The sequence below is a fragment of the Linepithema humile genome, chromosome 1 (genome assembly GCF_040581485.1).
Source record: "Linepithema humile isolate Giens D197 chromosome 1, Lhum_UNIL_v1.0, whole genome shotgun sequence".
In the NCBI taxonomy this organism is placed as follows: Eukaryota; Metazoa; Arthropoda; class Insecta; order Hymenoptera; family Formicidae; genus Linepithema; species Linepithema humile.
The window spans coordinates 18,271,155-18,753,122 of record NC_090128.1 but is presented as its reverse complement, the minus strand read 5'-3'; the positions used below and the strand labels follow the sequence as shown (position 1 = coordinate 18,753,122).

The 481,968-nt window shown below is 36.2% G+C and overlaps 50 protein-coding genes and 10 long non-coding RNA genes across 136 annotated transcripts; 32 read left to right on the top strand and 28 right to left on the bottom strand.

Annotated features, from left to right (window-relative positions):
- Positions 1-8,211: 8,211 nt before the first annotated feature.
- LOC105669447 (kelch-like protein 29) lies at positions 8,212-16,572 on the top strand. Of its 8 annotated transcripts, XM_067357743.1 has the most exons (13): positions 8,213-9,057; positions 9,274-9,505; positions 9,898-10,063; positions 10,431-11,307; positions 11,536-11,774; positions 11,949-12,438; positions 12,635-13,999; positions 14,116-14,505; positions 14,606-14,831; positions 14,921-15,029; positions 15,109-15,230; positions 15,315-15,563; positions 15,639-16,572. In XM_067357743.1, the coding sequence occupies exons 7-13, from the start codon at positions 13,802-13,804 to the stop codon at positions 16,013-16,015; spliced, it is 1,671 nt and encodes a 556-aa protein (XP_067213844.1). In that variant the 5' UTR covers positions 8,213-9,057; positions 9,274-9,505; positions 9,898-10,063; positions 10,431-11,307; positions 11,536-11,774; positions 11,949-12,438; positions 12,635-13,801; the 3' UTR covers positions 16,016-16,572. The 8 variants fall into 8 exon arrangements, with proteins under 8 accessions (XP_067213861.1, XP_067213844.1, XP_067213849.1 ...); XM_067357760.1 differs by having other exon boundaries at positions 8,212-9,057; positions 9,898-11,307; positions 14,921-15,014; XM_067357748.1 differs by lacking the exon at positions 9,898-10,063 and having other exon boundaries at positions 11,185-11,307.
- Positions 16,573-16,952: 380 nt separating this feature from the next.
- Positions 16,953-19,756, top strand: LOC105669469 (cytochrome b5-like). Its single transcript, XM_012362454.2, has 4 exons — positions 16,953-17,218; positions 17,975-18,103; positions 18,311-18,393; positions 18,755-19,756. The coding sequence occupies exons 1-4, from the start codon at positions 17,096-17,098 to the stop codon at positions 18,792-18,794; spliced, it is 375 nt and encodes a 124-aa protein (XP_012217877.1). The 5' UTR covers positions 16,953-17,095; the 3' UTR covers positions 18,795-19,756.
- trp (transient receptor potential) lies at positions 19,442-30,286 on the bottom strand. 3 transcript variants are annotated; one of them, XM_012362449.2, is made up of 18 exons: positions 29,849-30,272; positions 28,268-28,466; positions 26,136-26,280; positions 25,709-25,804; positions 25,432-25,571; positions 24,929-25,130; positions 24,306-24,476; positions 23,547-23,781; positions 23,321-23,473; positions 22,818-22,963; positions 22,602-22,708; positions 22,381-22,514; positions 22,066-22,189; positions 21,807-22,002; positions 21,500-21,664; positions 21,210-21,432; positions 20,655-21,077; positions 19,442-20,348 (listed from the first exon to the last, which is right to left on the bottom strand). In XM_012362449.2, exons 2-18 carry the CDS (start codon positions 28,420-28,422, stop codon positions 19,747-19,749), a joined length of 3,417 nt encoding a protein of 1,138 aa, XP_012217872.1. In that variant the 5' UTR covers positions 28,423-28,466; positions 29,849-30,272; the 3' UTR covers positions 19,442-19,746. The 3 variants fall into 3 exon arrangements, with proteins under 3 accessions (XP_012217872.1, XP_012217873.1, XP_012217876.1); XM_012362450.2 differs by having other exon boundaries at positions 21,210-21,429; XM_012362453.2 differs by lacking the exons at positions 19,442-20,348; positions 20,655-21,077; positions 21,210-21,432 and having other exon boundaries at positions 21,740-22,002; positions 29,849-30,286.
- Positions 30,287-30,934: 648 nt separating this feature from the next.
- On the bottom strand, positions 30,935-36,950 carry LOC105669449 (FMRFamide-related peptides-like). Its single transcript, XM_012362415.2, has 3 exons — positions 36,777-36,950; positions 33,325-33,707; positions 30,935-32,356 (listed from the first exon to the last, which is right to left on the bottom strand). The coding sequence occupies exons 1-3, from the start codon at positions 36,777-36,779 to the stop codon at positions 32,155-32,157; spliced, it is 588 nt and encodes a 195-aa protein (XP_012217838.1). The 5' UTR covers positions 36,780-36,950; the 3' UTR covers positions 30,935-32,154.
- A 3,167-nt stretch (positions 36,951-40,117) lies between these two features.
- LOC105669460 (nicotinic Acetylcholine Receptor beta3) lies at positions 40,118-44,738 on the top strand. Of its 2 annotated transcripts, none has more exons than XM_012362439.2 (9): positions 40,118-40,284; positions 41,566-41,705; positions 41,789-41,833; positions 41,990-42,099; positions 42,157-42,394; positions 42,867-43,035; positions 43,356-43,505; positions 43,958-44,127; positions 44,408-44,738. In XM_012362439.2, the coding sequence occupies exons 1-9, from the start codon at positions 40,200-40,202 to the stop codon at positions 44,639-44,641; spliced, it is 1,341 nt and encodes a 446-aa protein (XP_012217862.1). In that variant the 5' UTR covers positions 40,118-40,199; the 3' UTR covers positions 44,642-44,738. The 2 variants fall into 2 exon arrangements, with proteins under 2 accessions (XP_012217862.1, XP_012217863.1); XM_012362440.2 differs by having other exon boundaries at positions 40,120-40,284; positions 42,178-42,394.
- Positions 44,728-49,200, bottom strand: LOC105669461 (galectin-8-like). The gene is made up of 7 exons (XM_012362441.2): positions 48,707-49,200; positions 46,699-46,784; positions 45,988-46,198; positions 45,680-45,877; positions 45,506-45,594; positions 45,226-45,420; positions 44,728-45,133 (listed from the first exon to the last, which is right to left on the bottom strand). The coding sequence occupies exons 1-7, from the start codon at positions 48,794-48,796 to the stop codon at positions 44,986-44,988; spliced, it is 1,017 nt and encodes a 338-aa protein (XP_012217864.1). The 5' UTR covers positions 48,797-49,200; the 3' UTR covers positions 44,728-44,985.
- Positions 49,201-49,351: 151 nt separating this feature from the next.
- On the bottom strand, positions 49,352-57,742 carry Glyp (glycogen phosphorylase). Its single transcript, XM_012362438.2, has 11 exons — positions 57,377-57,742; positions 54,448-54,549; positions 53,623-53,937; positions 53,090-53,201; positions 52,694-53,013; positions 52,259-52,569; positions 52,052-52,166; positions 51,799-51,981; positions 51,278-51,625; positions 50,735-51,064; positions 49,352-50,419 (listed from the first exon to the last, which is right to left on the bottom strand). Exons 1-11 carry the CDS (start codon positions 57,617-57,619, stop codon positions 50,264-50,266), a joined length of 2,535 nt encoding a protein of 844 aa, XP_012217861.1. The 5' UTR covers positions 57,620-57,742; the 3' UTR covers positions 49,352-50,263.
- A 1,090-nt stretch (positions 57,743-58,832) lies between these two features.
- Positions 58,833-82,336, bottom strand: Rtnl1 (Reticulon-like1). 5 transcript variants are annotated; one of them, XM_067357697.1, is made up of 7 exons: positions 81,232-82,336; positions 67,900-67,935; positions 61,707-61,914; positions 61,205-61,413; positions 61,032-61,137; positions 60,705-60,828; positions 58,833-60,471 (listed from the first exon to the last, which is right to left on the bottom strand). In XM_067357697.1, exons 1-6 carry the CDS (start codon positions 82,334-82,336, stop codon positions 60,741-60,743), a joined length of 1,752 nt encoding a protein of 583 aa, XP_067213798.1. In that variant the 3' UTR covers positions 58,833-60,471; positions 60,705-60,740. The 5 variants fall into 5 exon arrangements, with proteins under 5 accessions (XP_067213798.1, XP_012217854.1, XP_067213811.1 ...); XM_012362431.2 differs by lacking the exon at positions 60,705-60,828; XM_067357710.1 differs by lacking the exon at positions 67,900-67,935.
- Positions 77,335-94,278, top strand: lace (serine palmitoyltransferase long chain base subunit). Of its 3 annotated transcripts, XM_012362428.2 has the most exons (12): positions 82,718-82,858; positions 83,836-84,084; positions 84,184-84,404; positions 87,694-87,879; positions 88,342-88,496; positions 88,575-88,720; positions 89,232-89,450; positions 89,530-89,693; positions 89,770-89,931; positions 90,020-90,282; positions 90,436-90,565; positions 90,628-94,278. In XM_012362428.2, exons 3-12 carry the CDS (start codon positions 84,213-84,215, stop codon positions 90,733-90,735), a joined length of 1,725 nt encoding a protein of 574 aa, XP_012217851.1. In that variant the 5' UTR covers positions 82,718-82,858; positions 83,836-84,084; positions 84,184-84,212; the 3' UTR covers positions 90,736-94,278. The 3 variants fall into 3 exon arrangements, with proteins under 3 accessions (XP_067213822.1, XP_012217851.1, XP_012217853.1); XM_067357721.1 differs by lacking the exon at positions 82,718-82,858 and adding an exon at positions 77,335-77,485 and having other exon boundaries at positions 83,836-84,404; XM_012362430.2 differs by having other exon boundaries at positions 83,836-84,404; positions 88,386-88,496.
- Positions 94,279-96,186: 1,908 nt separating this feature from the next.
- LOC105669446 (gem-associated protein 6-like) lies at positions 96,187-97,829 on the bottom strand. The gene is made up of 3 exons (XM_012362411.2): positions 97,687-97,829; positions 97,412-97,586; positions 96,187-97,228 (listed from the first exon to the last, which is right to left on the bottom strand). Exons 1-3 carry the CDS (start codon positions 97,739-97,741, stop codon positions 96,880-96,882), a joined length of 579 nt encoding a protein of 192 aa, XP_012217834.1. The 5' UTR covers positions 97,742-97,829; the 3' UTR covers positions 96,187-96,879.
- Positions 97,830-97,913: 84 nt separating this feature from the next.
- On the top strand, positions 97,914-98,785 carry Trs23 (trafficking protein particle complex subunit 4-like protein Trs23). The gene is made up of 2 exons (XM_012362410.2): positions 97,914-98,088; positions 98,246-98,785. The coding sequence occupies exons 1-2, from the start codon at positions 97,914-97,916 to the stop codon at positions 98,722-98,724; spliced, it is 654 nt and encodes a 217-aa protein (XP_012217833.1). The 3' UTR covers positions 98,725-98,785.
- Positions 98,786-99,223: 438 nt separating this feature from the next.
- ry (xanthine dehydrogenase rosy) lies at positions 99,224-108,005 on the bottom strand. Of its 3 annotated transcripts, none has more exons than XM_012362417.2 (25): positions 107,901-108,005; positions 105,838-106,021; positions 105,694-105,751; positions 105,515-105,611; positions 105,169-105,404; positions 104,807-105,057; positions 104,566-104,707; positions 104,333-104,500; positions 104,133-104,209; positions 103,847-104,053; positions 103,596-103,780; positions 103,412-103,525; positions 103,193-103,334; positions 102,808-103,104; positions 102,577-102,699; positions 102,157-102,512; positions 101,803-101,977; positions 101,524-101,715; positions 101,223-101,368; positions 100,968-101,145; positions 100,645-100,773; positions 100,344-100,586; positions 99,892-100,146; positions 99,578-99,745; positions 99,224-99,436 (listed from the first exon to the last, which is right to left on the bottom strand). In XM_012362417.2, the coding sequence occupies exons 2-25, from the start codon at positions 105,976-105,978 to the stop codon at positions 99,392-99,394; spliced, it is 4,125 nt and encodes a 1,374-aa protein (XP_012217840.1). In that variant the 5' UTR covers positions 105,979-106,021; positions 107,901-108,005; the 3' UTR covers positions 99,224-99,391. The 3 variants fall into 3 exon arrangements, with proteins under 3 accessions (XP_012217840.1, XP_012217841.1, XP_067213749.1); XM_012362418.2 differs by lacking the exon at positions 107,901-108,005 and adding an exon at positions 106,205-106,345; XM_067357648.1 differs by lacking the exons at positions 99,578-99,745; positions 107,901-108,005 and adding an exon at positions 106,205-106,345.
- GAA1 (glycosylphosphatidylinositol anchor attachment 1) lies at positions 106,106-111,422 on the bottom strand. The gene is made up of 10 exons (XM_012362424.2): positions 110,993-111,422; positions 110,689-110,906; positions 110,460-110,616; positions 110,168-110,376; positions 109,882-110,099; positions 109,401-109,585; positions 109,138-109,319; positions 108,869-109,065; positions 108,642-108,809; positions 106,106-108,548 (listed from the first exon to the last, which is right to left on the bottom strand). The coding sequence occupies exons 1-10, from the start codon at positions 111,132-111,134 to the stop codon at positions 108,269-108,271; spliced, it is 1,956 nt and encodes a 651-aa protein (XP_012217847.1). The 5' UTR covers positions 111,135-111,422; the 3' UTR covers positions 106,106-108,268.
- On the top strand, positions 108,548-109,149 carry LOC137000640 (uncharacterized). The gene is made up of 2 exons (XR_010890904.1): positions 108,548-108,684; positions 108,877-109,149. It is a non-coding gene; the product is annotated as an uncharacterized lncRNA (long non-coding RNA).
- Positions 111,423-111,848: 426 nt separating the features above from the next.
- Positions 111,849-120,620, top strand: LOC105669450 (uncharacterized). The gene is made up of 24 exons (XM_012362416.2): positions 111,849-111,999; positions 112,407-112,569; positions 113,013-113,122; positions 113,207-113,375; positions 113,605-113,720; positions 113,816-113,947; positions 114,029-114,263; positions 114,350-114,507; positions 114,595-114,725; positions 114,806-114,960; positions 115,048-115,169; positions 115,249-115,426; positions 115,680-116,126; positions 116,383-116,613; positions 116,695-116,925; positions 117,001-117,160; positions 117,227-117,367; positions 117,449-117,594; positions 117,662-117,859; positions 117,988-118,194; positions 118,297-118,668; positions 118,785-118,944; positions 119,229-119,536; positions 119,606-120,620. The coding sequence occupies exons 1-24, from the start codon at positions 111,940-111,942 to the stop codon at positions 119,680-119,682; spliced, it is 4,407 nt and encodes a 1,468-aa protein (XP_012217839.1). The 5' UTR covers positions 111,849-111,939; the 3' UTR covers positions 119,683-120,620.
- A 268-nt stretch (positions 120,621-120,888) lies between these two features.
- Positions 120,889-135,539, top strand: LOC105669455 (zinc finger protein 664-like). The gene is made up of 6 exons (XM_012362425.2): positions 120,889-121,548; positions 122,141-122,282; positions 122,713-122,868; positions 123,715-123,975; positions 124,602-124,771; positions 127,039-135,539. Exons 1-6 carry the CDS (start codon positions 121,324-121,326, stop codon positions 127,249-127,251), a joined length of 1,167 nt encoding a protein of 388 aa, XP_012217848.1. The 5' UTR covers positions 120,889-121,323; the 3' UTR covers positions 127,252-135,539.
- Dpp10 (Dipeptidyl peptidase 10) lies at positions 125,737-139,174 on the bottom strand. Of its 2 annotated transcripts, none has more exons than XM_012362421.2 (16): positions 138,889-139,174; positions 137,147-137,305; positions 136,768-136,920; positions 136,557-136,684; positions 136,218-136,429; positions 135,886-136,049; positions 135,669-135,772; positions 134,847-134,967; positions 134,378-134,619; positions 133,956-134,260; positions 130,884-131,053; positions 130,632-130,774; positions 130,284-130,478; positions 129,351-129,511; positions 129,030-129,241; positions 125,737-128,639 (listed from the first exon to the last, which is right to left on the bottom strand). In XM_012362421.2, the coding sequence occupies exons 1-16, from the start codon at positions 138,919-138,921 to the stop codon at positions 128,496-128,498; spliced, it is 2,646 nt and encodes an 881-aa protein (XP_012217844.1). In that variant the 5' UTR covers positions 138,922-139,174; the 3' UTR covers positions 125,737-128,495. The 2 variants fall into 2 exon arrangements, with proteins under 2 accessions (XP_012217844.1, XP_012217843.1); XM_012362420.2 differs by having other exon boundaries at positions 137,147-137,308; positions 138,889-139,173.
- A 755-nt stretch (positions 139,175-139,929) lies between these two features.
- Positions 139,930-145,064, top strand: Ocrl (Oculocerebrorenal syndrome of Lowe). Of its 2 annotated transcripts, none has more exons than XM_067357664.1 (18): positions 139,930-140,296; positions 140,459-140,639; positions 140,772-140,906; positions 140,999-141,099; positions 141,186-141,328; positions 141,416-141,589; positions 141,666-141,828; positions 141,932-142,110; positions 142,235-142,456; positions 142,538-142,673; positions 142,759-142,938; positions 143,011-143,107; positions 143,207-143,344; positions 143,426-143,523; positions 143,606-143,783; positions 143,864-143,991; positions 144,085-144,196; positions 144,279-145,064. In XM_067357664.1, the coding sequence occupies exons 1-18, from the start codon at positions 140,231-140,233 to the stop codon at positions 144,440-144,442; spliced, it is 2,595 nt and encodes an 864-aa protein (XP_067213765.1). In that variant the 5' UTR covers positions 139,930-140,230; the 3' UTR covers positions 144,443-145,064. The 2 variants fall into 2 exon arrangements, with proteins under 2 accessions (XP_067213765.1, XP_012217845.1); XM_012362422.2 differs by having other exon boundaries at positions 139,931-140,296; positions 140,987-141,099.
- Pen (Pendulin) lies at positions 143,997-148,894 on the bottom strand. 4 transcript variants are annotated; one of them, XM_067357773.1, is made up of 9 exons: positions 148,702-148,894; positions 148,019-148,095; positions 147,558-147,868; positions 147,221-147,476; positions 146,960-147,098; positions 146,501-146,859; positions 146,081-146,413; positions 145,736-145,874; positions 143,997-144,100 (listed from the first exon to the last, which is right to left on the bottom strand). In XM_067357773.1, the coding sequence occupies exons 2-8, from the start codon at positions 148,079-148,081 to the stop codon at positions 145,773-145,775; spliced, it is 1,563 nt and encodes a 520-aa protein (XP_067213874.1). In that variant the 5' UTR covers positions 148,082-148,095; positions 148,702-148,894; the 3' UTR covers positions 143,997-144,100; positions 145,736-145,772. The 4 variants fall into 4 exon arrangements, with proteins under 4 accessions (XP_067213874.1, XP_012217871.1, XP_067213878.1 ...); XM_012362448.2 differs by lacking the exon at positions 143,997-144,100 and adding an exon at positions 148,437-148,609 and having other exon boundaries at positions 145,057-145,874; XM_067357777.1 differs by lacking the exon at positions 143,997-144,100 and adding an exon at positions 148,437-148,557 and having other exon boundaries at positions 145,057-145,874.
- Positions 148,895-149,082: 188 nt separating this feature from the next.
- On the top strand, positions 149,083-150,750 carry LOC136998872 (uncharacterized). Its single transcript, XR_010889397.1, has 4 exons — positions 149,083-149,242; positions 149,691-150,047; positions 150,135-150,249; positions 150,330-150,750. It is a non-coding gene; the product is annotated as an uncharacterized lncRNA (long non-coding RNA).
- On the bottom strand, positions 150,737-152,599 carry LOC136998812 (uncharacterized). Of its 4 annotated transcripts, none has more exons than XM_067352034.1 (3): positions 152,367-152,599; positions 151,758-152,282; positions 150,737-151,678 (listed from the first exon to the last, which is right to left on the bottom strand). In XM_067352034.1, the coding sequence occupies exons 2-3, from the start codon at positions 152,232-152,234 to the stop codon at positions 150,872-150,874; spliced, it is 1,284 nt and encodes a 427-aa protein (XP_067208135.1). In that variant the 5' UTR covers positions 152,235-152,282; positions 152,367-152,599; the 3' UTR covers positions 150,737-150,871. The 4 variants fall into 4 exon arrangements, with proteins under 4 accessions (XP_067208135.1, XP_067208141.1, XP_067208147.1 ...); XM_067352040.1 differs by having other exon boundaries at positions 152,432-152,599; XM_067352046.1 differs by lacking the exon at positions 152,367-152,599 and having other exon boundaries at positions 151,758-152,004; positions 152,072-152,213.
- A 1,181-nt stretch (positions 152,600-153,780) lies between these two features.
- LOC105669464 (vesicle transport protein SFT2B) lies at positions 153,781-155,597 on the bottom strand. Of its 2 annotated transcripts, XM_012362445.2 has the most exons (5): positions 155,225-155,597; positions 155,084-155,101; positions 154,754-154,923; positions 154,466-154,583; positions 153,781-154,391 (listed from the first exon to the last, which is right to left on the bottom strand). In XM_012362445.2, exons 1-5 carry the CDS (start codon positions 155,291-155,293, stop codon positions 154,263-154,265), a joined length of 504 nt encoding a protein of 167 aa, XP_012217868.1. In that variant the 5' UTR covers positions 155,294-155,597; the 3' UTR covers positions 153,781-154,262. The 2 variants fall into 2 exon arrangements, with proteins under 2 accessions (XP_012217868.1, XP_012217869.1); XM_012362446.2 differs by lacking the exon at positions 155,084-155,101 and having other exon boundaries at positions 155,225-155,595.
- A 2,745-nt stretch (positions 155,598-158,342) lies between these two features.
- Positions 158,343-170,860, top strand: LOC105669463 (cryptochrome-1-like). Of its 2 annotated transcripts, none has more exons than XM_012362442.2 (11): positions 158,343-158,968; positions 164,386-164,619; positions 165,572-165,823; positions 166,076-166,260; positions 166,856-167,085; positions 167,463-167,630; positions 167,752-167,892; positions 168,281-168,432; positions 169,142-169,344; positions 169,424-169,450; positions 170,377-170,860. In XM_012362442.2, exons 2-11 carry the CDS (start codon positions 164,402-164,404, stop codon positions 170,484-170,486), a joined length of 1,686 nt encoding a protein of 561 aa, XP_012217865.1. In that variant the 5' UTR covers positions 158,343-158,968; positions 164,386-164,401; the 3' UTR covers positions 170,487-170,860. The 2 variants fall into 2 exon arrangements, with proteins under 2 accessions (XP_012217865.1, XP_012217866.1); XM_012362443.2 differs by lacking the exon at positions 158,343-158,968 and adding an exon at positions 161,295-161,450.
- Positions 170,861-181,659: 10,799 nt separating this feature from the next.
- Pgi (glucose-6-phosphate isomerase) lies at positions 181,660-206,181 on the bottom strand. The gene is made up of 16 exons (XM_067347136.1): positions 205,966-206,181; positions 205,576-205,669; positions 205,300-205,491; positions 205,155-205,235; positions 204,858-205,073; positions 204,539-204,778; positions 204,153-204,333; positions 203,973-204,091; positions 203,672-203,894; positions 203,326-203,392; positions 203,116-203,237; positions 201,914-202,016; positions 199,611-200,496; positions 183,536-183,761; positions 182,564-182,761; positions 181,660-182,130 (listed from the first exon to the last, which is right to left on the bottom strand). Exons 1-16 carry the CDS (start codon positions 206,094-206,096, stop codon positions 181,931-181,933), a joined length of 3,279 nt encoding a protein of 1,092 aa, XP_067203237.1. The 5' UTR covers positions 206,097-206,181; the 3' UTR covers positions 181,660-181,930.
- A 489-nt stretch (positions 206,182-206,670) lies between these two features.
- Atg13 (Autophagy-related 13) lies at positions 206,671-210,131 on the bottom strand. 4 transcript variants are annotated; one of them, XM_012362455.2, is made up of 5 exons: positions 209,449-210,130; positions 208,427-208,775; positions 208,073-208,256; positions 207,644-207,971; positions 206,671-207,300 (listed from the first exon to the last, which is right to left on the bottom strand). In XM_012362455.2, exons 1-5 carry the CDS (start codon positions 209,602-209,604, stop codon positions 207,088-207,090), a joined length of 1,230 nt encoding a protein of 409 aa, XP_012217878.1. In that variant the 5' UTR covers positions 209,605-210,130; the 3' UTR covers positions 206,671-207,087. The 4 variants fall into 4 exon arrangements, with proteins under 4 accessions (XP_012217878.1, XP_012217880.1, XP_012217879.1 ...); XM_012362457.2 differs by having other exon boundaries at positions 207,653-207,971; XM_012362456.2 differs by having other exon boundaries at positions 209,455-210,129.
- Positions 210,132-210,869: 738 nt separating this feature from the next.
- LOC105669078 (putative nuclease HARBI1) lies at positions 210,870-214,049 on the top strand. 2 transcript variants are annotated; one of them, XM_067352124.1, is made up of 6 exons: positions 210,872-211,746; positions 212,216-212,409; positions 212,837-212,969; positions 213,127-213,268; positions 213,390-213,449; positions 213,550-213,691. In XM_067352124.1, the coding sequence occupies exons 1-6, from the start codon at positions 211,582-211,584 to the stop codon at positions 213,561-213,563; spliced, it is 708 nt and encodes a 235-aa protein (XP_067208225.1). In that variant the 5' UTR covers positions 210,872-211,581; the 3' UTR covers positions 213,564-213,691. The 2 variants fall into 2 exon arrangements, with proteins under 2 accessions (XP_067208219.1, XP_067208225.1); XM_067352118.1 differs by having other exon boundaries at positions 210,870-211,746; positions 213,390-214,049.
- Positions 212,417-216,095, bottom strand: LOC136998890 (uncharacterized). Its single transcript, XR_010889409.1, has 3 exons — positions 215,012-216,095; positions 214,089-214,204; positions 212,417-212,798 (listed from the first exon to the last, which is right to left on the bottom strand). It is a non-coding gene; the product is annotated as an uncharacterized lncRNA (long non-coding RNA).
- A 2,995-nt stretch (positions 216,096-219,090) lies between these two features.
- Positions 219,091-222,554, top strand: Dolk (Dolichol kinase). Its single transcript, XM_012370331.2, has 7 exons — positions 219,091-219,504; positions 219,757-220,010; positions 220,169-220,389; positions 220,469-220,657; positions 220,782-220,991; positions 221,075-221,402; positions 221,479-222,554. Exons 1-7 carry the CDS (start codon positions 219,428-219,430, stop codon positions 221,610-221,612), a joined length of 1,413 nt encoding a protein of 470 aa, XP_012225754.1. The 5' UTR covers positions 219,091-219,427; the 3' UTR covers positions 221,613-222,554.
- A 193-nt stretch (positions 222,555-222,747) lies between these two features.
- Syt4 (Synaptotagmin 4) lies at positions 222,748-234,045 on the bottom strand. Of its 2 annotated transcripts, XR_001101069.2 has the most exons (7): positions 233,285-234,045; positions 232,183-232,497; positions 231,108-231,481; positions 230,838-230,996; positions 230,342-230,659; positions 227,061-227,293; positions 222,748-225,774 (listed from the first exon to the last, which is right to left on the bottom strand). XR_001101069.2 is itself a non-coding variant. In XM_012370350.2 (6 exons), the coding sequence occupies exons 1-6, from the start codon at positions 233,334-233,336 to the stop codon at positions 227,174-227,176; spliced, it is 1,338 nt and encodes a 445-aa protein (XP_012225773.1). In that variant the 5' UTR covers positions 233,337-234,045; the 3' UTR covers positions 222,748-227,173. The 2 variants fall into 2 exon arrangements, 1 of the variants encoding a protein (XP_012225773.1); XM_012370350.2 differs by having other exon boundaries at positions 222,748-227,293.
- A 2,824-nt stretch (positions 234,046-236,869) lies between these two features.
- On the top strand, positions 236,870-242,024 carry LOC105674188 (arrestin domain-containing protein 17). 2 transcript variants are annotated; one of them, XM_012370352.2, is made up of 7 exons: positions 236,870-237,192; positions 238,181-238,351; positions 238,465-238,676; positions 238,864-239,049; positions 239,177-239,418; positions 239,547-239,722; positions 240,169-242,024. In XM_012370352.2, exons 1-7 carry the CDS (start codon positions 237,078-237,080, stop codon positions 240,300-240,302), a joined length of 1,236 nt encoding a protein of 411 aa, XP_012225775.1. In that variant the 5' UTR covers positions 236,870-237,077; the 3' UTR covers positions 240,303-242,024. The 2 variants fall into 2 exon arrangements, with proteins under 2 accessions (XP_012225775.1, XP_012225774.1); XM_012370351.2 differs by having other exon boundaries at positions 236,871-237,192; positions 239,547-239,740.
- A 2,028-nt stretch (positions 242,025-244,052) lies between these two features.
- Positions 244,053-247,079, bottom strand: LOC105674190 (uncharacterized). Its single transcript, XR_001101071.2, has 2 exons — positions 246,791-247,079; positions 244,053-244,481 (listed from the first exon to the last, which is right to left on the bottom strand). It is a non-coding gene; the product is annotated as an uncharacterized lncRNA (long non-coding RNA).
- A 701-nt stretch (positions 247,080-247,780) lies between these two features.
- LOC136998869 (potassium voltage-gated channel subfamily KQT member 1-like) lies at positions 247,781-263,580 on the top strand. Its single transcript, XM_067352222.1, has 5 exons — positions 247,781-247,919; positions 254,044-254,406; positions 258,090-258,269; positions 259,690-259,855; positions 262,980-263,580. The coding sequence occupies exons 2-5, from the start codon at positions 254,313-254,315 to the stop codon at positions 263,023-263,025; spliced, it is 486 nt and encodes a 161-aa protein (XP_067208323.1). The 5' UTR covers positions 247,781-247,919; positions 254,044-254,312; the 3' UTR covers positions 263,026-263,580.
- Positions 263,581-277,014: 13,434 nt separating this feature from the next.
- KCNQ (KCNQ potassium channel) lies at positions 277,015-334,241 on the top strand. Of its 7 annotated transcripts, none has more exons than XM_012370340.2 (14): positions 277,017-286,602; positions 291,416-291,983; positions 300,518-300,608; positions 302,869-302,995; positions 304,333-304,508; positions 304,684-304,824; positions 305,563-305,673; positions 306,010-306,216; positions 308,993-309,013; positions 311,160-311,392; positions 313,458-313,550; positions 321,975-322,131; positions 323,420-323,542; positions 324,226-334,241. In XM_012370340.2, exons 1-14 carry the CDS (start codon positions 286,281-286,283, stop codon positions 324,325-324,327), a joined length of 2,472 nt encoding a protein of 823 aa, XP_012225763.1. In that variant the 5' UTR covers positions 277,017-286,280; the 3' UTR covers positions 324,328-334,241. The 7 variants fall into 7 exon arrangements, with proteins under 7 accessions (XP_067207992.1, XP_012225763.1, XP_012225761.1 ...); XM_012370338.2 differs by having other exon boundaries at positions 313,440-313,550; XM_012370339.2 differs by having other exon boundaries at positions 277,617-286,602; positions 311,175-311,392; positions 313,440-313,550.
- LOC136998777 (uncharacterized) lies at positions 318,288-320,175 on the bottom strand. Its single transcript, XM_067351971.1, has 2 exons — positions 319,605-320,175; positions 318,288-319,243 (listed from the first exon to the last, which is right to left on the bottom strand). Exons 1-2 carry the CDS (start codon positions 320,173-320,175, stop codon positions 318,288-318,290), a joined length of 1,527 nt encoding a protein of 508 aa, XP_067208072.1.
- Positions 334,242-342,138: 7,897 nt separating the features above from the next.
- LOC136998897 (uncharacterized) lies at positions 342,139-343,648 on the top strand. The gene is made up of 2 exons (XR_010889417.1): positions 342,139-342,291; positions 343,480-343,648. It is a non-coding gene; the product is annotated as an uncharacterized lncRNA (long non-coding RNA).
- A 295-nt stretch (positions 343,649-343,943) lies between these two features.
- On the bottom strand, positions 343,944-368,109 carry LOC105674202 (uncharacterized). Of its 3 annotated transcripts, none has more exons than XM_012370377.2 (4): positions 367,232-368,109; positions 348,528-348,732; positions 348,170-348,307; positions 343,944-347,138 (listed from the first exon to the last, which is right to left on the bottom strand). In XM_012370377.2, exons 2-4 carry the CDS (start codon positions 348,722-348,724, stop codon positions 345,152-345,154), a joined length of 2,322 nt encoding a protein of 773 aa, XP_012225800.1. In that variant the 5' UTR covers positions 348,725-348,732; positions 367,232-368,109; the 3' UTR covers positions 343,944-345,151. The 3 variants fall into 3 exon arrangements, with proteins under 3 accessions (XP_012225800.1, XP_012225799.1, XP_067208025.1); XM_012370376.2 differs by lacking the exon at positions 367,232-368,109 and adding an exon at positions 352,080-352,840; XM_067351924.1 differs by lacking the exons at positions 348,170-348,307; positions 367,232-368,109 and adding an exon at positions 352,080-352,846.
- A 7,709-nt stretch (positions 368,110-375,818) lies between these two features.
- Positions 375,819-379,319, bottom strand: sip1 (septin interacting protein 1). Its single transcript, XM_012370381.2, has 8 exons — positions 379,178-379,319; positions 378,798-379,011; positions 378,533-378,710; positions 377,493-378,448; positions 377,170-377,366; positions 376,669-377,097; positions 376,419-376,570; positions 375,819-376,330 (listed from the first exon to the last, which is right to left on the bottom strand). The coding sequence occupies exons 1-8, from the start codon at positions 379,284-379,286 to the stop codon at positions 376,082-376,084; spliced, it is 2,484 nt and encodes an 827-aa protein (XP_012225804.1). The 5' UTR covers positions 379,287-379,319; the 3' UTR covers positions 375,819-376,081.
- Positions 379,320-379,606: 287 nt separating this feature from the next.
- LOC105674203 (uncharacterized) lies at positions 379,607-381,149 on the top strand. Of its 2 annotated transcripts, XM_067352134.1 has the most exons (6): positions 379,607-379,737; positions 379,831-379,963; positions 380,059-380,184; positions 380,371-380,560; positions 380,645-380,838; positions 380,938-381,149. In XM_067352134.1, the coding sequence occupies exons 1-6, from the start codon at positions 379,723-379,725 to the stop codon at positions 381,147-381,149; spliced, it is 870 nt and encodes a 289-aa protein (XP_067208235.1). In that variant the 5' UTR covers positions 379,607-379,722. The 2 variants fall into 2 exon arrangements, with proteins under 2 accessions (XP_067208235.1, XP_012225803.2); XM_012370380.2 differs by having other exon boundaries at positions 379,723-379,963.
- Positions 381,150-381,223: 74 nt separating this feature from the next.
- Positions 381,224-389,396, bottom strand: LOC105674210 (uncharacterized). 3 transcript variants are annotated; one of them, XR_010889363.1, is made up of 4 exons: positions 388,921-389,396; positions 388,530-388,832; positions 382,055-382,630; positions 381,224-381,968 (listed from the first exon to the last, which is right to left on the bottom strand). It is a non-coding gene; the product is annotated as an uncharacterized lncRNA (long non-coding RNA). The 3 variants fall into 3 exon arrangements; XR_010889365.1 differs by having other exon boundaries at positions 381,927-381,968; positions 382,055-382,151; positions 388,921-389,388; XR_001101075.2 differs by lacking the exons at positions 381,224-381,968; positions 382,055-382,630 and adding an exon at positions 387,730-388,241 and having other exon boundaries at positions 388,921-389,063.
- On the top strand, positions 383,816-387,404 carry PSMG1 (Proteasome assembly chaperone 1). 7 transcript variants are annotated; one of them, XM_067352192.1, is made up of 8 exons: positions 383,816-383,948; positions 384,032-384,163; positions 384,396-384,619; positions 386,270-386,379; positions 386,514-386,593; positions 386,678-386,844; positions 386,930-387,131; positions 387,221-387,404. In XM_067352192.1, exons 4-8 carry the CDS (start codon positions 386,285-386,287, stop codon positions 387,400-387,402), a joined length of 726 nt encoding a protein of 241 aa, XP_067208293.1. In that variant the 5' UTR covers positions 383,816-383,948; positions 384,032-384,163; positions 384,396-384,619; positions 386,270-386,284; the 3' UTR covers positions 387,403-387,404. The 7 variants fall into 7 exon arrangements, with proteins under 7 accessions (XP_067208293.1, XP_067208290.1, XP_067208275.1 ...); XM_067352189.1 differs by having other exon boundaries at positions 384,032-384,201; positions 384,407-384,619; XM_067352174.1 differs by having other exon boundaries at positions 384,032-384,201.
- Positions 389,397-391,206: 1,810 nt separating the features above from the next.
- LOC136998803 (uncharacterized) lies at positions 391,207-393,897 on the top strand. Of its 2 annotated transcripts, none has more exons than XM_067352021.1 (3): positions 391,207-391,903; positions 391,997-392,971; positions 393,045-393,897. In XM_067352021.1, the coding sequence occupies exons 1-2, from the start codon at positions 391,557-391,559 to the stop codon at positions 392,967-392,969; spliced, it is 1,320 nt and encodes a 439-aa protein (XP_067208122.1). In that variant the 5' UTR covers positions 391,207-391,556; the 3' UTR covers positions 392,970-392,971; positions 393,045-393,897. The 2 variants fall into 2 exon arrangements, with proteins under 2 accessions (XP_067208122.1, XP_067208117.1); XM_067352016.1 differs by having other exon boundaries at positions 391,215-391,903; positions 393,062-393,897.
- Positions 393,758-395,286, bottom strand: LOC136998874 (uncharacterized). The gene is made up of 3 exons (XR_010889398.1): positions 395,090-395,286; positions 394,796-394,952; positions 393,758-394,711 (listed from the first exon to the last, which is right to left on the bottom strand). It is a non-coding gene; the product is annotated as an uncharacterized lncRNA (long non-coding RNA).
- Positions 395,287-397,104: 1,818 nt separating this feature from the next.
- Positions 397,105-400,514, top strand: LOC105674177 (uncharacterized). Of its 2 annotated transcripts, none has more exons than XR_010889405.1 (5): positions 397,105-397,241; positions 398,813-398,892; positions 398,977-399,143; positions 399,244-399,602; positions 399,692-400,514. It is a non-coding gene; the product is annotated as an uncharacterized lncRNA (long non-coding RNA). The 2 variants fall into 2 exon arrangements; XR_010889404.1 differs by having other exon boundaries at positions 397,108-398,678.
- A 1,679-nt stretch (positions 400,515-402,193) lies between these two features.
- On the bottom strand, positions 402,194-404,467 carry CycK (cyclin K). 2 transcript variants are annotated; one of them, XM_012370332.2, is made up of 8 exons: positions 404,260-404,467; positions 403,818-404,090; positions 403,608-403,739; positions 403,443-403,548; positions 403,283-403,340; positions 403,033-403,205; positions 402,798-402,944; positions 402,194-402,720 (listed from the first exon to the last, which is right to left on the bottom strand). In XM_012370332.2, the coding sequence occupies exons 2-8, from the start codon at positions 404,034-404,036 to the stop codon at positions 402,293-402,295; spliced, it is 1,263 nt and encodes a 420-aa protein (XP_012225755.1). In that variant the 5' UTR covers positions 404,037-404,090; positions 404,260-404,467; the 3' UTR covers positions 402,194-402,292. The 2 variants fall into 2 exon arrangements, with proteins under 2 accessions (XP_012225755.1, XP_012225756.1); XM_012370333.2 differs by having other exon boundaries at positions 402,194-402,702; positions 404,260-404,464.
- An 801-nt stretch (positions 404,468-405,268) lies between these two features.
- S6kII (Ribosomal protein S6 kinase II) lies at positions 405,269-410,152 on the top strand. Its single transcript, XM_012370384.2, has 13 exons — positions 405,269-405,545; positions 405,663-405,866; positions 405,958-406,039; positions 406,118-406,278; positions 406,446-406,552; positions 406,631-406,814; positions 406,910-407,075; positions 407,168-407,320; positions 407,434-407,705; positions 407,776-408,024; positions 408,143-408,381; positions 408,462-408,723; positions 408,870-410,152. Exons 1-13 carry the CDS (start codon positions 405,492-405,494, stop codon positions 408,996-408,998), a joined length of 2,262 nt encoding a protein of 753 aa, XP_012225807.1. The 5' UTR covers positions 405,269-405,491; the 3' UTR covers positions 408,999-410,152.
- A 982-nt stretch (positions 410,153-411,134) lies between these two features.
- Positions 411,135-415,159, top strand: LOC105674201 (guanylate kinase). 5 transcript variants are annotated; one of them, XM_012370370.2, is made up of 5 exons: positions 412,587-412,852; positions 413,007-413,289; positions 413,358-413,581; positions 413,687-413,797; positions 413,965-415,159. In XM_012370370.2, the coding sequence occupies exons 1-5, from the start codon at positions 412,849-412,851 to the stop codon at positions 413,976-413,978; spliced, it is 636 nt and encodes a 211-aa protein (XP_012225793.1). In that variant the 5' UTR covers positions 412,587-412,848; the 3' UTR covers positions 413,979-415,159. The 5 variants fall into 5 exon arrangements, with proteins under 5 accessions (XP_067208262.1, XP_067208252.1, XP_067208244.1 ...); XM_067352161.1 differs by lacking the exon at positions 412,587-412,852 and adding an exon at positions 411,135-411,509 and having other exon boundaries at positions 413,687-415,159; XM_067352151.1 differs by lacking the exon at positions 412,587-412,852 and adding an exon at positions 411,138-411,395 and having other exon boundaries at positions 413,687-415,159.
- LOC105674199 (uncharacterized) lies at positions 414,325-416,622 on the bottom strand. Its single transcript, XM_012370369.2, has 3 exons — positions 416,491-416,622; positions 416,374-416,431; positions 414,325-416,275 (listed from the first exon to the last, which is right to left on the bottom strand). The coding sequence occupies exons 1-3, from the start codon at positions 416,543-416,545 to the stop codon at positions 415,255-415,257; spliced, it is 1,134 nt and encodes a 377-aa protein (XP_012225792.1). The 5' UTR covers positions 416,546-416,622; the 3' UTR covers positions 414,325-415,254.
- Positions 416,623-417,033: 411 nt separating this feature from the next.
- LOC105674197 (uncharacterized) lies at positions 417,034-418,950 on the bottom strand. Its single transcript, XM_012370367.2, has one exon. It carries the CDS (start codon positions 418,948-418,950, stop codon positions 417,034-417,036), a length of 1,917 nt encoding a protein of 638 aa, XP_012225790.1.
- Positions 418,951-419,800: 850 nt separating this feature from the next.
- On the top strand, positions 419,801-424,055 carry LOC105674196 (uncharacterized). Of its 2 annotated transcripts, none has more exons than XM_067351938.1 (7): positions 419,801-419,940; positions 420,791-420,892; positions 421,130-421,856; positions 421,995-422,309; positions 422,381-422,648; positions 422,758-423,227; positions 423,351-424,055. In XM_067351938.1, the coding sequence occupies exons 3-7, from the start codon at positions 421,238-421,240 to the stop codon at positions 423,683-423,685; spliced, it is 2,007 nt and encodes a 668-aa protein (XP_067208039.1). In that variant the 5' UTR covers positions 419,801-419,940; positions 420,791-420,892; positions 421,130-421,237; the 3' UTR covers positions 423,686-424,055. The 2 variants fall into 2 exon arrangements, with proteins under 2 accessions (XP_067208039.1, XP_012225788.1); XM_012370365.2 differs by having other exon boundaries at positions 420,791-421,012.
- Positions 424,056-424,207: 152 nt separating this feature from the next.
- On the top strand, positions 424,208-426,884 carry LOC105674198 (G-protein coupled receptor dmsr-1). The gene is made up of 4 exons (XM_012370368.2): positions 424,208-425,556; positions 425,657-425,768; positions 425,861-426,045; positions 426,134-426,884. Exons 1-4 carry the CDS (start codon positions 425,009-425,011, stop codon positions 426,594-426,596), a joined length of 1,308 nt encoding a protein of 435 aa, XP_012225791.1. The 5' UTR covers positions 424,208-425,008; the 3' UTR covers positions 426,597-426,884.
- A 125-nt stretch (positions 426,885-427,009) lies between these two features.
- On the bottom strand, positions 427,010-431,863 carry BBS4 (Bardet-Biedl syndrome 4). 2 transcript variants are annotated; one of them, XM_012370388.2, is made up of 10 exons: positions 431,175-431,860; positions 430,856-430,995; positions 430,462-430,574; positions 430,292-430,386; positions 429,886-430,048; positions 429,504-429,657; positions 429,023-429,145; positions 427,867-428,038; positions 427,389-427,582; positions 427,010-427,295 (listed from the first exon to the last, which is right to left on the bottom strand). In XM_012370388.2, the coding sequence occupies exons 1-10, from the start codon at positions 431,254-431,256 to the stop codon at positions 427,173-427,175; spliced, it is 1,359 nt and encodes a 452-aa protein (XP_012225811.1). In that variant the 5' UTR covers positions 431,257-431,860; the 3' UTR covers positions 427,010-427,172. The 2 variants fall into 2 exon arrangements, with proteins under 2 accessions (XP_012225811.1, XP_012225812.1); XM_012370389.2 differs by lacking the exon at positions 429,023-429,145 and having other exon boundaries at positions 431,175-431,863.
- A 293-nt stretch (positions 431,864-432,156) lies between these two features.
- Positions 432,157-437,564, top strand: LOC105674193 (solute carrier family 35 member F5). 4 transcript variants are annotated; one of them, XM_067351989.1, is made up of 10 exons: positions 432,157-432,769; positions 432,886-433,139; positions 433,269-433,406; positions 433,481-433,537; positions 433,753-434,016; positions 434,100-434,282; positions 434,459-434,775; positions 434,859-435,101; positions 435,269-435,370; positions 435,442-437,564. In XM_067351989.1, the coding sequence occupies exons 2-9, from the start codon at positions 432,963-432,965 to the stop codon at positions 435,336-435,338; spliced, it is 1,449 nt and encodes a 482-aa protein (XP_067208090.1). In that variant the 5' UTR covers positions 432,157-432,769; positions 432,886-432,962; the 3' UTR covers positions 435,339-435,370; positions 435,442-437,564. The 4 variants fall into 4 exon arrangements, with proteins under 4 accessions (XP_067208090.1, XP_067208081.1, XP_012225784.1 ...); XM_067351980.1 differs by having other exon boundaries at positions 432,158-432,769; positions 432,890-433,139; positions 435,269-437,564; XM_012370361.2 differs by having other exon boundaries at positions 432,158-432,769; positions 435,269-437,564.
- On the bottom strand, positions 433,185-440,885 carry LOC105674195 (uncharacterized). 3 transcript variants are annotated; one of them, XR_010889399.1, is made up of 5 exons: positions 440,744-440,885; positions 434,807-438,166; positions 434,457-434,722; positions 433,751-434,376; positions 433,185-433,392 (listed from the first exon to the last, which is right to left on the bottom strand). It is a non-coding gene; the product is annotated as an uncharacterized lncRNA (long non-coding RNA). The 3 variants fall into 3 exon arrangements; XR_010889400.1 differs by having other exon boundaries at positions 434,124-434,376; XR_001101073.2 differs by lacking the exon at positions 433,185-433,392 and having other exon boundaries at positions 433,637-433,936; positions 434,124-434,376.
- LOC105674191 (myb-like protein X) lies at positions 437,719-441,234 on the top strand. 3 transcript variants are annotated; one of them, XM_067351904.1, is made up of 10 exons: positions 437,719-437,860; positions 437,925-437,979; positions 438,063-438,206; positions 438,287-438,376; positions 438,548-438,816; positions 438,902-438,963; positions 439,047-439,365; positions 439,435-440,553; positions 440,643-440,833; positions 440,974-441,234. In XM_067351904.1, exons 1-10 carry the CDS (start codon positions 437,815-437,817, stop codon positions 441,004-441,006), a joined length of 2,328 nt encoding a protein of 775 aa, XP_067208005.1. In that variant the 5' UTR covers positions 437,719-437,814; the 3' UTR covers positions 441,007-441,234. The 3 variants fall into 3 exon arrangements, with proteins under 3 accessions (XP_067208005.1, XP_067208013.1, XP_067207999.1); XM_067351912.1 differs by having other exon boundaries at positions 439,047-440,066; positions 440,145-440,553; XM_067351898.1 differs by having other exon boundaries at positions 439,047-440,553.
- Positions 441,235-441,377: 143 nt separating this feature from the next.
- Positions 441,378-444,474, top strand: ras (Inosine-5'-monophosphate dehydrogenase ras). The gene is made up of 2 exons (XM_012370360.2): positions 441,378-442,168; positions 442,373-444,474. The coding sequence occupies exons 1-2, from the start codon at positions 441,842-441,844 to the stop codon at positions 443,615-443,617; spliced, it is 1,572 nt and encodes a 523-aa protein (XP_012225783.1). The 5' UTR covers positions 441,378-441,841; the 3' UTR covers positions 443,618-444,474.
- Positions 444,475-446,927: 2,453 nt separating this feature from the next.
- On the top strand, positions 446,928-449,469 carry Atac2 (Ada2a-containing complex component 2). Of its 2 annotated transcripts, none has more exons than XM_012370330.2 (6): positions 446,928-447,450; positions 447,573-447,721; positions 447,798-448,016; positions 448,092-448,364; positions 448,482-449,006; positions 449,088-449,469. In XM_012370330.2, the coding sequence occupies exons 1-6, from the start codon at positions 447,038-447,040 to the stop codon at positions 449,441-449,443; spliced, it is 1,935 nt and encodes a 644-aa protein (XP_012225753.1). In that variant the 5' UTR covers positions 446,928-447,037; the 3' UTR covers positions 449,444-449,469. The 2 variants fall into 2 exon arrangements, with proteins under 2 accessions (XP_012225753.1, XP_012225752.1); XM_012370329.2 differs by having other exon boundaries at positions 446,929-447,450; positions 448,092-448,400.
- A 217-nt stretch (positions 449,470-449,686) lies between these two features.
- On the top strand, positions 449,687-452,796 carry LOC105674207 (dnaJ protein homolog 1). 3 transcript variants are annotated; one of them, XM_012370385.2, is made up of 2 exons: positions 449,687-449,872; positions 450,839-452,796. In XM_012370385.2, exon 2 carries the CDS (start codon positions 450,857-450,859, stop codon positions 451,910-451,912), a length of 1,056 nt encoding a protein of 351 aa, XP_012225808.1. In that variant the 5' UTR covers positions 449,687-449,872; positions 450,839-450,856; the 3' UTR covers positions 451,913-452,796. The 3 variants fall into 3 exon arrangements, with proteins under 3 accessions (XP_012225808.1, XP_012225809.1, XP_067208211.1); XM_012370386.2 differs by lacking the exon at positions 449,687-449,872 and adding an exon at positions 450,047-450,336; XM_067352110.1 differs by lacking the exon at positions 449,687-449,872 and adding an exon at positions 450,371-450,515.
- Positions 452,797-453,792: 996 nt separating this feature from the next.
- LOC105674185 (uncharacterized) lies at positions 453,793-461,214 on the bottom strand. Of its 4 annotated transcripts, none has more exons than XR_010889415.1 (3): positions 456,984-461,214; positions 456,138-456,868; positions 453,793-455,683 (listed from the first exon to the last, which is right to left on the bottom strand). It is a non-coding gene; the product is annotated as an uncharacterized lncRNA (long non-coding RNA). The 4 variants fall into 4 exon arrangements; XR_010889414.1 differs by having other exon boundaries at positions 456,988-461,214; XR_010889413.1 differs by having other exon boundaries at positions 456,138-457,182; positions 457,276-461,214.
- A 10,697-nt stretch (positions 461,215-471,911) lies between these two features.
- On the top strand, positions 471,912-473,727 carry LOC136997534 (uncharacterized). Its single transcript, XM_067348448.1, has one exon. The coding sequence runs from the start codon at positions 471,931-471,933 to the stop codon at positions 472,477-472,479; it is 549 nt and encodes a 182-aa protein (XP_067204549.1). The 5' UTR covers positions 471,912-471,930; the 3' UTR covers positions 472,480-473,727.
- A 958-nt stretch (positions 473,728-474,685) lies between these two features.
- LOC136997533 (uncharacterized) lies at positions 474,686-481,357 on the top strand. 4 transcript variants are annotated; one of them, XM_067348446.1, is made up of 9 exons: positions 474,693-474,902; positions 477,600-477,632; positions 477,725-477,851; positions 477,975-478,303; positions 478,743-479,040; positions 479,866-479,922; positions 480,396-480,534; positions 480,732-480,894; positions 481,073-481,357. In XM_067348446.1, exons 3-9 carry the CDS (start codon positions 477,745-477,747, stop codon positions 481,306-481,308), a joined length of 1,329 nt encoding a protein of 442 aa, XP_067204547.1. In that variant the 5' UTR covers positions 474,693-474,902; positions 477,600-477,632; positions 477,725-477,744; the 3' UTR covers positions 481,309-481,357. The 4 variants fall into 4 exon arrangements, with proteins under 4 accessions (XP_067204548.1, XP_067204547.1, XP_067204545.1 ...); XM_067348444.1 differs by having other exon boundaries at positions 477,547-477,632; XM_067348447.1 differs by having other exon boundaries at positions 474,686-477,632; positions 481,185-481,357.
- Positions 481,358-481,968: the final 611 nt, after the last annotated feature.

The following is a 481,968-nucleotide window of genomic DNA, read 5'->3' as shown; positions in this document are numbered from 1 at the left end:
ATTTAAGAGACATAGATCAACACTGTATGACACGGTCAAACGCCATGATATATCATGGGAAGACATAAGCAGACTTTAACGGTCTAGTTCAGAACTAAACGCATTCCATCAAGTATCTAAGCACGGCGTTTGACCGTGTCACACAGTGTCGATCTGTGTCTCCTAAATGAAAAGCTCCCAGTATCAACTTAAAATCATGGTATATAACACAGCAGTACATATTTTACCATATTGCACTTATATTATGTAAAATTTTAAAAAACAAAACACGGAGCTGTAGCCAGTTTTCCAATCATACGGCGGTATCGACTTTATATTACTTCCATAAAACGCGCTGACAATTTTTCAATCAAACCGGTTTATATCAACCGGTTTATATCAACCGGTTTATAATCAAACTGCAGTTTATATTAACACAAAACTGTTTGACATTGTTTATGACACAAGGTCTTATTCACTCTACGTTCAAACACTTTCTGCTTTTTTCCTCGTTAACAAGTGCTGCTAACAATTCAAAATCAATACGCGAGAATGAACGACGAAAATAATCCAACATTCAACGTAATTAAGCAGATCGAACAATATTACATACCGATTTTCTTGTTTCTCTGTCTGCTGGGCAATAGTCTATCCGTGTATATGTTCTTTTACACAAAGTTACGTTACTATTCATCCAGCATCTACTTGTGTTCACTTGCGATGAGCGACATTGCTGTGTTGATGACTATATTCATGATATGGTTCGAATGGAGGAATATTATAAATTATGAAAATTGGTTGCGCATTCTTTTGTTTGGTTTACGATGGTCATTTTGTTTCCTAAGTATATGGATTGTAGTGGCCTTTACTGTTCAACGGTATATAGCGATCAAGTGGTCGCTACTTTGTTGCTCCTTGTGCACAGTCAACCGTGCGAAAATCGTGATGATTGGACTGATGGGATTAGCAGTTTTATATTCTCATGGTATTATTATATTATAAAAAGTACAGAGAAGTAATATTTTGATGCAAATATTGAGAAAATAAATTTAATGGACTGCTAGAGGATTTTAATCGTCATCCATGCTATTATAATAATGATCCTACCCGTAACAATGATAGTAATGTTCAATATTATGATAGTTTATATAATTTACAAGCAGAATCGTATCCGAAGAAACTTGATTTTAACTTCCGTTGCTTTCAGTGAGAATACTAGATGTTCTAACAATGAAACGTCACACATTAAGGTCACAAAAATGCTTGTTATTATTTCAAGCATATTCATATGTTTAAATGTACCTATACATGTCTGCTCCGTTCTTCTTCCCTATGACGCACGTATTAACATATATTATTGACATAAATTATTAACATGACATATATTATAGTATTAACAAATATTATTGAAGAAAAGCCAACTATTAGATACAGTTTCTTTAAAAACACATTTTACGTAATATTAATGCTATTAATTAACTTTATCCAACAAGCAATATTTCTTTTTATATTTTCTAATGTTTAATTCAATGGATATAAGAACGGTATTATTGTTTATGATTTTTTAATAATAATTTATAATAATAATAATTATATTTGCAGTTGGATAAAGATAAACATTTTTCTATAATTTTGGTTCATTGGATCAGCTATATTTTATATCTTACAAATTACGGGATAAACTTTGTTCTGTATTATGCAACTGGAGAGAATTTTCGCAAAGAAGTAATCCGCATTTTTACGAAATGTTCGGATACTAAAAGGAACGAAGATATGGAGATGAAAAATTTTGAGAAACAGTGCGATTAATATTAAATCATTCAATTGTTATAAGGTAATATAATGATGAAACATATCGGTACATATATATACATACATATACACAATACATGAATCACTAATTTATAATTTATAATTTTATTCTGTTCTACTTTTATATTATTTTCTTAGTGTATCACAATAGAAAGTAATTTTTAACAAAAATAAGTGTATAAGATTCATTGTTTTTTAAAAAAACTATAAAATATTATAATTATGATTATTATGATTATGATTATTTAAAATAAATTACGATATTTTTAACATAAAAGTGGCCATAACTCGGAAACAACTTATTTCTGGACCTATATTTATATACCTTTTTTCCTTTTTTTTGGGTCCCGAATCACTTCAAGAAGTAGTGCTGGCGAGTTTCCAGACACTCTGTATATATATATATATATATATATATATATATATATATATAAAAAAAGTATAAATTGAAAAACAAAGACATATATATATATGTCTTTGTTTTTCAATTTATACTTTTTTTGCATTTTTATGTTATTCTTTCGGAATATGAAAACAGGAAATATTTTTTATTGTTTCTGTCGTTATTCAAAAATCATACATTACACGATCAAAAAAGAAATTAATTAAAATTGTTTCAAATTAAAAAAAATATATGCATTTAACAATGTTTAGATAAAAGAATTTAATTAAAATTGTCATATTAAAAAATGTAATTAACTTGTTCTACCACGCACGATACCGTATATATGATGCACCAGTTCTTAAAACAGCTTAATCGGTCTTCAGTTACAGTGAACAACAGTGTACATTTCTTATTACAATGTACTTCAAAAAATGAGTTTATATTACTTAATTATTAACTAATAATTAATTTCCAATAAATCTCATTTCTCATTAACAACTGTTGCAAATGATTTAAAAAATCATTAATTATTAATGTGTAAAAATGAGTTACGCAGATGTATCTAAAGACAATGAGAATTATGAAAGAAGTGATTCAGTATACCTTATCGCTGTAACTGTTTTTTAGACAGCACAGCATTACACACTAATTTTGTTGTGTCTTTCTCTGTTGGGAAACAGTCTATCTGTATATATGTTTTTCTGCACGAAGCTACGTTATTCCTCGTCTAGCATCTATCTAGGTGCACTTTCGATAAGCGACATCGGTTTTTTGGTGACGTTAAACAACTTTTTACTGAACAAAATATATCGGACATATGGTGTGACACGTTGGTTCATTATCCTTATAATCTGTTGTCGTAGTTTGCAAATTTTATTTGCTTTCCTAAGTGTGTGGATTGTAATGGCCTTTACTGTTCTACGATATATAGCGATCAAGTGGCCGCTACTTCGTCGCTCCGTGTGCACAGTCAAACGAGCGAAAATCGTGATAATCGGACTGACGGGGGTAGCAGTTTTATACTCTATCCCATGGTTTATTATGACAGTAATCACCCACAGAATTGTAGTACTTGAAATGGACGAGTACTATTGGCAGTGGATTTTAAATACTATTAATGCTATTGTAACGGTTGTCTTACCCACAACAATAATAGTAATTCTTAATGTTCTAATAGTGCACAACATCCGCAACTCGTATCCGAAGAAACTTGATTTTAAGTTCCGCTGCATCGAATAAGAAAACACAAAATTCTGACAATGAAACATCACACGTTAAAGTTACAAAAATGCTTGTTATTATTTCAAGCATATTCGTATGTTTAAATACACCTAAACAAATTTACTACCAATTTGTTGCTTTCAATACAGAGGTAATTAACTGAAAAAAAATTAACCATGAAATACAGAGGGTTTATTTTCCTTAAAATCTCATTTTACATATCATGGAATGCTATTAATTAAGTTTTTTCTACAATTCTAATTCTTTTTTATTATTCTTATTCTTTAATTTAATTCATATAAAAACTGTATTATTGTTTATAATTTTTTGATAATAAGTTATAATAATAATAATAATTTTTACAGATGTATCATCATACAGTTATATACATATTTAGGCAGATCTGCCAATTATTATGGATAACAAATTACGGAATAAACTTTCTTCTTTATTGCGCAGTTGGGAAGAACTTTCGTAGAGAATTCATGCGCATATTTACGAAACGTTCAGATAATAAAAGAAACAAAAATATGAAGATGGAAAATTATGAGGAATAGAGTCATTGATATCATCATGCAAACTATTATAATTATTATAATAAGAAAATATAATGATAACACGATGGTAGAATTATCGTATAATATTTAATTTTTTTAAAACACTGTTTACAAATAGCGCTCACATTAAATAACGTAATTAATATAAATGTGTCACATACATGTGTGTTGTAAATTAATATAAATGTGATATATATATATATATATATATATATGTATATATATATACCTTATTCGTTAGGCACCATACGTTGCAAGATTGAAACAAAAATTAATTAAAATATTTTCTAATTAAAAATATATGTGTAATTAATGTTTAAGTATAAGATCCAATTAAAATTGTCTTATCTGAAAAAATTTAATTAACTTTTGTTACTACGCATAACTTTTGTTACCACGCATCATATTGTATGAGTCACTCATCGATTCTCATAAGAGCCTCATGTTACGCATGAGTGATAGCAGAAATTTTTAATTTGAACTTGAATTTTACTTTCTTATAATATAATTAATTAATATTTTCTCTGAACCTAGCAGATAAAATTGAAAACATTATAATGTGTGTTGGAGCTAGATATGCAATTATATTACGTTATTTTAAGTAATTGTAACAGTTATTAAAACTTATTCTACAATAAGCCGTATATCGCTGTAGGACGTCGCATTTGGTATGATGGATATTATAGTGACCCACTGTTATACATAAAATATCATGTTATAATTTATAAAGTAAAGATTAATAATAGTTGTCACAAAAATAAATAAACTACATAAAGGAAGTCGCAAAAAACCTTTGTCAACAGAAATTCGTGTTGCTATTATATGATATCGTCAAAAATTTCATCTATTGTAGTTGAATCTTGTAAATATTAAAAAGTTAATAAATTCGTCTTTTGTCATAACCGGAAAGAAGATAAAAATAAAACCGAGATAAAAGTTTTTTCCGACTCTGACGCACGACTTTAGATAATTGGTTGCGACAGCCAGCTCAGTATGTTTGCGCCCGATAGCCACATATGACTTCTTAGAATAGACCTAAGACAGCTGAACTGGTCCGTAGTTATAGTGTATAATACAGCAGCACATTTATTTTACTACATTGCACTTATATTATGTAAAATTAAAAAAAAAGAAAAAAACACGGAGCTGTAGCCAATTTTCCAATCGTACGGCGGTATCGACTTTATATTACTACGGTAAAACACGCTAACAATTTTTCAATCAAACCAGTTTATATCAACTGGTGTGTAATCGAACTGCAGTTTATTTTTATTAACACGGAGTTGTTTGACATTGTGTATGACACAAGGTTTTATCCACTCTACGTTCAGACACTTTCCGTTTTTTATCTCGTTAATAAGCTACAAATTCAAAATTGTTGTATAATAACGTTGAGCAGTGTGCCTTCTTTATATAGATTAAACGCAGGCAGGGAACTGGAGAACACAAATGATGAGAACAGAAATACAATTATAATTATTTAATATGAAGCGAAAAGATAACGTGGATATAGCGTTCGTTTCCTCTTTCTTTTATACACTCACCCGAAAAAATAGCGGTACACTGAAAATGTGGGAAAAATTCATCAAATTTCAACTGACGATAACTTCGTAAATAATAAAAATAGAAAGTTCTATAAAATATAAAAATAAAGCTTAGAATCTCTACTCTAAGAATCGATTTATTTCAATATTGCAAGAAATTTATTGAAAATGGCGGATGACAAAGCGAGAGCATGCAAAATTAAAAAATAATGGTTTGAGTTTGCGACGGTGCACGGTATAAACAAAAAATTGTAGCTTATTGGGATCAAAAGCGTGTGAAAGTACAGAGTCTCCTCTTTAAAATGCTTTTTTATGCATCTCGATACGATGATTTTTCGCTGAGAGATTCGCATTTGAAGTAAGAACCTGCCTTTTTCTTCAAATGCGAATCTCTCGGCGAAAAATCATCGTATCGAGATGCATAAAAAAGCATTTTAAAGATGAGATTCTGTACTTTCATACGCTTTTGATCCCAATAAGCTACAATTTTTTGTTTATACCGTGCACAGTCGCAAACTCAAACCATTATTTTTCAATTTTGCATGCTCTCGCTTTGTTATCCGCCATTTTCAATAAATTTATCTTGCAACATTGAAATTAATCGATTCTTAAAGTAGAGATTTTAAGCTTTATTTTTATATTTTATAGAACTTTCTATCTTTATTATTTACGAAGTTATCGTCAGTTGAAATTTGATGAATTTTTCCCACATTTTCAGTGTACCGCTTTTTTTTCGGGTGAGTGTATACAGGGTGTCCGATAATTACTGAATCACCTCTCGGATGCAGGTAGAGCGGATTAAACCGAGTAGAAAAGTCCTCTATTGTTTTGCGATTTTCGCAATAATTAATGAGAAATTAATTAAAGAAGATCGGCCAATTTGCGCGAGTCTAAGCGCGCGGCGAGAAGAGACAGCCCGTTGTTACGTGGTCGCTAGGACGCAAGGATCTAGCGTTACACACCGCTCGTATGTGCCGTTGTCATTCATAGAGCGCTTCTCCCAATGATTTATCGCGCGCCTAGTAACCAAATAACAGTGGGCTGTATCACCACGGGTCTCTTCTCGCCGCGCTCTTAATCCTCTTCAGTCACACTTTCGAAAAATGACGTAATAGTCATTCTGGGTGAAATCCACCCCCGCACCTTTGCACTGCAATAAATTATTGTAAAATGCAAAAAAAAAAAAATACTGAAATAAGTTTTGACCCTTTTTTACAAGAGCATGTCTATTATATATAAGAAATTTAATTTTACATATGCAAAAAATATCGTTCAGCCATATCTCTTATTTCTTCGGAAGAGATAGGGTCTCACCCTTTAAAAAAGAGATTTTTCAAGGGTGTCGCAACTTTAAAACCACAACGTTCTCGTTATGATTTCATCTGGGATCCATCTCCAGTAATTGATCATTTGGCCACTTTATATCCACATGGAGATCTTTCGCTGGAACAGATATCGAGGAAGTTGGTAACACTCCTTGCTCTCACAACGGCTCAAAAAATGCAAACGCTTGCAGCTATTCAATTATCGAACGTTATCATATCGGATTCCATAATCATAAAAATCCCGGCTAAGCTTAAAACTTCCGGCGTTGGGAAAGTTCAGCCTTTACTCACATTCAAACCCTTCCTGGACAAACCAGAATTCTGTATTGTTTCCTTAATAAAACTTTATCTTCAAGTCACTTGCGATCTCCGTCAGAGGAGCTGCGACTCTTTTTTTATCTCTTTTCGTGTGCCACACAATTCAGTCTCTTCCCAGACACTAGGTCGTTGGGTCAAGACAGAACTAGACGCAGCGGGAGTGGACATAAGTATTTTTTCAGCACATTCTACTCGCCATGCTTCAACATCTCTCGCGGCAAGTAGGGGCATTAGCTTAGATGAAATCAGACGGACGGCTGGTTGGAGCAGGTCCTCGGATGTTTTTGCTCGATTTTATAATCGACCAATAATTACGGACTCATCTTTTCAGGCTAAGATCCTGAATATTTCATAAGGTTATATACTATTTCTCGTAAAAAAAAAAAAAAATATAGTTTGTGTTTCGGACTTACACACATATGTTCATTTATAATAAAATAGACAAGAAGTTTAAAAGGCAAATAAAGTTGTACTTTATTTACTTTTAACTCCATTACAAATCTGAGCTTTAAACATCTACGATTATCCATCCGGACGAGACAACATAATTGTAATCGAACTTCACGTAAGTTCGTTCAATTAATCAATTATATATTTACAATTTGATGTTGCACCAAAAAAAGAGGAGAAAAAAAAATTGCTGCAGAAATCAAAATTCTGACGTAATAGTCACACTGGGTGTTATCCACCGCACAATTTTGGACGCTCCGCTTCGGATAGCTGCCAGAAAAGCACTAAAGAGCCAACTCAAATAATACCTACCTGAATCTGTAGTTAAAGGTTCAAACTACCGGTATATGGTGGAACAAGTCCCATTTTCTCGAATTTAATGGGCCGTATTCCAGATCAAAAAAAGGCTGGGGTGAAATCCACCCCGTGTGACTAATTAGGGTTAAACTCGCGCGAATTAGCCGATATTTTTTAATTAATTCCTCATTAATTATTGCGAAAATCGCAAAATGATAGAGGACTTTTCTATTCGGTTTAAACCGCTTTATCTACACCCGAGAGGTGATTCAGCAATTATCGGACACCCTGTATATGTGAATGTTTTCGGTGTTCAGCGCCACACAGCGCCACGTAGCTTCGTGAATCGCCAGTCATAATGCTCCAACAAAAATCAATACGCAAGGATGACTGACGAAATTAATCTAACATTAAATGTGATTAACCACATTGAACAGTACTACATACCGAGTTTCTTGTGTTTTTTTCTACTGAGCAGCAGTCTATCCGTGTTTGTGTTCTTTTGCACAAAGCTACGTTACAATTCATCCAGCATCTACTTGGGTGCACTTACTATGAACGACATTGCTGCGTTGATAATGATATTCATGATGTGGTTTGAATGGATGGATATTATAAATTACGAAGATTGGATGCACATTTTTTTGTTTGGTTTACAATGGATATTTTGTTTCCTGAGTATATGGATTATAGTGGCCTTTACTGTTCAGCGGTATATAGTGATCAAGTGGCCGCTAGTTCGTCGTTCCTTCGACACAGTCAATCGAGCGAAAACCGTGGTGATCGGACTGATGGGATTAGCAATTTTATGCTCTATCCCATGGCTTATGTTCAGAAGTAAAGTGGGCAAAGAATTTGATACTAATGAAGATATTACAAATTTAAAGTACTGGTTGAAGAGTTTAAACATCGCTGATGCTATTATATTATTGATCTTACCAGTAACAATGATAGTGATGTTCAATTCTCTGATAGTTTATACCATTCACAAACAGAATCGTACTCGAAGAAACTTGATTTTAAGTTCCGCTGCTTCCAGTGAGAATACTAGATGTTCTAACATTGAAACGTCACACAATAAGGTCACAAAAATGCTTGTTATTATTTCAAGCACATACATATGTTTAAGTGTACCTATACATGTCAGGTCCTTTCTTTTTCCCTATGACGTACGTATTAACATATATTATTGAAGAATAACCGACTATCGGATACAGTTTCTTTAAAAACACATTTTACGTAATATTAATGCTATTAATTAACTTTATCCAACAATCAATATTTTTTTTCATATTTTCTAATGTTTAATTCAATGGATATGAGAACGGTATTATTGTTTATGATTCTTTAATAATAATTTATAATGATAATAATTATATTTGCAGTTGAATGAAGATAAACATTTTTCTATAATTTTGGATCATTGGATCAGCTATAATTTATATCTTACATATCACGGGATAAACTTTGTTCTGTATTATGCAACTGGAGAGAATTTTCGCAAAGAAGTAAACCGCATTTTTACGAAATGTTTAGATTCTAAAAGAAGCGAAGATATGGAGATGGAAAATTTCGAGGATTAGTGCAATTGTTATACAATCATGTAATTATTATAAGGTAATATAATGATAAAACATTTTCGTGTACCTATATATATATATATATATATATATATATATATATATATATACATATACACATTACATAAATCACTAATTTATAATTTATAGTTTATAATTTCATTCTTTTCCACTTTTATATTATTTTGTTTGTGTATTACAATAGAAAATAGTTTTTAACAAAAACAAATTATAAAATTTGTTGTTTTTTTTTCCTTGAAAAATCATATATATTACGCCATCAAAACAAAATTGATTAAAATTGTTTTTAATTAAAAACGTATGCGTAATTAACGATACTTATAATTAGATAAAAGATATAAGTAAGAATGACATTGTAAAAAATCTAATTGACTTGTTGGGTAAAAACGCATCACCAGTTCTTTCCAGCAGACAAGCTTGAAAACAGTACAATGTATAAGTGATGTGTTTGATCTGAAATTATGTTATATTTTCAAATTATAATGACAGTTGTTCGAAAAGTTTAATTAATCTGTCGTTATAACATGTAATACTGCAATACATCTTTTTACTACATTGCAATTTCAAAAAATAGGTATGTATTACTTTATTATTACTTAACTATTATTTTTCTACAACAAATCTATTTAATTGCTATAAAATTAACATGTCAAATATGTGTGACGTATTATCTACAGCAAAATATTTTAATTGTAGACCAATGTCACAAATACATGTAACACATCATGATCAGTTTGCCTATTTAGTATATTTTATGTGCGCATAAATAAAAATATGCAGCATATTGTATAAAATAATGAATAACAACACATAGAGCTGTAATTGATTTTCCAATGATATCAAATTTATATTGCTACCGTAAAACCTTGCGCTGACAATTTCAATCGAATTGATAAACTGCAGCTTATATTAACAAAAAACCGTTATTAATGTTTTCCCAGGTTATTGTGTATGATACAAGTATTCATCCATTCTACGCTCATACACTTTTTGCTTTCTTGTCGTTAAGAACTTCTGCAAGCGATTTGCAATCAATACGCAAAGATGACCGACGAAATTAATCTAACATTAAATGTGATTGACCACATTGAACAGTACTACATACCGATTTTCTTGTGTCTTTGTCTACTGGGCAACAGTCTATCCGTGTATGTGCTCTTTTTCACAAAGCTACGTTACAACTCATCTAGCATCTACTTGGGTACATTTGCGATGAGCGACATTGCTGTGTTGATGACTATATTCATGATATGGTTCGAATGGAGGAATATTATAAATTATGAAAATTGGTTGCGCATTCTTTTGTTTGGTTTACGATGGTTATTTTGTTTCCTGAGTATATGGATTGTAGTGGCCTTTACTGTTCAACGATATATAGCGATCAAGTGGCCGCTACTTCGTCGCTCCTTGTGCACAGTCAACCGAGCGAAAACCGTGATGATCGGATTGGTGGGATTAGCAGTTTTATATTCTATCCCATGGTTTATATTAAAGAGCAAAGATTTTAATGCTGATAAAAATATAACAAATTTGAAGAACTGGTGGAGGATTTTTATTAGCGTTAATGCTATTATAACGTTGATCTTACCAGTAACAATAATAGTGATGTTTAATACTCTAATAATTTACATCATTCGCAAGCAAAATCGTATCCAAAAAAATTTGATTTTATGTTCCGCTGTTTCTGATGACAAGACTCGAAGTACTGGCAATGAAACGTCACACATTAAGGTCACAAAAATGCTTGTGATCATTTCAAGCGTATTCATATGTTTGAATGTACCTATAAAAGTCTGTACACTTTGTATCAACTATGGCGTACGTATTAACATTTACTATTAAAGAAAAATCAATTATCAAATACAGAATTTCTTTACTTTAAAAACGCTTTCTACATACTATGAAAAAATATTAATTAATTTTTTTTTATATTCAAATTTTTTTCTATTATTTCTAAATTTCTTTTAATCCCAATCAATATAAAAACTGTATTATTGTTTATAATTTTTTAATAATAATTCATAACTCTAATAATCATATTTGCAGATATCAAATATGTATATTTCCATAATTTTTCCCATCAGCACTTTTTTATATGTAATAAATTATGGAATAAACTTTGTTCTCTACTGCGCAACTGGGACGAATTTTCGCAGAGAATTAATTCTCATGTTTACGAAATGTTCAGATAGTAGAAAGAACGAAGATACAGAAATGAAAAATTTTGAGAAGCAATGCGATTGATATTTTATCATCCAATTGTTATAAAATGATGAAACATGACGGTATACATACACATATTATATGAATCACTCATTTTTACATTGTTTAATATGATTCTTGCAATCACTCATTTTTACATTGTTTAATATGATTCTTGCAATTAAATTAATGCAGAAAAAAATAAAAAATGTTCTAGACTTTTTATTAATGTAATAACACTTTTTATTTTGTTACAGATTTAAAATGTATGCTTAAATACACTTGGACAAAAGAAATAAAACGCATTTGTTAACAATGCGAAGATACAACAATAGGAAGATTTTTTGCAGTTTCGCAATCGTTATATATTCGGCTCTGCTCAACGTTTGGAGAGGCGCTCTATTATATTAAACTGATAAAATTCGACATTTTATATTGCACGACCTAATACAATGATGCAATAAACAGTAAAGTAAACGTTAAGTTACGTAACCAACTCCTGATTTATATTGAAGTAAAGACGTAAAAATACGTAAGCGGCCATGAAAGTGTTAAAAAATCCTAAAACTCTTGATCACAAAATCATAATGTAGTACATAAATATAATTAAGTATAAATAACTAAATAAGCACGTTAAGAGTATTAAAAGATATTAAAAGTATCAATAAAGAGGATATACGATACATCGACACAGTGCATGGGAAGAATTATAAGAATCACAAGTTTATCAGTTCTGTAACTGAGAAAGTAAGTACACACTATAAAAAAAATGTTGATCCATCAATTGGAAGAATTAAATTGCCATATTTTGAATCAAAAATCAAATTAATTTGTCAATATTACATTAATGATATACATATACTGTTCCTAAAAATATTTTTTGAAGAAAATTAGAAAAAGTTATATATGTGTATTTATAACTGTCATATTGTTTATATACCAGTTTATAGGCGCTGTTGTTTGTGGCGGTGCTCCTGCCGGCCCAATCGGGGCGCTACAGCAGCCATACGACGGACCTTATCAAGTCGTACAACAAACGAAAAAGTCTACAGGCTATTGGTCAACGACAAGCCAATCAACGTCCACATAGACCAATTGAAGTCAGCATACGTCAGGGACGACCACAAGCAGCCAATAGAACCAGCCGCAGCCAAGCAGTCAAGACCCTCCACAGCCGACAAGAAGAGGAGCGGCAAAACATCAAAACCAACTACTCGTTTTCAGGCTTAAAAACTGCCAAGGGGGTCCTGTGGCGGCTCACCGCCACACAGCTGTACTGAAGCGGCATAATACGCCGCGGCGCCGCTACGCGCCGCAGGCCTTCTACCAGTTATAAGCTTGCGGACCCACCGCCAGGTGGCGCAGGCGGTGAAGAGCTTTCTCGCGATCAAGCTTCGATCGACGAGATATAAAAGAGCTGCTCCGCAGATCTTTACTCACTCACTCGCTTCAAGGCGAGCTCTCACTAAGGGCCCTTGAACGGAGTCACAGCTCTGCTTCGAAGAGCGCAACCAGCAAGTCTTCTCGACTTTTCACAGTGCCTGGGAAGGCACGGAAGCGAAAGACTCAGTCTCAGCTCTGACCGCACACCTCACGTAGGATGTACAGCTACGGTCAGCTGACGCACCAGCATCGCCGTCGCCACCACAGACTCTACAGCGGAAAATAATTCCCTTAGAGTTCTGTGCCCGGTTGACTCGGCCCCCACGTGACACTCACGTTCCAGGGGACATTCGAATGCGAAGGCCTCTCCCGCCTCGGCTCGCAGACTCACTTGCGCCATCGAGAGCCGGACGGTCGCAGCGCATGGCACAACGGAGACATACATATATATATATATATATATCAGTCAGTGTATATTGATGTAAAAATAAATATTTATAACGCTTATAATCGACAGTTGATAATTCAGCGCTCTTTAATTATTTTAATGTCACACTTTACCACAAGAGAAAAAAACATTTAGACGCGATAGAGCGTCCATGGCTATTGACAATAAGTACTTAGACGCCGTGATAATTGTAAACAGATCTATTGGTGGCGAGCCGGTTATTGCAAAGCATATAAATGATTATATTGATAATACGTGATAAACAATTTTATTATTAGCATGGAAAATCAAAACGATAAAAGTATGGAACGTCGCGAAATTGTGAAATTAGTTCTCAAAACAAAATTTTTTGAGGTTGACAAGCAAAAATTGATCAATAACAGTCGTTATTTTGCTGCGCTTCTTTCAGCAAATTACATGGAGTTTCATCAATCAGAACATATTATTAATTATGAAATTCCTGTTCTTTCGTTCGAGGTTAGTTAATTTGCTTATTGCATTCCAGAATCAATCTTTCATGTAGAGTTTGTTCTTCGATACTATCTTGTTGCATATGATATAAGTGAAAGATGTTTTTTATTTTGATTTTACAGGATTTTATTAATTGGATCCATGAGAAATCGCTGATGTCTACTATCAATGCTGAAAACTCGTTCGAAGTTGAACGTTTTCTAATCTTGTTGGAATTAGGTGTTCTATTTGCAGTTGATGATTTAATAGAGAATGTAACAAACAGGCTTGAAACACACTACTTATTGCCAAGGCATGCAATAGATATTTGGTTGTTAGCACAAGATTTGAGCCTTAATCTATTGCGAGATGTATCTTTATCCGTTTGTTTAGATTGTTTTACAGAATTACCATACAATTCACTCTATAAGCTGTCCAAGCAAAATTTTTTAAAATTAGTTGGAAACATTAATGTAAGATCTACAGAGCCTTATTTGGTTCATGTTATACATGAGTGGATGAAGCTTCATCAAGTAAATATTATCTTTATATGTGACAATTTAAAATAAAATGTAATCTCCTTTGAAGCTCACATTTGTTCTCAAGTACTAACATAAATTTTAATTTTTATAGGATATAATTCCATTGGATATTTTGAAGAATAAACAACCAAAAATTTTACACAGTATTATATCCTGTGAAAGTATAGATGTTATTAATAATAAACTTTATCTTCACTGTTGGGATGGTAAACATTTTTTTGAACTTACTACATTTGAGCATCCCGAAGAACTTTTGGATTTTACCAATGACAGTGGAAATAGTAATACATTGTCAGGCATGCAGATCATTGCTAGAGGTGAAAACAATTTACTTTTTTTAAATCTAGAATAAGAAATATGAAATAATTTGAATCAAAGTTATTTAACATTTCATGTGATCTTTTAGGATTTAATTTATATCTTAGTGGCGGAGAGTTTGGTATTGGTTCAGGAAAGTTTAACACAAAAGTATGGCGTTACTCTTTGTTATCTAAAAAATGGTTTGTTCAGACAGTGTATGTATCCTAACAAGTCCATATTACAAAAGTAATCATTGTATAGTGTTATCTGTGATAATTTCTGCCAATATTTTAGTATGCCTTGTTCAAGAAGGCATATGGTCGCTGCATTTTTGAAAAATAAATTGATGCTTGTGGGTGGTGTAGGACAATATCGAAAAAAACTGGACAGCGTTGACATCTATAATGTACATACAGGTGAGAATCTTGATTATCCAATAAACAAGGTCAGATAGTGTGATTTGATCAACGAATTTATTTTTTACTCTTGTGTTTTGATAGGCAAGTGGAGTACAGGTGCAAAAATACCTACGGTCTTCAATAGTGCCCTACAGCATCTTATTTTTAATGGAAAACTAATCATATATGATATTTCAACTTTTCTTTGTGTATATTGTCCTAATCAAGATACGTGGACATATATAGAAACGATACATGATTCGACAATAAGATTACGATTGAATATGATACTTTCTGAACCTTTCGAATTTATACCACTGTTAGTGCTTAAGATTGCTCCATGTTATATTGGTAAATATTACAATATATGCACATCTCCAAAGTAATTGGACGAACATAGAATTCATATATTGTATATTTTTTTAGATGCCACCAAGGAAGACGAATTATTTTTAAGAAGTATTACAGAGGTATGCGATACAGCATGCTGTCACAAGATATGCAATAAAAGCAAGAGAGTTGCATTCGCCGATTTTCCATGGGAACCTACACGTTTCAAAAAAATTATTTCGGATTTGTTCTATGTAGGATTAGCACATCAGATATGCGAAAGACAGGAAAAAAGTATAATAATAGGTTGGGATGAGAATGACAAATCTGATAAGTTTTACTTGCAGACCGTGCCCATACGAAATCAATATAAGTTCACTTCCTTTCGATTTTCCCACTCATACAAAAGTTTTTTTAAGATAATGGATCCAGCAGAGTTGCATACTCAATCAATGAACTTAGATTTAATGTAATTTAATTCTAAACGCATTCAGTACAAACGTCCATGTAACGAACATAAAAGTGAGTGTAAAAAATTTGCATAAAAGTTCAGAGAAATGTAAACATTGTAGAGATACTACAGAGAAAAGTAATTGTATCTATACATCTTTCAAAAAAGATAACAAATTAGCTTTATTTATATTCAAAAAGATTTTCGTTGTTGTTTTCACCGATTATTACATTCAAATCGTTACAAATATTACAAAATATGTACAACTTTATGATAGCATAAGTTTTGTAGAAACACATGTTATCTAATGTATATAAATTTTTTATAAAATATTTTTTGTTTTACTTCTAGTTTTTATACAAGCGTTTTTAAGTTTATTACAATTTTATGATACATTAATGTATTATATATAAGTTTTATTATATAAATTAAAGTTTTTTTTTATCAAAGCTAATTAATTGTCACATTATCAAAAGATATCCGAAATATTGTATTGTATTGTATTCCCTTTCTCCCGATATTCGGTGATAGAATTTTTAATAGTTGACACAGAAATTAAAAATCAGATTTTTATAAATATATCATGTATAATTTCATTATTAACAATATAATAGTCCTTTTTAATATTATCTTGATTTTTTCTACGATAAAAATTTTTTTGCGATTATCTCTAATTGATATTGCGTTACGTGACTATACTGAATGACACGTAATGATAATAATCTTTCTTTGTTTATTCTTGTCTTTTATTCACATTTCTGATATCAAGCTAGTCTAGCATTTTAGACTGTAAATTACAGTTAATTACAAGAAACTTTTTTTTTACCAGAAAGTATTTTTTGTTTAAGAAATAAAATATGTATGCTTATTTTTTATAATGTCTAGCAAATTGAATAAAAAGATTTCCATGATCCTTTATCACATTGTGACAGTGATAAATTCATAATTACGTATAGATACAATTAACGCCTTTAAATCACGAAACGTCGCTTATCGTCAGTATACTCAGGGAATACCATTGATCTCGGCAAGGTCGGCATGTGTTACTTATATCGCAGACACGAATGAATTTCCTCTCTGTTTCGCGAGACTCTGTCGAAAGATGTCGAATTCGGTTGTTCGCTATTCGCTCGCGGATGTCGCAAAATGCAACGGCAAGAATGGAGCGAGAACCTGGATCGTCATTTACGACAACGTTTACGATGTAACGGATTACATGCAACAAGTACGTTTTCAATAAATGTAATACATAGTATAAATAAAAGATAAAATTATCATCTATTAACAATTCATAAATTCGCAAATTACAATATATAGAATGTAGTCAAAATTACAATTGAACTTTGTTGAAATAAATGTAAAATAGTTTATGTGCAATATTTTGTTTTTGAGAATATTATTTTAAAAATTGGAAAATTAATAATAATTGAAAAATAATCTGTTTTACACACACACTTTACACATCTTAATAATCACTATCAAAGCATGATTAAAATAAGTAAAAAGCTTTTTTCAAAAATTTAAAAAATATATATTGAAAGATTCAATTACACTTTATTTCGTGTTTTGAATAATAAAAGATAATTGAAAATGATCAAAAATAAATTTCTAAAAATGAAATGTAAAATATTAAACTCTTATTTTTATTGTTTGCAATAAAATCTTGTATATTTTATTATTTATTATTGTTTAGTATTATTTATTTCAAGATATTATTAGAACAAGGTAGATGGCTTATAGCATAAGAAGTTAATCAAATTTATTCAAATTTATCAACGAGAAAAGACATTATTACGATTTCGATGGCATGCTATACGTTTATTAATATTTATTTGACATGTCTGTTAACTTTATTACCATTGCATTATTGCTTTCTTTGTACTCTAAACTATGTTTATTACTACATAATTAGCCTATTAAAAGCCAAATTAATTTAACGCGAATAACATTTAGCAATAGACTTATAACAAATACATTACAGCATCCCGGCGGTCCAGAGTTAATTGAGGAATATGCGGGAAAAGATGCGACAACTGGATTTGATGATTTCGGCCACTCTTCAGATGCAAAAAAGATGCTCAAAGAATATTTAGTTGGTGAACTTGAAGATGTAAGTATAAATTTAAAATTAACTAAGCGTAAAACCAGTTGTTATTTTACATCATTTATGACGGATGAACGTTTAGTATCACATCTCTTCGGGGATTATTGAATTTCATGATATAAATTTTATAAATAAACTCCTAATATTGTTCATTTCCTAAATAGTTCATTCGGCAAGATGTTATCAGATATAATGTGATAATATATATTACAGGAAGATAAAAGAGCAAACAGAAAGAAAAAGCGTGCTATTTCTAACGGAATAAAATTAGAGGGAACAGACAGATGTAAACGAAGGTACACTTTTGAATCTCTAATAGCATTAATTTTTCAATCAATTATAACAAAAAAATTTTTATATTACTTCACTTCATTAATAAGTAACGTAAAACGCGAAAATACATAATTATACATTGAGAGATATATTCTCTAAAAGTGTGATAATATTATTGCAAAAATTTCTTAGTATATATTTTTTATTCTTCGTATATATTTATTTTATATATATATTTTATATAGTATATATTTTTATCTTAGTATATATTTTTTATATTCAAAAATAATTAATTTAATAATAATATTGTTCAGTGCAATGTTTAATATAAATTGAAAATTTATTATGCATTGAATAAAGCTTGCCATTCGCTTCATGTTTCAGAACCTTCTTAAAAATACTCTGCGGCAAATGCGCACATTGAAGCATCGACTGCGTTTAGGAATTTTAGATATATAATTTTATTTATGCATTTAGATAATATAATTTTATTAACGCCATTGTATATTACAATTGCTATATCTACATAAGACTACATCATTATATGTGACGACGTGCGTAATGCCGATAAGAATCATCGGAATTAACAGCGATCAACTTATCGCTAATATACGCAACACGGAATATTCTTAACAGTGATCGAAGAAAATCAGCATTTTATATCTGCGGACACAAATGACTCATGCATCTCGTCTGGTTATCGCGTTCATAAACTTATAGCATTGTAAGAAGAGTGAGCATCTCATTGTCGAATAGAATTTCCAACTACTACTTGTAATACGGTTTTAATCCAACTTTAATTCAATTTCGTAGTTGCATCTTAACGAAATTCTGCGAATCAATTTTCTTTATTTGTTTTAAATTACGTTAATCTAGATGAATTTAATAAAGTTAAATTAGGACAAATTCTTTTAAATATGTAGATAATGTATATACGTATTATTTAAAAATTCTTAATGCCTTTACAAAATTATCAGTATTGATATATAATCGAATTACGGAGAGTGGCAGTGTTCATTCTTATTAATTGATTTAAATAAAGTGATACGCGCGGAACGTGCTCTGATAACGTATTCCGATATTTTAAGATATCGCCTGTCATGTAAAACACTTTGACATTGCGCTCGCGTTGCACTTGAGGAAAGTCCGTTTCGTAATCCGTGAATACGTGCCTACGACAAGGTCTTGCGAACTGTGAAACATTTGTCTTCATCGAATACGCAATAAAGAGACCTTTCGCAAACAGAAGCTTTATGTAATATGACTAGCGCTCAACACATACGAACACATTGTTGTTCGCGATTATTTAAATATTTATAATCAATGTAAAAAGTCTGTAAATCGTGTTTCAAAAACTATTTAATAAATATTGAGATTTATATCCAACCTCCTATGACTTGACCCGTCGCTCTAGACTTTCCTCGTAGTTTCGTTTCCGGCATCGGCGCGGCTTCTGATTTCTCTTTCTTCGCCGAATCAGCATGTTTTTCTTCGCGGTTTTCCTTATTCGACGGCGGAGTCTTTCCCGCAACGTCATCGCTGTTATTTCCCTCCGTACTTCCCGATGATTGCTGACGCTGATCGTCGACCTTTACCGTCTCTTCTTTCTGCTGCTCTTTTAATTTCGACTCGGTTGCCTCTTCCTTCTTCTCGGTTTCTTGCTCTTCCACATTTCCCTCTTCGCGTTTATCCTCTTTTTCAACTTTCTTCTCCTGACTAGACGTTGACTGCTTGTTGTCCTCCTCTCCTGCAGGATCTTCCGGTATAGGCGAAGGAGATCTGACCTCGATGGTTTTAATGTCGAGCGCCTTTTCTGCCAGTTTTTCCACACTGCCGCTACTCGTAGCTTTTAATACGCTTTTCATTTCTGTAACGGGACGCGGAACTATGTCTGTAGAGGCTTCTGCAATCATAACTTTGTTATTTCTTCGAGGAGCCTTCACGTCCTCTTCAGTCTCCTTCGAAGAGTCGTTCGCATCTACATGTGAATAAGTAAATATTTTCGCAATCGCAATATTTTATCTCAGTGTTTCAATATTGCATAATAAAATAAAAAGAAACTATTTTGTACTTTAAATCCAATAAAATTTAAAAAAGAAGGTGTCATTAAATCTCATTAAATTTTCTACAAAAAATTTATGCAAATTTGACGAAAAATTTATCAGCCACAGAAAAAATTATATGGGATTTCAAAAAATCCCATATAATTTACTTCGATATTATTTTTGCAAATTTATATTGAAAGACCGCAACGCTATTACACATCTAATAATTTTTAACTCACCTTCAGGCTGCTCGCCCAGCTTGTTCTTTCTCATCATAAACTTGGCGTAGGCTATTCTGGTTGTCGGCGTGAAATCCGAGAGATTTGGATTGTACTCGAGCAGTCGCTTCGGATCCATCGATTCCAGATCGGAATCCGGTTGATGTCGCAAGTGACGGCGCAGACTGCGTCGGGTTTGACGTTGTATCGCCTCGTTCGAACTTCCGATTGGATCCGTGGCGATGGTACTTTGTCTTACAACGGCATTCCAATCCTTCTTACTGGTGCTGCTTCCTTTCCGTCCGATAGCCTTCGCTATTTGACTGAACACGTCCTTCGGCTCCTTCTCGCTCTGAATCACAGCTTGCACAATGCCTTCCACTATGCCAATCTGGAAGTCCTTCTGCAGACGACGTTCCATCACTCTGCCCTTCTTGCCGGGTACTGAAATATACAAAATTGCGCAAGTGTGTTACTTCCGGAACGCATCACTTTCGGATTGAAATATTTTTTATAATTATATGGAAAAAAATTAATAAAATTTTATTTGAGGCAAATCGCGAAGCATATGTGTACTGTTTGTGTCTTCTTTGTCAAGCGACGGTGTGTGCATCCCGTTTTTCTTAAGAATATCGATAAGCTCGTATCGGAAACTCGATATATCCTGGCGAATCTCCCTGACGTCGTCCTCCGTGATAGCAAATTGGTCCCGTTTCGTCTGCTCGGCCGTCACATAACGGCGTATAAGCAGACGCACTACAGTGTCATGCCTGGTCATAGCTTTTTCACGAGATTTCTTCTGAAACAAAATCGTCAAATGTAATTTTGCAATATCTTTTACATAAGTATATATAAAAACTGCTCACGATGAAAGATCTCGTGGAGCGACCGGCGCTTCCACATTTCAGTAGCTTTTGGAAAGTTTTACTCGTCGGAATCATGTTAAATGGCGGTGGCACGGTATCACCGTCCTCGAAATAACTCATCCATAAGTGGCTCCTAGCGAATTTCCACTCCGTGTCAGACCTTTCCTAAAAAAAAAGATATACGATGTATATTGATATTAACATGAGATATAAACGTAAATCTCAAGAGAAAAAAATTACTTAATCTTCATATGTCACACTACTATTTGTAATTTATTGTGCAACGAGTTCAGATATTGACATCTACCGAAATAATTTGATAGGAATTCGACATCATAGCGATCAGCATGTTCAGCAGTACAATGACATTGATCACGGAGTAAGAGCCGAACATGAGAAGCGCCCAAAATCGCGTGAAGCTCTTAATGCCCGTTAAATCGAACGACATCAGATCGATCATGCCGAAGCTCGCCCAGAAGAGTGATTGCGACGTCTCGAACAAGCTGGAAACACAAGTGTTAGAATCTTTCGTTCAAAAATTCAAAGATCAAACTCGAGCTTTGTACTTGGCGAATCGTCTCCATATCGAACAAGCCTTCTCCTGATTGTCGAAATCCGGCAGGTCGTCAGACTCGTGATAACACTTCCTTTTCTCCAAATCCGCGTAATACCACATCAGCTGATTCATCCCTGAAACGAGCGGTGAGTTCAACAGACATTGTCCTACTTTCACATTTCCGTTCCGTACCAACCATTGAACCGTATTGGCATACCGGAAAAACAAAGAAAATTATTAGCAGTGCCTGAGAAACAAAAGTGGGATGATTTTTCGATTGGTACACGCGCGGAATGAATAAATAATGAAAGACGCCGTTACTCACCGCAGCCGAAGGCAAATAGCACGAGGGTGTAGATGAAAAAGAACTTGATGATGTCTATTATCATCCTCCCGAGGGAAATCTGGAGTGGCCCGAGATGAGGATTCACGCTGAATATGTGGACGAGTTTTAAAAAGCTGCAACACGCCCACACGCGTGAGACGCGCGTCAAACATTAATTGATGAAAAATACTTCTGCGAACCTGAGCACGCTCGAGAATCACCTGAATATCATCCCGGCGGCGAACGCCCCTTCCGAAAGTAGCATTGGATCGAACGCCTGCCATTGATCCCTCGGATACCAAGGATTTGAGCCGCTCCAATATTCCCTCTGTTATAAAATAATAGAATTGATTATACATGGAAGACGCGGAGAAAATTGAAAATCTTATTATTTTTCGCGCTTTGCATATTTTTGATAAAAACGTAACGAAATCCACCTGCACTATCCACCAGGCCGTAATACGCAAGCTTATCCAGATCACATAGAAGGTATTTTGTATGAAATCCACGATATTCCACAGATCCGATATGTATTCGAGTAATCCGTCCGCCCATAGAGATTTAATTTCGCCGGTAATTAAACCTGCAAAATAGTGTTTTGTCAAAATTGGGAAGAAATGACTCGCAGTAGCTTTTCTCGGCGATTTAACTGTAGATAAATCAACAAAGACCTTCTTTTTATCAGGATGAAATCAATTATTTGTGTGAATTCTGTATAAGATAATAATTTTTAGAAGACTTGTTAATTGTTTTTTTTTTATAAAATTAATAACAAATGCCATTGTGCAAGATATCAGCTTTGGCAAATTTATCAGCAATAATCAATATCTATTTTTTTATCAGATTATTCTTTCTATTATTGTATCTAATATTTTTTCAATTACATTATTCTATTATGTTAATACAATTAATTATCTTTAACGTTATATGACTGCGTTACTTATCACGTAGATGACAACGCCAGTCTCGACGAAACCCGGAATGCAGCCGCGCTCGTGCTTCTTCCAGCCGGCGAGTATCTCTCGCATCCATTCGTTGCCAAACAGTTCGATCAATAAGTACTCTATTCTTTGCGACGCCATGCCGAGAAGCACTGTAGATCAAATATTTGTCATTTCGGGTTATTTCAAGAAGTGAAAGAAAAACATGTATAGCATCAATCTCACTTAGGAAGAAAGCGTAGGACGCGGAATGACATATAAATTTCACAAATGGCTTCTTCATAAACAATCCCATTTGTGAAGTGGGTGCCATCATGTAAATAGTGCTGTAAACCGGAAACATCGCCCCGAGTTTAGCAACTTCCAGAAGCTGTGCCACCATGTTCTTCCGTCTGAATCCCGGAAGACCGTCGTACCAAATAGCAGCTAGTAACTGCTGCACGTTGGGATGAGCAACAAACTTTGAGGCACACACACACGCAGAAAAGCATATAAATCATACGGATAATTGTGTCAGAAAATATACGTTTGGTATACATATGCTTGGTAAGCAAAATATTAGCAATGTTGGCACATCGACACAGCAGATTTGATCAAATTTTACTGCCAACACTGCTAACATTTGGCTATCTGGCGATTTAATTGTAGATAAATCACAACAAAGACCTTCTCTTTATCAGAACAAAATCAATGATTTGTGTGAATTCCGTATAAGATAATAATTTTTGGAATACAAGACTTGTTAATTATTTCCTCATAAAATTGATGACAAATGCCGTTGTGCAATTATAAGATATCTGCTTTGGCAAATGGTATGTGGATAAATTATATGAAAATTTTTAATGCAATTTTTTTGTTTTTTACTATTGCAAACTGTTTCTACTAAATTTTCAATTTGTTTATTTTAAAAAAAATTTTTTTAAATATGTATAAATATATAGAACGTATGTTATTACATGTAAGAATACTCCGGAGTCTACATACTTGCTTTTGTTTATATTTAATAGCCAGTTTGAGCCGCTCCAAGGTCTGTCTCTCCCCAGGATCCCAATTCTCTCCGGTAGGATTGTAGTTCAACATTACTTCCAATTCGTAAGACGTGCGCGCGTGGTCCAGCAGAGAAGTTGCAAATTGCTGCGTCTGCTCCCGCATCTCCTAACGATCAATATAGAATCATTTATGCGACAGAGAAATGCGCAATAAACATGATCTTTTTTTCTCAAAAAAATTGCAACAGATGCTGCACTAGCTGAATTGGATTATTCGATTTTTATATCACGAGAATAGCGTAGGCAAGCGTGTTTAAATTGATACATAAAAGTACGTAATGAAAAATTTCGTACTAACATTTTCACCGTTTAATTTTGATAATTTTAATAATACGATTTTCAATCATAAATTTCAACAATAAACAAATTTGTTACAACTAAAATAATCATATTTAATTATTTTTGCGCCGAATTTATCGCGAAACTTACGCGCGCACATAAGAAGCGATCCGCGTGTGTTTCGTGCACGAGGGTTCAAGAGCCTAATATAAATTTTAGCTATGTACTGATCGTTCGAAGGGGCTCTCGAAGGAGAAGGAGGGTCATTAAGTTAAGTACGTTGTATAGGGCGCGGAATTCTTGCTCCATCCTGCTGAGGCGACGCAGTTCCCACGAAAGCTCGAAGGCCGTCAAAAGTGGGTCTCTCGATGAAAGCGCGATTAGAGATGACGAGGTGAGCGCCCGGTACGCATTTATTCGAGACTGCGAGTGTCGGAGGGAGTCCTGCTCGCTGGAAGTGACGCATTCATCGCAGCCGCATCTGCAGTAAAATTACAAAGCTGCTTTCTTCCTCGTTTACGTACAGAATCGTTCGACAGTACAAAAATAATTAATTAATTAATTAATTGTAATGTAACAAAAAATCCGAAATAACAAAACACTTTTTATTTGATTTAAAGAGAGAGAAATTAAAAAAACAATTAATTAAAAATCATTTTTGGTTTAAAAAATGTATTGATTTTCTTTCTTGATAATAATTTGCGATTAATTAAAAAAAAAAACTTTGAGATTAAATTAACTTTTTACTATTATGAATTATTTTATATTCATCTTTATGTCACCTAGCATCGTGAGGTGTCGGAAGAGTCGCGCCGCGATCCAAAAGCAGCTTCAGTATTTCGTAGTTATTGTAATGAGCCGCCAAAATGAGAGGAGTTATGTCAGGAGTAAAGTTCGACGACGAATCCACCGCCTCCCAGCTCTGAAATGATTGTGACAGTATCTCCTCCTATTTTCCACCTTTCTACTCCCGTAAAAAGTATATTTCTGACAAAGACATATGTATCGCTGCGAGAAGTAATCAACGAAATATGACAAGAATCGCATTATCGGACTCACGTAACGCTGCCCCGGCTTGTGTATTTTTTCCTCCCATTCCAGCAACACCTCCACCGCTTCCACGTACTCCTCCTTAATGGCGTGTAGGAGTGCATCCTGAAAGATCCGCGAATTAAGGTCCGTTTATACATATCCGTACCGTATACATTTAATCATATGGAATCGAATCTAGCATCCGTGCACGGACGTGTACGGTACGGACACGGTACGGATACGGTACGGATATGTATAAACGGACCTTTATTGTTTTATGCGGGATAATGCAAAACGTCAAACCTATGCACGGAATGCTTTCATCAGCGGTATCCCGGTAGACATCGATTACGGTATATCAGCGTAACGCGCATTATTCGCAATAATTAAGGGCAGCGGCCGTGGAGTGAATTTCATGAGAAACACCGTGTTGTTTCGACTCCACGATACTTACCTTCACATCGATTCCCAATTCGAGCAGTAGTCTAATGAGCTCGATGTTCTCGTTTTCAATAGCAGCTATTAGTGCCGATCGATTTAGCGGGTCGACACAATTGATATTTAATAGGTCCGGATGATCACGATTGTCCTCAATTAACCTGTTCAGTAAATTATGTATCAATTAATATTCTTTCCGAGATAATTTTGTACTAATTATACTTTGTAAAGGCAACTTCTTTCATCAATTTAAAGATAATAAATAAAAAAATCAAATTTAAAATATTATTATTGTTTATTATATTTTTCCTATTTTAATATTATACATCTTTGGAACTGATTCAAATTAAAATTTGTCTACGTTTTCTCCCGAGGCTAAGCTTATTATCTATCTTCAATTGTTAATTTGGTTAAAAGTTTTGCGAATACATTATCGTGTGTGATAAAGAAATTAATAAGAAAAACTGTAGGCTTATAAATGCTAAACGCTGTTGTATGTTTTCAACTAATATTTTAAAGTGGCAAATATCAAAGATCAGATTTTTGATTCTTTATCGGGTTCTTTTCAGTGAATGAGATACAAAAATGCAAATTATATGCAGAGTGATATAAATAAACGCAAGAAGTACGGCATCATAACACATGTGGTCCCGACGCAAAAACGATCGTGAATATATCATACGCGTCACGTTGCATTCGCTTGTGCTTCTCACTTGAATTTTAATATGTTTTTGATGCATTTTGCGTTTGCTGCCTTATTTTTAATACACACTTTTATTTCATTTTTCATCTTTGCACGTCGTGTGGTTTACAATATTCTATTCTTTTTACAAATTTCAGATCACCTGACTTTGTCCTATATTTTGAATTCTTTGAACTGATTATTTTCTATCATTTATACAGTTGTTAGTGGATTAAAATTGTCTAAAAATCAGTCTAAAAATTGTAATGCATTGCTAATAAACGAGAGCATGTTGGCCGTGTCACAGCGTAATGTGTCCTCCTGAAAAATTCTTTTTAATTAATTAACTTTTATTAATTTTACATACTGCTTTTTATGCGATATCACATGTAATGCATTATAACAGTGCTCGGAATTAGTCTGAACATTTCAGCCGATTTCCGTGGTATACGCCTCCTTTCCTCTCCTTACCGCGCGCGCCGCAGCCGCTAGGGTCAGCGCCGTCGAGCGTTAGGACACTATCTGATTATGAGTGGGTTCTTCTCCCTATTTATTAAAATTTAAAAAAATGTATTAAAATTTATTAAAAATAAATTTTTTATTTTTAAATTTATTAAGTGGAAATATTTCAATAGATTTCCACGTCACCCATAAGATACTAATGCTGACGCGTTTTTTTAAAAGTAGTTTCCCCCGTAGACCTATTCCACTAAAGATAAAAATAAATTCTTAATTTAAAAAAAAAAATATATAAAAGAGATTTTCTTAATTAGATTTTCTTGACCTTTTATGAAAATGAACAATTGATGCAATAATGTAGATAGAAACCACTTTTTGAAAAACGTGTCAGTATTAGTACCTCATGGGTGACGTAGAAATCTATTGAAATATTTCCACTTAATAAATTTAAAAATAAAAATTTATTTTTAATAAATTTTAATAAATTTTTTAAAATTTTAATAAATAGGGAGAAGAACCTACTCACAGAACCTAATCAGATAGTGCCGCTCCTAACGCTCGGCGGCGCTGGCCCTAGCGGCTGCGGCGCGCGCGGTAAAGAGAGGAAAGGAGGCGTATACCACGGAAATCGGCTGAAATGTTCAGACTAATTCCGAGCACTGCATTATAATATCACATTTTCTGCTTATGTCTCTCTGTAATTTACGTTTCTGTACTTTATTCGCGATTTATCATTGAAAAAGATCCGATAAAAGATCGAAATGTCTGATATTTTAATATTTTAATATTATAATAACTTTGAAATATTAATCTAACAAAATCTTTATTTTTCATTATGGATTTTTAGTTTTCAAATGTTTATTTTTATTTAAAGTTTTTAAGAAATAAATGTTTTGCACGCTCGGTCGCGCGGACGCAGGTGGAGTTTATTCCAAATCCTAATTTATTTTACGTTTCGCCAGGATATTTTTGCAGGGATATTAACGCGGTGCAATGCTCAGGATTACCTTTTGACAGTGGCACAATCACCTCGCTCCGCGCTGAGCAGGAAATGCTTCTCGACCGGGCCAAGAATATACTCTACGGGCGTGTGTAACGACTGCACTGAGGGTGATCTCGCCTCGTTCGATAGTAGATCTTGCTGCGATTCTGACGGATTCATTTTTCTTCAAAATATTTTCACAAAGTATTCACACGCTGAAACAACTGTCAAAGACATCAAAGTTCCTCTAAAATGTCCTTTTAAACAACTTAAATTTTCATAATTTTTGAACTAGATTTATGCAGAGTATTCTTAAATTATTTTATTTCCACTACAGATTCTCTAAGCTACTCAAAATTGATTTATAGTTTTTAGTAATAAATAATTTCAAAAGCTTTGACAAACTTTAATAAAAAAATAACAAATCTATATTTTAGATAATTATGCGACATTCTGCATTTCTGGTTCCAAAATTATGCAAATTGATTGAGATTACACATCAATGTATAAAAAAACATGATAACTATTTCTAATATAATAATATGAAAAATTGATTCAATAAAATTCATACATTAATATAAAGAAATTGTCTGAAAGTTTTGTGCTCTCTTTACCAGCGCTCATTCCGTTATGTATAAAGTTCTTCGAGAATGGGTCACGCATTCTGGGTTAAGGGCTAGCTCTTTGTCAAGACCGATACTTCGAAGAAATCTGTTCTACAATATGTAATCTTTTGTTCATGCAAATGTATAAAAATAGGAACGAATAGATACAAATACGATGATATAGCAGGTAGGGCTTCCTCGCATATATATTGCAAGGGATTAAATCAACTAGGGCAGTATTTTTCCTATTTTGCAGTTAATAAAAATTATAATTCGCAATTGTTCTGATAAAAATATAATATTAATTGTAGCTTTAAACTAGCCATGATGCAAGCAGCGCGCATTATGTTAAAATATAACTACATAAAATGCAAAGTTAATGGGTACAAATTTTTACATCAATCTTTTAATATATCTCAATTTTTAATAATTCAAATTTATGTCAATTTTAACAAATCAACATATTGTTATTTTCTCTTAATTATATTTTTTAATTAAAATATCAAAATAATCACAAATACTGTTGCTTGATAAAAATGTAGAAAAATTGTTAATTTTGCTTCTAAAAAATTTTTCCTAAATAAAATAGTTACATTTTTTTTTTCCATTACATCACATATTATTTATAATATAAGATATCTCAAAATCACTAGATATTGTTATTATTTAATAATTAATTGTTTTAATTATAGCATTAATTAACATAGCAATCAACATGAAATCGACTATATGCGTGTACAAGCCTTATTTATTTCTTTTTTAAAATTTATTTCATCGATAACTTTTTGTTTGTTAATTACTTAAAGATTACAGGAAAAAGAATTCGCGATAAAAGGGACATCTAATAATTCTGGGACACTCTATATAAAAATAAAACAAATATCAATATTCCTGTAGCATTTAAGTATAGAGAAATAAAGAAATAAAAATTTGTATAATAAATAAATTAACATCCCCCATCGACTTGGATCACTAATCGTACAGGAAACGTATATACTTACGTTTTCGTTTTTTTTACTTCGCTACCATGCTCACGCGAGAAATGCTGGGCGTAGACTGTATTACGGTCACATCTACGCGCGTTTGGCGAAACCTTACGACGCCGTCAGCCAGGGGTTGATCTTCAGGACGCGGATTACGCACGAGCGAGGGCGCGTATGGAAAGAAAAGAGCAGCCGGACTCACCGACGACGACCGTGCCACATTGTCCAACATTGTATAGCACTGGCGTGTTATCATTGGCGTGGATCGAGAGAGAGAGAGAAAGAGGAGAGAAGGAGAAAGAGTATCTATTTCTCTTTTTCTAACCCCCCGATTAATGGATCGCGAGTTTCATGATGAGGAACAGCGCGGCTAAATCCGAGGCTCGTATGCTGCCAACGCGCTCCGCTACATTTTTCTTCATTTCTCGCCGCCTCGCGAATTTTCTTCCGCCTGTCCCGCATGATTATTTATCTTTCCAGTGACGTATGTCATTTTTTAGTGCTACACATCCGTGACAATTCGAGGAACGTTACAGAAAAACACGAAACTAAAATACAACACGTCCAAAGACTGATGTGACACATGAGAAGGCATGTTCGACGCGACAGATGAAAAAATATTAGATATCTAATGCGTCTTGAAAGAGACACGCTGCGAGCTTGAAGCTGTGAATGATTACGCGATCGCAATTACAAACTGAAAAACATTACATTCTGAAAAGCATAATTACAGATGAATAAAAAATTTATATATGAATTTGTCCGGAGAACAATTGGAAAGTTATTCTCACCTTTAAAGTGCACAAACTTCGAAAGATATAAAAATGATAAATAAAGAAGCAGATAAATTTTATAAGTAGAAGAAAATTGAATACTGCTTCTCTTACAAGTTAAAGAGAAGTTAAGAAAGTTCCCCAAAAGTCAAATAATTGATAAGCTGATTATATTCTCCCAGCAATTTGCTAATGGCGGCATAACAGGGTGGAAAACAGGCTTAACATCGCGGGGGAGAAAATTGATCATTCTTCCAATAAGATAAATAAAGAGAGAACAATTATCAGCGGGAGAATTGGTGGACGGATTGTACACAGAAACAAGCTCACATCCAGCCACTTTGTTTCTTTTTAATTATATGTAGTTACGTATTAAATTTACATATATCATAAGAATGACGTTAGGCTACCGGGGGGGGGGGGGACAACATAGGTGCAGTTTTGACATATTCCTATGATACTTATTATTTATGCGACGTGCGAGAACCTCGAGCGAATTCAGTTGGTGTTGCCATTAGCGTTGCCATCGCCGAAACCGAATTCGCTATTAGTGCCAGGCGTCGAAGATGCGACAGAGAGAATGCGCACGATTACAACACGAATCTGCGGCTACATTAACGATCTCGAAACGACGGATATCGTCGCAAGTTTATATGTACATTGAATAACGTTAGTGAGACAGATGGATGTACAGCGCTGTACCCGATATAATATTCGCGGCTCGGCATTTGCTATCAGCTTGCTGACGTGCCCTGTTTAGCGCCATTTTTCTTTTCTCTCAAGATGAAATAAAATAAATGATACAACGTTTATCTGCGAACATTATATATGTGCATATAGTTCAATAAGGATTGATACATTTACCACAAAAGCAAGTAGAATGATGACGAATAAATAGCCTCGACGTTGCGCGGAATATTGTCATAAAAATAATAAATTAGAATAATATATCGTAAATGCATTTCTGTTTTGTGTTGTTGGCAATTTCAAAGATACCTTTTCGCAATTTGCAGCTTAAAGAATACTGATCGCTTTATAGTGTCGAACATGCAATTCGTGACACAAGACATAAACTATGTACAATCTGTAAATTGCTAATATTAACAGTGTATTAAAATTATCAAATTTTATGCGGATTTAATTTCTCTTTCTCTCAGGCAAGCAACAAGTGAAAATTAAATACAAATAAAAATTATAGAGGCAGACGTTGCGTTTAATTTCGATTGACGATGAAACAATAGGCAAAACTTTCTGTGAATAGATCCCATTATCTTTTTTTTTTTTTATAATTTTATAACAGATTCTTGTGGGAATTTGTTACAACAGAATTTGTTTTATGAGTGAATGTTTAAAATCCGCTTAAGTACAAGCGCGCTGATAGTAACGCGATCCGATTATCATCTCAAAGCCAAATGCAGCTCGGTCGCGGCTTAATCGGTTCGATAAACCGGGAATGCTGTGATTCTCGTTGACGTCCGTCATCGAATCCTCGGTGAATCTGTACGGAACGATCCCGGATTTCGGACGAGTTCGGGTAACAGCAGCACCGGTTCACTCGCGACGATCGAGCTGGTCCTCGAAGGTGTCCAAGCTGATATCGCCGGTGATCTTGCCGAGACTGTTGCAGAGACGATACAGTCTCGACACATCCGGATGTAAGGCTGCGTCGCTGGCCACGCTGCTTGACATGAGTGCCGAGCACATCGCGGATAAATTCAGATCAGTCGGCACCACTTGTATATTGCGACCAAACCTGTTTTAAACGGAAATTATTCATTTTTTTTTTTTTTATCTCAATCAGTAATATTTTTTTTCTATTCAATTTTATTTTTATCCATGTTTCTATAACTGTTTTCTAAATCTGTCGATCTACAGCGTCATCAAAAGTTACATAAATATTTAAAAAAAGATATTTCTATTTTCGAATTCTATTTCTTTTTGCCAAAGACAGAACTTTATGTTAAAAAAATTGTTCTGCATTTATTCTAATTTTTGAGATTAATTACTCGCTTTTTGTGCAAAATTTTGTATTGTCCTGCATATTCTTATCTTTAATATTATTCAAGTCGCAGGAGAGCATCTCTTTAGCGCGGCGCAATTCAGATAAAAGCGAGCATTAAATATAACCGAGAAAAATGATCATGTTACACGTGTGTGTTGAACTTTGCAGTGTCACAACGCGTAGGAAGGAAGTAACAATGAGTGGATACGAATCCCTAGAGTGAATCCGTTATGCCATTACGTCAGCGTCCATTTCTCTGCTTTAGAGTCTTTTTTAAGACGCGGCACAAGTATTGTACATTCTGATTTCGCGTACCTGCGAGCAAGGATCGTACTTTTCGCACGCGTCATTTTAAATAGCACATTTGCGTTCGATATATTTGATGATCGTGCACCTGCGCTCTTCTTATTTATCATGCACCGCAAAAACGTTACAATGTGAATATATTTAATTTCACATTTGATATTTTATGACCATATTTGCGCTACACCTGCGTTTCCTTTGTTTATGCGCATCGCGCAAGTAGTGCGAGCTCATAGCATTTGCAATTTCATAAAAAGCATCCCATGCTTAGCCCGGGTGTCATTTTCGAAACATTACCTAAGTACATGAAAATAGATACAACATATTTTTACAATCGACTTTCAGCAGCGAGGAAAATTTTTTCAGGATACATTTTGGTACTGTGAGTGTTAAAAAGAGTGCGACAAGACAATTACCTAATGAAATTAAGATCGTTTCTCTCGCGTTTGAGTTGCTCGCCGTTAGCCTTGAGGTTGGACCGACCGAATCTGATGACGATGTCCGGCGACTTCCATCGCGGATGCCTGCTGACCTTCGGATCAGTTTCGGCTGCCGAGTTATCAACGGTATTGAAGGCCCGTCCAAATCTAATGAAGGAGGAACTCGTACTGCGTCTCTCTTTGGACTCGGCGTCCTCTTTACGTTCGTCGATACCGTGTCTTTTAACCATGTATTCGAATTCGTTCAGCGGTTCTTTAAAGATCCTTAGACTGCCGTCATCTTTTGGCGTCAAAATCGAAGAAGACACGAGCGCCCAGTTGCAGAGGAATGCCACTGCGTTGAAAGTCCAGAGTGTAATCTACACGACGAACAAAGATTGCATTGACAAAGCTCTGTATGTACTGTGCGTATAATCTTTATTTCAATTTGGAGAATTTTCATGAAATATAATTCTCTGCAATTTGTTTATTTTTATAAAGCTCGGAGCTTTAAAAATATCTTCCATTTTATTGCTAACAAGCAGAAAACTATATATTTTTTATTAAAGAAATTAGAAACTCAAGAATGAGACATTTCGTACATCTCTTTTTACTCGAATTAATTTATATCCCATTTTTTCTTAACAAAAATATAAAAAAATCAATAATAAAATACGTAACTATAAACAAATATGATACATTAAGTTAATCGACTTTTATCAAAGAAAACCCGCATGATTGTAAATTTATAAAAAAATAATAATTTTAATATTGTAATTAAGTAATTCTGTAACAAATTATCAAAAAAATAATTAAAGTAAATTTAATTAAGTAAAATATATTACAATATGCAATTGCTTACTAAATCAATCGTGACATTATACGCATGTGAATTTATAATCTTAAGCAGAACTGAGATTATAAGTTCGTAAAGTTCGTGAAGAAGCAAGAGACTTCATTCAATAATACGTGATTAATTTGTTGAGATCACATAGCTAGGATTACAAAGTGCAACAGGAGCAACGTGTCATCCAGCGCGTACGTCACGATAAATTATATTGGCGTCTTATTATCTGTATTAATAACCTGTTTAACAATATCACGGTGCACCGAGCAAGATTAATACGGTGCCTTATATTACTTTAATTAACTCTGTACGTGACTGTCCTGTATAATCACGTCACCCGCAAGCTTGATGCGTGTAAAAAATTGTGAAAAAGCTGCTGCCTTAACAGAAATAAGTATTAATATGAGGTAGGCGGTATTTCATTTCTTAATTAACCAATCTTTATCTTCACTTTACTCGCATCCCGTCTATGTATACAAGCTTTCGTATATGCAGATGATATCGTGTTACACTAGATGTCCGCCACTAGATGCCCGTGTTAACGATTAATTCTGGAGTTGACATTCTGGACTTGATATTTTTCATCGACAATATTGAAACGCAATAGTAATTTCTATACAATTAATAATTAAAAATAAAGCGCTTTATGTAAGCTTGATAAATCCAAACAAATGATGAAATTATATTTTTCAATAAATCCGATTATGAAAAATAATGACAAGGATATACGCAAGATTAATTAAAATAATATAAGCCAGCTGTTGTAATGCGAGCATTAATCACGGCTACCGTTCTTAAGAAAAGACGAAATTGCTTTGATGCTTTGAATTAGAATTTATTATAGATTGCTGTCTTCATTATCCCTTGAAATGCAAATAAATTTTTTTTTTAATTAATAATTTTCGTGAAAAAATATTTTGTCCGGGCAAAGTTTAAAATTTTAAAGTTTTTTTCTAAACATTATAATAATTTAACATAACATTAAAAAACTGTAAGTAAAAATTAACAAATTACTAGAATGATTTATAGTAACCTGTAAAAAATTGCAATAAACAATAATTTCCATTCACTTTTTTAAAAAGAATTAAATTGGCATTCCGAATTGACACGATATAATAGTTAAATATTTTAAATTTTGTATTTTCTGAAATTTTAAAGTAAAATATTAACATGAAAAATATAAACAAAAATGCAATTTTGTTTCTTAACCATTATTATATTATTTTTTATTTTTTGAAATACACGCATTGTATATTTTGATAAAAAAATTGAATTAAGTAACATTATGAAAAATTTGGTCTACATAATCCCTTGTCACCTGCCTACATTTCAGTCAATGTCATCCCTTGAAAATGAAATAGATGTGTTTTTTCGTCTTGTCATCTTAATTGCACTAAATAAAATATCGTAAAATAAACGAGCTTTGTTAGCGTTATTTTTTAGCAAATAAGTTAACGTTGCAAATTTTAAATTAATATTATGCTTAAAAAAAGTAACAGAAACCGCTAAAATAAATTAATAAGAAAATAAAATTTAATAAAATCACGTACACTTTGTGGAAATTAAAAAGAAATGCATGAAGTTAATGTGCCTTCCTGTGGCTTACATAATTTCAATATCAAGAAAATATAAATCTCTAGTAGTGTGGTGAAAATGAAAATCCAAATTAATAGGAAACTATATCTTAATACTGTGGAGAAAGGAAATCGCGTAGAAAAGCAACAGCGGATTTGCAGTGAAGACCGACGGCAAGCTCGCTAACTTAGAAAATATGCAAACTACTAATGTGCGAAATACATTAGCTATTTCTGATAAAATTTTTGAAAACACCCAGTTTGTATTAAATTAATGTAAAAAAATTGTTTTATCAAATAAGATGGAAAATAAAATTGTATAGCTTCAAAGCAATTAATTAACAAAAACAATTACCATCACTATAACTCTCTTTCCTTCTAACATAAGAAAGGATTTCTCAGTTGATCTTGAAAATATGTTTAAATTCTTGATTTTATTTAAAGCAGAATTTAATAAGAAAAACCACACACTTTAATTTTAATCATCTCAAATAATTCTAGAAGAAAATCTACTTTATATGAAAATTGACCATTGCTTTAATAATATAGCTTAAAAATCTTTAACACACACATACATGCACACACCCTCCTTTTATCCTTTTTTTCTTAGTATCCTATATACAAAATTAAAAATGCTATTTATTAATATCTAAAAATCATCGATAAATTATAGGTAAAAAATATATATATTAAATAATATATATCAAAACCTTAATAATATATATTAAATAATATATATTAATAATATATATTAAAATCTTAATAAATAATTGCAACTTGAGTCTGTGATATATAAAAGGTAAAAAATTCTTTCCTCAATCAATAACACCAAAATAAAATAAGAAAAAATTCACGATCAGTCGATATCAAACGTCCTCGGGTCTATCACCATCTAGATTGAAATTGAAGCGACAATCCGGAGAGTCATTACGGATCCACAGTCAATTCACCGAACGATCACTGAACGATTCCGTGACATCGCAAGCAATTGTCAGACACTCACTCACGACAACGATAAAAGCACTCACCATGCTGTCGGCTTTTTCGGCTTCTTGCGCAGACGATCGGAAGACGTACGCGGATGTGAGTGTCGAAAGAGCGATCGTATACGGTGGTGTATGGCGACGGCGTGGTTTGCAGCGTGTTGGTGGTGGTTGGTAGCAGAATGGGTGTCCGGGGTTGGAGTTGACACCCTTTATATAGGGGCACCCTCGGCGCGCATCCCCCGCGCTGGTTTTCTCACCGCGTGAGAGAAGATGGTCTCACCTGAATTATGATTGGCCGGAGCTTACAACACGATACCTCTACATTATTTTGATTCAATTACACCACCACCGGCTACCGACCTACGTAATCTCCTTTATTATTTATGACTGTCGGCAAATAATAATCATAGGGGCGGGATGCCTTCGGATCCTTCGTTATTGTCGTCGTCGTCGGCGTCATCGGCGTCATTGGCGACAATGTCGTCGCCGATCTTTCCTGTCTTTACTCTCTCCTCGCTCTCCCTTTTACTCTCTCTTTTATCTTCCTTTCTCTCCTTATGTCATATTTTTGCAGAAATAATGACGCCAAGATAGACAACTCTCTGTTTCGCGCATGCATGCCGCTTTGACCTATTTCATGAATACAGAACGAAATGCAACAGGTAGAATGTGTTCGTCCGACAGTTACTCGGCTACTTTTACGTGAGCATCTTTTTTTTCTGCGAATATGTCACAGACGAAAAATGATGTCTCTCGCCAAAATTATTGCCAGTCAAAATAAAATTGCGTAATAGGTGGACTTTGCGAAATTAACTACGCGTTTGATTTATACTGACTCTAATGTTTGATTAACGACTTATATGTCAGAAAAGTTGGAACAGTTCCAAAAGCACGTAAAATGCATTACGTGCGAGCCTGCACATTCACTTGCTCTAACCGTAGGGATACCAAGTTGAAGCAAAAAGTACACTGAAGCTTTTAACTTTTAATATACATACTACGCACATGTAAGATAGCCATATTTCATAAGTTTGCAACGTAAACTCATTTTTCCTTATATTAAATATCTCACAAATGTCTTGCAAATATCTTGCAATATTATACTCTTATAAAGTGTTATACAATAAATTATTAATAAATTTAATAATTATATTATTGATTCTTACTTTTTTGTCAACTTTTTCTTAGCAAAAAAATATTAAAATGCTAATAATTTTCAAATTAAAAAAGGTTAAAAGGAAAAGCTTCTCACGCAGTTCTTTCCTCTTTTTTTTTGCTTTTTAATATCCAAACATCAGGCAACCAAATTGTATAATAAAACTATAATTTTTAACTAACTTTAAATGAAGTTTACTTTGTAAATTTTTAATTTCAAGTTTGTTTAGAAAGATATATGAGGCTAATAATTAGAAAGTTCAGATAAATAATTTTCTTCCGTTTTTTACTACGGAAATTTACTTCAAATTAAAAAAAATTAAGTTAACAAATATTACGAAACACTGACCTTTTCTGAATTTGACATAAAAAATAAAGAATTTGTTACAAATTGGATTAGAAAATCGACGCGCATATATGAAGGACGAATAAATAAAATATAAGCTACAATCTTTCTTAAAAAGCAGAACTTACGTGCAGAGAGGATCAGAGTCCGTTATGCTTCATTGCATAAGCTCGCATTCAACTTTAATATTAGCATAAAAATCGTATCTTTATTGCCGACATCAAGCGAACTATTGAATAGACGTAATTCACACTCGTTACTGCATAACGGTAACAAGATGCACGTAACATATTACGTTACATTAATAAAAATTTTTTTGCTACCACTTACTTTATTAAATATGCGTTTTTTAATTAATAAATACTTTGAAAATTTTTCTCACTCTATTTTACTGCTCAAAAAGATCGTTTTTTCTAGAAAAAGAAATATATTTTAAATCGTATTATATATTTTTATATAAAATAAATTCTATAGAAGATATACATTTCTCTGCAAGGAAACTCTTTACTTTTAATGATTAATTAATCTAAAACTTGATACTTTCTCTGAAAAAATATCGATTTTAAATGTAACTAAACAATTCATAGGCATATTTGGTAGTTTGAGGACATTCTATATATGTTTATTTGCAATTAATGATTGAAGTAATTGCTGAAAGTGTTAAGCTGCGTGATTAATTGTTTACTACAATTTTAAATTTTACATTACATTAAACTCGATGCAGTTATAAAGAGAAGCGCGTAGAGTCTTAATTCATATTCCTGAAAATTTTAGAAACACAATTTTAATCGGTTTCTATTTAGAATGCTCGATTCCATTTATGCAATTTACTCGGGCATAGATTTCTTAGAATAAAGACTGGTGTATTTAATTTTTGTTGCGGCGAAAATCTGGTTCTAAACCCTCAAACGAATTTGTCCGTATTGAGCTCGCACTTTTAATTTAGCCATACAATTAATCTATGTGTCACATAATTAAAATACGCGTGGGAAGAAATTATCGCGAGCGTTTACCCGCTGCAACAGATAATAGAATAGCGGCGACTGTAATATCGCTTTGCTACGCACGGCATACTGGTGTGCTTTGAACAATTTTAAATTTTCCACCAAAGTTAAATTGGTGTTTTCACGTTACAAAAGCGTTGTAATTAACAGTAGCGTTTTAATTGCCCTTATATTTTACCGGATATCAGAGAATCATTCTTCCGTAGTAATTTCTATTTATTCGCGAGATAGTTTTCTGCGAAAACTAACGAAGCGGTAATTAAATTTCGTAGTAAAACGTAGTAAACACGATGACTAATTGCTCTCTTGTTTCTCAGTTTTGTTTACATTGCCGCTGCACTCGTATCTTCGAAATTGTCAATTGTAACAATATTTGTCGAAGCTTGCTTTGACGGAGAAAAAAATGTTACAATGATTTAATAATTAGAAAGCAACGTTTCGCAATCATGGCAGATGATGAATTTCTTTCAAGCAGCTCACAGTGGATTTACCTCCACTAAAATTTAAAGCTTATTTAGAAAAATGCTAACAGTAAAGATTCGAAAATGCTACAAATATACTTTAACATTTTTGGGAAAAAATTATCTCCAGATTGATCGAAGATGCCGCGATAGAAAGGACTACTCGGTGATGCTTGTGCGCATTTTGTGAAAGACAAAATACTTTGCGACATTCAATTGATGAAAAATAAGGGCTGTAATTATGATATCGTTGCGATTACGCGCACAATTGAAAGGGTTCGGCTTAAATAATGTAGAAGTATCTCCGGTGGAGTAAAGAGGTCAAAGTCATTGCGTTTCATTGAACAGCGGTAGGCGACGAAATGTCTATTCAACAGGTTGTTAACTACTTAAATCTATGGTAGCCCCTTCTTGCCACTCTTGTCTGTGGCGGTACCGACGTACCGCGCTTCTCACGTAGTCAGTGTCAACTCGACGACGGTTCGCACTTCAACTCGCGATGCGGCTTTCTTGTACCATCTATTCGGCGATCACGCTTATTTTATTCAGCAACATAGTGTTGTATGCGAGCGGCACGCCGGAAAGTAAGTGATAACCGAGTATCGCGCCAAGCATCCCGAATTCCTACCTGAGATCCTTGCGGCACCACGTCGGACATTTTCGCCAAAGAACGCGACCAAAAATAAAAGAATACAAAATTAAAATATTTTTTATTTCTACGTTATTCATTTAATTGGCAAACTATTCATCTGTAATGCATCGTTATTTGAAAATTAGCCGTTGTGATGATTCGTTACACCTTATGATTGCATCGTATATTGTTCATTCGCATCTGTGGCACAAAATTCTTAATATTTAAAAATAATTTTAAAGTAAAGATATTAATATATATCCAAATAAATAAATAAAAAGAATGTCATTGTCACAAAAGTATTTTTATCGTTGCAAATGTAGATATTCTATTAGCAATTTTTATCGATATTTCAAATTACTAAAAAATAGCAGATTTATGCAATTTTTTGTATTTCGAACAATTGATATCTATAATATTCTGTTAACTTCGATATAATTATTTTGTGCAATGTTTTTTAATAAATAAGATACCAACAAATATCATTAACGCAGACAAATACTGCCACCGGCGTACGATGTATTTTATTTATTTTTTTTTTTTTTTATGTTTTTCTCTTGTTTTTCATCATATCGTGTTGAAATGTCTAATATTGAAATCTGAATTTATTGAAATTATGCCTATAAAACACACTTATGGCAATCGAGGTATTCCCTGACGGACGCTCATGCTTCCTTATTTATCACAGTGACTACAGATTGTCGTCATTTATCCACTTGTACTGTCATTCAAAGCGAATCAAATGAATGAATGAGTCCCAGTATTTTAGAATACATGTACCATTCGCAGTCAATAATGTTGCATATTTGCAAGATAGCGATAGCATCGCTATTACTGTAGATTTATCTGTTTTGTTCTGCAATCTTTGCAATTTTTACGTTTAAATTTAAATACTGTATTTATATAGAAAATACTTTACATAAATTATGATCATAATGGCAGACTTTTTCATAAACTTGGAATTTATTTCGTTCTTACATCTGTAAAAATGTCTAGTAATTTTTTTATTACATTAACAATTAAAAAAAATGTATATATACACATGTATAAATTTTTTTAATTATATATACATACAATTAATGAATTATTGTAATTATTAACAGCGCGACAGCCTCTATTACTTACGAGATGATCTCGCGCGAACGGTAAACGTGGGCAAAGCGCGAGTCGTTGTATCTCACGTAATTAACAAGATTACAGCTTCCGACATTGTCCCTCGCGATATAATTTACAGGGTCCCCTATGTGGAATCAAACCTGGACCGATCGACTAAAGGCAGATCTGTTCGTGAAATACGATAAATTCGCCCGGCCGACGCAGCATTTCAACAGCACGGTGGTCGATTTCGACATTACTATTCTTTATATCGATGTGGCAAGTATGCGAGCAATATTAGAACGCGTGCGGGTGTGACTTTACTCTCTCACAATTTTACAATTAGCTATTTCAACTTGCAGGATGATTTCAGATCTACCGTCACCGTTAACGGGTGGACTTATCATGTGAGTATCGCGTAATAATACATTTGGTTATTGCAATGCAATACTTTCTTAACTAATTAATTAATAATTAAAACTAACAAATTAATTAATTGATAACTAAAACAGACATGACACATAGGCATGCGATATCTCACAAAATTTCCTATCAATAATTAGCAATGGACAGATGACAAGCTCAAATGGGATCCCGCAAAGTATGGCAATATTCAGCATATTCACGTAGGAAACCACGAGGTATGGCAACCGGATGTTCTGCTATATCACAGGTATACAATCCTGTATCTTGATTCTCTGACAAATCCAAATATCTAAAATCACATCAGAAATCGGTTTTTTTCAACCAGCGGGACTGCGGGCACAGTTGAGCATTATGGCGATACGTCGTGCATCATCTCTCACGACGGTCAAGTGCTGTGGGTCCCGCCTTCGCAGTTTATCGGACTTTGCGATCTGGATATGCGCTTGTGGCCCTTCGATACGCAAATCTGCACTCTAACGTTTGGCTCCTGGACGTATCATGGCGAGCAAATCGATTTACGATTGGGTAAAACCCAAGAAATGGTATGAGAAATGTTTATTATATTCTATCGTATTATTTTCCTGTGTGTGTATAAAGTGTACAAAAGTTATATATTTTCTGAGATAAAATTGGATTCTCACAATCTTGGTAGTACAAATAGAAAAATGGCTATTTTACATGGAAAAGTTAAAAATGTATGAAGAAATTTCTTCATATAAAGCTTTGTTCTCTAGAAAATTAATTTTAGAAATTAAGAATTTAATAATAATTTTAATTATTAATTATTTTATAACATAAATCACCTCAACAGCAGTCATTAAATAATTTTCCATCTTTTAAAAAATGTAAAATAAAAAATTTCCATACCACGCATTCTTTCATGTAAAATCTCACTGATCTTCATTAATAATAAATCGCTCCATAATTTATTTAATATAATTTTCTCATAATAATAATCGACTTGTCCGACATGTTATCTCATAAAGAAATTAAAAAACAAATAATTTATAACAGGAAATGAGGTTTGTGAAAAACGCGGAGTGGACATTATTGGATTTGGCGAAAAAGCGCGAAGCAGTCACTTACAGTTGTTGTCCGGATCCATACATCAATTTAAAATTCACTATGACATTAAAGAGGAACTCGGCCCTTTATTGTAGCATATTGCTGATGCCTGCTACTGGTGCGTATCATTATCATTTAGATAATGTTAGCTCTGAAACAACCGCTTATATACACGCGTACATGTGCAAATACATACACACACAGTGTAAAAAAAAATTACATAATATTTTATTGGGATATTTTTAAAACAACTGTGTAACTACGCTCATTTTAAAACCGCAATGATTTAAAAAACAAAATCTAGGTCAAGTCTACTGACCTGACACGCGATCGATTCGCGAGTTAACCAGCTGCGTATATGAGATTAGTCTGAGAAACTGAAACTTATCACAATCTAAGTTGAATCCAGTCTACAATATTTACGTTATAAATTTCCAGCCATAGTTTTCCTGGTTCTGGTCACGTTTTGGCTACCACCTCAAAGTGAAACGAAGATCAGCGTTGCGGCCTGTACTGTATTGATCATCGCCGTGTTTTTAGCCTACTTCGGTGTTAAAGTGCCATTAACCACGAACCCTCCGCTTATAGGTAGACTAACGCAAAAGCCTGATACTTTTAAGATCTTCAATTATTTTCAATTATATCTTAAAGAAAATAAATGACACATGCTACAGTAAGAAATTTGCCCGATTTAGAAGGATAAAAAATATGCCACCTGATTGTGCTCTGAATTATTATCATTCTTTATTTTTAAATTATTTATTATTTTGTTTAAATTAATTAATTAAAAAATCACAAATTAAACAGTTATGAAAAGAAATATATATTTTATATGTACGATTTATGTATCAAATCTATTTACACGGTGTAAACTTTTTTTAAAAAACTTACGTAATAATAAAAATATTAATGCTTAAAAATAATTAGATTTATATTTAAAAGTAATCGGATAAAATATTTATCGTCCTTTTAAATCGCGAGCAAATTTTGCTGTGAAGATAATGACATAAATTATTGATAACTAACATTTGCTTTTACAGTTTACTTTTATAGTGGTTGCCTCTGTTTAGTAACAATTTCATTGATACTATCAATAATAGTGATCAATATAACAAAAAGGACTTACTGCAAACCACTTCCACGAAACATTAGACTGTGTCTGCTAAGTTGGCCTGGAAGACTGTTAGGACTTTCGGATCTTATAAGCGTGGTAAATCGATCGATTAATATTTTAATCGCATTATAAGAAAAATACTCATTAAAAGAAATATGAGTTGAATATTTCCTATCTATTTCGCTTCCAGTTGCGTATTTTTGTGCAGAGTACATTATTCATAAATATTCATAAATTAAATTTAATTAAATTATTCGTAAATTATTCATAAATGTTTTATGAATATTTTTTAATATTATCTGTTCTCAAAACGTGGAAGAATATTTTTACATATTAATAATTTTTATACGACAACAATTACATAATTTCTTTTCAGATCGAATCGCGACGGCCTGTGCCGGGCCAAGAGTTGCGTGGCAAACTTACGGAGGAATCCACCACCAACTCGACGTCTAATATCTCGGATGACGGCGATCGGCAGAATATAATTTCGCCGACGAAGAACACCACGCAATTGGAATGGATTCTAGCTGGCACGGCCATCAATCGTATCGCTTTCGTGCTGTTCTGCTTAATCTTAGCAACAATGGCGATAGTATACATAAGTTAACTCGTTAAATGAAAATTTTTTCTTAAGTCGCTCTTATATTCCGATAATCTATAATATATACACGATATATACAAATAAATCATGAATTGTTGTCCAATGCTGATTTATTCTCGTAAATAAATAACTCTCATATAATATATACAAATGCAAACATAATATAAACATTATATCGACAAAATATTTGAAAATACCTCAGTATTTTTTGCATTGAGAATATATTGGCGTGATGTATTCACAATCACCGAAAGACTCATTGTCAAAATCTCTCACGAACTTCTCTACAATCATCGTCCTTCATCTTTAATTATGCACCGTGCACGCTATTTGCAGTGCAGTTAATCCTATCATGCGTAGCTCATACTAAGCTGGTAGAGCACGATGTCGCCAAAAATTCGTATAGTGTCCGCAATTGACGACGGCAGTCTGTGCTTAAATTCACCGACCATCTTGTTGTCCAACCATATTGTGTATCCCTCGAATTCGCAGCGAATGCTGTTAAAGCAAACACGAATCTATTATTATACGAAAACTCACAACTTTCTCTACGTAAAATCACGCGTAATTTTATTTATCGGGAGTCTTACGTGAGCAAGAAATCTCGACCGGGCATCCAGGATAAGTGACCCTGGTGTCGCTCCTCATGACTCCACGCGCCATTGTTCCAGCAGTTCATGACAACGTACGGCGCATTACTGCCATATAAGAAACGCGGGTTTAAATGCAGCGGTATAACAGGATGAGGATAAATGGTCTTGCCCTTCTGTAGATTCACGTAAAACCTGCAAAGGACCGTGATACATCGCGTTGCACGGGCGAGCTCGTGAAAAATATGCGACCGCCTAAATTACAATCTCAAACGCTCACGAGTGTGGAAGTAGCTTCAGCCTTCCGGCAATGAATAAACGGGCGCCGACGCGAAACTCGCTACCGATATCCACGGTGATGGGAACGTCCTGCAAGAAGAAGATTGAGTTTTTCGGGCGTTTTACCTTGCGCGTCGAGCTTTCGATTTCTCGCAGATAAGACAGCGAGTCTCACTAGAAAATCGACAAGCGGTTCGTCGGTCGTCAGGACCAGCACTCGGGACGGTCTGCAAACATTCGGATCTGGATATACGAATAGATTCAGCTGGCGAATCCGGGTGTCCTCGAGATTCCCGTTGATTTCGGCGGTCATTACATCTTCGAGGGGCATTCTGTAGGAAAAGGTACAGAAGTGCTCTCCGTTCACCGCAATCTGCAACGCAAAAGTAGCAAATTAGTTTGATAATTTTCAGTTATCTCTCTGACGTAATTCTTCCGACAAAAGAGACGGGGATTGAAAAGACATCTGATATTCTGTATTACCTGAAACGCGTCGTTTGTGCAAAAGATCATGAGATGCACGTAAGCGTTCCGGCGGAAAATGCACCCGCTCGGACCAGCCGGCGAACAAGTTTCTTCATCCTCCCAGGATCCGCGCACTCTTGTGTTCCGAACAATGTAACCCCTGTCCAGTCGTGGGTTGAAATGCAAAGCTATGTTTCCAGCCGTCTTGCATGTTAAATTCACCGAAAACCTATCGCGTAATTAAATCGAGATGCAATAATTTTCGTCTCTATTTTTGAAAATTACGCATTTATTTGAGGCATTGATAGTTGACTATAAATAGAATAACTCATGATATATTGTCAATATTATTGTCCTTTCTTACACATATATTATTGTCCTTTCTTACACATAAAAACCTTGACATTTTTCATTCACGACAGAATTCTAAATAAAATTCTATTTATGCTTTTATGTGCCGCGCGTAATAAAGAAAAAATTGTGTGAAAAATCAGAAGACGCGCTTTTACAAAATCTATCAGTTTTGTACATGTGCGTATTTTGATATTTTAAATGTTTTCTATCGCGTAAAATTATAAATTAAGATATAGCTATTTATCTCAAATTTTATCGCAAATAAATCTAAAAAATGGGCTTTGTACATTTTTCATTAATAAAGATTTTTCAAGTGCTTTCGCAAAACTGTAAAAATGAGATAAAAATCAAGAAAAATGAAGATAAAACAAGTACCTCGACGCGTTTTCAGGAATGTACCCGGTGAGAATGATAGCAGACGTCGGTTTCAGTGGTCGCAGCGGAATCGATTTACAGACATTCTGAAAAAATATACACAACACATATCAGTGCGTCTGACAGGATTCACTAATTTTCGGATATTCCGTACGTAAATGCTCGTTAACGTTTGTATACGAAACATCGGTATCAAATCCCGGTGTGATAATATTCGGAAATTTTATTATTTCTAAGCGCTCGATTATATCGCTCGACTAATAGTGACTTGTCGCCCATTGTATATTTATTATACCGACAAGTGCTCTTTTCGATGCATGCATAACAATGCTAATTGCCTCGATCGAGCTTTTCACTCCGTCGACTATATAGACACTCGACGCGAGAATTTATGCCACACGATTCACTGACCTCGGCCACTTGAGAAGAATTTATAATCAAGTTATTGGAAAAAATCTATGATTCATGTGATTCAGATTACTATAAATCATCATTGATTGTTAAGAACTTCATAATAATCTCGGTTCATTAGCCTCTGTACATCGTATAACTTTATTTTTCTATTGTATTTATACTCAGATTTGAAATATTCAGATATCTTCAAATCCGAAAAATTAAAATTCGAGAACAAAGTTTGAATTATTCAAACTATATAAGTTTGAATTATTCAAATTATATCAGTAGAAAATTTCCAGCGCTAACTGTAATTATTCTATCGTGTATTATGAAATCGTGGGAGTCACCAAGGCGAGATAAATACCAGCTATCTCGAGAGGAAAATGATTCATGTAAAAGATAAGACGTATCTCATGCAAGAGTAACAGCAACATCAGCGATAAAGCGAGGTATTTAAACAAGCTGAACTAATATTTCTCGAATTTTTTTCTTTAGAATTAATCGAGGCATCATATTTCGTCATATATTTCAAGAGTTTTCTTATACTAAATATCTAAAAATACTATACATGAAAAATTAAATAGTAAAAATATTCTCACAATTTTTAACTTTAACAAAGTTTTGAAATTGTAAGAGTTTGGTCAATTATATGTTAATTAATAACAGACGGATAATGTAACCATTATCTGTCTACATGGTTAATCACATATGGTAATCCTTATCCCATATCACAGCACGCGAAGGACAAATATTTGCTAACGTAACACGTCATGTTGTCGTAGCGAGTGTGTCCTCAAATGTTACATGTGTTGGGTTAATTAAAAATACTAATTCCGTTTGTTGAAGAGTTTTGCTGAATCTGAAAATTATTTCGTTATAGTAACAAATTAATTTTCACTTCGTCTCTATGTAACAAATTTGCTACATTCATTAAAATTAATTATTTCGCTTTAGTAGCGAACTAAATTTCACTTTATATTTACATTTTCTGTGAGTAAATTTATTCGGCAAGATTTATAACAATAAAATAGATATTAAATAATTAATTATAATAGCACAGTTCAAAAATTCGATTCACTGTGCATGCAATAGCAATAACAGTCTTCTTACAAAAAAATTATTTTTCTCTATTTTTCTGTATTTTGCGCTATTATTGTCATAATTTTATTCTACAACTCATAAATTGTAATAGTTGACGCTGATACTTCATTGCTGATGCTATTAAAAAAAGAGAAGTTATCTTAGAAAAATCATAAATTTTCATCATATAATTTTTCACTTTTTCATTGCGTTTTAAGGCGCACATTTTCGAAATCATAGTTTTCCATTTTTTATTTGTAATAAAAAATTTCTTATTTATTTATATAAATAAATTTTCAAAAAATAAATTATCTATTGTTGGTGAAACCAGGCATAATATATAAATCTATGCACTGATGTGGCTGGAAAGAGAGTATGTGGATGCTACTCGGCTACAGCACATCGGTAAATAGTAACGCCTTCTGCGGAGATTTGGTTTCAACAGCACGTGGCAAAAAGAAGGCAATCACGCAGGCTCGGCGGCCTCAGCGAGGACGGAGACAGCGAGCTCTGGGGTACCGCTGGTACTCACCACAGGCACGGTCTCCTCGTCGAAATAAGAGAAGTCCTTGAACGCCTCCTCCCTCGCTAGGGCGAAGATGTCATTGGATGAAGATGACATGCTGCCCGTGCACGAGCTCACTCAACGAGCGACCGAGCTACGATTGTCTCGGTTATCGGACGTGCCGCATCGAACGCTCGTGCGAGTGACGGCGCTCCGCAGTCGCGCCTTCACGCTCAGCCGTCTGTCTGTGCCGTCTATTCTCGTCCGCTTCCACCTCCGCCTCATCAACAAGTATGCGAAGCAGGTGCAATTGCGATTGCGCGAACTTGCGCGGAAATGTACAAGGTGACTCACACTCGCATACGGAATTTTATCTATCTTGTATCGGCTTACGTTGTTTTTAATCCGAGTGTATCAGTCTGGATTGTTAGCTTGATGAAGACGTCATGCGATACGGAGTTATCGGTGTCACTTGGCGGTGTTACATGTTATGAAACGAGAAGCTGCACTTGTCTTTACGCTACATTTCTTTGCTTTCTTACGTTCCTACAATGGTTAATACAAAATTGGTGTTGAATTATTGGTATCAAGCAAATTCCAACATTGCAAAGAAACTGTTTTTGTTTCTCTGAAATGTTCACTTTCCACATCTCTTTTCCTTCTTCTTCGAAATTATTAACCATATATTTTATTTCCAACAAATTACAATTTTCTTTGTAATATATAATCATATTACTTACATATCATGTAAATATTTGTAGCACTTAGCATAATGCCACCATATAATTAGTGTCGATAATTTATTAATAAGAACGAGCATATCTTTCTGGTTGATAAGATAATGTATGACCCATACAATCTCTTTCTTTCATAAAACATTTTGTCAAGAGTGAGAATCTGTTACATCTAAAAAAGAAAGTATTCGTATTAACTACTTTAAGATGAATAACGCACGGCCGGAAATATATCGAACACGATTAAGACTAGACTAGTTTTCGATGTTCAAAATAGATACTCGAAATACAATCGTACGAAAGACATAATGCAGGAAAATTTATAGTATCACGTATAATTGGCATCACGTGAAACCTTTAAATTCTTTCGCCATTAAGAGCCATTAAAAGCTTTCATAAATTCGTACATATATCAAGAATTATTGCTAGTGGCTCATCAAAAACGATAAAAAAATTTATAAATTACAATTCAGAAATTTTATAATTAAGATATTAAGTTTACAAGTTAAGATATTAAATTTAGATACGAAGTTTTCTTATACGACGCGCTTTTCAACTAAATTCGCCGTTGCAGAGAGATGCGAAAGAATGCTAGAAATACCTCGAAATGTGCGAAATATTTAGGCAAGCGCAATCATTCATCGTTAAAGAGGTTTCATGCTTGGAAAAAAATATTGCGAGATAACCACGTGTCTTCACGCGTGATAATCTCTATTGGTTTGTGCGATTGTGGCCGTCATGGACGGTACCAAAATTATTGCCTAAAGCTTGTTTCGTCATTTATGGCCGAACAATATTAATCGCGGAAAGAAATGGACGAGTATCGGAACACCTTATATAAAAAATGTATTTAAATATCACGAGGCTCATGCGGATCCGGCAGCTTCTGCCAGGACGGTTCAACCTTCCAGATCTCTCGCGCATATTCCGCAATTGTGCGATCTGACGAGAATTTTCCCGACGACGCTATGTTGTGAATAGCCATTTCCACCCACTTGTTTTCGTCCTGAAAATCAACAAATGTATTACACGACGTGGAAATTTTACAGAGAAAGAGTTGGATATAAAGATTTCAATAGTTTTGCAAAAAAATTTCTACCTTAGCTTTTTAAGTTTGGAAAAAAAACTTAATAAATTTATAATTCGTAATAATCCCTATTTTAGCTATTTTTAAAATACACTTTATCAATTATAAATATATTACTTTTTAAAATAATCCGTAAAAAAACAATAAAATTGTTAAACTGAAATGTTTTCAGTCTTTTTATTGTAATTTAAAAATTACGCAATAAAAAATTACATCTTAAAAGTTGATAAGTACCTGATAAACTTCGCTGACACGATCTTGCATTTTTATATAACTCTCGTAATCAGCCAGAGAGAGGAACCTGTCCCACTTGAGCAACACATCAGCGATATCTCGAAATTCATCGGGATTATTCGGACTGAAGAATCCTCCTTGGATTTGATCAATACACTGCTTCGCTTCCGGCAGCTTGTTGTAGTAATCATAAGCGTTGTAGCCTTTTCTCTGCAAAGCCTCTACTTCGTCTACCGTCATACCAAAAATAAAGATATTCTCGTTGCCCATTTCCTCCGCCATTTCGACATTGGCTCCATCCAAAGTGCCGATCGTCAATGCACCGTTCAACTATAAATGCAATATAAGACTTTACTATCCCAATAATTCAAATTTTTGCAGTGAAAATAATTATGATCACAATTGAATACGTTAAATAAGATTTTTTTTAAATCATTCATAATTTTATATTTACTAAATAAATTTACCGTGGAGATCAGCTCTCAGAATAGTTATAAACAAACGCGCAGTCTTTACTTCATTCTACTGCCAAAAACTACTGACCATAAACTTCATGTTGCCAGTGCCAGACGCTTCGGTGCCAGCAGTCGAAATCTGCTCGCTCAGATCCGCGGCGGGTATAATCTTTTCTGCCAAGGTCACCCGGTAATTTTCAAGGAAGATCAGCTTGAGTTTATCGCCGACTATCGGATCGTTGTTGACGACGTTAGCGACGCTGCAGATAAGCTTGATGATTTTCTTCGCCAGATGATAACCTGGCGCGGCTTTGCCACCTATCATCACGGTTCTCGGAACGAAAGTAGCAGACGGATTCTTCTTTATTCGATTGTACAGAGTGATGACGTGCAAGCAGTTCAACAATTGTCGTTTGTATTCGTGTATGCGCTTCACCTGTTAATAAAACACACAATTTTGCCATCAAATATTTTTTATTCTTAATCTCAAAAGTAATGAGCGTTTTCATATTTTCACTGAAAAATGCAAATTGATTAAAGAATCTGTAATGAATATTTGTAGTCCACGTTTCTGGAATACCTGATATTGTTCGTAGCCTATGTTCTCACCTGGATGTCAAAGATAGATGCCGGATTGACCTGAACGCCATACTCTTTCTCCAATAATTGGGCCAATCGCAGTTTATTTTCCTGCTTGACTTTAACGATGTTACGTTGGAACACCGGATCCTTCGCCCATTGCTTCACTTGCGTCAACTGGTCCAAATGGACTGACCATTCGCTACCGATTTTCTACAAATAATAAAATAAAACAATTAAAATATATATTTTATTTCTTGTCACTTCACATTTGAATACTTACTTCTTCGATGATATCTGACAAATTTGGATTGCACAGTAACAGCCATCTTCTCGGCGTAATGCCGTTTGTTTTGTTTTGAAATTTCTCTGGTGTCAATTCGTAAAAGTTCCTGAAGCTAATAAAATAAAAAAGACGAGTTAGACGTGTCACCAATTTTTTTTTTTAGCTTTGCAAGCTTTTGAAAATACTACTCAATACGGAACGTACACACTATCTTTAAGAATTTCTGAATGAATACGAGCAACTCCGTTTATAGCATGACTGCCGACGATCGACAGATGAGCCATGTTGACTCTCTTTTCGCCTTCTTCTTCTACCAAGGACATTTCACGAAGGCGATCCATGTTTTCGGGCCACTTGGCTGCGACTTGTTCAAGATGCAGGTGGTTTATATGATAAATGATCTGCAAATGTCTCGGAAGAATGCTCTCCAACATGCTAGTAGGCCATCGCTCCAATGCTTCGGGAAGAACCGTGTGATTTGTGTAGGCACACGTGCGCGTTGTAATATCCCAAGCCTAAAAGTGTAAACAGTGCGACATGTTTCGAATGTTATACGTGTGTACTTTAAATTTCTGTTTGCGTTTTTTTTTTTAATAATAAAATTCTCTTAGAGTAAAATTTTTCTCAGTTTATAAATACCTTCTCCCAAGTGAGTCCTTCAACGTCAATAAGAATTCTCATCAGCTCGGGAATAGCTAAGGAGGGATGCGTGTCATTGAGTTGAATCGCCACTTTATCGGGGAAGGCGTCGAAGTCGGTTCTATGATGCTCCCGCGAGCCGAATTTGCTGGACTTGTATCTTCGAATGATGTCCTGAAGAGTAGCAGCTACCATGAAATATTCCTGCTTCAATCTGAGCTCCTTGCCCTCGAAGAAGTTGTCGTTGGGGTAAAGCACTCTGGAGATATTCTCTGCCAGATTACGATCAATCACAGCTTGTATGTAGTCACCGTCGTTGACTGAAAAGATACGAGACAATAATATATGTGAAAAAATTATTACTGTATCGCGCGAGCTTGTAGACTCGATACTTACAGAACTTCAAATTAAATTCTATCGGTGATTTTGCGGACCACAGCCTTAATGTATTAACAACATTATTTTTGTAACCAGGAATTGGACTATCGTAAGGCATAGCAAAAACGACCTAAAAATAATATTATATAAAACAGATTATCATTATAATTATTTATAGTGTCTCAAAATTATCAGAGATTTTTTTCTACCGCAATTTTTCTAAATTTCTTAAATTTGGAAATAATTTTTTTAGCAAAAATATCAAGAAATCTATTATTTATCGCAACATGTGTAATATTTTTGTAAATAAACTTTGAATTAAAATTTTAATATAATTTTTTCTTTATAAAATTTTTTATCTATAAGAGTATTTTATTTTCAAATTATTTTAATTATTCAAAAATGTAAGTGTACAAAAAGGAAAAAAAAACTGAAAATGTTATAGTATTTTTGTTAAAGACGAAAAATATTTATAAGATCTTCGTAAACATGACATTCAAAGTGCAATATTTTTGAGAAAGCAATTTAAAATAGAATACTGAAATAAATACCTGCGTATTCACCCATTTTTTGCCTTCAGGAGTGTCAATCACGTGACCGTAAAAGTTCACAGGTAACATAAATTCTGGTCGAGCTTTTTCCCAGGGATTGCCGTATCTAAGCCAGTCATCTGGCTCTTCTACTTGCTCACCATGTTTTATTTTTTGTGCAAATATACCATATTCATAGCGTATTCCGTAACCATAAGCGGCCAAACCCAACGTAGCCATGCTATCTAAAAAGCAGGCAGCTAGACGACCTAATCCTCCGTTACCGAGTCCAGCGTCTTCTTCAAGCTCTTCCAGTTCTTCTATATCCAGACCCATCTGTGGAGAAAGTGATGATTATGATCATGTAATAATCTTTCATTTGATAAATCATCAAGAAAATTTCTATCAGTCGATTAAAGCAAATTACAAAAAAAAATATATTTTTATTTTATTTAATATTCAAAAAAGATGGATAACAGAAGATACATTGTATTTTTTTTTAATTTAATGACTCTTTTAGACGATCCAATAATTCGAAGAAAAATTTCAATTATCTCAAATATTTTTCAGTATAAAAGACCAATAACATATTATCAGTCGATTAAAGTAAATTACAAAAAAATATATATTTGTTATTTTATTTAAAGATGGATAAATAGAAGATACATTGTGTATCTTTAAAAAAAATTGATAACCCTTTTAGATGATCCAATAATTCGAAGAAAAATGTCAATTATCTCAAATATTTTTCAATATGAAAGACCAATAACACATTTTGTTTTTCTGATTCTAATAATAACAAAATTCACATATTTATGTACATAGCTTACCTGATACATAGCTTACCTGATACATAGCTTCGTCACACGCTCCTTGTATTCCTAGATTAATCATTGTATTTTGCAGCGATCTGCCCATATAATATTCCAAGGAGAGATAATATACTCTCTGAAAAAAAAATTTTACATTACGAATCTTTTATTTGACTTCGACAATATTACATTGTACAAATATCAATCGTAGCATCGTTAAAGTCAAGCAAGAGATCGGTGCAAAAAGAAATGCAGTAGAAAAATTACTTAGATCCTTTAAATTTTTTTTAAATACAAACAAGATGCTGAATTAATTAATGTCACTACATTATCGTTAATGTTACGACATCAATTAGCATAAATCGTTATACTGCATGACAATGCAAATAAAAATAAACTGTCGGATCTTCGCTTAGAGTGAAACAGAATTCGTTCAGGGTCGATCAGCTGACACCTATTATAACTCGTAGACATAGCGAATATGTTTTTGCATGAGGACCGATTGATTTAATGACAGAAGCAATTTCAATCATGGGGATTTTCATGCAGAGTGACTCGTCATTAATACTATCGCAGCAAAGTTTTCTTCCGTAAAATTTTATCATAAAACAAAACAAATCATCTCAGAAAATTCACATTTTTGGAAATGTATTTAAATAACAAATTCAACGAAAAATATTAACAAAATTTCCCATATTTGTAAAAATATCCACATTCAAAAAAAAATTGAGCACGAACTCTTTTGATCGGAAAATTGTAATATTATTTTTATTTTTGTTATTATTTTTAAAATACTATAAATTTCGAAATGTATGTATAGTTATCACAACAAATTGAACATAACTTTAAAAAAAATGATTATAATGATTTAGAAGAATTGCTATAATGGATCTTAAAATTACCGTGACCGAAAATTTTTCCTGCAAATATAGCAATGACTCATCGTTAAATAATTAATTCTTGAAATATGAACTTGCTTTATAGAAATGTGTTTGCGTGAAGGATGATTTATTCACTCCACAAACAGAAGTTAATGTTTTTTTCCTCGAATAAGGTAATTATAGAACACAATTATATTTTATTTCTTATTTTAATTATATTTAATTAATTCAAAAATAATTAAAAAACGTTCTTTCCACGAAGTGATATGAAATGTTTGTTTTCCAAAAACAATACGTAACGATACGATAATATTTACGCAATAGTTGAAATCCACGCATAAAGTCAAAATGATGTAACGACATCGCGCTCTGTATAGTAAGAAATGTATCCCGAAATAGAATGTAATATTTTCCTATTCGCCGTGAACTGCGTCTGCAACGCGACAAGAGAGGTAACACTTAATTAGATTTTTCGAATAATTATAAGCGCAGGAATTTAGAAAATTTATTCCATAACTAGTTAAGAATTGATTCTGCAATTTAAAGTTGAATTTCTTTTAATAAACATGTACAGTAAATCAGGTTTTTATCGCAACTTTTTTTCTGGACTTTAATATTACATATCTTCGTAATTAAGCTCCAGAATACCGTTGGAGTATGATTTTGTTATTTATATGTCCCTCTGAAGCTTATTTATAATTCGCAAAAAATTTTCTCGTTAATCGCTTATAAGTGTCTCGGCATGTTTGATAAAAAAAAAACTCTACTTCGAATTTATCAGAAAATAGCAATCTATCATTGAAATGTAAATTAAAATTGCAAATTTGTGATGTCCTTTATAATAGCAATATAATTATTAGTGAAAAAAAATTCTTATCATAAATTCACCATGTTATGTGCTGCGTTCGCACATTGCATTCATTGCATTCTTTTTGAAATATGTATCTTGAATAGATACAGTTAAATAGATATCAATTGATCTCGCATAAATTCTTTCTCGTACAATTATTTTATATTATTTTTATGTAATAATATTTACGATAATACATAACGCGTTACTTTAATATGTGCAATATCTGGTCAGAAGTCATTATTAACTTCGTTGTGTAAGAGATATCACGCACGTTTATCTGCATTATTATCTGAATTTTGACAAAAATTCTCGATATTCATGTAAATGAATACGAAAATCATACGTAACGTTACTGATAATCGTGTTAGCCAATATAATTTTTAGCCGTCCTTGTTATGGTTTATTGTTATAAAGAACTATAATCAATTCAACAACTTTCTGCTCGCAGCTCGCATATTGCGAAACGCGTTTCAGAGATGAGCAAATCATATCAACTACACAGGCTTTTTGAAAAATATTTTTTTTGGACCTGTAAAGTAAAAAAATAAAAGATGCGTAAGAGATATCCTACACGCCTTTATCTGAATCTTTATGAAAATTCTCGAGATAAAGATGCTGTGTACGAAGATCACGCTATTATTGATGGATCATATAATCGCATTAGCCAACGTAATTTTTAACAATCTATGTTATGGTTCATTGTCACAAAGAACTATAATCGATTCAACGACTTCCTGTTCGCAACTCGCACATTGCGAAACGTTTCTGAGATGAGCAAAATATAGCGAATCAATTATGTGAGCTTTTTTAGCATATTTTTCTCGAATCTATTTGTGCAAAATTAAAGAATTAGAGAATTGATCTGCTAAAGAATAAAGAAATGAATTTTAATTAAATTTTGCTGCAAAAAGATTGGGTTAGATATGTTTTTTTGTGTGTTATTTACGCGTAATCGATATGCTTGATTGATAAAAATTGCGAAATGCGCGCATCTTTCAAGCATTTCTCGTTTTTTATTGGGAAAGGATTGGAAACAATCAAACATTTCTGTATGAAGCTTGCAGTCATAAATATAGAAAAAAAATATGCTAATCGTCGAACTATTAAGAGTAAACAGAGAATGATAAATAGATATATAAAATTCATCGTGTGGCAGCGAAATCCGATCTCACCGGTTCCGAAGAGTTTATGCTCTCTGATTTAACGAAATATAAAAAAACGAAGAATACCTTGGGATCTTTCTCGTAATAGTGCTGCTGAGTGCGAATCCATCGCGACACGAGATTGTCCTTGACGCTATGGGCTAGGGCGAAGAAGTAATCGCGGCTCGTGGCGACGTTGCGATCTTTCACCAGGGTGTAGTGGAGATGCCTGTTGAAGGTCTTCTTGAAATTCGCGACATTCTCGACGTCGACGATGCCGCGCACGGAGATCTGCTTCCTTTTCTCGTGATCGCTGTTCGTTAGTGACATGATGACTTACTCGATAAGCTAAATCGGCCGGATTATTCGCGGTACAACAAGTCGCAACGAATTGACACACACTCGACCAACACGTCGCGGACCGCCAGAGGCGAATGATACGAGTTGCCAGTTCGGCACGCAGTGATCACCTTGCCCCAAGGTGACACATGCGCACGAGCGAGCGGCAGCATGTGTTTACGGCGGCAAAAATATGAATTGCGCTCATTTGAACAGGCAGTTCTCGACTTGTTTCATTTGTTAGAATAAGCAAATGGATTAGTGTTTTGAATATTATTGCTCCAGCCGTCCGATCTTTCCAACTGAAGCGTTAGAGCTAGCCAAATGTCTGTTCTTTGCACCCGCAGTATATTTTTTTATACTTGACATAGATATGTAATTAAGCGTTAAAGAGAGAGAACAGAATTTACGACACATTAATAACATCGCACATTATTGCTAAATGTTTCAAACTGTCAAAAAATGTTTCAGAGAGATCTCATTGCAGCATTTGTAACGGCCTGAGCTGTAGAAAGTCCAATTACCTATTATAGGTCACATAGATGTGCTTCAAGTTAGATATTTCCGGATATATCTAAATATAATGCGTTATATCTAGATACTCTTGTCTTCGTAACTTTACGCTGTGTCTGACAATTTGACACCTGTAAAAGATTAACCTAAAATCGGATAACAGATTATATACATTATATCAACACAATATTGTATTAAATAATAAAAATTTAAATGTTTCAAATTTTCGACTATGCAATGTTCTATAGTTAAAAAAATTAGAAGCAATGCTCGTCATTTTTAATTCGTCAACAAAACCTGAAAAAAAGAAAAGTAATTTTTAATATAATTCTTTTCAGATCAAATTGCAATAAAAATCTATCATTTCTTTAACAAAAATTATCGATGAAAATTATTCTATCACTTTTGAACAAAAGTTGCATTATTGAAGAATGTAGGCTTTCTGCAGCATAATTTTTGTCTAAAAAAAAAAGCAATTTTTCATTCGAAACTGACTCAAAAAAAATTTATTTTATATAAATTTACAGCTTTATCATATTAAATTTGTGTAAAACAAAATAGTATTTAGTACACAAGATCTATAAACAAATAATTATCAAAAATCATAAACTTAAGGAATATTTCAGATAGGATTTTGTGTATAAAGGATGAGACAGAGAGAAAGAGAGAGAGAAAAGAGAATAGGAAAGGATTATCTTATTTAATATCATTTATTTATAAATTAATCGTGCGGATGCAGATGCAATAATGAAAACGACAAGAAGCAATACGCGTATTACAATTCACATTCTTAACATTTTGCCATATCGGTCCCGATAAAAACACGTGTTCTCGATAACTATAGATAGATATTATGATATAATATAAAGTTGCATCCTCATCGTTCACCGTTCAGTGTGCTCTCCGTACCTGTGGTTACGTAGGATCACTTTATTTGATGACGATCCTTTCCTTTCACATAAGTACGCATGTGCATCCATACATATAAATATATAAATGTGCACACAAGTGCTATACAATCTATATATATATATACACATGCGTATGTATATAACGGTGTAATTACAATTAATGATGCAGTAGCAATAATATTATGCAAACGTCAACGTCATTGAGAGACAGATACAATATATATGTTTCTGCATAATTTAACGCGTTATTTTAACCCACATTCGATTCTCCCAAACGCAACAACAAACTTAAAACATCGAGAAGGTGGAGAGATCGCTGCAAATTGGACAATTACTTTAAGATCTATCACTCCGAGGGACATACCGTTCATATGTTTAACCTCTCGCGCTCGTTTCTCTGTTTCTTTTTTCCTGCTCGTTCGTTAAATGTTTAAAGTATCACGATCCTCCATCACCTCCGTTTCTCACTATATAATTTTGTCGCGTCACAGTTCAAAATGATTATTTTCAGTGACATCTGGTTCACGCGAACAATGATCCAAGCTAATTGAATACGATGCTCCGAAGACGGGACTACGATAATAAATCACGTGCAGCCTTATTGCTCATTCTCTCGCATACATCCAGAGACACGCATTCATTCTCTTTCACACTTTCTCACTTTCATTCTTTCTCTCTTTGCGAAGAAGAACAAAGGACATCATCAGGTAGGTAAAAACACGAAGTTTACGATAAAACACATTTGTCGAAGAATACGACGAAAAATGGGGGAGGGAGAGGAGAAGGGCTGATCCAATCCTCGAAAGCAGCCCCGCGCACATTGCACTGTTGCAGCTGGCTAAAAGTATGCCATCACTTTTTTACCGCGATAATAAACGATTAATTAATCGCTAAGTGTTGCTCATCTTTCTTTCTTTCTCTTTCTCTCGCTCGTTCTCTCTTTTTTTTTTCCTTTCTCTCGTTCTCTCTCTCCCGCTCATTCTCTCCTACTCTCGCGGTGTTTACTTCCTCGATAAGGATTGCTCTCGTGATCAGAATGTTGATGCACGCACGCACAACTGTTCGGCTTCGCCGATCGCTGTACTTTGGAAAAGCATTGTGTTATATTCTTCCAGGATACAACGGCAAAACTCGCAAAGATATTAGCGCACGTGTTAACTATCCCGTCACCAGCGCGACTACTGGGCCCAACTCCATTTATATTGTATGATGCGAAACCTCTCCCAGTCGTATATTGTCCTGCTCGCACGCGCTCTCAAACTCTTCTCACACTTTTCACGTTTCTCTTGTTCGTTTCTAACTTAATCATTTCTATTTCTGCTGTCGCGACTGTCCGCTGGATTATCGTCACGCACGACTCTTCCTTATTCCTCCTTTATCGGTTCAGCCTTCTTGCCAAGAGGGATGGCCGCTTTCACCCTAAAACGAATGAACAATATTGTGATGAAGTTATAAAAGATATTTTGAAAAGTAACGCGTTGATCTCTTTCGGTTCGACTTTGTTGGATAATAAATATTTTGTGTGTGGCAGCTATTTCTGTCTGCGTTTGTAGGTACACATTTTATACTATCACGAAACAAAAATTAAATTCCTTCAGTTTGAAAAAAAATTCGAGTTTGATTTGTTATAGATATACAAAAAGTCCTCTTACACTGAATTCCATTGCGTAACATAAGAATCAATCAATTTAGTTTTCCATTGTCATGCGTAACGTATAAGAATCAATTTTGTTTCTCGACTTGTAATCTGAAGTCAGTGTGAAAGCATTGGTTTCTCTGCCACAAAAACAAAAAATTCTTCTATATCAGTAATGTAGAATTTGTACAAAATTTTGAAAAATATATTCAGATAGTCAAAGATTCATGTAGCAATACAAAATTATTTCTCGCTTAATGAACGAGAAGCGAAAAGAGGAGCTTGTTACTTTACTTTCTGGACGCTTCTCGTAAAATTTCTCAAAAATATTTGCTCAACTCACTTCGCGGTAATTTCGTTGATCTTTGCCCGGCCCAAGGCCAAATTCTGATCGATCTGCTCTTGGTTCGTTTCGTAAACCTTAGGCAGCGTGAAGAGAGCGACCACGCCTAAAACAAATTAAACCAATTTGTTAAATTGAATCCACACCTACACTCGCAAGGAAAAAATACTTACCGATTATGATGAGAGTCATGCCGTTAAACCAAGAACCGACGTAGGTGAGACACCACAGTAAGCTGGCAAACTTGAGAGAATCGACAAAATCTTCGACGAGAAACAGCCTGCGCAATTCGCTAACCGCAGCGTTAGCATGTGCGACCGCGACATCTGCGACTTCGTGCACTTTTTCAGTTGGTAGTGTCAGGTCCAGATCGAGGATATCTCTGCGATTAAATAACAGTTTAATTAAAGAAGAGTGTACTTAAGATTATTATGAGATAAAACTAGCTTCTCGGCTGTTTCGACATTTAAAATTTTACGCATAAACTTTAATTATATATTGTCAAACATTATTTTTTTATATCCAATAGAATCTTTCGAAATATACATCATATGATAATTATTGTGTAAAGTTAAATTTATAATTGTTAATTTTTCGAACTTACCATCAATGAAATTATCTCTCAACATGATTGTATACAGAATGTTCTTAAAATGTTTCGTTTCTTATGCTTACTTAAATGGATGACCATCTGAAGTCTTCTGGACTGCCTGAAGAACGGTTTTGTAGATACGGAAAAGTACGGTTCCGGTGAGAACCAAAAGCGACAGATAAGCAAGTACGCTAATCAGACTGAAATAGGCCAATGACAGGAGCACGCCTAATATTGTGCCGAATACGATCCCTGATTTTTTGGGATCCCGCCAATATATCAGAGCCGCCACTGCAAATAGAAATAAATAATATCATTAGAAAGATAGAGAGAATGTAAATTAATACAAATCCGTATCTATTGTCTCACAGTAGACGTCTAATTGTCTGGTGACAGTAGGTGCCAATGTCTTTAATAGAGTCTTTAACTTGACATTGCTGGCAAACTCAATGTATTACATAATATACAAGCAATTGACTTTCTTGCTGAATTCACAATCCGAGTTATTAATAGATTATTTACCTGTTGCGATTGAATTATTTTTATCCTCGATTTAGTGATATCAATCCAACATTGCGTAAGACATTTGTATTGCTATCTTTCTTTGCTAATTTTGAATAAACTTTGATTCTATCGAAGCTAAGCTTAATATAAAATCTAAAAAAATTAATTTCAAAGTCTAATAAATATTTTTCCATAAAGACAACATTTGCTCAGTAATATTCTTCAAAACAAACATTACAAGCAGATTCGGCAAACTTTGAAAAATTGTTTGACGTTTAATTTCCAGATTATTTGACAAATAATTCAGATTGTTCACTTTGCGTGTATCTGCGACTCTGTATGTTTACAAGTATATAGAACAATATTTGCAACAGATAATGTTCAATGCTACTTGTAATTAAGCCACACTTCACTCAGGTAACGCGGAACAATTGGAGCTTAACAAATTACTGACTGCGAGTACAGCTATGCACTGCATTTATTTTATCGTTTGCTTCTGTGCACGGTTGACCCACGTAGCAACAAGGAACACGTTTATTACTTTATAGTTGCCGCAACTTTCGATTCATGATTAATTTTCGCAAGGCGTGCGCATACTTATGGACACTTCCTTGTGTCAATGACCTTCGCGCCAATCACGACGCACTCGTTTTTACATCGCTATTATATAATTTACACGTTTCTCGCAAAGTATGACCTTCCCCATACATAATTCCAATTGCATCGACGTGTGTCCCCAAAGAAAATATGTCGCTTGAAAATAATCGATAAGCAAATATGCCTTAAAAAATGTGCGATACGTATAATGCGATGTTTGCATCACGTGCTATCTGAAGCGTCCAAGCACTTTGGCGCCCAAATAAGAGATAATATTTGATAAAACGTATTCATACAATTTAAATAGTAAAAAAAATTATTAAAATTTAATAATTAATATTAATATTAATAATTTTATTAATTTAAATTAAAATATTTTTTTTAAACATAGTAATATAAATTTTAAAATATTTACTCTATAAATAAATAACTTTTACTACCCGGCAAATATTCTTTTAACGATTCATTATTTTTAATTTTTCTTTAGTATACAATTTCCTACACATTTACGATTTTTTATATAATTTTTACATATTATCTCTTTAATATTAGAATATATTATTTCACCAATTGCGAGATCAAACATTACAGTCACAAATGCCGTAGTACTATATAAACCATGTGCTGCAAACAAACGTGTTATAACCGAAAAGTATATCAATTAAAAATTAACCGGTTTTATGAATTTTCAACTTAAACGAGTTACTATCAAAAACCGGTTAGGTAATTTCCAAGCATATATGTAGTTAAAAAACCGAATTTAAAAATAACTTTTATTTATATATTATTCAACTGTATCACACAAATTTTACTACACACAATACTAATTATCACAATAATAAATACCACAAAACATCAAATATCACATTTAGAGAGGTAGCAATAAACTCATCAAAAATTTACTTACTCGACATAGCTTTCTTAAAACAACGCTCTGTTTCGATATTCTTTAATTAATAATTCTGAATTCTTAAAGCGCAAGCAACGTTTGAAACTTTCAATTTCTCGCGAGTGGAATGCTGAAGATGTAGCGGCACAAAGCAAGGTTCCCATCGAGCGATCGTGGTGGCATCGCAGAGGAACAAGACCACGCGTTGAATTCCTAACCATATGCTCCCGAATCAACGATCGCCAGCGTACTAAACCAGTTTTTTTTCTTCGAGAGACGCGTAGAGATACGAGACTCACCAGGACCGCGCTCCGGAAGTACCATAACCTGCCTTTTCGGAGTATTTCTTCGTACCATCCTTACAACGCGTCACTTTTCCCGTTAGAGACTACCTGCGGGACGGCAAACACACACGCGACTGTTCCAACAACGATCCAGGACCCGGCTACGCGAGTGGAGAAGCTCATTGACAGAGGGCGAAAGAGAGGGGGCCGAAGAGCGGAGAGAAAGAAAAAAGAGACAGAGAGAGAGAGAGGAGGAAAGATGGAAAGAGAGAAAGATATAAAACGCGGAACAGTGACGTGACTACAGTTTTTGAACTCCTACACTTCTCCAAAATAAAAGTGTAGAATTCAACGCTATGCCTATACATATATTTGCATACAATCAAATGAAATATTTTATTTAAATTGAACAACAGTTATGAGCACTTTATTATTAATTACGACCAATTGCTGACAATCGAAGATGAAAATATATGTAGGATAAATACGAGCGTCACGCATCGTTCAATATTTTATGACAATTTCACGAAAACAATTAAATGTGTAGAATAGCGTGCTATTGATATTTTTTATTTCATTTATTTATTAACATCTACTGTCAATGCTTCATTCAACAATGCATTAAGCAAATATTAATCTTTTTTATATGTTTATTTTACATATTTTTATATATGATTCTGTGCAAATCTTAAAATCACAATCATGTGTTTTGTAACACTTATATTTTATTAATATTTACGTTTTATATATATTTTTATATTTTCTACATATTTAAACAAAAAGTGTAAAAATTTTTGCTTTTACTTTTAACGTCCTAAAAGTTGCAATAATCATTAAACTTTGCCAACTACGGGAGAAAAAATAAATTATTAAAAAGCTAAATCACATTCAAAGAATTGCAAAGGAGAAAAATAAATCAGAATTAATGTATCACGCGACGATTGCAATATTCGAGTGCGGTGCATTGAACGCGCGGAAGTGACAGAATGATACACTGCCGCATTGCGGACCTTCGAAGCGGACCCGAGCGGACCCGAGCGGCTCTCCTGCAAGGTCTTCTTTGCAATTTCCTGGGGCCTGAGGCAATCGCCTTGTTTACTCATACTAGAAAATAGAAATGCCGACACCGATTGCCGACACCGATTACCGGAAGATTAAATGAGCAGAGTTATGCATATGCCACGACCGCGATAAGAAGTGAAAACGGTCGTACTCGTGACCGTCGTACTCGTTCGTGGTACAAAATTATGCATTACAGACGACGCGACGTATATGGCGCCGCTTTATCGATTTGTACGTACAAGTTCCTCCCTCGGATTTATCCATACTGTGCGTCTGCTGTGCGTCATCCAGCGGAAAGAAAAAGACGGGGCTAAGCTTCTATTTTAGCGGCTGCGTTCATGCCATTAACTCGTTTTACAAGTGGAATCGAATACACACGCAGATTATAGAAAAAGTGCTAATCATTCCAAAGCATCATCTTCGATAATAGCGGCATATAAATCGATAATAATTATACTCATTAAAATTTTATAAGTTTGAATTGAATGATATTTAAAACTGCTATTTTACTGCAAATAGATTATGACGATAGAAACGAGACATCATGTATATTTTTCCTTTATATTGCGGGAAATAAATTGATTCTTTTGCATATCATCGTTCGCGTTCGATAGCACAGATTGATGAAATATGTCGTTTTCTTTTAGTTACTTTATATACGTCTGTGAATAAGTGTATAATTAAATCTACACGCGTATCTGTTATTATATATAACAATTAAACTTACACAAATACAATAAAATGTATATAATTGATTTATTCATTTCATTCTTGATTTTTTTTCTATATATTAATTTTTTATATAATATTTGTAACAAATTATTTGATTTATGTCTTCGAACTCAATTTATTTTTCACTTCATTAAAAATTTAAAAATAGAAAATATACTGGAATAATCTTATATTTTAAGAAAATTACCTTTCTCCAAATTATTAATAATCCTATCTAATAATAAATGTAATTAGGACATAGTCGACTACCGAATGATATCTTGGTGACATAATACATATTCGCTGGAGTCTATCCAATTCACATATACTATCGCCTGTACTTGAGACTCAAATGATGAATAATGCAAAAAAAATTACAAGAAAGATACATAGTTGCACACGACATAGTCTTTGGACTGACTTTAGTTTAGACTTTAGTACGTGTGCATAATAAAGTAAAACTGTTATCGCTCGATATTACCGCGCTGCAAATATACTCGGAATAGATCGAATAACAGTACATTTGCATTTTAAAAAAAGGATATGTTGCAGCATGATATAAATGCTCGAAAAAAAATTTTTTTATAAATCGCACTTCCGCGAGTTGTATTTTTTAATTCTTTAATGCAAGAAAAAAAATAATTTGTCCGCATAGTTTCTTGGCGCGATTACATACGTAAAAGAAAATTGAAAAAGAAACTCGTCGGATTGATTGTGTTCTCTTTCGCATATATTATGATGCTCAAGTCGCGATGCTAAAGAAATATCAACGAAATATCGACGATATTCGAGCTATCTATTATTGGATTCTTCTCAGGGTCGTAAACGTTAGTCTGGTCTATTAATCGCTCAACTTGCTTGTAATACTAGATAATTGTCTTCTTACGCCAATTACCGATGACCGGGTTTGTGTCAAAGTGTCTCGTCGAAACGTTGATGGAATGAGATGAAAAATATGCAACGAAATACAGATTTCGAACGTTATAAAACACATTCGGCCGACACAAAATTTAGAATTCGGACACTAACACATAAAAGAGAGTGGATATAAAAAACAAGTGATGAATAAAATAAATCTGCTGTCAGATACCGTCTAACACATAATACGCATACATTTAGACACAAAGTGCCTTAACTATTTTAATCCCGTCTCCCTTTCTGTTGATCAATTATTTCTTCCAATTTAACATGTTTCGATGTTTTACGTTTCGGTGATATTGAATTTTATTTATTGCTCACATTCCACTTTCTCTCGTATTTATTGCTACGGAGTTTATAGCCCCTTATCTTGCATCCGCGCGCAATCGCGAATCTCAGCGAATGCCAGTGCGACACACACATGTGCCAAATTATCACCTCGCTCTCGCAAATCACCGTTACTCACGTTCCTCCTTCGTGATAGCCATTTTCCCTATGAGCATCCGGCCGCGCTCGATCGGCGATTTGTTCACACGGAAAGACGAGTCTTTAATCCCCCGTCCGAATTCGACCGGTCGACTGGAAGCGAAACACTCCAGGACACCGACAGGAAGGACCGAGAGTGATGAGCGAACGTCTCGGCTTCGACGACTTCGTGCCGAGGAAACTGCTGTCGGCTCGGAAACCCCGACGAGGGTCTTCGGAAAACTGGCACTGGACCAACGAGAGGCTGGCTGGACGTTATATTTAGTAGCGTCCGAGAAAACGGCGGACGACGGACGGGCAGAAGTGCCTCCGATGCGAAATCGCGATCGTGCCGACTAATTATTGCACCTCAAACCGCGCGTCCCTTCACACAACGCCCACTCGACCCTTTATCCGCGAGTCAAGTCGCGCGATAAGGGTCCTTGTCTGCCAGGAGTGCCGCTTCCCACCGCAATTGTACACGGAATTTCCTCTGCCATGCTAATTTGCGTAATTTATCTATCTCCTTAATTAGTATATTGTAAAATCTGCTCCAGTTTCTTCTAATAATAAATTTGTTTTCACGAGAAATCAAGTTATTTTAATTCGTTAAACAGAATTGTGCTCATTTGTACGTGGAAAAACTCTGAAGGCTGGACGATATTATTTAAACCACTTTGAATCGAGGACTGTAACGCGAGTTTGACGTTAATTTCAATACTGAATAAATATAAACTTATAATGTATAATAGCGGCTATTTTTGTTCGAATCGATCGACGTCACATTGCTGTGCTACAAATACAGATAAACATGAAAGAAGTAGGTTTTGTCGTATGTTTTCTTACCTTTCGGATTCAGTCTTTCAGGGTTAAACCATGCGTCTGTAAACACAATAGAATCATAGTACATTAGTATTAAATTCCATTGCCACAGCATGTAGAATTGTTACGCATTGTGATTCAGATGCAAAATCTATTCAGTAACAGAATTGTAATTTTAAAAATAAACTTTTGCAAACAAATTTTTGCTGATTTTTTTACGTAAATATCAATTTTTTTAAGGCTGCATTTATTAATAAAATCTATAGCAAGTGTTCATATTAATAATATAATGTTATTCTTTCACCTTTACATCCTTTACCTTTAAAATTATTATTTAAAAGGTTTCACACCTGAACACTTCGCCCGCGCGCGATTATTATAATACCAAGAACGTTAACAGATAGTTGAAGTTACGGCAATTTTAATAAAGCATTAATAAAAGATCAGTATAACGGAAAAATTAATTGTACGTATTAATTGTACGTATTTACAGAAACGAGCGTTACAAATCAGTTCTATTAACGTTCTTGGAATAACTGTAAGAAAAAAAAGATTAATGATAGATGTAGAACGCAATATCGAGCGTAAAGAAAATTCTTCTTTCTCCGCAAGCGCATCCAACATTATTATTCATAAAAACAGCTTATTAAGTTCACTGCAAAGGAAAGATTTATTTTATTTTACAAAAGACACGTATATACAAATCGGACAAATGCATCCGACAAATAATTAAACATCGAAAAAATGTATGAGATATCATGACTTATCCCACATCACATGTTCCTCTTTAAACTTATTTTTCAGGTTGTACTTTTATTAATAATTAAATCACAAATCGATAAGAACGAGGGATCGCTAGCTCACGCTTCGCCGGAAACATAGTTTGCAACGCTTTAAAGACTCGAGGCTGTAGTGATTCGAAAAGGACAAATGTTGTCTATTCGTCAAATGTCGCGCTTATTAAGCATTTTGATGAAAACAAGTTCTAAATAATCGTTAAATTGTATACAAAAACATCGTTTTATACTTCGCCAACTAATTAATTTACGGTTTTAACGTCAATATTTGTCGCAATTCGAATTTATCATGTAATTTCACGAAAAATTGAAGAAGACACTGTTGCGTAGATATTCTTGTATTGAACACGAGCTATTTATCCAACGGATCATCGTAACTCTGCGCATAAAAAGCATTCTCCTTCACTCTATGTCATAAAGGAACGAACAAAAGGCAAACACAAAGCAAGTACACGAGACAAGAGGGAGCCAAAGAAGTCAATACCCTTTTATTTAGCACGTAGCCATCACGTTCTCTGTGTCAAGTGTACACAAATACATGGGCGTCTTATCGCTCTCGTGTGCAGTTTTTTCCTTGAATTGTTTAGAATAATAATGACTCAACTCAGAAATGCGCAATAAATCTTGAAATGCCTTAAATTTCTATCGCTATTTGTGCGACCTATAAAATTTGTAAAATTGGAGCGAGCTTTATAATACGAGAAAAGCGCGAGAGACATGTTACGAGAGCATCATTTGCACAGCCACGAATGTTCATTAATGTCCTATTATAAATTTTATAATAGACAATATCGAACAAACGTAAGAAAGAGAATTTATCACCCCAGTAAGTAATTTTGCAGCATTATTAACCTTAATCAACAAGTTAGAAGGGTACCCTAGTATTGCAGCGAGCATTAATGCACTAAGTGGACAGATAAAGGTTCGCCCGTGACAGCGCGAAAGCGCGCGAAATATACGGCGCCTCTGATAAAAGAGGAAATGTCGACGCAGTTTCCTTCAATGCCATACGCTTTCGTTCACGTATGCGTACTGCGCGAGAAATAATCTCGGACTATGTCTGTAAATTACAGACACACGCGCGCGAAATTGCAGAGCCAGCTTGTAAGGCAATCGATCGTGTATGCACTGCGCAATATGACTCCTGGAAATGCGATGCGTTACATTTTTTATCTTTGATTTTCGAATCGCGCAAATTGTTTATTCATGATCGACGAAAAGACAGTTCTTAAGACACACACGCGCAAAGACTCAATTATCATTCGTAACAATAGGCTAAGCGATAAAGAGTTTATGAGTCGCCTGTCGCTATTTATATCCCAAGTATCACGACGCAACGAAATACACTGTTTCAATAAAACACTTATTTATTACAAAATATTGATTATATTCCTTTTTTTTTTTTTTTTACTTCTTAAAATGATTGTTCGGAATGAATTGCATACGGAATTTCATACAAAAGTTACTTCATTAAAATAGATAAGTTATGTACAAAGTATCAGTAGTATCAGCATGTGATAAATAAGATAATGTGCTTCTTATGCTAAAAATAAATAAATTTTTCCTAATAAGGAATGCCAATGTTATCGATCAGCATTTCCCTTATATGCAACAGATAAGATAAATATTACAAAAATAATACTGGTTTGGCAGAAATTAATAACAAAATTATCATTATCTCACTGACAAGCACCATACATTATTTCGGATTATTGATAATTTAGTTGTGCAATGAATGGTACTCTTAGCAACCGATTGCCACCGCCATGCTCCGGAGCTGATGTGTTTCTTGGGATAAAGTTCGAGAGTCGATTGTATGGTCACGGCTGGATCGCGTGGCGTTATGCAATCCAAGGTCGTAATAATAATTGTTACAGGTTGCAAATTCTGTAGTGCAATTTATTGCGAAAGCAAAATTTCACCTGTTCGTCAAACCGACGCGAGTGAATCATAAATAAGTGAATCATAAATTATACCGGTTCTCTATTTATATCAACATACTATAAAGTGTTGAAAAATTGAGATTTATTAATGAATAAATTGCGATCTTCAATGTTTCGCGAATATCCTTTGCGACCGGACGCAAAATAAGGTTTCGAGAAGCTCTTATGTGGAGCACTGCGATGTGTTCATGTTAATCAATAACAGCACAGATATGCAAATGAGATGTTGAGATATATTGGTGCAATTGTTACTTGCAGGTAGCCGACTGATCGATAACCCAGTTTCGATCGACAATTCTTCAATACCGGGCAGGAGCACCTGCGCAGGGCGAAGCCCGGGTCACCGACATGGAAGCGCCAACGAGGATTAATTGAGATCGTCCGGAATTGAATTTTGCTCGCAATAGACGAAACGTCGCGTTGTGGAAATCCGCTGCGCCACGCGAATTAACAATCTAAGGACGCTTACTCCGAAACGGTGCCCCACAATCGATCGAATCGAATGGTTCGCTCAGATCGGAGCAACGAGATAGCAACGAGAAAGAAGTGTAATCCAATTTTCGAATTATCCTACGCCATCGTCCAATCTCAGCCGCGATCAAAGCGAGAATTTCCGAGGGCGAGTTCCGAGTATCGAGCGCGTGCGGAGATAGAAGCGATCGGGGTGGAGAAAACTGAAAAAAAAGCCCCGTTTTTCCTAAGAGAGCGAGGGGGGGCCGAATCGAGCGAAGGAAGTGCCGACGATAAACTTACGAGGATCTAAGATATTCCAGAAGCACGGGCTGCCGTTAGCCAAGTCGCTGGATCGCTTGCAGACCTGGTTACTCTCGTCGACGTCCTTACCGGGGAACGTCGCTGCATCCAAGTCCGCCATCCTTACGCGCACTATCCCGGATTACCTCACGCGACGCGCACTTTCCTCACTACTCGTCGTCGACCGTGTGCCGCGTCGAATACGTGTATGCTCCGTGTGTGGACCTCGCTTGGTATCACGTCAGATCGGAGTGTCCTCTCTTGTGCGTGTCGACGCGCCTGGCGAACGCTCGCGATAGCAATGGCGTATTTTGTCACACACGCGCGCGCGCGACGCCGAGTGACGCACTTCGTCGTCGACGACGACGACAACGACGATGGCGATGACGACGAGGGTGTAAGCCCCTTTCAGCGGGGATGGAGAGCGATTCGCGCGGAAAAGGGCGTTCGGCGCGATTGGCGCGTTTAACGAGACGCTCCGGTGTCGCCGATAGAAAGAGAAATAACCGCGGAGGACTCAAAGCTCGTGCACAGCGAGATGAGGACTGAGGCTTGTTATCGACCCACCGGAGGTCTCTCGGAGCCCCCTCTTCGCTGTGCCCTCCTCCTCCCGCCCCCTCAGGCTCATCGCCATATTGCTCGGAACCTCGTACCTACCTAGCGACTAGCGAAAGATTACGTGAGGTAGCATTTGCGGTAGCTATGAGATTGACCGTTCCGAAGAACGCGTCGCAAAGTGATGCTTAAGAAAGATTTTGCAGATAAAACGCTATAATTGTTTAATTACTGCCCGAAAACTGATCGAGCACGATGTAAATATCGCCAAAAGAAGCAAAGAAAATCAATCTTTTCGTCTTTTAATTGATAAATAAGTTGTATCCATTTGAATCTGACACTACGAAATGTTATAAAACATCTTGACTGTTAATCATTTTCAAGCACATTCATCATGAAACAATCCAAAATGTTTCAAAATTTGTCCTCTGTGATATGTAGAGCTTTATAAATACACAAAAGTCAGAACAGACGCCAAATTATCAGAAGCAAAAATTTCAAGCAAAAATTATTACAATTATCTGTGAAAAATATTTTTCGTCACTTTAATAAAAGGAAATAAGAAATATTAAATAGATTATTTTGACATGTAGAATTTTGAAATCAAGAAATATAATTTTACTAAATATGACAATGTATAAAAATTGTTTTTTAAATATTAATTTGCTGTTTTATATATAACATTTTATGCACAAATTTATACTCGGAATCAGCATAAATTTCAAAGAAAAAAACTTTCAAAATTTAAATGTTTGAATCGGTGCCATTTAATTATAAGATATTATATCTCTCAACTGTTGCTATAGCGTTTGCTCTTTGCTGCAAACTGTTCGATACCAATAATACGAAGATATAGATATTGAAAAATTGTTGGTTCGATACACCCATTAATTCCAAACCTCTACTATGTTGAACTTGACAGTTGCTCTGACCTAGAAATGTCGCTCTGTTCGTTCTAGTTTCATAGTTGTATTTTCTATTGCTCAGGTTTATGTGCAATTATATAGATACATATTTGAAGATAAATTCTTTTTCTAGATAAATTTTGAAAAAAAATTAGGTCTTATCCTAGATACCATTGTATGCCGTGAACGTAACGCGTCGAGGCGAAACGAAGCAGCGAGCCTCGTCTGATTATTCGTTATAGGTGCATAATCGGCGAAGCGCGGGCGCGCCTCATGCACTCGCTGCACTCGCTGCAAGAGTGCCGCATAGCAGTTGCTCACGCAACAGCTACCGTTCAACAGTAATATATTTGAAGAAATCGTAAGCCTTGCTATACATTCTACAAACAACTTATTATTCAAGAACAACTTTTAAAACAAAGAAAAAAAATTGTTAAAAGTTTCCAAAAATTAAAATAAAATAAAATGTCTTCAAGTATCACAGTCTTTCTTATTTATTAATCTCAGATCAGATTGAATCGTAAAAGCGTATCAAATCGTTCATCAATTCGTGATTATTCGTATTTTGATGCCGATTAAGCATGACTCCGTCACACACATCTTACGCAATTAAATATCTGACTTGTGAACAGATCGTGTCTGTAAAAACATGAATCATTCTTCCATTTTTTTCTCGTAACACAAGTATGATCGGGCAAGAATCATATTGTTGCGTAGTTGTTGAGTATTTTTTATAGTGCGTTTAATTTTAAATCACATATTACACTGCTATGTATATTTGCACATTCTTCTAAGACTTGTCATGGAATGATAATAGACTCTTATATTTATCTATAGATCCATACGAACATCACTCAAATTATAAATGTTCAGATTTACTTTTAAAATAACTGCTTGCATGCACATATATTTTCCTATCGAAAATCGGACTTGAATCTCTTTGGTTCACTGTTTTATCTGATAGTAAGCCGTTTGATTTAAAAATGTATCAACTTGCGAACAACAATACGGAACGTGTTTCATTTGTAGATTGAACAGTACTGGTATATTCTTTGCATCGATGGCAAATTGAAGAATCGAGTGCAATATCGATTAGAAATTTCGAAAGTGGAAGAAGCAGAACGCTATGAATAAATGAACGACAGGGATGATTGCAAATATGTAGGTAGGGGCGACGCGCAATTCCGTAGACAACGAGGCGCCCACGCGAAACCACAATAAAAACTCCCCTTTACAGTTTTAACCCTGCCCTATCGCGCATTAAAGGTTCTCAATCGCAGAATTTTATCGTTGTGTCCGACATTTGAAGTGTAACTTTTTATCGATAGTCTATATTATTCTCGGTACACGGCAACATTATTCAAAAGGCTCGTAAAAGGACTATGATTATAATGTAAAAAATTTAATAATTATATCTTTACTTTTTATATAAGTCTATTCTTATTTTATTAAAATGTTATTCATTTTTAATTCCATAAACTTTTTAATTACAGATTTTTTTTAATGCCAATAATTAATTTTTGTAGCCTTCGACGTACGAGAAAATTCAGTTGTTGTACGGTTATTTGTTTTTCAACTGGAGAATTATATATTATTGATGTTTCTAAACACGCACAAAAGAGACATTTGATAATAATGCACTTTTGCCTAACAAACGTGCCAGAATTTCGGAAATTCTGGCAACAGCGCTGCGTTGTTCAAAATACCGCCAAACCAGTGATCTGCGCGAATAACAATCTTTGGCTGTTTCAGCAAGTCACAACGCCCACCTCTGTCTCAATGATTAAAAATAAAATGGCTCCATTTAGTTTAGCATTTTTGTTTAGCTTGAACTTCTCAGCTCCTCCTTTTTTAGATCGAAAAAATATATATAGTGCAATTTTAATATTTTAAAAATAATGCATATTATATGATGCATATTCGTCAGTCGAAAGTACGTGATGTATGGAATAGAGATGGATAAAACAAAACATAAAATAATTCGCTTTTTTAATCACATTCACAACTTGTATGTAATAAGGAATAATTAATATGTTTTTTGTTATCAATTAGCATGTGACTATACAAAGTGAATTTCAAGGCCTTTATGAGAACAGAATTGTCACATCTATATTTCAATCTGCCATTTATTCTAATGAAAATTCCGCGATCAAATCAAAGGAAAAATTTGGTGTAATGTTACAACTTTGAAAATATTATATTTTCAAAAGTTAGAAAAAAAATAAGGAAACAAAAATCATTCTTCTAACTGATATATCGTAATTTATCCTTATTTCAAGATTACGTCATCGCTGAAATTATTGCATGAAATTAGTAAAAGAATGACTCAACTATTCAAATTTTTCTAATCTAAAAAGATATACATAGTGCAGTTCTAATATTTCAAAAATAATGCATGTTACTTGTGATATACATATACATACGTATATGTTACATATTTGTTAGTCGAAAATGTAAAGAACGAAAAGACGACTAACTCCATCCATTGACAACCACGTCAACTAACCATTTGTAAATTTCTATCGTGCATCGGTAAAACAGAAGGATGAAAATAATGATTTTTCGACGCGTTTTTTTGGCACAGAAACAAAATCGAGATACCCCCCGAATGATTTTCTGTAGTTATTACAATCATTCAAATTTCTTCGTCACATATGTGTTTAATTTACAAGCTGAAAAAAATGCATACAATTTCAAGTTCAGACGTCGAACTATTCGTCGTCCTTTGTCGTCGCATTTAATGAGTTTTCTGAAACTCATTAAAAATTAAAAAAAATTGTTTGTAATGTCAGTGTAATGGCGCAGCGCGGAGCTGACGTGTTACAGGTGGATAACGAACGAGTATATACGCAATGCTGCAGAGTGCAGGGAAACAGCTGCAGCCCTCCCGATCAATACGTACTTTCTATACGTACTCGCCACTCGTTTCGCATGCTCCGATATTTTAAACTTCGAATAATAGATTCGTAATGCAATTCCATCGAAATAACTGCTCGATGAAGAATACCAGAAGAATTCTGCCTTCAACAACGTCAATGCATATGCATGACTAACCGCGCACAAATGTACAAATGTAATCTCGTATTCACGCTCTAAAGTCTAGTCTAAACATTATTCATCTCTTCTGCTTCAAAACTTACAAGAATTTCTACTTTAAAAATTAATTATTACAGAAGCACAAGTACTAATCGGTTATCTGGTTATTAATAGTTAATGATTCAAATATTATCGTGTTATATCGTAGAAAATAGTGATTAGAGAGAAAGAATTTCATATCTGGCTTAAAAAATCAATAAACTCGATAAATGAACTCAATTCTTTCAACTTCGAAAATTGTAGGACATTATAAAACTGAAAAATAGATCGTGATACACGTTGTAAGTATACAAGTTTCATCAAGACTATCTATAACCACGATACATACTCAATCAATTGCGTATTTTATTTTGCACACATATGTTTCTTTATCATTGTCAACACGTAGACAGTTTTCATCTTTGATAACCTTAATTAAATACTTACGATAAATTAGATACATGTTAACTATTATTTTAATTATTACACGTTAATTAGATACTTTTGTTATCTTTTGATTCATTATGTCAATTAATCTATTCTGTCGTGTTCTTTAGTTATCTTTTAATTATTCTTTCAAATGTGACATTTTGATATGATAAATAAAATATAAAGTTATTACAGTTATATAATACTGTCTTAAGTTTGACTGTTTCTCAAATCAATCAAATCAAATCAATATTCACAAATTAATCAATATAATAGATTATATAGTTTCTCATTAATCAATATAAAATAACTATACATTTCATATTTTAACTAGATATTTTACAAATTATTTTTATTGTATATCTCAATTCTTGCTGGACGTATACGGAGTGAACTAAAGTCCAGTAATACAAGTGAGAAGGAGGTGATTCTATGTCTCAAAATAAATCGAAAGAGCATTGATTTCAAACTTTAAAAAAACAATAATGTAATTAATTTTTAAAGTCAATTTTCTCTTAAACAAAATTCAAAATAAAAACAATTTATTTCGTTACTTTAACTTATTTCGGAATGCAAAATCATTAGTTGCTCAATTACATTACAAATTCAAAAAATTCTACTCATTAGCAAAAATCTTGTGTAACTATTGTGAAGTTGGGTAAAGTTTAAATAATGTATGTTACAATAATGTATGATAAATGAGTATTGTGGAAACCAAAACAAATGTCAAAAATGTCAATATCGATAAATACATCAAGACCGAGTGTGGCAAACACAAGATTACCAAACGCATCAAATTTACATTGTACACTTATACACTTGTAGCATGATAATGACGATATTTTTCAAAGATAAAGGACAAATGTGTCGCGTGGTATCTTGGATACGAGATTATATATATACGATTTACGTATGTGGTTCACAGGTGTACAAGTATAGTCGAGTGATCGAACTATAACCAGTTTTTACTCGACTACGGACGGTAGTGTTTTGAAGCATTTTACCATTGTTTCGTGATATCTTTTTGTTTCCCGATATTTTGGACGAAAGTGAGGTGTATCAATCGCATTGAAGATTATTATGACACATATTGCTTGCAATTGAATCGACGATCAAATTAACCAGATGCAGCGCTTGATGAAAAATTAAAAAGGTATACAAAAGGTCCGAATTTGACGAATTCAGCATTGTGTTCCATTACGACAATGCTATATATCTTTAAATTCCTGATCAAATTTTCAAAAATCCAGTTCCTAAAACAATTTTCTTACAAAAATATTTAATACTCAGTCAATTAGTCAATAATATTGATATGAGAAATATATTAGCACATATTTATAAAATTACTCAGCAAGTTTTTTCAAAAGTTATCTTCGAAATCTTGGTCTCCTAAAATTCAAGATCTATATTTTAACACATTACGGACAGATGATAAAATATATCGCGTTTCGTATTCTATTTTACGTAAAAATTCATAATTAATATGTATTTTGAAATATATGTAATTTTTTAATATTTATTAAAATAAAATATTTAACATGACAATTATTTTTAACTACTAACAAACCACAAGTAACTTAAAAATATTTGACAAACCAAAAAATAACTGTCTACTGGGAATGATTAGCAAGAAATTGTCTGCTCCGCAATGTATTAAATGCGTAAAGTAAGCGAGCAGTGTAACAATAGAATATTTTATAAGATTGTAAAAGGAACTCTATGGTTTTGAGAGAGAAAATAAAAGTGCAATTAAAATACAGAAAAATTTTACACCAAATAGTTTTAACACTTTGACTGCCAAGCTAATTTTGCGCACGCGAACGTTGTTTAAAAAAACAGCAGAAAAAAGTTATCAGAACCAAGCGTGGATGTCTCGGAACACAAAAAATATTACAAAATTACGTTCAATTTCTACCTATTTCTAACAAAAAAAAGGTAAGATTAACTGAAATTAATAAAATTTATATACGGTAGTTATAAACGGACGAATTGGGGCGGATTCATCATAATAATATAATTTGTTAACAAACGTTTTATTGTCTCTATTCAATATTCTATTATAAACATTTAATAAAGCTATTCCTAATAAATCGAGTCATTAAAACCGTCATCCATTTAAGGATAATGAGAACTCTTGCAAAAGTATGCATCAGTCAAGCTTACATGACGTGGCAGTTAAAGTGATAAAAAAGTCAAGAATACATGTTATAAGACCCGATATAAAAATAAATTATACATATTTAATTTTTTATTTCAAACATTTGATTAAACTTTATCAGTTCTATTTTCGTTTCAAAAACAGCATTGCGACGCAAAAAAGAGATTTCTCCGTTTATAGACCCAGTACATCCAAAGAATTATATAAAAGTTCCTATTAAAATGTTATAAAATATTTTGATATTATTTTGAAACACTGTATGTTTTTGCAATATCATAAGTTTCGAGGTTTCTAACGCTCAATAGGGAAGGTAGGGAGAATACATGACCGGTACGACGTGTGAATCATGTATAAAAATACTCATTCACCGAGCCAGTACGCAGGAGCCAATACATACAGTTTGTGTAAATGTGTGCATAGCTGTGCTACACATAACAGTCGATGACGAATATCACGTATTGTGAAATTACATCAGTAGAAAAACCATATGTATTTGCTTTGCTGATAAAATTTAAGCAAACTTGAAAGAAGTCATGCATAAAGCTCAAATATCGCTTTTAATTAATTTGTCTTAATTAACATAAAAACACCAATTACATTTACACCTTTTTAAATATCATTAAATATCATTAAATATCACAAAAATAAAATATCAAAAAAAAGTTAAGAAATGCTTGTTGTAATTTTTATTCATAATATTATATATATATATTTATATAAATGTTAAGTTTTAAATCAAAATCCGAGAAATAAAGTCTACTTGAAATTATCTAAAAAATACAATCATTAATCATTTTCTCTCTTAAATATTTTAGTTTGTTGTGAACAGCTTGTTTTCATTATTAGTTAGATAAAAATTATAGACTTATCAATATTTTACATTTTATCAATGTTTGAAAGAAAATCAATTTTAAATAAACTAAAGCATTCGTAAAAAGCACCCTACATATGTGTATTCCGTAAAACTCTTCCAAGTATCATAGATCAGAATAAAACGATATAAATTCACAGAGATTTAAATTTACGTCCAAGAATGAAATATGTTTCTTGTATTTAAACAGTTTTTAGAATAAATTTATTTTAGAAATATTTTTGCAGAAAATTGTTTAGTTTCGATTAAAATTAAATTTATATTTGAAAATTCTCATGTTTAAAAAAACAAACTAAAGACCGTGAAAACTGTTATCGATTAATTTCTTATTTGTTCCTCCTTTTTTTCATATACAACACTTCGTCATTCATTAAATTAGATTGCGAGTGTTTTGTTTATATTAGATAATGTATCGCTAAATATAAAGTACGCGACCCTCTGTGTAATGTGACATTTCTCAGTTATCACTAGACACGCAACAGACACATGGGGGAACCGAAAAGTGTCATGCGGATCAATATAATACGTACAGCGAAAGATGATCTCAACCTATGATGTCAACTCTAACGCGAAATGATACGGCTTTTAAATAAGATATGCAATAATATTGCAATCTCTTGTCACATACGTTCTCATTGTATTATAAATGAGAGATAATTAACATTTTAAGAACTTAAAAAATTAGTACATTATTATTACAATGATTATCACATCATAAAAGGATGTAAAGAATATAAATGATGTCAAACATCATTAAGAAACGTAAATAAGTTTCGGTTTACTACCAGAATTACTCACGATTGTTATCATTGATGATATCAGTGCAGATCTTTAATTACTTCTCGCAACAGCTGAAGCTCAAAGTTAGCGCCGTTGCCATAAATTTTCTGCGCGTCGGCGCCGTACGCGGAATGCATCATTCTTTAGTCGTTAAGTAGAGCGTAGGATTATATAAAGAAGAAAAAAATACGCAGGTTACACGATTATAGCTATTTTTATTCAGGATCGCGCATACAACGTACGAAAGATAGCTGAGCAAGTATCACGTCGATGGCATACCGTAACCAAGCGGAAGCGCTTCCAAGCATGGTCGAGTTCGTGCGTCGTTACTAAATTAATTAGCGTATTCTCGTCACTTAAAAAATCAAAATTTTTGGCCCACAAGCGTCAGGCTCGGATTAATCAATCGTACGAAATTTTATTCAGATATTTGTGTAATAATGTCGTTATCTTTTTCGATTTTGTCAAATTTGTGTTGTTCAAATTATCTGAAGCACAATTTCATATTTTCTCTTAATTTTAAATTTTTAGTAATATTCGGAGATTATATTATAATTAATGTTTTTTTAGAAGCTAATGATTAAAAGAGATTCAATATGTGAAAATTGATTCAAATTAAATAGAAATTCGCAGGTTAATTACAGCATTTCTTCACATTTTACTATTGAGAGCATGAAACGTTCCATATCTATCAATTCAAATTTGTTCTATCTTTATATAACTTCATTAAAATATATAAATGATGTAAACAATTTCATATTCTGATCATTGTTTCAATAAAGTTAAATGTTGTACATTCGAAAAAATTAGTTTTTACCGAAAAACAAAAGCTCTCATTCTACATTTTTCATTAAAAATGGATAAATGAAATATGTCGGAAAATTTCATTGAATAACTGCTTTTTTTTCGTAACCTTTGTCGATGAAAATATATGAAACGTTTAAATTCAAGCTCGCGAAAAGTAAAAAAAATGCGTATGAGACAAGCTGATGTTCACGGTCAGTGACAGATTATCTCAACATCACTCACGCAACTTGGCGATAATTCATGCTTCGAAATTAGAGAATGTGAAGAATATTTTTGCACTCACCTAATCCCATGTCTTTAAATATCTCCTTCGGCGCAATCTCAATTTCCTGCTTCTTCTTGCCAACCGGACGAGGGCAGATGTAATCGGGTTCTTTGGGTTTCGGTGCTTCGCGCCGTTTGACACTCCCGGAATCGACGCTCCGCTGAGGCGGTGACGGTTTATCCTTGACAGTTTCCGCGACTAGGAAATCGTGCGACATCTCGTACTTGTCCTGGCGCGCACTCTCCAGGAGCTCCGCCTCCTTGGGCAAGGGGGGTAGTGGTTTCATCGGTGGCTCGAGTTCCTTCGCCTGCTCCCGCTTCACGTCCGTTTTCTCCACGACGTTCCACGAATCATCGTCCATAATGTTTTTAGTCTTGTCTTCCTTCGGCGGCACGATGTCATCCCCGAGGAAGTCCAGCACCGGCGATTTCTCCGCTGTCGGCAGCACCGACGATTTCACGCTCGGCAAAAAGTCGTCGATATTGGTACTGCTCGGCGGTGCGGTTTCGTGCCACTTTCCTTGATCGAAACCGAATGTCGGGTCTTCGCGTTCCTCAATCGATTGAACCTTGCTGTCGGCCTTGTTCTCGTCATCGGTGCTTTTCGCCGGCGACGAAAATAGAAAGTCATTGTCATCGTTGACGGTGGAAGCGATCGAGGTCGGCAACAGCGGCGGCTGAAGATTAATCTCGTCGTCATCATCGTCGCGAAACTGGCGCGCGGGGGAGGCCCGCTCGGTTTCGACGAACGCCATGCTGGCGAGCTTGGGATCGACCGGGTCCAGCGGCCGCTGGAACGGATCCGACGACTGCGCCATAGACTCGCACTTGTCGAACTCCGCGGAAGGCGGCAGCGTCGCGGGCACGGATTTCGTTTCGACGTCGCCGACGTCGGCGATGAGCGCGCTCGGCAGCAGCTCGGAGTCCGACGCCCGGAAGGAGTCGCCGATATGCAGCAGGTCGTCGACACGTGGCGCGTCTATCAGTCGCGGCTGTTGTTGATGTTGTTGTTCCGCGCGATCGTCCGGGGAGCTGTCGTGGCAGAGATGTTCGAAATCGTCGACCGAGTCGTGGTCCCTCTTGAACGGTATGTCGCCAGGCGCGTCCTGGATCCGCGAGTCCATCCTCAGCACCGAGATGATGGCGATCCCCTGCTCTTCGCGGCTAACGATGACTCACCGATCGGACAAGCTCGCTGATAGCGGTTATAGCTTCGATCCTGCACGACGTTGGTTGCGCGAAATGTTGCGCGATGTCTCCCTACTCTCATAAAAGCCAGGTTCTAGGAGCGGTACTACTCCCACCTGCTGCCACTGTCGCTGCTGCCGGCGGCTCCTCAGTGGGGTACATCCGACGTCCTTGCCGTCCTGACTCACCACCTCGTTTTTGGACACTCGTTATTAACCTCGCCGCGTCGCGTCTCACGCTCTCGCTATGGCCTGCTTTCGTCGACTCGGGAGATACGCGCGATCACCCGTAAATGTCAACCGCTTCTCATGTGTTGTCGGCCGTGTCGATCAGCTGACGGACGAGTAGAACACGACTCGCGACCACTGACTAGAACTTGCGATGGCAGACTAGTAGCGGAGAGAAAATCTTACCACGGTTATGGACAACGGTTATAAAGCGCCAACCGGTACAGCCAAGTTAGTATTCGCGATCGACGGGTGGATTCGGCTGCGAGACACGCTCCCCCATTGCGAAGGGGTTGCCCTCTCCTATCGCGTTCAGCAACACAGAGACCAATCACGTGATCGCTGTCGCCCCCACTCGTTTATTATATCGAAACGAGTAACAGCCGTTGCGTCCGATTGTTACCGGTTGTCCCGCTAAACAGCCGGCCGGCCGGCTGATCGGTACTATTATTTTTTATATCGATCATTTTCGATCACTTTCACTCTGTGCTCCGAAATTTTGAAATTCGATATTTTATTTGTTAGAAGCTCTTTCGATAACTCGCAGAAAAATAATCTGTCGCTTATTTTTTATCTATATCTTTATTTTGGTATATCTTTGAATTGATTAAAAATTTACATTATTATTTTATGGATCTAATTGTTTGGAATTGTATTTTTCATGTTTTCTTCTATAGAAAAAATCAACTTTAGTTTACTTTAGAAAACCGCTTTTAAAAGGAATTTTGTATTATTTCAAATACAGAAAATGTAATGTAATGTACATCTTTCGATTCTTATTATTCGAAATATTTATATCCTGAGGTTATCAGTTTCGATAGGATTTGCTATATGTATACTTTGTAATTCTTCCCCGGCCTTTTTCTTTAACATGTAAAAATACTAGTGTCCTACTTTTGTCGCATTATTTATTAACAAATATTCCTTTGGGCAATTTAAAGTCAATATTTTCTTAACAAAAAAAAAATAGATATTTCTAGCATTATGTATCCTCGTTATTTCTAATAAAAAGTTAATTAAACTGAAAAAATAGAGTTTTTTTCTATTCAACTTTAAAGCTCAATTCATGAAGTTTACGATTTCAGTAATGAATTCAAGCAGAATATTATTGTAAAATTGACCCATCACCAGATATTGACGTAAATGTGGAGGATAAAACCTGTGAGCGCGCAAAAGAAGGTTAAATCATCTGACCTGTTTTCAAATAGGATTCTGCCCAGCGGGCGAGACAAGGAAGAAAACAGTCGACGTAACGCGTCGCTCTTAGGTGCGGTGCAACATAGTGCAGTACGTTCGAGGCCTGCGTAAAGGCACATCGGCCGGTGCATCGCAGGGCGTCGCAAAACGACGCAAAGCAGCTTAGGAAAGGAACTTATCTCGGTTATACCCGCGCAGGCGCCGATCAGCAACGCGTATTACTACAACCGGACGTACGACGGTGGTGTGAGTAGCGAGTGGTGAGTGGTAGCGACAAGTACGACGACGCATCGCGACGTCTACCGCCCGTACCGTCATCCGTGGCTTTCGATGCGAATTGAGCGCGAAATTATCGTCAGGTAAAATCAGCGGACAACAGAGTGTGCAAATGAACGGATCGACGATGGCGACGACGACAACGAGGTTGCGCGCTACGGACACGTGTAGCGAGGAAGCGCCAAGAGCACTTGAGGGAAGGCCGATAAAACCGTCATTGCGGAACGGTTTAACCTCTCACGGCGCCGAAGAAGCCGGTAAAATCAACGGCTACACGCTGACCAGCAATGGACACGTACGCGATGTAAGTAGCAACGTAACGTACCGGTGAGAGCGCCGTTACGCGCCCTTTGTCGATCACCCGAGCTGCGATAACTCGTGCGATTGCTTGGTTTTTTTTCACTCGTCTTGTCCTACGTTGCCTATCAATCCCGTCCCATCCTTCAGTCACTCGCGAATCACATGGTGAGGATTTATTATTGTTGAATGCACGATCATACGACACTGTATTCTCACAATCTTCTCTTCTTCGTAATATACACTTTCAACTGTTCTTGAAGCTTACAGTGTGCTTCAGAAATAGCATTCATACAATAAAAACGGGATTTGCATGCGAAAATTTACACACAATAAAGACGTTAACTGCAAAATTCCAAACAGTATTGTTAATTAGATTGATTTCACAGAATTCGTCGAATTTGTTACATAAAATTATAAATTGAATTACAAGCGATACAAATAATTTTTATTTGTTATGTATTTTATCAATCGAAACAATATCTCATCAAGTTGCACGAGATGAACCATGCATTTATGCGTGGCTCGTCCAGTTAAGAGTATCTTCCAATTAAATTATCATATCTCGAGTCACACTACTTAAATGCCTGGACCGATAAAGTTCTTAATAAGCTTGATCGATGATAATAGGCTTGATCGTGATAGCACAGATTCCGAAGAAATTTGTCTTCTTTTTTGCTTTGTATATATAAGAAGTGATATTAGAATGTAAAACACCAATCGGCAAACTCATGTTTAAGAAAATCAATCGTCTTTAAAAAAAACTTCAAATTAGTAACTTTAATATTATAATGATAATGTATTTCCAAGAAATATCATATAATAAAAATTTTTTTTGCGTATTTAAAATAAATATTTTCATAAAATCCAAATTTTAAGAATTGTTTAGGTTAAAAAAGTGATTATGTCATTGTCTGAAAAGATGGAAACAAATCGCAAATATTTAAACTTAAACATGCAAATTAAATTAACTTATGTTTTAATCATTAAAACAGATAAAATTTTAAAACTTTATGTTGAATTAAAATACTTTTTTATTCTTTGAAATTGCTATTTCGAATTAACTTTTGTTAGTGTAAAATAAATAATTTTAACTATTATCTAATTTTACTTCAATATTCCATCTGTTGATAGAATACATATACTTAAGTCGTCAATCAATCATAATTAGATTAAATAACGCATTTAAATTGCAATTTCGCATGAAAGATAGTACTTCTCAATATTAATTGATTGTTGATATCAGTTATTTCCGAATAGATATATATAAGCATTATTAAATTTTAATTGAGCGAGAATATTCATGATTAAATATTTTATAGTACCTTATATACATTCTCTTTTTGTCTCCTTTTCACCTCTTTAAATAAAAGTATAAAATCGTATAATTTACGACCAATTTATACTGCAAATTATAACTCCATACATTATTCATTAGTGTGATAAAACTTAGCATACTAATTTTCACATTTATAAAAGTTCGAATATATTAAAACTTCATACGAACGTCTATAATGCCGATTCGCTGATAAGTACGCAACATTATTTCTATATTGCGTTGCTAAAACATTGTTAAAAATATATTATTGAGCAATGCAAATAGTGCACGTGCTGCTTCTTTAAGTGCAATAGTACTTTTAGTTACTGCCTCGAGATTTCGTTCGTTCATCCGTGAGATATTCTAAATCGGCAATGAGTAATTCATGTGCGGAAATCGTTATCAGTGTCGTAATCAATTTTAGAGATTATGATAAGGGTTCTCAAATCGCAATACCTGAAGCGACTAATACAAGATAATAAAACATACACCGTCTATTTTGTTCCAGTGCAATTAAATTGGTGATACGTGAAAAAAAACGCATGAAATTTTTAAGAAGTCACATGTGTTCAAACAGATTTTGCAATATCTTACAAATAAATTGTACCTTGTAATGCTTAGATAAGTACATAAGTACTCGTACACTTTTTAACGATAAGCCGCAAGATGTCCGGTAAAACTGCATATGTTCTTAAAAAATTAAATGATAAACAGAACGAAATGTAATTAACATATCCGAATGTAGTTCATAATTTCACTTTACGAATCTTTTTCTTATCGTATCGCAGTGCAGCCTAGTTTTTCTATTGCGTCTTACTTAAATATTCAGCTACATGAGTAGCTGAAGCGATAAATGAGAACAAAAGCGTGATACAATCGAAAAAAAGAAATTAATATTTCTAGGAAAAAGAAATAAACATTTCCACTGTATGTGGAAAAAACGGAAAAGAAACTCGGTATCGTTTGAGCACCATTTGAAGCTGCGCTGGCATAATTGTAATTGAGAAGTCGAGCATATCTAGCAGTTTCAAGCTGGCAAAGTGAAACGTGAAACTATAACACTTTTATATGTGCAAAAATTGTATTTTTGAAAATCAATCGTAGAATTATCAGACTCGTTATTTTTATCAAGCAAACTTTTTCTAGACAATACAAAAAATTCCGATGTGTCAGATCTACCGAATGACTTGTAGAAAAAATCGAAGTAAATCATCGTTTATTGCACTTTGCTAATTTCCAGTACTGCGTATTTTTACAATCAAGCTTCATATTAAAATTCCATCAAAAGTAAAATAAGCATAGTTCGCTAAAAATCCTTATTTCCAATTGCTTATGTAAAATCTAGAAATGTTTTGACGTTTTTTTTTTAAGAAGAATCGATTCTGAATGGCCCAAGAAATTTGTAAAATATACGAATTTTTTTTGTGCGTTATGTACGTATATGAAATTATATTATTTTATATATAACCTTAAGAAAACCTTTCTGATAGGAATAAAGGAAAATATCGATTAAAGCATTGTAATATCCTCTGAAAAATCATGCAACCTTTAAAGAAGGTTGAATTGTTTGAGGGAGAAAGTAGGCCAGTGACACGTTTTAACGATAAGCCGCAAGATGTCTGGTAAAACTGCATATGTTCTTAAAAAATAAAATGATAAACACGACGAAGTGTAATTAAGATATCTGAATATAATTCATAATTTCGTATTACGAATCTTTTTCTTATCGTATCGCAGTACAAACCAGTTCTTTTATTGCGTCTTACTTAATCGTATTTTTGTGTATTTTTTTTCATCTTCTTTATTGTATGTAAAGTATTGAAAATAAAAGAATTTGTTTCATAACATTTTTTTGTCGCATTATACGTAACAAGCGCATTTCCTAAAGAATGAAATTACTTCATTACTTATAGAACAAAACAAAATCATATGGGTTTTTTTATGGGGATACACAATTTAATGTATAAATTTATTTCAGTCTTCCCGCAATCCAACTAAACAAAAAAAAGAAGTTAAAAAAGCACTGCGGTCAAAGGAGTCCTTTGAAAAGGTTTCGTTCATCACAGCGGCGCTTACACACCTTGGTTTCTACATTCTCATGTTCCTGGGATTTATTAATCAGTTATTGTTTGTTCCAAAGGGTGCCACCGAGAAGAATAGAAAGGTAAGGTGACGATTATTTATATTTCATGAAATATTAATACATTTATAGTATATACTTAATGAAAGTAAAAAGAATACCACAAATCTAAAAATAAAGATCTATGATCTTCTCTCAAAGTCAATATCATTTATAATATATTAAAGAATTTTTATAAATGTCATAAAAAATAAAAATGTTATATGCTATTAATATATTTAAAAAAATCAAAATAAAAATGATATTCGTTTTGTTCTGTAGAAAATAATTTTGTTACATTAAATTAATATTTTTCTTTTATTTTAATAATTTTTGTTTTTGTCTGCCACAAACACATTTTCCTATGTAACGTTATTATTATGCTATATAGGAAAATTAATTTTTTATTTTTTGTAACATTTATAATTTTCGCATTAATTTTCTGTGCATTTCATGATTTTTTGCATAATGTTTAAACGCTACGCCATATTAAATATGTATTTTTAGGGATATGCTCCACTCTATGACAATTTCGAGAAATTTTATCTTAGATACGTCTATAGGAGAGTCAGAGATTGTTGGAATAGGCCAATATGCTCCGTTCCCGGTGCAACGTTAATATTAAAGGATCGAGTTACTAAAGACTATGGATGGACGTTTCAGTAAGTTTCACCACGTACGAGAATATGACATTGACATATCAATAGATTTGAAAAATCCCGATATTTTAATTCTGACAGATTTACTGGAACTGAAACGCCATGTATAAACTTGGGCTCTTACAATTATTTAGGATTCGCCGAGGCGAGTAGTAAGTGCGCTAACGACAGCATCGAAACGCTCAGGAAGTTTGGCTGTGCCAGTTGTAGTACACGTCTTGAATTAGGTAAATACCTAGTGGGATCCGGCTGTAACTTGAGAGATCCTTGTTTTTATTTTTTTTTAATTTTTATACTAAAATTTACCAATATTTAAAACATTCCAACTGTGAGAGAGTATAAAATGAAAATTTTGTTTTCAACACTTTGACGGGCGCATGCAAATACTCTTGCCTGTTGTTAGCATCTCATTTAGAAGTCATCGATAGCTGCTGGTTAGTAAAGTCACGTATACGTGATAGCGGCTATCAAAATGTTAAGGCAGTTTATCCAGTAGCAATCTACTTGGAATGGTGAAATATGCAGTGTTCGTTAAAACAATGCGACACCTTCAAAGTTCAAAAGGCAGTTACGCACTTTTACATCGAGTTATAGTATTGAAAATTGACTGTTCAAAAATTTATACTGTTTTTCTTGTACAATAATTTGGTAATAATGATGTACCGCAATTCATCAAAAATGTTTTAAATCAAAACTGTATTATGAAGAAAGAATTGAAGGGATTGTTTTTATCACTAGGAAATATGCCCATACACGATGAATTAGAAGAATTAACTGCGAAATTTCTGGGAGTGGAAGACGCAATAGTGTTTGGAATGGGATTCGCAACGAATGCATTGAATTTGCCTTCTTTGGTCAGCGAAGACTGTTTAGTTCTTAGCGACGAAAAGAATCATGCGTCGCTTATTCTGGGACTGCGATTGTCTGGCGCAGTGATACGGATCTTCAAGCACAATAGTAAGCGATTTGTAATCATTTACAATGTACAATTATCTTTTGTTTCTTCGAGTACAAAGAAGTACATGGTTTATCACAGACGTAAAACACTTGGAAGACTGCTTAAAGAAGGCTATTGTTTATGGTCAACCAAAGTCTGGTAAACCTTGGAAGAAAATAGTTATCATTGTCGAAGGTATTTATTCTATGGAAGGCTCAATTGTCCATCTACCCGAGATAGTGGAATTGAAAAAGAAATATAAAGTTCGTAAGAGTTTTTTTTTTTTTCGATTATTAATTAACGTTTGATATTGTTATGATTAATGTAAATTTTGAACAGGCCTATCTTTATGTGGATGAAGCGCACAGCATAGGTGCCACAGGAAAGCGCGGGAGAGGAGTTTGCGATTATTACGGCATTGATCCGCATGAAATCGATATACTTATGGGAACATTCACGAAAAGCTTCGGCTCGGCGGGTGGATATATAGCCGGAACGAAAGTAATAAGATTCAACGAAAGTTCAATCATCAATGTTTCAACATTGATGTACAATTCTCATAAATCTCTTGTTCAAATATTTATTTCAGGCATTGATAAATTATTTAAGAATACACAGTCACGCACATACATATGCGGTATCCATGTCTCCGCCGGTTACCCAACAAATTATCACGTCGATGCGAATTATCGCAGGCGAAGATGGCACCGATGCTGGTGACAAACGAATCAAACAATTAGCTAGGAATACAAAATACTTTAGACGCAGATTAAATCAAATCGGAGTTATAATCTATGGAAATGATGATTCTCCCGTTGTGCCTATGCTAGTTTATCTATTTTCTAAGATTGGGTAAGTAGAAAAAAAAATATTCTTGAAGCCTATATCAGATTTGTATTTTCAAAAGCTTGCATGACAGTACATTTCAAGACAATCGAAAAAAACTAATAGAAAATATATGTCTGTAAAATAAAAAAAAAATGTTTTTCCAAATGTTCAATACAGTGCAGTGATCCGTACTCTGATAAAGTATAATATTGCAACTGTCGGTGTTGGATTCCCAGCAACACCGTTAATGGAAGGCAGAATTAGATTTTGCCTTTCCGCTGCGCATACAAAGGAACAGTTGGATTATGTAAGTAGTATTACGAAATCGAAAGAATTATATTGTTCTGATGACCATCGTTTTTATTTCAGGTATTGTCGCATATTGAGATGATTGCGGACACGTTAGGATTAAGATACTCGAAGAAACCTCGTACCACTACAAAAATAGAATACTATTCCGACAGCGAAACAGAATGACCTACCTCATAAAATAATGAATTAGGCAATTTTATTTTTATGAGGAGAATCAAGATAGCCAAGAGCTTTAAATGCCACAAAATAGATGTAGATACAATTCGTACATCAATTGAGGAAGCTTTATTACAATTATTACAACAATAAGCTTACGCTTTTATAATAAGAAAATGGAGGGATGCGATGTATTGTATAATCAATAGTCATTTATATGTCTGTGGCACAGTTGTGATGATTCTTATGTGTTGAGCGAGTAAACAAACCAAGTAATATCGGTATTGTCAAATGCCTACGTCAACGAATTATATTGTATATACAATTAATTTTATTGTTTACGAATTCTTACAGTATTCACCTAATTATAAAAACGTTCAGTTCCATGAGAGCGTTACGTTAAAATACATTAAGAGTATTCGAAAGTTACTAAATTTTTTACATCGACTGTTTCTTCGTTAATATCGTATCTCACATTGTGCTATAGCTATTGCTTATCTTGCTCAAATTAACAATAGTTTTATTTTACTTATATCACGCTATATAATACACATCGTGGATAGAACATCTGCCAAAGTAAAGTTCAAATTTAGTAGCGTTCAATGTATTTAATGCATTGTCTAATTCTTTTTACGGTTATGATTATTCCTATCTTTATATAATTGAAAAAATTATATGATTGATAAAGAATTTACTTTTAATTATCAAGAAGAAAGACTTATATAAAAAACTATTGTTATTAATATTTGTTGCATTCACGATTTTAGCAACTTTCTTGTGTTTAATTACAGAGGGGTCGGTTTCATAATATGTTTATAGCAACACTGCTTTTCACTATTAAAAGTAATTTTTTATAAACACAAGTCTATAATTAAAATGTAATATTTTTCTCTGACGAATCAATCGTCTTTGAATAGAATATATGTAGCGTTAATTAGTTGTAAGTAAAGCAATAATTTCTAAGAATTCGTCATTCATATTGTCTTCAACATTCCTTAGCAACAAAATCAGCGGGCAAATTTTTCAGTTTTATATTCGAAAAAAATCTTTACATATCAACACTATTCTATCTCTAAGTAAACGTCTGATTGACGATTATCTTTGAAATAGCTTCTTAATATCTTGGTACTTGATACTATATTTTCTTACGGCAAAATATGCTAATTTTCTTTGATGTACAGATTTTGAACGAGAGTACGTAATACGCGTAACGTTGATGATAAACAATGGAACAATAAAAAATATCTTAAATTATCGCTCCAGTAAATATCTAACGATCATTGTTGGAGTTCTATTTTTATTTGATTATAAACATACTGCCACTATTATGATCTCTTAGTGCTTATGAAGGTACATATGACTGATAGATCAAATGATATTAGAAGATAACATGGGAATTTAAAGTAGAACCAAATCATATTTTAATTATCATGTGACATTTAATAAACAAAAATTTATGATGTGACAATGATTATGAAGAGACAAGAAAAAAAGATGAATGTTAATTGCCATGTGACGTTCTGTTCTTGAAGTTATTTTGTGCGAAATATCTAAAATTTATTGCTTCTTATTAGGATTCAAACGAATTTTATGATGATGAATCATTCAAACAATTTGAAAGATTTAAACCAAGTTTAATTAATCAGATTTCAAACAGTTCGAATCTTTAACTTTTTGAATTGTTCGATTATTAAAAATTCTACTTATTATCATATCAAACATTACGAAGTCATGTTACTTTTATAATATTTTATATGTATGCAAAATCACACCAGATTTTTTTACGATAAAGTTAAAATTAAATTTTGACACGGTAGCATCGATAATATGCAAAATGAGTTTGTTAAACCTCATTAATAAATTTCCATAAATTTCTCTACATAACATTTCTCTACATATTTAAATGCTTATGCAAATACATTAAACATATATCTATATCTTAAAAAAGAAGAAAATTTGATAGACTATTATATCACTACCACTTATATTACCAGCCAATTAGCGACAAATAGTTGAAATATTACTGTAAGTTTTAAAAAGATTCCATTGCTACTTGCAAGTACGGATAATGCAAATGTAGTATAGTTCAAGATTTATATGGAACTCGTTCAAAGTTCAATATATTTATAGTTTATAGCTAACTTAGTTTAAAATTTAAAAATATTTGTGAAATTACAATGTAATGCAAATTATCTGATATGTAAAACAGTATAACAATGTTTAATAAGGCTTCTGGCTTCCTGCCATATCTAATTATGTAGCAATATTAGATTATGACAAAACCAAAAAATAATGAATTTTTTATATTGCATATTGAAAGAAATAAAAATTAATAAATAAATAATTTCTGTAGCATGCATGTTTTCAACAAAATAGAAATATCGAATGTACCATCGAATAGCATGTGAAGAAATTAATTTTGATATTTAATGCAAAAACAAAAATTTGTTTTATTTTTTACTTCTCATATATAATCTAATATGACTGCAGTTAGAGAAGTCAGAAGCCTGAAATTAATACATTCAGCATTAGTTGTTATAGGAGTTAGACACGGGCGAGAATGTGTTAAACAATGTTACAGTTATTTTAAAAATTGCATCAGTTATATGAAAATATTTTTATGTTTTTAATTGAATAATTTAAAATTCTGTGTTAAATGTATCTCGTGTACTGAATTTTTTTGCTAAATGAGGCTATATTATATAAAATACATTAATTGTACATCGGTTTTGTATATTTTGCATCAAAAGCACATGTAATCTAATAGCAATAAGAGAAATTCTTGACAATCGGATAAATCCAAAATGCAGCTGAGATATGAACACTGTCTAATTGTGCGTTTGGCATTAATACGCTTCTCTGATTTTAAGTCGTTCGTACAGTGCCACATTTAATATAAAGATTATGAATCTTGCATGTAAGCAAGTAATATAAAGCTTTTATTCAATATAACTGCATTGGATTTATATATAAGTCAGATAATTATGTATATTTAATGCTAAATATGGTTACACAATATGAAGACAACTTATTATACCAGTTACTTTTTTTCTAACTGCGTTTTCCTACACTTTCTGCATTTCTACCATAAAAGGGCTATTTCAAAAATCCTATTTTTTATAAAATATGGAAACTTATTACTGTAATTATGTCTATTTTGTTAAAAATCCGTTCGTAATCTCCGCGTTAAATTGTATAATAGATTTGTATGTGAAAATGTAAAAAATATCGTATGTGCAATTCAGTTACCATAAGTTGAATCTATTTTCTCGAATAGCACATTTTTAAAGTGCATTAGCATCGCACAAATAAAACTCGCTTTATGAAGCGAAAAGCTATTTTATATTAGGAGACCAAAAAGAAAAAAAAATCTTTTTAAAGCTTAATGCTAGCAATTGTTGAAAAATGGATAAGAAACATTAAGAAATTGTTGACTGTTTTTCAACATTTCTCGACGATTTCGCAGTATAAACATTCCTGATTAATAAGGCTATTTTTGTAATTAGCAAAACGAACGCTTTTGACAAAATATATTATTATTATTACTACAAATGACTGATTTATCAAATCACTTTCCGCAAATCCTTCTACATATTTCAATATACACAAAAATACAGAATTAAAGTAAGTGAATATTTTCTTACTTCTTTTTTTATCCTTATATGTACCTAATTAATTAATTGGGAGTAAAGAAAACAAAAAAATATTCTAAATTCATATACAGAACGATATTTTCATATGTAATATAGTTAAAAATATTGAAATGAATAAATAATTATATATACTAATTATATCGTTTGCTATATAAGCAAATATATCAATATATTTTTGTTGCATTAATAAAATATATATTTAAAATCGTATTTTGACAATTTGTACTTTATTGCAAAAACATAAAATAATAAAATTTATTATTAGAATTTATTATTAGAATATTTGAACGAAATCTGAAATTTTATAATGTTATGATGAATCAAAAGTAATTTTGTATTATTTATTTAGAAAAATGTCAATCGCTGATGAATGTGTAATTATCAAAGTACGATTTTAACAATTCTATGGAATGAATTCACTCACCGATCGTTGTACCTTAACTAAATACGCTCTACAGCTGTACCTGGAAAATTTAACATATATTTTAATTATATCTTATTTAATAAATATTTTAAATAATTTTAACGCGTGTTAAATATAAATTTTAATAAATAACAATAGTTACATGTGTATTATTGTAATAAAATTTGTTTTAAAATAATGAAATCATAGAAAAGCTTACCAGCTAAGGTATTGTAGTTTGCTGCGCTGCAGATTTTGCCTCAGACTACTTCGTATCAGTTCCATCGAAAAATCCATAAATTCATGCACTTATTGTTGGTTACACACACTGTCGAATAAAAATCCGCGCACTGCACTTTTCACAATTTTAAGTAGTGAATATGTCGCGTCACACTGCACAAAATTCGAGATAAAATAAACTACGTCATAAGCGTCCGCGATCATAATTTATTGTTAATTTCAGAAAACGTAACAGTTATGTTACGTAGTTGTGTGTGTTTGTACGACTTAATTACGATAAACTAAATTTTCAACATACTACACCTAATAAAACGTACGCTGCGTTCGCTACTCTTGAGCGAATATAAGAATTATTTTCGCATGTTTATCGTATTAGAGACTATGATCAGAGACTGCGTTTGCACTGGATTTGCATTGAATGCATACCGATACCGAATTGAGCGATGCTGAATGCCGACTACGATCGACAAAACACCATTAATTGTGAACACTCGTGGTAACAGTCCAATACATTTCAGTAATCGCCCGTTACTTTAATCGACACTCCCGACAAAAACTCATTATACACTTTTAACGGATAAAATACGCGATTATTCGCGGAGCGTTCGCGCTCTGCGTTCCGAACCGTTGCACGTAGAGACACCACAGTGAGAAGTGAGATACTGTCATGGCGGTCAAAAGGACGACGCGCGCAATGCCGAAATATTTTGACGATTTCGCCCAAATGCTTCATGTACGAATATGCGATCGGCCTTATTACTGCGCGTGAACTTAGCGCAAAAATTAAATTTTTTTATTAAGAACGTTGAATAAAACATCTAGAATTACCATGTCTTGTTGAAAGATGCGCAACAAGTTTCTGATTCTCATTACAATATCGCGACCGTTTTGTACTATTTCAAGATCAGAAAACATGATCATATCCATAAAATAAAATACTCTCGTTATTACCTGAATCATATTGTACTCAACATCGTCTGGAAGCTTTAATTATTATACAAATTATAATGAAAATCGGAACGTTAAAATTCATGGCATACTCTACGTGCGTTTGGAGAATAACTGTATTGTTTTACCTGAATTGGATAGAATAGTGCGCGAGAATCGCAATTGGTTTTTCTATACACCGCCACTTTCAAATGATCTATATTTATACGTAAAAGATTTAATTCTGTAATACAATCTTATGTAAATTTATTATATAAATAAATTACATACATGAATTACATACATAAATGTAATAATTAAAATAATTTTAATTTAATTATTATATTTAATTGTAATAATTAATTTAAATTATAATTTTATTTTAAAATAAAGCACGTGAAGAAGGAAGTGCAAAAAAAAAGAAAAACTGCGAAGTGTTCTCTGAGAAGCAATCATATAAAATTATATAGTTCAATGGTCTTATCAACTGATTATAATCATAAAGAATAAATATTATGTGGCAAATTTAAATGTGTATTTCTTCAATATGGTTGTATCGTCTAGTTAATATAAAATTATAAAATATAAGATTATACTAATTAAATAAAAACTATAGACAATAAGAATATAAAAAGAAAGTAAAATAATCTAGACAATAAACCAAGACATTCTAATATTACATAATTTTTTACTTATGTTGCGTAATTATAATTCTGTAATGAAAAAATAGCATAGAAAGATGAATCAATTAAAATTGAACCTAAAAAATATATAAAATAGCATTGTCTCGATTCTAAAAAGAAAAATATATAAAAGTTTGATTGTATAATCAAACATAGCATAGGTCATTTTTGTAAAACAAATTTGTATTTTGTTGAGCACAGCCATTCAACATCATTTACACGCCTTAAAATATTTTGTTGAGCACAGTCATTCAACATCATTTACACGCCTTAAAATATTTTGTATTCTAGTAAGAATAATACTGTTAGTACAGTTACAATTTTCTGGATAATAGGGGGGCTCTATTGAAAGAGTATCTTCAATCTGTAGGACATTATCCTCTTCTTTAACTGGAAATCGATTATCTTGCAATAATTTCATAACAATATTTTTTCTTGTAGTAATCGTTGCCGGTGAAAATTTTGCAGATATAGATGGAAACAATTCTGGTATGTTTATTTTCTCTTCTGATGTTATTTTCATATTCTGGATGGCATGGTCAAATATTATTTGTAAACGATATTGCGTGGTTTTTCCAGACTGCAAGAGCACAATACTGTAAAATAATATATCGTTATATTGTTTATATAAGTAAGCAAGTTTATACTTGAACAGACAAATAAGTTTTATTTATAAGATTATTGACTAAGTTTAGAACTAAGAGTTAATATTTTATTGTAAAATTTTATGATTACGTTTTTAATTATTAAATAAGAAATTTTAATAATATTTCTAATACCTTCCTGATACCGGATCAACTGTATAAACAATACCACTATGACTACTTTTATCCTTCATCATTATCTTAACCTCTTTTCCGACATAATTAGTAAATAAAATTGGATCATTTTTGTACACTTTATGTGCAAATTTTGAATCCTCTTCTTCCATGCTTATATTAAAACCGTACGACACTGAAAAGTAGTACTATTAGAATTTACATTAATATTTCAATAAAAAGGAATATTTCTCTATTCTCCTTTAAATGCATTGTGACTTCACACTATCACGAACTTGCACGAACTGTCAACTGATAATAGCTTTTTCGCGTAGTTGGGTGGTTGTACATGCATTTAAAAGCAATGTTTGCAAAAAAATGAAAAGTTTTTCGTAAAATCCAGATTGATATTATTCAGTACACTATAGTGGAGTTGTCATCATTGTCATCACACTTGTTTAAATGCGATAAAATCATCTGAAAATCTGATGATTTTACCTAACCTCTACAAAGCAACGCAACAATGGTGATATATGGTGTTTACATCGTGTCAAAGTCTGGTGGTTTAATTTTCAATCACGATCATAATGTTCCAAAAATTGAAGTCGAAAAGTCTTTCAACTTTCCGCTTGATATTAAATTGAATTATGAAAACAAGAAAGTGGTGGTAGCTTTTGGACAAAGAGATGGAATAAATGGTAAGGATATACATAATTCTCATAACACTATAATTCAATTTATATTAGAATATAGAATGAGAAAGAAAAAAAATCCAAGTTTTATAATATTAATCCATAAGTTAAATTGATAAAAATCTATATGTAAAACGTATCAAAGCTTTTAAATTATTTGTAGTGGGTCATGTGTTGTCAGCTGTCAATGGAATTGCAGTCACAGGTCGTGAACTTGAAGATGGAAGAGATGTTTTGGAGATGTTAGAACAATCAGAAAATTTTCCCATAACTTTGAAGTTTAGTCGGGCAAAAATGACAACAAACGAGAAAATATTTTTAGCTTCAATGTTTTACCCACTGTTTGCTATAGCAAGCCAGCTAAGTCCAGAACCGCGATGTTCTGGAATTGAGGTCCTCGAAGCAGATACATTTCGTTTATATTGTTTCCAGACATTGACAGGTATTAAATTTATGATAGTAGCAGAGCCGTCACAATCAGGGATGGAAATCCTATTAAAAAGAGTATATGATCTATATGCTGATTATGCGCTAAAGAATCCATTTTATGCACTGGAAATGCCCATTCGATGTGAATTATTCGAAACTAATTTACAGACATTGCTGGAAACAGTTGAAAAATCTGGGATAAGCAATGTTTAATTTTAATTTGATATACCATAGATTGTTAACAAATTTAATTAAAAAAGAATATATTATATAATGAAGTAGTACTTCTTTTAAATGCCCTTATCCTGTCATGTAAAGTTTACATTTATCAAATAAAATTTTCTTTTTTATATCTTTCATATGAGAAACTTGTTGAGTATTGAATTATGCGATACAAACTGAAGAAAATTCTCATAATAAAAATAAAACTTGCAATATATAAATAGTAGTATTAGAAGCATAAGAGATATATATGAGAGAGATATATGTATATTTCTACTCAATAAAAACATGGATATAAGGTAAATGTACCTTTTACCGAACTGCTCCAATTACCGACCAATTTACTATTTGCGCTAAAAAATAATAGCCGTTAACAGTACGATCGTCAAAATAAATGAGAATATATTGCATGAAGTTTTAAGCAACGAAATCAGTTTTTTTAATTGGAGCAAGTTCGGTAAAAGGTACATTTACCTTAGTATCTCTGCTATTTATAATATATTTCGAAAATTTTTACATTTTATTAACATATATACCGATATTTAAATTGTATATAAACATTTAATAATAATATATAAACATTTTAGATTTTTTCATCTTTAATATAAAAACTATGAATACTTGAAAAATATGAACACTAACGTGACCTTATTAAGAATTACGGCACCATATTCCATTGTTGCTTTAAATTAGGCTCTTTAATCTGCAAAGTAAAAAAAATTATTGTAGTACATGTAAAGTAAATTTTGAAAATGAAATCTCTAAATAAAATGCTTTTTCGGAAATTACTTCATGATTGTTTCTCACAAAATTAAATTTATATTTTGCATTAACATCGTGATACCTTTAGTGTCAAATTATCTATGCAAGCATCACGTATACGTGCAGCAGACGCAGGAGCATCAAGTCTAAAATAATCATGAATGTTCATTTCTAAACGTGCAGCTTTAATTGCTTCCTTGATAGCGAAAAATGTAGATGATGATAAAAATAGTGGTGGTTCGCCGACGGCCTATAAAGATTTCAATAATATCATTAACTTTAATATAATTTTATTGCTATCGTATTTTTTTTTTTATAGTAAACTGTACTCTAATACATAAAACAAAAAATGAAAAAATGAAAAATATGTGAAAAACAGCATCAGGAAAGCTATACCTTAGAAGAATATACTGCTCTGGGATTGGAAGCTCCTTTTAACAGTGAAACATTAAATTCTTGAGGTATGTCGGTGAAACCCGGCAACTTATACGCGCCAGGCCCTCTACTGAATAAAGTTCCCGTTGGTGAGTAAATTATTTCCTCTAATGTGAATAAACCGTATCCTTGAACGAAGGCACCTTCGACTTGCCCTATGTCGATGGCTGGATTTAAACTCTCTCCCAAATCCATAACGATGTCTGTTCGTAAAACCTGTATCGATAACAGATGTTCGTAAAACACGTAAGATACCAGTCTTTTTTTTCTATAATATATTTAGAATCTTTATGAAGATATTTCAAAGTTTAAATCGGATTACAGATTTAATGTCCGGTGTTGCTTATCATTTTTGAAAACTTAATGCCATTAATTTTTATAAACATATAAAAATACAATATATATATGTGTACCTCGTGATCGCCAGTAAGACAATCAATTTCAACCTCCGTAACAGCAACGCCGTACGTAAAATAATTGAACGGGTTTCCCGTATTAGTTTCGAAAGAATATCCGATGTTGGGCGTTTGATAAAAGCCGGTAGCGGATAAGCTTATTCTTTGAGAATATGCTGCCTTTATCCAATCTTCCCAAGTACATTCCGGATTGCTGTCCATTATCGGTTGTAATCGTTTCATAAGTGCTTCGCATGCTTGCTGCGAAAACAACTCTTCTTAGTCCATTTGTGTATAACAAAATATTATTTATAATTACCATAATCGCCATGCCATTGAGATCGGATCCGCAGCTGGCTGCGGTAGCAGATGTATTAGGGACTTTATCGGTTGCGGTTTCGACGATATGTATTTTGTCCGGGTTTACCTTTAGTACTCTGCTAGCAACCTGGCAATATATATTAATTTAATTTAATTCCTCCAATTACTTATTATTTAACTTTAAAAAACTATTGTGATTCTTCAACAATTTTTTGTTGAAGTAAAGTCGATTTTAAAGTCGGATATTCGGATAAATAAAAGGTAGTTCTGGAACGTGCATTATATTTCGCGATAAAAAATACAAATAGATATTCTACATACTTGAATCATTTTTGTATGTAGACCTTGTCCCATCTCAACGCCACTGTGACTAATTAGCACTGAACCGTCGGTATAAATGTGCACTAGTGCGCCCGCTTGATTTAAAACCAATGCAGTGAATGCTATACCGAACTTTGTAGGCACAACTGCGATACCTTTCTTTTTAAATCGATTTTGCCTGCAAGATTTATATCGTTCATTTTAATAATTGTTAATCATCTAGTTTATAATATAAACTACCATATGCTTACTCACCTGTTATAACTCTGAATCTCGATTAGTCTTTCATTATAGTGGGAAGATTCTAGACATTCGCGCCAGCAGCGATCCAGAGTACAATCGACGAGTTGTTGGTTGTAGTGCGTTAAGTCGCCTTCCTTATATAAATTTATTTCGGACAGCTGTCATCAAACAAAATTTTTTTTATTATTAAACCTTAATCTTTATTTGTAACGTATAAATTAGATATATATATACGAATTCTTAATAACATAATTGTTACCTAAAATACCTTTTCTATACGATATTTTGTTGCATAACGATTCTCAAATATTACCTTGACAACATCCAGCTTCAAATAATCAGCGATGTGCCGAATGATATTTTCGGCCACAAACATTCCTTGCGGTCCACCAAACCCTCGAAAAGCTGTGTTTGATGGTAAATTTGTTTTACACATAAATCCGATAACTTCTAACACTGGAATTTTATATGAATTCTCAACGTGGAACATGGCGCGATCCAACACCTGGAAATATGCAAGATTTCACATACATATATTAATATGTAGAATTTTTGATAGACGCCAATTCTACTTTATCACATTGTTACTTACCGATACTGATAAATCATGAGAGTAGCCTGCATTATTGTACACAAATATTTTCGCCACTTTAATGACACCGTCTTTATTAAATCCAACTTCGTATTTGAATAAAAATGGATGCCGTGTTCCACTTATCATCATGTCTTCATCTCTGTCTAGCATGCAACGAACTGGTTTCTGCAATCTATATAAATTTTTTTTACAGATTAATCATACATTTATGTATTGCATAATAACATTCCACAAATTGATCTTCCCTTAAACTTAACTTTAAGATAAAACTTCTCTAAATACTTTTGTTGCATTCTTTTTAAGAAATAATACATTGTATTACATATTGTAAATTAACATATGTTTGCATACTTGTGTGCCGCAAATGCCACTGGTATCGCAAGCAATGCTGCGCGGGATTCTTTCCCACCGAATCCACCGCCTATACGTTTTACACGAACATTAACTCTATTGATGTGTATATTTAAAACGTGAGCGATCAGCTTTTGTATCTCGGAAGGATGTTGCGTGGAACAAAACACTTCCAACTCGTTTTCTTCACGAGGTATAGCAATAGTGGCATTCGTCTCCAAATAAAAGTGTTCTTGCCCGCCTATGCGTGCTTCTCCTTGTAAAACATGATCCGCTTCTGCAAAAGCTTTTTCCACATCACCTTTAACGATACGTCTAGGAAAACCAGGGAAGTATGATTTGTGCTCGATGGCGTCCTATAGAAAAAAATATATATTTCTTATGATATTTTGAATAATGTTTTTTTTTCTTATTGAATACCTCGATAGATATGATAACAGGTTCTATATTTTCGTATTCTACTTCAACCATCTTTGCCGCAGCCTGAGCGATAATTTGATCGGTGGCAACAATGGCGCCAATTATTTGACCTTGGCTGGTAACCTGAAGAAGTAGAAAAAGTATACTTTTAGTATTTTTACGCATATTATCTAAAACTCAAAAAGATTAATGGCTTCAACAAGTACTTTATTTTAGTTTGAGAATGTATACCTTTTCCGATACAAAAACTTCTTCATCGTGAAACACAGGGCCCACCCATCTTCTGTCTTCCGCTATATCTTTTGAAGAGAAAAATGATACAACTCCTTCCTTGGACAGTACCTTGGTAGGATCAATTCTCAAAATTTTTGCATGCGCTCTAGTGGACAAAACTAATGCCAAGTATAATTCTTCTCTAAATTTGGGCATATCGTCGCAATACACTGCTTCTCCTGTTGCTTGCTTGAACGCACTCACGTGCACGATAGGACGTCCTATTAGATCACGCGCTTCTTGATCTTTGGGTATCTATTAAAAATTACGTAAAAATATAAATAAATATTTTACAATTGCTCTCATATTTAAGTAATAATTTGTATTTAAATTAAAGCATTACCACTTGATAATATTGCGAGCTTTTCGGCGCTTTATAATGGAAGCAGTCTGATACGCTGTTTAGTTCGTTTGGCAAGAATTCTATATCCGAAACGCAGGTTGATAACTTTTTATAAATATGCACAAATCCTTTAAAGAATAAACTGTAAAACATAACGTATGTTAACCGTAGCAATTTCACTCATTTACGTCTTAATTATCAACGCAATCTGAATCGCACCTGAGAGTAAGAGATCGGCGATATTTAATCATTCCACCCGGTGCATTGCCCGCTAATGGCAGTTCTTCGAGTAAAGAATCGTAAGCTTCTTCCAAGATCGATTCAGTCCATTTTCTGAAATTGTCAGTCTTACTTAATATCAATGAAACTTAATGCGCAATCAATTACTGACTTACGATGTTACCTTCCAACTATTTTCTGGCATGTCTGTCTTGCTAAGATAGTGGTAGGCGCCATGCCACCGAACGCGATATATGCTTTCTGAATTACATTTGTATTAGGAGTGAAATATACATTTAGGGCCATATTGACTATGGCGATGTCATCGTCCCGCCTCTTTGCTTGCTTGTAGGCAATAAAATATTGATTCTGTGAAAATGTAAAAATGTAAGAATAGTCCTTGGTGTTGCAGAGTCTTTACATTAGTATTTCTACCTCTTTTGTGAAGGGAATCTCAATGGAAACTAATACTTCTTCGGGTAAGACAACGTTACGGCGATATCCAGTAAAGAAGTTGTGATCCATTAGTATTGTTCTACTTCCGTGCTTTGAGCTACATAAATTTAACTTAATATTCGCAGCCATAAAAATGGGGTTTAGATCTGATATCGGGCTGCCAGTCATTATATTGCCACCTACAGCCTAATTATTTGAGAGAGACTTATTAAACGAGTTATAAGCAGCAATCGCAACGATGCATCGAAGAAATGCTCATACTTACAGCAACATTTCTTATCTGCTTTCCAGCAAACCAATGCAGCATGTTTATAATTTCTGTGAAGATCTTTGTGCTGTGCTCTATCGAGAAAATATTACATATTATAGCTATTCATTATAGTTAAGTAAAAATATTACAAAAATTATTAAACGACAATTATATCTTGACATGATAATTACGATTTTAGAGATCTAATACATTACCAGGCTTTATTTTAACATGATGTCTTAATGCTTCCTCAAGATCAGCCAAAGTCACACTTGCACCCACTTTCAATGCCTCTTGTGTCTCGATAATTTCACGCATTTCTCGTATCTGTGTTGGTTGTATAAGTACTGGATATACTAAATTTTTAAATTTTACTTCAACTCCTGTAACATATGAATGATAAATAATTTTATCTTGATAATACGGTTTAAAAAAGAAATATACGAACCAATTTCTGTGTTGCCGATAATAATTTTAGCATTTGGATATCGTTCTTTCAGGGAAAGCAGGGTTTTGAAATTCGTTGGCCTGTACCAACTGACATTTCTTCCTTTCACCACCAAATATTGCTCATCTAGTTTAGATTCAATCTGAAACAAACAATACGCATAATGAAAATTGTAATGTTACTTTTATCAGCCGTATCTTGTATTACTTGACAGACAATCTTTTCCACAGTAACACCTCACCTTTAGTTTTGGTGGGAATATTGGTTCCTGAGTAGGATCATATGGACAGAATTCTTTGGAGTTGAATATCTCTGTTGGCTCCGATGTGAAAGCTCTCAGCTTGCAGCAGGCATTACCCATTGAGCAAGCTCTGCCATCGCTCGTTTCTTCTTTTCCCACATTAGCCATTAATTGTGATTGTTCCCACTCTTCTGTAAAAGTCTTGAATCCCTCTATAATCGGTCTGTATCCTGTGCATCTGCACAGATTACCTGGAAATCATAAATGTGCAATTAATCTTTATCTTCATCAGCCACACAAAGCAACATATTTGTACGTATAAATTATTATGTAAAGCTTTCATTACTTTGCAATAAATGTACCTTGAAATGCAATTTCTAAATTCGTCATCGTTGGTTTTGGTATGCTACGTAACAGTGCGTACATAGACATGACTATACCGGGTGTGCAAAATCCACATTGTGATCCGTGTGCCTTGGCAATGCGTTCCTGCACTGGATGCAACCTGGTTTTTGTGCTACCAATTCCCTCAACGGTGGTTACAGCTAGACCGTGCATAGCACACACGGGTGTTAAGCATGCATTAACAGCTAGGTGACTGTTTTTTTTTTTCAATTTATATAAAATTATATTAAGGAAACATAGTACGGTTTACATCGCTTCACTCTGCGAGATTGATTCGTTTTGTTATTGTAATAAAAAAGATACATAATTTTGCCAGTGGCGCGATCAAATCTTGAAACCATAACTGTGCAGGCTCCACAGCCTCCTTCTGCGCAGCCAAGTTTTGTGCCAGTTAATCCAACTAAATTGTTATAATTAAGGATAAATAAGCCAATGATATTATTTTAATATACAAATGAATTCATAAATACATGAAAGGATACGTTTGTTGCGGAGATACCATAAAAGTGTCCATTCTGGCTCTATATTCTTATCAGATACCTTGATGACATCAAAAAGTATACATTTAAAAATAAATATTTTAATGTAAATATTTTATTATAATAAAAGTAAGTTTGTCGTCATACCAATTTTCCATTCACATAAAACACAAGAGTATTTGATGATAATGTTTCTTGTAGTGCGTCACTTGATAAATCATCTTCACGAAATTTATTATTAACACTGCCATTGCACAGGGAAGTTTCTTTGATTGAGTTTCTTTCCATTTTCAAATTAATACACTCCTGTATTTCTTTCACATGTAATTCACTGCAATATATTAGTATTAATATCTATAGTGCTTTTATGTCACATTAAAGGCATAGAGCGCTATCATATGCGTAAAACAAACACTTGAGCAATCTGATAATTTTATTTCATCAACGCGGAATGCAATTACAACATAATCTTCGTATCATACGACTATGAAAATTACAATAAAAATTGTTGTACCTCAATTTGCGACCGTAAATAACACAGTCACAAACATTACACGTGACAATTACATATAAATTTATTTGTGTGCATATTTTTTGCGATAATAATTTTTCTATTAAATCAATTTTACGTTGTTATTTATATTAATTTACAAAGTCGTTTCACGACAACGGCTCGACTTCGCTACTTCATATCATCTTCCCCCGTGTCGAGTCGGATTACAACTGATTAAGCTGATGACTCCCGAAGAGCCGCGAGTGGTCAGTACATACATGATTATTACTCGGTCAGTTCGTTTCGGTACAAATGGAGCAATATAACAGTACCGAAACATATTCTATTCGAAGAATCAAGTTCAATTATTGCACTATTTGTTAGTCGTACATTGGTTTGTTCTTTATAGCTGAACTGGCTGCACTAGTTCAGAGTTTATCTTTTTCTCTCTACATAAGAAGGAGAAAGATAAACTCTGAACTAGTGCAGCCAGTTCAGCTATAATGAATAGACCCCATGTACCTTGGATTCTGTTCCAATATACACTGTCCGATATACTATTAGCACTGAAATATACGTAACGTCAATTATAAATTTCAGCAAATTACAGTGTGTATCAGAATACGGCCTTGTACGAAAATAGTGTACTAATATACGTCTTATTTTCATTAAGTAATTTGAACGAAAATTTTCTTGTACTTAAAAATTTTTTGAAGCTTTTTATTCATTTATAGCTTAATTATAAACTTATTTTATACAAAATATTTATAAATCTGAAAAATATATATAATGGAATTAAAGAGAATTGAAATCTACGATTTTCCGTGCATTCAACCTTCTTATCTTATTCAAAACATCACGTGATTTGATAAAAGTTAAAGTATAAGATACGCGCAAATCCATAATCGTGATAAATCGATTTATTGCGTTCATTTATCTTCGATTTATTTGCGCTTGGAAAATACTTAACATTTATGACATGTAGAACATATTAACATGTTCGTTTTAAATAATTTTTTAAGTATAGATCAGGCAAAATTAATGATACATCAATCTCTTGTAAAATATATATTTTAGTAAATTAGAAATGAAAATTTGCTTAAGTAAAAAATTTTTACTGTCATCAGAATCTTATTTTAAATTTATTCACCAAGCAGATAATGAGTATTTTAACGGCAAATAATGAGTATTTTATTTAAAATTTTCACTGAGAACAATAAGCTGTGGTACTACGTTGAAAAATACATTCTTGTTATTGGTCATTTGCATATGTTTAAAATGCGTTCAATAATGTAAACAGAATTTAAAGTGGCATGTTAGACATATATGGTATGTAATTCTTATATAACAAATTACCAAAATGTGCACATGTCACGTTTCACAATACATAGCACGTAATAATACGTTTCACAATACATAGCACGTAATACAAATTTTCCAGTATTAAATAACAAAACCGCAAGAAAAAAAATGAGATAGAAAAACTTAAACGCTTGAATTATAATAATATTCATCGAACAAAAAATAAAAAAAAATCTGAGGAGGTCACCATCGCATTCGATAGCATTTGTTGCGACATTGAGCGTCAGAAATGACGAGACAGCAATCAGTACGCAACGTTCCATTAAGATTATCCGTGATTGAATAATACATGGCGCGAATGTGATATATGTGCCAGCACAAGCCGATACTTTTATGTAAAAAAGATTATACGCACCGTTACGTCCTCCACTTTTACGCGATATATCGACACTTCGCTTAGAGCGAAGTTCCTCAATCGACGTCACTGTGCTCGCTACACACTGCAATCTAGTCGAGTGAGACTACAAAAAGAGTCATGAGGGTTATCATCGAATGATATACTATATCTATTGACTGACGTATTTTGTTGATCTGATGATTGTTTAATCTCATGAAGAAACAAGTCAATCTCTAAACATTCTTTTCAAAATATGTTTCTGTTTATTAAGCTATCGAGAATCTTCCTTTTCTTATCGATGAAGTGTTTATTATCGAAGAAAGATCGTACCTACGAAATCAAAATTCTAAGTCGGTAGGAATTTTAACTGTGCGGTAAATGCAGTCTTATTGCATGGGCATCACAACGTTGGAACGCATGACGTTCCAAAACAGCAGCCAGATCGGTGTCATAACAGCGGTGGTAACATTGTAGAGCCAATTGCCGTATATCATGGAATCCATGATACTAAATACGAGCGCTTGCTTATTAGCGCGGTGGCCTCGGAGGAGCAGAGACAGGATTGTGTCGGTAGGGAAGTTGATATAAGTATATACATATACGACAATCGTAGAAACGATGAATGGATGAAGCAAAATCCACGCGATGTACTGAAAGCTGCGGAATCTGCAAAACACAAGGCGAAGTACCGTTAACCGCCGCTGTGATAAAAGTGTTTACGGCAAGATTAACAAAAGCGATGATTTCAATCATGCTCACCTTGACGCGAACTCGTGATGCGGCGTTATGAGCAGTATAACTGGTACATATACGACGGCTGTCAGTAACGCTAATGAGAAATTGTGCATGGCTACGCACATTAACGCAGTGCCTAATTCGATGGACGCGATGATGCAGATGAGCGATATATTTTCGTATCTCATCGACCTAGAAATTATATTTGTGTAATAACATACAATTTAGCAGTGATCTTTTTTCTATCTTACCTCCTCAGATTGAAGCGCCATAAAATCATGAGAACTGTAAGAGCAGCGAAACCGCCATATAATGAGTCCTCTGTGCGCAAGCTGAACATCTGTGACCCGATTAAGGTGAAAAATCGGGGTGAGGCCATTACTAATACGCCAAACATGTGTGCCCATAATATTTCAGAAGCGATACTGCCAATATCGAATTCCTCAATCTGTTCAGAAAGATTAAACCATTGAAGATTGTAATAAAAATGTGTAATCAGCTAAATATAAAACTTCGCTACCTTGTTCGATAAGTTTTGTTCGACGTTGTCCTTTTGCTCGACGTTGTCCTTTTGCTCATTTGTCTCATTTTCTTTGTCTTTTGCATCATTTGAACTACTTGACGCCTGCAATCTTTGCCAAATAGAAAAGGCTTTTATGAATACACTTGCAATTATCAAAACCAAAGGTCGCATATATAATCCTGCAAAATAATTGTTTTTTTTTATTTACAATTTAATTCTAAAAAATATTAAAGATGTTTGAGTTTTATTTCTTGCCTTACCAATAGAGATATATCGATCAGTGGAGGGCAATAGATAGAAGAAATATGATTGATGGAAACGTTCTAATAAATTATTAAGTGATCGCACTATACTTTCGACTACACGTCCTATCTGATAAAAATTTGCTCCTACCTCTTTCCCAGTTCTCTCAAAACCTTCTAATGTAATGGCTTCTATGCCAAATCTAGACAAATTATAGTTAAATGTAAAAGCTGGTAAAAATAGTGTGCTAAATTAAAAATTTTTAAACAGCAATCTAATTTTTAATATTTTTTATTTATAAAGGATTGTTATAATCCTTTATTATGTTAATAAAATTTTATTTCATTAGAATAGATTAATTCAGAGCTGTTTAACTGAACACTCATTTGAGATCACTTGTTATATTTTTCTCTTGTTTAATCGTTTGCGACGTCACAAGCTAAAGAGCTCTAAATTAATTCCATTATCATAAGCTCACTTTTCTTTTATTCATTATACCTGTGGAAGAATCCATGATTACCAGTTGGAACCCCAGTGGCTTGAGTCGCTATCATACTCATTAATGTATTAAAATAATACCACCAGCTTTTAAATTTATTTCTGTAATTGACATCGAATCGACGTTGGAAAGATTGTCGAATTCCTTCTTTGGCTATCATATTTTGTGCTAGATTAAAAAGATCCAGATTGGGCAACTGTCCATTCAAACCTTCTATCTGCAATTATTACATAGAAATATTATAAAGTATCAAATGTAAAATTGATATTTAAAAGATTTGCGCACCTTGACATCAATCGATGTAATTTTCATTGCATGAAATTCTAAATTGATAGCAGCTTGAATAGATCCAGCTCTTCCTGATAAATCTCCTGCTAGCAATATTCCTTCTTGTCCGCTAGTAACACCATGATACGCGTCCAGCCACGCTTGCATGCCCAATTGTTCATGTTCTGTTACAAGAAATATTATATCCTTTGCCCAGTACTTTTGTTCTGTAAATGAATGATCACGGCAATTAAGAAATGTATTTTAATATAGTAAAAGAATCTATTAACAGTTACAGAAAAAGATTTACTTCTGCAAAACTTTGCAAATGCAAGTAATAATGCTATCGAAGGTGCAGTGTCTAAATGAACGCTATTAATTGGCCTATACGGTGCACTGACTACAATAGCCTCAGTGCTAGACGCCCGTGGAGCTCTAACGATGCCATAAATATTTTGTCCTGTAAACTGAAAAATTTTTCACTTATAAATAAAAAATTATTAAACCTTTATTATGTACGCATATAACTGCTACTATACCTTTTGTTCCTGAAATGGATAAACCAAGGAAAAGTTATGGATATGTACATCTAAGTAAAGCTGACTGAATTTAGCTGAGAGCCATGCATAAGGCATACCATCTGGATATCTCTTCATTTCGTGAACTAGTTCATAATAGTATTGCTTTGATATTTGTTCTAGATTACTCTCTTTCGTAACTAATCCAGGTAACAAAGCATTCTCAGAGAAGTAAGTATCTAAAAGTCAAATAAATTCGTTTAAAGAGTAAAATTACACAATTATGTACGTAATTCTGATAACGCCTTTTATTTGCGAGACGTACTATCGTTAAACATTGGTAATGCTAACAGCATTAACCATATAACTCCTTTCACATATAATATAAAACACAACGGTTTCTCCCATTTCAATAACAGTTTTATGATTTTGCCAGTTCCAGCTCTAGGATCGGTAAGTAAACCCATCTTCTTCGTCTCACAGTCGAACACAATTCCGAAATTAAACGTAACCGCTTCGCTTGTCACAACAATGCTGACACATAACCTAGCGAAGATACGATCATAATTTTATTGAACGATTTACGTAAAATGACTTTATTAGTTGAATATTAATTTATTGTTTATCGGCTGTGAACACTACGAATTTAATTATTATTTAATTTATTTCCTCCATATTGCAGCTGTAATCTATTGAAAGAGTACGTAGATAGGCAAAGCCGGTAAAGATAAACAGACAGAGATAGCACCAAGATTATAGAAGTGACTGCAGAAATTTTAGGCGGGAAACTCTGAATACTAGAAAATATTTTAAAGGAAAGGCTTAAATATATTTCCAGACATATATAATATTATAAATTATATTTTGGATATGTACGTTAAACAATTTCTTCCAAGCATATTGTTTCTGCAGATTTTAAATTCGATTGTTGCAGATCCACGTAATAAACATATAAATTATAGAACGAGGACAATCAATGCAATTAAATAATAAATTTTATCCAAAATTTTTCAAGAGTTATTTACAATATGTTTTGCTTATCATTGAAATTAAAAGAATCCTTTGAGTAAAAATTTTATCAATCTTATCGTGTAATATATTTTTCCATGCACTATCTATTATTTTCAACGTTGTTATTGTTTGTTCTCCGCGCAATTATTTACACAGCTATTTGATGTTATTCTTATATTTTTCCCAGTGTATAATACATCGAGAACTGATTTATCCAAGTGCAAACTGTCCCACCTTGGAACCGAATTTAAAGGTTTTATTATGATGACTGTTGGTGGTTTTCGTTGTCAATCATGGACCGCTCAGCAACCACTTCACAAAGTTAGTTTATTAATGTGAATATGTGTATTTTTTTTCTTTTAGCAGCAAACAGATTAAGACATAATTTTATTTTTTAATTCCTCACTGGCCTGTGTTCCAAAATTCACTGCATTTATAAAAATCTATAGCGTACGTAACGTGAACTATAGATTTTCAGTACTGGCAGTGAATATTGAAACAGTGATGTGTGAATAAATTTATACACTAAACATTATGCATGCTTTACATCTAAATATTATGTTCTTTCATATTGAACGCATCTACATATATTTGATTAAAGATTAAATTTCCTCTATACATATATATAATTTAATCACACTAATTAAAGTTTTTTGCACTTGGCTACACTTCTTCCATATTATAAAAAAGCTGCAAACTTTACATTATCTTTTCAATTTCATTATTAGATTAGTGCGGACATAACTGATGAAGATTTTCCAGAGAAATCTATGAAACTCGCGAAAAATTATTGTAGAAATCCTACTCGAGATCCGAGAGGTCCTTGGTGCTATACGTTAGAACCTACCGTTATTGATGATGAGTGTGATGTTCCGCTTTGTAATTATGAAGGTAAATATCATCAATTTCAAAAGAATTTAACCTTCAATGAATTTAAATTTCAATGATCGAACATATTCAATTGAGAACTGATTAAAGAACATTAGTACGAAAAGCTATCTGGACCTTCTTAAGAGAAATTGACATAATAATATAAGAAAGGCTGTTAAAAAGTAATATGAGATACATATAACAATCGAGAAAAGAAATCACAACAAAGTACTGGACGTGTAAAAAAAAATCGAAAAACAAACAATCAGTTGACAGCATGTTAAATATTCTCATAAAAAAACGAACATATTCATGATTTAAAGATTTGAATATTTTAATGTTGCGTTTAATGAAATTTATGAGCTAGTCTTCTAAAAAGTAGATTTAATGAAACTCAATATCTAGTTGCTGATTTTTTATGAATAAGTTGACAAGTGAAATGTATGATATAATTACATGATTAGATTGCATTATAACGGGATCGGGTGTTGAATATGGCGGAAGTCGAAGTTTTAGTGTTTCAAAAAGAAAATGCAAATCGTGGAACAAGAGATATAAACTCGGTAATGCAAAAGTAAGAAAAGTCGTTATGTAGATTATTGCGAAAATTATACGCATCAGTTGATGAAAGATTTACTGCATTGTTGTTAATTTTCAGACTATTAAATTTCACAATAAGCATTTTCCAGATGGATCAAGGGCAAAGGCAAATAATTACTGTAGGAATCCGGACGATGATACTGGTGGCCCTTGGTGTTACGTAGAAGAAAAAAATTATGAGTTAGTAGAAAAAGAATATTGTGATATTCCATTTTGCGATGATAAAGGTTTGTATTGTCTAATAAAATGGAGAATTGAAACTTTAGGATTACTTTAGACTAACTTTAGAATTTTAAAATTTTAAATCTAATATAAAAAATATTAGTATTACATTTTTTATTTTGTACAAAACTATCAATATCCTAAAATTTGTTATTTTTGACCTGTAAGAACATTTTTTGTTTTACAATATTTTTTATGAAAAAATAATTTATCAAGATATGTTTCTTTTCTTAGATTGCTTAATGTATTCACGAAATGCATCAACTTACTCCACATTAACGGGATTAAACAGCACTTACGGAAACATATCTTTTTGGATTAAACTCTGGGATCCTCTTGATGAACAAAATGTATATCAGTATTCTTAACTGTATATATTTATTAGATATATTTATAGAGAACATAATTTACAACATAATCAGTCAAATTGATCATGTGTGTTCAGGCGGAAGCCAGGATTTTGTTAAGTTTGCTTCCAATTCCGTTTTCCGCCAGAAAGATTGCCCAAGATTGGAAAGCAGGAGTAGAACTTTTAATTTCAAACAGTATCAGTGGCCAGACATATCCAATTATGAATGTTAGTGTAAACTGTTTAAAGTTAATGTAATAATAATATACGATGAATACACTAATATCATTTGATTTGATGTATTTTTAGGAGGAGAGCCTTTTTGAAAATACACCCGAAATATTGCTCAGTTCTAAGTGGACTGGTCTGTGGATTGCATGGAGTAGTGGTTTCATATCATTTGGAATACACGGTGCATCCAAACCGTTAATTATGGACGAATATAAAATGGGAAATAGCATTTCGAGTTTATATCCCGACAGTTTTTTGTACTATGGCATTATGGGCACTGGTGTCTTGTGGAGCACAGAGTTTTGTCAAAAGTGTACGTTTAATTGTTCATAAATTTATCCTGCATTTAATTATGTGAAAAATATTGTTTTACTAAATTCGTACTTCTTCGGTATTTAGATTGTGAAAGTCATACAACATTTGGAAGCGATTTCTTAAGGATTTGGTCGATGCAGAAGAGTAATGACACGCAGGATGTTCATTTTTATGTTCGAGCTAGTCGTAACGTAGAAATACGATTATATCAAAGTCCTGGAGCGCTATTTCCTTGTTTCACAGTAAGACAAGCTTTTAATATACTTTAAATTTCATCTATAATTAAATATAAAATACAAGAGCCTGAGATGACCAAAGATTTATTTTAGATAGAAATTGGGCGCAATAATGTTACATCCTTGCTATATCAAGAAAATGAGAAATCAATAAAGCAACATTTGAAAGACGTTATGATTAAAGGATTGATAAATTACTGGAAGTGGAAAGATTTTACTATTAGGTCAACATATTAAATGTGTCTATTAAAAATATTTAAATTCTTTTGCTATATTAATTAATTTTTATATGCAATGTTTATAGCATTTTTGGCACACAGTTGCGCTTATTTTCGCAACGTACGTATGGAATTGAAGAAATTCTAGATGTGAATCATGATTTATTGGTTACGTTACGTTGGTTCAGCGTTGGGAGCGACGAAACAATAGCGCATTGGACATTGTTCTGTCCACCAGATAGTAAATTTTATATTTTTTTTTTTTAATTTCTTATCAATATATGTATATTAAGTTAAATCACCTGTTTTAATTTTGTTTCGTGAATAGCAAACATGGTAGAAGATCCTCAGCCTCCGAACTGCATTCAAAATGCTGCAGATTTCCAGTATCAAGGAACTCAATGGACAAGTGCAGGGGAACTTCCGTGTGTACCGTGGATAGCAGAAGAGGTTGTATTAGGATATTTGATTCTAGGACATTATCATACATTGTATTAGAAAAGATTCTAGAGAGGGTTGTGTTTGTTAGGTGCCACGCGATGAGAAAATAGCCGATAATTTTGTCGATAAGTCTGTAGTGAAAGCTTTAAACAGATGTAGAAATCCAAGTCATGATCCTAGTGGACCGTATTGCTACGCGATTCCCGCTTCGTACGCTATCGATGTTGAAAAACGATTTTGTCCTGTACGAATTTGCCGATCATCAGGTATTTATTAATATAACAATTTAGTGAATTATGTGCAGTGACCTTTTTCTATCGTTTTTTTAAATAAGTGGGAAAAATAAAGTTTGCACTGCTTTTATCACATGAAACTTTGTTTTAAATTTCTGATTAACAAAGTTATGAAATTTTTATTTATTTTTACATAATTGGCGAATTTAATTATAAAAATGTGACAATTTCTACATATATTTTGTATAATTTGAATAAAAGTAAGTTAAATTTCTCTTTTCTTTAGAGTGTCGAATGGCAGGGACTGCTAATGATTACATTGGCACACTGTCGACAACTCGCTCGGGTCGAACTTGCGCAAAATGGTTGAGCGATTACGATCTCGAGCAGATGCAGAGACTGAATACATCATTAATAACGAGAGTTGCTTCTAGAACTCCGAGATCAATTCATGTAAAGTCTCACTGGAAACGTTCTTTGATGGAGCAAAACGTTTTATTGGGATCATCATCGAATCTATCGCCGTCAAGATTATCAAACAGAGTGGTGTTCAAACCTGTTCACAGAGTCGATCGAGCCTATTTAAATGATAGTCTTTATCCTGAACGCAGTGTACGAAATGCTAGCAATTATTGCAGAGATCCCTCGCGCAATATCGCCGGCACATGGTGCTACACGACGGATCCCTTAGTGCCACAAGATCTTTGCGATGTAAGGGATTGCGAAAAGCCGGGTAAAACAAATTTTTGCACAGAATAAGACTTTTAAAATAAAAAATTTTGTCCAGCTGTAATAGATAGCTGCAAATTTAACATGTAGATTTGAAATAAATTTTTCTAAAAGATTCATGAAGATCGCAATTAGTAATATATTCGTTTAAACTGTTTTTCTTTCTTTTAGAATTTTAATTAATGTTAAGAAATTAAAGAAATCACGGAGGAATGATTGATTGGTAATATAAATTTATGTCCGTTCTATTAATGTTTTAGAGGAGTGTACATTTTTCGTAAAAGGACACGGCATTGGGCGACGTTTATACGTTTTGCCGGAACATCGTACGGAAGGCTTACATTTCTCATTAAAAGCATGGGAACCCGATCAGCCAGATTCCATAACGTTTGTATTTACTGCTGATGATGGATTCAATTCTCGTTACATTCTCAAGATTGGAGCCTTGGATAACGAAAAACTGCTTCTTTATTATCAATCGGAAGAGGAGGGTAATTCATCCATTTATTGGAAACTTATGATCACGATAAAAGACTGTTTCTTGATCTTTTTTCTTAAAATTAATCTACTAGAAATAATTTTGGTGAAGAAAAAAACGTTACCGCATTTATTGTATCTCGGCAAGTGGAGCAGCTTTGTTATCCGAATACCTCGAGGACGCGTTCTCGTTTATTACGAAGGAGCGCCGAATCCGCTGTTCGAATGGGAGCATCCTGAACCAGCCAAAGCTTTTCTACCCGTCTATTACTATTATAATAGCGAGAAAGGACACGCAATAGGAGTTGCTTTTGACTGCGCCTCAAGTACATTCTTTGCGATTCAAAATTCGGCGCTCGCGATTATTTACGAAAATCTTTGACATTTTCTGTCGCATTTAGGATGCCATATAGAGAACACGCAAACCGATCGCTACACCAGAATATTACCATTGTCAACGTGGTCCAAAGAAGACGTGGTCAGACCCAGTAGATTAATGCTGATGATACGCGCCAAGGGTGTCGTCTTAATACCGTTACTTCTGCTGCCTGCAACACCGGGGTAAATAAAGCAATTGTTTCGCAAAACTTTATTTCTATTTATATATATTGCATTCACATTTCACAGATTTTACACGCTCACGCTCGGCGAACAGGGTCGGTGGATATATTTTCTGAAAAACACATATCCCAGCGTGAAAGTTTATCGCAAACAGAAAGCACTCAAACCTATATTTACCACGAATTCCTGGACGAACATTACCATAAAGTAATTCTGAAAATACATTTCTATCCGATTGAATTGAATTTAAATACGTAATTTAATCGGCTTCCGGTCTGTTTTGACAAGATGGTCTGAAAATACAATCCAAGTATTCTGCAATGAAACGAACGTGTTCCATTACGTGCACCGTGAGCCGCTCATTTTTTACTTTTTCTCGCTGGCCGTGGATCCGGGAAGTTGGGCCACGTGGAGTGCAAATTGCATGCCGTCAGGTATAATTAAGGGTGTAAGGAAAAAAGTTGTGTGTCGCATATATTATTCAATCATTTAATTACACAGATATAGATGGCCCCCCTTTGGACGGCGGATGGTCGGAATGGGGACCATGGGCGTGTAGCGCTAGCTGCAATGGTGGTGTTGGAACCAGAAAACGATACTGCAATTCACCGGAACCCAACGTGAGGGGCGAGCCTTGCATTGGGCCCAGTAGCATCATGGGACGTTGCAATACGATTCGTTGTGGCGACATAACAGACGGTACGTTACAACGTCACTACTGGAATTATTTATTACATATTTTCATCATTTTACACAGTTAACGAGATTGTTTTTATCTGCAACTGTTTTAAAAATATATTATGATCATTTTTATTATCGTCATGTAGATACCACGATTTCGATTAAAAGGGGAATCGCACAAAATTACACTGCTCTTACTGTAAAAGAACATGAATCGATAACGCTTCCTGCAGCTCCTAGTATCGTGAATTCTATCATAACCGAGTCGCCTGATTCAGAAATACAGTGGTCCCACAATGGAATTTTTCTTCAAAACGAACAGCATAAATTAGAAATTAAGAATTACGAAATCAGTATGTATTTATTTGTTAAATTAATTAATATGCTTAATATTTTGTAATCAATGATTTTTTTCAGACGTAAATTAACAAACTGGAATTTGCTAATTTTTTCAGTAATAAGTAAAGCAAGATTGAACGACTCGGGTGTATACACGCTCACCGTGCATCGAATAGATGGGACATATATGATATTTAAAGTGATAACTTTGGCAGTGATTCCAGTTAAGGAAAGCGTCACAATCCGCGAAACTCTTCCTATGCATGTAACGTGCCACTGTGCGATTCTTGGCTATGTATATTCTGACCTGAAAATTTATTGGACGATCGATAACAAAACGTACAAAGATTATGGCATCACGTTGCCTGCAGCAGTAAATGTCGAGCATATTCCATCTGTAAATAGATCTCATCACGGCACGTGGAAGTGCGTCGTAGAGCAAATGGATCTGAATTTCAAATGGACGACAAATGTGATCCGTGTTAAAGGTAATGCGAAAAATAATATATAAATGCTCGTTCGAATCCGCAATAATAATTTTACGTTAAATATTAAATTTAATAATATCAAACAATGAATTTCTCATCGACATTGATTCCACAAGTTCTTGATCCTCCAAATTGGCGTACTCACTTAATGGAGGATAAATTGACACGGCCGATTTTTGGATGGATGCCAAGCGAGAAATTCGTCGCTTACTCAGCGTTGGCTATAGTTCTCTTTTTTATGTGTTGTGTTATCATTGGTTCCATATTTTATATCAGGTAATACGAAATTATTTGTTTTTAATTGTATATTGGCAAAATGCACTGAAATTATATTTTTGATCTACAGAATTTTTATATCTAATTCAATCTTTTTTTTTTATAAATTTATAACTTAAAAATTTTATAACTTTTTTTATTAATATGTTATTACTTTGTTTTTCTAACGAAAGAATTTATTCTAAATTGATCAAAAACTTCGTAAAATCAGAAAATGTCCATAGTTTATAATATGCGCAATGCATATAAAATAACAATGTAGTACATATTTGATTTGCCATTAGGTTTCGAGAGCGCTTGAAAGTTAACATAACTAACATAAAAGAGAAGATGCGCACAGATAAATCTGCAGCAGAAAAAGGAAAAGATGTCACTGATGAAGCATTTGTAAAAACAGAAAACGAAAACATATCGCCTGACTTTATTGAGCTCGAAACATTACATGGATCATATAATGGACGAGGATTTCGGACAAGAAAGTCGGAAGGCATAAATCATGGCGGCAGGTCGAAATCGCATCAATCAAAGTCCAAAGAAGCAATTAACAAGTGGTCTCGTAAGTTGTTGAAGAAGACTAAATTGGCACCCAAAGGTATTGGTTAAAAGACATTACAATCATATTATCGAACAACTTTATTTCCAACAATATTCTTTATCGTAGCTTGGAATAGTAAAGTTAAATCGACTCGCGATGAAATGCAAGAGAAAGAGAATTTGATCAGCGATACCGATAAATAAATAAGATCTCGCGATAAATATGAAGATGTACGTGCATACAGATGCAGTTTGTATTTTTATACAATTTTGAGTTTGCATATGATATTGAGCGATAATTTTCCGACACTTTGAATGGTTCGTGAAATGGTTGAAACGAACGAACGAACGAAAGAAACGATGCGTGGCAGACAGCAGTGCGAATCAAACGAGATGAAGGAAGGGTGACTGAAAGAAAAAGGAACTCTGAGAAAGAGAGCACGAGGGTCCACTCTGAGCCCCGAGGGCTGGAAGGATTTGCTTCGCAGGGAGGAGTGATCGGCAGGGAGTGAGGTTGCCAGCAGATCGGTAGGACAGGCCCGAGGGAAGCGTAATGAAAATAGAGAAAAAGGGATGGTAGAGGCTATTTGCTGGAAACAGTAAGAAGGACAAGAACAGGCACGACTTGAGAAGATAGAGAGACGAGAAAAGAGAAAAAGGGTGAGAAAGAGAGAGAGAGCGAAGAGGTGCGGCGCAGGAAAGTGCGAGAGGGACCGAGAGAGAAAGCAGAGAGCGACAGGTGCGCGGGCGCCCACGTGGGCTTCTCTTTGAAGCGTCGTCGCGGATGGTGGAAGAGCGAAGAGAAGAAGAAGAAGACGACGAGGACGAGGACGACGAAGACGACGAGGAGGATGACCGGCCGGCTTCCTTGTGCTGGCTGTGCGGACCGACACTCGCTCTACACTCGAGTTGCACTCGCGTTGAGTGTATATGGTGGGGTGGAGACTGCACTGGCGTAGGGTCCGCTTTCCGTCGATAAATCACACTTTTCTTCCTGCGATTGCATGCGTTCGCACGCATGTTTGTTATTTGTTGAATTGAATCAAGGAGCGTTGTAAAGAGAACAATGACTGCGCTGCGCCTCGTGCACAAGACGCGCGCCCCACCTCGTGTCTTTATTTTCACGAGCGTGGCAGATTTTTCGTATCCTATTCGGTCGAAGATATTCGCGCAGTGGCTTGAGCGCATCACGGCAGACGGCCGATGAAGAGCGGAGAAACCCAGCCGAGGCCGGTCGAATATCCCTAAGGCTATTCCTTGACTACGCCGATGAAAAAGGCCGCGGCGAGGGTCCGGCGCGATGAGTGGGAAAAGGCGGTTTCAGGAGGGGGAAGGGCTAACCATTCGGTAGCAAATGCTGGTAACCCGTCGCAAGGTCAAGATCAGTCGGTTAATCCCGTCCAGTCGGCCGAAGGCCTTGCATCTTGCACGACGAACGATTCTGCCTCTCCATTTCTTCGCACTTTCATGTACATGTAATTTCACGCCGCGACAAACGCACTAATTACCGCGCGATTGACGATCGGGAACGACACGATAACTCGCGGAGAGATCAATCAGAGATCGTCAATGGAAAGAGTCGGAACTCTGGAGCTCTAAATGTCAATCCGTTCTGTGCCGGGAACTCATTAGCGATGATCTTCTCGTTCGACAAACCGCGCGCTGTCTGAGAATCTAGTGTTTTCATACAGAAATATAGTAGATGTGTCTTGATCTCCCGCTAAGACGTATCCTGATACCGGCATTGATGCACGAATGCACCTGAAATAATTTATCTGCAAAGTGGAGGCGGAGGTATCGCTGTAGTGGTGGATCCCCAAAATACTCTCCGCGCGGGTCTCTGTTATGGAAACTTGCGTCTTGATACCTAGAGAATTCTCCTTGGTCCTCACCAACGATCAGTCGTCCTGCAAGAACCTCTTCAAGAATGACTCGGGTACGCTGGTTACGGATTTAAGAATTTCGGTATGGACGAATGTGTTCATCCCGTCGGGAACCCTCATTTACCCGTTTCAAGGATCAATCAGATTCGACAAGATCGACCTTTACTCCCTCCTCGATGACAATGATGTAAGTACAAAGCATATTTTACTACTAGCATATTTAGCCACTTATTCTTTATTTGGTATTTTAATACTTAGAGCGTCAAGCTCTTTTGACAGATAATAACATATGAAAATTGGTTATTGTCAGTAGCGATAAGTGTTACATTTATATTCTCATTTTTTCAAATTTAACAAACATTTTCATCCTATAAGAAAAGGATATATATATTTATTAAAATGTATATATCAAATTTAATACACAAGGGTTGGAATAAAAGCCCGAGCGCGTGTCATCAGCGCATATATATAGTGCTTTAAGTGTTAAGAAACTGTTTTTCGTTTAACGACATTAATCAAACATATTTTATAGTAAAATTTTTTACTAGCCAAATAACACATAAGAAGTGTATCAAAAACACTGAATCTCATTAATATTAATTAAATATAATTCCGATCACACGATAAAGAAGATTTACACTTCCTGTAAATGAAGTCATCTCACCTGTTTAAATACCAGTCGTATCACGAGAAAAAGAATTCGACATCGATACGCACATCGATACAAGCCGATACGACCGGGCACACGATTGTCGTTCATTAAAGCGATACGCTTTTAGATCAGACGCGAATACGGCTGCTACGACGAGGTCTTCTTCTCCAACTACAATCTTAACAAGCGTCAGTGCAATTGGATAAGGTTCCTCCGTATTGTGCAGTCGTACGATGAGCAAGTTAATCTGATCGGGACAAAGGTAAAAGGTAAGTCAAAAACGACGCTCGGGTGGCGCGATAAGTTTTTCAACTCTAGCATGCTAAAGTGATAAAATAATCGTCGATTAAAATAAAAAAGTTACAAATCAGAGCAAAAATAAACCAAATGCAATATAAAATTAACCAATTAACTTCTTTTAAAATATTTTTCTCAATTCCTCAAGGTATTAATTGTTTTTAGATCCTTTTTTATTTCGTCTGAGCTTTTGTTATTGCTCGAGTGAACATAACTTCGTTCTTAAAAATTTGCAACACTTCAGAGCATTCTGTTTTCTAAGATAACATTTCCACTCGAGGGGTAAACAAGTCAGGAAAATATTTTACAATCCGGTCGGCGATATGTTAATGTTAATATTTCTCCGTTCAATTCCGCGCTGGCTCTCCCGTTCACGCTTTCGTTTTCTCCCGTTTCTCCCAGGTGAGCCTATATTTGAAGTGATAAAGGACGTTCAACCGGACACAGAACTGGTGGCTTGGTTCCTGCCGGCGACGCAGCAGGATTTCGTTATTATCTCGCACGATGTGTGCTCCAGATCGGCTATCTACAGGTGTACGATCGACTCTATCTTGGACGGTGAGTGAAAGACATGCGCGGATAGTCGAGCCTACTTAGAAACATCGTCAGTAAACATTATTGAGAAAGTGTATGCGAAACGTATGATTTATTTGTATTCTGAAATCAGAGATGAACGGTAAATAGAATCGCGGTCCTATCGCGCGCACCGCCTCGAGTTTCTTTACCCTCGTCTTCTCCTCTCGCGGCGCTCTCTTCCCGCCCGCGGCACGGATTGTGTACGAGCATCGCTATACCAAATTTATCGGCTGTACCTAATTCCTCCACAACTCTCCTTTCCGAACGTTCACAAGAAATGCCGCGTCCCGACGTTATAACTAAGGATCGTCTAGCTACCTTGCGACCATTGTACTGTCCTTTATCCTCGGCGTGCGTGCGCGCGACAGCGACGGGAGTCTACGCATTTGAATCGGAAATCGCGAATCTTCTGATCCGTCCGACAAAAATGCCGCCGCGTATTTGCATTTCAGATCGTTTTCGGCGATCCGGTTGTTCTTTTTTCCGATTGCGCTGCGATTACCGCTAAACGGCCGCAACGGTGGTCCCGATCCGCGGAGAGATAAAAGACTAACGTAGGGATTGTCGCAGCTGCTCTCCTTTAATGCTCGCAAGACCGGTAGATGGCAAAATAATTTTGCCTCTTTCATTTTTATCGATAGACAAAGCTTGTATTTGAACAAAAAAAAACACATTGGTATCGCGTTAATATTTATAAATCTTTCGCATTAGTTTCAATCGGAATTTAACTTCATAAAATCAATTTGTCTGCGAGAGAGAAAGAGAGATCAATTAAATTGTTACATTTGACTTCATTAAGGATCTCATTTGGAATTATTCCTTGCGCAGAATCGCCGTTGGATTTGTCGATGACGTTACTCGCTCATCATTCGCTACCACCGATATCACATTCTTATTACGAAGTGGATGAGTACGAATCGACGTCGGAGGAATCTTCATCATCAACGCTGTCATTGGCCGGCGATCACCTCGATTGCAGCATCTTGACGACGATTAAGAGAGGAGAAAGGGTTTTATTGCCCTGCGAAGTCTGCGGCAAATCCTTCGATCGGCCGTCGCTCCTGAAACGACATATGAGAACACACACAGGTACGCAATAAGCCTTTGGAACTTGCAATTAATATGCAAACAGTCTGAAACGTAATAGTAATTAATACGCATGCAAAATATCGAACGCGGAGCTGTTTTAAACTTTGTCTTTTTTTTCCGAATATTTGAAACTCGCGACTAGATTTTGATGCAGAATTTTAATTCGGGCAAAATTAAAATATTGACAAAAGTTAGGAAATGCACAAATGCAATTAATTTTAATTAATATTACAAGTTTAAGATAATGAAATTATATTTTCGCATATTGCAAAATTGCAGAGAATTTTCTATGCAAATTACATCTCTTTCTGGAACAATTGACAAATTTTAATTTCAGATTAATTTACTTGAACAGATTAATCTCTCGAGAAAAAATACTTATGCGCAATCAGGTAGAATATTTTCGTCTTCGTAGATTGGGCAAATTTCGTACTGCGCTCGCGTGATCCACGCGAGCTGCGAAATCACGATCGCTTTTTCTCGATGATCAAGATAAATGACGTGCGCGCTCGGAGAGAGAAAGAAAGAGAGGGACGTCGTGCCGCGTTGTCCGCGTATAAATCGAGTCAGAAATCATATAAAACGAAGGACCAGCGCGGTAATTCAGGAACGGTATTAAATTGAAGGGGAGAAACCACATGTCTGCATGGTGTGCAACAAGGGTTTCTCAACCTCGAGCTCGCTCAACACGCATAAGCGCATCCACAGCGGCGAAAAACCTCATCAGTGCCTTGTCTGCGGTAAGAAGTTCACAGCTTCGTCGAATCTCTACTATCATCGGATGACTCATATCAAGGTGAGTGTACTTGGCACACATTCGCTACACATATTCTTTTATCAAGCGGCTCGTTGCATCGCATCGCGATGTTGCAAGCCCTCGGCAGATCGATGCGCTGACGAATTTAATTCACAATCGCCGTTTGTATAATTGAGAGACTGGAATTATCGCGGGCGGGACAGTAGCGCCGACGGTTTTTAGCTCGCGGGAGCATCGATCTCGATATTGACGAGTCTGTTATTAATCCGAGAACTCGGGCGAGCTCGCAATATTTCTGCGCCGTTCGCGCCGCACGTTTTCATCTCTTTGCTCCTCGTATTCCGCGTAAGCCTGGTAGAACTGGAGTATCCAATAAGAAAGACCGTGCGATGATCGTAGAAGACGCGATCGAAGGGGAGGGGGGGGCGAGAAGGAGAGGAAAGGTGAACGCGCGCGCGAGAGAGGAGAGTCAGGATGCAAAGTTTTTATTTATCGCAGCGGAAACCGTATGAGTTTCTCTAATCCCACCTGAAGTAATGATATCTCGGGAGCCATATAGGTTGGTCTGCCATCAGCTACTGTAATTGGCCCATTACTTGCTACCGCATGGAATGCAATCCAATTAGAGAGACAGAGAACGTACAGCCGGAGGCTCCTTGCCACGTTACTCACCCTCCTGCTCCCCTTCCCCCCTGTCGCTGGTGCACACGTCCTGCTCGTCCTGCTGCCTGCCTCCACCACCTCCCGCCGTACGTACGTGTCGTTTTGCTCTGATTTTCCCCCTCCGCGTCTCGCCGCGCTCCTTCGCTCTTCTTGCCGCGAGATCCTTCCGAATTTCGCCTTCCTGCCCTCGTCGTCTCACGAAATTCTTGGCGCGACAGATGCATCGGCGAGAGAATCGGATGCGTCAATTGAGGGGATAAATAACGACACGGTCCGTCGCTCTAGCTTAACTACTGCGCCTCTTCCTTTCGACGAAGCACGGGAGGGACATTTTACAGCTCTTCTTACTTTTCTTAATTAGAGGAAATCTTATCTTTAATTGCAAAATATATGGCGCTTACAATTAACGTTTTTTGGAGCGGCTTTAAAATGCTTCCCTAATTTGAAATAAACGGCCAGTTTCTTATATATATATATGTACGTAATTATTCTCTCGCTCGCGATTCGCTCCTCTAGTAATTGCAGACGTCGAAGAATCCCGGCAAGAGCCGGGAACCTACACGCGTGCTCACGGACACATCGCGTCCGTACGTACCCATCGGCAGGTGCATCCGAGATTACGCGTGTAAACGAGAGAAGGTGGACCGTGCGCGCTCGCACACGTACGCACCACGCGACGCGAAGAAGCAGCGCGTTTGCCGGCGACCTTAACGAGCCGCGTACACACCGGTTTTAGTTTAGCAAGGTTATTTGCTAAACGGCTTCCTTGCCTCCGTGAGGAATTGCCACTGAATCATCGAGAGCGCGCGAAGCTGGGCCATTTTTAATCGTTAATAAAAAGAAAAAAAAACAAAAAAAAACGAGCCTCTCTCTTCGCCCTTAAATCTTTCTACGGCGCGTCTTCGAAGCTGCGCGCGCGCATCGTGGATTTTCTGGCAAAGTTGGAGCTTGATTCATCTCTCACAAAAGTTCGAATGAGAAAGTTAATTTAATTTGCAGAGTTGCGTGACAGACTTGCGAATTGTATAACATAGGTTCATTTGCGAGAAGAGAGTGGTAATGGAATATGTATAATACGTTAAGAGAATCGCAGGGTGTCGTTTTTGTTTTTTTTACAATTCAGAATAAGAATCAAAGCGAAACGCTTCACCAAAACCCAGCGTGATGCAGACTGCTGTGTCAACGCGATGATACAGAACATTCCGCCGAATGCAATTTCCGATTTGATACGCTTAGTTTCTGCATGGCAGTCACCTATACAGATCCAGTACGGCTGAAAAATGTCAGCTCACATTTGTTGAAGAAAAAAATGGACAAAAAAAGATTGCAAGATTTTTCATACATTCTTCAAATGATATACACATTTTTGTGTGGAGATCAATATAATTACTTTGTACACTTAAATTAGAGGATTAATATTTTCAGTATTCTATTTTCTATGCCATTTATATTCTCAGACATTCAGCGACGTGACGCATGTCGCTGAATTTTAATGTCCGCATTCGGCGAGATGTTCTGTATTTGTTTACAGAGAACTTTTTTTTTTTTTTTTTTTTTTTTTACATCAATATAACGTATCGTGCCGAATTCGGCAGATTATCGCTACGTCTATATTCACTGAAAAAATATTCGTACTTTTCCAGGAGAAACCGCACAAATGTTCGCAATGTTCGAAGTCATTCCCGACACCAGGTGATCTGAAGAGTCACATGTACGTGCACAACGGGCTGTGGCCCTTTAGATGTCACATTTGCAGTCGTGGTTTCAGCAAGCCGACCAACTTGAAGAATCACATGCTGCTCCATTTAGGTAGATGCTCGAATAAGAAGTACATTAAATCCATTCCCGATTTGTGACTGAATGTCAACTCGTAACGGCTTCGTAAAAAAGTTTGAGAATCGCTGGCGTAGACATATGTAAGTATACGAATAACGTGCCATTAAATCGGTCAAACATGCGAGTTGACAAGAGGGCAATCATATATAAGCGCCTGCTTCTTTGTGTTGCAATTGATTCAGAGAGATTATGTTATCTGAAAGCATATTTGTTCAATTATGTAAATTTTTTTTTTTTTTTTTTTTTGAGGTTTCTTAGTTATCCGATCAGTTATATTATCATAATTACTCGATCGTACAATTAATATATCATTTTTTTTTTCTGAAAACATCAGCCATTTGTATTCATGAAAGTGCTACTCTTTCATTTACTGATTTACATTTGCATATACAATATGGATACGATGGAGATCACCTCCATGATTAACCAGAACAATTCTGTACTGCTTATTTTTCAATATTTTTTACAATATTCACATTTGTTTTCTCCAATACATTCGATGATTAAAAAATATTATCTTGCAAGGAGATGAGATCGTTAGAAGTATGAGAGTTTTTTTCACTAATTCGCTCAATCATTCAAGAACATTATTTATCATATCGCGAAAGAGTTATTTAAAATTAATCGAGTGAACGAGGAAATATACATAAGTCATCGTGTATAAACATAAAGGTTCTTCGTAAGGTGAAGAATGTAAGTTGCCATTTTCTTAATAATTACAAGAATTAAAGATACCGTTAGATGTTTTAAGAAATGTATAATGTATGATAATACATATATATGTGTGTGTGTGTGTGCGGTAAAAGATTGTCATTATAGCACTACTTCCCTTGTGAAAAGCGTGACGCGGATTTCGTCCGTTGTATATCGATCTTACCTCATGTTCAGGTATCGACGATCTTTAAATAAATATCACCTGCACATTTCATAGACGATTTATTTGATTGGATGATCGATGCGTGCTTTTTTAACCGGTGTAAACGCATTGTAAATCGCGCACGAGATGAATTGCTCGATTGTACATACTTCTCGTTTCATTTTATAATTTCGAGTGTTGGAGTACAAAACGATGGGCCACGCACATCCTTTGTAAATATTCTATTAAACGGAACACAATTTGGAGATGTTTAGATTTTCACAATTTTCTTTTCTTGTTTGTTTGTTTGTTTGTTTGTTTGTTTGTTTTTTCTCTCTTTTTACTTTACGCAACTTTACCCAACTCGTGGATATCTCTACGCAATAGTTAATCATCTCTTAATGCGCATTAAAACATGGAGCCGCCGCTGCCGAGACCGGCTTTCGTGTCGACAGGTACTTGTTTTTGGAAACAGTCCTCTAAGAACTGTGCCATCGAGAGGTACAAATGTCCCTTAACGCCCGCTAAAGTATGGCTCACGTCCGGATAAACCTGCGAATAAATCGATAAGTACATGCTTCCGAACTTCCGATCGCAATTGATTTAAATACAATGAATTTGAACGACGTTGAATTTTACGTCGATTAAACATCAGATTTAATTAAGCGACATCGCGCATCTGGTTTCCATATTTTGATTAGCGCAATGAATTTGAATGAATACATTGAATTTTACGTTGATTAAACATTGGTCCAGACTTGATTAAATAATTTTGCGCATCTGGTTTCCATATTTCAATTAGCATTAAATACCACGATTGGAATTGTGAATGTTGAATTATTATTTATCAAACAATAGTGTATCAAACCGGAAACCACATCGCTTTCGCAGCGAGAAGACAAAAGTTAAAAACACATGTACGAGAAACATGTCGAAAAGTACCTGCTGCCGAAATAGTATGCCCTTCTTGGCGAGGTAACGGGCGAGCGCCATGGACTGTTGGAACTGGACGTTGTCGTCCGCAGTCCCGTGTACTAAATAAAACATCTTGTTACGCAGATACTCGATTTTGTCGTAAACGTTGGAGTCGGCGTAGCCTTTGTAATTGGACGTCACGTTCGGTAATCCCATGTACCTTTCGGCGTACGCGGAATCTGCGCGGGACAAATTATTCGCGCTCAGAATCACACAGCAAAATGCAAGTGTAACGGATACGCTAAGATGCGGAGGCATTTTCAGAGAGCCAGCGCACATTCACAGTACCGTAGAGTTCCCAGGAGACGACAGGCGCCACGCTTATCCCGCACTGGAACACGTTTTGCTCCGGATAAGCCAGGGCGAGTGCAGCGACGAAGCCGCCGTAACTCCAACCCCAAACAGCGACTCTCCGTTTGTCCACGAAGTGCAGCGAGTCCCGTAAGTACCTGAAGACAATTAACAATATCGTACCGCAAACAGAGAGAGACGCTTTACGGTGTTTTATATACAGAGTGTCTCATACTTACCGTATCACCCGTTAATGGTACATTCCTGAGGTCATTTGGAGACGAAAATCTTAATACCAAAATGTCGAGACTACTATGGTATTTGAATGGGAAAGGCTTAAAGTTTTCCAATCAGCTTGTCAGAATTTCGCGCGCTCAGGGACATCGCATCTCGAAAGGACCCATGGGGTGCGTTCAGGGAGACGCTATTAGCGCTATTTGCGTCATTCTATCTTTATCGCTCATTAGACATAAAACAGGGATAGAATGACACAATAGCGCTGATAGCGTGCTCCTCGAACGCACCCTTGCACAACACTTTATGTAGCAGATCATACTTCGTACCGATAGTATTGATTTTCTCTCATGACATGAGAAACGTCATTTGTCAATGTAAATGTGAATAAAGTGACTAAAGTGAATAAGAGCTGAGTGAAGTGAATAAAACGTATTGAATAAAGTGTTGTGCAAGGGTCCTTTCGAGATGCGATGTCCCTGAGCGCGCGAAATTCTGACAAGCTGATTGGTAAACTTTAAGCCTTTCCCATTCAAATACCATAGTAGCCTCGACATTTTGGTATTAAGATTTTCCTCTCCAAATGACCTCAGGAATCTGCCATTAACGGGTGATACGGTAAGTCTGGGACACCCAGTATAGACGATTGAACAGTTGTTCATTGTAAAAGTGAGTCCTTATTAATATCTCGCTTACTCCGTGACTTCGAGCTGATCAGCCACCTCCACAGAGCCCAGCCTGTAATAAACCTCGTGGAGCAATTTGTAACCTTGACCCCCGCTTCCTCTGCCATCGATTTGTGCGACGATGACGTTCTTCTGACTCGCTAAATACGTGTTCCAATCCACTTTAAACATCTCGGTGACTAGCTGCGAGCCAGGCGCGCCGTATCTGCAAGAGAAAAGCTTTTCTTCACGGACAATACATATTCTTTGCGGATATTTGTCCAAGCAAAGACGACGTAAGCGAGTTGGGTTTCTTTCGAGTCAACGGCGATTGTTCATACAGCAATAATAGGCTATATCGCACGCGTGACATGCTTACACCTGAACAACCAGCGGATAGCGCGTGATCTCGTCCTCTCTGAGCCCAGGCGGGAGGTGCAATCTCACTTGAGCGTTGTAGCCACCGCTTATCTGCACGGGAAATGTCTTCACCTGCGGAAGCGCGATGTTCGCCAGCCTTTCCTGCAATAAATATAACAACGTTCGATGCGGTGCACTTGAAAAAAAAATCGATACAACATTTCTGAAGAGGATATTTCGCGAGGCTTTTGCAGCCTCAGCGGAAACTCACGCGCAGCAATGTGTTGTTCTGCAGTATGCCGATGAGCCGCGGCGTGGGCATCTCCGTTTTGTAGAGGGCCACGGTGGGTACGCCAGGCCCGAGGCACTCGAGAATGAAATACTCGAGGCCCGTGGATGGGAAGATCGCGTTGTGATACTGACAGGGTGGCTCGCCGCTTCCTAGAAATACAAAAGGCGTCGGGGCCGAATAATAAGGATCGTGCGCATATCAGACGGGCGATAACACGTATGCGTGATGCACGATTATTTACTCCAGGCCCCGGTTTTTCGTTCTCTCTCAGATATTTAGAAGATACGTATCGGGGATATATATGTGCAATATATCCGCGCAATAAATTTCCGGATATACTTTAGTGTTCCACGCTCAGATATACATCCGCGCTATGCATATCCACACATGTCATACACACACCATCGTATACAGAGCAAGTATGAAGTTGCCATACCATATTTATTAAGCGTACTTTTTTATCCAACTGCGGATTGTTCGACCAATTTGGAGTTGATCGTCCCTTCGCGAAAATGTTGAGTCCACGGTTTTATAAATGATTCAAAATTGGAATTTTTTTTTACAAATTAAGAGAAAACAAAAAAAAATATATAAGATTACATTCCTTAGTCGATTTCGAGCGAATTCCGTCTCGGTGGAATTTTGATTGTAAAAACAGAGACAAATAATAAATAATAAAAATTTTTGGCTAAGGAAAATCGACTCCGCATTGGCGAAAAGATCCGCAGCTGAAAGAAAGTGCGCTTAATGAGCGATACCCTGTATATTGTCAACTAACAGATATTGTTTGGTTGCGTACCGTCTCTACCTGATTGATTACTCGTGGATACCGTCCGTCTCTCTGTCAGCACTCACACACTCAAGATGGCAAGAAAACGGTACAAAAGAAGGAGGCTGTGGATTCGAGAATGCCGCACCATCGGCACCAGACGTCGGTACTATTGTCGTGGATTGCCAATAAAGCCGGCTGTTAAGAAATCTCTATAAAGGAAAGGACGTGACTGTATGGCAGGACGACAGTGGTCCAGAAAATCCAGACAGCCTCTTAACAGGACCCTACCCACGCGATAAGGGATATTTACTCCTGTTATAAATAAGAATTACAAGTAAGATACATTTTGATGGAATGTGAATGATCCCAGACGGTTTTTTTTTTGTCTTTATCTCGTTGCTCGATATGTTTTTCACATTTCTCAAGTATTACACGAATTAATTAGGAGAAAGTAATCAAGTCGGTCGTAAATTAAATGATACACGAGCGAACTTTTTAAAAAATTGATATTTTGAACCAGGTGCGCCATATTTGATATACGTATATCGATTTTGCAATGAGATCCCTGTTAAAATTATACAAATCGATCAATCCTCGACATATCGGATTCGTGAAAAAGTTGGCACGTATATGATTGCCTCAAGTGAGAAAAATATGCTACTCTAGTAAAAATCATCGAGTATTATTCACAAATGCAAAAATTTCAAAAATGCACAAATTTTTTTCATTATACAATGTTAAAATACTTCTTGTAGTGAAACGTTGAGAAAAAAAAAAAACAGATTACTTTATTGGAAAAAAAAAAAGATCGCGTGATAAGATCCTTTAAGAGTTCTGAGCTAGAAACACATCTGAAGCACATAAACGATACAACATTATTGACATCGTACACGCATGGTGCGAACAACTATAAGATTTTGGCTAGCGTTCAGCATGTATAAATTTACATACATTATCGGATGTTCATAGATATTGATGGTACCATATAAGAAAGGCAAACAGAAACATATTAAAAATTTGTATGTAACTCGTAAATTTTGTATAAAAATTATGTACAGCAGGAGTGTAGGATGTAACGGTTAAAAATATACCGGAATATATTGCAAGCTTTGTAGCCGAAGTGATTTTCATCGAAATATATTCCTCTTGAACGCATCTAGGAATTTTCAGCCTAATTGTATGCTAGATTTTTACCGCCAACGGTATCGACGCAGCCTTACCCCTGTTTAAAATGTCATTGTGTCTTTCCGAGTAGGAAGGAAGTGTACGTCATAAACCGGTTAATAAAAATTCAATATACTTTGAAAGGCCAGTGAAGTTTTATGAAATCTTTTACTTGCGAAAGACGTCGATATGCGAAAAAGAGCGAAGAGATATGGAATTTTTTACAAAACAACAGGTGTTACTTTGCTAGATTGCGTGCGAATAATTTTGCTGATATATTCAAGTGAATATAGCTACAGCGGAGAAGCGTCAGAAATTAACAATTTGATACTATACGTAGTGTAATGTGGATGAGAAAGTTTGCTAAAACGATAAATGAAAAGTTTATCTTGCAACTCTGGATATGCGATGTGTATTTCAAGTTTTATGTTACGAAAATACAGTTAAGTGCTTGCAGCTGCCGAAATCAAATATGAGCGTATGATAAAAGTAAAGATAATTTATTATCAACAGTTTGCACAAGCTTCCGCAGCGACATCGAGATTAAATATCGATAATTAAGATTTACATGCAATATGCAGAATAGTGACATATATGAGAGAGAGAGAGAGAGAGAGAGAGAGAGAGAGAGAGAGAGAGAGAGAGAGAGAGAGAGCCAAACGCTTAGCAACAACGCGCACATCAGACATTATTGGAAAAATTGGAAAGAAATATGAAAGAATGAATCTTAAGAATGATTTCATGAGATAAACATCGTTGAAATTGAACATCGTTAAAAATTGAGCTGATTAAAATTCCGATTAATCGGAATAGTTAATCGATCTTCTATTTCGAACCAAAGTGAGATCAAATCGAAAACAATCGCGAAAACATATTTTTCCACAGAAAGTCTGAAGAAGTCTTCAATTAAAATATTCAACGCATATATCTTTCATACGGTGATATTTCTCGCCTGAACTCTCGCGTTACATATCGAGCTGCTGTTCTAAAATTGATTCGAAATAGACACCTTATCCTAACAACACAACACAGCTACACAGTATCGCGTGGCAAAATAATGATGATAAATTATAAGCCTTGAAAGCGGGATGCGGTAGTATGATGTTGGAACTCACTTGAAACGTTCTTGCTTTTCGACTTGTCCTTCCTGGGAGTCTCTTTGCGATGTTCCTTATTATCGATACGGTCGGTTTGAGTTTCATAGTGATCATGCCATTCGTTTCGGTTGGTCATACCGTTCTGCCGATTCGAAGAACTAGTCCGGTGCTCGCCTTCATCATCGCTCGTCATACCGGATGAAACGGTACACGTGAGGCATACAGCTGGATGCAAAGGCGATCCCGTAGTATGAGGGATTGTGGAGTTCACGCGATAGAGATGCCTCTGGCCCGGCCTCATCGGCGGAATACCGATGAAATATCTGATTCAAGAACACGCAAATTGTTTCGCGACGTATTCAAATCGTAAATTATTTCAACTCCATTCAACTCCGCGGCTAGTGCGAAGTCAGTGGATTAGTTACGGGCTATTTGCTCACATGGTATTATTCACTTGGTCCCACGCCAAAATCCTGACGACCTCGAGCTTCCCATGCGTCAAAGGCACTACTACTTGTTGCTTTTTGGTCACATTCGCCCAAATTATATTCTTGTAATATCCCGCCGGTCCGTCTTTCACGGGACTTATTGCAATGTAATTGTTTCCATTCGCCGAGAAGAAAGGAGCCTCCGGAGGAGTGTCCACCCATCCGCGACCGTCGCCCGTTATCCTTTGTAATTCCTGAAACAATTCATTTGCACATTTTAATATCTCAATCAAATATATTCGTCTTTGAAAATAAGAGATCGTTAATTGTCACCGAATGCAATATTTAGAAAATTTATGAGTAAACATGAATAGGAACGAAGCACGTAGTTATTAATAGAGTTATTAATAGAGAAACATACTCTTATAGATATCTCTGGCTCGATATATTCATGCAAGCGAAAGGAGATTACACAACGAACCTGACAGTGCCACAGTGGACTCTTGCAGATGGTCACCACTGAGAAATTTTGCGCGCGCGTCAGCCACGTTATGCAGACTTCCGTCAGTGATACCCAGGAGGCGGTCGAGAAATAGTGGTCCCTGGCAGGAAAAAAAATGATAACGCATTTGAGGAAAGGACACCTGTATTATTTTACGATAAGCTGTAAGTTCATTAAAAGGGTCGTACACATTCCGCGAGTGGTCTAAGTTACAGCTATGAAGCGTTAAGCAAACGAGCGCAGTCGGTGTCGCAACCGAGTAGCAAATCTCTTCCACTTCGCTGTAGAAAGAAATTTTGAGAAATAGGAACTGGTTGCGGCCTCCTCTGTAATTATTAAAACGTTAAACACGGCAGATGTGCGCCGATGCACTCGCTCCATAACGGTATTATTGCGTTCAACGTTTTAATAACTATTCTTATCGTCTTATTTGTAAGAATAAATCCGTAAAAAATTACTTGTGAAATAAAAAGTATCTCAAACTACCATTCCGATGCCATTCCTATACGTTACATTAAATCGTTTCTTTTTTTTTTTTTTTTTTTTTATCACTTCCGGAGTCTAATTTGATCGTGTGTAAGAATTATTTTGTTAGCTTTAATCTTTTATATTTAGTATAAATGTTTATATATATATATATATATATATATATATATATATATATATATATAATAACGTCTCCCTAAAACAATGCATTAATTGATTAATGATTAATAACTCTGCAGCCGCAAAAGCGTTTGGGTCGCAAAGAAATTACACGGCACAATGTGTATTTACTCGAAGCAGGATAAATAAACTCACACATGCTCGATGCTAGGTGGCGGTTTCACTACCTTCGTATGAATATTTTTTAGATCGACTAGATCTGCAACGTACAGCCGCACCGACGGATTTGGCGTTCCCGGCTAAAAACACAAAACAGAACTGAGGTTAGGTTGCTCAATTTTTAAAAATCCTTTTAAATGGAATCAGTGAAGAATCGAACTTTGCAAAACCGTTATGATCAATTCTCGCGTACCTTAGGATATCGTAAGGACCGTATGTCAGGATACAAGGCTTTGTTGCCCTCTCCGAACCATGAAATGTGCATCTCTTCCACGAGAGAGTCATTGAACGAGGCGTAAAGCATCATGTGACCATCTGGCGCCATCCAGATCGCCTCTCCACTATGCAATATCTCCTCTACGAACAGTATTCAAGCGATAGATGCATCTCTTGGATTCACTCAATCAAAGTTTTCTCAATTTTAAAATGCCCTTTGCAAACTTTACTAATTCATTAACTTTCGTCGCAGCCGTCGCGGCGAATTTCGCGAACGAGCTCGACGAATCCGGAAATGAAACACCTCACCTTCGTACAGCCAGTCCGGCACGCCGTTAGACAATATGCCAGGCACCGCGGTGTTCGTCACGCGAAAGCCGGAGTTGCTCGTGGGACTTGGCCTGTAGTAAATATCATAATCCTGCACCATGACGAGCCCGTGTCCGCGCGGAGTCCATTGCGCTAGTAGAAGATACGGGTGAGCATTTTTTTCCGGATAGGGAGTTAACGCCATGCACTCTCTGTAAAGCCGTTCGGAAAGATTTCTACCATCGTACTTTAAGAAACATCTAATTGACGATAATTCGACACACTATCGTCAATCGGATTGTGAAAAATACCGCTGGCGAATAAGCAAATCGCACTAACCGTGTCTCGATCTCGTAAATGAAGTATTGCGCTAAGTACGAATAGCGGAACAGCTTCTTTACGTTCTGCGCGAGAAGAAGGTACTTGTGATCCGGCGATAAGGAGAACTTCACCGGGTTCCATTGTCTCTGCGCAAGAACATTTAACGTTTATCGCTCGGTAACAAAACTGAAAGTGCAACATAACCCGTGCTCTAACGGCGGGCACTTACAAATGTTTCATTCGGCATTAAACTACGCGATGTGACTTTTGTATCCGATGCTTCCAACAGAGAGATGCCGCCCCAGGAGTCGCGATAGCATATGTGGCGATTACTCGTCCAGGATCCATTGAATAATAAAGGCGTCAATTCGCCGGACAGCACCTAAGTGACAAAAGTGCAAATTCCGAAGATACCGACTTGGGTGAATAAGAAAGACATTTTCGACGTTTCAAAACACGTGATTTACACAAATTTAAGAAAGAATATATATCGCTTCAATTTCACTGCGCTTCCTCGGACGATCATAGTTATTGATTGGGTGCAAAAATTTTGATGAGGTTTTCGTGCTTTTTTACAGCATCGTTATTGTGACGCGGTCGCTACTCACCTCGGAGAGACGTAATCGCGCTCCTCGCACTCTGGGGCCATCGTCGGGAGGTGTGAGCAAAGCGACAGATGTGACAATAAGGGCTAGGACCGCGACGATCACGAGCAACGCTATCAATATCCCACGCCAATTCCTTTGATTTGGGTTGGCTGAAACTAGCTCCTGTCACAAAGGTTTCTTACTAACGCTAAATGTCAGACAACTGGGTCGTCGTGCCGCGAGTGCCATATATCGTTCCCTTCCATTTTTCATCGTAAGACACATCGTATAGAAAATGTAATGCCGCATCAACGCGATTGTGTGTTAAAAATAAGCGATGGATTTCCGCCCGATGACGTCGGAATATTAATAAAATCTTAACTCAAGGTGAGATATTTCTATAACAATCATAACAGAATTCTGCAATTCGATTTTGCGGCTGAAAATGCTTTCTGGACGATGTTTCAGCTTTTTTTCGCGTGCGACGAAGGGGCATCCGAACGACATAGAAACTCAAGCGACTCGACGCGAACAATGTTTGGAAGATTAAGATGTCTTAAACATTTTTACGATGTCTTTAGCGTGTTTGTGTTGGCTAGGAAATAAAAGCAAGTAATAACGTGGGCTATGAATATAAGTGTTAGATCATCGACAGAACAATCCAGCCAAATCACGAGGGTTCTGATTTTAAGTGGTGATTTTCTTTGTTCAAACTTTAAACCGTCGAAACCACGGCGCCATAAATAAGTTTATTTCGATTCTGACACTTAAAAAAAAATCGTAAAAATCTGATATCGCAATATCGGTCGTATGCAAAAAAAAAAGATACACAAGTCGACTAAAGTAGCTTTGTGTTTGACGGCGAGAGTGGCTAGTCAGCTGCTGTAGCTAAAATCGATAGACAGAAACGATGTACTGCGCTGTGCGTCAGCGAGTTAAGGGGAAACGCGTATCAATGTGCTTCTCAACAATGGATTTGAAAACAAATTTCGTTCGGACGAGCCTAATTTTTGACGTGCCGCGATCGTGGCGAACTTAACATTGAACCCGCCGATGAGAGTCGCAATCGCTTATGTCATTAAATAACCGTATAATAGTTTGTCTTTGTTGTGCGTCGCCGCATTTACCTTGCTTGCAATCAATATTTCTTTATAATTCTTTATTTAGAATTAATTAGCGTTCGATTTAATCTCCCTGAGAAGAAAACTGCTCGATTAAGTATCCTGGTTTAATTAGACGTTAAGTTTCTTAGCGAATGTTACCTCGTCAATGCAATACTTGATTGCAAAAATTGAAGGTATCGATTGCGATCAAGATAGATTCTTGAATGCAAATAATTTTTAATTTACATCAACTCGACGGACAGATACGATCGGTAGCACATGCAATAACTGCTACTACTGCTAACTACTGCTATGTATCGATATATTGAATAAATTTTATTTTTGTTCATTGTTTATTTATAGAACTCAAATCTTCTATTTATCTCATCATCGTGTATCGACAATACTTGTTGCGCAACCGCATTTGCTACCTTTAATAAACATCCACAAATTAATTTGCTTAATTAATAACACTCGCTTACAGGAAATATGAATAGAACGTATAATCGCTATTTATAGAACGTTACGTCCGTATTATTTTTCAGAGTTGTATGTAAAAATAAGAAGTAAAAAGCAGACGAGCAGATTCTTCCTGGAATTAGCAAGACTTGAAAAAGCCGCAGTCGCGTGACGGCAGTCACGGATGATTTAATTAATTACCTCGTCGTCGTAAATGTTGTCGTGATCTGCCATCGGTGGTGCGAATCGAACGCTCCGCTTTCTCTCAACCTGAGCAGATGCGAGATGACGCGGCCCTTCGCGTTTATCCCATTCGACGTTATTAGAAATTTCTGCGATTGCGATTCACTCGTTCGTTGATTATTTTCACAGTGATGGATCTCGTACGATAGATACGAAACACTTGTGCCGTACGAATTTTCAGTACTGAGGGAGAGATCATCCCTTCCGAGAGATGTTGCGGACGCAGAGTCTGCGCGATGGAGGCTGCGCTATACGGAGACGGACGGGGAGAAAAAGAATTTATTACGTATACCGATATAAAATCTTCTCAGCACATGCATGAAGCAAAATATTTACAGTGTTTACAGAGATTAGTGTCGTAGAAATGCATACATCGTGCTTAATCAAAGAAGAGGAAAGAAAATGTAGAGAGGAATAAAATATATAATAAAATTAACGGAGATAAGAGAGTAATATTATATAATAAAGTAATATTAAATAATAATTGGATGAAACTCACCACTTGGAAAATTAATGGATAATTGAAACATCCGGATGCGTCACGCACCTTATGTTCATAACGTAATCGTAGGAATTAAAAAAATTGGCACGAATTCTGCAAATATAATAAAGAATAAGCGAGCGAAGGAGGTCATGCCGCTTGTTATTCGCTTTTAATTTCCGCAAAATACATGATAATATATGCATCTCGTCAAACATTAAATGCAATAAACCGGATGTATAAACATAGACTCTCTGAATCCTCGTGTTCCGCTGATTAATGAGAGATTTGCGTATTCATGCGTTCATAATCAGAGATAAACAACGCTGACGTTGCGACTGCAATCGAATATCTTATATTCTAACATTATCCGTAATCTCTCAAATTCAGTTGATTATCTCCGTGAACTCGAGTTCTCCTTCGCTCTTTTTGCGCTGCTTCCCACTACTTGCGATCACGGAGCATGCGTGGAGTGAAAACATCGCCGTACGCATGGCCGAAAAACATCTCTCCGTTTCGCACATCTGTCTCTAGCGAGAGCGAAGGTGGGGAAGAATGTTATAGGTTATATGTCAATGTTCCTATCTACATATACATATCGACCGCGAAACGGCGTGATGACATTTTGCGTAATTGTTGATCTGGTCGCGAAGCTCCAAAAGTGATTTATCAGAAGCGGGCTTCGTTTACACTTCGTTTTTATCATAAAATATATATTACGTACTACGACGTACAGTAATGCAAAATGTATATGATATAATATTTAAAACAGTTATAAGGCTTAATTAGTTGCTCGTGTGTATATGATATACAGGAGCGATGTCGGCGTCGGAATCATTAGCGATTGTGCAGTCAAAATTTGTCTCAGGCGAGACCGTCGTGACTGTATCCTTTTCTGATCTTAATGGCAAATGGATGTACATCACTCCAGGCTCAATTGCCATTTACCATTAATAAAAGACTCTGAAGATATGTTGAATTATAAGTCAGTGTTTTGTCACTGTGTGTAAAGTATGCTATCACAATTCCTTAACTGTGTTATCATAGGCTACAGAAGCGGCGTTGATACAAGGCTGGATAAAGTCTTCAAGATATGTCGCTCTTGTTAACAAGGGTGCCACTCATGCTTTGGCGATTTTCCTTACTTCAAGAACACCTCCACAGGTCTACAGCGACCTTACTCTGGAAGGAATATTGCCTATTGATCAAGACTTTAAATGTGGTATAGGTATCGTAGCATTTCTACATTATTCATTAATTACACTTGAATTAAAATAGTGCCATTTGTCGCTACTTGATGAAATTACTTTATCAAATGGTCAAACAAATTCTCAATTGAGCCGTTTCTTTTTAATTAAAGACACCGATGGGAAAGCGCAGGATGGTCATGATGTGTATATGAATATTACATCGAGAAAGCTTCGTCTGATATTTGAGATGAAACTCGGAGAGGCAACTAGTTCTTTAGTGTCAGAAATATTTCGCGCAATAGAAGGTATACACGCTTATGTATGCGATATGTTGTATAATTTTCACACCTAAATCTACGAAACAAGATGATGATGATGATTTTAGTGTATCAAACAGCTAAAAGCCCGGCAGCAGAGTTTTTATGGATCGAGAAGTTAACGAGGAGTACAAGAAATTTGGCAACAGCTGGTAAAGACACGCAGGATCCTGTCGATCCTGTGAGTTATCGTTTTACAGTAAAAATCATTACCAAAATGTAGATTGATCCCTAGAATCTTTTAGTAAACGTTTATTATTTTGATAGCTGCTTCATCTCGAGAGTCCCGATTTAGTAGTACCGAGACAAAGTATTGCATCCGGTAGATCCCCAGTAGCTGCAAGAGAGTCGGTGGTGCGGTATCAGATGGCCTGTAAAGAGGACGATTACATGTATAGCAAAACATTTCGGTTCGTTGACAATTCAACGCTCTATATCTCTTTTTATCTAATTCAAGGATACAGAAATAGCACATTTCACATTGTTGATAATTACAGTATACTTACTTGTACGTGGAACGTAAACGGACAGCCCCCAAATGGCATCCAACTAGACCCGTGGTTAAGTGCCGACGAAACACCGCCAGACATATACGCCATTGGATTCCAAGAATTAGATTTAAGCAAGGAAGCATTCCTGTTTCACGAAACACCCAGAGAGGAAGAATGGAGGTACATCATCAAACAGTAAAAATTTCAAGCCGAAGGCACGGATTTGCAAATTGTGTGACGACAATTATTATTCCAGACAAGTTATAGTTAATTCGCTTCATCCTGGTGGCGTTTATACTCAAGTTGCTCTTGTCAGATTAGTGGGCATAATGTTGCTAGTGTACGCACTCGAAACTCATATACCTTTCATTGAAAATGTATCTACTGACACAGTGGGGACAGGCATTATGGGAAAATTGGTGAGTTTCTAATATCTGTTCATTAGAGCAAGATATGATAACGCAATGCGTTCAATCAACGGCCGACCATTATTTTTATACTAATAGCCACTTATTCTTGCAGGGTAACAAGGGTGGTGTTGCAGTAAGTTGTTGCATACACAATACGTCCATTTGCTTCGTTAACGCCCATTTGGCGGCGCACTGCGAAGAGTTCGAACGACGTAATCAGGATTACGCTGATATTTGTGCGAGATTATCCTTTGCGAAATACGTGCCGCCTAAAAGCTTTAAAGATCACGAGTAAGTTCTTCCATGTTAATTATTGTATTATTTTGGACTGCATATTATTGCTTATGTTTTTGGTTTAATTTATTGTTTATTCAGTTTTCTTAAACTTCGATATTAAATCGAATTGATATCGTAGCCAGATTTATTGGTTGGGGGACTTAAATTATCGGATAACGGATATGGATGCTACGTTGGTTAAGCAGTATCTTTCGGAGGGTAATTACGCCCCCGTCTTGGCACTGGATCAGCTCGCCCAGCAACGCAAAGCGGGACGTGTGTTTCAAGGATTTCAGGAAGCGGAGATTAATTTTAAACCCACATACAAGTACGATCCTGGCACCAACAATTGGGATTCGAGGTAAGAGTTTATTCAATTCTCCGAAATTCATTAAAAACTCAACCAAGTACGATTTTTACACAACTTTCTTTTCATGTACAGTGAAAAATGCAGAGCACCAGCTTGGTGCGATCGAGTGTTGTGGAAAGGAGACGTGATCAAGTCGATCAGCTACAAAAGTTATCCGGAACTCAAGATATCCGATCACAAACCGGTGACTGCAGGCTTCGATTCTCAGGTGAATACATGAAAACATTGCTTTTATTTTTCTTGTCCATCATACATAGAAAGTAATTTTATCATTTTTTTTTCTTCCTTAACAGATACGAATAATAGACATGGCCAAGTATCGCAAAATCCACGAGGAAGTCATGAAGAAACTGGATAAATTGGAAAACGAATTTTTGCCGCAAGTAATGGTCGACACCACAGATATTATCTTTGATATTTTGAAGTTTCTCGAACCTAGCAGTAAAGAACTCATTATTGCTAACACAGGCCAGGTAGAGTAAAGTGGAACAATTCTTGCTGGAACTGTATCTTTACTTTTATTCTTTATATTTCTTGTTAACCAGGTTCCGGTGCAATTTGAGTTTATAAAAAAATTAGATGACACAAACTACTGCAAGGATTGGTTGCATATCGAACCCTACACAGGCTTTATAAAGCCAGGTACAAGTTCAGACCTTCTATCTTACTTTTTCTACCTTTAATAAATATTTCTCGTATTCGCATACCTTTAATCCATTGTGTCTTTTCTTCCTCACTTAGGTGAAAAGTGTGATATTAAGTTGGAGGTGTACGTAGATAAGAAAACTGCTTGCAAGCTGAACTCCGGTGAAGATAAATTATATGATATTTTAGTGTTGCATCTCGAGGGAGGCAAGGACATCTTTATCACTGTGACAGGTACGTCATGCGCTTAAAATATAACGAAATCACATAACTTTTTTCTACATTTGGCAATAATTGAGTTAATACTTTCTTCAGGTATGTACGAGAGAAGCTGTTTCGGTTCTTCTATGGAAGCATTAGTTCATATTTCAGTGCCGATTAGAGAAATTCCTATTGGACGACTAGTAGAATTGGTGAATATTCAATAATTCATTCATGGTGCAATTCCATTGCTGTATCTGTGAGTTAACTCGTATCTTTCGGTTCAAAACTTAGGAGAACAACAAAAATCTGTCGCAAGAACCGTACGCAGTGCCGAAAGAAGTATGGCACTTAATCGACAAGCTGTATCGACACGGCATCAAGACTCCAGGACTGTTCGAAACACCGGGTCTCCATAGCGAGATAGTAGCTATTCGAGATTGGTTGGACGAGTGCAGTCAGGAACCGATGCGTATCCTTTTTATACTTCGAAAACATGACGTGTGCACCGACACATTATCGCCCCTTAACGATTTCTCTTGTTGTATACAGCTGGTGGTATACATTCGGTGGCGGAGGCATTGCTGCTGCTTTTAGAGTCCACAGCTGAACCTTTGATACCGTATAATCTACATAACGTTTGCTTATCTGCGGCAACTAATTATTTGCAATGCAAACAAGTAAGTAGAATTGAAGAAGCTGACTTTATTACGCCCAAGATTTTCACGTATGATCAAAACTCGGATTGTTTACATCATTTGATTTATTCGCAGATCGTAATGCAGTTACCTGAAATTAGGAGAACAGTCTTTCTTTATATCAGTTCATTCTTGCAAGAGTTATTAAATCATGCGCAAGATAATGAGCTCGATGCTAAAACGCTCGGTAAGTTCTTATCTCATTTTAATTTACAACTAGTGTTGCACATAATGCATTTATCGATGTGCTTAATATATTAAATTTTCAGCGACGTTATTCGGATCAATATTTTTACGAGATCCGCCGAGGAGCAGAGACGATCATCATCAGAGGAGTCGCGCGACTCAAATTACATTCGATAAGAAGAAAGCTGCGTTTGTTTATCATTTCTTAGTCAATGATCAAAGTGATTTTTTTATACTTGGTCGATAATGCATAAGTGTTAACCAGAAGCAGTGTTAACGAAATATTACGAAATATAACGAGACACCAATTACATTTCTTAGAGCTTTGAAATAGAGAAAAGCTGAACACACCAAATCGGTTAGATGGCAATTACTCTTTTATAAAATATAAGGAAGTCGAATGTGTAGTTCTGTTAATTGTCCCGACCGGAGCACTATTTTGACAATTGCATATAAGTAATTAGATAGGCACATATTAGAGACAAGAATTTCGAGATTATAAGTGTATTCTTGAAAAATTATTTATTACACGCGCACGATTTTATTAGAAATTATTTTACTAATAGCCATTTTTTATGCTAATTTTTCTAATGTATAATATATATAGGGCTAATATATATATATATATATATATATATATATATATATATATATATATATATATATATAATTTTTCTAATATATATGTGCGGCTTAACAAACTTATAAAGAGCGAATTGTATAAGTTTGAAGAATCAATAATAACTGTTAGACACTTTGACACATTGCTCTTTCATCAATTTCTCCAAAATTTTCTCCAAAAATTTCTCAAAATTTTTTTCATCGAAGAATTACTGTGATAACGCAAAATAAACAAGACTATTTATGCATTTCTCGATATTTTATTTAAAAGAAAAAAAATACAAAGCAAAATATAATAAATAATACCAAGTCTTTGCTTTTTATACAAAAAATATGTGATATAGACAATATACGAATAGATCAATTGATCACTGATCTTGTAGATCGAAAAGCGATCCTGTGAATCATCAAAAGTTGTTTTATCAATAGTCTTGTAAAGCTTGCAAAGAGATCCATTAATATTAAAAACACTCGATAAAAAGAAAACTCAAAATTCGTAATAATCATATTTCTTGTATAAAAAAAGGAAGAATAAAACAAGATTAAGTTGCATTGTTTTCTTCAATGAAATTAATATCTAAGGTCGATTATTTTTGTTGCGCTCTTATCTCTATAATCGATTCATATACCGAAAGCCTTATCATTTGCAAAATTAATTAATGTAATAACATTTTATATACGTCTGAAAACTATCACGGACAGCAAAAATTAAAAATTAGTACCAGACTAAATTATACAATCAAGTTGCAACAATACATGACACGATGGTGAGAAAAATTTACATTTGGACGTGGCAAATCGATTATTCAAATGAATTGCGATCTCATCCTTTTATACATTATTAAAAAAAAAAGTATTATAAAAGCAACGACCTTATTTTTCAAACATTATAACATGTTCTACAAACTCTACAACTTACGATATTTTATATAATCCAAATATAAAGGTATACACATTCAAAATTTAAATTGATCCATCGATGGGTTCTTCAATACATCGAATTGAAGTTGATTATTATCCTCAACCTTGGGAGTAAGAGTCCCCACCTCTTCGGTATCCTAGAAAAAACAATTTTCCCTTTTATCAAATGAGAAATAGATATTGTTACTGAATTTATAATACAAATCGTACGAAATACACGAAACATAAAATCAGAATTGCAATAAATAAAATTAATTTGTACTTTGTCGATTAGAATGATTTAAGAACAAAATGGAATTCTATTATTTTATATACATTATCGTTATATAAATGTCACACAAACCTTTTCGGTGAAATATGCATCGATCAGAGCCATAGATTTCATATAAACTTGCTCATTCTCATGATGCTGAAGAGCCTCCAGCTTATCTAACGCTCCGATTTCTTCGATTAAAATGGCAAGATTGGTTTCCTCTCCCATTTTCGCCGCAGTGTGCAAGAGATTAGACAGACCATCTAAGACAACGATAACAGTATTCCAATCCTTCGAGTCCAATAAATTACAAAAATATGGCAATACACCCGCCGCCACCAATTGACTCAGATGCTGAACTGTTCCACCTGACGTTAAGTTGGTTACAGCCCATGCAGCTTCCTTTTGTGCTTTATAATCTCCCTAAGAAATATTAATAAATTTCGTGTACAATTTTTGAACCATTTGTCAAAATATGATTCTATTTTTCGTACAGGTCTAAATACTTACGAACTGAAGCACTTCTACCAATGGCGTTAATAAGTTAGCATTTATCACATGTTGAATCTGTCCCGCATTACCAGCCGTAATATTGCTGATTGCCCAAGCAGCCTCCTTCACGATGTTACTACGACTGTGTCGCAATAAAGCACCGAGGTGCGGCAATGCTCCGGCAGAAATTACAGCGTCCGTTTGAGCATCATCACCTGTCACTATATTTCCAACCGTGCGCAACGCTGGAGTGAGGACACTTGTTTGCTGTGATTTTAACAACTCCACGAGTAACGGTATGATTCCAGTGTCCAGTATCGCCTGTATCTTATCGTTGGAGCCGTCGGAAAGATAAGAGAGGGCCCAACAGGTATCAGCTGCAACATTACAAAGTAACAATAAATATTTAATCTCATTCGGAGCCAAATAAAAAGAATATAACGTTGCGTAGAATATAATGTTAAAACCGTGTCTTACCGAGTACATCTTGATCCGTATTAGTAAGCAAACGAATGAATATCGCAAGAGCAGGTTGGATCATCTCAAACGAAGGGGGTGGATTCTTATTACGGCATAAATTGGACAGAGTCCAAACAATGTTACGCAAAAATGTCACCTGTGTATTTCATTGTTATTAGAATTGATATATCAGATATACTTGTTTAATTATCAAAAGGATTTAGAGCAAAAAGATTCAACTCTATATGAAGCATCTGCGATATGAAATGCATTACATACGGAAATGTCAGGTCTAATCAGTTCGAGCAACTGAGGCATAGCTTCGTTTGTAAGAACAAAATCACGCGCAGTGGGTCCATCTCCGGCTATATTTCCCAAAGCCCATACTGCTTGTTCTGCAACATTCGATGACTCAGACTTGAGCAATCTCACTAATTTTTGTACAGCTCCACATTTTATAACGGTTTGTGTTTGCACAGAGGTACCAGAAGCTATATTAGTCAATACCCATGCCGCTTCAAACTGTAAAGGGATGCTAAATAAAAATAAAAAAAGTTATATTTTATTCACGAATACAGTTTACTTAGATGGATCAGTTATTTATATGCATACGTACTTATGATCATAATCCAACAGCTCAATGCAACACGGCACTATACCAGCCTCTATCATATCGTTTATAGGGGGATTTTTCTCTCGACTCAACAACTTTCTGCATGTCTGTGTCGCTAGCAATCGCGTCGTTTCGTCTGATGATTTAATACTCTGTATAAGTTCATCTAAAGAAAACGTAAAAGTGGTTGATTCTTCAATCTGTGGATTTGATTCTTTTTCTTCACAGTTGAGATTACGTCGTTTCGATAATTGATCATCTTTTTTAGCTTTACGCAGCTCTACCGATGCTGCATTTCTCCTTCTTCGTGCCTCCTTGAAGTGCATCAAACATATCAAATATTTCTTATATAATATACAAATAATTTATAAATATTAAATGGTTAAAATATATTATGTTACTATATAGATGCTGTAAAATTTGCAGGTTAGATTAAATTTGAGAATAATTTTATTCTTACTCACTTCATGTTTATTGTTGAACTTAAAATACGCCTTACGTGTGAGGCCCTGATCATCTGAAGGCATCTTTTAGTTGCTACCTATAAAAATTAAATGTTTAAACCCATGTATTTAGATCCATGCTTCACCATTTAACCTATGAATATTGTTGTTTTGCTTGAAAGGTCACGTAAGATGTTTTAAGCCCTATTTATAAATCACTGTTACTAACACTATACATGCATATTACAAATTGCCACATATTCTGTTAGTATTTAAGAATATTACACATGTAGATTAAAAAATAAATTAATTAAAAGTAAAATAATAAAGTGATTCACTATTACATCAATTTCTAGAATCTAAAAAACTTCCATGCAATTACCAGAGTTATAAGATTTATTAAAAATTCAAATTGAAAGTACGACACATTGGAACATACCAGAGATAAACTGTACAAATAAACTTGATGAAATGCGTTTAAGATTCACGTACTGGAACTCCCATAGATATCGAAGAAAATTGAACCAGCAAACGTTAGAATATGAAGAGATAATAACCTACTACGTCATTCAAAATTCATCTTTCGTAACGGTTACGCGCGAATGGATGACCCTTACATACATACATATATATTTATAACGAACGAATAATGGCTTTATTGAGTAAACGAATAATAACTTCGTTAAATGCGAGTAGAATTTTACCTGTCGTACGATTGCTTGTAGACGAAATAAAAAGCACTTTTTAACGTATCGTTGCTAGTCAGGCGAAGCGACAACGTCCGATCAAGATACAAGTTCTTTTGTGTATGCCCCGTCCCCGTACCTCACCATGCCTTTACACCAAACAACTCAAACGACCTGTTGCTAGCAATGCTACCAGAAACGAGCGGCGGCATCACACTAATACAACCGAGAACCGATGACGTCACCCTATCCGTGTGAGCTCGACCCGGTCGACCAATGGAAGGGAGACGCCGTCTCTCTTCCATTGGTCGACCGGGTCGAGCTCACACGGATAGGGTGACGTCATCGGTTCTCGGTTGTATTAAGGTCTGTGTCCACGATCCGAGAACTCGGTCCGAATTCTAGTTTCGAGAAAAAGTTACTAGAACTCGGACCGTGGAAACAGTCAACTTGGATGAAAATCTCGAATATAAAAGTCGTACGAAAAAATGCATCGCGTCCCATTTTTTGGTGACAGTTACTAACTTTATGCATATAGAAAATATTTATTTTAGTAAAAGTAAGTAACAAATAATATAAATGTCTATTACTAAATAATAATATAATTAAAAATTATAAAATTCTGTCAATATGGAATAATAAATTGAATTTATTATATATTTTACTTTGTATGAAGATGCATCAGTAAAGAATATTTATTATAAATTGAATTTTAAAATAATGAAAAAAAGAAATTTTTAATCTTTGACATAATGTATTGCAATTTACATGTATTCAATAATCATATCCTAGCAAACACAAACAATAAAAGTATTACAAATAAATAATACTATAACTACTTTAGTTAATAATTTCTCCCTCAATAACATAACTAATATAACATTTTGTACATTACAGTTACATTGTTGGGTGGGAAATTATAACAATTATATATATATATTATTGTTTTTACTTTGTGTTTTCTTAAAATTAGACATTTGAAAGAATAATCATGTTTTTGTTTATAGGTAACAATGGATAACAGAGAGAACGTCAAAACATTAATAATGTTATACGAGCAACATCCTTGTCTGTATGTTACCAAGTCTGCTGAATATCATAATCGAAATAAACGTGATCAAGCACTGCGAACAATATGTCGCAATTACGAAGAAATAACAAAACTGCCAATAACAGTTGATGCAGTAAAGAAAAAAATTAATAATTTGCGATCTCAGTACTTAGAGCAAATTAATAAAATTCGTCAGTCAAAAGTGAGCGGGGCTTCGGCTGATGAAGTGTACAAACCCACCTGGTGGTTATTTGACGATATGTCATTTCTGAGTGTTCATATAGCAGCTAGATCAGGAGAATCTTCACTGATAGTAATTACAAAAAATATTATATTGTCATTTGAAGAATTATTATATTAAATTACAATTTTTAAAATCTTATGTATAATTAATTCACAGCATAAAAGTCAACCCAATATATCAGACAGTACAAACGTGCTGGATATAATTAATGATTCATCAGTGGAAGATTTACAATATGTAGATATGTGTGATCTTGTCAAAAACAATAATGGTAATATAAGTTACATTAATTTTTTTTTAGAAATAAATAACATTTGTAATTACTTTAAAAATTTATTTTTTTATTTATAGCTATTACAGCCGACTGCAAAAATCGACGCTCACCTACTTCCTCGATAATATCCACTTTAAGTAGTGCATCATCAAGTGGTACACAACGTAAGAAAAAAAAGAGAGAAGCTTCGCCAGAAACATCAAGTGCGAGAACAGATTTTTGGAAGACTGCATCTCAAGCATTAATAAATATATCTAATGATGATGATGACAATGTTCAGGATGGAATGCGTCACTGGACCTTATATTTGGAAAGTGAATTACGTAAGAAAGACAGAAATAAATATAATATAATATAATATATTAAAGAATATTATATTAAAATATATAAAGCGTTACCGCGTGGGCACAGGAATCAATATATTATAACTACATGTTCTGTTAAATTAAATAAAAATGTTTTAATTATATTTGAAATATATATATTTAATACAGTAAATTAGCAGAATTTATTTACAATGTATACAAAATTATCTTACATTTATATCTAAATAATTAATTCATATACACTTTACGTAAATACACGCGCGTATGTGTGTATATATAAATTCTTAAACGAACTAAATCATATGCTCTTGCCATTCAACTGCTCCAACAGTATTAAAATATTGTTTAAATTCATCACGAATATGAATGGCATTTCTATTAGGTCTTATATTGATAATGTTCAAATTGCGCAGTTGTGCATTATCATTTCTCCATCCACCAGATGTTATTACATAATTTTGTACATTTTCAGTATCTGTTGCTCCATATAAATATGCATCATTTTTGCTACTGATATAATTATGCAATGCACAACATGCGAGAGTAACAATTTGAACTGTATTAACTGGTAAATACATAGTTGACAAAAGAACACAAAACCTATTTGCTAATATTCCAAAACTGTTTTCAACAACTCGCCTTCCTCTACTCAGTCTATAATTAAATATTTGCTCATCATGTGTCAAATTTCGTGATGAGTATGGCTTTAATATATGTTTTTGTAGAGGAAAAGCATTATCAGCTAATAAAATATATGGCATACATTCACCCATGCCAGGCAAAGGCGCATCATCTGGTATATTAAGTACATTTTGTGGATCATTTAATAGTTTTGCGAAATCACTGTCACGATAAACTCCTCCATCACTTACTCTGCCATTAACGCCAACATTGACATATATGAATTGATAAAAAGCGTTAACTATTGCTAATAAAACAATGCTGTTGGTACCCTTATAGTTATAATACAATGATCCGTCTGTAAGTGGAACTTTGAATTCTATATGTCGCCCATCCATAGAGCCAATACAATTTGGAACATTCCAAAGTTGAAAATAATTATTTGCAATTTCTGTCCACTCTTCAATTGTACTTGGTGTCTGTAAAAATTAAGCATTAAATATTTATTCTCGTCATTAATTTTAAAAGTTTATATCAATTATGTTACTAATATTTTACCTTTAAATAATCCTTTCGAAGAACTTCATAAATTACACGGCTTGTTTCAGGAATGATACGAGAAATTTTACACGTTGGTATTCTCATAGAATATTCTAAACTTCTATAAGCTTCACCGGTGGCTACAAATCGTAGAGTGAGTGATAACCGATCTCTTGGTGAGATACATTCTCTCATGTTCGTATTTTGACGTTGTATAAATGGTGTCACCATTTCAACAAGCCGATCAAATAAATCCGTTCGCATTCTGAAGAATCTTTGGAAATAATCACTGTTTTCAAATCTCAGTTCTTCGTGCGCTAAATGAATTGTACCTCTTAAATCTTGACTTCTTCGAAGTATCCACTTGCGTGTCCAAATCGATCGACGACGTTGTTGCTGTTTGACTTCTTTTTGTTCTAGTTCCTCTTGCTCAACGGCTTCGGTTAATAATGCAATAGTTATTAATTTTTTTAGTTTCCGTTTTTTATTGCTCATTTTTAAAAAAATATTTAAATCAATTGGATGGCACCAAGACTCAAAAACCTAAACAATTTAAAATACTTAATTAATTATATATTATGCCAGTACAATTAGAAATAAAAACTTAATAATAAAATAAAAATTTACGGTTATAATTCAACATTTATATTCTTCCAAAAATATTTATAAGTTATGATCATATAATTTATAACCTGTTTTTTTAATTGTACACAAAAAAATGTTGGTACTCAATTAAAATTACGAGTCTAAGGGCGGTATTCATAGTCCTTCCTTATATTTAAAATCGTCTTAAGCACGGACTTATATTCGCTCTCTTCGTCACACATACATTGTGTCTGACGAAGAGAGCGAATATAAGTTCGTGCTTAAGACGATCTTGAATATAAGAACGGACTATGAATACCGCCCTTAGGGCGGTATTCATAGTCCGTTCTTATATTCAAAATCGTCTTAAGCACGGACTTATATTCGCTCTCTTCGTCACACATATAGCGTTTTCGATTATACAGGATTTGAACGACCCAGGGTTGATCAATCACTATTTTACTATAAATGCAAGTCTTTCATTGGTGGAGAGGTTGCAATGACGTCATTAACCAACCCTGGGTCGTTCAAATCCTGTATAATCGAAAACGCTAATAGATTGTGTCTGACGAAGAGAGCGAATATAAGTTCGTGCTTAATAGCGTTTTCGATTATACAGGATTTGAACGACCCAGGGTTGATCAATCACTATTTTACTATAAATGCAAGTCTTTCATTGGTGGAGAGGTTGCAATGACGTCATTAACCAACTCTGGGTCGTTCAAATCCTGTATAATCGAAAACGCTATAAGACGATCTTGAATATAAGAACGGACTATGGGCGGTATTCATAGTCCGTTCTTATATTTAAAATCGTCTTAAGCACGGACTTATATTCGCTCTCTTCGTCACACATAGATTGTGTCTGACGAAGAGAGCGAATATAAGTTCGTTCTTAAGACGATCTTGAATATAAGAACGGACTATGAATACCGCCCTATGAATACCGGCCTATCTTTATGTAGTCGATTATAACACCATCTGCAGTCAATAGAGGACAAACATCTGGTGATAAAAGTTCTATCCGAGAAACCGGACCGAGTTCTCGGATCGTGGACACAGGCCTTTAGTGTGATGCCGCCGCTCGTTTCTGGCAGCATTGGTTGCTAGTACCAAGGGTGAAAAAAAAAATCATGTTGTCCTTTATATTCGTCCAATCAAAATCGTTAGAAAATATTTCATGCGTCTACAAGTTTGTCGGACATGTTGGTTGACTATTGGATAGTAACTTTCCTGGACGTCTGGAGTCCATAAAATTTTTTTTTTGGAACAGCCAATTAGCATGTTCAAAAGATTAAAATGAACTTCTTAATCTAATTGGTCAAGAATGTTTCACATTATATTAAATTTTCATGAAATTTGATGATGTATATCTATTTTAGTTGATTATGTGTGTGATAATTAGTCATAAGGAAATTAACAATAGGAGGTTAATTGATAATAATGAGAAAACAAATTATATGCTTCAAAATAGAATCGTTTATTACAGTGAGTTTGTAAAAAGATAATTAACAACGTAATGTAATAATTACATATTTGAGTATTAATAGAGTACAATCCTGCAGTATCAATATATTAAATAATAAACGCTAACGAATGTATGTAACAATATAATATTTGTGTCCTTATAAATTGACTCAGTTCTGATGAATACTTATATAACATACATTGATGAAAATCAATGTATTAAAAGCATCACATGGAATCGATATATTGTGACATACAATAAATGCTTCATAATAATTGTATTGTCTGTTACATTATAACTAACTTATTCATTTTGTTTGAATGTCCCGAATATTATCTTCTAAAAACATGAGTAGAGTATAATATATGTTGGGCATTATAAAATGTTTCAGATATTAAAGGACACTAAAATATTTAAAGAATACACTCATAACAAATGTGATGACCGAAAGAGAAGTATGATTACTTCTCTCACGTGATACAGGCTTCCACTGTCTTTTTAACAGCGTCGCGAGCATACGGTATATATGACAATGAATACCATGTCATAGCTAGCGATTGAATAATTATAAACAGAAGGGCTAAACCAGGATTGTGTAACTAAAAAACAAACAAATCATAAACACTCTCACAGGTATATTAATAAAAGAAAAAAAAAAACAGTAAATACTTACGTGTAAAGCTGCAAATAATGTCAAAGCAATCGAGACAAGTACTAATATAGTTGCAATTATTCTTGTTGACGCAAACATCTTTTTAATTTGATTGATTGGACCCATCAAGAAACATGTACTGAAACATATATAAAAATTAGCATGTACATTGATGATATTTACATCATCAGATTACATAATTTACATAGTGCTGTTGTTGAAATATTAAGATTGATGAATATCATATCTTATGTATCATCAGACTTCTAGCAATTTAAAAAGTGTACAAATCAGTATACTGTCTTTTACCTGGCTAAAGAGATGATATTGCCTAGAGTATAAAACACAGCAAATACAGCAAGGCCTTTTTGTAAGAACAGTGCAAATGATCCGAGAAATGAACACAAAATGCCTACGATGAAACAAATCGCAAAACCTTTTATCCTAGTAGACCAACTTAATGTCGTTTGGTCCATGACCTATATCAAACATAATCCATATCAATTTTCTATAATCTTCTATGAAGCAAAGGAAATAATGACGATTGTAGATAATATTTTATAGACATTACAAATATATAAAGTACAAGTAATACTAAATCTAACAATACAAGAAAGGAAGGCTATTTTAATCATTTACCGTGAAATCCACATCAGCCTTCCATCGACGACCGCGCGTAAGCATTTAAAGTAATAATTTTAGTTTACGAATAAAACAATTTTTTTTATAGACAAATATTTTAACTAACAATACAACAATCTACCTATTAAACGTAATTACCTGCGTAATAATACCGCTCTCTTCATCGCATCGTTCATTGCCATTCAGAGCTCTTCTTAATTTATCCATTTTTAACTTAGAAATAGAAATAAATATGTTTCTCAGAAAGATAATATCAGATTTATCAGTTTACTCAGTGTACCAGGTTAATCTCAACAAAGCATTTCTGTCTCCTCTATTAACGTTTAGGCTTTAATGGACTTTAAATTACGTTTACAATTTAAATGTTTGGTTTAATTAAAAAAATATTTCCACATTAAATTACGTTTTAGTTAGAAACACATCTGCTGTCAAGTTTATTTACACGTCTTTCATATGCTTTTATCACATTCGAGAAAAGCAGAATCATAAAAGATATAGGGTGTTTACGATAATTCAAGTTCGAGTTAGTTTCACTAGGACCGACAATGAGATATACATAACCATCTAGAACCTTTATGATTCATGACAACTCAACGCTGTCTTGTATTGCTTGAGTTAAATTCATTGAATTTGTTGAGTTTAATAAATATAATTATATACATATATATATAATTATATCTATTAAAGAGGTATACCAACATACATACCAACATTATTTGTTTCTTTCATAGACTGATTTGCAGTTAACATTTTTTTATTACAATAAAATTTGCTCTATAAACTCAACAAATTCAATTAATTTAACTCAAGCAATACAAGACAGCGTTGAGTTGTCATAAATCATAAAGATTCTAGATGGTTATGTCTATCTCATTTTTCGGTCCTAGTAAAACTAATAGCGTTTTCGAATAAACGGGGTTTGAACGATCTAGGGTTGATCAATCACTATTTTACTATAAATGCAAGTCTTTCATTGGTGGAGAGGTTGCAATGACGTCATTAATCAATCTTGGGTCGTTCAAATCCTGTATAATCGAAAACGCTATTAGCGTTTTCGATTATACAGGATTTGAACGACCCAGGGTTGATCAATCACTATTTTACTATAAATGCAAGTCTTTCATTGGTGGAGAGGTTGCAATGACGTCATTAACCAACCCTGGGTCGTTCAAATCCTGTATAATCGAAAACGCTATATAACTCGAACTTGAATTATCGTAAACACCCATAGATAACAGAGGATGGATTCTGGTGTAAATCCGTCATATGTGCAGTAGTGCAAATAGCGAATAAAAAAAATTCTCTAGACAAGCTTGCCCTAGTATCTTCCAGTGGTTACGAAAAAGAGCGACAACATTACAGGTTTTTCAACAAAAACTTCTAAACTGATTGGATTCTAGTTTTTTTTTTCTAGCTTGCTTTGGAAAGAGCCAAGTTTGGGAAAGTCGAAAATCGTCATGTGATAAACATGCATAATGTGTTCTAGTTGCAATAGTTTTTGAGTTATAAACGATCAACAATGGTACCGCTTACAGTTTGCGAGCTCAGCTCACGCATGCGTTTCAATCTGTCATCTATTATTGATTTTCCCAGCTCAGATGATATTTATTTTGTATGATTGATTATTTACTACATTTAAGAAGAACAATCTAATATTTATTTGAAGAATAAAATTTCTTTTTTTATCAGAAGAATATTTAATTTATTAATGTAAATATTTTTTAAAATTTTTTATATAAAAAAAACATCGAAGTTTTAATAGAACAAAAATGTAATTCTAATAAATCATAAAAACAAGATAAAATTATTGTTGAAAATATAGAAACTTTATTTTATTTTTTTAACTTTTAAAATCACACAATTTGGTTTTATCAAAATTTGTAACAACTTGTCATTATCAGTTGATTATTGTACTATATGTAATATACATTACAAATTAAAAGAAAGAATTAATTGAGCAGCAAAAATAAATATCACTTGAGCTGGAAAAATCAATAACAGATGACAGATGAATGCGCATGTGCGGATCTAAGCGCGGAAACTACCATATCATTAATTAACTTTTGATCGCTTATAACTCGAAAATTGTTTTACATTAAAATTTTTGACTTTAATGAGGTTTTAAAAAACGCTATTAAACGATTATGGAATACTATGCAGATACCGATATCATCGAAAAGCTAGATTGTAGTAAATAATCATATAGAGTGATAAGAGAGATATTTTCTATGTTTGACAAGATTCGCTTGTGATATCGCAACTGTCTATTGTCAATTTTAAGTTGTATTATCATATTGTAATCAAATTGTTACAAATTAAGTGTTATGTTGAGAGATTTATAGGTACATACATACTTTGCAACTCTATACGACACATTTCGCGCATTTTTGCGAGAGATTAGATGAGCGCAAAGTTAATTATAGAGAATTATAAAGTTCTGCATGGAGTTCCGCTTCCACTAGATACAATTTTTTACCCATTATATAAGCTAAAAGTGTTTACAAATTAAAGCTAGATGTTGAAACAAAATGCAATTAAATAAATAAAAATAAATTGATTAAAAATATTTCAAGTGTGTCACATTTCATTCATTACATTAATCTATTTTAATATAATAAAATTATTATTATAAAATCAAAATTGCTGTTTATTTTGATTAATTAGAACAACTCTTCTATATTTTTGTTTACAATTTTTTAATTTAAATATTACTAAGAAAGTTGAGATTTAGAATACTACCAAAATACGGTATTGGATTATTTTTAGGAGTCATATTTTTTATTACTTTTTTTAAAGCTGTTTCAATCAACTGTGCATTTGTTTAGCGCAACATGACTTTATTTTGAAAAACAATCCTTGAGAATATGATAACACTAATTTATTTTAATGTAAAATGTAAAATATACCATTAACCATTCAGTTTTTTAATAATTTTATCGTAGTAATTTTCTAATAGCGTCTTCGATTATACGGATTTTGATCCACCCAAGATTGATTGATGACGTCATTGCATCGTCTCCATCAATAAGGGACATAAATTCATGGTAAAAATAGTGATTGATCAACCTTGGGTCGATCAAAATCCGTATAATCGAAAACGCTATAAGTAAACCGACGGAGAAAAGCGCTCGCTCGCTAGCGGGAGTGAGAGGTGCATTCTCGACGGCCACGGTATCTGCAACGTGACAGCGGCAACACGTGACTCGCGTGGCCAATTGGATAGGCCGCGAATCGGTAGTCACGTTGCACTCGGCGTGGATCTGTTGCCTCTGTACGTCTCTCCGCGCTGTCCGTTCGTTCGTCAGTTTCTTGCGAACTAGTGCGCTCGCATATGCAATTGACTGCTACCATAGTGCAGTGCAGTGTATTTTTTTTGTCGGGCAACTTCTCTCACCTGTTTTTCTTGCAATTGCGTAAAATAAAAAAGAAATAGATTGCGGATTTAGCGAACGATCGTCGCGTCTGTAAAGCGTGTCGGCAATTGCGTCCGCGAGTGTGAAAGCGGATATTTTGAATATTCGCGATCGTTCTGCCATTTGCGCGAACGATTCGCGCGTTACTTGATTCTCGAGCATCGCCAAGTGGACTCTTCTCGTTCTAGTTCTTGATTTAATTACTCGATAGATTTTTAATATCTCTCGAAGGATTAACGACTGCCCGAGTGACAGAACGATCGGCGCGAAGGAACGCGGTGCATCGTGGCAATTGCAACTGCGACGATGCGCGTCGCTGATGCGGCGCGCACTCTACGGCGAGCTTGCTGCTTGCGCTTTGCCGGCTGAGAACTTTTTCGCAGCTACTCGAACAGCACGCAAATTGTTGCAGTGAATTGCAGTTGGTCCCTTCCTAATACAGCACGCTTTCACCAGCCGTTTTTAACGGGTAAGAGAGAAAGTGGTGCACGCAATGCAACATAGCGCACTTGCGATCCGCTGGAATAGCGGCGGATCGAGATATGCATCTTGAGGTGCATCAAAATGAGATATAATTTAAGCGGCTTTCTAAATATATATATGCATAATTAAAATGTGATTAGGGAATGTCATGAGTAGAGATTCATACAAACTTTGTTTTAAATTATTTACCGAATGCACTGTGCAACTTGATAATTTTTATGTGTACGTATTACTTTTTTTATAACTGTTTCGATCAACTGTGCATTTGTTTAGCGGAACATGACTTTATTTTGAAAAATAATCCTTGAGAATATGGTAATACTAATTTATTCTAATGTAAAATGTAAAATATATCATTAACCATTTAGTTTTTGATAACTTTATCGTAATAATTTTCTCTAAGTAAAGCGACGGAGTAATCTTTTCGCACTTTAATTAATTTTTAAAGTAATGTTCAATTATCTGATTTGTTTACTCGATGAGTGGATATTTTCGAACAAAATGGTTTTTTCCAACTTAATCGTGATTTTTTATTATTAATAAAATATAAAAAGGTTGTCGAAATGTCACTCGCACAGTTGTTACGTCGACAATATTTTGTTACGAAACAAGATATATCGGTGGTAAATATGCATTTAATTTCTGTCACATTGTTGCGGGTAAACAAGCTGATTCATCAAAATATATTTAGTAATAGAGATACAATCGAGATTCTCTCAGAATTGCTCGCTTGTCGAATGAGCGAGCCGATAATTCGGTAATATCTTTCGTAAATATCTTTCTCACGATGTCGATTTATGCACTGAATTCTTAAACGTGATCTATGATATCTATTCTATAAAAGCGAACGATAGTTTATGAGCGCGTGACGAATCGCCGATTTGCAACGTATGCAAATTGAAAATTGATTTTAATGCTGAAATAAAATATCAAATAATCGGCAATGACACAGAAAATAAAATGACAGTTACAAGAGAAAATGAAACAACGTGGCATTAAAATAAATAAATTTGAAAGGATTGTAAAGTTTGTTTTCGCAAAAAATTATTTATCGGACAATGATACGGGTGATGCAACAGGTAGTTGGTTAAATTTATGTAACAAATAGTAAAAAAATTCTGCTTATTTTAATCATGTTAATCGTTAGTTTTCTCGGCAGATTTCTTTTTACTAAATATTCAAGAGTAATAATAAGTCATCTAATGTGAATCCATACATACTCATATTCAGGTGAGGCTTACGCAGGATATTAATCACTATTGCCATAATTAGTCGTAATCCGTGATGATGGTCTTATGCAATATACACCGATATACTCTGTTATTTTTTTAGAATTTCTATGTAGAAGCAAGATGACATATATTTAAATAATCGATTACTTATTACTTATTCAATTTAATATTTATACATTGCGACTGTTTCTGTCGCATTCAATTTTACGATGTAAAAGTAAGGAATAAGAAATGAGAGAAATAAAGGAAGCGGAAGATTTACTTTCTTCGAGAAAATGTCATCTTAAAACACACATGGTCGGTTAACCGAGGTTTTGTGTCATTGCTGTATCAGTATTTCCTCATCATTAACTATTTTATTCAGATAAGGCAATTTTAAATAGCTGAGGTCAGCATAAAGCAAATATTGGAAAATTCAAAGTTGACAAAATCGGCAGGATTTAATTGGTATTTAAAATTGTTCAATAAACTTCAAATATATTTTTTATTTTAATATCTTAATAGTATTGTTAAAAATAAAATCAATATCATAGTTTGCGTTTTGTGCATGTGTACATTATGACATTTAGCGTAAATCAAAATATGAAATTTAGAAGACTATCAATTTTTCTATATTTTTTCTCTCATGTTCAGAATTCGGACATATATGTTGCGTCTCGCGCAGATAAAATAAATACATTTCTTCAGCCGTTGCAGCTGTATGTCTGTATTTTACCGGACGTCTTGAATTTCTACCCGGAATTCTCTGCTTTGGTTAGCAGAAAAGCTGTGTGCGCCGTCGACATTATCGCGAATGTCGAGATTTGCCCCTCTTACATCATAATCCAAGCCGAGGAAAGAATGATTACAGCACGCGCATTTGCGTCGCAACGACGCAGTTTTCATTCTTTGTTTATAAAAGTCGCGCTTGTATTCATAGTATTGACTCACATAATTAACTCTTTTAAATCCACGAGAGACCGCTCCAAAGTGTCTTCCTATCGTCTTCTTCGTTCCACTCTCCGAGCTTCGCATCTGCTGGCTCCGTCAGTCTGTCTTCAGCGCGATAAGTGACGCCGGGGATCACAATGGTACAAGCGCTATTGCGAAGCTGCGCGTTTATCGCTGAAGTAGATTCTCGCGATAGTCATCGAGGATATTTTAGAAAGAGATAGAGCTTCCTGCGTCCGTCTCGGTCTCGATCCTTGATCCACGGTGTTGGCGATACACACACGCGACAATGGCACAAGTGCAGCGGTAAAGTTCGTTTTTTTTTCCACTGCAAATATTGAGAGTGATGCTTTTTTTAAAGATGGTATAACAATTGAATTCATTTTAATGACATCTGTGAGAAAGGAGGCACTGGGCCTCCAGCTGGAGAGTCGAAATTAAACCTGCAACGCGATTTGTGAAATGAGCTTCTCCGCTCTGGTTCCGTTCGTGTTTCGGGATTAAACTTTCTATCTTATGTGACTTCTCTAACGTAAATAGTTTCCACGGAAAGCTGCTTTGATACCACATAAATAGGCAGCATCATTTGCAAACACGTTCGAAGCGCGGCACGTATCGATTTTAGCGTTCGGCGTGCTCTTTTTTGAGGAATTTCTCGGAAAATGTTATTCGGAGTAAATGGGATAATTACAATACGTTACATCGACGTGCACGTTAACGCAGATGTACATGTAATTAGCGCCTTTACGGTCACTCTATGTAAGTGTTTTCGTAAATTCTTACAAATCGCGCCTTGATCCCGGCGACGCGTAAACAACGTAGACTGGAACGTAGCTCTCGTACGTCCGAAAACCAATCTTCCGTGCTGTTTTGCTGCAGGAAAACGATAACACACGGAATTCACATTGATGCAACAATGTGCGTGATCAGCGTTTAGGTCCATTTGTCTCCGCTTTCTTCTACGAAGAAATTTCAAGGGCTTAATAACATTCTTTTGCCCGGGCGGTTCTTGCTCCGAAATAAGAAATTGTTGAATCTTTATCCACCCGACAATATTATGAGAGAAAAATATCAAAATACTCGTATCATTGAGTACATCATTATTTTTCCAACGACGAGAGCTTGCCGCTGGGTTTTAATTTTCAACACATCGTGCTTGCTGAGAACATGACTGTGCTTTTACCGTGGCCCGTTAGTTACAGTGCTTGTACAACCGGGTAAAACATGCCTGTGGAGTAAAATTAATGCACACGTAATTATATTGTGTTCCCCCTTCCGCAGTTGCCAGGGAAATTAACTACGACCACCGTATTGCAGAGAGGGCGAACTGCTTCCGATCTCGCGGGATACGCGGGGGAGGAGAAACGCGACGAGCGCGGCAGCCTGTACAAATAAAGTTACAATTGTGACACTTTATGTTTCTACGGAGAATGGACGAATTTTGAAATCCGTCGGAAGAAATTGATTTCCGCCAAACTGCCCGTCGTAAAGTCACAATTCTTCGGACCTCAGTTTGCGCGCCATCTCTTTGCTGATCACCAGTCTTCTGGTATTTTGAGAAATAGAACCTTTTTCGATATGAGGTTCTTTAGAGGTCCGAAATATGTTTGACGTTTAAATCAATGATTATCTGATAAATTCCTGTATCTTCTGTATCTTTCCGTACTCTGGTTGAAATTTTTCAAGTCAGGACTTGCGAAAAAGAAACTCTTATTCCGTGGAAACTTGCCAAATCTTCAAGTTTTTATGCAGCCTTATACATCGAGCGCGATATGTCTTAAATATTGATTCAAGAATAATGTACACGTGCACTTACATACAATGAATACGTTAATTTTACTTACAACAGAGTTCACGACATCGTATAAGTTCTCGTGCATTAATAAAAACATGTTGAACTAGTTTCTTTATTTTACGTTTTATGTTGCCATATGAGTAAAATTTAATATTAAAAGAATTTGTTAAAAAATAAGTTATAAAAATCTCTGAATAATACAACTAAAACTGAGATTATTACGAAAATAGAGTTTTATGCATTTCTTATTATCTTGAGAAATATATAATTATCACCGATCAATCGAAAAGATGACTCTTATCTTTATCTTAAAGGAGAAGAAATTCCTTATTATTCAAAAATAAAGATTGCAAAAAATCCTTTAAAGAAATCATTTAAAATTGTATATTTATATATTGATTCTATAAATAGATTAACGGAGAAAATATATAATTCTTCGATAGAGATCGAGAATAGATCGTCTTTGAAACGCTAATAATAGTTCTTGTCTCCGCGGATGTTGAAGCATTAAATTGGATTATTGAATAAAGATATGGTTCCTTTGAGAGGATATTCTGAAACGGAAAAATCCGGCGATATTTGTGAAAATCATATTTTTCGCGTAATGCAATATTCGCCGAAAATCGAAGTGGAAATTTTCTGAAGATTACTACATCACATTTTGTTTCTCAGGCTAAGCAGCGAAACAAAAGATAGTTAGGCGGATCTTTTAGCATACGTTTCAGACGGACGAGAGAGCGGCGGAAGGTACATTTGTAAGGGCTCTCACACGGGAATTGATCCGCGCCACGCTGTATTTTCTCGGGCTTCGAGAGTGCCGAGCTCTCCTTCCGACATTGATAGCAGAAAGAAATTTAAGATGTGCGCTTTTCGGCATTGATTTGCCGTGTAACCGAGAGGAAATGTACAGAAAGTCAAGTGAACTCGCCTCTTTAAGCTTAAAGCTTCCCAGGAGCGAGATACTTTTCGAAAGTTGTAAATATCAGAAATCAATGTGTGATAAAAATTCAAAAAATCTTCAGCAGATTGAGTTGAATTCAATCTGCTGAAGCCAATCAGCTAATAAAAATTTATTGCATTATAAATAATGTTAAATAATTATTTTAAAAGAGCTTTATGTCAAATTATTGAATATTGACACTTTGACGGCTGCATATTACGGGGAAAACTTCTTGCGCGTTATCTACATATAACGTTGTCCACGGATATTAAAAAAAAAAGTTGAATAATTATATTAACAATTTTATATCTCGCAAATCTACGGTAATATTTTTTTACAGCAACTCTATTTCTCTTTCTTTGCTTGCTTACGCTCGAGAGGATTTTCTCCGGAGCACTTAATAAATTACACTTTTTTCCCGCTCTCTGTTTTTCTTTCACTGCAAATGAAACAATAATTACTTCCATTTGCCGAGTCAATTAATTAGAAATATATATACATTGCAGAGTGTACTGAGAAAACATGACCGGAAGTAGTAACAATGAAATGGACCAGGAGGTGACAACGGGGGTTCGGAGCGACGGTGGGAAGCACACGGTTCACTGGTTCCGCAAGGGTCTCCGGCTGCACGATAATCCCTCACTTAGGGAAGGTCTCGCAGGAGCGTCCACTTTCCGATGCGTTTTCGTGTTGGATCCCTGGTTCGCCGGAAGTACCAATGTCGGCATCAATAAATGGAGGTGAATGTCCGCGGAATTATCCGCAAGCGAGATCCGCATCTGATATGTGTGTAATAATCTTTTGACGCATCAAACGCATCATCTTATCTTACCGCGTTATCTGTACAATAAAATTCCTTCGTACAAGACTTCGGGGGGAGGAAAAAAATCGAAATTGTCGAAGGGGAGAGCGAGTGGGAGATTTAAAGAGAGATCGACAGAAGGGTAGGAACGTGCGTTGATAAGAGTGTGTACGGAGAAGGTCAAAAGTGGTTGCGAGAGGGAAGGAAGTTGTTGAAGAGTAACTGAGAGGGGGATGGAAATGGTGGAAGGATTGGGCCGATAGCAGCCTTTGCTAGGCCGGTAACAGAGTGAGAGGGTAGCGTTCGAGAAACTGAGGAGAAGTGAGCGGGTAAGTCGGAGGTAACAGAGAAGACGCAAGATGCGAGGATCGAAGGTACAACAGGTGGTATGGATTGAAGAAAGGTGGAATGGATTAAGCAAGAAAGAATGCCGGAATATTTGAGGAAAGGGGGGAAAGTAGATAAATGGAGTGATAAGATTTAGGAACACGAAGAAAGGCACGGAATGGTGAGACTTAATTTGGAAAATGAGACGGGGGTTAGCAAATATTGAGAAGGGAGTAATTCGATAATATAAATTCCGAAACGAAAGCGAATCGAAGCGAGATAAATTTATTGTCCTTTGACAGTGCGCTGCGCGTGTCAGGCTGCCTTGGCAGTCGTGCTTGGCGCAAAGAAAGAAACTTAATTGTATGTTAGTTTCTTTGCTTGTTGATTTTATTATTTTTCATCGGCGGCTTTTGACTTTTTTTTTTTTTTTTTTGTATCACTGAATTGATTAAAGATATAATCAAAGACTTTGTGATAAGAATTAATCCACGTATGAATAATGCATACAATTTTCTCCTACATTTGATGAATTTATTCAACGCATTTTATTTGTCCAATAGATTCTTGCTGCAGTGTCTCGAAGATCTAGATTGCTCTCTGAGAAAATTGAATTCTCGATTGTTCGTAATCCGCGGTCAGCCGGCCGACGCGCTGCCCAAGTTGTTCAAGGAATGGGGCACGACGAATCTGACATTCGAAGAGGACCCGGAGCCGTTCGGTCGTGTGCGAGACCACAATATCTCGGCGCTCTGTAAGGAGCTCGGTATTTCGGTGGTCCAGAGGGTCTCGCACACTCTCTACAAGCTGGACGAGTGAGTCTGAAATACCTGGTCCACATCGCTCGATTTTTCGTTCTGAAGCGCGATCATATCTTGCTTGTAGGATCTAATTTCGAAATGTCGAATTACTCGACGTTAATAAATAGTGGAAATTTATTCAAAGTTCCAATTAAAATTGAATTGAAAGATTACAAGATACTTGCGATAAGAAATAAAATGTTGACATTTAAAAAAATAAATAATACTTTGCCGTTGTTATCTTTCAATCTCTTTTTGTTATTTCAGAATTATAGAAAGAAATAGTGGAAAATCGCCGCTGACCTACCATCAGTTTCAAAATGTTGTCGCCAGTATGGACCCACCGAAGCCACCTGTGTCCACAGTAACAGCCGCCTGCATTGGCAGCGCTTACACTCCCCTCAAAGATGATCACGACGATCATTACGGCGTTCCCACGCTCGATGAACTCGGTGCGAAAAGAATCGAATATTTCTAAATTTGTAATATTTCACAATTAATTTTATATTATCCGTTTGATGACAAATTCGACTATTGCGTTAATCTACAGCTCGCGGAATATTCTATTCGAAGCGCATTACGCAATAACGTTAATCAACGAAATAACGTTCTAATCGAGCGTCATCGCGCTGCGCAAATGAGAAATTTGGCCAGAGGTCATTGTTCCAACAATAGCGTGATGTATTTCCAATAGAATATTTTGCGTCACGTAGCGCCAAATTAACGTGATTACATTGCATTCGCCGTGGAAAATGTGTTCGCGGCAGATTAGCTGCTGCAACATTAATGCATTGTCCGCAAGGGAGCAATCATGTAAATTTATCTTGCTACAGCGTGTTCTAATACGATAATATTGAATTGAATTGAATCAAGTTCTACGGATTTGCTCCGTCTCGACGTTGAAGAGTGTTTACGAGGTCGGCACCCGCGCGATAAAATTGAAATCCGGAATTGGATTCTGTGATTTTTTCAACCTCGAATTACGAATGTAAAACGTTCGTTCGTTGAAAATTTTCTTCTGATTATTTGATTTCTTCCGGCTTGCAGGTTTCGACACGGAAGGTTTGCTGCCGCCGGTGTGGGTTGGCGGCGAGAGCGAAGCCCTGGCGCGGCTCGAACGTCATCTCGAAAGGAAGGCGTGGGTGGCGAGCTTTGGCAGGCCGAAAATGACTCCGCAATCTTTACTGCCGAGCCAGACCGGGCTTTCGCCTTATCTGCGATTCGGTTGTCTCAGCACACGGCTGTTTTATTACCAGCTCACCGATCTGTACAAGAAGGTGAGAATCGTATGCGCCGCGATATCGAGCGCGGGATATATTACGGAAATAATTTCCGAGTCGAAAGACGAATGTGCAGCCAAGCCGCTGTTGTTGGAGCTAGCGAATTTATCGTTCTTTGGACCTTTGTAATAAATTATTGCGATTCTGGCTTCGAGTCCTCTTCGGAATCGTTTAGATTCTTGTGTTTTCGCCGCTTGCGACCCTTCGCTACTTCGCGACTTTGAACGCTACAGATGATTACATTGTTTTATTTGTCTTTATATTCATACAATGAAGCGAATTATTAATTAAAATGTTTGAAGTAATACATCTAGAATAATTATGATTGATGAAGAATGATTGCTCCGGATAATTTTTCATAATTCTTTTCCCAGATAAAAAAAGCTATGCCACCGCTGTCGTTGCACGGACAGCTTCTGTGGCGCGAATTCTTCTACTGCGCCGCGACAAAGAACCCGAATTTCGATCGGATGCAGGGTAATCCGATTTGCGTGCAGATACCGTGGGACAAAAACGTGGAGGCGCTCGCCAAGTGGGCGAACGTAAGTGAACTTTTGCGCAAAAAGGCAAAAATTACAATCCGAGCGAAAAAAGCAAATCTGTCGAAATCGACGCAAAAGCTTCTTGCTTGACTTCGGTAACAAATCTATCTTTTTGCGCCAGGGCCAGACAGGATATCCATGGATCGATGCGATCATGACTCAATTGCGGGAAGAAGGTTGGATACATCATCTGGCTAGACACGCGGTGGCTTGCTTTTTAACCAGAGGAGATCTTTGGATCTCATGGGAAGAAGGAATGAAGGTGAACTGTCACTGGCGTACTTGGCCTTCCGGAACTGCTCTTTTATCTATTTGCTTTTATTTCGAAACTTCTTTCTCCAAGATTACTTCTCGTAGTAAAATATTTGTCTCAGAAGTGCACGAAGCGCTTCCCCCACATGTCTCGAGTTTGATGTGAAAAAAAAAAGGAATACATAAATAGATTAGAGTTGCTGGAGAATAAATTAATTAATCACTAAAACATGATCAATGCAAATAAGTCTATTTAACATTTTTTGCCAAAACTGAGTCAAAATTATTTGAAGCAATAGCTATTTATAATGATATGCAGAAATCTATAAAATGTTAATAAATTATAATAAATAATAGACATTCTGATATTTCAGTAGTTTTATTACTTTTTCTTCCAGGTATTTGACGAGCTTCTTTTAGACGCCGATTGGTCTGTCAATGCCGGGATGTGGATGTGGCTTTCGTGCAGTTCGTTCTTTCAACAATTTTTCCACTGTTACTGTCCTGTGCGATTCGGCAGAAAGGCGGATCCGAATGGCGATTATATCAAGTAAAAATGATTTTTTTTCTTTGAATTTAAAAGCGAACAAACAGACAGATTTAGAAAATTTCGATGGACGGTGTATATTAGCGTTTTTTTTTAAATAACATGTACGTCGCATTCACGGTGTTAATAAAACTGTGATTAATGTCCACGCAATGGCTGGAGAAATTTTAATCTTAATTGATCTTAATTTCTATCTCATGTTAATTCGAGCGAAGCAGAATTCACTGCGAGATAGATGGAATATTAAACAGCTTAGAGCTCTATTAAAACTTAATCGTGCAAAAACATTACCGTAGCAAATTGTTGGCGACGACATTCGATTACCGAGAATCGTTACGAAGTTTTTATAAAATAATCACATTATCTAGTGTTTGATAAAAGTGCGAGTAAGCGAATGACGTCAATCTTTCGCAATTAACATTATTATATATATTACATTGAGCAGTGATATTAAATTAATGCCTCCATATTAATGTTATGACGTTCTTCGCAATCTGTTTATTCATCTGTTTATTTAGTTTACTCAAACTGTTTATTTTAAAATAAGCCACTGTTTGTATTGATATCTACTTGTCTGCACGATCGTCCTTTTTTCCTTTCGCTTTAGCGCTGTCAATGTGCATTTCGTTAACTTCTTTCCAAAAATTTGTAAATAACATTCTGTCTGAATGATTAATATTGAAGGTAAAATTAATCTTACTGTCACGATCAGACGCTACCTGCCAGTGCTGAAGAATTTCCCGGCCAGATATATTCACGAGCCATGGAATGCGCCGCTCAACATACAGCACGCGGCCAAATGTATCATCGGCAAAGAGTACTCACTGCCGATGGTGAACCACAACAAGAATTCGCGCATTAATATCGAGCGGATGAAGCAGGTGTATCAGCAGCTGAATAAGTACCGCGGTAACGGTGAGTGAGAGATTGATCGTTTACAGTTCTGGCTTGAAATTCGTTTTCCGCCCGCTAAGGTCTTATTTCTTCTTTTTAGGAACCTCGTTCAAGGGAGAAAGCATTGGTGAATAAACTGACTTCAATTATCAATTAATAATTTAACCAACTAATCGCTAATAACTGTATAATTGTAACATATCTCGCGTATTAAATAACCGAATGGATGAAGAGTAGGTTCAATAATTTAATCCTTTATACGATGTTCTTTTTCTCTGTCACGACGTATAAATTCTTAAACAGAAAGCTGAAATATTTATCAAGCGAGATTGATGGAGCGCAAAACATATATAATTTATTGATCAAGTAATAGAATGTTTTCGGCTCTAGTTTGCATTCTTTTCAAGAATGAAAATCATGAACCGCATTTCAAAACCGCTGTTTTGCTATTTTATCTTTCTATGGACTTTGAATATTTTCTTCAGCTGACGTCCTTCTCGATTTACATGATATTTCATTGAAAAAAACTCGAACTAAAATCGAAACGTTCAGTCTTTTAATCAATAAATTATACAAGTTGTGCGCTTCATAATTACGCTTGATTTTTATTTATTTTTCTCATGTTTGTTTTGTAAAAATAACATTTACATTTATTTAAGTATTTATATGTAAATTTACGCATTTATATGATTTTATATTTTATTATGCATATTTCAAGAATTTAAAAAATATTATTTTTATAACAAATATTTATAAGGTATCTTTTGTATAAGATATTACCCAGCTGGCACGTGTTCGTTTCATATATGTTTCCTAAACGTATCCAATGTATTCATATATGTGTATGAATTTAGAAAACGTATGTGAAACGAACACACACATGTGCTACCTGGGTATGTTAACAATTTTTTTCAAGTATGCTTCTTATGCTTCTTATTCTCTTTGCAATTTATTCTGAAAAATTCTAAAAATATAATTTTCTGAAAATATAAAGTCAAATTTTCTGAAAATATAAAATCAGAAAACGAAAAACGTAATAATGCTTTGTCCAAGGTTTGCTGAAAGCATTACTGGCACTGCCGAAAAAGAATGACGAAGAAAAGCAAGATTCACCGAATCAGAAAAACGAACAGAAGATCAACTATCCCACGCAACAACAATAGCAACAACGGCAATAACGACAGTTAGTATAATCGTCGGCGCATTATGGTAATATTGACATTATTTTATTTCTAAATTTTTAATGAATAATCGAAATTTAAACTTTTTACTATAAATTTATAATTATTTATTCGGCGATATAGATACAAAATTAAAGCTTAGTTTTTTAGAAGCGTTCACAATTTTATAATTTTTTTAAAGATAAATAAAAATTTTTGAAAACAAAAAAAAAAAAAGAATTTTACAACAAATCAGAATTTGGCAATTGATACTTGATATTTAATTTGCGGCCTATTTTCGACTAGTTTTATATTTTTGAAACATTAATAATTATCTAAAAAAATATCAAGTTAGATATATAAATTTTTTAAGAATATTTTAATTCTTATTATTTCTGCCACCTCTTGTCGTTCCTATGATCCTGTTATCTATTCTCCTAATACCGATCGTTTTCGCCTATTTGTGGACAACAAATGGCCACAATTATCAGTTTTTTTATAACAAATATTCTCTTGCCGATTCCGGTAATCTTTCGCAATTTTTTAAAATTTTATTTTTCTAAAAAATTATTAATATTTAAAAAAAACATTAAGTGGAAGTGAGCTATGAATTAAATACTAAGTGACGAATTTTCGACTTTTGATAAGCATAATCTGTAATCACTGCCATATCTCTGAACTGACTTTGACAGTGTTGGAAACATGGAAAAAGTTTTTTAACGATTTATACATACTTTTTAAACCCTCTTGAAAATTAATAATGTTTAAGCAATTATAAAAGTCCATCAAAAGTAAATCGCTAATTAATAAACAAAAATTGAGTTTCCAAGTTTCAATAGGTCGACTCTATAATTTGTTCTGCACATGTAGGTCAATTTTAACGATGTTAAAGGACTGAAAAAAAAATTCTAAAACAATTTACTTGCTTTATTTGAGGTTTATAGAAGATTATTATTATTTTAAAAATAAAAGTAAGCAAGCTAATTTCGCGAGTATCGATCGAACTTCAATAAATTGATTGTATAATTTTTTTTACGTACATCTGTGACTTTGACAGTATTAAGATATTAAAAAAAGTCTTATACAGATCAATATATATCTTATTTTAGGTTTCTAAAAGCTTATTAATGTTTAAAAAGTGGCAAAAGGTCAATCAAAGGTAAGCTGTTAATTAAATTTTTAACCTCGAAAACGGGCTTTGCGATAAGTCTAACTTATAATTTCGCCCGCACATCTAAGCTGATTTAGAGTTCTTTCAGTAAAGTTACCGAAAGAACTTTGAAATAATTCACATCTTGCTTAAGGTTTATAAAAAAGAGCAAAAAGATTATAAAATCCAACAGGAAATAAGTCGCTAATTAAATATCGAAATCAGTCTTTGCTATGGGATAAGATTTGAAATTGATAGTGAGATAAAATAGATGGTGGTCTAAAGTGATCAAGTGATAAAGAAACGGCAAAATGGAGTGGTCAACTTATCATGGAAGGAACAGAAAAAGAATTGCAGTTCTGATTATACGAATTTAAATCATTTCCACCGCCGTTTCCATGCGCTTTATTACATAATCTAAGTTCCAATAACGCCAGCAGCCTCTTTATACTCATTCTTTTATGTATCTTTTTCTTAAAGTGATCACGATAGCCATCCTCGACGCTTTATAAGGCACGTCTGGTGGATCTTTTAAAACTTTAGCAGAGACTCAAGCATGTAAATGAAGAAAATAAGCATATACAAATAAATATAGATGAAAGATAGGAATATATTATTAAATACTGATAAGCGCGAGTAATGAAACTGTCAGAGATATCGTTTTCTGCGCTTAGAAAGATCATTTTCCTTATTATTATATTACGCGTTTTATACTAAAACGTTTGAACACCTTTGCTATAAAATTTTGAGACGCAAACTGTCTGCACTAATTACTTCTAACTTGATAAATCTAGTTGCCTCTTCGTCGCGCGTATCAATTATGTAAGTAGATTGAGGCGCGCCGAGAGTAATCGCGAAAACGCAGCGTGGCTTATCGATTTCGCAAACCCATAGCAAGTTCTGAATCCGCTACGAAGCGGTGGATTAATTCGAAGAGCGGATATAAGGAGGAAACGGGAACGATGGATTAGGTCGGCGTGCTTTAATACGACTGTGAAAACGTAACCTTCTCGTCGACGTCGTTGCGGCTGTTCAATCAGAAGACTTCAGAACATCTAACGTCCTCGTTATCCGAGAGTGAGCCGTGCTATTGCATGAGTCGCTTGTTGCATTATTACTCAGGCTTTAACACGACTCATCGGATAAATTAAACAGACGCGCTCCGCGTACGTGGCACGAGTCGCACGTCGTCGCCTTTCCAGACGAAGTCATGTCTCAGAATGTCGACAATCGACCATTGTAGCTCTCGGAGGAGTAATCTGCCCGCGTACGAGTCTTACTGCTATTGAAGTGTCAATTTTAAAGCCAACTTTAGGATTGATTTATTTGATCTGCAATTCTGATAGTTATTCACTTTTCCACGTTCACAAAAATTAACTAATTATAGTTTTTTTTTACATTAAAACAAAACTTCTGTGAGTCAGAAAAAAGTTGATAAATCACGTATATGCATGTAATTTATTCCATAAATGTTTTTAGAGTGAATTTTTACATTTTTCTTTCACAATAAATTATTCAATCTTGCATCTATCTTTCTTGCATGAAATTCAAGAAACTCGTTTATTTCTACTTACAAAAATTACAATTTTTTTTCTAAATTTACGAACAATTAAGAAATGTATTAAATAACAGTTACATAATTTTATAATATAACAATGTAAAATTTTGAAATTAAACTTTTTAAGCTTATAATAATTTTATTTAGAGATTACAGAACGTTAGAGCCTCGACAAAGTGGATAATAACGCGCTACCATAACTTTTCTTGACTGGCCGTGACAGGAAGCTATTATTAATCAGACTACGGACCATTTAAAGACGACGGCAAGCTGCGTTGAATATGCATTGTGGCTATTCTTGATACACGAAATCTCGTACCACGAAACTCCGATATGAAATTGCTCTCGGAATTTAAATTAAAATTTCTGAGTATACATTTTTTATTTCAATGTACCCGTCATCACTTTTATACACAGAAGAGCTCGTGGAGCTTGAAAATTCTTCCAATTAGATCTGTAAAAAATAAAGAGTTTGTAAATTTCACATTTTTTAATTGTATCCAAATTGATAAACCCAAATTTAAAAAATTTTTCTTCTAATTTACTTAAATAGAAATAATTATTTTGATAATAATCGTTATTTTTATTTGTCTCAATAAATAAACTCAATAAATAAATAAAGTAATGAAAAAAATGTCTTTGTAGAGATTTCGCCGGTTGACGGCGATGTCGTCGGTATATTTCGCTGATTCGAGAGATCTATCAGCCTGGACACCCGTCCTGGACACCCGTCCGCGGAACATGTTCAAGGAAGTTTTCTGAAAAAATGCGGAGGCGGCCGGACACATAGTCGACGACGGTAGTCGCGAAAACCGCAGTGCGTGAAATTGGATTTCAGATTGCCCGCCTCATGTACACTCACGGCACTCACCCCCGACGTTGCGCCCCTTCCTCTCGTCCGCAACCCCGTCGCGGACCACGAAGGTCGGCGAAAAGTAAAATAGAAAATTACATTTAATCTAAAATTACCGGAAACCTTTGAAGCCGCGAAATGTTTCGCTACCATCTTCCTCTCTTTTTCTTCTTCGCGCATCAAAGCAATTCCGCACTTGATATTTCCGCGTTGAAAATTCCAGGAGATGACTGCCCCCTCTCCTCGCTCCTGCAGCTCTTCACTTCCATCCTGGAATCCTTCGCAACCGAGTTGCCCAATGTAATATGCGAATAACGAGGTTGCAAAAGCAAAAGTTATTAAGCAAACATAAAGCAAAGGCAATGAAGGTTAAATAGTTAAATGATAAAGACACAATGTGTAGTTGAATGAAGAAAAGCCGGGTTACAAGGGGTCGGAATTCATTTTAAAATTAGTTCAACTGATCAAAGCCGGATGTACGATTTTGTGGCCCCTAAGCTATGATCTTAAGGAAGCCCCCTCTTATTAACAAAAAATACATTTTTTTAAATCTTTTCTATACTAAAGAGGCCCCCTTATAATGTGAGGCCCCTAAGCTGTAGCTTATCTAGCTTATGTGTAGATCCGGCACTGCAACTGATACTGAATAATTAGTCTGATTGATGCAATTAGTGGTTTTAATATCTCCCGGTGGATTGCACGAGTGTGAACGTGTTTGAAATGAATTCCGATCTCTTGTAGCCTGATTTTTCTTCAACCATGTATTGTGCCTTTATCACTATTTAGCCTTCATTGTTTTTGCTTTATATTCGCTTAATAACTTTTGCTTTCGCAACCTCGTTATTCGCAATATTACATTGGGCAACTCGGTTGCAAAGGATTCCAGGATTGGAGCGAAAAGCTACAGGAGCGAGGAGGGGGCAGTCGTCTCCCGGAATTTTCAACGCGGAAATTTCAAGTGCGGAATTGCTTTGAAATAAATCTGTTAGCACTGCCTGCCCGTTAATTTTGTAACGTCATTTATATACAAGGCATAATTTTTCAAATTTTACCTTACCAAATTTCGTAAATGTGAAATCGAGCAAATTTCGATTTTATAATAAATATTAATCAAGATATTTATTATATTTTGACTCAAAGCTATATTAAAGAAATAAAAAAATTATAGAGATAAGATATTTGAGCCTCTTCAAAAAATAAATTATATAAAAAATAAATTATAAGTGTATATACACACATATATATATGTATATACACTTATAATTTATTTCTTATATATTTTATTTTTTTAATAGGCTCAAACATTTTATCTCTATAATTTTTTTATTTCTTTATATATATCAATAAATATAAAAATTGTAAAACATATAAATATTTAAATAATTAAAATTAGCAAATTAGAATTTTAATAAATAAGTTTTAGCAACATTTTAATAAAAATATTGCAGAATAGGGATATATATACATATTGTCAATATAATTATTAGAATGTTCTCTCTCTCTCCCTCTCTCTCTCTCTCTCTCTCTCTCTCTCTTCCTCTATGCGGACGCTGTGTTAGGAGACTTGTGAGATCAATACGTATTCTAGCCTTCCCTCTCACTCTCTCTCTCTCTCGCTCGCACGCTTGCTCTCGCTCTCGCTTTTTCCCTCTTTCGTTTCTCGACCGAAACCCGGTTTTCCTACCCCAGTTCCTCCGACCCAGCTTCCCGTTCCTCTCCGCCGCCGCCGCCGCCGCTGCCGCCGCCGCCGACGCCGCTGTTCTCTGCACCCTCTCGCCACCTTCAAGCTGTGCCGCCGCCTTCTCCTTCGGCGTCTTTCGGCCACCTTGCATCCTTTCTTGTCCTCACGTTGCGCTACTGCTCGCGATACGTCCCTCTTCTTCCGCAACTTTCTTTTCTCTTTCCGCTCTGGATTTATTACCATTATTATGTTAATGCCAAGTAAATGATTTATCGAGGAGGTGGAATTCGCTCGCTCACTTCGTAACTCACACATAGCAAAAATTAAACAAACTTTTTTAAAAGTTACTACTCAAATTAAAACAGATATTTCATAGTTGAGAAATGCACACATACGCACGCGAGCAATGATGATGATGATGACACTGAAGGGAAGTGAAAAGGTAAGTCAAAGAAAGTGGAAAGCAGAGTGTCGGTCGCATCAAATTAAGTCTTTTAACACTTTAAAAAAGATTATTTTTATCTACGTTTCTTTAAACTTTTTACATCCATTACGCTTTCTATACGCTTCCATTAGCATTGTTATGTGTTTCATTAATCAATTTTTCTACAACACTGTAGACATTCAATGTACACGTTTGTATTAATTATCAAAAGAGACAAAAAAGAGAGTGAATAGATTAAACAAGTACAATGTAATGAATATATTTAATTTGCAGAAAAAAATTATAAATGTGTTTGCGTGTAAACTTTTTCGACAGATAAATTATCAATTATTGATAATCTTTTATTTGATTTAAAATTAAAAACAAGCGAAAATTTCTGCTCGCTCGTATATCCATTTTTTATGTGCAACGTGAAATTTTATACGCGCTGAATTGTTAGCTAGGTGGATGATGCAAAATTGCGATTGACGTATAACTGTATAATTAAACTTTCGGGAACAGTGCAATAAAAAGTTTTGGATTATGCGTTAGAGTTTCCCCTCATTTAGCCTTTCTCTTATTACTTAGGATGCAGCTAGCGTGTAGCTGTGATATTACAAAACGTGGAATAAGGCAGCAGGAAATAAGTAAACTAACGACTTAAAGCGCGTTAAACTATTATCTTGCCAGCCTCTCAATTAGTGCATTTTCCTATTAACGCAAAACCCTTTTATGTCCTATAAAACACTTCTAAAAGCGCGTATTGTTAGAGAAAATTAATTATTATTAACACACTGATTCCATTTAGATAATAATGACTTTTTAATTTAATGTACACTAGTGGATTATCCTTCATCTATAAAAAATATATTTTATAATTTATAATGTCATATAACCTATTTTACATTCTATACAATTATAAAAGTGTTCCATGCTGCGAAAATATGATATTATAAAAATTTTATCGTCTAATCTATTGCAAATTGACATTTATGACGTTATATGTATGTTAAAAAAATTACGAGTTTTATTAAAATTAAATATAACCCGGTTTATGATGCAAGGTTTAACATTCTGTATGCTGATTAAGAATTAATGTAAAAGTGATTTTGTAGTTGTATTTTCTAAGAAAAATACAAATTTTTAAAATTAAAGATGGACGCAAAAAGATATCGCGGAAGAACGAAAGATGTCAATATCGATACATCTGTTCGTCCGTCTAAATTTGCTGTCTCCCGTGGGACAAACCGGTGATTTACAAAAACCTTTCCTTCTCTATACTTATACAGGTTTGTTAAATATTAAAAGCCTTTGAGATTAACCGGTGAGCTCGGAATAGGCAATAAGGCGGATCAGTGTCTGATCTATATAGCTGTCTTTAAAAATACAACGTTCTAACATATCCTTCTCGCAATGCGTTTTATAATTATAAACTATATTCTGTCTGGAGAAATTTTTATCTATCATATATGCCCGATTATGTGTGTTTCTCGTGTCTAGCGCAGAAAACGCTACAATACGAGACAATTTTTCGAGATTTAAAAAGACGAAGGAAAGTTCAGAAGTAGGCGATCGAATTAATTCTATTATAACCATCTAATTATATCAAACAAATGGCACAGACGTCAATCAATAGTATAATTAATAATTCGTCCAGCAATAATTCATTAATAATAAATTGACATAAACGTGTTTACCGTGCGTTTTAATCAGTGAAGGATGATCAGTTCGATCTACAGAAGCGGATTGAACTTCTAGTCAAGTATTATCGCAAAGACCTCTGTTTCCTCAAGGGATATCGAGGACGTATCTTCAGATGGGCCGAAACGTCTGTCTCTTTGGAAAAGAGAAAGAATCGGAAAGAAAAGTTTTTTTGCGATACAGCGGAGATTCATTTCCGTCCCCTTTGTCGTGTAGTCGCAGGAATACTCAGCATCGGAATGACAGGGGGAATTGAAGGCATGAGAAATAACCGAGAAAAAAAATATCCCTCCCAAAGAGGACACATAGGGGAATACGAGTGAACTGAAAATTACTTGTATCAAAACTCTGCCGAAAATATTGGTGCTTATTAATTAAAGTCACTTGATAATTCTTCTGTACTGCAGAGAGAACAAAATATAATTGCACACGATGATTTTTATACGCTAAAGCGCAGAAATAGCTTTCCTTTCTCCCGAATGACAAACGTGAAAGGTATCTTGAAATCTTCACGCTCCCGTGCGAATTGAAGATGCGATTGCTGCATCGACGTATGTCACCACTTTAAACACGGCCTATAGATAGTTTGTCATAGATTTTTACGATCAGCGCTGCGCCTCTCTTGTGCGACGAGCGAGAATAAGCAAAGTGGTCCTGCTAGATACGAATAGAACACCTGAAGTGTCCTCCAAGCCGGCTGACCCAATTCTCCTTTCTAGGATACTACAACTATCTGCGTTGGTAAGAACTGGGGCTCAGACAAAAGACTCGAACGTAATCGAACAATTCAAAGCAAGAAAAGAAAAAAAAAGAGCGTCTAATTTTAACATTTCGGACTGTTCGAATGTATCTTTAGCTTGAGAGGTCCGAATTATTTGACATTCGATCTCAAGATCCAAACTGCTCGACCGTGTCAAATTTCCGTGCTCTAATAGCAACCAAGCGAATACGATATATCTGCAGTCTCCACATTCCGCATTCAAAATTATAGTTATAATTATAATTAACGTTTTGAAATGATTTGACGGCAAATAAATCTCAAAAATCTCTTAATTTAATATCTGTTTTAACGTCTCACTTCTAAATTCGGATAAATTCGGAAAATACTGGATGCCGAAATTCGTGTCTTCGAGAATCACGGAGCGAAAAAGGATGAAGAAAAAATTCCGTCGTGCGCTACAATACGCAACGAAACGATAATGCAATCGACGCAGGAAAATTTTGGCGTGCCAGCAGAAGAAAGACAGAGCGAGCATTTCCACCCTTTCAGCCACCCCCGCAGTCTGGACCAATCGCTATCACGTAATTCGACGGCGGCCTGCGTGGCCTTTCTAATCAATAACGACACGCTGTTCTGGAGGGATTAAAAATTAAAACCGCTGTTTAATCACACCGCGGGAGAGCAAAAAAAAGGATGGAAAACCGCAACACAGGCGACAGAAGCTTTTTCTCTCGCGGTTTTGTTGATTTTCAAGGAAAATTGCGCCTTAATTGCGAAAAGATGCAGAGCGCTTCAACGTTACAAAGATTAGAATATTCTGGAATATAAATGTGCCGTGAAACGTTTTTCGCCCCGTGTTTTTCGTCGTCGCTTTTATGTGCATACAAGTAAAAGCTAAATAAAGTTTTAATTCAGGCACGCATACGCAAGCTGGAAACCGACGCAAATGACTTTTATTAGCCGACCCGCCTCTTCAGCTTTTCTCAAGAAATCTCGAGCAGCACATTCTTCCTCCCTCCTATTCTCTTCCTCGCGCTCGTGCGCTGAGAGGCAGCGACAAGGAAGGTAGATCATAAATCACAAATCAAAGTGAAACTGAAAAAAAGTTCCGCGAGCAAAAATATATTCCACTGTAGAATTATTGAACAACTTTCTCGACACACACTTCGCGACAGAGTTTCCCAAACGGCACAAGCAGGTTAAAGAGAGAAAAATTGATTTCCAGCTGCACAGATTAACTAGCCGGTATTATTTTTAGAAAAAGTCTAAAAGAGAGAGAGAGAGAGAGAGAGAGAGAGAGAGAGAGAGAGGGAGAGGGAGAAAGGGGTAGAGAGAAATGATCATCGTCGCTGTCACGTTAATCAATCTACCGTGTAGCGCGCGAGAGTGTACGACGGGAGTTCGCAAAGGGATCAAACGGGACTTCGGTGAGCGTGATTGGCGTGAGAGAGGAAAAGTCAGAGCGCAAGCAGCAGAGAGGATAATCTTGGCTATGCGCGTGGAAGAAAGGGATCCATTCATAAAGGGGCGAGAGAGTGGAACAGAAAATGACGTAACGTTCATGAAAGAAAACAAAAAAGGAAGGAATCGCATCCGCTTGTCGAAACTGTGTGACAAGAGGTACATATCGTCGTATCGGGCTGAGAGATACCGACAGCGGAGATTGCGATACGGCACGAGGGAAATACGAGCGAGAGGGAGGTGGTCGCGTGGCAAAAGCAATGCCCTAAGTCAAGACGACCCACTTACCTGACCCATATCTGTCGCCACCTCCTGCTTTGCCGCTGGCTGCGCCGACCCAAAATCCACCCGTCCGCCACGCCATCGTTCTCCCCTTATCGCTCTCCCCTCCCCCACCCACCCCCCTCGTCATGAGCGTCCATTCTCTTCTTCTCACCCTTTCTGTCTCGCTGCAAAGTCTCCCGGACGCAAAAACAACTGGGAAGGCGATTATCAATGTGACTCGTGTGTCTTTCATCCCTTCGTTCTTCGACCGCCGCCCCGCGCAGAACTCCTCCACCATCGCAACTCTTGTTTTCCTGCGCTCTTCCTCTTTTTCCCTCCCCCCCGCTGGCGGCAGCTTTGTCGCTTCTGAAAAAGTTGAACTCATTACGCAGTGATTTACGGACGAGATAACAGAACCGGACCGCCGGTGACTCGTGGAAGCCGCTTGAATCCGCGCGAGCGGCCTGTAGTCGGAAGCGGAAAGCCCGTTCCGCGCTTCTGTATTTTATTTTGTGCATAGAGCGTGTGAATTCCGTCCTATATTTTATTTTGTTTTAAAAGTGTATTTCGTGAACTCTGCAAAATATGAAGCGCCTGGGGTTTTTGTTTCGTATTTTATTCAAATGTCAAATTATATTCTCTTTTTGCAGAAATATATTTTATCCCGTGAAATTTAGAGAATTTGAGACGCTAATTTTTACATCAAATTTTATTCTATTAATTTTGTTTCTCAAAGATGCGTTTCATTCCATAAATATTGAAAAATTTGAGACATTGCTTTTATTTTTCGGCAAAAAAATTGTTTTACAATTTCCTGCGCGCATGGATGATTTTCAGAATAAAATGTTTATCAAATTAACATTGTTTTTTTGTCGTATTTGTTAATATTTGGTACACTGTAGTATGCCTGAGATTAATCTTTATATTTTTCAGAATTTAATTAAATGTAATAATTAATTAATTTCACTTATCAATTTACTTTCAAATATTTATATAAACAACGCTGATAATATTTTAAACATTGATTACAATTGCAATTTAAAAACTAAAAACATGTAACAGTTTTAATAATGTTCTTAAACAATCGCGCGAATTTCTTTCTCACAAAAAAATGCATTCTCTGCAAAAGCGGATATTCTGCAATAACGATTTTAACAAATTGCGCGCTTGAAGTGGAAAAGAGATAAAAAAAATTTAGGAAAATCACGGAGTTGTCGCGCGATTTAAATGAAGGAGCTTCTCTTGCTTTTTTTACGGAGAGGTATCGCAGTCGCTTACAATATTAATGACGGCAGCGAAAAGGAGAGTGAAAGAGAAGGTAAATTGGAGGAGCCGGAAACGGGCGAGCTGAATTTCAGTCATGTCAAATCGAGTCTTTCAAACATTTTGAAAGAAATTATTTATTTTTATCATTATTCTACTCTATACTTTACATTCATTACATATATTACATATATTACATCCATTATGTATATATTAGTTTTAACATTAACGTTTTATGTTTAGCTTTAACGCTTATTAACATTTAACTCATATTATTACATTATTAACATTTAACTCTATGGCAGTAAGGTGGGGTTGCAGGCAACCTCAGGCCTTCATCTACGCTGCGAAGGCGTAGGGTAAGTTTATCATTAAACCAATAGAAAAATTAACATTATATAAAAACACATAATCGATGACGGACTCGAGCGAGGACACTGCGAGGACACGTTGACGCGACCGATTCGACCGTTGCCGCAGAACAAAGTGTCCTGATCGACGGTGGTGGTCGGCGTCGCCAAGGTGCTGGATGTGTTGGTGCTGGTGTTGCTCGCTTGCGAAACCGGACCATCTAGATCAAGCCAAAGAAAACGTTACATAAGGAACACACAAAAAAAGGATGTAATTTAACTGTAAGAGTTTAGCCAAGAAAATAGAGGAGAAGTAGATGCAAGAGACAAGATAAGAACAATTCTGTTACGTAAAATGAGTTTTTGCCAACAAAAATACAAAGTCACAAAAGAAATTAAATTACAGCATAAATTTGGACGCAGGAAAAATGATAATAGATCCTTTTTGTTAAAAATTCAATTAAAGTTCTAAAAATCCTTCGATCTTTTTTATTAAAAACAAAATTAATTAAAATCCTTTTCACTCTCTTCTTTGCGCGTAAAAATACTTCGACGTTTCGAATAAATTTTTCAACGCGAGTTTTCGAAAGGTTCTCTAACCAATTCGTTGGTTCTGAATCAAGAAGTCAATAAGGGAACTCTTGTCGCACCTACCAGTTGGTTGAGCGGAATCGATGTTACAATGAGGCGCTGTCGGAGGATCGTGAATCTTGCCATGTTTCCACGGTTCTGTACAATTGGCGCAGAGACCAGCCGCTGGGTCGTCCTCAGTACACGAATCGTAGCAGCACTCGCCGGGACTGGCCATCACGGACTTCGCGGCCTGTTCGCCGGTCTCCGGAATTTCCGGATCTGAAATCGTTATTTCTTTCAACGATCTTACGCGTGAACAATCGCCGAGCAGTCGTCGCTCCTCTTTCAAAATTTCGAGAAGCAAATTTGCGAGAGACATCTTTTTTTATAAAGTTTCAAGAGTCGTTATACTATTTTTCAGTGAAGAGAAGAGTTTTGAAAGAGAAGCTGTCGTGCATGTTGAATGCGTGCTATGAAATTATGCAACATAAAATCACACGAAAGTGCTTGTAAAGTCGTCTGCGCAAAGAATCGCAGTTTCGTAAACAATTCAGTGTGAGCAATGGTTTCTACGTGTGCGGGTAACTTCTTATTTCTTGAATGTGATGTTGTCGCGTAGAAGAGTTTAATTGATTAAAGACGAACAAGTTAGTTGGCACGTGCTTGCTGACAACTCGCCAAATTTTCAGACAGTTGTGAAAGGCCAGTTGTCAATTAATTTAAGAGCTCCTTCTAAGAATAATTTTGCAAGAGTAATTGATTGTCTCTTAGAAAAACATTACATAAATCATTAGCAATATATTATCTATTACATCTATCAATTAAATTTATTCTCACAAACACATCAATATACTAAACTTCATTCTCTACTTTAATTTATTTAAAATTTCTTTACGTATCCTAATATTCTTAATTTCTCTTAACATTTCCGCATTAGAGATCCATCGAAATACGAAGAGATTCATGCAAATAGCAAATAGCGATTTCATCAAATCGAACACTTCGACGGTTGTTGGTCTCCTTTTTTTTCTAATTAGGATTTCGTATTTTTACCTCCGCAAAGAAAGGTGGGTTCGCCGGCGTACTGCGTGGAGAGTGCAGGAGCGCGATCGGTCGGAAGTAAGTAAGGGCAACGTTGTTCTACAGCGTAGCAGAAAGATCGGCAGGGCCTCAATCTGCTACTAGCCCAGCTGCCCTTCGAAATTTCGACCGGCGTCGGTTCACTGTCGTGAGCAAAATGAGGGACGAGAGAGCTGCACATCCATTTCCTATACGCCTCCTGCAATCGACATCATCGTGTCTAATTAATAAATTTTTTATGGTGCTGCTCAATGCATGAAATTAATTATCAAAGAGATACGTGCAGCAGAGAGAAAATTGGTAAACTGGACTCTAACTTAACAATTATATTTTACTTTCTGCAAGAAATTTTGCGAATTTTTGACAAATAATGTACAAATTATGATATTGATAATTTAAGACAAAATAAAACATTTCCTGTTTTTCTAAGATAGATTGAATTATTAGCTTACAGGTTACATAAAGTGATGGATTACGTGTAATTGCAGAAATAAGCTTCTGTGATTTCAGTGAAAATTTGCACATTGTGCATTTAGAGCTTTCTGAAGAGCTTCTCTGCATCGAGCCATTTTCTGCCATTCAGGATGCAGTTAATGTAAGCAAAAGCGATAATATTACAAAGCGTAATAAGGAAGCGGGAAATGAGTGAACTAACGACTTAAAGCGCGTTAAGCTTTTATTTCTCTCGGCTTCTTGGCTGGTATATCTCGCTATTAACACGAAGCTTGTGCCACACTGAAGCGGCATGTGCTACCACCGTTTACTTGCAGCTCGATAGAACAGCCACGGTCGTTGAGAAAACAATTGCCCGGAAGACATCCGCTGGCAAGTATCACTTTTGTATGCACACAAAGCAAAGTGGGCGAGCGAGACAAAGAGACTGGAAAAAAAGGATGAGACAAAGAGTCCGGGGGAAAAAAAAGAGCGTGATCTGCACTTCACCGACTTTATCGTCTCAACGTATTAGTAATGCATATCTATCGAATGAGCGGCCCGAATCACACGCGACTCGTCTCTCGACGCTCTTGCTTCCCTGATTACGTCGGTGAAGTAATTTCATAAAATGGTTGAAAAATGATGGTTAAATTGATTTGGAGAAAAAATAGAAAAATAAAATTAACTTGCATTTAATGTACATAATTAAATATTGTTTCCTAATAAAATAGCTCGTAGTTTTACTCTTCTTTTTTCATTCATTTTTCCATCTTGACGTATTATCGTATTCCACTAATATATCTAACATTTTACACTGTCCGAAATGATGCTTCTCCAATTATAAAAAAAAAAAAAAAACGATTAAAAGACTTATCAATTTCCTCCCGAGACGTATTAATAAAAATCTCATCAATCTCACGGTAAGTCAAGTTCGTATAACAAGAGTCACAGAAACTTTTTTCCATCACGTCACGCTTTCGCTTTCCACGCAATGTTAAAAACATCGAGTCACCAAAAGACGGCTTTGCAATGAAAAATTATGTGCCGGAAGTAAAATGTACGGGTCGATGGAATAAATCGTGAGAGCTTTAGTCTATCGCGCGAATAGAATAGAGTAATTTTTCATGCAAACGCGGACAATACATTATGAATAAGACTAATGATGATAGTCGTTTTTATAGAAGTCCGCTGTACGTTCTCTCACGATAAAAATAATTACGATACAAATTAGCGGCAGAAAGTATAAAATGCAAAATGAAATATGTTTAGTGAAGTTAATTTCAAAATGATGACTAAAATTGAAAATCATACATCTGGCTAATAAAACAACAATAACAATGTATTATTTCACAGTAACATTCATCAGAATCGACGGCCACGAGTTATCGTTAACGAACACTAATTTACATTTTCATTTCCTCTTAATATTTTCGTCGATTTTTTTTCGCACGCGAAAGCGCGATACGAGGATACGTCAATACTGACGGCGTCAATATCCTCTCGGCGTCGTGTCTGGTGTAAAGCCGTATAATTGCATTATCTGTATTTTCGACCGTATAATAGGCTTCAACGGGGAATTCCGGTTTTCGCGTCCCGACTAGGTATTACATCGATTATTGGATATTAAGAGCCAGCTCGGCAACCAAACGCCAGGCACGTTTTAATTGAATCGTACTTAGAACTTGACCTCTTAGTGCTCGCCGATTCTCGCACTCCCGTCTGCGCCTAATAACACACTGGTGAGCGAAGTCTTGTTAAGATTCTGCAGAATTTTCACGAATATCCATGGGATCGCGCCATCGGCGATGCATACATGCGAACAGGTATAAACGGCACGTGATGACTGATGGACTAACCGTTTTCCTTTCGGGAAATTCCCTCGTCACTCTTGTCGAAGCTGTCGAATTTAAAACGCAGACACGTTTTCTGCGGCGTCTTCCTACCTCGCAATTTAAATGTCACGCTTTCAGATTGAAATTTTCCAGAATTCTCCGCGCTAAATGTACAAGAAAAATTATTTTCTATTTCTCACATCACGAAAGCGGGCACAATCGTGTCCCTTGATACTGAAATATCAATTATTGACGCCACTGCACTCATCGGAATATATTAGATTGTTCAAAAGATACTTTCGAATTTTTCGATAAAATAAAAACCCGAAGGAATTTTTCCGTCAATAATTATTGTAGTTTACTTCGTAGTTATTTTTTCATTCTCTTGATAAAAGGATGCTAAATAAAGTCTTACACAATAAAAATGCGATCCTGCAGGAGCATAAAAGACTGTCAATATCTCTTATATATGATAATGCATGTGATGTCGCCGGTGCGAAACGTCTCTGCCGAAGAATTTGTTGTTTGGCGACCGCGAAGGAAATTCCTCGCGCATTTTCCGACGGAATCGCGCACACACGCGGAACGCAACAGTTTGCGTGGAACTTCGGGGAAATGTGCGGTCGAATCGAGTTTCACTTCGGCTAGAATGCGGCTCTCTTCAGCTCAAAATTGAAATTGAAACGCGTGTGACGTTTTTAGCAATCGATTAACTACCGCGGGAACGCACTTTCTCTCTCCATCTCGCATTCGAGGTTGAGATTGACACTGTAGCTGCGGTTGTTGGATGCGCATATTATCCGGCTACTGTGTCAAATGAATTAATTGAAATTGATTATGTCACACGAGACACCACGTGTGCGTCGGGCTCGTGTCACGCGCGCAATAAACGTGAACTGCGCGTGCAAATTTTTAGTGAATAGAAACCCTTATCGCTCGTCGCGCGACGAGCGAGAAGCTCCGTTGAAATGTAACACCGCCGTTACGACGGTAAAGTTACAAGAGCCGCGAGTAGGGTGAGGTCTCTTATGAAATTTACGGTCGTGGAAACGTTAATAAAGTTACAATCGCGAACAATTATGGGTTAATGAGTCGTAGTTGCGACGAGTTCAAGCGCTCGAAACTCCGAGATACGGTTTAGCCTTTTGACGCATGCATTTTGAATCCGTTTCCCCCTTTCTCTTTCCTTTTACGCGCCAGTCAATGTAAGTCAATTAATTTCAGAAATGATCGAACGCTAACAGATTAAAATTAAAAAATAAAACTGGAAATTTTTAAAGATATTATATGACCGTTAAATTCGACGATCGTATTGCGGCAAGCGCGCAAGCGATAAACTAAATAAAATATTCGCGAAAGCGAATATTTTGGAATAGGTGCGATAAAAAAGAGCTATTGAATTCGGCTAATTGATAATGAGAACGCGATGAAGCAAAGCGATATTAATTAATTGAAATCAAATAAAACATTTTCATGTACATGCACACCGCGGGGAGGATTTTCGATGAGCCGCGACCGAGTTAAATTAAATCAAAATAATATTGAATATAAAATTAATTTCGCACCTCAAACGCGCTCTCGGCTCTTGTTAGCTCGTAATATAAATTTACGGCAAAATAATATTGTATCGGTGTCAAGATACTCGTGGAAATCGTTTCCATTTAAATTTCAATGAATACCGTGAAACTAATACACGTTTTCATAAAAATAGGATTTATAAATTTCTTTGAGATAATAATAATAATAACACATCGTTTTTTTTATACGTTCTATTACTACAGCAGTGTTCGTTGAAATTGAACTGTGCGTTGTCGAAATCACCATCATTGAAACATCAAAACGAATATCATCTTTCCTTCAGCAAAAATGCCATTTCATAGACGTTTGCGTTATCACCGGCCATCTCGCTGGAGCAATGAAATATTTTAAACAAATTCCACTCGCGCTTGATGCATCCGAGAGAGAGAGAGAAAGAGAGAGAGAGAGAGAGAGAGAGAGAGAGAGAGAGAGAGAGAGAGAGAGAGAGAGAGAGAGAGAGAGAGAGAGAGAGAGAGAGAGAGAGAGAGAGAGAGAAACGCTCGAGAATCGAGTTACCGCCCGAGTCGAAATTTAGCACCTATATTGAACCTTAATCTTTTATTTTGAGGTAGGCATAAGAGAGTCAAAGTAGATGTTATGCATTGTATCGTATGTATATAATAGCACCTACTTTGGCGCTACAATATGTCCGAAATTTCCTTTTTTCCTGCTAAAGCTTCAAAGTAGGGTTTAGTTAAAACCCTCCGTTGACCCGCTTTAGACCCTGAAAATATATAGATTCCTTTTTGCCAGCACTACTTTTATGATATTATCAAGAAATTCTAATGATTGCAAATGTTCACAATAAAGAAAAATACTAACTATAATTTTGATTAACGATAATTTTTAATAGCATACAATTTAAAAATATCATTAATCAATACCATTTAGTTGAATTTTATTATCTTTTGAAAATTTGTAATTATTAGAAATTTCTTGATAATATCAAAATATAATATCAAAATTCAACTATTGAGTATTAATTTCTAATATTTTTAAAAATTCTATGTTATTAAAAATTATCATCAATTAAAATTATATAGTTAGTAATTTTTTTTATTATTGTGAAGATTTTTGCAATCATTAGAATTTCTTGATAATATCATAAAACTAGTGCTGAAAATCCATATACCTTTGTGATTATATTAAAAATATTAAATTAAGATATTAAATATAAAATAAGATACTAAAAACATTACATAATATTTATTGAATTAAATATTATTTATTAAGTATATGTAATACATATAGTTAAGAGTATATTATTAAGTATAGTTATAGACAGAAATATTTATACAGAAAAAGGTCCAAATTAAGACTGAAACGTTTGATAATATTGTATCACTTAATAAAGCAATAATCAAAATACAACCACATTATGCATATTGCTCGTATAGTTTTTCATTCTTATTTGAATTTTAACGAGTACATCTAAAATAGTTAACATTTAATAAAAAAATTAATTTAAAAAAATTTTTTTGCGTTGAATCTTTTTCAGATATCATATCACTATTTTGAAGAAGGAAACGGAAAGGTATCAATATTAATAAAAGTTGGAAATGCAACGAATTAAATATTTTTCTTTATGATTAAACATTATAATAACTTTTATAGGTCGAATTTATCTAGTATATATATATATATATACTAGATAAAAGTTCGAGGTTTAATGGAGGAGTTCTCGCAGTAATACAATCTATTTTGTGAGGCTCTATAGGCTTAAAGTAGTATTTCAACATCAAATTATAGGAGATCAAGTTTTAAAAGAGGAGTTCTAGGTTCTAATTCCGTAAAAATAGGTTCATATAGGCTGTATGAGCATTAAAAGAGACGCTAAATTTCGACTCGGGCGGCGAATTCGCTTCCGAGCTGCGGAACATTTTGATGTCGCTTGGGCGAGGCTCGCGGGCCCCTCTTTTCCATCGGGCGTCGTTTAAACCCCTATCTCGTCGTGTAACGAGGACGGAATGGTGTGTGTGTGTGTGTGCCTAGCTCCGGTCGCCCATGTGAGTACGTGTGTAAACACAGCGAAGAAGCGGGATCGATCGGCGAGAATTTGTGGGCGTCGGCGAAGAAAAAGCGCTTCGCGTATTACGTTTTGTGTCGAAACGTTTTACTTGGCCGACATGTCGGTCCCGATGAGTGTACAGCGCCGTTCGGGTGATCAACGTGATATCACCTTCGCCGATTCCTTTGGCCTGCCGCCAAAATCGAGATATTAAGATAGCACTAGCGATTCACTTCGCGCGAGCGAGCCCGCCGCGCGTTATCGCCGTCTGGAATTTGATCGCTCCTTCGCGAACGTGAACCGCAAATTGAACCTTTCCTTTGCCTTTGCCGACCCCGAAAAGCGTTAACCCTGAAGTTGCCAAAGAAGCCAAGCACTCACTTTACCGATATCAAGAGAAAGAAAGAATCCTTTCTCTCTTTTCCGACACAAAAATAGAAATATTAAAAAATAATCACTCGAAAATAACGTAGACATTTCTTTACAGAGTTTTAAAGAACAGTTTAAAACGTTTATGAAAATCGAAGTAGCGTCAAATAATAATACAGCAGCGCCGAATTATACGGGAAGTAAATTTTTATTAATTAATACGTTCATTCACTTTTATTCATTAGATCAAGTGAGTAATATTCGAACGCTCGCGTAATAACGTGGTAAATTTATGACGGCTATTAGCGGGACTATCGTTGTGAAATAGTGGCGTTGTTAGAGAATAAAACGGGCCGGAAGCGTCGGACATGTAAGACGCTATCGATCAGAGAACGAGGGACAATATATAGAGGAGTTGATGGACGAACGAGGGACCCTCTCCGACCTCAGTGTGTTTTCTTTCATCCGCCGGAAATGCATCAGTGTCAGCTCGGAGGAAGACCATCTATACGTGTCACATGACGTATCGATGTGTCGCAATTTCGTACCGTAATTTTGCCTCCTGCTACATTCTCTTATATAAATTATTTTTGTATTATATTTCACGGTGTGTATATCCTAGATATTACATATCGCGCTTCCTGTCGTCGCGATCGCTGCAGATTCCTCGACAAATCTAAAGTAACGCATTTGCGAACATTTCGTTTTTTTAATGTTAATTTTTCAATATTTCTAACTGAGTTTCCTTTCCCTTACTTTGTTTTTTTTTTAATTACGGCCGAGCGACAATTAATCTGAATACGAGATCGCAGATGTATTTCGAACACATTACGAACAGATTGCGTCAGCTAAGTCGCCGCAATCTTCGGAGTTGACGAATCGATTCAGGATTGTTCGTACTATTCCCGTAGGGACCGCAGCTGCTCCCGACATCCTTGCAGGATTCCACTCGCCGGGATATAAGTAAAAGTTACTTCTTTCTTAGCCGAGTAAATTTTTCGCCGCGAACAGCTCCGGCGCTACTCGGAAACAAAGTTCCTAATTTTTATTGCGGCATGTGTGAGATCAACAAGACCGTGTAAAGGTTCGGCCATTTCCCAAGAGGCTCCTCGCCCGTTCGTCCCCTCTCGAACCGTTCTATAACTCCGCAAATAACAAGCGAGCACACTTGAACGTCAAGAACGTCGTCCGTCTCGCAAGACGTCGTGTTATACTACTGGCAGCCGCTTGCAGTGGAAGAGAGTAAAAACAAGCGGGTGTCAGTAGAGCGACAAGCGCGAGTTCTCCGAAGTTATTTTGCTCCTCGACGCGAAACTCACGCCGTATACTACGGAGTTTATGATTAATATTCCAAAGTAGTGTTAATTAATAAGAAACATTATTAGAATGTAGGGAATTTTAATTAACTTGATAATAATAAAATGTCGCACTTCTGGTTGCTTTTAGCATGACTTTGTGACAGGAATATCGGCTTTTACAGGTAAATTTAGCGTTGAACATAATTAAATACAAAATTCCTGATATATTTCTGAATACTCATTTTATATCGATTAATAATATACTTATTATATTTCATTTTTCTTTGAAAATTGATATTTTCAGCAAATTCTTAGGCTTTGCAACGTTGAAGGTAAATAATTGTTTTCGTAATATCTCTCGCAGTAACTTAAAACAGTGAAAAGAGCACGGTGTCACAAGACTACAACGAGTATTAAGCATCAAACGAATAAATTTTGCTAATGAATTTTAATAAGCGACCGGAGAAATTAAATTCAATAAATATTTCGCAGTGCGCGCGCGCGCTTTTGTCGAATATTAATCTTTTCGCAAGATACCGGCGAATATTAATTTAATTATTCATTTAGCAAGTTTGCATTTTTGCGACAAATGTGTCGAATGATAGATGTCATCTAGCAATATTTAAAGACAACGAATTTGTTCCTACTATATTTAATTTATTCCAAAAGTACTCAATTTTCAACCCTCGCAGGCTTCTAAAAAAACACACACAGTTTTGACGCTTACACAGATCTTTTCGCTCCTGGATTTGTGCTTACGACGAAGAGACAGCTTATCGGGCTTGCGAACGACATGTGCTACGACGCCGGGCGCGAGTTGGCTCTGGAAGAACATCGAGTTCATCGCGGTAATAACGGCGACACACCGGGGTCACATTCGTGTGGCCGCGCGGCCCGTTGCCAAATATCTGAAGTGTCCTCCCTCTCGCACATCCCGGAAGCCAATCCTGGATGAGGAATGGACGCGGCTACCGGCTCGGGCGCGCGTGTACATGCACACGTACACACGCGCACGCACGAGGATGAGCAACGGTCCCGTCGTCTGCGCGCGACAGGCTGCAACTGCATGTATGCATCGGCGATGCTACAAGCAATCGCGCGCACTAACTCGTGGACCTAACAGCGGACACTCTGACGATATCTCCCGTGTGACTTTTTCGCGAATTCACTTACACGTCACGCGACATGTTTTATCCCGCCATCGAGGGAGAGAAAAAATCTGCCGCGATTTGCGGCGGCGGGGAATTTACAATTGTAGTCTGTGTTCAGCGTGGTCAATCTTTTTATTCGCAATACCATTACCGGACCGAAGATAGATACTAAGAGATGTGATTTATCACAAACGATGGATGGGGGTTGGCGTTGCGTTCTCGGTTTATGTTACAGCCGGGGCGTTACTACGCAATACGTCGTAATACACGTTTCAGCGTAGGGCGCAAATTTGGAGAGGCGCAAAATTTTATTGAAGGCACGCAATCATTTTTTAAGTGTCAATAAAATGTAAAAATTGACCGCTCGGTCCGCGATGATCCGCCCGTATCTGACTCAATGCTACCTGCTTGTAAAATTCCGTTTAATCGCGTGGCTGCCAGAAAAGTATGACCTTTCTCTTTTTACAGCACTTTTCTGGAGTAATTTCCAGCGCCTAAGACATTCGCAACGGCTTATAAATAAATCGTATTTATTCATATTTGTGCTAATATTTTACGAAATACACTGGAAAATTATTTGTATTGTGACACGCGTGTACATCGCATTATTATTCACTATTAATTTATTATTCATAAAGATCTGTCGCGATCCGATAATATTCACGATTAAAGCCGATTGCATCAAATCGTAAATCGCGCGAAAGAGCAGTCGTATACATATTTGCATCTGTGTAACACATATACAGATGTGTAATACCGCGTCCTTGATAATTCGCATAAAAAGACTCATAGATTTGCCATTTCGAAGTTGGCGACAAAAGGTATCTCTTAGACAGCTATGCAAATATGCCATTAAAAAAATATGATTTTGGATTCCGCCACCGACTGACTTCACGAAGAGGTCAGCCGCGGCTCTCGAGACGTATATAAATCCTATAAAAATCATATTACCAGTGGACGACCGTAACATTTTGCTTGATATCTATTCAGCGCGGAAATTCGATCTGGTGGCACGTATTCAATCATTGGGGCAGCGCAAGATCGACGATAACGACGCTGTAAAATGATAACGCGCTATCACTGCAACGAGATTTCTCGGCAGCGGAGTCTCGTACGCGGTGCTAAAATAAAAGCTCGGCTCATAAACCTCCATTTGATTGCACACGAACTGCGCCGTGGGAACACGAGGAAGTCTTAGCGATGAAACTGCGACTGATAACAATGCCGGCAACGTTCGTCCGATACGCGCCCGTTGTTAGACGATTCCGCGCAATCAAAATCGAACATAATAAAATGGCTGTTTTTAATCGTAAATCTTTTAATTTAAATATTTTAAAAGATACCGAAATCATTTTTCTTAATAAAGATTCGATAATCTGATAATTAACATGGAAATAATTTATAATCTTGGAAAAATGTGCGATAATGCAAGTAACGTGTTTAAACGTTTATAAAAACGCGATAATTTGACGTGACGCATTAGCATTTCGCACGGTTGCCAGATTTAATTATTTTGCGCTTGAATTCGTTATCGATTTCTCTCAAAATAGAAAAAAAAAAAAAAAACAGAGTGTGATTCAGGACGAATAAAATGACTTATAAATCCACGTTTCCTGCCCGACCACAATTTTATTGTCGTCGACGTCACGCTTACGATTCGGATTTTGATCCCTCACTGCGGTTAACTAGACTTTAGCACGCTATACTACTGATTTGACGTGATTTAAAGACGATTCGTAGGATTAACATCGCTTTAAGTACCACACGAACGACCTGTTTATATAATTAATTCTAGATTATCGCCAAACGGAAAATCTGCGGAATGTGGAGTTTCATCATTTCTGGAAGTCAATTTTTACAAGATAGAATTGCGTTAGAATTGCTCGGGTCATTTTTACAGTCGTTTAAACATGTTCTTTGCATTATACTCGTAAAAATCTATCGAGGATATATCAGGATATATATATACTGAAACAATTGATAATAATTATATTATAATAATCATATATGATTATTATAATATAATTATTATCAATTGTTTCAGTCGCCCTCAGACGTAAAATATCTGTCATCAAATGTCGCGAATAAAGCTCTTTTTCTCGGACTAAGGCTGTTTTCCGAGTTTATTAGATGGAAAATTATGTTATCGCTGAGGAAAAAAGCGACAAAAAATTTTAAAGCTCTCGGACGAGTGAATTGTCCCGCTCGTTTCAGATTACGTGACAGAGAGATCGAGCGCGAGTGAGAAATTCAAGGTAAGTGGATGCTCATAAACAGCCGGGTTAAAGCGGCGTTAGTCGTGACGAGAATCTCTCGCGTAATTCTCCCGAGATTGAAGAGATCCCGAATCCCAGGCGTGCGCCCGCGCGCTTCAATCGATGTCGCATCCTCCGCGAACCAGGGCGCATCCCACCGGTTAAACCGAGGTCCCTTCGCGATATCACCGTCCTGTCCGTCTTTAACTACACCGGGCAATCAGGCCGGAATTACGCCTAACAAACAACGCTCTGTCCGCCCGTCGCGCTGATTAAGCGAAGAGAGAGGTGATTGACGAATCTCACGGCGCTTTGATTTCTCCGCTGCTGGATTACGTCGCGATTAATTAGAAGACTAATAAGCGGCATTTATGTTCTCTTCTTATATCCGAACAGCCAATCAAAGCAAACAATCGTTTTCCTTGGAAATAAAATTATCACCAAAAAATCGAAATTTGATCTACTTTAAATATTGTTTTCCGTTAAAAGAAGCGACAATCTTTCTTTTTTTTTATAAACATAATAATACGCTTCTGAGGAGTATATTTGATTGAAATAAAAATATCGCAAAAATGCGTTCAAAATAAGTCGACGGCACTAAACTCGATTAAAATCATTGTTTTTTCCACCCAATTTGAACTTAAAGATCGCGTCGTCCTTACGTATATTTGAGCTATTTTAACCACTTGACCTACACGCTTTCTCCCGATTGCTCGGGCCATAGTAAACAGGAAGGTCGGTCGCGCGTTGAAGTACCACGAGTCAGACTCGTGCTTATTGCTTAGGGACCAAATTCCTTACCACGAGTCTTACTCGTGGTTGTAGGCCAAAGGGTTAAGCTGTGCGCGAATCCAACCGCCATTCTCCTACTCCGCGGGAGAGTCCAAGAATGTTTCGGTTTATATATCACTCGGACGCTTGAATGCGACGGGTTACTTTAAAAATGTACGTATATGCATACATAAGACCGGGCTGGCTTACCGCTTGACCTTTGTCACTCGCGCGCAGTCACGCTCGTATGTGTGTGTATGTGTGTGTGTGTGTGTGTGTATGAATTTCGCGGAATAATTCAGCTGATAAACTCGCGAAATAGCTCGAATTATCGAATTATCTCCGTCCTGCACATGTTAACATGCACATTTATTTAAGGCAGGCTCTTGAGTCTTGCCGCTAAATTAGGACGTCTAGAATAAGCGACTAAAATACATATTTAGTAGTTTACATTAAAGTATAACTAAATGTTTCTCGAGCAATATTTGCACCTACGACCCGGATGCTTTCTACAAATAAAAAAAAAATGCAATATGTAGTTACCGCTGCCGCGAGCATGAAAGTTAAAAAGTATTGGCACAAGTTGAAGAATACCGAGAGATGCCGTTCTTGCAATTAAACCCACCTTATAATTGAATTTCGCCGATGAAATTTTTCATCCCGACGATGTTTCATCCAGCAACCTCTTGTAAACTTTCACAATGAAAGCATTTTCACAATAAATCTGTTCGCGAAACTTCGCGACGCGAGGTAAAAATCGTACGGTTATATGCATTTAGCCCTCGGAAGAAACTTGAGCTGCTTAACGTGCGCGTAGACTTTCGAACGGAGGCTGTCGCTCGTAAGTCGGAAAACTGGGTTTATTTGTCCGCGCGGAAGTTTTCTTTAATAAAAATCGCATTTGTAGCTCGTAAAAATTCTCATTTGCAGAATATTTTTGCAATTTTCGTTACTTCGGTGAAAAACTTTGTTAAATCCGGCTATTATAAGTTTACACAAGTGAAAATAATTTAATAATTAAGTTAAAAAAGATACATTCCAAAAGAGCGGATTAGAATATCATTTCGCGAATGGTATTGAAATATTTTTATTAAAATAGCGGTAAAATCGTCGCCAATGTCCTTCGGATCGGCTATGATGCTTCACGTACACACAGAATTATATTAAGCCACCGCTGGTTACCTCGTCGATTCAATAAATATGTGATCGCCACTGGGCACGTAACCCGCATGTAATATCCTCTCCGCGATGCCAATAACAGTTTATATCATAATTTTCTCATCTTTTAAGATGACGACGCGGGTAGGATCGTGTCATAATAGAATATCTCTGCTCGAGGGAGGGCTACTGCTATGAATCTCTCTCTCTCTCTCTCTCTCTCTCTCTCTCTCTCTCTCTCTCTCTCTCTCTCTCTCTCTCTCTCTCTCTCTCTCTCCCTCTCTCTCTCTCTATCGTCGCTGAGCGGCTTCTGCAAAACGAGAATGAGGATGAAAAGGCAGCGGGAGCGAGCTTTATTAATGTCGTCCTGCGAGCGCCTTGCCGAGTGTAATATACGAAAGTACAGTCGCCTGTAAACAATTTCGTCACTTTCCATGCGCGCTGAACGCGGCGTGATTAATGAACGTGCACGTTAACGATATTTATCCCGTGAAAGCATTATTATTCACATTCTATACGAAAAACTAAATATTATAATAATCAAATAATGACGAAAAAACTGAGAGTCGCAAGTACGCATGCTTTTCACGTAAAATATAGATAATATAACAAAGAGTAAAAAATACGAGCAAAAATAACGTTGTTGAATGAAATTAACTTTGCTCTTTGTAAAATAATTGTATCCATTTCCCAACCAATTTTATAACACCTTGTTACGAAACAATTGATATCATTCTCGCGCAATCGGAGATGTTTCATTCACGCCAAAAATAACGCAATAAACAATTAACGCGATTGAATCTCGTTAGCTAAACTGTGTTTTGCAGGAACGTCGGCGCAGGCAAATCTGGCGAAATTCACTTGGCACGCCGGCCGCAGGAAATAAGATCATCTCGCTCGGCGAGAAGAGGAAACGGGACAAGGAAGGAGAAGTAAGAAGAAGAAACGCCGGCGATAAATTAAATCCATTTTTAAGAGCCAACGCTAAAAACGGTTATTAGCACTGATTGTGAGGGAATTCGTTTACCACGAACGCATTCTGCACACGTCGCAATGCAGTTTGCCAATAGCGATGCGATGTCCGAAACTAATTTCGAAACTAATAAAATTAATCCACGTCTCGATTTCACGTTGCGGACAAAGTGAATTAAACAGACAGGGATATTGCGTTCGCTGCAAACGCTCCGCATAATATTTTTATAATAATATCCGAATATCGGGATGTAAATTAAAGCGAACAAACACGTCGAATACGCGCGATTCATTTCTTTCGCGTGATCATTTTTCTCTTCGCACGTCGCATATATGTTTGGCCCAAATAATTATATCGGCAGTTTTGTTGTATTCGCGACAGGACGAATTAATTTAATCGAGCGCAATTGAAGAGGCGAGCGCGATTCGACAAACCGCACCGTTTCCATTCGCGATTGCGCTCGCGCGCGGTAAAACTACAAATTGAAGTTCACGCCGAAATGAACGAGGACGCGAAGAGTGGAGTGATCATATGATATCGATGATGAATGATTGGTTCGCTGGTCGCGCGGCATTATTCTCACGTAAATCGCAACTGCGAACGAATAATGCGCGCTCGTATTGCCGCTCATTGTGAGTTTGCACGAACTCCGGCGCTTTTGTGCACAAGTGTCGACAACGATAACGCGAACAATGTGGGAAAGCGGAGAAAGATGGACGTACTCTTGTCTGGAAATAGTTTTGACGGCTGCTGAATGAACCGGGCCGCGATCGCTAAGCGGCAATTTATGCGACATTAGTGTCGGCCGGATGAGGGAGAAACACCTGTTCGTTAACTCCTTCGACGCCGACGACAATGACAATGTGCTCGCTTTCCAAGGCGCACGCCTACGATTTACCATTCTCGTCGCCTGGAAATTAGTCCCGTGCGTCGTAAACGCCGGGACGTCTATCGACAGCGTGAGACAAGTAATTCGTTTCGCTGCCGTTAAGGACCCTCGGAAATTACGCGCGCGAGAGGGTTATCAATATATTATAAAAATCGAAGGGAGGATCTTGCGCGTTTTCTAGAACACGATCGACTTCTGGAATGGTTCTCACAATTTCATATTAGCTTTTCGACATCGATTTTAGTTTCAAATTTGTAATTGCCAAGTAAGCAAATTACTTTAATTCGAAATGATTTAATGCGAACAAATAACTTCATTAAATGACGAATTGCGATTGTAAAATTGAGACTACACTTGAGACAATTTTGAATATAAAATCGGATTATGAAAACCGTTTCAGAAGCCGATTTGTGCTTCTTCTTGCTGGAAAGCATTCTTTGATATTACTTTCTTATATCTCTTAAATTTATTTTATTCAATTTAAAGCGTGACTGCGCGACTCCGTGTATTTCGAGATTTATGTGTCCTGAAGATAAATGCACACGCAGAAATCTACGCGCGTTTAGAAACATTGGCGGAAACTTACGTTATCCGCGAGATCTGCGCTGGATATTCAGATTATGAAACTTAATGAACGCGTTGGATTGTGATACGTAACGTTTCGCATAATTCGCGCGTTCACTGAATAAAGCCGAATGGCGTGAAGCACCGCGAAACCGTTTACTCTTTACTTTCCTTAGCTACGGTAAGAAAACTGACAACTTGAGGAGATGCTGCGAGTAAATTTACTGTGCTCTACATTAAACGTGGTATTGCGTGATCATAAACTTCCGAAAGTGGTCTACAAGAATTTTCAACAACTTGGCTCGCGCCGAAGGTTGCGCTGCGATGTATCACGCAAAACTCTTTCGCCTTCTAGTCGACGAGCAAATTAACATGCGCACTAATTGCTCAATTGCTCACAAATTACCGCATACGAATCGCGCGCGGATCGTTTATTTGGAAAATGCCATGAAATCAATTTCATGAATCATGAATTTCAATGAAATACGAATGCAAACTCTGACAGAGAATACAATGTGAAAAGGATTTTCACGATAAGATTTCTCGAAGCAGCAAACATTTTGCAAAATGTAAAAATTGTCGGACGTAGAATGCTGCTATTCTCGAGTCGCGCTATTAAAATCCTCAAATGCCCGAGCTCGAGCGAATTATGCGTGTGTCGCTCTACTTTCGTTTGCGGCAGCGCGTGCAAAGCGGATGAATCATGCTCGAGGGTCTGGACAACCCTCTCCGTGCATTAAGAGAGTGAGAAAAATGCTGAGACTCACCCTGCAATGCGAGCAGGTGTGGACGACAGAATACGTCTGGCGGCAGTCAAAGCGTCGCATTATCTCCTCGAATTCGCAGTGCAGTCTCGCGGCCATGGCGTCGACGACGAGGAGCTTCTCCAAGGCGTTCTCGCATCTCCAGCCGCCGTCGAGCACGTCCTCGAGCGGACCGTCTTTCCCCGGCGCCAGGGCGTTGACCACCACGTGCTCGCAGCAGTGCCGCAGACGCAGCTTCCTCAGACGCTCGAATCGGATCTTCCTCGAGCCGGCGCTCAGGCAAATGTTCCTCTTGTGCGACTCGTCGAGGTACAAAAAACACTGGTCCGTCCGCACACCTGCCTTCTCCTCGTTCCCGCTTCCACGCCTCGTCCGCGACGTCGTCCTAGTTTTCGCGTCGCCGAACCCCGCCCTCTCGATCGCCTCGCGCCGCGAACGCGACGTTTTCGTATTCTTACACGGCGTCGGGCAGTGCCTGGATATGTCCACCGGGTCGCAGTTGCCGCGGAGGTCCTCCGGCTCTGGCCCCGCCAGATCGCAGGCCGACAGCCAGGGATTAATCTGATTCAGTCCCCAGGAATATTCGACGTACGGATGAACGGGCTTCTTCTCCGGCTGGTGATACTGGTACTGGCCGTGGCTACGGTCACCGCTCTGCTCGTACTGGAGCTCGTCCACGTTCGGCCGCGCGTTCGACGACTTGGGCTCCTCCCGTTGCACGGAGTCCGAGAAGGTCGGGTTTCGTGCGAAGGTGGAGACGAGGTGATCCGAGGGACTAGTCGAGCACAGCAGGGGCCACGCCAGAAGACACAGCGCGAGCAGCAGCGGCCTGTAGTAGCTCCTGCGTGCATGCAGCTTGTCCCCTGTCCCTCTTCCTCCACCTCTCCTCCTAGCAATTAGTTTTTAGAATCGGGTAGTGCGATAACACGTGTTATCACTACCCGATTCTAAAAACTAATTACCATTTTGCCCTACTACATAGTTTTTGTTCCTTCTCTCGTCCCGGTTCGTTAAACGTTACTACACGCCACTCCACGGCACTTCACTCACACTTCAGTAACCACTTCAGTTGTTAGATTTTCGATGTCGCATCGCACTCGACCGATACGCGACCAGCAGTATTACACGCGACTTTTCCACACGTTCGCACGTACGATTTAAAGTGCCACCCAACCGATTTCGTTCATCTTTCATGCAATTAATCGGAATCGCTCCACTTTTCTTTTCTGCGGCGCTCGCCCCGCGTGCAGTCCCGGATAAGACGACGAGCTGTGTCCTAGTTTCTTAAATTTAATCGTTCGTATCTTTGTCTTTCGCGCACTAAACGGATGACATCCGACCTCGTCGATGGAACGGCTGCGACTGCTGTTTCAATCATCCCCGAGTGTGCTACAACGCCAGCGATGCTGGCGCTACAGTGGCTTCATAAGATAAGGGTGAAGTTGGATATTTCCTGTAACACATTATCAATTAATTATGTGTACTGACGACAGATTATACAAAAAGAAATCAAAAGGCGACGGAAATTTATCTAAAACAACATGCATTTGAGAAAGAAATATAAGTATAAAGATAATTTCAATTTTCAAAATATTCACACTTGCATTCAATAAAAGTGGTAAAATGTAGTAAAAAGTAGTAGATGAACAAAATAACCCTGGTGCATAAATTAAATAATTTACAATTAATTATTATAGAATAATCCATTATATACTTCTTATTCTAAGAGCATTCGTTCCGCATTGAATTAGCATAATCGACGTAGATTCACGGAAAGCATTAGAGAATCGATTCTTTAAAGCTCGAAATATTCGACTCTTAATATTTTATTAGCGGCTTACTTTCGCTTGTATAATGTTTAAAACATTTGCAATCTTTTAGAAATCTTAAAAAAGCTATGTGAATTGTTTCGGAATTCTTCTGCAACAATTAAATTTGATAATCAACACTTAATATTTAATTATCGGCTTACTTTCAATTGATTTTTATATTTTAAATATTAACAGTCTCTTATCAAACTTAAATAAGTAAATTATATTTTTAAATTTCATCCTTTTAATTCCATTAAAATCGATCCGAAATCGAATGTACGAAGAGATTGTAGTTTACATCTGTCGGAAATTGGAGATTTGAAACTTAATATTTAATTAACGGCTTACCTCTAATTAACTTTTTGTATCTTGTTAAACTTTGATAATCCTCTAGAAATATTTAACATTACGCCGTAGTTACTTTGGAAGATTACAGAAATCGACAAGGGCAGATTTGATGTAAAAAAACCAACAATCGTAGTTATTGCTGTCTACAATCTATAGTCCAAAATGATCGGTATTAGGAGAGTAGGTATCAGGAACACAGAAACGACAAGAGGTGGTGGAAGTGGCGGTCCGCGGAGTGTATCTTCAAAAACTGCAGAAGATATATAGGAATATTAAAAGAACGTTTATTCGAGTAAATGTATACAAAAATAAATATCTAAAAACCTTTAAAGACAATCAAAAGAAACATCGAATGTTCTGCTGAGGTAATATTATATTGTAATGCATTATTGATTTTACAATATTTCACCCAAATAACTTTTATATTATCCGGATTAATAGTACCATCTACATCTCTAAGTGTACAAGAGACGTTCCAGATTAGATTAAATATAATTTAACGAGTTAAACATGATCTCGAGTCATTTTCATAATTAAATTTTCTGATTCACTGCAGTCGTATCGAATTGATATTAATGACGAGAAATCGTATAATCATGTAAATTTCTTTGTGCTATATATACTATATACATACGCTATATACAGGGTGTCCGGTAATTGCTAAATCGCCTCTTGGATGCAGGTAGTGCGGGTAGAACCGAGTAGAAAAGTCCTCTACCGTTTTGCGATTTCCGTAATAATTAATGAGAAATTAATTAAAGATTGGCTAATTTGCGCGAATCTAAGCGCGCGGCGAGAAGAGACAGCCCATTGTTACGTGATCGCTAGGACGCAAGGATCTAGCCTTACGCACCGCTCGTATGTTGCCGTTGACATTTGTAGAACGCTCCTCCTAACGCTTCATTGCGCGCCTAGTAACCAAATAACAGTGGACCGCCATGGGTCTCTTCTCGCGCTTAAACTTGCGCAAATTGGTAGATATTTTTAAACTCATTCCACATTAATTATTGAAGATCGCAAAATAGAGGACTCTTTTACTCGGTTTAACCCGCTCTACCTACACCCACGAGTTGATCTAGCAATTACCGGACACTCTGTATAAATAAATTTTCTTTTGCATATTATAATTCGTACTAACGTCACGATCCAATATTGTTGCAGCGAGAGATCAGAAACTTGGAATAAAAATGTCAAATTGTAAATTTTTTTGGCTATCGCAAATTTTTCATCAATTATATAGATTATATACATTAAACTCTGATACGATAATGCAACTTGGAACTATTTATACTTGGCTATACCTTTTTTTGAACAATTTATGACAGAGTGCGTCACTAAGTAAGTATTTTAGACTTTATGACGTTTAGCGAATGCTATCAGGCCGTTAGTCGACGAATCATGCGTTGTGATAGTTTCTGCACTCGCCAACTCTGGTTCAATGGCTTTAGCCAACTGTTTTCCCAGCTCCACACTGTATACAAAAACATTAATTTTAAATGGTCATATTTCTATCTATTAGCAAAAGAATTTAGATTTCGAAATACAATGAGTTTTCTTACCCCCACTGGTCATAAGAGTTTATGTCCCAAATTATGCCCTGTACAAAGATTTTATGTTCGTACAGCGCTAAAAAAGAACAAAAATAAAAATTTATAATTATTATTTACACGATTATGCTTAGAATATAGTATTCAATAAATCATGATACAAATAATGAGATTATTCCTTGTAAAAAAACAGATAAAATATGTGAAATAAATTTTTTTCAACTAATTGAATTTTAGAAAATAATTTCAAAATATGAAAATAGTATGCATTATATTAATATTTGTTTTTTTTTTTTAAATAAAGATTAACGTTGTTGGTAACTGTATGATTTAGATAGATTAATAATAAGATATTTACCAATCAAAGCACCAAGAATGAAGGGTGTTAATTTCTTTATTACAATGCTGTTTGTTGGTCTGTTTCCTTCAAATATTTTATGCGGTAACAGCGCGTCCACTTTTTCAGCGCTCAGTCCCGATTTTTGCAATTCAGCTCGAGCCTCGTTCTCGTTTTTGCCTTTCATTAAAGCTTCCGTTTGCGCAAAGAAATTAGCAAGTAAAATTGTATGATGCGGAGGAATCTGCAGCAAGTAAACACTTTTATAAGTAAATGAGTAATAACAGGCAAAAAGCGACGCTATGAAAAATTGCAGCGTTACCTGATTTTGAGTCTGAACGGGAATTATGAAATCTGCTGGCACAAGTTTTGTACCTTGGTGCAACAATTGATAAAACGCATGTTGTCCATTAGTGCCTGGCTCTCCCCAAACGATCGGTCCTAAGAATAACAAGTTTCAATTAGTTTAGAATTCATATCTCATACATATTGTAAGACATACCAGTGGAATAATTTACAGTCTTCCCGGAACGAGTAACATATTTTCCATTACTTTCCATATCGCCTTGTTGAAAGTAAGCGGCAAATCTATGTAGATATTGATCATACGGTAATAGTGCGTGCGTTTCAGCCTTGTAAAAATTTTGATACCATACGCCGAGCAAAGCCAATATAACAGGTATCTGAAAATATTGGAAAATAGATTATTGAAAGCTCAATTAAGTCAATTAACTTTTCCAAGTTGGAATACAAATATAAACTTGACGCGCTGATAGAAAAATATAAAAATTACTCAGAAAACACGAGTTTTTAAATATATATTATGATTTTTTAATTGTTCAATTAATTCCTAATTTTTGTTAGTTTATTTATACTCGGTGTATTTACATTTTTCTCCAATGGTGCTGTGCAAAAATGTTGATCCACAAAGTGAGCCCCACTTAAAAGCTTCTCGAAATTCTCGAAGCCAATTGACAGGCAAATCGACAAGCCAATAGCTGACCACAGCGAGTAACGTCCACCAACCCAATCCCAAAATCCAAACATATTTTGCACATTGATACCAAATTCTTTAACTTTTTGTTCGTTCGTAGACAATGCTACAAAATGACGGGCCACTGCAGAATCCTACACAATTTCAAGAAAAAACAATATCAGACAGAATTCAAACATAAGTAGTGCGTTAACTTTTGATTCATGTGCTTACATCTTTCAATGCCTTCAACAGCCATTGTTTGGCAGTAGTTGCGTTGGTAATAGTTTCCTGTGTGGTGAATGTCTTGGAAGCTATTATGAACAAGGTTGTCTCTGGATTAAGTTTCTTGAGAGTTTCGGCTATGTGAGTACCATCTATATTGCTGACGAAGTGAACCCTCGGTCCAATGCTGTACGCTTTTAAAGCTTCAGTTACCATAAGCGGACCCTGTTGAAATTTAAATAAGTATCAAATATCTTAAATATAAGAATAATTATAACAAAAAGAAAAAACTTTTGTACAAATTACCAAGTCAGAACCACCAATTCCGATATTGACAACATCTTCGATAGGTTTGCCAGTAAATCCTTTCCATTGTTTCGTCAATACCTGCAGATGAACATATATTATGTATCAAGATATGTCACACTAATGAAACAATCGATAGACTTACCTCATTTGTGAAACTCTTCATGTGCTCCAACACTGCATTGACATCAGGCATTACGTCCTTTCCATCTACTAATACCGGTGCATTGCTCCTGTTACGCAAAGCAATATGCAAAACTGCTCTATTTTCTGTGAAATTAATCTTCTCGCCATTGAACATAGCATCTCTCGCAGTTTCTACTTCTCGTGCACGTGCCTAAGAATGATTCATACATGAATAAAATAGTAAAATTAAAACTTCATAAATATTACTAAAACAAAGTCGAAACCAAATTCATACCAAGTTGAATAACAATCCAAGTATTTCTTCGTTAATCCTATTCTTGGAATAATCCAACAAAATTGGTCCATCTTCTGGAGTAGCGAGTTCCAAACTATTTAATAAAAGAGCTCCACAATTATTCATGCATACTTTTTTGTAAATTTAAACTTTAATTCAACTTCGCAAAAATTAAAGGGCTGCATTCAGAATTATAATGTAAGAGATCATTGCTTTACACTCAATATTTCTGACAATTTAGAAAACAAAATTTTTTTACTTACTAAAAAATTCTACATATAACAAAATAATCGTGAAATATTCAGCACATATGCAATGACCTTTTATGTAAGTGCAAGAACTTTTGAAAGGTCATGTCAAGGTCGCGTTTAAGGTGAACCGAGAACATACCTAAACTTTTCGAAGCGTTTAGGGTCTTGCTGGAACATACTGTATATGTTAATTTTCGAGCCATTGCTGTTGAAGTACTGTTGCAATTGATTCCACGTAGGTTCACTAGACAACTCCGCCTTGGGTTTCATTTTTCAATTTGAGGAAGTCGCGCGTAACCCTCAAGAACGAGATCCGTCTGCACAGTCACGTCATATATGTGCATACATATATAACGTTTCCACTACCTACTTTAAGGTACTATCACATTAATTAAGTTCCATTTCTATTGCATTTTCTAGTTTCTTTTTCCTTTTTCTTCTTTCAAATAAAAAATGTCCTTGACATTTGAACATTATGTAAGAATAATCTTTAGTTTTATTCACAAATATATAAAACATGACAAATTACTATAAATTATATTAAAATAGAAACTCACTAAAATTATATTATTCTTTTGAATCTCCTGCTCCAAAATTTTAATATACATTTACTTAATAAACATTATATTTTTATTTATAGTGCAAAGTTAAAATGTATTAAAACCAATAAATCTCTAGATCAAATAGTTTTTTTCTGTACTACAGTAGATCTACGAATTGCCTGTAATATAACGTAGCTTGCAAAATCAAAAAAAATTTTGAAAATATTGCAAAGGATATTTAGTGATTAAAGTGAATAAAATCATGTTTTATTAATAAGACACTAAGAAAAATAATAAAAATGTTCATGTAATCAACTTATATTTATTGATAAATCTTATGGTATTCAAGTGCAATTTACATTTTATACAAGCAATAAATTATGTTAAGTAATCAATTATCACAACTAGTGTTTGCTCTGCTGATTATATTACATAAAATTTATGCAACATATATAATATATATTAGCAAAACACTTGAGCGAACAGTTTTATTCTGAGTATTGAAAGAGACCGATCGTTTCAAGACTTCAAATCTTTCAAATGTCATGATTACAACGTTGAAAAAGTCTTAACGTTACTCGATGCAAAAAACAATAATTTATTAATGTCCTTATATATAAACGACAAGGCGATAAAAAAAGACTTTAATGTTTAACACGATAGCAACAGTGAATATAATCGAGTCTCTGTTTGAAAGCAGAGACCAGCAAAATTCAGCTTTAATTATTATTCTCGGTCTGACACAATGATGTCAGAATGTCCTCGTAGTGTTGTATATTAGTTTCGAATGTTTCCAATTGTTTCGTAAGATCTCCCAGTTGTTCCGCAAGCGTTCTTTCTTCCATGAAGGCTTGCAATTGCGGAGCGCTCTGACATTCCCGATAAAACGCTCCCACGTCGCTATTAGTGTTCGTGACTGCGAAAGGCGTTTTCTGTAACAATATTCGACATTCATTTTCTGCACACATACACACACAGTGCGAAATTTGTTCAGTCAATAAAAGCAAAAATATTTCACCTAATGTATAGAAATAAATATGTATAGAATGTACATGAATATGTATATAGAATATGTATGAATATGTATAGAAATGTATACAAATATATCAATTGCGTAAACTTCAAGTTAATAAACTAAATAATTTCTTACGATGCAAAATATAAAATATTTCCATATAATTAGGCGAAATATTTCCATGTATTACGCAAATTTCACACACAGTAAGACGTAACATCATGACTGTTGTGATACTTTGGATTAGGAGCATCAATTACCAAATCTACCATAATAAAATCATCGTTGGCACTAGTCATTGAACAACTACTCCTTCTAGATCCGTTTTGAGAGGCGCATTTTGAAGTTGTATTATCATTACTAAGTCTTTCGTTATTTCCGTTGTTGCTATCGGTTGCGGTAGCTGCAGTCTTTGTATTTATAGGATCTACTAGTGACACCGGAGGAGGAGACGTTTGTTTAGGTGTCAATAGGGAACTGAATGGTACATCTGGTATCACCAGATCCTCCTCGTTAACGATGACAGGCTTGTTTATTACAAATGCGCCAACTTTGATGGTATCGCTAAGAGACTTCGACGTTTCCTCGCTATAAATTTGATTTAAAGTACATTAAAATATGTATATATATTTTTAATTAAATGTTTTTGTAAAATGTGTGCTTCGTGACTTTGGATTGCTATCACTGACCTTTGTTGATACCGTGCATGACGTGGACTTAAATCCGAATGAAAATGATCACTCTTAAGCATGATAGAATCACGTCCTTTATGAGTGGGTGATATGGTCATTTTTGTTCTGTAAGAGACTGATAATTGTATGGTACCTACTGGAGTACACAATTGACCTACTCTTACATGTTTATAATTATCGCCTGTTGTGAAATAAATAATATTTATTAGCACTATACAACATTCTATATAGAAAAAATATATGTATTATAATTTATTCAGATGTACATTCAAGATTTTTCAATTTGTTGCACAATTTGTTATGCATAAAAAGACAACTTTGAACTTCTTGACTTAAATAATCGAGTTATACCTAAGTTATGTAGCTGAGGCTCTCCCATATATATTCGATAGCACATCGTGTAAGCGTCGGGTCCTTGTCGCCTGCTCAGTTTGTAAGCAGGTGTGACTCTTGACACGGAAAGCAAAGATTTTAACAAGATCCCCATTCTGTTATATACAGTATACGTTATTCGCACTGTCGAATCGCTCTGTTCCGGCAAAACGCCGAGGCTCCAAGTTTCCAAAATCATCTTGTCACCTTCCACTGTTTTCAGAGAGATTTCTATGCAGAGAGGTACAGTAGAACTTACTATCTCTCCACAAAGTGCCTTCTTAGCATCAGCTGAGACATCCGGTAGTTCTTTTATTGCCAGATTAAACTACAGAATCAAACATGAACATATTTTAATTCCTTTACGCATTACAACATATTCATATAAATGTAAACAGTACAGATTATACAATTTATTTGATTCAATTCAATATTTTAGTCTGCTGATAGAATTCTTTTTAAAAGATAATAGTTTCTACACAAAATTTAAGCAAAAAATTTATTATTTTCTTATAATTTGCAAATATAATGAAAATATAATCAAAATAAGATAATCAGAAAGAAATATTGCAGAGAAATTTCTAGTCACACTGAATAGATAAGTAAAAAGTATAAATAATAAGTATAAATGAATGTATTGAATATATAATTTGTAGAAATTATAATCTCTCGAAGATACTATCTGTGTAGACCAAAACATTGAGAATTAATCCTGCTATATGTTTCTTTCTCATTTCACTTATTTCTTATACATGTTTAGTATATTTCAATTCCAAGAAGATTTATGTTTTAATTTTTTTAATCAAATATATTTGTTTTTTTATTGCATAAATGTTTCAAAACAATTACTGGAACAATAAAATTTAGATATATTTGCAACAGTATCTATACAGAATCATTAGCTGTTAAAAATATCGAAATACATAAAATAGACCTGAACAGAGCAGCGAAGAGCAGCAGGATAAAACCAAACAAATTGCACGGACTAGAGCAAACTTTACTTTTACCCAATCGCCGGCCGAAGAATCCGGTCTGCACGTGGTGTTGACTTTCTGGCCCGATCTCGACTGTACGATAATCTGGGCGGCTCTTAGTGCCAGGTACTTCGTAAACTTCTCCAAGTCCTTCTTATCCTGCATGCTTAGCTGTGTTGACATCGTATATGACCTTGACAATGACCGGTCGTCTCATAGGAATTCCTTGAACGCGCCGGAACGAAGGACACGTAGCACCATAACGGAACAGCACCGCATTGTTGGCTCGCGAGACCGCGTCTGTCACACCCGTACTTGCGATCGCTTATGCGTCTCACTCGACCCACACTGGGTGCACTTTGAACTTTTTACTTAGGCATTCAAGGTTGTAAGCAGAATTGATCTTACACGTGATACACTCCCTTGAAAAATTCCTCGGCAGACTCAACATCGTCGCCACGTTTCGTTGAGTTGCACACGAGTGCGTGGCAGGTGGTGACCCTTGTCTCTCTTTTTGAAAAACCGAATATCTGCACCGCGTATAATTGTTAGAAAAGGAAACGGTCAATCAGGCAGATCGATAAAAAAACCTGATAAGGCTTACTTGCGAGAACTGTCCAAAACACGCGGAAATACCGACAAGATTTCGTCCTTTCTACTTTTGCGACACATCACAGAGATCGATCGAAGGAGAAATGTCATCAACTAGAGGGCGAATCCTAACGTTTTCTCTCTAGACTAGCCACTTTGGAAAGATACTAGATAAAAGTCCCTAGAAAATTTAACCAAAAAATCCCTAAAATCTTTAGCCGAGGGTGTTTACGATAATTCAAGTTCGAGTTAAGCCGAGAGCACAAGCTTTTACATAAAGCATAACGCATAAGCATAAGGAAATTGATTGGTCTATATATAAGCATAAGCAAATGCATAAGGAAATGGACCAATCAATTTCCTTATGCATTTGCTTATGCTTATATATAGACCAATCAATTTCCTTATGCTTATGCGTTATGCTTTATGTAAAAGCTTGTGCTCTCGGCTTAAGGCACTAGATATGTAGGTATTCTCATCCGCCATTTTGGTTCCTACTAGATGGAGAATTATAGCGTATATAGTATTGGCCGGAGCACAGACTTTTGCATAAAGCATAAGGCCGGCGTCACATAGAACCCGTAATCCGTAATCCGCACCGGAAGTCCGCAAAAGTTACTAAGGATTGCGTCCGTAACGTTACGTGTGTTTTTTCTCCTTGTGTCCCATGGAGCCGTAAATACACACGTAACGGTATTACTATTTTTTATTTAACAGATTATAATTATTTATTTGTATTTTATTCATAAGAAAACTACAGAATATATTATAATTTTAACAAAAATTTTAATTAAATCGTCAAATTTAGTTAAACAAATAAAATTAAAAAAAGCATTACTAGTAATAACTAGTAACTTTTAGTAACTTTTACGGAAATTTCATGGAATTACGGCTCCATGGGACACAAGGAGATAAAACACACGTAACGTTACGGACGCAATCCCTAGTAACTTTTGCGGACTTCCGGTGCGGATTGCGGATTACGGGTTCTATGTGACGCCGGCCTAACGCATAAGCATAATAGCGTTTTCGATTATACAGGATTTGAACGACCCAAGATTGGTTAATGACGTCATTGCAACCTCTCCACCAATGAAAGACTTGCATTTATAGTAAAATAGTGATTGATCAACCCTAGATCGTTCAAACCCCGTTTATTCGAAAACGCTAATACACATACAAGACGATTTGTTTTAAGTAACAGATAAATTTTTATGTGGAAGTAACTATTTTCCAAAAAAATGTTTTTCACAAAAGTTATTTGGTTCTAAGAAATAAAAATATGACTTAAATGGAGTAATGTAAGGACAAAATGGGACTCCAAGAAGAAAATAAGATCATGGTCTTAAAATAATTTTTCAAGGAACACTTATTTCCAGAAAAAAAGAAAAAAATTTGTTAAATCGAATCGCTTTGTATATCTTTATTATAATAGTATATTTAATATATTTATATTTCTGTATATTTGTTTATTTATTACGTTTCCTTTTCTTCTTGATATTATAGTTAGCAATATTACGCCACGAAAGGGAAAGACAGCGCCTCGCAGAAATTCATGCAAGTCAAATAATGAGAAGAAGACTTAGAGATATGCTTGATCCATTTGCTTTGCCTGAAAATGAATTTATGGGCATGTATCGGTTAACAAGAAATATGACGAGAATTCTTGTAGAAGCGTTGGAACCATATCTTCCTCCACGAAGGAGAGCTCTGGGTATTCCAAATGAATTGAAGGTAAAGATAATATGTATAGCATTAAAATAGCAGTTGAAAAGGAATAATTTTATCAATGTAGATTCATAAAACACTTATGGATATGTTCAGTTTTATGCATGATACGTATTATGTATCATTTTATTCTTGTTTAACATTCGATGAACAACAAGGATAAAATAATATATCATGTGCATCATGCATAAAACGAAACGCACTCTATGTAGTTAAGAGTAGAGAAATTTGTTTAATTATGTATAATAAATATGAATGTAATTAAAATCTCATTATTTATTACTAAAATATACTTATTTGTAGCTTTTTAGAAAACAGTATTAAAATTTTACATATATTTTTTTGCCAAGTCGTCAATAATGTCTAAGATATAAACAATTAAAAAAGTATTATTTCATTATCTTTTAATTTATTTTTTCATTATTTTTTAATAAGAGATTATTGTATTATATATAATTTTTATTAATTCAAACAGGTACTGTGTGCCCTGAATTTCTATGCTCAAGGTAGTTATCAGAAAGCTGTCGGTGTGGATAGTAGGTTGAGTATAGCCCAACCTACTGTAAGTGTAATCTTACAAGAAATAACGAGTGCCATCAATAATTATCTTCTAAGACAATGGATACGTTTCCCAACAACACTGCAAGAGATACAGCAAATTGTTCAAAGGTATATATTAACAATAACAAGTTGTGTAACTCTATGTTTACTTAGAATTATAATAAATAAAAATATTTATATTAATATTATATTTCTTTTATTACTAGAAACTTACAAACTTTATAATAAATGTTTTGAAAGAATACATACATATAAAATATTTTAATATTAGAAGAACATAATAACTTGTTAAATATATGTAAATGGCGTAATATATGATCCTACACAGCACAAAACATCCTATGACATCTTAAGGATATCTCAATGTCCTGAGGATTACCTGTAATAGGATGTTTTGTGCTGTGTGGGATATATGTTTAATAATTTTCATCTTCATAATTAACTTGATAGTTTTCTTCATTATCATCTACATTGTCATCTGCATTTACATATGATGTCTGTAAATAAAAAGAGAAAAAATTTTATTATATTTCAGAAATTATAATAACACTACAATTCCAGGCTTAATTGGTTTTGTAGATGGTACAAATATTGCTATTAAAGTACCTGTTGACCATGAAGGATTATATGTTAATAGAAAAGGATATCATGCACAACATGTGCAAATTGTAAGAAATTCTATTTTGTAACGTAGATGTACTTTTATAATATTATATAATATTTATGTATATTATTATATAAAAATTATATAAAATTTTATTAAAAAAATTATTATATAAAATTTTATTAAAAAAATATATATATATAATTATATATTTTTATTAGATATGCGATACAGATATGTATATTCTGAATATACTAGCAAGATATCCAGGCTCGACGCACGACTCCTTTGTATGGAGAAATTCATATGTGAGACACCTTCTGCAAATGCAACATGCAAATAATAATCATTGTTGGCTATTTGGTAATTAATAATTTCAATTATTGAAATATTTAATTGAATTAATAAAATGTAAAACAAACGTTCTGATTTATGTAATTAAAATTATTGAACTAATGTAAACATTTTTCTTTCATTTTTTAAGGAGATTCTGGATATCCATTAGAACCGTGGCTGCTGACTCCGTATCCTGAAGTACAGCCAGGTACACAGGAGGAATATTTTAATCAAAGACACAGTACCATGCGAAATACCGTAGAACGTTGTATTGGCGTTATGGAAAAACGATTCCGATGTCTCCTTAGATATCGTACATTAGAATATACACCACAGAAAGCAGGTCAAATTATTAATGCCTGCGCAGTGTTGCACAATATGTGCATACGTGCAAAAATACCTCTTCCTCCAGAACCTGAAGAGGCAATTATGGCTATGGAAGATGATGTAAATAATTTTGAAATACAACCAATACCGGAAGGTCGAGCCATATTTAATGAAGGGCAGAGAACGCGCAATAATCTTGCAGCTCGATTGGTAAATATGATTAATGTTATATAATATTAATATAAAATAATGTTATATTTAAAAAAAATGTAAAACTACTTAAACTACTTAACTTAATAATATAATGGGTGCGTTCGGGGAGCGCGCTATCAGCGCTATTGTGTCATTCTATCCTTGTTTTATGTCTAATGAGCGATAAAGATAGAATGACGCAAATAGCGCTAATAGCGTCTTCCCGAACGCACCTAATGTAACTACTTAAAACTACTAATAAAATATATTATTATGATAAAGAAGCAAACTTTTTGTTGTAACAATATTATTATTCTGCCATACATACCAAATCTGCATTCACAAACTGTTTGATATAAGCTGCAATATCTGTAACAGCATCTGTCAATTTTTGTACTGCTTTCGTTTGCATTTGCATTTCATGTGGTATCTGTGCATCGATATCTAAAAGAAAAGAACGAAAATAAAAGGACATTTATAAAAGAAGATTATATGTAATTTTATTTAAATTTAAAAAAGTTAAAAATATATTTTTCAGGCAACATGTATGTCTAAAAGATCTATGTGACATCTTTTAGACAAACGTATTGTCTGGATAATTTTCACTTTTATTACATTTTTGAAACAAACTTCGTGGTCTTTTTAACTTTCTTACCACGAACGTCTGCAGTCTTTTGCCTTTTCAGGCGCTTTCTTTGGGATTCGGATATTGGTAGACAGGATGGAGACGAATGCATCAATGTTTCTTGATGTTCGTTATTATTTGTATTTAAATGAGGAGATGAATGTACTTCAGATAATGAAGTTATGAATGTTGTCTGTGGAGTATATTGTTGCAAAACAGTATCTCCTTGTTGAGACAGATGGGTGAGTGAGGTTCGTGGAGTATATTGCAAAGTGTTTTCTTGTTGACAGAAATTGGTAGTTGATGATGTGGTTGATAATGTGGTTGTCTGTGGAATAGATTGTTGTGGAAAGATGCTTTTTTGTCGAGAAAGATGAAAAGACGAGTGATTGGATACAGTTTTAGATGGTGTAATTGAAGATTGGCATGGAAGCAGATTATTTTCAGTTAAAGTTTGTTCAGTCCAATTTTGAGGCTATATTCAAGAAGAAATGAAAAAAAAAGATAATAAAAGAATAAAATTGATAATATAGTAATAATTAAGATAATAACAGTATATAAAAAATATATCATAAATCCAGTGATAATTTATTAATAGATAGTAAAATTTAATATATACTACCAACCTCTGCAGGATCTATTACACTTAAATGCCCAATTACTGATTCTATACCCATCAAAGCAATTAATCTCTTTTTTGTTTCTTGTAAAGAGGCTGGTGATGGGCCTCCTCCGCCTGTACCTTTCTGATAATTTCTCAATTTTTATGCTTTGGACTTTACATCTAAACGCCAATCTCTCCATGACTACAAAATAAAAAGAAATATTGTTTAGATATTTTTTACAACAAATTTTTAAACTATTTCTTTTTTATCTTAGAAGAAATAAAAACTTCAAATTATATTTAGCATAATATATATCTTCATCCACTTCTCTGTTGATTTTGTGGCTCCATAGCCACAACAATTTAATTCATTTGCTAGCTGTTCCCATAAATGCGCTGTTTGTTTTCGCGCCTCAGGACTTTGAATTCTATTTTGAGCAAAATCAGGATGTTCTTCCATAAATTGAATCATTATTTGGCGTTGCTCCAGAGTAGTCTTTTTTTCTTTCCTATATATATAAGGGTGTTCCATTATAAAAACCCCACGTGAATAACTTTGTAGAAATTGGTTTTAGCAAAAAATGTTTCAGACAAAAGTTGTTGGGTTTGGAAAGAGACATCCGATAATGACATTGGTTTAACTAGGGTGTACATACCAACGTCATATAAAGATCAACTTTGTTTTTTTAAATGGAACACCCTATTTTTTATTCCAAAATCTAATAGCTGGTGTCAAAAGTTTTTCAAAACACTATAATAAAGTTATTTCATTAAGTACTTTTCGAGTTATGAGACTTGTAAATTACAGTATTTTGACATAAAATACAAAATATCTTGTAAAACATTCAATTTTCGGGAATCTTACCTTAATACTTTTATACATAAAATAATGAGACGAATCAATTGATATAAAGAAAACACATAGTTGCTTTTAAGAAAAAATATGTAATTTGCAACATGCAACTGCATACTTTTTATTAAAACCAATGTGTTTTTTTTATACCAATTCATTTGTCTCATTATTTTGTGCATAAAAGTATTAAGGTAACATTCTCAAAAATTAAATGTTTTACAAGATATTTTATATTTTATGTCAAAATACTGTAATTTACAAGTCTCATAACTCGAAAAGTACTTAATGAAAAATAACTTTATTATAGCGTTTTGAAAAGCTCTTGACACCAGCTTAGATATTTTGGAATCAAAAATAGGGTGTTTTATTTAAAAAAACGAAGTTGACCTCCATATGACCTTGGCATGTACACCCTAGGTTAAACCAATGTCATCATCGGATGTCCGCCTCCAAACCCAACAACTTATGTCTGAAACATTTTTGCTAAAACCAATTTCTACTAAGTTGTTCACGTGAAGTTTTTAAAATGGGACACCCTGTATTTATTGCTTTATATACACATTTTTTTTTAAATATATGTATATTCTTAAAAGAGAAATGGAAAAGAAATATACATATATGTACATAAATTTTATATAGATATATGTATATAGATTTTAAAATCTATATGTATATTTCTTTTTCTATATTTCTCTTTTAAAAATATATATTTTAAGAAAAATGTGTATATAAAGCTGTATTTCATAATTTTAATTCAGCAGATAATATTTCATCTTTTATTCAAGATTTATATTTTATATTATTAGGTCCTTGAATAAGTTCTCGCTGTTTCTTAAAAGATGGCGTAGCGGCACTCTGTGCATGGAATTTCGTACGGAAACGCATCAGCTAAGTAATACTATATGTAACCTCAAATTCTAGTAGATACAGTTTACCACAGTGTCAACCACGTGTTTAATTACCTATTGCGAAAATGTCTACTTTTGTGCCAAATAAAGTGTTTTTGCGGGGAATTTTATTGCACTGCTTTATTCAAAAGAAATCTGCAGCTGAAGCACACAGAATTCTTGTTGAAACATATGGTGACAATGCTCTGTCGAATACGACATGCAGAGACTGGTTTAGGCGCTTTAAAAATAATGACTTTGACCTTGAAGATAAAGAACGTTCTGGAGCACCGACAAAGTTTGAAGACGAAGAATTGGAGGCATTGCTTGATCTAGATCCATGTCAGACGCTAGTAGAGCTCGGGAAAACATTGCAAGTAGATGCGTCAACAGTTTCAAAACGTTTAAAAGCGTTAGGAATGATCCAAAAGCAAGGACATTGGGTGCCGTATGAGTTGAAGCCGAGAGACGTTGAACGACGTTTTCTCATGTGTGAATTGCTGCTTCAACGGCATAAAAGAAAAGGTTTTCTGCACCGTATCATCACTGGAGATGAAAAGTGGATACACTACGATAATCCTAAGCGTAGAAAATCGTGGGGTAAGCCCGGCCATGCATCAACATCGTCGGCAAAGCCGAATATCCATGGTTCGAAACTTCTGCTCTGCATTTGGTGGGATCAGCAGGGCGTAATTTATTATGAGCTGCTTAAACCTAATGAAACTATCACGGGAGCTCGCTATCGACTTCAGATGATGCGTTTGAGTCGAGCTCTAAAAGAAAAGCGGCCACTATACGAGCAGAGACACGACAAAGTCATTTTGTTACATGACAATGCTCGGCCACATGTGGCAAAACCAGTCAAAACTTACCTGGAAACGCTTCAATGGGAAGTTCTACCTCACCCGCCGTATTCACCGGACATAGCCCCCTCGGATTACCACTTGTTTTGGTCGATGGCGCATGGTTTGAGCGAGCAGCGCTTCCATTCTTTCGAAGAAACCGAAAAATGGGTCGATTCATGGATTGCGTCAAAAGATGAATCGTTTTTTCGACGGGGGATTCAATTACTGTCAGAAAGATGGGAGAAAGTGGTCTCTAATGATGGACAATACTTTGAGTAAAGTTATTGTAAGCCTTATATTTTAAATTAATGTTTTTTTTTAACAAAAAAAAACAGCGAGAACTTATTCAAGGTCCTAATATAATGTTAATAATTTTGTTAATAATAATTATATTAATATAACATCATCTGCAGAACTAAATGTACAAATATTTTTAATATTAAATTAATATATGCTACTTACGTTATCTGTCATTTTGCTGGTTAGTGATGTTTCTATTTAGATATTTTATCACTAGTTACTTTTCTTATACTGTAATTGGTCGATACCGCTAATTCCACTCGTTCCTCTCGTTCCGCTTTTTACTCACCAGAACGTGTGAAAAGCTAATTCCACACGAAATCCATAATAGCGCAAACGCATGAGCGGAATTGCTGTCGGAAACTCGCCAGTCGGAATCTCCGATCGGAATCTCGCGTTTCCGATCGGAATTGTAAAAAGTTCCATAATAGGTGCCCAGATACCACAAACACCACACTTATAAACGACAGGCATGTAACAAGTATCTTGTCTACAAATGACACCACATTTATGACCGACAAGTGTATGATAAGTATCTTGTCTGCAAACGACACCATATCTATATAAAGGTAATGTATAAAGAAAAATGAAAAGTGGTACAATAGGATTCCTGGCGAAGATCCACCTCTTGGGTGGTGCGGAAGACCACTATATTAAAATGGTTAAAATAAAATTAAAATACTAAACTATCCGATGTATAATCACATTGGTATGCTTTGTCCAGATTACTTTTGTGTTGAATAAGATAGTCATAAATATTTTTTAAGTAAAAACATGTTTCTTTTATTTTCAATCAATTTTTTCCTTTACTTCTCAATGTATCTTGCTATTTACAAAAGATATTATGCATTTATAATGTGATTTTTCACGTTAATGTGTAAAATTGGAACATATAAATAAATAAATAATATATTAAATATGTTTAAAGCTTATTTTTATCGCAATTAACTCATGTTAATATGTTTTAATAGGAAAAATGTTTTTCTACTAAAATTGTAGAAATGTTACTTGTTTTGTTTATATATTGCGATATATAATTTTTATTACTTTATTCTTATTTTATATATTAACGTGAAAAATATTATTCTGCTAATACATATAATGTTAAAATATTTTATTAATATGAATATGATATATATTTCATAAAAGACTAAATCTCAGAAAAAATATCGCGTCGAGCGAAAGCAACATGCCGCTAGTCGACTTAGTCACGTGGAGCGAAATTCGGGAAAGCATTTTTGCTGCCAACGCTTGGCAGAAGAAATGGTGCGAGCGTCAAAACCGGTTTGATGCTAGGCTTGGTGGGAAGGAGATACAAGACATAGGTCCGCTCACTTCTACCAGTCGACAGCCGAGCGCACACGGACACGTGACGTCAGCGGGTCTCGGTTGTGTGCGTGTGGAGCTCTCCGGGGAAAACTGGCAGCTCTGCTCCAATCTAGTTTCTGTCATATTTATCTTTTTCCGTGTTCGAAGTGTAGCTATGTTGGGCGGCGTCATCAGGCGTCATATTGATGCTATGAAAAAGTGATTTCTTTTGGTTGACAGAGAAAATGGTGTTAATCACGCAGTATAAGCGTTTCGACGAAAAGATATTGCAAAATGTCAAATGCAATAATATACAACATCGGTACGTTGTACTTCTTCCACGAGTGAGATAACCTGAAACTACTTTCAACTGCTTGTTATTCTCTGACCATTATATTTTATTATAAAAATATAGCAAGTGATATGTTTGTTGTTTGATATTATTTCAGTATCAACTGCATTGTACATTTATAATCTAGCAATGACAATTGTTAATTACCTTAGAACTATTGATGATGATTGAACAAGATTCTGAAGCTCTTGGATTTATGTATTTTGAATTGATTGTTTTCAGACCAAACTCGAGTAGTGGATTATGGCTAGGTATCTTGGTTGGCTTAAGTGCCACAGTTACAATAATGAAGGAAGAGAGCAGCTACTCTGAAATATGTCTACTCGTGGGGACCACAGGATTCGGACTCGTTCTCTGTTCTTTGTGCCTTTACATGCGGCTTTCCATGCAGAGAGTTATAGCGAAAGACTTTCATGCCATATACTTCTTGCCTGCAATTATAACATCCATGCTGTTTCTACTTGTAGCTAACAGAGGTATATCAATCTGTGAATTATTCCTTAATTTAAATAAAATCCTTAGCTATATTAATTAAGAATAAACAGCATGCGATTGATATATAGAATTGAATAGCATAGAAATAATTACTTAGTATAGTTTTAATTACATTTTTATATTAATTAAATAAGAACAGGACTGTTAACGAGTGTCATATGGGGTCTAACCGTTGGAAGTTTGGGCACGTGGGGTATCATGCAACTAATGTCGGCTTTTCCCTACTGTTTCACAATGGGAGAAGCAACAGCGATTATGCATAGTTTTATTTTGTTTCTGATATCGGCTGTTACCAATTTACCCCTGCGGTATCACTTACCTCCGATTCATGATTACGATATCAGCACAGTTTTGTTGCAGGTAGTAAAATACAACAAACAAAACCTAGTTGATACTGTTGGTAGATAATATCGCTTATTTCTTTAACACAATATTACAGGTTGGAATATTATATGTAGCATTGGTGTGCTTCCTGTGTGGATATTTTCCTGCCCTGCATAGCGCAAAGTACTTTTACTTTATGACACTCAGCCTTCTGTGTTTCATAACTCTTCCAATACTTTACATTGTTCTTGATCAAAACCCAATAATGTGGATAATTTTATTTGTTTTTAGTAATCCTAAAAGAGTAAGTAAATAACGTGATGCAGTCTACATTACTTTTGAAGTAAATACATTTGTGAAATATTATAGTTAAGTATACTTTATTTAACAGTATTAGCAATTTTATTTCAACTTTAATAATGTTGCAGATTTTGCTAGTTCTTTACTGGGCAATATGTCTTTTGCTAAGTATCTTTATCATAATATATCAGATATCGTCAAAGTCTCGAGCTACAACCTTGACTAGAAAAAATTTTCATATATTAGCCATATTCGTATATATCCCTGGCATGATATATGACCCTACGTTCTTGTACCTCGCCAGTGGTGTGATGTTGGGCCTGTTTATTGCCGTGGAGGTACCTATAATTCTTGCACGTATCAATTGTCCAAGGTAACCCTTATTTTATTTTTAGTACAATAATCACTGAATGTATTTCAGATGATCAGACTTTTGAAAATCGCACCTTTGGGAGACTTTTTCCATCAAGGATTTATCGTACTTGTCGATGAGAAGGACACCTTTCTTTCATTGACACCCGTATATCTATTATGCGGTTTATCGTTTCCCCTTTGGATGCCAAGTAGTAACTTGATGCTACTGACATTACTCAGCGGTGTGTTAACGGTAGGAATCGGCGACACTGCTGCAAGCTTCATCGGTAGCAAATGGGGCGCGCACAAATGGCTCGACACGGAGAAAACTGTTGAAGGCACCATCGCGTGCATCCTTAGCCAAGTTTGCGTGATAATCGGCCTGACATGCTGCGGTAGATTTTGATTTCTATATGTTTGTGTTTAACTGTTGTGTGCTTATCGTGCGCTTATTTTTCTTTATCTTACCAGGTTTTGTGGACAATTATTGGTTACTGTGGAGAAGCATCTTGGGGGCTATATTAATATCGTTGATCGAAGCACGCACAGACCAAGTGGACAATCTGGCTCTGCCATTGTTGATGTATGTGTATTTGATGATATAAGCGCGTATACCGTTCTTCCCAACTCGGTATTAACGTGATAATTCGAATTATATATAGTTTGTAAAAAAGCTATGGTGATACAATCATTTTATAGCTAATTTCTAATTGCACTTACTAGAAATGAACAGATTGAATAATTAATATAACTTGTGAATACTTAACGGTCTTTTATGGGGTTAAAATTGTAAAAATTTGTATGTTAATTGACACATGTACACGATCGTATACTAAGTTGCCATGCTGCGCAGACGTAATTAGTCGCAATCGAAGATTGCAAATAGTTGATAGAGACTGCTTGATTCGCGAAAGATTTTAGAGTTACGTTTAGTCGCAAAATAATATGTACAATTGGCATTTATTTGTTAGAAAGATATATAATGACGTCACAATTATAAACGCAATTACCTTTATACGCGCTATACCGTTCAACAATTGTGTACAAATATTTATATCTATAAAAGCATAGCGCATAGCGCATTATATATTTTTCTGTATATACCAGTGTAATATATAATTTATATATATTATATATATAAATATTATATATATATTTATATATATATTATATATATAAATATTATATATATATTTATATATATATTATATATATAAATATTATATATATATTTATATATATATTATATATATAAATATAATTATATTTATATATATATTATATATATATTACTTATCCAAAGATCTGGATGTGTGAAAAATTGCGTAATATAATCTATACAAATGCGAATGTAAAAAATCGGTGAAAGTGTATGATATATATGTCGCATTTAAGCTTTACTAACTTATACTCTCTTTAAAAAGTCTGTAAAAACCGATTATGTGCCTGACATATTCGCTCATTCCCAACAAAGCATTTTTGTATGTAAACCTTGTACACTTTCTGATGAAGTTATATTAATAAAATATTTTTCTAATTATTTATAATTATTCCTGTTCTCTTTGTAGATTATTTTGAAAAAAAATAATATCTGACTTGATTAGGTGGACTTTGTGCAGATTTCATGCCTCATAGCATGTTATTTTGTCAATTTGTCTCATATCTTTCAGCTCGTCCTCTTCTTTTTCTTTTAGAACAGAGCGCTTGGTGATTTGGAGTAATCATTGATCTATCGAGATGTTTATTTTAGCGTTTTATTGACCACACAGCCTTAAAACCTGCTCACGCACAGTATTCCCTCGCCGCATTCTTTAGTCTATAATATAATACTTACGAATGCTTAAAAAGCACCGATACTTTATTAATTCAACGTAACATGTGAATTTTAGCGTTACATTATACATATATACATATATCGTGTGTGTAATTCACTAAATAATAATTTCATATGAATGCGCTATAAATTGAATTTAGCCTCGTCGTCACTTATCGTTATAGTCATTAAATTAAACTGCATGTTTGGTGAAATTAATTTTTATTTAACCATAATTGTCGCGACAAGCTGATTTGTCACACTAGCAAGGTGAAGATTTTGTCCCTGTGATTCGTCCAGAACCATACATTGTTTACAATCTTTAGAAAATTAGAATATCTTTATTATAACGTACAATATATTATTTACTTATCATGTAACAACGAAAAAGGATGCACGAATAAAGGAATCGAAAGAATTGAATGGCGAATTAACAAGAACGATGATTTTCGAGCATTTCGTACCGATGATCATTATGTTACAGCGTGTCTGTCGGTCTCAAGCAATTTCTTCAATCTCGCATCTTCGATCTCAGAAGATTAATCTGGAAAGTCATCGAGATTTTCTCATGCTCGCAGAACAGTTTCGCACAAGAGGTCATTCGTATAGTTTTCACGATCTAAGAGAACGACAGACGTGATGTACGTTGTGTATCGCTACGCGTACTCTACTTATTATACTTGTTTCTTATATATATATATTTATATAGGTAGTTGTATTTTTATGATTAGCAATTAAATAAATATCTTGAAATTCTCGATCGTGTAATGCCGTTTGTTTCTCAGTGAACCGCCGTGTAAGACGACGATGTGTCGTGTTTGCTATCTTAAAACGTACGTAAAACTTATTGTTCGGTGTATCTCTTGAGTCTTCGTGTGATATATTGCGACTTTTCTGTCATACTTTCGATCGCAGTGTCTGGATACGTTTCTCGCCACCACTCGCTTTTCCTCGCGTACCCTCTTCGCGAGAATTGTAGCTCGATATTCTCGCATGCATCGCGGTCTTCTCGTCCTCGCTAGTAGCGAGCCGCTATGAAAGAAGGACGATGAAGTGAAATTTGTTCAATTAGGAAGACAGGAATATTCTATCTGATTGTATAAAAATATTCTGGAATTTCCTTTAATACGTTTATTTTGAAATTTGTGTGATTGTATAATTGAAACGTACATATTTACATAGAAAATTGAGATTAAAGAACAAAATGTTATATTCAGCGATATAAAAAAAATATAATTTTGCTGTCCTAAATAATGGAATTTAATGTTGAGATTAATTGCGTTTTAAAAATTTATAACAGACCATTACGCGCATATTTACAAGCAATCAGATAAAAAATCTTTGTCCTTCTAACTTGAACAAATTCCGCGACGTGAATTTTGACACGCAATTTATTAATTATGCATTCGTTAATTATGCGTTGCTTTCTATTGACTTTTACGTTCAAAATGAATAATCACGCTATCTTGCGATCTGCGAGCGTCGATTTGGACGTTAATCGATCTTATCCATAATATAGCACTAGCAAAAAGAATTAAATAACACATATTAAATCTTGCGGTGGTAAGAACGAAAAATTGTTTTTAACGTTGTTTAATTTGTAATCACCAAATTTCGAGATAAGAACAAAAATGCGTACTCTCCTAAAACCATCCTACTTCTGACGCGCAAGTCAGTCATAAAAATGATAAGACAAATTTTTAAACGCCATGCGTCAACATTAGATATTAAAACCGCAGTCTGCGGTTTTTTTTAATTTTAGAATGCTATCGGAATAAAAATAAATATGATTCGATTTTGTGACTTGACGTACACTGAATAAATCGAAACGAACGCACCCTCGTCGTGCTTGCAACATTCTAAGATTCAGATAAAATAATTATTTTGATGTCACATTGCGTTTGAAAATCAATCTCATTGTTTTTAAAACAAACTAGCGCATACACTCGGAGACAAAAAGATCGCGAGATTTTTTTTTCGATAAAAATTTTGGAATGCGTTAAAATTGTAAGATTGTTCCCGCGAAATTTATCTAAAAAAGTTTCGCAAGTTTTTTATCCGCGTCGAAACGAAAATTTCTTGGTAATCGCGTAAAGCAGGTTCGCCACTCTTCTCGCGGTTCATCAGTTATACATATGTACAATCGCGAGCCGAGACTGTATTCGTAGTCCAGCTACTCTTAAAAGCAACAGTGCATTCTTTCATTTATCGTTTCATTGTAAAAATAGAATGACAATCGCGAACGAAATAATTCAAATTCGAGCCTTCTTCCGGTGTAATCGCCAATGTATCGCAATTTCGTTCAGATTCCGCATTTTTCTACATCCTTGCGACAGCCTGTTGCAGACGATGTGAACTTCTCCATTTATTTCGCTTTGTTGTGAGAGTAGAAAGACGATTGGAACAACGGGAACTCAGAGTGTCTTTCCAAGTCTTACTACGACAATATATTACACATGTAAATGATAACTTAGAATCAGATAGTCGTATTTAGCGCTAGATAGGTTTCGGTGAAGATACGAGTCTTGTATTCTTTCGCCAATCTCCTCGAGATAGTAAATGCACCTCACCGACTTGTTATCGAGATGCGACCCGACGAGCTTGCCGCACACACTTTCAGTATTGTGTCGCAAAACTAGTGGCGTAACTACTATCAAGCGCGGGTAAGCGATGCTTACGGGCCTCACGGGGGGGCGTCAGCGACCCAAAGTGACGTGAAGGGACAAAATTTTGGTGTAACGTAAAAATATCCTTCCCTTGCTAATCACATAAATGTCTATACAAGTCAAAATGTACAGATCGTTAGTTTCATTTTTCTTCTAGTTTTGCGAGTGGAGCAGAAGAGGGAGAGGCCACCTTTATCAATTCCCTCAAGAGCCGAGGATTTACAGAGTTACGCCACCGCGCGTAAAATGTATACGCCTTCAACGTGTGCAATGCGCGGCCCCGCGCAGCTGCAAATATAACGAATCATGTAAACAAAATGGAGCGAGTCTGTAATTCGAACGAATGCATTAGCGCGCACCGGCGCGCACTCGATTACGTCGTACATACAATTTATCAAAGTGCATAAATTTTTCATAAAAGTCTTGATAACATTTAGCGTAAATTCTACCACATAGTATAATGAAGCTGAGCATTCCATTAGTGAGCCGATTACATACTATGCATATACTTTTGTTATTTTGTGTAAGACCGACCGTCTTTAGAACCGCGTCCGTGCGTTAATGCATCCAATCGAATGTATTGTAGGAGAGAATCGCTTCATTTTTATCCATCTGATGCAATATTTAGCAATTGGAAAGCCGCACGCACCGACACTTCTCTTCCGTAGTCTCGTTATCAACTGGTCGGGAATCTTAATGTCTATGTTTATATCATAAAGCATTCTGCAAGCTGTCATCCCGTGATCGCGTATCATTACGTCTCGCGATAATCCGCATAATGATTCATTAGGACCGATCTTGCATTTTCGCGACGAGAAAAATTTTATTCTATCAGAAAATATAGAAAAATTTTAATAACGGATAATCTGCCTTCAGAACTCTGCTGCATCTCATTTTTTAATACGGCGTTAAACTTTTTAATAATTCTAATATTAGTCTGAGATATTTTGTGTACTTTAGTAAAATAAAAGACGTGAAAAAAAAGGTTTAATTAAAATCGTTTGAATTATACTTACGGCATCTTTAACATAAATTATCTCTTAATATTAAAACTCTTTATATTATAATTATAGTCTTTAATAAATTAAGACATCTCGTGTTTTTATCTTTTTAAATCTATCTACTAAACACCATGACGAGTTTCCTAACATTTAATATCTGACGTTTATCGTCATGTAACCCTGCTGTGTTCCGTTCTTTTTCCTATACACATTTTACATACGTTCGAGCTCAAATCGTGCGCTCTTTCATACGTTTTAATTGAATATAATATTTCCTTTGTATTATATCACGTAAATACTTGTTTAGAAATAAGAAATTAAAAGTGAAAAAAATTCCAAAATATCACGAGTATTTACGAGATTATCACATTTTATAAATAAAAATTGGTCGGGTGAGTCCCAATGGAATAATCGAGTTAAAAAGTTCTCCCCATTTAAAGATTATCGTTCGACTCGTAAGGAACTTACAGATTTAAAGGTGTCTGCCGCGATGACAGCGATCACGGGTGGACGAGCCACTCGTTTCAAGCCTAATATACATCGAGTATTAGGTTTACAAAACAGATGCCCTACCTCGTTGTAGGGTTTCAAGAGTCGGATCGGTGGCTTCACAGCAGAAAAGAATATGGGGCTCTAGGGAAATCGGAGATGGGAACTCGGATTGATACGTAGAGCCGGAGACCGGTTTACTCCCGCAGTTTGTGCCAATCGGCTATCTGTCGTCGCGGTGAACTGCACACTTCCTTCCAATGATTCACAGCGGAGCCTTGGCATTTTGGTCCACCGAAGTCTAGCCGGCCAATCACCTACACGAATCATATTTTATTACGGTTTTGACAAACGCGACTGTGAACCGTTGAGAAATTTTATCAATGAAATGAAAATTCTGTTCTAAAGTACACAATAAAGCTAAAATAAGTAATCACGTTTCTATAAAGTTAACCGGATATTTTTATGTTCGTGAACCTAGCATATCATTTTCCAGCAGATCAAAAATAAAAGAGAGTTCTTGTCGCATGCAGTCGAGTTCTATAGTTCCTTATAGTTTTTAGTAATAGTTCTGGTGATTTTATCCAAAAAAACACCAATCGAAAAAATGATCTGCTAACTTCCCGTAGCAGATCATTTTCTAGCAGATCAAAAATAAAAGAGAGTTCTTGTCGCATACAGTCAAGTTCTATAGTTCCTGATAGTTTTTAATGATAGTTCTGGTGATTTTATAAAAAAAAACACCGATCGAAAAAAATGATCTGCTACGGAAAGTTAGCAGATAAAAAATAGAGGACACTGAACATATATGTGATATGCTGGCCGTATATTGATAGGTCTGTTGATAATTAAAGAGTTTTCGTGTAGTTCTGAGCCAGTACATTGCTTTTCCAAAAAGTTCTGACGACTAAAATAATTAGAAAATTTTTTAACAATTATTTTACCCGAAAAACACGCATTTTTGTACATATATGTGATATGCTGGCCGCATATTGATAGTTCTGCTAAAAATTAGACAGTTCTCTTCTAGTTCTGGGCGAGTACATTGCTTTTCCAAAGAGTTCTGACGACTAAAATAATTAGAAAATTTTTTAAACAATTATTTTACCCGAAAAATTTTCTAATTATTTTAGTCGTCAGAACTCTTTGAAAAAACAATGTACTCGCTCAGAACTACACGAAAACTCTTTAATTATTAACAGAACTATCAATATACGGCCAGCATATCACACATATGCTCAAAAATGCGTGTTTTTCGGGTAAATTAATTGTTTAAAAAATTTTCTAATTATTTTAGTCGTCAGAACTCTTTGGAAAAGCAATGTACTTGCCCAGAACTACACAAAAACTCTTTAATTATTAACAGAACTATCAATATACGGCCAGCATATCACACATATACTCAAAAATGCGTGTTTTTCGGGTAAAATAATTGTTTAAAAAATTTTCTAATTATTTTAGTCGTCAGAACTCTTTGAAAAAGCAATGTACTCGCCCAGAACTAGAAGAAAACTGTCTAATTTTTAGCAGAACTATCAATATGCGGCCAGCATATCACACATATGCTCAAAAATGCGCGTTTTTCGGGTAAATTAATTGTTTAAAAAATTTTCTAATTATTTTAGTCGTCAAAACTTTTTGGAAAAGCAATGTACTCGCTTAGAACTAGAAGAGAACTGTCTAATTTTTAGCAGAACTATCAATATGCGGCCAGCATATCACACATATGCTCAAAAATGCGCGTTTTTCGGGTAAATTAATTGTTTAAAAAATTTTCTAATTATTTTAGTCGTCAAAACTTTTTGGAAAAGCAATGTACTCGCTTAGAACTAAAAGAGAACTGTCTAATTTTTAGCAGAACTATCAATATGCGGCCAGCATATCACACATATGCTCAAAAATGCGCGTTTTTCGGGTATATTAATTGTTTAAAAAATTTTCTAATTATTTTAGTCGTCAGAACTCTTTGGAAAAGCAATGTACTCGCCCAGAACTAGAAGAGAACTGTCTAATTTTTAGCAGAACTATCAATATGCGGCCAGCATATCACACATATGCTCAAAAATGCGCGTTTTTCGGGTAAATTAATTGTTTAAAAAATTTTCTAATTATTTTAGTCGTCAAAACTTTTTGGAAAAGCAATGTACTCGCTTAGAACTAGAAGAGAACTGTCTAATTTTTAGCAGAACTATCAATATGCGGCCAGCATATCACACATATGCTCAAAAATGCGCGTTTTTCGGGTAAATTAATTGTTTAAAAAATTTTCTAATTATTTTAGTCGTCAAAACTTTTTGGAAAAGCAATGTACTCGCTTAGAACTAAAAGAGAACTGTCTAATTTTTAGCAGAACTATCAATATGCGGCCAGCATATCACACATATGCTCAAAAATGCGCGTTTTTCGGGTATATTAATTGTTTAAAAAATTTTCTAATTATTTTAGTCGTCAGAACTCTTTGGAAAAGCAATGTACTCGCCCAGAACTAGAAGAGAACTGTCTAATTTTTAGCAGAACTATCAATATGCGGCCAGCATATCACATATATGTACAAAAATGCGTGTTTTTCGGGTAAAATAATTGTTAAAAAATTTTCTAATTATTTTAGTCGTCAGAACTCTTTGGAAAAGCAATGTACTGGCTCAGAACTACACGAAACTCTTTAATTATCAACAGAACTATCAATATACGGCCAGCATATCACATATATGTTCAGTGTCCTCTATTTTTTATCTGCTAACTTTCCGTAGCAGATCATTTTTTTCGATCGGTGTTTTTTTTTATAAAATCACCAGAACTATCATTAAAAACTATCAGGAACTATAGAACTCGACTGCATGCGACAAGAACTCTCTTTTATTTTTGATCTGCTAGAAAATAATCTGCTACGGGAAGTTAGCAGATCATTTTTTCGATTGGTGTTTTTTTGGATAAAATCACCAGAACTATTACTAAAAACTATAAGAAACTATAGAACTCGACTGCATGCGACAAGAACTCTCTTTTATTTTTGATCTGCTGGAAAATGATATGCTAGGTTCACGAACATGATATTTTAAAGTAACATCAAATATTTTTTAAATTACAGTTTTTACGGTTTGCAACAAAGCTTCAAACGAAAACATGATTTTTCATCTATTTTTCCTTCTGAAGTTTAATTTGATATTAGCTGCTTACTGCTTATTTTCGATAATAAATTTATTTTTCGACGATGTCTCGATGTTTATGTTTCGAGGTTTCGGAATATTCTACAGATACGACTTTATACGAAAGCCCATCTATACAACGTATATATTGATTCGATCAATAACGGGGGGGGGGGGGGGGAAATGTCGTATCTTGGACGATTGAAGTGTAAAATTTACCTCGTTCTTTGTAACTCGGTCCCAGTCCAGCAGCATGAACTCGAGGCTGACGTTGTTGAGCCCGTCCGCGCCGTTCGGTATGTCGAAAACGAACGATTCATTGAACACCGGACTGAGCGTACGTTTCTTCACGTGCGTCTTCTTCTTGGCGATACGTTGCTGGTTGTACAGAAGATAGATCTTCACATATGGATCGGCGAGCCCAGTCACATCCATCTTGGGTAGATTTCGCGCTTTTAACACCACCACCGTTAGCCGACTGGTGACTGGTTGCCAGCAAAGAGAGACCAGCAATTCCCCTCTCCCTTGCGATTGTATCTGAAGAAAAAAATAAACAGAAAAAAGATATCATCAATTTTCTCATTTTCTCGATACTTTCGCGAAGGAAAAATCATTTTTATATAATAAAAAAAAAAATTGCGATTAAAAGACCAATAATTCTGATACTTTATATATATCGTCTAAGGAATAATCCGTATATTTTGAAGAAGTTCACCTTCAAACTCCTGGGGCATATTTTTCGACATAGCGATATCTCCTGATTATCCGCATCTTCTAAACCGGGCACTGATGATAAAGCGCACGTCAGTTCTCCGATGATGTCGTCGCGCGAGTATCTGTCGAAACTCAGCACGATGAAGTGTAAGCTAATTTTCTGGAATCACAATCATCGGGTAGGTCATTTCTCTTTTCGAAGATTCGCTACAATTATTTTCATTCAAAATTAACAGGCAGTTGACGCGATTACCCGAAGCGTACGGTTTACCTGAAGTTGACTCTGCGATATGCCGAAGAACGTGAAATCCTCATCGTATACCGGGTCCCTGGTGTTCCTGAGAACTCTAGTTTTCACGTGATGCTGCTTGTCGGGCAGCAATTGCAGTTTCACGTAAGGATCGCTGGTAGCGTTCTGCTGACCTCGAGCGGGTAGTCCCTTGCATTTCACCACTGTGACAGCGAGCGCGTTCTGCTCGCTTCGGTACCGCAGTTTGAAGACCAGCTGGCCAAGATTGTCCTTGTCGTTCTCAGTTGTTTGACTCTTATCGCGCTCAACTTTCTCGTTATTTTCCAACTCGGCCTTGTCGCGCTCGTTTTCTATACTTATAGCAACTTCAACGGGCGGCGTCTGTACCGGTGTGCCTACCATTATTGCGAAGATAATTGTATACAAAGTGCAACAGCTTTTTCAAAAAAAATATGCAGTAAAGAATTATTAAAGAATTGAAAAGATAAAGAAACTCTTTCGAAGATATTATTGCTTGAATTCGTACGATTTCTACATTTGCATAGATAAATACTGAAATAATTATGGAAGACATAACCAAGCAAATATAAAAATTTAACTAAAAAAGTTTCTGAACAGCTGATTTATCATTTCAGCATAAATTCAAATAAATTTTATAATTTAAATATTTTAATATACTTATAAATGCTAGTATAAAAAGTCGTCTTTTAGTACAGTCAAATATTTTCTTGAATAATCTACCTGACTAATAAGAAAAAAATGTTTATACAAAATAATCGAAATAGGAAGAAGAAATAATATTGCATCTGAAAAAAACATTGATTTTTACCGCGTGACAGCAAGAGGATTGAAATAATATAAGCTATTTTTATAATTCAACTTTCTTTTCCACTGTTTAAATATAAGATAATTAAAAAAAATAGAAGATAAAAAATTGCATCTTTAATATGTCTGCAATATTTTTATCTGCAATATTTTTATCTGCAATAAGAACAGATGTTCATTTCAACGCAAAAAAAAAAAATTTTTCAATACTGTTTGCCTAGTGGTAAGACTACATCACTAGATTCATTATTTATTTGCTCACAGACGTTACCTGCGCTCTGCGGCGTTCTGGGCTGAGACGCGGGATTCGAGGACTGCGACCCGGTCGGGCTCGGGGTTTGTCCGCCCGAACCAGGCGGGCTCTTGGCCGGTCCTGTTGGCGACGGGCTCTTCTTCAGATAGTGGCTCGTGCTGCCGGGACTCTTAACCGCCGTCGGTTTCCGGTGCGGCGGCCTGAACGCCAGGGACTTGTCGGAATTCAGCTTGGTGTGCTCGCGACGTCGTCGGCAGAGCCACCAGGTCATCGCGACGGCGCATAGTAGGAAAGCGGCGCCAATGCACAGCGTCACTAACGCCGCCGTCGAGACTGAAATCGCACGCGTGTGTGCTTTTCGATTTTCTTCGTCGTATGTATGAGATTTATCGCGAATTGCGTCGCATCATGCGATGCCGCACGGGGACAATGGGGGAGGGCGAATAATGACAGCATTGTGAACGTTTCCGGAAAAGGAACCTGGCAATGCGCGATATTTATGAAAGCGCGAAGGAGCTAAGGAATCTTTTTATGCTTTTCCTCTCCGCCGATAGAGCTCCTTGTTTATTTAACAATACGCTCCCCGATATAACGCTACGCGCGAAACGGGAGAGCGGTCAATCGAGTTCCGCGAACGCATCGCGTGACAACAACGTCCCCACGCGCTAATTACTCCAATACTCCGCGTGCAATCGAGCTGGTTGATATCGATAGGTACGGCGCGCTCCACTTCCAGCGCTTTCCACGGCGGAATTACGCGTCGCAGCCTCACGCTCGCGGATCGCAAATTTGCGCAACGAACGACATAGAAGCAACACGTCGAATGTCGCGGATCGTCGAACACGATCCGCCGCGTAATTGCGCGAGGAATTAACGACCCGGCGTAGTCGTAATCGAGGGACAAGAAGTAACAGCTGTCGGTGTCCTCCATTCCGAACGGTGCCGTTGCGAGGCACCGTTCTATGTCGGACGAGCCGATTGACGATCAAATCGGTCGATCCCGCGGCGCGGAGCGGAACGGAATATCCTTCGATAACGGTTAATGATTGCGGAAGGGATGTCAGATGATAAACGTAGGCGGGCATCGTCGGGCGGGCACTCACTGAGACAAAACACTCACCGGGTTCGACATGTCGAATAAGAGGTCCACCCTCCTTCACTCCACCGACCATCCTCGGTCACGTTGCTGCCTGAGCGCTGCAAAATGGGATGCTTTTTGTCCGCGTAAGTCTTATCCGTCACGGCGCACCGAACGAATATTTACGGGCAGCGTGCAGCCCCCGTCGTTGTTCGCGGCACTCTACCGTCGTCCGACCGTCGGCCGAAACGCGTGTGGATCAATAGCCCCCGAGAGGTGTGGAGCTTGCGCGGAGAGGGATGACGCGGCGCCGCCACCGACAGCACCGGACGAAGGCACCGAGAGCGTCGGCGGAAGAACGCGACGTTCGGCGAGATGAGATGATAGGGTGGTCCTGCGGGTCACCCGCAGCTGCGACCCACGCGGGCCGATGTGCGGCGTAAAATTTGATACGAGAGAGTATTTATAATTCGCCACGAGAGAAATTGCGATCGGCTCTGCTACATTCCGCTAACAGTTTGAAAAAATATATTTTTTATATAAAGGATCTCAGTCGTTCTAAAAATTATTTCCATGCAGATGTCCATGTACATTCTCTCGGAATGTTTCACAAACGTACAGTTTCAATATTGAATTAATGTTTTTTAAAAGTGATTTTAAAACAACGAGAAATATAAATGTAAATAAAAGTAAAAAAAAAAAATATATATAAAATTTAAACAAAATTCTGTGTGAAGTATTTTTGTCCGTTTAGATTAAACAAACGTCATGCAGAATGACAATATTGATTCGCGAAATGGAAGTAAATGTTTACATTCTTCGAAACTTGATTACAAAAATAAAATTCATATTTTACAAATTCATATATTTAATACATTAGAATTAATGTGCTTCAAATTGTAAAGCAATCGCACATTGAAACCAGGATTTTGTAATTATTGTTTAACATCACGATGCTAAAATTCTGTTGAGTAAAGTTTCATAGAAATTCTTGAAATTGAATTATAATGACAAATGCACTCGCCGAGTGTAAATCGATGTGTCGTCCTCGCTGCGTTTCGATCGTATTCCCGCCGGTCCTTCGTGGAGATGAAAATATAAGAAGGTAACAAAAATGGTACAAAATGAAAAGGGCTAAACTTAGAATTAAACTTTGTATAACTATTTTTAGTCGACCTTTTCTTTTCCAATGATGTTTGAACATATGTATGTAAATTTTCTGATACACTTCTAGACCAATCGAGTGTAAGCATTTAGATAGAAAAACTAATTATAAAAGTAATTTGTTTAATATATATCGTGTAATATAAAAACAAAAAAAAACTTTTATTTTAAATTATTATAACAAAAAAATATCAATAGCAAAATATTAATAGACTAATATCTATATTAAGATTCCACCAGAAGAGATATAAACCGATAATAAACTAATCTATAAGTGTTAAATAAAATTTCTAATTAATAATCTATTAATTTAAAATAAAGATTAAATTCAAGGGCCAAATAATTTAAAACCAAAAGGTTAATAAGAAACAGCCAGTGGATCCATCACTTTTGGTTTTTAATCTATTAATTCTCTAAATTAATTATAAATTCTAATTTATTATCGTTATTCAAAATATATGCAATCATTTTTCACGATTAACAGCAAGTTAAGGTAACGCGACGCTGTTTCTCTCAATACGATATAAATCAGAAATGTGTAACGCAATGCTAACACGTAGTTTCAAGTTGCATTAGTAAATCGATATGGAAAAAGGGTGTATATGCTGTCTACTGCCCACATGTATCTCGAGTAAAACCACAGAAACGTTAGATAAACTGGACTAGTGCCCTTCGCTATCCGCTGCACGCTAAAGCTGTGTTTTGAATTATCGATCGGTAAATACTAAAAGAAAAATTAAAGTGAAAGAGATGGAAAAGATATTTGTCTGCGATTCATCTGTAACGTGAGAACACTAACGATCCACATTTATGACTCAGTTCATGAATAACGGTGTCGTTTCAAGAAACTCGAAAGATAAAATGATCGAGATCAGTTTCACCTAAAGAGTAAAAATAAAAAACAACTCAATAGTAAAAACAACCGGAAAACCTCGTAAATTATTTTGCGCGACGGGGTTCTGAAGTATGACATAAATTTTCCGCCACTTAAGCCTCAAGAGTGCGGCTGGTGTCGCGGCGATGACATTATGGAGAACGCACAAACTGCATCCCGATGCAATTTAACTTAAAATTTCAACGGGCGTATGAATTTTACGTCTATCCGAATTGCGGTCTATCAACGCTCGGGGACGTGACGTCGCATTTTTACACGGCACGTTCGAATTTTAGATTCAATTCCGAAAATGCGCCCGACGATACACGTATAACTTGAAGTATAGATGAAGTACAAAGTACATGTCATTTTCCATGTCGAACATTTGCGGAATTACGATGATCGACTTGCAACAAATCGCGAGGTCGTCCACGAGAAATTGCGCTAACGATGATGAAACAGGATTTTCCGCTATTCGATTTATTGGTTTCCCAATAAATTGCGTCGCTTCTGACACAGGTAACTGAAAATACTTCTTAATAGCAACATAAGTGAGCTGGAAATTATATATCAGCAAAACTGCTAAAAATAAGTAATAAAATAAACAGATAGAGAAAATACAAGTAAATAAAGTCTGTAATCGATTACATTCCTAATTGATTTGTTTTTCAATGTATAAAATAGTGTCTCTTTTAACGATTACTCATCGGTGAAGTCGCGTAATAAAGCCAAAAAGTAATTCATTATTCATGCCAATTAAATTTTAATTCATTTAAATTTAAATTAAACGGGAGCTAAGATTTGTGATCGATCATTAAGCTAATATAAGCTTGCTATAAATAATGCTTTATTTATTATTAAATTTCAGAAAGCTTCAAACAAAGTAATTTGTAAGTTGAATATTAATTTAAAAATTAACAGACCATAGCAACTAACTATTAATTAGCATTCAACAGTTGAAATCTTAATATTGTATTTACATTGATAAAATTATAATATTCATATTTAAAAGTTAAACACTTGCAAATAAATTTGATGACATTTTCGCTAAAAAAATCAATTGTAAAATATCCAATGTAGTCCTCTAAATTTAAAATATTCCATATGAATATTTTTATACAAATTGCCTCGCATAATTTGTTAAGTAACAGAAAGAGAGACAAGTCGTTATATAAAAAGGTTTTCAAAATGCAATAGAAAAAAAATTCATGATAACTGAAATATTCTGGCAAATTGAGCAAAATTAATAATTTAATTATAATTTTAATTCAAAATTCGCATAAAATCGGTCTGAACAATTGAAATAATATCCAAAAATAATCCTTTACTTTTCTCGCTATGAGAAATAATTTTTTCACAAAATCTTTTTTCTCTTAATTGTACCTTAGTTTTAGTTATTTTATTTTTCTAGAAAAAATTTAGAATAAAAATCATAAAAAAAAAAAAAAACATATTACGTCCTGAATGTATAAAACTAAACTGCGTTTCTCCGCCCGGAGAATTGTTGTGATGCCTGCGCGTCCCAGAATGAAGACGGTCCTGGCGACGGCGAGTCTCGCCGACTACGTCACTCGTCGTCTGCGCGAACATATGAACGCGTGCACCAGCGTGTGGCTTCGTGTGTCCGGTTTTTCACCAGCTCGATATAGCGTAGAGCGACGCGCTCGGACCACAGCGGAACGCCGCGACGTCGGTAAGCGTCGACGTTAATAAGCGTCGGTGAATGCAACGCGAATGAAATAATCGACGATATCGGTTGACAAGAGAAACGTTAAGGTACAAGGTAAACCGATCGATATGGGTTTGAAGGATTTCCGGGTAGTATTTGACAATCCAGTGAACACGTATTATTCTGGACAAACGGTGACGGGTAATATCATCGTCGTCGTGGATAGCACGAAGAAGGTTCGCGGTGAGTCTTGCCTTAAAAACAATTGATTACACGTAACACGCAATAGTCATACATAAGAAAAGATGATTGAGAGTGACTCATTAATTCTCAGGACCGTAATATCACTCTCTGGAATCGCTATCCATAAGCAATATCCAAAAGAAAAAGAATATTTTGTTTTAATAAATAATTTTTTTCAACTATACGTGATCCATAAATATACACGAATGTACATAATTATCGTGCAGAGTTTTATTTGAATACGTTACTTGTCATTTTGTTATTTATCAATTCTATTATAGCAATTTACAATAATACATAGATAATCAGCAAAGCGAAAGTACAATAGGAATAATTCGTTTGATAATTAATGTTAACAATTAATTATTTAATTAATCTCATTTGATAATTGTTTATGCACAAGCTGAATATTTTGTTTCGTTCTGTTCTCAACTTCTGCCATTGAAAAAATTATTTATATATTAAAACAATTATTTAGTGTGTGCTCTATATTCGAAAATATATTCTGTGTCTGTCGCATTCTATGAGCGTTCTTTTTTCACTGCAACGTAGACGCAAAGTTAATAATAGAACAACCACACGTTGCACTCCTGCACAAAATTTCGTTACTGTTAGTCGAAAACTTTATCTCTTACATTTATCTAAACAGTTTTATAACATTCAAATTTATTGCATCCAGTGCAAAGAATAAATCGGATTTTCTGGAAAGAATAAGGAATGCTTTTTAAAAAGTTTGCATTTATATCTTGCCTTATTTACATTAATTAATTCAGATTTGACATTTATGGTAAAACAAATTGACAGAATAATTTAATAAAAATTTGCGTTTTAGTGCAAATCCGATAAAATATAAGGATAAATAAAAAAAATAAACAAATAAATTAAACAAATAAATTAATTGAATTAATTAATTAATTAAAAAGAAGAATTTGGGTCTTTTCAAATATACGTGTATGTGTTTATAATATTTGGAATTTCTTCCACGCAGGTATAAAAGTGAGAATAAAAGGTGAAGCGAATACTTCTTGGTCGTACGGTGGATCCATGATGGAAGAAAACTATCTATTGAAAAAGAATGAGTCATACTATGTAGAGGATATTCTCACAGGTTATGAAGAATATTTTGAAGAAAACTACTACTTGATTGGATCTGCTTCGGGTAAGGTTAGATAATTGTCTCTGTGCTTCACAAAATGCGAAGAATTTAAATTTTATTTAACCAATTTGCATATATATTCATTTAATTATTTTTTATATGCGCTCTTTTACCAGGCAGTGAAATAGAAATACAATCAGGGGAACACAAATTTCCATTCACATATACTTTACCGTTAAACCTGCCGTGTAGCTTCGAATCGGACTTCGGACACGTTCGCTATACTGTTAAAGCCACGCTGGATCGACCTTGGAAGTTTGATCACGAAGTCAAGCGTCCATTTACAGTCATCACCCCGTTAGATTTGAATAAAGAACCCAGAGCGACTGTTTGTATCAAATTTTATGCGTAAAATAAGTTTAAATTGAATTTAAAATCAGATCTAAAAGTACATCGAATAAAGGAACCATCAATTTTGTTAAACTTTTAATAGTATGTTCAAAGTTAAAATTAAAAGATTTATAAAAAAGAATCATTTTAATCAATGATGATAGAAAATGTAAATGTATTTTCAGGAATCCATTCAGGAAGAAATGAGCGACACATTATTTTGCCTGTATTGTTGCGACACGTCACCTCTGACCGTAAATTTTTCGCTACCAGTTCGAGGATACGTGTCCGGACAATCGATGCCGATAAGAATAAATGTCGAGAATTTGTCAAACGTCGCCGTGAACACCATCAAGCTCGCTCTTTGTAAGGTATGCAACAGTTTCATTTCGCAACTGAGCCGTTTAAAGAGCAACGACTCTCGGCGGTGTGTCGAAGCTAGACAAATTGTGGATGTAAATTTTTCACCAAGAAATAATAACGTATCGTGAAGTTCAGATTGTGACCTTTCACGCTAACCCACAAATCGGACACTCACGGTTCGCATCGGACGCACGCGTGTACAAAAAAGAGGAATTTGTGATATCGGAAATCAGTAAAGGACCGGTCGAGGCTCGCGGCACCGCCGATTATGAGCAACATCTAGATATCCCGCCTTTGCCGCCGTCGAATTGCCTTGATAATTGCAGCATTATCGATATCGAGTATAAGTTGAAAGTGAAAGCGTACTCCCGAGGATGGTTAGTATTTTTTTTATTTAATTTGGTGATCTGGTTCGCGCTAGTCTGTATCGATTTATAATGCGTTTTAAGTATTTTTATTTATTCAAGATAAAAAAACTTTTCGTGATATGTCTTATGATTTGTAGGTATAATTGGAACGTAGTTGCCAAGACGCTTATCTTTGTGGGAACAGTTCCGCTCGCGACTTATCACGCACCGACTGCCCCACCTGCTGAAACGGAAGGCGATTCTCCAACCAAGCCACCCGCAGCCGGTTTCGTTATACCTTCGACGAATATGACGTTACCTTTACCGGAAGCCAGTTTGTACCCGACTTTACGTAAGATTGACATGAAAATCAGCGTTGTTTTCTCACATGAGAAAGAAATATGAAATAAACGAGAAATAATGAAAATGGCGATAAGAGCCGTTGCAGGATGTTAGTGCTAAATTTTTTAATTTTTCTTAAAGAAATTAGTAAATTAGTCTACAAGAGACAGTTAAATTGTACACCAATCTCAAATCGAGATACTTAAAGTGTACGAAATTTATAGTACATTGTTCTCATATATCGAGAAACTTTAATGTACGTATAGGAATTATTGTAAAGAAAGGAAGAGAGAAAAAATATCAGGGCGCGAGTGGCTAAATATGAAATAATATTGGAATAAGATTTATGAAAGAAAAAAAAGATTTCTATTTATACGGAAACCTTTTTTTTTATCATAAACTCGTTCGTAGAAATAATTTATCCTATTTGTTTTTCAGCTCTGCCGTCCTTCGAGAAGTCTTTAAACAACGCTCGGTATCTTCGCGAATTCGAAGAATCGGATTACGTTTACGGCCTAAATAATTATTTCGCGCCGAGATATCCGGTATATAATTTCGCAACAACGCAATAACGGGAAGAGCAGAAACATCTCACTGCGTTGAAATTAATTTTTATAAAATTATTGGATCGCATATTTTGCTCTTTTGGCGACAAAAGCTTCAAGAACCCACAAATCGCAATTTAATCGTACTCAGCTTCGAACAGTCATTTCTAATCAGCATAATGGTTGGATGTAGTGTATAATCAAACGAACATACGAACAGCGCGCTTTTTAAAATAATATTTAAATTTTTTTACACTAATCGAATGCGGAAGATCATAGACAAAACTCTCATCTGGTCAGTAGCGCAGTTTGCTTATGGGCTTTTGAGGCTTGAGCCCCTGTGCGCCGCAGCTTCTATATATTCATAAAAAAATGTTCCATTTTCAATTATCTCCTTGTTCTTAAGTGTGTTTCGGTAGAATTTAATTAATATTCAAAATGTTAATTATTTACTGTTTATTCATTGGGGGAGGGAGGTCAGACTGAGGCGCTCGAAAATCACAAGCCCCTGGGCGCAAATTTTACAAACGCGACCCTGCATCTGGTGATACGATATATTTATTTATTTGATTATATTTGTAGAAATATACATATATTATCAATTATATAAATACATCGTATTATATAAATACATCGTATAGAAAAAGGATATAATCTGTCAGATTGCATTAGCAATCTCGAAAGCGCACACTTTTTAGAGCAACGCCGTTTATAAACACTCGCGTAAAGATACACGGTCGGTCTTGCGCTGCGCGTGAACTTGACGCGAGACACTACCGTATCTCTTGATATTGTAAATGTGAATGTATATTCGCGATGATAAGCGAAATGAAAGATTAAAGACACCGAAATACATGCTTTACGTAATTATGAGCGAAAAATATTTTTAAGATTTTGAATGGATTTCGGATGGATTTCGCAATGAGAATTTTTTACTAACGACTCCCTCTTGATGAAAAAACTCTTTACACAAAATGAAAATAATAATGCTATTACATATAAAATTGTAGTAAAGGCCTAAGCAACTGCTGAACAAATATACAAATGCAATACAGTATTATGTATGTTATATATATATATATGTTGTATGTACAATAATTATGTTTTTATATTTTAATAATGTTATTTAAATTTCCGATTTTAATATACAGGGTGATTCAAAATAACCTAATGTTCTTGTAATGCCATATTCTTGAGCGAATTCTGAGATAATTTTTCCTTTTACAAAATTTTGTCCGAAGCTTAGTTTTCGAGTTATAATTGAAAATAGATAGCAACTTACGAGTTCGGTACAACGGGCAGGCAGGGATGCGCAACATATAATGAGACTGTCAAGTGTTTACTATCGTCTCATGACGCATTGCACCGTCCCTGCCTGTCCGTTGTATCGGACTCGTAAGTAGCAAACTATTTTCAATTATAACTCGAAAACTAAGCTTCGGACAAAATTTTGTAAAAAGAAAAATCGTCTCAGAATTCGCTCAAGAATATGGCATTGCAAGGACATCAGGTTATTTTGAATCACCCTGTATATATGTACTATATTATATATAGTATTATATGTATTTTTTGTATTTATAACTACGTTTTGTTTTTAAAACAACTACGTATTTGTGTTTATAATCGTGTGTATAATCGTGCGATGAGTTTAATACAATTTCCATAATCGCAGCGTGTCAACTTGTATGCGTGATGGCAGTTGCAGTTGAAAAAAAAAATTAAATGTTGTATGTGTGTGTAAATTAACAATGTATGCTATTTTTTTCCTTGAAAATTCCGCAGAGATAACAACTATTATCAAGGTAAGATCAAATGCATATAGCATGCCGTATTTATCTTCTGTATCTCGACAAGGCACATTCCGTTTTCGCGCTATGTTTCTCTAGTTTTCTACCTAACGCGTGACATTATCTTAATCGCAACGTGGATCTAGGCATTGTCTGCACACGATGTGCACGATAATAAAATTTCGTAGAGTTTAAACGACATTGATGAATTTACCATTATAAATTTTCCTAGGAAAGAAACGCATTAATATTCATCGATTTGAATAGAATAGAAATTGAATCGGCGAAGACAGAAGTCGTAACTTGTTTTTTAAAGCTCATCTACGATATTTCACAATTTTAATATCTAAAAAATAAATTTAAAACAATTCTAATTAATTAAATTATAACATTTAATCGATATATAATATATATTATATATATATACACATATTTCTATAGCTTCCATTCAATTATTATGCAAAAGTATTGATTAGAATTATATTACTTAATTAACATACAATTTAATTGATTTAAAAAAGAATGAATAACATCCACTTTATAAAACAGCCAGAGATATTTATTAAATAAAAATTTATATTATTCAAATACTATCAACTATATATAACTATATATATATATATATATATAACATCATATATTATCCAATAATATCAGAAAATAATCATTAAATAGTAATCATATAGCAAACTCTCATGTTCGTTATATCTTATAAGATCGCGTATCAAACACATACTGGCATCTGTGTTCAGGAATATCATTTATGTCGTGACACATATTGTATATGCAATCTCTTTGCTACATGTGCATACATATTTTTCGTCTTTCGATAAAGTAACTTTTCGGTGTAGATTTAGAAAATACAATTTATCGTTAATATGTCTAATATGTAACATTATTCAGAAATGCGTGATTTCAATTGACAATTAGATTTCAAAGAATTGATAATTAATATTGGTATAAAATTTCATCGTTTAATGCATATCATTTGCACAATATCAAAAATAATGTCACGTACGAAATACGCAACAATATTTAATCATAGAGCTGGTAGAACCGAAAAACTAGCTTTCTAACTAGCAGAACTAGCAGAGTTCGGAAATTGTAAAACGCGCGTGAGTTTGGAGTCAATTTGTTCCCAATGCGTTTTGTACCAAACCTAGAATCGGATGATATCGTTGTTATCTTTTGTTTTATGTATCATTCGTTTTTTGCTCGATAAAAATCAGATAAAAAATTACGTAAGTTTTCCAAAAACAAACTTCATTGATTATTATTACTAAGAACAAAAAAAATTAATAGTTATTAATTGACAAGTTTATGACAAGGGAATATAATGTGTTAAATAAAGTAAAGGCACTATTATCTCAAGGGAAAGAAAATGATAATGTGAGTGAGAATAATAATCCACTATGTTATCTAATTTAATAAAGTCCGATGTTTTATTAATATTTATAAAGAAAGTATAAATAATCAAGTTCAATTAAGAAATGCGTATAACATAATTGAACAATTCTTACATTATTTAGTGCAAATAATTAATCATTTATTGAAATTAGGAGTGCGTTATAAAAAGATGCGAATACAAAAATCGCGCGATATTTTAAAACTTTCGACGCGTACTTTGTCATTCGGGCAAAGTAAAACTCGAATCATCGCACGGATTACACGTTCGACACTTTGGGCGTCCGTAATAAGTAACGACGGGAAGAGTGAGATCGAAAAGTACGGAAAATAATAATTAATGATAGTACTGTTGGAAAGGATAATAGGTACGGGGTGCCGTATTTGGGACATCTTGTATATAAACGCGATTCATAACTTAACAATGTAATAATTTATATGGTTAAATGTGTGTGTGTGTAAACAATGCCTGGCTTTTAATTAGCGATCAGTATCGTGCAGATATTGTTACTAATTACGAGAGTACCGTAATCAGCTGTAAAGGTAGGGCTAATGGAAAGGTGCATGTTAATTAAAACAAGAGATCTAGTTTTTTGGATAGTTCCCAAGAAATATATATATATATGTTTAAAAATGCTTTCTTAAAGAATTATTGTTCAGCTCGTTGTGATATATTATAACTGTTAAGTGTTATCTTCCACGACTGAATCTATTATCTTGTGATAATTTCAGTCAATAATTACATCTACAAAATGTAATTAGAACATCCTTTTGTTTAGTTACATTCCGTATGCTAACATGCTAATGGTTTCCTAACTTAACGAGCGTCTTAATGAATGTCTGTTCTAGATAAACATGGAACATTAACTTTTTATTTTGTGTATATATGTGTGTCTGTGTTAACGCCACTTCGATTTCAGCAGGACGTAGACCACGGCGACAGCATGAATATTTATTCACGAATAACCTTCGATTGAATATGCAAGGTCGCACAGGGCGCCTTGGCAGATAAAATCTGAAATAAATTTTATTAAATTTATTTAAAAAGTATTTATTATATATATATATATATATATATTTATACAATGGATTTTTTATTAATCATAATGAAGACTTATGATTAATTGTTACTTAATGATATTTTTCAAATCAAAGCAATTGTTAAATGCAATACAGTTTTTTGTGTTGGAAAATATTATGTGCAAGACGAGTAATTAATATTTCTTAAATATGTACATGCAATAAATAAAAAGACGTTACGAAAAAAACTTATTACGGTGAGCTTGAAAGCAGAATATGCATTGCAATACGAATTATACTTGAATGAATTATTAAGTAATCTTTTCTTTCATTGATCTTTTCCAATCAATTTTCTGAAACAATTTAATGATTCCATTAAAAAAATGCGAAATTTTCTCTCTAAAATTTCTCTCTTAAGCGACACCGCAGATCGGTCGACTATACTCAGGAAGAAATGCACGAAGAAACGTCCGCACAAGTCTAATCGATGATGAAGCGGCATCACTGGACAGTCCCGCGGCCTTGAAAGTGCGAAATGAAATATTCGTGAACGTCGTGATCCAACTTTTCCGCGATGCTCAATTAGCGAGGTAAACGCGCGTGACGAAATCGCGGAGAGTCTCGTCCCGATATCACGCGATTCGTACATCACGATCGAAGGAATCGTCCACACGTGCTCGCGCAGCGTTATTATAGACATAATAATCTTTTTGCATTTGCCATGTTACCACAATAAATGTCTGTATACGTAACGATTTTTTACATTTTTGATGACCTAGCTAATGTTACGCTCGATGGACGAATTGATTGCACCCGTGATTGCGCGACATTATTATATATCGCGCGTTATTGGCGGCAATATTTATGTGAATCATCGTTACACGACTGGTGGTAGCGTTGTATATGCGACTAGTATACCTAGCATAAGTATATTTACGCTGCCAATTACGTAAGCAGCGACAGTAAGCGTCGACATAGACCTTCCTATGACAAGTCGTGGACTTACGCTTGTAATTCATAGTACCTATCTATTGAAATTTCGACCCAACGCGACATTCCGCACGAAGAGGCAACGCGACGAAGTCGACGAGGACTTCAAACAACTGAAAATCGCGAAACTTCGCTATTACTTCAGACAGAAAGATTGCTGTACGATAAAAAAGTTTATTCTTAAAGCGTTTTAAATTTATCTTGTTTTAAATTTAAATTTTAAAGCAGTTTGGCAAAAGTTTTAAATAACTTTGTGATAAATAATCTTCATTTCCATCAAACTGCATATTTAACACAGTTCGGAAAAGATGAGTTTAATCTCTAGTTTTCGAAAATATGAATAATCGCTATTTTTCGAAATTATTAGGCTTATATTTATACAATTGATTGCATAATACACTGTACTTGATAAAAATGCTTTTAAAATATCAAACGAACACTTTCTTTCGGCAATCACTCATTTGGTCGAAATCGATTGTGAGTGAGTCTCGAAGTAATACGATTTCAATGTCATCATCCATCATTATTTAGTTTTGTTATGTATCCAATTTCGCTTTCTTCCAATATTTCGAAATTAATTATAATAGAATTATGCATGATTCTAAGTGTAAAGTGCTTTTAAAATCTTTCTCTAATTGCATTCTCATTGCATTCTCAAGGAGCAAAATAAATAGATTGATATTTCAAATATTGCTAACAAATTATTTTTGCGTGAACGTTTGACATTTTAAAGAAACATTGAAACATTTTTAGATAATAAGATTGAAAAAGAGTTTAAGTGCAAGTTAAGAGAGATTTCGAAATCTCGTTCAAAAATATTTCAGCAATTAAAGCTCAATTAAAGCTATGATAAGATAGATAAAACAGCGAAGGAGCTAAGAAATTTATGTGCGTCGTACTTTCAGCAATGTATATTCTAATGAATTCCACTTCGAATTTGAGCACCGAGTAAGCAAGAATCGCGCGAGACAAGCGGCATTCTTTTGCATCGCCAATCAAGGCTACAATATAGAATAAACTTTAGTTCCGAACTGACGAGGTCGCGATGGATTGCACGTTTGCGTTTCGACCTCGTCGACGATCGATAATTCAAACCGTATCGATAAGCGGAAACGTCGCGCGCTCCAATGTAACGGCGAGGGGGTGACGTCACGCTCTTCGGACACTCGGTGTCCTCGTAATAAAGTAAAACGGCGTCACGAGCGATCTATAATCAGCGCGTCGTGTCGACCAGTTTGTGGTCGGAGACTTATCAAGAAGACACGCGATTGCAACCTGTGCCGCAAACGGTTGGTATTTACCGGATAATTTTACCTGGAACCATCGAGAAGTTGGCGAGCCTGTCCATCATGTAGGTTCACCGTACATCCCCCCAGCGTGGCTTTTATTAAGGGTTGAAAGTGCCGTATACGTGGCCCTGTCACTGCCGTCTTCTTTCCAAGAGTGTGAATTTTGCTGTCATCGTGCATCGACGCGTCCTATGCGATTTATTAATTTTTTTTCAGAAAATATTATAGAGTTATCTCATTCCTCGAGAATTTACTTCAATTGTCACATTGATTATAATTTACAAATTAATTTCGTTTTATTATTCTTTTCGCTCTCTACTTCATTATTATCATCTTACAGTATCGAAACAATTAGATTCGAGTGAATCGTATTTGAAAAATGGAACATCTGATAACAGATCAACGTTGATATGTGAGGGTCAGTATACGACCCCGTATTTGCGCCGCCCTTGTCGTGGCTGATTGCGTGCCGGCACGTGCGCGGTGCACCGAGGCGCGCGTGCTATACCTCCTGTCAGACTCGCTCGTTCGTCGCGCCGCAGGACGACTTCCCTCTAACCGTGGAAAAGCCGGAGCCGATGCCGTCGTGTCCGCTCACCATCATCGACTATCAGCGACGGTTAACAGCGCCTTCTAAAACTTCCCGACGCGACGCGGAAGATCGGAGCGCTCTGTCTCTCGTGCGAAGATCGCGAGCGAAAGAAAACACGTGTGCAGGAAGAAGAAGAAGAAGAAGAAGAAGAAGAGACGGCCAGACGCTCTCTCAGCTGCACGCGAAACAGTACACGTGTTGTTCCGCAGGACACGGCATCGTTATCGCGCCGCCGTTATCGCTCGACGTGTGAGTGTAGCGATCAGGAAGCGATCGCCGCTTCGCACGCGCGCTGTTCCACGGAGCGTGGAGTCACCGTCGCGGGCACCACGCTCGCGAGGACACGACGGGCAGGAGAATCGATGCCGCGCCGCGAGTCGAAACCACGAGCGTCGGACAGCTAGCACGCGATCAGCATCGTCCGGGAGTCCTGCGACGCGCCGCCGTGCCCGGGGCAACGACGGCGGGCACTGCGAGGCACCAGCACCAGCTCGCGCACGGAGGAGAGCGTTTCTGGAGAGCCGCGCGAGTGCCGGGACCATCTGGGTTCCTCTTGCAACAGGTACGGTTGACGTAAGCTAACAAGAGTCTCCATTGACCGCGATTACTAATTCAGATAAGCGATTAGCGCAGCCTGGCATTAACTTCATACCAATGTGCAAATCGACACATGGATTCGCGACATGGAAACTTTTTTTAAATTCTTTGATTAACGCGGATCGTCCCTCGTCCGAAGATCGATTCCATGTGAACTTATGAATATTGCGACGATAATGCCGCTAACTGCTTGGCATAATCGAACATAAATATTGAAATCATCCGGTTTTCTCGAAACCACTCAAGTCAACTTATTCTTAAGTTCACTCTCTGAAGAATCTCGGCGTAAAGATAAAAATTTATTCAGGAGTGAATGTTCTTGACATATCTGAGAAATTTATTAGTTTGTTTACGACAACACCTTTTAAGTAGAAAAAGTCATTTAAAAAAAAAAAACACATGATATGATGTATAGTATATGCATCTGTGAAGATTATGGGGCGTATATAACTAGATAAGATAAAGCTTTACTGCTCTATTGGCGCGTTCTAATCTTTAATATATATAACCTATACATCTTCAAATGATTTACAAGACGACCGAATCAGCATGACGAAACGTTTTTCTTCGTAACTCACGTCATGCGATGTACATCAAAAACGCGGCGTGAGGAACGGCTAGGTCTCGCCTTTCTTGTTTACGCTAGCGTTGAAAAATATAATTAACGCTGAATAATCTCGTCAAGGAGAAACGACATTTTTCTTATCGCGACGTAATAATTTCATTCATCTGCGCATATGTATGAGTGCGCATCGTGAAATCGAATGAGATTCTACAGTACGACTTTTAATTAGAATTCTGTATTTTAATTATGATTATTACGAAATGTATTGAGCAATTATTGTTGATCAATATTTATAAAATATGAAAAATAATTATCTTTAAAAATCAAACTTGATTCAATTAGTCGACGATAATTTCGGTATAATATCGGGGAAGTTTCTGAAATTGATGTTGAACTTTCAATGATAAACATTACACATATTTCAACGCCAGTATCTTTATACCGATCGTATTCATATTCCTGCCTTGGCAGGTTTATCAATTTTGCGCGACGATGTATTTGCTAAGCGGTAGAGAAACACGAAATTAACAAACAGTTGGAAAGCAAGTGTTTACTTGTCCTTGTTCATGACGAATAATTTCTTCGTTTCAACTCAGAGTTTCCATATTTTCGCATTATTTACCTCTCGTTAATGGAAATACGGGTTGATTCGTGTTATATTCGCTTCATATGCCTTAGCAATATTCGCTAATTACGTATCGATTTCATCACATATTGTTCTCATCTCAATTATGACAAAGTAAATGAACAATTCGCGACTAATATTGACTTCACCGGATATCCGCACCTCCAACCGGTAAGCCTTATTGTTAGAAAAAAAAAAAAAAAAAAAGAGCGCATCTTCTTTGCGCTCGTCCGAAGTAACAAAGTAGCCGCTCTCGTCCCTTCCGCCCACTCGTTTCGCCTTCTCGACTGTAGTCTTTGTAGTCTAAAATATCAAGCCACGGATTAGCCTACTTTCCGTGTTATTCCGGAGCTTTGCCACTCGCACACAAAGGATACGCGCGAAGGACGTAATTATATATTATTCTTTTTGATGTGTGACATATTCTCGCGAAATATGGCAACAAAACATTCGAACGAGCGGAAACAGCTGCGTAAAAAATGTATACAATGTTGATAAAAACTGGAAATTTTCGCGATTTTCTTCTACAGATTTCTTCGTCAAATGCGCAATAATAAAATATGCAATGTGTAAATTTTTCGAGCTAATTAATTAAAATATTTCTTCCACGAGATTTCCGATTTACGTCTCATTAAGAACGCATTATTACGCCAGGTGAAAGACATTAGCAAAATTGCTTATCAAGCATCGACATAATCAAAGACGCAAGGGTCACTGAAAAATACTATGTGCACGCGATAAAAGGAACGAGAAAGGGCAAAATGTCACGCGATATTACGAAAGTCCGAGCGCCCACGTCCGATTACGTGTACGGTGATTCTTAAATATCAATTTTTTATGACCAATTTTAAGGCACTTTTCCGCGACCACACCTTCCGACTACGAAGCGTGCCTGGTACGAGCGGGGTGAATATTCCGAATGAGGTCGCGGCAGGAGTTACCCGAGCCACGTGTAATATTAGCTAGTTTAGCGTCGCATAAAATATTTTTGCAATCAACTCAATATATCCCACTCAAATAGTAACATAAGTAACGACTGATCATTAATAACAAATTTTGTTTGTCCGACGTTATAAAACTCAAGGTTTGATACGATCGACAAGGTCGATGTTTCTTAGAGCCTTATTCACCTTTACGTTAAATCACGGGAAAAAAATCCAAATAATATTCCAACTGTCATGATGATTAATATACAATTCTACAATTTATTAAAATAAACGACGTCGATCAACGAAGCTGGAGTGTAAAGAACATCAATATTATATTCCAAATGACCACCTGACAAATTTATTGCGAATAGGATGTGCCGCCGAGTGAAGGCGTCGAAGCGAAGGGAAAATGTCAGTGGAACTTTTAGCCGTTGACTAACATAGTTAAATTCGGAGTGTCGCGAGGAAGCGACAGCTGTGAGTGGAGCCTCATCTCGCAACTAGTGCTCTGACGATCGAACAACTCAAACGCTTCAAACTTTGGGCTTTCGAGCTTTAAATTGTTCCTTCAAGATATATCCAAACAATTTAAACCTGAATTCAGATAAAGCAACGAAATAAAGTTAGACAATGTAATGTGAAAAAAAGAACAAATAGAAGGTGATTATCTCTATTTATTAATGAATAAAGCTTTTCGCTCAAATTATCCATGATGCGAAATCTTTAATTAATCAAAACTTCAGATGGTTGCGAAATGATCGAACAATTCCATCCATTAGTTCTGTGAATAAATATTGATCGGAATAAGTTGCGTGAGTTTAATACGTATTGTATGATTAGTAAATGGTGCAGTACGTTTCCACAATATAAGTACAAAGGATTTAAACGAACCGGCAAAATCGTTCATAAAATTAAGAACGTTATTATATCGCTTACTTCTACTTTCGCCGGCGAGAAAGATTAATGTTCAGTTTCATTAACCTTTCTCGAGACAGCTAGTGGCTGCTATATCTTTAACCTTTCAGTACTGGGTTTATATTTAGTGTGAGAGAGAATCTTCTCTGGTGTTAAAAAGAGTACAATCGCGAGCTTTCTTCAACTATGTAAAATATCGCGAAATCTCAACGTCTCGTAAATAACGTTAAAAACATTCGATTTGTTAAAGCTGTTGAGTAGCGAATACTATAGGCGACAACTTTTACGCAGCTTGTGTATTGCAACAGCGGATCAATTCATGCATTAAAAATTAAACTGTTTCGAACTGTCAGAAGCAGTTTCTTTACCCGTGAAAAGCAGTAGAAATGCGCTGCTGACTCGATATCGATTTGTCGGTTTTCTTCACATTTATGTTTATGAAAACATTTTTCACGTATACAAAATGTTTTTTTTTTTTCGTCATCGTTTCATTGAGTCCTGTTTTTTAGCACGCAAGTGCTTTTAACACGATGCCCTTCAAAAATACTGTCGTTCGCCAGACGAATTTGAACCAACGACTTCAAAACTGTGTGCTTCGCGCAATCGTTGCATTTCATGCTCATTTAATGGAATTTAATTTTTTATAGGATTAAATTGGGTTTTCGAAAACGCTACGAATTTTACGTTAAATTTCCATCCTGGCTGACTAAAAATAGCAGATAGGATAACAGAATCGAATGAGACCAAAGTAAATTTTTGCAAAATTTAAGTATTGTACAAAAAACTATATTTTATATTTTTCACTTATTTTTCGCAAGAAAAAGAGAGATTAATTTAGAGTTTATTTTTCATTATATCATAAATCACGTCCACAGACTTAATAAAAAAATTATTAATCAGAAAAATTGTTGAAAGAAGAAGTAACACGAAACTAATAAATAAATCAGAAATAATATGAGCAAATATGTTTTGTTATTATCATCGCAATAAATTTCCATTCGCGATTTAGACAAGCCGTTTTTCCTGACATATTTACGTGTCAAACGATCGTGAATTCGCGATTTCCTTGTGCACTTTCATCTAAATTATCCGTACGTGAGTGATGACACATCAATCTTTTTTAGAATTTTTTTCCATTTTGATAAATATAGTCAGAGTGGAGGGATATTAGGGATTACAGGCATCGTCGTTTCGTTTCCAGAAATTTCCCGAAGGGACTTTGATAAATAGTCGCCGTCAAGCGGACAAAGAAAGTCCACGCGAGTCCTACGTTCGCCGAAAGTGATTTATATAAGCGACAAGTCTCGCATCAATCTGCCGTAAATTTCTAATTAATCAAGCAATAAAGAACTATCGTGAAGTTGCAAGATGCCTTTAATGTATGATATAATAATAGCTCTATTTAATAATAAATATTTATAGACTCTATTTATAGACAATATATCAATACGTTAACGCTACCATTATTTTATATTAATTTAATGTTGTATTTTTAATGTATATGTTACACATTATATTTGAACGTTACATTTTATGAACGACGACATGTTCAATATTTTTAATGTATCTAATAAAGACCAGATGCGAACATAATTGAGATACGTGACCTCGCGCATGATATAAAGGACAAATACAATATCTTTAAATTAAAATTGTCGAAAAAAGAAATTGAAGTTTTAATTAGATAAGTTTCAAGATTATTCCTAGAATTCTCGTATGCGAAAAATGATAAGAATCTGTTACCGTAATAACGTGCAGAATGATATCACGTAGGTAATGTAATTAGTTGGATAATTCCGATTATTAAAAGTTAACGCGTTAGTTTAAAAAACTCAGGCTCATTAAAGGTCGCGACAGACGAGCGCGATTCACTGGATTTTACGGAAGATGATCACCGCGATTAGCCGGGTATCTCTGTTAGGTGTATACCAAATGATATACCGTGTTTTCCACGCGTAATCAGCAGCCCGCACGCGATGACAGACAGGGGTGAAGGGTTGTAAAAGAAAGGAAGAAAAAAATAACAATTACTACGTGCGGCACACGATAACGTCGTCGTCGTTGCGATAGAGTCCACGAATCTCATGTCTATATAGCAACTATATATAACTATATATAATTCTTACGAACTAGACCCACTAACCGAGACACGTCGACTATCGATCTATGATATTGCACGCATGTATGTATGCTGTAAGTAAATATAGGGGTTGCGCGCACTTTAATGTCCGCGCGTATATATAACGCGGACAGAGAGCATAAAATATGAAGGCGTCTGTAACACAAATCCGGGAAGGAATTTGGGAAATTGCACGATCATCCGTTAAAGGATATCGAATCGATGTGATGTAATCCGATATTGCAGTAACCGAACAATGAAATATTAAACAAAAATTTATACATTAAAAAATGACGATCACACAAGAAATAAAAAGCTTAATTTACAAACAAAAATAGTTTTTTCAATAAATAACAATTAAAAAAACTGGAAGTTATTAATTTTTACCGCTATTCGTTACTTTGACAACAATACCTGTAAACAATACCGTATTACATTATGAACGGAGACGAAGTACATCGACCACGAAACTTGAACACATGTAAAGCCAGATAAATGGCGCGCCAAACTATTTAAATGGAAAGAAGGTTTCTTTGTTCTCTTCTATTTTACTGTGACACAGAGAGAAGAACTCTAATTACGATATTCATTGTTCCATGTGAAAGAAATTTCTCGAATTTTTTCGGAGCGTTAATATATCGGTGATTCCGATCGACTGCCATTCATTCAATTCAATGCTTTCAAGCAGAATAAAGCATTAATTTCTACAGAAAATTTTAATGAAAAGAAGCTTTTTCGAAAAAAAAAATAATTATATTACAAAAAACGACGTCGCTTGATGTTAAGAATATTATAGCCGCAAGTGACCTCCCCGATAACTTTTCATTTTAAATGTTTCCTTTCGAAGTTAGTGCATTGATTTATCACACTTTAAATGCCTTGCTCTAGATATCCCGATATACTTTTATCTACAACAAGAGATGTTTTTTTCTTCAGCAGAGCGGGAGTAGACGGCGATCGACGAAGCCCTACTGACGCAAGTTGAAGAATTGTGCGATCTTGGTGACCTGGGCATGGTCTTACTTGCGACGGCGGGGCGATGACGCTCAACCACCGTCCGCCGTCATCAATAGGAGTCCCTCAGGACTCGCCCAGCTTCCCGCTCCGGGTCCCGGTCCCAATCACGATCTCAGTCTCCGGTAACGATTGCCGTTCGGTGGGAAACGTCGGGAAAACGCGCGCGAGTGCCGCTGCCGGAAGAAGATATGAGAGACCGTTCTCATCACTATCGAGATCATCACGGACACGCCATGCCCCTCGAGGAGGTTCAGGGGTTGTTACTACCCCCCTCCAGAACAGGTGAGTTTGCCACTCGTGACGGATGCGCGCAATAATGTTTCAAAAATTCATCGATAAAAATGAAATCGTCGAATTACACGGTGATTGGCGTAACATGTTGTAAAATAAAATTGCTGAACATTACGTTGAAATCATACCTGCCAGCGAATGAGTAGTAACGTTTTAAAATCCTTTTAAAAAGTTATTCCGACCGAGCGCACGTCGACGTGGATATACGCACCTATGTGAACTTGGCACCCGACTTTTAATAAATAAAGTTTTAAATAAGTAAAATGATAGTACTTCGTTTGTAGTTGTTTGTAGTAAAAATATTTTCGTTTGTAGTTCAACCCATTATAAAAAAAAAAATGTTTAAAAAATGACTGTCACCCGACTTTAAGATTTTTCAAATCCGCTTCTTCCACGTGATTCAGAATCGTTTGTAGTTGTTTGTAGTAATTTTCCTTTCGTTTGTAGTTGAATAGTTTAAAAGTTATAACATATTTGTAAAAAACAAATAATGTAACTTTGTCAATTTTGAAGATTTTTCAAATCCGCATTTTCCACGTGATTCAGAATCGTTTGTAGTTGTTTGTAGTGATTTTCTTTTCGTTTGTAATTGCACCGTTTCAAAATTATGATTGTTTAAACAATTAGCCAAGAGTGAACTTTGTTAATTATAAAGATCTTTTAAATCCGCTTTTTCCACGTGATTTAGAATCGTTTGTAGTTGTTTGTAGTGATTTTCTTTTCGTTTGTAGTTGCACCGTTTCAAAATTATGATTGTTTAAACAATTAGCCAAGAGTGAACTTTGTTAATTATAAAGATTTTTCAAATCCGCTTTTTCCACGTAATTTAGTATCGTTTGTAGTTGTTTGTAGTGATTTTTCTTTCGTTTGTAGTTGAAAAGTTTAAAAGTTACAAAATATTTGCAATAAACAAATAATGTAACTTTGTCAATTTTGAAGATTTTTTAAATCCGCTTTTTCCACGTGATTCAGAATCGTTTGTAGTTGTTTGTAGTAATTTTCCTTTTGTTTGTAGTTGAATAGTTTAAAAGTTATAACATATTTGCAATAAACAAATAATGTAACTTTGTCAATTTTGAAGATTTTTCAAATCCGCTTCTTCCAAGAAAATCACTACAAACAACTACAAACGATTCCGAATCACGTGGAAAAAGCGGATTTGAAAAATCTTCAAAATTGACAAAGTTCACTCTTGACTAATTGTTTAAACAATCATAATTTTGAAACGGTGCAACTACAAACGAAAAGAAAATCACTACAAGCAACTACAAACGATTCCGAATCACGTGGAAGAAGCAGATTTGAAAAATCTTCAAAATTGACAAAGTTACATTATTTGTTTATTGCAAATATTTTGTAACTTTTAAACTATTCAACTACAAACAAAAGGAAAATTACTACAAACAACTACAAACGATTCTGAATCACGTGGAAAAAGCGGATTTGAAAAATCTTCAAAATTGACAAAGTTACATTATTTGTTTATTGCAAATATGTTATAACTTTTAAACTATTCAACTACAAACGAAAGGAAAATCACTACAAACAACTACAAACGATTCTGAATCACGTGGAAGAAGCGGATTTGAAAAATCTTAAAGTCGGGTGACAGTCATTTTTTAAACATTTTTTTTTTTATAATAGGTTGAACTACAAACGAAAATATTTTTACTACAAACAACTACAAACGAAGTACTATCATTTTACTTATTTAAAACTTTATTTATTAAAAGTCGCGTGCCAAGTTCACATAGGTATATTACGCTAGTATAAAAAGTAATTTCGTCGTTTAGGAGCGCTTTGCCGCAACACAAATGCGACGCGCAGAACTTGGGTTTTAATCGCGCGTTCACGAAGGATGTTATACTGTTATTACACGCACCGCTAAAACATTACGCGCCTTTATCAAGGGGGACACAAAGATTAGCCTCGCTGTGCTCGGCGGGGGATTACGGACAGATTATGCGGGCCGTGCACAGCTGTAAAGTTCCGAGCGTGACGCAATGTACGCTCAGTGCTTTGAAATAATTCGACTCGCCTCTTATTAAATTTTCATGAAAATCTAACCTGAATTCCGACCGCAAAAAGCGCGCGGGTATGTAATTCGCGTGGCAACTTCAACTTTATGAGCATTGAGCTTCACGCGCTTGGGCCTGTAAAACTTCAACGTTTTTTTATTACCGTAGCCATACATGCCTAAAGGTCGCGGCCGTTTACGATACCACGTGTGAATGCCAAAAAAGGTACTCAACTTAGTTTTTATGAAGGATCACTTAAGGGATAAGAAAAAAAAGGATAAATAGAATTCCCAAAATATAAATGTGTTATGCTTCCAATTTGTTTTCAATAAAATGGATCTATCTTATACAAGAACAAAGTTTGAAATATGTCAGACATAACATATCGAGTCACCGAAAAACATTACAAACTGATTCTATATTGTGTGACTTAATCTTTAAAAAAAATATTCGATAATTACAGGATCTCTGTCGCTTTCTTGATCAAAAATCAAAAGTTTCTATTGAACTAATTGCAAGTTTGAAAACAGAAAATATAGCAGACAACATGATCCTCAGTTAATTTCAAGCAATTCTCTCTGTTTGACAGGATTAATTTCAAATGACATAGACAGAAACCATTTCTATGTACAGCGTCAGTGATATACGTTGCTGGTTGCGAGCAATAAGCGCGCGACGTGTTCCTCATTTAATTTAGCGTCGCGCTAATATTTTCTCGAATCCGCAACACGCCGATCGCAAATTGCGCGAATAAGTCTTCTCGTATATCGCTCCGGTGGATCGTGCATCGAATTATCGCGAACGAATTGCGCGGTCGGCCGAGAAAGAGTTTCCCGTCCGGTTAAACGGATTCAATTTTAGCTCAGCTTATTCGAAGATGAGGCAAATGATACAGGGGTTAATTACCACTTAGTGACATCCCTGCGAAATGCTGATCTCCGTCTCTTCCGAGGCCCTCGGTTCGTTTACCATTTCCTAATGATAATTTCGTACAACAGGCTTGTAGCTGGCGCGCTATCGCACGCATAATTAGCAGAATACGTAATTAATATAATCAAGAGAGGTAAACACGCCCTGATGAGAAACTTTAGCAGCTTGCGCGCTTTTTATCAGTGTAGTAAATTTTAAATTAAAAGAAAATAATACTTTACAAGGTGTCGTTAAATGATAATTAATCTTCGTTTGCCTTATTTTCGAGTAACCTGAATTGCAAATGAATCTGTTTATCTTCAGATTAAAATGAAAATGATCAAGAACAAATATATCTTATTGCGATCGCCAATTGTATTTGCAAATTAAAAAAAATAGTTATTAAATCGCAATCACATTCTAGATTTGTCTAATTATCTTCTCCGTGATTTTTATGTTACTTAGTTTGTTGATAAAAAAGATAATTTTTTTTAATTAAAAGAAATGCTTTGCAGACAACATTATCATTTGCCGTTATGAGAGTCGAGCGGCGTGTTGATGAATTTAGGAAGTTTTTGTGCGCAATTTTCATTCTCGTCAAACTCTCGAGCCTCTTCTCATGCAATTAGAGTTCGTCCTTTAATTTCGTTATGAATAAATGATGAGGCAGTTGATTGCTCCTTCTCGCGTTCGTTCATTTATTTTTAACGACTCTGATCATTATGGTCTCTTTCTGTTTCATGGCAGGTAACCGGGGACCTCTGAATGTGACAATTGTACAGGTCGGCAGAGGAAATGGAGGCGGTGGAGATGGCGGAAGTGATTTACTAAGATTGGAGCCGTCGCCGGATTTAAAACCGGCCCCGTCGCCCCTATCTGACACCAGTACTACCTTGCAGTCTGACAACATTGACACCTTGACTGGAGGTGAGAAGTGTGCCGCGTTATTATATTCGCTTCAAAGGTCACCGATACCTACCTTTATTATCTCCAGTTTTAATGTCGAAAAGTTTTTCTAAAGGTCCTGATCATTCGATGCAGCTGTATAAAAATAGAAAATTGTATGAACTTTTCTTGAATTCTGCGCTGAAGTAAATTAATCCCGGAAAAACGAAATAGATGAAGAATACTTGATATTTACGTGTTTCATAATCTGGAATATCTGGAATTTAATTTAATTTAATTTTAAGCAAAGCGTATTGCTCTTAAAAGAAACGAATTTTAGTAACGGAACGTAAATGTAGTTTCGATTTTGGAACGTAAACACAGATAGTTCACATGGAAATGATGAACCCAGTGACCCAAATTCAATGTTAAATGTTCAATTCTCAAATTTATCGAGATATACACGTATATGTTACGACGTAAACAATCCGCGCAAGTAAATACATGCGTAGTATCAAATTTCCAATAAAAATAGAGAAATGATATATAAATTCTAACCGTAATGACAGAATCTGCCTAAATAAACAATCGTACAAAAAATCCATTTTTGTAGAATAAAAATATTCTAGCTTGTCATTTATTTGCTGTATAATATTATTCGTATATTTTTAACACATTTATATTACGTCATGTGTTTTTATAAACTATTCATATATTGTAAATTATATAAAATATTTTGCATTTTCCTACAGTTTTAAAATTATTTTGATTAAATTTTTAAAAATAAAATATAAAAATTTATCAGTTATCGACAGTATGAAAAAAATGCTCTGATTACAATTTAATGACCGAATTTAACAATAATTAGAATAAATTGTTTTGGTAAAATTGTGAATTGTCTTGTATAAAATTAAGCGTCATGCTTATATTTACACAAACAAATAAAATATTTTTCTTTCTAGATCGGAAAAATTTTTCTATTATTAGGTGGTATCATTAATTACAATTTTTGGGATCCCCGGTGTATATTCTTTAAATATCGATCTAGTTTCGTTCACTTTCGGTCCGCGATAGGGTATGTGAACCTATATCCTGCCATCGGAAGCGTTTCAGCAGGGGATTTCAGTTACAATATGGCAAGGATTGATGAAAAAGAAAACAAAGCTAAAGTGCACCGAAAATAGACGCAGAAAAGGTGATAATAGTGATACGTCAACGTCTTTTCGAAGTTGTAGTCAACATAAGCGTTTAGTTGTTTAAAATCACGCAACCGTTTTTCATCGTGCCGTTTTTTCTAAGAAAATTATACTCTGTATTTTGCGAATTTCTATATTAATTCAATCGAAAGAAATACTTTTTTATTAATTGCTATCAAATATGTGCATAAAAAAAATTAATTGTGACTTGTCGCGAAATTGTTCATAATTTTATCAGAGATTTTATCAAATTAATAAATTTTCAGGTGTCGATCCAAGGCTATTACTGGGAACCGGCGGTGATCGCGCTTGGGAAGGTCGCTACCACGTGAAGGAACATCGACGTGCCGGGAAAGCCACCTTCCAGGGTCAAGTTTACAACTTCCTGGAGCGTCCCACCGGCTGGAAGTGCTTCCTGTACCACTTCTCTGTGTAAGTACTTGCTATGTTTCATGCATGCATATAATTGGCACGGCTTTCTGATAAAATATTCGATAGTTCATCGCTTACATTAGATGCAATGTAGCAATTTATTTCAAAAAATTGTACGAAAAAAATCACGCTATGTATCAAGCGAAACTCGTCCACGATGAGTATTTTTCGGCAACTAGACTGATATTTTTTATTTTCTGCATAACGATGAGTGTCGGATCGTTCAATCGAATATTATAATAGATGGCTCAATATGAAACAAAAAGAAAAGAGTTTAAAAAGCATTGCGTATTTTATTCGTTCGCCTTATCAGTCGTTTACCACGCTCAATATGTCAAAAGAAGAATTAACGTACTTGACGGCGCTGCATCAATCTTTATTGTCATTTAATAAATATTATTAATGCAGCGCTTCAAGAGAGATTGATGACAGTTCTATCAACTTTTCGCATCTCAAAGTGGATACAAAATAACGATTAATATATATAATTTTACTCCTAAGCTTAAACTAACTGTCGCTATAATCATTAAAATTAAAAGTTTCTTCTTTCCACAACAATTTAAATCAGACAAATCACGAGGGATTATCTTTATAAATCAACGAAAGCGAAGGAGTGTTCTCAATAAATAAAACATACATTTACTTTTGCGGTTGCGTTGCGTAATATAAACTCGCGAGAAAAGAAGAACTTGAGGAAGTTATGAATATCAAAGTTAAAATTTATTACGGTAATAATTCTATACATTCCCGAGCAATATTTTCTCGGATCGTAGTTCACGGTTGGGGGTCCTAGCGCAAAGAAAGCGCAATTGTTTATTAGAAATTTATATGACGGACGAAATGTCTGTCTCTATGCGAAGCGCGCCATGCTTCCCCGGGGCATTCTTCGGCGTACGTCGATAAATAATAAAGCTTTATCGCTACGTAGACACAATGCGATTGGTTATCGGAATTCATCGTAAAGTTGGAGAAAGGAGTATTAATGTAGGCATCTTGAGTTATCAATGTATCGAGCTTGAGTTAGGTTATCGGTTAAATACATCTTTCTGTACAAAACTTTGATAATTTGAAAGAACGTATATTTTTCAACAATTGACTATCTGTGATTATATCTGCATTTCATTCTCGTCCGATTGAGAGTTAATTAAATTTGCGATTAATCGACGATTTCTCAAAGTCTTACAGTTACTCGCGTTCGCATTTGTACACGTATCTTGAAATATCCTCCGCGGATTTCTGCATTCATGTGATATCGTTAGAAGCACACTAAAAATACATGCAAGATAAAGAAGTGTAATAAATCACTTTTTTTACTGCTTTGGGAACATCTAATCGCATATGTCATACGAGGCGTTCTTATAGCCCGTGTAGTTTAAGTTCGATGCGCACAGATGGCGGACCCCATACTGACTTTTACTACTTGGTCTGATCAATATTCACATCCTACCATTTATCCAGAACACATGCAGAAATCTGCATTGTTAAACTGTTCATTTTTTTATTATAAATTTTTAACACTCTACGTTAAACAATTCAAGAATCTGAACGACATCAAATTGTGCAATTATTAAAATTGTACACAAAAAATGTGTCGAGGATATCCTTTTGACTATAGATTTTTAGCTAAATTAGAGTCTATTTTTTCTTAACAAACAAAACAAAAGAGAGATTATAAAATTAACAATATTTTATATATGCAAATTTTATATACAATATATATATTATGCATTATTTATATGCTATATATATACACACACACATATATATTGTAAAATAAGCTGGTGATATATGAGAGGACGAAAAGAGACTCTGATATTGGGGGTCCTTTCGAGGGTCGTGTTATTGTCAGACAAAAATATATGAGGGTTGTTTCTACTCAGGTGATATGCTACAGTCTACCCTAGCATTAAATAACATCTGTAGGGTGCGTGGGGTAGTAAGTACGTGGCAGAAGTAAATTCAGCATTACGCAGCGAAATTTATACAGCAGGTCAGTAGAGTGACATATAATAGGTCACACCTTCGAAAAACCTATCGCTTTGTATGCGTAAATCGTTTTTCCTTTTGGATTATCATTGTACGAAGACAAAGACTAGCGTTAGTTTTTCGGGTGTGTAAACAACGTGAGGTTTATTAATATTATTTGTCTTCATAGTAAGCTACAGAAACATACAAGTTGTTATAATAATAATCGAACAAGGGATTGTGACTGGTATTTAATAATAAATCGTAAGACGAAACGATTCAATCGTTTTAAATTATTGCGTTGTTAAATTTATACGATCATATATCCTGTTCTGAGTCTCATTATCACAGAAGATTGAAGTTTCTCATTAATAGCATAAATTAATATAAAATTTGTATAAAAACATTAGAACTCTACATTAGAACACTAGAATTATATATTCACAAATATAATATTACGTTATCTCTGACGAAATAGAATAAAATATTAAAAATTGAAAAATATGATTATTTGCCTCTTACATTCTCAACATATTTCTCTAGAGCTGAAATTCACGTTTAATATCGATGCGGATGTTTCGTTGAATAATTGTTGCATTATCTCAAAAATTTCCAAATTTAAATTCCTCAAATTATTATGTTGTGGAACATCCAAAGCCGTTAATTTACAATATTAAAATAACACAGTGTATTTGTACTATATCGGTAAATAGAATTTTTATAATATAATATTTAGTACACATAATGCACTGTTTCATTAATGTTATATTTATATTCGAAGAATATATTTCGACGATATATTGTAAGAAATAATGTATTTTATTCTGATTTCAAATATTTTCTTTCATTTGCACAAAGCGGAGGTGATATTGAACTGAGAGATGTATTGAAATATCAATGAAAGTTTGAACTCTGATCTTCTCTTGCATATATTTAGACTAATTTAGAATAAAATTTATATTTATATAAATTTCACTTTATTAAGAGGTAATCCTCTCAAAATGTCAAAAATGTTTCAACTTATTATGAATCACTCTGCATGTCGATCATAATAGAATAATATAAATGATAAATCCTCAAGTGGAAGTTTCCATTTAAACGCACTTTGAAAATAAAGCGTTACACGAACTCCATAGCAACTCAATTATTGATGTAACAGAGTCTACGTTATACCTGCAACACGTATTGCCAATGGAGCGCAGTGAAGGGGAGACAACTTTGTGAGAAAAGTAGAATTATTTTCTGCATACGTATATGCAATACTACGTCGCGCTTGTTGCATTTAACAATGCAATTTTATGATGCAAAATTAAGAGATATGTTACGGATTTTCGGAACGATTCCTTTACGTGCACATAAGCGCTTAGGTAGTAATAAGACACGAATCTTAACAGCCTGAAGACAGATTACATAAGAATCCACCAATTCAATTTAATAATTCATGACATAATAGCATTTCAGAGCATCTTACATGAAAATTCCGTATAATGAAAATAATCTCTTCAATATTGAAGCAATACAATGACAAAGTTTATGCCACTAATAACTTTTCATAGGAGCATTTTATGCCCTTAGCATTATGTTGTAAACTTTAAGATTATACTTGCAAAATATTTTATAATGATTGTAAAAAGCTTCCAGCATTTGCTGGAGATTGTTTTAAGAATATTATGTAATTGTGTTATACTATATAATGCACAGTGCAGTGTTATCACAACTTTATACATGTTTTAATAATGAATAAATAATTATCTTCATCAGATAGGTTATTATTTATGTGCAATTGATTCGACATTATACATTAATTTCCAACATTTTGTAATTTTATAATTTAAAAGTATTAAATTGCATATATAATTTGTGCAAAATTCGAAAATTCCAAGTTTATTGATAAAATGGAGAGAAAATAATTTTATTATTTATTTGTAAAAATACAAATTGCAAAAGCCGTGTATTATTAAAGCGAGGTCTATAGCAATTGTAAAGTTTTCGAATAAAAAGATTGTAAGCGATATCAATATTTTGTGTATGAATAACGAATAAATTCACTCACCGGTCGTTGTACCCCAACTAAATACGCTCTCAAGCTATATCTGAAAAAGAAATAATATATATTTCAGCTGTTATAAATTATCATACATTTTATATGCATTGATAAATATTCGTTATTTCCATTTTTATTAATATATCACATAAAATAAATTACGTGGAAATAATTTAATAATTTTAATAAATAATTGTAATTGTATATGCGTATATTATCACATTGTCCTTATATATTTAATTAGTGATCAAATAACCTCACCAGATAGGGTATTGAAGTATGCCATCCACCGCAAATTTCTCCTTGGACTGTCCGCATCGGCTTCATCGAAGAATCAATGACTACTGGAAATCTGCATTGTTAGTCATGCACACTCCCGAAGAAAAATCAACCCGCACACCGGTCACTTTTCACGGATTCACATCGCGGATTTGCCACGCCGCGGTATACGAAACGCGATACAAAACGCACTTTGTTCTGTAATGAGTTCATGCTCATTGAGAATTGTCACCGACACATTCGGCGGTTACTGGACATTGTACATGCGTTCGAAGCAAGCGAGACGAACGAATATCCTGACGGATGTCACGCGGACGTCGTCAGGCATAGATATGCACACACAACGCCACTATGTTTTGCTCGACTCAGTTCCGATGGAAAAGAGTTTTGACATACTACATCTAATAAAAAATATATCGCGTATTCATGCCTATAGCGTCGGAATATGTATACGATTACAGGAGTGCCCTAACACATGAACTTGCACGAGTGTGAATTTCACACGCCAATTAGAATGTGCCTTGACACTCGCTGACAAATTCATGTGTTAAGACATTCCTGTGACCGTGTGTACTTACTCAAGCTGCGCGAATTCACGGTGAAAGATGTCATTTTTCTGATAACGTTTTTTAGACGTCTTCAAATAGCTTGAAGACGTGCGTGTGTCTGGGCAGTTAATCGAGAATACCGGCAATCGCCCGTCACTTTAATCGGCACACCCGATAAACATTTGCACTCGTTACGCGTTTCTAAAATATGTGATTAATCACGGAACCTTTGCGCTTTGTGTATTATTGCAACGTCATAGAAATATAGCGACTAAAGGGTGGCGCGCCTAGTGTTAAAAATATCAATGATCATTATCGATCTGCTTTATCCTATTAGGATATTAGATAGTAGATCTACATCGATTATCGATATGTTTGACACAACGTACGCCAGTGATGCGCGCTATTTTCTGGCCGCCATGACAGTTGTGATGTTGCTATTAACACAAAAACGCAAAATGCGAAAGCTCCGCGATCAATCGCGTATTTTACCCGTTAAAAGTGCACAACAATTGCGAGTTTTTGTCGGGAGTGCCGATTAAAATGATGGACGATTATCGGGAACGTATTACTGTTGCCGCAGGTGGTCGTGATTAACGGTGTTTTGTCGAAGGTAGTGCGCAATCCTAACCAAAATGCGAATTCGGTGCAAGTCTATTGAGTATTGACTCCGATATTTACATCCGCAAATGATCCTTATATTTGATCGACAATATTGAGCGCGACTTCATATTAGATGTAGCATTTGGAAAGTTCTGCTCGTCGGAATTAAATCGAATAAAACATGTGTGTGCATTTGTTTCACTCGCTCTGAATATGTGTGCGAATGTATAAAGTCATAATAACCAATTATCGAGTAACCGAATGTGTAAGGTAATAATAATTAATTATACGTTGACGTATTGCAACACAAAGTGCGTTTCATGTCGCATTTGCGTTTCATGTACCGCAGCGTGGCAAATTTACGACGTGATTAAAAGTGATAGTGCAGTGTGCGGGTTGATTTTCGTCTGGTAGCGTGCTCAATAACAGATGTGGATTTGCGATAATCATATCGATTTTTTGATGGAGCTGGAATGTGGTGTCTAAAACGAAATCTGCGGCGGATGGAGCGCACTTCAATACTTTAGCTGGTGAGTACAGTCACTTGTTAATTATTGAAATAGATACATAATTGTGATAAAAATACACACGTATATAATTATTTATTGAAATAACTATTAAATGTTTATTAAAATGTTCAAATTATTATTAATTTAATAGATGCGGTTAAATTCCAATCAAAATGGAAAGAATTAAATTACATAATAATTAACATATATAAAATGTATGATAATTTATAATAATTGAAATATATGTTAATTTCTCCAGGTACAGCTGGAGGGCGTACTTAGCTAGGGTACAACTACCGGTGAGTGAATTTATTCCATGTAACTGCTAGGGACCGCGCTTTGACAATTCTCGTCTGCAGTCTACCTTTTAGCAAAGGAATACTAAATTACAAAATTGATTTTTATTGCAGCACTGAAAATTTTCAAAACGCAAAATTAATTTTGCACAAATCGCGTATGTAACTTACTAATTTTGAAATAATTACAAAAATTTGAAAATATAAATTATACGAACTTGTATATAGGAAAGAAAATTTTATATATAAATATGTGAAATTTTCAGTTTTATTTAATATAATTTCAATATGTTTGAATATGTTCTCGATTTAATATTAATAGGTTGGATTATTAAATATTTTCTGTAATTGTCAAAGTACGGTTTCGAATGATTTGCAGTTCGTTGGGGTACGACAAATGGTGGTGGGTTATTGATACAATTGTTTACACAGCAATTGATATAATTGACTCGCCATTATGACGTGTTTTTCCGGTTTCTTTTTTCTTGCAACAAGCATCGTAAAATTCCAGGATTTTTTTGCTTCGCGAAATACATTTCTGTTGATTCAAAATCTTTTTTATTGCATTTTTGTTATAAAATTACTCTAGCAATTTTAGCTATTTCTCATTTTATAACTCGTAGTTAGTTGTGGCTCATAAAATGTGCTTCATCTCGCGTTCACGTTTCGTGTACTTACTATGAGATAAAAAAATTACGTACGACGCAAATCCGCAATTTTCGGAAGTGAAATAAGCGTCGAGTTACTCACTTTGGTAGTGCGTAACTAAGTGCGGTTTTTCAGCATCCATCATTTCTTCGATGGAGCTGAAGGTAATTCAAAGCGGAAGTGACTGAATAAAGCTGGTGAGTGCAATTTTGTTTATTATTTAAATATGTATCTGTAGTTGTGATAACACAGAATTATATGTAGGAAATATAATTCATAAAAGTAATTACATGAATTATGTGCATAGGCAATATATTTGTTGATTTTTTAATGACAAATTTTACTCCGAGAAACTGAACAGCTCAAGAAACAATTATCTCAAAAAATGCAAAATTTTCTTTACTGTGTTCTTGTTGTCAAACATTCACGTATTATTGAACGCAAAACGAAAGTGCTTTTTCACCTATACAATTTTTTGTGTGCTATCCCTTCGCAACATTTCCGATCTGCAAGATATATCGTAGCCGAAATGTATCTTACATGAGCACGAAACGCACATGGCCCTCAATAATTCACTGACCACGCGTCCCAAGCAGGGATTTATTCTCTCTCTATCTCTGTTATTTTTTTACGTCTTTTTGCCTTTATGCTTTTATAGCATAGAAATGAATACATACGAGTTGTTGCGTGGTATTTCTTTGTATTCTGTCTGAATTACGGTAAATTACAAATTACGTCATTTGCAGCTCGTAAGCTGCGCAAAACGCGGGGAGAATTTATTGTTATTTTCTTGCAAAAAGGCTTTCGTGTGATGTCGAACAGCAGTTAGGAAAGTAACATAGATTTATGATCACGGAAACTGTTCGATGACATAAAAGATGAGGAAGAAACGAGATCGGTGACGAGCTACCCCGAAGGACACGCGACGCGGAAGGGGAGTTTAATGACTAATATTGATTTTCTTTTGCTTTTATAATACCACACACCAGGTAGAACACGAAACTTGTACGAGAATGAGTCGTATATTATTCAAATGAATCATCTTGTACGTTCATATTTCTTCACATGCCGTCGTCCCACCAATATATTTTTTTTCTGACCAAAAAATAATGAAATTTCCATAGAAAAGAACAAGTTCCAATTAGAGCAGCAAAAATATTGTGATGTATGTACTAGTTCGTTTCCGATGCATTTCGAGTGGGAAAAAAATATTATTTCTGACAATAGCGAGTCGTTTGGAAAAATTGAAAAGATGACAGTCTATCGTGGTGAATTTCGTCGTTGCGAAAATATTTCGAATCGTTTATTGTTTTTTTTTATGACCATAACATGATACACTAGAAGATGAAAATATCTAATGGAAAGCTATAAACTCAAGTGAATGTGGTAGTAACTGTGGAAGCTTGACGGTGAGCACTAATAAATGAGTTTTCTCGCTTTGTGTGCTCACTCGCGGTAACGAACAACTTTTGCTTGCAATCTTCCGCGCACGAAACCTACGAATTCCGCATTGCAGTGGACGTGGAGTGCTGTTTCGACCGATGCGAAATCGACGAATGTCATTAATTGCCGTGATCCCGTGCAGTCATGGTTCCATTTCTCAATAATTTAGTCGCGAAAATGAGTTCCGCTGTGAAAAGGGTTGTGGATTCGCTTCGAGGCTCCGTCGTTGATTATTGTTAAACCGAGAGAATATTCAATCAAACTTTACCGGGAGCGAAGATTACTTCTTACTTAAAACGAGGTTGGCAATAAGGACGATATTTCCTTTCGCGGCTTAACAGTAAAAAATCGATCGTACTTGTTTTGTGAGTAACAACTTTTTTTCGAGTTGTGAAACATTTTTATTTTAATTTTGTTTTTTAATTATTTTGTCGTATTTGTCAGATAAAATATCACGAACATAAAAAAAAGAGTACACAGCACTTCTTGAAAGAAACAACTTTAATTGAAAAAAGTAGTTGCTATTAAACTTTAGTAACACTTCCTCCATCCAGAAAGAAGTTTTGTAATTTGCTCCTTAAAAAAGGATTTAATTTAGTAATTTTATTTAGCGGAAAAGTAAAAAATTGTCGCGTCAATTTAATGGAAAATAGAATTAAAAATATTTAGCAACGCTTTATCGTCCCGGATGTTTAACGCGTCGATGTTTGTTGGCACGAAGCGCTCAGCCGCCACTTAAGTGTCATTGTCTATCGCTATATACACACGACATGTTTGTCGTTGTAAATGCAATAAAGAGACGAAGGGGCTGTATCGATCAACGTGTTGAACTGCGACGACTGTGCCGATTGGAGAGAGACGCGACTCGCGATTCAATAAACCAGCAAAATTCCAATATATTATACGTAAAGAATTTATTTCTCCGCGCTATCCCGATGGCGCATAAAAAGAGATATACATTGCGCGCACATGTCGAAATTCACCTATCCTCAAATCTCGCTCCTGGCTTTGAAAATTCAGCGATCTTTTATTGCATGCTTCGTTCTTTCGCCATACATTTAAATGTGATATAAACTGTAGGACAACGTCGGTAAAGGAATTTCTGAAATTCCTAACATTTCTATACTTTTACTGTTTTATCAGTTCGTGACATCAGTTTTTTTAGTTTTTTTTTGCATAAAGTCAAAAGGAATTTACAAACTTAATATTTTGTAAAAATTATGCAATACGAAAACGTAGCAAGATTCTATAAAACTGTTTTCAAATGTTGATCTACAAGTATATGCGTTTCAAATAAACTTACTTATCGTCAAAAGACTGAAAAAAAGTGAAAAACTCAAACAGAAATGCAAACAGATTGTCGAAGGAAGATAAGTTCATCCGATGTGTTGCTTTTGATGAAGAAGGAAAGTGCAATATTCGCTTTTCCTTGCGCACATCCCGGCGTGTCTCTCGGTCAACATGAAAAATGCTGGCTTATCTTGCGATCGGGTGCATTCATTACACAGGCGCGTGTCAACATGCCTGGACGATGGCGAGGGAGGCGGAGAGTGCGAGCAGCGAGAAAACTATCGTGACACCGTCGGCACGCCAAGGCTTGGTGACCCGCAAACAGCGAGACACTCTATTCCACAAAAGCCGTCCATCAAGCATCAATAATGTAGAAGGGTCGTAGCATGGCCTTGCCTTGCGAATTATCGACCCGCTAAATATCGATTACTTCTATCCGCGCGCGGCTCAAGATGCTGCCGTACGCTACAAAGTAATTTGACCGTCGCACGCACGCACAGTAAGCGCTACGTCTCGCCAATCGAGCCCCACAGTCGTGGTCCTCGACACGATTATACGTTTTGGACATACATTTTGTTTCCCAAAAATACATTCTTAATCTTGGCACAATAGTTTCCGACTTATGCAGCGGAAAGAATAAACTGAATTAAAGAAGAAAATTTTATTTTAACTACAATTACAATTAAAATTGACGTTAAAGAATAACCAGAACTCGTAGCTTCATGTTTATATATTATGCACTAAAAGCATACGTATTGAAATTTATTGAACAAATAAATTCTTTTTTTAATTATAAATAATGTAACATAAAGATTTTTTGCACTTTTACAGAATATTTTTTTGCTAAATAAATTTATGGAATCGGGTGACATTTTTGGAAACATTTTGTACTTTGTTGAATATAGCAAAATAAATTAATCTCAGATTTAAAAAAAAACCAATTTTTATTTAAATTTAAATTTGTGATTTGTTTGACTTTGTTTTGTCATTCTCTGTTTAGAACAGCAAGGCTATATTGTTCTACTGTTATAAAAAATATAATTCAGTATGTTTATTATTTATTCTGAAACATACATATATGTGCATATTTCTCGGAAATTCCTCAATTTGAGATAAATGTATTTAAACAAAATAATTTCGAAACAGGAAATGAAAGCACGCGAAAACTCTTTATAAAACTAGATGGAGTATTTTTTCGTTCCCTTAGATTGAGCAAATTTCACACTATATTCCGGCTAGAGTTGCAGAATTGTTCTCGCGAGACAACAGAAAAGAGTCTCTCAGTTTCAGCGAGGTATATCATATTTTTACCATTCAGCCATACTGTCGGCAGAGTGTCGTGAAAAAAAAATGCACTTCGGTGCATCGGAGTATGCAAACAACTTGCTAATGGGCTCTTCTCTGTATATCGACGTATCCGCTGCCACCGTCGCTTCATTTGGTAACAGCTGACGTTTCCGCATAATTTACGAGGCTATCGAAGTAGACATCATTTCTCCTTCGCCGGAGGAAACTCACATATCGATTGTGTATTATGATTCAAGATTAGTAAAAGTTCAGACCTTGAGAGATTCAGGCTTTACTTTATACATTTTTCAGCGGTTTCTCTTTGAGATTAGGAATTGCGATGGATTCGACGATTGCGAATGTGCTTATGAGAGACGCTTTGACATATCCAAACGGAATAAATAGGATGGGTATTGTTACATTATGTACGCATGACGATGGTATCGTTTTTTCATCGATTACGTCGTGGAGATTTGAATGCGTGAAGTGTGTATATGTAGACCGTGTGAAAACTTGAAAAGCTGTTTACATGACGATTTAATTTATAATGTTATTGAAGCATAAATATGCTTTGTTGCATAATTGTTTATTTCAGACTTTCAGTCTACGATTTATTATATTAGTTTGCCACTTGTTTTATTGTTCAATATAAGTACGTTTCAAAACGATCAGATGAATTACACAAATATAGATACTGCAGATCAAAATAAATCTTACAATATACGTTCAGAACAGTTTTGGAAGGAAATGTTTTAGAAGGATATAAAGAATCGTAATATATAAGAAGAAATAATATCATAAATCTGCCGCGGTAAGGTTTATAAATAAAATTGAAAGAAACTAACGACACTTTAAAGCAGTAGACACAAGATGGGGCATCTAAAGGGAGTAAATGTAATATTTTTCAATCTTTTGAAGATGCGGAAATATCGTTAAGAATAAAGTTAGACGGAGCAATTATGATAAAAGCAAAAAAAGTTTGAACTATACAACTTTATCTCTCACAGAGTTTGCATAATTTCGAAGTAACAGAGATATCCAGCTCGGCTTTTATTTGCCTCATCTGAAACATTTGAAACACTGATACGGAATTTAATTTAATAATGGAATTTGAAGTTATCCGAAACATTTTAATCTTGATTTGTACAATAAAAAACACAATCGGGCAGTTAGAAAAATAGAAGATGAAGATAAAGAAAAAAGAAGGAATAAAACGGCAAAATTATACGAAACATAAAGAGCAATATTGAGTGTTCTACAACCGCAAGTTTCATTTTATAACAGATTCTCTGATAAATTTAGAACTGTTTCTTTTTTTTAGCAAAAATTACGTAAAATATCGAGGCAGCGAGAGTTTACAAAACTGTAAGCGAAATTAAAATAAAGGACTTTTTCGCAAATAAATAAGGTTACGAAGTATCAGTTTTTAATTAACTTTTATTATATTTTATTTTAATTGGATTTTAATTTGATGCACCGTTATAAAGGCGCATAACATTGAAAATCAGATCAGGAATTTAGAAAAAATAATAATATTTTTTGCAAAAATGAAATCAACTTCAAATTGGTCCGAGTATATGTTCAAATTATTTGCAATCTGTGAAACACATCTATCTGCTGTTGCTCATATTTACGCATCGAGAAATGCACGCTTGTTATAAATAGAAAACGCACTTGCCAATCTTACAATGATGGTATGATTGCCGATCTCGAATTTTAAGAGCCAAGTTGTCGAGTAAGCTCGCCAGGTTTAGTAGATCGAAATTGCCAAGAGCAGCGAAGCATTCTATTTTCTTTTTTTGTGCAACATTATCTTCCTTATCGGTCTCCTTTCTCGTTTTCTTTGATATCTGTTTTCTCCGTCCTTCCTTCTTTCTCTTTTTGTATCCCTCTATTGTTCTTTTGCTTTCTCAATTTCTTTCTTTCTCCATCTTTCGCTGCTTTTCTTTTTCCATCCCTCCCTTCTCTTCCTCTCGCTTCACTTCCATTCGGTCGCTCGCTTCATTCTATAGCGGGTGTCTATCGATCGTGTCGGCTCTATAAATAGACGTGCGGGATGTCGGCAGTATTTAGCATTTCGCGATCAGCTACTTGCACTAGCTGCGTACAACCTGCATGTTCGTGACAAGTGGATGACACGATGTCGGTTCTCGCGCTAGGAAAAGGTGACGGCCGCGTGGGACGTCATCTAAACGCGACTGATGCCCCCTTTGCTGTCCTTCGTCGGGGATTCCTTCTCGACAAAGTGTTCCTTTGTGACTGACACGTTGACAAATGACGACGTTGCTGAAATACAAAATTGCAGATTATGACGTATTTTACTGCATTACATATGACAATCCGATGGCTATTAAAATTATATGAAGCAGGAAATTAATACATAATTTTGTCTAAATGTTTACGGCAGTTTTTAATTCGAAAAAATTATTTATTATTAATGTTATTCTCTTTTTTGGATCTCCTTATCTTTTCATGCATACAAAAATTGAATTATAAATAAAAGTAATTTTATTGCTGAACAAATCAGAAATTTTCTTAGAAAGAAAATTTTGGTTTGTAATTCTGAATCATATTTCAACACTTTTTGTGTAGAAGTTTTATCGGAAAAAGACTTTTAAAATAAGCTGTCAATAATAAGTTTGTTTGCAATTTAGATGACTTATTTAGTTTGAAATTACCGGTTCAATAATTTTAGGCTGACAAGTTTTTGCGTGTAGTGAATTATGGATCATGCTTCTGAGAAGATACTACAATATTCATAAACGTAAAGAGCGATTTTGCTGCATAATTCAGTCGTCAAATTTCCGCTTGATTATCATCGCTCCTCGTTCATATCTCGCGCTCTTTTGCCATCTCCGTGATCTTCTCCGTAATCACCGACTACTTCGTTTTCGAGAAAGCGGCCACTGCGCATCTCTGCTTTCATCTTGTTCGCCGCATTACACGATTTCTGGATATTCCGATTTATTACCGCCTCGTTACCCCAAGAGATCAATTAAGCTATCTCTTGAGTGAACGATGCGATCGTAATAGCGACTCCGCGGATGGTACCGGTGAACTTTACAGCGATTAAATTAACATTATTATAAACTTCATAAAATTTTATATGAGCGATAAGAAGGAACGAAAGGAAGAAGAAATTAGAGTTAATCAGAAATGCAGTATTGTTCTTATTCCAAGCTCAGTTTCTGTCAGGTCGCGACGTCCTTGGTCTTTAACTCTTCCGCGTTCTGACTCTCTTCGTGCCGGCTTATCTTTTTGGGAGGGTACAACGACGAGGTCAACAGATTTGCAAGGATTGTGAGTGTTGCAGAGGTGGAAAAGCACGGACAGAGGTTACGAATCGCGGAAACTTCGTAGAAATAAGCAGCGCGACTATATTCGCCATTAAGACCGGCATCTTTTTTCGGAAGCACGGGACTGGAAACTTTGCCTCGATAGGATTTTGCGTTATAGAGTGGAACATATTTGTTAGAAATATTGCAGCGTTAATGATGATAATACAAGTTTCACAAATTTGTAGAAAAATTACTAGAAATTTTTTACACAAATTGATGCTCATTCCTCAACGTATTTAGAGAGATAATTCTAAAATTAGAACACGGAACATACTCGATATATTCTACTATGTAAAACAGTTACTGAGTTAACTTCGATAAAACAGTTACTAGTTGAAAATAGCTTTTTAAATGAGAACAGCTTACATTTGGAATATAATGTAAAATTTGCTCGAATATATCACAAAAATGTTCTATTTAGAATATCACAAAAATTTTCTATTTAGAATAAAAATATTCTGAAGTTTATTTTTGTCTTAAGATTAATTTAAAATATCAATTTTACTAAAATTAGATTAATTCGGAATTAAGATTCGAAAAGTTTTACAGATACGTAAATAAATTTGCGTAGAAAATCTTGGTAATAAGAATTAAAACTTTTCATTGTTTTCTACAAGAAAATATATAGTTTTGTCGTTCTACATTGATAATTGAATTTATCAGGCTGCTATAAAATTTATAATTTATATTAACAAGAGCGTGCTGTTTTATACGTTTAAATTCTGTTTTAAAATGGACTTGTGCGTTTGAAATGTTTATAAATATAAAGCATAATTATCTTTGTGTTATAAGCTTTGACATATAGAAAAAAGAATATAAGTTTTTGAAATTCAGATTCAGATAAAAGGATTTTTTATATAAATCTCATTGGATTTGGTGTACATGTATTTTATCTTTAATTTTTATATTTTTTTAAAGAATTTAAAGCTCTACATAATAATTATGAAATTAATATACGGAGAAATATTATATCTGTGCATACAAGCATATAATAAATATTATAAAATATTGTTTCTTTAAATTGGACAAATTTTATGCTATGCAATGTCCGAATATCTTTTCCGAATATAAATATTTTTTTTATATTTCATGTCGATGTAATATTAATCTGCAATTGAGCACTTTTGCCCGGCACGTTCGCGTGTAGGTATATATTTCTGCCCCTCGTATGATCGTGACTTGAATGTCTGCATTGAAATTTGCTCCGAAAGATCACCTAGATTGTCTCTCATCTCTCCAGATTCTTCCTAGAACCACTGTATTTTTCATACATAATAGATGTATTGATCATGTTATCTCTGATGTATTACAATTTTTATTATATTTTTGCAATGTAATATATCAGAAATAATATGACACAACAACAATGTAACATAAAAGTTCGACATTACGTTATCTAAAAAAGTTGAACCACAAAGTGTGAAGAAATAACCGGCAACGTAGTGGAAAAATAACCCATCAAATTTCGACATCAACGGATTTCCAATAGCGTACTCCATGTTTAAATCCTATAAAGTCAGCTTACTAACGCTATTAATTTTTATTTACAAAATATCCTAATATTCTGTGAAAAATATTCTATGAAAAACATATTCTATATTTGATGCAATGTTATACGTTTCGCTGAAAGGCTCAGACTATCAGTTTTACGTGCGAATAATTTTTTTACTTTTGATTAAAATCTGTCTGCTGTCAGTTTTTTGAAGCTCGATACCCAGTGTGTGTGAAGCTGGCGTATCATTTCGCGGAAACTCACAAATAATTAAGAGTTCTGACTTTATTTTCAATAGTTCTAGAGTTCCTGATAGTTTAAACAAATAGTTCTGGCCATTAAACCAACGAAAATGCCTCAGGACAAACTGAGACGCCAACTTCACGCAGCGTCTCACTTTGTCCTACGACATTTTCCTTACCAATAATTGTTGGAAATTAAAAGATTTATAGTTCTACAAGAGTTCTAAGAAGAGTTCTGCCTTCTAAAAGCAAAAAAATATCAATAAAGATAAAATAAGAACAAGCAAATCCTTATGTCTATAGATATACAGATGAGACGCCGGCCTATTTTTAAGAGTTTTGTTTATTCCAACTTAGCTCTCGTATATTTTTGGGCATGCACAATGTCTTTCTAAAGAGTTCTGATGGTTACAACAATTAGAAATTAAAAAAAAAAATTATTTTATCCGAAAAACGTGTTTTTTCAAATATAAAAGTGAGACGCTGGTCGATTTTCAAGAGTTCTGTTTATTCCAACTTAGCTCTCGTATAGTTTTGGGCATGCACAATGTCTTTCCAAAGAGTTCTGATGGTTACAACAATTAGAAATTTAAAAAAAAAATTATTTTATCCGAAAAACGTGTTTTTTCAAATATAAAAGTGAGACGCTGGTCGATTTTCAAGAGTTCTGTTTATTCCAACTTAACTCTCATATAGTTCTGGGCATGCACAATGTCTTTCCAAAGAGTTCTAATAGTTACAACAATTAGAACTTTTTTTAAAAAATTATTTTGCCCGAAAAACGTATTTTTTCAGGTATAAAGGTGAGACGCTGGTCGATTTTCAAGAGTTCTGTTTATTCCAACTTAGATCTCGTATAGTTCTGGGCATGCACAATGTCTTTCCAAAGAGTTCTGATGGTTACAACAATTAAAAATTTAAAAAAAAATTATTTTACCCGAAAAACGTGTTTTTTCAGATATAAAAGTGAGACGTTGGTCGATTTTCAAGAGTTCTGTTTATTTCAACTTAGCTCTCGTATAGTTCTGGGCATGCACAATGTCTTTCCAAAGAGTTCTGATGGTTACAACAATTAGACCTTTTTTTAAAAAATTACTTTGCCTGAAAAACGTATTTTTTCGAGTATAAAGGTCAGACGCTGGTCGTATGTCGATAATTCTATCGATTTCAAGCGACATTTCGTGTCAGTTTGTAATGACTTTTTATTTCTACGAAAAGTTCTATGCGTAAAAGTTATTAGAATGCTGATTAAACAAGTTAGGTCTCTCGAAACGCTGGACGTATATACAGGGTGATTCAAAATAACCTGATGTCCTTGCAATGCCATATTCTTGAGCGAATTCTGAGACGATTTTTCCTTTTACAAAATTTTGTCCGAAGCTTAGTTTTCGAGTTATAATTGAAAATAATTTGCTACTTACGAGTCCGATACAACGGACAGGCAGAGACGGTGCAATGCGTCATGAGACGACAGTAAACACTTGACAGTCTCATTATACATTGCGCGTCCCTGCCTGCCCGTTGTATCGAACTCATAAGTTGCTACCTATTTTCAATTATAATTCGAAAACTAAGCTTCGGACAAAATTTTGTAAAAGGAAAAATCGTCTCAGAATTCGCTCAAGAATATGGCATTGCAAGGACATCAGATTATTTTGAATCACCCTGTATATTGAGCTATCGAGGTGAGACTGATCTTTTTTTAAAAGTTATTTTGGCTGAAAAACGTATTTTTTCGAGTATAAAGGTCTGACGCTGGTCGTATGTCGATAATTCTATCGATTTCAAGTGACATTTCGTGTCAGTTTGTAATGACTTTTTATTTCTACGAAAAGTTCTATGCGTAAAAGTTATTAAAATGTTAATTAAACAAGTTAGATCTCTCGAGAGGCTGGACGTATATATATTGAGCTATCGAGGTGAGACTGACCTTTTTTTAAAAAATTATTTTGCCTGAAAAACGTATTTTTTCGAGTATAAAGATCAGACGCTGGTCGTATGTCGATAATTCTATCCATTTCAAGTGACATTTCGTGTGACATTTCAAATGAGATTTCGTGATCTAATTTGTTTAATCAACATTTTAATTACTTTTTATTTCTACGAAGAGTTCTATGCGTAAAAGTTATTAGAATGTTGATTAAACAAATTAGATCTCTCGAGACGCTGGACGTATATATATTGAGCTATCGAGGTGAGACTGATCATTATTCTACGTCATGGATTTTGAAATTTTTATTTCATTGTGTGAAAGTGTATTGTTTTAAATGTACTTATCTTGTTCTTAGCATAATTCAGAATCACGGCGTGGACATTTAAAATAATATACTTACACAGTAAAATAAAAATTTTTTAATCCATGACGTTGTAGAAAAACAATCAACGTTTCACCTCGATAGTTTGGTATTTATACGTCCAGCGCTTCAAAAGATCTAATTTATTAAATTAACATTCTAATAACGCATAGAACTCTTCATAGAAATGAAAAGTGATTACAGCCTGACGCAAAATGTCATTTAAAATCGATAGAACTATCGAAATTCGACCAGCGTCTCACCTTTATACTCGAAAAGATACGTTATTCAAACAAAATAATTTTTTTTTTAATTTCTAATTGTTGTAACTATCAGAACTTTTTGGAAAGGCATTGTGCATGCCCAGAACTATACGAGAGCTAAGTTGGAATAAACAGAACTCTTGAAAATCGACTAGCGTCTCACCTTTATACCTGAAAAAATACGTTTTTTGGGCAAAATAATTTTTTAAAAAAAGTTCTAATTGTTGTAATCATCAGAACTCCTTGGAAAGACATTGTACATGCCCAGAACTATACGAGAGGTAAGTTGGAATAAACAGAACTCTTGAAAATCGACCAGCGTCTCACCTTTATACCCGAAAAAATACGTTTTTCGGGCAAAATAATTTTTTAAAAAAAGTTCTAATTGTTGTAATCATCAGAACTCTTTGGAAAGACATTGTACATGCCCAGAACTATACGAGAGCTAAGTTGGAATAAACAGAACTCTTGAAAATCGACCAGCGTCTCACTTTTATACCTGAAAAATTACGTTTTTTGGGCAAAATAATTTTTTAAAAAAAGTTCTAATTGTTGTAACTATCAGAACTCCTTGGAAAGGCATTGTTCATGTCCAGAACTATACGAAAACTGATTTGGAATAAATAGAACTCTTGAAAATAGGCCGGCGTCTCATTTGTATATCTATAGATATAAGGATTCGCTTGTTCTTATTTTATCTTTATTGATATTTTTTTGCTTTTAGAAGGCAGAACTCTTTTTAGAATTCTTGTAGAACTATAAATCTTTTAATTTCCAACAATTATTGACAAGGAAAATGTCGTAGGACAAAGTGAGACGCTGCGTGAAGTTGGCGTCTCAGTTTGTCCTGAGGCATTTTCGTTGGTTTAATGGCCAGAACTATTTGTTTAAACTATCAGGAACTCTAGAACTATTGAAAATAAAGTCAGAACTCTTAATTATTTGTGAGTTTCCGCGAAATGATACGCCAGCTTCACACACACCGATACCCATCAAGAAACTAGAGGCTAGAGAAGACAAAAGACGTGCGAGCTAGCGTAATTCTCTTTTCCTATTGATTGGCGTAGAGTTCATTGCCGTGGTTACCAAAAGGTTGCTACAATCCTTTCATCAAGAACCATTTATTGGACGAACATTGCCCGCCTGAGCTCATGAGCTCACGGCGATATCAAGGGAACGCGAAAACAGTGTTCGTAACAGCGAGCCGCAGTATACATACATACGAAACGAATTACTCGAATAGCGCACGAGCTTAAGCTCACATTCCATCGCAAATCCAGAGCTTTGCGCCGATGTACGGCAATATATTTACAAGCTGCGTACAAACAAAGGACATGCGGGACATTCCGTCAGTACGGCACGTTGAAATGCATGCATAACTATACGCAACTACGAATTTATTTCCGTGCATCAATGCGACGCGTCATGTCGGATTTAGTGGAATGCAGATTTTATTCCCCGAACGAGCTATAAATGCGCGCAATGAAATTTATTCACTTCGGGACATTGCTGCCGTTGAACGGCGGAGCAATGTTGGCGCGAATACGCTCGTTGGATGCTGTAAAGGTCCGGTTATTCCCCGAGCTGTTAGCTACAGGTTGCCCATCGGGAATACAAGTTAAATGAAAAAGTTTTCATCTCCTTGCGAAGCGCAATGTCGAGAAATTTATTCTTTAATCCCGCGCCGCGACCGCGAACGCGTGCAATAATAAACAAGAACACTCGCTCCAATTTGTCAAGAGCACATGCTCGTAAATAAAGAAAATTATATAATTTATTAAATCACCAAGAAGTTATATATAGGCTCGGCGATCATCTTTTATCCGAATTAACATCATCTTTTATCCGTGCGACATTACGTTGAAGCTATAAGTTTCGCTTAAAAGACAAATGCGTCTCCGGAGATTTTGATGATACACATTACGAGGAAGTTTATTCACGTGCAGCCGGGGAACGGCGAATTTGAAAAGCTCTTTGGGGAAACATTTTTGTGGAAAGAAAGAAAAAAAAATGTGTGTGGACGTTATGCGCGCGCGATTACATTTTGGGTGGTCAAACGCAAAATCCAGAAGTTGATAATATTTTCGTTCGAAATTTAATACAAGAAGATGGCCAACACATCATTATTGTTAGTCGGGCTGCGCGCGGTGGAAATGTTTGTGCAGTTAGCTGCAAGTTTGCGCGCAAACATATCCCGCGTCGGACGTGGGTACACAGCGGCGACGTCATGCGCCGGTCGAAGTGGAGCGTTGAAATCAATCGAACAAGCGAATTATTGTTCGGGCGATGCGTGTATTTACGAGCATTGCGTACCGCAAACAGCGTTATCGCGTGGATCAAGGGGGCCCGTTTTTATCCAGATACGATTCCCATTTCATATTCTGGCAAATATCAGTTAACTCCCAACTCCGGAGTTGTATTAGCAATTTCGTTCTGCAGTTTTCCAATTATATTACAGTTATAATTATATTTGCCATATCTCCTTCCGGATATATTTTTCTCCGAAAAATAAATTTCTAAAACATTTAAATTGAATAAAGCAACTGTGGCTAAAACATTTAAATATGAAAGTAATTTTAAATTTTTTACATATTATAACGTGGATAAATAAAATTAAATACTTCCTGAGGGAAAATAAATTTATACACATTTTCTACATGCTTGAATTGCGACATAAATGAACAAAAAACATTAAAATTTATACATTGGCAATTATTTCAACTTTTATCGTTATTTAATAGTGATTATTGTATGTATTATTTATTTGAATATTATGTAATGTAGAAACACATGCTCTATTATTTTAAAATTTTAAAAATACGATTTTAGGGTGATAAAGAGATCATGGTATACTTTCCCATTAAAAGAGTTGATTTAAGTAAATGATTACGCTTTCGAAGTAATTCTTCCTCGTAGATCGCAGTTTCTCGCGACAGTTAAGTTAAATATAATTACGTTAGTCTTCGGTCTAAACTAAATTATTCACGGCAACGCGAAGCTCCGGATTGCCTCTAGAATTACTTTCAAAGCTGATTTCAAGTTTCAGGCATCTTTCTTATTATGACCGCGAAGCTTTCCTTTGAAGGGACAACCGATCGATGTTTGTTTTAGATGCGAAAAACGTCCCCACCCTGCGCGAAACTTGGAACATTTCAATTTCGACGTTTACTCAAGCGACCGTAAAGTTGTCGCGCATTCGTCGAACCATCTTCTTGTTAGCTTTCCTTCAATGTTATTTAAGATTAAAGTCTTCCCTTGTCGTATAAAACGTTTTCGCTGAAGATTTCGAGTCTACTGACGTGAAAATCGCCCACCACGTTTCTCACATTCTCCCTGCATTCGTTATCTCACAATTGGGCATTCAGAAAACAATGTGTTAAAGCGAGCAAGAGAGACAGACCGACAGGAAAACGCAGGTGCGGAAGTTCAAATAAGAGCGGAATGAATACATCGCGCGCGACAGGAATAATGGAAATGTCTTGCATTTCGGTGCCAAGTCGTTAAATATCGCGCGGAGTTATAACACTTCGATGATTTGGCGTTTTTTTTTATATGAATTTTTAATATCTAAACATCTACGTGCAATGGTTTTTTATTTATTATCCGCCATCGTTCAATACACATCTGCATAGCAAGTAAAAGCGGATAATAATAAAAAATACATTATTTTAAAAGCAAACTTAAAAAAAAAAAAAAAAAAAAAAGACAGAAAAACTACAAATTTTTTGTACCAACCAAAATGTTCAAGTATTGCGGCTTTAACTAACACTTTTTATACCGTTATTTGTGATTCAAATTAAGTATAATACTTTTTTGAATTCATGCAACTAACGTATGTATTGAATTCATCAGAGAAAGAGTATTTAAAACTTGATTCATAAATCTATGTGAAACAAACAACCGATGATTTACTTACGATAATAACTGTGAACAAAATATAAATATATTTTCTACGCAATATTTTTCCAATTTATATTTTGTTTACTCGAGTACCGGTGCGCATTAATGGAAAATTACAAACTTCTCCAATCGCGATTATTTCTATAAACAGCAGGGATGAAAAAAAAATTAGTTTCCTTCTCCCAGTTCTTGGTTGCGAGCAAGCAGATGTGGACACCTGCTCGTAAGCTCGTCGGAAGGACGAGGAGAGCGATCGTGATCCTCACGGTTGCGGAAGTGAGACAGCATGAACGGGGGGGGGGGGGGGGACGCGCGAGATCTCGGGGATCTCCCCCGTAATCCGTGCGCGCCAAGCGCGTGTAAAGCGCCAGGCCACCCCTGCTCGGGGTTGCGGTGGGTGGCGGAACTACGAGGTGGTGGCCGAGGAGCCACAGTTGGTTGCGGGCTGTCGCCCTGAGAGCAGCGCGCGTGTTTCCGCGTCCCTCGGCACGCGACCTCGTGATCGCGTGATTGTGTTACAAATCGCGTCGCATCGTACCAAACGAATCGGGTCGACTTGCGGTGCGAAATCGACCGTGCAATCATTCCGATCGAATCGAACCGACGCGGCGGTCGAGTTCGCCGGGATTTCGCGGACACGCGACAGTGACAGAATGTGCGATTATCTTGGCATCGATCTCTTCTTTTCTCCTCGGTCTTTTCATTAACTTCTGAATCGCTTCCAAATATAGTGCATCGATCGAGAGTTTCGGTATTTGCGTTTCTGAATTTTCGCGCGCGGCACTCTTCGGCGGTCGAGTCGCCGTGAGAATCTCGCGAAAAATGGAATCACGGGAGGCATGCCGACACGCTACGTGATAATTGCTTGCTCCGAATGGATGCGGTAAATTGAATCGCGCGACTGTGTGCCCGCGCCGTGTGTTTAAATATCACGATTGATAATTCATTATCCCGGCGGAGATTCGGAGCGCGAGGCCCGTTTGCGGGGCGAACTCTCCGCGCGCGCGAGTTCATCGGCGAGAAGGTCGAAAAAGGTCGTTTCACGGATGACCTCGTATGCGCGATGGTGGACGCACGGTAAACTGTTTCGAAACGTTAGACAGAGAAATTGAAGATCTGCAGGAATTATCTGCGAGAGAGGTTTCGAGTAAACGCTTTGGCCATGGCGAGGGACGATACGCGAAGCCGCCATTCAAAGGGGTCACTATATTGCGGGCGCAAAAAAACGTCAAGGAAGCCACAGGCGTTTCGTGCACCGAGACTGCAAACGGAGCGATCCCTTTGAGGTTGCGGGAAATAAAAACGAAATTACTCTTTCTCTAAACCATTCGCAAATCCAATGGTGTACGTGTGTGCCGCGCGCGTACGTCTGAACGCGCGGAGCGTAGTAGCGTTCAGTCGCGCTTCGCGAAAATAAGAGGCTTCGGTTGAATCGATTTTTTGGCGCGAATAACGACGAGTAAGCAAGCGTGCGAGGAGAAATATCTTCATTAATCGCGACCGAGCACGAGTGCCAGGTAGAACATCGGCGAGGGGCAGTCCGCAGAAGAGGAAACCGAGAGGCTCGAAAGCGATCAATCCTTGTCCGGCGCGACGTCGTGAAAGGTCAAAGGACACTCTGACTTTCGCTCGATCGTACGGCGGCGCGATAATGCCTGCCGGTCGACAATTCGGCGGGCTAGCTGTCGGGTGTGTCGAAACTTTATAATCGGGAACTCGCGGGGGTGCACGTGTGAAACGCGCGTCGCGCGCGATAGTATCGCGCTCGTGAGCGACGCGATACGCGAGTTGGATCCACGCGGCAATCCAGTTGTCGCTCGCCGCAACGTAAGCCCGCTTTCGCGAGAGGCGTCGTTGCGGAAAACGTCGTTAGGACAAACACTGTTAACGCTGTCTCGTCGCGGTCGTGTAGTAGGCAGCCAAGTGTATCCCGATGCGGCTTTAGCGGTGTTTAAGAGGGATTTAAGGCGTGCGCGAACAGCCCTTTTGTGCACGCGCGCGCGCGCGCACACAACACACACACACACACACCTACACATCGGTGATTCTCTGTGATTCCGTTAATCCGAAGAGCAATAACGAAGCAATCATTAAGCGCATTAAGGAAGACCGGCGTTATTTCGCGGCAACCGTGCTAACTCATCTACCACCGTTTTCATTAGGAAGCGTCGACGAAGTGAAGTTTCTTTGTGCTCGCGAAACACTCCGAGATTGAAAAACACTCGACGGCTCTCTTTCCTCGTCGAGAGAAAGCATCACGAGGAAGATTTCGACGTAAATAAGCGGGACGGGACAGAGAAACGTGAAAAGAGAGTATACGTAATCACACAATACGTAACGACTCTCCGAGTGGTAATTATCGCGCGAATTATCACAAACACAATACTCGCGCGCGAGTTTGTCCGCGGACGGAAGATTAAAGACGCGGGTAATATTCTGACAGAGACGTTAGGTGTCGTCGCTGGTACGCTATTGTCCGGAACATCCCGAAGAAAGAGAGAAAGAGAGAGAGTGAGAGTGAGAGAGAGAGAGAGGGGGAGGGGGGTGAGAGACAAAGCTCTCTTTTGCCACGCCGTGAGATGGGATTAAGAGCGGCGGCGTTGTCTCGCGTAAGGAGCGGCAGGTAGAACGCGATAGGAAACTATCTCGGCGCAATTGTGATAACGAGCGACGCGCGGAAAGAAAGGCCGCTAGGGACGCCGTGCCGCCGGGAGAACGGCGATGCGCCGAATACATTTTGCGACATCGCTTGACGAGCGATTATCCGTGTTTGAGCGGCGAAAGGGGGCCGGGGGAGACACTTCCCGGAGGAAAGGAGGCTCGAGGGAGTCGCGGGCTGGAATTCCATTACCATATTAGTGCGAATAAACACTCGAAAGGATTTCCTTAGGTAAGATCGATCGCGCCGAGAGTCCCAGCGAGTCTGCTAGCAGCCCGACATTCATCTTCACGGGGGACTCCGTAGCGATATTTCGATCTATCCACCTCTCTATCTCCCCTCGTCTCTTTCTCTCTCTCTCTCTCCTCTTTCTTTCTGTTTTTTTTTCCCTCTACTTTCTCTCCCCGTCTTTCCTGCGGCACGCATTCGCGTTCTCTTTCGCCGGGCCGCTTGTGAAATTTCGGTCGGTTGTCGAGTGCTCGCGTCTCACGTCCACGATCACGTTTTATCTCTCACAAAGGCCCGGCGGGGGGTTCGTTAAACGATTTTGTCACGGATCGGTCGATTCCGCGAAATTAAGCGCGAGCGCTCGGGAGAAGCGACTGGCAGAGTGGCCCGTAAAGCCTGCGTGACGAGAATCAAGAAGCGGCGGTCAGAGGGAAAAAAATCCCTCGATAGGTATTCAACTGTTCATATATTGCGGGGTAAGCGAGAGCGGTAACGCGGGAAACGAGCTCGGGGACGAGCCGAGGTTCGTTGCTCGCTCGCAGGCTTCTGGCGTCTCTCTCGGGAGTATCGAAACTTTTTTCTTTTTTTTTTTAACGAGAACGCGCCACCGGCAACGGCAATGTTCGCCGCGCAAGGACACGTCGCGCGCTGCGTCTCAGACGCGATCGACACTTTCGAAGACGACGACCCGGTCGGATAATCCCGTCGGCTATATCCGCGAGGAAATAATCTGATCAACGGCAGAGGCGACGGGGATTACGGACGAGCCGATTTCTCTCGCTCTCTCCCGGCCTAGCTAGCGAAAATCCTGATTGAGATCGCTGATCGGACGAAGTAATCCCGCCATTGTCGCGACCGGAGTGAATCCCGACAATTCATTAAGCGATGTAATCGAAGTCGACCTATTAATCTGCGAGTAGCGTTTGCGCGAATTCCATTCACCTGACTTCTGCATCCCGACGGGACGATCGTTGTTGTGCGAACGCAGATTTCGGTGAACTCGAATTCTGGAGGATCATGGACAAGCCGCGTGATCGGGCGACCGTCCGGCTGACAAGGTGCCGCTCATCGATCATAACCGGAAAGCGAGTGCCGGGATGCTGCACGCCGTTATGCTAGGTAGCGGTCCAGGACGGGGGAGACGCGAATGGTATCCAGGATTTTACCTCCAGAGTCGCCGTCTCGGCTGCAGGATGAATCGCGGCGAGCAGGAAACCCTGTTCCGGCAGAGCCGACAGATCACGCGGATCGTACCGTCCCGCGAGGACCTCGTCTTGAGCGTTCTGAAGTCACCCATCAGTCAGCAACAGCAGCAACAGCAGCAGCAGCAACGACAGCAGTGTCGTCCGTATCATGCACACGTTCCGGGCCACTTTAACTGCCAAGGTCATCCAAATAATAAGAAGTGCAATCATTCAGGTACATGAAGACTAATGCCGTTCCCCGCCGACGTCGGCGCAATTCGTGCTCGTTATTGTTATCGCGAACGAACGTGACGTGCGTGCGTCGGGAAAAAATACAACCGTGGCGAACCGTTCTACCAGTTTACGCGCATTTGTTGCACGTCATGGAATATTTATGCCACAGTCAGTCATTTCGCCAACGTGGATTGAACGTCAGCCGTAATTGATCGAATATCACTTGCTCTATTTGGATTTTAATCAGTTTTTTTATTCTTGAGGAAAAAAAATAGGGAATCAGTTAAAATTGTCGTATTCTAAATTGTGATATTCTGTGATAAAATATGACTACCGACATTCCGGCCTTCTCTCTTCTATCTCTATGAAGTTTCAAAGTATATTAATTTTTTAATTGTACGTTTAAATATAATTTTACATTTTTCTAACGTGGATCTTTCTTTTAAAAGCACAAGAGCCGCATTCGGACATTTGAATATTTTCTTCCGAGATATTCTGCCAGAGGAAACTCGCATGCATGCCGTGATGTTAATTCATGAATTTTTTTTTAATTAATGCAAGCGTAACGACACGAACGCGCTTGTTGCATTTTTAACACGGCCTTCTGTGCGACGCGAGAAAGGAACTATTGCGGCAGCGCATATGCATATCTTCTGACGTGGATGAATATCGGGTATATCCTCCTTTCGGCTGGGGGCGAGGATTCACGTTGCTCATGAATCCCCGCGGCTAGCTTAACGGAGAGGTAGATTTGCGAAGCCCGACTTCTGCTCGGCCGGGGAGAGAAAAGTATCTTTTCGCTTGATACTCGAGGCTCGATCGGAGACGCGGTTCGGTCCGTTCACGGGGTTTTATAATGTCTCGTCATCACGAATAAGAGAGGGAGAGAAAGAGAGAGAGAGAGAGAGAGAGAGAGAGAGAGAGAGAGAGAGAGAAAGAGAGAAAGTGAGAGGTGGACGCTTTTATAAATAGAGCGGACGGTATTCATTCGCGTTATTGCACAAGCGCGCGGATCGGGAATTTGTGGTTTCCATTGTTCCGCCTTCTCGATAATACCGTTCGTGTCCTGTCATGATAAATATTATAATGCTACACATAAGTCGTCGCGCTAACATTTGCACGTAATCATCATTAGCTGTTCACAACACGCTAGGATTCAAAAGTTTGAAAGCAGAAAGCAACAGTAGATAATTTAAGTCAAATCTCGTGCGATTAAAGTCGCAAAAGGTTTTTTCATGAGAAGTAAAAAATTTATTTTGAACTAAAAATATGAAGACTATAAAATTTTTGTTTTCGGCATCGAAGCAGTTCAGTTTGCTCGTAGCATCGATTAAAACATGTGCGCTATCGACCTTCGTGCGATATAAAGGCCTCTTAATGTTCAATATTACATGCCAAGCGTAACGAATGAATGAAAGACATGAGAAAAAGCATATGTACAACATGAATGTTTCGTTACTTATTTGTAGTCACTGATATTAATTGCAGCCCGCATTTGCTTTAATAATAAATGCAACTCTTCTATTTTTATGTGAAACGCTGACTAACAGTTAATGGAGTTCGCGATTTTTTTTCAAGTCAGTCTGCTCGATTTTTCGATCTTTTTGCTACCCTTCGTGATTAAAAAAGCTTTCACGACGAATCATCCGTCTTAAAAAAAAAAAAGTTGGAACTTCGTAATAATTACAGTTGTCGCCATGTCTCTCTTCTCTTAAGACGACATTTCTTTGCGAGACATTGTGCGGTAAAGCTTGAAAATTATCACAAATTGAACGAGATTATTATTATCTTAGTCTACGAGATCTTTGTAATACAGAAAAAAATATTTTAATTAATCTACGTGTAAGTAAATTAATAACAAAAAATTTACGTGTAATAATAACAAAATAAGTAAACTATGTTTTTAATTTTATGATGAGAGAAGATTTAATTTTCTTATTGATAAATATTATCATTATGTTTACTTGTAAATAAAATACTTTTGTTTTAGACAGATCTCTCATCTATTATACTTGTTAGAATAAGAAGTTTCTGCCATTCATTTTATTCTGCCGGTTCTCACTCTAAATAATTCGATAAGCGAAAATGTGTGTTCTTTCCCAACAAAGCCGTAATGATCTGTAAATGATGTCTATGAAGTTAGCACCGCCATTTTAGAAAATTTAAAAAACAAAAATTGTGCTAGATTGTGCTAGGTTTGTGCTACGTTGTGCCGCAAACCGCACTTCGATATCTCCAAAAACTACTCGAAAATTCGAAAAAAACGATTTTAAGGCCCAGCACCGCCATTTTGTCAGAATGAAAAAATAATGGTTGTGCTAGGTTGTGCTAGGCTTGTGCTGGCTTGTGCCGCAAACCGTAGTCCGATATTGCAATTAGTTTATTAGCAAATCGCAATTGAAAAAAAAATCGTAGCACCGCCATTTTGAAAAACGAAAAAAACAACGGTTGTGCTACATTGTGCTAGGCTTGTGCTGGCTTGTGCCGCAAACCGTAGTCCGATATTGCAATTAGTTTATTAGTAAAAAAAAAAAAAAAAAAAAAAAAAAAAAAAAAAAAAACCGCTATTTTTAAAAACGAAAAAAACAACGGTTATGCTGAGTTGTACTAGGCTAGCACAACAACTTTTCCTTATGACAAAATGGTCTAAATAGTTTTTTGCAGAATCGGTGGATAATTGTTTATACAGCCATTTTTGAAATTTATTATTTTGACAATTCCTATGCTTGTGCTGAGTTGTGCTAGGCTAGCACAACAACTTTTCCTCATGACAAAATGGTCTAAATAGTTTTTTGCAGAATTACTGGATAATTGTTTATACAGCCATTTTTGAAATTTATTATTTTGACAATTTCAATGCTTGTGCTGAGTTGTGCTATGTTTGTGCCGGTTTGTGCCGTAAACGAAAATCGACTACAACTTATGGTTCTCTTTGAAAACGGAGAAAAATTTTGTTATGCACAAGCAAAGTGGGTCCAGTATGACTAAAAAACTGATTTTATCAATTATTCTCGTTGGGAAAAGTTGTTGTGCTAGCCTAGCACAACGCAGCACAAGCATTAAAATTATCAAAATAATAAATTTCAAAAATGGTTGTATAAACAATTATCCACCGATTCTGCAAAAAAACTATTCAGACCATTTTTTCATAAGGAAAAGTTGTTGTGCTAGCTTAGCACAACCGTTGTTTTTTTCGTTTTTCAAAATGGCGGTGCTACGATTTTTTTTTCAATTGCGATTTGCTAATAAACTTATTGCAATATCGGACCACAGTTTGCGGCACAAGCCAGCACAATCCTAGCACAACCTAGTACAATCATTTTTTTTTCATTCTGACAAAATGGCGGTGCTGGGCCTTAAAATCGTTTTTTTCGAATTTTCGAGTAATTTTTGGAGATATCGAAGTGCGGTTTGCGGCACAACGTAGCACAAACCTAGCACAATCTAGTACAATTTTTGTCTTTTTAATTTTCAAAAATGGCGGTGCTAACTTCATAGACATCTGTAAATGCCAATTCGATCGATGAAGAACAATGTGAGTCTAATGAGAGGCGCGTTGACATTACTTAAAGTTGACGAATATTCCATTAAACTCATTTGCAAACATGTAAATGTTATAGCTTTAACGTAACTCTTGACGTCATTACGTCAACTTTTTAACTACTTCCCGGGAAAAAAAGAGTGTAATTGGTCAGATATAAATATATATAATTAGTTACGAAAAGATCTAATAACATATGTAATTTTATATGGTCATATAAAATATTACATGTTATCAGATCTCTTCGTAACTAATTTTATATATTTACATCTGACCATATATACCATTTTTTCTCGGCTTTTCAATCATTATCAGATTTGATAAACAAATTCGGCAGAATCGCATGTGTCATTGTACGAATTTATTCCTATATCGAGTCTGAGAGAGGCCCAAGCTTCTCTCAGTACTAGCTAGGAATCCAGTAATGAGCAGACATGCAGACGGTACTAAGCAATCTATCAAAGTGGGATGTATGGATATCAAATGTTCGTGTGAAGGATATACAATATTACTTGTACATATGGTATCTCAGAAGTCGTTCACTTTCTCTCAATCCCGATTTGATCTAGAAGCTTCAAACTCTCGAAGCTTCTCCAAACTCCAAAAGTTCTCCCAATTTTCACATGTTTTTTGCATTAATAAATAAAAGAAGAATTGCTCGGACGCGGCGACCTAACGCGAATAGAGATGATTGAAAAAGAATGCTGATGAATTTTCATGTCGTTCCTGAAAACTTTTTATTTGGAAACAAGCGCACTTAATAATAGATATTATCATCGATCCTATTTCATAAATAGGCTTCTCCATCGCGGAGTATTTGCGCGCGTATTATGTGGCAGGATATTATTCCGCGGTTTCTCTAGTGGTTAGAATTGCAAATACCTCACTCAGGCCACGTCAAATATTTGAATAATCTCCACTCGACGGTTGATATCTATTTACCGTCGACAACTCATCCCAAGTTCATCAATCGGCTCCCTTCATCGGCGATCTGAAAAACGTAAAATCACGAAATCGAATTACCGTGGTGGAATCGCGATACGTGATGTGATTAGCGCGATCAAATTATAATAATAATTGAAGTTTGATTTCGCGAAATCATGTAAATTTCACGCAGCAACGGTTCACACAACGGGAAAGCACAACAACGCTCTTTCGCGTTTTACCGCCACGAGCCTCGCGGATCGAGCGGGTCGCGCGCGAAGCGCCGTGATCGAAGCAACGCGATCCCTGGTGCAGCCTGGCCCAATAAGTCAATGCTGGAAATGCCCAGGTGACGCGTACAACAACGAGAGTCTTCCACGAAGCAAGGACCAATGCTCTAGGCATGCGGAAAAGCGGTGCAGCACCGCGGCCGCCTACGCCGCCCTCCAAGGCAGCGAGGACGAGCTCGCGGCCGAGCAGGGCCTCGAGGCGGAGGACGCCGCGTTGAAGACGCCCGGCAGCGAGACGGAGGACACCGAGGACAACGGCGCGAATGCGGAGGAGCCGCCGTCGCCCGCGCGTCGTTTCACCTTCCTACGCCGCTTCCGTTCGCCGCGCTTCGGCGAGGCGCACCACAAGCGGGTGCCGACGCCCATGAAACGGAAGTATCGGCGGAAAAAGAGCAAGGACGACATCATCGACAATGACGTGGCCGGCGCCGAGGGAGAGGAGGAGCCGCCGAGCCCCGGTCAGACCGGCATGCCCGATTCTTACTACCCGATCTACCTGCCGATCGATCAGGCTTTCAAGGCCAAGTACGTGTTCCATCACAAGCGGGGCAAGACGTTTCAGGAGCGGCTCTACGTGTTCCTCGAGCATCCCGGCGGCTGGCTGTGTTTCATCTACCATTTCGCTGTGTGAGTATCTTCCGCTCGCGCGCTCCGGCGATCATTTCTTTCAACTTTGTCCGCCCGTCGCGAACGAATCGGGCAAAATATGCGTGATCAAAAGTGCAAATTTATGTTCACCCCGAGACTTTCGAGCGCAGCGGTGTAGCACGCGCCGTTCGTTCGCCGCTAAAACGGCCAAAGGTTAAAAGATGTGAATGCAAAATGCCGCATCAGCGGTTACCTCCTGTTTCCCTTCTACGCGCGAGCATCGATTTCAGCGTCGTGGCCTTTGACACCTGGCGTGGCCTAAATTCGATCGCCGGGGACTCGCCGGCTGCAATCGAATGATCGCTCGAATCAGTCTGTCTAATCGCGCGAGCGATCCCCGATTTGATCGGAGCACAGATATCTCGCATAGGATTTTATTGCTGGTTGATTCGCTGTGATTCGATAAGCGATAACAGGGCGCCGGAAGTCGAAATAGCCGGGGTATACTTTAGGTAGTGTCGATAAAAGAGTGCGTTTCTCGTGATAGCTACTAGCTTTTACACGTTCATTGTCGACACGGGGAGTTTACAAGTGCTATTAACGTACAATTTTGGTATCAAGTTTTACGTGACGACGCTTTCGTGTAATATGCTCTCTGCAATATAAGGATATAAATTTAGGAATATTTTCTCTCGATGTCTCTAAAATATGGGATATATTTATAAGCAGGCAAAATCTAAATGTTATTTCTATGAAAAACTTGTGCTTTTTTATCTTCTGCATGGTAGTTTGTCAAAATGCAAAAATAGGCCGATAAAAATCACTCTCAGTGATTTAAATAGCATGAAATATTTAATTAAATATTTAATTTGCAAAATCTCATATAAAACTGTATAACTTTTCCTTGAACAATTTTTGACGTCTGTTGAAAACTATTATTGGTTGAAATTTTACGCGTAAACAGAAAGCGTTCAATCTTTGTCGTAAAAATAAAACTGTTGCCACTTCCTAAATATACACCGCTGATTGACTGATCGATTTGACATTAATCTTTTATAATTTTAAAGATATTAGCTTATAATATTCTTGACGTTTTAGATTCTATTTATTTTCGCTGCAATATGTGCAGTTTCTAATTGAATCTAATAAATTTACGAAAATTGTAATTTAATATCTCTCTATGCGGTTAGACCGATAAGGTTGCTTACACGAGAAAATCCATAAAATAAACCTTGATAGATCGTCCTTGCGAAGCTCCTTCAAGCATGTCTCTGGCACGATTTGGATCAAGTAGATTTATCAATACATTTGCGTACTACCATAAATTTATTCTCTTTATGCACACGTCGTTTAGAAAAGCAGATGCATTAGCTGGCGCTCGTTGAAAGGCGAATAGTGGAAAGACTAATTCTTTGACCTCCCTACATGTGCTATTTTTGCAGCTGGAATATTCAGAGGTAATACGTATGTCAGTAATTTCATGATGGGGATAAACATTTGTGATCGTACGTGAAAATGTGTTTTCGTTGTAATGCTGCGATCGCGACGCGATAAAACCGATTAAACTGTTCAGGAAGTGCCGCAGAAAATCAATATTTAGCTTTCCACGCGTTAGAAATATTTATAATACTTTGATAGTATCTTCAATGTCACGGAATAATTTTTATCATTGTCCGATATAAAATTGTGACCTTAATTGTTAACTTTGCACTTTATTAGAGAGAATAAAAGGATTCTCCGATAAAATCTTGATATTAGGAGAATCAGGGTCAGTTTGCCATCTATTATGATATTTTATATTTTATGGCTTGCTATCTTTATTCAATTATTTAATTGATAGTTTTTTTTATTTTTATTATTTTTTATATTGTATGTTTGATAGGGGATTGTATTAGCTTTGGAATGTTAACAATATTATACACGCATCTTTATCGCGCTTCGGTCTTATGCTCTGCAAAAAGAGGCACACATTGGTCTACGAAGTATATCTATTCCTCTGGCGAACATCATCCATCGAAAAACTTCGCGAACTCGTACATTATTCAACGGGCTGTTTTTCATTTCTTCCAAACTGTCGCCAAGTACCGCAGCTTTTTAAATAATTCATTATCAAAACAAAATGCAGTAAAGTATCCGCGAAACAGATCGACCTCTGCGAATATACATACAAAGGAGAGTTTCTATCGTTTTTCTTATTGTCAGTCAACACCTTGCGCTTATTTTCTTCGTTTGATTTCGAGTTTTGACAGGCGATCGTTAAGTGGGAAGTGAAAAGAATCGAATCACGATTTTAATATATATTTTAAATATTTTTTAAATTTATTTTTGGATAAAATATTCCACTTCACAAATTCTTTATTAGCGATAAGATCAGAGCATTAAGAGAATCCAAACACAAAACATTCTGTACACTAATTTTAAGTTAATTGAGCTTTACTGATTGTGAGTATATTTGAGGACGCTCGAGTGTCATAAAATATTTGAGAATTATTCATCAATCAACGCAAAATGTGCACAATCGACACTTCCATCTTGCGTTTTATCGCACCCTGCGGGGTGTCTGATAATAAACCGCGTTATCGAACTTTTGGCGGCGCGAAAGTCGAAACGTTACAGTCGGAAATTGCCACGGAAGCGTCTTTCATTTTGCACCCGATGGTACTGTCGTCACGTCGGACACGCCATTCATTTCCGGAAACATATATCTATTTTTCCAGCATACTGAAAATAAGCTATATCTACATAATGCGTTCCTACAATTATTTTCCGATATACATTTTTCTCTTTGTGTCCGACATTCTCGATTCAATGGTTCAATTTTAAGGATAACAACTTTCTGAAGTGTAACCGGAAGTATAACACATTCAACAAACAAGTGGACAAACAGTTGTTCGTTGCTCTTGTTAATCTTTGCTGTTTGACTTGTTAATAATAGCTGATATAAACTTCCATCTTGTTTACAACAAGTTTACTTGAAGAATGAATATTGCAGATGCCAAACCAGTTAGAATTCACTTACAATACATATCTAATACGAAAGAATCGTGTGAACAGTGCTAATGTTTCTAAACAAGTACAGTTTAAGAATAAAACGAATATAATTGAAAAACTAACGAACAACAATCTTGGCCTGACCGGTTAAAGTTTTAAACATTAGCACGATTCATGCAATTCTTTCGGTATTGTTTTTTAAATAAATTTAGTTTTAATCTTTTGAAATAAAAAATTTAATTACTGATGTTTTATTAATTTATATTTTCTAGTGAATTTGCTTTTTTGTTGTAAATAAAATAAAAATTCCCTGAGCTATTAAGATCAAAGTTGCTAAAAATTAACAGAGTTGCTATCGTGGAAAGATGTATTTATAAATTTATAAGAATTTTATATATGTCTGTTTGTCTACTTATTTATTGAATAATCCTTACAATTTTAACTGGTACAGTTACAATTTTAACTGGTACAGTTAAAATTGTAAGTATTATTCAATAAATAAGTAGACAAACAGACATATATAAAATTCTTATAAATTTATAAATACATCTTTCCACGATAGCAACTCTGTTAATTTTTAGCAACTTTGATCTTAATAGCTCAGGGAATTTTTATTTTATTTACAACAAAAAAGCAAATTCACTAGAAAATATAAATTAATAAAACATCAGTAATTAAATTTTTTATTTCAAAAGATTAAAACTAAATTTATTTAAAAAACAATACCGAAAGAATTGCATGAATCGTGCTAATGTTTAAAACTTTAACCGGTCAGGCCAAGATTGTTGTTCGTTAGTTTTTCAATTATATTCGTACTGTACCAGTTAAAATTGTAGATTCTATCGATATCAGAAAGCAGCTTTACAGAATTTGACATTTTACATTATTTTCGTATCAAATATTGAATTAATAATTTTTTTCTCATACTATTTGGCGAAAATCTGACATTGAAAAAACAAATAATTGAACTTTTCATAAATCTCTTTAACTGCACGTGGTCATTGCATGACTGTTGCGAATAGCATGGTCTTCGTGCAGCTTTAATGCCGCGCCGTTTATACAATCGTTAGACAGCCGGCTAATGAAGTCGCGCTGCACGAAACGCTGCTGTAAATATTTAATTGTGCAAGTGATCGTATTGATCGCACTATAGTGTCCGTTATTATCTATTATTGTACTAACCTGATGCCAAAGTAATCGAGAAGTGGGAAGGCACAGGAGGGATAAGAGTCATTCAAACTGAATTTCGTTGGAAATTTCACGGGCTTCTGCCTGTTTAAACTATTTACGTAACGAATTGAAACTGAAATTATGACAATATAATTCTCAGCCATATACGAATTTTTTTCCCTTTGTTTTTTCCGTCATACTTTTTTTTTAAACATTAATTGCTTCAAATACTAGATAAAACTGCATTTCTAAAAGTTAATTAAAATTCGAGTGCTTAACTAAAGTAGCTTGAAAAAAAAACGAAGCTACCGATTAAACTAAAATTTATAATTGTGCTTTTCACAATCGCAGAATTTTTCAAGTTGGATTGCCAAATGTTTTTTTGTTTTCGGAGAACTCGATCGTATCGTTTAATCCACTTTATTCATTGTTTTTAAAAGCCAATTAAGCGTGACTCAAGCGTATCGCGGCGTTACGCATTGTGGTGTCAAGATAAAAGAAATTTGTCGCTAACAAGAGAGAGAGTCCAATTTTACCGGCCTACTTTCGAGCGGGCGTAAATAGCAGCGTGTTATTAGGCCCAATGCATATGCATGCTATTTGCGTGCAGTCTGTTATTTTTAGATGAAAATCGCGCGCGCTGATATATCGATATCGCGCGCATAATGATGCCCATGGAGATTACACATCACGCTATAGAAGGTCGTTACTAAATTTTTTAACAAATCGAATGCGCGCGATCGAGAAAGCGTGCGAATCGGAGAGAAACCGGAAATTCGATCGATGTCGCGCGTATGCAAATCGGCGTGTTGAAACGAGCGATACTCGCGAAACGTTGCAAAAAAAAGATAAAATAAAATACAGCACAATATCGCGGAATTGCATAAATTGTTACGCATGCGTTCATTCTGTTTTCAGCGCGGATATTTTTGACCTTTTGATTTTTCCCAGCGAGACAGGAATTGCATTTGTTAATCGGCAACGCGATAATGTCATGCGTCATATTAATTACTCTGCGTTGATTGATTACAATTATATGCCTCATCAAGTAATCGATTTCATTAAGGGCGCAGCAGACTGAAATTTCGCACGAAAATGACTGAGAGAGAGAGAGAGAGAGAGAGAGAGAGAGAGAGAGAGAGAGAGAGAGAGAGAGAGTACTTTTTTGTGTGTTGCGATCGGAATCGGATAGCTTGTGTTACTTTGAACGCACGAATCCATTTGTAATTAAACTGTGATGTGTATGAATAAACGACGCGGTATGATATGACGTTATTGCCATAGGAAGCGCGCACGCAAGTTCTATCTCTCCTCCATCGCATGTAGGTTAATTGATATGCAGGGGATGCACAATGGGTGTACACGTCCAATCATTTTATATATCTTTAGCCGTGAACAACGTATGGCGCATTGTGTCCGCCGATGCCCGTGTGTTAATATCGATAATTAGATCTCGCCTCGACCTTTCGACTCACAATCAGTCATTCAATGGTACAGGATGTCCCTCGTAAGATCTAGTTTTTTTTTTTTCCCCACCACGCGCAAGAAAGGATGAGAATTTTTATAGCGCAAGATGTTACCTTTTTATATATCTTCGGAATCTCCCCGAAGCACCGCGCGTACTTTACTTTAACCACGTGTACAGAACGATTCGACGGCGGGATCTGAGAAACGGCATATCCAGACGTGGGTGCGAGCCGACCTTCAGCCAGCGATTGTTGTTTCGCGTTTTATTCCGCGGACATTCCGCTGCATAACTTCGGTGCTTCCAGTAAAGTGCAAAAAGTGTGCTATTCACGAATAACGTCTGTCCGACGCTCGACAGAAGATGGATGAGTTCCGAGCGATGCTCGAGGAAAAAAGGAGGAATATGTTAGACAATTATCATAGTAGGTCGATGAAGGTGACCCGTGCAGCCACGGAATACGTTGTACATATGTACGTCGGAATTATAGGCCCTCGACACGCCATCTTAAAGAGTACTACGCGGCGATGGCCAAAGCTGCCTTCGTTAACGCCGCGCCGTGCTCGTCCGCGTTACTTAACGAGGCAACGCTCAACAATAAATTACTTGTACAAACAGCGAAAGCGCCTAGGCAGATCGATCGCTAGATCGTAGCAATTACCGGTCCCGCTTAAGCCCGCACACGTGAGCTATGCCTTGCTGTCCCGTGTAGCGTTTTCCTACGTCGTCGCGTTCGCGCGATGCACGCGTATCGATAGATAGCGATTGAGATTCGCAATGACGCGCTTCACTGGAAAATTGAGCGAGCCCGAGAAAAGACGGGGAAGCGAATTTCACGAGGCTAGCGTGCGAATGAATACTCGATATACTTATCTTACCGAGGCTCCACTCACGAATATTCATTGCAATGCATAGTTGTATCTGTGATCGCGGAATCCGATATTATGCACGACCGCAAATCCTATTGCATGGAGATTACATTTTATTTGCTGATGCATAAAAAATTGTACGACACAGATATTATACGTGTACATGTGTGTTCAATGTATTCTTAAAAAATCAAAATTAGCAAATATGTTAGAAACATTTGTCTGTCTTGTGAATAATTGTAATAGGTGTTTGTAAAAAATGTATGGACAAATGTAGAATTTGTTGCTTACAGCCGTTTATCTCGAGATGATTGAGTTTTTAACGTTGTAAAAACTACAATCTTTATTGTGCTCGATATGTATTTTAAAAGTAAAATATTTATTTATGTATTTAATAATTCTTTTCATATGTAGACTGTTATCGGGATATTTCCAGAATGTATTGCTACGTGTTATCTGTCGGTTTATATTTTTTTTATTATGAAAGGTGCTTTATAAAAACACACTGCTTACTCAGATTTACAAATAAAATACTAGATACAATAATTTAGAACGAACGTTTGAACATTTTCAGCATATATTAAACAGCTCGCGCAATAATACGGTTTTTAACAAATGATTTTCGTAAGATTTGTGAACAAAATAAAAATACAAAAAATTTATATTCTGCTGACAATGTTGTCAAGTTAAATCGTTAAACGTTACAGAGACGGTTGAGATAATTGCATCTTGTATCGCAACATATTTTAATTTAAGCATTGTCTTTATACTCGTTGATATCAATCTGTCCGAAACATGTAATTAAATAATAAATAAAATAAATAAGAGAGTGAAAATTAATTTAACATTATGCTTTGTATCGTGCAAATTGTATTTGAATTTATATATAAAATTTAAGAGCAGAGACAGCGTATTGTGCCGAAGAAAATATCGGAACATAGAAAAATCGGGAACGTAGAAGATATCGGAAAATCCCGGGTCTAGTATCTGATATTAAATTTCTAATAAATTTTATTATATTTTGTTGTGGAAAATTTGTGGCTCTCGCGGCTTTTACGGTGGATCTTTCTGTCCGCCAGATAAGACGGCAAAGTTATCGCGCTCAGTATCGTCACAAATGTTTTTATGTTCAATCGTCGCGGAATATATACGCGACGACCTTGATCGATAGGCACTACAAACGGCTATATATATATACATCCTCTGGTAATGTTCTTTGCAAGTTTAAGTACAAAATTAGGTTTCGTAACGCCGGCAATCAGTAATGTTAGATGTCTAGAGTATCATAGCGCTGTTAGTTTATCAAGTAATTTGTCACTTTGACGAGAGTTTAATAACCCAACGAATATGTAGTTTGTTCGAGCGAAGAGACAGGTGAGCCAAGTTTTTTTCCGTCGAGAAATCGGAACGCAAGTGCAAAACTTCCGTGTGACATACTGGAACGCGGTGTACAGCGCGTAGTCTTAGTAGTGCTATTTATATCGTATTTCATTTTGTCAATCATTTTTATCGAGCTTGGATTCCATCGTATCAGTGTAAATATTATTACAGTAGAGTAGATAATTTAGATTGTCATCAATGAAGGCCTAATTTAAATTTTACGTCACGCAACGTGATATACAATGTGTCTACATGTATTTCTTTTCTATTCTTTTCCTTCTTATTTCGCGATAATTACTTCCGATGTTATATATGTCGTGCGCTATTTGAATTATGTCTCGCACTATATATTTGAGCATGATTTCACGTTTGCATAGAAATCCGTAACTGAGGGAAAGTATAACAATTCCGTGGCGCTCTACACTAACTTTGTTCTCCAGTGGCTACCATAAGCGTGTCAGAAAATGTCTAAAAGTTTGGTACATCCTTTTTAATAGCGCAGGAATACTTAAGTTTAAAACATTGAGGGAAGAAAACAATGACAGTTTGATAAAGAATCTAAGGTCGCTTTAAATATGAATTAAACATATGACGTTTTATGCTTGTGATGCATCAAAGTATCCACTTGAACGTAATTCTAATGCAAAACTGAGCATCGAACAATTTGCATATGTTTGTATAAATGTGTTTCTTTCTAGGTTCATGGTGGTATTGGTGTGCCTCATATTTAGCGTTTTGTCAACGATAGATCAATACAGTGACTTCGCAAACGAAACTCTGTTTTGGATGGTGAGTACATTATATGTTTATATATATATATATATATATATATATATATATATATATATATATATATTAATAATATATATATTAATACTTTTGCACGACCTCGTTTGAACAAAGGTCTTATTAAAGCACCTCGTGTAATGGCTCGTGTAATGACAAGTTATTCGTAAAAACGTTAAGCACTGATGATTAGGATTTCACAAACGAGGGCTATAACATTCGGTAAAAGAGTTAAGGCAAACTTCATTTAATTAGTCCTCGAAAGGAACACTTGGAGATATTTTTATTGCTTTACTCTCGAGAATAGACTTTATAACAGTTCCGGAGTGAAAACTTTCTGCGCTCTCTCTTCTTTCGCCGCCGCTGAGGTTGAACAAATAAAATTAATTCCTCCTCTTATCTTATTAGAAAAGGAAAATGTTCGCGAAACTTCGTGTAACATAAAGTTGCGCTGCGCGGAGTCGCGTCAACACCTCAAAAAAAAAAAAAAAAAATTAACATCGCGAATCGATGTTCTGCATTGTACGAATTTACGATCGCACTGCTTTCGCGATCGTGTCGCTTTTTTTTTTGTTTCATTCCTCGCGCGAACACGGAGGAGGTAAGTGCGCATAGAAGCTCGTTAATGTCCTGGGTCATAAAAGAGTATAAGCCAGTTTTCAAGGATCCCCGCTTGGCTGCAGTTCTAACGTCGACGTCCTCGTTTTTCTAGGGCGTCTCGTTGATACAACGGCGCTGAGTACAATCGATACAACAGCCACCCCTATCCATACGCTACTGTCTATTGCATATTCATTTTAGTGATGATTAGTTAATGTCCATACTAATTTACGGAGCCATAGCGCGTATTTTTCCCCTCTATCGACGCCGGATAATTAAACTGTCACATATTGCCACCGGCATATTCAATCACTTCTGGTCGAAATAACATATTCACAAACTTAATCATGTTTTTCTAAATATATATTTCTAACTATTTATTGTATAAAAACAATAATAATGAAATAAAATGTATTTCCACGCATTAAACAAAAAAAAATAATTTTTTTTTTTTTAAATATTAAATAATTATTTATAAAGGAATGGCTCAAATGATAACAATCAATTAATATAATAGAAAGGCATAGAGAACCGTCGCGGGATGTTAGTGCGAAATTATAATTTTCTTAAAGAAATTAATTTGTTAGTCTACGTGAGACAGTTAAATTTGTACACCGATCTCTGGTTCGAGATACTTAAAGTGTACGAAAATTTTAGTACATTGTTCTCACATATGGAGAATCAGTATGTACTGATAGGAATTATTAGAAAGAAGGGAATAGAGAAAAAATATCAGGGCGCGAGTGGCTAAGCCGGGAATTGAACCCGGGTCTTCCCGGGTGTACAAATTTAACTGTCTCACGTAGACTAACAAATTAATTTCTTTAAGAAAATTATAATTTCGCACAAACATCCCGCGACGGCTCTCTATGCCTTTCTATTATATTAATTGATTGTTAAATAATTATTATTTTCTTTTATATATACAGGCTAAAACTAATTAGCTGTCATTTTTAAACGCACATAGGGAGCAAGAAAAATAAAATATCTTTTAGCGGAGAACATTTTGCAGTTTTTTATTTACATATAAACTAAAAACAATGGAAAATATTTTTATTATTAAATAAACGTTTATTAAAAAATGTCAAATTTTGCTTTTAATTTCTGCTGGATTATATTTTCGAAATGCGCACCGTCAGAATTATAACAAAAAATTTAAGTCACTTTTGGAAACTGTAAAAAACTTTATGCGACAAAAGTTACAGTTACAGTTATAATTTTTGAAATCGACTTAATTTTTATATAATTCTGACGGTACGCGCATCAAAAATATATACCATTAAAATTAGCGATATTCGGTATTTTTTAATAAACGTTTATTTAATGATAAAAATATTGTCTTTAGTTTACACGTAAATAAAGCTGCAAAATGTCTTCTGTTAAAGAATATTTTTTTTTTTGCTTCTTATGTGCGTTTAAAAATGACAGCTAATTAGTTTCAGCAGCTTCCCATAGGACACTCTGTATAATAAATTGATTCAGACACAACTAATTGTAAGAAATGGAGCGTCATTTCTGATAAATTAAGTCGCAGATTTACATAGCGGTTAAATAAATCTACGAGAATATATTTGAAGCGATTGAATCGCGATTGAATCGCGACCGAAGATATGGAGCGTCTGGAGCGGAACTGAATGCTTAATCATACTTCATTAATGTCCAGGAAATATGTCTCGTGGTATTCTTCGGGGTCGAGTACATGGTTCGATTATGGAGCGCGGGCTGCAGGTCCAAGTACATGGGTTGCTGCGGACGGCTGCGATTCGTACGGAAACCGATTTGTATCATAGGTGAGTTGCGGCTCGCTTTTCCTAATGCAAGCGAAGCGCATCGCAAGCGGAGCGCGGTATGCTCGAAACTAATCCGATATTCGCATTGTCCGATCGACGGACGCCAAAATTGGATCGCGAGAATCGTCCGTCCTTTTGTTTCGGATCGCTTACAGGACCGTTTGCGCGACTATCGCTAGCCGACCAACTTTGCGAAATTAAGCCCTGGCCCTAATATCGAATCCATTCCGCTAAAACCAAGATTGGACGCGCTGTATCGCGGCCATCGTTTCTGCCGGACGCGCTTCACGAATGAAACACACGCAAACGCGGTGTCCGCGGTGAAATTTCTCTCTTAATTGAAGACCCAGCTAAAATTGATTACCTGGCCTCTGTTTTGGAACTTTGCAATTACGTTGATGACGACTGCACGATTGAAGACTTGAAAGCAAGGAAAAACGGGCGCTTTGATTTTTTTTTTTTTTTTTAAATATTATTGGAGTGGCCAAAAAGTCAAAAAGCCTCCGAGAGCGTATCAAAATTCCTTTTTGTAGGATAAATTTAGTTATTCATGGTCGAATTAATTGGTTTGCGGATTATTCGTGTAAGTTGCTAATGAATAATGACGAGTAAATAAACGTGTTCAAACAAAATCCTCAGTTTCGCAGTCGTGCGTATTTTGTGTATATTCGCGGTTCATGTATTGCTCACTGCTCGGAATTAGTCGTATTTTCGAATCGATTTTCACGCGGCACCACGCGAACTGCGTTATACAAATTGCTGTTGTACAGAACTTTTCGCTTAATAAACAATATTGGCGTTGGAGTATCCGTGCGCTTCTCGCATCCGACGAAAACCGCTTCCTCGTCATTATCTTGAACTGCCGGTAATATAATCGAGAGTGCACTGTATTTCGTTTCACTTTATCTAGCAGGAGCGGGAAACGCAGAACGTTAATTGTCCGTGGCATCGTGAATGGAGCATTATTATTAACAGACCGGCCGCAAAAACGCTACTGGGATTGCTCGTATTCGCCAGTCTCTCGTATAACGCGCGGATCTAAAGAGAGATTATTGCTTTTGTGGTCTTGGCAACGCGCGCATGCACAGTCGACAAATGAATTTTCCAGATAATATCGGATTAAGCATTAATCGGATTACGTTCTTTGCGTTTATCGATATCGCTGATTATCGGCGATTTGATCAGCACCTCCTGTGTCGGCGGAAAATATTTTTTTCAATCGGCACGACATGCGGACACTAAGCCGTTTTATATGTATAACTATACACTGCGAAGCGGCCGTCGCATTTTATCGCGTTTCCTTCGTATTGATCGTGCGACGCTCTTTTTACTTTTAGATTTAATCGTCGTGGTAGCGTCCATGGTAGTCCTGTCGGTAGGAAGCAACGGTCAGGTGTTTGCCACATCCGCCATCAGGGGTATTCGGTTTTTGCAAATTCTGCGAATGCTCCATGTCGATCGTCAAGGCGGCACGTGGCGGCTCCTAGGCTCGGTGGTTTTCATACATCGTCAGGTATGTCGACTGCATCGTATGAAGAAGTGGATCTTAATAAGTGGATTTTAATTACAAAATCAAGGGTACCTGTGTGTTTGATAATTATATTTCTAAACACTTTTGTACTTATAAAATATTTGTATTAATACTTGTGAAATATTTATAAGAATTTCTTTTTTTTTTTGCTTCACAGGAACTGATCACAACGCTGTACATTGGGTTCCTAGGCCTTATTTTCAGCAGCTACTTCGTGTACCTTGCCGAAAAAGACGCAGTCGGGCCCGACGGCAAAACAGACTTTTCCAGTTACGCCGATGCACTGTGGTGGGGGGTGGTAATTATTGATTTTTCTAACAAATACTTTTTACTAATTTAGCGGCAATCTATGAAATTTATGAAAAAAATTTTTACACTATTTTTCAATTATTGCCATTGCTGTTAATCTTTTATTGAATTTAAATTTTTTATGAGAACGACGAATAAATGGTATAGAATGTGATCGCAATGTACATTTAAAAAGTATAAAAAGGTACAAAATACTAAAAAGTTTAATATTCCGAGAAAGCAAAATTTTATTTCCAATGGAAACTAAATCCGATGAAAAGTGAAGTCATTAAATCAATTCTGCGAAAAATATAAGCAGCTTAAAGTTCTTCATATAATTAACAACGCAAACAAATTGAGGAAAAATTGATGAATGGTGGCAAATAATCGCCAAAAGAACGATCGATTTGCAATTTATCACGGCGGCAACGATAAGTTTCGATGTGCGGCGCGATACTAATACTCGCGTGTCACACCGATGCAAATAGTTTGAATTACAGCGCCATTTGTACAGCAATGTGGTGCGTAAATTAAATTACTTATCAGAGCGTAATACGCTAATTAATAGGATTAACTAATTGGGTTTCGCGGATTAAACTGTTGATAAAGTAGATGTCAACTGTTTGCACGGAGCGAAACCTCTCCGGACTGAACTTGATATCGTTAGGAGCGATGCAGAGATAGTTCGCACATTGAGCACGCTGTGAAACAATTTTATTTGCATAATGAATACGTTTGATGTTTGCAGATCACGGTAACGACGATAGGTTATGGTGATACCGTCCCACAAACGTGGATGGGGAAAATAGTGGCCTCGTGCTTCAGCGTTTTCGCCATATCTTTTTTCGCACTTCCAGCTGTAAGTATATGTTGCCGAAACATTCTCCCTTCGCACTCCTTTTTTCTAATCAATCTAGTCATTTTTTTTACGACAATCAATTTAGATTTCTACAGAGATCATCATTTGTCGCAAGTTTTTAACAATATCTTTATGATATAAATTCAAATTCTGTCGGAATTTACTTGAAATTAATTAAGGAATGTAATTTTGTTATCTATTTATTTGGTTTGAAATTAGCAGTTTAGAGAAACTCGTCTAGTTAGAAATGCTTTATTTGTATTTGTTTTATCAGTCAGAAGGATTAAATTAAATCAATGCAGCTATCGTGAGTTGGTGTTTCCGTATCTTTCTCAGGGTATCCTAGGTTCCGGGTTCGCGTTGAAGGTACAGCAGAAGCAACGCCAGAAGCATTTCAATCGGCAAATACCGGCTGCGGCGATGTTGATACAGTGTCTGTGGAGGTGTTATGCCGCCGACAAGGCCATCAACAGCGTCGCTACGTGGAACATCTACATCAAGGATCCGGCGCCGGCTGGACAGCCCTCGACACCCCTGGGCAAGGTAATATTTCCCGTTTGCGAGCAGTGCGGAGCAGTAGCCGTATTTAGCTGTTGACTGTTGATGTTCTTAGTTGCTTATACAATGTTCTTGGACGTTGAAAGATGGATTTAATAAGTCGCAAAAATCGCGCGATTGCCCCCACGCGAAAAAAAAAAGAGTGAAAAAAACTTTATTGCGATTTGGTCGACGAGTTCGCTAATGAATCTGGAATTACCTGTGATTTCTCGTCTGACTCAAATATATGGCATCCGAACTAATTGCTCCTGAGATTTCCGGACTCTTACCGCGATTACGTCTCCGCGTGCGACCAGATTGTCGAGTAATTCTGAATCGTGGTGGAAGAGTCGCGTCATTGTGTTCCCTCCTAAGCGGATTGCGAGAAATCAAATTTGCCTTGTGTCGCTAAACCCGCCGCGCAAATAAGCGTGAAGCGGTGTAAAAAAAAACGAAGTAGCGTATAAAATTTATTTTTTAATCTAAAAAAAGTAATCAAAGTTAAATCATTAAATATTTAATTAAAAGCGATTACATTTTTATATTAAAAATCAACGGAGATTCTTAATACATTTTTGACTAAATGTTTATTAAAATATTTTTAATTGGTCGCCGTAAATTGGTCAGCATCCACAAATTACCGTGTCACATCAAATATAAAACGTTGCAAAGCGTAAAAAATTCACGGTAAACTTAAACTTTTATGAACATTTATAATCCGACTCATTAGAATCTATTAGAGATGTTTCGCGCTTTCGGGAAAGAAGACTATAACGTATTTGAAATGCGTATTAATTAAATATAAAAGCCGTTGTATTACAGCGGCAATTTCATTAGCGGGCGTCTAATAAGGCCGCTGTTAAAAGTTATTACAATAAAATTCGCTATATAATCGGTTCCGCGTAATAACGAGATTTGCGCGAGATAGTTTCGCTGTCCTATATTATTAATCGCTAATTACCGCCCCGGTGAATCTAGTATTGTGTAACGACAGTAACAACGGCCGTGTACTTTTACCTGTCCGATGATAATTTGGCAGTGGATGGATGCAAGCGGAGAATGCGAATTTTGCTCGATGTTCTCAATGTGCCGTTATTTACCGCCGCTATCCGGTCAATTTTGTCCCCCCCCCCTTTTCCCCTACATGTTGCTAATCACATACGTGTGTTAATGCAGTCAGAAAAAAAAGATGCGCTTAGAAGCTTCTGTACATTATCCCCCCCCCCCCCTTTATATACGACGTAACGAGAGTTCCGCTTTTGTTTTTTGTTCGTTCGATTTCGTTTTCGTTACGTAATATTATAAGAACGATCCTCCTTTAACAATGCGTTTTTTTAACGGACTGGTTTGTTTACCTCTTGGATATATGTAGGTATATCCTTTTATAGTCTTAATGGTTAACCGTTTATTAGTTGGAATGTTGGGTATATTATATATAAGATGCGTGCAGATATTCATTAGGATTATATTATTATTATAGAAATTTATGTTAATTTTTTTTATATACACTGTAAAAAATTACTGCCAATTCAGACAAAAGTGTTTGAAGTTTTCTTACAGTCACATTGTCTCAATTTTCGGACAGAATATTGTCTGAATTTCTAGCCACAGTTATCTGAATTTCTGGTTACAGTTGTCTGAATTTCTAGCCACAGTTGTCTGAATTTCTGGTCACAGTTGTCTGAATTTCTAGCTACAGTTGTCTGAATATTTCTGATCTCAATGCCTGAATATTCAAACACTTTTGTCAGAATTTAGATGTGGTTTTTTAAAAATACTAACAATATATTTTGGTTTAAAGTATACTCAATGATGCGATATTTCCTATTGGGCTTCCGACTCCCGAGCCCCACACAAGCGAGAATATGTACGCGCTTCTATCACAAAAATGTGTCTGAATTTTTAGGCAATTTTTTACAGTGTATGTATAGAGATCTTCCTTTTTTTTTACGTGAACGTTAAATTGTCGCAAATCCGTGAAATGCCAGTTGGTAAAGTTTCTCGCGTGGGTCGCACTCTTGAATTTTCACGGCTTTATTTTTTTATTTAATTTTTTTTTAAACATCTAATCTAAATCACAAATAGTTACGTTTGAACGGTCCATCAACAGGCTCGTGTTGCACAAATATAAACTCCAAAAAAAAAAAAAAAAAATCAAATTTTATCGTCAGCCACGCGTTCTCGTATCTTTGTGGTGCATCTCTTTTTTTATTAAATTTATATTTCAAACATTATTGCTTGGAAACTCCAATAGTTGTCATCCTCACATAAATTGCTTCCGAATATGTGTATCGAATAACAGACGCAATATTTTTAGAACGGTTTGATTTTTCAGAACGGCTGTGTTTGATTTCCATTTCCCATTACGATTATTATCGTTCAACCAGCGTATTTTTGTATTGCGCTTGTACACCGTAATGTATATATGAATAACATAAAATTAAATTGCCCGAACTATGGGAAATGTAAATAATACGTTTGAAATTGTTTTCACAGCCATTGCAACATTAAATTCATAATTAATGATTATAAAAGAATTTACAAAAAAAAAGGGGAAAAACGGGACTTAACCAAAAAAAAAGTTGATTTATCGGCACATTTCGCGTACGCTTAATTGACACGAAGCGGCCGTATTTGTAAAAGTTGTATCTCCATTTTGCATCTGCTGCCAAAGTTCACAAGCTCTCTGTGTTGAAACCGCGCGCGATACATTATTTACAATAGTAAAACAACGCTAAGTGTGATGATTTAACGATGATAAAATATACCTAATATATTTCAGTTGATTTGTGTAAAGAAGATGGTATGTAAATGGTTTATATTTATTTCCATTCTTACTCTCTTTTGCATGTTTATTTTTTTCCAACTTTTTATCACATTTTTTTACACATTTCTGTTACACACCGTGAAACGTCTATCTTTTATATTACATAAGCAGGGGTCACCGTGCTCACTGTCTGCTGACTGAGTGTAGAATAAACGCATATTAAAAGATATTCGACGCTCACAAAAAGACCATACTTTCGTCGCACTTTTAGCTTTAACGAAGGTGACTGCTTAATTTCAAGCTGCAGCTTTTAAACACACCGTCGTAGTCATAGAATTTAAAACGTAAATTAATTTGCGGAAGCGCTGTCTAAGTAAACGTTTAAAAATACGTTATTTACTCTGTTCTTCCTAACAATGTTCTTGTTGAAACATATTTCTCTTTTTTTAATTCTATTTTTACTCGTTACATTTTTTCGAACAGTTTAGAATAAAAATGAAAATCTAATCACTTTTCCGTGAACAAGAATTGAAAAGAAGTGAAAAAAACTTGTGTGACGATATTATTCGGATGATGAAAAGATTACATGGCCTAAGAAGTAAAAGTGCGATGAGAGTACAGATCGAAATATATACAATATCGCTATTGACGATATTATCGAATTTCCTTACAAAAGAAGGGACACAAGTACAGCTTTCTCATTACGCCGCTTTTTAGCTTTAGTGTTACGCAATTTTTCATCTCTTACATCAAGACATTTTTGCTTGATCGGAAATTTCTATTACACATTTCGAAGTCAGCAATATTGCTGACGTGAAACGAACGAGGATACACCGCTAATTTTCCTTTTAACAAACGAAACTATTTATTCAGCGATCGGACGCGCTACTTTCTCTCGAGCGAGCTGAGCTTTGCATAAGCTACTTCAAGTTTGTCGACGAAGAGGCAATATAATCATTTGTTTGATCATGCTTTTATATTTCTGGCTTACGTATTTTTTTTCTGTGCCACACTATTACGCCGTCTCTACGAGGATAACGATCGATGTCACATGTAAATGTGACTTTACCTTACTTAACGGATTTTGTAGCATGCATGCGCCTGGAATAATATATATATATATATTTATATACATATATATAATGTTTGTAGCTGTGTATGTGTATGCCTAGACGTTACTCCTTGTCTCTACATCAGCCTACAGAGTGGGAGACTCGGGATCTCGCACTCGAGTTTACAACGCAAAAATAGGAGTTTACGCCGGTCGCGCGGCTTGGCATTTTCTTATGCAAGATACATAAAGTATCATGGAAAATGGAGATTTCGGCAAGACGGAAGACGCTTTACAAAACATTTGTTTTAAATGTCAACGAAGAGTGTAGAGTTCATAAAATGTTTAAACTTTGTCAGCGTACCAGTAAAGTAAAAGTAAATATAATACAAAGATAAGTTTGCGAATCCAGTCTTTCCAAATCTTAGTTATCGTTATTCTTGTTTTCTTGTCTTATGGTATCTTTTTTCCAATCTTACTTCTTACATTTTTTATCTTTAAATAATACGAAATAATATTTACATATTTGGTCTTTTTTTTATCACTTTGTTGATAAAAATCTTAAACATTCATATCTTAGAAGCACATTTGTTGATAAAATACAGAATTTGATTAGTATAAAATATGATGTATTAGTAGAATACGCTTATACGGTTTGTCCGAACGTTCTAAAAGCATCCAACGTTTCACAAAGTAAAGTTCTCGAAGCGGTAGAAAAGAGAGCGCGCTTTGTACAACGTGCTCGGCATATATCGACAGCGCACACCGGGGATTACACCTTCGCAACAGATCCGGTGTGCGGTCGCGTCGAGTCGTTCCGTGCTGAAAGGACGATGTCACTCGCCATAAACATCGGTCCGCGCGATCGGCGTAATTTCCCGCAGCAGACGTTCATTTCGGATGTCCCGCGGGGAGATCGTCGCTTTCGCGTTGATATCTCCCGCATAATGATGACAGGCTTGTCGTGTTGAGAGAGAGAGAAAGAGAGAGAGAGAGAGAGAGAGAGAGAGAGAGAGAGAGAGAGAGAGAGAGAGAGAGAGAGAGAGAGAAAGAGGAGGGCCGAACGGCCCAGTAGGGATAGTGCATGCTGTGTTCAATGTGCGTTGTAATGGGAGGGCACCGGGGGTTCAGTCTCTGATGATCCAGGTGGCAAAGAAGGCGAGCGTGCTGAAGAGGAGGAAGTCGCGGAACCGAATGGACGTCCAGCAGCAGCCGACCCTGCCGCCCACGATATCCGGCGGCATATCGGCCGGTGCCGGGACCGGACAGAACGACAACCAACGTCTCGAGAACGAGGGGGACGTGGTTTTCTACATGGAGGAGCCCAAGGCGGGCACGCCGAATCGCGCCAGACGTGACAATCGGTGAGCGACTTCTGAAAACTATCTCTCGGGAGAAGTGCGTTGGGATATTGCTTCGCGATTAATTTCCCACCGAAGTGATGCAGATTTCTTTGCATCGGTAATACAAGCGTGATGAAAGAGAGATCGAAAAGAGTGAGCTGAAAGTTTCTTGCACGCGCAATTTAATTTAAAATAATTTGCGTGTAAAGTAAGCGCTTGAGATATCGTTTGTCTCGAATATATTGTCGGCGAAACATTGAAATATCAGAACGGCGGAGAGAAAATTATTCTGATCCCAATCAGCTTTGTTCGCGTTACAATGCGCTCGCATGCAAATTTTGCGTCATAACGGCGCGAGAAGTTTCGCGTCACCTTTAACAGACGTATCTCTCTGGTCATTTCTTCGAGCGGAAGAGTCGTTCTAAAGACCCGCTTTTCAGCTCGGCAAAGCAACGGTCACGAGGACGTTGGTAGTCGGGTGCCGTGAAATTGGCGAGCTTATTTCCGAATGTTCGTTGCTGTCGGGTAATACCAAAAGTGAAAAGTGCATCGAGGTGTCCCAGTGACTTCCTGAATGCGAGACACAGCGCGCGTAATTGCGCGCTGATGTTCAAAGACGGAAATGCACTCGTGACACACGAACGTCCGGCATTGAGAATTTTTCGTAATTACGGCTCTAATATCGCACAATTTTTCAAGTGACACTTTACACGACGAAATAGTCGCGGAATAAAACAGATTTATCATAAAAATCGTTTGTTTGCTTTTTTCCATAATTTGGAAATTACTCGATCTTACGCTAAAGTCAATATTTGATCGCAAATCTAATAATGCGATTAAATTTAAAAATTGCATTAAAACATAAGTGCATAATATTTAATGAGAGCATTAAAATATTAATCTTCGTATTAATTTATATTTGTACGTCGTGTAAATTTATACGGTATGTGCCAAGCTTTGATTAAACGCTTAGTATGTAACTAGTGCAAACTACTTACAAATTAGAAACTTACGATTATTTATTGACAAATTATGTAGAAATATTACTTAATATATTCGTACGTATATATGAATACATTAATTTACAAATATCAATTAATATTTATATATTATTAATTATTAATTAATCGATGAAATTGAAAATTAATGAAAGATATTACATAATATAGTTGAACGTAATTCAATAAAGAACCGCAAGATTTTGATTTATAAATGATAGATAACGTGGAAATAATTTAACTCACGAGACTCACTTATTCGATATCTTCCTTATCAAGCATGTCGATTATCGATCTGTTGAATTAATGAATGACATCAATTTGTCGGTCGAGTGATTTTCGAATAATTTTCGATGTATATAAATTGGCTGCATTTTGAAAGAATCATCGAACCCACTGATTAATGTATTATCCGTTCGAGTGCATTACGGAAATTAAATGTAAATTCTCATGTATGAATAAAATCTTGATAAACAAACACGCCGCATTGTGCGAGACAATGTGCCACTGCAATCCGCATTTGATCGATGCGAGTTTTAGAATCTGCAATTTTATCCCGCTTGCAAAACAAAGCGTTTGTTTGTTATTTGCGCCGATATATAGCCCGCTAAAGTTTTCTCTCAACGGTATTTCTCCCGATTGCGCCAAGGGACCGCGTATCCAGTAAAAACGCTCTGGAGAAAGAACTCGGAAGTTGCGCGCTGCGTAAAAGCCAAGTTCCGATACAATCACAGACGCGTGAAAAGCGTACTTCAACATTTTCACACATTCAAATAACATTTTTCACGAAGCTCTCTCTCGCGAGAGAGAGAGAGAGGTGATTTGAAAAAGTAGAACTCGGCGAACGCTCCGCACGCGATTAAGATTCCGGCCAAGTTTGCGATTTATAAAATTCAAGTCCGACATCGCCGCAAGCTAATTCTCTCCTCGAAATTCCTCGGCTGCGAGGGGCAGCGATTTGCGAAAACTTTCCGCGACAGACACACGTCAGCCCCGTCTGAAGAGCGCTTTCTCCGGAGCGATCTCACGACGTCGAAAGAGTCGGATCGTGAGGTCGTTAGTTTGAATAGCGTGTTCCCGGTTGGCAGGGGGAGCCTCTTCACCTCGCAGACGAGTTCGGTGACGGAGGCAACCAGCGACGAAATTGACATTGACATTGAAGAGCCGCAAAGGGTCACCACGTGAGTATTCACCTCATTTCATCTTTGATTCGTGGAAATTGATCTGTCGCGAGAGAGAGAGATCTATTTTTGCAAAGAAGTTATTTTTTACCAAACTGTAGAAACAATTGGGACATTTGTCAGATTATTTTCGAACCTATTTTATAGTTTCCTTTATTTGTTTCGGAGAATATACCTTTTTCCGAAATTTCACAGCCACACTTTTACGCATTATGCTCGATGTATCGGTCGACCAAAGCATACGGAAGCTTATGATCCATTCGATAACTTCCCAAGCGACTTTCGAACCGCCTGTCATCATCGTGGTGGTCGATCGTCAAGTTATTAAACGCCCATTTCGCGTGTACACTGAGTTAGATCGCGCGCCGACCGAAATCAGAGTGTAGGAAGCCGTGGAACGTATATCTCCATGCAAATTACTTCCACTTTGTATGCGGAATCGATAGCGCCGGGAAATTTTCGTGTACCTCGTGCATACCATAATATACAGATAAATAGCGTGCAGATCGTGGCGCGCGCGCGCGCGCGCGTTCCGCAAGATAGAGCGTAGTTCTACAAGAATAGAATGTGCTTCTACTTCGGTGAAATTTAATTTCGCGAAAATCATGTAGTTTCCTTCATGCATAGATGCGGCGCTCGAGTTAGCGAGGCTCGAGTTCCGACCCTTTGAAAGGGGAATCCGAATGCGCGGAGTTTGATCTCTAATATCGCCGCAGAAATGTCTTGCAACTTGATAGCCGTGTAATCCGATCGTCGTTTTCGTTGTCCTGCTTTTAAATTTGCATTCGCATTTTTCAATTTCCATCATTTATTACCAATTCATTCCAGCTGAATGACAGTCGGGAGAAAGAAAAGTAGAATACGTTGAATATTACCTGAGATATATTTCACATAGTCAACACTTTGCGGACAACTTTAATTAACGCCTCAAATAGATTTCTTCTGAAATGTTTATTAAAAACGTATCTCTTCTATTCTATCCTCAATTTTTATATACGTGTGTCTGCACTACTGATATTAGATCTATTTCAACCGCTTCAGGCGCCTTGTATATTTAGCGTATCCTTGGACTTTTAATTTAGCGGTTTAATTTGCAAACTATCGGATGTTTAAAGGCAACATATTTCGACGCGAGATAAAATCTGTCCGGCTGCCGCTCGTTAATAATTAATGACATTCGCGAGACAATCAGACGCGGGGATTATTGGCATTCGTCATCACGCCGAAAATACATTTCGCCGTCTCATGTCGCACATTCGTGGCTCATGAAAAGAAAAAGAGAGAGAGAGAGACAGAGGTGGGCGGCTTTTCGCGCCATTGACATTTCGAGAAAGTCGATTCCGCAACCGCGGAATGGAACGCACGATATTGGTGGACCAACCGAGCCCGCCGAAGGCGGGCGAAGGTCGGTCTAGATTATACGAGTGTCTCGCCCGAGAGATTACGAAGGTAGTATCACTACTTCGTGCCTAACCAGTCACAATTTTAGAGCAAAGGAAAATTTTCAATTTGCCGCCGCCTGCCCCACTCCGCGGCTCCGCGCCTTCGCACGGCTGCCACTTCCATCGTCATTCCTTTTAGAGTAGTTCCAAAAAATTTGTTTCTTCTTCTTCTGGGTGGGTTGACGAGTATAGTTGGGATGGGAATCTCTCGGGCGAGACACTCGTATAATCTAGACCGACCTTCGCCCGCCTTCGGCGGGCTCGGTTGGTCCACCAATTATACTTCGTGTCTCGCCCTTCGAGATTACGAAGGTAGATCTTTAGAGCCTAAACAATTTTTTGGACATAACATGTATAGTATAATATATATATATATATATATATATATATATATATATATTACTTTATTTAAAGCAAAGGAAAAATAAAATTTTTTACTTAAAAGAAAACAATTGTTATATTCTAGTTATTAGGTGATAATACCGTTCTCGCAAAAGTCTCTTGTGTACTAATTATAGGGCGGTTATAGAAATCCGCGAACACTTTGGAATTCGAAGACCATCCAGCTATTCTTTTAATCTCCTCAATGCTTACTCCTTTCTCAAAGGCCTTTGAGGTTGAAGCGTGTCTAGTGCTATGTGGTGTGAATTTTCTGTCTACTCCGAAAAGGATCAAGCTTGATTTTAACCATTTCCCTAGGGTATCCTTTTTTACTTTCTTATGTGGCCTCTGGAAGGAGATAAATAGTGTGTCTTCTCCGTTTCGTAGACCTTGTGTGACTTTCAGGTAATGTAACAAGGTCTTTGCAATGCACAAACCCGGCTTTTCCTTGAAAAAAGGAAGTTTTAAAAGTGGTTGCTTGGTTCCTACTCTTGACGATTTTATTCTGTCTGGAATTTTTACTTCTAGTCCTTTGTCAGAAGAAGATATATTAGAGATCTTGATTAAGGCCAGAGTTTGTAATCTATGGGCTGTCCCAAGTGCCAATAGGAGGACCAGTTTTTGTGAAAGCTGTTTTAAGGTTAATAATTCTAACGGAAACCACTTCTGTAGTCCTTTTAATACGGGATCAACATCCCACGTCGAATCGTACCTCGGCTTGTTTGGTCTTGTTTTCGATGATCCCTTAATGAATTTTTTGACTAAATCATTAGTTCCGATGTCTTCCGTGGATATTGTTGCTAATGCTGATCTTGATGAATTCAATGTTCCATAGTTTGCGCCGTTTTGATATCTTAAGGTTAGAAATTCTAAGACTTTGGATATTGATACGTCAAAAGGATCGGTATTTTGTGTGCTGTTCCAATTCCACCATAATTTTAGTGCGTTATTATACTGGTTGATTGTTGAATCTTCCCATGCTTTTAGCATTATGTCCGCTGCATCCTCTGATGTTCCTCTTCGTCTGAAGGCTTCGCTGATAATCTGGCGGCAACCAGGGTAAGTTTGAATGCTAAAGGATGGCGTCGTGTTCTGCAAGATGAGAGTAAAAGATTGGCATTTGGGTGGAACTCTAAATATGATCCTTTGAGTAGTTTCATAAATACTGGGAACCATATTTGGTTAGACCAGAGGGGTACTATTACAATTCCAGAAGCTTTATCGTTTTTAATTTTTTGAAGTACTTTGGCAATTATGCCAAAGGGTGGGAATGCGTAAAAGTTTAAGTTTGACCATGAGAGTGTAAAAGCATTAGTAACAAATGCGTCAGGATCCCTTTCCCATGAGCAGTAAATCTCACACTTTGTATTATTTTTTGAAGCAAATAGGTCAATCTCGGGATTTCCAAATCGTACTTGGATTTCACGAAATGCATAATCTGCCAGTTCCCATTCAATATCTTTATTTTGTATTCTAGACAAGGTATCTGCTTCTTTGTTCTCTCTGGAAGAAATATATTCGGCAAATACCCACAGTCGTCGCTCTTCACACCAGTTCCAAAATTCCTCGGCGTCCGTATGTAAATACTCTACCTTTACACCGCCCATTTTATTAATATAGGCCATGGCTGTCGTATTATCTATCCTGAGAAGAATTTCACGATTCGTAAGATCATTAGCAAAGGATTTTAGTGCTAAGAGTGCAGCTTTTAGTTCTAGTTGGTTTATGTGTAATTCTGATTGTTTGGAGGTCCAGTGACCGTAGGCTTTTTTACCGTTACAGAAAGCTCCCCAGCCTGTTTTACTAGCGTCTGAAAAAATTTCTCTCGCAAAATTCATTGATTTTATTGTCTTGTAGGAAGGCTCTAAATTATTTTTCCACCAACTTAACTCTTTCTTAATTGATTTTGGAATTTTCATTATTTTTTCAAAGTTACCGTTATTTTCTTCTAACGCCCGCAATTTTGCTACTTCTAATGACTTAGAATGTATCATGCCGTATTCAACGCCTGGGCAACTCGCTACTAATAGGCCTATGAATTGGGCGAATTCTCGAATTGAACAGGCTTCTTTTCTTTCCATCTTACAAACCTGATTTATTAAATTTGCTTTTTTCTTTCGTGGTAATTCTATTGTCATTTGAGCGGAGTTTATGACAAATCCTAAATATTTACAGATACGTTCCGGATTTAATTTGGATTTTTTCTCATTTATTATAAAACCTAACCCTCTTAAAAAATTAAAAGTGGTTTGAATATTGATCCAGCAGTCTGATTTCGTTTCACCCAAACATAGGATGTCATCTAGGTAAATAACCGATAAAAATCCGCGTAGTCTTAAGCTGTTCATTACTGGTTTCATTATCTTTGTGAATACCAGGGGACTTGAACTAAGTCCAAAGGGTAGGCAAGTGAACTCGTAAACTTGAGAATTAACCCTGAAGCGGAGAAACTTTCTATAATTCTTATGTATAGAGATAAGAAAATAAGCCTCTTTTAAGTCAATTGATCCCATAAACATATTAGGCTCTAGTAATCTACATACAGCTCTAAGATCTTCCAATTTGAAATGTTCTGTTTCTACAAAAAGATTTAGTTTTTTAAGATTTAAAATAAACCGGTTACTGCCATCCGGCTTTTTTGCTAAAAAGTAATCTGAAAGAAATTGACCTTCTGTTGGGTCGCAAGGAACTATTGCTCCAATTGACAGAAGGCGATCTATCTCTTTTTGTAGTTCAAGATATTCAGATTGATGCCAACTTCTCATGGTAGGGATCTGAGATTGATTAGGTAAAGACTTAAAAGGTATCTTATAACCTTTTACGCATTCCAGGATGAAAGGATCGGATGTGATGGTTTTCCAAGTATTTATGAAACTTGTTAGTCGTCCAGCCAATGTAATGACCTGGTTTGACTCTAGTGATGCCTGGCTCTGTCTCGATACCGGGAGCGGTCTCGATAGTAATTCGATCTCGGGTAAGACTTCTTCGTTGAGTCCGATGCTGTCGACTTCCTTGGTTGTTGAGGTCGGTATCTGGGGCCCGACTGGGTCGTCGACTTCTGGGATACCAGTGGGCCTTTCCAGTTTGACGAGCTTGGTGTGTTAGATATGGTTTTCTGTGGTTGTATTTTTATATCCTGTCCTATTTTATTAATCATTTTGACCTCTTTAATTTTTTCGCACAAGTTTTCACCAAATAAGTATTTGTCTGCTTTCCTTTGTAGCAGCTGCTCAGCCATCTGCTTTGAGACGCTTGGTAGGATACAGGCTCTTCTAGCTATTGTTTGAGAATGGTGAATTTCCGCTAACAGCTGAGCTGCGTCCCAAAGCTTTTCTAACCTTCTTTTCGCTTCCGCTGACTTCATAGGAACTAAATCTGTTATGACCGGGGCTAGTGCAGAAAGAGCTGAACCGGCTAGTTTTTGGGTGAAAGCAAAGTATCTATCCTTTTTAAGGATATTAGCGTTTAATGTGCTCAGTTCTTGGTTAAGAATTGGTGGTTCTAAAGGGCAAGTCCCTGCTCTAGGGTACTTCTTGAGTAATTCGTCTCTTACCTCCTTCTTTAGTCCCTGATTTAACCAAGGATTCCAACGGTTTACCAGGCTAGAGTGAATTTCAAGCTCTTTTTGGTTCTCTGGGGGCTCTTCGCCGATGATTTTTAATGTTTCTTCGTCCAAATCGAAGATGTCTTCTTTATCCTGGTCTATTTGATTAGTGAGAGGTGTAATCTTTGTTTCCCGAGCTTCAGTCTGTTGAGGTAAGGCCGCTGTGATTACGGTCTGGACATTCTCGGATTGAATTTCTGGAGAATTCCGATTTTCACTATCTGCCCTAGACTCTTCTGATGGACTCAACATTCTGTCCAGTCTACCTGAAATTTTTATTTTGAGGGATCGTAAGCTAAGGTATTTATAATACTATGATAAATTTGTATAGGTTATGTCTCGGCTCTCGTCCGAGCTCAACCGTTCAAACTGGCCAGGTTATGTTCGACACTGATGTGAACTTCACCCTTAAAAAGGGGGACGTTGTGTCTTATATCCCATGTGAAATATGCTATTTTAAAGCGCTTAAGGTTATGTCTCGGCTCCCGTCCGAGCTCAACCTTATTACTCGGATCACGCCTTATCTCTCGTATAAGATCGTCCGGTAACACTTTTTGGTTATGTCCCGGCTCTCGTCCGGGCTCAACCAATTTGTAAGGGATTGGACTTCCCCGAAAGTTTTCTTACCTGTATTTTCTACCTGGGATATATGCAGTGATGTTTCCGGCGAATCAGATTTTTCGTTGTCCTTAGTTTTCTCTCGTAACGGATGTCTTGGTAAGCTAGATGCAACCAGGCTTTCTAGAATCTTTATTCTTTTCCATAACTCGTTGTTTTCCTTCTCTTTACTGCGTGATCTCTTCTTACTTTTACCCATTTTCCAAAACCTAAAACTTTTCAAAATAAAATTCTGGAAATTACGCTCTAGCTGTGACTTGTCTGGCACAAAGAAAACGAATGACGATGGAAGTGGCAGCCGTGCGAAGGCGCGGAGCCGCGGAGTGGGGCAGGCGGCGGCAAATTGAAAATTTTCCTTTGCTCTAAAATTGTGACTGGTTAGGCACGAAGTAGTGATACTACCTTCGTAATCTCGAAGGGCGAGACACGAAGTATAATTCCGTACAAAAGGCCTCTTTCGAGCCCCCGCACAGACTCGTAAGTGCTTTTTTTCCACCGCTGTTACTTTGCGCCGGTACGAATGACCCAGATTTCGCGCGACGTCGAGCGCGCGCCGTTCATATACTCGGAACTTGTACATAAAGACACTCGCCAGATTTTCCCGCCCAGCCTTGCCAACCCCCTTCGCTCTCTCGCGGCTCACCTACTTCCGCCTGAAGCTTTCTTATGCTTGCCAACCGAAGATATATCTCCCGGCGTTTTACCGATCCTTCTTCTCCCCTCCCCCTCCCCCCCCTCCCCCTCTTTCCCCCTTGTCCGGTTCCGTTCGCCTCGATTTCATTTTGAAATATCATTCTACGCACCGCGACATAAGTGCGGGGGATCCTTGACTTCCTTCTCGTACACTCTCTCTCTCATCCCATTTTATTCCGTATTCCGCTATTCTTTGCCTTCCATTTTTGTCGGTTATTATGTGCGCGCGAATGCTTCTATCATTTAACAAGATTTCGTATTTTAATGATTTTTTTATTCCGTTTTTCACTAACAATACTCGACAATAGTAGGAGCACTCCTACTTACTCCGAGGATTTTTCCACTCTCGGCAAATACCATGAAAGTTTTTAGATTTATTAGGGACGTTGCATAATGAATGATAAAAAGGAAAGTTTTAGTTGTACGCAGCAGTATAATTAAAATCTTGCAGGTTTAATAAAGTTTTTTAAATGCGTCTATTTGCATTAATGCACCAGGGGTTTAATAAAATTTATATAGTGCGCGGATTTACAATTTTTTCAAGAATCACTATATTAATTTCTCTTATTTGCGCATTATTATGCGCACTTTTTTTTTTTTTTTTTTTTTTTTTTTTTTTTTTTTTTTTTTTTTTTTTTATAAGATGAAGCAAATCTGTTGTTTGTCCATAACTTTTCTCGAGCAACGATCTTATTATTCTGACGCAGAGCGAATTCGCCGTCGTGACATTTCATAAGAATTCCTTACGGCGTTTTATTGTAAAAGCCACTTTATCTCGCATTTACACTCACGACAAAAGTATCTGTCAAGGAGCTAAGCATTCTCGGAGACGCAAGCACCCGAAGAATGGGATACTTTTCTCGAACATATTCCCCGCTCTCCGGATAAGCGTCAAGGGATCGAGAGGCTGAGCGCCACCGGATGGTTAGCACAAAGACGGGAGAGAGAGAGAGGGGGGGGGGGGGCAGGGGGGGAGGGAGAAGAAAACCAATATTTCGGCCGGTGTATGTGTGACAGTGTGTAATCCGAGATGGATATTGACGTGCGACATTGCGTCTGGCACGAATCAATTTTCTATCTCGTATAACAATTATTTCGCATACTGCGGATTACGGAAAAGATAGCTTTATTGACGTTATTCCGTCTCGAAATAACACTGTGAACTCGTTGCTTTTGACATATACGAAAGGAAGATCCCACTAAGGTTCTATTAAAGTACTAGCGCGCTTGGGAATATCTTTGAAAGTGGAATGCGCTTCGTTCAGTTCGCATCGCCGAGGTTTAATATTACACTTCAGCCATTATTTCTCGTTCGTAGCGAACGAACGGGAAATGAGGTGTATCGAGTTGCGTCCCGCGTCGCGTCGCGCGATCGGCTACGAAAATTACGTTAACGAAGAACGGCAACTCTCTCCTCCTTGGAGGAGGAGAAATTAATTTCTCTTCTAAACCGAGAGAATCGAGCACATTCGGAGTTGCCGTTATCAAGCAGTCTGCGAGTGTGTCGCTAATATGATATATTTCAATTACAAGCAAAGCCAACACTTGTACTTCTGGGCGTCTATATTTTTTTATATCTCCGCATTCCGACGTGTCAGAAGGGAAGGTGGATGGGGAAAAGGGAAAAATAAGTTATGTCCCTGTCCGTAACTTGTCAATTTAGAACTTCGACTTGTGCCTTCGCAGGCTGACAGAGGCACACCGGAATGCTATACGGGCGATCAGGAAGATTAAGTACTTTGTGGCTCGCAGAAAGTTTCAACAAGCTCGGAAACCGTACGACGTCCGTGACGTCATCGAGCAGTACAGCCAAGGTCATCTCAACATGATGGTGCGGATTAAGGTGAGTTAATCCTTTCTATTGCGCTCCGTCTTCCGCTCTGGTGATTACCATCGAAAAGAAATTGGCCGGTTATTTTTGGGAAATGTGTGCTCTTGCATTCTCTCCTCATAAATCAAATTCATTCACCGCGTAATGAATTAACGACGGCCGTTATCGGTCCGTAATTGCTCCGTATTTGACGGATTACTCAGTGATCGTCAATACGTGAACCCGCGCCTCATTCAATCAACCGCGTTGTGATCATTGACGATCAGCTCGATACGCAACATCGAAGGACACAGCGCGAAGTTCATGTCGCTTCACGGGACGATTAAGTCGTCGATACATGATGCGACAGACGACGATTAATCGGGGAATAGTCGCTGCATCTCCCATATATGTACATACGTCCATTAGCTGCCGAAGATCGATTGTGTGTGTAGCGTCAGGAATGCCGCAAGCATCATTTTCGAAATTCTGTCGGAAGAGCACAAATGTCGCGCAATAAAGATAAAACATACGAATATGACTACGTCTTTTTTTTTTAAGATTCTTAAGTAGTTTAATGCATCGCATTATGACGATTTTATCCGCTTGTTTTTCCTTCAGCTTTGCTTTTGCAGGCATCCTATTAATCTATTTTCGTCAACGATATTTATTCGCATTCGAGCAGCGAGATCGTTCGATAATTGAAGAATCGCGGGAAGAACGACGCCGTTAGAAAGCAAAGACAAAACGTCAATTATAAGCGACTCAACTTCTGCGCGCACACAGTCCTTTGTTTGCCGAAGAAGCTTCGATACTCGACGAGGGCGAATAGGGCTTTATTATGTATCGAGGAGATCGATAACACCCTCGAGCGCCCGTTGTTGCACGGCGAGCCCCGCTTACGAAATTTCGAATTGCTGATTTAAGCGCAACAAAGAGGCGCATCTGCACACCGTTTCATTATGACGCCGCATTAATTCGAAATTTCTCTCATTCACCGTCGACCTTTCTCGTTTCTCGATTTGCGAGTATCGCGAATACCTCCGGCAAACAGTCACGCGAATACATTTGCGAATTTGCCTTGCTCTGCACTCTGCGTAATTGCATCAGATTAAAAAAAAATAAATATGAAAAAAGGAAGGAAAAAAAAACGAATGAAAAAGGAGCGATATTGATTAATAATGAAATATACTTTTAACAGCCGGTAACGATTTTCCTTTTCTCTCTATTGTGTCACTTTCTTCTCATCTCTGTGCTCGTCTATCGCTCCAGCCTGAGTGTAGATTTACGGATGTTAATTGCACGTTCGATTTGTCCGCAGGAGTTACAGAGGAGATTGGATCAGACCCTGGGTAAACCGGGGAGCTACCTGGCAGGAATCGACCGGGCGGGCAACGTGAAACCCATGACGATTGGCGCGCGCTTATACCGGCTGGAGCAGCAAGTGCGTCTCTCGCTTTAATGTGTTGCCATAATCGTTGCGATTATCTAATTACATTTTAATTTTCAAAGCGCGTAGTTTCGCGAATGTAATTTTCTCGTTTCGGATTAATTTTTAAATTTGTAGATTGTCGAAAGGGAATTACGTGCTTACGAGCTTATTACGAGTTTCCAAGCTTTACACATCTAATTTTTATCTATCTTTATTTTGCTCATTAAATTTGGATTGAGGAAGGAAATAAGGTCTCCGATTTGCAACGGAATTATGCAATGATAGAATTACATCGACGACATTCGATTTTTATTGGATCACTCGTCGAATAATTTTCTCACGTTATACAGGAAATTTGCATGCGATATCGATCCTACATTAATTATTCCTTCGGTTCACAAATCTTCTCGAGCCAAAAGAAAATACGCGAACAGAGTGAAGAGTAAGAATGGAATTATGCTGAACCCCGCATCACGGAAGGAACCAATAATGGGATTAATTACGTACAGTTTCGTGTGATCTCGTTGAAAAGCGGTTCTGCAAATGACGCAATATTTTCAATAGCCGTTAAACGATCCCTCGCACAAATTGTGGAAACTTTCGGCCGAAATTGCGGCGTCGTAGACGTGTCGAAAACGGAAAGCTCGCGATCGCGGAGCCTAATCTGTAATCGGAAATGTGCTTTCTGCTTTCAGTTGTCGGTGATGGACAAGAAGCTGGATCAGTTGATGTACGTGCAGAACGCGTTGGCGCAGAAACAACAGATACCTCTGCGTAGCATAGAGGACGACGTGTAACAAAGAGCCCCCGGCGAGTTCGCGCAATCTGTTTTACGATCAGCCGCAGTTCCACGGATCCTGCCTCGCGTTACGATAACTACAGTGATGCCGAACATGCTCAGCGAGAGTTTCTAAGCGCGAGATAACGCGCGCGCGCGCGCGCTCGATACGCAATTCCGCGCGAACGTGTTTCGCGAAGTACAAACGCCATCCGGCTCCGGGACGAAGTTCCCCGGTGGATACCGCCGGAGAAATCGCAGGAATAACAATAATCTTGGCGAACTTTTTGCAATTCCAGTAGCGCCTCAGAAGTCCACGCCTTTTCGATCTTATTACTCGTCACGATCGTCGCCCACGCGTGTCTCGCGGAGAGGGACGCGACGGGGACGCAAATCCAACGGCAGCTGACGGAGCCGCGTTCTCGCACACGATCGTAAACGCGAAGTCAAACGCACAGGATGCATAATCGAATGGACCGAGGCGCGAAAGCGGTGGACGATAGTCGCAAGATCGCGCCTCGTAAAAAAAAAACAAAAAAATATAAAAAAACGACGTTTCGTGGAACCGAAACCGAGAGTGTGCGGGATATCGCGCAGTTATCAAAGAAAGAGCGCGAAGGAATACATTATTCATCGAGAGAGGGACGACGGGGGCGGAGGGGAGATCGTTCGTCCTGTCATCGGGAAGAAAGGGTGTCGACGCTGTTCCATATTTCAGTTTCGCCGAAAGAATGGGTTTAAACACGCCAATGGGAACATCATATTCGGGCCAACTAGAAATAATAAAGAGGAATGATAAGCAAACTGAACTTTCTAGAGCAGATTTCGAAACGTGTTGATTGAAAACTCGTAGACTGCAGGATCGTTCGGTCTGAATCCGGTCCGAATCGTTCGAATCAAGCGGGCGGAATCGCCATCGGGTCGCGCGAGGAATGGGATTCCGCATGGGTTTACGGTTTCGAGAATCGTGGTTCCGTTTCGCTTCTTTTCTCAACGCACGGGAGGTCCCCGCAGATGGAATCAATTTCCGAATCCGCTCTGCTCGCGAATAGTTCTCGGTTGTTCGATTTCGCGCGAGCTCTCGATTTCATTTCGTAGATTACCGATTGATTTCTTCGGCCTAGCACAAATGTAGAATACTTTCGTGGTAACTCCCGCTTTAAGTCCGCTACGATTCTCCATCTTTTTTACGGCATCGCCCGATTACACTTGCCTACCGCGCTTATCCCTGAAGAGCAATACGTTTACGTAGATTATAGGTGCTGCTCTCCGTGAACCTTCGGTACAATATATATATATATATATTTACATAGGTATGTATTATCCGTAATATTAGTCTTCGATACACGCGTGAGTCTTGAGAAAACGTCTTAGAAATTTAAGGATACGCCATGAGAAGAAGGGAGGAGGGGGAAGGGATGATGGACGAAAGTTGTACATATATCGCGTATTGCGCGGAGGCGTATCACACACTCTCTCGCAAACAAATACAATTTATATTTTGTACGTAGATTATTTACAGAAAAGAACATCAAGATCGGAGACGGTTGCACCGCGATCTTGAATCCTGCGCGACTCGTAGTGTTAGTGTGCAGCTTTCTTACTTAGGATCGAAGCCGCCGAGCTGCGATGCGACACAAATTCGAAAAACCCGACGGTAAACGATCTAACAAGCTTTTTATCATAAATTAGATTAAAGAAGGATGATCGAATCGACTCGCGGGGATGACATCGGCGCAGAGGACGCGGACAGTGATGCAGTTCTTATGATTTCTCGACTGCCAAGATAGTTTTAAACGAGATGAGCAATATAACGTTAATAAGTTCAGATAGCGTTCACGGGCGGATTTTCGGCGTTGTCTCGCGATTCGCGGCTGCGCGTCGATCGATTAAAAAACGACTTCGCGGGCAGGAGATCGTCTTTTACTAAAAGCGAGTCTGTCGCACTTTATATATCTGTCACCTTATACATATTATTATGTACATATATACAGTGAGAATAGATTTAGCGACTTTCTTAAATCGAGCGGCTTCTAAGAGTATTTTTAATCACACAAAAAAGAAATATTATATGTATACATACATATATATATATATATATATATATATATATATATAAATATAAATGTAGGGTCCAAAATATACACATTTTACAAGACTTTCTCGTGAACCAAAACACCACGCTTTACTGCTGCAATGGACGTGGTGCTTGATTCGAGCTGATCAATTCGTTGCATCAGCGGGCTGCATCGCCGATTGAATGCGCACGATGTTGCACACTACGTTCTTCGTTCGTTTTACGAACAAATTATAATTTCGCCATACATGTTTTTTATACTGTAATCTTTTTCATATCGCTTCATATATAGTTTTCCATTGTGTTCTCGATGGAGCTAAGCACGAGGGCCGTGTGAAATAATTGATTATTTACGTCGAATACTCAATTGTTCTTGAATCAAGCACAACCTCTATCAATTATAATAAAGTGATAGTCAAGTAAGTGATTTCGAGGAGGTGGAATTTAACACAATTGTAATTTCTCGGGGATAAAGCGCCTCCTAAAAAGGCAGATAAAAATTGTTAATCATCTCCTTTCGACCAATCGCCGATTTATAGTTTTTAACAAATACATAATGAGCTTTCAAGGATTCCTCCGATTTTGATAAAAGATCGTTGAACAATCAGCACACTTTTGACGATTTTACACAGCGCTGTCTGTAGCCTGATCGATTTTGTACAACTCGGATCTCGCGTGTGCGGCGCTTGACTATCAGTTTATTATAAGTGTGTATTTCATCGAAATATGTAAAGAAAGTGCACAGGAAAACGTAAGCAAAATACTCTGTAAAACACGCTTTAGCCTATATTACGTGCGTACGAGCACACTCTACGGTGCCTCTCACTTAACTTACTCCACTTTAACACGATTAATAAGTTTTACGATAACGCATCGTAATTATATTATAGATTACGACGATACGAACATACTGTAGCTCTTATAGTCAGTAGTGACGCGGCGCGACGAAGAATTTTTCATTCGTCTGACGATCGTTAAAAAAAAAATTAACTCTCCACACTTTAGAAAGTTCTTGATTCTCGCTCTTTTTCTTTTTAACTTACAAGTGTACCTGTTTTAGCAACATTATTGTGCACATCGTTACAGCATCATTACAGCGATTATTCAATTCGATAGCAATTAGTGAAAAATTCTTTGTACGAGACGTGCAGACATTTCGAGCATTCGTGGGGAAAGACACGTGCGCGATGGACAAAATTTAGGCACTTGACAATTATGAAGTCATGAATAGATAAATGTTGCGTGATTATTATTATAATTATACATATAAGTAGAGACAATCAATGAGCATCGTCGTTAACGTAACGCTGTGCGAAAATCAAATTTCTTTTCGTGATCTATTGCATAACATTCTCAATGTAAACGATTTGGTCAACGAAATATATAAAATAAGTTAACGAATTCCGTTTGTAAGTATTATGAATCGGTGATATTAATGGCCTCGCGCTCTAAGCGCATTATTATTTTAAATATAAATTATTATAGTGAGTATCAGTGATTTTTTGTGGTGCAAAAAAGATTAATTCTACATGCAAAAATGAATTCAAAATGTAGAATAAAATTTTATTTTATTATACATTTTCGATTTATTTTTGCATGTGGAATTACCACTTTCTTGATTATTGCACTAATAACGAATCTAGAGTATATTTTTATTGTAGTTCAAGTATACTACATTAGATCTTTTATTCATAAAAATTATGATGAAATTTTCTGCATTTTTTAAAATTATACTATTTATTTAAAATGGTTAAATTATAATAATGACCAGAGGCAAGAATTTTAATTACATTTCTCTCTTTTGAGGAACATCTTATTGAACGCCGAAAAAGAATTGTTGTGAATAGAGAAAGGAGGGAGCACATAAAATAGATGCGAATAAATAAATATCTACTATTATTATATCGCAAAATACTCTTATAAAGGATCTCAAAATGCAAGTAGTGTTCGTGAATCGGCCGAAAAAATATGTAGCATAATTTTTATCATTAAACGCATATATACATACATTATATAATGCGCACGCAGAAACGTGCACGCACGCAATCGGGTTATTAGAGGTATACATACTTAGAAATCGTTTAAGACCATAACTTAAAGTTACTATATATTATACGATATAATAGCTCTCTTTTTCTGCGATAACAATTAATTTAACTACACGTATAAATATAGATCGACATTGAGACAACTAGTGACGAAGCGCCTAGAGTCAAACGATCAGACGAGAACTTTTTGCGTAGAATGTGATAAGACACAACCTATTCTAGCGAGAAAATTAGGAAACCGCGTCCGAGGGATCACACGCAATTGCCTCTCTCTCTCTCTCTCTCTCTCTCTCTCTCTCTCTCTCTCTCTCTCTCTCTCTCTCTCTCTCTCTCTCTCTCTCTCTCTCTCTCTCTCTCTCTCTCTCTCTCTCTCTCTTTCTGTCTCTTGTAAAACTTTAAATACCTCCGCTCTGTTTTAGATCGACACGTCGATATACACTCTCTTATCGCCGACGTCCGATGGATTAAATCAGCGCTCGGAATTAGTTGTACATTTCGGACCGATTCTGGAGACGACGCCTCCTGTCCCCCCACTCCGCCCGGCCGCTGGCGGCCGAGCCGCCGATAGCTCTGGTTCAGTAGCGTTTTATATTAGAAATAGGCTGGATTGTTTAGGCATCTCTCAGGAAATCGTAACATTTTCTTCATTACATAAATAATGTTTATTTTCATTAATATATAATATATATATATTTAATTATTAATGAAAATAAACATTATTTATGTAGCAAAGAAAATATTACTATTTTTTTAGAGGTGCCTCAACAACCGAGCCTATTTCTTATATAAAACGCTCCTGCGCCAGAGCTATCGGCGACTCGACCGCCAGCGGCCGGGCGGTAGTGGGGGAACAGGAGTCGTCGTCCCTTGAATCGGCCCGAAATGTGCAACTGATTCCGAGCGCTGGATTAAATTAATGTAGTCGATACGCGATACGGTAGACCCTACCGACCCGGTAATTCCTGTAAATTTTTCGACTAGCTCTCAACGATCACGGTGGATCCGAACTCGACGGATGTAGGATCTCTTCTAGACGCGCGTGTTTTCATGGATCATGTGCCTATATACTAGTATTAGGGCAAAAATGATTTAGGAAATACGTTATTTTTTTGTTTCCTTTTTTTTTTTTAAAAAAGAACATTCTCGCGTCATGCTAATCAGCGCTGGGACATCTATGTACATTCTTCTACGTGTAAAATATCTATTCTATGATCTCGTGATAGAGTTATGAAAACAAAACCAATGCGCAAACACGAAATACAGATATGCGTTTGAAACTGCACCGTTTTGGTAAACTCTGTCAATATCCTAGAATTAGGCGGGTGAAGAATAATAAAAATAGTTACTTTTTCGCATTGTTTTTTAGCGTAGATTCACTGTAGAGTATAATATAATAAGCGGTAGAGGCGGTTTAGATATTCTATGCGTAGATTATATTGCAAAATAACGTTTACAAACGTAGACGCCCGGCTCTTCATCGATCGCTCGTTCGAATGAATGTGTAAAAAAAGTGGGACCGTACATCTGGAGTTTGTTTCTGCCTTCTAGCTATCTATTGTAAAAACAGTTTTCTATGCTCTCTATAAGCTGATTCGGTCGTGAGATCACGCCGATATTAAATATAAGACAATTCAATAATAATAATAATAATCCGTAGAGCGCGATCATGCTTTGGACAACTAGAGTTTACAGTTTTCGTCTATTCACCGATATATATCGTGCGATCCAAGCGAAAACTATTAGCGAAGACGAAATGATATACACTAGTCGAGCGTAGAGCGACATATCGATCTCGTCTACGTGCGACGCGCTGCTCTTAGAGAATCCTTGCCGCAATCTTATCAGATGATGAAATTTGTTTTATCTTTCTGTGATTCAAAAATGCATGACGACATACAGATAGATAGTGATAGCGTTATAACTCGAGTACTGTAAGATATTGTCATTACTTATTGTTATTACGTAAGGTTTATTGCGCGCATATAAGGTACGCTAATTTCTGAAACACCGAATACAACAGTATTTATGATACTACGTAGTATGCCTCGTTGAGCAAGTCGCGCGAGGCAAATAATAGATTCGAGGTGTGGAATGCGTTTTTTTTTTCTTTCTTTTTTTTTATGAATGAGAATTCCCGGTTACTTTGTTTTTCTTGAATTGTCTTGAAGTTTTGCAACGAATTAGTGAGAGCGCGTTATCTACTCACTTTTGCATCTACTCTGTCACTCTTGAACACTCTTCGCGGAGAAATGATTGAAATTAAATTTATTAATAATACTGACAACTTATTGGACGAATGTTCCACAAACATTTCTGACGTGAGTTACGTCTTTAGATTTCTAATTTTAACACAAAGAAAAATTTGCTATTTAAACAAGATGTGTCTTTAACACATGTTACTGATTTGAGAATAAAAATTATTTATTATGATAAAATAATTTTTAGATAAAATAGGAAATTTTTTATAGGAAATAAAATTAGTATTCTCAAAATAAATCTTTTCGCTGTCTATACAATAACTGATAAAATTTACTACGACAGCATAAAATGTACTGCGCCAGTAATTATTTTTTCCGCGTGTAGTTTTTCACTGAAGTTTATAAATAAATTTCCATGTTATTTTCTGTAAAATAATTAATTGGAAGTTATTATTAAAATATTATAATTTTTTTATAAAAACAAATTTTAGTGAAAGCAATGCAATCATTGTAGAGATATAGTAACCGTGTATCTGTAAATAGTTGTAAAAATGAAAAAGCGAGAAAACAATTACACATACTTAACCGAGAAATGAAATAACTACATCGACCATTTGAAGGGACACAAAACTTCCCTTCTCGTTGGGAATCTAAAGATCAAAAACTAATTCTCCCAAGAGTAGGCTATGTTGAATATCAATCCGCGGAGGAACGTCGCTTATAGAAAACTCGCGGAGTACGAGCAAGGCCAAGAAGCAACAAATTATTCTCCGTACGATAATCGATTTTCAATTTTTACAAAAACGTATCAAGAAATACAAACATTCCAAGTGCAAACGGACCACCTTTTATCGATAGATTGTTTTGTAAATTTAAAATCGATTTTTTATTATTAAAAAAATCTCCACTTATATTTTCTTAAATATGAAAAAATAACAAATATATAATCAAAGATATAGAACCAAAGATTAATTTATAACAAAAGGTTTCATATTTTTCGACAATCTCAATGTATTGTTTAGCATTCGCGTGGAGCAAAATTAGATTGTTCCACAAATGAGATTCAATTTAAAAAAATCTCAGAATACATTTTATCCTACTTATTGTTATCCTACAAGCACCTGTTTCAAATGACGAAGAGACAAAGATTTTCTACACTTTCGCGAATTACGAAAAACTGCAATTATGCCTAAGATACATAAAGATTCTTCTATCATGCTTGCGCGCTACTTTGTATTGAAAAGAAACCTTGTGATTTCTATCACACTCCTTGTATTTGCAATTTGAAAGTGCTCAATATCTTTCCTCCTAACTATACACTTGTTGAAGCAGTCGCGTTTAGCAAAGCAATTAAATGAGAGTGACGGAACTGTCCGATCGAGAAGTACCATTTAATGTGACCTTCGGAGACGAGGGTGAAAGATAAGGAATGAAGCTATCGTAATTCGATCCTAATCACCGTAGTTGCCTATATTTTATCTGTGTGTCTCGATAAAAGTAATCACCTTAAGACGTTTTTTCGATCTTGAAAAGCCTCGAAGTGATGGGCTTACAAGATCGTCGCCTTGACCGTGACCTCTCTTCCTACTGTCAGTACCGATTAAAGAAGATACGCGTTACGATGACGATAACGATTTATGTTACCACATAGAATAAATCAATCCGATGTTGTTCGCAGCCGTTGACACTGTATCGCCGTTTTTCGTTTGTCCGGCATGCCGAAAGTATACTTTGTGAATAAGCATGCGAATCAAATCACCTCTATAATTATTGCGTTTTTTCGCAGGCGCTAAGATAATCACAAGAAAGCTATGAAAAGTATTTCCACCGCACATTTAACATTGCTTCTGGGACTTCGCTCACGTCGGACGTACAAGATGTACACTGTAAAATAACGAAACGTAGAATTGTAGAGAGCTGCATATAGCGCTAGCAATAAATGTGCAATGGAAATACGAACAAGATGAATCACGCATCTCTCTCTATATTTATGATCTACTAATCTGTATATTTACGAATTAATACAAATTTGCAATTACTGTTGCTACCACAATTGTCGACAATCACTGCTCTGCAGAATTAACGCGGTTTTATTGTAACATAAAAGCTGGATATATTTTTGCATATCTTGTTTTCTTGTTAAATGCCGTATATTTTTTCAGGATCGCAAACGTTTGTCGGCTAATTCGCTCACTCTTGTTTCCATTTTTAACGAATCGCGCGATAAAAACACGCACGCTTCTCGGTGGAAAAAAATACTGCTTTATAATGAGAAGTTGGCGGTTGGACTTGCAGACGTACTCCGTATTGTTACGCAGAATAATGCTCTTAGGTACTAAAATATGCTCTCATGTAACGTTAGCGCTGGCGCGAGATGTATTCTATGATGTATTATATTGAATATCAAATGTCAGGCGGAAGTGGTTTTTATGCGAAAGAGTGTCTCCTGTATATTTTTACTCCTACATTAATATTCAATATATTTAGCAACAATTTTTGCAATATAACATCATGAAAATTCTGCGTGGAGCGTCATATTAACAGTTCCCGCCAGTAATTAATTCTCAATTGACAGAAATAATAACGCGGGTGACGAAAATAGGTCAATTCTGATCCACTAGATTTTTGTGCCTCTTAACTCCTACTCGAAACTGACGCTAATAATTACGTAAAAACTGTAGTGCTTCGATCAAATTTATTTACACATTTCAAAAATGGCTTGATGAATATTTTTTAACGAGAATTTATTAATTAATGACTCTCCAAACATGGCACATTTTTATTCAATTTCAACGAAACATATATCGGATCAAATTAAACACAATTTTCGCCATCCGAGAGTTTGAAAAAGTTAACAATATTATCGTTAAAACTTACAAATTACTACTTTCAGGAATTTTGAGTGCAATATATTGTTCTATATTGCTTTCTCTTCGATGTATGATTTATTGAACTCTGATATATTTGGATTTTTTTACGATATTAAAAAGGCACGTGTTGGAGAATGAAGCGCAGCGCAGCTGGAAGTGGAAATGGAATGCCTGTGTGTGCGCATGTGTGTGTGTGTGTGTGCGTGTGGGCGCGTATGTATGTCGCTCTGATAATAATAATACACTTTCAACTTTCTGTGGCAAAACTGTTTTGCAAGTGTCCTTCCAATTGTGAACGTGGGTAGTGCGCTCTCAAAGGTCTATGACATTTTTAGATTTAGAGCTTATAATTATACATTTCGGTGGTCCATCCACGAGCCGCAACGTCAATGAACGCATACAGAATGCGTGTAAGACGCGAAGAAATGGCGTACAGATGATGCGAAGACACGCGGATGGATCAAACGCGTCACACAGATATACGCGTATACACACGTCACGTATATAGATTTACGTGAATGTATGTATATGCGTATATGTATAAAGAGAGAGACGCATACAAATAATACAGATAAGTGCTGATAAAAATGATTTTTAAAAATCATGCATAATATACCATCCGTCAAATATTGTACATTTGCGACAGCATTACCTATGTAATTATAAGTATAAATATACATAATTATTATTATTATCAAATATTATAACAAGTAAAAGTTGAATATATCTCATATCTACTATTCTCTTGAAATCTTTTTATTATTTATTCTATCGCACCACTTTCCGTCTCCGTTTTTCTGCAGATTTTACTTCCGTTCGATCTACACAGCGGCGAGAATATCGAAGGGGAAACTTCAGCGCTATAGAAAAAGGTAACAAGATTACAATTAAGCAAACATTATTAAATTCGAGTGCTTTTACTGTGATTACATTGATTTGGGTACAATTAAGATGTTATATGTGTTAATTTATAACAATAATTTATTATTAGAAAGTGCCTCTTATTATTGTTTTGTATCGCAAATAACTACCGGATGTGCTATCTTGTGTGTCTCTGTATATTACGATAAAAATAAATATTGAAGGTTTCTTTAGAATCTTTTTAAGATTCAGGTCTAAGTTTAGCAAACAGCTCTTTTTTTGCACTGTCGCCAGTTCCGGTACCGGAGCAATGGCCTCCAGTTGGCCTCCGCCGAGAAAGCCAAGAGACTACCAAAATTATGACAAAATGCAACTGTTATTGCATGTCCTTCGTCTCATTCCTTGATATTAAACGCATAAGGAATCTATAATTAATAAAAATTGAATCAACACAATTTTAAAAACACAATGGTGTCAAAATCATAGTATTGTCGAGAAAATAATGATTAAAAAAAAGTGAGAGTTAAAAATTTAGAATAGATTTTTCTACAATGTTTTTTTCTTTATTCAGATATTCCAATATTTTAAGTTAATAAGAATATTGACTTACTAGCAGACCACTTACCTTCCTCCTCTCCTGGATGGCAGGAAACGAGATCCAAAAGGACCACTAACAGAACGAAGATAAAAGTTTTGTGACCTTTCAGATGTTGTTCGTTCTGCTGCAGTAAAAAACTGCGAATTGATGCAACACACCAGCGAACGCTGACTTATAAAATCCGCTCTGAAATTGTAAAAATATTTTGTCGGATTTCTCTTGCACAATATTTATTTAGGAAGTATTAAAGTTTTATAAAAATACCAAGAAAAATATATTAAAATTCTAAAAATATCTTACTATAAATTTTTAATAATATAAAAAATTGAAGTTATATTAAAAGTATAAAAATATATTTATCAAAAATAACACTATATTAATTTAAGAAAAACAATCTGTCCGAGATTATATATCTAAATATAAAAATAATAGAATTTATTTGCAACGTTATCTAATCAATATTTAAGATATTTCTTTTTTGCACGATATCCGGAATATCTTCTTGTTAATTTCTTAATCATTAGACAATGTGACGCATCGTGGTCAAACAGAAAGTTTAATGATCCGAGGCATTTTGCAAAAAAAGACGTTGATAACGTCATATCTGAATATAAATTACGTAGATAAATGCAATAATTTTTTTATCCAATTATATTTATTAATTTCTTTTATCCAATTCTTTTATGAATTTTTGCAATCAGTATATTACTTGCATTTAACGCAGAATAAATAATTTAAAAAATACATGTTTTCTTTTATATAGCCATACCAATTTCTTTGATGTAGCCATAATTTGAGAATAATTTTATCGGATACATATAAATAAATATATTATATTATTTGTACATTATTTTTCACACAACAATATATTCGTGTATAGGACACACTGTCACGTGTCTTTCGCTGAGATGTATTTGTACTCACATGAGATGTTACCGTATGTTTTGATATGCGTTAGCTAGATTTGGCCGACGTACCAATGTTTACATTCAAATGGAGAACAATGCGAACTCTTTCGTTCTCTAGTTTACTTTCGGCAGAAAGATTTTCTGATATTCAGTTACACGCGACCAGTCGCTTCAAACGAACACAATGTCATCAAGTATTATAACCAAACAGAATCTGTGGAAATATTATGTGAAACTGTCGGATTTTAAAGCACAGTGCATGTTTTGCGAAAAGAAATACTATTACGTAATGGCTATAAACTTCCAAACGCATATAACAATACATCATAAAAAAATTTGGAAATGCGAAGAAGAGAGAAAACTAATAAAAAAAGGGCCGTGGATGTATTTCAAGTATTTAAACGAATTATATTCACGATGTATTATCTGTGATGTAAATGTTCTGTCTACATCTGTAGAAAATCATTTAAATACGCATTCTGAAAAACAACGGAAGAATCGTAAATATCGCAATTGGCTATGGAAATATTGTCGAAAAAGAAAGGATTTTCTAGTGGAGTGTGATATTTGTCATAAAAACTTATCTCTTTCTATTCAAAGACAGCTGAGTTATCATATAAAAGTGCAACATTTGGATGAATTGAAAAATACGCAAGAAATACACGACACAGTTGCTTCGTCAAAATGCGTTTCGTTACTTGAAACGGACATAATGTCTACGACACAGAATATTGCAACTAAAAATTATCTGTGGGCATATTATATAAAACTATCGGATTATAAAGCTCAGTGCATGTTTTGCAAAAAGGAATACTATTATATAATTGCTACAAACTTTAAAACGCATATAACAAGACACCATAAAAAAATTTGGAAATACGAAGAAGAGAGAAAACTATTAGCAAAAGAGTGGATGTGTTTCAAGTATTCAAACCAATCATATTCACGATGTATTATCTGCGATACAAATGTTCCGTCTACATTTGAATCTATAAGAAATCATTTAAATTTGCATTCTGAGGAACAATGGATGGATCGTACATATCGTAGTTGGCTATGGAAATATTGTACGAAAAGAGATAATTTTGAGGTGGAGTGTAATATTTGTCATAAAAACTTTTCTCTTTCTATTCAGAAATATTTGGATTTTCATATAAAAATGCAACATTCGGATAAATTTAAAAATACGCAAGAAAAACATGACACAGTTGCTTCGTCAAAATGCGTCAAAATTTCACCACTTGAAACGGACACAATGTCTACGTCACTGAATATTGCAACTAAAAGTTGTCTGTGGGAATATTATGTAAAATTACCGAATTTTAAAGCACAATGCATGTTTTGCGAAAAGAAATACCATTATTTAAACGCTTCAAACTTTCAAACGCATATAATAACACACCATAGAAGAATTTGGAAATACGAAAAAGAGAGAAAACTAATGATATGGTGGAAGTATTTCAAGTATCTAGACAAATTAAATTCGCAATGCATTATCTGTGATGCAAACGTTCCGTCTACATCTGTAGAAAATCATTTGAGTTCGCATTCTGAGGAACAACAAAATAATTATAAACTTCGCAGTTGGCAATGGAAATATTGGACGAAAGTAAATGATTTTGCAGTGAAGTGTAATATCTGTCAAAGCTATTTATCCCTTAGTATTTACAAATTTCTGGATTCTCATACAAAAAATGAACATTCGGACAAATTGAAAAGTACGCAAGAAACGCAGGACACAGTTGGCTTATCAGAACGCGTTTTATCGCTTGGAACGGACACAATGTCGATGGCATTAAAAGACTGTTATGTATTGCTAACGAAATGTTCACCTTATAATCTTTACATATAGAGAAATGTATGAAAAATTTTTTTTGATCTTGAAGAAAAATATCAAAGTTTACACGGATCGGTAAGAATATATTTTACATGTTTCAACTCATTGAAATGCATTATTTGTGATTGAGAACGTTTTATTTTTATCTAAAAGTTTAGAAGATGACTTGCGCTTTCATTCTAAGAAACATTTAAGAAAACATATATTTTAAAGTTGATTATGAAAATATTGTATCAAAGGTGATGACTTTTATGTTAACTGTAACATTTGTCACAGAAACATATCCGTTGCTATTAGAACTCATTTCAATGGCAATATTAAAGATGAATATTATTTGGTTAGCCAACTAAACTTGAATAAAAAATGTAAATTGTATTACTATTTTTTAATATTATTATGTATAATTAATTTTTTATACAGCAAAAACTAAGAATTTATTTTTTATTTAAATATTATATAATAAATGTTTCTATAGATTTATTCAGAAGTTGGCAATATGAATGATGGTAACGGTGTTCATGTAGCATCACAACCAACAATTATGATGATCTTGATTTTATAAATTTTAGTTTACTTAAAAATAGAAATAAGAAAAATGGATATAAGAAAAATATATAATTAATTATTTTTTGTTTATAAAATTATAAATATAAATATGATTATAAATCTATATTTTATAAAAAGATAAATCACATTTTTTAATTTATCAAATATATTAATAAATTTGATTTATGTACTATGTTTTATACGAATAGTTTATGAACTGTGTTCATTAATAGATAAAGTCAAATGATTTAATGAAATAATCGTCGACTTTTCTGTAAAGGCAAAAGTATCGACATATTATTTAACAATTCAATTTTAAATATTTAATTTCTATATAATTTTTTATATATATTTTTGTTATTTTTTGTATTTTATATAAATTTATTATTATAACTTCTATAAAAGTTTCCGATTATAATACATTAATTGTCGGTGAAATATATCAATTTAAATTTCGAAACTGTATTTCTTCAAAAAATTTTTGTGGTACATAATGCATTTATCGTAATACAAATAAATAAATATATATATATATATAATACATTTTTATTAAAATTATTATCGTAATTTATACGTAAATGATTATTTATAAAGTTTTTTTTATATGTTTTTTTTTTTTAATATCTTAAACTCATTCCAATAATTTTCTAAGAAAACCATTTTTAAATGATTTTAATAGTCCAATATCAATGCTCAATAATGCATTTTGTATTATAATGCATAAAGTTTGACTTCTGCCACTTCCTTCTGCATTAACGCCTACACTTCCAGCTTGGTTTATTCCTTGACTTCCTCCTACATTGACGCCTACATTTCCAGCTTGGTTTATTCCTTAACTTCATCCTGCAGTTACGCTTAGATTTCTAACTTGCTTTGTTACTTGATTTCCTCCGGCATTCAACCCTGGATTTCCCGCTTGGTTTATTTCTTGACTTCCTCCTAGATTTGCTCCCAAATTTCCAACTAGACTTATTCCTTGTTGACTTTCTCCTAGATTCACTTCTACATTTCCAACTGTATTTGTTCGTTGTTGATTTTCTCCTTGATTGCCTTCTCGGAACCTGTATTTATGTTTGAATATCCGTTTTTTATTGCATCCGAATTTTTTATTGCACTTGCGATGACATTGGAATTTATCTCCGATTCGCAGGTTTTAGTTTCACGAGACATCTGTTCACCAACCTTTATACTCCTTTCTCCATTATTACCTTCCACACACAAAGAACCTGAGCTCACTCGCTTGAAGGTAAAGCAGAAAGGGCAAGCAGTTCATAAATTACTACGAGCATAATATAAAATATATTTAAATTTCAAAGATTTAATGATATTTAGCTTTAAAGCTGCAGTAGAAAAGGGGTTGAAAATTTACAGCTTCCGGCTAGCGACATTTTTTTCGAGTTATATCGCACGCTAATTTTTCGATTGCTAGAAATACTGATACATTTTTAATAATTTAATAATCCGCGTTGTTTAACGCTTAAGTGCGGATGACAAACGGTTCGAAAGAGATATTTACGAGACAGTTATGCGCGCTTCTTACGCCTAACATCCGGTTAGTCGCTCGTCCGCTCGCAATCTCTGTTCTCTTTTCTTCATTTTTCATCCTTAGTCCAACGCGCCGCCCTTCTACTCGCAGGGTTCTTGCTCTCGCCTGTTCCGAATCGCATTTTTCGTTTTCGCCGCAGCTGTCGGCGATGGACAAGAAGCTGGACCAGCTGGCGTACGTACCGAGCGTGATAGTGATGATATATTAAAACTCGCGAATTATTGTCAGATATTCCCGAGGCTTGACCTTCATTCACTAACTTTCTATCCTGTTGATACTCCTTGATACGGTTTATTCTAGCAATATCGGATTGTTAGTCGATGCAAGTTGTCTTACGTGGTGTGACAAAGTTTTCAAAATCTTCAGTTTTATTATTCATCAGTGTCATTTTAATACATTTTAAATACATTTTCGTACAAAATTTATAAATTATATTTAACAAAAATATCCAAATGAAATTATTATTTTTATCGCAATTTTTTACTGATTTTTAACATATTTTCGTAAAGAAATTTCAAACTAAAATTTTATCGAAATACCGTTCCGTAAAATTGATTAAAAAACTGATTTTCTCCTCTGAAATTTAATGCATTCCAAATTCATTATTTTTAGTTATTCGAAACTTGTGTCTAGAGAAAGGAGTATTAAAGAGAAATCATTTCCAAGTCGACCGAAATATCTATATATATAACGAGAAGGATATCCCATGGTTTCGGAACATCCGGTATTTCTGCAATTAAACGTACACAAAGATTGAAGCGAACGCGCCTTCTGGTTATCTTGTTGTCAATCCGCGCGCAGACGACCGCGCGATGTATTCCGGTTTTCTTTTGATTAGAACTCCCGTCGAGAATGATGATTTCCGGTGGCGTCCCTTTCTTATCTCCGATGCTGGAACGGTCACGGGCTGCCTAGAAACAATCGGGTATTCCGTCTGCATTGTGTCGGGTCCAGTCTGTGTGCGCGAAAGTAGATTGCGGCAGAACGGGAAAGAAGGAGAACGTTTTGCCGAGCGCGTCGCGATTCATTCATGAAGCCGTTCTTGCGCAAAATCGTGCCCGATGAACGGGCCGTTCTACCCGCGTCAAACAGAAGGCAACGAACGAACGGGAATGTCATTAAGGGTTAATTATACAAATTGCACAATTGCTCGTATTAATTGGACGGCAGTTGTGCGACAGTTTTAATTGCTTTTACGTAAATACTGTAAGAAAATAATAGGAAGCTTGTATACGAACACCGCGATGTTATAATAGAAATTATGTATTATACACCTGAGAAACTTGTTCAATCACGAAAATAACTCTATTTCTTATGAAACAATCAAAAATTATTTATGCGCGGTAAAGAAAATTAAATTATTAATTTACTATCGAGATTCTTACGTAGGTTGTATTTTCAAGCAGATTTGCTTTCTCCAAGATTATTAGCGTCTTCCTCGGAGACTGTCAGTGTCCTCGCGATTTTAGCATTACACACGTAGTCCTGCCTGTCTTTTCCGGATTCGAGATGGCAACCAGTTTGCCGACCGCTTGGATGGTTAACAACATCGTCTTTTTTCATCGAAGCATATGCCGAGCCTATATTAGGAAACTTGTAGTCACGTGTAAGAGGAGATAGCGCGTAGGCGCGCGGGGAGGTAAAAAATCGGAAATTCGACGCAAATTTCCTGATTCAAATTTTATTGACATTTGACACGCTCGCGTTTTGTATAATTAGTTTTTTTTCTGAATTAAAACAGATCACTGTCGGGAATTTATGCTGAGTTATCCTTAAAATCTTTTACATCTAATATTATTTTATTTAATATTCCATTATGTTCAATTTGCTTAAAGCGGATATGAATAGAGCGAACAAATTATCTGATACAAATTATCGAAAATAACTTTAACAAAATGAACAGAGCAGACAGATGAAAGTTGCAATATCAAAAGTATTTAATACGCGATTCAAAAAATTTCAAGTTTTTTTATAAATCTATTCGCAGCGTCATTTTTGCGTCTCTCTCGCAAAAATGTGAAGCGGAAAGCAGTATGGAATGCGGATTATCTTTCTTCATTTTCTATTTCTCTTTGCAACGGTTTCTGTATATTTTCTATATAAACGCAAACAAGTGTCTACAAACGAGAGGTATTTCACCACCTCTCGCTATCAGCCGAGACAGAAAACGTTTCTCCCGACACGGACGGAGTCGACAAGACGCATAGCTTTCGTCGTGCCTGGTTATTAAATTTTTGTATCGAGCACGTCTAACAACGCATCCGTTTCCTTCCCAGGGTCTCCTCGTGCTTGCCAAAATTCCTCTTTTTTTTCGACGTACATCCAGCCGTGTCCGTATTAGGAAACCTGTAGCCATTGTGCCTGGCTCTCTCAAACGACGAACGATGGGAAACGATGACGACGAGGACAACAACGATCGCCTCACCGCCGTCTCTTTCTGCCACGTCCTCTTCCCTCCAATTGATAATAATTGCGAAAACAACCTACAAAAGAGGTGAGAAGATAAAAGACTTTATTCACACAACTTTCGCCAAATATATCTTTCTATTTCAGAGCGCACAAAAACAGTAACGCACGTATTTAACGAATCAGATATAGATTTCTAGAAAAGTGAAACAAAATTGCCAAAATCGCACATCCAAGCCGCACTTTACGTGAGCGGAAAAGGATTTTTGAGGTAAATAAAAAAAAAATAAGTAATTTGTAAAAGCGAATTGTAAACTTGCCAGTCTCGTGTGATAATCGTCTCCACAACAAAACATGAGTAAGTTTTTTTTATGCTTTTATATGTGTACTTATGCGTGTATGTGTGTGTGTACCTACGTGCTCCGTACATCGGTCGATGATAAAAAGTCTTCAAGGTGAGCCGGGCCGACATATGAATGGCCGTATGCATGAATGGGTGGCTGTACGCACTCCGGAGAGAGACTAACCGATGGAATTGTATACGCCGATCGTACGTGTGAGTCTGGCTAGTACGTGTATACAAGGTGTCTCGCAACTTGCGTCTCCGACTTCAAAAGTTTCTTTTCGATTGTATCAGACGAAATTACTAATAAACTGCAACTGTTCTGCGATAAAACTGAACAAAAAATACGACCTTACGCGAATTATCGCGTAAAATCAAGTCATCACTAACTGTGCTTCACCTAATTCTTTTATTTTCTTTCTCCTTTTATGTACATTTGATCGATAAATAAACACAAATCTTTTTTAATATTCTTCTTAAAGAGAAATTGATCCGAGAAACCGTGTTAAAATTATGACCAATAAATATGCGACACCCCGTATACGTGTACATGTATATAAGTGTATGTGTGCGTTTGTCACATATCTTGTGTGCGTTCGTGCGCATCTTTCTCCACGAACTCACAGAGACGTGATCCGCAATCGCAAGGCTCCGCTGTTGGTGTCGCATCAATGAAGTCAATACGAGAAGAGGTATCTTATAAAGTTTAATTAAGATTCCTTGTAAAGCGGTTTTTCTTTTCTAAATGAAACGCGAATTCGGCAAAAAATCGCGAATGCAATATTCACAAGCTCGTTAATGGACGCCGTATCTCAGCACGACCGGGATCGTTCATAAATTCATTTTGCGCGTGCTGAATTTTATTTTGATGGCGCATCCTTTTCTCAACGTGATCGACGCGCACGATCCTTTAAGACCACATAATTTTTACAGCACAAAAATTTGATTGCGAAAGATGAAGAAGAAGAATAAAAGAAGTATAAAAGAAGAATAAAAGAAGAATAAAGAAGAAGTCAGAATAAAAGATCAAGCCGGTCACATTAATGGAAAGTATCACAAATGCCAAATTTTTTCTACATTATTTCTGAAAAAAAAGGAGATTTACTTATACAATAATTTTCCACTGAAAGAAATAAAATTGTGATAGTCGCAAAATTAAGTTTTAATTAAAACAATTTTAACAGTTAATTAACAATTTAAACAGTTTTAATTAAAACAAATTTATAGATATACACCTTGACTTTTTTTAAAGAATATATTTTTTATATACGCGACTTAATCATCGCTTTGTGCGACAAACTGTTGCAAAAATCACTTTTGTATAAATGGAAATTAACTGTCTTATTGACGTCATCGAGGTCTACAAAGGATTATGAATAAATCCGCTGCACGCTGTATCGATAACAATTCCTTTTATTATTACAGACTACAAGGATTTATCTCGTTACAATAAGCATATGTATAAAATAATTTTACATATCGCCGCACGGAAGAGAACAATAATACGAGAGGACGGTTCGAACTTGCAGTTATCCAGCTTAACGGGGCGTAGGTGCAACGAAAGATTTAGCTCGATAAAAGAATCGCGTTTTTCCGCACGAAATAAATGCTTTTCAATATTTAAATACTGCGCAGGATTTAAATACTGAAAAGTACCGGTGAATTAAAATTCTGATGTTGCGAGCGCACTAAAATTATACTTGATTGAAATCTCGTTTCGTGCACAATTGTCTGATAATGATTATCGAACATCCTTTATGAAAGCATTAATTGATCCGGCGGACAGAACAAAGAATTCACATTTTGTAAAATGTCTTTCTACCAAGCACCGTCGCACTTTAACGTGCAAGCATTTCACGTTTTCGTATACCGTCGACAGCTAATCAAATATTTGCCTCAACGTGTGGATCGAAGAAACGAAGCAATCGCGCGCAATCCGTCGATCCGAAATCGTCTCGACATATGTCGTATGTAAGCTCGCGTTTCCTTCTCGCAGCTGCAATATTATTCGAGCCGCTGCTGTGCGCGCGCACAGCCTCGCTAAATATAAATATCCGTCAGGTGTAAAAACAAGAAAACATTGATTTACGATTTAACAAGAGTATAAATAAGACTAGATTTCGTTAAACGGTATTTCAACGATTCGCTTAGAAAAATATTACGTGGCGACGGTATCGTTTGCAAGTCTCACTCTGATACCACCCCAAATGCATCGCAGTCCGATTGTCTAAAGACGAATTATATATGTATCCAGCGTACATCTCCGGTTCCAGTATGGCGAGTGCAAAATCACTCTTTGGTTAACCCGTTCTCTATCGCGATTTTATGTACATAGCAGTCTCTCATCTTTGGCACTAAGCTACGATCGAATTCGCCTTATCTTCGTGACGCGCGTCCTGACACGATGCTGTTGCGATCAAATTTGTATCTATCACAATATACGGACGATGAACGTTGGTGTAAATTGCGCGCATTGAACAATCGTCAATTTTCCGATCTTAAGATCTCAATGTACCCGAAGGGCTCGTTTTCAACGCCAAAGTATCAACACGCGCATCGTGTCGCGATCGCCGTTCGTCGAAGGACGCGTCGTGAACGTCGGGTCTCACGTGAGGGGCAAAGTTCGATGATCCTCCACGAAGGTGTTCGGCGCGTCCAGCAGACTGCCGCGATGAAGCGGAGAATGAACGAGAGCGGCGTCGCCGTCGACGTCGACGTCGACCGCGTCGCCGTCTATCGCGGCGACGCCGCCGCCGCCGACGCTCAGTTCGCGCACGTTACCGGGCAGATAGTCCTTCCAGCTCCTGAACAGGTATCTGGTGAACTTCCTGAGCTGCCGAAACTTGCAGTAAGTGGCCCCCTCCGCGGACTCCAGCTGCTGCGTCTGTATGAGGAAGCCCTTCTCCTTGAACGTCTGCTCCAGCTTCTCGCGCTGCAGCGACTTCCTGGTTTTCCTCTTTCGCCGGCCGTCGTCCTGGCCGGCTGGACTCCTCTGGCACGTCGCCGGCTGGATCCTCTCGCCGGCGGCGCTGAGAAAAGCCCCGGCGGCGGAAGTGGCTCCGGATTGACTCGCCGGCTGCTGGAGGGCCTCCCGCGGGAAGAACTCGTAACCGCGCATGCTTTTGTCGCCGGTGCCGCTGTAGTAGCGGAAATTGCCGCCCGAGTCAACGGACAGGCTCTTCTTCTCCTGCAGACTGGGCTTGGCGCCGCCGGTGAACTTGAACTTGCATATGCTCACCTCCGTCGCCGGATTGTTATTGTTCTCCGTCGGCATCGGCGGTATGAAGATAGCGGAGCGTTTCCGCTTGGTCGGCTGCTGACCCTGCTGCTGACTCACCGGCGCGTTCCTCTTCGGCCTGGGCGACGGCGGCGCGCTGCTCGACGCCGGCGTCGTCGTCTGCGACGTGGACAGCGCCTGCGGCGCGCTCTTCGTCTCCATCATCGAGTTATATATCGACTTGGGCACGATTTTCTGCTCCCTCGGCGGCTGATCCGTCGGCCGCGGCGAGCACTTGTCACCCTGGGCGACCTTCTGATAATACAACAGCTGAGACTGCAACGCCATCGGATGGATGAACACGCCGGCGTTCGGCCAGTACACGAAGCCGGAGTTCTGGCCGACCATCGGATCGATCACGTTGTTGTTGTTGTTGTTGTTGTGATTGACGAGATTATTGTTCGATCGATGAGCCGCCGGATCCGAGTAGTTGATCGGCTCGGACAGGAGGCCGGTGCCAAGGCACTCCACCTCCTCGCCGTCGCTCGACGTCTCGCTCTTCACCTGGCCGGACTCGTAGACGTTCCCGTGTTTCCGCAACAGTCGAATCTTCAGCTGATTCAGATCCCTGATGCAGAGATTCAGCGGTTCGTCCTGCTCGCGCGAGTTCTCGGACAGCGCGAGGCTGCGCCGGGTCTCCTGAGTCAGCCGCTTCTCCAAGAGACTGCTGATCCGGTTCTGAACGTCCGTGCGCTGAAAGGGCGCTTGCGGCGACACGCGGTCCCGCGGGTCCTGCTTGTCCCGCGGCGACAGCCTCTTCTCCTCGTGACCCGGCGTGCCCGGCAGTATCGTGCCGTAATTCTTGTAGATCAGGTGGCAAATGTCGGCCTTCTTCGGCTTCCGGCCGCGTCTGGGCTTGCTGTTGTCCAGAGTGATCTCGCCCATGTAGGGCAGATCCGAGTACTTCATCGGCGGTCTGCCGGACGTTTGCGACTGCGTCTGCTGGCCGTGATTATGATTAGGGTAGAGTGTGCTGTAAGCCTGCGAGGACGCCGACGTGATGACGGATCTCCGGGCGTTGGCGACCGGATTGTGAGCGAGCGTCGTCGGGCACTGCGGCGACGCGACTTGCGGACAGAGCTCCTGCTGCATCGCCGCGATCCGCTGCAGCCAGCCGTGGACGTCGGCGATGGGGCTCGGGGTGGACGTCGAGCTCGTCGGCGCCGGGCTTGGCGCCGCCGGTTCGATCACGCGCGGCGGCGGCGACGAGTTGAGATTCTCCTGCGCCAGCGACGCCTCGTAGTGGTCCAAGTACTCCGGCGGTAGCGCTTGGTGATGAAATTTCAGCTTCCATCGCGACTTCCTGCGACCGCGACTGGAAATGCGATACGAGATTTCATGGTTTAACGCTCGGACTGTTCGACTATCGCGTAAATTTCTTTATTTCTTTTTTCATCTAAAAGCGACTTTAATCATAATTGCATAAACATTTCTGCGGAACTGTAAACGAGCAAAACTGAGGCAAAGTTGAAGAGAAAACAATGGCTTTCGAAAGGAAAGTCATTAAAACAATGAAAATTGAGAGTGTCTTTTCTTTGAATAGCGTTCCCACAGATCGATATCATAATTCTACGATATTATCTAGAAAGAGAGATATTCAAAGTGCTGCGGCAATTATATTGCCCGGTGATATTGCTCTTTCATTAACGCCGCTGACTGCATTCCGGACCACACCTTAACGGCGCTTTGTACCGGCGCGGCACTGCGCCTTCGCACGTATGCAGAGAGCGTGTCTTGCGCTTCTTCTGCCCGTCTAGCCTCCGACAGGCTCGGCCGTTTTAATGAAATTCACTAATAACGGTAATCGACTCTCTCGCCGATGTACATCCGCGAATCCTTTTTTCCGCGCGCTCGCGCGTCGCTTTAGAAGACTCGCTCGGCACGACCAGTTTCCCGGCGCCTGTCTTTCTTGCCGACGACGCGACGGCCGTTTAAAGCACTTTCCTGGACGCCGGCCGGTTTTACGTTAAAGACATCGTTAGCGACGTGACAAAAAATAAGATACGAGATGGCCCGAGTCGCATCGTTGCCGCGGATCGCGCTACGTGACAAGGTAAGCCGTCGCGAAACATGCTCATTACGTCCCACAGATGCACGGAATGAGATTTGTACAATGTAGAAAGACGCACTGAAGCGCTCCTTTCCACTGTACAGCTGTGTTCTGCACTTCTTTCTCTTGCTTACAAATGTTTTTAATTCAAATTAATCTCAACTCTATATATTCCACGATGAATTTGAAAGAATTCTTACGCTCGCGTAGAATATCTCTTCGCGTCATTATTATTCCATTTAATCGTTGATGGGAGATCGCGCGCAGAGTAAATTTAGGAAAGGTAAATTAATCACCTGGGTCGCCCGCGGTTGCCAGAATCCGGAGCAGCTAGCGCCGGATTTTCATCCAATCCTTGATTCTGATGATGATCGATTTGCTGTGCATGCTTGCCGTCCACCGTGCCCGCGGCGTTGCCTGCGTCCGCTTGCGGGCTATCAAAATCACAAGAGACTTTCGTTCACCGGGGCTCGCGTCAAACTATTATCAATTCCCGACTGAGCTAGGTAAGCTACGATGTGGAGCATTCGAAATTACACGACTAATAAGGGAGAAAAAAAGAAACATTTCGATGTATCACTTGGCCGAGCCAATCGATCGTGATGTGATTACAGCGAGTGCCTTGCGAAACTCGACGGAGAATTCGAAGCTCACCTCAGCGTGTTCGCGTCGCGACTTCGTTCTTCCTCCTCCTGCGGCTCCTGCTTGACGGCCATGTGGATCAGAGGCGGTAACGGGCAGCGTAAGTGCGCCGAGTGATGCAAATGATGCTGCAGACCAGCGCCGTCGGTGCGAAGACCACTGTCTATGCCAATAGACTGTGCACGCGGCACGACTTCCTCGGTCTGCATAGTGCCCCCTGGAAATTCAAACACAGTCTATTTAGAATTGGTTCTACATAGCGAAACGAGAGTCTCGAAGAGCAAAGTTTATTTTTTCAGCGAAAAAGACTTGCTCTAAATAATTATTCCCGTCTATTCAAATGTGTATCAATTATCGCGATTTTTTTTCTATCACTGGGAGTCGCGAATTAGGTGATTAATAAATCGGGCGGTACGTTAATTGAGATTTGAGAAAAATTGCTTTCATCGGCGATCGCGCTCAGTTATAACTTGCCTCTGCGGAAATGAATTCGGAAAGAATGGTCCTAGCAACATATCTTGCGAAGCGATGCTTTTGTTTGCACAAAGTCCAAGTCGCATAAACAAATTTTGCAGCGCGGTGCAGTTTTTTATCGCTCAATTTCAGTCGATTTAAATGACTTGTTACTAAAGAATTTATACAGAAATTAGTAAATATATTGTTGTAAAGTAGAACGTTTCTAAAGGAAGTATTTTTTGAATACGTGTGCAATTATTTTCAAACGTAATTATAGCTAAAAATTCAATTCAAGATCAGTTATTTATTATAATTTAATTTAAATCTAAAACGAAGTCGCGTTAGATGATCATTCAGCCACTCTTGATCAATTACCAAAAAAAAGGAAATAAAACCGGAAGTAATCGCCGTGCAAATAACTTCGACTTTTTCATTTCAGCGCGTGAGAGCCGCGCGAAAGGTTGCGCGTGGGCCGACGTCGAAGCCGGAGATCGTTTGCCGGTTTGCAAAAGCAGATTGCGGAATATTCATAACCATCGTATTAATGAGCGTTGGATTAATGCCGCATGTAACGCGGTGATTTGCGTTGCGTAGATTTGACGGGCGTGAGAAATGGCAGAAACCAAACAAATGCCCGCATGTACAAATGGGTAAACGATAAAACGCACCTATAGCCGTCGTCGTTGCACCATCGAGCGCGAAACATGTGTGGGCGACCGCGTGTCCGTTCAAGGCTTCGAAATCGCACAATGGCGAACCGCGAGCACCGTTCATTATACGCGAGAGATCCGCTTGGAAACGCCTCGCGAAACTGCTCGGCGAAACCACGCACCTGTCGCACCCGAGTAATTCATCATTGAAGGCTGGAGATCGCTTATACCGTCGCTCGTTTTCATCTCACGCCAATATTTTATCTATGCAAATATTCTTAAAAATTATATCAGCAACGATTTCCGCAACAAAGAAACACTATATAAAAAAGATCTAATAGAATTATTTCAATAAACTTTACATGTTCTGTAAAAACAAATATTATATATTACTTCTACGTTATAAAACATAATTATATTTTTTAACATATAAAATATTGAACGACAAAAGTATATATTCCGCAATAATTTTTCTCCAAAAATATTACGCGCGATTATCTTACAGATTATATAATTTTATTAACGCATCGTGAGAAATCATGCAATCAAGGGTTAACGAAGCAAAGACGTCAGCGACCGGCGCGGTCGGCGATGTCGGGAAACGCGCACGAAAGAGATTAAAAGGGAGAAAGAAGAAGACGCGGAGGAGACGAACGAAGCGTATTATACATACTGCGACTTTGCAGCACCGTCGGATAAAAATATTCGCGCGAAAATAGAAGCGGACACACTCCGGCACGGCCCACCCAACACCCGCAATTCCTGAACCATACTTGGCCTTAGTCGATCGGGTTTCACGCCTCGCGACGATCCACCTATGTCGTCGGTTGTTATTGCACTGCTTCAAAATGAAATTGCAGTACACACACACAACTGAGTCTTGAAATTTCGAAATCAGTTTGAAATACAATCAAGGTGTGTACGATTTGCATATGAACTCTCCGTATTTGCATAATGGCGGATATTCGACCGCGAAGATTTTTACACGTATTAAAATTTTTTTTTATTTTTATATTTTTAGAAAGCAGTATTTTCAAATCTTCTGGCTTTCAAATTTCTAGGATTGTGCGATTTAAATCACAAGATTCCGCAAAGTTTGAAATTTTCAGGTTTCGAATTGTAAGATATGAAGACTTTAATCATTTAAATTATAAAATTCTAATAATATAAAGGATTCAAGTATTTAACTTTTTTTTTAAATAGCATAATTAGAATTTTTAATTGTCCTAAAATGTAAAAAGTTCTACGTGTAAACGTTAAAAAGCGATGATATTAATATCGATACATGTGCAGGAGATAGCTCGTTTTTATTGAAGATCAGTTATAGAATGATGCAGGCGGGCGCGTAACTACAATTTATTTTTTGGCTATTTTTAGCGGTTGGCATAGCGCCACTATTTTCGGTTCTCTCAAATTTCTCACTCCATATTTAGGATTATGGCTGATGGTATCGCGCCGTGCTATGCTTTTATGATTGCTGAAGCGCATTCGTCGTGCGGCTCACATAAAATCATGCGAGTCTCGAATATTTTATAGATCAATGGATCGATTAGAAATTTAAAGAATCTCGTTAAAACAAAGAATAATCTTTGTTCAAGGAAATTATAGACATAACAAGCTATTTATAAAAGAGTTTCAGAATCCATCAGAGTTTCCGTTTAGTCACTCGATTATGAAAGACAAAGAACTATACGTAACAAAAACGATTATTTCTCTCTTTTTCCTCATTTTTTCCGATAGTGTTACGTTGAACATCGAACTTTGTGCATTTACAGGCAACAAGTGGACGAATCGGAGCGTACATTTGTTCCGCGGGAAAGCATGTGCTCTCGCACTCTATTGGCAGAGGCGCAACTGGGTTAAAAACGGAAAGTCAGCCGCGATGCTCGAGAATGTGTCAAGGTGATGCAATGAACGAACAAAATTTTCTTGGGAAAAGAATATCTTTGGAGAGAATTTCTTTCGTGCGCGGTGACCACAATCGCCAAAATAATCTCCAGCTCATTGTTGGCGACTTCTGTTAGCGGATCGCATGATGCGTCGCGCGGATCGATCGGCTTATGGATTGCGGCTCGCTGCACGATGGACCATGATCCACTGGCCCGATTATAACGCCGCTATAGATCCGTAATTACGCGTAAACACCCGCGCGAACCGCGCGGCGCGACGACGGCATCCCACGTGGAGAACAGGTGAGATCCATCTGTTCGAAGAGATTCTTCATCGGATCGATCTTTGTGAATCATCGAGAAATTTCTCTGCGTTTTGTGAGCAAACGAAAAGTCAATTTTTTCCGATCGAAGTTGGATCTTTGTTTCACCGGCGACAGTAGATTCGAATGGAGATAATTGCTCAGAAACACACGCGGCATTGCTGCGAGAAACACGCTGATTCGTCCTTCGAGCGGAAGAGCGAACGCGCGTTTAAATTCATTTGATGTCGATCGGCGATCAATTACCTGTGACGGGAAACTTGCTTTCCGGCAACATGAACGTATCGTTCTCGGCGAGTCCCCTTCCTGAGAAAACTGCGTCTTCGGCGACAAGCTCCGGCGCGTTTCAAGTTACGACGCGGCTCGAATGATCTTCGCGCGCGATCAATTTCCGGCCGGACTGGACGGCACGGCGATCATCGCGCGTCAGATCGGTCGGTCGCACAAATCACAGATGCCGATTAATCACTTTCGTCCCGATCGACTTGTCCGGTTGTCTCGCGATCGCCCACGCAATTCACCGAATCCGCTCGCGTGGTCTCACTGGTTGACAGAGTATCGGCAGGTATTTCGAAGGGAATCGATGGGGAAAAAAAGGGGGATACGAATGAGCGACGCCGAGGAATGAACGCGTGAATGAACGTTCGTCCGGTGCGGAAAGAGGAAATCGAGGAAAATGTGCGGACGACGAGTAAACAGAGAGGAGGCGGAAAAGCGGCGAGAGAAAAATAGGACCGATTGAACACGGAGCGAAGCGTTTTGCGGCACTTTTGGCACTGTTACGAGTGAGAGCGAAGTGGACGAGCGACAACTCCACCGAGACAGCGACGTCTACACCTCCGCCGAGGGACGGGGGAAACATCGGCGACGACGAAGACGACGACGACGACGACGACGTCGACGACGACGACGACGACGACGACAACGACCAGCCCTCCGCGGGCCAAGAAGAGCGAGCGGAGGCGCGGGCGTATATTCTCGATTTGGACGGATGGAAATCTGAGATTGCTCCATATTGGGCTGTGCGCCGCGGAGGTGCTCTGTAATAGCAGAGCCCAACTTCTTCCCTCTCCTTCCCTCCCTCCCCCCCTTCGCTCTTACTCGTCTTCTTCCGTCTCTTCTTCTCTACGACGACTTCTTCTTCTCCCTCTTTCGTATTTCCTCGCCCGTCCCGTTCTCGCTTCATATGCGTGCGAGTGTACGCGACCGCCTCTATCTACTCGCTCTATTTTCTCTTTCTTCTTCTGCTTCCTTCTCTTTCTCTCTATCCCTCTGTCTCTCTCACTCTTCCCTCTCTCAATTCACCGGCTCTCTATGTATGATGCGACCAACGAGGGTATATTTAACCCCGCGAACCACCAACGAGGAATCGAGAGAGCCGCGCGCAAGCCACTTCTCGTATATATGGTTCTCCTCTTCTTATTCTTCGGTTGCTCATTACATCTCGACTACTCGCGGCACGGGTCTCTTTCATTGTTCGAAATTTATTTTTCCGTTTGATTGATGAATATTTAAAAGATTTGTTTAGTAGGAAAAGTGATTGATGATTTATTCGAATCAATTTGTTGTGATTGAGCGGCAAACGGCATTGCCCTCGTTTGAATCCGTATATTTCTATTGTCAAGAAATTGGCGAATAAAACGAAACTTTTATAAATTTAATTAAAGGTTTAATAAATCGAAATCTAAATTTTAATTCAAGCTAAATTCGTTAAACTCGACGCGATAAAGGAAAGAAATAAACAAAGTGTAACGGAACGTGTGACTTGGAACCGGTTGGTCTCACGACGGAATTTGAATTTATAGTAAACAGTAGAGAACAGAAAGCTAAATCCGGAGCGTTGACTAATCAGCATCGATCACCATTGATCAACATTGATTAGATTAGATAATTCTACAACGGTTCGTTGAAAAAAGTATATAGAAGTGGGATAAAAGTATCGCTTAGAGCGTGGAAGTTTTTACACTTTCAGATATTTCTAAACAGCCGCGATATAACCACAATTTTATTGAAAATTGATATGTACCATTAGACAAGCAGCATTACAAATTTACGACTTGCATCGCAATCTCACGTACTGAACGTATTACGAAAATCAGAAAAATGTTAACACATTCTTCGGAATACATTATCCGATTCTTAATAGGCTTGAAATAAACGACTCCATTAAACGACGGGGATACGCATCCGAAAGAAATTGTCCAGAAAGGTATCACGACATCAACCGGCTACATCGACTCGCGCGGGCATTCCGGATAACAGGCCGGCGCGCGCGCACACCGACGCGCACCAACATTCACGCGGCCCGCGCTGCACACCAGCGAGCCGATAAGTGCGCTAACGAAGAGACATCGTAATCCGGCATAACGCGCTATCTCCCGGGTTAATGAGCCTTGAAGGCTCCTCCGCTGCCGGAGGAGGCCTCACGTTTCCCACAGCGGCGCACCGGATGACGCGCGATGCCCAGCGCTTCTCCGGTGCGCGAGCCGTCCGTCTCGTAATGTGCGCAATTTATTGCGCGTTGCGCCGAGTGGCGAGCGAGTATTTCGGCCGCGCTCACGTCAGATCGTTGCCATATACATACGTCCGAGGCGCGATTTAACAGGGCACGAGAAAAATGGATCGGAGCGTGTCGAGCGTGGCGGGGCGACGAGAGGCGCGGACTTAATGCGATTATTAAAAGTCGAACGAAAAGTTGATGTAAGGATATTTGGCACTTTCCCAAAGCCGTTCACACCTTTCTCCTCTTGGCGCTTGCAAAAATGTCTCCAAATTGTAATTATTTTGCAGCAAACGCCCGTAATTAAGTCAACAGGTGTTGCGAAAAACATTATTTTTCCTTCAATTAAGCAACACATTCTTTGACTGATTTTGAACAGAAAAAAAGCAAGATAATTTTGAACTAGAAAAGTAACTTTAGATAACAGTATCTTTTCAAAATAAATAATACATAGCTCTCTTGTTTAAAAAATTTAAGGTTGTTATTCAAAATATTTTCTCGTGTTTTCTCTTAGAATATTGTTTACCGTTTTACGCATTAGCTTAAATTCAGACCTGATGTTGAAAATGTCATTATTACTGCGTCGTAATCGGCCCGATCTCGCCGGGATTAAATGCCACTCTACGAACCGGATAAAATGCACTGGCAGAGTTGAAAGTAGTTGTTGACATATCGCTGCCAGGTATTGGGACACGACGGGCAAGTAGGCGGGGTGGTTTGTCCTATACGGGATATAATGTACGCCTCCACAAGGATCGACGTTGGAGAACGAACAGGCGCGCAAGATATCGACGCATCATCTCTCCGCGCGCGGGTAGACACGGCGCGCCGTACACAATGCACGATACATTCAGCAATTCTGACTGTCTCCTCTTTCAGAAATCTAACATTTGCACAGCGAATCTCGCATCGATCCGCGCATAATTATCAAGCGGCGCAAATGCCAGCTACGCGTCTTGCGTAACGCGACCTAGATTCGTGCGTCTCGGGCAGCCGCGGGAGCGGAAGCTCGCGTCGACGACGCCGTGGCGAAACTGTCGCGCGCGTGGGTGAAAATTTTGGTGCTCGGCGATTAATTACCATAGGCAATCGGTTTACATCGAGCGGGCTCCGCGCGACACAAGACCGTAGTAAATCCGAAGGACGCTCGCCCGAACGGTGCAAGGCGCGTTTGTGTATCTCGGGAATACATAATGGAGAGCGATTAATCCTTGACGCTCGATCGTATGCAAATGTAAAACCCTACTCGTGGAATATTATCGCGATGGTAAAACCAACAGCACACGAGGCTGTCTCTAATGCACTCGATCAAGAGCGAATTTATTATCGGCACTTAACGAGGCTGGGAAGGAAATCCTCTGCCAAAACAAGTCGCGGCTTGACCGAGCACTCTTATTGTCGAACGATAATGACTTTCCCAGTTTATTCCGCGCTTCGTCCACCACGAAACTCATCTCCGAGTCGTGCCGGACCAATCGTCGTTGCTTTTATAAGGTCGTTAATCACTGTCGTTAGCCGTAGTAGGCGATAAATAATTACAAAATGCAGCTTGGTCTCTCTCTCTCTCTCTCTCTCTCTCTCTCTCTCTCTCTCTCTCTCTCTTTCTCTCTCTTTTTCTCGGCATAATGTGAGAGTCCTGACACCTGCGAGAGCCACTCGACGGTACTCTCGCGCGTTGTTCGCTTTCGAAATGTGACGCGAAGTAATGTGATTCAGCTAAAAGCGTAGACTAGTGCAGCGGTCCACGCATCTGGTGAGAAGAGAAAACGAGAAAAGATTTCTCGCGGCGATGATGGGCCACCGTACGGTTAGTCCAATTGGTTCGCCCACGCGGGTAGAAATCTGAAAGGAATACACAAGGCTGCCCGCTAATATCGTTAAATTGTTCCGGCGGAGCTCTTCCTTACGAATTATTCAGTACATCGTTTTTAATTTGGCAATGACGCAACTCCCGTAGGTGTTTTTCATCGAAAAAGGCACAACGCGCTGAAGTCCATTCCCGAATTTCATTAAAACTCCTGATTATTGCTTCTTTCTAAATAAAATTGAGAAAGAAAAAGTCGTGTTCATTCAAAATATACTCTTGCCAGCAGAAAGGCTTCTGGAAGGCCAGAATGAAAGGCTTCTGGAAAACTGAAGACGAAATAATATATTTAAAAAAATCAATTTTAAGCTTTTGATTTAAAAACCTCTTAATTATATAGAATACTAACTACAGAAGTGACTGTTTTCGATATTTTCGCCAAGGAGAAATTGTCTCCAAATCTGAAAAGTAAAAGCTGAAGGAACATCTAGCGCGGTTCTGAAACACCCAGCATAAATTATAATTTTCCACAACGCCCGGCAATCATTTCGCAACACTGCCTGCCTGTAACGATCACAAATGAGCAGAAGAAATTCTTCGAGCGAGTCAAAGACGCTACGCAATCGCATGCATTTATAATCGCAGACGTCGCCTCAGGAGCGTGGCGCCTTTCGCGCAGTTGTGCATTTTCCTAGTTTGCGGAGCCGAGGGCGAGCGAAAAAAATTGTTAATTGAAAGCGAATCGCCAGCCGGGTAGGCCGCCGATAACAATCTCGCCCAAAGAAATGGCCGCAAGAAGCGGTTCGATAAACGCTACATACGTCTCGCTTCTCAATCGGCTTGCTGGAACTTTGATTGGTCGATCGAGGGCCGACCTGTTGTAAAACTTTTCTCGGTTAATGTCCGAATGCGAAACCGCGCGCTTTTGTGCAATGGAGAACGTTCGCCCGTTATTCCCCACTTGCGCCCGTTATCGCCATCGCTACAACATCCGGCGATCGTGATTGGCAGCATTTACTGCTAAGAAATTCTCTCCTGTCTCATTGTGTAACGTAATCGCGCTAGATAGATAATTCAATCCAACAGCTGAAGAATTTTTGACACGGGAGAAGTCTATTTCGCGGATAAGATTGAGAGTTCATGTTTGAAAATTTATGTTTAAAGACATAAATTGAGCATTTATGTTTAAAAACTTTTAGATAGGAATTTAAAATATTTATTTTTTCTGCTTCAGCATATAAAAAAATTGGGATGCGGAATCATATTTGTTCTACGATATTAATGTATTGAAATGATAAGTGAATTATCCAGCTGTTGTTCAATCCGCGATGCGATTGAATCGCGCGCATTTGCGGTTCGCGACCGTTCGCGTGATCGAACTTACAGGTAATGCATCGTGATTGGCAGTTCTGCCGATGCGAAAATTCTCCCACTCGCTAACGAGGCCCTCCTCTCCTTTCGTTTCCTCGCGTACGTGACGATCCCCTCACGACGATCGCTCGAGAGATCGTGCACAAAACCCTCCTCCGATCGCCATATCCGCTAATTCGAGAAAATATGGCTGTCCGCCGCTCGATCGTTAGCCGATTCGATGATGGCTACCGTTTCTGATGCAACGATATCCCGATCGATCGCGCACGCGGATATCGGATTTAATTAATTTTCTTCAATGAGCAAAAATGCACTATGTACACGTTCAATTGAAACATCTCCGCTTGTCGATCATCGCTCGAGTCATTAGTCAAAATTATTAGTAGCGGCGCGTATCGACCGTATGTATCGGCCGGCTGAGGTGTTACAATATTACAGGCAAGCGCGCGCTAGATTTTATATTTAGGATGGCACCATGTAACTCTAGAACTACTGAATTAGGTTGGAACGAAAATACCTGCACCCACGCCGATGACGCTCCTCCGGTCTCCATGCTTCATGTATTTATTTATTACCAAATCCTCGCGTGCCCATTCTTTAACCCGTTTTTTTTTCGGCAGAAGCGTTACATAAGAAACGAAATCCGAGTTTTGGATCGTTTGTTTGCACTTCAATCGAGAATACGTATTGTAGTGGTCGGTTTTTTTTTATCGTGCGAGACAATTGCGAAAGCAAATTCTAAGCTCAAGTTACACTTAGCCCGAATAAAAGAAAAGGAAAAAAGGAGAGAGAAAGAGAGGGAGAGATTAATGACCCGCCAAAGTAATTACAAATTCTCAGTGAGACGACTGGGCGATAAGCAAATAAGCTCGGCCCTCTTAATTAAAAATGATGAAGCGGGGATTTAAAGACAAGCGCGCATCGGATAAGCGTGCACCAATGTCATCGATCATCGGATCTGTAAACGACTTTCGACGCTCTCGCCGTATCTCATTATTTTGTACCCGGAGCGAGAGACGTGCTCGTACGGGAAGAACGATCGCAATTAGCGACGGTATTGCGGTCAGGGGGAGGAGGGGAGGGAGAATCGGCTATTGCCATTAATCAAAACGAAGGCAGAAACAATCTGGGATAGCCACCGAAACGCTTACCGAATTATTAACCGAATTATTATCAATCAATCGTGCGCTGCTTGCGCAAAACCGGGGTCAATTAGCATCGCGGACGTCCCTCGATATGGCGATATCGACTCTCGATTTTAGATCGAGATAAATAAAATAATTGTTACGATTAAACGTCCGAGCTTCTTCCCGCGCGCGCGCGGCACTTGTCGTTAAGCCGGCCGCGATGACTTTACGTCAGCGCTCGGAATTAGTTGCACATTTCGGGCCGATTCCCGAGACGACGCCTCCTGTTCCCCCACTACCGCTCGACCGCTAGCGGTCGAGCCGCCGATAGCTCTGGCGCAGGAGCGTTTTATATAAGAAATAGGCTGGGTTGTTGAGGCACCTCTCAGAAAATAGTAATATTTTCTTTGCTACATAAATAATGTTTATTTTCATTAATAATTAAATATATATATATTATGTATTAATAAAAATAAACATTATTTATGTAGTGAAGAAAATGTTACAATTTCCCGAAAGATGCCTAAACAATCCAGCCTATTTCTAATATAAAACGCTCCTGAGCCAGAGCTATCGGCGGCTCGGCCGCCAGCGGCCGAGCGGTAGTGGGGGAACAGGAGGCGTTGTCTCGGAAATCGGCCCGAAATGTGCAACTAATTCCGAGCGCTGCTTTACGTAATCGCGAGGCGAGGAGCGACTCACGGTCGTTCTCTCGGTTTCGGCGGGCCGTTGGAAAAAGACGGAGGCCTCCGCCCGGCTGCCGATTCGACGGCGACCGAATGATTTTTCTTCCGCGATGACTAATGAGTCGACGTAACGCGCTCGCCCACCCGTAGCCGGCACACCGCCGTTCGATTTTTCAAGTTGTACGTGGTATCGTACTCGGGTATTAGATAACGCACTCTGATGATGCTCTCCGATTATATATCGCTATTCCCGATTATAAAACTTATCTTCGTTAAACCGTTGTTTGCGAGCGGATGTGATCGATTCTCGGGATTTACGCAAAATGCATTTATGTGTAAAACGTTCCGATGATACGCTTTGATTATATGTGTCATCAAATGATAAAGTTCAGTCCCGTTAAAATATAGTCGTGAATACTCGATCTCTATAAATCAATTTCCGTCCACGCTCCGGCCCGAGAAATTTACACGTCGAATGCGCGCATTCCACTTGGCTCGAAGCGTTTTCCATGGAACTGTTGGGATATGACGAAACCGGGCATTGTCTCACGCCAATCCGCGAACTTGCTTATTCTATTTCCAAGTTGACCACACCTGTTTTAGCTTTATTTTCGGCTGCTTCGGAGTTGTCCCGATTACCTAGACATAACGAGAAGTCATGTGTTTATAAGGCGCGAGACACCTCGCGCCGCTATTCTCCGCCGCGATTCAAGGAAGCTTTCGATCCAACTATTTATATCATAAAGAGTGTTCATGCAACATATTTTTTGGAAATGAATAAAAATAGTTGAACCTTTTGGAAAAATTTGTGCGTTAATATAAAAAATATCTATTACAAAAGAATAAAATATTCGGGTTAATTTTTCTGAGAATTTACATTATATTTAAAAATGTGATTAACTGACCGATTTTGTTGACTTTTCTTGTCAAAATTTAAAAATCTACATCTCAGAGAATTGACTATCTCATTGCATATTTTTTATTCAAGAAGAGACGAGAAAAGGCGAGCCACTCTACATATGTCTAAGGAAAAAGAAAGAAGAGAGATTTTTTTAATATTTAAACCGAGAACGCGCTTCTCTCCTTAATCTGACGCGCACCTGGTGTTAAAAGCTTCTTGTTTTTTTGGGATAATAGTGTCAGAGCAGCTTTTCGCCGCCGTATCTATCACCGTGCATCGTAATTTTAAGTGGTAATTTGCAAATGCGTGGTACCGCGGGAGAAAAATAATCCGGATATTTATATTCTGTGTATTACGTAAAATAATGCCGCAGAATTCACAGCGTTTCCTCTTTAAAAATACACTTTACCGCGAGGTCAATGATGTCATTCCATGACATAAAAATAATAATTTAAATACTACTACCTTGACAGCACAGATTTTTTCAAATGTCCAATTGTTAATTTTATGACAAATTTCATACAAGTAGAGATAAAATTATTATATTATTAACATAAAGACATATTAACAGCATATTATTAACATAAAGAAAAATCAAGATTAGCAATAATATTGATTCTTTAAAAAAGAAATTTTCTTATGTAAAATTAATATTTGTTTTAGAAACAATATATATTGCAGAAATAACTTTTTATTATATAAAATTAATATTTTTCTCGCAACAAACCATTTATATGTTTCTATACAAAATTAATCAATCAATACTTTTAATATAACAAAAAATTCTCATACTTCAGTATTGTCTTAAGTAATATTTATTGATTTTCTACGTTTTAAAATAATTTTTTCCATGAAACGATTTTATGGTTTTTTAATGTAATGTTCAAATACTTTCTTAATTACACACATTACGTTGCCTTTTTATTTACGATGAAGTAGCTCATTTTCGACATTCGCCGCGTCTTCGACTGATTACAGAGTGCTAGTGGCGGAATTACACTTGGACGGTGGAGAAGAACGAATTGATACGAGTGGTCGAGCCTGTTGCTAGCCCATATACGGATCAGAGTGCTAAAATGAATTACCCGAGCCGATATACGAGATCCGCCTTCGAAAGACACCGGATGAACTGGTCCCATTGAGGAGGAGCCATTTCTCGTGCTGGGTCTGCCGTCTCTTTTTCGTGTTCATTCATTCATCAGATATTAGGCGTGCCGAATGACTCGACGTACTTCAATGGACTTCGTAATTAAACGGAGCGTGGTAATCGATATTTTGTTAATTCAATTCCGGATCTGTTTTCAGTTATAAAGTGTCTTTTTTCTCAACGAGCACGGGAAAGTAAAGGAAACGGATGTGACACCGCGCAATCATTAAGAGAAATGGCGCTTCGAGACAATTTGCTCCGCTTAATCCACGTCCGATACATAAACTTTCTCCTCTTTATGTTAAACCTGACGGAACAGCCGTAATATATCCCCTCTCCCCTCGCAATTTCTTAACTTTGCGCAAACATACGAACGCACCTTTCACGTGATCTTCTCCGAGACGCATACATTTTATCTCGAAGTAAGTTATTTCTCTCGTTGAATAAATTCACGGCGAAATAAAGTACGACCTCTACTCTCTTCCTCTCTTTCTCTCTTATCTGCGACGCTCGTGAGTTTTTATCTCTTGGATTTATGATCGGCGTAAGTCACAGTCGTTCGAAGTCGAACGATCCTTCGATCGGTCTCGGATTTTGTAAAACGCGGAGTTGCTCCGCGTCTTAGACCGAAGGCCGGAGGGATAAATCGTGAAATGTAGATCGCGCCGGTTTTCCCGTGCCGCGCGCTCGAGAAATCGATGCGGCAAATCGCCCGTAATTCCACCCACGTGCCCGCGTCCGTCGCGCGAGCTATTCATCAAACCGATCCGGCACTTAGGTCTCGCCCAACGAGCCGGGCTTGGTTGAGATAAATCGGCTTGTGGCGGACGAGAGCCGATATGAATACGTGCCGGCGCATAAGCGGCTCTTACTCCTTATAAAGACGCGCCTTCGAGCGGGAGAGTAACGACCGGATGGATCGGATCGAGATCCGATATAAAGTCGGGCCCGCGATCGAGTATTTATGCCGCGTCTCGCGATGCACCGCGTACATCTTCGCCATCGCGCAGAGAGGGACCTGCGATGATCCCTTATCTGCCGCGCCGATCGCCGCCCGATTCGACGGCGAACGCGGCTTGTAACTCTCTCGGCGCAACGCAAGGCGAAAAAGTACAAGAAAATGTGAAAGATAAAGAGCACGGATCCGCGAGCGAGTGAGATGTTAGATTTTTGCCGCAGGCACTTCTGCGTTTAATATTGAAAAAAAGAAAAATTAGCTTCTAAAACAGGTGAGAGAGTTAAACGAGAGACCAATTGGGAGCTCATTGCGAACGTTTCACTCGTTCATTCATCGCGATAGATCGAATCGCCTGAATCGCGTCGGTCCTTTGCACGGCCCGGCGTCCATTGTTCTCGCGAAGAGAGATACGCGAGTGCGTCGAGAAGGCGGGGGATAGGACAAAGCCAGAGGGAAGAGGCACGGAGATGCGCCGCGTGGTCACGTCGCGAGAAGCGGCCACGTGAATGAAGCTCCCATTCATACGTGCCCGCTCCCTTCAACCCCCTCGCCGCCGCTGCCCCGTCGGAGCGTACAGGCGGCGGCAAGAGACTATCCGACGCACGCACTCACGCGTATATACACTGCCGCGCCGTCGAAGCGCCGTCGCACACGTGATCGTCATTGTCGATCGTCGCGAGGATGCCTCGCATCGGCCTCGCGGCTTCTGCCGCTGCCGCGTTTTATTCTCCGCCGCTTTTTTGCGCCGCTTGTCGCGTCCGCCGGCCGTGCTCTCTCGCGAGATACCGGTCGCGCGCGTTCCCGGGAAGCGCACGCGAGTCGCTCTCATTCATCTGTTTCGGCGACGATCGTCAACCTAGGAAGGCTCGCTTATCCGGAATTCATCGTGCTCTCCAGCTTCATTTTTTATCCCATGTCATATATTTATAACACAAATTGTGGACCAAATCATATCGTTTTGTTGCCGTCAATTGGCGATATATATAATACACATATCCGATAATGAAAAAAATATTCGATTGATATAAGAAATTTCTCAAATTAATGCAAAATGATGTTACAACTAGGAGATGACAGTATGCTGCGCTCCCCGTAGAATACAGAATGAAAACCAAGAAAAGTCTCATTCATGGATGAAGGATCATCCGGTGCAGTCTCGTCACGCGCGAGATAGGTCTAGGATCTCCGGGGAATTTCAAATGTCGCAAGAAACTAGCCGGAAAGGAATAGCATTCAAACGGGAAATAAGATTCGCTTCTTCTCGTTCGCGGAAAGAGTATAGCGCCAGCGAAGTGGCGCCGTTTTAAATCAGACTGTCGCGCTGCTCTATTCTCGACAGACTGCTGAACGAATCAGAATAATTTTTAATTATCGACTGACGATTTAATTATCAATTGTTGTTCTTTAACTTTGATTGCCTGAGAACTGTTCCGGGAAAGAATCGAAATAAACCAATCTATCGTTATTACAATCGCAGAGATCACCGCAAACGCGTTCGCGAGTGAAAAGAACTCGTTACGTACGTTCGTTACACGACCGACGCTTTTTTTTTTTTTTTACATCTCGAAGCGCGCATTATGACCCGGCTTAATTAAGTACGCACTTCATACGCTCCTCCCGGTGTTAAAGTTCGTAAATTAACAGGTTCACTCGCGATCGCGCGAGCAATCACGGATCGAGCCTGATTTATCAGCACCAATTATCCCTGATGTTGTTCCTCCGTCCCGCTTTTGAAACACTGCACTTTCTAAAGCGATCAATATCCGACTGTAGCGTCCGTGAGGATCGCGCAATTTAAAGATTATTCTGCGCATTACATATCGCGGACTGATCGCGGCTTCGTTAACACATATTTATTCGCGGGATACCTAATTGATTGCAATCACTCGACGTGAGATTGCATACGTCTCTAAATGAAAGCTGAAAATGGGAGATTCGAGTAGCGCCCAGTGTCTCTCGTTTCGTTCGGACTTGCGTCATCTTTATCATTCCATCATTACAAAATGGAAATAAAAGTTTATACTTAATGTATCGAGAAACGTGTATTCAACGCATATTGATTGATTAATGCGAGCCGAGTCTGCAAACACTCTGAAACTTTGTTCGTGCTTCATTTGTCACTGAAAGCCGTACAAATTTTTTTCTTTAGTTATCTGATATTTCACGCATAACATCCTCTTCTTAGCAGAAGTTGCCCGCCGTGTGTACCACCTTTCTATTTCTCAAGTACTTTTGTTCGAGCCGTTACAAAGTCAGGCTACATCAAACGACACTTTAGGCCTCATTACACACGGTGCGCCCACTTGTCATTTTGATCGTCGTAAATTTCCGAGACGCGCGCGCGCGCGCGCGCTGGTAGTAGTGTATATCGCGCATTATTCGTATTTATATAATCTTTAAGGGACATCGTAGAGCGTGATCGGAACCGGCAATCAACGCGCGTCCCTGCTTAAACAACGTTTGCTCCTTGCGCGCGAGCGCGAGGCCATAATCAATTTTCATTTATGCGCACGCTTCGGCGTTCGGGACCATCGTTTTAAGAAAGCTACCATAAATTATCTCCCGGACTCGGGGACGTGTCCCGTATGGCGTAAGTTTTCAAACACGAGAGTCGCCCGAAGAAACGAATCGCTTTCGAGAGTAACGCGGATGAAGACGCAACGATAATCGGCTACCTACGCACGGAAATTAGAATATAGCCGTGTTAATTTATGGGCGATTATATGGGCGTATTAAGCGCGTTATTAAGCGCCGCTCGCGGGAGAAAACATCACCAATGTTTATCCTGAATCATATTCCAACGATTGTCAAGCTCGTACGCATTTGAGAATCTGCATTGAAAATTACATTTATAAGAATAAAGCGGACATAAAGATTGTGCTATAAATTAGAATTTAAAGATTAGCCTATCTTCTATATTGCATCAAGTTCTGCTAATTTGAATCGCGCAATAATAAGACAATAACGCAGAAGAAACTCATTCTCCGTATTTTAATAAACTCGTGAATGAATTGCAATGAACAAAAAAAGAAACAGAAAGGAGAAAACGTACGATACAGAAACGTTACAAGATACTGAACTATCCATCATACGGCAGAAAGCGATCGCAATCGTAATGCGATTGAACAATTTTCGGCCCTAATGCAATCTTAATCTCGATCTGTAATGCGTAGTCTGACACGGGCTTAACGATCCTCGTTACGATCCTCTTACATGCGGCTTTACTCACATCATGCATTCGAGCAACACCGTCATGCATGCGACTGCGCGCAAAAAAAAAGCGAACGATTTCGCCGGTGCCACTTTTCCCCTCCTCGCGAAATGACTTAATCCGCGACTCCAAGGACTCCGCCGCGAGGAGGAAGCAAAAACCAGGTAGTAATCGCGGAGAGGAATGCGAGGTAAGGTCAAAATAATAGTCGGCACGCCGTGAAGACGAAGACGACGACAACGGCGATGGTGCGCGTTAATGCGAATACGCATATAACTAGCAGAGCTGGACACTCCGCGTACAAGACACGGGGAATTCTGTCAAAAAAAAGAAAGAAAGAAAGAGAGAGAGAGAGAGAGAGAGAGAGAGAGAGAGACAAAGAGAGAGAGACAGAAGCGAAGAAACGGACGCGCGCGTTAAAAGATTATGCTAATGCCTACGGTCGAGATCGCTATCCGCGATACTTAACCCAAAGACCTCATCGTCGTCCCGGCTGCAGTCTCTCGGACGGCTGCAGCGCGCGTTAAATTCCTGCCGGTTATTTCTGCGCGTCGTTATGAGCGTCGCTCGTCCCGCGAATGACCCCGGCGATTAATTGCGGCGTTGCACGAGCGCGAGTTTCCATTTTCGAAGTGAATAAGCCCGATCTTGACCTTCTACGACGTCTCGGCGACTGTTCCTTTGTTAGGGTTTCGGCGTTCGAAGCAAATGCATACAAGAATCCTGTACGTCGCGCGTGCAACAATCCGACGACTACTCGCGCGTTGCCTTTCTTTCGCGCTCCAAAATAATTCAGCCTCTTAGCAGCCAAACCGATTAACTCTGCTTTTTGCAGATTTCTTAATCAACGCGAATGTTTAATGCGGTTCTCTTTCTTTTGTATTTCACGAATTGGCTTCTGAGAGGCTAAATCACTAACGGACGTGGCGCGTTTGCGTTGATTAGAGTGCCGGTGGGTAATTTTTCGAGAGCCAACTGTTTTTGCGTGGTGTCAATCGATCGCAACGAGTAGCACACGAACGCGCCAATCGTAATGATCATTTCCAGGGATCGTAAATTACGGCACATGGCCATTATCATTCCGTTCGCGGTTATGAGAGTACGAGCCGGAGATACACGCGCGTCGGCCGATACTTACGCGTCCATTGTGCGTATTAGTCTTGATGACATAATAGCGTCTGCAGGCACGATCGAATTCTTGCTCGCAATAATGACAAATGTCTTCATCGTTAGTTCATGAAACGATCGACGGTGACGTATCTTGCGCACTTGAGATGGCATTCAAAATGCGCACGCCAACTTCTAATAGCATCCAAAGATTAATTAAATGAAAGATTTGAACTAAACTATTTAACTTCTCGCGACGTTGAAGATTAATATACCTGATGTAAAAAAAATAATTTTTTTAAAATAAATCAACGCTATGGACGCGAACGATTCGTACAGGCGATTCGAAGGAGGACGCATTTTCGGTGACACACGATGCCGGATGCGATCAAATTACGCGGAACGCGCCGCACGACCGAGATATGACTCAGTAATTTCAATGACTCGCTTCAGTAACGAATGCAAATTCGTAGAATGATATATTTCCTCGCGTGAAACGCGATATTCTTAGAAAGCAGTTTTGTTTATAACTACGTTAAATCAATATTACGACAGAGCAGAGTCATTTTGGATTGCGTACACTCACCATCGGGTAGGAATCCATAACGAGCCTCATCAAGATGCTTCTCGCCTGTAAACGGAAGCTGCTTTCAACGAGCGGGTCGGTCGACGACGCGTCGCATCGTGCAAGCACGACGTCGCGACGCGCCACGCGTCGCGCGCGTGCAATCTTCTTCCGAGGGATGCTGCACGCACCGGCCTTCGCTCGCGCTTCCTCGCGATCGGTCCATCCGCCGCTCCGATCCACAATCGACGAATCTTCTCGATATCGATGCTAGTCTCGATAGTTTATTGTTAAGTTTCGCGCACACTCTGCACTCCCGCGCGCAACGGCAATTTTCCTCAATAATATCTTCCTCGAAGACGACGATTCTCACTGACGGGATCGTCCCGCGAGCGGCGCCGCGATAGCGCATATATTTAAAAAAAACGGCGACGATCGCGCGATTACGGGCGCGTATTTTCGAAAACGCGCTTGATCGTGCGTGGTTTGCAGTTCCGCGGAGATCACGATAATCACGATCTGGATGTGCGTCACGTTCGCGATTCGTAAACGAGACGCTCAAGATCGAAGCGATTTAACTACGGAGACGACGACGTATCTCTCGTTGCGCGCGTGCGAGCACGAGGCGAACGGGTTAGTCGCGCGCGGTCGAGCCGATGCGTCGCGCGAGCGCGATTCGAGCGAACTACTCGTGCGCCTCCGCCGGCGTTCGGACTCGCTCGGAACGCCGCATCTCGTTCGGTCCAGTGCGCGGGCGGATGCTGCCGACCGCAAATGTTGGAGAGATGTGTTTTGCTGAGAGACTCGAGTTCGGTTGTCTCGCGCGTGCGACACAATTGATGCTTTATGCTGATCCCCAGTAATTCGACACGTCTTCGATGCTAATATTGACAAACGCCAACAATTTCGGTCACATTCACATTCAAGTAGGTTTGTATCAATATGTGTGACTCGATTTTCTCCGGTAAATCGCGGAATATCTTGTAGAACGTCAATCAGTTACGCTAAGCTGAGGAACTTGCTTTTGAACAATCTTGAATATATTTCTATAAGCCTTGCGTGCAATTTTGTAACAGAAAATTTGGAATATAATCTTTATTTTTATAAAATATAGATTTCAATCGTTCTTCGAATAAATCGAATAGATTAAATACTCCGTCGGATCTGTAAGAAGAGTTATTGAGACGTAAACGGTACGATTTTACACAACTTTTTGCGTGTTATCAATAACTATTACACTCGTCCAGCTCCCTAGACGCATTTCGCAAAGTTCCTCAATAATGAGTTAATCGACGCGCTGCCGGTCGTCACCGGTCGCCCATAGATACGTGATATAAATCAGCAAAGCTGCAATTATATCGTTCGAAAGTAGCAGCAACCGTTAGCGCTGCGGCTTCCCGAGACGCACAACCTACTTTCGTCTCGCGGATAATATAGTCAAATGTATGATTGATTGCAAAAGAATTACTATGCACCGCGCCCAGTCCAGTCGCCAAACTGCTCACCTGCTCTCCTTCCTCGCGTTACTAACGACTTCTCGCGGTGGATTACGCGATAACACGATCAGCGGCAATAACCGAGACTGAAATAGAATTGCGCTTCGTACAGAGTGTAAAAAGAAAAGAGATTGTATGCGGGAAAAGAAAGTTTGCTGCGTATTTTATGCCGCCGTGACGCAAATTTCGTCGAGCAAAACTTGTCAAGAGCACCGATTTTATTTTCTCGAGCAATTTCATTGAAATTGCATCGAAACTTGGTGCTCGTCACTCGCTCCCGCTATGTGTTTTGCAAAATCCACGTAAAATCGCGCCTCGGATAACTTTCTGAGGAGCGACAATCCGCGTTTCTGATTACGAGTTATGAAGCAGCCTTCGGAGCACTTCCGGACGGCGTTACATCGGCCGGAGATGCGTCGACATGCGCGCAATTACATAAACCAGATGGTGAGGCCGGCCAGTCACGGATAGCGGTCGGTTACACCGAAACGATCGGCTCGAGATAGAGCGAGCGAGCGAATGCAATTCCGTTCGGGATAAATGCGCCCACGCTGTCGCGCCAAAGAAGGCTGCAACCAACGAGCTACAGATTTGTCCTGTCTGCGCGCGGAATATTAGAGAACTCTTGTTTAACGCCGGCGTGTCTCAAGTTCGATCACCACGCTACGCGGAATAAAAGTTCGCTGCGTGTTCTGCGTCGGCAGAAGCGAAACACCGCGTTCGAAATTCTAGTGACGAAAATTCTCTACGAGATACCCGCCCGAACGGGATTCCGCGCGCAATTTGCAATCCCTCGTGCACGTAGTCGACACTGGGCGCGCGATAGCGATCGAGCATTCGCGAGGCAAAGGAACAAATTTGATCGCATTGTTACTGAAAGTCCGCATCGCGTTTCCTTCATCGTCCGCGGTCCGCCGTTACGCAACGATCTCATTTCCGCGAGCGGACGATGCTGGACATCCTCTAATGCAAGACGGAAAGTCCGTCCTAAGAAGGCGCGCTCTTGCCACGGGAAAAGCGCCTTAGCGAGCTTGCTATAATATTTCGTATGCAATTACGATTCAGACGTCAGCGACAAAACTCGCGGCGCAGCGCGCGCTCGCTCCTATGATTGTGAGATACGCTTATACCATATCGGGCGCGAGCCCGTAATGCGAGCGTATCGTAAAACGCGACACGCGTTATTAACGTTATGAGATGAATTTATAATTTTATTGTACACAATTCCCACTTTTTCGCGCGTTTATCGTTACGCAATAAATCTGATGTCGCGCACTTGTTTCAACGAATGGCATTCTTGCGCTCACAAAGAGCACGATATTTTCGCGATTTAGCGCAATATATGTTACAATTATCCAAATTTATCGTAGTGAAAGCAATTTTAAGCTGCGTCATTGCGTAATCAGCATCGGAGTGTGATCGAGAAATTGTTATTCGGTAATCTTTATGAATTTATTATATTTCTTTATCAAGATAATATCAAGATATATGCGCCAAATATATTAACTCTAATTATAAAATTTTATCTTTAATTATGAAATTCAGTTTACAACAGCATGTAGATAAAGAATAAGCAAATACTTTTCTCTCGATATCTTTGCTAAAAAAAAACTGTCCTTCAAACAAATCGCGATTAAAGAAACTTCACATTTCGCATATATGCACAGCTCGTAACGCGTGTTATTTTTAGAATTCTCGTAAATCGCGAAGATGTCGCGGCTCGCTTGATAAAAGCCGACGCTGGCTGGTCATTTAAATCGGGTGTACGCGTATGCTTAAGCATGCAGAAAAACGAGTCGATGGTCAGATCGTGCAGCCGTGTACGCGTAACCACGGTGGAGATCGCGTGGGACCTGCCGGGCCCCGCCCTTTGCCGACCAGATGTCATTACTCATTACGCACGCCGCGTCGTTATGCGTTCCTCCTTCTCGATTAAAGGACCGCGGAAGATCGTCCGCTCCGACTCGGCCCTCTCCTTTCGCCCCCCTCCTCGCTTCCCGCCGTGGGATGCGATCTCTTGCTGCACGCAGATGCGACGGAATGATAAAATAAGCGTTTGTTAGAAGAAGGAACTCCGCGCTCGTTCTTGAGACTCGTGGAAATGGAGAAGCTACGCGAATGTAACTCGCGATGATGACTGAACTCTTCGGAGATTTCGAGAAAAAATCGTGGGCAGATGCTCTTCGGTCGAAAGTGAATTCTTGCCTAGATATCGACTTCTATTAGATCGAACGGAGCGATTTCGATAATTTTGACGCCGTTCAATTATAGAAACAATTTTTTCAATTATATTTTTGAAGAGAAAATATATTTTCAACATAGAAAATGTGACACTGCCATAGAAATCTCTTAATAACGGTCGGCAAATAAGAGGAAAGAGACACGTGAGAAATATGATACTCTAAGGATCAATTTCTCTGACGCCGGTTAACGGTAAGCGCAGTTAAAGCTAAACGTTTCGTCGTATCGCGACGCGGTTTCACCGAAATCGAGGTGAAGTGTGTTTTTCCGCGCGGAGCGCGGACGAGGCATGATATCTCCGGTGAAATCTACGAAAGTTCACGCGGCAAACTGATTCTCGCTAACGTAACGAAATAATAACACGCGAGCGGCAAATAATTCATATCATTTCCCCTCTCCCTCCGACGCGCGTACACCTGCTAGCTCAAGAGTGAACCAGATTATTTGTACGACGATGTATACGAGTTACACCTGTTGCGCGCTCCAATCTACCGGCTGCCCTTCTTCGTGTCTGCACGATTCGCACTTTTTTTCCCGTGCCTCTTCGCGAAATGCCCGCATAATACAGCCGATTGAAGCGATACCGCCGGCCGGATCGCGATTGCATTTGCGTTGCAGAAGAATGAGCAAGTTGCGAACACGACGCGCCTCGAGCGGCGATCGCCGTGTCAGTTTAGATTGTGATGCGTGGGCGAAGAGCCCGTTTCACCCGGTCGTTCGGAGATTTGACACGCTTAAGCGGATCGGGAGAAAGCGACGAAAACGTATTTGAGAGCTCAATAGATGTGAAAAAGATTGTAAGAGTCTTGAAGGGAAAAGTTTCCTGCTGAAACTGCTCTTCTCTCTAAAATATTAAAATATTATACCGCATTGTTTTACATGTGGAAAATATTAGCACGTCTTATTTGATTTTTCATATGCTGCAAAACATTGTTATTCACTTTACGGCGTTTATAATAATCCGTAATTTAGCAATCTCCATATTCGTGTAATGCGGAATAGCTGCGTCTTCTAAGAGATATAAACGACAACCTGTTTCGCGGGAGACTCGCGGCATCTACGCGCGCCCTTACACGCGGCGCGATATAGTTCCACGCATTATGGCTGCACTTACAACCTGGGAGGCCTTTCAGATAATGTGAAAGGAAGGCCCAGGATAGGTAACGATCGCGCACCGATGGAGGCAGGCGGTTATGTCGTGTGCATGCGTGCACTGCGTTTCAGCTGTATTAGACTTCTTGCCGAAGCGCAAACGAAGACACATACCCTTTTTCTTCCGCGGCGAGCGGGAATAATAATCTCGGATCTTCTTGTAGCCCGCCTGTTAATTCTCCAGTGTGCTCTCGATCTGCGAAATTTTATCATAAAAAGTTACAGCAATTTTTACGATAATTTCGTATTCCATGTGTTTTTTTAATAGATGTTTGTTTTTCAATCTAAAGTCATGTTTTGAATGAAATTTATTTTTATTAACGTAGCGAAAGGACAGAAGAAAAAGATTTAGCTTATGAAATTGTTTCACCAGACATAATCTTTATTCACAGTTGTGAATTTTAAGCAGACGAATCTGCATAAAACAGAATAAAAGTAACGCTTGTCATAAAACATGTCGCTACTCTCTGTAGTGATAATGATTGCCATAACGAGACAGATTGTTTATTTAAAAAAGGCAAAGATTCTAATGAACAGTAATAACACATTAATTGTAAATGTTTTCATTTTTTCGGATTTCACGAAGACTCATTTGTAAAATATTTGTAATCTAAACACTGGAAATAATCTCAGTCGGACATTTCGCATCGTTTCTTTCTCCGGAAAAAATATTTTTGCCTATTCGCGCGCGAGTGTGAATAAGTAAAGTGAGTCTTATACCAACATGATTTCCTGTGAAAAATAAAGTTCAACTCCAAGAACAGAAATAAAAATAACTTTGTTAAAAGATCATACATACCTGTCACGAGGCCGATCATTTATAAATAGCGTATAGCGGTACCACACTCGCATTAACATTCTTTTGTATCTCTCCAACAATGTGCAGCGCAAATGTAAACGTCTCGCTTCGAATCTCCATTCGACGCCCACGTGCGCGCGCGCCGAGAATGGGTTAAGTCACAGGCCTGTATTCCTTGGAATACCTAATCCTGTAAATCACACGTCGAATTTATCCGACGTTTGCGCAAGCCTAATCGGTCATTTCGCACCGCTCGAGGATACGGAGGTTGTAAATTGCGTAAGTGCCGCAAATTGAACTAATACCAGCGCGCGCGGATACCTCGATTTGAATGTGGACGCGAATAATCTTTGTTATTTTACAAACCACACGCCAACGGGGCAATTTTCTACGTGCGGGCGAGCTCAAATATTTTAGATCAAAAGCGTGTCTAAAATTCGCAAGAAAATTTGCGACGAGAAATGAGTGGAATTCAATGATGTGTCGTGATTATTATAATTTAGAGAGATTTCTCTGTTCAAACATACATAAATAATTAAATTAAATTAAATAATATTATATACATTGATGAAAACATAGTCACTGATTCTTAAATCATGAAATATGATGCATTAATATTTAAGAACGTCGCGAGTACGCCACAAGTAAGTGATTTTACGTGTCGAAGTACACCTAACGTCCACTGTACAAACGCCAAGGATTTCCGACGAATATTGTGAAAGATAACTGTATATATTAGTTCGAGCATCATGCAGCGTTAAAACTATCGCCGCGTTAGGCGTTCTCGAGCGTACATACTTGGCGTTTTATGCGTGGACTTAGAGACGGCGATTTGCGTGGGATTGGAATGTCTACGGGGCTCGATCGCGTTTTATGCTAAAACGCGAGTATGGATGCGTGTGGCTCCTTCGCCGATCCTCCGAGAATAATTTACGCAAATCACGACGTGCTTTTCAATTCATCGCTTTTCCATCGCCTTGAATTGCCTCGTAATTAAAACAGTCACCTTTGCAATCCTTCTCCAGCATTGTTTTTCAAAGGTGGATCAACGCCGCAATTTGCATCCCGCGGTTTAATTGCAATAACGATCATGATGCAGTTCGAATTATTCACTCTATTCGGCACGAGTGCATCGTAATCGTATGCTGTACCTGGCGATTACCTTGCGCAGTAATTAAATGAACTGTCCTGTCGATGGGAGTCGCTAAAAATCGCAAACAAGTTGTCGAGCTTAATGCGAAGGATAAACCGGTGCAGCCGCGATCTATTTAAAGAAATTATTGACCGCGCTGTTGCGCCGCATAAATGCATAGAGTTTACTATTTTATTTGCTACACAGAAGTCTGTGTAGTAATTTACTCGTATATCAAGAATTTCTCTTGACAAATTTCAAGTCGCAAGAAATAGGAAAGCAGTATCGCGCAATCTTTTTCATGTGCATAATTATATTATTTTTTTTTTACGCAATTTAAGAAAACAATTTATTCACGTAGTACTTTTTAATTGTTAATGCCGTCATTATTGTAGATACGTCTGAAACACGGATCTACGGGGATCAACATGAATAAGAAGTTGCAATTCTCGCACACTCATGTATCGCTAATGCGCTTCAATTTGCCGCTCATTTCCGCGACATTCACCTCGTTGCGCGCTTTTGTTGAACGTCTGTGAGCAATGCATGTTAAATTAGATTTTCTCAAATTCTTATTTCAACTTTACGTGAAAAAAATTATAAATATTGTATAGAATATTTTAATATAAATATTACATATAATAAAAAAATTGTTAGAACCTATGCGCTTGTCATAAAACGAATAATAATAATTCTTGCAAAATTAGAGAATAAAAATGATTAATTTTATATGATGAAAACTATATTCTCTAAGGAACATGTACTGCTTTTAACATCTTGATGCGCCGACTCGCGTATCGCGACGCTTTCAGCGAACACGTTCGCGAGAGTGCAAGGACCGTCCGGGCGCGTTGCAGTTGCAGCCGCACGGTTACTAGGCAGGGACACTCCGATCCGATGTAAATGCGTTCTCGACACCCGACGGGATCTGCTAGGCATGTAGGCGAGAGAGACGTCCATCCTCTTTTGCAGGACCACTCCGGGCTGCTAAGAGTAGCGTCGATGTCCTCGTGCCATAGGCGTCGCGAACTCCTTTCCTGCTCATCCCGGCTTGTAGAACCCGTTTAGATAAAGAAGATGAACATATTTCACAATTGTGTTTTGCTTCATAAAGCATCGATACCAAAGTATTTATCCGATATGCAGCATAAATTTTCTATTTTTTATCCGCGTTTATAATTACTGCAGAAAAAGAAACAACGTCTCGATATATTTTCGTAATATATTTTATTTCTATCAATTATATAACTTATGCAAATATAAAATCGTATAAAATATTTTAAAATATTTTTAAATAGATTTAAGATAGATTCGTGTTAACATATTGACTCGTTAATTTGTTAATTGGATTAAATAGTTCGATAAGAAAAACATATATTTTTACATTTTAGATGAATATGCAATCATTTAAATAATATAAGAATGTCATTCTAATTGGAATAGCTCGTAAAAAAATTATATACGCTTTGAACGCGTTTCTATCGTCTCATATCTGATTTGATCGAAGATTTGCTCTAAAGTTGTGTGCTTTCAATCGAGTCTGCAGCAAATACCGAAAGTATTTTAAAAAATTGAAAATAAAGTTTTCCAAATTCTTTCAAACGTACGAATCGTTCTCATACATCCTTCTTAGTCCACCCTGTATGCATCGCGGGAACTTGCAACTTTCCATAACGAGAAGTTTTAAAGCTACGCTTCAGTAGTGGAATATGCGGGGACGCCTACACGCATGCGATTCTTTGAACAGAAGTCGATAATGTATACATGAAAGAGAATTATTTGACAAAGTTTGATACTGAAATAAACATATGTATTATTATTTAATGTGTACATCATTATATAACAAAAAAATAATTTTATTGTACAGCTTCGGCGGTACAAAAATGTCACTATTTTTGATCAATTTAGACTTAAATATACGTCATCCGAGTAAACTAATGAAAATTCTTCAATAGTATTTGAAGTAAATATCTTACAATCGTATTTACAACACAGCTACAGTAATAGTTATATACGTTTATTAAGTAATCACTTTATTAATTTACAAAATCCTAAAGTTCGGACATATCCAGCAGGGCGTTTAAATGCGTCGGCACCCAATTTGTACCGTTGTGACACACGAACAAGACACTGCCGTCGATGTACGCCTGAACGTTGCCCACTTTGTATACTTGCTTAGCCTCCTTGTATCTGTTCGGGATCGGCATAAATAATATACCTCTCTCCTCGCATTTCTTTTGCACGAGATCCTTGAAACCTTGCGGAATTTGCGAGGCCGTTCGCACTACCTCCGCGAGTCTCTGCAAAAGAAAAAAAAACGATACATGCAATATTAATTACGGACAATGTTTAATAACACCAGACGATCTAACTGCACAATCCCCGTACCTCCATTCTCGGCTGCGCAATCGGTGCCATCTGCGACATAGTCGGCTGCGTTCTCTCTAAGCTCGTTAAATACGAAACCTGTTCCATTGCGCCGGGCTGATGACTTTGCGACCCGGCCCTATTCATCATGTCCAATGCTTTCTTGAAGTGTTCTGTAAATCATATTTATGTCCCATGATATATTTCAATGAACGGCGATTGTGAAGAATATAAAAGAAAAGTCAGGTTTACAATGCAACGGGGAATATACCTTTTATCAGGGGTTCCGCCAATAACTTATCGCTTAACATCCCCTTCCAACCCATGTACCAGGTTGTAACTTGATCATAATTAGGCGAATGATTGAGCCAAAGTGCCAAGACCTGTAGCCACTTCGGGAAAAAGAACTTGTCGAACAGTCCTGCCATAATGTGAACGGGAATCAATTCCTTCCATTCGTACACCCAGTTCCATTGATCCAAGTGCTGTTGATGCGGGTTTATAACAAATTCGGACAAAGCTATTTGCAACTTTGGAACAATATTCTTGACTAAAAACGCTTCCATGTCACCCTTGGCAAACACTTCCGCCCAAGGTTGCAGCATTAGTCTGGCGGATCTGTCTGATGGATGCCAACCGCCTAATGCAGATCCGAGTTTTCTGCGTATTATTGGATAAATTAAAGTGTCCAAACGATTTCCTGGATAAAGATAATATACGATTATTGATTTATTTGTATAGATATAAATGTAAATTTTGTATATATACTTACGTAATAAGGGCAACCAAGGATGAATCCATGTATGAATAGGTACAGTGTCGGTGAGAGGATTCCATTCTTCTACCTCTAATGTCAATTTTGGCAATACTAATAAATCTAATATATTTTCTAAGATCCAGCTGGGTAACAATGGTATCCAATATTCTATCAGTTCGATTAGAGGATCAGGCTGCCTACACGTCCATTGTCTAATTCGTTTATAAATGAAAGATATTAGAAAATAGATAATCTATAGATTAAAGAAAACTGCTTGTACATTTTGATATACTGAATGACCTAAAAAAGTCGAGAAGTGTTTGTTAAGAATAACTTACTGTATAGCTCCTCTAATCGATGGCATCCATGCATTCCACACTAGTTGATCATACGGTTGCATCGTTTGTGTCTGAAGCGTAGTACTGATTCCACTTTCTAAAATACTCTTCCATTGTTGGAACAATTTAATTGGTTGTTTCGGTTGCATCAGTGGATTCCAACTGAGCAGGCAATCTTTTATTTTCGGCGCTACAAAACTGCTGGCCAATTCACCAAGTTCGTACATTTTGTACTCCTCGTAATAATTATCTTGCAAATTTTTGAAAGCCTCCGCAGTTTCTTGCAGAGACAATTCGTTTGTTTCATTCATCAGTCTATCCACGATCATGAGCACATTTTCCAAGGTATCAATTAATTCACTATGCTGATTGACAACTTTTGATAAATTTTTTTTTTCCGCTTCTAATGTGATTAGTCTATCATTCAAATGTCTCATTCGCCGATCATTTTGAATAATATCTTGCTCGCACATATCAACAAGCAAATTTAAATTGTGCTGCAATTCAGGCAAGGCAAAATTCACTTTAGATTTTTTATCAGATGTGATTACGTTCTCATCGGGGCACTGCTGACCACCAGCTATCGCGTGATATCCACTGAGAATTCTCTGCTCTGGCCCTGTCATATCGATAACTTTAACTCTGCTCATGTCGCTAGATACTGGAATCTTTTTATTGGGCTTCAATTTTCCATCTTCCAAAACTTGATCCACGCTTCTGTAACAATATCTGACTTTTTTCTTGCCGCTGTTATCACCCTTCCGCCATTGGGATACTTTAGTCTTGGATTCTTTTGCTTCTTCCTTCTCATCATCTTTCTTTTTTTCTGGAATCTTTGGTACCTTTTCCGGACCATATGCACCTATCGCACCTCTTCCCTTTCTGAGATGTGCTTCCACTGGTGCGCTAATTCCTTGTAACTGTTTACCCAAGCCCTTACCAGGTTCAAATCCCATCTAAAACAAGAAATCATACTTATTTTTTATTACTGTCCTACTTTAATAATATCTACAAATAATAAATTGTTGTTTTTAAAATACCTGTAGTAATAATTTAGCACCAATGCCCTTGGTATGTACTTCCCAACTACCCATTCCACTTTTCATCAGTAATGAATTTACTTGACTACGCTTTTTACGCAAACCTGCAATATCACTTTCTAAACTTAAAGTGAAGGATGAACGTGATTTTGGGCTATTTGGCTTTTCATCTTCTGAACTGCATATAAGAAATAAGATATAAATTTAGATTAATAAAAATCTGCAGAAAAAATTTAACATCATACTTTCTGTGGGAAAAACTGACCTTGAATCACTGTGAAGGTTTGTTTGAGAATCACGCATTTCTTCTTCCTCTTCTTCATCTTCTTTATCTTCCTTATCTTTTGGTTTCCCTGACTGTTGGATACCACCAGCAACGAAATTGACTGGTGCTGTATAATTTTTAGGGCCCTTGTTGAAAGTCTTGAAAGATGGCCTAGCAGATAATTCATCCTCATCACTATTATCTGCCCATATTCCTATTAAAAAAGTGAATTAATTATAATAACAAAATAATATGACGTTCTATCTAAAAAGATATGATGAAACTATAGAATTAAAAGAAATTATTATTAAAATTTTACTACATTTTCAAAAAATTTTTATATTATTAATTTATTTTAATGTTATTTGCAGATTATATACCTAGCATTTGTTGCTTCTTTGAGAGTTTGCGTCGAGGACGAGCTATGTTAAATTCATTATTTAAATCATAATCAGTAATTTCAAAGCTTTCCACTTCGTCTTCAGACATCTTGCTGTATTATTTAATTATTTCGTTATTATTTTATGTTGTTTCGTGTTACGTAAATAATATAACCTGAAAAACCTGAAAAACCTTTGACTATGAAAATATAAACCGCTAAAGCCAACTTCACGTTGGTAGCCAAGATCTGTGGCGACACCATATGGCAACGGGGCCGGGAATAACTAATCCATACAATGACTTAGGGTGCGATTACATAGAGCGCGGTTTGCGGTACGCGATAAAGGAACTAAAGTGACTAGTAACTAGAATTACAGATCCGCGCGCAAGCTTGCAGTTCGATTTAAATTTACAACATACAGGAGACAAATATAAACAGATTGTCAGATGTCGATCAAAGGAAAAAGAAGAAAACAAAGCAAGCAGAATTCGTTTAAAATTAAAACGGTTGGAAGAGAAAAGTATATGCAATATAATATATACGATGAGTTCAGGTTCTGTAAGTATTATATATATTTATATGAAACTAATAACTATATACGTTTCTGTTATAAGTGTAAAAAGAACTTTTACGTTTTCAATTCCATTGCAGTCATTAAAATGTGGCTATTGTGACTATATTCTTCATGGGTCTTGTGGAAATGCTCTCGCACATCACTGTTTCAGCGATTTTAGTGAGCACTTACATGCCATCAATGTAGATGAAAACTCTGTTGTTACAATGTGTAAGTGCAAAACGTTCTTATTGTATTTTATAAATATATTAATTAAATACATAAAAAATTACTGTAACATTGATTAATTTATTATTATTTCACAGTGCAGAGATATGACAGTGATGCAGAAGAGATGGAAGATGCTGCTAATAATATGTCAGAAGCAATTTTTGGTACAAACAACCCAAAGCAAACAGTAGATGAACTGCTCATCGATCTTGTTCATGAGCGTAAGGCTTTGTGGGATCATAGATTATCTACCAAAGAAAGAACAAATTTAAAACGAAATGCTTTGTGGAACGAGATTGTCAATAGTCTTGGAGATAAGATCATTTCATTGTATTATTAATATATATTATTTGCAAATTTACGCACGCGTTTGCATTTGTACTAAAGATTTCTGTTTAAAATTATAGGAGCAATAACTGATGTGCAATCGGGAAAGCAAAAATGGAAGCATTTGCGCGATGCATATATCAAAGCCCGCAAGCGTATGCAGGGATATGTGCAAAGTGGATCCGGAGCAGAAGCAGGACATCCGCTGAAGAGCACTTTTGCTCATTACGGGAAAATGAGATTTCTCGATGACATTTTGAACACAGTATCGTAAGTGTTAATGTTGTTCTTAAAATTGATGACTTTTGTGCATTGATGTATTTATATAATTACATAAAAATTTCAATTTTGCAGGACCGTCAACTCTCTGCCAGAGTTTGTGCAAAATTCGTCACACAGCAGCAACAGTGGTGTTCATGAAGATGTGTCGTTGGATGTCTCCATGAGCTATCCAGAAAATGACGATGACAGAACAGACATTACCACAGATACAGAACGTCCGCAGTCTGCGACTTCTAATGTATCGACATCGGCCAACAAAAACAAAAGTAAATATACGCGGCTTTTGTATATATGACAATTTGTACAATTTTTATAATTTCGTGTGTTTGACTTATATTCATATGTAATAATAATTTACATTACAGAAGCAAAGAAAGCACAGCTGCAAGATGCATTTTTAGAAATGCTAAAAACAGCACCGCAGCAACAAAGAGATGTGGTGGACAGCTTCGTGGAGCAGTTGGCTGATATTTTACGCCGTCTGCCATATCCCAAGCGTCGAAGTCTGCAAAGAAGGCTTATGGATTTGGCGATTGAAGAAGAGGAAATGATGGAGGCACAACAAGGATTGAACTAGTTTATTTTTACTCACAATTTTAATTACTATTTTTTAACTTTTTCTAATTGATATAAATAAATTGTATGCAGAAAAATATTGAATTTACTTTATTTTAATTACAAATTTCAGTACACCTTAAAAATCGTTAGACAAAGCTTTATCCCATTGCCAAGGCAATGGAGAAATGTGTTCAAAGTAATAAGCAAAATTATCTCGAATTTTTACAGCTGCCAAGTTTCGTGATGCAATATTACCACTCACAGTTATAAGTCCACTACTGGTATTAATCACGTCTTGATCTTCTTCTTGAATCCTACAATATCTTCTTTTATGTGTTGGCAAGTTAAGTTCTTCGTTTATGATGAAATTGTGCAAAACAACCGTTGCCTGTACAGCTTTTGCAACTGTAGATGTGGACGCAATAATAGGTCGACGGTAAAGTCTCCATCGCGCTACTAAAATTCCAAAAGCGCATTCCACTGTTCTTCTAGCTCGACTGAGGCGGTAATTAAACATTTTTTTACTTGTATTTAGACTGCGATTCCGAGGATACGGTTTCATTATATATGTATTCAAAGGAAAAGCTTCGTCTCCTACAAGTACGAATGGAAACTCTGTGGCAGTAGAACTGATACACATAGGTCGAGGAATACACAATGTATTTGATTGAAATAAATGAGGCAATCCACTGTTGTCAAAGACACCTCCATCGCTTTGCCTTCCTTGAGCTCCGATATCAACAATGAGGAAGCGATTCAATGCATCGCTTATTGCGAGTAAGTTGATACTGTGGTTTCCTTTATAATTGTAAAATGATGAGCCGCTGCGAGCTGGTGCCTGTAATGGTCAAATATCATTTACATTATCAGATTGCTAATGTAACAAGTCTGTATAAATGTATCATATATACACATATTATATACCTGAATGATAACGTGCTTTCCATCGATAGAGCCTATACAATGTGGAAATTGACACGTCGTTTCAAATTCGTCTGCTACTCGGCGCCAATTTTTTTCACTGGGAACAAGAAAAACTTTGTCTTTTAAAGCGAGCCAAATTGCTTCACATGTTTCCGAAATAATGTGCGAAATTGTGCATTGGGCAATGCGATAGGCATACGACAATGATGTCATACTGTCACCACTAGCTAACCAGCGTAGAGTCACTTGTAATCTTGTTCGAGCTGCTATTGGATTACGAATCATTTTCTGCTTTTCAATGCGAGGGCCAACTAGGTCCAATAATTTATTGAACAATGATGGAGACATTCGTAGATAATTAAAATATTTTTGTTCATCTAACAATTGCATCTCAACGATTAAATTATCACTGGCACCTTGCAAAAATCTTCTTTGCTCAGAAAAGATATATCTTACCCACATTAGACGTGGATTTCGCTCATCTTCCAATTCTTCGTAGCAAATGTAAATATAGAACATAGTCATAACTTTCTGCATTGTAATTTCTGCATATCTCTTCGATTGATTCCTCGCTTGCTTTAATAACATAATCATCACCATTAACATTATATGTGCAATCTCCATGATGAAATAATGATTTTCACTGATGTGCAAATGTATATTTTTTGCTCACAAAGCTCGAACTCCAAATTATTTTCTGTTGACAGTTCGCAGTATACACAGCATAAACTTGAGTTAATTTAAAACACTTTGCCGTCCAAACCGATCTGCCGGATAACTAGTAATTCGAACCGTGCCGCTTGTATTTTTTTCCTCCTATTACATGGAGCCAAGAACTGCGCGGAAATGCGGCACGGGCTAGTGACAAATTAACATTTGTATGCATTTTTTAATGAAATTCATTAATTTAAATGCAATTATGAAATAGATCCGTTGAAAGAATAAGCTTATCGATAAAATTAACGTAGAAATAAGTCAATACATTTTAAAAAATGCATATAAATGTTAATTTGTCACTAGCCCGTGCCGCTTTTCCGCGCAGTTTTTGGCTCCATGTAATAGGAGGGAAAAAAAAACAGGCGGCACGGCGGCACGGTTCTGGTTACTAGTTCCTTTACCGCGTACCGCGTACCGCGAACCGCGCTCCATGTAATCGCACCCTTATAGCGTTTTCGATTATACAGGATTTGAACGACCCAGGGTTGATCAATCACTATTTTACTATAAATGCAAGTCTTTCATTGGTGGAGAGGTTGCAATAACGTCATTAACCAACCCTGGGTCGTTCAAATCCTGTATAATCGAAAACGCTATTAGTTTACACCGATTGTTTAGTACGCGTATCAAATACTAAATCTGCTTCTCCGATAGCTATAAATCGTTTAGTGTAAAATCTACACCAATCAAAGAAGCTGATTTAGTATTTGATACGTGTACTAAACAATCGGTGTAAACTAAGCCAATAGTGTGCGTGTCAAAGGTGCGTGGTGTTTACGGCCACTTTTTCGAACGTCTGTCAAGGCCGAAAATTTTCAATTATTTACCAAAAAACTCGAAAATCTCTAGTTTTTTATTAGAAAATCGAGAAATTACGAATTAATCAATCAAAACATCCCATTTTATTGCATCATTTGCCGCCCTTTCTAATAAAAAACTAGAGATTTTCGAGTTTTTTGGTAAATAATTGAAGATTTTTAGAGATTTTTAAATTCTGATTTAAAGATTTGTTCTATCAGCAAGTTGGCAACACTGTTGACTAGACGACAATTGAGCAGCAGTGCTCTCAGATGTGCCCGGATGGGCGCGAATGCGCAGCTTAATGCTGTCTCACTGAAGTATAATATCGAGTGAAAGAAGATTTAGTGAGACCAGTTGGGTCAAAATCGGAGGTGACGTGGGTATTCTGCATAATTACCCTATTTTGGTATTATATCACCTTTACTTATTCATATATCAGCCTCATCCTGTCCTGTGCAGTAGCTTATTGTCCGACTCTTCAATCTGGCAGCTTTGGTGCAATCTGTATGAAGCCCGTCATTTAAACTGGAGCCTGCCCAGTGTAGCCAGATTTGGCCCGGTTTTTCGCGCATGCGCGACGCGGCGAACGCAGTGAAGTGTTTCAGTCTAGTAAAAGAGTATACCATATGGTACCCGTTTATTTTAAAAAATTATTATTTTCTGAAAAATCAATAAAAAAATAAAGTATATTTACATATATTTATATTTTCATATACATATACATATACATATAAATATATGTAAATATACTTTATTTTTTTATTTTTTTTCAGAAAATAATTTTTAAAATGAACGAGTACTATATGGTATACCTTTTTACTAGTACTAGTATAGACATCTGTGATCTGGCTACACTGAGCCTGCCAAAAGTACACCAGTGCGCACGCCACTGTTTTTATGCTCGTTAGGTTGCGCATGCGCGCCTATCCGGGCAAATCTGAGAGCACTGTTCAACAGTTTTTCTGTTGAACGTGGTTAATTGCGGTTAACGGAGAATACACAATCAATCTTCTGATCTTTTAAACAACGAAATTTTGTCTTTTTGAGGTATGTATTTATAATACCGACAACAGAAATTTGTAGAGGATAAAGTTTTAGTGAGTTATGCTTGCTTAACGCCACGCTTATAAATATAAACATCTTACGCTTGTTGTTACGCTTGTCAAAATTTGGGCTAAATTTCCGAAAAACTATCACCTCCGATGGCTGATTTTCAGCCTAAATACATATTTTATCTAGTAAATAATGTTCCAAAATCGATTTTTGGTGCAAATGTCGGTAATTATGCAGAATACCCACGTCACCTCCGATTTTGACCCAACTGGTCTCATTCGATGCGTTTTTTTTTTTTTTTTTTTAAACTTTTTCCTTTCACTAAAATGTCGCTCTGTCCCAGGAGACGAGATATTAAGCGTCAAAGTTGACGACTTTTCAGGTTAGAAAACCTGTCACTTTGACGAATTATAGCGATGTGAGCATACGCTGCGGTCAGGCGCGCATGCGATGTAACAGAATTGTGCGCGAAGTATAAAATATATTTCCGATAATCATTAATTGCAAGTCGCAAACCCATATAAAATAGTATAATTATGGATCTTGCTTTGCGTAGACACAGGGTATTCCACCCCCCCGCAGGGGGGGCGGACCCCCTGTGTAAAATAAAAATAATAAAACTTTCGTGCGTATTCCAGAGCGACATAGATTGCTTAATGTATCAAACTAGCTTTAGCATTATATATTTTTGTGCAATCCAAACTAGCTTTAGCATAGCTAGTTTGGATTGCACAAAAATATATAATGCTAAAGCTAGTTTGATACATTAAGCAATCTATGTCGCTCTGGAATACGCACGAAAGTTTTATTATTTTTATTTTACACAGGGGGTCCGCCCCCCCGTAGGGGGGGCGGAATACCCTGTGTCTACGCAAAGCAAGGTCCATAATTATACTATTTTATATGGGTTTGCGACTTGCAATTTATGATTATCCGCGCACAATTCTGTTACAACGCATGCGCGCCTGACCGCAGCGTATGCTCACATCGCTATAATTCGTCAAAGTGACAGGTTTTCTAACCTGAAAAGTCGTCAACTTTGACGCTTAATATCTCGTCTCCTGGGACAGAGCGACATTTTAGTGAAAGGAAAAAGTTTAAAAAAAAAAAAAAACGCATCGAATGAGACCAGTTGGGTCAAAATCGGAGGTGACGTGGGTATTCTGCATAATTACCCAAATGTCCTTTCCACCTCCCCAGACCCTCTTAAAGGTAAAACTGTTTTAGTTACTTATTTCAGAAAATATTCATTGTACGGAAAAAGTTGTCAAACAAAAAATGAAGCTCATACAAAGCTCTACAAATAAGGTCCTATACATATTTTACCTAACTCCAATATTATATATCAGCCAAATCGGAAGTAGCTTTTCGGAAGTCCACCCATAAACATATATCTTACGCTTTTTACGCTTGTTAAAATTTTATTGGAATTTAATTGAGTACCAAAATTAATAGAATTTTATGCTAATGGTTGTTTGTCTTATCGGATGTAATAATAAAAAAAACTAAAAGCGACAACTTTCAATAAGAAAACTAACTGCATTTATGCAAAACATCTTATGGCAAACAACTCAATACCGGAAATGCGGACATTTCGGTAGAAAAGGCCCTGAGCATTATATTATTTTTCTCTTCTTTCATAAGACGTTTGAGTGAAAGATGGCTAGTTTCTTTGGAGAGACTGTATTTCCACCATCACGAGCATTTTTGGATGATAAAGACGAATATGAAGTGATAGATTCTGAACCATGTTTGTGAGTTGCAATTACGATGCTAATGTATTGTCAGATTATTTTCTGATTAAAACTTATATAAAATTTTTATTAAAATACAAATAAATTGATGTTCTGCATATTTACTGATATTTCACAATTGATTGTTGTTTCAGAAAATTACATGTTCGTTGGGTAAAAAATAAACCAACACATATGCGAAAGTTTATCTTAATGGAAGGAGATTCCTTAATTTGTAATGTATTCTGTTACAATATGACAGTGTTTTAGATTATCTGTTTTATTTATATCTTATTAAAATATTTTGGTTTTGTTTTAGCTTTTATGCAACAATACTTGTTGTACAAATTGGAAGAAGCATGTATCATAGAAAATGAAAATGGTACAAAAGTTTCTACCATCTATCATCAAACTGATAAAGATATATATTTGTGTATAATATTGCCAGGATTTGATATAAAAGTTGCAGGAAAATTTATAAAGGAGGTAAATATTTTATTAACTATAATTATCTAGTAATTTTAATATATATTTAATAAATCTAACTGCAATATATATTTATTTTTTATAGATATCTGATTTATTACTGGGTGCAAATAGTATAATTTCAATAGTGTGCAACCATGTGTCACGGTTTAAAAGTACGAATGTTCCAGAAATTCCATCATTTTTGAGAATATTAGTCACCAGAAAGGCACATGATATTACTGAACTTGATCGTAACATTAAATCATTAGAACAACCAAATCTTATATTTGGAGTTGGTGCAGGAGGTTAGTATTTGTTTTATACACGATAAACATGTAAAGCATATTAAATATAAATATTCTACTAAAAAATAAAAATTATCTATTTGTTTCAGTTCTATCATATTCTGAACTTAGACAGATGTCAGCTAAATTATATATATTATATATCGACAGTTTAGCAATGGATTCCAAATGTGCAGAACCAATTTTACAAGTATTAAATAATGAAATGCATTGTGAATTACAACCTAAATTTGTAGACAATTTTTTCAGCAAAGGAAATCTTTATATGTAAAATCTTTCAGTTTATTATTCTGTAAGTACTAATTCTAAAACTAATTAAGTAAAAACTAAAAGCTCTTCATATATAATTGAAATCATATATAATTAAAAAAAAAAATGAGAAACAAGAAACTTTTCAATCTGATCTCTCACAAAGAGACCGGCTATGTGCCTTTACTAAGCAACAGCAAAGTAAAAAAGTACAATTACATGTTTTATTAATTTTATCTTTGAATCAAGTCTGTTGGTTAACTTGCAGAGGTAATATTGAGAGTGAGCAATCTTTTAAAAGTAGAAAAAATTATATATGTTATTGACAACAAAAAGTAATAGAAAGATGCAAAATTTAAATAAATATATTTTGCTAATTTTATCTTTAATTAACAACGCTTAAATCGATACAGTTTATACTGAAGAATATACATGATACATAGTTTTTCATTGTGGTTGTGGGGGATAATAGCTTCATGGCGGTGCAGCTGGTGGTATTGGATTGCTGGGAAATATGACGCGTTTGTGGGATAGGAATAAGGCTGAAAAGTGGTTTGGTTAGTGGTCGTTGCCGATGGTGGTAGGACGAATAGTAGTGGACGACCCAATATGATGTATTGTTGGCACAATATGATTCATTGTATTTACAGGAGGTGAAACATTAGCAGATGGAATTTTTTTATCTTTAATTCTAAATTTTTTTCTATTTTTGATCATCCAATCTTGTTTCATCTTTAAAAAAAAATTCACAATCTGTTTCTATTGTTAATAATTCCGCATCTTCTTCTATATTTAATAATTTTAACTGTGTTTCTATTGTTAATAATTCCGTATCTTCTTTTATATTTAATAATTCAAAATCTGTAAAAAAATAACAAAATAAAAAAAATATACATCAATTAAACAAACAAGACTTTTCATAAAATGTATATAGCAAATAACATTTGGTAACTAAATATCATTTTTTAGACTGACTATTTGGTCGCGCTAAAAGTATTTACTCAAAATTCTTGTATCACATTTCTAGGCACTAATTGATGCATATAATGAGATGACCATCACTATACTTCATTTTCTGATATTTTAGTATTTCATTACTACATTTAGTATTTTATTATTACATTTGAATAACAATACGATTCTACTTACCTGAGTAGTTGTGCCTGCTGCAGTCGTTGCAATTACTGCTGTTTAACTTATGTTTGATAGAAGAGCAGTACGGAACAAGGCACTTGGTCTTTTGGCAGTGTTTCGCGTGATAGTAGAAGAGAACAGCCAATTGTTTACATAGCAGGCAGCTACCATTGGCCTTTCTCTTACAGTTCTTTGTGTGCATCATCACTTGCTTCACCTTTGGACAGGTAGATAGAGTACAATTTGTGTGTCTGCATTGGCATGCATGCACGAATGTTTGAATGCATCTCTGTATCGAAAGTTGTAAGTCTGCAGTCTCTGTATTGCGAGAATGAGAAAGTAAATGTGATTGTCAAAAGTTGATCGCAATTATTATTTTGGTAATTATACAGTATCGCTACCTCACCTCCGATTTTGATCCAATTAAGCTTATTCGATGCGTTTTTGTGTGAAATAAAATTTTTCTATCTGAAAAAAGTGTCGCTCTGCCCCGCGAAGCGAGATATTTAGCGTTAAAAGTTGACAACTTTACAGGTTAGGAAACCTTTATACGGACGAAGTACAGTGACGGAAGGGGCGGGGGGAGGGTGGGCGGAACACACTGCCTCCACGCATAAATATTCCACGCGAAGCGAGGTTCTACATGGGTTTGCAACTTTCCACGCGAGGTTTTTGATTTTGTAAAAAACCACCACCCCCCTTCGAAAGGGCTCCACCATCAAAAAAACTATACACACAGGGTCTGGATTGAATCTCGTTTTGCGTAAAAATTCGTAAACCCATGTGAAATCTCGCTTCGCGTGGAAAGTGTATGCGTGGAGGCAATGTATTCCGCCTCAGTATTGCTACACTTCGTTCGTATGATAGGTTTTGGCTCCGGCCATAAAGGCGGGAGCACAGACTTTTGCATAAAGCATAACGCATAAGCATAAGGAAATTGATTGGTCCGTTTCCTTATGCATTTGCTTATGCTTATATATAAGCCGAGAGCACAAGCTTTTACATAAAGCATAACGCATAAGCATAAGGAAATTGATTGGTCTATATATAAGCATAAGCAAATGCATAAGGAAATGGACCAATCAATTTCCTTATGCTTATGCGTTATGCTTTATGCAAAAGTCTGTGCTCCGGCCATATGCGTTCCATTAAGGCACTAGATATGTAGGTATTCTCATCCGCCATTTTGGTTCCTACTAGATGGAGAATTATAGCGTATATAGTATAGTATAGCGTACATGTGTAAAGCCTTGTGTCCACGATGCTAGAACTCGGTCCGAGATCTCGGACCGAGGGAAAGTTACTAGAACTCAAATCATGTACACACTGAACTTGGATGCAAAACTCGAATAAGAAGTTCGAACGAAAAAATGCGTTGCGTCCCATTTTTCGGTACAAGTTATTGCGAGTTGTTAGATTTTACTAGTTTCTTTTACTATCTGTCAAGACAAAATATAAGATACTTATAGTGATACGAGATATGGCCGGAGCACAGACTTTTGCATAAAGCATAACGCATAAGCATAAGGAAATTGATTGGTCCATTTCCTTATGCATTTGCTTATGCTTATATATAGACCAATCAATTTCCTTATGCTTATGCGTTATGCTTTATGTAAAAGCTTGTGCTCTCGGCTATACTGTGAACAATATAAATAATGGGCTTGTTTGTTTTAGCTACACTGGGGCTGCTCTGGGTCTGCTCTACACAGGATAATACAGGACAGATAAATAGTTTGTCCTGTATTATCTTGTTTAGAGCAGACCCAGAGCTGCCCCAGTGAATCTAAAACGAACAAGTCCAATATTTTAGTAAGTAATTATAGAATTGAAAAAATAAGAAAAATATAATTCTTAAATAAAATAAATTAATAAGATTAATAATTAATAAGATTTACATAAGTAGTTATTATTAGTTTTAATGCAGATTAAATTAGACATTAAAAATATATTATAACCTATATATACATATTATTTTTCAAGAAAAGTATAATAATATATAAAATTGATTTTCAGAAAAAACTTCTTTTATAATAAAAAATGGATAATAAGGAAAATGTTAAAATTTTATTAATGTTATATCAACAACATTCTTGTTTATATGTTACAAAAAGTGTTGATTATCATAATCGTATGAAACGAGATCAAGCTTTACAGATAATCTGTAATCAGTACAAAGAATTAACAGGACAACCACTAACAACTGAAATTGCAAAAAAAAATTAATAATTTAAGATCACAATATCTGGACCATCTAAATAAAATAAAACATTCGAAATCAAGCGGTGCATCACTTGATGATATCTATAAACCAACTTGGCAATATAACATAGATCAGAAAATCATCGTAAAGAATCGTAACTCGATTACAACGCTAACTATATTCAGCCAAGTATAAATATTATTGTTCGAGGACTCGGACCGAGATCTCGGATTGAGTTCTAGCATCGTGGACACAAGGCTTAACACGTCAATTATTAAAAATGATTCAGGACTTTTTTCGACTCATTTTTTGGCAAGGAATAACGCTATGTACTTAGTGGACAGTCTTTAAGTGTCACCCTGTATACGCTATAATTTTCCATCTAATAGGAACCAAAATGGCGGATGAGAATACCTACATATCTAGTGCCTTACTATTAATCGAGAGTAGACGAGATAGAAAGAGAAATCCGGTACCGAGTCACTGCCTTGTCTGACCGTTTTGTCGAATGGAGGGGGTAGCCTGTGCTCGTTCCAGTATGGTATATAGTTCAATGGTGTAGATAGGGCTGGATAGGGCATTAACGCCTTTTTAAACCACGTCAGTGTAGCCAGATTTGGCCCGGTTTTTTGCGCATGCGCGACGCGGCGAACGCAGTAAAGTGTTTTATGGCTGGTTTATGCTTCGGTCTTAATCTTAATCTTAGTCTTAATCTTAACTTAATCTTAAGGACTCGTTTATGCTTCCCTGGAAATTCGAACTACGCATGTGCAAATGTAACAAAACCTAACCACAAATTGTAATAGACCCCGGTGTTGCAGATTATAGTAAATGTTAAAATGAATCGTCAGCGGCAAAAAATTTTAATGTTTGGAATGGCACTTTTGTTATCAAATGCCTATGCAGCATGTGTATTATTAAGAAATAAAAAAAAAAATAAAAGAAAACCACGGAGATACGCTGTTCGGCCACTGAATCGAAAAAGACACGAAACTGGTCATTTCTTTTCTTTAATGAAAGATATGCTGAATATTGAATACGATCAGGAACAATTTTTTAAATATACACGGTGTTCTCCGAGCCAGTTCAATGAGTTACTCCAATTAGTTGGACCTAAACTGCAGAAGGATATTCGAAGAAATCCTTTTACATTATCACCTGCACATCGATTGACGTTAACATTGCAGTAAGTCATACATATATAGTAAAGTACAATATTTTAATTTGATTGTATTATGAAAATATTGAAATCCATTTTTATACTCTTTTTCGCTTACAGCTACCTAGCCGAAGGCTGTTCAACGCAAGAGATTGCAAGGAATTTTTGTATCGGAAAAACAACTGCACATGTTATTATTAAAGAAACATGTCAAATTCTATGGAATGTTTTGCAGCCAAGTGTGTTAAAACGCCCGGAAGCTGATGATTGGAAGAACATCGCTCAGGAGTTTTATCGTCGATGGAATATGCCTAATTGCATTGGAGCTATAGATGGTAAACACATCAATGTTATAGCTCCAAAGAACACTAGAACGGAATTCTTCAACTATAAGAAGTCTTTCAGCATTGTATTAATGGCCATTTGCGATGCTTATTATCGATTTATATTTGTCGACATTGGAGCAGCTGGTTCTAATCACGATTCTATAATATTCAAGGAATGTACATTTGGTAAAGCCTTACAAAATCGCACTTTGCAAATTCCAGAACCATGCGATCTCCCTGGATCAAATATTAAATTTAATCATTACATAGTAGCAGATCAAGCATTTCCCCTTGACAAGCACATAATGCGACCATACCCAGGCAATAACTTGGGAGAAGAAAAAAATATTTTTAATTATAGACTCTCAAGAGCTAGGCGAACGATTGAAAATGCATTTGGCATTTTAGTGCAACGATGGAGAATTCTGCGGAAGGAAATAATCAGTTCTGTAGAAACTTGCGAAGAAATAGTTATGGCAGCAATTGTCCTACATAATTTTCTACAAAAAAGTGCAGAGGATATTCCAGAACATGAAAGAAGATATGTTGAAACGGGAGTTCGTGAATATATAAATGAAAATGGAGTATTTCAATCAGATCTGTGCAACAAAATACCATGTGATTTACGTTCCGTTGGTCGATTGGGATCAAACAATCCATCAAGAACTGCTAAAGAGGCCCGAGATAAATTAGCTGACTACCTCATAAGCGTAGAAGGTTCCGTGCCTTGGCAGTGGGAATATGTCAGACAAGGAAATGTACCATAATCGTATGTATTTTAAATAAAATGGTTTTTATAATAATTTATCTATAATCATATAACTTAAATTATGTTTTTAAAGAAATATGTATCATACAGGTGTGAACAATGTCAGACGAATCAGATGTTGATATGGTTGTTCAAGCTGGCCCGATAGACAATCAACAGGTCGATGTCGCCATCCAGACTTTGGTGATTCAACGTAACGTGGCTGTCCAGATTTCGGTGAATCAACTTGATTAGGCTGTCCAGGTTTTGGAAAATCAATTAGCACATAAATTCCTTCTTGACAATAATAGCAACGAGTCTTTAATTATATTTAACATGTCAAATCCACATCAACAAATTCATGTTCCACTCGAATATAAATGTGCATGTCCATCAGAATATTTAATTTTATATTCACCATCATATCAACTCTTCTTTTGCTGTGGAACAAATTGTTACTATCATAGATGATTGTAACTTGCTTGAGTTTCGATCAACTTGAAGCACTTTTTAATCTTATACATTCTGAAGAATTCTATTGTAATCTCCGCTATCATACTAATGATTCTCCCGATCGTTAAATATATATACAAAATATTTTATTACTGAAATTTAAAGAGCAAATACAATTATATTAAATGTAGAAGTATACTTTGTACAATGGACAAGCATACATTACAAAAACTCAAAACAAATCATCCACATACACGAAATGCATTATCAAAATCTAAGAAATCAATTGTATGTCAGGAATGAAAGAAAAAGAAGGAAGGAAATGGATTGTGATAAGAATGAAAACAATGACAGTTTCATTTTAACGTTCTTATTTAAGAAGTATTCTAAAACTCGATGTAAAATTCTTTACATTCTTTTTCATTGTACATTAGCTTTATACATTACATAGGTATAAATGACAGATTATATTAAATACAAAACTACAAATAAAATTATTTTTGCAATTATTTAAAGCACATGCAAATATGTAATAAAATACATATATACATATATATATTTATATAATATATATATTATCTATGTATATATATATATATAAATCTGTACGTTTTTTAAGATAGATTTTTATAATAATAATAAAATGAACAAAAAGTTTAAAAATGCATTATTTAAAAAAATTGTTAATTAATCATCTGTCGCATTTGCGATGTCATTTAAAATCTTAGCTTTTAAGATTAGTTTTTTCTTATTAGAAGAAATATTTTTTTCAATGCTAAAGCGACTGTCCTACCGAAAGCAAAATCCTCATCAGACAGCTCTGCAGGAAGTTCGTCACACTGTTGACTGGATTTCATCAAGTTTTCAAATTTATTGAATGTACCAGATATCGTATTTGTCAGTTGAATCAGATCTTGATCTGCTCCTTTCGAATTCCTTTTTTTGTGTTTTGTATGTTAAGAAGTAGATGTTGCCTGTGATGCGGATGACATGCGCGATGTTGAACGCGATTCCGTTTCATAGTTACCGCTATGTCGCATTAGGAATACATCATGTAAAGTAAGCTCGGAATTATCTAGGTCAACATCCAAAAATGTGTTCTCTGTGTTTGGCACGCTTATTACTTTGTCATATTTTGATTGCAAAGCACCTTCTGGCATGACATCCATTGTTGCTTCGTTAGAGCACTTACTAGCTGCTTCACGAGTTTCACAACTTCTCATAGAGAACTTTGCAGTTGCGCTGACTCTCAAATTATTCGCACTTGAATCAGTTCAAGTGGCTTTTTGAAAATTGGTTCTTGTCGCTCTGAAAAATAATAAGCAGTATATAAAACGAATTTTGATTATACTTAATGTAAATATTTTTTTGATAATAATTGTACATATATACCTTGTTGCAATAACGTTATTTAAAAAGCTGCATGCTTCAAAATGTGGCCATTTGGACACATAAGCTCCAGCACCAGAGTGTGTATTGTCGAGTAATGTTCGACGCTCTTTTGCATATCGGTGTCTAATATTTGCAAATCGTTGTTCACACACTTCAGCTGAAAATCAATAAAAATACCCACGTTTTATCACAATCTCAAGAGAAATGTAAAATAATTCCGAAAAACTATAAAAACACTCCTACACAGTTTTTGTTCTTTCAATTTAAGAGGTTAGATTCTACATACTAACTTACCACTTAAATTTAGCGCTTCTCCAATAGCGTTCCAACTATTCTTCACCACTAATTTATTTTTATAATTTAGATTTTTTTTATTCTAAACAACATCGAATTGTTGGACATATTCAATTAAATCAGCATCACTCATTTTCGTATTTTACAAGAATCGAAAACCATTATTTCGCGCGGTTTCGTGCTGCGTCGGACGTCAGACTTACCTCATTGGCCCGGCCTTAGGACATTAGGGACTAAAGTTAAAAGATGGGATCTTTCCAAGATTAAGATTAAGACTAATAGCGTTTTCGATTATACAGGATTTGAACGACCCAGGGTTGATCAATCACTATTTTACTATAAATGCAAGTCTTTCATTGGTGGAGAGGTTGCAATGACGTCATTAACCAACCCTGGGTCGTTCAAATCCTGTATAATCGAAAACGCTATAAGATTAAGACTAGGGAAGTATAAACGCCCTTATGGCATTCTACGTTATCAACTCTTAAGATTAAGATTAAGACCGAAGCATAAACCGGCCATTAGTCTAGTAAAAGAGTATACCATATGGTACCCGTTTATTTTAAAAAATTATTATTTTCTGAAAAATCAATAAAAAAATAAAGTATATTTACATATATTTATATTTTCATATACATATACATATACATATAAATATATGTAAATATACTTAATTTTTTTATTGATTTTTCAGAAAATAATAATTTTTAAAATGAACGGGTATTATATGGGCTGAGTTCTACTTGGTGATCGCAACGCTCGTGAACATTATCTATCTTTCTTTAACTTTCGATGAAAAACAAAGATAAAATAATTCCACAAGCGTTGCGATCGCCAAGTGGAACGTACCTATGGTATACCTTTTTACTAGACTGAAACACTTCACTGCGTTCGCCGCGTCGCGCATGCGCGAAAAACCGGGCCAAATCTGGCTATACTGAACCATGGTATAAATACAAGGGTATGCTCATCTCGTATTCACTTACTGCGCAGTCAAAGTGTGACGTCACACTCGGGGCCAATCAGACCATCCAAACGGTTCGACTAAACATGGTGACCCTCAGTGCTTGACGTTTATGTTCGGAAACGCATGATTGAGTGAAATCTTTTCAGTGAAAACGTAACCGATAAAAATGTTAATATCTAAGAAAAAAATACTAATACCTTAACGAAAAAGATTAATATTTTTATGTTAATTTTATATTTAATTTTTCTATATTGAGTTTATAATGTTTATTTATATTATACTTTATTACAGGATATTTATTAGTTCATAAAATATTACTTCAAAATAGATTTTTTTCTGCAAATTTGAAATCAAAATAATATATTTGACGAGAATGCTGCTAATATAGGGTGTTTACGATAATTCAAGTTCGAGTTATAGCGTTTTCGATTATACAGGATTTGAACGACCCAAGATTGGTTAATGACGTCATTGCAACCTCTCCACCAATGAAAGACTTGCATTTATAGTAAAATAGTGATTGATCAACCCTAGATCGTTCAAACCCCGTTTATTCGAAAACGCTATTAGTTTCACTAGGACCGACAATGAGATATACATAACCATCTAGAACCTTTATGATTTATGACAACTCAACGCTGTCTTGTATTGCTTGAGTTAAATTCATTGAATTTGTTGAGTTTAATAAATATAATTATATACATATATATATAATTATATCTATTAAAGAGGTATATCAACATACATACCAACATTATTTGTTTCTTTCATAGACTGATTTGCAGTTAACATTTTTTTATTACAATAAAATTTGCTCTATAAACTCAACAAATTCAATTAATTTAACTCAAGCAATATAAGACAGCGTTGAGTTGTCATAAATCATAAAGATTCTAGATGGTTATGTCTATCTCATTTTTCGGTCCTAGTGAAACTAACTCGAACTTGAATTATCGTAAACACCCATAAGCTGCTTGGAAACAGTAGTTTTAAATTTACCGCTTATCTGTGACGTATCACTTTGACAATTTTGATTGGTCGCGTGCGCAAGAGCATACCCTTGTCTTTATACCATGTACTGAACCACGTTGGTTGAAACAGCCCTCAGTAGTCGTTCTGAACGCGGTTAACGAACATACAATTGATTCCCTGATCTCTTAAACCAAGAAATTTTGTCTTTTTTAAGTAAGTATTTATAATATCGAGAATAAACTTCCGAAAAACTATCATTTCTGATTTGGCTGATTTTCAGCCTAAATACTTATTTTATCTAGTAAATAATATTTTTAAATGGATTTTTGGCGCAAATGCCTCTACCCCCAAGACTCCTCAAAGGAAAAACTGTTTTTGTTAATTATTTCAGAAAGTATTTATTGTACGGAAAAAGTTGTCAAACAAAAAATGAAGCACGTAAAAAGCTCTACAAACAAGATTTTATACATATTTTACCTAACTCTAATATTTTAGTCGTTATTATCAAAAATATAGCAGCAGTATGTTTCGCCCCCTGCGGGGGCCTCCTCCACCAAACAACTATACGCATAGGATCTGGATCTCGCTTTGCATAGAAAGTCGTGAACCCACGTGGAACCTCGCTTTGCGTTGTAAAGTGCATGCTTGGATACAGAGGGTGCCACCCTTACGATGGCTTTTGCAAGTTTTTTGATAACAACGACTAAAATATTAGAGTTAGATAAAATATGTATACGACCTTATTTGTAGAGCTTTTTATGAGCTTTATTTTTTGTTTGACAACTTTTTCCGTACAATAAATACTTTTTGAAAAAATTAACAAAAACGGTTTTACCTTTGAGGGGGGCTGGGGGGGGGCGGAGAGAGCATTTGCGCCAAAAATCTATTTGGGAATGTTATTTACTAGATAAAATAAGTATTTAGGCTGAATATCAGCCAAATCGGAGGTGATAGCTTTTCAAAAGTCCACCTATAAAAATATATTTTACGCTTGTTACGCTTGTTACGCTTGTTAAAATTTTATTGGAATTTAATTGAGTATCAAAATTAATAGAATTTTATGCTAATGATTGCTTGTTTTATCGGATGTAATAAAAAAACTAAAGCGAAAACTTTCAATAAGAAAACTAACTGCATTTACACAAAACATCTCATGGCAAACAATTCAATACCGGAAACGCGGACATTTCGGTAGAAACGGAAGCCTTGGCATTATATTGTTTTTTTTTTTTTTCATAAGACGTTTGAGTGAAAGATGGCTAATTTCTTTAGCTTAGTTTACACCGATTGTTTAGTACGCGTACCAAATACTAAATCTGCTTCTCCAATAGGTATAAATCGTTTAGTGTAAAATCTACACCAATCAAAGAAGCTGATTTAGTACTTGGTACGCGTATTAAACAATCGGTGTAAACTAATAGCGTTTTCGATTATACAGGATTTGAACGACCCAGGGTTGGTTAATGACGTCATTGCAACCTCTCCACCAATGAAAGACTTGCATTTATAGTAAAATAGTGATTGATCAACCCTGGGTCGTTCAAATCCTGTATAATCGAAAACGCTATAAGCCTTTGGAAAAACTGTCCCACCATGTCCACTAGCATTTTGGCATGAAGAATATGAAGTGAATGATCCGGAAACATGGTTGTGAGTCGCAATTACGATGCTAATGAATTGTCAGATTTTATTTTCTTATTAAAACATATAAAATTTTTATTAAAATACAAATAAATTGATGTTCTGCATATTTACTGATATTTCACAATTGATTGTTGTTTCAGAAAATTACATGTTCGTTGGGTAAAAAATAAACCAACACATATGCGAAAGTTTATCTTAATGGAAGGATATTCCTTAATTTGTAATGTATTCTGTTACAATATGACAGTGTTTTAGATTATCTGTTTTATTTATATCTTATTAAACTATTTTGGTTTTGTTTCAGCTTTTATGCAACAATACTTGTTGTACAAATTGGAAGAAGCATGTATTATACAAAATGAAAATGGTACAAAAGTTTCTATCATCTTTCATCAAACTGATAAAAATATATATTTGTGTATAATATTGCCACAATTAGATACAAAATATGCAGAAAAATTTATAAATACGGTAAATATTTTATTAACTATAATTATCTAGTAATCATTTATCTAGTAATCTTAATATATAGTTAATAAATCTAACTGCAATATATATTTATTTTTTATAGATATCTGATTTATTATCGGGTGCAAAAAGTATAATTTATATAGCATGCCATAATATGAAACGGTTTAAAGGTACAAATCGAGAAATTCCAAATGTTCCATCATTTTTGAGAATATTATAGCGTTTTCAAATAAACGGGGTTTGAACGATCTAGGGTTGGTCAATCACTATTTTACTATAAATGCAAGTCTTTCATTGGTGGAGAGGTTGCAATGACGTCATTAACCAATCTTGGGTCGTTCAAATCCTGTATAATCGAAAACGCTATTAGTTACCAAAAAGGCACATGATATTACTGAACTTGATCGTAACATTGAACCATTAGAACACCCAGATTTTATATTTGGAGTTGGTGCAAAGGTTAGTATTTGTTTTATACATGATAAACATTTAAAGCATATTAAATATAAATATTCTACTAAAAAATAAAAATTATCTATTTGTTTCAGTTCTATCATGTTCTGAAGTTAAACAGATGTCAGCTAAATTATATATATTATATATCGACAGTTTAGCAATGGATTCCAAATGTGCAGAACCAATTTTACAAGTATTAAATAATGAAATGCATTGTAAATTGTAACCTAAATTTGCAGACAATTTTTTCAACAAAGGAAATCTTTATATGTAAAATCTTTTAGTTTATTATTCTGTAAGTAATTCTAAAACTATGTTAGGAATTAAAACTAAATGTCTAATGTTACTTGAAAAGAGAAAGAACAAATAAAAAGATAACCCAGCTGAAGATTTATAAGTATAATATATTTATAATTATTTCATTGAATTGAGGAAGTTGATTTTTAGAATCGTAATACATAAATAATACCAACATATTAATACATAGATATGTGTTTCATCATTCACAATCTGTACAATAAATTCCTCTTTGGCAATACAAAGAAGAAGTGCCACTTTGGCAGTATAAAAAATGAAATGAAATGCCACTTTGGCAATGCAAATGAGTGAAATAAACGAATGCTGGTGTTCTCGGATCGTCCCAATGTCGTTTGAGACAACGGGATGCGGTGGTACTCGGATCCGAGCAGTGTTGCGATATGGGACCGGTTGTATGCGCATGTGCGGCAATAGGCGTCAGTACAGTGTCTCATACAAATTAAACAAGGCACCGTTACCCCGCTACATTAAAAATATTTCTAAATTTTTTGAAATTGATTGAAATTTTTTACTTCTTGGTTTTTTTGCTGCTGGCTCCGTAGATTCCATGTTTGTAAATAAATAAATCTTACCTTATTTGTAGTCCCGTTTTGACATGAGAAGGTCTTCTCATGTCAAAACGTCCCGCCATACGATCAACACATAACATATAACAGCACTGGATCTCCATCACCGCACATGCGCAGAGCCGCACATGCGCATACAACCGGTCCCATATCGCAACACTGGATCCGAGGAACAGATTCCCTGGTCTAGATAGCAGTGATGCGCTGTCGTGGGAATAAAGTTGCGTCTGCGCATTAAGCAAACGCTTTGAACCCTCAGTAATTCACCCTCTTCTTTCACAATATCAGCTAATTTCAATTGTAATTGATTATAATGCACTATAATATGTCGTGTGTCATTAAAAACGCGGGAAAACTATCATATCCCCTATAGTACACCTAGATACATCTGTGGTAGCAGCCAACGTCTAGCTGTGACGTCAGCTTACGCATGCGCACGGAGGTTCCGTACGGGAAAAAATCCCACGATAGCGCATCACTGCTAGATAGACCGCCTGCAGAAGCACTTATAGCGTTTTCGATTATACAGGATTTGAACGACCCAGGGTTGGTTAATGACGTCATTGCAACCTCTCCACCAATGAAAGACTTGCATTTATAGTAAAATAGTGATTGATCAACCCTGGGTCGTTCAAATCCTGTATAATCGAAAACGCTATTACTTACTCTTTTGTTGTCTCCCTTGACAACATGGACACATTGTCCGTGATGGTTATTTTTTAAGAAGTGACTCTGAGTCACTTGAAATACAATCTGTTTTCCACCTATAATTAGAGTTCGGTCGATATGTATTCCTTAAAATAACAAGAATAATTAAAACACTTTCGCTCTACTCGACCCGAAACAACCTAAAAGATGGTATAACACGTCAAGACGTTCTCAGATATTACTTTTTTTTTGACAGAAGCAAACTCGTTAATCGTCACGACACCATAACATAACAAAAGAAGCGATACTTCCAACTACATACTTCTGAGAACCAAAAGCTCTTATCGTGCTTCAAAAGTGGCGTCGCCTATATATTGTAGGATCTATTGATCCACTGCCGACAGATCGATCCGCCGTCTAATGTTTTATTTCATTTATTTCTTTTATATTTCCGGTCGCGGCGTCTATGACTCTTTTGGCGGCCCGCGACAAATAACGTCAGTTTTCTTTTTATGTTTTCGATCACAGCGTCTATTGAGATAATTATAAGTAAACTCTTTTGGCGGTCCGCGACAAACAATGTCGGTTTTCTTTTATGTTACCACTCTTTAGGGTATAAAAGTGCGTAGAGAAACGAGCGAATAGTCAGTCTCGAGCGAACTTCTATACGAAAAAGTACATGGCGATTAGTTGTACTCTATATTGTTAACTGTACTCTATATTATTAAATAAATGTATAATCCTACAATATCTTCTAATGTTTTTAAACAAACTAATTAAGTAAAAACTAAAAGTTCTTCATATATAATTGAAATCATATATAATTAAAAAAAAAATGAGAAACAACAAGCAACTTTTCAATTTGATCTCTCACAAAGAGACCGGCTATGTGCCTTTACTAAGCAACAGGAAATTAAAAAAGTACAATTACATATTTTATTAATTTTATCTTTGAATCAAGTCTGTTGGTTAATTTGCAGAGGTAATATTGAGATTGAGCAATCCTTTAAAAGTAGGAAAAATTATATATATTATTGATAACAATAAAAAGTATAACAAAGATTCAAAATTTAAATTGTATATTTTGCTAATTTTTTTCTTTAATTAATAACGCTTAAATCGATACAGTTATACCGAAGAATATACATGATACATAGTTTTTCATTGTGGTTGTGGGGGATAATAGCTTCGTGGCGGTGCAGCTGGTGGCATTGGATTGTTTGCTGGAAAATATGATGCGTTTGTGGGATAGGAATAAGGCTGAAAAGTGGTTTGGTTAGTGATCGTTGCCGACGGTGGTGTAGGACGAATAGCAGTGGACGACCCCATATGATGTATTGTTGGCACAATATGATTCATTGTATTCACAGGAGGAGGTGGTACCGAAACATTAGCAGGTGGAAACGCGGGTGGATAATTCGTATTGTTGGAGGCTGGAAAATTTGTCGGATATGTAGGAAAGTGTACCGTTGAAACCTCTATTGGTTTTATTGTATCTACGACATCTGTAGTTGGACATCCATTAGCAGAAACGACTGGTGTGTCGATCTTAGTAGATTTTCCTGGTGTTACTGTAACATTTGTCAATTCTTAAACACCCCAATATGATACAATATTTTTAACAACTTGATAAAATTGTTCGTAATCGTATGTCTTTATTATTTACCATTTGGTGTGTTAGTTGCAGAATCTGCAGTAGCAACAGTAGCAGGTCGTTCTCTACAAGCTTCACTAGATGGTACCATAGGTGGTGAATCAGGTGGTTTTGCATTATTGGCTTGTGAATATAGATCCAATACTTGATGACAAATGTCTAAAATTACATACAATATTTTTGGTTCGATTGCCATAACAATAATCAACAGAATGTAAAGTACTAGGGTGGAATCTTGTGACTTTACCTTCTAAAAGATCCATAGTCACATCTTCGACAAACATATCCCACCAACGTAAATGTTTTGGTTGCCTTCCCACCCAGTCTACCACTTCAAACTTACTTAGTTTTCCTGCTAAGTACATTAGAGCAACAGCTATAATTTCTGGCTCCCATTGTAATGACAGTGTAGTGCATAAACTGTAAAAAAAACATAATAAAACAAGCTGTTCTTATTGTGTTAAATATTTAGAATTGTATCAATATTTAATAAATACCTATCATTAACAAATGTCCAAGCCATTTGTACCATTTTTTGTAGTTTGCTTTTATCACCTAGAAATAATCCAATTTATTTCAAATATATCTGTAAATTTCTTAACAAGTTTCTTATGAATATTTTATATAATTTTTTGTAATATGTTTGATAGAAATTACCTTTAAGACATTTTGCATATTTCAATAAGTAACTATATGGATGTTCCACTTGTAAATCAAATTTGATAGTTTGCAATAAAATTCTTTCCAATGTCAATACTTCTTCCTGCAAAAATTTGATGTTTATTGGTATACTAAAATCTTTTATGCTAATAAACAACTTACTTTAGGATCCTCTCCAAATGTCATAAACTTCTGTTCTGATACCAATGTTTTAGCAGTCCTTATAATATCCTTACATTTTTTAGGGGTTTCTTCAACTTTGCCAGCTAAGAGTAAACAGCAGCAAGCAGTCACCTATATATCGCAGTAACATAATTACTATATTTTAAGCTTAATATATTGAGAACATTAGCATGTAAAAAATGTACTCACATATCGTGGAAAATTCTTGAACGAATGAAACATGTAGAATCGATGAAAATACACTACACCTGTTGCCATTGTGTTATAACCTAAATCCATTTTTGTACCAGTGTCAATGATAAAACGCGCACCCTCTTTTCGATATCTGCATTCCGTGTCATAGTCAATACCGTCTTGAATAGACGGTGTGTTCCGTAGTTCTTTCTTTTCATAATACCAGCACGGCATGATCGAATCACTTTCAAGTTGAGTTTAGTGTTAGCAGATGTACATTACTAATATCTGAAATAACACATCAAAATAATATCAAATAAAATCCTGTTATTATTGTAATTAATGTGTGGTGTTTTGGCATATATCGTTGATATCGTGTTTGTTGATAGTTCATAAGATTTATGCTTGTTACATTCTCACTATCACTTCACACTCACATGTCACATTCTTTACTTACTTGTGAAATGTTTAATAAAAAACAACTTTCTTTTCGTAGTTTATATTTATTATTGTATTTTCCCAAACAGCGTATACAAATAAAAGTACACGATTTATATTTTTAATATTTACTTCGCATATGCATCTCTTGACATAACAACACTTCATACACCCAACTACACATTACTGCACGTTGAATTCAGTTGCGCGCGACAAGAAACTGCGATAGTCAATAATCTACGCTCCTTAGCTATTGGTTGCGTCCAAAAAGCAGAACAGTAACAAGCTTGCAATTGGTCTATATTTGTAGCGCACCATTCAGATTTGGACATACATCAAAATCGCGAGGACGGTCTTGCGATTTTGTTGCGTTCCGAAACTAATAGCGTTTTCGATTATACAGGATTTGAACGACCCAGGGTTGGTTAATGACGTCATTGCAACCTCTCCACCAATGAAAGACTTGCATTTATAGTAAAATAGTGGGCTTGTTCGTTTTAGCTACACTGGGGCTGCTCTGGGTCTGCTCTACACAGGATAATACAGGACATATAAATAGTTTGTCCTGTATTATCTTGTTTAGAGCAGACCCAGAGCTTCCCCAGTGCAGCTAAAACGAACAAGCCCAGTGATTGATCAACCCTGGGTCGTTCAAATCCTGTATAATCGAAAACGCTATAAACGGAGAAACGCCACAGCTCTTCCACGGCTGAGTATTCATGTCAGCTAAAATCGCTATTTGAAAATGCTCTTCGAAAACTAATGTAGAAAACAGGAAAAATATTAGGCTTAAGGCGGGAGCACAGACTTTTGCATAAAGCATAACGCATAAGCATAAGGAAATTGATTGGTCCGTTTCCTTATGCATTTGCTTATGCTTATATATAGACCAATCAATTTCCTTATGCTTATGCGTTATGCTTTATGTAAAAGTCTGTGCTCCGGCCTTTACTCGCAACACTAGCTTGCAGGACCATGTCATCGATCAATATATATTGCTTACGCACGACTTACACTTATCTATCTATGTACATAAATTGTATGCATATATATCTACATGTGTGTATACATAGGTTAGCAGTTAACCACGAATTCCCCGCGATTATCGTGAGTTTGTAACAAAGCCAGTAATTAATGAAGTTTGTCTTTCGCAATTAAATGATCGTATATGCATTAGCAACGATTTAACAGAATACTTAATATTTTACAAAAACGTTTGCAATTCCAAAAATAACCGACACTTTGAATATAATGCCGTTGGCGACTCTAACGGCTCCTTGGACCGAGCACTGTATAAATGAAAAGGTAAAACTTAATATTTCCTTCGAAATGGTCATTTCAGCATATAAATTGAGTTATTTCTTTTTCAATTTTTTAACATTCGAGATGTATGATTTATTTTCTATTCCTATCACCCTCTAGCAAAGTTCGGAAATTCTTCCGGCTGAAAATCAGGAAGAAACGATGATTACTCAAGGTAATTTACTCGAAAAATTGAACGGTTGCTCGGAATCTCAGATTGAATCTGAGATTGAAGTACGTGATATGGTAAGAGATGGTTATGAAAAGGCAGAACCTTCCCACTTTGAGTTACTAAAAGTCCTTGGCCAAGGTTCCTTTGGCAAGGTAAGAACGCTGCACATGTGCTAAATATATATATTTTTCTACTTTTTGCAACAATTGATGTACATAATTTTATTTTATTTTTTAAATATAGGTATTTTTAGTAAGAAAAGTTATGGGAAATGACAGCGGTACACTATATGCTATGAAGGTTTTAAAGAAGGCAACATTGAAAGGTAATTTGATATACTGTTAAATGTGTGCATATTATCTTTAATCCTTTATTAATTATTTTATTATCCATTTTTATTTAGTTCGTGATAGAGTTAGAACCAAAATGGAAAGAAACATATTGGTAGATGTAGAACATCCATTTATCGTTCGACTACACTACGCATTTCAAACAGAAGGAAAGCTTTATTTAATCCTAGATTTTCTAAAAGGCGGTGATCTCTTTTCCAGATTATCCAAAGAGGTGATTGTTATTGTTAATAGTTATTTAAAATTGTATTTGATTGTTATTTAAAAAATTGTAAAACTATATATTTAAGCAGTTAAAGAAATTCGAAAATAAGTAGAATAATTCACTTTGTAAGAAAATGCTATGATGTATCTGTAATCATCAGTGTAATTAATTTTCAGGTAATGTTTACAGAAGAAGATGTTAAATTTTATTTGGCTGAACTAGCACTTGCACTGGATCATATACATAAACTTGGAATTATTTATCGAGATCTGAAGCCTGAAAAGTTTGTATTGTTAATTATATTTTATTTTTTAATAAAAATCTATTATTAGTACGCTTGATTAATCTTTTCTTTTTTCAGTATTTTATTAGATACAGAAGGCCACATATCTTTAACGGATTTTGGATTGAGCAAACAACCTTTGGATTCTGACGATTCGAAGGCATATTCTTTTTGTGGCACTGTTGAGTATATGGCACCGGAAATTGTTAATAGAAAAGGGCATACTTTTACAGCGGATTGGTGGAGTTTTGGTGTTTTAATGGTCAGTTAGATCTTACACATTACATTTAAATTAATACAATTAATTAAAAAAATAGACACTGAAAAGCATTATATAACACTCTTCAATATTTTTAGTTTGAAATGCTGACAGGCGCTCTTCCGTTTCAAGGTGGAAATCGTAAAGAAACAATGACGCAAATCTTGAAAGCTAAACTCGGAATGCCACACAATCTTTCGCCGGAAGCCCAGGCACTTTTGAGGGTATTGTTTAAGCGAAATCCAGCGAATCGCCTTGGTGCTGGTAAATCTTGCATTCTACATTTAGACATAGTTGAAAAAGGTAACCAAAGTATGTGCATAAGTAGTTTTAATATCAATTTTTTTACTTTTCAGGTGGAGTAGAAGAAATTAAAAGTCATATTTTCTTCGCTACCATCGATTGGGATGCTCTTTACAAAAAGGAAATAAAACCGCCATTTAAACCAGCCGTTAGGGAAGATGATGCGTTTTACTTCGATAGCGAATTCACCTGTAAAACACCTAAAGGTGACGCTTCTTCTTAAAAACAAAAGAGAAGGGAGTAGCGCAGTGAAGCAGATTCAAATTGTTAATAATTAAACGCGTTCCGAGATCTTTATAAAAGAAATTGTTCCTTTCAGATTCTCCTGGATTACCGCCTAGCGCGACCGCTCACGAATTATTCCGTGGATTCAGCTTCGTCGCGCCGTGTTTGCTCGCGGACGCGGATCTCGCCAAGCCCCCGGAGGGCAAAAATTATGCAAACATCAGCTTAGCATCTACCTTTCCCTCCTATGTCAATCCAGTTTCCATAACTGATGAATACGAATTTAAAGACGAGATTGGCAAGGGCAGTTACAGCGTGGTTTATTTAGCCGTTCATACGGCATCCAAGATGGAATACGCAGTGAAGGTACGTGCTTTTGTCTGCACGAAGTTAAAATACAGATTAGAAAAAACAACTAAATAACAATACGAAATAGGTGATCGAGAAATCGAAGCGAGATCCGACGGAGGAAATAGAAATTCTATTACGGTATGGCAGGCATCCCCATATCGTAACGTTGAGAGCGGTTCACGAAGATGACAGACGAGTGTATCTCGTATTGGAACTTTTACGCGGTGGTGAACTACTTGACCGTCTACTGCAGAGGCGAAATTTTACTGAGCGGGAAGCTGCCGAAGTCATTTACACTATTACCAGTGTGGTGCACTATCTTCACGAGAACGGAGTAAGTATGAGAGACACGCCAAATGGCTTTGCGTCACATATTTCAATCTATACATTCACATACACATATGCGACGAAACGCTACATTTGTTGTATTAACAAAGAAAAAAAAATTACAGGTTGTTCACAGAGACTTGAAGCCATCTAATATCTTGTACGCGAAGTCTGGTGGCGATCCAACGACGCTTTGTATATGCGACCTCGGCTTTGCAAAACAATTACGAGCGGAAAACGGTTTATTAATGACGCCTTGCTACACGGCGAATTTTGTAGCGCCCGAAGTGTTGAAACGTCAAGGATATGATGCGGCGTGTGACATTTGGTCGCTCGGAGTTTTATTGTACATCATGCTGGCTGGGTATGAAGAAACTTCGAAAGTGATTACTTTGCGCAATTGATGCAGTCGGAATTAAATTAATTTTATTGTTTGACGCACAGGTACACGCCTTTTCGCAACAGCCCAGGAGATAGCGTGAGCGATATATTAGACCGCATTGGCCCGGGATACATCGACGTGGAAAGCGGGATATGGTGTCATATTTCAAGCGAAGCTAAAGAGTTGGTTAAAAGAATGTTGCATGTCGATCCCAATCGTAGGCCTACAGCAGCCGTTATTTTGAAGTATCCGTGGATTGTAAATCGGCAACTTATCCCTCAAAAAGTATTACCGGATCTTATTAAAGATACGCACAGTTTGAAGGTATGTATTCTTAGCAAAATAGAGATGTAAATATACAAATTATTTGTGTGAATGTTTTGCTAACTTTAGACTGCTGATTGTTGAATGTCATATAATGACAGATAGCTTTATAAATACATCGATATTCATAGTGAATTCTATTTTAGATGGCTGTAGCAGCGACGTATAGAGCAATGGCGAGCAATCCAAGATCACCGCATATTGGTCCTGTGGTCATGTCTGAATTAGCACGTCGTAGAACACAAGGCAAATCTGCTGGTCCCACCCAAGTTTAAATCTTTGAATATTTCTTGTATGTGACAAATTTAACTCTTATCTCAAGATTTACAAATGGAGACACATAGGGTAACGAAGAGTATCCTGTGTTTTAAAATAAAATACCCTGTTGTTTAAAGTACAAGCAGAAATAGTTTTAAAGTGCCGATATCGCATGGACGAGATTAATATCGACATAAGGAGTGACGTAACGTTTTTGTGAAGTGAATCGAATGTGATATTTATTTATAGAGTTTTCCATTGTGTTTAATATATATGCGCTTACATTTATCATGTGTTGCCATGGTTCGGGAGCAGAGTGCAAATAATTTCGATAATGATGATTAGATTGTATACATGTATAATTTCTTTTCGTTTTTAAATTAATTTTTATATTTTATTATTATATTTTATTGCAAGTTTAACGCAAAGGAATGTTGGTCGAAATTTCTTATGTCCACAAATACTTGAATTTTCATAAATAGTTTAAAATTCCTACAAATTTAGGCGGAAATATGAGACTTATTTGGTACGTTTAATTAAAAAATTAATTCGACCTAATTATCTAAATATTTTGATGTATAAATTATTACGTGCGAAATTTTATATGTACGATGATCGTATATATAAAATTTTACACGCAATAGTTTGTACATCAAAATATTTAGATTATCAAATCGTAATTAATTACTTCGACACGTTCACCTTCGATCAACATTCTTTTTTATTCAATTAGGTCGAATTAATTTTTAAATGTACCAAATAAGTCTTATATTTCCCCTTAAATTTGTAGGAATTTTAAACCATTTATAAAAATTCAAGTGTCTCCATTTATGAAAATTCACGATATCGTTCCATATAAAATTTTATGCGTAATAGTTTATACATCAAAATATTTATATTATCGAATTGTAATTACTTCAACATGTTCACCTTTGACCAATATTCCTTTTTGTAATTAGGTCGAATTAACTTTTTAACTAAATGTACCTAATAAGTGTCTTATATTTCCGCCTAAATTTGTAAAAATTTTAAACTATTTATGAAAATTCGAATGTTTGTGGACATAAGTTTTAAAGAAAGTATGCGCGATGGTTGCGATAATTGTTCAATCATTATTTAATTGTAATATTTAGCTGATAATTTGTTAAATAAAATAATATATGCAATATCACTAATACTTTGAATATGTCTCCGAAATTAATTGTATAATAATTTCTTGCAACACGTGTTTTACTTCCGTTGAATCTTGTCGATACTGTTTTGCTAATGGTGGATTCACATTGCATGAATTATGCCACATCGATGTCCAATAAAAAAATCTGTCTTCTAGGAATTATCTCCAACAGTGTATTTATTCCTAGAAAGTATTTCGAATAACAGGTGTAGTATGAAGCCCCCGTACTATCAATACCAAGTCATATCATTGAGTAAAAAGAAACAGGAGGGAGCATATACTAGCCAGGACTAGGTAAATCCGCGGACGGATGTACGTCATGGCAGCCATCTTGAGCGACCACTTTTTGAAAGTGAGAGGGAATGCTCGAGCATTGCGGCAAGCGGCATGCCGTACGCATTAATATGCAGTGTATAGTCTTTTATGCAACAGTGTATGGAAATAAACGATCAAAATGGTATACTGTAGAGCTTGTGGCATAACAGCAGCAGCTCGAAATCATGGAATAACGTTTCATCGGTTAGTATTATCAACAATAATGAGATTTTTAATTTGGAGATTATAATCATATGTATAGTATTGTGAAATTGTAGATTCACAATAATTACTAAATAATTTTCACTCACAAACAGGTTTCCGAAAAATCCGGATCAAAGAAATGCATGGATAAATTTTTGTAAGGACAAAGGATTTAATATAAATTTAGATTTTAGATTTTAACATTGCTCTTATGGAAATACTGCACGAGTGCAATCTCAATGAAAAACGCCATTAAAATTTGGTATTATTGTTGCATATTATAGTTATTTTCTTTTAATTGTACATTATTTCCTAATTAAACATAACAAGTCATTCAATATTGGCGCCCTTGAGCGGCCATTTTGAGCGACCACTTTATATAGTCACTTCCGTCCGCACTTTTAAGACCAAACGCTCCCTCCTGTTTCTTTTTACTCAATGAGTCATATGCTGTGTCATACGTATATGGCTTAGTTTACACCGATTGTTTAGTACGCGTACCAAATACTAAATCTGCTTCTCCGATAGGTATAAATCGTTTAGTGTAAAATCTACACCAATCAAAGAAGCTGATTTAGTACTTGGTACGCGTATTAAACAATCGGTGTAAACTAAGCCTATGATTCATGTCCACCGGTTCGTGGTGTTGAGTTTTATCGTGCAATATTGCTTGTATTCTGCTTTGCAACTGCGGTTGTTTGTTACTTAGAGGAAAGTAAAGGTAATAAAAATTGTGTTGCTGGTGTATTCGACAGTGTTGATCAATTACCAATCTAATTGCGAATCCACATCAGCTGAATAATCTGGTTAACTCAGCTTTTGTCTGTTATTATAGGTAAGACTGGAATTTGGGATAACATCGTCCGAATTGCTAATCCAAAACTGGCTATCCAATGGAATATTAATGCAATCAACGATCTTAAAAACGATCTAATCGCATATAAATATTAAACTCGAATTTTTACATTGTATCGACTTAAATTTTTTTATTATTTTTTTGTTAAACAGTAAAATCATAAATGTTGCCATAAGTAATTCATTAAAATTCACAAAATTACATTTTGCTTATTTAGCTACAACATGAGTCATCTTAATGAGCTTAATGTAATGTTCATCTTAATTTGTTAATTGTAAGAATTTCTAAATGCTTTTAAAAAATTATACTTGTTCATAATTATTTTTATTATACATGTGACATTTTGAAGTAATCTCGATGAAATAGTAACTACAATGCTAGCCATGGTTGTTCGAGATATCCAACACAAGAATAAGTTGAAAATATTCATAGTATTACTAACAGTGCGATATATTGCAATATATTTCATTTTGAACAACTTAAAATCTATAAGGACAGATGCTGTCATATTTGCTTTTCTAACCCTCTTAATTTTCTACTTAAATTCTACAAAAGAAATAAAATTTTATATCATGTGTGATTAACTTGAATACATATACGCTAGAATTATGTGTTTATTACATTTTTACCTAGCTCTTGTGTCACATTGATTTATGAAAAAATGAAAATTTTGAGATGAACGGTGTCGGACAGTATCATCTGCTTAAGGCAGCGCTCGGAATTAGTTGCACATTTCGGGCCAATTCAAGAGACGACTGGCCGGAGCACAGACTTTTGCATAAAGCATAACGCATAAGCATAAGGAAATTGATTGGTCCATTTCTTTATGCATTTGCTTATGCTTATATATAGACCAATCAATTTCCTAATGCTTATGCGTTATGCTTTATGTAAAAGTCTGTGCTCCGGCCTGACGCCTCCTGTCCCCCCACTACCGCCCGGCCGCTGGCGGTCGAGCCGCCGATAGCTCTGACGCAGGGCGTTTTATATAAGAAATAGGCTCGGTTGTTGAGGCACCTCTCAAAAAATAGTAATATTTTCTTTGCTACATAAATAATGTTTATTTTCATTAATAATTAAATATATATATTATGTATTAATAAAAATAAACATTATTTATGTAGTGAAGAGAATGTTACGATTTCCTGAGAGATGCCTAAACAATCCAGCCTATTTCTAATATAAAACGCTCCTGAACCAGAGCTATCGGCGGCTCGGCCGCCAGCGGCCGGGCGGTAGTGGAGGGACACGAGGCGTCGTCTCCAGAATTGGCCCGAAATGTGCAACTAATTCCGAGCGCTGGCTTAAGGCATTAAAGATGGGTATGCAGAATCCACAGTTTTTGTTTATGATGTTACAATACAACGGATTTGAACAATCTGATAAAGTAAAGTTATATGAAAGTAGTTTAATTGGCTAAGAATCCAATTATAGATGGGTGTATAGAATCTGAAAAATGAAGAAATATATTTTCAGGGGTACTTTCAGCTTGTCAGTACAGCATGATTAACAAAGGCCCACGTCCATTAGTATTATGCGGCCCTTCGGGCAGCGGAAAAAGCACTTTGATAAAGCGATTGTTCGATGAATTCCCTGATACCTTTAAATTTTCGGTGTCTCATACAACTAGAACACCACGGCCTGGCGAAGAAAATGGGAAGCACTATCATTTCACGGATAAAAAGAAAATGCAGGAGCAGATTAAGAACGGCGAGTTTATTGAAAATGCTACATATAGTGGAAATCTGTACGGGACAAGGTAAGAGAAAGCATATATGTAAAAATTAGAGATACATAGAAAATAATACAATCCAAATGGCATTGTAGCAAAAAGGCAGTCGAAGAGGTGCATCGTTTGGGACAGATATGTGTATTAGACATTGATGTACAAGGTGTGAAACAGATAAAGAGCAGTCTTCTCAAGCCCTTTTACATATTTGTAAAACCACCGTCCCTTATGGAATTGGAGCGACGACTAAGGGCCAGAAATACAGAAACTGAAGAATCGCTGAAACGTAGACTAGCAGTTGCCAAAACTGAACTGGAATATGGTATGTTCTACTTGATTTGTAATTAATTGTAGAAAAATTATGCTTAAAAATGCAAGTATCATATTACTTATATATTTAAAATCTTACACATACTCTCATTTATAGGCGAAACACCGGGTAATTTTGATATCATCATAGAAAATGACAATTTTGAGAAAGCATATGGGACTTTACGCAACTTTATATATGCTAATTTTGAATCACATTGCAAACCAGGTGAATCTGTTGCTCTTAGTAGATATTTATCTTTTTCTTCTTATTTTTACATTTTATTATTATTAAGTATTTTTGTTACAATCTTCCTTGATCTTAAATGTCAGCTAGCGAATTAGTATCTTACATTTGACAAAAATATATTATTTATGTTTAAAAAATTGTTTTAGTTGAAACGAGTTGAGAAATTCGGATTTTGGATTATTTTTACATCTGGAGTAATGGATTATATTCTTGGCGAAAAGTTTTTGTGAACTATTTTATATATATTTAATTGATATCTAATTAAAATATATACGTATATATGCATAATATTTAAGCTGAAACTAGGGCTAATGTAAACCACGTAACTAAGTTTTATTTTTATATTCATGTATTAGTACCTGCCATAATCTTAATTACAGAGATTGTTATTTTCTGGCAGCATAATAATTATTGTAACAATATCGCGAACTTTTTTTACACTAAGTCTTGTGCGGCAAATCACGAAAGAAAGGATTGGTACTCTAATCAATGAAAATGTGGTGCTATTTTTTTTTTTTTTTTTTTTTTTTTTTTTTAATCAAGATTTATTCTTTTATAAGAATATAAGAAGATTTTTTGCTAAGATAGAATTTTGACTGTTATTACTAGTAGAAGAAAAGTAAAAAATAATTCAAGAAAAATGTAGAATTGTAGATATAGTTAACTGAGACTATTCACCAAAAAAGGTTGTGTTCCAATAGAATAGGTTATTTGTAAAGTACTTGCGGAGTTTCATCCTTGTACTTATCTTCGTAGTAAAATGTCACAGAAGCGATATACTTCTGGTTACATCACGATCTTCTGATTTACATCACGATAGTAGCGGACTTCACGCGAGCATCCCAAGTACTTAGAATTTATCGTTCTAGATCATAGAAAGAATTATACAAACATTCCTGTAAAATCTGCGTTTACGATTTTAGAAGAGTTATAATAATCTTATTAGAATTGTAAAAGAGAAATATTTCTCAAGTAATTACATGTTTGTTGTCGCATGCGTGCAAATTTAAAATCTAACTGTTTATATGGTTTAACTAAAATCGATTAATAAAATTATATAAAGTATATTCGTCTGATTAGTAGTAGAAAAGTTAGAATTATTAGGCCGAATTGCGCTAACAATCCGGTTCAACTGACTTCCGCCTCTGCGCACCGCACTATTATAGGCAGAACAAAAAAATCTATTTACTTAGAATTAACGTTAGTCATTGCTGATGTAACCGATTACTCGTAGGAATAAGTGTGGAAGATGTCTTATTGTGAGTACACTATTATAAAGATATATACGATTGTTGTATGTATATCAATGGTACATTCAATAAATAGTTTGAGACAGTGTGATTCTTTGACGTTATTTGATGACATGAAATTGCAAAGATAAATATGGTAATTTTGTTCATTTTTTTTTTCTCTTTGTTTATTCGATTGTTTTTCTTTCAAGCAGCAGTTTGCGAACGATGACGATGAGCGGACCAATCTCGCTTGGGCCATTCACCGTGATGATGACGCGTTTTGTGCCGCGGCAGTTCGCTTACTTCGATAGACGTCACTTTAACATTTTCCTCCGCTTGCTTGCCGCGACTGTTGTCAGCGATCTCTTCGCGAATGAGATTGTCACCGTAGCTGCGTGGTGTAGAATTATCAATCGCCTCCTTGACTTGTTCGAGTTGCGGCGTAGGTTGCGGCATAGGTTTCTTGAAGAACATGTATCTAATCACTTGCGGCCGCGGTTGAAAAATATTTTCCAACGGCAATGAGTCGGAAATGACGCCGATCGCCGGCGCATCAGCTTGCGTGTCGCTGATACTCATCGTGCTCGTACGCGCGTTCTCGTTCGCGTCGGTTCGCTCGAAATACACAGGTCGCTGCCTCGCGTCTTCCAATTTTCGTAATAGCTCGAAATTGAGCTGTTTCGACGGGTCGAAAGATTGTCGGTTTACCGGAAACGAATAGCTATTGCCTTCTTTATTTCTGCGGTTTTCCCCGGAGTGCACCGCCGGCTGTGCTATCGGCGGACCTTGATTGACGGTACGGTCGAGATATCTCTCGAGCGCGTTCCAGTTCTCAAGATCCCGAGAAATCGCTCTTCTAACGAGTTTGGAAATTTCCTCGACATTCGTACTCTCGAGCTTCTCATCGCCGTTGAAAATCCCCGTCGAGGGGTATTCATCTTGGAAAGGCGCGGTTTTGTCTGCGGTATCGTAATAGCGCCGAGATTCCGCCCTTTTCTGCTGCTCACCCGGCTCTTCGTTATTCACTACGACGAATGATTCATTACTCGTGACAGGACGGTCCGCAGTCCCGGCCGAGTAAGCGAGACGCTTGAAGGGCACTTGAAAACTTTTTTCCAATACTGCGTTCCGGTCGAAGTAGCGCTTCTCTTGATAAGCGTCGCGAATATCCGGATAATACGCCTCATAGAACACCGGTCCTTTGTCCAAGTTGTAACTATTATACCTACCGTACAATGTGACAAAGGAGTCATTTATATCTCTTATTACACGTCTATATTCTTTCAAACTGAATTATCGCGCAGTGAAAGTGATAATAGTCACCTAGATGTCTTCGGATCCCACGCGACGGCCGCGGCGGTGACAACCACGGATGATATATCTAGAGAACACATATTTAGCGTTAGATTGATATCGACGCGATCCAATTTGCGTGCGTACCTAAATAAATGGTGATTAAAATCGCTGCCAATGGTACAAATCCCCGAGAGGCCATGACTACATTCAAGCAACGGTCCACGACTGAGCCTTCGTCTTCGTCAGAGAGAAAAGAGAGAAAGAGAGGCGCGTGTGTGCGTATTTTCGTAGATTCTTAAAATAAACCCCGTTTCTCTCTGGAAACGTCGCGTTAGCGCTAACTCGCGTGATGCTCCTATTCAGAATAATTATATCGCAAATAGTAGGCTCTCGCGATCGATAGCGAAGCACCTGGCACCGATTAATCATGATCTTGAGATTATTGCGGGCGAAACAGCTGTGTTGATCGAGATTATAATATTGCTAAGTCCAATATTGTCACGCGACGATATTGCCGATTTATTAGATATCAAGTCTACTGTAATTAATTCGCAAGAAATTTCACGATGACAAACTCGAATAAAGCGAATGATTGATTTTGCAAGCCTCTGACTCGCACTGAAATGTTTACGCGTCCGTAATGCGAGAGGAAACGATCTTCTTCCATTGTTCCGGCTTCTTACGCTCTCAGCGGCGAGATTGGGATCTCTTAGCGAAATAAAGCTCCGCGAGGAATATGATGGAGCAAGAAAGTAAGCCGATGGAAAGTCCGGCGAACGTGAGGGAGTAATGCTCCATCGTAAGTTTGATCCTCCTCTCGCTTTTGTCCATCTTCCTCTTTTGCTCGGCCACGTGCATCGGATACACCATGTCGTCGTACCACATTTTCACGAGGCCGGCTTCTTGCATCCGCAGCAGCAACCAGTCGATCCTCTCACGATACGGTGAATAGAGTCTCATCACGTAGGACAATAGATAGGTAGTCGGACACTCGTCAATGATGTGAAGCAGATCGTTGCCGTCCGCATCATAATAGCTGCTCATGTTGTCCAGCATGAATGAGGCGTAACGGCTGATGGCGATCACCTTCTCAGGGCCGAATGCCACCATGTCGTTCGTCGGTCTCTTCGACACGATCACCTCGCACTTGCTGTGCAGCTTGTTGTCCAGAGTGCTGTTCCCCTTGAACGTGTGCTCCCTCAAGTTCCGATACTTGGTGATAATTGTGAAGTTCGAGTTGGCGACGTCTTCCAGGGTGTCCAGCTCGGGGTAATGAGGCGGATCGCTCAGAGTGGACACGAGAATGCTCTGATAGAGATTGATAATGATGAGCCCGAAGAAGAGTGTGCCAAATAAAAGAACTCTCTGAGCGGTCGTGCCGCTGCCGCCGTCCTCTTGCAACGGGTAACAGGAAGTCTCGACGAGGTGGAAGCACGACGAGACGTGAGGATGCGTCCTGGGTGATGAGTCCGTTCGTTGTGCGAGAACCGGCGTTCTCATCAGGGGAAGAAGAATCGCCTCCTGCTGGCGGAACGATTCGCTGTAGTACTTGACGAGGAACCACAGAATCGACATGAGAACGTTGTACACCGCGAGGGCCAGCCACAGGTCAACCGCGAATGGCATTATCGGCATGTACGACTTCGGCACGAAGCCCGTGGTGGGCGCGATCAGGCAGAGCTTGTCCTCGTAGACACTCGCCGTGAACTCGTACTTCCTGTACTCGTATTTATGAATGAAGAAGCTGGTGATGATCATCTCCGACTCGCCGTTTTCGATGTACCTGAGAGAGTTGTGAAAGGGATCGGCGTTGTGAGTGAAGTTGGTGAGCACGTTGATGCGAAATTCGGCGCTCATCGTCTTCTCCAGCAGTGACATCGCCCGCGCGTCCAGCTTGTCATATCTGTACTTCCCCGTGCTCTCGTCCAACGCGACGTCCATCATCAGCGACTGGAACACGATCACTTTTATAGGATACCCGTTTAGGTTTCTCAAATTGTCGTAGAGCTCGACGTTGCTCTCCTGATTCATTAAGCAGATCTTGCGCACGATGCCGTATTCGTCGCGTTGATTCTTATCGAACGGCAAATATCTGCTGAGACATCGAAAGTCATCTCGTATCGAGATTACGATGATCCTGTGGACATTGTAGTTCCTCCAGATCGTCTGAAAAATCTCCCGCGGCGAAATTGCCGCGTTCGGCGTAGCGATGATTGCTAGATATTGATTAGTGGCCTTCCAGATATGGCTTTGCTCGTACACGAGAGAGTTCAGAATGTCAATACTATCGACGATGAAAATCCAGGTGAGATCAACACGATTCTGCCATGTGTACTTTTGCGAGAAGTCGCTCGTCGTGATTTTGTAACTCACGATCGATTCGCTCGCCATATATTTTGATAGGAAATCCGTGAACTTAGACTGAGCGTCGGAAGAAACGAGGGCAAATATCATTGGATAATATTCCTGTTTGCTGCGAATGTAATTTAAAATAATCCTCAAATTTTCACTCTCCGTTGTGTAGCTTCTTTTGTACATGTCTATTGTATTCTTCGCCGCTGTCAACGTCAATATCAGTAGACAAAACGTTATCGCCGGCGGCATTGCGACAACGGGCTTCTTTAAAAAGTTTCAAATTGTTATCGATACGAACACGATTCGGACTGATTTGTGAACAGTGACAAACGTGGAGAAGTAAAGCATGAGTTTTATACAGATGTGTGTCTATATAAAAAGATATGAAATTATAAAGCGATATACATAGTTAAAAAGGGAGGCGGTCGTGCGGTGACAGATAGAAATCGTACGCTTGAAATGTATAAAAGCAGCGACGGTTAATCGCGGCGCAAAAACGCCGTTAACGTCGTCCCTAGTAGAATTTTATTGCAGTTTGACGAGCTCGGCTATGCGGGGTCGACTAATCGTCATACGAGCTGATGGTCGTGCGACAGAAGAAACGGAAAAGCGCCGTAAATTATGCGCCGCTTGCAGTGACCCCAAAAAAAAGGACGTTGAAGTAAAATTCACAAAGTGACGATTCCTTCCAGACGATTCCTTTCAGGAATTTCGATATTTATTAATGTTGCTCGCCTTCTTTTCGCAGACTCATTACCGGTATGTATTCGATAATGTTGGCGGCAACCGATATTAACGCCGATCTGAACACAAGCTTTTCATTAAGCATCGGCGGGGCGATAAAAACGATGAAATAAATCGACATCCGCTCCTTCGAGAATCCTTCAAATTTTAACGAGAAATTACTGAAATATTTGCCCTTCCTCTTCATGAAATATTAAAACGAGATTATTACCATTGCAGCGTCGTGTGTACGTGTGTTTTTTCTCAAAACTCCGGCCAGCGTTTTTTCATATCGCGATATACGCGCACGTGGGTTTGCACGATTCTATTCGCAGGAGAATTTCATCATGTATCACGAAGAAAAATATACACGTGAAGAATAACCAATCGAGCAAAAGTGACAGTAGTTTGCGGGAGACCACATTACACTCCGTACACCGCCCTTAGGGTTTTGCCTTCAACCAGAAACGTTATTACCGCCACGTACCTTTTCTCAGTTTCTTATGTTTACTCCAGGTAAATTGAGCAAACGTTTACTTGCTTTCGCAAACATTAAATTTCCAACGTGCCATTAAGTTGAAAGCTTAGTTACATCGCGCAATGATTCTCGCACACGCAAATAACAGTGTCGATTTTTTCATAGTTGCGAACGAAAGCATTTTTCGCCTCCATTTTTTGTCGATTCGTGTTATCTCGGGGAAACGAAAATCAACTAAAAATAAAAAAAAAAAAAAATGAGAGTCTAAAATCTAATACGTATTTCCATATATCAAACGCACGTATAATAAGAATATCTCATATTTTTTAATCTAATATATAGACTTGTGTATAATAATTTTGTATTTTCTAGTATTGGATGTTATTGTTTTTTTTACGCAGCGTGCTTTTACGCAACGTAAAAAAATCGTGATATAGGCGAAACCTAATTACAGCTTCGAATATTAAATTTACGTGTTAATCAAACTACGCTTTATCCGGCACAAAAAAAGGAGCAGGTAGATTTATTTAAAAAAATACTTATCAAAAATACTTATTGCGCGATATCAATAATTTATCATATATCATATATTTTATATGATAAATATAAAACACCGTCTCTTATATTGAAATCTATTTTAAGATATTCTGCAAGAACAAATTGTCACATTAAACTGTCACATTTTCATGTCACATGAAAATGTGACGGTTTGATATGACTCCAAGTGGGGCACATAAAAAAAAAAAGTGATTGAGGGTTGATCTTACGACGCTTTATGAGGGAAGCGACAAAAAACAAGCGGTAGCTTATCTTTATCGAGTTTTATCTATAATCTGAAGAGCGCGTTGTAATTATGTCTCTTGTAAAATATACGAGTTATATCCTCAGGCGAACCTACACAATCGAAGAGACATATCTGTCCGCAGCGATGTGACACGATAGCCGAGAGAGAAAAATAGGAGGGGAGAGTCAATAAGGGTAACGATAAAGGTGAGTAATGTATGATTTGACTACGTAAAACAAATGCCTGTATGAAGAAGACTGCGAGGGATCTGTTGTCAGTGTTAAATGGTATAAATAAGAGGACACACGTGCCTTCGTGCAAACATGGTATGTTGACACACATTTTCGCTTACAAGTTGCTAAGAAGGAAAGTTTTTCTACAAGAATCTTCGAAATTTTACCTGTCATTTAACGTTAAATTCAATAAGCGACCCTTCCTTGCAGCTGATTCGTCAATTCTCCCTCGTGGCATTATTGTTCCTGAACGCGGCATCGAGCAATGACAGCCGATGGTGCAGCGCTCTGGAATTTTGGAGCAGTGTCGTCTGCTCCATGGAGAATTCCAAAGTCGTGAATTTGCACGGCGTGCTCGGCGGTAATAAAGAGCCGACACTTTTCGAGAGATGCTTGAAGGCGTTTATGCACAGCGTCGCGCGAAAGTGCGAGACAACGATCGTATTGAAGACCTACGTGCCTCGCGATGCGGGAAATACATCTTTTGTCGACAACAATAGCATTGTTCGCAGAGCAATAGAACGATCATTGATCTGGAAGATTGCAGGAAGTTCTGGCGACGCGCTTGTCTCTCCGGCACCGTCATCGGCGAGCGAAAGAATCCACGCGCGAAACGTCAAAGCCTTTGGCGGAAACACGTGGAATGTACACGTAATTCTCACGAGCGACACCCGTTCCCTGGAACAGATCTCAAAGAATGGCTCGACATTCGAATGGAATGCGCAGGATCGATTTATCGTGCTGATCGCGCGCTGCGAGAGCCACGGACCGCTGAGCGTCGAGTCGTACTCGAAAATCGATGATGTCTTAAGGACGTTGTGGTCCGAGCGTAAGATGTACAGAGTTTCAGTTTCCGAGACAATTCTCGTAAATGACACGATTCCAATTAATCAAGTTGTTCGCACATACAATCCGTTCGCCAAAGTTAACGATTCTGGTTTGTAAATCCTACACATAGCAACATTAAAGTTAATCACGAAATTACTCGATACGAAATTGCATTATCGCACTTTGAAACTTTGCAACACCGAAAGAACGGAGAAAAGAAGATACTAAAACTGGTATAATTTTTCAGCGTGGGGTAAAATTGAAATCACAAACGTAGAAACGGCGGAGGAGACGGCCAGCATGCTATCGCGCTCAGCGCACCGTTGGACGAGCAATATGAATGAATACAAATTAAAAGTCGGCATGTTCACGCAGGGGCAAACGGTGGAAAAAGAGAACGAATCGAGTTCGCAGAGTCGTTCCGATGTTTTCAAAGAGTTGGATGAAATTATGCTGAAAACGATATCGCAGCAAATGAATTTCACGGCGAAAATAATGGATCCGACAGATAACCTATGGTTCGGCTATCAATTAAGCAACGGGACGTACACCGGTGCGCTAGGTATTAAACGTTCCGCGCGTAATTCATGTTTTTACTTCATCCCCCGATAATGCACAGCGCGGTTTGCACAGGTGACGTGGTGCACGGTAGAGCCGACATCTACTTCGAGTCGTTTTTCGTGAAGAAATACAGCATCAATTTGCAGCGCGCGGAGGACGTGGACTTCTCCGTCTACTTCGACTTCGACCGCTTGTGCGTGGTGGTTCCGAAAGCGCACAAGGTGCCCAAGTGGCTTCGTATCTATCACTTCTTTCCGCTCTCGATTTGGATCGGCACGACGTTGACGTACATCGTCATGTGCGTGATGTGGTGCTTCCTGCAAACCTTCACCCCGGGAAGGTATATAGCGTTTGATTTCAGACACTAGTGTTACAAATCACCCGCTTAGATTCAATGAAAGCGGGAAGAGCTACAATGGAGCTTAAAGATGCATGGGATTTGCTTTCAGAAAGGAGAGAGTGGGTTTCCGCGCAACGGTGTATCGATCGTTTCTGCTGAACGCCGGCTGTCCCCAAAAATTGCCGGATACAAACGCCGAAAGGATATTACTGTCGGGTATTTTCCTCGCAAACGTCACCCTAGTCGGGATCTTCAGTGGGATTTTGTACAACAGCTTTGCGCACGACATGTATTACCCGGACATAGACAGTCTTCAGGATCTCGACGCTTCGAGGCTACCCTTGCTACTGACTTCTATCAGCTTAACCGACATCTTCGGTTCCGGCAACGAGAGCGATACGACGCCGGTGATGAAAAGCTTGCGAAAAAAATTGGAATACGGTGAGAACTCTGTGAAGAAGATAGCTGCTTATCGCAATGTTTCCGGCTTCATTCGGAAGAATCACCAACCGATTTTTAACGAGGAATTTATCGACGAAGACGGCAGCCCGTTGCTTCATCTCGTACAAGAATGCCCAGGTACGAATGTATTTTTCCTTCTTTTTAATGAACGTTACGTAAAAGGCAAAAGAAATAACGAGAACGCTTGTAATTCTCGTTATCTATATAAATATTAATGCAGTGTGTATATCTGTGTGTCAGGTGCGTTCTACTTGTCCTACTTGCTACCAATAAATTCAATTCTACGCGAAAGGCTGAACACGTTGATCGGCCGATTGAATCAAGCCGGTTTGCCGATGCTGTGGGAGAACCACGTCACAGCAGAATTGATCGCTTCCAAAAGATTATTGGCGAAAAAGAAGTTGACTCATCACGAGAACGGCTTTGTGCCGTTCAATCTGTCCGACGTGCAATCATCCTTCTACATGCTGTTAATGGGATTATCGGTAGCGATAATAGCATTTTTTCACGAGAGAGGCTGGTTAAAAACAGCGTTGCTGCACGTCGGAAAGTTGAGCTCTAAGTCTATGCGCTAATTATCGAGCGGGCCGAGTCGGGTGCGGTAACGAAGAATTTTTTTTTTTTCATTGTTTTATTATTCTTACGCTGCCATCTTCTCCCGCACGATAATCCTTCTCCTATCCGAGGGATAGATCCCTCGACGTTAATACGCAGTTGAGCTATAATAAGAGATCAGCGGATCCAATTTACTAGAGTTTTATCTTTTTCTCTTCGGAGAACAGGAAAATCCGCGTGAGATTAATATTACTGCCGTAATATTTTGATATCAATAAGATTATTGAAACCCACAAATCAGATGACACGTACACTCCGTTGCGAGCCGAATGTAAATTATAATACTGCAGAGAAGTATACTGAAATTAAAATAAAATTCTTTCTCCCGCATTATTATTTCTTAATCATTATCCTTAATGAGCTTAATAATCAGCCGAGCGTGGCTAGAAGGCGGACTTGATTCACAATAATTCAGCGTGAATAGACGCACAAACACCATTATAGACCATCGACGTCCTGCGCGCAGGCTCTTTCAGAAGGTGGAGAGGAAAACGTCGAGAGGGAGTAAAGGATGCTCGTGAATTTTCGCCAGTAGCATTGCCAGCAGCGTGACTAACCACCGGCCAGCTCCACTTGCTCCTCGTGGTAGTGTGTGCCTCGTTGTGGTAACCTGTTGCCGAAACAAATCAATGCAAATAAATGCTACGGTATCGTTCGATTGATTCTACATGTGTCGTAAGTGTCGCGCGCGTACGTGTGTACGTATAAGACAATTCGAGCAATCTCCGGTTTCTATACCCGCAGATGCACAGAAATATAGATATACAACTTCCATCCGTGAGACCGTTCCTTTCTTTTCTGCGGACTTTTAATTTCTTTTGTCAAAAGAGCGAAAAAAGAGAAACTCGCGTAAAGAGAGATATAAAACCGGAACTGTCGCAGCAGCGGAAACAAAATTCGTAAAGCGCTCGTCGTAATTTAATTAAATTCCGGGCAGATATAAACGAGTGTCACACGTGCATCCGATGCTAAACGGAAAGCTAACGCCTTTATTCCTCTTCTCTATTTCGCGACAATCCCACTAATTGATGAAAAATTGATAAATGCACGATCGACTCGCCGATCGCAATCGGCGGAACATAATTAATTGCGAATTACGGATAATTTCAATGTCAAGTAGAACGGTAATCATGCGATTTGTCTTGATAGCCGATAACTAATCGCGTTATATCAAAGATGCGAATATTGTGAAAATAACGGAAAGAAATGCGCGTCGTTGCGCTTGTGAACACTTGCAATCGAACGTAATCGAACACGTACCTCCAAAATTGTCGCTCAGCAAAATGTCATACAATTTTACTTACACTTACATTTTGGAGCAACTGAATTTGACCAACGAGGAAATCGATTGCATCAAAAGTCTCGGCCTGAATAATCTAACGATAAGTGATTGCAACGGAATCGAGAATCCTGATAGTCCAATTCCCGGAAATGGGAATAGCGACGGAAGCGGTACAGAGTCCTGTTACTGCGACAGCGTGATTCGCGATCTGGCGACAAAGTACAAAAATTATCACGGCTACGTTTCGCTGATCGTATGCGTTTTCGGCACGATCACCAATGTGTTGAATATCATCGTGCTCACCAGAAAAGACACGAGAGCGGCGCCCATAAATCGTATCCTGACGGGGCTGGCCACGACGGATGTGTTAGTGATGCTGGAATACATTCCCTTCGCGATTTACACATACTTCGTGTTGCCGGAACGCCGGATATTCCCGTACGAACTGGCCGTGTTCGTACTGTTTCACATGCACTTCACGCAACTTTTTCACACAATCAGTATAGCCCTCACGCTCACTCTCGCCGTTTGGAGATACATCGCCATCAGGTGAGTTTATCGTCGCCGTCGGGCAAATTAGTCCTCGATTTGTTTAAGTATTTGGGGGAAAAAAAATGATTTGTCTCTGTGTCTCTGTTGTGTACGCCAGATTTCCACAGTACAGTCACACCTGGTGTACCGGGAGACGCTGCACCACAGCACTGTTCTGCAGTTTTCTCGTTCCGTCCCTCGCCTGCGTCCCTAGCTATTTCGTATTCGAAGTAAGTAAACATCACTCCCGCATTGTTCGGTAACGTATTGTTCGAAGTCGCGCCGGGTGCAATTTGAAATAAATTAAATTCCATTACGCTAGATAAAAGGACAGATCGTTTATGAGAAAGGCGCCATGGAAATACTATACTACGTAGATGCTAATTATTCCGCCAGCAAAGGATTCTTGTACCAATTAAATTTCTGGGTACTCGGCGTGGTAGTTAAACTTCTGCCGTGCGTCCTTCTCACTGTCATCATCTGTTGGCTGATAAAGGCCCTTTACAGGTAAAGCGAAGACGGCTTGTTTAATTATGTATGCAGCACGTATCGCGCATTCGTCCGACTACTTTAACAACCCTCTTACTTCATTCAGGATGAAGGGTAGAAAGCAAATTTTGAAGAGCTACAATCATTGCGCTGTCAAGCCTACTTCATCAGTCGGAACCTGCGGTCTGAATTACAATGGATCGTTTCAGGATAAGAAGGATGAGTACCCGCGAAGGGTGAGCAAATTTGATAAACGAACTGACCGAACGACGAGGATGCTGGTAGTGGTGCTGCTGCTATTTCTCATGACGGAGATTCCTCAAGGGGTCCTGGGACTGCTTTCCGCGGTCTTAGGCAATTGTTTCTTCCGAAATTGTTATCACAAACTTGGAGAAGTAATGGATATTTTAGCGCTACTGAATGGTAGTATAAATTTTATCCTGTATTGCTCTATGTCGAGACAATTTCGCATGATTTTCGGCCAATTGTTCAAACCGAAAATCATGAAAAAATGGCCAATAAGCCAACAGCACCAACATCATACCGAAGTGCAAAGTACATACGTTTAATAGAGAATTCACAAAAGAAGTCTTATGCAATAAAATTACTAAAGTCTATTTTTAAAATATAAAATTTAAATATGAAATACGTAAAATTATTGTGATATAAACAATTGTGTGTCAATGGAAAATAATGTTTAAACAGTTTTCAACTAAATCAAATATTTTGAAAAAAAAAATATATTATTTATATACAAGATATTTACCCTTTATAGAATTATTGCTAGCAATGTCGTTAAAAAAATTGTGTGTGTGTATATATATGTGCAGTAAGATTAAATAAATTTTAATAACTAATTTATATGCATGCATTTTCTCGTAAAATCAATTTCTGTACTTAATTTTGCAATTTCACATCTCATTGTATTCTTCTAAATGTATACCTTTTGATGCTTGTGAAAAATAAATAAATGCCAGCATGCGTCATTAATGTAGATTTATTGTGCCTTATTTGCATAAAGCAATCAAATGGAAATAGAAAGTATTTTATACCGACATTTTTATAGTTTATTTATTTAAATTTAGACATTTAGTTACAACTGTGCGGTCAGTATATATACTTTCGCATAACAAGTAGCGTGATTTTTAAACTTCGTCAGCGCTCAATTGTCGCTGCTGTTCACTGCCGTCCGTCGGCTCTTGAGCGCTATTTAATTCTGTTTTCTCGCGTTGAAATTTCTTTGATAATTTTTTCGCCATTTGCGATATCTATATGTTATGATACATTCATATAGTCATTTAATTAACATTTATATCTAACACATATACACACACATATATGTTACAATCCTTAATTCTTACCTGTATATCGACGTCGACAACAGCCATAATGTCATTGAGTGCTGTTAAAATTTCAGCAGCATTAGCTTGTTTGTCACGAGCATCGAGAATCACTGCGTGGTTAATCAATATCAGTGGATCTTGAGGAGCTAGGGCATGAGCTTTTGTTAAAGACCTTTCAGCGCCCTCCAAATCGTCCAAACGTTTCAAAGCCACTGAAATTAATAAATATATACCCCAGGCAGATTAAAAGTACGAATTTCTCTCAGCATGGGTATTTAAAAAACGCTTTCAAACGATATTTTACTGGGAACAAAATTTTTCAAATAAAATTTTTTTTCTTCTCAAATACATTATTCTCGTTTCTAGTATTCGTTACATTAATAATTGCTAGTAATATTTTATATGGAGGATACACGGCGGTATGGAAAATGGTTTTAAAAACGCAGAATTATACGAAAAATAATGCTGTTTTAAATTTTTTAAATTTTCAACTTACGACCTAGTAACAGATACGGCGTAGGATTCTTTGGTTCAGCGCTGACGGCGGCGCACAGATAAATCGCAGCTGATGCAGGCTGCCCAGTGGTAAGAAAAACGATTCCCAAGTTGCAAGACGGGACGCAGGACATCGGGTTCAGGTAATGCGCTCGCTTCAACGAGCTAATAGCCTGCAAAAACATTGCAAAAATAAAATGCATTTCTCTCTCTCGTCGCGCTCTTTTTTTTAAACAACAATTCTAGTGATTATCGTGGATTATCCGCAGCAATATTAATGATAATAATGCAATTGTTTAATAATGCAGTTTTAATTTTGTGATAAAATTTGCATCGTACAATGTGCAATGCTATTTAGCCTGCAATATTAATAACGGAAATGGATTTTCGCAAAATCTGCGAGATGCGTGCTATATATTTCTCTTGCCATTACGCGATACGATCTCGCTTTCTGCCGTACTCTCGGCACTGTTCAAAGTACATTTATCGTTTCAAACGGGAATATATGGTATCAAGGTACTATAGAGTCTGCTGTTTCTCATTTCATTCCGACGTGTTCCCCAGACATTTCTTGTCTCTCGTCTTTTCTCATTTATAATACTCCGTTTCGGAACGTTTTTACCACTCTCGCATCAACATCTGCTGCATTGTAAATAATTCAAGAATATATTTCACTAAAATATCACACTAGATGAAACGCACTGCAAAAAGCGCAATGTGTGACGCGATAGAATGCTTTGTATCAAAGTGTTGATATTTGCTGATCAGAGACGAATACCAGATTACAGGCTTTTTTTTGTAATCAGATCAGATCGCTATTGTGTTACAGACCGTGTATTTTAGCAATACTAGTTTGTTAGCAATAGCAAAACACAAACGTAGCGACAAAGGCTTCGCTCCCGTGCAATTTTGCAATAGTGTATTATTTAATTTAAAGAATTAACATTACTTTTCTCATTCTCTCTTTTTCTCCTTTAGAGAATAATCCCAGAAAAAACATCCTTTTTTTTCTAACGTCTTTTAGCCATCTTTCAGGTGTCTTTAAGACATGCGTGTCGTCTATTACAAACTGAATCATCGCGCTTGGAGCAACGTTCGAAAATAAAACAAAGAAAAAAATGAGAAAAAAATGTGACAAAGATAGAACAGAAACTCACTGCAACATATTTTTGTTTTCCATAGAGGCACATTCCAATGTTATTCCAAAGAGCTGAAGACTCTGGAATAGTTTGTGCTGCTACTTTGTATTTTGATAAGGCTACGTCGTACTCTCTATGATTCTGTAAAATACAATACTGTTGTTCAGTAGAGTGAAACAAATTGCGCGTGTAAAAGCGGGAATTCGTAATTAAATTTTAACCCGACAAATGACACATACGCTTACAGTTATTTTCATTAGTAAAGCAATATAAAATCATGCTTTAATAATAGCGCTTTATGAATTGCGAGACGGTAAGTTCGATTAATTAAAAATTAATTTTCATGCAAATAATTAAAGCGGAAATTGTATTTTTCAAAATCATGCTGCAATATTCCGCACAACCTGTGGATGATTTTGGAAAATTTATCCGACGTGAGCGCATGAGCCGCTGATCGATAACAATTTTTCGAATATTGAAAGGAAGGGATGTTACGCACTTGCATTATATAAGCCATAGGCAAAATTGCTTTGACGCAATTAGGCGATTGAGCCAAAGCTGCTCCAAATTGCTGAAACGCCCGTTGCGTATCTCCAATCCTGAGATACAAGAGACCCAGTTCTGTTGCCGCGTCGGTGCTCTCGGGATTTCCGCTGGATAAAAAAACCGATCGAGGTTAATACCGAAATGTCAAAATAAAACGACGATGGAGAGAATGATGTTAAGGAAAATAAAATACTCGCAATATAAAGATAAAATCAATTAAAAAAAAAAACAATACGATAAGTATTGTGTTGATTTAATTGCATACTATAATAGAAATCGTATTTCCAGAATTGCGCAATACACACACACATATATATACAGCTGACATCACTTACTTCAAAGCTGCAGTATAAGCAGTTCTTGCTTCTGGAATCATGTCATCTAAGAGGTAAAGCCTCGCGAGAGCGAGATTGGGCAGCTCATTTTTCGTTAATTCTGTCGATTTCTTAAAATGTTTCTTACCTTCTTGTAACTGATTCAATTTTATGTAAGCCTCGCCTGAAACGAAACGATAAGTGTTCTCGACAAAGGAAATGGCGTTTTATATTACAGTGTAGCGCACAAGCTTATATGTATGTGTGTGCAAAGTGCAAAGTTATTCATGCACATAGTATTAAGCTAAAGTGCACTTTTGTCAATTAAAGAGAATTTCGTAGCACGTGCATTTGCAAGTTTATAAAACTTAGCTAATGCATTACACGAGATATACTAGATATAGATATAAAGTTTTAAATAACTTGCCTAGACCGTAATATATCTCCCAATCCGGCAGGGCCGATATCTTCTCGGCTTCCGTATAAGCATCTATCGCGCGCTTATGACTTCCCATTATTAATCTGAAGCGGGGCAAAATTATCACGTATTGTGTATTAAATTACTGGACAACTTCCTTTCCCACCCATACTACTTACAACGACTTTGCTATCTGTTTAACATTATCAATGTTCGTCGAATTCACATTATATGCGGTCTGAAAACAATCTAACGAATCTTGAATTTTGCCCTCTTTTCTGAGAATTAAACCCTATGAGAATAAAACGACTTGTACATGCTTCATGAGAATAACAACACAATAAAAAAAAAAATTGTTAAATAAATTTATATATGACGATACAAATTTATATAAGACGATTATAAACGGAAACTTGAATTTTCTCTCAAATAATCCTTTCAATTAATTTTTTAAAATTCGAAATTGTTTTCTTAGTATATTTCTAATTTATCAAGAATAATATAACATATATATAGTAAAAGTATTTTAATTGAAATTGTTTACATTAATCTATATTGATGTATTGATCTCACCTTCAAGTAATTCGCGTATTCGTGGCCATCTGATTTTGTTAATTCTTGTTCGATAAGAAGCTTACAGGCGCTGTACTCGTGTCGAATATAATGCCGATGTAATAACCAGTTGCGGCTTTCTATAGCTGGTATATCTGGAGCTGTGCCGAACAACAAACGGTAAGGAATGACGAATGTTATTATGTTATTATCTTCAATAAAGAGATTTTATGCAATGCGACATTTGATTATTACAAATTATTCGATTGCTTATCGATGATTCATGCTTCAGTCGAAGTCACGCATACACTTGTGCTTTAATGGTGACGATGTTTGATACCTTTTTTGCCTCTGTCGTGTCTTGTCCGTTGTACAACCGCGCTTTCCGCTAAACGACCGTTGCTAAGAACATCATTTGCCATTATTCTCGTAATAGTTTTACTATTGTTGGTTTTCTTTTGATGCACTTTTTACGCTCATCCGTTTAATTTTTCGCTATTATTTGAAGAAACGAGATTGTTACCTTCTTTAATTGCTATGACAACCGAATGAGACCGAATGATGTCGCCACTTTAGTATCAAGCGCGCCAATATTACATTTGAGATGTCAGTGTTCCAATAAGAGTCGGCTTTTTGCGCATGATGCAATAGCGTGTACCAACGCGGCATGTATTCGTGAAAGTTTTGGCCAATTCTGACAAGCAGAGAGCAGTGCTGCCAGTCGGGCCGGGTTGCCCCTCCAACGGCTAGGCCGCGCGCACGGTAACCATGGTAACCACAGTAACGTGTTGTGGGTGCAGTTTTGGCACAATCCCAGTGAACAGACAGATACTGGTAAGGTTTTTGGCAGTTTTTTTTACCCTTGCAACAAATGTTGTTATTCTTAATAATTTCTGCCAAATAAAGTATTTCTTTATAATTATACAAGAATGTTTTTTTACAATTATTCTCATCCTATTCCTTTTTTTAAATAATTATTTTTATCCTATCTTATTCTTCATAAATTTAGTCTTCAATCTGTGTTATCAAAAAAATAAAAATTTAGATTTATATTTACTGGGATCCGTACGCTTACAATACGTTACTGGGCATAGCCTGGTTTTTGGAAGGGACTGGAGGGGCAACCCGGCCCGACTGGCAGCACTGGCAGAGAGAATAAAATTAGAAAAAAAATATAGATAAGTAAATCAATATAAATATTATCAATTATATATAAAATGTGAAGTCTGATATATTAAATAAAGTTAGGCACAAACTAATGAACGTACTTAAAGTACTTTTTTCGTACGATATAAGTACTTCACTGATGCTCGATTCGTCGCACATGCGCAAAGAAGCCGAATCGGAATATTGTTTGAACCTTGTCTAATCCACACGAGCAGATGAAACGAAACAGAAATATTAAAAGTCGGTTGCCTTGTAAACAGACGTGCGTCAAGATTTTTTTAAAACCAACGACAAGGGCAAGCAAAGAAAGAGGAAGGGAGACATTATGCGCATCGATAACGACATTGCTATGTTGTGACAGTACTATCAATACGTGATAACACTGACACACCTGTTATCTGGTGCCAGCGTTCCAAGATGTAGGCGGTTGCTACGACGCGGTGGCTTATACGAATTGCAGCTTCAATACGCGACCGATAACCGCAATACTGCGTTCCCCGGAAGTGCACGAGTTACGGGAACGTATACGAGACTTGATAATCAAGACGATGTGGTATGGAATCGACATTGGCTGAGGGCCGCGGCTGCAAACAGCCGGTTAGGGTTAGGTTATCTCATCATTGTGACGTTGAAAAGAAATTGGAAAAATTTGCTTATCGCTCTTCGACATCTGTTAATGCGAGCACCTTGCTCTGCATTCGCATTTTCATATACTGACATAGGAATAGTGGACGCAGAGTGCGTGAAATTAATTCCTATGTTTACCTGGTAACTATCATAGTTGTGATTACAGATATGTATATATATATATATATATATATACTATAAACAATATGTATTTAGTTCAAATCACAACATCTATTTAACACATTGCATGGTTTTAGAAAGATAAATATGCAATTGCAACGTAAGCAAAAAAATCCAAGTATATTTAAGGGAGTCTAAGGGTGAAAGAATCAAGATGAGCTGTTCTGTAGAATTACGTCAGCGCAGGCAACAAGGGATGGCGGAGGATCCTCATAAACTTGCTGCGATGATGAATAAATCTCAAAGACTCGTATTAGGACTTTTAGTTCTATTACTGGTTGACATAATTTGGGTCTCCAGCTCTGAGCTTACCAAAGTACAACTAAGTTTTGTATGATTGCAATTTTTTTTATCTTTGCATTATATATTACATAGATTTGTCATTTATGATTTCATTCATTATTAGTCTTTTATTGTTATATATGTGATAATGATACAAAGATAACGTATTCTATTTCAGTACATTTATAGGGATGCAACATTTGAAAAACCCTTTTTTAGTACATATGTAAGGACATCCATGTTTACGCTTTATTTGCTTGGATTGTGCTTTTGGCCACCTTGGCGAGAACAATGTAATAAACCTGCAACATATATGGTATGTATTGAATTATGCAAGTTATCTTTTTCTTCTTTTCTCTGATCTTTCTTAAATTTTTATTGTGCTTTCAGTTTATAGACCCTAATGTTGAAGATGACAACTTCTATTCGGAAGCCAATACGAGTCTAGTAAGTATGAAATTATTGCAGAAAATTAAAATTTGTATATATATTAGATTAAATATATCATATATACATTTAAATGAATTGCTGGTTTAAAAAAACTGATTTATTGTATTAATAAACTGGATTTATTTGTTATACATTAAGAGTGATAAAAATGTATAGCTACTAATCTAATAACAACCTAACACATATAATAACAATCATTTATTTTATTACAGAGTGATCCAACATTTGTTCCAATAAAAACTCCGGATCATTGCGATCGTTCATCAGGCACAGAAAGTGATGATTCATCTATCCGCTCTGTAAGATTTAGTAAACTAGCGGAAGTGCGCCATATGTCGGAAAGCGATGCCACAGAAGCTCTATTAGCGCGACTTAGTTATCAAGCCAGTGTGAGAGCTGGAGAACATGCAAGGAGACAGGCTAACAAATTTTCTGTACAAAAAGTAGCTAAAATAGCTCTTATGTTTTGCTTATTTGTGAGTATATAGTGTAAAATTCAATCAATTAATATCGCTGTGTGTCAACATTAATATATATTGTTGATATGATATTCTTTCAGTGGTTCATGGCAAATTACACATACCAAATATCATTGGAGCAAATAGAGGCGAGAATCGTGACTATATTGTCTTCGACATCTAGTTTATTCACTTTAATCCTTGCTGCTTTTTTTCCCAGTAACGGAGGGGACAAGTTTTCATTGTCCAAGCTAGCTGCTGTAGTTGTTAGCATCTTTGGACTAGTAAGTTGCAAGTTTGCTACAATTATATGGAAACAGGAAATTCTCTAGCTTAGAGACAAAGTGCAACTTGTATTGATTTTATACCCTTCTGCCGCTAAAAGTAAACAAAAAATACTTTTTATTAGTGAATTACATATTATGCGATATATATCGAAAAATATTTTCTTTACTTACAGATATTGGTCAGTTTTTCGGGTTTAACTGTACAAAGCAATAGCGTGTCAACGGGCATAATATTAGCTCTAGTCAGTGCTTTTTTCTATGCCGCATATATTGTATTTTTGAAGAGGAAAGTGGATCATGAAGACAAGATGGATATACCAATGTTTTTCGGCTTCGTGGGAATATTCAACTTGACGCTACTGTGGCCTTTATTCTTTATTCTTCATTATGGTCATTGGGAAGAATTTGAATGGCCCGATAGTCATCAATGGACATTCCTAATTATAAACGGCCTGATTGGTACAGTTTTAAGCGAAGTACTTTGGCTATGGTAATTTTACTGGAATTTAATATATCATTACATAAAGCAATAATATGTAGAAACTTCCGTAACATGATTACGTTCTGTTGCAGGGGTTGTTTTTTGACATCGTCTCTCATAGCAACAATGGCTTTGAGCTTAACAATGCCCATGTCAATGGTAGCCGATGTCCTCCTAAAAAAAGTAGAATACCCTTGTATTTTCTACTTGGGTAGTATTCCAATGCTCTTAGCATTTCTGACCGTATCTCTTCTATCTTATTACGATAATTGGGATCCTGTTATGGATTTAATAAAAAGATTTTATATCTGGATTTGCAGAAAGAACAGATCGAGGTAAAGTGTACATGTGTCACGTAGATGTAGTCGAACAACGCATGAATTAGCAATGCATGCATTAATTACAATAACATTTTATAAGTTTGGAATAACTGATTAGAATAACATTATGTCACATGTATTAAATATATGTGAAATATATGGGAAGTTATTATTATTTTCAGAATCCCAGATCTCGAAGCAGAGCAGACAGAGTCCTTAATAGGAATAGACAGCAGTGATCATGAAGCTTAATAAGACAATAACGAGAGAATCGCGCGAACACGGTAAAATACTTCGTGTTAACATACGTCATCGTAGTAAGAACGATTTGATTAACAGGCAAGTTTTTATATAGGTTCTCGAGGTATTTATTTGAAAGTGTAGTACGCGGCTCCACAGGCCGTAAAACAATTCTTTTAATTCAAAACGTCTCGGTGTCACTTGCTTTACATCACACGGTGATACAATGATAATCAAGATTTCATCTTTCTCCAAGCGCATCTATCGCTTTAAGCATCATAAAACGATATTACTGCCGGACAATAACCGTTACGGATCAATTCACGACAAATGAAATGCTTTGTTTGTTCAAGTCTATTCATGCATCTCTAAAACTACCTCTCTGCATTTCTCATCAGGGGGTCGATTGTGCATCATGCAATGTAGTGAAAATTACAAAAGTGAGCAAATTTACTAAAGTATCTATGACCTTATTGGTCAATAACCTAGTAAATTTGCTCACTTTTGTAATTTTTACTACATTGCATGATACACAATCGACTTCCAATTCATCTTATAAGCAAACATCGCTTTCAAACATGAACTAGGCTCTGGTAATTATCATTTCGAGACTATACAATTTAAATCTTGCGCTATGTACCCTGCAACTGGGTTCGCAAAGCAAGAAATTCAGTGTCTTCACCAAAATCTGTATATAGTATGTGATAAGAGTTGGTTAAAATCAAAGAAATATTCGTTTATGAGATTATACGTTTCCTAAACGGTAATATTTTTTATGCTACTAAAGCTTTACATCATTGTAATTGATGATTGATGAATGAATAACTTATCGGAGACATTTTACTACACGCTATAAGGATATACCTAGCACATTCTGTACTTATTGTTTCTAGTATTTGGCTAATTTTAGACAAAAGTATTATAAACTGATATAAAATATAGTTTTAATAAGTAAAAATTAGTGAAAAAAGGAATGCTTTGGACCAATTAAAAATTTGATGATAGTAAAAAAAAAAAAGAAGTTCTTCATAGAGTAAGAAGTCCAGTGAGATGAGATTGAAGTTTTATATTCGATGAAAAAACAATAATTCAAAGTTACATTATATTTCATCTAGTCAAAGCACATCTATCAACTCGTATTCCAAACTCGTAGTCCAAAATTCAATTTCACGATTTCATTCAACAATTGCAACTCCTATAATAAATAGCAATTGCAGTCGGTTTTACATCATTTGCTAATTAATTTCTGCTGCTTCGATAATTAATACGCACAAGTATTACAAAATTGTGTTCGAATATCAACAAGATATTACAAAGTCTAGATAGGATAGATGTGTGAAATAAGAACTGTGAAATGAACTGTGTTTAATCGACTTCAAAGCTCGCGGTTATCGAAAAAGGTATTAATTATTCGAAATTATGAACGTATAACAAGTGTGTAAAAGTGAAAATAAGATAGAAAAGAAGTGTTCTTCTGCAGTTGCGAAATTTAATCCATATTTTTCATCCGTAGAAAAAATCGCAACATTCACGTTCGACCTTCGAAGAATTAATACATCTCGATTGATCTCAACTAAATTAAATGATGCGTTATATTATATCGTATTTTTATTATTAGTACGTTTTCTGACATTGCATCAGAGAAGAACATGTCAGGACCTATATATCTATATAACATGGTATCAGTAATCTATACAAACAAAAAAAAAAAGAGAAAAGGAAGGAAAGAGAATTACCAACTGCTTTGACAAACAAGACGTGTAAAAGAAAATCAAAGAGGGACAGTTGCAATGTTAGATTAACGATGTGATGTGATATAACAATAAATACAGTGCGCGAACATACTTTAACATTACCACAATTAATAGAGAGAATATCGTTAAGTAGTGATCGAATGATCGTTCCTGTAATAATGTTATAACCAGACTTGAAGTTCAATTTATGCGTTGGCCTATGTCGCGCGCATAAGCAGACTATACTTTCCACCTTCGGTTATATGTCTAGCGTAGAGATGTTTGCTAACATATTTATCGGGTGTAAAATCGGATGTGTAATCTCGTACTCGAGATTTTGAAAATGTTCCAATCTCTTCTCTTTCTCTGTCTCCGTCTCTTTCTCTCAAGACTGGCTATAACTATGTTTACTGTATATTCGGTGTAAATATTATGCCCTAAGTTAAACTTACATATTATATAAATATAAAGATTATGTAATAATAAAGTGTATAATCCGTAACAATCATTTGTGTTCACATTGATACGGTAATGCGGAGAACAATTCCGAGACAATTGACTCCCGACAAACAAAACAATTTATAACTCGGTCACAGAAAAGGCGCTCGATGTTGAAGAAACATGTAATTGACGTGCACAATTGTGTCGCGTACATTTTTCTAGGTAATATATCAAGTTCCGATCTAATGATTTAGCGTGGCCGAACACATCGTTTTACGAGGAATTCTAATGTTTTGAATTATTTATTCCGTGATATGGCGCATAATGACGGGACAAGTGCACTTGAACTGCATATAAAAGGTAAATATTCAAAAATTATCGTGGAAGAACAATAAATGATACCGTTTTAACGTACACTTTTTAGTAAATGGACAAAATTTATCAGCGATTTCGGAAAAATGTGATATCGGCACCTTACGGTAGGCATAATGTTTTCATTGCGTTAGAATTACTGGCAAACGAGCAGAATCTTGTTTGATTTCATCACAATACTCTCAATTAGGCTTCCTTCCGATCCATCTTGGCCTAAGATACCTCCACGTCGCTTATCCGACAATACCGATGACATTATCAAACCTCCATATATGATCACTGTGACTGGAACTCCTAGAAAAAGTCGCAGTACAGTGCAAACTATTCCGTATAAGTAAGTTTTTCAAGTAATTTAATGTACTATGTCTGAGTCTACATCTTCTTGAATTGCCCTGTCTTTTCCTTTTAATTTAGACATGCCAAACCGGTTTGCTGCCAAAAATATGAAGTCCCCACACACATACCGAGAAAATTATCTAGTTATAATGATCCGCGTTTTAAAAGGTATCAGATTCTAATTAACTTTTACATTAAAATTTTTTGCTTTGTGACATGTTTCTCAATTCTACATAGTGTGCAAGATGATAGTTTGCGTGCTTTTATATCATTATCTCATGATTTCTATCTGTTTGGTCATCAACATGCCATGGTAACATAATTTGTAATGTAATACAGACAGATATCGCGAGATAAGGCTGAGAAACCAGATGAAGCGTGTAACATGAAGAATGACAAACAAATGTCAGAATCAGATACACATAATCAGCAGGAAAATAAAAAATTTGAAGATAACTTGCAGAAAATAGATAAAAATGTGAACAACTGTACATCTCTGCTCCATCATGATGTAGATAAGTTATCAGAGAGTGTGGTAAAATTGATGAAGAAAACCACTGATTGTCTCACTAAGGAGCAATCTATTTCAGAAACAAATCGTGTAGCAGGTAATTATATATGCAAAGCTTATTGTAAAAATTGTGCATATCAAATTACTCGATTAATTATTTAACGACTTTAAATTTATTACAGCTAATCAATATGTGATTGATGAGCGATGTGACATTGAAAGTCGATTCTGTCAACAAAAACAAGTGAGCAAAGTTCTATTTATAGATGGAAATTGTAGGTGTTGCATATTAAGAGCGCGTTTTTTATTACGTGTTTACATGTTTAGGAAGCTAATAAGCCGCTGCTTTTAATGGTTGATGAGAAAAAGATACACGCTTTGCCTATCAATACTCTCAACATAGAAGCTACTCCCGCACAGCCACTGCAATGTTATAGCGTACAAATTCCTGTAGTGACCTACTGCAATGTACCTTTACAAATACCGAATATTTCCACACAAATTCCGGAGAATGTTAAAATACCAGAATGTCAAAGCGATAATGTGAAGAGACGAGAAACTGTCGAGAATACGTGCGCAGTGTCGAATACATTGACCAATTCAACGTGTAACTCCAAGGAATCTAGAGATAAAGAATATCTTAGTAGTAATGAATTGTTCGATAATGTGTATCTCATTCGTGAGATGAAGATAACTGAAATGTTATCGTTTTTAGGTATTCAGCAGCGTAATGTGATGAACAGCGATGATAACAAAAATATTTCACATTGTAACGAACGCATTACCGATCAAGAGAACATATTGAACAGAAATACCGTAAACGAAGTGTCCAGGAATCATACAAATTTTAATACAACAAATAACATGGACGATATGAAGAATGATGAAAACTCGTCGAATCTAAATGCTGCTGAAAGATTGAACATTGTCGGCGGAAAAGAATGCAATACAAACTCGTGTGTCGACGATTGCATCGAACGGAAAAGATCGAGTGAAAAGAGTTTGGCACATTCGAGGAACCAAAGAATCGTAAAAGACGAGCGAATCAATACGAATGAATCTTCGATGAATGTAACAGATAAAACGCTGCAGAAAAATATACAAAGCTTAGCATTTGGCGAAGTTAAAGGTAAGGGTGAAAGAAATAACGAAAGTAAGGAGAAACACGAGGAGCTGTGCGGCAGCTTGAAGCATAAAACGGCATCCATGAATCTGTCGAGGAAGGCAAAGTCGTTCTTTCGGAAGAAATCCCGTTTGGCGATTGTAGATTCCAATTGCACTCTGATACTTCCCGGTCCACGTCGCATTCGAGGTAAACAGTACGAAAAGACATGCGGTCGTTTAAAGGTAAGTCAGTTATTAAATAGAAGAAGCAGAATAACCAGCACGAATTCTATACGAATCAAGTTCTACGCGCTGAAACAGGGTCGAATAAACTCTCGTTCGTTGACGAATCTGCCAGCGGATAACTCATTCGATAGACTATCGTCCATTCCATTAGAGACTCAGGAACTGCTGAACAAAAATTATTGGGAGTATTACAGGAAACTCAAGCGTAAGCTCGTGCTGACTAAGCCGGACACCGCGGGCGAACATGCAAACAAACTGCAGAATCGTTCGCCCGAATCTCAAACGTTGCAACAATGCTCCCTGCTTTCGTGCATGATCAATACGACGCTTCGAGATTCAACGACTGTCGATAAGAAATCGCTTTCTGATCCGGCGACGAATGTAGCGTCCAATGTGCGCGAAAACATTTTCGGATTGTCGTCTGCGAAGAAACGAAAAAGGACGAAGCAGACGAGCAAACGACCGCTCGAACTTAAAACTATAGGTATGTAAATTATGTTTGGATCATACATAAATGAATAACAATAGAGTTAATTATTTTTATTCGAAGATGAAAATATGAAATACTTTTAGCGCTGCTTGGTATCACGATGTACGTTGCGATCATATTTCTGCCCATAATGTACGACTATTTCTTTGACGAGGAACACGACGATTACGAGAACATGAGTTACCTCGAGCTGACGCTGCAGTACGTCACGGCGTCATTCGGGGAAGCCTTCGGCGGCATTGTCGAGGTCCTGAATACAGTATTTCTACGCCCAGTAAGATTTGACCGAAAGCTGTAACTTCTCTCTCGCTTATTTGAAAACTCGCTAAATTTCGTAGAAACTTGCGCTCTGCATTATGTGTTAATCCGTGAAAATCACGCGTCAAGCGTTCTGCAGTTTTGTGTCATTTTCAGTGTTCGTGTGGGAAATGTAATGACGTTATTTGAATGCATATCCGCGAGTTAACGCCACTCTACATGTCTCGCTACTTGTTCCTATTCACACGCGCGCTTATACCCCATCTATGTTTTGTGTGAGTTATGTCTCTTCTATATACATCGAATTCTTTATATTTTCTAATGATATTTCATACACACGCATATTGTATACGTGATGTGAATGTTTATATACGATTATATATTTGCGATTAAACTTTCTTTGGGATTTAAATCAAACATTAGCTCTTGTCTTCTTCATAGTCTTGTGTTCACTGATTTTAATGTAAATAATGCAAAGTAGAACAGAAGATAGTAAACCGTGTAATTTCGATATATTGCAGAAAGATAATTATAATTGGAAATGATTAAGAACATTTTAGAGCAAAGAAGAGATTTATTTTACGTATGAAAATACTAAAATCGAATATATTTAACACTTAAAAAGCAAAAATTATTCAATTACTTATAATTAACACTTGTTTATTTTTATTAATCTTTAATATATTGCTCTTGGATATTTTTGGATATCAATCGAAGACTGTTGAATTTACCGCGCTTACATAAAAAATCTGCTGTTGTGGTATCAGCGGCTCTGGCGTCGCCGTCTAGTGAATAAAGATATCGTGCATGCTTCGCACTCGGTCATTTCGTCTGGCGGCTTCTTCAGGCTTCTTCGAGGTGGTTTAGAGCGCACGTGGACGCGTGTTTTTGGTATTCTAAATCTCGTTTCTTCAAGAACAACTTGATCGAAGTGCGGATAACAGCAGCAGGAAGCGACTGCGGTGTATCAAATTTACAAATCTGCGATTAAAAGAAATTAAATACTTAAAAGTGTTAGAAAATTATGGCAGACTACGTGTTAGGCAATACAGAACCAGCAGACATACCGTTGCCAGACGATGGATTGTCAGCCGCGCAGTTATTCGCCGCGGGTGACGGTCTCACCTACAACGACTTCATCATCTTGCCAGGTTATATAGATTTTACGGCGGAGGAAGTCGACTTATTGTCACCGTTAACAAGGAAGATCGTGCTGAAGGCACCACTCGTGTCCTCTCCTATGGACACCGTCACGGAATCGGACATGGCAATCGCTATGGCCCTTTGCGGCGGAATTGGCATCATACATCACAATTGTACCGGCGAATATCAAGCCAACGAAGTGCATAAGGTACTTTAGAGCAAATCCGTTCTTAACGGATCGTTTTTAAGCCCGGAGTAACTAACATATTTAAGCTACAATTTCTAAAATTTTCCGTTGTACATAATACAAATTAAAAATATCGCGCTTTGTTATATATTATCACTATATATAAATCTTATTAAACGTTTGTCTTTATACATGCACATATATATATATTTGATTTATTTATAGGTAAAGAAATACAAGCATGGTTTCATCAGAGATCCAGTTGTGTTGGCGCCATATCATACAGTCAATGATGTTTTGAACGTGAAAGCTGAAAATGGTTTCAGCGGAGTGCCTGTCACAGACACGGGTAAAGTTGGCGGTAAACTATTAGGCATTGTCACCTCCAGAGATATCGATTTCCTCGAACCTTTGCCTTCCTATCAAAGTAAAACGCTTAGTTCAATAATGACAATCTTAGAAGATCTAATCACCGCACCAGCTGGTGTGACACTGCAAGAAGCAAACGTTATTTTGGAGAAATCGAAGAAGGGCAAGCTTCCTATTGTGAATGAGCGAGGTGAACTTGTATCTCTGATGGCAAGAACTGACTTGAAGAAGAATCGCAGTTACCCAAGTGCCAGTAAGGATGAGAACAAGCAATTACTGGTAGGAGCCGCGATAGGAACGCGTGAGGCGGACAAACATAGATTAGAATTGCTCGTAGCAGCTGGTGTAGATGTAGTGGTATTAGATTCTTCCCAGGGCAATTCCATGTATCAAATCGACATGATTAAGTATATTAAATTGCAATATCCGGATCTACAAGTGATTGCAGGCAATGTTGTGACTACGATGCAAGCCAAAAATCTTGTAGAAGCGGGAGCAGATGCGTTACGCGTCGGAATGGGTTCCGGATCTATCTGCATAACGCAAGAGGTGATGGCTGTGGGACGGCCACAAGCGACAGCCGTCTACAAAGTTTCCGAGTATGCCAGAAAATTTGGAGTGCCGGTTATAGCGGACGGTGGTATTCAATCTATCGGACACATCATCAAAGGTCTCAGTTTAGGCGCTAGCACCGTCATGATGGGCTCCTTGCTGGCTGGAACGTCGGAAGCCCCAGGCGAATACTTCTTTAGCGATGGAGTCCGGCTTAAAAAGTACAGAGGAATGGGTTCATTAGAAGCCATGGATAGGAAAGATTCCAAGGGTTCGGCGATGGATAGATATTTTCATAACGAAATGGACAAGCTGAAGGTAGCGCAGGGCGTTAGCGGTTCTATAGTTGATAAGGGTTCGGTGCTTAAATTTTTACCATACTTAACGTGCGGTATCAAGCACGGCTGTCAAGATATCGGAGCGAGATCACTTAACATCTTGCGATCTATGATGTATAGCGGGGGACTAAAATTTGAAAGAAGAACGCCTTCGGCTCAACAAGAGGGCAATGTACACAGCTTATTCTCGTATGAGAAGAGGCTCTTTTAATTATGTAAGAATAGGAACTTTTAAAACATGCGTCATGCAGAAAAGTACCTGCATTTAAACATATATCAGTCATTTTACAAGATTAGACATGTTTGTAAATTTTTTTATCTGTTATAAATATATACGAGGTATCTTTATCTCGGATATGAATTGTTTACCTCAACTGCTCTCAATGAATAAGAAAGCATCGAGTTACTTACATCTGTTTTTTATGTACTTATTGATAGACACGTGACATATTTAAATAAATTTGACGCGGCACTTTTTAAACAAATTTAAACAATTTTAAACATTTAAATATATATTTAAAAAAGTTTAATTGTATTAAATTTGTATTTATATTCAATGAGCGATATATTGAAATCAGGCAGATTAAACTGTTGTGATTACTATCTAATATGTTAATATGGATTGACATGCATAATGTTAAAACATAGCTAAGAATGAACATGCAGTTCTTTTAATCTGACCAAATGATATATATATATATGGTTGTTATATATAAACATTAAGGACTCGCAGTCGTAAAATGATATTAGCACGAATAAATGCCAAAACAGGAGATCACCATTCTACACAGTTTGTATGATTTAATTAACTATTTTGACTCGTTCATTCCTAAAATCATTTTATTTTTAATAATTTGATGATTACTCTACCATATCTTTAGAAACTATCTATTTTAACTTTTCCCAAACATACACGAAATAGAAATTGAAATTAGCAATAAGTTATCAATCTGATGGTAATATTGTTAAAAATATTAAATGTACCAAAACTTCTTATTCGACACCATCTTTCAATCAATATATTTTATACAGTATTCTTACAATAAACTATATTTCGATAAAAGCTAATTATAATGTTACTATAATAATTATTTACAAGATTCTCTTATTGACCTTTGATTGACATAGAGTTAATAAAAACGACGATATAGATTAATAATTCTTTTAATAATTCTTTTTAAGTAATAAATTAATTATTTAAATTGTTATTACAATAAAAAATATATAACTTGCACCTTAAAGTAGTTAATGTTTGTTATTGGAAATCATTTTGTTTTAGTATCAGATGATTAAAGAATCCCACACAGCATGCATATCCGGGGGATGTTCAGAGGACATTCCAAAGATATCGTATCTTTCAAAAATATCTTTGGAATGTCTTCTGGACATCTTTTAGATATGTGTGCTGTATGGAATGTGATATCTGTAATAAAGAAACTAGGAAGAGACAAAATCAGCTAAGCAGTAAAAAGTCTTACGTGAGCTATAAAAAATCAATATGTAACACAGGTGATGAATCGATAAGCGCACACACGCAGTTTACGCGCATATAATTAAACGGTATAGTTATCTTGTATACATGATTAGTGTTGTACATACATATTTCATAGTTTAAAATAAAAGAAAGAAGCGAGTTTTGTCATATTTTTTGAGATACATAAAATGTGCATTCTTAATATAAAACTACTACTCTTATCTTATAGAATGTATGCTAAACATGTAATAAAAAAATTGAAGCAAACATCAAAATTAACAGAACATACTATGGTCTACTTAACATTGCAATCTTGCAGTTTATGAATAGAAGCACGTTCTGAAAATTACACTTTATTTCAATTCTTGACTAATTAAAAAAGCATGCACTAATTCACGCAAGGATCACGAAACGTTATTGTGACTTATGCAGATTTAAATTGCATTTTATTTATTTAGATTTATGTGGAAAATAATTCGTATGGTTTCGATATGATTTAGTTGTACGTTAAAAAATATGCAGAAGAAAAGAAGTGAGTAATTATAAGCTTATTAATTTTCCAAGAATTACAATTTTTTACGTGAGTTTTATTAGTGCCATTATTTTTATCGATTATGGGTGTTTACGATAATTCAAGTTCGAGTTATAGCGTTTTCGATAATACAGGATTTGAACGACCCAAGATTGGTTAATGACGTCATTGCAACCTCTCCACCAATGAAAGACTTGCATTTATAGTAAAATAGTGATTGATCAACCCTAGATCGTTCAAACCTCGTTTATTCGAAAACGCTATTAGTTTCACTAGGACCGACAATGAGATATACATAACCATCTAGAACCTTTATGATTCATGACAACTCAACGCTGTCTTGTATTGCTTGAGTTAAATTCATTGGGTGTTTACGATAATTCAAGTTCGAGTTAGTTTCACTACGACCGAAAAATGAGATAGACATAACCATCTAGAATCTTTATGATTTATGACAACTCAACGCTGTCTTGTATTGCTTGAGTTAAATTAATTGAATTTGTTGAGTTTATAGAGCAAATTTTATTGTAATAAAAAAAGGTTAACTGCAAATCAGTCTATGAAAGAAACAAATAATGTTGGTATGTATGTTGGTATACCTCTTTAATAGATATAATTATATATATATGTATATAATTATATTTATTAAACTCAACAAATTCAATGAATTTAACTCAAGCAATACAAGACAGCGTTGAGTTGTCATGAATCATAAAGGTTCTAGATGGTTATGTATATCTCATTGTCGGTCCTAGTGAAACTAACTCGAACTTGAATTATCGTAAACACCCAAAGACTGCCCACTAAGTACATAGCGTTATTCCTTGCCAAAAAATGAGTCGAAAAAAGTCCTGAATCATTTTTAATAATTGACGTGTTACACATGTACGCTATACTATACTATATACGCTATTAGCGTTTTCGAGTAAACGGGGTTTGAACGATCTAGGGTTGATCAATCACTATTTTACTATGAATGCAAGTCTTTCATTAGTGGAGAGGTTGCAATGACGTCATTAACCAATCTTGGGTCGTTCAAACCCCGTTTACTCGAAAACGCTATATAAGGCTGGCGTCACATAGAACCCGTAATCCGTAATCCGCACCGGAAGTCCGCAAAAGTTACTAGGGATTGCGTCCGTAACGTTACGTATGTTTTTTCTCCTTGTGTCCCATGGAGCCGTAAATACACACGTAACGGTATTACTATTTTTTATTTAACAAATTATAATTGTTTATTTGTATTTTATTCATAAGAAAACTACAGAATATATTATAATTTTAACAAAAATTTTAATTAAATCGTCAAATTTAGTTAAATAAATAAAATTAAAAAAAGCATTACTAGTAATAACTAGTAACTTTTAGTAACTTTTACGGAAATTTCATGGAATTACGGCTCCATGGGACACAAGGAGATAAAACACACGTAACGTTACGGACGCAATCCCTAGTAACTTTTGCGGACTTTCGGTGCGGATTACGGATTACGGGTTCTATGTGACGCCGGCCTAATTCTCCATCTAGTAGGAACCAAAATGGCGGATGAGAATACCTACATATCTAGTGCCTTAGGTTAAGTAAATCTCTCTTCAATTTATTTGTTATTTATTTAAGAGAATAAAATGTCAGAAATTATTGAAGAGGAAAGCACGACAAATCTAAAAGAACAGAATGAGACCAAGATCACGGAATATTGCAAAAAGTGTGGAAAAGCAGGCAATCCTTACGATAAACCAATGTTGCACTGCAGTGGAGGATGTGACAGAAAAGTACACATAGAATGCTTAGAAAGAGGCAGCGTTCCAGCTTCTTTTATAGGAGATGTCTTCTTCGACTTTAATTGTGCTTCTTGCAATCCGTTAGAGGAAGAAATGGTTGTACGCGATAAAATGCCATGGCTCAATGTGATTATTTTGACACTTTACAATCTACGTGAAAAATCAAGCGGTATCAGCAAAAGAGGATACTTTCATTGGAAATCCGACATTAGTTCTTTTGTGGAGAGAAATTGGGATACTTTGTTCAAAAAGACAGTGTAAATATTCTATACAGTTTAATTAATTTTATGATATTTATTGTAATATATATATAATAATTGTTTATGTTACATATACCTATACTTTATGGATATAAACTGAAATATTTATTATTATTCAGGAAAAAGAAGAAGAATTGGATTGGCACTATATCTGGCACATTATCCCATTATAGCGGAATCTTTTTTAAGTCTGGCACTAGTGAATTAGGGGAATCTGGATGGTGGAAACTCTTGGATAATGATCCCCCTGAAATTTTAATCTCCAAAAGTAATATTGCTGAAATTATGTAATATATATTGTGCAATTTTTTTATATTAGGCATTAATATAATCTCTATTTCTAGATAGCAAAATGGTAATGGATAGAAAGAAAAATATTGGTCTAAAATTATCTTATAAATTATCATGTAGTCCTGCACTGTCAGATTCCAGCATCTCGGTTGGCGATGATAGCAATTGCAGTAGTGAATTATTTAAAAACAAAAGCTCAGTATATTCTTATGCATATGTTCAACCTACTGAAACACTATCTGACTTTTTACTCGAAGATGATGAGCCAAACGGTATGTAGTAGAAAATAAGTAAAAGTAAAAAGTGCAAATATAATATGTATCTATTGAGAAAATTATATATTGCAGATATGGATATGGAAGATGATATAATATTGCGTAACGAGAATAATGTTCCATCTATCTCCGACTTAATTCAAGACTGTCAATACGAAAACAATTTTCATTTAGCACAACTAATGTATAATTCCGATTGGTCATATAATATGAGTACTTCACCACATTATACTGGTGATGAAATTAAAAATGTTAAGGAAGAAGGATACGATGATGACTGTAACGATAGTCCTGCTTTCACACAGGAGCAGCTACCAGTTTCTTTGTTTAAAGAAGCAAAACCTCGTAAACGGCCTTGGTCTAAATCATTCCCTGCTACTAGTACTTTTTTTTTTTTTTAATCAAAAAAGTTGCATGCGCGATGTATAAAATCTCTATGTACATATTATGTATGTATTGCAGGTGAGAAAATTTCACGTATGACTCGTCAAGAAGAAGTATATTTGTTACAAAGAATCAATAAAACTGATCTAAATAAAGCACCGCCGGCTATCAGAAGATTGTACAGAAAATTAGCGGTGCGAAAAACGAAGAGAGATTACGGACTTCCTCTATTAGACGTTGATTGTTTTGGGTCTAAATCTGAAACATCCGTGATACTATCAAAAGACAATAACAGAGTGTTGGATCGATTTTTTAGTGACGATCTTGGGTGCATCTTTGAACAAAGACTGCAGGGCTATAACGAACCTACGTCTGTACATAGTCCATACACGAACAGAATTTTAAAACCATTTATAAGGCGAGATACTTCTTGCCAGCCATTGTGGTTAAGACTTACAGACGAACTGTGCGCGAAAGTGAATAAAAATAATCCACAGTGGAGACCGTCGCCTAGATCACCCATTGATTATTCTTACATTCGACCGCAACACATACCCGCAATCAACAGTCTCTGTAATCAATTCTTTTGGCCTGGTATAGATTGTAAGTGGATGCATGCTCGACACCTACTGATATATACACGACCTGTGTTGTACTTAAAGTATTATTTTGAATTTGTTTTAGTGACTGAATGTTTGCAATATCCAGACTTTACCTGCGTTGCGCTGTACAAAAAATTAGTCGTGGGTTTCGCGATATTGGTACCGTATGTCGGCTATAATGAAGCCTACATCTCATTCTTCCTGACACGTCCGGAATGGCAAAAATCTGGCATCGGCACATTCATGCTGTATCATTTAATACAGACCTGTATGGGACAAGATGTCACGTTACACGTATCGGCTACTAATCCCGCTGTGTTATTATACCAGAAATTCGGTTTTAAGGTGGAAGAATTTATTCAAGATTTTTACGACAAATATATGCCGCCGAATTCACGAGAATGTAGACACGCTCTGTTTTTACGTTTAAGCAGATGATTGAATAAAGTAATTTCTTTATAAAACTGTTTTGTATTTGCAAAATATCTATATATTATAATATCGCTCGATATATCTTCAATGCTTTTTTCCGTATTCTTGAAACATTGAAAATGATCTACGGAGAGGAAAAGCGCCAGATTTGAAACTCGCGCCATATTGCACGGAATGACGTCATTGACAGAATGCTGCGGAACTGGCGTCGATCCATTCTCGAAAGTTCCGGAAGCTGCCAGATGGAAAGTTTATATATATATATAGATAGCGGGGTTACGCGACACAGTTTAGTACGTGACGAGAGAAGTATCGAATAACGTTTGGAAGTGTTCGCGCTCATTCCTTGTGAACTTTCGCGAACGTACGAGCTTCTGGTATTTCAAGTGCCTACGTGAGAACGTGCGCTTGAAGAATAATTACGAGATTACAACAGTAAGTAGTAGTATACAAAATAAAGGCGTGAAGGAAAAAAAATCAGAATTGATCCATTAACCTTGCAATCAGTTTACGTTTGCGGATTTAAGGGGATAATTGATGCAAAATTTCTCGCAGACGGATCGATCGTTCGCTCTCCGTATGTTTTTTCACCGTGGATACCTTTTCGCGACGCGTTACCATGTCATACGTGAATTGTGAAAAATGTAACAGTGGCAGAGCTATATGGTGACAACGACAACGGCAATGACACGGAACTTAATCTAAGGGTGGGGTATTTATTTTTGCGTTGCAGCTCTCGAATCGTGCGAACGAGTGAAACATTCGTCGCGTATTCGCGGTCATCATTGCCAGAAATAGATATCGGTGATATGTACGTGGGTGTGTTGGAGCGCTTGTTCTCTCTCGACGGTTCTCCACCTTTCGAGACTTGACGCAAGGAAAAAAATGGCAGAAAATTCGTAAGACTACGATAAATACTCGCGTCCGCGCTCCGTGCACATGCGACAGGCTCTAAATACGTTTCAGCACACACATTCACACGAGGCATGCCCGTAAAAGCAAACGCGAGCGAGTGTGCGAATGTATTCCGAAAACGTATCGTCCTTCTCTCTTTCTTCATTCGAGAATCATCACGCCTGTACGTGATCCGTTTAATACAATGAGTACACTATCGTGCGGAAATATGGCGGTAATGAACGACACGATGAATGCGCACGTGATTAGTAGAGATATGTAGTAAACTCTAGTTTCCAATTATATATGTTAATATATTTAAAACAAAACAAATCAGTTTGCTAGTACTAATGATTATAATTAATTATAACAGTATTTATAATATAAAAAAAAAAAGAACTAAGATACATAGGAGAAAATATAGAGAAAGATAAAAATACAACTCTTCTAATTTTATCAGTACAATTTATTGATTTTTATTAAAATTTCGATATTCTGATGTTTCAGGAACGTTAGACAAAAAGGATGGGGAAAGATTACTATAAAATCCTTGGTATAGCCAAGGGAGCCAGTGACGAGGAAATAAAGAAGGCTTACAGGAAGCTAGCCTTACGATATCATCCTGATAAGAACAGAAGTCCCGGCGCCGAGGAGAAATTTAAGGAAATAGCCGAGGCATACGAAGTGCTGTCAGATGCGAAGAAGAGAGAAGTTTATGATAAATTCGGCGAGGAGGGACTCAAGGGTGGTGCGTCAGCTGGTGGAGGTGGAGGAGGTGCCACATACACCTTCCACGGTGATCCCAGAGCGACCTTCGCACAATTCTTTGGCTCGGCTAGTCCTTTTCACAATCTATTCGAATTCGCTGGTAATCGCGGTGGAGGATTCGGCTTTCACGACGATGATATGGACATTGACATGGACCCTTTTGGACTCGGTATGGCAGGACCACCGCGGCAAGGTGGTACCTTTAGATCGCATTCATTCAACTTTGCGAGTCCAAATACCGGTAAAGCAGGCGGTAAAGATCGCGCCCAGGATCCAGCTATCGAGCACGACTTGTATATCAGCTTGGAGGAAATTTTGCGAGGTTGCACGAAAAAGATGAAGATATGCAGACGGGCCATACAACCGGACGGCAGCACGAAAAAAGAGGACAAACTACTCACTATCAATGTGAAACCAGGCTGGAAGGCTGGAACTAAAATTACTTTCCAGAAGGAAGGCGATCAGTCACCGAGGAGGGAGCCAGCAGATATCGTTTTTATCATTAGAGATAAACCACATCCGATATTCAGGAGAGAAGGGAGCGACATTAGATATACGTGCAAGTTGAGCTTAAAGCAAGCTCTATGCGGCACTGTTGCCGAAGTTCCTACGCTAACCGGCGAAAAAATACCTTTGAATCTGATGAGAGAGATCATCAAGCCAAGTACGGTTAAGAGGTTCCAAGGACACGGACTACCTTTCCCCAAAGAGCCATCGCGGAAAGGCGACCTTATTGTATCGTTCGACATCAAATTCCCCGAGACGCTGACACAAAGTGCTAAGGATATATTATACGACACGCTACCCAATTGAGTTCGCATAAATCAATCAAGAAACGCGAATGTACAACGTAGGGGACATCGATACAATTATACATCTCTAATCGTCTCGATCGGCGAAATAACGATACGTCTTGTGTACGTTCTAGTACACCGAGATGCGGCGATATGCAGCAACGACCACTATGGCGAAATGATTCTAAGAACAATTAAATGTTTTCCCGATTGGTTTGTAGAGGCCGACTATAAAAAAATAAATGTTTTAATTTTTTCGACGTTGCATTAAATATTTATTTGAATTTAAATTCGACGACTCGGCGTCTCTGTACGTAGCATTATTGGCCTCTGCGATAGCTCGACTAAAAACGAACATGTTAAATTATGGAACTATTACAAAGAGAATTCGCTACATCTCTAATCATGTGGTTGTCGCATCTGAATTATTTCGTTTCCTCTATTACACGTATTAGGCGTGTATGTGTGTGCGCGTATATGCGTGCGTTCTAGAGGTGTGCATGTATGGTATGTACGCAGGCTGCAAGACAAACATGAGTGCAATATCGGAAACTTAAAATGTTTCGAATAATCAAAGCACGTAGCGGCACATAATAGCGATACGTTCAACGACGTATTAAGTATATTACACAGTTGGATTAAAAGAGATCGAAAAAGGAAAGAATAACGAAACAAAAGTTTCAGATATTGCGACAAATTTTGTAGGTCGATGTTTTATTACGTACATACATTCTGTCTAATAGAGGAACTTTTTGTTTATATTAAATAATAAGGCAAATTAGCGAATATATTATGACTCGATTGTTTCTAACGTCGCGCCAATATACCGTTATGTAATGTGCTCTTAAGTTTAATGGTTGATTAATTATTTGTACGCTAAATAATATGAAAATTATTAAGTTACATGATACGCATTTCTTTATTGCCCTCGATTCTTCTCATCCCGCTCTTATATCAATAGAAATATAACATCGAGACATTCTTAAAATAGACAGCAAAGTGGGTGACGTCATCGCTCTCGTCCTATCTCTTGAAACACTCATGCGGAATAAGAGTGCATCCACTTTACCAACGATCTATTTTCCCATTCTGTAAGCATGTCAATTAACAACTAATCATTTTTTTATCGATTTCTTTCTGCTGTTGTTAATGTCAACTATTGAAAATGTTTTGAATACCGTTTTCGGCAAAATTTTTGGTCTTTTCATGGAATTGATGCTACGCAAAAACAGAAGTTAAGGAGGGTAATATGGAGCAGATGACTGGTACATGAAGTAACGGACTGGATGGACTCTTCTAGATTTATTACACGTGTTTTGTGGTCCCAATTTCTTCGCATCTTCGTTTACGTGTTGATAATATCTTAACAATTTTTTTCTTAATCGGCAATTTTTTAGCAGACAATAATGCTTACGACAGTAATAATCTTGGCCATCTTCACGTTTTGTCTGAAAAGAATGGGTAGATATTTAAATGTATCATTTTTTCACGCGTGGAATGTAATAAGTGCGTGTGTAACGATGTTTCTTCGTAGACAGAATATAGTGCAAGCCATTCACGGCATGTCAGTATCGTGAACCGCATGCATTGCCTTCGCCGAAGCGTCCAATTGCGGCACATTAAGACTGAAAAAGGCGCATTTCATGATAATGAACTCGTCTTGAGTTTTTCAGTGCAAAGTATTGAGTCATCACTACATCGGACATTTACTACATATTGATAAACCGTGTGGAATACAACTTTTTTAACTAAGCAAGAAGCTGCAATAATTTACGAAAATTAAGCATCAGTAATGACGAGTACAACAAACTTTCATATTACTTGTGTCATTATTAATAATTTTAAGTAGCAAATTTTCTTTAAAGAGACACAAAATATTTTCTACGATAGGTCGTAATTTGTCTATATATATTCATATACTTATACACGAATATTATAAAATTTTTATATTTGTTATATATTGAATGTAACATTAAAACTCAGCCGGATTAATTGAAAGAAATTGAAAGAAAAAGAAAACAACGAGGCAAAAATTACACATACTGTAATAGATATTGTACATAAATATTTTTTTGTATATATATTTTTCTTAATAAGAAAAATGTTGTTTTCATTAAATATTAAAATTAGCAAATATATTAGAACTCGTTTCTAACATCGTTCCGTGAACAGGCTCTTAAGTTCAATAAATCGATTATTTGTACTAAATAAATTTTGAATATGATTCAATTACGTAACGTGCATTTTTTTATTTTAATTTTTATTATTACGTCAAATATAGTATACAAATACTAATTTATATAACATCGGTAAATTATTAAAACATAACATATTAGGTGACGTTATTGCTCTCGTTGATTTTCTTCCGAAACATTTTCTTATACCAAATAAAAATGCTTGTACTTTATTTATTTATTCTTCTTTTTTGTGAGAATGTTAATTATTACCTAATAATTAAAAAAAAAATTTTTTTTGCTCTTAATAATATCAATGAATGAAATTTGATTTAAATGCCGATAATTTGATCAAATTCTTCGTCCATTTGTTTTCATCGAGCAAGGAATGGACGATACACAAAACAGAAGTTAATAATGACAATTCGTACGACTGTATATCAGATGAACAATCTGCAACAACTAAACAACTTAACTAACGGTTGTAAATTAATTTATGTACATTTTGTAATTTTTTTTTCTTAGGATTCTTCTTCACACATGTCGATAGTCTCTCGAATATTGTTCTTCAAATGAGTAGTTTTCCGGAAGACAATAATGCTGCCGGCAATAATAATCCTGATCATCTTTATCTTTGTGACACCACGTTCCATCGGGGAAGTATGGAAACGAAATGTACGAGTAACCTTCAAAATCGAACATTATTTCACGTACTGGGTAGTAAGTACTTGTATTCTTTAGTAGGCAGAATATAGTGCAGGCTATCCATGGTTTCTCGACATCATGAGAGGCCTGCTTCCATGAGGATTCTATCCAATTTTTCAATTGGATTGTTGGACCTCTGAACCTTTTCATAGTTTGGCTGAATATATTGCACATTTTCTGAGCAAACTGATAAATTGTTGGGTTGGTGAAAAAATTACAGCTGAAATCATTGCACATAACAACATCGTAATACGGTCCTTTGCAATTCGCCGTTTTTTTATTCCTGTGTACGCAAAATTGTCGTCTGATTTGCACGCCTTTAGAATTTCTGATGCAACTGCTTTCACAGGGGCTTACTTCCCATTCACTCCATTTATCCTTTCTATAATAATTAAAAATATATGGCGGTTCTTGAACGGGCACGCATTTTCCACCGCGGCATTCTTTCCTGGGTGCACAATAAGTTCCTGAAAAAAAGTATATTAAATACATTAAACTAAAAAGTATGTGAGAAATCAGCAATAAAAAGCGTACCATCCAACGGCGCTCCAATGCGATTATATGATGTCATATCGTTGGACGTACTAGGCACCTCGCATTCTAAAGTATCACATATATCATGCAACGTGACTACGTTCGCATCATGGTCACGAAAATGTAATTCGCATTGTGCTTTTGCGGTCTATTCTCTTCCGGGTAAATCGTGATAACGCAAATGATAGAATGCATATGCGTCATCGAGGTTTATCGATCTCGCCTGATTTCTAAGACACTTTTCGTCGAGTTTTTCAATTTGGTTACGACTACACTCTGACCATGTTACTTGGCCTCGTTTTAGCCAGTTATTGCCCATCAAGTATTTGTTCTTATTACATTTCCCATCTATCTCTACATCGTGATGTGCTCCTAAACTTTGAAACAAATAAATAATTTATTTTTACAATATATTTACTTCTTGTCGTTTTTTTGAAATACTTTGATATAAACTAAATAATAAAAAAATCAAATCTCTAAAAAAAAAATGTTTTTATTTTTTATCAAATATAATATAATAATAGTTGCAATTATTGGTGAGAAATAATTTATTTTTCACATAGAAACTTAATCGTCTACACTGAAACATTCTAATGTACACCGATTCCAAATTTAGATAATTCGAGTGTACGAAAATTAAATACATTAATCTCACAACAAATAATCAGAATTGCTAATAATAATTTCTTTTAATAATTAATAGATTACTATACGAGTTTTTTTTTTATCTCTGACTTTAAATATATACATATATTGTACAATCAAATAAATTCTTATAAAAAATAGTATTTATAAATAATATATACATAAAATAAATATATATAAACTTACACATGAGCAATTTCATGAGCAGCAATGCGGGCTGCTGTAAAGCCAGAATGTATTGCTCTAGGTACAGCACCGAATTTTGCTATCGCGCAAGACGACCAGTCCTTGCACAATCTTCCTGTATAGGAAAATCCTTCAATTCCACCATTACCTTGTCTTCTAAACGGAAAATCTAATCCGGTTATATAAAGATCAAGGTCCCAATGACACTTTTTCCTAAGACTGAGAGTCGCGTAATTGCAGAACGATTAAAGTATTTCCGAAGCAGTGAATATTTCCATTTCCTCAAAGTCGTAAACTGGCAAACTTTTCGGTTGTTCTTGCATAATTTCTAAATGTACCAACCAAATATCGATGGAAACACCCAAACTCGGATGATGAAACAAAAGGATTTGATTTACGTATGCAAATATCAGATTTCGTAACTTTTCATAATGGAAACGTAAAAAATATTTGTTTTTTTCAGTGGCTGATTTGTCGAAGAAAACGGCCAATTCTACGATTAATTTCTGTTGCGTATTTCGTACATAACGTTGCTTTGATTTGAAATTGTCGAAATGATAAAGACTTGAATTAGCAAAATATTGCAGTGATCTTTTAATAAGGTGAGGTTTTCCGAATGAAAGATTAATTTGTTCTTGAACGTAAATGTCGTCGAGTAATGACAAAGACGCAAGGTCGTTCCACAAAGGTTTAATCTCAAAGTTGTCGTTCTTCAGAAAAACGAGTCCTTCCTACATTAAAAAAATATTCATTTGTTTTTTGTGTCTCATGTTCATGTATAAAACAAGAAACAGTAAAGGTTAAAAGTAAAAATTTTAAGACAATTCGTCTTTTACATGATACTACCGACCAATCCATATTCGTCACAGAAGTTGATGATCGCCGAACTGACATGATCCCTGTGAATATATAAACAAAGATCCGATGCTTTCAACTTGTCATTTAAATGATATTTCCAAACTTCATACTCAGGCAATACAATACGATCGTTTTTATGCAAGTTTAGTTGAATCAATTGTCCGAAAGCTTTTAGAGTCAATGATATCTATAAATGAATAACAATTAATAAAATACTTGGTGATTATGGGATAATGTTTTAAACGGTAAACAATGAAGCAGCACAATAAAACATACGTACCTCTTTTGCGCCCATCGGGTTCCATGCTGGCAGCAGTATTGTTTCAGTATCTTGCGTGATATATGCATACAGGGCCGCGCCAACCCGAGGGTGCAAAGGGTGCATTGCACCCGGGCGGCACAATGAAGGGGGCGGCAAATTCAATTTGTTTTATTTATGAATCCCAGTTATTGCGTGAATTATTCGAAAAATCTTTCACAGATATGGAATTTTGATTCTTTTCTATTTTTTTTTTAAGGTTCTGTTATAGATTTTATATTTTTTGTGCCGATTCTGTTTTGTTAATCCGACGTTATACATATGTGACACATAATTAAAAAAACAAAAGTATGGCTGTGGTAATGATGCGATATTGTTAATAGCGATTCTCGTTTGTTGTTTGTGTGGACTCGGAAGCCGTAGACCGCTGTCAGTGCTCGGAATTAGATGCCCATTACTCAAAGTTTTGATCGTATTGATTACATTTAACGAATACGTTTTGAACTTATTAGTTTTTGTTGGTCAGTGTTTCAGAAAAATACATATAAGCAAAGGTAAATTACTTTTTTATAATGTATATATTTAATATAATATTAAACCGTTAATAAATATATATTCTTCTAGTTTAAAATTTATAACATAACTATGTTTACTTACTATCTATAATACGTATTCATTGACTTTAATTATTTTGTTAATTAAAACTAAAAATTATACAATTTTATGTCAATTTATGTTATGTTAATATTGTTAGTGTTGTAGCTTGACTTTTTTTTATAAAAATAATTGATTTTTTCTCAACATGCTAAAAAGTTAATTGATTATCTATAGATGTCAGATGGAAGAAAAAGGCTTTCAGGAGCTGAATATCGAAAGCGGAAATTAGAAAAAGAAAAAAATATTAGTAAAAATACAACTAATATTTCAAAATTTTTTGAGCCCACATTTTCAAAAAATGTAAAATATACAGAACCTCCAAAAGAAAACGTTTTTACAGAAGAGAATCAAGATTTCACATCTACAAAGGATTCGTTTAATAGTTCGTGCAACATAATCGAAGGCGTCTCCAATACTAAAAGCGTATCAGTTACAAATGTAAGTGCCTCTTGTATAAACGAAACTGTCAGCAGTACATCTGAAAGAACGTGCACTACAGATGAAAGCTCCTACAATATTGATGATTTTCATGATCCAGGATTGTGGCCTAAAATTTTAACAGACAGTGTTAGAATGACTTTAGTTGATATTGGACCAAGACAAATTCAAAACTTTAACTTTCCCGTAGATAGTAAAAAAAGATCATTTTCTTCAGAATATTATTATAAACATTTAAGTAATAACGAAAAAGTTCACAGAAATTGGTTATTATATTCAAAATTAAAAGACGCCGCGTATTGTTTTTGTTGTAAACTTTTTAATGATAAAATTAACGTTTTTAATAATGAAGATGGTTTTAAGGATTGGCAACATCTATCTAGAACTTTAGAACGACACGAAAAAAGTGAAAGACATGTTAAAAGTTTTAAATCGTGGGTTGATCTCAATAAGTCATTAAAATATGATAGAACGGTTGATACAATTAATGAAAATATCATTAAACTAGAAAAAAATCGATGGAAATTAGTACTTGAAAGAATTATACATGTAATTCAATATTTGGCAGTACAAAATTTGGCGTTAAGAGGTACCAATAATAAATTGTATAAAGAAGGAAATGGAAATTTTTTGAAATTAATTGAAATGATTGCTCAATTTGATAATGTCATGTTAGAACATATAAATCGTATACAAAATGATAATAATAAAATGCCTCATTATTTGGGTGATCGGATTCAGAACGAATTAATATCTATAATAGGTGAAAATGTAAAAAATCAAATTATAGAGATGTTAAAATTAAACAAATATTATGCAGTTATAATAGACTCTACTCCGGACGTATCTCATGAAGAACAAGTAACTATCGTTGTACGATATGTGCATTTAAATAATGAGAACAAAAAAATTGAAATAAAGGAACAATTTTTAGGCTTTTGTTCTATTTCAGATACAACAGGTAAAGGATTAACAAATTTTCTTATTGATTTTTTAAATCGGGAAAATATTAATATTTACGACATACGTGGTCAGGCTTACGATAATGGGGCAAACATGAAAGGGAAACACAACGGCCTTCAAAAAAGAATTTTGGATATTAATCCAAGAGCATTTTATGTACCGTGCGCCGCGCATAGCTTAAATTTGGTAGTTAACGATGCCGCGAAGGCTTCTCTAGAAATAGAAAATTTTTTCAACATTATTCAAGAAATATACGTATTTTTTTCGACATCGATATATCGTTGGAAAATTTTAAAAGACGAATGTCCCACTTTAACTGTGAAACGAGTTAGCGAAACAAGGTGGGAAAGTAGAATCGATGCTGTTAAGGTATTCAGATATAATTTAGATTCAATATATGATGCTTTATTTAATTTGTATAATGATCAATCCCGAGATAGTAACAGCAGAAATCTCGCCAAATCTTTACTAACAAGAATAAAGTCGTATAAATTTATATGTTCTGTGGTAATTTGGTATCAAATTTTGTCCAAAATTAATGTTGTTAGTAATTTGATGCAAAAGTCTGATGTAGTGCTACCAACAATAATACAAATGCTGAAAGAACTTAACAGTTATTTAAAACAATGTAGATCTGATGACGGTTTCAAAGATATATTAGAAAATGCAAAACAAATTGCACAAGACATGGAGTGTGAAAATGAATTTCTTGTTTCTAGTGTAATTAGACCACGTAAGAAAAAAAACTTTTTATGTACGAAGCTATGGATGAAATAATTGACTCTCCGGAAAATTCGTTTAAGATTAATTTTTATTTTGTTATCTTAGATATAACAATAAGCAAAATAGATGAGCGTTTTGAACTTTTAAATGACCATAATAATACTTTTCAGTTTTTGAACGATATTTATCTATTAAAATCAATGAGTAAAGAGATGAAATTAAAATATTGCATAGACTTGCAAATTAAATTATCAGATGATTTACGAAAAGAAGCTGACATAGATGCACTTGAATTGTGTCAAGAAATAGAAAATATTTTGATTTATTTAAAACCTCAGATGAATCCATTAGCTGTTTTAGAATATATTTTTGCTAATGATCTTATTAGTATATTTCCAAATCTTGCAGTAGCTTTGCGCATATTTTTAACAATACCTGTAACAGTGGCTACGGGAGAAAGATCTTTCTCTAAACTAAAAATAATAAAAAATCATTTAAGATCGACTATGACACAGGAAAGATTGTCCAATTTAAGTATTATTAGTATTGAAAATAAGACAGCAACTGAACTAGATATAAGTAATATAATAAATGAATTCGCAACAAAAAAAGCACGTAAAGTTAAATTTATATAGATTATATGTTAACACTAAATGGTTATTAAAAATTCAAAACGTTCATATCTTGCTTATTGCCGTATCGAAGAAATTGAGCGCGATTGCGGCATAGTGTATTACGACGTAAGCATTTTTAATATAGAATTCATAAATAAGATAAACTAAATATATATTAATATATATTTTAATATTTGTTTTTAATTTGGCAATTTATTTTACAAATTTATACTCCCTTCATTATGCCACTCGGGTTGGCGCGATTCTGTATATACATCTTTATGCTAGAATTTTATGCAATCTGTAAAAGTTACAGGAAAATCTAAAAGTCATTTTAATACTTACCTGGATAGATGAAAAATATTATCATAATATTTATATTTCGAATTTTTTTTCCTCTTGTTTTGCATATGATTTACCTGTAACTTTAATAGATTATATAGTAATCGCTCATTAATTTGATATTTAATATGACAAATATATAATAAAAAAGGGCGGCAGTGTAGAATTCGCACCCGGGCGGCAAATACCCTTGGCGCGGCCCTGTATGCATACGTTTCATTTAGTAAGGTTATTAACACTAGTTTTAGCATAAAAAACATTTTACTTTTTGCGTTTTCCGATTTTAAATTATATATTAAATAATTTATACAGACACGTTAGAATACTCTCATGTTCGTCGTATCTCATAAGATCGCGTACCAAACACGTACTGGCATCTGTATTTAGGAATATGTTTCGTGTCGTTTGACTTTTGTTGTATATTCCTTCTTTGCTATATGTGTATTGTTATGTCTGTGCTTTTTCACTGCTGATGCTGTGTGCGGTCAGCTGAGAGACCGATCGATAATATCGATCGGTTGTGCAACTGTTCAAGAAGCTGTTTCTTAGCAGCTGAAATATTATAAACAATCTCCATGGTGATTTTGTTTAGACGTCACCATGGATTGTTTGTAAATAAACTATGAGATGTGAGATTTTCAGGTGCTGTCTGCTCGGGCGGACGTGTGTGACGGCTCCGATATTTTAATTGTATTCTCGGATACTAATTGTCGAGTTTTGTGTTATATATTAAAGTGTTCTTTGTTATTTGAAGTGTTGTGTTGTATTTCTTTGATTTCGCGAGTTCCGTTGACGTGTGCGTAAAATATCGTTCCGAGAGCGCAACAGTATGTATAAATATTATTTTGGAAACCCAAATTTGAAAAGAGCGAGTGGTGCTTATGATATCAATATAGGTTTGGAAATTGAAATTTATTGCTAATATGTATAGTATGTAATATGATTGGGGAAAACGTGTAAATCCGAGAGAATGTAAAGATTAACAACAGAGAGATCACAATTCTAAGTAAATTGAAAAGCAATAGATTAATTTGAGATCTCGGGATGTTCTAAGAAATCACATAATTTTTCTGAGAAGCGAGGTATGGCTCGCACCTTTAATTCACGCTCGGTTCGCACAATGGCACCGCTCGTCGGGCCTTATTAGAATCTGTATAATTGACGTATGAGTGACGTGGGATTGACGTATACTTATGTGTATATTTTCCGTATGGGAATATGTTGAATTCAGATTTTAATTCCAAACAAATGTGATTTGAATGAAAAATTTTTTTTGTTTATTTTAATAGCTTAAAGAAACATGAAGAAACTGATATGATAAAATTAACTGAGTATAATACACCTGACACTATTGTGTTCAGCGTAAGGTATATGAATTTAAATTTAAAAAATACAAAGGCTGTGTTTAATTTTTTTTTCTTATTTAAATACATGTAATATAATTTTTAGTCAAATTTGGTCTATTAATTTGGTATATAATGCATCTGACAAGATATTATAATAAAGAGCTACTGCAAAATCTACAAAAGTGGTATATATTTTTACTAATGTGATTCTTTATCTCAGAACTAAAAAGGAACTTTCGAACAGGAGCTTATACACAGAGTAAAGCGACTTTCCCAACATTGATTCATTGTTAAGCTTAGTAACCTGTTCAAATTATATGTTGCAGATTTTTGGAGTTCTCGGTTTAGGATGTGTAACGGTGCATTGAACAAAAATCTCATTTCACGTTATTTTAAATACACATATTACCCTCTTTTGTCCATCGTCCGTATTTATAAAAAAATGTAGATCTTTATTGCCAATAAACTTCTATTAAATTAACACAAAACACATTCATCTGTTCAATGGGATAGTTTTAATACTGTTTTGTTGTCAATCTCAAATGTACAGTATAATGTTTTCGCATGATAATGTTGACACAACAATATATGATTGTATCAAGAGAAATTTTAATTTCAAAATTTTATTAAACTAATTTTATTAAGTGAGAATATAAACAATGCTACACCTGTTAGACATTTTGCACTTCATTCGATAATAATAATTTTACATCTGTTAAGCATTTTTTAATTAATCCAATTGTTAAACGTATCAAAAATCACAAAAAAATGTTTCTATCTACTATAAAAATATATTACATTAAGAAAAGAAAAAAGAGAGAGGGGAGAGAGAGAGAGAGAGAGAGAGAGAGAATAAAAAAACTGTAAATATCAATGTTATGTGCTTAAGAAGTATAATTACTAGTTGCTTTCAAGAAAAAATATGTAATTTGCAACATGCAACTGCATACTTTTTTTTTAAAACCAATGTGTTTTCTTTATACCAATTGATTCGTCTCATTATTTTGTGCTTAAAAGTATTAAGGTAAGATTTCCGAAAATTGAATGTTTTACAAGATATTTTGTATTTTATGTCAAAATGCTGTAACTTTCAAGCCTCATAACTCGAAAAGTACTTAATGAAAAATAACTTCATTATAGTGTTTTGAAAAGCTCTTGACACCAGCTATTAGATTTTAGAATAAAAAATAGAGGTTTCTATTCAAAAAATTTGATTTGACCTTGAATTGACCTTGAAGGTCACGGGTAAGGCCAAATCTAAGGTCACCATCAGATTGCCCGAGAAAAATCCTACAACTTTTGTTTAGATCATTTTCCTCTGTGATGCGTATTTTTCAAATTATCCAGCCATCCCGGAACTTTTGACACACGCTGTATATATCGTCACATTCTTTGATGAGTATATACATTATTTATTGATATTAGATAAATTATCATTAGTCAGTATCATCATTTTTATATATGATACATTTTAAATTGTATACAAAATTGTATATTTTTAAATTTTATATTCTTCAGCACATTTTGCCGAACAAGCATAACATTCAAACCTTGCATTCACTATATATTTGATGATCCACTAAATTGAACATCTAATATTTCGTGATAATCAGAGTTATTCACGAAGCGCTTTTCGTGATAAATAAAGAATGGAGTTTCACAAAAAAAGCAATTTTGATTTTCTTCCAAATATCTGGCCAATACTTTTGGTAATTGGTTTGTACAAATTAATCTGTAATTGGCAAAATTATTACAAATATTCAAACGATTATTATATTAAAACAAATATTAAACAATTTTGATTTATGCAGTATTTTTCACAAAAGTCAAGTTAAATATAATTAAATACATCTAAATAGTAGCAACAAACCTAGATTTCACGATAACGTCAGCTGGGTATTCTATAAGATTTGCTACTTTCAAATTCGTAGTCAAATTATCATTAAATGGATTGTTATCAACATCTATTTCTGCCAACAAATGTGCTATATTTCCTGGTAAATATGACAAATCATTCTCGTACAAGTCAAGCTGTTCTAAATTTCTTAGATTTGCGAGACTTTGTGGTAAACTTTTTAATTTATTTCTGGCAAGCTTTAAAATATTAGGACCTTGAATAAGTTCTCGCTGTTTTTTTTGTTAAAAAAAAACATTAATTTAAAATATAAGGCTTACAATAACTTTACTCAAAGTATTGTCCATCATTAGAGACCACTTTCTCCCATCTTTCTGGCAGTAATTGAATCCCCCGTCGAAAAAACGATTCATCTTTTGACGCAATCCATGAATCGACCCATTTTTCGGTTTCTTCGAAAGAATGGAAGCGCTGCTCGCTCAAACCATGCGCCATCGACCGAAACAAGTGGTAATCCGAGGGGGCTATGTCCGGTGAATACGGCGGGTGAGGTAGAACTTCCCATTGAAGCGTTTCCAGGTAAGTTTTGACTGGTTTTGCCACATGTGGCCGAGCATTGTCATGTAACAAAATGACTTTGTCGTGTCTCTGCCCGTATAGTGGCCGCTTTTCTTTTAGAGCTCGACTCAAACGCATCATCTGAAGTCGATAGCGAGCTCCCGTGATAGTTTCATTAGGTTTAAGCAGCTCATAATAAATTACGCCCTGCTGATCCCACCAAATGCAGAGCAGAAGTTTCGAACCATGGATATTCGGCTTTGCCGACGATGTTGATGCATGGCCGGGCTTACCCCACGATTTTCTACGCTTAGGATTATCGTAGTGTATCCACTTTTCATTTCCAGTGATGATACGGTGCAGAAAACCTTTTCTTTTATGCCGTTGAAGCAGCAATTCACACATGAGAAAACGTCGTTCAACGTCTCTCGGCTTCAACTCATACGGCACCCAATGTCCTTGCTTTTGGATCATTCCTAACGCTTTTAAACGTTTTGAAACTGTTGACGCATCTACTTGCAATGTTTTCCCGAGCTCTACTAGCGTCTGACATGGATCTAGATCAAGCAATGCCTCCAATTCTTCGTCTTCAAACTTTGTCGGTGCTCCAGAACGTTCTTTATCTTCAAGGTCAAAGTCATTATTTTTAAAGCGCCTAAACCAGTCTCTGCATGTCGTATTCGACAGAGCATTGTCACCATATGTTTCAACAAGAATTCTGTGTGCTTCAGCTGCAGATTTCTTTTGAATAAAGCAGTGCAATAAAATTCCCCGCAAAAACACTTTATTTGGCACAAAAGTAGACATTTTCGCAATAGGTAATTAAACACGTGGTTGACACTGTGGTAAACTGTATCTACTAGAATTTGAGGTTACATATAGTACTACTTAGCTGATGCGTTTCCGTACGAAATTCCATGCACAGAGTGCCGCTACGCCATCTTTTAAGAAACAGCGAGAACTTATTCAAGGACCTAATAGTTAAAGCATTTAATCTTCCGATTTGTGATGGTAATTCCGTTAGCTAGAAATAATTTATAATTTTATAATTTATTAGTAGATAATAAATATAAACCAATCTTTTTCATTTTTTTATAATAATTTTTATAAGTTCTTTTTATGATGTTTTGATAAATAAATAGTGCAAGTCTTACCAGATTGTTACACAGATATAATTCTGACAATTTATTTCCGACTGCATCCTGCTCTAGCCATTCCCATGCATAGCAATCAGATCTTCCAAGATGATTAGAAGCGAGATAAAGATGTGTAAGGTGAGGCATAGTACCTAACTCCTTTGGTAAGCAGTTAATTTTATTTTTACTTATGTCTAACAACTGTAGATTTTTCAAACATGTAATTTGTAATGGAAATTCAGTCAGCTGTAAAATGTAAAATAATACATAGTTAGTATCTCAATAAATGATCCTATTAGAATTATACTTTTTATTTTTAAATAACAATTTATTTAACCAGTTAAAATAATAAAATGCCAGCAACTAAATAGCGTAACTTACAAAATTGCCAGATATGTCTAACTGTAATAAATTATCTCTAATGGGCATTTCTAGCCATTCCCATGTAGCTTTTCCAAGATAATTATTTGCTAAATTAAGTTTTATTAAACGCGGCAACGTACCAAACTCTTTTGGTAAGTTATTTATCATATTTTCACATAAAAATAGTTCTTGTAAATTTTCCATACTATTAATTTGTAATGGTAATGCAGTGATCTATAAGTAATGTTAATTTATTAATAACGGTTAATAGTAACTGTTATTTTAATGTTCTTGTTTTTTAAGAAATAATTTAATTTTTGTCAGTTGATATCATGACATTTTAGTAATTCGATATTACAACTTACATAATTATGGATTAATTTTAGTTTTGTTAAATTATTTTTAATGGGAGCTTGCATTAACCATTCCCATGCAGATTGTTCAGATCTTCCGAGATTATTATACGATAGATCAAGATCCAATAGAGGCAAATTACCAAATTCCTTTAGTAAAGAATTGATATTCCTCTTTGCCAAATTTAATATTGTGAGATTTCTTAAACATGGGATTTGTAAAGGTAATTGAAGTATCTGTAAATAACAATAATTCATTAATATAGCGATAAATGGTGGAAACGTAAAGTAATATTTTTTATTTTTAAATAAAAATTTTATTCTATTAATGCAGCGCTCGGAATTAGTTGCACATTTCGGGCCGATTCCCGAGATGACACCTCCTGTTCTATCACTACCCGTTGGCGGCCGAGCCGCCGAAAGCTCTGGCACAGAAGCGTTTTATATAAGAAATAGGCTGAATTGTTTAAGCATCCCTCAGGAAATCGTAACATTTTCTTCGCTACATAAATAATGTTATTCAAATGTGTAATTTCACGTTTCCTTCTATTCTTTTGTACAATAAGCATCAGATCTTGCATAAAAACATGCCTCATTTACAAATAACTTGTTTTTTTAGAGGTTGCGGAAAACAATTTAACAGATATTTTAACTTTAAAAAACATATTCTTAGATGGCACACTACAAATTGCAATAAACAAATAGATGTAATTTATCGTTGTAAAGAAAAAGATTGTAATGTCTGTTTCACAAGTAGAAGAGATTTTAATAGACACTTATATCGTCACGTAAGGCAAAGTAAAATTGATATATATTGTGGATACCCAGCTTGTTTTGATAAAACACTTTTTAAAACAGTCAGTAATTACGCAGTACACATATGTAGACATCACTCAAATATGAATTTGTGTAAGCAATTAAATATTGCTGATGATGCTCATAACGAATTAGATTGTAATATTAATGATAATTGTATTGATACTGGTGATAATTGTATTGCTTTGAATTAGTTTTCCAATGATATTCCAGTAGATTATGTAAGAGCTCTCTCTCTCTCTATTTCACAATTATATTTAAATTTAATTACAAAATATTTTTTGACAGAACATACTTTACAAGCTATAGTAGATGGGATATCATCCATGATCAAACTTTCTCAACAGCACTTTGTCACTACTTTAAATAATAGTGATTTACAAAATAAGATTAAAAAAAGAATCGCTGATATGTTTCAAAGTAGCCATGATTTTCTTTCAAACATTTATAGTCCTGTAAATGGTTGTCTTACAAGTACTTACTCAAGAAATATTTATTTTCAAAAACATTTTCACATTCCCAGTCAACAAAATGTTAGCAGCCTGCTGGCAGTTTGCGAGCAGATTCGCTCAGAACTTGGCAGCAAATACGGTGCCATCTGTGTCCGCATTAAGCTCGTGTTCTGTCGACAGAAACTGTCGACATAGGTTGACAGCAGATTGGCGGCAGAAAACGAGCAGGATCTGCGCAATATAATTTGATGTCAGATTGTCGGCAGAAATCGAGCAGAATCTGCCGTCACAATTTAAATGGAATAGCGGCATTTAAATGCTTCATTACAATTTTACATTTCTCGTTTCGCTTATTAAAAGTAGTAAATGAGGTATGTAAAGTATATAATATATATTTGCTTTATTGGGACAAAAAAATACTTATGTTTTAATAAATTTATTAGGCAAAATCTCGAAATCACTGGAATATCGGGTCAACTCGCAGCGCATTTTCAATTTCAAAAATCAGTTTAATATTCTGTATCTCTTATGGGGATTGTATCAGATTATTGTATTAAACTGTTAAGCTTTATTAAGCCACTGGCCACACTTTATATGCACTGTAGATGAATTTTGAGTACGAGTTTATATACGAAGAAACACGCCGCATAGCGGCAATCAAATTGCATTGCGCAGATTTTGCTCGATTTCTGCCGCCAATCTGACATCAAACTGCATTATACAGATCCTGCTCGATTTCTGCCGTCAATCTGATATCAAACTGCGTTGCGCAGGTCCTGCTCGGCTTCTGCCGCCAATCTGCTGTAATAATTCCGAGCAAATTCTACTCGGTTTCTGCTACTGATCTGCCGTCAAATTATGTCAGCAGGTTTTGTAACATTTCTGCTGATATTCTGCTATCATCATCTGATGTAACAGATTTTGTATACAATCTGCAGTCTTTCTGCTGACAAAAATTTGTAGCAGACGTTTGGCAATATCTGTTCGAACAGACTTTGCTGACTGGGTTGTAATGCCCGTACAAATAAATTTAGGATTTAATAACAATCACGAACACTGCTATTACCATTACATCCCAATTTTAAAAACTTTAGAAGTATTATTAACTAATCCAAATATTCTACAGTTTTGCTTAAATTCTTATAATAATTCTTACAATAATTCCTGTAATAATAATGTGTTATCCGATATACAAAGTGGTAATATAATAAAAAATAATATAATTTCTTTCATGGAAATAAAAATATATTAAAAATTATATTATATCAAGATGCATTTGAAATATGCAATCCACTAGGTACATAAAAAAAAAAGTTTAAACTCGTCGGTCTATATATGATCCTTGAAAATATACCTTCTTACCTGAGGTCAAAAGTTGAACATATACAGCTTGTTTTTCTGTGTTATGAAAAATATATCACGTATTTTGGTTGGAAGAAGGTTATGGAACCTTTAATAAATAATTTAAAAAATTTAGAGAAAAATGGAATAGTTATTTCTGTTGCAAATAAACCAATTAATTTCATTGGTACTATAGTAGCTATGTTAGGTGACAATTTAAGGTCTGTTTATACATATCCGTACCGTATCCGTACCGTGTCCGTACCGTACACGTCCGTGCACGGATGCTAGATTCGATTCCATATGATTAAATGTAAGTATTTAAGGTCCGTTTATACATATCCGTACCGTATCCGTACCGTGTCCGTACCGTACACGTCCGTGCACAGATGCTAGATTCGATTCCATATGATTAAATGTAAGTATTTACACTATTCCGTATCCGTGCCGTCCGTGTCCGTACCGGCACCGCAGATATCGTTGGCGACGATATTTTCACGGACCGGACGGCACTGAACGTGCCGGTACTGACAAATGTAAATAGGCTTCAGTGTAGCATTCAGATTTTTGAGTCTCATTTTGTATCAATCTGCGATATCGAGAGCATTCTTTTAAAATTAAGAAATGGATTAAGATAAAATTATTTCAACAAAATTGATAAAATTAGTGCAACAACACATCGAATTATACGATCTTTCCCATCCAAAATATCTTGATGGAATTTATAAAGAAAAACTGTGGCAGAGTATTTCTCAAGAACTTGACCAACCAGGTAATTTTACTCATGATAAATATTATTTTAGAAATAAATTGTTATATTCATTAAACATTATTTTATTTGAAAAAAAAATACACAATTCTCTTCAAAAATTTATACATATGTAGGAACGTGTTTTCGCTAGCCGGTTCTCTCCATCTTGTATATTGTTTTCGTATTTTATTATCAATTAAATTGAGTAACACATTAAAAGCATGTTCTGACATTCTAAAATATTGATAAAATTTAGTTGCATCATCAACCAATTCTTTATATGTAAAATGTAAAAAATTCACCTTTTGTTTTTCGTTTGTCCATGCTTTATAAACCCATAAAATCCGTTTTTTTTTTTTTTAAAGATTTCTCTTCGTCTAAAATTAATACTATTACCGCTAATTCGTTTATCGATAGCTCTGCCATGTTCACAGTTCAGATGTATGTCTCAAGACTGATGTTTCAAAATATTCACGGATGCGAGCCGGATATGTGTAAATACTCATATCGAATCTTGCCGGTACGGTACGGACACGGTACGGATATGTATAAACGGACCTTTAGGAAGTCATCAAATAGGTGGCTTTACAGAAAATTTTAATTCCTCAGAATATTTTTGCCGTTTTTGTGACATAACTCAAAGTCAATTACAATTAACATATGTATGTAAAAATATAAATAGAAATCCCGACAGTTACAATTTATATGTGAAACAAGCGGAACAAACTATGAAAATCGTAAAAGGTATAAAGCAAGATTCACCTTTGAATAAACTCAATCATTTTCATGTATGCAATCCGGGATTACCACCCTGCATAGCTCATGATCTATTAGAAGGTATTATTCCTTACAATCTTATGTATTGTATTAAATATTTTATTAAAGAAAAATGGTTTAATTATAACTTTTTAAATTCTCGATTGCAAAAAATTAAATTTATAAATGAAAATAAATACAACAACATTCCATTCATAAAAGATTCGGTCAAAATTGCAGGTACTGCAAGTCAAATTAACAGATTATTATTGATACTTCCTTTAGCTATCTTTGATTCAATTAAAAATACTGAAAATGATCTTTGGTTATTAATACTGCTTCTTCGAGAAATTTGTTCCTTGAGTTTTGCTTGTGCATTATCGTTTGATCAAGTTGCCTTATTGCAAGAAAAAATCAATGAATATTTATTGCTAAGAGTAAAATGTTTTCCAAACATAAAATTAAGACCAAAGCACCATTATATTTCTCACTATCCTTTTTTAATTGCATTATTTGGTCCACTTAAACACTTGTGGACATTAAGATTTGAAAGTAAACACAAATATTTTAAAAACATCATTAAACAGTTGCAAAATTATAAGAATATAACAAAAATGTTAACATATAAACATCAACTTTTACAAAGTCAACTTCCAAAAAGTACATAATGTTCTTTAGTAATAGCAGATAGTGCAGAAGAATATGTTCCGGAAAATTTTAATAACAATATTTCCTCCGTTATAAAGGATTATTTTTATGATAAAAAGAATGAACATTTTAAATATATAGCTTCTCAAATTACTTTCAAAGGCATTACATATAAAACAAATATGTGTATCTGCGTAGGAAAAGACTGTTACGATTACTTTATCATATGCAAAATCAAATATTTTTTAATAAATAATTCTTATACAGATGTATATTTTCTGGGTACCACAATAAAAATTGTATATAATTCTGATTTTGGAGTATACGAGCAATTCGAAGTTAAAGAAAGTCAAGAACATAAAATCGACAAAATCTCTTTATTTTTACTTGCCCCACATCCTATCCTTGAAACTCAGTTAAATTCCATTGCCGTTTATATTTTCAAGTACGCACCTCTTGATCTATAAGATTATAATGTATTATGTAAGTAATATTTTAGTAATACTTATTGTTTATTATTTTTAGTATTATGTATAACATATGTATATGTTTTCTGTTGTGTAGATGTCTTATTTGTTCAAAGTTTGGTCGGCTAATAGAAAACAAAAAATCTCATTAGTAATTAATCAATCTGATACTATGTTATCTGAACTTATTGCAAAAAGTAACAGCAAGCTTGGTATTAACGGTTCAACTCTTGTTATGGAAAAAGATGGTACAAATATTGACGATAATGATGTTTTAAAGTTTTGTTCTGGCGAAACTTTTATGTTATTGCAAGCAGAAGAATTTTGGTTACCTCAAAATGAAACAGAATTACACAATATGGCATCCTGCGATACCCTAAGTGTAGATTCCATGTCTACTTTTTCATCCTCATCAAGTACACGACATCTTTCATCGCCAAAAACTGTATCACATAATGTACAATTGAATAATAATGACGTTTGGACAAGCTTTCGTATACCTTGGCACAATTTGGAATCTACAGTGCTTAAAGAATTAGAAGCAGGAAATCGCAACAAATATATAATACATGCTGTTGTAAATCGTATCCGAGATGAGAAATGTGCAAGAATTCATTCCATCCAAGGCATTCAAAATCACAGCTAAAAAGGTCATCGAAAAGTATCCTCAAACATTCAAGGATATGGATGAAGAAGGTAAAAGTTTCGGAGATGGAAGTTATACATTATACTTAAAACTTCGTGATAGAAATTGCTATCTTAATAGACCACACATGAAAAGATCTTTAAGCCGTAGTTTAAACATACCATTAAAAAAACAACGAAAAGTTTTATCTGCTAAAGCTGGATGCAGTAATTGGCAGCCTGACAATTATGTTGAATCAGAAACAGAAAATACTATAGAAGAAAAAACTGAATTTTTACGAGAAGTAACCTTTCAGATGCTCTAGAAAATGATCCTGAGACTCAAAAGAAAATTTATTCATATCTTGAAATAACATTTCCTGCACAAAGATTGTTTCTTAATGACGTCCATAAATCACCTACGATAAAAGATATTAAAAATTCATGGCCAATACTTCTACAAAAAAAATATATATTCTGGCATTACCACAAATTAATAAGACACTCTATTACTGTATTGAAAGAACAAATGTTGAAGAAACAGGAAAAAATAATTACCTATGGACGTTTAAAAAACTATAAAGAAATCATTAATTCAACTGAGCTAACAGAGCTTAAATTAATCAAAATTATTATGAAGCATTTTAAAGAAGACTTTTATATATTATGTAAAACATATCCTGTAAGTCTCATTAAAACATATATATATAACTTTGTTAATTATATTATATGACTTTATAAGTGTAAACTAATTTATTGTTTAGGAGGGGACAACCTTGAAAGAAATAGAAGCACCTATTGCTGCACCATGCATTGTAATCATAGGTAATATGTTATTTTATCTTATAATTCTTAGTTTAAAAATTTTTAGTTACAGTCACATTTTTATATGTGTACGTGATTGATTGTGTGTTACAGATGATATGGAACGCCGAATGTTCTATTTATTTATAGAAGCAACACAAATTGACAGGACATATTGTTTTTATGAAGCTCTAGAAATGTTAATGTCTTCATACTATGTCTTCAATATGGAATATCCTATGCAATGTGGATGTACTTTAGAATTTATGCAAAAATATTTTTTAAATATTCATCCAGATTGTGGCACAAAATCACGTAAGAACACAACTAAATATAAAGTGCTTTCACTTTTTAACAAATTAAGAGATGTAGATGTTAAAGAGAGAGATGTAGACAAGGAAAATATTTCATAAATGTGCCAACTAATATTGTTTGACATATGTATATTTATAAGATAGATTTTCTCCCTGTCTCTCTCTCTCTCTCTCTCTCTCTATACATATGTTAGGTATATGTAATAATATGGTTTTAAAAAATGCAAATGTGCAAAGATATCTATTTACGTTAAGTTAAAAATTAAAAAATTAAGTTTATGAAAATTGAATTTGCAATATTAAATAGTTTAAGTTAATTTGAGTTAATTTCTTTCTAAGATTTCTTTCTAGATTTTATTATGTACGTATTATTTATTATATACGTATATCAGTAGTATTAACAGTTTCAATAGCATTATGTTAATATAATAATATTAAAACAAGTATATTAAACAAATATATAAGTAATATATATAGTATATAATACAAAAATATATGTATTATATGCCAGTTATAACAATAATTATAATATTATTAACATTGTATAAAATTCCCTGATAGCCAAGCATGTTTTGCAAAATCATGCAACTTAATGCTGAGCATGAATTTTCGACTAGTTGCTGTATATTTGCTAAAAACGTAATGCATAGTCATATGTATTCAACAACACGAGGGCAGATTTGAAACATTTCGTGTCAGCAGATTCAGAGCAAACGGAGAGCAACTGTTGCTCATTTTGTTGCCAACAAAATGACTTCTATTCATGAAAAACATTTTGCTTTGTCATTCATTTTCGACAACATAAGAGCAACATGACGGTGATAGAAAAAGATAATGATGTCTGTGCTTTTGTCGTATATTTGTTAAAAACTATTTAAATATATTAAATTGTTAAAAACTGCTTAAATATGTTAATTGCGTCTTGCAACCATTATTATTATTATTATTTTGTTAATTTTGTAAATGTATATTCTAGAGTGAACGCATAATGTGGAGCAAGTATGGCACAACGACGTATAACTTATTCCTTTCCTCGTCTTCTACTATTATATGTATTGCTGTCTTACTTGTATGTTTCACATTTCTGCCACTAGGAGATGAAGGCGCTACAGATCTTTATTATTAGTACACCAACTAGCAATCCATAGTCCACGATTATATATAACGGTCAAAGGTGTGGCACGTGGCACGCATTGGCACGCATTAGCACGAGATTGCTTTTACCAATATTTTATTAACATTCAAAAGTGATAGTTTTGAATATACATCTTTGAATATATATCTACGTCAACTATACGTTGCGTTATCAATAAGTACGGCCGTACAGGTATTTGGATTTTTAATTGAATATAAATTCCTGCAAGTAAGGTTATGTAAAATTGATATCATATTGTACAATATTTTATCGAAATTTTCCATTATACGCTCCTGTGTAAATATTCTTATCAATATTATTGTAATATTATAATTCTCTATTATTAAAATACATACACTAATCAGATATAATATTGTAGAATTTATATATATTAGTCGGACATTAACATATCTTTAAATATGAGTTTATTTCAAAGACGCCGTAAGCCTATTTTTCAATTAGGGCCAAAGAGGCAATCAAGAGTTCTGTTGCAAATGAGGCGATTTTATCAAACAAGATGTTACGACGAACAGCAGCGTAATTCCGAACAATTAATGTTGTCAGTAGACATGACAGATAATCTTACTAATAATGAAACAGATAATCTTGCTAATAATGAAACAGTGTCTTCTGCTATCGAGTTAAATACGAATGAAAATATTTATGATGATTTAATGCATGTTGAAAGTGAACAAAATCTTGAAGTCAATGACATGTCAATCGTAGATAATGATTATAGTAGTACAATCAATAATGACATATCTTTGGACACTGTAAATCAGACATTTCAAGAATCTTTAGCATCAGCGTTTATAAAATGTAATCTGACCCATACACAGGGGAATATAATCTTAAATACATTACGATCACATAAATGCCATACGTTTCTACCAAAAGATACAAGATCATTACTTAATACGCCGCGTGACAGAATTGCAGTTTGTTCAATGTACCCAGGACAATACCTTCATATTGGTTTTGAAAAAGGCATTAATAATATTCTGAAGAAAACTCCACCGAATCAGATTCCTTCCGTTCTTGAAATAGACTGGAGTACCGACGGCGCGAAATTAAACAAATGTGGGACAATGCAAATTTGGCCGATCCAAATTAACATTTAGTCATCAACAAATTCCCACTACACTGAGAGCATTCATCGCAGATGCTCCAGCACGTTCTTGGTTATTAAATCATTATGGGCACACATCGAGTCATGCATGCGGAAAATGTAAAGTTGTCGGCATACGATATGAGCAACGAATGATCTTCTTAGGTACGAATCATCGTTTAAGAACCGATGAAGAGTACATTCGGATGACAGACCGCGATCATCATAAAGGAAAAAGCCCTTTATCCCGATTACCTATGGGAATGGTAACACAAGTTCCCGTAGACTATATGCACTTAGTGTGTATAGGAGTCGTGAAGAAATTGTTAACGGCGTGGATTACGGGCAAATATGGTAAAAAGACAAAATTATCAGGCCGAAACCTAGATGTAGTATCAAAACGACTTGAACTTCTTTCCCATTATTGTCCACGGGACTTCGCCAGAAAACCTAGGTCATTGAGCGACTATTCGGATTATAAAGCCACAGAGGGACGACAGTTCATTTTATATACTGGGCCTACAGTAATGCTTGGCATTATGGAAAAACAAACATATATTCATTTATTATTTCTACATACAGCAATTCGTACGCTTTGCAGTAACACATTTTCGAATATGTCTCTGTTACAGTGTGCAGAAGTAGCACTTAAAAAATTTGTTGAAAAATGTCAAGTTTTCTATAAACTTTCTTTTATGTCATACAATGTGCATGCTTTGCTACACCTGGTGGCAGATGTCAAACGCTTTGGTCCGCTTGACAGTTTTTCCGCTTTTAAGTATGAAAATAATATGCAATTATTCAAACGCTCGTATAGAAAACCTCATCAGGCTTTACAGCAATTTGCCCTCAGACAGGCGGAAATAAATAATCATGAGCGGAAAGAACATTCCGCACACAGTAATGCAACAGTTATACAAATGTTCGACCGGCATGGCGAAGGTCCTCTTCCATTAGGATTTTCTCCTACACATTGTCAACAGTACACAAAGATACAAACCGGAAGTATGTATTTTAATGTTACTTCACTTGGCAACAAATGTTGTATTTTAAAGGATTCTTCAGTATGTGTCATCGAAAACATATTAGAAATGAATGAAACGTACCATTTTGTGGTAAAGAAATTCGAAATTATGGAAGATTTTTATGATGTGGGTATTTCATCATCATCATTAGATATTTATAAATGCTCTGCGTTATCAAGCGATTTTTATGTAATACCTATTACTGATGTGCGGGCAAAATGTTACATGATGTTATATTGGAAAACTATTGATGACGAGAGTTCTGATTCCAGCAGTGATTCCGAAACCGATAAGCCGGTTCCTGGTGAATATGTTATATCAGTTCTTTTATAGGAACTTACTTTTATAGGAACCTACAGTAACAAAGAAACACTAAAGGAGATAATGAAAAATAAAAGAGCAAAAACATGAGTATATACACAATCCAATATTATTAAATAAAAGTAATGAATGAATGTTTCCTCGAAATAACTCAAATTATATATAAAACTTGTATAGTATTCTAACATAGTAATATTATTCGTAACACTGTACATATTCCACTCTTACAAGTTCCTTACTGTATTATATTTTATTAGTGTATAAATTATATTACTAATTTTGTGTAAATAAAATTAAACAAGATACGTCTATTAATGCATTGGTCAAGCGTATAAATTACATTGTCAAAATATGATGATATTGATTTCTCTTATCAATGCAGAGATAATCCATTTAAAAATCTGTAATATTTGTACGCAACAAAATGTTTGATAGCTGATAAGAACAGTAGAAATCGCCATTAAAAAGGTGATAAAAGTATTTACTGCGGCATTTAAATGGAATTTTGTGCATAGAGTTTAACTTTTTTAAATTCTTTTTTTTTTTATATACATTTAAAGGTAGTGAGACTCATTGAAAGATGAATAACCAACGCAAAACTCATATACGTCGTAAACAAGCATTCTTTTCTAAGGCTGGAGTTGCTAACTATAAGGTTCAGAAGTTGAAACAATTTCGTTTAAGTCAGTAAGTACTGTAGTTGATATTATGAACTATCTTTTATTGATATTACGAAAATTTATTGCAGATATTGGAAAAAATAGTAATTTAAAAAAATTTCTAGTAATAGAATAAAATATTGAATTGCAGAAACATTCAACGTCCTACGAGGAATATTACAAAACCAAAGAGGTATGTGACAACTTCAAGTCAGGACGAAGCACCGTCGTTAAAAAAGAAAAAAAAACCAGAAACAGAGAAACCAATTAATCTCGATAAAGATGTCGATGAAATTCGCAATGCACCAAACGACGCTTCTACAACGATTCTTCCAAGTCAGGAGTCAGAAAGAAGCAACATGTCATCTTGGTCCTTACCGATTAGAGACGACGTAGCAGTTACGAATGAAAAAGTTGCGGTTGACCGCAGTTACACGCAACTGATGTCAGGAACTTCAACTTCCATTACACGTGTTGGTGGTATGTCACTTAATATTCGACATGTGAGATGTAATATGTCTGTAATGATTTATAAAAATATCTTAATTTGTTTAGGAGATCAAATGAAACAGAATCTTCTGTACATTATTTTTCATAAGTCTTGACCTTCCATATGAAAAGCTTTGTAAAAGAAATGTGTTTATAAACTAATTATTTGACTGAAAAATAATGCACTTGAAATTTGAAATGCAATTGAAATCAATTCCTTGAAAACAGAAGTAATTTACGTGGATGTTAATGTAATGGAATGTTGAGATGTCTTAAAATTAATTTTAAAATTTTGATTTTACTGTTTACGTTTGAGAAAAAAGAAATATTTTTTAGGTGAAATCTTTGCAATCAACAAATGTAACGTCTCTGAAATAGTTTTATATTATAATTATAAAAATCTTTAATAATGAGTTCATTCTTATTACAGGGCAACTCGAAAGCACTAATAGAGCATCCACTTTTACCGAAGATCAAAGCGTGCGTCCTAATGATTCCGGAGCACTAAATCCACTGTTACATTTGCAAAGTCTGCAACAAATGCCGCAAACAAGCGGATGCACTGGAGGATACTCTGAAACTATTATGGGAAATTATCGCTATCAACGGCATGATAGATATGACGGATATGACTATCCGTATCCTTCAAGAGATAATTATCATGAAACAACACAACATGAGCATGCAACACAACATGATCATCAGCATTATTGGAATGCTATAATAGGGCAAGTGATAATTTTTCTATTTATTTATAAAATGTTGAATTTCTTTTGAAATGTAAGACTATAGATTTAAATATATAAACGCAGTTTAATAGTTATATCCTTTAGTACATTAGTTACGACTTTTATTCTTTGTATACAATAATTTTTTGATCGAATTAACTGAAATTAGCTGATCTGGTAAACGAAATAAACATTTAAAAATGTTATTAGTGTTCATAAAACAATTAGGGTAGAAACGAAAAAAAGGTTAAAGTTTCAATTATTACGTGTTTTAACATTTATGAGCTATTAATAGTTTTTCTGTGTGGTCTGCGCACATAACTTAAGAGATATAGATATCTTTAAGTTAATATAATATTGACTATTTGACACTTTCAGTTTTCTATTAGCTGGAAAATTCAATTATTACGTGTTTTAACAGTTATGTGCCATTTATAGTTTTTCTGTGTGGTCTGCGCACATAACTTAAGAGATATAGATATCTTTAAGTTAATATAATATTGACTATTTGACACTTTCAGTTTTCTATTAGCTGGAAAATTCAAGTTACATGATCGATATCTGAGTCATTTTGAGTAATGTGATGACGGGATTAGTTTTATACTTGTAGTACATTGAAGAATTCGACATGTATTTGTTCCAAAACCAAAAAAAATCACAAATTTAGTCGTAAATAATTCTACAAGTTACATAAATACTACACATTTTGTATATATGTACATGCAGCGAATGTATAGATATTTTTGGATAAATAGTAGATAAAAATAAATTCTTAGAAATAATATTATTTCTAAGAAATAAAAATAAATATGTTATACGTTTTAGGGAATTCAATAACATGAGAAAGCAGCTAGAAAATATGCCGACGAAAGAAGATTTCATGTAAGCTTTCTGCATATGTATTTTGATAATAATATTAAAGTATATATGTATATGTGTATGTGAATAATGAAAATGTCTTATATACGGTACATGCGGTCATAGTCAAAATTAATCCGATACTTTTTATACATCCTGTATAATATAATATAAACTTTTATTGTTACTGTAATCAGAGTATTCTTTTCGACACTATTGTGTCCTAAACTTGCCGATTAAACAGTATTTTGCAACGTAACATTATTGCACGATAATGACTAAAAGATGAAACTAGGAAGCCTTCATAGATCAAACTTTATTTAAATCATGTATAGAAATGCCCTTTTTCTTTTTATTTATGCATTTGTGATCGAATACATAGATATTAATGTTATAAAAATACTATAAATGGCTAGAAAAAATGTTAACCGTTTTAATTTTTAAGATGAGGATGTTACTATTATTAATACTCTCTAGGCTATTATACTCTGTTTCAGAACCATCACCCAAAAACTTGATAAACTGTTAAAAAAGCAAAGCAATAAAATGCCAATGAAACCACACTGTATTCCATTAAAATCCGTCAAAGAAGTGCAGAACTTCGACAATATTGACGAAGAACAGTACAACGAAGTGGTAGGTCTTAAAGCATAATATATTACAGTAATCATATTATAGTAATGACATGAATATATAAAGAATCTTTATAGATATTCTAGTGTTTCCCAGAACACAGAATTCTATTTTGTTTCATATATAATTTTTTTTCCTTGTCATTGTGTAGAAATTAAATACATTATCATATTTACATTATCCTATACAATGTATTTTAGGTGACATATCTCAAATACTTGGGAGGACAAACTTTGGACGAAAGTGTAAAATTTTGCATGAAACAAATAATAACGGACGAAGCATTAAATAAATATTCCTTATGGGGCGAAAAGGACCGGAATCTCGAACTTTATAATACTCAGTTATTATATGCAGTATATGGTAATATATTTTTATTTATAATATTATTAAAATGGCATTGAAAGAATAAAAATTGAAAAACAAATCTTGTATCACTTATTACAATATTCAACTTGTTTTCAATTTATGAAATATTTATAATCACTGGAATATATTCCTTCTTAACGTTTTTTTGTTATTATTCTGTTCATAAATTTAGAAGCGGTAGCAAACAGCCCTTATTTTGCGGTACCTGACCAACAAAAATTTTATGATGCTGTGAAAGAATCCATAAGATTCGCTAAACAACGACTGCGAAATTCTGTTCGTAGACAACCAGGAGAGACAGGTCGCCGAACAAGGCGGCGCGAGGAAGCAGATGCCATATTTGGCACAAGAAACAGAGAAGAGGAAGAAGAAATAAGCAATAGAAAAGAAGAAGAAGAAGAAGGATGATGATGATGATTAGATAGTAATGACCAGAAATAAAATATTTTTCAATATATATGCATAATTTTCAATTGCAACAATTTATTTATCCTATCATTTCTTATCCCGATTAATTTCACTTAAAAGTTAAAAAATTTTTTATAATTATTTTAGTAATACAAGTTTATATTTGCCGATCGGATTATATTTTCGATATTTTTGCTGTGTGTGTGTGTGTATCCGTTTGAAACCCTTACTCTTTTCAAACATATAAAATAATAAGTAAATAAATCCTTCTTTTTGTTATCACTAGAAAGAAGAATTTACTTATTTATTATTTTACATATCTATTATATATATATATAATATATATGTCAAATAATAAATAAGGAAATTTTTCTTTCTGGTGATAACAAAAAGGAGGATTTATTTACTTATTATTTTATATGTTTGAAAAGAGTAAGGGTGCAAAAAATATATTTAACCGTTTTCGACACGCTGTTGAATTTTTGCTGTAATTTATGACTCGGCATGTGTTGTTGGCAACTTGCTGTCATTTTGCTCTTTATGTACAGCGATAAACCATTGCAGCAAACACATAGCAACTTGACAGCAACACATGCTGAATTCATGTGATATCATACCAGAGGCAAATGACTCACACACCTTGTTCTAAATTTGCTGAAA

Excerpts from the sequence above, each read along its gene's own strand:
- LOC105669447 (XM_012362412.2), top strand. The coding sequence starts at position 13,802 with ATGGAAAATCAAAACGATAAAAGTATGGAACGTCGCGAAATTGTGAAA. Across the intron at positions 14,832-14,920 it reads CATGCAGATCATTGCTAGAG|GATTTAATTTATATCTTAGT; the intron begins GTGAAAACAATT and ends GTGATCTTTTAG. Across the intron at positions 15,564-15,638 it reads GATTGCTCCATGTTATATTG|ATGCCACCAAGGAAGACGAA; the intron begins GTAAATATTACA and ends ATATTTTTTTAG.
- LOC105669469 (XM_012362454.2), top strand. The coding sequence starts at position 17,096 with ATGTCGAATTCGGTTGTTCGCTATTCGCTCGCGGATGTCGCAAAATGC. Across the intron at positions 17,219-17,974 it reads TAACGGATTACATGCAACAA|CATCCCGGCGGTCCAGAGTT; the intron begins GTACGTTTTCAA and ends AATACATTACAG. Across the intron at positions 18,104-18,310 it reads TAGTTGGTGAACTTGAAGAT|GAAGATAAAAGAGCAAACAG; the intron begins GTAAGTATAAAT and ends TATATATTACAG.
- trp (XM_012362449.2), bottom strand. The coding sequence starts at position 28,422 with ATGAATCCGTCAGAATCGCAGCAAGATCTACTATCGAACGAGGCGAGA. Across the intron at positions 25,572-25,708 it reads ACAAGCCGGGGCAGCGTTAC|AGCTGGGAGGCGGTGGATTC; the intron begins GTGAGTCCGATA and ends CAATCATTTCAG. Across the intron at positions 21,433-21,499 it reads GCTCCACGAGATCTTTCATC|AAGAAATCTCGTGAAAAAGC; the intron begins GTGAGCAGTTTT and ends ATTTTGTTTCAG.
- LOC105669449 (XM_012362415.2), bottom strand. Across the intron at positions 32,357-33,324 it reads AACGATCTTAATTTCATTAG|GTTTGGTCGCAATATACAAG; the intron begins GTAATTGTCTTG and ends CGTTTAAAACAG.
- LOC105669460 (XM_012362439.2), top strand. The coding sequence starts at position 40,200 with ATGCGGCTTTCTTGTACCATCTATTCGGCGATCACGCTTATTTTATTC. Across the intron at positions 41,834-41,989 it reads TTAACGGGTGGACTTATCAT|CAATGGACAGATGACAAGCT; the intron begins GTGAGTATCGCG and ends ATCAATAATTAG. Across the intron at positions 44,128-44,407 it reads TTTCGGATCTTATAAGCGTG|ATCGAATCGCGACGGCCTGT; the intron begins GTAAATCGATCG and ends ATTTCTTTTCAG.
- LOC105669461 (XM_012362441.2), bottom strand. The coding sequence starts at position 48,796 with ATGTCATCTTCATCCAATGACATCTTCGCCCTAGCGAGGGAGGAGGCG. Across the intron at positions 45,421-45,505 it reads CTGAAGCTACTTCCACACTC|GTTTTACGTGAATCTACAGA; the intron begins GTGAGCGTTTGA and ends GGTCCTTTGCAG. Across the intron at positions 45,134-45,225 it reads GGTCGAGATTTCTTGCTCAC|CATTCGCTGCGAATTCGAGG; the intron begins GTAAGACTCCCG and ends TTGCTTTAACAG.
- Glyp (XM_012362438.2), bottom strand. The coding sequence starts at position 57,619 with ATGTCACTAACGAACAGCGATCACGAGAAAAGGAAGCAGATCTCCGTG. Across the intron at positions 53,938-54,447 it reads GTGACGAAGCTATGTATCAG|ATGGGTCTGGATATAGAAGA; the intron begins GTAAGCTATGTA and ends CTTTCTCCACAG. Across the intron at positions 52,167-52,258 it reads GAAATTCTTAAAGATAGTGT|CTTCAGGAACTTTTACGAAT; the intron begins GTACGTTCCGTA and ends TTATTTTATTAG.
- Rtnl1 (XM_067357697.1), bottom strand. The coding sequence starts at position 82,336 with ATGGACTCGCGGATCCAGGACGCGCCTGGCGACATACCGTTCAAGAGG. Across the intron at positions 61,915-67,899 it reads TGAAAGACTGAATCCGAAAG|TGGCGGCTCTGATATATTGG; the intron begins GTAAGAAAACAT and ends TTCTATTTGCAG. Across the intron at positions 61,414-61,706 it reads TCAGATGGTCATCCATTTAA|AGATATCCTCGATCTGGACC; the intron begins GTAAGCATAAGA and ends ATTTAATCGCAG.
- lace (XM_067357721.1), top strand. The coding sequence starts at position 84,213 with ATGAACGGATCGACGATGGCGACGACGACAACGAGGTTGCGCGCTACG. Across the intron at positions 88,497-88,574 it reads GACTATGGATGGACGTTTCA|ATTTACTGGAACTGAAACGC; the intron begins GTAAGTTTCACC and ends TAATTCTGACAG. Across the intron at positions 89,451-89,529 it reads ACGGATCTTCAAGCACAATA|ACGTAAAACACTTGGAAGAC; the intron begins GTAAGCGATTTG and ends GGTTTATCACAG.
- LOC105669446 (XM_012362411.2), bottom strand. The coding sequence starts at position 97,741 with ATGTACAACCACCCAACTACGCGAAAAAGCTATTATCAGTTGACAGTT. Across the intron at positions 97,587-97,686 it reads TCAGTTGACAGTTCGTGCAA|TGTCGTACGGTTTTAATATA; the intron begins GTTCGTGATAGT and ends ACTACTTTTCAG. Across the intron at positions 97,229-97,411 it reads GTTGATCCGGTATCAGGAAG|TATTGTGCTCTTGCAGTCTG; the intron begins GTATTAGAAATA and ends ATTATTTTACAG.
- Trs23 (XM_012362410.2), top strand. The coding sequence starts at position 97,914 with ATGGTGATATATGGTGTTTACATCGTGTCAAAGTCTGGTGGTTTAATT. Across the intron at positions 98,089-98,245 it reads ACAAAGAGATGGAATAAATG|TGGGTCATGTGTTGTCAGCT; the intron begins GTAAGGATATAC and ends AATTATTTGTAG.
- ry (XM_012362417.2), bottom strand. The coding sequence starts at position 105,978 with ATGGAAAGAAACTCAATCAAAGAAACTTCCCTGTGCAATGGCAGTGTT. Across the intron at positions 105,612-105,693 it reads ATGGTATCTCCGCAACAAAC|TTGGATTAACTGGCACAAAA; the intron begins GTATCCTTTCAT and ends ATAACAATTTAG. Across the intron at positions 100,147-100,343 it reads GTCTTACTGGCGATCACGAG|GTTTTACGAACAGACATCGT; the intron begins GTACACATATAT and ends TTATCGATACAG.
- GAA1 (XM_012362424.2), bottom strand. The coding sequence starts at position 111,134 with ATGGGTTTACTTACCGATCCTAGAGCTGGAACTGGCAAAATCATAAAA. Across the intron at positions 110,100-110,167 it reads TTACATCGATTGATGTCAAG|ATAGAAGGTTTGAATGGACA; the intron begins GTGCGCAAATCT and ends TAATAATTGCAG. Across the intron at positions 108,549-108,641 it reads CATCACGAGTTCGCGTCAAG|ATTCCGCAGCTTTCAGTACA; the intron begins GTGAGCATGATT and ends TGTGTTTTGCAG.
- LOC105669450 (XM_012362416.2), top strand. The coding sequence starts at position 111,940 with ATGATGACTGTTGGTGGTTTTCGTTGTCAATCATGGACCGCTCAGCAA. Across the intron at positions 117,595-117,661 it reads TGCAAATTGCATGCCGTCAG|ATATAGATGGCCCCCCTTTG; the intron begins GTATAATTAAGG and ends TTAATTACACAG. Across the intron at positions 118,945-119,228 it reads GGTTCCATATTTTATATCAG|GTTTCGAGAGCGCTTGAAAG; the intron begins GTAATACGAAAT and ends ATTTGCCATTAG.
- LOC105669455 (XM_012362425.2), top strand. The coding sequence starts at position 121,324 with ATGGAAACTTGCGTCTTGATACCTAGAGAATTCTCCTTGGTCCTCACC. Across the intron at positions 121,549-122,140 it reads CCCTCCTCGATGACAATGAT|ATCAGACGCGAATACGGCTG; the intron begins GTAAGTACAAAG and ends ATACGCTTTTAG. Across the intron at positions 122,283-122,712 it reads GATCGGGACAAAGGTAAAAG|GTGAGCCTATATTTGAAGTG; the intron begins GTAAGTCAAAAA and ends CGTTTCTCCCAG.
- Dpp10 (XM_012362420.2), bottom strand. The coding sequence starts at position 138,921 with ATGGCAGATCACGACAACATTTACGACGACGAG. Across the intron at positions 137,309-138,888 it reads ACAACATTTACGACGACGAG|GAGCTAGTTTCAGCCAACCC; the intron begins GTAATTAATTAA and ends CCTTTGTGACAG. Across the intron at positions 129,242-129,350 it reads CGTCTCCTGGGAACTCTACG|ATTCCGCGTACGCCGAAAGG; the intron begins GTACTGTGAATG and ends TGTCCCGCGCAG.
- Ocrl (XM_012362422.2), top strand. The coding sequence starts at position 140,231 with ATGTCGGCGTCGGAATCATTAGCGATTGTGCAGTCAAAATTTGTCTCA. Across the intron at positions 141,829-141,931 it reads CAGGCATTATGGGAAAATTG|GGTAACAAGGGTGGTGTTGC; the intron begins GTGAGTTTCTAA and ends TTATTCTTGCAG. Across the intron at positions 143,992-144,084 it reads ATTATTTGCAATGCAAACAA|ATCGTAATGCAGTTACCTGA; the intron begins GTAAGTAGAATT and ends ATTTATTCGCAG.
- Pen (XM_067357773.1), bottom strand. The coding sequence starts at position 148,081 with ATGCCTTCAGATGATCAGGGCCTCACACGTAAGGCGTATTTTAAGTTC. Across the intron at positions 147,869-148,018 it reads AGTTCAACAATAAACATGAA|GAGGCACGAAGAAGGAGAAA; the intron begins GTGAGTAAGAAT and ends ATGCACTTCAAG. Across the intron at positions 145,875-146,080 it reads ATGCATATTTCACCGAAAAG|GATACCGAAGAGGTGGGGAC; the intron begins GTTTGTGTGACA and ends TGTTTTTTCTAG.
- LOC136998812 (XM_067352034.1), bottom strand. The coding sequence starts at position 152,234 with ATGAGCAATAAAAAACGGAAACTAAAAAAATTAATAACTATTGCATTA. Across the intron at positions 151,679-151,757 it reads TTCGAAAGGATTATTTAAAG|ACACCAAGTACAATTGAAGA; the intron begins GTAAAATATTAG and ends TAATTTTTACAG.
- LOC105669464 (XM_012362445.2), bottom strand. The coding sequence starts at position 155,293 with ATGGATAAATTAAGAAGAGCTCTGAATGGCAATGAACGATGCGATGAA. Across the intron at positions 154,584-154,753 it reads AATATCATCTCTTTAGCCAG|TACATGTTTCTTGATGGGTC; the intron begins GTAAAAGACAGT and ends TATATGTTTCAG. Across the intron at positions 154,392-154,465 it reads CATTATTTGCAGCTTTACAC|TTACACAATCCTGGTTTAGC; the intron begins GTAAGTATTTAC and ends TTTGTTTTTTAG.
- LOC105669463 (XM_012362442.2), top strand. The coding sequence starts at position 164,402 with ATGACCGGAAGTAGTAACAATGAAATGGACCAGGAGGTGACAACGGGG. Across the intron at positions 167,631-167,751 it reads CGCTCGCCAAGTGGGCGAAC|GGCCAGACAGGATATCCATG; the intron begins GTAAGTGAACTT and ends TTTTTGCGCCAG. Across the intron at positions 169,451-170,376 it reads GTTCAAGGGAGAAAGCATTG|GTTTGCTGAAAGCATTACTG; the intron begins GTGAATAAACTG and ends GCTTTGTCCAAG.
- Pgi (XM_067347136.1), bottom strand. The coding sequence starts at position 206,096 with ATGAAACCCAAGGCGGAGTTGTCTAGTGAACCTACGTGGAATCAATTG. Across the intron at positions 205,074-205,154 it reads GAATTGGTGGTTCTGACTTG|GGTCCGCTTATGGTAACTGA; the intron begins GTAATTTGTACA and ends AAATTTCAACAG. Across the intron at positions 203,238-203,325 it reads AACTCTTATGACCAGTGGGG|TGTGGAGCTGGGAAAACAGT; the intron begins GTAAGAAAACTC and ends TTTTGTATACAG.
- Atg13 (XM_012362455.2), bottom strand. The coding sequence starts at position 209,604 with ATGTCAACACAGCTAAGCATGCAGGATAAGAAGGACTTGGAGAAGTTT. Across the intron at positions 208,776-209,448 it reads CGGCCGGCGATTGGGTAAAA|TTTAATCTGGCAATAAAAGA; the intron begins GTAAAGTTTGCT and ends TTGATTCTGTAG. Across the intron at positions 207,301-207,643 it reads ATTTTATTATGGTAGATTTG|AAAACGCCTTTCGCAGTCAC; the intron begins GTAATTGATGCT and ends ATATTGTTACAG.
- LOC105669078 (XM_067352118.1), top strand. The coding sequence starts at position 211,582 with ATGAGAAGAAGACTTAGAGATATGCTTGATCCATTTGCTTTGCCTGAA. Across the intron at positions 211,747-212,215 it reads GTATTCCAAATGAATTGAAG|GTACTGTGTGCCCTGAATTT; the intron begins GTAAAGATAATA and ends TAATTCAAACAG. Across the intron at positions 212,970-213,126 it reads ATGCACAACATGTGCAAATT|ATATGCGATACAGATATGTA; the intron begins GTAAGAAATTCT and ends TATTTTTATTAG.
- Dolk (XM_012370331.2), top strand. The coding sequence starts at position 219,428 with ATGGTGTTAATCACGCAGTATAAGCGTTTCGACGAAAAGATATTGCAA. Across the intron at positions 220,658-220,781 it reads TTTTTAGTAATCCTAAAAGA|ATTTTGCTAGTTCTTTACTG; the intron begins GTAAGTAAATAA and ends ATAATGTTGCAG. Across the intron at positions 221,403-221,478 it reads AATCGGCCTGACATGCTGCG|GTTTTGTGGACAATTATTGG; the intron begins GTAGATTTTGAT and ends TTATCTTACCAG.
- Syt4 (XM_012370350.2), bottom strand. The coding sequence starts at position 233,336 with ATGGTCGGTGGAGTGAAGGAGGGTGGACCTCTTATTCGACATGTCGAA. Across the intron at positions 230,660-230,837 it reads TATGCCCCAGGAGTTTGAAG|ATACAATCGCAAGGGAGAGG; the intron begins GTGAACTTCTTC and ends TTTTTTCTTCAG. Across the intron at positions 227,294-230,341 it reads ACCGAGTTACAAAGAACGAG|GTGATTGGCCGGCTAGACTT; the intron begins GTAAATTTTACA and ends TGATTCGTGTAG.
- LOC105674188 (XM_012370351.2), top strand. The coding sequence starts at position 237,078 with ATGGGTTTGAAGGATTTCCGGGTAGTATTTGACAATCCAGTGAACACG. Across the intron at positions 237,193-238,180 it reads TAGCACGAAGAAGGTTCGCG|GTATAAAAGTGAGAATAAAA; the intron begins GTGAGTCTTGCC and ends TCTTCCACGCAG. Across the intron at positions 238,677-238,863 it reads ATAAAGAACCCAGAGCGACT|GAATCCATTCAGGAAGAAAT; the intron begins GTTTGTATCAAA and ends ATGTATTTTCAG.
- LOC136998869 (XM_067352222.1), top strand. The coding sequence starts at position 254,313 with ATGAGAGACCGTTCTCATCACTATCGAGATCATCACGGACACGCCATG. Across the intron at positions 254,407-258,089 it reads ACTACCCCCCTCCAGAACAG|GTAACCGGGGACCTCTGAAT; the intron begins GTGAGTTTGCCA and ends GTTTCATGGCAG. Across the intron at positions 259,856-262,979 it reads TTCCTGTACCACTTCTCTGT|AGTCTACGTTATACCTGCAA; the intron begins GTAAGTACTTGC and ends TTGATGTAACAG.
- KCNQ (XM_012370338.2), top strand. The coding sequence starts at position 286,281 with ATGCTGCACGCCGTTATGCTAGGTAGCGGTCCAGGACGGGGGAGACGC. Across the intron at positions 311,393-313,439 it reads CGCGCCAGACGTGACAATCG|CGTGTTCCCGGTTGGCAGGG; the intron begins GTGAGCGACTTC and ends TAGTTTGAATAG. Across the intron at positions 323,543-324,225 it reads TATACCGGCTGGAGCAGCAA|TTGTCGGTGATGGACAAGAA; the intron begins GTGCGTCTCTCG and ends TTCTGCTTTCAG.
- LOC136998777 (XM_067351971.1), bottom strand. The coding sequence starts at position 320,175 with ATGTACAAGTTCCGAGTATATGAACGGCGCGCGCTCGACGTCGCGCGA. Across the intron at positions 319,244-319,604 it reads ATCCCAGGTAGAAAATACAG|GTAGACTGGACAGAATGTTG; the intron begins GTAAGAAAACTT and ends TAAAAATTTCAG.
- LOC105674202 (XM_012370376.2), bottom strand. The coding sequence starts at position 352,110 with ATGTTGCCGGAAAGCAAGTTTCCCGTCACAG. Across the intron at positions 348,733-352,079 it reads AAGCAAGTTTCCCGTCACAG|GGGGCACTATGCAGACCGAG; the intron begins GTAATTGATCGC and ends TTGAATTTCCAG. Across the intron at positions 348,308-348,527 it reads CGCGACGCGAACACGCTGAG|CCCGCAAGCGGACGCAGGCA; the intron begins GTGAGCTTCGAA and ends TGATTTTGATAG.
- sip1 (XM_012370381.2), bottom strand. The coding sequence starts at position 379,286 with ATGTCTGAAGACGAAGTGGAAAGCTTTGAAATTACTGATTATGATTTA. Across the intron at positions 378,449-378,532 it reads GTGCTAAATTATTACTACAG|ATGGGATTTGAACCTGGTAA; the intron begins GTATTTTAAAAA and ends TTCTTGTTTTAG. Across the intron at positions 377,367-377,492 it reads TCGATTAGAGGAGCTATACA|ACAATGGACGTGTAGGCAGC; the intron begins GTAAGTTATTCT and ends TAAACGAATTAG.
- LOC105674203 (XM_012370380.2), top strand. The coding sequence starts at position 379,723 with ATGAGTTCAGGTTCTGTAAGTATTATATATATTTATATGAAACTAATA. Across the intron at positions 380,185-380,370 it reads CATCGATCTTGTTCATGAGC|GAGCAATAACTGATGTGCAA; the intron begins GTAAGGCTTTGT and ends TTAAAATTATAG. Across the intron at positions 380,561-380,644 it reads GACATTTTGAACACAGTATC|GACCGTCAACTCTCTGCCAG; the intron begins GTAAGTGTTAAT and ends TCAATTTTGCAG.
- PSMG1 (XM_067352192.1), top strand. The coding sequence starts at position 386,285 with ATGGCTAGTTTCTTTGGAGAGACTGTATTTCCACCATCACGAGCATTT. Across the intron at positions 386,594-386,677 it reads GGAAGGAGATTCCTTAATTT|CTTTTATGCAACAATACTTG; the intron begins GTAATGTATTCT and ends GTTTTGTTTTAG. Across the intron at positions 387,132-387,220 it reads ATTTGGAGTTGGTGCAGGAG|TTCTATCATATTCTGAACTT; the intron begins GTTAGTATTTGT and ends TATTTGTTTCAG.
- LOC136998803 (XM_067352021.1), top strand. The coding sequence starts at position 391,557 with ATGAATCGTCAGCGGCAAAAAATTTTAATGTTTGGAATGGCACTTTTG. Across the intron at positions 391,904-391,996 it reads CGATTGACGTTAACATTGCA|CTACCTAGCCGAAGGCTGTT; the intron begins GTAAGTCATACA and ends TTTCGCTTACAG.
- CycK (XM_012370332.2), bottom strand. The coding sequence starts at position 404,036 with ATGCCGTGCTGGTATTATGAAAAGAAAGAACTACGGAACACACCGTCT. Across the intron at positions 403,740-403,817 it reads TCAAGAATTTTCCACGATAT|GTGACTGCTTGCTGCTGTTT; the intron begins GTGAGTACATTT and ends TGCGATATATAG. Across the intron at positions 403,206-403,282 it reads TGGACATTTGTTAATGATAG|TTTATGCACTACACTGTCAT; the intron begins GTATTTATTAAA and ends TTTTTTTTACAG.
- S6kII (XM_012370384.2), top strand. The coding sequence starts at position 405,492 with ATGCCGTTGGCGACTCTAACGGCTCCTTGGACCGAGCACTGTATAAAT. Across the intron at positions 406,279-406,445 it reads TTTCCAGATTATCCAAAGAG|GTAATGTTTACAGAAGAAGA; the intron begins GTGATTGTTATT and ends ATTAATTTTCAG. Across the intron at positions 408,025-408,142 it reads ACTATCTTCACGAGAACGGA|GTTGTTCACAGAGACTTGAA; the intron begins GTAAGTATGAGA and ends AAAAAATTACAG.
- LOC105674201 (XM_067352143.1), top strand. Across the intron at positions 413,290-413,357 it reads GGAAATCTGTACGGGACAAG|CAAAAAGGCAGTCGAAGAGG; the intron begins GTAAGAGAAAGC and ends ATGGCATTGTAG. Across the intron at positions 413,582-413,686 it reads CAAAACTGAACTGGAATATG|GCGAAACACCGGGTAATTTT; the intron begins GTATGTTCTACT and ends TCTCATTTATAG.
- LOC105674199 (XM_012370369.2), bottom strand. The coding sequence starts at position 416,545 with ATGGCCTCTCGGGGATTTGTACCATTGGCAGCGATTTTAATCACCATT. Across the intron at positions 416,432-416,490 it reads TTTAATCACCATTTATTTAG|ATATATCATCCGTGGTTGTC; the intron begins GTACGCACGCAA and ends TGTGTTCTCTAG. Across the intron at positions 416,276-416,373 it reads TGGGATCCGAAGACATCTAG|GTATAATAGTTACAACTTGG; the intron begins GTGACTATTATC and ends ATTGTACGGTAG.
- LOC105674197 (XM_012370367.2), bottom strand. The coding sequence starts at position 418,950 with ATGCCGCCGGCGATAACGTTTTGTCTACTGATATTGACGTTGACAGCG.
- LOC105674196 (XM_012370365.2), top strand. Across the intron at positions 422,310-422,380 it reads GACGTACACCGGTGCGCTAG|GTGACGTGGTGCACGGTAGA; the intron begins GTATTAAACGTT and ends CGGTTTGCACAG. Across the intron at positions 423,228-423,350 it reads TCTCGTACAAGAATGCCCAG|GTGCGTTCTACTTGTCCTAC; the intron begins GTACGAATGTAT and ends TCTGTGTGTCAG.
- LOC105674198 (XM_012370368.2), top strand. The coding sequence starts at position 425,009 with ATGTCATACAATTTTACTTACACTTACATTTTGGAGCAACTGAATTTG. Across the intron at positions 425,769-425,860 it reads CTAGCTATTTCGTATTCGAA|ATAAAAGGACAGATCGTTTA; the intron begins GTAAGTAAACAT and ends CCATTACGCTAG. Across the intron at positions 426,046-426,133 it reads CTGATAAAGGCCCTTTACAG|GATGAAGGGTAGAAAGCAAA; the intron begins GTAAAGCGAAGA and ends TACTTCATTCAG.
- BBS4 (XM_012370388.2), bottom strand. The coding sequence starts at position 431,256 with ATGGCAAATGATGTTCTTAGCAACGGTCGTTTAGCGGAAAGCGCGGTT. Across the intron at positions 429,658-429,885 it reads GCTTATACTGCAGCTTTGAA|CGGAAATCCCGAGAGCACCG; the intron begins GTAAGTGATGTC and ends TTTTTTATCCAG. Across the intron at positions 428,039-429,022 it reads GAAAACAAAAATATGTTGCA|GCTATTAGCTCGTTGAAGCG; the intron begins GTGAGTTTCTGT and ends ATGTTTTTGCAG.
- LOC105674193 (XM_067351989.1), top strand. The coding sequence starts at position 432,963 with ATGAGCTGTTCTGTAGAATTACGTCAGCGCAGGCAACAAGGGATGGCG. Across the intron at positions 433,140-433,268 it reads CCAAAGTACAACTAAGTTTT|TACATTTATAGGGATGCAAC; the intron begins GTATGATTGCAA and ends ATTCTATTTCAG. Across the intron at positions 435,102-435,268 it reads TGCAGAAAGAACAGATCGAG|AATCCCAGATCTCGAAGCAG; the intron begins GTAAAGTGTACA and ends TATTATTTTCAG.
- LOC105674191 (XM_067351898.1), top strand. The coding sequence starts at position 437,815 with ATGGCGCATAATGACGGGACAAGTGCACTTGAACTGCATATAAAAG. Across the intron at positions 437,861-437,924 it reads ACTTGAACTGCATATAAAAG|TAAATGGACAAAATTTATCA; the intron begins GTAAATATTCAA and ends TACACTTTTTAG. Across the intron at positions 438,817-438,901 it reads AGAAACAAATCGTGTAGCAG|CTAATCAATATGTGATTGAT; the intron begins GTAATTATATAT and ends AATTTATTACAG.
- ras (XM_012370360.2), top strand. The coding sequence starts at position 441,842 with ATGGCAGACTACGTGTTAGGCAATACAGAACCAGCAGACATACCGTTG. Across the intron at positions 442,169-442,372 it reads AAGCCAACGAAGTGCATAAG|GTAAAGAAATACAAGCATGG; the intron begins GTACTTTAGAGC and ends ATTTATTTATAG.
- Atac2 (XM_012370329.2), top strand. The coding sequence starts at position 447,038 with ATGTCAGAAATTATTGAAGAGGAAAGCACGACAAATCTAAAAGAACAG. Across the intron at positions 447,722-447,797 it reads TGAAATTTTAATCTCCAAAA|ATAGCAAAATGGTAATGGAT; the intron begins GTAATATTGCTG and ends CTCTATTTCTAG. Across the intron at positions 449,007-449,087 it reads CTTTTGGCCTGGTATAGATT|TGACTGAATGTTTGCAATAT; the intron begins GTAAGTGGATGC and ends AATTTGTTTTAG.
- LOC105674207 (XM_012370385.2), top strand. The coding sequence starts at position 450,857 with ATGGGGAAAGATTACTATAAAATCCTTGGTATAGCCAAGGGAGCCAGT.
- LOC136997534 (XM_067348448.1), top strand. The coding sequence starts at position 471,931 with ATGTCTTATTTGTTCAAAGTTTGGTCGGCTAATAGAAAACAAAAAATC.
- LOC136997533 (XM_067348445.1), top strand. The coding sequence starts at position 477,745 with ATGAATAACCAACGCAAAACTCATATACGTCGTAAACAAGCATTCTTT. Across the intron at positions 480,535-480,731 it reads AAGAACAGTACAACGAAGTG|GTGACATATCTCAAATACTT; the intron begins GTAGGTCTTAAA and ends AATGTATTTTAG. Across the intron at positions 480,895-481,072 it reads GTTATTATATGCAGTATATG|AAGCGGTAGCAAACAGCCCT; the intron begins GTAATATATTTT and ends TCATAAATTTAG.